This window comes from Elephas maximus, chromosome 1 (assembly GCF_024166365.1).
Source record: "Elephas maximus indicus isolate mEleMax1 chromosome 1, mEleMax1 primary haplotype, whole genome shotgun sequence".
In the NCBI taxonomy this organism is placed as follows: Eukaryota; Metazoa; Chordata; class Mammalia; order Proboscidea; family Elephantidae; genus Elephas; species Elephas maximus.
Window position 1 is genome coordinate 187,234,324 of NC_064819.1, and position 576,716 is coordinate 187,811,039.

The following is a 576,716-nucleotide window of genomic DNA, read 5'->3' on the forward strand; positions in this document are numbered from 1 at the left end:
CAATTGTCTAACTATTTTAATAGCTTTCCTTTTTTTTTCTCTCCATCTCAATTTATGTTTCTCTATATGCTTTTAAAGCCTTGGAATGTGGGCAGTATGGTTGACTCTATTAGGCATAAGAAGGTTTTATAATACATTGGTGATTAAGGGTGGTAAATTATATACGCATTTTTATTGTTAATCTAAACTGACAAAGTAGGCCTTAGATAAGAACATAACTGCTTAATCTCAGATTTTTTTTTTTTTTGAATTTCCACTGAAAATATCTAAAGGTATAAAACTGAATGCAGTCGGAAGGTCATTTTCTACCACGTGGAAGTAGTAGGTAGGCATTTAACTTGGAGTTATTCTCTTCATTAGTTAGATACTCTCAATGTTTAAGTAGTCTTCTGGGGTCTCTTTAAGATGCTGTATTATTCTTAGCCTACTAGATTATTGCTGGATTACTTAAATATCATTGCTTCTATGCATTAAATGATTTATAGAAAGTGTTAAAACAGGTTCCAAAACTGAGAGACATATTCCAAGAGGGTAGCTATGTATTGTCAGTTTCTGGTACCATTAATTGAAGCATTTGCTAATTCACAGTCTAACTTTCATGGTTTTGATTTTGATCTAACAGGGTGAGTTTTAAGTATGTTTGCATGGTGGATGTTAGACTCAGTTGAGATACAATACTCTAACCACATTCAGGTAACGAAGTAGCTGGGGGAAGGTTTAAGTTTGAAATCAAAAGCAAAGCATCTTGAAATAAATTTATGTATACAATACACCTCAAGCAAGAAAGTTATTGGCTAAATGCTCCTCAAGGGATGGGGAATGCTTATCTGAAAACAACTCTGTTTTTATGCAAGATCTGCATTATCCCAATACCAAGGCATAAAAAAAGAAATGCAAAATGTGTCTAATTGCCCTTTGTTAAAGCTGAGATTGACAGGCTTTTTTCATTTAGAATCTGAAAATGTGCTAAATAAAATACCTTCAGGAGACGCCTAGTCATGGAGCGTGGAAAAGCCCTGCTGCAGAAGTTTTGAGTTTTAAAGGGCAAATAGATAACGTAGAGGTGAATGAAAGGGCTTTTTATCCAGTTGGAGCTGAATTTAAGAGGCTGTCTTTTTCATGCAAGAGCCAAATTGCACTGAAAATACCTCAGTAAAGCATCTTTGTTGGCAAGGTAAAAACCCTTACAGTACATCCTCTGGAATGGTTTTGAAGGTGATGGTCACCTTTTTAAGGATAAAAAGTGTTTGAGTGCAAGGTAAAGAGTGATGGTAAGGGGAAAGGCTTTCAGGATGAAAAACCAAGAGTTTTACTCCTTTTCAAATGTAAGAAAAATGAGACCCCAGCCTCCGGGCACTATTACCAACCCCCCAGCTTGTAGGTAAAGTAGCTTGAGCCACCTCCCCATCTAACTGGTTTACCTAGGTGTTTTCAGGTAATCAGCCAACTTCCTGCCCAAGATAAGAAAAAACAAGAGGCTGGGTCTGCAGACCACAGAACTATTTAAGACCAAATCTGGCCCCCCTGACATGCACAGAACCATCAACCCTGTCCTCTGGGTGACCCCGGAACTTTTCTTCCACTGGACAGAACAAAACTTTAGTGGTCCAAGATTGGGGGAAGACTTTCAGAAGCAAAGGGCCTGGGCCTAAGACCTGGTTTGAGAAACCCCCCCACCCCACACTTTTGGATTGAGCAGGCGCAGACAATGGAACCACCCAGGGAACCTCTTTTTTGGGCCAGACCAATCAATGACCTTGCTCCGTTCTGCCAGAACCCTGGCCCTAATAAATACTGTTTCTGCCATTGCTTAGGAAGCCATCTTGACAATGCAAGTTCCAGTGTGCTCCTTTGCTGGACCAACCAAATAAAGCTGCTTTCCCTTTCACCGATTTTGTGTCTCTATGATGACACAATTACATAAGCATTTGCCATCATTACGCAAATAGGTACAGGAGTTACATCAGGCCGTTTTTTACCACTAGAGGAATTTAAAGCACCCCATTCAGCTTCTTGCTCTATGTATTATATAACTTTTATGTCTGTAAACATTAAACTCTTTCCTGGAATCAAAGTGTACTTATTTTATTTAGTCTGTTAGTATTTATCGATTTCCCAAAAATGGTAGAAATTATAATGGACAATTTATTAATGATACGTTTGAATATAACTTTTTATTTGAGATATTAGACTCTGAATCTAATTTTTACTAGCTTTGTTGACAAAAGAGCTCACAGAATGTCTCTCTTAATATTGACTAACATGCTGAAGAAAGTACTAAATAAAATCTACAAGTCAAATTAATTTAGACATTTAGTAATAGCTTGAGGGACTGTACTTATGGACTATCACAAGGACAATATTTCTCTAGAAATACTAATTTTGAAATGCATTGTGTTTCATTGCTTAATCTTTAATTTGTATACTGTGATTTTTCTGTTGGCGTGAGGTGAAGATACCTCAAATTTTTAATTTTTCAACATGACAAACAATAACAGATATCATGGTATGTTCTGCAAATGAGTCTATAAACATTTAAAGTTATTTAAAAATGAGCTTCTCATAAGTAAAAATGCTGAAAAACTGCAAAAGTAGTATACATAATGCCTTTGTTTACTTACTATTAAAGGAAGTGGACAGAGCTGTTACCTGGAGCAGTCAAGCCAATGAAACATACTCCAAGTCAGAAGGAGTGAGAAAGTTTATTAAGGAGATGTATATATCACCGGGGACCCAGCAGCAACACAGGCTGTCTATGGAATCCCAAACAGCAATTTAACATTAGAGCTTATATAGAATCTTACAAGGGTTACAAGTGTCTTTGTAGTTCCCTGCCAGACATTTCTTTATTAGGCTAAAGATATACATATCAGATACCTGGGCTCTGATTTTCCTGTGGGAGTTGTAGGCTACAGGTAGTTGGACATAACAAAAGGTTATTTGCATCAGTTTAAAACTAAGAACAAAGTCATTAACATTTGATCAAAACAAAAGTCATTAACAGAGGTATGTGAAGAAAGAGGCAGGGAGAGCAAGAAGAACTTAACGGTTCATCATGGCATTAGTTATGTCGAGCTCTTAGTCACCCATGTTGAAAAAGGAGAAAACATGCTGGGGAGTATTGGGACCTCAGAGCTATTAAAAACAACAACAACAACTACTGCTATCCAGTCTATTCCGACTCAGGTAGAACTGCCCCATAAGGTTTTCAAGGCTATAAATCGTTATGGAAGCTGGCTGCCATGTTTTTCTCCAGTGGCTGATGGGTTCAAATTGCTGACTTTTTGGTTAACAGTTGAGCCTTTAACTACTGCATCAGTAGGGCTCCTTATAACCTATAGGAAATAAGGAGTGTCATACGGGAAAAAGACCCCAGACTCAAATTTTTATTAAGCTAAGACAAAGACAGTCATTTAAATGAGGGAGATCATTAGCATGTACCCAGTACAGAAGCCAAAGCAATCAGCTGAATCATAGCCATGGTGTCTAGTGTATGCTGTAGAGGACAAAGAAAATTATCAGGAGGTCATGATTGGTAGCAAGTCAATTCATCACTGTCATAGGTGGGATTACAGAAGTGGGGAAGGAACCGTAACTAGAATAGATACATAATTACAGATTAAAAATGTTACAGTATTGGTTCCGGGGTTTTAATTACCTGGCTATGTGGTGGCTGGGGTTGACTCACAGTCATGGGGCCATGAGTCATAGTAACAAGGTGGTTATAAGACAGTGCTAGACCCTAAGCTTTAACTTAATGAGGTAACATACTAACTGGCATCATGGAGAATTTCCTTCTTTGTTTACTTATTAACCAGCAGAGAAACTTGTACCAGCTTTTCTACCATGTAATTAAGGAAAAGGGAAACTGGACATTACCCTAGCTTTCCTTACTATAGTCAAGGTCTATTAAGATTTAGGGGGTCTCCACTCTTCCGACAAAAGATGGTAATTATTAACAAATTAAAAAATAATAATAATGTGTAGTCAATTCCAAAGCCAAACTTTTCATTAGTAGTCCAGTGCTTAATCTTTCCACCATCCAGAGACTCGTGACAATTTAGAGAGTGCAAAAAAAGGGTTTAGATCCAAAGAGGCTTGATAGCGTTTAACTGCCTTTAGTTTATCAAGGCAGACTAAAGTGCATAAAAAATTGTGAAAGAAGAGTTTTGGAAAGTTACATTAGAATGTCTTAATATATTGTTCTTAAAATTATATCATAAAATGGGATGCTGTAAAGCTTATGGAGCCCTGGTGGTGAAGTGGTTAAGAGCTCAGGCTGCTAACCAAAAGGTCAGCAGTTCAAATCCACCAGTCTCTCCTTGGAAATCCTACAGGGCTGTTCTACTCTGTCCTGTAGAGTCGCTATGAGTCAGAATTGACTCAATGTTGACTCAATGGCAACAGATTTGGTTTTTTGTTTTGAGGGTTTTTTTGGGTTATATAGTTTATATACATTATGCATTTATTTAAAAGACCTGCTGTGTTTCTGATTTTTATATATTCTCATAACATGAAAATGGTTTGTACATGGTAACATTTAAGTAAATAAACTGAGTATTTGAAACTCCACTTTTCATAGAAGGTCCATAATTCTGCGAATAAATGAATGCTACATTTTAAAAGAAATACAAGTTTCCTTTGAAGAAATGACTGATTTTAGGACAAGGAATATGCAAGATGAGCCTCAGAGTATCTTATATTGGCAGAAAGTAAGGAAATGGTGAAAAGAAAACCCCAAAACAAAAATCGAACAATTATAATGGTAGATCAAAAGAATACATGAGCCAACTAAAACTCCTCCCAATGGCTAAAGCTGGGACGATTTGAACAACAAAATAGAGTTGAATCGTTGTTGTTGTTGTTAGTTGCCATCTAGTTGGCTCTAACTCACAGCAACCTTACGTATAACAGAAAGATGCCTGGTCCTGTAACGTCCTCACAACAGTTGGTATGTTCGAGCCCATTGTTGTAGCCACTGTGTCAATCCATCTCATTGACACTTTTTCTATCCCCCTTTATTTGCTGACCCCATACTTTATCAAACATGATGACCTTCTCCAGTGATTAATCCCTTCTGAAGTAAAAAAGTAAGTAAAAGTAAGCGAGATAAATTCCTAACTATTCTCACTTGTAAGGAGCATTCTGGCTGTACTTTCTCCAAAACTGATTAATTTCTTCTTCTGGCAGTCCATAGTATATTGAATATATTCAGCATTCTTCAATTCTTCTTCCATCTTTGTTTTTCATTCTATAGCTTTCACATGCAGATGAGGCAATTGAAAAGACCACGGTTTGTGTCAGGTGCACCCTTAGTCAATGAAGTGATGGACTTCTTTGTTTTTTAAGATTTTAAGGAGGCCTTTTGCAGCAGATTTGGGATCTAACAGCTGGAGTTCCTGCCTTTGCATTATTAGAAGATTTTTTTATCATGATAATTCCTCAGTGAGTTTCTGTGATTCCATATATCAATGTAGTGACACTTATTTTCTTTATCTAAAAACAATAGAATTCTTTTTAAGAATATTGGGGCATATCATCAGTTTCAAGAGAAAGTATTTTTACTTTCCTCTCCAAACCAAGGTCTGCTATTGTGTAAAAAAATTCAACTTTCAGGTCAGAACTAGGTAAGTCTTTTCCAGAAAGAATTAAAAGTGTGGAGGAGTCGGGATGGGGGGATGAAACTGGTGTGTCATCATTCCCAAAGTTACCTTGACCTTTAAGGGAAATAAATGGCACTGAGAGAACTTGTAATGAACACTGGCTCCAGTGTTGTGACATTTCTATCACCTCATTTTTGATAATTCCTCCATACCCTGCTCAAATGATGTCTGTAGTTTGCCTTTTCCATTTTTCACCTTGTGATTTATCCAGTGTTATTGAAGACTAAGTCTGTTTACTGTAACTGTGTTTTTATTACCCTTGTCTAAGGATGACTTTATGATTATGAGTTCCCTTTGAATCTGCTCTGAATTCTTTGTTGCCAGCATTCTACAGCATGGCTTTAAGTCATAATGTCTTACAGAACACTGCTGAATATATTGCTGTACAAACAGTGCACAAATTTATTTCTTTACCTCCCCAGATTTTAATTCAGTAATCAACTGTCTTAGGTAGTGGTTTACTCAGTACAGTGAATGAAGGAGATATAGATCCAATAACCAAATATGGTCTGGTAAGAAAATTTCACAGAAACAGAAATATTATACAGTCATAGCTCTCCTGCACTGGTAAACTTCCAGAATTTTCATGTACTTTGTAAATGTGAAGATGAACCTGAAGTCTATCTTAAAATACATTGTACCACAGACACCTTAATGGGATGTGACTCTGAAGTTGTGAAGTTGTGTTTACCCAAAACCATACCCATTGCCTTTGAGTTATGACTCATAGAGACGAGTAGGATTGTCCCACAGGGTTTCCAAGGCTATGAATCTTTATGTCCTGTGAAGCGGCTGGTGGGTTCAAACCTTTAATTTAGCAGCTGAGTGCTTAACCACTGCACCAGCAGGGCACCTTAGTTATATTTACAAATAATGTTATTTCCTAGACAATTTAATTTGGGGGATTTGTACACATTTTCTTTTTCTAGAACAAATACGTGGATTAAGCCAAGATATGTCAGTAAAAGTGCTGGGGAATGTGTTATGGATATGAACACATTACTGATAAAAAGCCATATGTAGTTGTTTGCTCATGGCTGAAGATATACAGATAGAGCTAAAGACCATTGAAGAGGAAACAGCTCTTAGGCATTTGGATTTCTTTACCATACTGAACATACACCTAATACATCAAAACAGCACAGTATAGGTTTTTGATCAGTGAGAAGAGTAGCCTCACGGAAATAATTTTGATCTTAAAAGACCCATGATGTAGACCTGCTTGTCATTAAGCTGGTGCCTGGAAAAATGTCCATTCACCTCTACTTGCCTGAAGTATATCTATAAAATTGGAATGTGTAGAGAACTATTCCAAACCATAGCATCCTGGTTTAGGTTATTTCTGACCACCTTCCTCATCCCTAGGGAACACTTTGCTGGGAGAGTGCCTAGTTCATTGTTTAAGAGCATATGTTCCTAGGTCAAACAGTGTTAAGGGTTTAACATTGGCACTTCCAACTCCCTGTCTATATGACCTTGAGTAAATCTTTCAGAACGGAATGAAGATAATAATGGAACCTGCCTCATGAGGTGTCGTAGAGGTTCAAGAGAGAAAATGTGTGAAGCGTTTAACACAATGCTTTCATACTGTAAGAGCTAAATAGGCATTCACTTTTATTATCATTAAATCTAGGATCTCACCCTCAATATAATTCTCATATTCACGGCCCTTAGTGATGCCTCAATTTAGAGGAAAGTTAGTAAGCTTTGCCCCTACACCCCAGTGTTTCTCACAACCCTGCTTGGGCTATTAAAGGAGGGGAGATGGTGTTTCTAAATGACTATTTTTGACAGTGATACTTCTTCTCTAGTAGATCAATGCATTTGTGCTTCACTTACACCATATCGCTCATCTTGTTAGTTGGCGTTGAGTCGACTCCAACTCCTGGTACCTTATGTACAACGGAATGAAGCGTTACCTGGTCTGAGTCATCCTCACAATCACCAGCATGTTTGAGTCCGTTGTTGTGGCTATTGTAGCAATCCATCTCACTGGTTCATCTCACATTCCACACACTCACTGGTCCTCTGTTTCATCAAACATGGCGTCCTCCTCTCGCGATTGATCCCTCCTGTTGACAACTCAGGTAATGTTCTGTTGAGATCCATAAGGTTTTCATTGACTACTTTTTGGAAGTAGATTTCCAGGCCTTTCTTCCTAGCCTGACTTAGTCTAGAAGCTCTACCAAAATCTGTCCAACATGGGTAATCCTCCTGGTATTTGAAATTTCAGTGGCATAGCTTCCAGTATCACAGAAACATGCAAGCCACCATGGTATAACAAACTAACAGACAAGTGGTAGATATTCACATCTAGGCCTATTTAAATAGTACTGGTAGAATAATATAGTTTTTTTTTTTTTTTTAATTGGGGAATACTTGCTGTGCACATATCCAGAATGGGCTCCCTCTATTGGTTTGCTAAAAGACTAGTTGCTCAATATTTACAAAGCTCAAGGTCTATTTAGCTTTCAGAATTCATAGAATTAGGCTTTAAAGACACATTGACAAAAAATGTATATATATATTTCCTGAACTTTAGAAAATGATAAAGCCACTTAGTGCATACTATGTATTAGGGGATTAAAACAAAAATGTTGCCATTGAGTCAATTCCAACACATAGTGATCCTATAGAGCAGAGTAGAACTACCCCATAAGGTTTCCAAGGAGCAGCCGGTGGATTTGAACTGCCGACTTTTTGATTAGCAGACATAGCTCTTAGCTGCTGTGCCACCAGGGCTCCATATCAAGGGATAGAGAAGGCATAATTAGAAATAATGAATAATGCCTTTTTCTACAAGGAATATGAAAAACAAATTTTTCAAATTATAATTGTAAATGAAAGTATTGTTCAGATTCTTGAAATAAGTTATTAGAAAATACTGGAAAGTAAAAAGAACAAGTAATATGAAACACAAAAATAATGTTTATATTTTTATAATGGTGCAAGTTTCCAAAACAAGCAGAAAAATCAGAGTCAGCAAAGAGGATATTAACCTAATAACAAAAAACTTTTCATTTTTCAAATCAGTATCAAAGTTTATAAATTAATCTAAGGAAAGCTCAACTGTGATTTTATAACTATCAGAAGAAATACATAAAGTTTTTTTAAGAAAGTACCTAAAGGAATTGATAGTTGGGGTGTTGGAGACAAGCAGATTAAAAATGTATGCTCAATGCTTGGTAATTAAACATTACTGAATAAACTTTTTTTTTTTCAAGTTACTCTTTAAAAAAAAATTATTGTGCTTTAGGTGAAAGTTTATAGCTCAAGTTGATTTCTCATTTGAAAACTTATACACTTACTGTTTTGTGATATTTGTTGTAATCACCTCAATGTGACAGCATGCTCCCTCTTTCCAGCGAGGGTTCCCTGTGCCCATTCGTCCATTTCCTGTCCCTTCCTGCCTACTTTTCTTGCTTTTGGACAGGAGTTGCCCATTTGGCCTTGTATATTTGATTGAACTAAGAAGCACGTCCCTCCCATGCATTATTTTTGTTTTAAAGGCGTATCTAACCTTTGTCTGAAAAGTGGGCTTCAGGAGTGTTTTCAGTTCTGACTTAGCAGAGTGACTGGGGGCCATAGTCTCGGGGGTCCCTCCAGTTTCTGTCAGACCAGTAAGTCTGTTTTTTTTTTTGTGTGTGAATTTGAATTCTGTTCTATATTTTTCTCTCATTCTGTCCGGAGCTCTTTCTTGTGATCCGTATCAGAGAAGTTGGTGTGGTAGATGGGCTCAGGCTGTTGGAGTCTCTGGTTCATGTGGTCTTTTAGTCCTTTGGGCTAACATTTTCCTTGTTTCTTTGGTTTTCTTCATTGTCCTTTGCTCTGAACAGGATGAGACCAATAGTTGTATCTTAGATGGCTACTCGAAATCTCTTAAGACCCCAGATGCTACTCACCAAAGTGGGATGTAGAACATTTTCTTTATGAACTATGTTATGCCGAATGACCTAGATGTCTCCTGAGGCTGGTCTCCAGCCCCCATTCCCAGCCTTAACTACTCGGTCCCGCAAAGTGTTTGGATATGTCTAGGAAACATTTATGCTTTTGCTTTGATCCAGTTGTGCTGACTTCCCCTATATTGTGTGTTGTCTTTCCCTGCACCAAAGTTGGCACTTGTCTGCTATCTAGTTAGTGATTTCTCCTCTCCCTCCCTCCCCACCCTCGTAACCATCAAAAAATACTTTTTTCTGTGTGAAAACTTTTTCTTGATTTCTTACAATAGTGGTCTCATATACTATTTATTCTTTTATGACTGACTTATTTCACTCAGTGTAATGCCTACCAGATTCATCTGTGTTGTGAGTTGCTTCACGGTTTCATCATTTTCTTTAGAGCTGCATAGTATTGCATTGTGTGTATGCGCCGTAATTTGTTTATACATTCACATGTTGCTGGGCATTTAGGGTGTTTCCATCTTTTTGCTATTGTGAATAGTGCTGTAATGAACATGGGTGTGCGTATGTCTATTTGTGCGATGGCTCTTACTTCTCTAGGGTATATTCCTAGGAGCGGGGTTGCTGGATCGTATGGTATTTCTATTTCTAGCTTTTTAAGGAAGTGCCATATCATTTCCCAAAGAGGTCGTACCATTTTATATTTCTACCAGTAGTGCGTAAGAGTTCCAGTCCCCCCAAATTTTCTCCAACATTTGTTATTTTCTGTTTTTTGGATTAGTGACAGTATTGTCAGAGTGAGGTGGTATCTCATTGTAGTTTTGGTTTGCATTGCTCTAATGGCTAATGATCACAAGTATTTTTTCATGTCTCTGTTGACCACCTGAATGTCTTCTTTAGTGAAGTGCCTGTTCATATCCTTTTCCAATTTTTTAATTGGGTTATTTGTCTTTTTGTTATTCAGCTCTTAAAATATTTTATAGCTTTTGGAGATTAAACCCCTGTTGGATATGCTGTAGCCAATTCTTTTCCCCCCAGTTCGTAGGTTCTGTTTTTACTCTTTAGGTGAAGTCTTTTGATGAGCGTAAGCCTTTAATTTTTAGGAGTTCCCAGTTATCTAGTTTCTCTTCTGGTGTTCATGCATTGTTAGTTATGGTTTGTATACTGTTTACGTGACAAAAAAGGGCCCCTAGAGTCGTCCTTATTTTTTCTTCCATAATCTTTCTTGTTTTAGATTTTATATTTAGGTTTTTGATCCATTTTGAGTTAGCTTTTGTGTATGATGTGAGGTATGGATATTGTTTCTTCTTTTTTTTTTTTTTACAGATGGACATCTGGTTATGCCAGCACCATTTATTAAAGAGTCTGTCATTTCTCCATTTAATGGACTTTGGCCCTTTGTCAAACTTTGGCCCTTTGTCAAGCTGCTCATAGATAGATGGGCTTACCTCTCAGTTCTCAGTTCTGTTCCTTTGGTCTATGTGTCTGTTGTACCAGTACCGGCCTGTTTTGACCACGTGACTGTATAACAGACTCTAAAATCAGTTAGAGTGAGGTCTCCTACTTTGTTCTTCTTCAGTAATGCTTTACTTATCCCGGGCCTCTTTGGTTTCCATATAAAGTTGGTGATTTGTTTGTCCATCTCATTAAAGAATGCTGTTGGAATTTGTATTGGGATTGGATTGTATATATAGTCACTTTGATGGAATTGACATTTTCATAATATTGAGTCTACCTATCCACGAGCATAGTATTTTTTTCCCGCTTATGTGGGTCCCTCTTGGTTTCATGTAGTATTGTTTTGTAGTTTTCCTTGCATAGAACTTTATGTCCCTGGTTAGATTTATTCTAAGTATTTTATCTTCTTGGGAGCTATTATAAACGGTACTGATTTGGTGATTTCCTTTTTGAAATTCTCTGTGTTGGTATAGAGGCATCCAACTGATTATTGTATGCTAATCTTGTATCTTGCTTCTTTGCCGAAATCTTTTATTGGTTCCAGTAGCTTTCATGAGGATTCTGTGGAGTTTTCTGTGTATAAGATCATATCATCTGCAAATAGGGATAGCTTTACCTCTTCCTTACCAATTTGGATGCCCTTTATTTCTTTTTCTTGCCTTATTGCTCTAGCTGGGACTTCTATCACAATGTTGAATAAGAGCGGTGATAAAGGACATGCTTGTCTGGTTTCTGTTCTCAGGGGGGATGCTTTCAGGCTCTCTCGGTTTGGAATGATGTTGACTGTTGATTTTGTATAAATGCTCTTTATTATGTCCAGGAATTTCCCTTCTATTCCTATTTTGCTGAGAGTTTTTATCAGGAATGGGTGTCGGACTTTGTCAAATGCCTTTTCTTCATTGATTGATATAACCGTGTGATTCTTTTCTTGTTTATTTATGTGGTGGATTACGTTGACTGATTTTCTAATGTTGAACCATCCCTGTATAGCCAGTACGAATCCCATTTGGTCATGATGTATTATCTATTTATTTATTTTTGATATGCTGTTGAATTCCATTGGCTAGAATTTTGCTGAAAGTTTTTGCGTCTATGTTCATGAAGACTATTGGTCTGTAGTTTTCTTTTTTTTGTGGTATCTTTGCTTGGCTTCTGTATCAGGGTTATGCTGGCTTCATAAAATGAGTTTGGAAGTATTCCTTCCTTTCCTGTGCTCTGAAATAGCTTGAGTAATATTGGTGTTAGCTCTTCTCTGAATGTTCAGTAGAATTCTCCGGTGAAGACACCTGGGCCAGGGCTCTTTTTTGTTGGGAATTTTTTTTTATTATCTCTTCAATTACTTCTTTTCTCATGAGTCACTTTAGGTTTTTTTTTTTTTTTTTTTTAGCTCAGTTCGTGTTAGTGGGTACAGTGGGTAAGTGTTCAGCTGCTAACCAAAAGGGTGGCAATTTGAATCCACCAGCCACTGCTTGGAAACCCTGTGGAGCAGTTCTGCTCTGTCCTATAGGGTCACTATGAGTCCGAATCGACTCAAAAGTATAGGGTTTTTGTGTTAGTTTAGTTAGGTATTGTGCTTCTAGAAATTTGTCCATTTCTTTAGGTTTTCAATTTTGTTGGAGTACAAGTTTTCATAGTATTTTCTTATGATCCTTTTTATTTCAGTTGGGTCTGTTGTGTTATCATCCATCTTGTTTCTTACTTGGGTTACTTGCTTCCTCTCCTGCTGTTCTTTTGTCAGTTTGGCCAACAGTTTGTCAATTTTGTTGATTTTTTTCAAAGAACCAACTTTCGGTCTTGTTTATTCTTTCAATTGTTTTTCTGTTCTCTATTTTATTTATTTCTGCTCTAATCTTTATTATTTCCTTTCTTCTGGTGCCTGAGGGCTCTTTTTGCTGTTCTCTTTCTATTTGTTCAAGGTGTAGGGTTACTGCTTTGATATTGACCCTTTTTTGATGTATGTATTTATTGCTATAAATTGACCTCTAAGCAGTGCTTTTGCTGTGTCCCAAAGGTTTTGGTAAGAAGTATTTTCATTCTTACTTGATTCTATGAATATTTTTTTATTCCATCCTTGATTTCTTTTATTACTTAGTAATTTGTAAGCAAGGTGTTAATTTCCATGTGTTTGATTTTTTTTTTCCTTGCTGTTTATTGATTTCTTCTTTTATGGCATTATGATCAGAGAAGATGCTTTATATTATTTTGATGTTTTGGGTTTTGTTAAGGCTTGCTTTGTGGCCTAAAATGTAGTGTATTCTGGAGAACGTCCCATGTGCATTGGAAAAGAATGTATAGTTTGCTGCTGTTGGGTCAAGTGTTCTGTATATGCCTATGAGATCGAGTTGGTTGATTGTGGCATTTAGATTGTCGAAATGTCCTGTCTTCACCTCTTCACCAAAAGTGGTATGTTGAAGTCTCCTACTATTATTGCGGACCTGTCTGTTTCTGTTTTCAGTGCTGTTAGAGTTTGTTTTGCATATTTTGCCACCTTGTCATTGTGTGTGTGTGTTTATTATGGTTATATCCTCCTGGTGTATTGACCCATTTAATCATTATATAGTGTTCTTCCTTATCCTTTGTGGTGGATTTTGCTTTAAAGCCTATTTTATCAGAGATTAATATTGCCACTCCTGCTCTTTTTTTGGTTATTTTTTGCTTGATATATTTTTTTCCATCCTTTGAATTTCAGTTTGTTTATGTGTTTTTGTCTTAGGTGTATCTCTTGTAAACCGCATATAGACAAATTGTGTTTTTTTAATCCACTCTGCTATTCACTGTCTATTGGTGCATTTAGGCCATTTACATTGTGTAATTATTGATAGGTATGAGTTTACTGCTGTCATTTTGTTGTTGTTGTTATTGTGTGTTTGGTTTTGGCAGTTTCTTTGTTCCTGTTAATCTTCTGTGCTGAGTCTTCCTGTTTATGTATTTTCTTTTCATCTCTTTCATTGTTGATTTTGTGTTTGCTGAGTTTTTGTTTTTCTTCTCTTTTATTCTGGTGGGTAGGCTTCTTAGCTTCCTTTGTAGTTACCTTGAAATTTACCTTTTTTTTTTTTTAAGTTTAAACTAGTCTTTTATGTGTTGATATTGCCTTGATTTCCTCTCTATATGGAAGCTATATAAGTACACTGTTATTCCCTCTTTTTTTTTTTTTTTAACGTTGTCATTGTTTAAATATTGACATCTCTGGTTTCCTATTTTCAGTCTTTTAGTTTTGTTTTGTTTTTGTGAGTTTCTATCTGGGTTGGCGTCTGGTCAGTCTGGGCTGGTTGGTGTCCTATGTCCTAGTCTTGGATTGTTGTCTGATGTTGTTGGTTCTCTAACCAGAGGACTCCCTAAATATTTCTTGTAACTTTAATCCAGTTTTTACATATTCCTTTAATTTCTGTTTATCTGGAAATGATCTAATTTTGTCATCATGTTTGCCAGATATATAATTCTCAGCTGGGAATTTTTTTTTTTTCCTTCAAGGCTTTATATATGTGATCCCATTGCCTTCTTGGCTGTATGGTTTCTACAGAGTAATCAGAGTTTACTCTTATTGGGTCTCCTTTGTAGGTGACTTTTTGTTTATCCCTAGCCACTCTCAGGATTTTTTCTTTGTCTTTGATTTTGGCAAGTTTGATTATGTTATGTTTTGGTGACTTTCTTTTGAAGTGTCTCCTGGATGAGGTTTGTTGAGCTTCTTGGATAGATATCTTCTTGTCTGTCACGATATTAGGGAAGTTTTCTGCCAGCAAATCTTCGTCAATTCTCTCTGTGTTTTTTTTTTGTTATTCCCCCGTGTTTTGGTACTCTGATCACATGTAGGTTTTTCCTCTTGATAGTATCTCACATAATTCTTAGGCTTTTTTCATTCTTTTTTTCTGATCATTCCTCAAACAAACTGGTGTCCATGGATTTATCTTCAGCCTCACTAATTCTGACTTATATTGCCAAATTCTATTCCTATGACCTTTTATTGAATTGTCTATTTCTGAATTTTTATTGTTAATCTTTTGGATTTGTAGTTGCTGCTTCTGTATGGTTTCTAGCAGTGCATTTATTCTGTTGTTTTGTTCTTGTATTGCTTTCCTGAATTCTTCTATTGCTTTGTCTGTGTATTCCTTGATTTGGTCTGTGCTTTGCCTGATCTCTTTCTTGATCTCTTGGAGAGCTTTGTATACTAGCCTTGTGAATTCTTTACAGGTAATTCCATTGCCTTTATTTCTCTGGGATGTTTTCTCGTTCTTTATTTTGGTCACTTGCTGGAACCATCTTGTCCTGCTTCTTTATGTGATTTGATATTGACTGTTGTCTCTGAGGCATCAATAAGTTATTAAATTTATATATTTATTTATTGTATTTTTGTTTACTGCATCCTGAATTTTGTTTTGTTTTGATATGTCTAAATAGTCTGGTCATGTGTGCTACTCTGGTTGTTAATTTTGCGTCCTTTAAGCTTTTACTTCCTGTCTCCAAATGGTCAGAACAGCTTCTAGGTGTGTGATCCCAGGGGTTTGTTCACTGTTCTTGCAGGGGTGCTGATGACATAGGTGGCATTATTTGGTGAGGTGATAAATCTGTCCTACTGGTCACCTGGCCATGGGTGCAGGGGCTGTCCTCCCTTGTTGTTGGTTTGAGTGTTGTGTGTATGCTCTGACGCTAACCAGTTGGTCAGAGTACAGGTGCCTGTGTGGTCAGTCACTGAGTGTGTGGTGTGGAGATTCTTAACTACAGTCCTGGGCAGGCAGGGCTGTGTGGGGGTGTTTGGAGCAGGCACAGGTCTCTGGTTGCCATGGGAGATATAGTAGGGGGCAAGGCAGAGGACTGTTGGCTGCCCCTGGGTGCCTGGATGAAGGGCTTGCCCCTGTCCATTACAGCATGTGGCGGGGGGAGGTAGTGCAGCTGGTCCTTGGGCATCCGGTGCCATTGTCTTTAGGAATTTGGGGTCACCAGTAATTCTCAGGCACCTTTTGTGGGTGGCTAGGTGGTACCATGCCAGCCCTTAGGTCCCCAATGTGGGTGGGGGCTGGATGGTATCAAATGTCATAAATCTGAAGCTCCCACTTGGCTGCTGCATGTGACAATGGGCTTCAGGTAGATGCCTTGCCCATTTTGTCCTAATGAGGCTATGCCATGCCAGATTGTCCAGCAAGGCTCTGGTGCAGGTCAGTGGTGAAAGTGAAGGGTGCTCCAAGTCCTTGGACCCACTGTGCTGGGTAGGTGAAGGAGCAGATGCCTCTGGATAGGGCCATAAGTTCCTGGCTTAGGAGGTGTGGTGGTGTTGAATGCAGCCTGGGCTGGTGTCAGAGTGGGGAAGGTGATGGATAAGAAGGGAGCGTTCTTGGCCATGGAGCTCTGGTGGAGGGAAGGGTCATGGTGTAAGTGTGGTGGTTTGGGGGCTTGCACTTAACTTTTGCAGATATAGTTTCACTCCTGTTTAGTTCTGGAAGTACATGCAGATTTCCTGCTGCTTGGCTGCACCAGATGGCCTGAGTTTCAGCTTGGGTGTTGTTGCTTGCCTCAACCTGTGTGTGCCATGCAGATTCAGCTAGCAGGATGCTGGTGACCCTGCAATCCGTAATTCCCCCTTTCCACTGTTTTTGAATTATCTCTTCTTCCAACTATCTCTCAGTCTGATTCTTCAGCTTCGTCTTTGATTCTTAGGGTTCCTAAATTGTCATATATGTTCGATTCATTTGTTTTTTGAGATCTTTGTTGTAAGAGTGTTGAGAGGGAGCATCTGACTATTCTGTCATCTTGGCCCTACCTTCTCAAGTTACCATTATCTCACGAGAAAAATACTTTATGTAAAATGAGGCAGTAGCTGAGCTTTTTATTGTTAAAGATATAAAAACCTTTATCTTTTTTTTTTTTTTAATGTCTAAGTAACCCCTGCATGAAGGAACCCTCGTGGTGCAATGGTTAAGTGTTCTGCTGCTAACCAAAAGGTTGGCAATTCAAATCCACCAGCCATTCCTTGGAAACCCTATGGGGAAATTCTACTCTGTCTTACAGGGTCACTATGAGTCAGAGTCTACTAGACAGCAATGGGCTTAGTTTTTTTGAATAGAAATGACACCAGAGATTCCATGACAGAATTTCGCAAGACCAATAAACTATTCATTGGTAATACCTTTTTTCCAACAACATAAATGGTAACTATACTTGTGGACCTTGCCAGATTGAATACACAGGAATCGAATTGGCTACATTTCTGGAAAGAGATGATAGAGAAGCTCAGTATTGTCAGTTGGAACAAGTTCAGGGGCCAAACTCCTGAAAAAAATTGAAATGAGTCCCCAAGAGTTGAAATACAGCCTTGAGTGTATCCCACCTTAATTTAGAGGCCATCTCAAGAATAGATTTGATGCATTAAACGCTAATGACAGAAGACCAGATGAGTTGTAGGATGGCATCGAGGACATCATACTTGAAGAAAGCAAAAGGTCATTAAAAAGACAGAAAAGAAAGCCCAAAATGGATATCAGAAGAGACTCTGAAACTTGCTCTTGAACATAAAGTAGCTAAAGTGAATGGAAGAAATGATGAGGTTAAAAGACCTGAACAGAAAATTTCAATAAGCAACTGAAGAAAACAAAGTATTATAATGAAATGTGCAAAACCTGGAGTTAGAAAACCGAAAGGGAAGAACACGCTTGACATTCCTTAAGCTGAAAGACTGAAAAAAAAATTCAAGCCTCCAGCTGCAATATTGAAGGATTCTATGGGCAAAAAAATTGAGCGATGCAGGAAACATCAAAAGAAGAAAGAATACAAAAATCACTGTACCGAAAAGCATTGGATTCTAAATTAGACTAGAGAAAAACAATGTAATCACATATTCTGTGTATGTCACAACTGTTTTTTTTTTTTTTTTTTTCATCTTCCAACTCACCTCTCTTTAATTTTATTTGCCATTTATTAGTTGCCTTTGGCATCTTGGAATATGCAAAGTAAACCATATGACTTTGTAAACTGATATGAGTTTGCTTCAGTTTTCTGGGTGGAGGTAATCTTCCTTTCAAGAAAAGTATCTGTTCCAACTCTGAGTTTCCTCTGTGGTATATTTTAATAGTGATTAGGAAAGTCTCTGGGGTTTTCCCACTGAACAAATAACAAATAACAAATATAATTCCTGGCAGTGCTAGAGGGCAAGTAGTAGGTATAAATTTATGACATTAATTTGAAATAAGACAAAACACAAATAAACATGAATTCCCAAAGCCTAGTTACAGGTATTAGTTACTAAAATATTTTCTAAAAAAAATTAATGAGATAGAAACAAATCCTTATTTACTCTAAGGGCTATAAATTGTTATAATTAGATCTTGCAATAGATCGGTGAAGCAAGGAGTTGTTATCATTTTCTTTGTGTTTTTGTTAGCATTGTGAATATTTTAAGCAGGCAAATGTCCATTACTCTTCTAAGAGAAAGAAATGACTCCCAAAAGAGTAGAAGATGTTTGCCTATAGTATCCATATTGATTAAAAAAAAGTCAACTGATATTTAAAAATACCATTAAAAAAATCAAAGCACTCTTGATAAGATTTAAATAGAGATGAAATTCAGGATAAAAAGTAATGATTGTTAAATTTCTTAGGAAATATGTTTCATATATCTAAAAATGTTTTATTTTCATTTCTTTTAAATAATTTTAGCATTAGAACTCAGTTGAATTCTGTTGGGAATACTGACTTGCCTTATGTATTTGAAATGTATCCATACTCCATAAGGAACTGTGGTGATGGATTTTCTTTATCTTAATGTATAACTACATTAGAGGTCTACAGTCAGCTTTAATGTTACATGCCATTTGTAATACTTTATCAGTGCCAAAATAATACCTTATTTGTTCCAATGACTGTGTCAACTTTAGTTGAGTTCTATGTAGTCTTTTTTTAAATAATTTTTATTGTGCTTTAAGTGAAAGGTTACAAATCAAGTCAGTCTCTCACAAAAAAACCCATACACAACTTGCTACATACTCCCAATTACTTTCCCCCCCATAAGACAGCCCGATCCCTCCTTCCACTCTCTTTTCATGACCATTTTGCCAGCTTCTAAGCCCCTTTACCCTCGCATGTCCCCTCCAGGCAGGAGATGCCAACATTGTCTCAAGTGTCCACCTGAACCAAGTAGCTCACGCCTCACCAACATCCCTCTCCAACCCATTGTCCAGTCGAATCCATGTCTGATGAGCTGGCTTTGGAGATGGTTCCTGTAGTGGGCCAACAGAAGGTCTGGGGGCCATGATCACCGGGGTCCTTCCAGTCTCAGTCAGACCATTAAGTCTGGTCTTTTTATGAGAATTTGGGGTCTGCATCCCACTGTTTTCCTGTTCCCTCAGGGGTTTTCTGTTGTGTTCCCTGTCAGGGCAGTCATCGGTTGTGGCTGGGCACCATCTCGTTCTTCTGGAGTTCTGTGTATTCTTGAAGTTCCCATTCAATTAATGAGTTTGGTTTGGTTAGAACAAGATCAATTGTGACTCTAGAGATAGAGTTGAAGTTTTATTATCCCTGTGTATTCTAGGTAAGAATATGTTGCTATGGGTACTGTCAATAGGAGTCTCAGGGTAGAGGACAGGAGATGCAATGAAAGATTGGGCATTGTAGTAGCTGATGAGAGAGAACATGCCAAACATCTTGGGTATCAAAAGCATCAATTTCAGAAAGAGGACTCCAGTTGCACACCCATGCTTTAGGTTCTATAAGAGTTAACTCTCCCTTCTTTCTGGAAAATGTTCATCAATCCTTTTACCTGGGTTATTTTTCTTCTTTTTTATTTAGCACCTTGTGCTTATTACTATCTTAGCATTTAATGTGCTGTATTGTGACTTTCAATTTACTTGTTAATCTGTCTTACTAGAATGTGAGCTTTCTGAGGGACAGAACTGTGTGGTATTCATCCTTGAAGCTTTAATATCTAGAATGGTGCCTAGGCCTTATCAGACATTTTAAAATATTTTTAAGTGGATAAATAGTGTATGAACAGAAACTCTGAAATCTTCTGTGTTACCTAGACTTGTAAGTGTAACTAAATTTCTAATAAGGAAAAAATACACATCAACTAGAAGTTATTTTCAAAACCAGTCATGATTATTTTCTCAGAAGGGTCTCTGATGAGTCAACTTGGAAATCATACCTTTTTTTTTTTAGATAATAGTCACTACATTTAATTTTGAAGGAAGTGGATACATAGGGAAGAAGAAGTGAAAATAGATGTCTTCTTGATATACTGATAGACATTTTAGATCCATACTATCATTTAACGTTATGTTTAAAATACTCACTTCATTAGTGGTGGAGGATTTTCCCTACGTATCTCACCAGTATCAAATTTCAAGAGACGTTTGGGAGTAGACTTGAGTCAAGACTTTTTTTCTCCCCAGTGTTCTGTGGAAAATGCCCAACATCTGACTGTGAAATGAGACATGCTTAGGGCAACTAAAATTCAAGGAAAATAAAGGGCCATTTGCTAGATTTTATGCCACATTAGTTGTCACTCAGCTGTTGTTACCATTCATTTATTACTCAAATTCGTTTTAATTACATCTCCATTTCACCACATGGGCACAATGAGTAAAAGCCTTTTCAGTGCCTACGGTATCGTGATTGGCCTCAAAAGACTTCCTTGGTGCTTTCTCAGTGTGTGAGAGCACATCCAGCCTTCTAATTATGTATTTCGAAGCTTTTTGCCTGCATCTGCTGAGGTGAAGTAAAAGATCATGGAAAACAAAATAACAAGGATCTTTTCTTTGGTCTTAGAATAAATGAACAAAATGGACCTTTGCAGAATTATAACAGAAAAAGTAAATATAAAAAATTTACTATTTCATGGGGTTAAAGGATACAAATGTTGGCAGAAACAGATGGATTTATTTATTTATGCAAACAAATTTAAGGAGCGCAAGGTGGTGGACAGAATTTGGACAGGATTTTGAACTTATTTTTAGAAGTAAGTTTGTTTTGATTTTAACCAGTAATTGAGTTCTAGGAACTGGGATTGTAGGATTTAAAATGAGACTAAACTACTCTAAACACTAAGAGCAATGTCAAAGACATTTCATTTTAATAATAATAATAATGAATATCTGGAGAATATAACATCAAAGTACATATTCCTTAACAATGACCAAAGCAATGCTATCTTCACTATTATGTATCTATTCTGCATACTGTTTTGGAAAGTGCTTCTAATTCTCATTTTCCTCTTAATAACCACTGAATTGCTATACTAAAATCAAAATGATGTTTCTCTGAGAAAGAAATCACATTCTTGCTATTTTTTTCTAAATTTTCCTTTTATCCAAGCTCAGAAGCAACATATCTTATCCTAATCTGCCAGCTCCCTCTCCATTATCTGGCTGTCACCATAATAACCCTCAAGGAATGATTTAACTTCATAATTATAAGGACTCAAAGAAAGAGTAGAACAATGTTTTCCTTCTCTCTCATTTCTTCTTGTTAATTCTCTAGCTTGCAATTTGCTTTTCCTTTAATGTTCACTGTTGAGGCCCAATAATGCCCCCTGGTAGAAGCGAGTTGAGGAGTTTATTCATGCTACAGCATGATGAATGTTTCTACACAGCAGTGGGATGAACAAGCTTATTGAACGGATTGCTGGCTTGCTTTCCCTGTTTTGTTTTAAAACTTGTTATATAGAAACCTATTTTTTTTTTTTTATAGTGACAAATACTAATTTTGACTTTTTAGAAAATATCAATAGCCATTTTTAGATTCTTAATAGTCTATAAAGCTATAGAGACTGAATGTATTATACATTATTTCATATACACTGAAATCATAAAATTTGGCAATTATACATTTAGTTTAATGGTCACATCAATTCACTGGCATTTTGTCCCACAGCCTGAAATGAAAATAATGGATCGTATATTTTTGTCTGTCTTTTCTTTGCTACTGTTTTTTTTTTTTTTTTTTAATACCCCATTGGCGTCAATTCAATTTCAACTCATAGCCACCCTGTAGGACAAAATAGAACTGTGCCGTAGGGTTTCCAAGGAGCAGCTGGTGGATTCAAAATGTCGACCTTTTGGTTAGCAGCCAAATGCTTAACCACTGTGCCACCAGGGCACCTCTTCACTACTAGTTTTGCATAATTGTGAAGAAACTTTTGATTGTGGTAGATAGAAATTAAATTAAGGCACAAAAAAGGCTGCAATTAAAAGGAAAATATAAATACATTAGTAAGACGAGCTCAAGACAGAGTAAAGTAAATGGAGATTTTAAAGGAGTTGAGAAGAGAAAGCATAAAGCTATTTAATAAACACTTCTGGAAAAGTTAGCCATCAATTTAGAAAAAAATAATCTTAAACTCCTGGATAATTGGAATGCAGTGAATTACTTCTAGCCATAGCCTTTGTGACTCACACACAATGATTGAGTGGGAATATGCAAATAAGTTGTATGAAACCTGTGATGGTTGGGGTTGTGTGTCAGCTTGGCTGGACCATGATTCCCAGTATTGTGTGGCTGTCCTCCATTTTGTAATCTGATATAATTATCCTAATTATCCTCTATTATCCATGTTATAAATCTTAACCTCTGTATGTTAACGAGGCAGGATTGGTGTGGGGTGTTTCTTGAGTCATAACCTTGCAGGAAGGCATGACTTGGGTCCCACCCTTACTCTAGTCATGTCCTTCCCTGGGGTATGGCCTGCATCCAGTGTATACGTGTGGGTGCTCTGGTGGGACTCTTTCTCTTTCTCTCCCAGCATCTGGACACTGTGTCCGGCTTGTCGATGTCTGACCTCCAATTCTTGGGGCTTGAGCTAGTGGACTGCCCATATGATCTGCCGGTTCTGGGATTTGCCAACTTCTGGAGCCCCATGGTCCAGCAGCTTGTCCTCTGACCTTAATTGCCAGCTTTCACAGCCTTGTGAGCCAGCAGCTTTGTCATCTGGGCTGCCAATTTGAGTTCATGGGCCCCTGTGGCCACGTGAATCAGAAGAAACCTACACCTGACCCACAGATTTGGGACTTGCCAGCCCCACAACTGTGTGAGACATTTCCTTGATACGGTTTGTGAGTTCTGTGAGATGTTGCAGTGAATTACAGAACCCAAAGACAAGATGGAGAGTACTGATGGGAAGAGCAGTAGTTGACGTTAGAGATGATGAAGTGGTACGACAGTTTGGAAACATTGGACGTTTGTGACATCTTTAACCTCTACTTCATAGGAACCAGCTTTGTGCTGATACTTATAAAAGCAATTATTTGTTCAATAATACTATACCAAAAATTCTAAGTGCTCTAATAGTTTAATATACAAAACCATGAAAGTGCTAGATTGAAATATAAGAAAATAGTTTTATAATTTGGGGCTTAAGTCTTGGAATTAGAAAGGAAAAGATTGATGGATTTGACAACATAAAATTTTAAATCAGCACAACGAAATATAAGAGTTTCAACATAAGAAACAGATTGGGAATAAATACATGCAAAACATTTACTACATAAAGCATCATTCATTATATCTAAATTGCTTTAATTAACCTATATGAAATCCCCAGATAACTCAAGAGTACATGAATGGATGATTTGTAGTAGGTTACACAAATGGTCAGTAAGTATCTAGTAAAAATGTTCAGACTTACTGGAAAGCGAGTTGTTTTACATCAATGAATACTACTTTTATATGTCATGTTGGAAAAAAATTAGAAGATTGATGATACCTTGTATTGGACATATGTGGAAATTTATATTTAAAACATTTCTGTTAGGAGTATAAACTGGTAAAGTCTTTTTTGAGGTCTATTTGTGAATAACTACTGAAAATTTAAATGCATATAACTTTTAGACAGGAAGTATCTTTTCAATGTATTCGAATTATAGAAATACAGAACATGCGCCAAACTATTTCTGTATAAGAATATTTAGGGTAATATATTTTAAAAGGAGTTGCCAAAATCAGCCTATACATCTATCCATAGAAAAATGCCCGATTATGGAATGCCTGCACCTTTTAATAAGAATGAGGTAGACCTATTGTAATATGAAAATATATTCAAGATTATCTTGTTCCATGAGGGGATTTAAAAAAAAAAAATTGCAAAAACAAAAGCAGTGTGAGCTCATTTTTATTAAACAGACAAACAAAAACAAACAAAAGAACAATCCATGTAATTATGTGTGTAAAGTGTGTGAACTGTATAGTGAAAAGGCCTAGATGGGTATTCTAACATTACTGTTGATGGAGAAGAATGTATTAGGTAGTAGTGAAATAGAACATTTAAACTTTACTTTATATATCCATGTACTGTTTGACAGTCTAAATGAGTGCAGTATTTTTTATAATTTTAAGTATACTAAAAATTACAAAATAAGAGTGGAGAAAAAAATAGGTATGTTGGAGCTTACCTTTTATATGATTTTTAAATGGAGATTTTCATAAATTAGATGTTCTACAAAAAACTACACCAATGCATTTAGTTGGCCTAATATCTAAAGCAATCAAAATGAAATCACTTTTCAAATTGATCTTTTGTTGACATTTACAGGTTGAAATAAGGCAAGTTTATTCTAATCGGGCTTCAGGCATCTTTTCTGCATATGTGTTTCTCTGAAGGAGCTCAAAGTGACAAGGTGTTAAATCAGAATGTCCATGGGGGAAAATGGACCCGAACATCCTTGGAAGTGTTGAGGAAATTATAGAAACCCATCAGAAATTATCCACCTTGAGAAAAGTAATCTTCAAGTGTTATAGATTTCCTTAGATCTTGAAAATAACGTTATTGCCTTTCCCCTTGCCTCAACTTGTAACTCACTGTGCAGTCTTTTTTTTTTTTTTCCTGACCACATAAAAATCACTCACTCTGGTGTGAAAGTAATAAATCTTTGACATTTGTACATGGTTTTTATGTATGTGTTTATGCTAATAAGTACAGCACTTTGAGAAGCTTTTCTGTTTCGCCACCCACGCTGTTATAAATTAGCAGATATTCAAGATAATTTTTATGAAAGTAATTTAATTTTACATTTAGTTATAGAAAATACTTTCCTAATATTATGTGAAGAGGGACTTTAGATCTTTTTATCTTTTACAATTACACTTTTCATGTGTTTTAAAAAAGTACGGTTGTTTTAATGTATGCCTTTTTTTCTTTATAATTGGTTAGTTGATCACTATCTAAATTACTTTGAATTTCACGATAAAATTATAACAGTAATAGAAACTTATTGACTATACTGAGTTTCTCACCAGAATATAGATACATACCAACTCCTCACTTACCGACATGGCTAGGTTCCAAAGACCAGGTTGTTGTGCAAAAATTGGCATTATTCAAAAATGGCGGATGACCACATCAGATCACAGAATGAAGGATGACTACATTATTATATAACTGCCAAATTACATCATTACATAACAGCAAAGTCTCATCATCACACAACTGCCAAATTGTATCTTTATAAAAAAAAACTGCCAAATTACATTGTTTTGTTACATAAAAACTGCTAAATTTTATCATTATGTAACTACCAAATTATATCATTACATAACTGCCAAATCACTGAGAATCATGACCCAGCCAAGCTGACACATAACTTTAACCATCACAGCCAGCATTACTCTTAACTCATGCCTTGGCATTTGTTACTGCCAGGTGCACGTCATTAATGTGCAAAATAGTCAGGAGATTTTTTGATATTGCTGTAATGTGAAATGTTGGCTAATGAGATAGTCAATAAGTGAGCAGTAGGTGTATTTGGACATTCTCTATTAAAAGGGCTACTTAAATATTTTTGCTTGCTGTTTTTCTCCATATGTTCATCTCAATGAAATTAGAACAATTAAGGACTAAAAAATTATTTGATTACAGAGAATTGTCTCCAAGAAAATGTTCCTTTTTTACTATTATAAAAGATATTTCTTTATCACCTACTTGAAGATGTTGTCAAGCTGCTATGATATGTAGCTGTGGTAGTCGGTTAATGCATGGAAATTGCAGAGACATCTTCCTTACCCTTCTCACTTTTCATTCTTTTTGTTTTCCTTAGTCTTTAGAGCTTTCCGCTCTTCCATTAAAAATTTTTAGACAGTTTGTTGTACTGCGGCACTACGGTGGTTTCTATTGTTACTATGTCAAATACTAGCAGGATCACCCATAGTGGGCAGGATTCAGCAGAGCTTTTAGGAAGAAAGACCTGGCAATCTACTTCTGAAAATTAACCGATATAAACTCTACGGATCACAAAATATTATCTGATAAGATGGCACAGGACTGGGCAATGTTTCTTCTGTTGTACATGGTGTTGCCATGAGTTGGAACTAACTGGATGGCAACTAACAAGTTTAGTTTGTATAGACAATTTCCCTTGGTTTAAAGGAAATGGACACCCTGGTGGCGTAGTGGTTAAGTGCTACGGCTGCTAACCTAAAGGTTGGCAGTTCAAATCCGCCAGGTGCTCCTTGGAAACCCTATGGGGCAGTTCTACCCTGTCCTATACGGTCACTATGAGTCAGAATCGACTCGACGGCAGGGGGGTTGGTTTTGTTTTTTTAAAGGAAATGTTCATTTCTGCCCCAACAGTCTCTGTTCTGCAGAATCATAGGTATTCACATCCTGCTAGTCTTTGCGAAGCCTTCTGGAATAGTATGAATACAATCACAGTACTAATGATGTTCCATATCACTCAGCTATAGAAGTTGTTCTTTAGCAGATTGCATTTAGTTTATTCACAGCATTTGTAGTCTTTCTCCGATAGCTTATTCTTAGGTTCCACAGCGCTATTGTGATTTTGTCTGTGTACTATTTCAGCTGTCTTCTTGAATTTCTGAAATATTAATAACTGACATTTGGCGTAAGGTAATTTGCATGGGAAAACATGTTGCCATTATAATTTAGTATTCAGTGATTTCCCCTGTTGCCTTTTGTATAACACTTAAATGATACAGTTGTGGTCTCTTTTGGTAAATTAAAGAGCAAGTAAGTGTAAAGTGCATACAGAGCCATTTTGCAAATAAGACACATGAGATTGGTAATGTGCATATCCTGACTTATATTCAGGGTTTTGCAATAAACACGTAGCCACAGTGCAGGGATATAAATGGGAAACTCGTCAACTTTTTCTTTTTACCAAACATCACCTTTTCAACATCGAGACTGGTGATTACTTTTTTTTTTTTTTTGATAACTTTCTCTTGCTAATCCCTGAGAAAAACCTGTTAAAGGAAAAAAATATTCTATCTTGTGGCATTTTTAAGGTAAAACTTAATAGAGGGTCAAAGTAAGGTTTATTCCTTATGTGGCATTTTGTATGATTAGAAAACAATCCCACTGGAACTTTCAAAACTTTAAGGAAAAAATGTCATGGTTTTTCAAAGTAATCTGTTTTTATGTCATTTTGCACAATAAGTCTAACAAACATTTTTATATTTGATATATCATGGTCTTTAAGGGATTACCAAAATGATTGCTACTTTGGGAAAAAAAATTCCACTTAAAAAACTATTCCAGATGGTATAAATTCTTTGCTTAGGATTCTACCGAATTGTTTTAGTAGTAATTGTTTTCTCAGTATGGATGACAATTGCTAAGATATGTAGGGAGTGTGTATAAATCGTATCAGTCTACACTGATAGAGGAATTACTATTGTAATTATGTAAACTAAACTTTGGGAATATTAACTGTGGGAAAATGTCAAAGTTACATATATGATAATCTCCTATGTGGAATAGAATAGGACTTAACTTGGTCAATGAATACACTGGAAAATTTTGAGAGCAAACGTTTTCATTGTGTAGTAAGTTGTTTTAGGACCAAGGAACTTCAATCCAAGAGAAGAATTCTGACTACTTTTTTTGTGAGAAAGGAGAGAATTATTTTCAAGTACTAGAAACCTAAATTTAAAACAAAACCTCCATTTCTAAAAGAGCTTGTTAGGGTGATATTTGAAAATATCAAGAAGTATTTGCAACACAGTACTATAAAAAAAAATCAAGCGGCTATTCAAATCGAAGTGCTGACAAATTTATCCTTTTCTACATTTAGCATGGTCACAGATATTGTCTAGAGGAAGGGAGACATCAGGAAAAAGGAATGAATTGTATTGATTTGAGTAATTTCCGTAAGTAACAAGTTGCTGTTAAGTCGATATTGGTTCCTGGTGACCTCGTGTGTGTCAGAGTAGAACTGTGCTCCGCAGAGTTTCCAATGACTGATGTTTCAAAAGTAGATCGCCAGGTCTTTCTCTGAGACACCTCTGGGAGGACTTGAACCCCTAACCTTTCAGGTAGTAGCTGAGTGCTTTAACCATTTGCACTACCCACAGCTCCGTGGATTTGAGTAGACTGTATGACTTTAAACTCACAGACTTATCTTCAAGTTATTAATTGATTGTATTTAAAAGTGGATGGATAAATGGATACATAGGATACAAAAATAATTATACTTTTGTGCACTACAAAAGAAGATACATGATTTGTTTTTACATTTTTACTTTTCCCCACCAACATCTTTTCTTAACTCTTGTCCACTAGATTCCCTCACCTAACCAAAACGTAATTTCTACTTTCATAATTTTCATTTATGTTTTCCTGTTCTGCGTATATTCAGTACAATAACAATTTATTCTAACTCAGTAGTGAAATGGTTACAATCCACATGTTGAAGAGAAAGGCTGAGATACTTGACCTGAAGTTCAATCTGATGGTAGGATGCATTTATCAGACAAAGGGAAATATGGCTTAATTATGTTTGGCTAAATTTCACATTGCTGGGGCCTCGGGCTTCAAAGTGACTGAATCTACAAGGAAATTCTTGTCTGGAAATCACAAAACCTGCTTGTTATCTTGATCTGTTCACTTTCTCTGAACACCTAAATAAAAATATTTGCATCTTTTTTTCGCTCGTATCTTTTCTGTCTTTAGTGTTTAGTACATTTCCTGCAAATATTTGATCAAATGCTTGTCGAATTGTTGGAGGTAAATATGTCCTTCAACCAATTAGTGTCCCCACCACCTGCATTTTGTAAAATAAATGCCTCTTTTCTTTGGAACTTGGAGATAGTTGAAAAAGAAAAAAAGAAAAAGTATATTGTTGAAGAAATTCTGACTTCTGAATAAATATTAAAATATTAAGTAGCTTTTAAAATTCGGTTTCATGGTCTTTGAAAAGTACTGACATTTTACAAAATTATACATTATATGAATGCAAAATTTATATATTATACTGGGGAGCTTAATGATTTCTTTTATCTATTGAAGTGATTTAGATAAACTCTTGGCTACTTGATTCCTTTTGTTTATTTTAGAATAATCAAAATTTAGAATCCTTTTAGCACACCTCAATATAAGTCTCAAAAAATATTAATTATTGGCCTACAAATATTTCAATAGGCAATCTGTGATAAAGCATGTTGTCTCCCTGTCTCGTTGATCCTTTTTATTATTATTTTTTCATATTTCTACAGTCCTTATACATTCTCCAGGCATATTGCACACCTGCATATCTCTTTTTACCTGACGTGCTACCCCGGCATCCTTCATTTTTGCACTTAATGTTGCATAATAAAGAAATATACAAGACATAATTGTATAAATTCTTTAAACATTCAACCTACCTCATTTTTCTCAATATTTATTTTCTACTGTATCCAGAAACCTATAGCAAAGCACTACATACCACGAAAAAACAAAGGAGAGGAGGGAGAAAAAGAGGAAAGGAGGAAGTGAGAAAAGAAGGAAGGGAAGGAAGAGAAAAGGAAAACAATAAAGAGGATTTGGTATTTCTTGGGACTTGAAAGAATTTTAAGGAGATCCATTCCAGAGTCTTCACCATTATGAATTACTGTGTAAGCCTCTATGTTTATGTGGCCTCTACAAAAAACAAAAAACTGTTTAGATATAGATTCTACCTTCCAGGGTCTTGAGATTTACAGACAGCAAGGATCTGAAGAAATAAAGTAAACATAGACAACAGAAAACAGAGTTGTTTATAGAAATTTTAGAGCCGTTAAAAGATTACTGAGGAATACCTATGTTCTTCTCTCCATGGAAGAGGGCAAATGAAGATTATAAATATTTTACACATGAGATAAACAAAAAATATGCTATTAACAAGCAGTGGCAAGGAAAGCCAACTGTTTTGAAAAGTGTTCTGACCAAATATCTCTTAAAATTCAGAATACATACTCTTCAGGCCAGATCCCACATTTAGGAGCTCATCTGTAGAAATAAAAGCATAAATATTTAACAGTAGAGAAGGATGTTCACTGAAGTGTTCTTTGTCATAGGAGATAGGGGAAACCATTTTCCACCAGTAAGAGAGCTGTTATATGCCTTGTGGTTTATTTATTCTATGTAATAGTAAGCAGCTATTAAAAAGAATTTGATAGATTTATATCTAATGACCTGAGGGGAAATAATGAGTATATATGTGAACTCATTTTTACAAAAGCCTGTAACAATTCTTTGGATGTGTATGTATTAATATATTAGGTAAAGCATAATGTTGTTTGTCTCAGGGAGATGGGGCTGGAGATGAGATGGAAAGAGGTTATAAGCATTTACTGAAAATGAGCAGCTATTAATTTTGTATCATTGTTTACAGTGACAGCAGAGGGAAACAAAATTTAATAAAAAAAATTTGAATTCATTATACAATCTTAAAATTGAAGTTCCATTGTTTTCGTAGTAAAACAAATCAGTCTTTGGTTAGATATGACATACAGCTATGACATATCTTGTCATTGCATAGCGTATCTTGACAGTTTTATTGCTCAATCTCCCACTCTGGCCATTTATCAGATATGTTAATGGTTTCATATTATCTTCCTGACCTTGCATAATTTTTCAGCCTTTCGTTACCATTTGAAAGCATACCATGCCTTCTAGATGAGCGTTTGTTTAAATCTGTACTTTAGGCATTCCATTCAAATGCGGACTATTTTTTTTTTTTTTTTTGTCATTTGCTTCTATAGACTATTGTGGAATTTTTTGTTTCTTGTTAAAGCTTATCAAATGATTACTGAACTTTCCCAGTGCCCTTTTACCAATGGGGACAATCATTTATTTCTGCTAATGACTGAGGCCTTAAAACAATTGAATCCATACTAATAAGTTAGGTGTCTTATTTGTGTAACTGAGGAAGAAAAAAACATGTTTAGAGGGTAAATCTACCTCTGTTATCATGATTTCTCAATTAAATTCCAACTCATTTCTGCATGATTATTGTTATTCAATGCAGTTTTTATTATTGAGCTTTAAATGTGGTTATCATTTTCTAATCTTAAGCAAATGTTCCACGATTTGATAGTATATATATATATAGCCAAAACATAGAATTATCACTATATTAATATATATTAATTAATATATAATATTGCTATATTATATATATGCATTTTTAATACACATATTAATAAAAGATTTTTTTTTAACATGTAAAATTAGATGTGGTTATCTGGTGGGCTGTGTGTTTTGTAAGTGTGTGTAAAAGATATATGCCTTGAACACATTTATTTTCTTTCTCCTTTTTTGTTTGAGTTATGTAATATCATTCTAAACCCAGTGCCATCGAGTCGATTCTGACTCATAGCGACCCTATAGGACAGAGTAGAACTGCCCCATAGAGTTTCCAAGGAGCGCCTGGCAGAGTCGAACTGCTGACCCTTTGGTTAGCAGCCATTATTCTACAAAGGGCGTTATGGCAAAAGTGATCAGGATTTTTTTTTTTTTTTTTTTAGTAATTGTGCTTTAAGTGAAAGTTTACAAATCAAGACAGTCTCTCACACAAAAACCCACATACACCTTGCTACATACTCCCAGTTACTGTCCCCCTAATGAGAATGCCCACTCTCTCCCTCCACTCTCTCTTTTCGTGTTCTTCTAACCCCCTCCACCCTCTCATCTCCCCTCCAGGCAGGAGAGGTCAACATAGTCTCAAGTGTCCACCTGATCCGAGAAGCTCACTCCTCACCAGCACCCCTCTCCAGCCCATTGTCCAGTCCAGTCCCTGTCTGAAGAGTTGGCTTTAGGAATGGTTCCTGTCCTGGGCCAACAGAAGGTCTGGGGGCCATGACCACCGGGGTCCTTCTAGTCTCAGTCAGACCATTAAGTCTGGTCTTTTTATGAGAATTTGGGGTCTGCTTATCCCACTGCTCTCCTGCTCCCTCAGGGGTTCTCTGTTGTGTTCCCTGTCAGGGCAGTCATTGGTTATAGCCAGGCACCATCTAGTTCTTCTGGTCTCAGGATGATGTAGTCTCTGGTTCATGTGGCCCTTTCTGTCTCTTGGGCTCATAATTACCTTGTGTCCTTGGTGTTCTTCATTCTCCTTTGATCCAGGTGGGTTGAGACCAATTGATGCATCTTAGATGGCTGCTTGCTAGCGTTTAAGACCCCAGACGCCACTCTTCAAAGTGGGATGCAGAATGTTTTCTTAATAGATTTTATTATGCCAGTTGACTTAGATGTCTCCTGAAACCATGGTCCCCAGACCCCTGCCCCTGCTACACTGGCCTTCGAAGCATTCAGTTTATTCAGGAAACTGCTTTGCTTTTGGTTTAGTCCAATTGTGCTGACCTCCCCTGTATTGTGTGCTGTCTTTCCCTTCACCCAAAGTAATTCTTATCTACCATCTAATCAGTGAATGCCCCTTTTCCACCCTCCCTCCCTCTCCCCTCTGGTAACCACAAAAGAATGTTTTCTTCTCAGTTTAAACTATTTCTCAAGTTCTTATAATAGTGGTCTTATACAATATTTGTCCTTTTGCAACTGACTAATTTCACTCAGGATAATGCCTTCCAGGTTCTTCCATGTTAACAAAATGTTTCACAGATTCCTCACTGTTCTTTATTGATGCGTAGTATTCCATTGTGTGATATACCATAATTTATTTAAGTGATCAGGACTTTAACTTTTCTCTCTATATATATCTAACAATTACAGCAAAATTAATATCTCATGAGCCTTCAAGAAAAGTTCAAACTTATTGGTGTAGCATAAAAGACCCTTCTTGAAGGTCTCCCTGTCATACCACTTGCTGTAGCTTAGAGCCCCTGTACTTTCTCATGTCCTCTATGCTTTGCCTATTATGCTTTCTCTGCCTGGCTCCCTCTTTTCATATTGTTAACTCTTAAAAAAACACTTGTTGTCTAGTTGATTCTGACACATGACAACCCAATGTGTGCCAGAGTAGAACTATGTTCCATAGGGTTTTAAACGACTAATTTTTTGAAAGTGGGTCACCCGGCCATTCTTCTAAAGCATCTCTGAGTGGACTCAAAATTTCAGCCTTTTGGTTAGCAGTCTTGCATTGACTGTTTGTACCACCCAGGTTCTCTACAGTTAACTCTTACATTTCAGTAGTCTGCTTTTGATACTACATTGATTCCCCGGACTAAGATGGATCTTCTCTGTGAGATCATAGTAGGCTTTTTTTTGGTCTACTGATTTACATTTTCCTATGATTTGTTTAAGAGAAGGACCATCCCTTTTTATCTTTGGTTGATGGATGCATAGGTAGTACCCAGGTACAAATTTTTTAATTGATTTTAATTAAATTGCACATATACTTTTTAGGCCCATGATTTAAATATTTCTTACCAAATATTTAAATGCACATTATTTGCCCTGTCACCTCTCAACTGCTGCAAATGAGGGTGCATGGGGTTTTTGCCGTGCATGGGATTCATCAGCTTATGGTAGTTGAAAGAATTTTAAATACAAGCCACTCTCCTGTTATAACCTTTCCATAAGTGCAAGATTTATTGTAATTTTTATATTTAAATAGTATTTTATTGAGTTATTGGTGAAAGTTCAAACAGCAAATTAGGTTCTCATTCGACAATTTTCACACAAATTGTTCAGTGACAGTAGTTCCATTTATCATGATGTGTCAGCGTTCTCTTTAATTGCGTTCTGTTTGTTTCCGTTCCGGTACTGTAGTTTCCCTGTCCCCTTATCTTCTCCTTTTTCTTTTTGAGTAATTGTTGCTACCCTTTGTTCTCAGACTGATGGTCTTTTAAGTAGAGCACTGATCTTACAGGCAATATCCTTTATTTTGTGTGCCATTCTGCTACTTTGCTGAAAGGTAATCTCAGGGAATAAACTCAGTTCTTGGTTTAAAGATTGTCTCAGGGCAATAACCTCAGGGAGTCCTTTGTTCTCTGCTGTTCCAGTTCGTCTGGCCTTTTTTTTTTTTTAATAAGAATTTGAATTTTGCTCCACATTTTTCTCCCATTCTATCCAGGACCTTCTATTATGAACCTGGTTGGAATGGTCAGTGGTGGTAGCCAGGCACCATCTAGTTCTTCTGTTCTCAGGGTAGATGAGGTTGTGGCTTGTGTAGACTTGTTTCTTCTCTGAGCTTTTGGTTACCCTCTTACTGCCTTGCTCCTGGTGAGTAGAGACCTGTAGTTTTGCTCCTGGTGAGTAGAGACCTATAGTTGTGCCTTAGATGGCCACTCACAAGCTTTTAAGACCCCAGATGCTACTTACTTCACTAGGATGCAGATAGTGATTTTTGTGAACTATGACAATTGACTGAGTTATTCATGAGACTGTGATCCCAAGCCTTCAAACCCAGAAAACTAATCTTAGAAGATGTTTAGTTATATCTGAGGAGTGTCTGTATTTGTGTCTTCAATGATTATATGTGCCTGCACCCACATATTTGTATTTACATGTACGTATAGGGTCGCTATGAGTCAGAATTGACTCGACAGCAATAGGTTTGGTTTTTTTGCTTATAGATACTTCTGTCTGTTATCACGTATGTACACACCCGTAGCTACCTGTATACCAATATGCCTATAACCATCCTTTTCTGCTCAAACACTCATTTTTACTTTGGTTGTGCTGTGCTCACTATATCCACATTCAGTGCCACTTTTCCTGTCACCAAAATTACAAGTCTCTATGTAAGGTCTAAAGTGTACTTTTGCCCCCACCCCCAATAACCACCAATTAATATTGGCCTCTCTATATTTATCTATTCTTATCTTCTTACAAGAGAGGGATCATACAATATTTGTCCGTACATTCCCGACTTATTTTACTTAGAATTATGCCTGCCAGTTCCATCCATGTTATGTTTTGTAGACTCATCGTTGTTCTTTATGGTTGTGTAGTATTCCATTGTACGTACTTACCACAATTTGCTTATCCATTCATCTGTCGATGGGCAGATTGGTTGCTTCCATTTATTTGCTATTGTGAATAAAGCAGCAACTAATGTAGGTGTGCATATGTCTGTTACTGTCATTATTTTTAGGCCTCTTGTGTATATATCTGGAAACCCTGGTGGCATAGTGGTTGAGAGCTACAGCTGCTAACCAAAAAGGTCAGCAGTTCAAATCTACCAGGCGCTCCTTGAAAACTCTATGGGGTAGTTCTACTCTGTCGTATAGGGTCACTATGAGTTGGAATCAACTCGACAGCAGTGGGTTTGGTTTTGGTTGCGTATATACCTAGGAGTTGGATTGCTGATATCATGTTTGTGTGTGTGTATGTGACTGCAGAATGATAAGCTGCTATTTAATGATTCATATTATTGAAATCCATTAGTATAGAATTTAGGGAGAAATTTATCAACTGCATACATGTTAATTCACTGGCAGCAAAGAATGAGTGCTAACTTGAATTATTTCCTAACCCTTTCTTAAAAGTCAGCACAGTCAGTCACCTGGTACATTAACTTATCCACAAAACTAGCTTCAAATTAAAAAAAAAAAAAACCTTATATAAAAATTCTTTATTTTTGATGTATTTATTTGGAATAATTTTGTTTATTGTATTTTATTGCATCTGGTATTCAAAAAAAAATTTTTTTTGAGCATCTACTAAATGTTAGGTACTGTTCTAGGCACTTGGAATATGATAGTGAACAAACTTTCCCTCCCCCAGGGACCTTACATTCTAGTGTAAGGGGGTAAGAACAAACAAAACAAAACAAAAAGATATATAATGTAATTGGTGGTGAAATGGGTTACAGGAAATTATGCAGGATGAGCGGATGGAGAATGAATGTGGGATGCTATTTTAAACAAGACAGTTTGCAAAGGCCTCTTCGATAGGGTGATATTTAAAGAAAGCTCTAAAGAGAATGAAGGGGATAGCATCCATGAATATCCGAGGTTAAATCACTCCCTGCTGAGGGAACAACAGCAGCATGCTTAATGAGTTCAAAGGACAGCAATTAATCTAATGTAGTTGGAGTAGAGTGAGCAAAAGGGAGAGGAGTAGGAGATGAGATCAGAAGGATATCAGGGAACAGATTCATATAGAGCCTAGTAGACCTCTAAAAAGACTTTGAATATTCTTCACTTGCTATTAGAGTACTTCTAGTGGAAGTGTTTTAACACTTGACCCTGGCTGCTGTTTTGAGAGTGGAGAAGAGCAAGAAAAAGATGGACACCTGGTATCTGCATAGGACTATTGCAATGATCCTGGTGAGAGAGTAGTGGCTTGGACCCCGTGGTAGTGGTTAAGGTGGTACAAAATTGTCACATTTCTCATATATTTGAAAAGTGGAATTGTCAGGATTTGTTTATAAATTCTGTGTGGAACATAAAAGAAAGCTGTGAGTCAAGGCAATTTTTAAGATTTTGTTCTGAGCTGATTGAAGAATGGTGTTCCCATTTATTTAGATGGAGGTTACTGGGTGAGAAGCTGTTTTGGACAAAATGAATAAATAAATAATTTGGTTTAGAACACCTTAAATATGAAGTTATGGTAAGAGGTGTGAGCTGAAATTGTAAGTTTGGAACTCATCAGCATATACGTAGTGTTTAAAGCCTTTTAAGAGTTGTTGTTAGGTGCCATCAAGTCGATGCCAACTCATACCGACCCTATGTACAGCAGAACAAAACACTGCCCAGTGTTGCACCATCCTCATAATCATTGTTAAGCTTGAGGCCATTGTTGCGGCCGCTGTGTCAATTCATCTCGTTGAGGGTTTTCTTTTTTGCTTACTGACTACTTTACCAAGCATGATGTCCTTTTCCAGGGATTAGTCCTACCTGATTACATTTCCAAAGCATGTGAGATGAAGTCTCACCATCCATACTTCTAAGGATCGTTCTGGCTATACTTTTTCCAGGCCAGATTTTTTCATTCTTCTGCCAGTCCATGGTATATTCACCAACATTGTAATTCAAAGGTATCAATTCTTTGGCCTATCTTATCCATTGTCCAGCTTTCGCATGGATGTGAGGTGATTGAAAACATTATGGCGTGGGGTCAGGCACATCTTAGTCCTTAATGTGATATTTTTTCTTTTTAACACTTTAAAGAGGTCTTTTGGATCAGATTTGCCCAATGCAGTAAGGCCATTGATTTCTTGACTGCTGCTTCCATGGACATTGATTGTAAATCCAACTAAAATAAAATCCCTGACAAATTCAATCTTTTCTCCATTTATCATGATGTTGCTTATTGGTCCAGTAGTGAGGATTTTGTTTTCTTTATGCTGAAGCGTAACCCATACTGAAGGCTTGTGGTCTTTGATATTCATCAGTAAGTATGTTAATTCCTTCTCTACTTCAAGCAAGCAAGGTTGTGTCATCTGTATAACATTAGTTGTTAATGAGTCTTCCTTTAATCCTGATGCCTTATTCTTCATATACACAGTTTCTCAGATTATTTTTTCTGCGTACAGATGGAATAAGTACAGTGAAAGGATACAACATTGTCACGCACCTTTCCTGATTTTTAAACCACGCAGTATATCCTTGTTCTGTTTGAATGACTGCCTCTCTATGTACGGGTTCCTCAGGAGCACAATTAAGTGTTCTGATATTCCTATTCTTCCCAGTGTTTTTCCATAATTTGTTATGATCCATACAGTCAAATCCCTTTGCATAGTCTGTAAAACACAGGTAAGCCAAGGTACATCTGACATCAACAATGATGTCTCTTGTTCCATGTCCTGTTCTGAATCTGGCTTGAATTTCTGGCAATTTCCCATCAATGCACTGCTGCAACTGCTTTTAGATGATCTTCAGGAAAATTTTACTTGTGTGTGATATTCATAACATTGTTGGATAATTTCTACATTTTGTTGGAACAGTTTTCTTTGGAATGGGCAGAAATACGCATTTCCTCCAGTCACTTGGCCGGGTAGCTGTCTTCCAAATTTCTTGGCATTAACAAGTGAACACTTTCAGCACTTCATCCTTTTGCTGAAACATATCAATTGGTATTCCATCAATTTTGGATCCTTGTTTTTCACCAATGCTTTCAGTGCAGCTTGGACTTCTTCCTTCTGTACCACCAGTTCTTGATCATTTGCTACCTCCTGAAATGATAGAATGTCAACCAATTCTTTTTGGTACAGTGGCTCTGTATGCTTTCCTTTTTTTTTTTTTTTGATGCTTCCTGCATTGTTTAAGATTTTTCCTGTAGAATCCTTCAATATTGCAACTCAAGGTATATTTGTCACTTTGTCGTACTGTGGTGGCTTGTGTGTTGCAGTGATGCTTGAAGCTATGCCACTGGTATTTCAAATACCAGCAGGGACACCCATAGTAGACAGGTTTCAGCCAAGCTTCCAGGGTAAAACGGACTAGGACAAAGAACCTGGTGGTCTACTTCTAAAAAAAACTGGCCTTTGAAAAGCTTATGAATAGCAGCAGAACATTGATATAGTGCCAGAAAATGAGATCCTTAGGTTGTAAGGTACTCAAAATATACCTGGGGAAGAACTGTCTTCTCAAGATAGAGTCAACCTTGATGATGTGGATGGGGTCAAGCTTTCAGGACCTTCATCTGCTGATGTGGCATGACTCAAAATGAGAGGCAACAACTGCAAACATCCATTAATAATAGGAACACGGAATGTATGAAGTACAAGTTTAGGAAAATTGGAAATTGTCAAAAATTAAATGGAACACATAAACATCAATATCTTAGTCATTAGTGAGCTGAAATGGACTGGTATTGGTCATTTGGAATCAGACAAACATTTGGTCTACTACACCAGGAATGACAAAATGAAGAGAAATGGTGTTGCAGTCATTGTCAAAAGAACATTTTAAAATCTATCCTGAAGTATAATGCTTCAGTGTTAGGATAATATCTGTACACTTACAAGGAAAACCAGTTGATATGACTATTATTCAAATTTATGTGCCAACCCCTGAGGCCAAAGGTGAAAAAATTGGAGATTTTTATTAACTTCTGCAATCTGAATTGATCAAACATGCAATCAAGGTATATTGATAATTACTACTGATTGGAATATGGAAGTTAGAATCAAAGAAGAAGGAATGGTGGTTGGAAAATATGGCCTTGTTTATACAAACGATGCCAGAGATTGCATGATAGACTTTTGCAAGAAGAATAATTTCTTCACTGCAAATAACTTTTTCATCAACATAAACAGCAACTGTACACATGGACCTTGTCAGATGAAATACACAGGAATCAAATGGACTACATTTGTGGAAAGAGATGATGGAAAAGCTCCATATCATTAGTCAGAACAAGGCCAGGGGCCAACTGTAGAACAGACCATCAATTACTTATATGCAAGTTCGAGTTGAAGCTGAACAAAATTAAAACAATTCCATTAGAGCCAAAGTATGACCTTGAGTATATCCCACCTGAATTTAGAGACCATCTGAAGAATAGATTTGACACATTGAACACTAATGACTAAAGGCCAGACAAGTTATGGAATGACATCAAGGACAACATACATGAAGAAAGGAAGAGGTCATTAAAAAGACAGGAAAGAAAGAAAGACCAAAATGGATGCCAGAAGAGTCTCTGAACTTTCTCTTGAATGTGGAATAGCTACAGTGAAAGGAAGAAATGATGAAGTAAAAGAGCTGAACAGGAAATTTCAAAGGGTTGCTAGAGAAGACAAAGTATTATTACGAAATGTGTGAAGACCTGGATTAGAAAACCAAAAGGGAAGAACATCCTCAGCATTTCTCAAGCTGAAAGAACTGAAGAAATTATTCAAGCCTCGAATAGAATATAGGGAGTAAGTATCACTATCGATGAAATGTCCTAGTACTAAACCATTGAACACTGCAACCAAGGAGCCTAAGTCATAAAGGAGAACTGTGAGAAGATGATGCCCTGGTAGTCAAGCAAGTACAGTGTCACAGAGTATGTGGGTCAAACAGTATGGATAGGTCAGCCCAGGTAAAATCCTCCTTTTTAAAAAAAAGATTTTTTTTTTTTTTTTCATCGTAGCCAGCTCATTATATGAGAGATGCCATGACCGTATTCTGGTCTAGCACGATCATGTGTCTGGGTTCTTTAAACTTTAATTCTGCTACAGGCAGTGGACGTAGACAGCTTTTAGGTTATTCATAATGCATTGCTTTTTATCTCTCTCTTGCCCCCGACCCTGCTGCCGTAGGGACAGACTGCTTCTTGTCAGTATGGATTTCTGTGTGATTTCATATTTAGCCCTGCTTATTCTGCTTCTCCGAGCCAATGGATCCAGGGAAGTTATTGTCACTGGCATAGGTATCTCTTCCATTTGTTTGCGAACAAGCAGTTTCAGTTTTGCATATAGAAAAATGAACCTCTCTATATCATTTCTACATCTGCAGCCACAGAGGTTTCTCTACTACATTCAGAGCACCTGCTTGGTCTCCGTTATGTTTGTCATCTACTGCTTATTTTGGGTTTCAGAATTACAGCTCTTAATTTGATTAAAGAATGACATTTGAATCCATATTATACTTTTTCTGATACTCTAAGAAAGCTTTATGGTTGGTGAAAAAAGTATAAAGGCATTTTATAGCAATTAATAGCAATCACATTTTCTGTTGATAAAAACCAGTTGTCGTTGAGTTGATTCCAACTCATGGTGACTCCGCGTGTGGCAGAATAGAACAGTCATCCACAGCATCTTCAGTGGTTTATTTCTCAGAAGTAGATCTCCAGGTCTTTCTTAAGAGGCCCCTCTGGATGGACTGGAACCTCTAACCTTTTGGTTAGCAGCTGAGCACGTTAAATGTTTGCACCACCCAGGGACTCCTTTATATTGATAGAAGGGAAGAAAAAATAGCTGTAAACTAACGAAAATCTAAATTTTTGCAATAAACTAATTTATCAGAATTAATTCTATTTGAGATAATAAGAATTTTGAATTTTAAATCGGGCAGTTTTATGGGTAAATTAATTCTTTTATTACTAATGTCTAGTTCCCTCATAATTCAGCATAGTGATTGTTACATAATATAGCTTCTTACATTTATGGGAAAACCCCATTGCCGTTGAGTCAATTCTGACTCATAGTACACCTGTAGGACTGCCTTATAGGGTTTCCAAGGAGTGGCTGGTGGATTTGAACTGCTGACCTTTTGGTTAGCAGCTGAGCTCTTAACCACTGCAAAATGCCTTCTATGATTCAGGGAATATTTGAGATCCCCTTTGGTAGTTCAAATTGTGTTTCAGCGGCACATCAAAATTATTTTGAAGTGTCTTTGTGAGCTATTGCAAAATGCATGTCTAATGGTTACAGGAGGGGAAAGATATACGTGAAGTATTTCAAATCTCCATGTTCAAACTGAGTGCTAAGATTATGAACCATAGCAGTATTTCAAACTTGAAGGTGGGAATGAAATGTTTATTGAAGAATATGGAAAATCCACTCACTTTAACACAGCAGAGGTCTTTGTGTCATCTCCCCAACCCTTCATCTTTCTTCTTTCCTCCATGATTCCTGTTGTCTTATTTTGGCTTGGTTAATAGAGGAGCATATTGAATAGAGGAGAATATTGAAGAAACTGTGATTTACTTCATCTTTTCCAGTGTCATCATGCAAAATCATAGCCAGAAGAGGACTCCTTCTTGCTTTATTTAAAAAAAAAACAAAAACAAAAACAAATTATGACATAGGCATTAATAATAAAAAATACCTAAATGCTTATTATATTATATAATCAGATGAGGTACTCATTTAATCCTCAAAATAATCCCATGAGTTATTCCATTTTACAGATGGAAAAGTTGAGTTTAGGGAGGATTTGTAACTTTTCCAAGATTAAAAGCTATAATTGTAACTATGAATTTATTAGTTGCAGGTTTTTACACATCTGGTTTCACAAAGAGGATTATACCAAGTAAATATAGCTACTTGGTCCCTACTACATAAGCTCAGAAGTCTAAGGGTTTTATGTTCCTACAAAGTATCAGGTACTATGTGTTGTGACAATATCAAGGAGAATAATATTCCAAATAAGCCACAGTTTCAGAGCAGAATTTCAGGGCAAGTTGGAGAAAACTGCATTAAAAAAATGGGTTTTATCTTTGTGTATAAGAAAAGCACTTAAGGAGGCCTCAAGACTCAGCCAAAGCTTCCTTAAGATGGTGACACCAGAGCTAATTTTTGAAGATGAGAAGGTAACAACAAGAAGAGTATGGAGCAGGGAAGTGAAAGCCAGCATCCAGTTGGGCTACAATTCTGCAGTCCTCCCTAATCTCAGTACAATGTGGGGAAAATCAAGGCAAGCGTATGAGAACAGAGATTGTACTACCATAATTTGACTCTGTGAGGGAATATTGTATAATATTTAGAGGACAGTCTCAGAAATAAGGATGCCTAGTTTTTTCCTACAATCATAGTATTTTTTTCCTACAATCATAGTAGGAAACCTGAGTGAAACCAGGTACAAGGTGATTGCTCTGCATGCTGGAACATAGGAGCTAGAAGGGAAATTTTCAGTGTAATGAGCACTAGCATTTTTGCTGTGCCATGAGGTCCAAGAGGACCCGGAAGCTAACAGAGTGAATGAAGAATAAGTATCTGGGATTGGGTATGTTACTCCAGGAAGACCAGTTCCTTGGGGACAGATACCTCTAAGTCTCAATTATCTCAACTATCTCAAGCTTAATAAAATGTTCTTCACAAAGTTGTTGTAAGAATGGATAAAAAATAATGTATTACAAATGATGAAACATTTTGTTATGGTTATTATACTATTTTGTTATGGTTATTATACTATTTTTATATTCATCTATCTATCGAGGTTTTTTTTCTTCTTCTATAGACTCTTCAGAGGAGAGCCTTGTGAAGATTTTCTGTGTTCTAGAATTTTTTTCTTAATATAATCAGAAATCCTCTTGCTTTTGCCGTTGCTCTAAACACATTCTACTGACACCGGCAAAATCTTTCTTTTCAAAGATTCTGTCTTATCTGGGACTGAAAAGTGCAGCCATTTGATAAATCTGATTTTTATAAACTCCTGAGTTAAAGGAGCGAGTGGTGGTTCAGTGGTAGAATTTTTACCTTCTGTGTAGGAGACGTGGGTTTGGTTCCCAGCCAAGGCACCTCATGCATAGCCGCCACACATCTGTCTATGGAGGCTTGCATGTTGCTATGGTGCAGAATAGGTTTCAGCAGAGCTTCTGGACTAAGACGGACTAGGAAAAAAAGCCTGATGATCTACTTCCGATGATCGGCCAGTGAACAATCCTATGGATCACAATGATCCAATACACAACTGGCCACAGGGATGGTGCAGAGCCCGGCAGTGTTTCTTTCAGTTGTGCATGGGGTCCCCAAGAAATCAGAGGCCCACTGGCAGCAGCTAACAAGAGGACAACGAACTGAGTTAGAAACAATATGAGGGCAGTGCTTCAGAATTGGGGAAAAAGTACAAACTGGTATCAGAATCACTATGGTAAGGGTTTGTTTTGGTTTGACCGAACTTGTGTATTTACATTTAATAAATTGATTGATTTCACCCAGATTAACTAAAAATACCTTCACTCCTTTGGGGTTTAGCAGAAGGTGTTAATCTATTTTGGATTTTGCTTCTGTCAAAGAAAGATATCTAAGGGTTCAACTTTGAGTCATATGAAATTGACAATCATGGGAGACCTTATTCTTAAAAGGTGAACATTTCATGACCTCCAAATTGAAAGAGTTCATTTAAACTAGAAGCAGCAATGGCATGTTTTCATTTAGCTATTTTCATCTACATAAAAACCTTACAAATCATATTCTCGGGTGGCTCTCTTTATTAGCGTGAATAAGTAGTTCAAACATTTGATTAAATCCTACTAGCCTAAGGATAAAAAGAACCCTTTGCTTTTCCTCAAAAAATGTTGGCTTTCTTATTTAGCTTCATAAAACTTTTTCAGCCGTTGATGGAGTATTTATTGGTAACCTAAACATCATATTTGTAAGGCTTATATTTCTTAATCTAGATGTAACATATACTTCTGATTAGTTTCTGAATTCTTATCTGGAATAATTGAATATTTGAGCTATCCGTATAAAATCATGGCCAATGAATATGAAGGAGAAAATATACATGACTGACATGTTAATAAAAAATAAAACCCAGGAGGCAGTGCCAACATGGCACTATAAATAGAAACACCACATCATCCTTCCACAGCAAAGATCTGAAAAACTGAGTAAAACAGGGACAAATGTCAATCCTGGAACCCTAAGCATCAAATGAAGAGATAAAGAGCTCGACCGAGCACGGAATAGAATAAGAAACTGACAGAGGACGGAGAGTGAGGAGGTATTACAAGCGGAGGTCCCCTATCGGCTAACACAGCATAGGTGTGCCATGTTAGACTCCTGTTGGACATTCGGAAACAGGGAGTATGTGAAAGCAGCTTCGCCAAGCTTCCAGCAGGAGACAGAGCACCCAGTAACCAGCAATATATGTTTTCCTACCCCCTACCCTTCTTCTCCCTGCTTGACCTCCACCGGTTCCCAGCAGGCTGAGGTGGTTCGGCTGGCTGGAAGGCTTTGGCTCTGTGTTCCTAGATTTTCCCCACCCACACTGGCTGGCTTCTTCAGTGCCATTTCCTTGTTGCTGATGTTGCTTTTTTTTTTTTTGGCCCTCTTTTGGTTTCTTCCCTGCCTCTCTCCTCCTCCCCCTCCTTTCTCTTGAACACTTGGCTCTGTGTGCCATCTTTGCTTCTTCTTGACAGCCTGTGAAGTATCGCTCAGCTGGTGAGTTGCTTCCCCGGTCTGTGCCAACACGTTGGTGGGATACTTGGGGACTTTTTTTGTTTTGTTTGTTTGTTTTCTTTTCCTTTTCTCAGCTTGGGAGCCCCTTCTTGCTGGGCTGTACTGTACTGCTTGGGAGCCACTTTCCTGGTCTCACAGATGCATTGGTGGGATCTCGGGGGGTATTCCTTCCTTCCTTCCTTCCTTCCTTCCTTCCTTCCTTCCTTCCTTCCTTCCTTCCTTCCTTCCTTCCTTCCTTCCTTCCTTCCTTCCTTCCTTCCTTCCTTCCTTCCTTCCTTCCTTCCTTCCTTCCTTCCTTCCTTCCTTCCTTCCTTCCTTCCTTCCTTCCTCCCTTCCTTCCTCCCTTCCTCCCTTCCTCCCTTCCTCCCTTCCTCCCTCCCTCCCTCCCTCCCTCCCTCCCTCCCTCCCTCCCTCCCTCCCTCCCTCCCTCCCTCCCTCTTTTTTCCTTTTTGTCTTTCTTCATTTCTCAGTTTCTCCTCTCTCTCTCCTTACCTTCTTTTCCTGCCTTCTGAATATCTGGTGCTGTGTGCCATCTCTTCCCCTTCTACTTTGGCTGTACTGCACACCTTGGGAGCAGCTTCCCCGGTCTGCGAAGCCGCACCAGTGGGACCCCTGGGGACTTTTGTTTCTTTCTTTTTTATTATTATTTTTTCTTTTCCTTTTTGTCTTTCTTCATTTTTCAGTTTCTTGTCTCTCTCTACTAACCTTTTCCCGTCTCCTTAATACCTGCTGCTGTGTGCCATCTCTGCCCTTTCTAACCAGGTCATACTGCATGACTTGGGAGCTGCTTCCCTGGTCTATGCAGCTGCACCAGTGGGATCACGGGGAGGTGGGGGGAGACCTTTCTTTTTTTTCTTTTTCTTCATTTCTTAGTTTCTCATCTCTGCTTTCCTTCTTTTCATGTTTCCTGAATACCTGGTGCTGTGTGCCATCTCCACCACATCTAGACAGGCTGTGATCTAAGGCCTGGGAGTCACTTCCCCGGTCACTGGTGGGATCCTTGGGGTCATATCTTTTTTTTTAATTGATTTTTTTTCTCTTTTTCTTTTTCTTCATTTTTCTGTGTCTCGTCTCTCCACTCCAATGGCAAGCTCCCTCAGCACTTTTTTTGTTTGTTCTTTTTCTTGCCCCTTTTTCTCTCTCTTCTCCTTTTCTTTTCCATACCCATCTTAGCTCCACACATCATAACCTCCCCCTTCCCTCCTGCCTAACTGCACTGTGTGCTGAACATCACACCCTGAAGCAGCACAGGCATGGTCTGCCAGAACCTGCCCTGCACTGACCCCTGGCCTGCTCTGTTGGCCCCAGTACATGCCACAAACAACCCATTCCAAACCCTCCCCTTCAGCTGGACCTGCCCAGCTGCACCATTGCTGAACGACTGGCACTGCCCATTGAACAAGGAGGTGAAATAAAGAAAATAACTACTGAAAGTCCTGAAGACAGCAGACAATATCAATATCAATATCAATATCAATATCAATATCAATATCAATATCAATATCAATATATATATATATATATATATATATATATATATATATATATATATATATATATATATATATATATATATAGGACAGGTTAGTTCTAGTAAGCACCCAAAATAAAACACCAGATGACTTTACAGTAGATGAAAAGGTACTAGAACTACCTGATAGGGAATTCAAATCTCTAATATTCAGAGCTATCCAAGAGTTGAAGCAAAAAGCAGACAAAAGTGAGGAAAAAATAGACAAATTTATGGAAAAAGCAGACCAAAAAAATGGAAACATTCAGGAAAATAATACAGGAACAAAACGTCAAAAGAAATTCACAACTAAAAATCATGCAAAAACATCAGTTAGAAATCCAAAAGATGAATAAAAAGATTTCAGAAAGGGACAGTGTCATAGAAGGGCCAAGGAGGAGGTTTGAAATAATGGAAGACGGGATCAGCAAAACTGAAGACAAATCCTTGGGTACAACTTTGAGGAGAAAATCAGAAAAAAGAACAAGGAAAAATAAAGAAACCCAGAGAATTATGTGGGATATAATCAAAAGCAAAAATCTGTGAGTGATCAGAGTTCCAGAACAGCGAGAGAAAATGAAAACACAGAGAGGATCACCAAAGAACTGCTGACAGAAAACCTCCCAAATATCATGAAAGATGAAAAGCTGACAATCCAAGAAGCTCAACGAACCCCATATAGGGTAGACCCCAAAAGAAAGTAACCAAGGCATCTCATAATCACTCTCGCTAAAATCAAAGACAAAGAAATAATCTTGACAGCTGCTCAAGAAAAACAAAAAGTCACGTACAGACAGGAAACGATAAGACTAAGCTCTGATTACTCAGCAGAAACCATGCAGGCAAGAAGGCAATGAAATGACATATATAAAACCTTGAAAGAAAAAAACTTGCCAACCAAGAATAATATGTATTGCAAAACACTCATTCAAATATGATGGTGAAATTGGGACATATCCAGATGTCATGGATTGAATTGTGTGCCCCCAAAAATATATGTCAGCTTAGTTAGGCCATGATTCCCACTATTGTGTGATTCTCTACCATTTTGTCATTTGATGAGATTTTCCTATGTGTTATAAATCCTATCACTATGATGTTAATAAGATGGATTAGCAGTAGTTATGTTGATGAGATCTGCAAGATTAGATTGTATCTTAAGCCAATCTCTTTTGGGATATAAAAGAGAAGTGAGCAGAGAGATAGGGGCCTCATACAACAAAGAGAGCAGTGCCCAGAGCAGAGCTCATCCTTTGGACCCAGGGTTCCTGTGCAGAGAAGCTCCTGGTCCAGGGGAATATTGACGAATAAGACAGAATTTGGTAGCAGAAGTGGGTAAAATGGGGAAGCAGTTTTGAAACTGAGTGGATAGAGAAATGGCAGCCACAGAGGACCAGCAGCAGCTGACAACTGGAAGCAGCAAAGAACCTGCAGTGGAAGAGAAGCAGCAGTGGCAAAAAACCGGCAGCAGCAAACCAGGAGACCAGTGGAGTGAGGGAGCTGAGTGCCTGTGCACAGGCAGCTTCCTGGTGGCATGGGGTACCTCCACTTATTGGTGGAGCTACAGAGCTTTGAAACACCTGCCCCAGTAGAGCAGAAGTGGGCAGAGGGGCCTGAGGACAGAGAGGTCAAGGAACCAGGAAGAAGAATCTGAAGAGAGAAGAAACACAGGAAGCTGAGCTGCCTCAGTTTCAAAAGATATGGTCAGGACCTCTGGGGTTTCAAAGAATGGAACCACAGCCTCTGGTATTTCTAAGAGGGAGTCACCACTGAGATGGACTAGGAAAATGGTATGCCTAAAGTGAAGGGAGCAGAGTTGCCATCTCAGAGGGCCTGGAAGGTGAAGCTGAAGCCCAGGGCCGAGGGGCCTCCACTCAGAATCCAGAAAGTGTGGCCAATATCTAGAATCTAGAGGGAAGGGCTATTGTGTAAGTGGTCTTAGAGAACAGAGGATTATTTTCAGAGCCTTGAGGGCTAATGTAATGTGTTCTGCTGACTTGCTTGGTACCTATTGTACTTTCTTTCCCTCCATTTTCTCCTATTTGTAATGGAAATGTCTAGCTTGTGCCTGTTCTGCCACTGTACTTTGGAAGCAGATAACTTGTATTCTAGATTTCACAGATGAAGAGGAATTTTTGGATTTTGGACTTGGAGCTAAGACTTTTGCTATGACATGATGGGGTGTATATGTTTTCATTTGGCAAGTGCATGAATTTTTGGGTGCCAAAGGGTGGAATGTCATGGATTGAAATGTGTCCTTCAAAACTATGTGTCAGCTTGGTTAGGCCATGATTTCCAGTATTGTGTGATTATCCACCATTTTGTCATTTGATGAGATTTTCCTGTGTGTTTTAAATCATATCATTATGTTGTTAATAAAGTGGATTAGTGGCAGTTATGTTGATGAGGTCTACAAAATTAGACTATGTCTTGAAACATTCTCTTTTGTGATATAATAGAGAAGCTAACAGAGAGACAGGGACCTCATACCACCAAGAAAGCAGTGCTGGGAGCAGAACGTGTCCTTTGGACCTGGGTTTCCTGCCTGGAGGAACTCCTAGTCCAGGGGAAGATTGATGACAAGGACCTTCCTCCACAGCTGACAGAGAAAGCCTTCCCCTGGAGCTGATGCCCTGAATTTGGTCTTCTAGCCTACTAGACTGTGAAAAAATAAATTCCTCTTTGTTGAAGCCACCCACTTGTGGTATTTCTGTTATAGCAACACTAGATGACTAAGACACCAGATAAACAGAAATTAAAGGAATATATAAAAACCAAACCAAACGTACAAGAATTATTAAAGGAAGTCTGGTTTGAGAGCAAAAACATCAGACAACGGTCTGAGTCTAGGATGCAAGATCATACCAGCCAGATACCAACCTAGGAAATGAACTCTCAAGGACTATTCAAAACCAAAAGATTTACAATAGGTAACCAGCGAAGTTAATCTGTAAATGATAACAGAGACAGAACAATAAAAGACAGAATAAGCTGTGTAGGTATAGAACTTTCTAATGGAGAGGAAGGCAAGGCAATACCAAGTAATAATAGACTGGTTCAAACCCAGGAAGATAAGGGTAGATTTCAAGATAAACACAAAGAAAGTTAAAAAACACTCAACCAAATAAAGAAGAAAAATAGGAAGTTTCAGTAAAAACAAAAGAAATGGGAAAAAAAATCCACAAAGAAAAGAAATTCAGAACAGGAGAGTAAGAGGAACAAAGAAAAATCTGTACCACAAAGAAAAGCACTACAAAATGATGGTGGTAAATACACACCTACGAAAAATTACACTGAATGTAAATGGCCTAATGTACCCATAATGAGACAGAGAGTGACAGAATGGATAAAAATCAGGATCCATGAATATGCTGTCCACAAGAGACTCACCTTAGAAATATAGATGTAAATTTATTAAAAATCAAATGATGAAAAAAATATATATCAAACAAACAGCTATCAAAAAAGAGGAGTGACAATACTAATTTCAGATAAAATAGACTTTAAACCAAAATCTACCATAAAAGACAAAAAAGGGCGCTATATAATGATCAAAGGAAAGATCTATCATGAATACATAAGCATAATAAGTATCTATGTACCCAATGACAGGGCTCCAAAATACAAAAAACAAACTTTAACACCACTGAAAACAGAAATTGAAAGTTCCACAATAATAGTAGGAGACTTCAACACACCAACCTAGGTAAAGGACAGACATCAAGAAAGAAACTCAGCAAAGATACAGATGATCTAAAGGACACAATTAGCCATCTTGACCTCATATACATATATAGAATGCTCCACCCAACAGCTGCAAACTGCACATTTTTTCCAACACGCATGGAAGGTTTTCCAGAATAGAACACATCTTACGCCACAGAGCAACTCTCTAACAAAATCTAAAACATTGAGATAATACAAAGTATCTTCTCTGACCACAGTACCACCAAAGTAGAAACTAACAACAGGAAGAGCAAGGAAAAAACAAAAATCTATGACATGGAAAAAGAAAACACCCTGCTTAAAAACCACTGGGTAACAGAAGAAATCAGATATAGAGTAAATAAATTACTAGAATCAAAGGAGAATGAAAACACATCATACCGAAACCTTTAGAAAACAGTAAACTCATTCCTCAGAGGTCAATTTGTAGTAATGGATGCACACATCAAAAAAGAAGAAAGGGACAAAATCAAAACATTAGTGACACAACTTGAACAAATAGAAAGACAACAGCAAAAGAAGCCGTGGCCACCAGAAGATGGCCACCAGAAGAAAGGAAATAATAAAGATCAGAGCAGAAATAAAATAGAGAATAGAAAAAAAAAAATACAAAGAATCAGTAAAACCAAAAGTTGTTCATTGAAAGAATCAACAAAATCAACAAACCACTAGCCAAATTGACAAGAGAAAAACAGGAGAGGATGCAAATAACCCAAATAAGAAATGAAATTGGGGACATAACAGACCCAACTGAAATAAAAAGGATCATAACAGAATATGATAAAAAAGTATACTGCAAAAAAAAATTGAAAACCTAGAGGAAACGGGCAAATTTCTAGAAACGTACTACCTACACAAACTAACACAAAATGGTGTTGAAAATCTGAACACACCCATAACAAGAGAAGAGTTTGAAAAGGTAATAAAATAAGCTCCCAACAACAAAAATTCCTGGCCCAAGTGGCTTCACTGGAGAATTCTACCAAACATTCAGAGAAGAGCTTACATCAGTACTACTCAAACTATTTCAGAATATAGAAAATGAAATGGTACTTCTGGACTCATTCTGTGAAGCCAGCATAACCCTGATACCAAAATCAAGCAAAGACAACACAAAAAAAGAAAAAGACCAATATCTCTTATGAGTATAGATGCAGGAATTCTCAACAATGTTCTAGCTAATAGAATTCAATATCATATCAAAAAAATAATACACCACGACCAAGTAGGATTCATACCAGGTATGCAAGGATGGTTCAACATTAGAAAATCAATCCACATAATTCACCACATAAATAAGAAAAACAAGAATCACATGAACATCTCGATCAATGCAGAAAAAGCATTCAACAAAGTCCAATACCCATTCCTATAAAAACTCTCAGTAAAATAGGCATAGAAGGGAAATTCCTCAACATAATAAAATGCATCTATACAAAACCAACAGCCAACATCATTCTTAACAGAGAGAGGCTGAAAACATCCCTCTTGGTTACAGGAACAAAATAAGGATGCTCTTTATCACTACTATTATTTAGCATTGTGTTGGAAGTCCTAGCTAGCTAGAACAATAAGGTAAGAAAAAGAAATAAAAGGCATCCAAATTGGCAATGAAGAAGTAAAACTGTCCCTATTTGCAGATGAATAGAAAGATTCAGCAGAGAAGCAGGATACAAGATAAACATGCAAAAATCAGTTGGATTTCTATACACAAATAAAGAGAATGATGAAAAGGGAATCAGGAAAACAATATCATTTATAATAGCCCCTAAAAAAATAAAATACTTAGAAATAAACCTTATCAGGTATGTAAAAGACATATGGAAAGAAAACTACAAAACACTACTGCAAGAAACCAAAAGAGATTCACATAAATGGAAAAACATACCATGCTCATGGGTAGGTAGACTCAACATTGTGAAAATGACAATTCTACCCAAAGCAATTTACAAATACAATGCAATGCTAATACAAATACCAACAACATTCATTAAAGAGATGGGAAAACTAATCATTAACTTTATATGGAAAGGGAAGAAGTCCTGGATAAGTAATGCACTTTTTTTTTTTTTTAATTTTTATTGTGCTTTAAGTGAAAGTTTACAAATCAAATCAGTCTCTCATACAAAAACACATATACACTTTGCCCCACACTCCCAATTGCTCTCCCCCTGGTGAGACAGGCTGCTCCCTCCCTGCACTCTCTCTTTTCGTGTCTATTTCACCAGCTTCTAACACCTTCCACCCTCTCATCTCCCCTCCAGGCAGGAGATGCCAAAATAGTCTTAAGTGTCCACCTGATCCAGGAAGCTCACTCCTCACCAGTATCCCTCTCCAACCCAATGTCCAGTCCAATCCCTGTCTGAAGAGTTGGCTTTAGGAATGGTTTCTGTCCTGGGCCAACAGAAGGTCTAGGGGCTATGACCACCGGGGTCCTTCTAGTCTCAGTCAGACCATTAAGTCTGGTCTTTTTATGAGAATTTGGGGTCTGCTTATCCCACTGCTCTCCTGCTCCCTCAGGGGTTCTCTGTTGTGTTCCCTGTCAGGGCAGTCATCGGTTGTAGCGAGGCACCATCTAGCTCTTCTGGTCTCAGGCTGATATAGATTCTGGTTCATGTGGCCCTTTCTGTCTCTTGGGTTCATAATTACCTTGTATCCTTGGTGTTCTTCATTCTCCTTTGATCCAGGTGGGTTGAGACCAATTGATGCATCATAGATGGCCACTTGCTAGAGTTTAAGGCCCCAGGAGCCTCTCTCCAATGTGGGATGCAGAATGTTTTCTTAACAGATTTTATTACGCCAATTGATTTAGATGTCCCCTGAAACCATGGTCCCCAAACCCCCGCCCCTGCTATGCTGGCCTTGGAAGCATTCAGTTTACTCAGGAAACTTCTTTGCTTTTGGTTTAGTCCAGTTGTGCTGAGCTCTCCTGTATTGTGTGTTATCTTTCCCATCACCTAAAGTAGTTCTTATCTACTATCTAATTAGCGAATACCTCTCTCTCACCCTCCCTCCCTCTCCCCTTTCGTAACCATTAAAGAATATTTTCTTCTCTGTTTAAACTATTTCTTGAGTTCTTATAATAGTGGCCTTATACAATATTTGTCCTTTTGCAACTGACTAATTTCACCCAGCATAATGCCTTCCAGGTTCCTCCATGTTATGGAATGTTTCACAGATTCCTCACTGTTCTTTATCAATGCATAGTATTCCATTGTATGAATATACCATAATTTATTTATCCATTCATCAGTTGGTGGGCACCTTGGTTGCGTCCATCTTTTTGCTATTGTGAACAGTGCTGCAATGAACATGGGTGTGAATGTGTCTGTTCGTGTAAAGGCTCTTATTTCTTTAGGATATATTCCAAGGAGTGGGATTTCTAGGCTGTATGGTAGTTTTATTTCTAGCTTTTTAAGGAAGTGCCAAATCAATTTCCAAAGTTGTTGTACCATTTGACATCCCCACCAGCGGTATATAAGTCTTCCAGTCTCTCCACAGCCTCCCCAACACTTTTTATTTTGTGTTTTTTGGATTAATGACACCCTTGTTGGAGTGAGATGAAATCTCATTGTAGTTTTGATTTGCATTTCTCTAATGGCTAATGATTGTGAGCATTTCCTCATGTATCTGTTAGCAATCTGAGTGCCTTCTTTAGTGAACTGTCTGTTCATGCCTGTTGCCCATTTTTTAATTAAGTAAAGCACTTTTGAAGAAGAAGAATAAAGTAGGAGGACTTGCAGTACCTGACCTCAGAACCTACTATACAGCTATGGTAGTCAAAACAGCATGGCACTGGTAAAATGATAGATACATTGACCAAGGGAACAGAATTGAGAACCCAGGTATAAATCTATCCACCTACTTTGGTCACCTCGGAAACAGTCTTTTTAACAAATGGTGCTTGCAAAACTGGATGTCCATCTGCTAAATAATGAAACAGGACCCATACCTCACACCTTACACAAAAACTAATTCAAAATGGATCAAAGACTTAAACATAAAGATCACAGAAGAAAAAGTAGGATCAATGCTGGAGACCCTAATACATGGCGTTAACAGGATACAAACCATAACTAAGAACACACAAACTCCAGGATATAAGCTAGATAACTGGGATCTTCTAAAAATTAAACACTTATATTGATCAAAGGAGTAAAAAACTGGAAAATAAATTTTGGCTATTACAAATCTGACAAAAGGTCTAGTCTCTGAAATCTATAGGAAAATCTACAGCAAAAACACAAATAATCCAGTTAAAAAATGGGCACAGGAAATGAACAGACACTTCACCAAAGAAGACATTCGAGCAGCTAACAGACACATGAGGAAAGGCTTTCAATTACTAGCCATTAGAGAAATACAAATCAGAACCACAATGAAATACCATCTCACCCCAACATTACTGGCAAGATCAAAAAAAAAAAAAAAAAACAGTAAATAACAAATGCTGGAGAGACTGAAGGGAGATCAGAACTCTTATGCACTGTTGGTGGCAATGCAAAATGATACAACAATTTTGGAAAGCTATATGGTGCTTCCTTAGAAAGCTAGAGGTAGATATACCATATGACCCAGCAATCCCACTCCCAGGAATATATCCTAGACAAATAAGAGTCATCAAACGAATAGACGTATGCACACCAGTGTTCATTGCAGCATTATTCACAATAACAAAAAGATGAAAACAACCTAGTTGTCCATCAACAGATGAATGGATAAACAAGCTATGGTAAAAACCCCAATTTCCGTCGAGTCGATTCTGACTCATAGTGACCCTAAAGGACAGAGTAGAACTGTCCCATAGGGTTTCCAAGGAGCACCTGGTGGATTTGAACTGCTAGCCTTTTGGTTAGCAGCTGTAGCACTTAACCAATACACCACCAGGGTTTCCGCAAGCTATGGTACATACACATAATGGAGTACAAAGCAATGATAAAGAGCAGTGATGAATCTGGGAAGCATCTCACAACATGGATTTATCTGGAGGGCACCATGCTGAGTGAAATAAGTCATTGAAAAGAAGTTGTCTTCTTACAAAAGGATAAATATTGTATGGGACCACTACTACAAACATTCATGAAAAGGTTTATACACAAAAAGAAACAATCTTTGATGGTTACACAGAAGGGGAGGGGTGGGGATAGAAAAACACTAAATAGACAATAGATAAGTAGTAAATTTTGTGAAAGGTAAGAGTATGCAATATGGGGAAGCCAGCACAGCCTATACAAGGTAAGGTCATGGAAGCTCCATAGACACATCTAAACTCCATGAGGGACTGAATTGTTAGACTCAGGGCTGTGGGGACCGTGATCTTGGGGAACATCTAGCTCAATTGGCATAACACAGTTTATAAAGAAAATGTTCTACATTCTACTTTTGTGAGTAGTGTCTGGTGCTTAAAAATCTGTGAGCAACCATCTAAGATACTCCACCAGTCTCACCCATTCAGGAATGAGGGAGAATGAAGGAAACTAAAGACACAAGGGAAAGATTAGTCTAAAGGACTAATGGATGACAAGTACCACGGCCTGTACCAGACTGAGTCCAGTACAACTAGATGGTGCTCAGCTACCTCTACTGACTGGTCTGACAGGAATCACAGTAGAAGTTCCCAACAGAGCTGGCTAAAAATGTAGAACAAAATTCTAACTCACAAAAAAAGACCAGACTTATTGGCCTGGCAAAGACCAGAAAAACCCTGTGAGTATGGCCTCTGGACACCTTTTAGCTCAGTAATGAAATCATTCCTGAAGTTCACCCTTCATTCAAAGATTAGACAGTCCGTAGAACAAAATGAGGCTCAAGGGGCACACCAACCCAGGGACAAGGACTAGATGTCAGGAGGGAACAGGAAAGCTGGTAATATGGAACCCAAGGTCAAGAAGGGAGAGTGTTGACGTGTTGTGGGTTTTGTTAATCAATGTCATAAAACAATACGTGTACTAACTGTATAATGAGAAACTAGTTTGTTTTGTAAACCTTCATCTAAAGTACAATAAAAATAAATAAATAAAAACCAAACCAGTGGCCACTGAGTTGATTCTGACTCATGGTGACCCCACGTTTGTTAGGGTAGAACTGTGCTCCACAGTGTTTTCAATGGCTGTGATCTTCCTGAAGTAGATTTCCGGGCCCTTCTTTCTAGGCGCTTCTGAGTGTATTCAAACCACCAACCTTTCGGTTAGTACACAAGCTCTTAACTGTTTACACATCCCGGGGACTTCTATAGGACATGTTACCTCAAACCCGCTGTGTGAAAAAGTCTATTGAACCAGAAAGCTTTCACAGATTTTTTTTCAATGATAAACATATTTTATTTTTGGATACATATTTCAAGTCACTTTCCTGAAATGTGTTTTTAGTTTGTTTAGACTCTCATTAACCGTGTATTACTGTGCTGACTTCCATAGATCCTCTTCAACAGTAGGTGCTGTCAATCTTTTAAACATTTTCAAATCTGAGACGCAATTGAATCTCATTATTGCTTTTATTTTTAAAACAGTTATTATTAAAAAATCTGTATATTTCCCACCATGTTTATTTGCTAATCACCTTTACTCCATTGTGATTTGCTTACTTATGCCTTTACCTATTTTTCCTTCAGAAGGCTGAGCTTTTTCCTTTCTTTTAACAGGTGGTTTCTATGTACTAATAGATAATCATATTGGAAGGACATGCAGGCTTCAACTTTTAAAGCTAAGATTCTTCTGTCTGAATATGTGCATGTTGGATTCTTTGTTGTAAGCTTTTTGTAAAAACAGAGTGTAAAAATCATTTGCCAAGATTATGGGTTGGGACTTTTTTTTTTTTTTCCTATGTGACATAGTAATGTCTGGTTATAGAGTTTCTCATTGATCAGGAGTTTTAATTATTTGTGAAAAGATTTTGGTTTTATTCTACTTCTTTATTAATATTTATTAATTTTTAGTTCAGGTATACACAATTGATCATTTTTAGTTCTTGGTTCATGACACACTCTCATGATTGGCCCCTGTATAATCTGGTATAGTTAGGCATGTATTTGTTTATTTACTTACTTATTGTTAGCAATGCCTTAACCACTCATGAACTCACCCCCAAAGTGAAAGTTAGACCTTGACAATTACCTCCATCTAATCATAAAAAGAAAAAAAAAATTTTTTTTTTTAATCATATGTTTCCTCCTTCATGTATAACATAAAGTATTTCTTGTGAGAATGTTTATTCATGCTCACCAAAGATGGGAAATAACTAGAATATCCTCCGTCTAGTGAATGGGTAAAAACTGTGGCCCGTCCATGCACTCAGCAATAAAAAAGAATGAAGTAAGATCTACACAGTCACATGGATGAATCTCAAATGCATTATGTTAAGTGAAAGAAATCAGACTTACAATACTATATATTGTGTGATTCTATTTATTTGACGTTCTGGAAAAGGCAAACTTACAAAGAAAGAGAGCAGATCAGTAGTTACCAGGGTTGAATGGGGCCTAGAAAGGGGCAGCGCAAGAGAACTATTCTATATGTTGGTTATGGTGGTGTTTATACAACTGTACGTGTTTGACAAAACTAAAGAACTGTATACAAGTATTTAATTTTTGTGTATGTATATAAAAATAATAAGTGAAAAAATAAGGTTCAGAAAAATAGGTGCCTTAGAATACCATTTGTACACAATAAGGAAGAAATAAGAATTTATGTTTACTCCCTTTTTGTGCTTGTATAGCCAAACTCTGAAAAGTTATAAGAATATGTTAACACTGGTTATTTGTATGTGTGTCTGGAGGAGAACATCATGCTTGGTAAGTCAGCAAAAAAGAGGAAGACCCTCAATGAAATGGATTGACACAGTGGCTGCAAAGAAGGGCTCAAGCATAACAACAATTGTGAGGATGGCGCAGGACTGGGCAGTGTTTCATTCTGTTGTACATATGATCTCTATGATTCGGAACACACTCAATGGCACCTAACAATAACAACATGTATGTGTGTGTAAATATTAAATTAGACATAAAATACATCTATGGGTTTGAATGTAATTATCCAAGAGTTAGTTCAAAAACAGAAAAAATCTTTCATTACGTTGTCAAATAAATCTTTAACTCCCCCAATTTACAAACTACTGGTCTATGACAGTAGGCACAAATTGACATTCTTTGCCAAGTTCACTCTGCAGATACATTTTGCTTGGTTCTACAGTATTCATTTACATGTTTTTTTTCTGGGTATGCACTCTAGAATATAACACAGTCCCTGGCCTTTTCTAGGCTTTGATCTCTAGCGTGCTTTAGCATTACAGTTCCCTGTCTCACTCCATTATGTGGTTGCTATGAGTCAGGATAGACTCGATGGCAGTGGGTTTTTATCCCACTCCAAAGATGTTTGATTTGCAGCTTCTGGGTAATCAGATGCTATGAGGATGAGGAGACAAAGAAATGTCCATAAAAATAGGGGAACCACGCTAATGGAGGTAAAAACATTCAAGTCAGAAAGCATGTTTCAGTTGGTGAAATGAGACAATTAAAAAATCATAAATGGAATCATTACAGACCCTGAGCTAGTTTAGCCACTCTTTATCAGTGCTAACCTCTACTAATCTTTTGGGTGTTAGCTGATGCTGTATATCAAATCCAAATGAGCTCATTAAATGTAATTATACAACAGATCCTTTACTGCAGTAATCCAAACCACAGAGACAGACATACACCTATGTTCTACAAATGGAGATTTATTTTATCCATAATGGTTATGATGGATTATGTATTTAATTAAGAAATGTTGCTTTGTAATACTTTATTCTCAGTTTTTCAACTCAAATCCTTCCCTAGCTATATCAAATTTTTAATGTGATTCTGTCAGTGTGAATATATTTCAATATTTTGCAACTTGGATGAGTGAAAGTGGGTAAAAATTATTATTTGAAATTGGCTGCAGGTGTTTTCTGATTTATCTTTGGGGAATGGTCATTTTTGTTTAGGGAAAAAAAAATTAATGGACTTTTGATTATGCAGAAATAAAGCCAAAATCCTTTTCTGAAATGGAAGTTTCAGTCAATGAAAAGATAAACCACTTTGGATATTAATGTAAAATATTGTCCTCATCTTTGCCAGAGTTTCATTTCAAGGGTTATCTCTACTTTGAGTAAAAGCTGGTTCTGAGCCTGGGATCAGTGAGCATGTAACTCAGCTATATGTGTGAAGAACTTGGTCAAGGCATGCTTATTGGGAAAAGGAAGTCAATAGAAATGGAGGACAGTGACACCTTGTGGAGGGCCATGGCTATGGATATGCAGTATCCAGTTTTTCTCTCTGCTTTGCATGAGTGTGACTCATTTTGGCTATGACTGTGCCTTAAGTCAGGCTTAAGAAAAGAAAAAAAAAAAAAAAAAACACAAGCTGATCTTAAATTTATTTAAGGTAACCAAGGGAGAGACTTATACCCATTCTTGGTAAAAACCATAAAGGTAGACTGATAGAAGTGGCAAACTAGTTAATTTAGACCGACTTGTAAAATCAAGTTTTGTTCTGAGTAATACATGAGTTGACTTTTTCCTGTAAAGCACTGCAGCATAGGGGAGAGTAAGGGGTTAAAATGCTTCCTGCTCTGCTGAGGTAGATGGGTTTATATAGGGTTTTGGGTACTTGGGCTTATGAAAAGTCAGAGCTTTCATATAGTTTCACATATTTTTGTGGGGGAAAACAACTTTGAGATTTGTCTTAGTTATCTAGTTCTAACAGAAATACCATAAATTGGTGGCTTTACAAACATAAATTTATTTTCTCACAGTTTAGGTGGCTAGAAGTCCAAATTCAGGGCACCAACTCTAGAGGAAGGCTTTCTCTCTGTTGGGTCTGGAGGAAGGTCCTTGTCTCTTCTGGGCTTCTGCTCCTGGACAATCTTCATGTGCTTGGTATCTCTCTTCCCTGTCTCTGTCTCTCTCTGCTTCCGTCTTTAATGTCTTTTTCTATCTCAAAAGGGATTGACTCAAGACACATCCTACACTAATCCTGTTTCATTAACATAACAAAGACAACCCATTCCCAAATAGGATTATAACCACAGGCATAGAGGTTAAGATTTGCAACACATATTTTTGGGAGACACAATTTAATTCATAACATTCCACCCTTTGTTCCCCCCAAATCCACATCCTTGCCACATGCAAAACACACTCATCCCATTGCATCATCCCAAAAGTCTTAAATCAACTCCAAGTCCAAAATCTCATCTTCTGAATCACCTAAATCAAATATGGGTGAGATTTTAGGTGTATTCCTTCCTGGGGGAAAAATCCCTCTTCATCTGTGTACCTGTGAAATCTAGAATACAGGTTAACTGTGTCCGAAGTACAATGGTGGAACAGGCACAAAGTATACACGTCCATTACAAATATGAGAAATTGGAGGGAAAGAAGAGATAATGGGCACCAAGCAAGTCTAAAACCCAACGGAACAAATTACATTAGCTCTCAAGACTTGAAAATAATCCTCTGTTCTGTAAGACCATCTGGGCAACGGCCCCACCCTCTAGACTCTAGGTGTTGGCCACACCCTCTGGATTCTTGGTGGAGGCCCCTTGGCCTTGGGCTTCAGCTTCAACTTCCAGGCCCACTGGGACAGTAACTCTGATCCCTTGGCTTTGGGTTGCCCCGTCCTTTTAACACACTTGAGTGGTAGCCTCATTCCCTTGGCCCTGGAATGCCCTGTTCTTCTACCCCTCAGATTTGGGTGGCTGTCCATGCCTTTCACACACATTAATGACAGCCCCACACTTTGGAACTGAATTGGTGAAGATCTAGATCCTACTCTTTGAAACCTAGGAGGCTGTGGCCACACTCTTTGAAACCAAGAAAGCCTTGCTTCCTGCTCTCTTTCAGTGGTTCTGCTGATTTCTGAGCTGTTCCAGAGATGGTCCTTTTTTTTCTTAGAGAACAACTGTTATAGCCCCACTGGCCTCTTTCCTGACTGTAGAATTTCAAGGGTCAGACAACGTTCTTTCCTTTGGTTCTTTCTCTGTCCCCTTTGGTCTAAGCTGATGGATTTTCTGCTGTGGTATTGGTTAGATCCATCAGTCACAGGCTTATTCTCTTTAACAAAAGATTGTGTAGCTTTATTGTTGGTGAAAATTCTAGGACATATGTTCTTAATTTGTACAACAGAATTTTCCAAATCTTTAAGCTTTATTTTCATTTTGCACAGCTCATTTTTAAGTCTATCTCTTTCCTCTCACATTTTACTATAAGTGGCAAGAAGAAACAATGTAACCCCTTTAAGATCTTGCTTAGAAATCTCATCAGCCAGATATCCAAGTTCATCACTTACAAGTTCTACCTTCCATCAAACATTTGAACATATTCAGACAAGTTTTTTGCTGCTGCATAAGAGTATCACCCTTCCTCCATTTTCTAGCCACATATTCATCATTTTCTTTTAAAGTCTCACCAGAAGAATATTAATGTTTACATTCCTAAAAACATTCTGTTGCTGGCGCCATATGTATTCTCTGAGATGATAGTTTCTTTATACTCCCCTCATTTTCTTCTGATCCCTCAATCAAATTGCCTTTGACATCCGTAATTCTACCAACAGTCTCTTTAAGGCAATCTAGGCTTTTACTATTAGGCACTTTAAAACTCTTCCAGCCTCTACCCATTACCCAATTCTAAAACTACTTCCACATTTTAGGTACCTGTTAGAGCAACACCCCGCTCTCCTGGACCCAAATTCTCTCCCACTTATCTAGTGCTGCTATAACAGAAATACCATAAATGGGTGGCTTTAACAAGCAGAAGTTTATTTTCTCACAGTTTAGGAGGCTAGAAGTTTGAATTCAAGGCATCCACTCTAGAGGAAGGCTTTTTCTCTCTGTCAGCTGTGGAGAAAGGTCCTTGTCTCTTCTAAGATTCTGCTCCTGGGCAATCTTCATGTGCTTGGCATCTCTCTTCCCTGTCTCTCTCTCTACTCCCTTGTTTAATCTTTTTATATCTCAAAAGGTTGACTCAAGGTGCACTCTACACTAATCCTGTTTCATTAACATATTTAAGACTACCCATTCCCAAATGGGATTATAAACGCAAGCATAGAGGTTAGAATTTACAACACGTGTTTTTGGAGGACACGGTTCAACTCATAAGAAGGTTGGATACCACCAAGATGTGGTCTGTCTGGCTAATGGTCAGTCAAACTTGGGTTCTGGTTGAATAAGAGAATTTCACTGGCCATGTGGAACTTTTTAGGGGGCTTAACAAACCAGTTTTTGAAGGCAACTAAAAACACTGTACCAAAAAATAAAAACATCTGTTTGACTTCATAGGAGAGCTAACAAGACATGAAAGAATTACAGGGCTAGTAAATGGAGGAGAAGAGTAGGCTTGTGATAAAGGCTGCTTTTCTCTTGGGAACAGTTGTTAATTTAAAATGGGTGGTCAAGAGCCTGAGTGGCATCTTCACCTACATCTGGGGGTCCAAGGATTAGGACTGGAACCCAAGGCTGATGTCATGGATTGAATTGTGTCCCCATAAAATATGTGTCAACTTGGTTAGGCCACGGTTCCCAGTATTTTGTGGTTGTCCGCCATTTTGTGATTGTATTTTTATGTTAAAGAGGATTAGGGTGGGATTGTAACACCCTAACCCAGGTCATATCCCTGATACAGTGTAAAGGGAGTTTTCCTGGGGTGTGGTATGCATCACCTATCTCACAAGAGATAAAAAGAAAGTGAAACAAGCAGAGAGTGGGGACCTCATACCAGCAAGAAAGCAGCGCTGGGAGCAGAGCAAGTCCTTTCGACCCAAGTCCCTGCACGGAGAAGCCCCTAGTCTGCGGGGAACATTGATGAGAAGGCTGACAGAGAGAGAATGCCTTCTCCTGGAGCTGATGCCCTGAATTTGGACTTTTAGCCTACTTTACTGTGAGGAAATAAATTTCTGTTTGTTAAAGCCATTCACTTGTGGTGTTTCTGTTATAGCTGCATTAGATGACTAAGACAGCCACCTAGAGTGGGAGGCCGTGTAAACCCCTTGTTAAGAGTTGAGATCAGAGGACTGTACCCCACGTATAAGAGAGAACTGGAAATAGGCCTGCTCTGGTTTCAATCATCTTAATTCCTACAACTGAAATAGGTGATCTCACAGTACTAGGTCCCTGGACACCTGACAAAAACAAATGCAAAAAAGCTCTGTTTTTGTCTTTTTAAAGTAATAATCTCTAGAAGAAAATAGCATTATCATAATCCTCAAATGGTGTTTACAGCTTTTTTTTTTAATTTCCAGCAAAAAATGAAACATAACCAGACACTGAAGAATACTTTAAGTCGTAGATTCAAAAGTTACTATGAACTTCAAGTAGGGTAAATACAAGAAAAGCTACACCTAGATACATTATAGTAAAATAGCCAAAATCAAAAGATAATGAGAAAACCTTAAAGAGCAATAAAAAAATAATACTTTCAAAGTAACTACAAAACTGACAGATCATTTGTCAACAAAAACAAAGAAAATTTGAAGAAAATGAAATATTTTCAAAATCTGAAATACACAGCCAACCTAGGATTGTATATTTAATATAAATATTCTTCAAAAATAAAAAATGAAATCAAGCCATTTCAGACAAGCAAGCTGATAAAATTCATAGCTGGTAAATCCACACTCAAGGAAATATTAGAGGATGTTATCTCATAAAAGGAAGATGATGCTTGATGGAAGGTCATAAATGTAGACAGAAATGAAGAACAACTAAAATGGAACATATATGGAAAAGGTCTAAATGAATACAGACTTTATAAAACAATAAGAGTATCTTATGAAGTCTAAGTTATACAGAAAAATAAAACCACCCGGAGTGAGGATCTATAATTTTGGACAAGGGTAAATGAAGTTAAAATATTCTTAAGTCCTTGAATTGTCCTCAAAGAGATAAGAAAGAACACTAATTAATGTTTGACTCTGATAAATTAAGTATGCATATTGTAATGTCTAGGAGCACCAGTAAAAGACTCCTAAAGAGGTGTAAAACTATGAAATTAATAGTGGAAAAATAATAAAAGTAATAAATATAAAAAAAGGCAAGACAGGAAAGAGAAAGAGACATAGAATAGGAATTTTAAATGTTGTTGTTGGGTGCTCTCAAGGTCCATTCTGACTCATAGCGACCCTGTGTACAACAGAACAAAACATTGCCTGGTCCTGTGTCATTCTCACAATCATTGCTGAAAAATAATAATACATATAAAAGAAAGCAAGACAAGAAAATATAAATAGAATAGGAATTACAATAGACATCGTTTAATATGATAGTCAATTAAAGTCCAAATAAATGAGCTTTTTCATTAAATATGTATTAAATACAAACAATCTTACATTATGTGTAAATGACTAAGTACTCGAAATATTGACTGTTTTCCTGCAGCATCCTAGATGTAACTAGGCTTCTGCCTTCTCATGGTAAACAGTTTTTTTTTTTAATCCTTCTCCTGGTTTCCTGTCACATCCCACCCCAGGAAAAGGCTGCATTTTCTTTCTATGAGTGAAGGATCTTGCCTGATCCCAGTAGCAATGGATCACCATCTGCATGATTGCACCACCGATGAGGGGAGGGCCCTTCAGGTCTACTGTCCTTTTTGGTGCCATCTCTTTCTTCCCTGCTCTGCATCTCATCTCTCCTCCTAGGGGCTTGTCACTTCTTGGAATTCATCCACTTGCTTTGTAGTTCTCAGAGGGCTCATCAGTAGTTATGGTTGTGTGGATTGTTCTTCTTTTTGCCTTCTCAAGGTGAAAGTGGCATTCTCTATGGCTTGCTACATCCTAATCAGAAGCGTAAATTAGACTATACGCAATGTTTGCAGAACATTGCTGAACTAAAGATCTTTTTGGCTATGGGCTTACTTCAATTTATACTTCATTAATAACAGAGTTTACTTGACATACTGGAGCCATCAAGTCTCTCATAAACACATAAATTTCTGACTTATTTACAATAAGTAATCTAGAAAGACTAAGTAAATCTTGATAAAAGTGTTCCTGTCAGTAAATACCATTAGTATACTTGCTCCCATAACCCGTTGCCGCCAGGAAGTTTATTTTGCAGGTTAATAAGAGTTAAATAGGTCACTGCCTTTTCTGGTTGTAGAGAGAAGAAATAAGTTACAAAAAATTTGCAACCGTTTTAGTGTACTGATAAGATTTCAAATGAAAAGGTCCTGGCTCTCATGGATACTATTTAGATTTCAGATGCCACAGTTTTCTAATGTGGTCATTTGACAGGTATTTACACAATAACTGTGCTTATTTCCTAATATAAACAACAGTATGTAATAATTATGTATATATATACACACATATATGTATGCCTCCCAGAGAGAAAGGGAATAGAGTTTCCCTAACAATAAAATTAAAGTTGTAATATTTATTGTTTTAAAATAAATATCCAGTGATTCTCATATTTTTCAGAGCAGATAGTCCTAGTATAGTTTTTTTTTTTTTCCCCTAAATATGAGAAATATAAAAATGATTTCTTGGTATAGTGTATTTAATAGAGATTCAAACAAATATGCTTTTTCTCTTTAGTTGTTCTTTATCATCTGTTTTCATGATTTTTACAAAAAAAAAAAAAAACACTCAAATCTCTTCCTTTATTTTTCCCACAATTTCTTACTTTTTCCATGTTCAGTCAGGAAACAATGTGTCACATATTCATTGCCTTTGGAAAAATGTTTTTTTTTTTTTTTTCAAGAATACACTGGTTAGGTTGTGATCTATATAAGCATTATGCTGCTCAGGGCAACTCCATTCTGGCAACAGGTTGACCCTAGGAGTTCTTTAGACAGAACAGTGGAAATGTGACAGTAACATTAGCACTGAATAATGAATATATATAGAAGACACCAAAGCAGTATGAACTGGAATTCAGTAGCTTATCAAAGAAAGTCTGTATCTTAAAAACTCGTATATGTGACCCATAATTGGAGTGACTCAAAGTGATAGCGTAAATAGAGCTGAAGACACCAAGTAAAGCAGGAAAAGAAATTCTCAAAGATTGTGTTTACTAGATACCCAGGAAAAAGTTTAAACAATTAACAATACCCTTGCAAAGCTCTTGAAGACCTCAGTTTCTGATCTGAAATTGTTATAGATTGAATTTTGTCCCCTAAAAATATGCTTTGCAAATTCTAACATCTGTATCTGTGATTATAATCTCATTTGGGAATGGGTTTCTTTGTTATGTCAATAAGACAGTATTCGTGTAGGGTGTGTTTTGAGTCAGTCTCTTTTGAGATATAAAAGAAACAGATTAAGCAATAAAACACAGTTTGGGGAAGATAGATGCCACGCCACATGAAGATCACCAAAGGATCAATTTCCCCAGAGCCGACACAGGGAGAAAGCCTTCTCCTAGAGCCAGCATCCTGAATTTGAACTTCTAGTCTCCTAAACCGGGGGGGGGGGGGGATTCCGTTTGTTAAAACCACTCACTTGTGGCATTTCCATTATAGCAGCACTAGATGACTAAGACTTCTTCATAGATTATTCAACTCACCTCTTCACCGGCTTGTCCTATTACACTAACTGCACTAATAAAGGGTCACAGTGGGAAAATCCATCTTTATTGCTAACTGCATGGTAAGATTCAACATGAATTCAATTCCCACCTCAAAGTGGATCCAGTTCTCACTTCACCACATCTCTGTCCTTGTTGCCAGCCACCCACAAGACATTTTCTCATCCCTGGTCACTAGGGGCCAGGCGTGTAACCCCCACTCATTTGCACACATTTTAGTGTTGCTTAGATATTTTATGTAATAAAGGCATCACCATTGTTTGAGATTCTCTGGTTTCACCTGCTTACTTTAACTGGTTCTCAAAAATTGGTTTGACCAAAGGCTAATTTAATCAGGCACCATATAAACATTTAAAAAATTCTTCTCATATGAATAAGCATGCATCCAGATTTCAAAACAACTGCTCTGACTGAAGACTGGGTCTTTCCTCTGCACAGCACTTTTAAGAATCCCCTTCCTTTCGAAGCTCTTTCTAAAGCACCAGGAGCTGTTAATATATTTTATAACTGAGTGTTGCTGCTTCTAAAACATTTATCGTTCATCTATTTGGAAAATATCTCCTTCATTGAAGCTCAGCAGTGACTTTATTTTTCTCTTTTACTATCTTCTGTGAATTTCTAGGTCACTTCCTTAATTCATTTCAATCCTGGAACATGGTTTACAGTTTTCTCTTTAACTCCTACCATAATTCTAGGAGATTTCAATATCCTCTCCAGAGGTATACAACATCCTTCTCTCATTAATCAAGCCTGGTATGTAACAATTCTCACCCTGGGGTTGGGGAACACTTTGAGAATCACCATTGTAGACATCGCTTCACAGCCATCTGGTAGCCGAAGTGGTGAAGGAGAATGGTGATCATTGGACCTACATGTTTGATCACCATTTCCTTTCTATCCACTCTCCAATTTTTTTTTCTGTGATTTTGTTCTTTTCACCTTCATTCTGAAAAGTATGTGTTCATGTGTTCTCCTCATTATTAGAATCTCTTTTTCCATAGACCAGGTTGGTGTTACATGAGGGTTCAGTCTGTTCTCAACTCAAGGAGTAGGATTATTTCTTCTTTCATCTCTGATTTGCTTTCTGGCATAGTCAGAGGAATGCTCAACCCCTCTTAAGGGATTGTCCTTTAAATTTAGAAACATGCTTGCCCATGTTCAGGCGAGACTCCTCAATGCCAGTAGGAAGTAGGATCAGGAAAGAGGTGTATAGCCCACAAGTTTTCTGACTATTGTTACTGCATATGTTGGTCCAACACCATGAAACCCTCAAAGGCTCATTCTTGGTCTTCTAAGGTGATAGTTACTGCAAATAGAAATCTCCCATATCACCACTAGTCAACTTGAATCTTAGCCTTTTCCCCTTTACACTAAGAAAAATTTTCTTCAGTCAGGAAAGTGACAGATTTTATTTGATGTGAGCCTGCCACATGTTGGGAATCCAAATAAAAGAAAATGCCATGGTTTGCAAGCTTTCTTTAGGTGTGACTCTACAATTGTTACCTCCTACTTGGCCAGGTTTACCATCTATTCTCTACCTTTACTCAGGACTTTTCAGATTTCTTTAGAATTTGTCACAATATGGAACTGTTCTTCAGAAGAGTTTATGTCCCTTGCTGACATCTTTCAATTTGATCGCCTTTGCTCTAATTGAAAAAACATATATATGTTGGGTTGTGGCAGGTGGATAACACTGTTCTCTAGTTTCCATTTTCATGCAAGAGTTACCTTATTGTTAAAATTTTGTCAATTTTTATTTCTATTATTTTTATTTTATTGAATCAGGGTTTGGACACCTAATACTGGGCCATTGTTCTCAGAATTCTAGGGGAGATTCATTTAGAAGAGAAAGTAACATAATGAAAATGATACTTAAAATAAAAATTGTATAGAGACTGGAAAATTAGTCATAGACTATTCAAACATCTAGGCCTATATTGGTAAGAGACTAATATAGAAATAAAGGGCAGTCTTACGAATTAGTAAAACATTGTAGTAACCTTGGAGGTTGATTGGAAATGGGTATAAGAAGATGAATAAGTCTCAGTGACAAAGGTTTTTGAGCCCAGCCACTTAATAACTAACATCAGTTAAAATAGTTGTTACTATAGAGCGTATGAAACAATGTATGAGACATATGGAGTGAACTGTTTATCAGTGAAATTTGCTGAAAGCTCGTTGGCATGGAAAAAAGCTGATTCTAGAGATGTAAAGCTGTTTCACAGATGTTGTATTAAAATTCTACCATCCCAATTTGAACAGCTGCTAATTTGCCTTTGACATAATAAATGTAGTCCTTCAAAACTTACATTCAAGTTATAGGTGCTGCTGACAAGTACAATTACATACAAGTTGTTAGGCTTCTTATTTCCCATAAATGGGCATTGCCAGTGTTGCAAGTTTTGCAGTAGTTCAGACCCAGAGATTTCCTGTTTGGTGTGCAAAATTTATATTGACTGCTTTGCCAATGAAATTGCTAAGCATTAGTTCCACTTTGTGGAACTCATCAGGTTTCTGTGCAACATAGAAGTATAAGGAAATTATTAAAGAATGCATTGGCCAATAATAAGAAATATTAACAAAAAGCCAATGAGTTCACTGAGAAAAGCTGGTAATAGGAAATGTTAACACAACCACAATTTACAGGTCTTTTCAGAGAAAAAAAAAATCATACTTTCTCCCTGTAGTCGGGCTTTTTTTACATATAGACTCTTGACATTTAGGACACAGTCGGTGAGAAACATCTTCCTGCTCAGGTTGGGCTTAAATTGTTGTGCCTGTTCCTGTCCCCATTTAGCATTTCATCCTTTCCTAATCATATCTGTCTTTTCCTACAACTGCTTTTCTTCATGAAATAAGAAATAGAAACTTCTATCTGTACCAGTTATACAAATTTCATACAAATAAATGCTAGTGAAAACTAAATAGCACCAACAATAAAATCCCAAAATGGAATGATAATTATCTAGTGGATATCTGATGTTCATCAAGCCTACTCCATCCAAAGGGGCAAATAGTAATTTTTTTTTTTTTTTTACACAAAAGATTCAGAGACAATAGAGGAAAATATCTTTGCCAAGTCCAGGTTTTCTCATATTCCAAATGCACTACTCTTTTCTTAGACACCCAGTTTAAAAAACTTATAACCGTTTCTCAGGAGTTATAATTGATAGCCAAGAATGAAGCAAAGATCAACAACTGACGTGCAAACTACGCCAACTGAACTGCTGGCCTTACCACCACGCGTTGAGTGAAAGCTTGCTTTCCTATTTCCCGTCCGCAGTTCTCCAAATGATGCCTCTGACTTTAGCACCTCTGAGGATAATACTATTACCTCACTATACTTTGGGAGATAGTGCCTAAGATGTGATAATGGGAAAAGTGTAATAAGAAACGTCAATGTGTGTGTGTGTGTGTGTGTGTGTGTGTTTGGTGGTGGGAAATGAAAGCACTTGTTTCAAGAAAAATCAGAGCTCACTTAGGGCTCGTGAATTTATACTTTTAGTATATAATGTTGAAGCTTCTTTAATAATGTTCATGTTTAACTGGTGTCTGTGTGTATTGGCCTGGTCGCACAGTGGCTGAGCTTTTGGCTGCTAACCAAAAGGTGGGGAGTTCGAATTCACCAGCCGCTCCTCAGAAACCTTAGGGGGCAGTTCTACTCTATCCTTTAGGGTTGCTATGAGTCAGAATCGACTAGACAGCAACAGGTTTTTGTTTTTTTTTTTTTTTGGTATTTGTATTCAATCATCTAAGCTGATTTAAACATTTTTAGGTCCAATTTTGGACAAAAATAGGGAGTTTATGATGTAAATATCACTGAAACTAATATGCCAAACCAAACCTGTTGTCCTTCAGTCGATTCTGATTACATGGCTGTAATCTTTACAGAGGCAGACTGCCACATCTTTCTCCCGTGGAGCGGCTGGTAGTTTCAAACCACTGACTTTTTGGTTAGCAGTCAAGCGCTTTAACCACTGCACCACCAGGGCTCCTTGAAATTAATACGGTCCTTGTAAAATGCTGTCATGAGGTGATATTATGGATAATTACATCTCCCTTTTATGCTCTTTGGATGTGCACAATTTTAAGTATATACATGACTTATCCTAAGCTCAACGTGAGCCCTTATGGCCAGCGGGTAAGAGCTCTGGTGCTAACCAAGATGTCGGTAGTTCGAATCCACCCTATGGGGCAGCTCTGCTTTGTCCTATAGGGTTGGTATGAATCCTAATCCACTAGATGGAAATTTTTTTGTTTTAAGCTCTATGAGTGGAGGTACTTAGTTCTTTGTGAATCCAATGATTAGAACTTCTTAGAATTTGCCAAATATAAGCTCTTTGATATGGAGCTGGTGTTCACTATCTAAGAAATGTGTTCACCATCTTAAACTTCTTTGCGATGCCTTTTAGAATTTCTGTCCAGCATCAACATGAATTAACTGTTAACTGAAATAATTTTCTACTTATTTGTCTCAACCGGACTCTGCTCAAGGAAGGCATTTCCTTGAAGAAGCCCCGTTAAGTGAGTGGTATTCGTGTTCTTATTTCATGTACCACCAGCTCACTCTGAGAATGTATATCCCCAGCTCCTATTGCCACTGTAGCCTATTACATATTTACTCTCATAAAACCTGGGGTGGTACAAATGGTTAAGGCACTTGGCTGCTAACCAAAAGGTTGGCAGTTCCAGTCCATCCGGAGGTACCTTAGAAGCAAGACCTGGCAATCTACTTCCAAAAAAATCAGCCGTTAAAAACTCTGTGGATCATAGTTCTACTCACATACACACAATCCCCATGAGTCAGAACTGAATGTAATTTTTTTTTCAATTCTTTGTAGCCATATACCATCTGATTATAATGACTGTCCCTTCCAAGCAACATTATCTAATCATCATTATCCAATATTCATTAGAAGTTTGGCTCATTCCAACAACTACAACAATTATGGCATTTCAATGTCTACAGAAATGATTCTTCTACATTTATGCTACAAATTCCGGACTTATTCCACTTTTTTGACCTTCTATATCCATGTTCAGAAAACCTGGTGGCGTAGTAGTCAATAGCTATGTCTGCTAACCAAAAGGTTGGCAGTTTGAATCCACCAGGTGCTCCTTGGAAACTCTATGGGGCAGTTCTACTTTGTCCTGTGGGGTCGCTATGAGTCTGAATTGACTCAATTGCAATGGGTTTCATACCCATATTCACCTGATGACCTTTGACATCATCCATAATTTCATCATGCTTGAAATAATAAACCCCATTCTGGTCAATTACCCAAATAAATAATTATAAAAACTTAGAAATGATGAAAACTTGAAATAGTATTAAACCACAAGACTGGTGGAGACAATACATAAATGGGAGGAGGCAGGATTTACCATAAGGTTAGACTTGGATTGAGAGTACCCTACCATACTTCTTGGCAAGCCTAGTTTTACGCTCATAAAGAAGATACCAAACCATCCGAAACAAAGGCAGAAAGGTACCTTCTTTAAATTTTTCTCAGACTCGGAAGCTGTAACAACTAGATAATTGAGTAGATGTTGCTCCCCAGTGCAATGTCTATGAAGCTGTGGGTGAATATATGCTCTCTGTAACCAGTTTCCTTTACCTCAACTTTTCTATACCCTGAGATAACAACTTCTAGAAAATAGTTGGATAGAAGTATGAAGTACATTGTATTTTGACAGAGATAAGTTCAGTGAAAATAACTTATGAAAAATTTATGCTGAGAATAATAAATTTTCATGTATTCCACTGACTGAAAATACCAGTAAACCAGACCATAGATTATAAAACTAAAACTAAAGTACTGGGAACTTTGTACGTCAAATATCTTGTATTAAAAGGGGGGGAACTAAATCTAAACATTTTACAAAGAAAAAGGTCAAAGGACTGTCTAAACAATAATGAAAAAGTATCTTGAGAGATCTGATATTGCTTGATGGTTAGAGAATGAGAAGTCTAACTGCGGCTGTGATAAGGTTAGTTATAAAAATGGCCCTGCTTATTCTCCTTTCTTGCAACGTGACTTTGCAGTTCTTCTTATCAAGAATTGGGCACTTTTACCCACTCCTTGAAACTGGGCTGGCTTTGAGTTTTGCTTCGACAACAGAAAACATTAGGAGAAAACTGGTAACTAACTCAAGAGGCCTTGCGCATTTCTTCTTTTCTCTTTAAACCTGTACCAGCCACTGTGAGAATAACCCTAAGCTGGTCCACTTTGATGATGAGAGACACATAGATTAATCACTCCTTTTCCCCCAAGTAACATCAAGCCAACCACCAAGTATGTTCATGAGGACATTGTACACCAGCCAGCCCCAGTGAAATCACCACTTAACCAAAAACCTGTCAGGGAGCCAAGCCAAGAATAGCTGACCCAGGCTTTGAATAGCTGTATCACCCAACAGCCCACAGAATTATGAACAATAATACACGTTTATTGTTTCAAGCAACTGAATTTGGAGATTTTGAAAGAGCATGCAATACAAAGGTGAATAAATGATATGATGAATGGTTATAAGAAAAATTAAAATTCAAATGTTAAAGGTAACTCTGTGTTGAAGGTGAAAAAGAGAAAAATAAATAATACAGAAAATAAGCTCAACAATGTAGGGAAAACATGAAATGCTAACGCAGAACACAATAGTAAGAGATAAAGAGGTGAATGAAGTAGAAGGAGGAAGAGAATAATAACAATGGAGAGAGGATAGGAAATTTTTCTATATAAAATAACTTTCATTTCATTTTGAGCAAAATCAGTTTAATAGACTTATTACTCGACACAACCTCCTAAACATTTTGAATAAAAATATAAGAAGATTTCTGCAAGTTTCATAGGGGAAGAGTAGTTACTTAAGATACTGAAATATCTCTAAATCCCAGAAGGAGAAATTCTACAAAATTAGGAAGAAAAATTTTTTATTATCTAAAGATTGTATATCCCTCATATTTGTCTCTGATATACATAGAGATTATACTAGAATTTAATATTTTATCTAATATAATCTATTAATATAATAGAATTATATATGTATATTCGGCAGCACTGGGTTTTTTTTTTTTATATGTATATACTGGCAATGTGAAATTTAAGAGAGGTGTCTAAATTACATGTAAATAACTGCTATAAGTGTAGTTATAAATCTGAATACAAATAACGCATTATGGTATATCTATATATTTTTATCCATATCATCTGTATGTAGTTTTAAATAATTTTATAACAACATTCTAGATATAACATCTCACTGTGTACCAGAAAAACTGAGATTCAATTCAGGGTTGAAGAGTAAGTTCACTTAATGTTTTATCCTGAATAGGGGTTGTCTTAGTCACCTAGTGCTGCTTTAACAGAAATAGTGGACAGCTTTAACAAAGAGAAATTTATTTTCTCAGAGTGTGGGAGCCTAGGAGTCCAAAATCAGGTTGCCATCTTCAGGGGGAGGCTTTCCCCCTCTTTCACCTCTGAGGGAAGGTCCTTGTCGTCAATCTTCCCCCATGAAGGAGCTTCTCAGCACAGGCACCCTGGGTCCAAAGGACGTGCTATTCTCTTGGCTCTTGTTTCCTGGTGGTATGAGGTCCCCCTGTCTCTGCTTGCTTCTCTCTTTTATATCTCAAAAGCAATTGACTAATACACAACCTAATCTTGTAGATTCAGTCTTGCCTCGTTAACATAACTGCCTCTAATTCTGCCTCATTAACATCATTTAAAACCAAACCACTTGCCATCAAATCTATTCTGGCTCATAGCAACTCTATAGGACAGGGTAGAACTGCCCCATAGGGTTTCTAAGGAGCGGCTGGTGGATTTGAGCTAACACTCATTTGGTTAGCAGCTGAGTTCTTTAACCACTAGCCATGGGCCCCCATTAACATCATAGAGGTAGGATTGACAATGCATAGGATAATCACAGAGGATTTACAGCACATAGGAAAATCACATCAGATGACAAAATGGAGGACAGTCACAGAATAGTGGGAGTCATGGCCTAGCCAAGTTGACACATATTTTTGGGGGACCCAATTCAATCCATTACAGGAATTTTGAAAATCTATAGGAAAATTAAAAGCAGATAAAAACTCATAGCCCTTTAATCACAGCAGAATAATTTGTAGAACAAAGAATCATAAGAAACCATATAATGAAAAAAATAAAAGTAAAAAATTAGTAATATTTATTAATATACAACATGTAATAATCATATTCAGAGAAAAAGGCTCACACTGAGTTATACCACGAAATCCAACTAAAATTCCTTTTTAAGAGACAGACTTTTGACAATATACTCCAGAAAGGTTACTGGTAAAATAGTTAATAAATGCTTGTCATGCAAATAGATATAAATGGAAATAGATGAGCATAATATTTCAGGGAATAGATTTTTTTCTGAATTTAATTAAGTACAAAAGTATTTTTTTGTTTGTTTACTGCTGTATTTTGTTCCAAAAGCATGTCCTTCTACAACCTCTTGAATCCTATGTTCTTTGATTCTGATGATGCAGAATGTTTTCATTTGCCCCACCTTTATTCTGCTCATCATCCTTCACCATATAGAAATCTAGCTAAGTCTGGATTTTTTTTCGTTTTTTGTTTTCCCCCATAAAGGGAAGATACATTTTCTCATTCTTTTTACCATTTACACTGGACTGGAATTTCCTTTCTATTCTTAACTACCTGGAGTACTAATTGATATGTACAGTCTCTAGCCCCATTTTTGGAATATAAGCTGTTTTTATACTAGGTTTAAGCCTCTTTTTATAGTGTAGCATCATATCGACTGCTTTTAGATAAAAAATGATTTTTTTTTACTTTTTCCTGGAACAGTTTGTAAAGGACTGAATTTGTTACTACTTTTTTTTTTTTTTCTTTTTTAGTGGTTTGTTTCACCCTTTTTTATTCTCTACATTCTCCCCTTCCTCAGCCCTATAACCACCAATCTTCTTCTGTCTTGATAGATTTGCCTGTTCTAGATAATTCATATGAGTGGGATTATAAAATATTTGTTGTGCCTGATGTATTTCAATAAGCATAATATTTTCAAAGTTTATCCATGTTGTGGTGTATATTAGGATTCTATTTCTCTATGGCTAAATAATACTCCATTGCAAACATTTTGTTTATCCATTTATCTGTTGGTGGGTACTTGCATTGTGTCCACATTTTGGCTGTTGTGAATAATGCTACAATGAACATTGGTGAGTGTGTGTCTGGTTGAATTACATCTGGTTTTGGGAATATACATAGGAGTACTATTGCTGAGTCATATGGTAACTCTATGGTTAACTTTTTGAGGAACCAGTAGACTGTTTCCTACAGTAGCTGCACCATTTTACATTCCCAGCAACAAAGTACGGTTGTTCCATTTTCTTCACGTCCTCACCAGCACTTATTATTTTGTTATTTTTTGATATACATCCATCCTAGTGGATAGGACTGATGTGAAATGCTATCTCATTGTGATTTTGATATGCATTTGATTACTGTTTCAATCTCCTACTTTTTTCATAGGTCTGTTGAGATTTTCTATTTCTTCTTGAATGTGTTGTTTATATGGTTCTAAGAGTTTGTACATTTCATCTAGATAATTTAGTTTATTAGGTGCAGGACCGGATAGTATTTTGTTTTGTTGTACATAGGGTCTCTATGAGTCAGAACAGACTTGATGGCACCTAACAACAACAACAAGCATACAATTGTTTATAGTATTTTCTTATAATCCTCTTAATTTCTGTAAGGTCAGTAGTAATGTCACTACTTTTATTTTTATTTTAGTTACTTGTATCTTCTCTCCTTTTTCCTTTGCCAGTCTAGCTAGGGATTTGTCAGTTTTGTTGATCTTTTCAAAGGACCAGCTTCTGGTTTTGTTGATTATCTGTTGCATTGTATTCCCTATTTCATTTGTTCCTGCTCTAATCTTTGTTATATCCTACCTCTGGTTGCTTTGGACTTTGTTCTTCCCTTTCTAGTTTCTTAAGGTGTAAAGTTAAGTTATCGATTTGGACTTTTTTTCCTTCTGTTTTTAATGTAGACATTTACAGCTATTAATTTCCCTCTGAATACTACCTTTGCTGCATCTCTTAGACTTTTGTATGTTATTTTCTCATTTTCACTTTCTCTAAGTATTTTCTGATTTTCCTTGTGATTTCTTCTTTCACCCTTTGGTTGTTTAATTTCCATATTTATGTGTGCTATGAATTGAATTGTATACCCCCAAATATGTGTTGTAAATTCTAACCTCTGTGGTTATACATAATTTCATTTGGGAATGGGTTGTCTTTGTTATGTCAATTAGGCAAGATTTGTATAGTGTGTTTCTTGAGTCAATTTCTTCTGAGATATGAAAGAGATTAAACAAGCAAACCAGAGAAGCAGAGATAGGGGAAGGCACACATCAAGCCACATGAAGATTGCCCAGGAGGAGAAGCTCAAAAGAGAAAAAGACCTTCCTCCAGAGCTGACAGAGAGAGAAAGCCTTCCCCTAGAGCCATAACCCTGAATCCAGACTTCTAGCCTCCTAAACTGTGAGAAAATAAATTTCTGTTTGTTAAAGCCACCACTTGTGTTATTTCTGTTATAGCAGCACTAGATAACTAAGACAATGTGAAATTTCTAGTATTCTCTCTATTATTGGATTTGAGTTTCATTCCGTTATGGTCAGAGAAGGTAAATTGTGTGGGAAAAAAAGGATATTATAACAGAGTAGATGTTTGAACTTGCTCTAGCAATGCTATAAATTAGTTTTTATATAGTCTTTGGACTCCCCTCGGGTAGGCAATCCACCAAGTATGTAAAATAGTGACAGTATAACATGATAGTTAAGACTACAAACTCCTGAGTCTGGTGATCAGACTGGTTGTATTGAAATCGTAGTAGGACCAATCATTCAATTACTCAATTTATGTACTTACATAAGCTCCTGAATCTCTGTATCACAGTTGTTGCATGTATAAATGTATATAAAAATATAGTTCATTGTAACGATGAAGTGAGACAATGTATGCATTGCATTTGGGTTATTAGAATAGAGTAGTCACTTTATGCATTATGGGATTATAAAAATTTTCCAGGATATTAGACTTGGATTATTATCTGTATGCTGAGCAAATAACCCGAGAAGGTGGACTGGACTCTATGAAGAAGAACAGGGCATCAAGATTGGATGAAGACTCATTAACAATCTGCTTTATGCAGATGACACAACCTCACTTACTGAAAGTTAAGAGAACTCGAAGCACTTACTGATGAAGATCAAAGACCACAACCTTCAGTATGGATTACACCTTAACATAAGGAAAACAAAAATCCTCACAACTAGACCAACTAAGCAACATCATGATAAACAGAGAAAAGACTGAAGTTCTCAAGGATTTCATTTTACTTGGATCCATTATCAACACCCATGGAAGCAGCAGTCAAGAAATCAAAACACACATTGCATTGGGCAAATTGGCTGCAAGAGATCTCTTTAAAGTGTTAAAAAGCAAAGATGTTACCTTGAGGACTAAGGTGCGCCTGACCCAAGCCATTGTGTTTTCAATTGCCTCATATGCATGCGAAAGGTGAACAATGAATAAGGAAGACCGAAGAAGAATTGAGACCTTTGAACTGTGGTGTTGATAAAGAATATTGAATATACCCTGGACTACCAAAAGAATGAGCAAATCTGTCTTGGAAGAAGTACAACCAGAATGCTCCTTGGAAGCAAGAATGGCAAGACTTCATCTCACAAACTTTGGACATGTTGTCAGGAGGGATCAGTCCCTGGAGAAGGACATCATTCTTGGTAAAGTAGAGGGTCAGCGAAAAAGAGGAAAACCCTCAATGAGATGGATTGACACAGGGGCTGCAACAATGGGCTCAAACATAGCAACAGTTGTGAGGATGGCGCAGGACTGGGCAGTGTTTCATTCTGTTGTGCATAGGGTTTCTACGAGTTGGAGCCAACTCGACAGCACCTCACAATAACAACATTAGACTTGGATATCAGTGATGTGCCTATTTTTCATTGCTCGAGACAAGAGCTATAACATGGAAACTGGGGAAATACTGTATGAACATATTCAGTCTCTCATAGTGAAGAAGAAGAAAACAAATAGAATAATCAGATGTGCACAGAGAATAAAAAGGTAAGAGATTGAAAAGCATCTTGATGGTTTTCTAACTCCTGATTCCAGTTTCCCTCCGATTTCTGGCAGATTCCCACCATTGGCTCTGTGAGATAACTCTGGTTTCTTATGACAAATTTTTTCTACTCCCATCCCCATTTTATTTTGTAAGCTAGCTTCAGTTTGTTTTTACCCCTTGAGAACAATTAGTGTTAATTAATGCACCTATCTTTTTTTTTTTATGTATCTGGGTTTCAGCCACAAAAGACTTTTCGTACTAGTATATTTACTTTTACACCTCTAAACATTTGTTATAATACAGACAAAAAACCCAACACAAAATCCCAAATTTACAGACATGTAATTCCCTTTACTTCTTTATATACTCACTGAAGTTCTATTTCCATCTTAGTCTAGATTACGTGGTTCACCCATAAAGCTGTCCCTGGTTTCCCAGTTGAATTAGTTGTCACTTCCACTATGTATCCATGGATATACATGCTTCCTCTGTGAAGATAATTTCATTTTGTCTCACATTATAGTTGTTTAAAAACCTGCCCCAATTCTATTTTCTAACTCCGTTAAAGGCAGTGCCACTCTTCTAATTCACTTTTGTATTTCCCATGGACCTAATATATGTCTGTGCACATAAAACACAAACCCACTGTTGATTCCAACTCATAGCGACCCCATAGGGTTTCCAAGGCTGTAATGGTTATGGAAGCAGACTGACACATCTCTTTCTGCAGAGCCGCTGGTGGTTTTGAATCATCAACTTTCAAGTAGCAGTCTATCACTTTAACCACTGTGCCACCAGGGCTTCTTAACACGTATTTAATAGACGTTTCTATGTATGAAGACTATATAAGGAAATCCATTCACACAGTTCTTAATCATTCCTTTCATCAGGTATATTTAATGTTTGTTGAATTCCTGTGTGCATGTGTGTATGCACGCGCACTTTCACAATCATATATATCACAGAGGAGAGATGACACCAATAAATAGTTACACACCTGAGGGAGGGTGATAAGAAAAGACCATGTAAAAAGTCAAAGCAACAAGTTTTGTTCAGGCCACAGTAAGTAGTGTTCCAGGAATATTAAGTTTGATGTTTGATGAGGCCAATCATGATGGATGAGGAGAGAAAGGTACTTAGGAGTCTGGTAAAAAGGAACCTTTTATAAGGTAGTAAAGAGATAACAAATCACCAAATTCATGGAATGTAAATTAAGTCATTTGGAAGTGTATTTACTTTTTCAGGTCACTGGGAGAACATTGAATGAAGGTGGCTGTAATTTTAATGATAATGCCCTAATGGTCAGAAAGACTAATTTGGTCTCCTGTGGCATCAAGGTAAGGTAATCTACTTTAGTAAAACTAAACTAAAATGTATTAGTAGCACAGACTAATTCAAAATTAAAGAGACTGTTAAACACTCTAAATTAATTGCTTTTAACTTTCATGTTTGAATATAGATGTGGAATTTTCACTATTGAAATTCTGTTCCTATTTACCATCCCCTGTGCAGGAAATCTAAGTTCAAAGGTGCTAAACTGTACAGAGATGGCTACTGTCCATCTAATGCATAATTAATGATAATTATGAAAATGTATGTTCTAAAAGCTTAGAAATTTCCAAAATGAGACAGGAATGAACATTAGTAAGGGTGTTTACTCACCTTATTACTTTTTTTCCATCTAAAAGAAAAAAAAAAAGAGCAAATTGCAGCTGCTTTTTTCCTCTTAAAGTTACATTGAAAGCATACTTTTCATCATCAGCAATTCTGAAGTGATTTTGTTTTCTCTTTTGGGATCATGAATACAGAGCTTAAAAGTTTACTGCATAGAATAAAATAAGAAGCACTTAACATTATGGATTGAATCGTGCACCTCAAAAAGATATGCTGAAGACCTAATTCCTAAAATGTAATTCCTGGTGCCTGAGAACCTGACCTTGTTTGGAAATAGGGTCTTTGAAGATGTTCTCAGTTAAATCAACGTGGGGTCATACGGGAGAAGGGTAGATCCTAATCCAACTGAATTGGTATGTTTAGAAAAAGAGGAGAAGAAGCGCAGAGAGACAGACAGAAGAAGCATGGCCATGTCAAGATCTACCTATAAGCCAAAGAATGCCTGGGGCTTGAAGGGAGGGGTTAGAAAGAATCTTCACCTAGAGACCTCAGAAGGCCAACATGTTGATTTGTGCTCCTAGCCTCTAAAACTGTGAGATGATATATTTCTCTTCACATAAACCACCCAGTTTTTGCTATTTTGTTACGGCAGCCTTAGAAAACTCATGCAATTAGCACAAAGGAAATCTTTTTAATTTTTACAACTTCTAGGCCTATATTTGATAACAAGATGTTACCGCTGAAACATTGACACCGTGTGTATTAGAGCTAAGATAACTAGTTCCTGTATGAAGTGCTCAGAGTAGTCTGTTATAGATGACTTCTTTTCCTGTTTATTTCCCAAGAAACTTTGTAATATCAAATGGTTTGCAAGTTTTTCAAATATCAGTATTTTATGATCAGTGCATTAAGAACACTTATAATGATAGATCAATGGATTAAGTTATATAGCTGATCCTGGAAGTATAAGCGTATCTCAGGGATCGACCGATAGGAATACATACATATATGTGTGTGTGTGTGCATACACATATATAATAGGATTCATAGAGATATATGTATACTAATATATACTAGGATTTATAGATACATGTTTATTATGTTTTAGAATTTATATACCACACACACACACACACACACACGATAGAAAAGCACAAAAATCATGAAATCTATACTCGAGAATCATCAGTTCATTTTATGAAAACTTTCTAACTTCTATATCATGATTATTGTAATAGTGTTATTTCTCATTTTTTTTGGTCAGATTTTATGTGGTGAGAGATAAGAATAAGCTGTTTTTTAAAACCAGATACAAATTGATTTAATTTCAACCTTATTTCTATACATATCGAAATATATAGGTTGCATGTATCTCAGAAAATTTTCTTGTGTGTGTACATATGTATATGTTTGTGTGTATTGGAACTCTTATTCAGAAGTGATGAAAATCTGACTCCAAATCACTTAGGGAAAAACAAGAATACATATGGCAAGGGCAGGGGTGCAGCTGCAACCCAGGGATATCTGGAATTAGAGACATTAGTGCATTCAGGAAGCTCTGTGGATATTTTATTTTATCCGAATGTTGAAATCATTTTCAGTAACTACTGAGGATTTCTTTCACAGAGGCAGGGAGCTTTGCTGCCAAAACACCAGATACTCAAACATCAGACTGCTCATTGTCTAATAGGAATGCTGTGTCTGGGATCTAAGCTGAAAATGTTTCCTGCAAGGGAAAATCATCAGAAGGGATGAGGAAAGCAGAAGCTACTCTGGGAAATCAGCATAGGGAGAAGTGTAATTTAGGAAATTAGAGGTTTATACAACCTTTGCAAGCCAGAACGAAGGTTAGAAAGGTGAATTCCAGGAATCCCAGAAGGGCCAGAATCACATAAAAGCTATTATTGTTTCTGCTTCACCTAAGTGGGTTATTCTCTGGAAGATGGCCAGAAGTTGCTGGATAAAAACTATTTTGGCCCAACATCAAGGTACCTACATGTGGCTGCATTCAAGTAATAATGACTTAATTTTTTCTTCTGCTCTTCAAATCTTGTAAAAACATCTCTCAGTGTAGGAATATAACTGGGATCCTACTGGCAAGGAAATTTAGGAAATGTAGTTTCCAGGTTTTATGCCCCTGTGATATAGGGAAGGCCTTGGAATGGTGGGAACATTACTGAGTATCAACAAATATTCTCAGGTGTAGTCTATATCTTTGAAAGCTCAGCTTCTGAACACGTATTTTTTTCCCCAATATTTAGAGTTAAAACACAATATGCTCCCACCTACTAAAATGCACTTCTCCCTTGTGTAAACATAGATAAGTTCACCAATTGAGAGACATAACGTAAGACTCTTTTTCTCTTCCTTACTATTTTCTCATTCCTTTTCTAGTTAACTCACAATCATTTTTTGATATCATGTGGATTAATAGATAAATTTAAATGTTAACCACAACCAACGTGTGTTATATAAAATAACAGGGAAGGTGAGAGTGAAAATAAAATTGATTAATATATTTAGAAATATTCTATGTGACAAGTTAGGAAGAAAATATACATAGTTGTTTAATCCCTGTTTCTGTAACTAGCATTAAGGCTGTAGCTGGTATTCATCATGTCCTTACTTCACTCCCCATTTCATGTTCCCTTTGTCCTAAGCTAGAAGCTAGACTGATTGTGATGGTTTACCCTAATGAGGTAATTCAAACCTTCATTCCTAAATATATTTGATTCATTAGAAGTCTTTCTTATACATCATATGAAAGAAATTCTCCTATCTCAGCTTACTTTAATGTAGGGCTCACATTTCAAAAACCAACTAAGAAACCTCTGAGAGCTATTCTCAGCATCTCATGATTATTATATATTGAATTTAGAATCTCTGGAGTGTACTCATTTTAATGAATTTGGACATATTCAATATTATATTCTTCCTCCTTGATCCAACATAATATGGGATTTGTCTAAATTTATTAACAAATGAGCTTTCCTTACAAGGCAAATTGTAAGGAAAGATCATTATAGGGTCTTAAAAAGAGGGGCCAGTGGAGTAAAGTATGCTTCTCTTGGCAAGATAGGCTCAGTTGGATCTTGGAGTGCAAAGTACTCAAATTCATTGGAATCCAACCAAATATCTCTATATCAATTCTCACAAAATTATTCTTTCCCAATCATTGTCTGAACTTTCAAGAAATGTTCTTGGTAAGGCTGCGAATTCTACTCGTATCGTAATTCAGCAGCCCACAGATCAAAATTTGTGTCTGTTTTTTAGAAACGTTGGTCTGTAATTACATGAGGAAAGAGATGATTTCAGGGCAGTCACATAGGAGCTCTCTGGTTGCTGGACCATACCTTGACCTGAGAATTTAAGACTCTAGTTTTACAATTTCTATCTGTAAGCTCTTCGTTATAGTGTGAATTAGCTATTCTATGTCCACTGTCCTCATATTCATCATTTCCACCATAATATCCTATTGCAACAGTCACTTGGTCTTTCAAAGCCTGTTTGAATCACCAACCTAATTTTAAATAACAATCAGTGAAAATGTAAGCTTTTTTTTTTTTTTTTTTGCCACTGCAAACTAGAGTCTCACTTCTACTGGTAATGAGGCCTTGTTTTTGCTGTTGTGTGCCATTGAGTCAATTTGGACTCATAGTGACCCTATATGACTTAGTAGAACTGCCCCTTACAGTTTCCTAGGCTATAATCTTTATGGAAGCAGATTGCCAAGTCTTTTCTCCCACGGAGTTTCTGGGTGGGTTTGAACTGCCGACCTTTAAATTAGCAGCACTCTGTGCCTTCAAATCTAGCTAGGTCAGTTAACCAATCCCAGGGTGTCATATTTAAGGTTCTTTCTTTAGAATCACTCTTAGTGACAAATATTGTCTTATTTTTAGTAGGTTCAAGCTGGAAACTAAAGTCATTCTAAGTAATTAGAATGGAATGATATTTAGTTAAGGGAACTGGAAGCTTGCACAAACCCTTGCAGCTTAGGGGAGCAAAAGCCAGCAAGGCCATTTATAGGAAATCTAGATGTGGTTAGAAGGCAGGGAGGTGGCCACCAGTGGTCCTACTTTTCATCAACAATGAAGTGGTTCGTTCTCAGCAGAACACCCAAAACCTGTTGACAAAAATCCATTCTTCTCTGTAGCCTCTGATCTTTATTTTCTGTCATCATTTGCAATCTGTCCCATTGCTTCTCATGGTGAAACCTCTTTGGTGCCCTGCTCACAGGATAGCCTGGAGAATGTAGTTTCAAGGCTTTGTGAGTTATTACGGTCTCAGAAGGATAAGGATAGTACTCAGTATTAATGAACAAAATCTGGAATATCAGGTATCCCCCCAAAAATACATAGCAGACATTATTATTGATGATGAAATGTTGAAAGACTTCACTTTAAGTTGAACAACAGAAGGATGCAAGCTATAACCACTCTCATTTTACTGAAGTTCTAGCCAGAAAATAAAGCAAGATAAAAATGGGTCTAAAGAAAGTAAGGAACAAAAGCATGTTGTTAATAGATTATAAAATTGTCTCCATAGAATACCAAGGAGCCCTGGTGGCCCAGTGGTTAAGCACTCTGCTGCTAACTGAAAGGTCAGCTGTTTGAACCCACCAACCACTCTGTGGGAGAAAGATGTGGCAATCTTTTCCTGTAAAGATTTCAGCCTAGGAAACCCTATAGGGTAGCTCTACTCTATCCTAAAGGGTTGCTATGAGTTGAAATCGACTCAATGGCACTGAACAACAGCATGTGGATAACCCAAAAGAAACTACAGATAAATTTTTAGAATTAAATTGAGTAGATAAAAAATAAATATATAAGAATCAATTACATTTACTTAAGGCCACAAAAAATTAGTTTGTAAATGCATTTAAAGATATCATCTATAACATCAGCATGTAAAGTACACAGGAAAAATCTAGCAAAAATATTCAAGATATTTATGAGAACTTTAGAACTTTATTGAAATATTAAATAAATTTAAGAATTTTCTAAAGATGTCAAATTCTTGAATTCATGGATTATAAAAGTTATCAATTCTTCCCATATCCTAAGAGCATTTTAAAAAAATCTTTACCAGTAAAAATTCTAAGATTTAAGTATAAAAGCAAAGTGCCAAAAATAGCTAAGACACTTCTGAAGAAGTATAAGGTGAGGAGAATTGCTGACCTGATATCAATAATTCTTATAAAGCTGTAGTAATCAAAACAGTAAAGAGTAATTGCATGATAAAACAGGTGACGATCCAGAAAAACACCCACACAATATAGAAACTTGATTTATGAGAGATCTGTTATTGCAGAGTAGCTAAACATAAAACTAACAAAATGAGGCTGGGCCAATCGGTTCTCCATAAAGGTAAAGTGAAATTAAATCCTGTGGTACGTAGAATTCTAGATGGTCCCACCACTCTCACCCTTCGGTGTACACATGCTGTATTCTTTCTGCTGAGGGTGGGATGAACTTACAAATATGGTGGGGTATCACTTCCATAATTTTATTACATTATGTGGCCAAGGGATTTTGTACATATAATTCATGTCCCTAATCAGCTGATTTTGAGTTAATCAAAACACAGATCAGTCTGAGAGGGAACAAACTAATCAGATGATCTCTTAAAGAGATAGCGGTAGCAGATGCTCTGCCACCTTGAAGAAGTAAGCTGCCACATTGAGAGGAGGGGACCATGTAGTAAGACTTGAGGGAAGTCTCTAGAAGCTGAGAGCAATCTCCACCTAACACCTAGCATGAAAACAGGACCTCAGTTAAACAACCACAAGGAAATGAATTCTGTCAACAAACAGCTTGGCTAAAGATGCTAAGTTCCAGGTAAAAACCCAGCCCGGTTGATACCTCAATCTCTCACCTTGTGAGACCCTGAAAGGAAACCCAGCTATGTCATGCCTGGGCTTCTGACCTATGAAAAACGTGAGATAATAAATGGGTGTTGTTTTAAGCCACGAAATTTGTGGTAATTTGTTACGCAGCAATAGAGAATTAATACTGACCCTTTCTTTCTTCTATCACACACAAAAATCAATTCTAGCTGGATTAAAGGTTTACACTTATATGCAAAAGGAAAAGGTACAACACTTATAAAAATACTACAAAAAGTTTTTATTAAACCAGAGTAGGGGATTATTAAAAATATCCAAAAAGCGCAAACAAAAATAATTTATAAATGATAAAATTAAAACCATTTTTTAAAATTTAAAGACATCTTAATGAGGATGAAATTCCAGCCAAAAACTGGAAAACATTTTATGTAAGCCATAAAACTGGTATTATTATCCAGAAATTATAAAAACAGTTACTAATCAATGGGAAAAGTAGAAACAGCACAGTAGGAAAACTTGGAAAAGGGATGAACAGGCACTTCACAAAAGATGATTCCCCAAATGGCTAAAAAAATAATAATAAATACTGCACAAATTCATTAATAGCTAGAGAAATTCAAACAAAATGAGTCATCATTACACAAACCTCAGACTTTTGGGGGGAAATATCTAGCACTGTTAAAGTTGGTAAATACGTGAAGAAGGAAAATACAAATATACTGCTTGTATGTAGAGCATAAATTTGGTAGAACTTCTTTAAGGAAAAAAAGAATGGGATTTTACTTTGTACAGCTGAAGTAGCACATACCCTATGGTCCGACAATTATATTCTAATTCAGACTGAGAAAATCTCACACCTGTGCGCCACGAGACACAAGTAATATGGTGAGAACTGTGTTGTTATGCCTTATTTCTTACATCCATTTTTAAATATTATTTTGTTATCTATTCAATATTTCATAAAAAATATTCTTTTAAAAATAAGTGGATATGTTTTTTCATTGCGTTTTCTTCAGAACAATTCCAGTGATGAGATAGAAGATGAGCTTTTATTCAAAACAAGACTAGAAGGAGCATTGCCAGAACTAGTGGGTGTTGTCCTAGAACCTAGCATTTAGGCACAAAAAAAAAAGTAGAAACCCCTCTACCACACAATGGAATGTTAAAAGTGAAAGTGAAGAAGAAGGAAAAAAAAAAAAAAAAGTGGGAGCATAAATTCCTCTGGGAATGAGGAAGATAAATACACATGACAATGACCTGTACTACCTATGGCAAATTGGTCAAATTAATCAGTATGTCCGAATGGCATTCTGGTCTGAGAAGGATGCTGGGGCTGTATAGTTTTTCATCAGGGAAGATGCTCTAAACAATTCTTAATATAAACTATGAATATTTTAGGGTAGAATGGTGGCAAAAGTCACTATCACATATTTGTCGGTATCTTATTTACGTAATTGCTTAAGATAAAATAAAAAATTTTGAAAGAGCATTCTACCAGCTAACAGAAAAATATCCTACATAATTATATAATTCACATGGTTCATAACAATAATCCAGTTACATGGGGAAAATTCAACTCTTCTTAGACAACCATTCTCCTGAAATCTTCATAGGTGAGTACATTTTGATATATTGCAGTTTTGTTTTTTAAATAATAGATGCAACAAGGAGTTGCTCAGAACTCTACCTTGTACTGATACTCAGTATAGGCTGAAGGCATCAGACCGCACAGCAAATCAATAAAAGTGATTTTTCCTGCGAGCAATACCAGAGTTCAATTACCCATCTCTCTGCTGATTCATAGTTTGAATCAATGATAAAATTAGATTATATTATAGAAAAACAGAAGTCCTTCAGACAATATTCTCTAAATATTCCTCTCTCATCAATAGCTTTATGAATTTGAAGTTGGAGAGCAAGGTACCTAGAGTCCAGATATTTTATGAATACAGAAAATTTATCTCAGAGACATTTGAAAGGGGATGGGGATCAGGTTTCTATTTTCTTGTGAGAGTTGAGAAGTCTCTTAAAGACAGATTCTTTTATCTCATCAGGGAAGTAAGCTGATGGACTAGGCACAAGTTGGGATAAAACTATTCTTTTTTTATATAATTTTTATTGTACTTTAAGTGAAAGTTTACAAATCAATCCAATCTCTCACACAAAAACTTGTATACACCTTGCTACCTACTCCCAATTACTCTCCCCCTAATGAGACAGCCTGCTGCCTCCCTCCATTCTCTCTCTTCATGTCCATTGTGCCAGCTTCTAACCCCCTCTACCTTCTCATCTCCTCTCCAGGCAGGAGATGCCAACAAAGTCTCAAGTGTCAACCTGATTCAAGAAGCTCACTCCTCACCAGCATCCCTCTTAAACCCATTGTCCAGTCCAATCCATGTCTGAAGAGTTGGCTTTGGAAATGGTTCCTGTCCTGAGCCAACAGAAGGTCTGGGACCATGACCTCCAGAGTCCTTCTAGTCTCAGTCAGGCCATTAAGTCTGGTCTTTTTGAGAATTTGGGGTCTGCATCCCACTGCTCTCCTGCTCCCTCAGGAGTTCTCTTTTGTGCTCCCTGTCAGGGCAGTCATCGGTTGTAGCTGGGCACCATCTAGTTCTTCTGGTCTCAGGATGATATAGTCTCTGGTTCATGTGGCCCTTTCTGTCTCTTGGGCTTGTAATTACCTTGTGTTCTTGGTGTTCTTCATTCTCCTTTGATCCTGGTAGGTAGAGACTCATTGATGCATCTTAGATGGGTGTTTCCTAGCGTTTAAGACCCCAGACGCCACTCTTCAAAGTGGGATGCAGAATGTTTTGTTAATAGATTTTATTATGGCAATTGACTTAGATGTTCCCTGAAACTGTGGTCCCCAGACCCTGCACCTCCTACGCTGGCCTTTGAAGCATTCTGTTTATTTAGGAAACTTCTTTGCTTTTGGTTTAGTCCAGTCGTGATGACCTCCCATGTATTGTGTGTTGTCTTTCCCTTCACCTAAAGTAGTTCTTATCTACTATCTAATTAGTGAGTACCCCTCTCGTACCCTCCCTCCCTCCCCCCTCTCATAACCACAAAAGAATGTTTCTTCTCAGTTTAAACTATTTCTCAAGTTTTTATAATATTGGTCTTATACAATATTTGTCCTTTTGCAACTGACTAATTTCACTCAGCATAATGCCTTCCAGATTCCTCCATGTTATGAAATGTTTCCCAGTTTCTTCACTTCTTTATCAATGCGTAGTATTCCATTGTGTGAATATACCGTAAATTATTTATCAGTTCATCCATTGATGGGCACCTTGGTTGCTTCCATATTTTTGCTATTGTAAACAGTGCTGCAATAAACATGGGTGTGCATATATCTTTTTGTGTAAAGGCTCTTATTTCTCTAGGATATAGTCCAAGGAGTGGGATTGCTGGATCCTATGGTAAGTCTATTTCTAGCTTTTTAAGGAAGTGCCAAATCGATTTCCAAAGTGATTATACCATTTTACATTCCCACGAGGAATGTATAAGGGTTCCAATCTTTCCACAGCCTCTCCAACATTTATTATTTTGTGTTTTTTGGATTAATGACAGCCTTTGGGTTTTTTTTTCTTGGAATGAGATGAACTTTCATTGTAGTTTTGATTTGAATTTCTCTAATGGCTAATGATTCTGAGCATTTCCTCATATATCTGTTAGCTACCTGAATGTCTTCTTTAGTGAAGTGTCTGTTCATAACTTTTGCCCATTTTTTAATCGGGTTATTTGTCTTTTTGCAGTTGAGTTTTTGCAGTATCATGTAGATTTTAGAGATCAGGTACTTATCAGAAATGTCATAGCTAAAACCTTTTTCCCAGTCTGTAGGTAATCTTTTTACTCTTTTGGTGAAGTCTTTGGATGAGCATAGGTGTTTGATTTTCAGGAGCTCCCAGTTATCTAGTTTTTCTTCTGCACTCTTAATAATGTTTTGTATACTGTTTGTGGCATGTATTAGGGCTCCTAACATTGTCCCTATTTTTTCTTCCATGATCTTTATCGTTTTAGATTTTATATTTAGTTCTTTGATCCATTTTGAGCTCGTTTTTGTGCATGGAGTGAGGTATGGGCCTTGATTCACATTTTTGCAGATGGATATCCAGTTATGCCAGCACCCTTTGTTAAAAAGACTGTCTTCCCCATTTAACTGTTTTGGGGGCCTTTGTGAAATATCAACTGCTTATATGTGGATGGATTTATGTCTGGATTCTCAACTCTGTTCCATTGGTCTATGTATCTGTTATTGTACCAGTACCAGGCTGTTTTGACTACTGTGGTGGTGTAAGAGGTTCTAAAATCAGGTAGAGTGAGGCCTCCCACTTTGTTCTTCTTTTTCAGTAATGTTTTACTTATTCGGGGCCTCCTTCCCTTCCGTATAAAGTTGGTGATTTGTTTCTCTGTCTCATTAAAGAATGTCATTGGAATTTGGATCGGAATTGCATTAAATGTATAGATTGCTTTTGCTAGAACAGACATTTTTATAATTTTTTTTTTAAGTCTTCCTATCCACGAGCAAGGTATGTTTTTCTGCTTACGTAGGTCTCTTTTGGTTTCTTGCAGTAGTGTCTTGTAGTTTTCTTTATAGGTCTTTTGTGTCTCTGGTAAGATTTATTCCTAAGTATTTCATCGTCTTGGGGGCTACTGTAAATGGTATTGATTTGGTGATTTCCTCTTCGATGTTCTTCTTGCTGGTGTAGGGGAATCCAACTGATTTTTGTGTGTTAATCTTGTATCCCAATACTCTGCTGAACTCTTCTATTGGTTTCAGTAGTTTTTGAGGATTCCTTAGGGTTTTCTGTGTATAAAATCGTGTCGTCTGCAAATAGAGATAATTTTACATCTTCCTTGCCAATCTTGATGCCCTTTATTTCTTCATCTAGCCTAACTGCTTTGGCTAGGACTTCCAGAACAATATTGAATAAGAATGGTGATAAAGGGCATCCTGTCTGGTTCCTGATCTCAATGGGAATGCTTTCAGGCTTTGTCCATTTAGGGTGATGTTGGCTGTTGGCTTTGTATAAATGCCCTTTATTATGTTGAGGAATTTTCCTTCTATTCCTATTTTGCTGAGAGTTTTTATCATGAATGAATGTTGAACTTTGTCATATGCCTTTTCTGCATCAATTGATAAAATCATGTGATTCTTGTCTTTTTTTATGTGGTGGATTACATTAATTGTTTTTCTAATGCTGAACCATCCCCGCATACCTGGTATGAATCCCACTTGGTTATGGTGGATTATTTTTTTGATATGTTGTTGAATTCTGTTAGCTCGAATTTTGATGAGGATTTTTGCATCTAAGTGCATGAGGGATATAGGTCTATAATTTTCTTTTTTTGTGGTGTCTTTACCTGGATTTGATATCAGGGATAAGCTGGCTTCATTGAATGAGTTTGGCAGTATTCCATCCTTTTCTATGCTCTGAAATACCTTCAGTAGTAGTGGTGTTAACTCTTCTCTGAAAGTTGGGTAGAACTCTGCAGTGAAGCTCTCCGGACCAGGGCTTTTTTTTGTTGGGAGTTTTTTGATTACCCTTCAATCTCTTCTTTTGTTATGGGTCTATTTAGTTGTTCTACCTCTGTTTGTGTTAGTTTAGGTAGCTAGTGTGTTTCTAGGAATATATCCATTTCTTCTAGGTTTTGAAATTTGTTAGAGTACAATTTTTGTAATATCGCCCATCTCATTTCTTATTCTGGTTATTTGCTTCCTCTCCTGTTTTTCTTTTGTCATTGTGGCTGATGGTTTATCAATTTTGTTGATTTTTTTCAAATAACCGGCTTTTAGTCTTAATTCTTTCAATTGTTTTTCTGTTTTCTGTTTCATTTAGTTCTGCTCTAATTTTATTATGTGTTTTCTTCTGGTGCCTGTGGGTTTCTTTTGTTGCTCTCTTTCTATTTGTTCGAGTTGTAGGGATAATTCTTTGATTTTGGCCCATTTTAGCAAGTTTGATTATAATATATTTTGGTGACTTTCTTTTAACAACTGCCTTATGTGGAGTTCGATGAGCATCTTGGATAGATATCTTCTCATCTTTCATGATATCAGGAAAGTTTTCTGCCAACAAATTTTCAACAATTCTCTCTGTATTTTCAGTTATCCCTCCATGTTCTGGTACTCCAATCACTTGTAGGTTATCTCTCTTGGTAGAGTCCCACATGATTCTTAAGGTTTTTTCATTTTTTAAAATTCTTTTATCTGATTTTTCTTCAAATATGTTAGTGCCAGGTGATTTATCTTTGATTTCAGAAATTATGGCTTCTACTTGCTCAGTTCTGCTTCTCTGACTTACTATTAATTTGTCTATTTCTGTAATTATATTGTTAATCTTCTGAATTTCTGATTGCTGTCTATGGATTTTCCAGCTTATAAAATTTTTCATTGTGTCCCTAAATAATCTTTCTAATTTCTTCAGTTGCTTTATCTGTGTGTTCCTTGGCTCGTTTGGAGTATTGCCTCATTTCCTTCCTGATGCCTTGAAGTGTTCGGTATATTAATAGTTTTTCATAGTAATCTCATAGGATTCTTTTAATTTCAATTGGGTCTTTTGTAATATTGCCCATCTCATTTCTTACTCAGGCTATTTGCTTCCTCTCCTGTTTTTCTTTTGTCAGTTTGGCCAGTGGTTTATCAATTTTGTTGATTTTTTCAAAAAACCAGCTTTTGGTCTTGTTAATTCTTTCAATTGTTTTTCCGTTTTCTATTTCATTTAGTTCAGGTCTAATTTTTTGTTTTCTTCTGGTGCCTGTGGGTTTCTTTTGTTGCTCTCTTTCTATTTGTTCAAGTTATAGGGATACTTCTTTGATTTTGGACCTTTCTTCTTTTTTTCTTTTTGTATGTGTGCATTTATTGATATAAATTCGCCTCAGCACTGGTTTTGCTGTGTCCCAAAGGTTCTGATAGGAGGTGTTTTCATTCTCATTGGATTCTATGAATTCCTTTATTCCATCCTTAATGTCTTCTATAATCCAGTCTTTTTTGAGCAGGATAGTGTTCAGTTTCCAAGTGTTTGATTTCTTTTCCCTGCTTTTTCTGTTATTGATTTCTAGTTTTATGGCCTTGTGATAATAGAAGATGCTTTGTAATATTTCAATGTTTTAGATTCTGCTGAGGCTTGCTTTATGATCTAACATGTGGTCTCTTCTAGAGAATGTTTCATGTGCACTAGAAAAGAAATTATACTTGGCTGCTGTTGGGTGGAGTGTCCTGTATATGTCTTTGACACCAAGTTGGTTGATTGTGGCATTTAGATCTTCCATGTCTTTATTGAGCTTCTTTCCGGATGTTCTGTCCTTCACCGAAAGTGGTATGTTGAAGTCTCCTACTATAATTGGAGAGATATCTCACTTTTCAGTGCTGTTAGAGTTTGTTTTATGTATCTTGCAGCCCTGTCATTGGGTGCATAAATATTCAATACGGTTATAACCTCCTGGTATGTTGTCCATTTAATCATTATATAGTGTCCTTCGTTATCCTTTGTAGTGGATTTAACTTTACAGTCTATTTTGTCAGAAATTAATATTGCTCTTTTTTGCTGCTCTTTTTTGGTTGTTGTTTGCTTGATATATTTTTCTCCATCGTTTAAGTTTTTGTTTGTGTGTCTATGTCTAAGGTGTTGTCTCTTGTAGGCAGCATATAGACGGATCTTGTTTTTTAATCCATTCCGCCACTCTCTGTCTCTTTTGGTGCATCAGGCCATTTACATTCAGCATAATTATGGATAGGTATGAATTTAGTGCTATCACTTTGATGTCTTTTTTTGTGTTGATAGCTTCTTTTTCCCACTTGATTTTATGTGCTGAGTAGATTTTGTTTGTATATTGTCCTCTCCTCATATTTGTTGTTGTTGATTTTGTTTCTGCTGAGTCTGTATTTTTCCCTTGTATTTTATTTTGATGAGTAGGATAGTTTGTCTCCTTTGTGGTTACCTTATTATTTACCCTTATTTTTCTAAATTTATAACTAACTTTTATTTCTTTGTATCGCTGTATCTTCCTCTCCATATGGAAGGTATATGATTACATCCCTCTTTATTATTTTAATGTTGTCTTCCTTTATATAATAACATCGCCATTACCCTGTGTTGGGTTTTTCTTTTTTTTTAATCTTACTTTGTATTTTTTTTTTTTTTTTTGGATTTTTCTGTCTGGGTTGACTTCTGGTTGCTCTGCCCAGTGTTCTAGTCTTAGGTTGATACCTGATATTATTGATTTTCTAACCAAAGAACTCCCTTTAGTATTTCTTGTAGTTTTGGTTTGGTTATTACAAATTCCCTCAACTTGTGTTTATCTGTAATGTCTTAATTTCACTTTCATATTTAAGAGACAGTTTTGATGGGTATATAATTCTTGACAGGCAGTTTTTTCCTTTAATTTTTTAAATATGTCATCCCATTGCCTTCTTGCCTGCATGGTTTCTTTGGAGGAGTCTGAGATTATTCTTGCTCTCCCTCGTAGGTGACTTTTCTTTTATTCCTTGCTGCTCTTATAATTGTCTCTTAATCTTTGGTTTTGACAAGCTTGATTATAATATGTCTTGGTGACTTTCCTTTATGATCTACCTTACGTGGAGTTCGGTGAGCATCTTGGATAGATATCTTCTCATTTTTCACAATATCAGGGAAGTTTTCTGCCAACAAATCCTCAACAATTTTCTCTGTATTTTCTTTTATCCCTCCCTGTTATGGTACTCCAATCACTCGTAGGTTATTTCTCTTGATGGAGTCCCACATGATTCTGAATATTTCTTCATTTTGTTAAATTCTATTATCTGATTTTTCTTCAGATATATTAGTGTCAAGTGATTTATCTTCGAGTTCAGAAATTCTAGCTTCTACTTGCTCAGTTCTGCTCCTCTTTCTGTTGAGTTATCTAATTCTGTAATTTTATCCTTAATCTTCTGAATTTCTGATTGCTGTCTGTCTATGGATTTTTCCAGCTTATTAAACTTTTCATTATGTTCCTGAATAATCTTTCTAATTTCTTCAGTTGCTTTATCTGTGTGTTCCTTGGCTTGTTCTGAGTATTGCCTCATTTCCTTCCTGATGTCTTGAAGGGTTCTGTATTAAACTTTTTTATCCTGGTTTTGGTATTTCCAGGAATGCACTTTCATCTAGAAGATCCCTGGATTCTTTGTTTTGAGAGCTTGTTGAGGTGCCCATGATCTGTTTCTTTATGTGACTTGATATTGACTATTGTCTCTGAGCCATCTATAAGTTATTGTATTAGTTTATGCTTGCTTACTGTGTCATAGCTGCTTGTTTTGTTTTAGTGTACCCCAATGGGTTGCTTGAGTGAGCTAGCTTGATTATTTTCCCCTTTGGAGCTCTGACATCCTGTCCCCAGATGGTTAGAGCTGTTATCTGGTATTTCAGTCTAGGAGTCCATTCAATTTTCTTGTATGAATTCAGCTCAGGTTTCCAGTTAGCTGATATCAAGTGTGTGGTACAGGCTCTGTCCTATAGTCTTAGAGGGGCACAGGTGATTCGCATATATACTGGGGTGTGATTGCAGCAGGGGGTCACACTCTAAACAAGGCAGGGGTCTGATAACCAACCCCCAAGTGTCTCTGAGGAAAACACGTCTCTGTTCCCTAGAGCATGCTGGTGGGTGGGTTCTGCAGAGAGACCATGGGCACCCAAAGTTTTTGTTGTAAGGATTGGGAGGTACCAGTTATCCCTGAACTCCTGACTCGGGTGGCTGGGCAACCCAAGTGGAGCCACCAGTCCTTAGGTCCCTGTTGTGGGTAGGTGGGGGCCTTGTTTAATAGGCAAAGCAGTGTCAAATGTCAAACACCCACCTCTCCACCACACCGCTGAAATGGTTGGAGTTTGCCAACAAGGGCCTATTCTCCCGAAATAGGCCCACACAGGTCCATGCAGAAGGGAAAGGTGGTCAAGGTCCACGGACGGTTTATGCCTGGACAGGAGCCTCTTCTGTCCTGAGCTCCCCCAGTTAATGGAGCTAGCAAATTATCTTTTCCCCCCAGTTGCAAATTTTTTCCTTCCCCAATGCCAGGAGGACAGCTCCAGGTGCTCACCAGAGTCTATCTCAGGCCTAGGGATTCAGCTGCTGAAGCTGGCTTGGGGGTGCGGGTGGGCGTGGTAAAATATATGCCAGCTCTTAGATTTTGCCGAAAGCGTGCAGTTCTCCTCAGGTTCCAGAGAAGAAGCTGCAGCCGAACGCTAGTACCAGCCCGCCACCGCCACTGTTCCAGGAATGGTGCCTGAGGGCTCCCCGCGATTCAGGTCTGGTAACTCCTCTCTGCTTCTGAAGAGTCTCTTCCTTCCCCCGCCCCTCAGTTCATTGTCTAAGCTTGCCTTTGATGCTCAGGGCTCCTAGCTTATCACAAATATACTTGTTTCACTTGTTTTTTAGGGTCTTTGTTGTAAAGAGGGCTCGACGGAAGCATCTGTCTATTCCACCATCTTGGCTCCGCATCCGTGTCATAGCTTCTTGCTTTGTTTTGTTTTGATATACCCAAATGAGTTGCCTTTGGAGCTCTGACACCCTGTCCCCAGATGGCTAGAGTTATTATCTGGTATATCAGTCTAGGAGTCCATTCACTTTTCTTGAATGAATTCAGCTCAGGTGTCCAGGTAGTTGATCATCAAGTGTGTGGTCCAGGCTCTGTCCTACAGTCTTAGAGGGGCAGGGGTGATTGGCATATATACTGGTGTCTGATTGCATCAGGGGGTCATGCTCTGAACAAGGCAGGGGGCTGAGAACCAACCCCCAAGTGTCTATGAGGAAAACACGTCTCTGTTCCCTAGAGCGTGCTGGTGGGTGGGCTCTGCAGAGGGACCATGGGCATCCAAAGTTTTTGTTGTAAGGACTGGGAGGTACCAGTTATCCCTGGATCCCTGTTGCAGGTGGCTGGGCAACCCAAGTGGAGCCACCAGTCCTTAGGTCCTTGATGTGGGTAGGTGAGGACCTTGTTTAATAGGCAAAGCAATGTCAAACATCAAACACCTCACCACACAGCTGAAATGGTTAGAATCTGCCAACAAGGGCCTATTCTCCTGAAATAGGCCCACACAGGTCAATGCAGAAGGGAAAGGTACTCAAAGTCCATGGACCATTTATGCCTGGACAGGAGCCACTACAGTCCTGAGCTCCCCTGGTTAGTGGAGTTGGCAAATTATCTTTTCTCCTAATTGCAAATTTATTCCTTCACCAAGGTTGGGAGGATGGCTCTAGGTGCTCAACAGGACCTATCTCAGGCCCAGGGAATTCAGCTGCTGAAGCCGGCTTGGGGGCGGGGCATGGTAAAATATACGCAAGTACTTAGCTTTTGCAGATAGCACCGTTCTCATGTTTCGGAGGTGTGAGTAGGCTGTGGTTGGCTGCTTCTCCCTGAGGAAACTGCAGCCCAATGCTAGTCTCAGCCACCACCACTGCCACTCCAGGAATGGTTCCTGAGGGCTCCCTGCAATTCAGGTCCAGTAACTCCTCTTCGCTTTTGAACGGTCTCTTCCTCCCCCTGCCCCTCAGTTCATTTTCTAAACTTCCCTTTGAAGCTCAGGGCTCCCAGCTAGTCACAAATATACTCATTTCACTTGTGTTTTTGGGTCTTTGTTGTAAAGAGGGCTCACTGGAAGCATCTGTTTATTTCACCATCTTGGCTCCCCTGCAGATAAAATTATTCTTAAACATTGTTTTGGATGTGCTCCAATGCACTAATGTATGAGCAATGGAGCTCTCAGGATTCTACTTTATATGATGTTAATCACTATCATTTTTTTTTCTTGAGAATTAATGCCTTGTTAATTCATCATATAACCATAGCTACTGCAAAACGACTCGATGGCACTAGAAAAAAAAAAAAAAAAACTGCTCAAGGAAGTCATTGAGAATCCAGAATCCTTCTTACATCTTGCTCTGCCCATCTAGTTTTCTTCCTTAGTGTTCCAAGATGGTTGCTTTCTTTAAGAACCGTTCCTGCTCTGCTGGAAGAAAGAGGGGAAAGGGTGCAGGGCAAAGGCAGATGATTTCAGCAAAGTCTTTCCTTTTCCAGGTAAGGAAAGCAATAGCTTTCTTAGAAATCTCACTCATAGATTTCTGTTCAGTTAAAAATTTTTAATTAGAAGATGTTATTTTTTAGAAGAGTTTTAGGTTTACAGAAAAATATACATGCAGAGTTTCCATTATTAACATCTTAAATTAGTATGGTATAGTTGTTACAATTAATGAACAATGTTGATGCGAGTTTATAGTTTATTCATATTTTATTTGTTTTTATGTAATGCACCTTTTCTATTCCAGGATTTCATTCATGATACCTTATTACATGCAGTTGTCATGTCTCCTTATCTATACATTTGGCTATTCTAGATATTTCCTGTCAGTGGGATAATATATTTGTCCTTTGTAACTGATTTATTTCTCTCAACACAGAGTATTCAAGGTTTATCTGTGTTGTAGAATGTATCAGTACTTCTTTTATTTTTTTATTGTTGTTGTTGTTAGGTGCCTTGAGTCGCTTCTGACTCATAGAAATCCTATGTACTACAGAACAAAATACTGCCTGATCCTGCTCCATGCTTGGGCCAGTTGTTGTAGCCACTGTGTCAATCTATCTCATTGAGGGTCTTCCTCTTTTCTGCTGACCATGTACTTTACCAAGCATGATGTCCTTCTCAAGGGACTGATTCCTCCTGACAACATGTCCAAAGTATGTAAGACACAGTCTCACCATCCTTGCTTCTAAGGAGCATTCTGGCCATACTTCTTCCAAGACGGATTTGTTCATTCTTCTGGCAGTCCATGGTATATTCAATATTTTCGCCTACATCACAGTTAAAAGGCTTCAATTCTTCGGTCTTTCTCATTCATTGTTCTGCTTTCATATGCCTATAATGTGATTGAAAATACCATGGCCTTGAGTCAGGTGTGCCTTAGTCTTCAAGGTGACATCTTTTCTTTTCAACACTTTAAAGACGTCCTTTGTAGCAGATTTGCCCAGTGCAATGTGTCTTTTGATTTCTTGACTGCTGCTTCCATGGGTGTTGATTGTGGGTCCAAGTAAAATGAAATTCTTGACAGTGTCAATCTTATCTGTGTTTATCATGAGGTTGCTTATTGGTCCAGTTATAAGGATTTTTGTTTCCTTTATGTTGAGGTGTAATCCATTTTGAAGGCTGTGGTCTTTGATCTTCATTAGTAAGTGCTTCAAGTCCTTTTCATTTTCAGCAAGCAAGGTTGTGTCATCTGCATAATGAGTCTTGCTCCAATCCTGATACCCCATTCTTCTTCATATAGTCCAGCTATTTTTTTTTAATAGTTTAGTAATATTCCAGTGTATTTACCACATTTTTATCCATTTATATTTTGACACACATTTTGGCTTTTTACACCTTTTTATTATTGTGAGTTGGGCTGCAATGAACATTGGTGCACAAGTATCTGTTTGTGTTTCTGCTTTCATATGTTTTGGATATGTACCTAGGAGTGGGATTGCTAGGTCATATGTTAATTCTATGTTTAACTTTTTGAGAAATTACCAAACTGTTTTTTCTCCAGCAACAGTACTATGTTATTCTCCCACTAGCAATGAATGAGGATTTCAATTTTTTCACATCCTTGCCAACATGTGTTGTTTTCTGTCTTTCTGAGCATAGCCAGATGGGTGTGATCTGACTATGGCTGTGAAGTGATATTGCGTTGTGGTCTTGATTTGCATTTCTTTAGTGACTAATGACATTGAGGATCTTTTCATGTACTTGTTGGCCATTTGTGTTTCTTCTTTGGTAAAATGTCTATTCATTTCATTTGCCCATTTCTTGACTAGGTTGTCTTTTTTTTTTTAATTAAGTTATGGGAGTTCTTTAGTATTCTGGATACCAAAGCATTTTTATGTATATAGTTGCCAAAATTTTTCTCCCAATCAGTAGGTTGTCTCTTTACACATGATTTATAAAGCCGTATATTTAACCTTCTCTTCTTTTTTTTTTTCTTACATAGAAAGTAGAGAGTTATACCTAGAATTGTTGCTTTGCTTCAATCTGAGTAGATTTCAGCTTTGAATGGAAGAAATTCAACAGATTTGAAAACTCATTCTCTGTTGGATTCTAAGTGTCTTATGTGTATTGACACACTTAATACAAAAACCACCTGAAATATTTATTGTTGTTTAAAAATGAAGAAAGAAAAGTGATGAGTAACTTCACCAAGTTACACAACTAAAAAGTGACAGAATTCAAAATCAAACATTTTGCTTTCAGAGTTCTTATTCTTAAACCCTGTACTGCCATAATTTTTATCTGCAAGTAGGTTGAAATGGAATAAATGTTGAGTTTTATTAGTTAAAATTTTTGCTTGTATCAAAGGTGCTCACATAGTTTTTACTTTTGATCTGTTCTTCTATTCAAAAGTATTTATTAAGCTCCAACAATATACAAACATATATTTAAAAAAAATAGGCAATGGTAATACAGCTGTATATGAAAAAGAATAAAGATCTTGTTCTCACGAGTGAAGTTCACTCAGGTAGATATTGATGTTAATCTAAGATGCACACAACATATATATATGTATATATACAAAGTAAAATAAAATTTCTATAAATCCCCTGAAGGAAAATACAAGGAAGAAAATCATGGTTAATTAGATTTGTGAAAATCTTGGAAGACTTCTTTGAGGAACTAACATTAGAACTGACATCTAAAGGTACAACAGGTTTGAAAGGTGTAGAAGACAATTCTAGCCAGAGGGAAGAATTATGTGAAGGCTCTGATCTGGTCCAATAACCAACCTAACTAGGAAACAGACAGAATATTAAATAATACACACAAGGTCACAGTGATGCTAGAATACAGTGAGGAGGCAAGTGGAGGCTTGTGAGTCCTTTCCAATACCCAACTTATAAAATCTTTGAAATTACTATTCAACAGTGTACATCAGGTTTTAGCCAATGTACTTAAATGAAATATAAAATTACAGGTGTAAGGATTAAAAAAAAAAAAAAGGATTAGGAAGGAGGAAATAAAGCTATATTTTCAGATAACATGCTAGTATCCATAAAAACCTTAAGAGTTTCAATAATAAAATTAACTCACACAATTAAGAGAATTTAGTAAGGGTAGAGACTATGAAATTAATATGAAGAAGTTAATAGCTTTTATTTATGCAAACAATAACCAGTTAGTAGAAGATATAATGTTAGTGTGACTTCATTTATAATAGCCAAAAAAAAAAAAAAGATAAAACACAAAGAAATAAATTTAACAAGAATTGTTTAAAACTGTTATGAGGAATATTTTAAAATTCCCCTGAAAGACATATTCAGAGTTAATATCACTATTAACATAATTATTATACAGTGAGATAACTCTAGCTTGGCTCCTAGAATGCCGGCAACTAGAGTTACAAACCTCAGCGAGTAGAATTGGGCTATTCTGGGTTGAGATTCCAACCACCTCAAAGAAAAGATCATAATGTGGATATACTGGAATCACAGTAGCTAAGCCCCTCTTTGACCAGCCATGGTAAAGCTCTGTATTGGGCAAGCACTGATCCTGCAACCAGAACATCTAAGCAAAATTGTAGTGACTTCTTCTTAAATATAAACAGCCAAGTATCACTGGAATTTGAGGAATATTTTTAACATAAAAGACAGACATAAAAACATACAAAAAACCTAAAGGAACTCAGAGATACCAGAGGCTACAGAAGAATCAATAGAAAAAACAAACAATAAAAATTAATGTCTTCAGAGAAATAAAAAAAAATACACATGTGAAACAAGAACGAGATATTATAAAAGAATGCATACTCTTGTAATTAAAAATATGCTAATATATATAAACATTCCAGTAGAATATTGGGAGTCTAAAATTTGAAGAAATATTTCTGCCACAACAATGACAACAAACCCAAAGAGCTAGAAAATAGGGAAGAACTTAGAAAATTATAAGTACAGTTTAACTGATGAAGCTTTGAGAAACATGAGTTACAGAATATTACAAGAATAAAAATAATACAAGAAAACTCCCCCAAACTGCAGATATGTATTTTCAGATTCAAAGTGCCCATTAAGTATTCTACATAGCGATTCCATAAAAAATATTCCAAGGCAAAATATGGAGGTTTTTTTTTTTTTAGCTTTTATGGGGACAATGATAAAATACTAAATATTCCGGGGTGGGGGGGGGAAGAAGGAGGGAGAGAAGGAGGAAAATAAGAAAGAGGAAGAGGGAGAAGAAAATAAATTACATACAAAGAATTGGACATCAGAATGATGACAATAACATTGGATTTTACAAGACAGTGGAGAAGTACCTGTAATATTCTGAGGGTGCAATATCAGTTTAGAATTCGATGTACAGTAAATTATTAATCAAATTTTACAAGTGTTAGGGTAGAAAGAAATACCTTTTCAAACATGTAAAGTCTCATATTTTTTAACTCTTCATCAGTTTTTCTCAGGAAGTTACTAGAAGGTGATCCTTGTTCATGGATGGAGATTTATTATTGTTAAAAATATCAATTACCTCCTACTAAAATGCAATTAATATTTTCTCCCAAATTCCCATCAGATACTTCATGGAACTTTATGATCTGATCTGTAAATAGATGTGGAGGCGTAAATGGTTAAAAATAGAGAAGAAAACTATAGGGTAAAAAGGTAAGAGAGAGTATGCTTTATCAAATATAAACATTTATCATATCAGAATTTAAACGTTGTAACTTTACTACAGAAACCCTGGTGGCGTAGTGGTTTAGTGCTATGGCTGCTAACCACAGGGTCAGCAGTTTGAATCCACCAGGGGCTCCTTGGAAACTCTGTGGGGCAGTTCTACTCTGTCCTGTAGGGTCGCTATGAGTTGGAATCGACTTGACGGCACGGGTTTTTTTTTTTTTTTTTTTTTACTTTACTTTACTACAGAGATGTATAAGTAAACCATTAGAATAACCTAGAGATCCCAGGAACAGAGTCTTGTATTTACAGAATTTAGTACATGCAGTCTTACATTAAACATCAATAGGAAAAATCATCCATATTATAGAGTGGACATCAAAGTTTCTGCTTACTTATCCCCTTAAATATATATTTTAAATATTATCTCCTTTGCACATTTAATTTTTTAATTTCAATTTATAAAAATTTTAAGTTGTACATATTCAGATATTGAGTTTTAAGGAAAGTCTTTAAGATTAAGGATCCCTGGTGGCGCAAGGGTTAAGCACTTACCTGCTAACGAAAATGTTGGCAGTTTGGACCCACCAGTTGCTCTGCAGGAGAAAAGACCTGTCAATGCGCTTCCGTAAAAATTACAGCCTAGGAAACCCTATGAGGCAGTTCTACTGTGCCCTATAGGGTTGATATGAGAGGGAATCAACTCAATAGTGTACAACATTATATGATTATTACGTATTTCAATACATTGTAAGATATATCCAATGGGATAAAAATACCATAATGAATGATACTTGCAATGTCCAGCTAAAAAATTCATGAACATGTTTTTTTCTAACCTGAAACTTTATATCTTTCTTTTTGGACTCATATTTCTGTACCTCTTGCCTTGCAGAATTTTCTCCTGATTTAATAAATTTTATGCTCAAAAGTTATTTATTGATTGTTCCATATTTCTTCACTAAATATATATAAAATTGACATTTTAACTTAGGTTTTATTTCCTGTGACATTAAAGATCTGAGTGTTAAAATATCCTATAGATTTTAACTTCTCTTTATTAGGTAACATTTTATTGAAATATAAAATACATGGAAAAATATTCACACACACACAAAAAGAATACTGAAAGCACTTTCACGATGTAAAATAAACACTCATACGTGAAGAAATAGAACATGACCAGTACCACAAGGTCTCTCTCTCCTTCTTGATCACTGCTTCCTTTCAAAGTAGCTTTTATCCTGAATTCTAATACTTAAAGTTTAGTTTTGCTTATTTTGAACTTTACATAAATGAGATCATATGGTAGATACTTATTTCTGCCTATTTTTGTTCATCACTGTGCTTGTGAGAAACACTCACATTATTGCATGTAGAAATGGGCCATTTATTCTCACTGCTTTTTAGTATTCGATGACGTGATTTTTAAGAGAGTGATTATTCATTGGGGAAAAGGAAATGATCAGATTTTTTTGAGATTACTAGACACTGGCTCTGAAATGACACTAATTCCAGGAGACCTAAAACATCACCGTGGCCCACCAGTCAGAGTAGGAGCATATGGAAGTCAGGTTGTTAGTGGAGTCTTAGCTCAGGTCCATCTCACAGTGGGTTCAGTGGGCCCCTGACCTATCCTGTAGTGATTTTCCCAGTTCCAGAACGCATAATTGGAATAGACATTCTCAGCAACTGACAAGGCCCTCACACGGATTCCTGACACGTGGAGTAAGGGCTATTATCATAGGAAGAACCAAGTGGAAGCTGTTAGAACTGCCCTTGCCTAGGAAAATGGTAAACCTAATGCAATACTGCATTCCTGGAAGAACTGCAGAGAGTACTGGGCTTGAAGGATGCAGGAGTGGTGATTCCCATCACATCTCCATTCACCTCACCTATTTGATGTGTGCAAAAAAACAGATGGCTCTTAGAGAATGACAGTGGATGACTGAAAACTTAACCAGATGGTGACTGCAATTGCAGCTGCTGTTCCAGATGTGGTTTCATTGCTTCATCAAATTAATGTGTGCCTTTTTATCAGTCCTGGTTTCAAAGGAACACCTGAAGCAGTTTGCCTTCAGCTGGCAAGCCAGCAATACAACTTTACTGTCCTATCTCAGAGGTATATCAACTCTCCAGCTCTATGTCATAATTTAGTCATCAGGGATCATGATCACCTTTCCATTCCACAAAATGTCACACTGGTCTATTATAGTGATGACATCGTAATGACTGGTCCTAATAAGAAAGATATATCAATGACACTAGACTTACTGGTAAGACGTTTGTATGCCAGCCAAAAACCAAACCAGTTGCCTTCAAGTCGATTCCGACTCCAGCAACACTATACGACAGAGTAGAACTGCCCCATAGACTTTCCAAGGAGAGCCTCATGGATTTGAACTACCAACATTTTGGTTAGCAGCCGTAGCTCTTAACCACTATGCCACCAGAGTTTCCATTTGTATGCTAGAGGGAGGGAAATTAATCAAACGAAAATTCAAGTGAAATTCCTTCCACTTCAGTGAAATTTCTAGGGGTCCAGTAGAGTTGGGCGTGTTGAGATATTCCTTCTAAACTGAAGGATAAATTGTTGCATCTGGTCCCTCCAACACTTAAAAAGGACGCACAACTCCTAGGGGGCTTCTTTCGATCTTGGGTGCAACGCATACCTCACTTGAGTGTGTTACTCTGGCCTATTTAACAAATAACTCAAAAAGCTGCTAGTTTTGAATGTGGCCCAGAACAAGAGGCTCTGAAACACGTTCAGGCTGCCATGCAAGCTGCTCTGCCACTTGAGCCACATCATCTGGTTGATCCAATGGTGCTTGAAATGTCAGTGGTAGACAGAGATTCTGCTTGTAGTCTTTGGCAGGCTCCTATTGGTGCATCTATCACATTGCAGACCCATAGGATTTTGGAGCAAAGCCCTGGCATCCTCTGCAGATAACTACTCTCCCTTCTAGAAACAACTTTTTTTTTTAAATAATTTTTATTGTCCTTTAAGTGAAAGTTTACAAATCAAGTCAGTCTCTCACATATAAACTTATATACACCCTACTACATACTCCCACTTACTCGCCCCCTAATGAGTCAGCCCGTTCCCTCCTTCCAGTCTCTCCTTTCGTGACCATTTTGCCAGTTTCTTACCCCCTCTACCCTCCCATCTCCCCTCCAGACCAGAGATGTCCACCTGATGCAAGTAGCTCACTCCTCATCAGCATCTCTCTCCAACCCATTGTCCAGTCCAATCCATGTCTGGTGAGTTGGCTTCAGGAATGGTTCCTGTCCTGGCCCAACAGAAGGTTTGGGGACCAGGACCACCGGGATTCTTCTAATCTTAGCCAGACCATTAAGTCTGGTCTTTTTATGAGAATTTGGGGTCTGCATCCCACCGTTCTGCTCCCTCAGGGGTTCTCTGTTGTGCTCCCTGTCAGGGCAGTCATCGGTTGTGGCCAGGCACCATCTAGTTCTTCTGGTCTCAGGATGATGTAGTCTCTAGTTTGTGTAGCCCTTTCTGTCTCTTGGGGTCATAATTACCTTGTGACCTTGGTGTTCTTCATTCTCCTTTGATCCAGGTGGGTTGAGACTCATTGATGCATCTTAGATGGCCACTTGCTAGCATTTAAGACCCCAGACGCCACACTTCAAAGTGGGATGCAGAATGTTTTCTTAATAGAGTTTATTTTGCCAATTGACTTAGATGTACCCTGAAGCCATAGTCGCCAAACCCCTGCCCCTGCTCCACTGACCTTCGAAGCATTCAGTTTATTCAGGAAACTTCTTTGCTTTTGGTCCAGTCCAGTTTTGCTGACCTCCCCTGTATTGACTGTTGTCCTTCCCTTCACCTAAAGTAGTTCTTATCTACTATCTACTCAGTAAATAACCCTCTCCCACCCTCTCTCCCTCCCCCATCTCATAACCCTAAAAGAATGTGTTCTTCTCAGTTTAAACTATTTCTCAAGATCTTATAATAGTGGTCTTATACAATATTTGTCCTTTTTGCATCTGACTAATTTCACTCAGCATAATGCCTTCCAGGTTCCTCCATGTTATGAAATGTAGAAACAACTTATGACTTGTTACTGGGCCTTAGTAGAGACGGAACACCTAACCAGGGGCCATGAAGTCACTATGCAGACTGAGCAGCCCACCATGAATTAGGTGTTGTTGACCTACATGGTCATAAATTTGGGTGTGCACAGCAGGTTGCCATCATTAAATGGAAGTAGTATATATGAGATCAGACTCAAGCAGGACCTGAAGGCACTAGTAAGTTACATGAGGAAGTGGTCCAAATGCCTATGTTACCCACTCCTGTCACATTACCTTCCCTTTCCCAGTTTGAACTTATGGCATCTTGCAGAGCTCCTTATGATCAGTTGACTGAGAAAGAGAAACCTCGTATCTGATTTACAGAAGGTTCAGTGCAATATGTAGGCACCACTCAAAAGTGGACAGCAGTAGTACTACAGCCCCTTTCTGGGACCTCCATGAAGGACAGTGGCAAGGGAAAATCCTTTCAATGAGCAGAACTTCAAGCAGTGCACTTGACTGTTCATTTTGCTTGAAAGGAGAAATGGCCAGATTTGTGATTATTTACTGATTCATGGGCTCTGGCCAGTGGTTTGGGTGGATGGTCAGGGACTTGGAAGAAACAGGATTGAAAAATTGGTTACAAGGCAGTATGGAGAAGAGGTACATAGGCCTCTCTGAATGAGCCAAAGAAGTGAAGTTGTTTCTGTCTCTTGTGAATGCTTACCAAAGAGTGACCTTGGCAGAGGAGGATTTTAACAATTAAATAGAAACCAGTCATCCTCTTTCTCCAGCCACTCCTGTCATTTATGAATAAGCTCATGAGCAAAGTGGCCATGGTGGCAGGGATGGAGGTTATGCATGGTCTCAGCAACATTGACTTCCCCTCACCAATGCCAGCTTGGCTACAGCCACTGGTAAGTGCTTAATCTACCAGCAGCAGAGGCCAACACTTTGTCCCTGATATGGCACCATTCCCCAGGCTGATCAGTCAGCAACCTGGTGGCAGGTTGATTACATCAGACCACTGCCATCATGGAAAGGGCAGTGTTTTTTTCTCACTGGGACAGACACTTACTCTGGATATGGTTTTGCCTTCCCTGCACACAATGCCTCTGCCAAAACTACCATCCTTGGACTTACATAATGCCTTATCCACCATCACAGTGTCCTGCAAAGCATTGCCTCGGATCAGGAAGTTCACTTCACAACAAATGAAGTGGGGCAATGGACCCATGCACATGGAATTCACTGGTCTTATCATGTTCTTCATCATTCTGAAGCAGCTGGCTTGATAGTACAATGGAATGACCTTCTAAAGACACAATTTTGGCAGCAGGTAGGTGGCAATACTTTGCAGGGTTGGGACAGTGTTCTTTAGGAGTCTGTATATGCCCTAAACAAACATCCAATATGTGGTGCTCTTTCTTCCATATCCAGAATTCATGGGTCCAGGAATCAAGGAGATGAAATGAAAGTGGCACCATGCACTGTTACCCCTAGTGACCACTTGCAAAGTGTTTGCTTCACGTCCTTACGACCCTATGCTCTGTGAGTCTAGAGAACCTAGTTCCAAAGGGAGTAATGCACCCACCAGGAGACACAAAACTGACTCCCTTGAACTGGAAGTTAAGAATGCCACCCAGCCACTTTGGGCTCCTCATGCCTCTGGATGAACGGGCAAAGGGAGTTACAATATTGGCTAGTATCTTGATTAAAAAAAAAACAAAACCCATTGGCATTGAACTGATTTCAACTTATAGGTAAAGAAGACTATGTCTGGAATGCAGGAGGTATCTTAGGGTGTCTCTTAGTACTACCATGCCCTGTGATTAAAGTCAGTGGAAAACTACAGCAACAAATTTCCAACATGGCCACTAATCTCCCAGGCCCATCAGGAATAAAGTTGTGTCTCCCCACTAGGCAAAGAACCATGACCAGCTGAGGTGCTTGCTGAGGGAAAAAGTAACATGGAATGGGTAATAGAAGACTGTAGTTCTAAATATCAGTTATGACCATGTGACTAGTTGTAGTAATGAGGACTCTAATCGTATTTCTTCCTTATTTTATTATATATGTGTATGTATAAACCCACTGTCATTGAGTCAATTCTGAATCATACTGACCCTATAGGACAAAGTAGAGCTGCCCCATAGAGTTTTCAAGCAGTGGCTGGTGGATTCAAACTGCCGACCTTTTGGTTAGCAGCCAATCTCTTAAACACTGTCCCACCAGGGCTCCATGTGATATGCATGTATATATATATATATATATAATATTTTTGTTTTCTTCCTTTCTTTATCCCATTACTTATAAAATATACGATGTAAATGGGGCAAGTGCATTTTCAGTTTTACATGTGTTATATGTATCATGTTAGACACAAGCATGACTTTATAGTGTCTTTATTTGGAGATTGTGTATGGATTAAGGAGATGTCAAGTTATCAAGGGGTGGACTGCAATGGTTAAGGTTATGTGTCAACTTGGCTGTGCCCAGTGATTCGACAGTTCTGTAATGATGTAGTCATCCTTCACTTTGTGATCTGATGTAGCCATCCCCCATTTTGTGATCTGATGTGGTTATGTTGTATTTTTATTTGAAGTAGTCATCCTCCATTTTGTGATTTGATGTGTCTATAGGGTCGCTATGAGTCAGAATCGACTCTATGGCACTGGGTTATCCAATCAGCTGAAAAGGGAGTTTCATTGGGGCAGGGCCTGCATCCAGTGTAAATGGGTGGTCCAGCAAGGCACACCCTTGCTCTAGATCCTGCATCTGACTTATCATTATCTGACCTCTGGTTCTTGGGACATGAACCAACAGTCTGCCAACTGACCTCCACGTTTGGGATTTGCCAGCTCCCACAGACCTATGAGCCAGTAGCCTACTGTTGGACCTCTGATTTTAGAGAACCCAGACTAAGACATCTGGTACTAACAGTGGTTCTAGAGGAACAAAATCATAAAGTGAGTTTTTTGAATTGGTTCTCAAGTCTGGCTAGCCTTAAAGGTAATGACTCTGCCTCCAGTAGTAAAGAGGGCACTGCTAATCATCAATATTTTATAATTTGAAGCATAAAAATATAGCAAATATTTTATTGGATTTATTGTTAAGTAGGAAACCCTGGTGGTATAGTGGTTAAGTGCTGTGGCTGCTAACCAAGAGATTGGCAGTTTGAATCCACCAGGTGCTCCTTGGAAACTCTATGGGGCAGTTTTACTCTGTCCTATAGGGTCGCTATGAGTCGGAATTGACTCGACGGCAGGTGAGTTTGGTTTTTTTGGTTATTGTTAAGTACTTTTGATTCTGTAGTACTTGGTACTTTTTATTTTAATTTTCTATTATTTCTTGCTGTATGTAGAATTGAAATTGATGCTTGTGTATTAGTCTTGAATCTTCTGACCTTGCTAAATGTACTTATATTTCTGGTAGTCTTATGTGCTTTTACTTGGGAATTTTTCTACATAGACAATCATTTCATCTGTAAATAAAACATTTTTATATTTTCTTTTTCAATCTGCATTATCTTTCCTTCCTTCCTCCCTTTCTTTTTTTCTTTGGCTTTTTTTCACTGACTAGAACTAACAGTATAATGTTGAAAAGAAGTGATGAACAAGTACATATTAGACTTGTTACCAATCTTAGAAGGAAAACGTTTTGTGTTTCACCTTAATATGTGATGTTATGGAAATTTTTTTTTTAGTATCTCTTCATCTGTTTAAAGAATATCCCTGCCATTTCTATTTTCTGAGAGTTTGTTTAAAGTGAATGCATACTGAATTTTGTCAAATGCTTTCTCTGGCTTTATTGGGATGATCATGTGGGGGTTTTTTAGTATGTTGATATCCTGACTTATATTGATTGATTTTTTAATGTTTAACCGGCTTTGCATTTGTGGAATAAATCCCACTTGGTCATGTATTTTTTTAAATCTATTGCTATATTTTTATTTATTTCTATTTATGTATTTATGTTTCTTAGTTTTCTAGTGCTACTGTAACACAAATAACAAAAGTGGGTGGCTTTCAAGAACAGAAATGTATTTTCTCACAGTTGTAGGGGCTAAAAGTCCAAATCAGGGTCTTGGCCATGTTGATACCATTCTTGTAGGTAGCCCTGGATGTTCTTTGATTCCTTGGCTTGTATAGGATCCTCAGATGGCAACTATCTTCTCCAATTTGTGTGCCTCTTTTTTTTGTAACTGAAAAGTGATTAGCTTTAGGACACACCCTATACTGTTATGTTCTTATTAACATAACAAAGAAAAACCCATTTCTAAACAAGATTACACCCACAGGAATAGGGGTTAGGATTCCGACACCTGTTTGGGGGACACAATTCAATCCATAATATGTTGTATTATATATGTATATATAATACATTATAATATATATACATTAAAGCCAGTGAAAGCTGGAAACTGTAAGATTGAAACCTGTCAGAGAAGGGAAACTCAAACATTTTATACTTAGCGATAGAAAAGTGGCAAGACCGCACCCTGTCAAAGGTGGAAAATTTGCAAGACCCAGAAAAAAAGAGATAGTCCCGTTGAGTTCTGTCTGTTACAAATTTCACTGTATATAGACAAATTTATTAGTTTATATATTGCTTTTCTCTGTAGTTTGTTAGGAAATAGTACTTTTTCATCATAAGGGCATAAGGGCATCTCCTCTTTCTTGGTTCAGCCACAGTCTTTGTCAGAATACTTACCTCACCTACTGTGGAAGCAATACTTTGTCTTGTATGTTTGGTGGCTTTTGGGAAGGAAAGGATTTTTTTACCCCTTCTCTGTTGTCCAACCCAGTAGTGGTAGAGCTCTATTTTTATTAGTGCTATACTATGGGACACAAGCAGATTTGTATTCATCTTCTATGTGCAAAGGGTTTTTGTTTCAATTTGTCCTTCAGTAGCAACAGGCCTTTGCTTGTGTCCCAAATGTAGGAGGTTTTCCTCTCCCTCCTCCAGAGGAAGAAAAATTTTGTTTTTTTTCTTCTTATAAGGAATGCATTTGACTGAGTCCTGCACTGGGCTAGCAAGGTTTTCTGCCTCTTCTACATAGCGTAATTTAAATGTTTGCCTCATATAAGAGGTCATATTCTAGGAACAGGAATTAAGATGTTAACAAGACAAAGTACCTGCCTTCCTGGATCTTGCATTCTAGTTGGAGAACCAATGACTTAATCTATAGCATATCATGTCATTTTATTATGCTGTCAATCAGGAAGAAAGATTAGACAGATAAGGGGATAAGGAATGAAAAGAAAAGAAAGCTATGCTATTTTAGATGATGTGGTTGAGGAAAAATTTGTCAGATGGGGTGACTTTTGAGCAAAGGCTTGAATGAAGACCAATGCAAAGTTTAACTTAAATCAAGATTATGAGAAAAGCTTTGTTTCTCTAGAAAAAATGACACATTTATGTTTTGTTTTGTTTTAGGATATTGATGTTGTTGTTGTTAGGTGCCGTCGAGTCTTTTCTGACTCATAGTGACCCTATGTACAACAGAACGAGACATTGATATGTCCCGTGCCATCCTCACAATTGTTACGCTTAAACCCAATATTGTAGCCACTGTGTCAATTCATCTCATTGAGGATCCTCCTCTTTTACACTAACCCTCTACTTTACCAGGCATGATGTTCTTCTTCAGGGACTCATCCCTCCTGATAGCATGTCAAAAGTACATGAGATAAAGTCTTGCCATCCTTTATTCTAAGAAGCATTCTGGCTGTACTTCTTCCAAAACAGGTTTTTTGTTTTTCTGGCAGTCCATGGTATATTCAATATTCTTCACCAACCCTATAATTCAAAGGCATTGATTCTTCTTCAGTCTTCCTTACTCATTGTCCAGTTTCACATATGTATGTGGTGAGTGAAAATATCATGGCTTGGGTCAGGTGCACCTTGGTTCTCAAAGTCACATCTTTGGTTTTTAACATTTTAATAATATTGATGGAAATATGAAAAAACTCAAGGGGGGAAAAACAACTTTTGGTCCTTTTAAGAGATCTGCAGCCTTATACTTGAATCTCTGAGCATTCCCTTGACTCTAGCAAGAGAAATAGCTCTCTAAATCATCCAAAAGCAATTTCATATCATCAAGATATAAAGATTACAAATGTATATCTTACTTCAAATTTGCTCAGTTATTACATGATTTTTTAGTAGAATACTACAAATCAACCTTGACTTTTCACAGTGGAATAAGAGTGCAAATTCTGTTCTTAAATATTGACAAAAGGCCATATAGAGATCATGCAGTGTAAGCTTTAACATGGAGCTTGTTCAGAGTAGAAGCCGAGAAAAGTCAACACAACTGCAGTCCTGGTATATACATGATATGACCAATTATACACACTTAAAAGGCAAGATTTGCAATAATGGTCATTTGCAATATATTCCACGGATAAGAAAATTAATATGAGGAAAGATTTATTGAAAATTGAATAATAACACATGCTTATAACTTAAAAATTTGTAAATGTTATGCATAAGCACATTTGGGTAGAAAAATGAGATCCCATCCCAAGTCGTATGAGTGAGCTTTCTTATTTATTACAACTATTTATGTTTTATGTTTATAATTCTCTAAATTCTGTTTTTATTAATTTATGTATAATTTTTGTAAGCAATCTCCAGTATTTTATAGAATGTATTTGGGTTATCAATTAAATAAGTCCATAAATATTTTCCAAATGTTTCATAGTCTGACCCTCTACTAATATTAGTATACAAAAAATATTTTGTATATCCAACAAAAATATTTTGTGTATAGACAAATATAAATAATCATATGTAGTCAGTTTGTCGTACTGTGGGGGCTTGTGTGTTGCTCTGATGCTGTAAGGTATGCCACCAGTATTCAAATACCAGCAGGGTAGACAGGTTTTAACTGAGCTTCCAGACTAGAACAGACTAGGAAGAAGGACCCAGCAGTCTACTTCTGAAAGGAATTAGTCAGTGAAAACCTTATGAATAGCAGCAAAACATTGTCTGATATAGTGCAGGAAGATGAGCTCCCCAGGTTGGAAGGTACTCAAAAGACAACTAGGGAAGAGCTCTCTCCTCAAAGTAGAGTTGACCTTAATGACATGGTGGAGTCAAGGTTTTGGGACCTTCATTTGTTGATGTGGCATGACTCAAAATGAGAAGAAACAGCTGCAAACATCCATAATAATTGGAAACTGGAGTGTATGAAGTATGAATCTATGAAAATTTGAAATTGTCAAAAATTAAATGGAACACATAAATATCGATATCCTACATATTAATGATCTGAAATGGACTGATATTGGCCATTTTGAATCTAGCAATCATATGAGTTACTATGCTGGGAATGATAATTTGTAGAGGATTGGTGCTGCATTTATCGTCGAAAAGAACATCTCAAGATCTATTCTGAAGTACAATGCTGTCAGTGATAGGATAATATTCATAGACCTACAAGGAAGACCAGTTAAGACAATTATCATAATTTACACACCAACCACTAAGACCAAAGATGAAGAAATTGAAGATTTTTACCAACTTCTGCAGTCTGAAATTGATTGAACATGCAATCAAGATGCACTGATAATTACTGTTAATTGGAATGTGAAAGTTGTAAACAAAGAAGAATCTATAGTCAGAAAATATGGCCTTGGTGATAGAAATGATGCCAGAGATTACGTGACAGAATTTTGCAAGACCAACAACTTCTTCATTGCAGATAATTTTTTTTTACCAACATAAATGGCAACTATACACATGGACTTCACCAGGTGGGATACACAGGAATCAAATCGACTACATCTGTGGAAAGAGACCATGGAAATCTATACCACCAGTTAGAACAAGTCCAGGTGCCAACTGTATAGCAGATCATCAATTGCTCATATGCAAGCTCAACTTGAAACTGAAGAAAATTAGAACAAGTCCACCAGAGCCAAAGTATGACCTTGAGTGTGTCCTACCTGAATTTAGAGACCATCTCAAGAATAGATCTGATGTGTTGAACACTAACGACTGAAGACCAGGCGAGTTGTGGAATGACATCAAGGACATCATACATGAAGAAAACAAGAGGTCATTAAAAAGACAAAAAGAAAGAAAAGACCTGAATGGATGTCAGAAGAGTCAAGTAGCTAAAGCAAAAGGAAGAAATGATGAAGTAAAACAGCTGAACAGAAGATTTCAAAGGGCAGCTTGAGAGGACAAAGTATGATAACATGTGAAAAGACCTGGAGATAGATAATCAAAAGGAAAGAACACACTCAGCATTTCTCAAGCTGAAAGAGCTGAAGAAAAAATTCAAGCCTTGAGTTGCAATATTGAAGGATTTGACCGGGAAAATATTAAACAATGCAGGAAGGATCAAAAGAAGATGGAAGGAATACACAGAGTCACTGTACCAAAAAGTATTAGTCAACCATATCAGGAGGTAGCATATGATTAGGAACTGATGGTGCTGAAGGAAAAAGTCCAAACTATACTGAATGCATTGGTGAAAAACAAGGATCCAGGAAATGATGGAATACCAATTGAGATGTTTCCACAAAGGGATACAGCACTGAACGTGCTCATTCATCTATGCTAAGAAATTTGGAAGACAGCCACCTGGCCAACCGAATGGAAGAGATCCATATTTAGGCCTATTCTCAGGACAGATGATCCAACCGAATAAGGAAATTATACAGCAGTATTATTAATATCACATGCAAGTAAAATTCTGCTAAAGATCATTCAAAAGTGGCTAAGGCAGTATAATGACAGGGACTGCCCGTAATTCAAGACAGATTCAGAAGAGGTCATGGAATCAGGGATATCATTGCTGAGGTCAGATGGATCCTGGCTTAAAGTCAAGAATACCGGAAAGATATTTGCCTGTATTTTACTGATGGTGCAAAAGCATTCAACTGAGTGGATCATAACAATTTATAGATAACATTGAGAAGAATGGGAATTCTATATGGATTACACTTTAACAAAAAGGAAACGAAAATCCTCACAACTGGACCAATAAGCGACATCATGATAAATGGAGAAAAGACTGAAGGTGTCAAGGATTTTATTTTACTTGGATCCACAGTCAGCACACATGGAAGCAGCAGTCAAGAAACTAAAGGACAGATTGCACTGGGCAAATCTGCTGCAAAAGATCTCTTTGAAGTGTTGTAAAGCAAAGATGTCACCTTGAAGATTAATGAGCCCCTGACCGTAGCCATGATGTTTTCAGTTGCCTCATGCACATATGAAACGTGGATGTGGTGGTACCTAACAACAAAAACAACAATCATGTGTAACAATAATTCAAAAATCAACTGAAACAACATTTCCCAAACTTTTTCTATGCATCATATGCGATGTTCAAATTTAGTCTGCAAAAAGAAACTCTAATCAAGTAGGTTAGTGAAATTTGAAATGAGAAAGCATTAATTTTCTTTTTGGGCTCATTTTTAAACTGAAAAAAGGAACCAGAGAATTTAATATTTCCCAAAGCTAATTTAGCATGGAATTCTTTGACACAACTTCAGGAAATCTCAGAAATGTTTAACAAAATTTAATTTGGAGAACCTGGGTAATTGTTGTTGTTAGGTACGGTCAGCTGGGTTCCAACTCATAGCAAACCTATATTCCATAGAACAAAAAACTGTCCAGTCCTGTGCCATGCTCACAATCATTGTTATGCTTAAGCCCAGTGTTGCAGCCATTGTGTCAGTCCATCTCGTTGAGTGTCTCCCTCTCTTCCGCGGATCCTGTACTTTACCAAGCATGATGTCCTTCTCCAGGGACTGATCCTTCCTGACAATATGTCCAAGGTATGTAAGACACTGTCTAGCCATCCTTGCTTCTAAGGAGCATTCTGGTTGTACTTCCAAGACAGATTTGTTCCTTCTTTTGGCAGTCCTTGGTATATTCAATATTCTTCCCCAACATCACAATTCAAATGCGTCAATTTTTCTTCAGTCTTCCTTACCCATTGTCTAGCTTTTGCATGCATATGATGCCATTGAAAATACCATGGCTTGGCTCAGGCACACCTTAGTCTTCAAGATGACATCTTTGCTTTTCAACACTTTAAAGAGGTCCTTTGCAGCAGATTTGTCCAATGCGATGCATTGTTTGATTTCTTTACTGCTGCTTCCATGGGTGTTGACTGTAGATCCAAGTAAAATGAAATCCTTGACAATTTCAACCTTTTCTCGGTTTATCATGATGTTACTTACTGGTCCAGTTGTGAGGATTTTTGTTTCCTTTATGCTGAGGTGTAATCCACACTGAAGGCTGTGGTCTTTGATCTTCATCAGTAAGTGCTTCAAGTCCTCTTCACGTTCAGCAAGCAAGGTTGTAACATCTGTATAATGCAGGTTGTTAATGAGACTTCCTCCAATCCTGATGCCCTGTTCTCCTTCATATAGTCCAGTTTCTTGGATTATTTGCTCAGCATACAGGTTGAATAAGTATGATGAAAGGATACAAACCTAACACGCAACTTTCCTGACTTTAAATCACACAGTATCCCCTTTTTCTGTCCAAACAACTGCCTCGATCTATGTACAGGTTCTTCATGAGCACAATTAAGTGTTCTGGAAATCACATTCTTCACAATGTTACCTATAATTTGTTAAATGCCTTTGCATAGTCAATAAAACACAGGTAAACATCTTTCTTGTATTCTTGGCTTTCAGCCAGGATCAGTCTGACTTCAGCAGTGATAGCCCTTGTTCCATGCCCTCTTCTGAATCCAGCCTGAATTTCTGGCAAATCCCTGACAATATACTGCTGCAGCCGCTTTTGAATGATATTCAGCAAAATTTTGCTTGAGTATGGTATTAAAGATATTATTGATAACTTCTGCATTTGGTGGGATCACCTTTCACGGGAATAGGCATAAATATGGATCTTTTCTAGTCAGTTGGCCAGGTAGCTATCTTCCAAATTTCTTGGCATAGACAAGTGTGCTCTTCCAGTGCTGCATCCTATCGTTGAAACATCTCAAATGATATTCTTTCAATTCCTGGAGCCTTGTTTTTCGCCAGTGCCTTCAGTGCAGTTTGGACTTCTTCCTTCAGTACTGTTGGTTTCTGATCATATGTTACCTCTTGAAATGGCTGAATGTCAACAGATTCTTTTCGGTATAATGACTCTGTGTATTCCTTCCATCTTCTTTTGATGCTTCTGTGTAGTTTAATGTTTTCCCACAGAATCCTTCCTATTGCAACTCGAGGCTTGAATTTTTTCTTCAGTTCTTTCAGCTTGAGAAATGCCCTTTTGGTTTTCTCTCTCCAGCTCTATGCACACGTCATTATAATACTTTACTTTGTCTTCTCGAGCCACCCTTTAAAATCATCTGTTTGGTTCTTTTACTTCATCATTTCTTCCTTTGCTTTAGCTGCTTCACAATCAAGAGCAAGTTTCAGAGTCCCTTCTGACATCCATTTGGGTCTTTTCTTTTTTCCTGTCTTTTTAATGACTTCTTGCTTTCTTCATGTATGCTGCCCTTGATGTCATTCTATAACTCATCTGGTCTTCAGTCATTAGTGTTCAGTTCATCAAATCTATTCTTGAAATGGTCTCTAAATTCAGCTGTGGTATGCTCAAGGTCATACTTTGGCTCTAGTGGATTTGTTCTAATTTTCTTCAGCTTCAACTTGGCCTTGCATATGAGCAATTGATTGTTCCACAGTTATTCCCTAGCCTTGTTCTAACACTGATGATATTGAGCTTTTCCATGGTCTCTTTCCATAGATATAGGTGATTTAATTCCTGTGTGTCCAATCTGGTGAGGTCCGTGTGTATAGTCGCTGTTTACGTAGGCGAAAAAAGGCATTTGCAGTGAAGAAGTTGTTGGTCTTGCAAAAGTCTGTCATGCAATCTCCAGCATCATTTCTGTCACCAAGACCATATTTTCCAACTACCAATCCTTCTTGTTTCCAACTTTCATGTTCCAGTCATCAGTAATTATCAATGCACCCTGATTGCATGTTCAGTCAATTTAAGACTTCAGAGGCTGGTAAAAATCTTCAATTTCTTCATCTTTGGCCCTAGAGGTTGGCCCTAAAATTTGAATAATAGTCATATTAACTGTTCTTCCTTGTAGACGTGTGGATATTATCCTGTCACTGGCAGCATTGTACTTCAGGATAGATCTTGAAATGTTCTTTTTGATGATGAATGCAACTCCATTCCTCTTCAAGTTTTCATTCCGGAATAGTAGACCATATGATTGTCCCCTTCAAAATGACCAACACCAGCCCATTTCAGCTCACTAATGCCTAGGATATCAATGTTTATGCATCCCATTTCATTTTTGATGATTTCCAATTTTTCTAGATTCATACTTCTTACAGTCCATCTTCCAATTATTAATGGATGCTTGTAACTGTTTCTTCCCACTTTAAGTCATGCCACATCAGCAAATGAAGGTTCTGGAAGCTTGACTCCATGCATGTCATTAAGGTCAACTCTACTTTGAGGAGAGAGCTCTCTGCAGTCATCTTTTGAGTGTCTTCCAACCTGGGGGATTCATCTTCCTGCACTATATCAGACAATGTTCCCCTGCTATTCATAAGGTTTTCCACATGTAATTCTTTTCAGAAGTAGGCTGTTGGGTCCTTCTTCCTAGTCTGTCTTAGTCTGGAAGCTCAGCTGAAACCTGTCCACCATATGTGACTCTACTGGTATCTGAATACCAGTGGCACAGCTTCCAGCATCACAGCAACAGGCAAGCCCCCATGGTACGACAAACCGACAGACACATGGGGGAACATGGATAATTACTGGTGGGAAATAATTGGCAAATAATGTAAAGAACTATACAGTAAATTGTATTTTTAAATGTTATAGTATTTAATACAGCTATTGCGTCAATATATTTCTACTATTTTGTAATGCTACTCCATCTACCTCATTATCAGCAATGACATAAGATATCAGCATTATCAATATTACTCTAAACCTTTGCTGAGTGTTGCTGAGTGTTGTTCAGTATAAGTCCTTTCCCCCATCACTTTATAAATCATCAGTGAAATACAAACGACACAAGAAGATTTCTTAGAATTGAATGTAATTCTGTGACAACCAATTGCCAAGTACAGGTGAATGTGGGTATAAGCTGTAGAGTGTGTGGCTGAAGTGGAGTAGACTTGATGATCACTAAGGTACTGCTGAATTGAGAGATTAAGATGACTGGTGAATTAGTCTCACTTGTATTTTCTCTGACTGAATTACCATTTTTTACTGACCTACCTCTGAAGAATTTAATCTTAGGCCATTTATTTCACTTCAAAACTTTATGAAAAAATAGGGTAAACTCATTACCTTTATTGCTGCATCACACACTTCATCTGACAGGACACTGACGATGTGTTGCCTTCAATTTCTGTCTTCTTCCTTGATGTCTCTACAAAGTTTGAAGGCACTGATTTCACCATGTTGGATATTATCTTCTCAAATTTACTCTACAGCAATGTGCGCTCTCAATTCTCCATCTGTGATAACTATTTCTATGTTGCCTCATTGGTGGTTTTTCTTAGGACACAGAGGAATTACTGATCTACAGTTTTGCCTGTTCATTAGCTTACAAGGCTTCAAAAAGCATCAATTTCATGAACATTACTAGCAAATCTATTTTTTTGAATGTTAAGAATGATTATATATAGTTTTGAGAAGTGTAGTTTTATAGAGAACCCTGTTTATGATGAAATGGAAGCAAATAGCTGCGGTTCTTTTTTCAGATTCAAATTGGAATTGCTTATTAACTGAAGACAGTTTGAACTGTATAATCTACTGGTAGCTCAAATATTACATATCTAAAAATAAACTTTTAATTCTAAAGCAAATCCATCTTTCATATTTAGAAAACAGTTTCACAATCCTTCTAGCCATCTCAACTCTAAAACCTGTGCTTTGGTCTTAACCCTAGGCTCCAGAGTGCTTTTTCTTTTATTTTTTTTTGCAGTTGAAATTGGGAGTCTTTTAATCTAAAGTGTTTTCTGTAATCCCTTGTCTTTATTGCTTCCAAATCCTTAGACTCTTTCTGTTCTATCAGCCCAGAATAATTTATTCATTTTTATCTACTTGTTGAAATATTATTCATTCCTTTAGAGGCCATTGTAAATACGATTTCCATGATTTTCCCTAATCTTCATAGGAAATAACCATAAAAGCATTCTGTTCTCTGCATTTTTTTTAAATCCATATTTAGAAAACCATTCTGCAGACCTCAAAAGGACTATATTTGACAGTTGTTTAATGATTATTTCATACTTTTATAATCATTTAATAAATCCTTTCCTCTTATTTACGTTTTATTTCTAGAGATCCTTGAATGTGTTGTGATTTTAATATCTCCTCTTTAAACTTATGTTTTTATGCTTTATTAATCGAGGGCTTATGAACTTTTAAATGCTCTCTTCAAAAATGAAAGCAGCACCTTATTATTGAGAGTCCTGCTTAAGTCCTAATGAAATCAACACCTTTTTACTTTGAGGAAGCTTGCACTGTTGTTTTGTAGTTAAAAGACTTTCAAAATGAAGAGTGACATTCAAGCTTTAATATATTTGCAAATAGTCTTAAAAAATGTGATTTGCTTACTTGTCAAGATCTGTTGAAATGCATTAATTCCTCACTTCTCATCTCAGTTAACTTTGGTAAGTAACTAAGAATTAAAAGAATATAAAAAGGGAGATGTGGAAAAGTTCATTCCTACTCAGGGGGTATTAGAAAATTCAAGGTATGAGAAAAGGAATGATGAGGCAAAGCCCGTTACCTAATTTCCAGGTTATTTCTTAGTTAGTGTTTTACCAGTTCTGGAAAAAAGAAATATTTGTTTTTTTCTTTTACTTTTTTTTTTTTTTTTTTTTACTATCTGTTTGTGTATGTCTCCTTCAAGAAAAGTGTAGAATTTGGTGGAAGATAAAATAGTGAGTTAATAGTTTAACTTTATAGTAACTGAACTAATTACAATAAGTAAGCTATGGCATTAGTGAAGAAATGGGATTTCTTCTGGATATCTTTTCTCCAGCTCTAGGATCTTTTCTATGTTTAGTTCTGCTTAAGCTTTAACATAGATTTATATTATATTTTATGATATTTTCCATTAAGAAATATATTGAAGAGTTTCATCATTTATACACTTTTTTATTCACAAGTTTACTTTTTTGTTTTTTTCACTGTAGTGGCAATAATATTTTTTTCTTCTGACTAGACAGACTGCAGAGGCCTAGAATAAAAGCCTATATTTAGTTAGTTTGTTTGCATTTCATTTCCTGTATGTCTAAGGAAATGAACGCTTAAATAAATGACTTTATAACACGGTTACTTAAGTGTTCCTTTTTCCTGCTGGGGTGATATTATTAAATTTTGTTTTAAAGTAGATATTTTAAGTGGATTTTCTTCCTATAAACTGAAAAAGTGGCAATTTTAAGGAACATTTCAAGGTAGACACATATAAAATAAAACATTTATTTGCTTTGCTCTTGAAGCTAAGTATAAAAAGTGATCTTAAATAGGGCAAAATCATTTTTAGGCTTTTTCAAAATGTATTTTGAGTTAGCTACAGGGAATTTTAACTAGACCACTGAAAATTTAACTATTTAATTCCAATATTGTAGAACTAAATACAATAATAAATCTGTTTAATTTCTGGCTATTAGATCATTTAGAAATTTTTGTTGGCAATAATATATTTCCTCTTTCATTTTAAAGAGCACTCTAATAATACTAATTAAAATGTAGTATGGATTTTTATACAGAAAATATGCTTAGTTATAGTGATTAAAGGGAATTTAAGATAACAATTTTGAGGGGAAATAGCAGGCTGTTTAAATTTGAAATCATTGTTTATAGAAGCTGACTAAATGGTAATATTATAAAATCAAGCCATAGACATAATATAGAAAGATACCTCTTTATCAGTATTACAAGACACTAGAATAGCTTGTCAAAGACCCAAGTACGGATCCAAAAAAAAAAAAAGAAAAACCTGTGGCTGAGTCAATTCTGACTCATAGTGACCCTATAGGACAGAGTAGAAATGCCCCATAGGGTTTCCAAAGAGCAGGTGATGGATTCAAACTGCTGACTTTGTGGTTGACAGCCTAGCTGTTAACCACTGTGCCACCAGGACTCCATGTATGAATAGGGCCCAAGAAGTGAGAAAGAAACAAAACAGTTTAGTTAGACGTTTGTCATTGATTTTAAATGAGAGATCCAAGTCAAACTTTGAAATGCTGAGGTATCTAATAAAGGTCCACTGAATCATCAAAAATAATTACAAGTTGCTTGATAATAATAAAAACATGAGGGGGAAATAATACTCTTCTCCCTTGAAAACTTCTAAAACCAATAAAACAATGGAGGGGGGGATAAGGAAAAAAAGCTGTCTTAAATAAAGCAGCCTCCATGTGTCTGTCAGTTTGTCGTACCTTGGGGTCTTGTGTGTTGCTGTGTTGCTGGAAGCTATGCCACCGGTATTCAGATACCAGCAGAGTCACCCATGGAGGACAGGTTTCAGCTGAGCTTCCAGACTAAGACAAACTAGGAAGAAGGGCCCAGCAGTCTACTTCTGAAAAACATTAGCCAGTGAAAACCTTATGAATAGCAGCGGAATATTGACTGATATAGTGCTGGAAGATGAGCCCCTCAGGTTGGAAGGCACTTAAAAGATGACTAGGGAAGAGCTGGCTCCTCAAAGCAGAGTCAACCTTAATGACATGGATGGAGTAATGCTCTTGGGACCTTCATTTGCTGAATGTGGCACGACTCAAAATGAGAAGAAACAGTTGCAAACATCCATTAATAATCGGAACCTGGAATGTACGAAGTAGGAATCTAGGAAAATTAGAAATCATTAAAAATGAAATGGAACGCATAAACATTGATATCCTAGGCATTAGTGAGCTGAAATGGACTAGTACTGGCCATTTTGAATTGGACAATCATATAGTCTACTATGCTGGGAATGACAACTCAAAGAGGAATGGTATTACATTCATCGTCAAAAAGAACATTTCAAGATCTATCATGAAGTACAATGCTGTCAGTGATGGGATAGTATCCATACGCCTACAAGGAAGACCAGTTAATATGACTATTATTCAAATTTATGCACCAACCACTAGGGCCAAAGATGAAGAAATAGAAGATTTTTATCAGCCGCTGCAGCCTGAAATTGACCGAACATGCAATCAAGATGCATTGATAATTACTGACGATTGGAATGTGAAAGTTGGAAACAAAGAAGAAGGATCAGTAGTTGGAAAATGTGGCCTTGGTGATAGAAACAATGCTGGAGATCGAATGATAGAATTTTGCAAGACCAATGACTTCTTCATTGCAAATACCTTCTCTCACCAACATAAACAGTGAATATACACATGGACCTGGCCAGATGCAGCACACAGATATCAAATTGACTACACCTATGGAAAGAGACAATGGAAAAGCTCAATATCGTCAGTCAGAACAAGGCCAGGGGCCAACTGTGGAACAGACCATCAATTGCTCATATGCAAGTTCAAGCTGAAACTGAAGAAAATCAGAGCAAGTCCACGAGAGCCAAAATATGACCTTGAGTATATCCCACCTGAATTTAGAGACAATCTGAAGAATAGATTTGACTCATCGAACACTAGTGACTGCAGACCAGACGAGTTGTGGAATGACATCAAGGACATCATCCATGAAGAAAGCAAAGGTCACTGAAAAGACAGGAAAGAAAGAAAAGACCAAGATGGATGTCAGAGGAGATTCTGAAACTTGCTCTTGAGTGTCGAGCAGCTAAAGCAAAAGCAAGAATTGAGGAAGTAAAAGAACTGAACAGAAGATTTCAAAGGGCCTCTCAAGAAGACAAAGTAAAGTATTATAATGACATGTGAAAAGAGTTGGAGATGGAAAACCAAAAGGGAAGAACACTTTCAGTGTTTCTCAAGCTGAAAGAACTGAAGAAAAAATTCAAGCCTCGAGTTGCAATAGTGAAGGTTTCCATGGGGAAAATATTAAATGACGCAGGAAGCATCAAAAGAAGAAGGAAGGAATACACAGAGTCATTATACCAAAAAGAATTAGTCAACGTTCAACCATTTCAAGAGGTGGCATATGATCAGGAACCTATGGTACGGAAGGATGAAGTCCAAGCTGCTCTGAAGGCATTGGCAAAAAACAAGGCTCCAGAAATTGATGGGATATCAATTGAGATGTTTCAACAAACAGATGCAGCGCTGGAGGTGCTCACTTGTCTATGCCAAGAAATAGGGAAGACAGCTTCTTGGCCAACTGACTGGAAGAGATCCATATTTTTGCCTATTCCCAAGAAAGGTGAGCCAACGAAATGTGGAAATTATGGAACAATATCATTAATATCACATGCAAGCAAAATTTTGCTGAAGATCATTCAAAAATGGCTGCAGCAGTATATTGACAGGAAACAGCCGGAAATTCAGGCCGGTTTCAGAAGAGGACGTGGAACCAGGGATATCATCGCTGATGCCAGATGGATCCTGGCTGAAAGCAGAGAATACCAGAAAGATGTTTACCTGTGTTTTATTGACTATGCAAAGGCATTGACTGTGTGGATCATAACAAATTATGTATAACACTGAGAAAAATGGGAATTCCGGAACACTTAATTGTGCTCATGAGAAACCTTTACATAGATCAAGAGGTAGTTTTTCAGACAGAACAAGGGGATACTGATTGATTTAAAGTCAGGAAAGTTGTGCGTCAGGGTTGTATTCTTTCACCATACCTATTTAATCTGTATGCCAAACAAATAATACGAGAAGCTGGACTATATGAAGAAGAACGGGGCATCAGGGTTGGAGGAAGACTCATTAACAACCTACATTATGCAGATGACACAACCTTGCTTGCTGAAGGTGAAAAGGACTTGAAGCACTTACTAATGAAGATCAAGGACCACAGCCTTCAGTATGGATTATACCTCAACATAAAGAAAACAAAAATCCTCACGACTGGACCAGTGAGCAACAGCACGATAAACAGAGAAAAGATCAAAGTTGTCAAGGATTTCATTTTACTTGGATCCACAATCAACAGCCATAGAAGCAGCAGTCAAGAAATCAAAAGACGCACTGCATTGGGCAAATCGGCTGCAAAGGACCTCTTCAAAGTGTTGAAGAGCAAAGATGTCACCCTGAAGACTAAGGTGCACCTTACCCAAGCCATGGTATTTTCAGTCACATCATATGCATGTGAAAGCTGGACAATGAATAAGGAAGACTGAAGAAGAGTTGACACCTTTGAACTGTGGTGTTGGTGAAGAATATCGAATATATGATGGACTGCCAAAAGAATGAACAATCTGTCTTGGAAGAAGTGTGGCCAGAATGCTCCTTAGAGGCAAGGATGGCAAGACTTTGTCTTACATACTTTGGACATGTTGTCAGGAGGGTTCAGTCCCTGGAGAAGGCCATCATGCTTGGCAGAGTACAGGGTCAGCGGAAAAGAGGAAGTCCCTCAATGAGGTGGATTGACACAGTGGCTGCAACAATGAGCTCAAGCATAACAATGGTTGTAAGGATGGCGCAGGACCGGGCAATGTTTTGTTCTGTTGTGCATAGGGTCGCTATGAGTCGGAACCGACTTGATGGCAGCTAACAATAAATACAGCAGAGAAACAGTCAGAATTCCAAACCGCAGTGTAAATATTTCAAAGGCATATACTCAAGAAAAATAAACTGATACAAAACTATCACCACTCAGAAATAACCTTAAAAAATTATTAGAATTTCTCTAGGCCCTGTTATGGATTGAATTGTGCCCACCTCCCCCGCCAAAATATGTCAAAATCATAACCACTCTTCCAGTGGATGTTATTCTGTTTGGAAATAGGACTTCTTTATTATGTTAAGGAGGGCATACTAATGTAGGTTGTGAATTAAACCTACTAACTTCTGAGTTAAAAATGGGCAGATTAGAAACAGACTTGAATGTATATTGAGGAAGACAGATTCCATGTAAGGACTGCCAAGAACCAAAGGAGACCTATGGGCCACCAACAAGGAAGGAGTCAAATTAGCTTAGAGCTTAATTTGGATTTTTATCCTCTAGAACTGTGAGAAAATGAATTTCTTTTCTTTAAAGCCACCCACTTGTGGTATCTGTGCTACAGCGGCACTAGCTAAGACAGGGCCTTTCAGTATGGGGAAAGTGCCAGTCTATCTTAATTTACACCGTGTTGTTTTTCTTGGTAGGTGCTATCAAGTCAGTTCTGACTCATAGCAACCCTGTGTACAACAGAACAAAACAGTGCCTGGTCCTTTGCCTCACAATCTTTGCTGTGCTTGAGCCCATCATTGCAGCCACTGTGTCAATCCGTCTCACTGAGGGTCTTCCTCTTATTTATTGACCCTCTTTTCTTTACCAAGCATGATGTCCCTCTCCAGAGATTAGTCCCTCCTGATAACAAGTCCAAAGTACGTGAGATAAAGTCTCACCATCCTTGTTTCTAATGAGCATTCTGGGTATACTTCTTCCAAGACACACTTGTTTGTTCTTCTGGCAGTCCATGGTATAGTCAATATTCTTCACCAACACCTTAATTCAAAGGCACCAATTCTTCTTCAGTCTTCCTTATTCGTTGTTCAGCTTTCACATGCATATGAGGCTATTGAAAATATCATGGCTTCGGTTAGGTGCACCTAAGTCCTCTAAATGATCTTTGCTTTTAAACACTTTAAAGAGGTCTTTTGTAGCCGATTTGCCTAATGCAGTATGTCACATGGCAGTATTTAAATCTACATGTCAATTTAAATCTACAAAAATGCAAAAAAAAACCAGTGGCTTTCGAGACAGTTCTGATTCATGGAGACCCTTTGTGTGTTAGAGTGGAACTGTGCTCCACAGGGTTCTCAAATGCTGATTTTTCAGAAATGGATTGCCAGGTCTTTCTTCTGAAGTACCCCAGGATAGACTCAAAGCACAAGCCTTTCAGTTACCAGCTGAGCACTTCCTTGTTTGTTCCACCTTAAATCTAGAAAGTGATAGAGAATAGGTAAGGTAAGTCATTAGTATATTTACAAATGACCCAATGCTTTATTATATTATCTTTTGTCAATTTCGATATTTTTATCTGTGCAAAATCTTATAACACCCATTAGCTCAGTCAGAGAAGAAAATACCGAAAATAAATTCTAAAAATCCATGAAAATAATCAAAATTAGGTGTTCAGTAAAGGAAATATGTTGTGAAATGATAAATGGAAAATAGAAAATCATTTTTACATAGAAATAATGCTGAACAAATGTGGGAATTATAATTAAAGAAAAATTGTGAACTTGACAATTTACAAACAAAAAAAAAAACTAAACCAAACAAAAACCCTGATAAGTGAGGAGGTGGGAAATAAAAGTATACGTTTTCTGTTCTTCACCTTTTCTGCTGAGTCAACAGTTACCTCCCTACGTTAAACAATACACTTTAAAAAATAAGATAACTGAATAAACTATACAGAATAGCCCAATCCTGAATCTCTTCTACATCTTTTCAAACAAAGCCACAAAAGCAAAAATAACAAAGAAAGCCATATAACACACTCACTACCTCACTTCTAGGAGATCAAGAACACCATATATTTAAATTATTTATAATTAGAGAAATAAAACAAATTCCAATAGCGCTCCTACTACAAACAACAAAGAAGTGAAGGTTTAGGAGACTGTGAAAAAAGAGTAGAGGTTAAGAGAGGACCTTAGAGAAAGCACATACAAAATCATTCCCAGAAAATAGAAAGTACTAATAAGTTTCAATATTACTAAACATGGGTCAGAAGTTGGTCGTTCATAGCTCTGGCAAGACAGAAAACACTTGAAAGTATGTGGAACAAGATACAGCAGCCTCCAAAAACATTGTTTCTGAGGGAGAATCAGATATGTAGAGAGGGTTTAGTAGTCTTTTTAAACAAGGTAGATAAAGAAACGAGGAAAATAGGATAAATTAAAAATGCTAAAAAGTAGATGAAAAATTAGATTTGTCAACCTTTCTTTTTCAACTAGAAAAAATAGGTTATATTATGTTTAAATATGTTAACGATTACTGTAAAATGAAAAACAAGCCATTTTTCAAGTTCCCATGGAAATTTTTACTAGAATTTATCTTATGAGAATGAAGCAAAATCATAAAATATATCCAAACAATACAAATATTTAGCTAACTTCATCTAATTGCCATTTAGTAATACTAGAAGTTAATAACAAAATAAAACAATGTGCTCTCCTACCTGAAAATTTAAAAAAGAAATACTGTCCCTTGTATAATACTTGGCCCGAATATGAAATCAGTTATAGGTTAAATTGTATCCCTCAAAAGTGTGATATGTTGGAGGTGGGGCCAAGATGGTGGAGTAGTCAGATGCTTCCTGTGGTCCCTCTCATAAGGAAGAACCAAAAGAATAAGTGAATCTATCATATATGACAATCTAGGAACCCAGAACATCAAAGGCAAAGTTGAGGAATCAGACTGAGCAGCAGGGAAGGCAGAGGTGGTTCAAAAGCAGTGAGGAGTTGCTAGAACTGACCCGACAGGAACTGTGACCCTGCAGGCCAGATCGGCTGCACCAAGTGGTGAGGCAAGCAGTGGTGCTTAGGACATGTTTCCCACAGCAGGAGAGGCCCAGAGGAGAAGAGTAGGGTCAAACCTCCAGGACCAGTGAAAAATGGTGCAAAATTGGCAAAAGATAAGTACACATGTCTAATCTGCTGCACGGAGCAAAAAAACACCCATTTGGGAAAAAACTCTCCCATTTGCCAGGTGCTCCTTGGAAACTCTATGGGGCAGTTCTACTCTGTCCTATAGGGTTGCTATGAGTCAGAATCGACTCAATGGCACTGGATTTTCCGTTTACCTGCCCCCTCCCTGCTCTGTACTGGGTCCTGGGCTGGCTTCAGAGTCTCCTGCATTCCTGGGACTGGAAGTTTCACAGATTCGTCATTGTTCTTAATCACTGTGTAGTATTCCATTATGTGACTATACCATAATTTATTTATCCATTCATCTGTTGATGGTCACCTTGGCTGCTTCCAACTTTTCGCTATTGTAAACACTGCTGCAATGAACATGGGCGTGCATATACCTTGAACTGATTTTTTTAAACATTGTAAAGCAAAGCTCCATGGATTTCTCAGTGTGCCTGCACAATTCTAGCCTTCTGAGCTATAGAAATCAATATGATAAATAAAGTACTGTGTTCCCCAAAGTCATTCTAAAGATAATAGACTCAGAGATATTTGTTTCCTCTTCCAGGAGCCATCTATTCCCAATCAAAGAGTAATACAACCATTCATTCATTTATTTATTATCTCTCTGGAACCAAATTCTTAAATTCCATATTCCATCCAGAGTAGAAAACTTCTCACTCAAGATTATTTGTTTACATATTAGAGTAAAAGATAATGTCTCTATCATCTCTGTATCTCTGGAGATGAGGATAGGCGATGAGCCAGCAGTTCCTATATAAACTTTGAATTTCATAATTTTAAAATTCTTCTCCTGAGGTATAGTCCCAGGTGTACACGCAGATGTTACCATCTAGCTCTCATCATGTTGCCCTGTGCAGAATTACATACAGGGAACTGGTACAATTTTATTCTCATTTATGTTATTGCAGAACTGTGATGGTGCGGTGGCTAAGAGCTTGGCTGCTAACCAAAAAGTCGACTGTTTGAATCTACCAGCCGCCCTTGGAAACCCTATGCAGCTGTTCTACTCTGTCCTATGGGGTCGCTGGAGTTGGAATTGACTCAATGGCAAGGGATTTGATTTGGTTTTTGGTTTATGTTATTGCTGTGAGTAAATAAAATCTGATCTCAGATCTAGCCAGCTTGTGTGTCAAGTTAAATTATAAGCTTGAAAGTAAGATAAAATCTCAGATCTTCACAGGTTTTGACTTCAAACAAAAGCAAAATAATAAATAGGTCCTGGGCCATAACAAATTGAATGGAAAGAAAACAAACAAATAAACAAAATAGTACAAATAGCAAAAGAAATCATGAAGTTATCTGGATAAAAAGTAGTAAATAATCCATTACTTTTATATGTACAAACAGCGATCATTTACAATATAAGAGACTCATTTGCAATAGCAACAACAAATAAAAATTTTTAGGATACTTATATAGAAAATAATGTTAAAATATTTGCAAGTGACATAAAAATGTCTTAATCAAATACAATTATATACCTTCCTTTGGAAGACTTAATGTATAAAAATGTTATTTTTCCTTACAATAATCTACAAATTTACAGTAATTTTTAAAAAAAATGCCTATAGGTCATTTTTTAATTGCTCAAGTTGATACTAAAGTAGATAATAAACTAGCAAAAACAGCCAGGAGATTTTGAGAAAGAAAGCAACAAGGAGAGACTTCTCCTATTAGCTATTAGAACAATTTACAATTAAAATTTTGGTAGTAGTAAATGAAAAAAATGATCAGTCAATGAATGGAGATAAAGTACAAATAAAGTTCCAAATACAGAATAAAATTTAATATATTATAAAAGTGGCATAGTATATAGTGGGAAAAATATGAATTATGCAGGTAATTGTACTGGTACCTGGCAGTCATATTTAAAAAAAAAAAGTAAAGTCGAATCCATCTATCACATCCTAAAACACAATATATTTGAAATCAAATCAATATTTAAATACAAAATGCTAAAACAAAAAAATCTTAGAAATTGCTTTAGACCTTATAAATATTTCCAACTCATCTAAAAGTCAAAGGGCTAATTTTCTAACATATAAAGCTTATTTACAAACCAGTGAGAAAAAAGACAAAAACGCAAAAGAGAAATGGGGAGAAGATATAAATAGAAATGATAAAAGGATATAAACAGTGTTCTTAAACGTATGGAAAGATGTCCAATCTTTCTTATGAGAAAGATAGACAAGATGAAACTTCACTGACACACAGTTTTCACCTATCAAATGGTCAAAGACAAAAGTTTAACAATAATTTTCATTGGAAAATATCTGAATAAATAAGAGCGATCATCCTATACTGGGGGTATGTAAATTGGTATAATGAGTTTGGAGGGTAGTTGGGAATATCCATCAATATTATAAACTATAGATACCCTTTGGCCAGCAATTCTATTTCCAGGAATTTATCCTACAGGTTTACTCACACATGTCAGAAATGATGTAAGCATGCAGCTAATCACTAGAACATTGGTAGTAATTGCAAAACATTGGAAAGAATGTAAATATTCCTTTGAAAATGATTGATTGCATTGTGTTACACTGATACTTTTTGAATGCAGCCACGCACAAAAGCAAACGGGAAATCCTTTATCAATATGCAATATTCCTCAAAATACATTTTAAGAAAGGTAAATCATATGCAGAATAGTGCTACTATTTGTATATATAACAGAGGAGACAACTCTATACACATGTACACATATGTGCATATTTACTGGCATGTGTACAAAGTATTTCTTGAAGATATGCAAGACCTTGATCATGTTAATTGATTGAGGGAGAGTAAATGAATTAGAGGCAGAAAAGAAACATTTCACTTTACCACATTTTTTAGCTTTTGAATTTTGAGCTATGAAAAGTATTATTTATTCAAAGCTAAATGAAAATGAAACATTTAAATTAAAAAAATTAAAAGTTAGTAATTGCAACAGACGACTTTCCTTAATAATAATGCCTTATAAATGAAAATTAATTATAAAAGTTTATAAAACAAAAACAAAAAGCCTGGCTGAATAGAAATGACTTTCCTAAATAACTAGTGAATCATGAAAAGATCAAATGTACAATTCGAGGCTTAAAAGACAATGGAAACAAAAACTCTACACGTGAAAATGAATGAGGTGCTGTTAAAACTGTTCATAAAATTAATACCATAAATATTTTTAATGAAAAAGAAAGAAATTGGCTGAACTTTGTTTATGATTCAAGAAGTTAGAATATAACCAAACTGGAGAAATTAAAAATCAGGAATATTAGACAGTAATTAATGGATTGGATAATTTTAAATAATGGTTTGTAATAAACTCAACATTGGCTCCTAATGCTTTTAGGTAACCTCTCCTAAATGTAATCAACAGTATTAGGAAACAAATTTAACACTGGAAATAAGGAAGTAAGTGAAAGAGTTATGGAGATAATTAAGATATTTTAAAATGTATGTTTATGCACTATAAACTATAAATGCCACGAAAGTAGAAGCTTATCTGACTTCTTTATTGCTTTTCCCCAGCATCTAAAATATAGTGTGAAATAAACAGGTGTACAAAAAGTAAAAAGGAATGACTGACAAATATCTCTGGAATGAAAACTCAAAGGAGAAATCTAAGTTTTTAATGCTGATTTATTAAATTAAAAAAAATTTTTATTTATTACAACCAAATAATTACCCATGCGAGAAGATAATGAATAATATCAATGCAAAATAGAAACAATATTGGAAATTGCTAAAATGTTTGAAGTTTTAATCTGCACCAGGTACTGTTCTAAGTGTTTTAATAAGTAACTTATTTCAAAAATGACGGAGCAAGACAGTAAATAACATGCCCAAGGTTACACAGCCAGGACATCATAAAGCCAACATTCAAAACTAGTCTGTGTGGTTCTAGATCTTAGACTCCTAACAACTGCACTAATCTCTCTACCTAGCAAGCCTCAGAGCATTGGCCAGAATCACTCTCACTCTACCAATGTGAGTTCGGGAACATAGAAAGGAAGTACTATATCAAGTAATAGCAGTAGTCATTTACCAAAAATCATTTAGAAAGTATACAGGTAAATAAACAGACTGCCTTATATGACCCAGCAATTCTACTGTTGGGAATATACCCAAGGGACTTGAAAGCAGGAACATGAACAGACAGTTGTGCACCAATGTCCATTGCAGCCATATTCACAATAGCCAAGAGGTGAAAACAACCTAAATACCCATCAACGGATGAATGCATAAATGGAATGTGATACATGCATACAATGGAATATTAATCAGTCAGAAACAGAAATGAAGTCTTGATACAGTTTAACCAGTCAGAAACAGAAATGAAGTCTTGATACTGTTACATCATGGATGGAGCTCGAAGACATTGTGCTGAGTAAAATAAGTCAATAACTGAAGAACAAATATCACATGACCTCACTTATATAAAAAGACAAGAACAGGCAAATGTATAGAGATCAGTTTATCAGTGGTTACCAGAGGCTGGAAAGAACAGAAAAGGAGGATTTATTGCTTAAGGAGCACTGAGTTTCTGTTTATGGTGATGGAAAATTCACATTGCTTAAAGGTAATGGTTGCACAGCCAATTAATGTAATTGATTTCAATCAGTTGTACACTTGTAAAAAGGTGAATTGGGAAAAGTTGTGTGATATGTATATTTACAACAACAACAACAACAATACAAAAGACCAGCTACTGAGGCTGCTTATGTACAACCAAATACCTCATGAGATTTGGTTTTCTGATTTGGAGGTTTAGGGTCATGGTTTCATGGGACATCCCAGTTAACTGGCCTAATACTGTTTAGGGCTTCTTTTCTACCTCCTAGTTCATTGGGTAGTGCTTGGGGTCTTAAAAGCTTGCAAGCAGCCATCTAAAGCACAGCAATTGGCCTGTATTTGCTTGGAGCAGCAGAGGAAGAAGTGGAGTCTGGAAGAGAAGGTTGCCTCCAAGAACAATTACCTCCTTGCCATGAGACCAGAGAAGTGGATGGTGCCTAGCTATCATTACTAAATATTTTGATCAAATATTCTATAGAAGAATCTTGATCGAAATGGGAGAAATGCAGACCAGAACTTCAATTATCCATGGAGTCCAGAATTTCTGGAGCCATTGAGGCTGGATGAATCCTCAAAACTATTGCCCAGAGGTAATCTTTAAGCCTTAAACCAAAAATATCCCTCTGGAGTCTTCTTTAAGCCAAACAATAGTTTAGCTTAATTAGTAAAGAATGTCTGCTTTGAGCATTGTGGTCTTTTAAAGGACTATATGTATGGGATCAAATTCCCAACAGCAGCTCAAAAGGTTCAATTAGAGCCGTAGGTGGCTGTGAGTTTATGTTAATGGAGCAGGAACAGTTTAGAAAAGGAGGGTGAGAACAGTTGCACATGGTGAAGAATGTAATCAATGTCTCTGAATCGTACATGTAGAAATGGTTGATTTGGTATACATTCTGCTTTGTATATTTTCAACCACAGCAACAAAATAAAAAGAAAAATACCTCCCTTCATTTACAAAGCACAAATAGATAATCACACATACACAAACATAAATGTACATTAGCATGAGTACAGTAGTGAATGTGAGAGGAAAAATGTTAAGAACTGGGGAGGGGGGCATACCCTGCAAAATATAAACTAAGACTTAAAAAATATAGAAACATGCTTCTTTTCCTTTATGGAAGTTTTTTGACTATTTATTTTTGATCAAAGATACAGATTGAATGTAATACCAATGGAAGTTTTAGTAAATGTAGTTTTAAATTGTCTGTAAAAAATGGTGGAATATAAGATGATTTGGGAAAAATGATTAATTCTGAATGTCTTTCTAGACATTAAAACATAGAATAATGTGAATGATATATATGAAGACAATTTAGTCAGAAGAAAAGTACACCCAGAGGTCGAATCAGACTATGTTGGAATCATGGTAACAGCTTTCCAGAGCCTATTCAGGACATCTCTTCCCAACTCTGCTTTCAGAAACCTCATGTTGTTAGCCTGAAGCTGGCCATGATGGCAGTAATTTACACCACTGAGATCAGTTTTGCTTTTGTTTGTTTATTCTTGCCCAATATCTGATTTTTAAAAAATTTATCACCCTATCTTATAATAAAACACTGAAGAGAACTAAATACCTGTCTGTCAGTTTGTTGTATTGTGGTAGCTTTCATGTGGCTGTGATGCTGGAAGCTATACCACCAGTATTCAAATACCAGCAGGGGTACTTACAGTGGATGGGTTTCAGTTGAGCTCCCAGGCTAAGACAGACTAGAAAGAAGCACCTGGCAGTCTACTTCTGAAAAAAATTAGCTGGAATAGCAGCGGAACGTAAAGGGTTGCAAAACAGAGGAATGTCCTCAACGAGATGGATTGACACAGTTCCTGCAACAATGGGCTCAAGCATAATAACAACTGTGAGGATGGTGCAGGACTGGGCAGTGTTTTGTTCTGTTGTACATAGGGTCGCTATGAGTCAAAACCAACTTGATGGCACCTAACAACAACAAGAGAGCTAAATATATCATGTTACATGAATAGGTTGGTTTCTTGGAGTCTCTAGAGAAACAGAACCAGTGAGATATAGATATGGAGGGAGAGAGTGACATTTATTTTAAGGAATTGGTTTACATAATTTTGGGGTCTGCCAAGTTCAAAGTCTTTAGGTCAGGCAGTGGACTGGGGGTTTCTGCAGTCTTGTGTCCCCAAATCCACAGGTAAGGGGATGGCAAGGCAAGAGTGGAGGATTTCTGGCAAGATGTCTATTTTTATAGACATATAATATGTCTATAAATAATATATTTTTTATAATATGAAAACAGAATAATTTCTAGGGAACTCCTTTTTATTCATAAGTCCTTTGACTGATTGAATGAGACCTATCCAACTTATGGTAAACTGATATTTAAGATTTTGAAAACTGGAAATATGTATATGTAAGTATGCATATATTTATACATACACTTTTATATGATGTGTTAATAAAACTAGAATAACAACTTTGTATATAATGTATCTAACAGCTATGTTAAGAAATATTTTTATAGCAAAACACTGAAGGGAAATAGATCTGGTGGTAGATTTTTAGATAGTTATTAATTTTGTTTTCATAATTTCTTGCATGCCCTTCTATTTTCTTTAACTATAACTCTGCCATTTTTCATCCTCCTGCTTGGCTGATTCTCATTTTTAACTTTATTTTCATGCCAATACCCCAGCTTTTGGGACAGCCCATCCTCAAGCCACAAAGTTGAACCTGACCGAATTTTTGCCTCTAACTCTTATTTTTTGGACTGAAACCGATGCTTAGCAGTTGTGTCCCTGACACTGCTGTGTATCTCTGTTGGTTCTTGAAATTTAGAGGGTTGAACGTAACATACAAAATGCTTCATTCTCTTCTATAGCATCCTTACCAAATGCCTATCTAGATTAATCTGAAGTACAAGAGAACTCAGGTACTGACAACAAGTTTCATCTTTGGAAGACTATGACCTTTAGAAAGTCTTCATGTTTATTATGTTGAAATCTGTCTTTCTGTAAACTTGTTGACTTAATGCCAGTACTTGGAGCTACAAAAAACAAATTATTCCTTTGTTTTCATAGTCTGTGGTATATCTTTCAACCTCTCCTGTAGCCAGACCTTTGCAATGTAACTGTGCAGATTCTTCTATTAAGATATTTTATTAATCAGTGTTTGATTAGAAGTGGAAACAGAAGAACTGATAGAGTATAAGAGATTTTGGAAAAAAAAGTAGACCAAAGACAATTCTGGGAGATGGTTAAACAATACATTCATACCTGTTGTTTCTGTATCTGGTGTCAGGTGATTGGACAGATGGACTTGTATTGGAAGAGTGGTAGGTCAAAATTGGAACCACTGAGAACTAGCTTTAACCTACAAGGACAAAGTAGAAGTGACTGTGGCCTCTCATTGCCCCCAAATGTCAAACTTAAATGAGATTGGTAACCTATATTAGGAATCTATGTTGGATTAACTGCCTTGTTGCTGATTTATGAGGAAACACCACATAAGACCAAAAAAAAAAAAAAAAAAAGAAAAGAAAAGAAAAGAAAAATTGCATAGCTAAGTCCAAAAAATCATTACAGACCCAAATAAACATTACCTAAAAAGAAAAAGGTCATTAACCTCCTACATTAGGAATCTTGGTACTCCCTTACCAAGAGTAAGAGAAGTTTGTTAGAAAGGAGGAGATTGTTGGATTTCTCACATTTCTGCACATCCTGTGAGAAGAGGTACTGACAACTTTAGACCTAGGTTATCTTTCCAAGAATGTCTGTATATGAAATAGCCTTGGAAAACTCAGCCAACACCAAGAAGTAGAGCTCCACTGCTGACTTGTTGCTGACCATAAATGTATGAGGGAACGCCTGCTGAGACCAGAAGAGTTGCACAGCTGAGCCCAGCCTAAATTGCAAACTCAAAGAATCATTACCTAAAAAATGGTCACTTTTAAAGCAGTAAGTTTTGTGCTGGCAAGTATGTAGCAGTAGGCAACTGATATATAGTCTAGTATGTATTTAAAGAAAATTTTAAAAGTTATTCTAAGTTCCTTGCATCTTCAATATTACAGATTTTGATTCAAGTTCAGGAAGGACATTGTGGAAAAAGCATGGGATTTAGAGTCAGAAGAATTGAATTCTTAGATCAGGCATTGGTACTTACTGACTGTGTTGATGTTGTTAGTTGCCGTTGTCAAGTTGGCTCCAACTCAAGACAACCCTGTGTACAACAAAGCAAAAGGTTGCCCCGTCTTGCGCCATCTTCATGAACTTTGATATGTCTGAGCCATTCTTGAAGCTATTATGTCAACCCATCTCACTGAGGATTTTCTTCATTTTCCCTGAAAATTTAGATGTTTGTTAAATGTCTAATCTTTTAAATTTCTAATCTTTTATAATTTATAATCAAATTATTATTTGATTATTTTATAAAATAAACAACAATATGCTCTATATTATTGATTAGATATAGAGGTCTGTTGCTTACTTTTTCCTATTGCAGGCACTCAGCAGAGTTTTTTTTTTAATATTAATTTACTCTCAGGTTCACCAGCCCGTGGATTATAGAATGAATTTTCATTGTTTCAAAAAGGGGAAGGTCATTTTCCAATACCCAGTCTTTGTTATCTCCATGATTTGCCAGAGAGTGGTAACATACTATAGTTTTTGAATTTATGGGTTTTTTTATTGGGCAGTTCTACTCTATTCTACAGGGTTTCTATGAGTCAGAATCAATTTGACGCCAGGGGGTTTGGTTACTTATTTATTTACTTAGAATTTGACTAAATAATTTTTTCCTAAGACATATAGATTCTTTTATTACATTCTTTTCTTTAGTTTTGGGCTTCAGTTTTCTACAAAATAATTTTGTTCTAACATTTTCTGTCTCACGATAATTTCTGACAAAGAATACAGAAGCAGATTACCAAAAAGCCTAACAACTATTTCACTCCAGAACCACTATCAGGTTCCCTAAACCTACAGAGCCTAAAGACCCTCCATTTTCTACCTTCCCCCAACTCTTGAATCTACCCTCTCTCTAGAGGTGAAAATTTTGGAATTTCCTGTACTCTGTACTTTGATATATTTCTCTGTCTTCACCTCTTTAACCAACTACTGTTTCCCTCTGCCTTTTTGGAGGCTTTTCCTCTATTGTTTATTGCTTCATTTATCTTCCACAGATGACTTCTTTATGGGCCAAGCCATATCTTGTTGTGTATCTCCATAGTCCAGATTATTTTTCTTTTTCTTATGTTACTCTATATTAAAGTCTTACTATTCTAAATCTGTCTGTTTTTTAGCCTCTTACACCATATTGACACTTCATATATTCATATTTACTCATTTTTCCTTATCTAGTCTTTCATCTTCTGTGATGATTTGAAAGAAAAAAAATAGTGTACAATTGAATATTGCCGAGATTTTTAAAAGCTTATTAGGATTCGTGTTTAACTGATAAGGCAATAGAGACTCAGAGAGGTAAAGTATTTTATTGAAGTTTATATGGCTGGTAGATTCAAAATAGCAATCTAACTCACTTTTTGTAACAGCTTGAGGTTATCCTGAAAGGATGCTTGTTACCACTTAACTATACAGTCTCTAACCCATTACCTGCCCAGTTATTCTGATAAACTGGAGTATAAGTAAGTATACATGAAGACTTCAAAATAGCTACCTGAATGTAAGGATTAATCTGCCTTCATTATATTTGCGGGTAAAGATTATCTCTTATAAAAAAAAATTTTATTTTGCTATCTCTTATAAATAATATACAACTTTCATATCCCTTAGGAATGACTGCATTGGCAAGTTGCCAGTTTCTTCTCAGTTTTTTTTTTTTTAATAAACCTACCAATTTGTGAAAACTGCAATTAATGCTACTCACTCCTCATGTGATCTTAGTTCCACAATAATTCAGCTTTTACCAGATAAATACAATTACCACTAATTAATGCCAGCTTGCAATAACCTCCAGAATATGAGGGATGCAGAAAACAGAAAGAAATTCTTTAGGAGAATTGGTAAAACAACATTTTCCCTCCTTTCAAACTTTATTTAACTGCCGACTTTTTTTTTTTTTTTTTAATTCACCAAAGCGTCGGCAGTTGGAATACACCTGCTGCTCCTTGGAAACCCTATGGGGCCGTTCTACTCTCTCCTGTAGGGTCATGTGAGTACGAATTGACTAGGGCAACAGGTTTGGTTTGTTTTTTTTTTTAAAAAAAACTCTAAAAACATGATTAGCTTTATTGGCCAGGGTCTTGATGTTTACCTATTTAAATAAACAATTATGATTAAAATGGACATGTTATAATCAAGGTTAAGTACAGCAAGCTAAATAAAGGGAAATGGGAAATTTATACAATGTACATAGAAACTTTTGAATAATGATTCACAAATTTAAATACGTAACTTGAGGATAAGATATGTAAATTGCAGATTCTTTTTTACCCATTCCTGGTCCTTTCGCTCTCCCCCACCCCAATAAAAGTAAATAAACCACTTAAAAACCCTTTGTGGTCGAGTGGATTCCAACTCATAGGTACTCTACAGGACAGAGTAGAACTGCTCCACAGAGTTTCCAAGGAGCACCTGGTGGATTCAAACTCCCAAATCTTTTGTTTAGCAGCCTAGCACTTAACCACTATGTCACCAAGGTTTCCAAATAAGCCACTTGGGGGCCCTAAATTGTAAAATGAAATCTGTGAATCCTTAGGTCAGATGGCAATGCTCAATATAAAATGCATTGAAAATCATACTTTACTACCTCAATACTTAGAAACATTATTTAATGAGGATTAATATTTTTTGCAGAATTTTCACAAACTCATAAAATTTTAAATTTGGAAGATGTCCTAGAGATCATCTGGTCGAAACCTCACATATTATGAATAAAGAAAATGAGTCCAATATTTATTAAATAATTTCCCAAAGATCACACAGCTAGGACATGCAGAACCCAAACTCCTCCACCTAAAGCCTGTGTAATTTTAAATTTAATTCTTTAATTAAAATGGAATCCACAAGGCATTGAATATCCTTCCTTTTCTTTACCATCAAAGCTACCATTTTTCCTTACACACATTTTGATATATTTAAATATATAGTACAGGTGTATTTGAATTTTTGTGATTAAATATTGTTTCTAACAAATCAATAGTATCATTTCCCTTGTTAACATATTGAAGTCCTTACTGAATAAAAACTCTGTAAAATCAATGACAGGTGCACATCACATGAGTCATTGATTTCATCACACTCTTAAATACTTATGTTTAAAGAATTAAAGGGTGCATTCGTGATAGAAAGAATGTCAGTCTGTTAAAATGGCCTGTTCAGATGGTCACAGGACTATATTTAGTTTGTTCTTCCATGCAAGGCAAATCCTGGGATGTAGGAAGGAAAGTGACAGGTTTTCAGATTTTCGTCCTTTTTCCTGAAGGAGGTTGAATATAAAATGTTACATATGGTCATTTATGTAACTGAATGGTGGTTATGCATGTTTTACGTGTGGCTATTTTATTATGAAATCCAAAAATATCTGTCTAGAACATTCCTTCCCAAGCAACTTGATAAACCTAAAAGAAGGTATAAACTCTGTGTTAATTAGACTCGTATAAGAAATATTTCCTTGGACTTGGTGTCTAGGATCTGATGTCTCAGGAGAGAAAAGAAAGTAGGTTTTATCAAGGCAAATTCAAAGGAAACAAATCACGAGATAGACTAAAAAAGAAAAGACAATGAGATAAGTACCGATGATACATTGTGGCTGGAGAGGTGATGACTTGTGTTTGGGAAAACAATAAACAATAGTGTATGCTTGGAAAACGGAGAACACTCAGCTGCATTTCTTTAATCAAGTGCGCCTTCAGTAATTAGTATAGAAAATTAGAGGCAATTGCTTTTTGCTGAACTGTTCATTTGGTTCCCTTAAGTTTGTTCCAGTACAAAATTGTCTTATTAAAATGGAAAATTTTTAATACGATATATTGAATTATAATTAGTGAAACTGAAATATAAAGTGTTTCAGATCTGTTTATTTGATAGGGCTGTAGCCATAGCAACAAGCAGAAAAGATTTGGTGCATACTTTGCAGTACATGAATAATATGTATGGCCATTTATTTTAATATTTTTTGTACATTTCATTAATATGTCAGAAAAAAATCAATAGAGAAAACTAAGGACAGGCTATTTCCTTTATTTCTTTCCTGTGGATTTGACATTGTACTTTTTTAAATGATAAAATAAAATTTTACCATGCCATCAAGAATCACAGATGTCTTTCAGTATTGATTTTCAGCAATTATAATTTTTAAACAGTGAACAGACACATATCAAATATTTGTATGGAGGCCAGAAGGATTGAAAGTGGAATAAAGATGCAAGGTTTTTTTCTCCAGGCAGACTCAAACTCAGAAAAATTTTCATCTTATGCTAAAAGATTTGTGTTTTCTATATCTTCAGATTTACTTTGAAATTTTAAAGAAGGGAAATAATTTATATAATATCATTGCACCTCATATCTAGTCAATGCTGACTATAGCTAAATGATTTTTTAACCTCATTTCTTAACATCAAATTAAAGAAGCTGCCCATGTTCTGAAGCAGAAACAAACCAGTAAATGGAAGAGAAAAAATAGCTTGCCACTTTACCTGTACAAGGACAAGCTAAGTGGAAGAGAACGAATTGTTAATATATGCATACACATATTTTGACTACTAGACTTCATTTTAAGTGTTAGGCATAAGGTCATTGCTGACATGTTTACAGTGGATGATCTCTCATCCTCCTGAACACTCTGATATTTTTGTTGTTAACCATTTAAAATAAGAAGACATCTACATATCTGTTTATTTTATCAATCTTAAGTCAAATAACGAGAATGCTATTCTCTGTGTGTATAACACATATTAAATATTTCAAAGGAAAACACTGACCAAATCACTAATAAGAATCCTGCTTATACATCTCTTGTTCAGAAAAAGAAAAAGAAAAAAAAAGTCTTTTTTTCCTGTTTCTTTTTTGTCATTCCTTCTAGTCTTCCTTCCCACAAATAAATGCATTAAGATCTTGATATATGTTAAACCATACTAGACCCTTTAACCTTCATTTACAGACCTCTTTAAAGTGTTTAAAAGCAAAGATGTCACTTTGAGGACTAAGGCACACCTGACCCAATTGTCTAACACGTATGCAAAAGCTGGATAATAAATAAAGAAGATGGAAAAATAATTGATGCATTTTATTTATGGTGTTGGCGAAGAATATTGAATATACCATAGACTGCCAGAAGAATGAACAAATTTGTCCTGGAAGAAGTACAGCCAGAATGCTCCCTAGAAGCATGGATGATGAGACTTCATCTTAGTACTTTGGACTTGTTACCAAGAGGGAAGAGTCCCGACAGAAGGACATCATGCTTGGTAAAGTAAAGGGTCATGGAAAAAGAAGAAGGCCCTCACTAGATGGATTGACACAGTGACTGAAACAGTGGGCTCAAACGTAGCAACGATTGTGAGGATGGCACAGGACCAGGCAGGCAGTGTTTCATTCTGTGGTACATAGGGTCACTATGAGTCAGAACCAACTGGATGGCACCTAACAACAAACTTGGTTACTGTTAATAATATTCAGAAATAAAAATAATCTGTTAAAATTTCACAAATATATCTGAATTCTTGGGAATTCGCTCTAGGAAAAACAAACTGCTCTTTTACTCTTCCTGGGCTTTAGATGATCCTAGTCACTGAACGATTTCTGGGAAATAACTTTTCAACCTGCTTGGATGAACCCCTGGGAAACGTCTTTTATCTTTTAGGTGTTAGTAATTAGTAGTAATTCGTACCAGATAGGTGAGGATCCCTCTCTTTGGCAGGCAGTGTACATATACAGACATTATGACAACAATATTTCAAAATGTTCTATTCTCATCTCCCTACTTCTTTCATTCCTTGGCCTATTTCCTCTGATTTCCTGGGTATAATGGGGACTTTTAACTATAAACCAAGTTTATTGACTCTCATAAATGTGGAATATGAAAAACTTTTTGTACTTTTGTGTAAAGGAATGGAGTGTGTTTTTAGGCAAATTAATTCTTGTGACTATCTCCGGGGAGCTTAGTAATGCATTTAATGAGTTCGATGCTTAGAGAAATGAAATTCAAAAACAACCCATTATGTTAGCCTTGCTGTGTCTTGAGAGTTCAATACAAATCTGTTCCCTCTGGCAGCTCTTACAACAGTATCAAGAACAGTTGCTTTTTTTTTTTTTTCTTCTTACTATATTATAGCAGTTCCTTTTGTTTACATAACAAGTATTTTATCTTAACAATCCTCTACATAGTATTTCAGGGAAATATTTGATATTTATGGAGAGTCAATACTGTGTGTAAGCAAGCAATTTCTGAATACTTCTCCACCTCTCCAATGGTGAGATGCTCAGGGGAAATAGGTAATAGAATTAGAAGATGCTCAAAGCAATAAAGATACCTTCAGAAATAACATTGCGGAAAGAAAATATAGACAGGGAAAGTGTCTATATTTAAAGTCTAAAGTCTCTTGCTTTTCTTTTTTCCCTGCCTATCCAAAGGTCACAACCAAGATCATGGTGATTGTCCTGTGTGTTGAAAGTTTTAGGGGGACAATTAATATTATACCCCTTAAAAATTTCAGAACAAATCGAGAGGTAGATACATAATTCCAGCCATAATTTTATTACTAAGAAAGTGATTGAGGAATATGACTTTAGATATCTGACAAAAACAGCTTGCTGAGAATTCATTCCACAGAGAAACAGAGTTACCTATGTGGTTATAGATAACATTCGTCAGCACAAGTCCTCCTTCCTCCTTCATCAGAGAGCAGAAACTGCTTCCCTGAACTTTCCACATACTTGAGAGCTGAGTAGAGTACACTCTCTCTGAAAGAAGGCAGATTAAAATAATGATGATGGTAAAAATTATGATACTGATGATGGTAATGATGAGACAGTGAAAGAGGAAGAGAGAGAGAACAGAGAAATGTTAAAAGAGAGGAAGGAGCTAATCTTATCCCAAATCACATATTCACTCAGATAACACTTCTCCTTCCTCGGGTAAGTCAGAAGGGAGTGGAAAATGACCAGAAAATTATTGAAGTGGATGTCCTTCATCTGCAAATGTGAGGTCATAAAAATAAAAAATCTCCACCCCACCTTCTGGATTAATCTATTTATAGTCGTATCATATGACATTTGAAAACAGGCTGTTAAAGAGCTCACAGAAAATTTCCATAGATATCCTTCAGGGATTTCATATTAAAATAGAACACATACATCAAAACAAATTACAAGATATGAATTTAAGATGTCATAATCACTCCATAAAAAGGGCAAAAAGAAAAATATTAAAAAATTTATAAATTGACAAAATGCAGCTATCATCTGGGGCCAAATAAGACATCATAAGGAGAGAGCGCCTTGTTACGCTCTTCGCACTTTGCAAAGTTTAATCTTCAGCTTTGCAACTGCATGAACTAATTTAAGATTTGATCTCCTAGAATTAATTCCTTTCCTAGTGATTGAATCATTGTAGCCAAAGTTGCAGGAGACTGATATATAAAGAATCTCAGACATAAGTGAGAAATTGTATATCTACGAAGGCTTTGAAATACTACCAGACACTGGTAATTAGTGAGATGGTCTTCGTACTCAGTTTTCTCATGGAAAGAAATGATACTTTGTATTGATGCCTTTGAATTATGGTGTTGGCAAAGAATATTGAATATACCATGGACTGCCAGAAGAACAAACAGATCTGTCTTAGAAGAAATACAGCCAGAGTGTTCCTCAGAAGCAAGGATGGCAAGACTTCATCTCATGTACTTTGAACATATAATCAGGAGGGATCAGCCCCTGGAGAAGGACATCGTGCTTGGTAAAGTAGAGGGTCAGTGAAAAAGAGGAAGACCCTCGGTGAGATAGATTGACACAGTAACTGCAACAATGGGCCCAAACATAGTAACCATTATGAGGATGGCGTAGGACTGGGCAAGGGTTGGAACTGACTGTATGGGACCTAGCAACAACAAAGAAATTGTCCTACTTCATAAATTAGTTGTAAGATTAAGAAGATCATGTATAAAAAAGCCTACTTCACTATCTGATCATAGTAAAAGCTCAACACATGTTAGTTATTATTTAGTGCTGCATAACATTTATTGAGAATCTTTGGGTTGTACAAACAGTTAAGCACTCAGCTGCTAACTTAAGCGTTGTCATTTCGAGGCTACCCAGAGGAGCCTCAGACAAAGGCCTGGAGACCTACTTCTGAAAAATCTGCCACTGAAAACACTATTGAGTGTAATTCTACTTTGACACACATTAAAAAAATTAGGTTGCCATAATTTGGAATCGGCTCTACAGCAAACTAGTTTTGGTTAATATTTGTCAACCACTTTCCATTGGTCAGACAATCTTCGAAGAGCTTTATGTGAATTAGCTTATTCAGTACCCCAGAAATCTTGAGACACTGATAATATTACTAGTTCCATTTATTTATTAGGGAATTCAGACACAAGTTAAATACATTTTTCAGAATCACACGTTTGGTAAATGGTGGATCTAGATTCAGTCAAACTCAGACATCTGATTCTACCACTCCATGTTGATAGCAAAATTAGAATTAGGTGGTGAGAATATAGGAAGCCTTGGTGATGCAGTGGTTAAGGGCTCAGCCTCTAACCAAAAGGTCATCAGTTCAAAACTACCCAGTGGCTCCACAGAAGAAAGATGTGGCAGTCTGTTTCTATAAAGATTACAGCCTTGGAAACCCTATGGGGCAGTTCTACTCTGTTTTATAAAATTGCTATGAGTTAGAATCAACTCATTGTTGATGGGTTTGGTTTTTTGGTTGGTAAGAATATAATTATAAAACAGGAGTAAGATGAACTTAGAATGTAAGATTCAAGTTTATTGCATTCCACTTTACTATAAGCCCATCATACTTGGTAAGGTAGAAGGTCAGCAGAAAAGAGGAAGACCCTCAACGAGATGGATTGACACAGTGACTGCAAAAATGGGCCTCAACATAAAAAAACAAAAATCCTCACAACTGAACCAATAAGCAACATCATGATACATGAAGAAAAGATTGAAGTTGTCAAGGATTTCATTTTACTTAGATCCACAATCAACACCTGTGGACGCAGCAGTCAAGAAATCAAAGGATGAATTGCATTGGGCAAATCTGCTGCAAAAGACTTCTTTAAAGAGTTAAAAAGCAAAGATGATGCCTTGAAGACTAAGCTACTCCTGATCCAAGCCATATTTCAATCACCTCATATGCACTCAAAAGCTGGACAATGAATAAGGAAGACCAAAGAAGAATCGATGCCTTTGAATTATGGTGTTGGTGAAGAACAGTGACTATAGCATGGACTGTCAAAAGAATGAACAAATCTGTCTTGGAGGAAGTGCAGCCAGAATGCTCCTTAGAAGCAAGGATGGTGAAACTTTGTCTCCTGTACTTTGGACAAGTTATCAGGAAGCATCAGTTCCTGGAGAAGTACATCATGCTTGGTAAAGTAGAGGATCTGCAAAAAAAGAAGACGACCCTCAAAGAGTTAGATTGACACAGTGGCTGCAACAATGGGCTCAAGCATAAGAATGATTTTGAGGGTGGCACAGGACTGGGCAATGTTTCATTCTGTTGTACATAGGGTTGCTATGAGTTGGAACCTACTGGAGGGCACCTAACAACAACAACAATGGAAGCTCATCAAGAGTGGGTACTTATATTTATTGAATTTTGGCATTCTCTCCAAGGCCAGAGTTAAGATACAATGACTAAATCTTTACTAATTTCTTGGTTTTCTTGCAAGTTATTCTTTCTTTTATTAAACTAGTATTTCTTTTTTCAGGTAGTATAGAGCATAATTGATTAGACTTTGGCTTTTTTTAATTGAAAACACATTGTAAATTTTCTAGAAATATAATGATCCTCAGTCACACATATGTAGATGTATAATCAATTGAGTATGAATTTCATCCAGTACGTGACTGCAGTTTTAGTTCTGCCTCTTGACTAATTAGTTCACTAGGTCTGCTTTCCCTCCTGGCAAAATAACAGTAACATACCATATTTTTATGCAAATAGCTCACGCCTTCTGCATTTGTTTGCCAACCACTCCCTTCCCCATCAAGGTATTTTTGTAAGTACACAGTCGTGTCTACAGCAACATAAAAAATAAATTAGCAGCACTTATAAAAATGCCTTTTGGGTGGAGGGAGCAGTTGGCAAATGAAAGCAGAAGGTGCTCGTTATTTGCATAAAAACACTATATAGTGTCATTAAGAGAGTTATGAGATATTATATGAGAATATGTTTTATAAGTATATGTGTGTATATGTATATATGGCATTATAAGCAATAATTATTAAATACTGTAAAATTTTGCTTTCCTTTTAATTTTTACTGTTATGATTTAAACATAATTTTTGAGCAAGCTAAGCAGATAACACCCATTCACTTAGAAAACTTTCAAAACATTTATTAAATCTCAGGCTATGCAAAATAAGCAATGTTTAAGGTAGTTAAAAATGTTACATTTATTTTAAAGGAATATTTTCATTAAAGTAACCACAGTTTTATTCAATATCAGTTCCATTGAAAAAGGCCAAGTTGCTAACTACGTGAAACTCTTCCTTTTGAAAGTCAGTTTTAATCCATATCTTCTAAATTTTAGGTAAGGTGAAAGGTGAAAAATGGATTTCCAATGATTATCATGAAGAGGGAAACCCTGGTGGCATAGTGATTAAGTGCTACGGCTGCTAACCAAAAGGAGGGCAGTTCAAATCCACCGGGCACTCCTTGGAATCTCTATAGGGCAGTTCTACTCTGTCCTATAGGGTCGCTATGAGTCGGAATCGGCTTGATGGCAATGAGTATGATGAAGAGACAAGAAATATGCTTTGTTCTTTCCTAAGTGAAAAAAAAAAAAATTAAATGATGATTAAAACAACAAACAAAAACTGAACAAACAAACCTCTTTTGGGAAAATGGAATTTCATGCCTAATTTTTCTCAACAATTTTTAAAGCAAATAAATGCACGTGTAATCCTATACGCATTTTAAACAACACATAATTGTTTCTAGTGTTTTAATATGTTTTTCTATCATGATTTTATTATTATTTAATTTGTAGGATTTTAAAACCTTTTTATAAATATTTGGTCGTGTGTCACTCCTACTCTATCAGTCCTAGTTTAGTGCAAGAAACAGCAATCACATTTGATATTTTAAGCTTCAATGAATAAATGCAGAGAATGAGACATGTAGGAAATTGTTGGGAGGGGTCTGGAGTGAGTAAGGGAACTACAAAGAGCCATGGGAACTGCTGAGGCTGGAACATAATTTTTCCGCTCATGGCTCTGCTGTTGTGCCTGTATCTACTCATGAACCTGTGGCTAGACTTTGGAAGGCTGAAACATCCTCTCCATATTTGGATCTCAAGGAGTTCACTTGCATGACTGCTGTAGTATGCTGAATAATGGGCTCCAAAGATATCAGGTCCTAATCCCTGATAACCTGTAAATGTTACTTTATATGGCGAGGGCTTTGCAGATGACATTAAAGGAAGGATTTTGAGATGAGGGTATTATTCTGGATTATCCGTTAGGGCCTAAATGTAAGCACAAGTATCCTTATAAGGTGGGGCAGGGGGATATTTGGCACACAGATACACAGAGAACAAGGCAGTGTGAAGATAGAGGCAGAGATTAGAATGATGCAGCTACAAGTCAAGGAATGCTGGCAGCCACCAGAACTGGAAAGCAAAGAACACATTCACTCTTAGTGCCTCTGGAGAAAGCATGGCTTGGCTGACACCTCAATTTAGGCTCAGTGAATTTCAGACTTAGAACCTCTACAACTCAGAGAATGCTTTTTTGTTGTTGTTTTAAGCCACACAATTTGTGGCAATTTGTTATACCAGCCACAGGAACCTAATAAAATACATACATACATATATTAAATATATAAGTATTTATGAGACACAGTCCATAGATTGGCTTTAAAAACATCAAAAGTTAGAAGTTCTTTCTTTGCTTTTATAGTCAAATGGAAAGCAGTTTATTTGGTTTTCATTTTGTATATATGTATAGATATCTAAGAGGTACTTATAAGTAACACACTAAATTTTTGTGAGTTATTATAATTTCTCAATATACGGAGATAGTCTGTTCCTTGTTAGTCTCCTAGATGCTTGCCTTGAATTGAACAAATTACAAGGAACATCTGAAAGAGCTACAGGGAAATGGATATAAGTAAGTACATTGTACTCCATTAACTAAAAAAAATCTCCAAGCATGCGCACTCACCTGTCCTGGATCAGACCAATTCTTTCTTATGAATAACAAGTTAGAGTTATATAAATAGAGTAATTTTATCTCAAAGTGTGTTTTATGATATTCAATGTGAAGGAATGACTATAAAAAACTTATTTCCAATAAAATTTTCTGTGACTAAAGAGTGTGGTGTATTCTGATTTGAAGAGTTTAAATAAATTTCACTACAGCAGACTACACAGAGTTTTTAATATGCTGAAAGGAATTATAAATCTCCAGAGGCCTTTATTTTATCGATTATGTATGTAGTATTTTTCAGATTTATTTCATCTTGTAACCTTTTTAAAATTTTCTAACAGTATATCATGAGACCAGTACCTGATAGGAAAACATCTTTGAAAATATTGATCAAGAACTTTGACCCATGTGCAACCTTTTTCCCTCTTTTCCATCTTCACCTTTCTTCTTGTTGTTAGATGCCCTGGAGTCCATTATAACTCATAGCAACCTTATGCACAACAGAAGGAAACACTGCCAGGTCCTGTACCATCCTCACAATCATTGCCGTGCTTGGGCCCCTTGTTGCAGCCACTGTGTCGATCCATCTCGTTGAAGCTCTTCCTCTTTTTTGCTGACCCTCCACTTTACCAAACATGACGTCCTTCTCCAGGGACTGGTCCCTCCTGATAACATGTCCAAAGTACACGCAACAAAGTCTGGCCATCCTTGCATCTAAGGAGCGTTCTGGATGTACTTCTTCCAAGACAGATTTGTTCATTCTTCTGGCAGCTCATGGTACATTCAATATTCTTTGCTAGCACCTTAATTCAAAGGCATCACTTCTTCTCTGGTCTTCGTATTCACTGTCCTGCTTTTGCATGTATATGAGGTGACTGAAAATACCATTGCTTGGGTTAGGCGCACCTTAGTGCTCACAGTGACATCTTTGCTTTTAAACACTTTAAAGGGGTCTTTTTTTTTTTTTGTGGTAGATTTGCCCGATGTAACATGTCCTTTGATTTCTTGACTGCTGCTTCCATGGGTATTCGTTACGGATCCAAGGAAAGTGAAATCCTTGAAAACTTCAATCTTTTCCCTGTTTATCATGATGTTGCTTATTGGTCCAGTTGTGAGGATTTTTGTTTTCTTTACAACGAAGTGCAATCCATACTGAAGGCTGTAGTCTTTGATCTTCATCAGTGTGTCAAGTCCTCTTCACTTTCAGAAAGTAAGGTTGTATTTCACAGGCTATATTTATGAATTTTCCTTGACAAAGTAAGAATTTTGGAGTAGTTTAGTTTTTGTTTTGTTTTTAATATCCTTGCCTTTTGGAGACATTTGGAATAGTTTTATATTTGACAAACATACAAACTTTGTAAATCAATTTAAGTATTAGTTTAGACTTGAAACCAAAATTATGAATTAATTCACAGAAAAATCTTAGTAAGTATTTAGTAATGTGCTGTTATTGTTAAAACAAATTTATGCAGTTTTGTGGTTGCTATGACGAATGCAGGAGAAGAAAAACAGTGTAAATAAAGACCATATATACACATATGAAAGAAAATTTATAGGAGCAAATTAAGTTTTGTTGTTGTTGTTATGTATCTAGAGCTACCTTTTCTTCAGTAACCATTACTACCCCTGTTTTGCTGGTTCAAATTCTAGAAGTTTTGTTTTTTTTTTTTATAATTACTTAGAATCATGAATCTATGTATCAATTTTTCTTTCTATATATCTTGGTATACATTTAAATCAACCATATTTTTTGACTTAACTTTTGAAGTAATAAACCTTGATAAAGTGACAATTTCTAGATTAAATAATTTTTATTTCCTTCAATAGCTATAGTGGGTATGCTAGTTGCATTTCCAGTTTCTACATGTTTTCCTGTCTTATGGAGTGACAGTCTTGAAATAAATAGATCAGTCGAGCTCTGTGCAAGTTACAAGTAATAATATATATCTATTCCTCTTAAACTTTTCTATAGTGATCTGACAAACTTGGTACTTAAAGCCATTAGTTAAAAAAAAGTCTGTCTTGGCTTTGATCCTGTAATTCAATTCTGGATTTAGTATTGGTTGCTCTTATGGATTGAATTGTATCCCCCAAATATGTGTGTCTACTTGGCTAGGCCATAATTCCCAGTATTGCGTGGTTGTCTACCATTTTGTGATCTGATGTGATTTTCCTAAGTGCTGTAAATTCTACCTTTATGATGTTAATGAGGCGGGATTAAAGGCAATTGTGTTAATGAGGCAGGACTTAATCTATAAGATTAGATTGTATCTTGAGTCGATCTTTTTTGAGATAAAAGAGAAAGCAGCAGAGAGATAGGGAGATCTCATGCTACCAAGAAAGAATAGTTAGGAGCAAAACATGTCCTTTTGGCCCAGGGTCCCTGAACTGAGAAGATCCTAGACCAGGGGAAGACTGATGACAAGGACATTTCGCCAGAGTCAACAGAGAGAGAAAGCCTTCTCCTGGAGTTGGCAACCTAAATTTGGATTTCTAGTCTCCTAATTTTTATACTGTGAGAGAATAAATTTCTGTTTGTTAAAGCCACCTACTTGTCATATATCTGTCACAGCAGCACTAGGTAACTAAGACAGTTGCTAAAGTAGTTATAATTGTGAGGTAACATTTATATTTTGTGAATCCAGGTTCTATTCTGCTTATGAGGCACTTTAACTGAGGAGCCCTGGATATAATCATTGATATTAAAAATGGTCTCAGCAAAGAATAAAATCATGTCACATAAAAGTATAAATTACCAATAAACCTTAAAAGTGTTTCAAATCTCATGATCTTGCCTGAAAGCCTCACACATGACCATACATGTCATATTCCTCAGTAGGAATTTGTTTTAAACAGAAGTTCTCAAATCTTAATTTAATTCTAATTTGAAAATTTCTATACATTCACCCTGAATACTATAGGAATTTGAGGAGCATACTCTTCCTTTTCTCACAATGAAAATAAATATCTTTCTAGGAGAAGTTAACTTACCAAACATATTTAAACATATGTTTCTGTGAATGATTTGTAATTATTCGATCTTTTTGTAATTTATTATATTATTAAAGAGATTTTATAAGATAATTTAGACTATTACTTATTTTCAGGATGGCTTTGCCTTAAGAATGGTTCATTAGATGGGTATGAGTTAATATGCCAAGTGGTGGGCTGACCTCTCTGACATAACGTTATTAAAAAAAAAAAAAAGCACATGCATGCATACCACATCCAAGCGTGAGTGCACCATTCTCTTTCATGCAAACACTATGAAGTGAGAGCTTTTGAAATGAGAGCTTTTTATTTTCTCTCTTACTTATCATCTTTCTCAGCAACAACTATGCGTGTACATAGCTGTCTGTGAAATTCATATGCACAATTGAGAATAGAAGAACAGGGAACAAGAAGAAAAGTGTGTAGAATGTTCTTTTAAAACAAAACAACACTATTGGGGTGTCTTAGTCACTATAACAGAAATACCACAAGTGGATGGCTTTAACAAAGAGAAATTTATTCTCTCACAGTCTAGTAGTTTACAAGTCCAAATTCAGGGCGTCATCTCCAGGGGAAATTTTTCTCTCTCTATTGGCTTTGGAGGAAGGTCCTTGTTCTCAATCTTCTGCTGGTCGAGGAGCTTCTCCGGTGCGGAGACCCCGGCTCCAGAGCACGGGCCCTACTCCTGGTGCTGCTTTCTTGGTGGTATGAGGTCCCCCTATCTCTCTGCTTATTTCTTTTATATCTGAAGAGATTGCCTCAAGATACAATCCAAACTTGTAGATTGAGTCCTGCTTCACTAACACAACTGCCACCTATCCTCCCTCATTAACATCATAGAGGCAGGATTTACAACATGTAGGTACATCACACAATACTCAGAATCATGGCCCAGCCAAACTGATACACACATTTTTGGGGGACATAATTCAATCCATGACATGAGGTATAATTGGCATTAAATAAACTATATATAGTTAAAATGTGCACTATGATTAGTTTTGATCTATATGTACAACCACGACACCAACACTACAATCAAGATAGAAAGCATATCTTTTCTTATGTCATTTTAATCCTTTCCTCCCTGCCCTGTCCCTATGCCACTTCTTAGGCAACCACCGATCTGATTTCTTTCGCAACAGATTACTTCGTATTTTCTAGAGTTATATAAATGGAAACGTACATTATGAATATCTTTTTGTCACTCAGCGTAATTATTTTGAGATTCTTCCATGTCGCCTTATATATCAATATTTTATTCTTTTTTTGTTCCTCCGTATGTAATTTTTTTCCCTCTGACTACTTTCATATCTTTCTCATTATCATTGATTTCGAGCAATTTTGTCATGATATGCCTTGGCACAGTTTTCTTTGCTCGAACTTCTCAAAGCAGCACATTTGGAAAAATTTTGGCTGTTGTTTGTTCAAATATATTTTTATTCTATCCTCTACTACAGGGACTATAATTGCATGTGTAGGTAGAAAGCTTAAATTTTTCACATAAGTTCAACGATGCTGTTTTTATTTTTGGATTCTCTCTGTATTTTATTCTGGATGTTTTCTATTGCTGTATCTCCAAATTTACTAATCTTTTCTTCTGCAATGTCCAATCTACTGTTAGCTCCATCCAATATGTTTTTTACTTCAGACATTTCTAAAAGTTCATTTTAGGCCTTTTTCATCTATTGTATTTATCTATTTAACTTTTAAAACATATTGAATACAGTTAAAAATAGTTTTAATATCCTTGTACGTGAATTCTAATATCTGTGTCAATTCCGAGTTGGTTTCAACTGGTTGTTTGTTTTCTCCTCATTATATGTTTATTTTCCTACTTATTTGCATGCCTGATAATATTAGACTAGATGGCCAAAATCAAACCTATTGCCATCAAGTTGAATTCTGAATCACAGCGACCCTACAGGGCAGTGTAGAACTACCCCATAGGGTTTCCAAGGATGTAAACTTTACGAAAGCAGACCGCCACATCTTTCTCCCATGGAGCAGCTGGTGTGTTTGAACCACCAACCTTTCAGTTAGCAGTCAAATGCTTAATCACTGCACCACTGGTTGGATGGCAGACATTGTTAATTAAGTCTTTTTGGTTGTTGTTGGATATTTTTATATTCCTATAAATATTCTCGAGCTTTGCTTTGAGATACAGTTAATTTATTTGGAAATTGTTTTTTTGGGGGGTCATGTTTTTACAATTTGTTAGATATGATCAAAACAGGTTAAAGTAAATTAAAATTATGGGTTTTTCCCAGTTTGTCTTGTAGAAACAGGAACTGTTTCTTTTTTGGTGTGTACCAGGAATTTGCTCTAATCCTTTCAGCTAGGTCTTCCCTCTGAAGTCAGATAATTTCCTCTCATGCATATGCTGAATAGTACTCTGCTTAACATTCACGGGGTACTCTGCAGATTTCCAGAGTTTCTTTCAGTTCTGCTCTCTCCTCTCCAGTACTCTATTCTGGGATGTGTAGTACCTTCTCCTCCCAAGACACTCAACTCAGTCTCCTCAGGAAATCTTCCATACTCATTTCGGTTCCCTCTGTCTACACTGTGGCCTGGAAACTCTCTCAAGGCAGTTAGCCAGACAATTACAGGGCTCACATTGATTGTTTCCCAATTCACGTGATCATCTTCTTTCTTTTTTTAATTTTTATTGTGCTTTAAGTGAAAGTTTACAAATCAAGTCAGTCTCTCATACAAAAAGTTATAAACACCTTGCTATATACTCCTGGGAAACCCTGGTGGCCTCGTGGTTAAGTGCTACAGCTGCTAACCAAAGGGTTGACAGTTCGAATCCACCAGGCACTCCTTGGAAACTCTATGGGGCAGTTCTACTCTGTCTTATAGGGTCTCTATGAGTTGGAATTGACTCAATGGCACTGGGTTTCGTTTTTTTGGTTTTTATATACTCCTAATTGCTTTCCCCCAAAGGAGACAGCACACTCTTTCCCTCCACTCTCTCTTTTTGTGTCCATTCAGCCAGCTTCTGACCCCCCTGTACCCTCTCATCTTCCCTTCAGACAGGAGATGCCAACATAGTCTCATGCGTCTACTTGATCCAAGAAACTTATTCTTCACCAGTATCATTTTTTGTCCCATAGTCCAGTCCAATTCCTGTCTGAAGAGTTAGCTTTAGGAATGGTTCCTGTCTTGGGCTAACAGAAGGTCTGGAGACCATGACCTCTGGGGTCATTCTAGTCTCAGTCAGACCATTAAGTCTGGTCTTTTTACAAGAATTTGGGGTCTGCATCCCACTGCTCTCCTGCTGCCTCAGGGGTTCTTTGTTGTGTCCACTGTCAGGACACTCATCGGTTCTAGCAGGGCACCATCTAGTTCTTCTGGTCTCAGGATGATGTGGTCTCTGGTTCATGTGGCCCTTTCTGTCTCGGGCTCATAATCACCTTCTGTCCTTGGTGTTCTTCATTCTCCTTTGATCCAGGTGGGTTGAGAACAATTGATGCATCTTAGATGGCTGCTTGCTAGCGTTTAAGACCCCAGATGCCACTCTTCAAAGTGGGATGCAGAATGTTTTCTTAATAGATTTTATTATGGCAATTGACTTAGATGTCCCCTGAAACCATGGTCCCCAGACCCCTGTCCCTCCTACGCTGGCCTTCGAAGCATTCCGTTTATTTAGGAAACTTCTTTGCTTTTGGTTTAGTCCAGTCGTGATGACCTCCCGTGTATTGTGTGTTGTCCTTCCCTTCACCTAAAGTAGTTCTTATCTACTATTTAATTGGTGAATACCCCTCTCCTACCCTCCCTCCCTCCCCCCTCTCATAACCACAAAAGAATGTTTTCTTCTCAGTTTAAAGTATTTCTCAAGTTTTTATAATAGTGGTCTTATACAATATTTGTCCTTTTGCAACTAATTTCACTCAGCATAATGCCTTCCAGGTTCCTCCATGTGTTATGAAATGTTTTGCAGATTCCTGACTGTTCTTTATCGATGCATAGTATTCCATTGTGTGAATATACCATAATTTATCCATTCATCTGTTGATGGGTACCTTGGTTGCTTCCATCTTTTTGCTATTGTAAACAGTACTGCAATAAACATGGGTGTGCATCTATCTGTTCGTGTAAAGGCTCTTATTTCTCTAGGATATATTCCAAGGAGTGGGACTGCTAGATCGTATGGTAGTTCTATTTCTAGCTTTTTAAGGAAGTGCCAAATCGATTTCCAAAGTAGTTGTACCATTTTACATTCCTACCATCAGTGTACAAGTGTTCCAATCTCTCCACAGCCTCTCCAACATTTATTATTTTGTGTTTTTTGGATTAATGCCAGCCTTGTTGTAGTGAAATGAAATCTCATTGTAGTTTTGATCTGCATTTCTCTAATGGCTAATGATCGTGAAGATTTCCTCATATATCTGTTAGCTACCTGAATGTCTTCTTTAGTGAAGTGTCTGTTCTTATCTTTTGACCATTTTTTAATTGGGTTATTTGTCTTTTTGCAGTTGAGTTTTTGCAGTATCATGTAGATTTTAGAGATCAGGCGCTGATCAGAAATGTCATAGCTAAAAACTTTTCCCAGTGTGTAGGTAGTCTTTTTATTCTTTTGGTCAAGTCTTTGGATGAGCATAGGTGTTTGATTTTTAGGAGCTCCCAGTTATCTAGTTTTTCTTCTACATTCTTTATAATGTTTTGTATATTGTTTATGCCATGTATTAGGGCTCCTAACATTGTCCCTATTTTTTTCTTCCATGATCTTTATTTTTTTTTTTATTTTATGTTTAGGTAATTGATCCATTTTGAGTTAGTTTTTGTGCATGGAGTGAGGTATGGGTCTTGTTTCATTTTTTTGTAGATGGCTATCCAGTTATGCCAGCACCCTTTGTTAAAAATAAAAAGACTGTCTTTTCCCCATTTAACTGTTTTGGGGCCTTCGTCAAATATCAAGTGCTCATATGTGGATGGATTTATGTCTGGATTCTCAATTCTGTTCCATTGGTCCATGTATCTGTTGTTCTACCAGTACCAGGCTGTTTTGACTACTGTGGCGGTGTAATAGGTTCTAAAATCAGGTAAAGTAAGGCCTCCCACTTTGTTCTTCTTTTTCAGTAATGCCTTATTTATCCGGGACCTCTTTCCCTTCCATATGAAGTTGGTGATTTGTTTCACCATCTCATTAAAGAATGTCTTTGGGATTTGGATCGGAATTGCATTAAATGTATAGATCACTTTTGGTAGAATAGACATTTTTATGTTAAGTCTTCCTATCCACGAGCAAGGTATGTTCTTCCACTTATGTAAGTCTCTTTTGGTTTCTTGTAAAAGTGTACTGTAGTTTTCTTTGTGTAAGTCTTTTACATCTCTGGTAAGATTTATTCCTAAGTATTCCATCTTCTTGGGGGCTACTGTAAATGGTATTGATTTGGTAATTTCCTCTTCGATGTTCTTTTTCTTGGTGTAGAGGAATCCAACTGATTTTTGTATGTTTATCTTGTATCCCAATATTCTGCTGAACTCTTCTATTAGCTTCAGTAGTTTTCTGGAGAATTCCTTAGGATTTTCTGTGTATAGGATCATGTCATCTGCAAATAGAGATACTTTTACTTCTTCCTTGCCAAACTGGGTACCCTTTATTTCTTTATGTAGCCTAATGGCTCTGGCCAGGACTTCCAGCACAGTGTTGAATAAGAGTGGTGATAAAGGGCATCCTTGTCTGGTTCCTGATCTCAACGGGAATGTTTTCAGGCTTTCTCCATTTATGGTGATGTTGGCTGTTGTCTGTTGGCTTTGTATAAATGCCCTTTATTGTGTTGAGGAGTTTCCTTCTATTCTTATTTTGCTGAGAGTTTTTGTCATGAATGGGTGTTGAACTTTGTCAAATGTCTTTTCTGCATCAGTTGATAAAATCATGTGATTCTTGTCTTTTGTTTTATTTATGTGGTAGATTACAGTAATTGTTTTCTAATGTTGAACCATCCCTGCGTACCTGGTATGAATCCCACTTGGTCATGGTGAATTATTTTTTTGATATGTTGTTGAAGTCTATTGGCTCGAATTTTGTTGAGGATTTTTTCATCTACATTCATGAGGGATATAGGTGTTTAATTTTCTTTTCTTTGATGTCTTTACCTGGTTTTGGTATCAGGGATATGGTGGCTTCATAGAATGAGTTTGGTAGTATTCCGTCCTTTTCCATTCTCTGAAATACCTTTAGTAGTAGTGGTGTTAACTCTTCTCTGAAAGTTTGGTAGAACTCTGCAGTGAAGCCGTCTGGACCAGGGCTTTTTTTGTTGGGAGTTTTTTGATTACCTTTTCAATCTCTTCATTTCTTATGGGTCTATTTAGTTGTTCTACCTCTGTTTGTGTTAGTTTATGTAGGTAGTATGTTTCTAGGAATTCATCCATTTCCTCTAGGTTTTCAAATTTGGGTATAGTTTTTCATAGTAATCTGATATGATTCACTTAATTTTAGTTGGGTCTGTTGTAATATCGCCCCTCTCATCTCTTATTCAGGTTATTTGCTTCCTCTCTTGTTTTTCTTTTGTCACTTTGGCCAGTGGCTTATCAATTTTGTTGAGTTTTTCAAAAAAACAGTTTTTGGTCTTGTTAATTCTTTCAAGTGTTTTTCTGTTTTCTATTTCATTTGGTTCTGCTCTAATTTTTATTATTTGTTTTCTTCTGGTGCCTATGGGTTTCTTTTATTGCTCTCTTTCTATTTGTTCAAGTTGTAGGGATAATTCTTTGATTTTGGCCCTTTCTTCTTTTTGGATGTGTGCATTTATTGATATAAATTGGCCTCTGAGCACCGCTTTTGCTGTGCCCCAAAGGTTCTGACAGGAAGTGTTTTCATTCTCGTTGGAGTCTATGAATTTCTTTATTGCATCCTTAATGTCTTATATAATCCAGTCTTTTTTGAGCAAGGTATTATTCAGTTTCCAAGTGTGTGTGTTTTTTTTTTCCCCCTTCTTTTTCTGTTTTTGATTTCCACCTTTATGACCTTATGGTCAGAGAAGATGCTTTGTAATATTTCAGTGTTTTGGATTCTGCTAAGGCTTGCTTTTTGAACTAATATGTGGTCTATTCTAGAGAATGTCTCTTGTGAACTAGAAAAGAAAGTATACTTGGTTGCTGTTGGGTGGAGTGTTCTGTATATGTCTACTAGGTGAAGTTGGTCGACTGTGGCATTTAGATCTTCTGTGTCTTTATTGAGCTTCTTTCTGGATGTGCTGTCCTTCACCAAAAGTGGTGTGTTGAAGTCTCCTACTATTATTGTAGAGCTGTCTATCTCACTTTTCAGTGCTTATAGAGTTTGTTTTACGTATCTTGCAGTCCTGTCATTGGGTGCATAAATATTTAATATGGTTATATCTCCTCGGTGTATTGTCCCTTTAATCATTATATAGTGTCCTTCCTTATCCTTTCTGATAGATTTAACTTTAAAGTCTATTTTGTCAGAAATTAATATCGCTACTCCTGCTCTTTTTTGATTGTTTTTTGCGTGTTGTATTTTTTTGAATCCTTTGAGTTTAATGTGTTTATGTTTCTAAGTCTAAGGTGTGTCTCTTGTAGGCAGCATATAGACGGATCTTGTTTTTTAATCCATTCTGCCTCTCTCTGTCTTTTTATTGGTGCATTTAGTCCATTTACATTCAGGGTCATTATGTACAGGTATGAATTTAGTGCTATCATTTTGATGTCTTTTTTTGTGTGTTGACAGCTTCTTTTTCGCACTTGATTTTATGTGCTGAGTAGATATTCTTTATATGTTGTCCTTTCCTCATATTTGTTGTTGTTGATTTTGTTTCTGCCAAGTCTCTTTTTTTTTCTTGAATTTTATTTTGATGAGTCGGATAGTTTGTCTCCTTTGTGGTTACCTTATTATTTACTCCTATTTTTCTAAATTTAATACTAACTTTTATTTCTTTGTATTGCTATATCTTCCTCTCCATATGAAAGGTGCATGATTACATTTATTAGTCCCTCTTTATTATTTTAATATTGTCTTTGTTTATAGAATAACATCACTGTTACCCTGTTTTGGGCTTTCTTTTTTTTTTTTTTTAATCTTGCTTTGTTTTTTTGTATTTCCCTGTCTGGGTTGACTTCTGGTTGCTCTGTCCAGTATCCTAGTCTTGAGTTGATACCTGGTATTATTGATTTCCTAACCATTGAGCTCCCTTTAATATTTCTTGTAGTTTTGGTTTGGTTTATTTTGAATTCCCTCAACTTGTGTTTACCTGTAAATGTCTTAATTTCACCTTCATATTTAAGAGACAGTTTCATTGGATATATGATTCTTTGCAGGCAATTTTTTTCCTTCAGTTTTTTAAAATATGCCATCCCATTGCCTTCTTGCCTGCATGGTTTCTGCTGAGCGGTGCGAGCTTATTCTTATTGGCTCTCCTTTGTAGGTGACTTTTTGTTTATCCCTTGCTGCTCTTATAATTGTCTCTTTATCTTTGGTTTTGGCAAGTTTGATTATAATATGTCTTGGTGACTTTCTTTTAACAACTACCTTATGTGGAGTTCGATGAACATCTTGGATAGATATCTTCTTATCTTCCACAATATCAGGGAAGTTTTCTGCCAACAAATCTTCAACAATTCTCTCGTATTTTCTGTTATCCCTCCCTTTTATGGTACTCCAATCACTCGTAGGTTATTTCTCTTGATAGAGTTCCACATGATTCTTAAGTTTTCTTCATTTTTTAAAATTCTTTTATCTGATTTTTCTTCAAATATATTAGTGTCAAGTGATTTATCTTCGAGTTCAGAAATGCTAGCTTCTACTTGCTCAATTCTGCTCCTCTGACTGTCTATTGAGTTGTAATTTTATTGTTAATCTTCTGAATTTCTGATTGCTGTCTGTCTATGGATTTTTCCAGCTTATTAAACTTTTCATTATGTTCCTGAATAATCTTTCTAATTTCTTCAGTTGCTCTGTCTGTGTGTTCCTTGGCTTGTTCTGCATATTGCCCCATTTCCTTCCTGATGTCTTGAAGGGTTCTGTATATTAAACTTTTGTATTCTGCATCTGGTAATTCCAGGAATGCACTTTCATCTAGAAGATCCCTGGATTCTTTGTTTTGAGAGCCTGTTAGGGTGATCATGGTTTGTTTCTTTATGTGACTTGATATTGACTTTTGTCTTCGAGCCACCTATTAGTTATTTTATTACTTTATGCTTGCTTACTGTGTCATAGCTGCTTGCTTTGTTTTGTTTTGGTGTACCCCTATGGGTTGCTTGATTGAGCTAGCTTGATGATTTTTGGCTTTGGAGCTCTGGTGTCCTGTCGCCAGCTGGCTAGAGCTGTTATCAGGTATATCAGTCTAGGAGTCCATTCAGTTTTCTTGTATGAATTCAGCTCAGGTTTCTAGGTAGCTGATAGCAAGTGTGTTGTACAGGCTCTGTCCTACAGACTTAGAGGGGCAGGGGTGATTGGTGTATATACTGGTGTCTGATTGCAGCAGGGGGTCACACTCTGAACCAGGCAGGGGGCTGAGAACTGACCCCCAGGTGTCTGTGAGGAAAACAAGTCTCTGTTCCTGGAGAGTGCTGGTGGGTGGGTTCTGCAGAGGGACCATGGGCTCCCAAAGTTTTTGGTTGTAAGGACTGGGAGGTACCAGTTATCTTTGGACTCCTGTTGTGGGTGTCTGGGTGACCTGAGTGGAGCTACCAGTCCGTGGGTCCCTGATGTGGGTAGGTGAGGACCTTGTTTAATGGGCAAAGCAATGTCAAACGTCCAACACCCACCTCTCCACTGCACCGCTGCAATGGTTGGAGTTTGCCATCATGGGCCTATTCTTCTGAAATAGTCCCACACAGGTCCATGCAGAAGGGAAAGGTGCTCAAGGTCCACGGATGGTTTCTGCCTGGACAGGAGCCGCTTCTGTCCCGAGCTCCCCTAGTAAATGGAGCTAGCAAATTATCTTTTCCTCCCAGTTGCAAACATTTTCCTTTCCCTAGGCTGGGAGGATGGCTCTAGTTGCTCGCCAGGGTCTATCTCAGGCCCAGGGATTCAGCCACTGAAGCCGGCTGGGGGGTAGGGGTGGGAGGCGCAGTAAAGTATATGCATGTGCTTAGCTTTTGCCTAGACCGCTGTTCTCCTCAGGTTCCGGAGGTATGAGTAGTCTGTGTGGCTGGCTGCTTCTCCCTGAGGAAACTGCAGCAGAACGCTAGAACCAGCCTGCCTCCGCCGCCACCGTCACTCCGGGAATGGTGCCTGAGGGCTCCCCACGGTTCAGATCCAGTCTCTTCCTTCCCCTGCCCCTCAGTTCGTTGACTAAGCTTGCCTTTGATGCTCAGGGCTCCCAGCTTGTCACAAATACGCTCGTTTCACTTGGTTTTTTTGGTCTTTGTTGCAAAGAGGGCTGGCCGGAAAAGTCTGCCAATTCCACCATCTTGGCTCTGCCTCCGTGAAAAATTAATTTATATATTTATTTCAACTTAAGGTACTTTTATTTTTGAGATATATTTAGTTCCAAACTCCTGCCTTCAATATTTTCCTTATTATTATTAAACATCCAACTTGTCAAACTTACTTTAAATTTAGTACAAGCTGGCAGTGAATTAACTAATAAGGTAACAGAGAAAAAGATATATATATATATTTTCCTGTAATTTGAAATAATTCATATTGTTTGTTATGTAATAAGAATTCTTTATCAGTTGGTATATTGAATCATAAACAGTTTTTCACAACAGAGTGAAACTACATCAATGTCATCATGAATGAAAAGTTAACTCATATTTATATGGGTTTTACACTGGGGCTATGGACAGAAGTTTTAGCTCCAGTAGAACTTCAAAAATGATCATGGCTTCTTGGTAGTTTATTTATTTTTTTCCTTCTCTGAGAAGCTTCTATTGGGTGATCTATGTAAAAGGAATCCTGAAGCATTGTTACAAAAATAAACACATGAGATTCTGTGTCGTATGAACATATGTTCACAAAGGGAACACGCACAAAATCATATGGTAAAATCAATTGATATTATTCTATAAATTATATATCAATCTGTTGCTGGAATAGATGTAAAGAGTCAGAGCATTATTGTTAAGTATCTCTTGTTTTCAACATGAGGAAAGAGTCAAATAATGCTTAAATATTTAACCATATATATATATATTTTTTTATGTATATATATATGTTACTTTTGTGGAAAGCACAGATCTTCCCTTACACATTAGTTAAACTTAAATATTTTGTTCACAGAGTACTTAGAGATAAGTATCCAGAAAGGGTTTATATTATTATGTAACTTTTGTTCTGCTTATTGCATGAATATTAAAAAAATCCTGAAGGTATATAACATAAAATAGTGTTGTAGAGAAACAACTTTCACGAAAGCCTTCTGCAACCAAGAGATTTTTATTGCAACATATCAGAACACAAAGATGGGAAATTGCCTGCAAGCACTCAGGATATAAACAGGAAAAATTCAAAGAAGTACAATCTATAAGTGTGTTTCATACAATTTTGATAGGTGTTGATTCATTATGAGTAAATTATTTACAGACTGTGGTTGGTTAAAGTAAAGACAAAGAACGAAGATTATGGTTGGGTGACCTTTTCTTATTTTTCTTTTCTTACAGTTTGGTCTCTTGGCTCAGGGTTCCTGGGTTTGTCGAATGATGGTTATTTTTTATTTGTTATGTGGGCTACATATGATATTGGGTAGATCTTTAACTTGCTTCCTGGGGGAAATTATTAATTAGTTTTTGGACACATGTCCACTGTCCATTGAACCAGTTAGAACACTCTGTCCCACTTCTTTGATGTAGTTTTTTTCCTATTGTTCTAAGTTTTCCAGATTTTGATAAACAGGCTGGCCTTTTGTGGTTATGGCCTGCTGTGGTTAGGTTAACTCTTTATCAGTAGTTAGGTCGAGTTGAAAAAATCAGCTACACTTCAAATGAACTTTGAAATGAAGTATAAAGCAGTGAAATATTTAGTGCCTGATGCTTCTTTATATATGGTAGTGCTTTAATTTGCTTATTAAAAATAGAGTTTAATAAGAAAAAAGGGCAATTAAATATCCTAAAAAACTATCTCAGCCTTAAAGCACCTAAAAATTCTGGATAAAAAATAAAAGTATATTATTTTAACTAAACAGGTAAGCTTTTAGGAAAGTAAATATTTGGTTTAAAAAAAAATGGAGAAGTATGAATTAAGAAAGGTAAGCAACCCCAGCAAATACCCCAGCTATACAAAAAAAAAAAAAAAAATACAAAAGACACCTACTAATCCCTGGTGACTTAGAACTTCATCTTTATTTGTCATTCTGGTAACAGGAGACAGTTTAGAATCTGTGCAATTGGGAACTGGGAATCAGAAAGCCCTCCATAAATACAAGTTCACCGAAGGGCCACAGTCTCAGTGAAAAGGTGACTAGAAAAAGAACTTTCAAAAAATAGAGATAGCAAGGAATTTTGGTATAAACTTTTCTCTGGGCAGATTGAAAACAAAATTCTCTTCTGAGAATTTATAACCACAAGTCATTCTGATACAGTTAAAAGTCCCAATTTCATGTTACTCATGAGGTCCAAAATTGCCAAGTAGAAAACTAAGCTTAAAATGTTCTACAATTTATCTCTATGGAAATATACTCTCAGTATAGGCTTCCTGGTATTTCCAATATTTCCAGTTAATATGAGCGAACAATAAAATGCATGAAAACAAACAAGGAAATAACAAATAGCAAACACAGTCTTTTCCTATGAAATTGCAAAAGAAGTTTCTAAGTTTTTGTCTTTTTTTCACCAGAAGCTGTAATTTTGGAAGCTTGTTTCATACGTCACACTTGTCTTTTTCACACTTGCTCGTTTAATTTGTGTCTGTCCCTTTAAAATTATATACCGGGACTTCTATATTGTATCTGGCCATTTAAATCACATTGACTTTGAAATATCTTCCCTATAGTTTGTAGTCCATTCTCTAATCTGCCCTGGTTACCTTTTTTAGTATTTTCAGATTTTGGGTATTTAATAAATATTTAATTTTTTTGATGGTATCTCAAACCAAACCTAAAAAAAAAAAAAAAACAGACCTGTTGCCATTGAGTACATTCTGATTCATAGCAACCCTATAGGACAGAGTAGAACTGCCCCACAGGGTTTCCAAGGCTGTAATCATTACAAAAGCAGACCGCTACATCTATCTCCCCAGAGTGGCTTGTGGGTTCAAACCACAGACTTTTCTTTTAGCAGCTAAATGCTTAACCACTGCACCAATAACCCAAAAAGCCAAACCCAGTGCTGTGGAGTCGATTCCGACTCATAATGACCCTATAGGACAGAGTAGAACTGCCCCATAGAATTTCCAAGGAGAGCCTGATGAATTCGAACTGCTGACCCTTTGGTTAACAGCGGTAGCACTTAATCACTAGCCACCAGGGTTTCCACTGCACCAAGAAGGCCCCTTAATTAGACCAAACTTAGGCTCTCCTTTGTACAGATTCTCTAGGTCTGCCTTTACATGCCACAAAACCAACAAAAAATCAAACATGAATTTGTTGTTTTTCCTCTTTTCATTGCAATTTATTTAATAACTAAAGTCCACACTTCATTCGTTTCCTCAGTTTTTTCCTAATATACTTATTATATTCCAGCATCCTATCTAGGATTCACATAACATTTTGTAGTGCCTTTCCTTAGATTCCTTTTGGTTGTGAAAGTTTCTCAGACTTTCCTTGTTTTAGGTCAAGTATTTGTCGAATGTTCCTCCAGTGGCAATTAACTGATATTTTTTTTCTCATGATTAGACTGGGGTAACATGTTTACCACAGATGTAAAGTTCTATTATCATCATGTTATATTGAGGGTACATATTATCACCAGGAAGGAGCCCTGGTGGTGCAGTGGGCAAGCTCTGCACTGCTAACAGAAAGGTCAGCAGCTCAAACCCACCAGCCCCTCCACAGGAGAAAGATGCGGCAGTCTGCTTCTGTAAAGATAAAAGCATTGGAAACCCTATGGGGCAGCTCTACTCTGTCCTGTAGGGTCGCTATGAGTTGGAATTGACTCTATGGCAATGGCTTCGTTATTTATCACTGTGGCTTTATCACTGTGACATCTCTGCTGATTTTATCTTTGATCCCCCCTCCCCGCCCCATGCCGCTGAGGGTAGTGTTTTTCAGATTTGCCACTATAAAGTCTTTCCTGCACTCTCTTACCATAATGTACTTGCTGGAAGAAGTCAGTGTGTGTAACCCATACTTGAAGAGATGGGAATTATACTCACTCTTTGTGCTGTAAAGTTCTATAGATTTCAACAAATATTTAATGTCTTGTGTTTTAGTTATCTTGTGATGCTATAACAGAAATACCACAAGCGGATGGCTTTAACAAAGAGAAGTTTATTTCCTCACAGTAAGTGGGCTAAAAGTCCAAATTCAGGGCATGAGCTCCAGGGGAAGGCTTTCTCTCTCTGTCGGCTCTGTAGGAAGGTCTTTCTCCTCAATCTTCCCCTGGACTAGGAGCTTCTCTGCACAGGAACCCTGGGTCTAAAGGACACGCTCTGCTCCTGGTGCTTCTTTCTTGGTGGTATGAGGTCCCCACCTCTCTGCTTGCTTCCCTTTCCTTATATTTCTGGAGAGATAAAAGGTGGTGCAGGCCACACCCCAGAGAAACTCTCTTTACCTTGGATGAGGGAGGTGACCTGAGTAAGGGTGATGTTAAAATCCCACCCTAATCCTCTTAACATAAAATTACAATCACAAATGGAGGACAACACCACAATACTGGGAATCATGGCCTAACAAACTTGATATACACATTTTTGGTGGGACATAATTCAATCCATGACACCCTGTATTCACCATTACAATAGCATACAGACTAGTTTCATCACCTTAAAAAAAAATCCCTTGTGCATCCTCTATTCATTTTTACCTCTTCCCTCAAATATTTAGCAGACAATAATCTATCTACTGTCTCTATAATTTTGTCCTTTTCATAATGTCATATAATTAATACAGTATGTAGCATTTTATCCTGTTCCACTTTATCTTCTCCCTTAATGTTACAATTATACTTCTTTATAATTTTTGTGGGGGGGGGAGTTTACCCTAGAGTTTGCAATATACTTTTACAACTAGTTTAAGTCCATCTTCAAATAAGCCTATCCCACACCACTTGTAGTGCAGGCATTTTACACCAGAGTATTCCTGGTTACTGCTTCTCATCCTGTGTGACATTGCTGTTATTCATTTCACTTACTCATCCTTTACATTGTTACTGCTAAAACAGTTATCTTTTAGATGAATTAGGAATAAAAAAAAAAAAGATTTGATTTTTCTTTCATGTATTCCCTCGCAGGAGCTTTTCCTTACCTTCTGTAGACCCAAATTTCTGACCCGTATCATTTTCCTTTTCTTTGATGAACTTGTTTTAAACGTTTATTACAGGACAGGCCTGCTGGCGATGAATTCTCTAGGTTTTTAGATGTCTGAGGAATCCTTTATTTTTCTTTCATTTTTGAAGGGTTATCTCATTGGAATAGAATTCTAGGTTAGCTTTTTCTTTTTTTTTAAGACATTAAATATTTTACTCTGCTCCCTTCTTACATGCATGGTTTCTGACAAGAAGTCTGGTATAAATTATATCCCTGTTCCTCTATAAGTTAGGTGTATTTTTCCCTCTGCTTTCCTTTAAGATTTTTACAGTTTTTAGTTTTCTGAAGTTTGAATATGATATGCCTAAGTGAAGTTTTGTTTGATTGTATGTTTGTTTTGCATTCATCCTTTGTGCTCTCCGATTTTCCTAGATCTGTGGTTTGATGTGTTATTAATTTTGAAAAGTTCTCAGCCATTGCTTCTTCAAATATTTCGTTTTTTTTTTTTTTTTTTTTTTTTTTTGCTTGTTCTTCTCCTATACTAGTATTTCCAATATTCATATGTTTCATCTTTTGAAATGGTTGTAGGACTTGGATGTTTTGCTCTACTTTTTAAAAAATTATTATTTTTTCCCTTCACATTTTACTTCAAGAAGTTTCTATTGACCTGTCTTCAAGCAACCCGATTCTTTTCTCAGCTATGTTGACTTTACTGATGAGCTCATCAATGGCGTTCTTAATTACTGTTACGGTGTTTATTTCTAGCATTTCTTTTTGATTCTTTCTTAGAATTTTCATCTCTCAGATTGTATTATCCATTTATTCTTAATTAATATCTCCATTTGCATTATATCAGTTATCATATTAGTCATAGTAATTAAAAAATTTCTGTTTGATAATTCCAACATCTGTGTCATATATGAACATAGTTCTGATGCTTGACTTGTCTCCTTAGACTGAGTTTTTTTGCCTTTTGATGTACCTTTTAATTTTTTTGTTGAAAGCTGGGTATGATATTATGCATAATAGCAGCTGTGGTAAATAGGCCTCTACTGTGAAAATTTATGTCAAAGAACATTGTCTGAGGTAATGCCAGAAGATGAGTCCCTCAGGTTGGAAGGCACTCAAAAGACAAATGGGGAAGAGCTGCCTCCTCAAAGTAGAGCTGACCTTAATGACATGGATAGAGTCAAGCTTTTGGGACCTTCATTTGCTGATGTGCCACAACTCAAAATAAGAAACAACAGCAGCAAACATCCATTAGTAATAGGAGCCTGGAGTGTATGAAGTATGAATCTAGGAAAATTGGAAGTTATCAAAAATGAAATGGAACCTATAAAGATTAATATTCCAGGCATTAGCTAGCTGAAATGGACTGACCTTGGCCATTTTAAATTGGATAATCGTATGGTTTTTTACGCTAGAAATGACAAATTGAAGAGAAAAGGCATCACAGTCATCACCAAAAAGAACATTTCAAAATCTATCTTGAAGTACAACGCTGTCAGGGATAGGATAACATATAGATGCAGACAAAGAAGGCCAGTTAATATGACTATTATTCAAATTTATGAGCCAACCACTAAAGCCAAAGATGAAGAAATTGAAGACTTTTACCAACTTCTGCAGTCTGAAATTGAACAGACATGCAATCAAGATGCATTGATAATCACTGGTAATTGGAAAGCAGAAGCTGGAATCAAAGCAGAAGGATGGGTAGTTAGAAAATATGGCCTTGGTGATAGAAACGATGCCAGAGATTACATGAAAGAATTTTACAAGACCAACAAACTATTCGTTGCAAATACTTTTACACAACATAAACAATAACTATTCCTCTGGACCTCATTGGGTGGAATACGCAGGAATCAAATCGACTACATCTGTGGAAAGAGACAATTGAGAAGTTCAATATCAGTCAGAACAAGGCCAGGGGCCGATTGCAGAATGACCATCAATTGTGCTCATATACAAGTTCAAGTTGAAGCTGAAGAAAATTACAACAAGTCTACAAGGGCCAAAATATGATCTTGAGTATATTCCACTTGAATTTAGAGACAATCTCTAGAATAGGTTGGATGAATTGAACATTAATGATTGAAGACCAGATTTGTTATGGGATGTCAACAAAGACATCACACATGAAGAAAGCAAAAGGTCATTAAAAAAACAGGAAAGAAAAAAAAAAGACCAAAATGGATGTCAGAAGAGACTCTGAAACTTTCTCTTGAACATAGAGCAGCTAAAGTGAATGAAAGAATGATGAAGTAAAAGAGCTGAGTAGAGGATTTCCAAGGGCAGCACGAGAAGACAAAGCAAAATAAAGTATTATAATGAAATGTGCAAAGACCTGGAGTTAGAAAACCAAAAGGAAAGACAACACTTGGCATTTCTCAAGCTGACAAAACTGAAGAAAAAATTCAAGCTTCAAGTTGCAATAGTGAAGGATTTTATGGGCAAAATACTGAGCAACACAGGAAGCATCAAAAGAAGATGGAAGAAATACTCAGTTACTGTACCAAAAAGAATTGGTCAACGTTTGTCCATTTCTGGAGGTTAACATATGATCAAGAATCAGTAGTATTGGAGGAAGAAGTCCAAGCTACACTGAAGGCATTGGCCAAAAAACAAGGCTTCAGGAACTGATGGAATACCAATTGAGATGTTTCAACAAACAGATACAGTGTTACAGGTGCTCACTTGCCTTTGCCAAGAAATTTGGAAGACAGCTACCTGGCCAACTGACTGAAAGAGATCTGTACTTGTACCCATTCCAAACAAAGGTGATCCAACAGAGCGGAAATTATTGAATGATATAATTAATATCACACATAAATAAAATTTTGCTGAAGGTCATTCAAAAGTGGTAGCAGCAGTGTATCCACAGGAAACTACCAGAAATTCAAGCCAAATCAGAAGACATGGAACAAGGGTTATCATTGCTGATGTCAGATGGATCCTGAGTGAAAGCAGAGAACACCATAAAGATGTTTACCTGTTTTATATTGACTATGCAAAGGGGTTCAAATGTGTGGATCATAAAAAATTTTGGATAACGTTGCAAAGAATGAGAATTCCAGAACACTTAATTGTGTTCATAGGGACCCTGTACTTAGACCAAGAGGCAGCCATTTGAACAGTACAAGGGGATACTAAAAATACTGTGTGGTTTAAAATCAGGAAAAATGTGTTTCAGGGTTGCATTTTTTCACGATGCTTATTCAATCTGTATGCTGAGGAAATGATATGATAAACTGGATTATATAAAGAAGAATGAGGCATCAGGATTGGAGGAAGGCTCGTTATTAACAACCTTGGAAATGCAGATGATACAACCTTGCTTGCTGAAAGTGAAGAGGACTTGAAGCACTTACTGAAGAAGATCAAATGATTATATTTCTACATAAAGAAAACAAATATCCTCACAACTGGACAAATAAGAAACATCATGATAAACAGAGAAAATATGGAAGTTGTCAAGAATTTCATTTTACTAGGACACACAATCAACACCTGTGGAAACAGCAGTCAAGAAACCTAAGGACGTATTGCATTGATCAAATCTGCTGCAAAAGACCTCTTTAAAGTGTTAAATAGCAAAAATGTTACTTTGAGGACTAAGGTGTGCCTAACCCAAGCCATGGTATTTTCAGTTGCCTCATATGCATGAGAAAGCTGCACAATGAGTAAGAAAGACCAAAGAAGAATTGACACCTTTGAATTACAGTATTGTTGAAGAATATTGAATATACCATGGACAGCTATAAGAATGAACAAATCTGTCTTGGGAAAACTACAGCCAGAATGCTCCTTAGAGAAAGGATGGTGAGACTTTGTCTTACATACTTTGGACATATTATCAGGGCGAATAGTCCCTGGAGAAGGATTTCATGCTTGATCTCCGGAAAAGAGAGCGTGACCCTCAATGAGATGGATTGACACAGTGTCTAAAAGATGGACTCAATCATAATGATGATTGTGAGTGTGGTGCAGGACTGGGCGGTGTTTAGTTCTGTTTTACATAAGGTCTCTATGAGTGGGAAGCAACTGGACAGCACCCAACAACAATTTGATGTACACTTTAATTTTTTTGTTGAAAGCTAGATATGATATTTTGCATAATAGGAACTGTGGTAAGTAGGCCTCTATTGTGAAAATTTATGTTAAACCTGCTAGAAGTTGGGTTTTATTTAATGTTTGCTGTAACAATATGTTTCTTAGAATTTAAATTCCTCTAGTGTACTTGATTTTGTCCCTATCTTGACTTTGAAGGAGCCCCTGTAGGGCAGTGGTTAAGTGCTCGACTGCTAACCAAAAAGTCCACGTTGGAAACCCCCAGCCACTCTGCAGGAGAAATATGTGGCAGTCTGCTTCCATAAAGATTACAGGCTTGAAAACTCTATGGGGCAGTTGTACTCTGTCCTTATAGGGTCACTATGAGTCACAATCAACTTGAGAGAAATGGGTTTTCTTAACTTTGGGCTTCCCTAAGTACTCCTCAGAGAGAGTCTGTTTCTTTCAGTTCTTCTAATCACAGTCCACGGTTATTATAATGCAGCCCTCTTGCTGCAGTGGTATTATACATTGAAGGGGAGTATTCTATAGTCTCCCAAGTAAACCTGTGTCTTTTGTTGTTTTTGTTAGTTGCTGTGGAGTTGATTCTGCCTAGTGGGCCTATATCTCTGGCCTGTGGCATTCACATGTTTCTTCTTGTATGAGTTTTTATTCCCTACTGACATAGGAAGGCTAGAAGGGGCTAGAGTGAGAATAATGTCCTTCTCTGCATTTATGAGACTTGGTCTGGTAAAGTCGTTCCCCTTGGTGAAAATTTCTGCGGTGAAACCTATGTGACCATATTTTTACAAAACTCAGCAGGCAATTTTTTTCAAAGTTAAAAGAAAATTCCAGAGTTTATTAAGGGTAGTTTTCTCATTTTATGCATATTTTTAGACCATTCGGTTCCTAGAATTGTAGTGTATATAATAGAAAATATTTGTTGATTAATTCGTCATTAATTTGTTCGTTACTTTTTTTTATTTAATAGAGAGATAACTGAAGGAGTATTAAAAGTTTATTTCACTCTTCTAATTAACAAGGGAAAAGATCTCAGGCCTCTTTACAGATTTGTTATTGTTATATGCTCAAGCTGATTCCAACCTAGAGACCCTATTTTTTTTTTTTTTTCTAGTGCCAGAGACCCTATAGGACAGAGAAAAGCACCCCATAGGGTTTCCTAGGTGGTAATATTTACAGGAGCAGATTGACACCGGATGGGTGAGAACCACTGACTTTTTGGTTTAACAGCCATGCACTTAGCCATTGCACCACCAAGGTATGAAACCGCATATTAAACATATTAAAGGGAGTTAGTTAGATATGGCATGGATTATTTTTTAATGGTATTGATTGGGTGATTTTTCTTTTCTTTCCACTAGATGAGTAAAATATTTTCTATGAGAAAGTCAGCATTACAAATCTAGCATCTATTTTAGCAAAAGCTGTTTTTAATAATCAATAGATGAAAATTAGCAAACATTATAAAGAGTTGTATGCTGATGCAGTCAGTTCTTTGCAAACATTAAAAGTGTGTTTTATGATTCATAATCCCAATGGTCTGGGATTAAGTTAAGCATATAAATTCAATATTGAATCAACTTTTAATTTATTAGTTAATAAGTTACGTAGCATTTAAAATAATAAATAGGTATTGAAAAACACTCAGGAATTTTAATATGAATCTTCTTAAAACTTGCAGAATATTTCTCTTCTCAACTTGGACATAAAAAAAAATTCTATTTTAGTGTCAGTTTGTTTACTAACAAAAGGTCAGAAAAATTATTTTCTGGAAGTGCTATTTATTATAATATTAATAGGAAAATTTATTTTTATACTTCTTTATTAGTTTCATAACTCGTAGCTTCAACAGTGTCACCATCCAAAAGCATTCCAAATACCAGTGAGGAAGAGTCTGTAAGAAATAAAATGGTAATACAAAATCACATTCATATATAACCATAAATTGGCCAAGAAGCCCAATTTAGGTAAAACGTAAAGAAAATTTAGGTAAAATGTGAAGAAAACTATAGAAAATTTATTCAGACTTTTCCTATTTATTAGGGTGAAAAATAATGGCCACTTAAAAAATAGTTCTGGTCAGGACTTTCCTTGACTATCAGTACAGACCTATCGTTGTTGTTAGGTGCCCCTGAGTCCATTCCAATTCATAGCAACCCTATGTACAACAGAACAAAAGACTGCCAGGTCCTGCACCACTTTCAAAATCGTTATGCTTGAGCCCGTTGTTGCAGCCACTGTGTTAATCCATCTCTAGAGGGTCGCTGATCCTCTACTTTATCAAGCATGACGTCCTTCTCCAGGGACTGATCCCTCCTGATAACGTGTCGAAATTACGCAAGATAAAGTCTTACCTTCCTTGCTTCTAAGGAGCATTCTGGCTGTACTTCTTCCAAGACAGATTTGTTCTTTCTTCTGGCAGTCCACGGTATATTCAATCAATATTCTTCACCAACGCCATAATTCAAAGGCGTCAATACTATTTTGATCTTCCTTATGCATTGTCCGCCTTTTGCATGCATATGAGGCAACTGAAAACACCAGGGTTTGGGACAGTCACACCTTAGTCCTTAAAATGACCTTTGTGCTTTTTAACACATTAAAGAGGTCTTTTGTAGCAGATTTTCCCAAATGCAATGGATTGTTTCATTTCTTGACTGATGCTTCCATGGGTGTTGTTTGTGGATCTAAGTAAAATGAAATCCTTGACAACTTCAATCTTTTCTCCATTTATCATGATGTTGCTTATTGGTCTAGTTGTAAGGATTTTAGCTTTTTTTTATGTTGAAGCATAATCCATACTGAAAGCCGTAGTCTTTGATCTTCATCAGTAAGGGCTTCAAGTCCTCTTCACTTTCAGCAAGTAAGGTTGTATCATCTGCATAGGTAATAATGAGTCTTCCTCCAAACCTGATGACTTGTTCTTCTTCCTATAGTTCTACTTCTTGGATTATGTGCTCAGCGTACAGATTTACTAAGTATGGAGAAAAGGTACAACTCTGATGTACACATTTTCTGACACTAAACCATACAGTATTCCTTTGCTCTGTTCGAATGACTGCCTGTTGATCTATGTACAGGTTCCCCATGAGCACATTTAAGTGTTCTGGAATTCCCATTCTTTTTTTCTTTTTCCCTTTTTTTTAAATTGTACCTTAGATGAAAGTTTGCAGAACAAGCTAGCTTTTCATTAAACAGTTAGTACACATATTGTTTTATGACATTATTTAACAACCCCACGACACGTCAACACTCTCCCTTCTCTACCTTGGGTTCCCTGTTACCAGCTTTCCTATTCCCTTCTGCCTTCTAGTCCTTGCCCCTGGGCTGGTATACCCCTTGAGTTTCATTTTGTTTTATGGGCCTGCTTAATCTTTGGCTGAAATGTGAATCTTGGGAGTGACTTCATTACTGACCTTAAAGGGTGTCCAGGGGCCATACTCTTGGGGTTTCTCCAGTCTCTGTCAGGCTGGTAAGTCTGGTCTTTTTTGTGAGTTAGGATTTTGTTCTACATTTTTGTCCAGCTCTGTCCAGGACCCTCTATTGTGATCCCTGTCAGAGCAGTCAGTGGTGGTAGCTGGGCACCGTTTAGTGGTACCGGACTCAGTCTGGTGGAGGCCATGATAGATGTGGTCCATTAGTCCTTTAGACTAATCTTTCCCATGTATCTTTAGTTTTCTTCATTCTTCCTTGCTCCTAGATGGCCACTCAGAGGCTTTTAAAAACCTAGATACTGCTCACTAAAGTAGAATGTAGAACCTGTTCTTTATAAACTATGTTATGCCAATTCAGCTAGATATTCCCTGAGACCATGGTCCCCACAGCCCTCAGCCCAGCAACTGGATCCTTCAGGGAGTTTGGGTGTGTCTATGGAGCTTCCACGACCTTGCCTTATACAAGTTGCACTGGCTTCCCCAGTATTGAGTACTGTCCTACTCTTCACCAAAAAAAAACCCCACTTATCTATTGTCTATTTAGTGTTTTTTTTAACCCCACCTCTCCCCTCCCTTGTAACCATCAAAGATTGTTTCTTTTTGTGTGTAAACTGTTCATGAGTTTTTACAGTACTAGTCTTATACAGTATTTGTCCTTTTGTGATTGACTTATTTCACTCAGAGTGATGCCCTCCAGATTCATCCATGTTATGAGATGCTTCACATATTCATCATTGTTCTTTATCATTGCGTAATACTCCATTGTGTGTATGTACCACAGTTTGTTTATCCAGTCATCTGTTGATGGGCATCTAGGTTGTTTCCATCCTTTTGCTATTGTGAACAATGCTGCAGTGAACATGGAAGTGCATAAGTCTATTTGTGTGGCGATTCATTTCTCTAGGATATATTTCTAGGAGTAGGATTGCTGGATCATATGGTATATCTATTTCTAGCTTTCTAAGGAAGCACCATATCATTTTCCAAATGGTTGTATCATTTTGCACTCCCACCAGCAGTGCATAAGATTTTTGATCTCCCCGTAGCTTCTCCAACATTTGTTATTTACTGTTTTTTTGATCAATGCCAGTAATGCAGGGACAAGATGGTATTTTGTCATGGTTTTGGTTTGCATTTCTCTAATGGCTAGTAAATGTGAGTGTGCCCTCATGTGTCTGGAAGTCACCTGAATGTCTTCTTTGGTGAATTGTCTGTTCATTTCCTTTGCCTATTTTTTAAATGGATTGTTTGTCTCTTTGTTGTAGAGGTGTAGGATCTTGTAGATTTTAGAGATTACACCTTTGTCTGATTTGTAATAGCCAAAAACTTCTCCTAGTCTGTGGGTTCTTCTTTAACTCTTTTGGTGAAGTCTTTTGATGAGCATAAATGTTTAATTTTTAGAAGATCGTAGTTATCTAACTTATTCTCTGGGGCTTGTGTGTTGCTGGTTGTGGTTTGTATCCTGTTAATGCTATGTATTTGGCCTTCAGCATTGATCCTGTTTTTTCTTCTATGAACTTCATAATTTTTTTGCTTTATATTTAGGTGTTTGATCGCTTTTCAAATAGTTTTTGTATATGGTGTGAGGTATGGGACCTGCTTCATTTTTTTGCAGATGGACATCGAGTTTTGCCAGCATCATTTGTTAAAAAGACTATCTTTTCCCCTTTTGATGGACTGTGGGCCCTTGTCAGAGATCAGGTGACAATAGATAGATGGATTTACGTCTGGGTTCTCAATTCTGTTCCATTGGTCAATGTATCTGTCATGGTACCAATACCAGGCTGTTTTGACTACTATAGTTGTATAGTAGGTTCTGAGATCAGTTAGTGTGAGTCCTCCTACTTTATTCTTCTTCACTAATGCTTTATTTATCCGGAGCTTCTTCCTATTCCATATAATTTTAATTTTTTCTGTCACTTTAAAGAATGTTGTTGGTATTTGGATCTGGTTTGCATTGTACTTGTAAATTGCTTTGGGTAGAATTGTCATTTTCACAACATTGAGTCTACCTATCTATGAGTGTGGTATGTTCTTCCATTTATGTAGATCTCTTTTGGTTTTTTGCTGTAGTGTTTTGTAGTTTTCTTTGTATAGGTCCTTTACATCCCTGATTAGATTTATTCCTAAGTTTTTTTTTTTAGGGGCTATTATAAATGGTATTGTTTTCCTGATTTCCTTTTCATTGTTCTCTTTATTGGTGTATGGGAATCCAACTGATTTTTGTATGTTGATCTTGTATCCTGCTACTCTGCTGAATCTTCCTATTAGTTCCAGTAGCTGTCCCATGGAATCTTTTGGGTTTTCTATGTATAGTATCATATCATCTGCAAATAGGGACAGCTTAACTTCTTCATTACCAATTTGAATGCCCTTTATTTCTTTTTCTTTCTTATTGCTCTAGCTCGGACTTCCAGTACAATGTTAAATAGGAGTGGTGATAAAGGGCATCCTCTTCTTGTTCCTGCTCTCAAGGGGCATGGTTTCAGCCTTTCTCCATTAAGAACGATGTTGGCTGTTGGTTTTGCACAGATGCCTTTTTTATGTTGAGAAACTTCCCTTCTATACCTATTTTTTTGAGAGTTTTTATCACGAATGGGTGTTGGACTTTGTCAAATGTCTTTTCTGCATCTATTGAGATGATGATGTGATTCTTTTCTTTCCTTTTATTTATGTGGTAGATTATGTTGATTTTCTAATGTTGAACCATCCTTGCATACCTGATATGAATCCTACTTGGTCCTGGTGTATTATTTTTTGATACGATGCTGAATTCCATTGTCTAGAATTTTGTTGAGAATTTTTGCATCTATATTCATGAGAGATATTGGTCTGCAATTTTCTTTTTCTGTGGTATCTTTTCCTGGTTTTCGTATCAGGGTTATGCTGGCTTCATAGAATGAATTCGGTAGTATCACTTCCTTTTCTATGTTCTGAAATAGTTTGAGTAATACTGGCATAACCTCTTCTCTGAATGTTTGGTAGAATTCTCCAGTGAAGCCATCTGGGGCAGGGCTTTTTTTGTTGTTGAGAGTTTTTTTTTTCTTTTTTAATCTTTTCAATCTCTTCTCTAGGTTATGGGTCTGTTCAGATTTTCAACATCATTTTGTGTTAGTTTGGGTAGGTAGTGTGTTTCAAGAAATTTGTCCATTTCCTCTAGGTTTTCAAATTTGTTGGAGTATAGTTTCTCATAAAACACTATTATGATCTTTTTTATTTCAGTTAGGTCTTTTTTGATGTGTGCATCTATTGCTATAAATTGACCTCTGAGGACTGCGTTTGCTTGTGTCCCAAAAGTTTCGGCATTATCTGTTGTCATTCTCGTTTGATTCTAGGAATTTTTTGATTCCATCTTTGATTTCTTCTATTACCAATGCTTTTTAAACAGGGTGTTATTCAGGTTCTATGTAACTGAGTTTTTTTTCCCTTGCTCTTCCTGTTGTTAATTTCTACTTTGATCATGTTATGGTCAGACAAGATACTTTGTATTATATCAGTGTTTTGGATTTTGTTGAGGGTTGCTCCGTGGCCTAAGATGTGGTCTTTTCTGGAGAATGTTCCATGTGTGTTGGAAAAGAATGTGTACTTTGCAGCTTTTGGGTGTTTTCTATATATGTCTATAAGGTCAAGTTGGCTGATTGTGCCTTTTAGTCTTCTATATCTTTGTTGAGTTTCTTTACTGAGAATGATGTGTTGAAGTCTGCTACTATTATTGCGGGATTGTCAGTTTTTCTTTTCAGTGCTGTTAGAGTTTATTTTATGTATTTTGGAACCCTGTAATTGGGTGCGTAGATTTTTTTTGTGGTTATGTCTTCATGATGGATTGCCCCTTTAGTCATTACATAGTGCCCTTCTTTGTCTTTCATGGTGGATTTTGTTTTAAAGTGTATTTTATCTGAAATTAGTATTGCCACTCCTACTTTTATATGTTTTTTTCCATCCTTTGATTTTTAATAAAATTACATCTTTGTTTCTAAGGTGTGTCTCTTGTAGACAGTGTATTGATTGATCCTGTTTTTTTTTTTTTTAATCTATTCTGCCACTCTCTGTCTCTTTATTGGTGCATGTAGGCCATTACATTCAGTGTAATTATTGACAGGTGTTACTTTATTGATGTCATTTTCTAGTTTTTTTTTTTTTTTTTTTGTGGTGCTGATATTTTCTTTGTTCTTACTCTCCTATGCTGAATTCCTTTTGCTGGTGGATTTTTTTTTTTTTTCATTTCTTTTGTTTTTGTAGATTTTGTTTTACTGAGACTTTATGTTTTTCTTCTTTATTTTGATTAGTAGGTTAACTTTCTTTGTGGTTACCTTGAAATTTACCCTTATCTTCATAGGTTTGAACCAGTCTATTATTACTTGTTATTGCCTTGCTTTCCTCTCCACTGGAAAGTTCTATACCTACACCTTTTTTTCCTTCTTTTACGTTTCTGACGTTCTCATTTATAGGTTAACCTCTCTGGTTCTCTGTTGTACTTCTTTTGGTTTTGGAATGTCCTCCAGAGTTCATTTCCTAGGTTGGTATCTGACAGATGCTATCTTGTATCCTAGATTCAGGCTGTGGTCTGATATTGTTTGTCCTCAGAGCAAAGGACTTCCTTCAATAATTCTTTAAGTAGTTTGGTTTTTACATATTCCTTTAATTTCTGTTTACCTGGAAATGTCCTAATTTCTCCATCATATTTGAATAAGAGTTTTACCGGATATGTTATTCTTGGGTGGCAATTTCTTTCTTTCAAGATTTTATATATATCATCCCATTGCCTTCTTGCCTGCATGGTTTCTGCAGCATAATCAGAGTTTAGTCTTATTGTTTCCCCTCTGTATGTGACTTTTTGTTTTTCTCAATCTGCTCTCAGGGTTCTTTGGATTTAGTGAGTGTGATTATGATATGCTTTGCTGACTTTCTTTTGGGGTTTATCCTCTCTGGGGTTTGTTGATCTTGGATGGTCAGCTTTTCATCTTTCATTATATTAGGGAAGTTTTCTGTCAGCAGTTCTTCAATGATCCTCTCTGTGTTTTCCATTTTCTCCCCCTGTTCTGGAACTCTAATCACTCACAAATTTTTGCTTTTGATTGTATCCCACATAATTCTCAGGGTTTCTTCATTTTTCTTTGTTCTTTTTCTTATTTTTCCTCAAAGTTGTATCCAAGTGTTTGTCTTCAATTTTGCTGATTATGTCTTCTATCATTTCAAATTTGTTCCTTAGCCCTTCTATGACACTGTCCATTTCTGAAATCTTGTTTGTATTTTTTATTTCTAATTAATGTTTTTGTTTGATTTCCTTTTGTGAATTTCTTTTGGCATTTTGTTCCTATATTATTTTCCTGAATTTTTCCATTTTTTAATCCATATTTTCCATGAATTTATCTGCCTTTTCCATGAATTTGTCTATTTTTTTTCTCATTTTTGTCTGCTTTTTGCTTCAACTCTTGGATTGCTCTGAATATTAGAGATCTGAATTCCCTGTCAGGTAGCTCTAGTGCCTTTTCGTCTACTGGAAAGTTATGTGGTGATTTATTTTGGATGCCTATTGGAACCACCCTGTCCTTTATATATATATATATATATATATATATATAGTCTGCTATCTTCGGGACATTCAGTAGTTGTTTTCTTCATTTATCGATTGTAGATTTGTTGTTTCATCCTGATTTTTTGTTTTATTTGGTTATGTCTGAGCAGGCAATCTACATTCTTTGTTGTTTGCTCATCTGTGGGCATGGCATTTTTCACCTCCTTGTCCAATGGATAGGGCCTGTTGCTTGGCTATGATGCAGCAGGGCAGGTCCAACTGAAGGGAAGGGGCTGAGATGGATTGTTTGTAGCATGTACTAAGGCCAACAGGGTGAGCCAGGAGTCAGTGCAGGGCAGGTTCCAGTAGGCTGTGCCTGTGCTGCTTGGGAGTGTGATGTTCAGTGCACAGTGCAGGTAGGCAGGAAGGAGGGTGGAGGTTGTGATGTGTGGATCTAAGATAGGTATGGAAAAGAAGAGAGACAGCAGAGAGAAACAGGAGCCAAAAAACACAACAACAAAAAAGGGTGCTAAGGGAGCTTGCTGTTGGAGTTGAGAGATGAGAAACTGAGAAATGAAGAAAAACAAAAAGGTAAAAAAAAACAGGAAATGAAGGAAAAGCCTCCAAAGATCCCACTGGTGTGGCTGTGCAGTCCAGGGAAGTAGCTCCCAGGCCACGCGGTACAGCCTGGGTAGAAGGGGCAGTGATGTCACACAGTGCCAGGTATTCAGGAGACAGGAAAAGAAGGAAAGTATAGACAGACAAGAAACTAAGAAATGAAGAAAAACAAAAAGGAAAAGAAGTGCCCCCAGGGATCCTACTGGTGCAGCTGCGTGGACTGGGAAAATGGCTCCCAAGTTATGAAGTGCAGCCCTGATAGAAGGGGCTACCAAGCTACGAAAAGAAAAAGAAAACAAACAAAACCAAACCAGATATAACAGAACAAAACCAAAACAAACAAAAAAAAGGCCCCAGGGGTCCCACCAATGTGGCAGTGTGAACTGGGGAAGCTGTTCCCCAATCGAGTGATGCTTCACAGCCTGTCGAGAAGAAGCAGAGATGGCAAATGGAGCCAGTGCTGACAGAAAGTGGGGGGAGGTGGTGAGAGGCAGGGAAGAAACCAAAAGAAGTGGAAAAAAGCAACTGTAACAACAAAGAAATGGCACTGGGGGAGCCAGCCAGTATGGGTGGGGCAAATCCAAGTGGCACAAAGCAGGAGCTGGTACCTCCCAGCCAAGAGACTGGTCAGTGGCTGAGGAGGGGGAAGAAGGGTGGGGGGTGGGAAAATGTATATAGGTGCTTACCAGGTGCTCTGTCTCCTGCTAGGAGCTCTGTGAAGTTGCTACAGGAGTTCAAGATGGCGAATCCGTGCTGATAGAGGACCTTTGCTCATCTCTCTCCTTTCTCTCTGTTCTCTGCCAGCTTCTTTATTCCATGCAGTGTTTTGAGACCTTTATAACTTTATTTGACACTTAGAGTTCTAGGGTTGATGTTTTTCTCTGTTTTACTTTTTCAGGTCTTTGCTGTGGAGGGATGGTGTGGTGCTTCTACCTATAGTGCCATATTGGATCCGCCTCTGGAATTCCCATAAATTTGGAGAATTTTTCTCTCACTTTCTCTAGAAACATTTATCTTCTCACATGACATGGGAACTAGAGACATAGGCATTTATCTAGTTAATTGCCCTGATCCAAAAGAATAATAAAACTTGTCTTATCTATCCCAGATAGTCAAAATGGTGACAGTCTGAAATAAGACCTTAAGTTAAGCTCCCAAGATGCCTGGAAGATTTATGTACTATCTGACTAATGTTTACACGTCAAAAGAAATGAAGCTCAGTCCTGAGAGACATCTTCATGTCCTAAGAACTGAAGACACTAGGACTTATCTCTCACTTAAAAACCAAACCAAACACATTGTCAAAGAGTAGGTTCCGACTCATAACTACCCTATAAGACAGAGAAGAATTGTCCCTTAGGGTTTTCAAGGAGCAGCTGGTGGATTCGAACTGCCAGTCTTTTGGTTAGCAGCTGCACACTTAACCACTGCACCACCAGGGCTCCCATCTGTCTTTTAGGGGTATACATTTACATTCCTGATGGTTAGGGTAAGAACTCAGGATTCCTTATATAACATATCTAAGTAGCAGGGATTTTTCTCCATCCTTTTAGGAGGGAATAATGAAACACATCTGTATAAAAACATAGAAAATCCATTGTTCTCCATCCCATCTCTTGTCTATAAAGTGTAATCCATGATTGATATAGAGTTTCCATTGGCTTTCATTGCTCTGGGGGAAGACAGGGACTGATTCTATAATGTTACCATGGCAAATAGGGTAACATATCAGACTGTTCATTTTTTTGACAAAACAACAACATATATATGTTATATTTTTATATCATTATACATATTTTTGTATTTTTTAATGACTCAAAGACTTTTCTCTGAATAACGCTGAATTTATTTGCATCCAATGCCAGCTCCACCTGCCTCATTTGTTGATATTATTAGATGCATAATAATAATAATTTTTAAGCTACACCTTAACTTTATATTCAAGCTTCAATTGCATTTTTCATGCTTTATGACTTTGGGGTCTGGGAGATAATCAGAATTTTAAGGAATTTCATAGAAGGATGTTCTCAGCCACTACAAGTTGATTTTAATGATTTAGTTATCAATCTTCAGAATATATTTCCTATTTGGCTTATTTATTGAAAGGAATAGAAATTTCAGACATATTTTTTAAAACTTTGCTATTCAACCCCATACCCTTAATTGTTCTGACTCTTAAAGATAACTCCTACTTTTCTTGAAAGTACTTATGTAAGAACCTTGTATTCACAAGTAAGTATTGGCCAACTCTTCTATGATCTATTGGAGGTGGGATAGAAAATAAATAGAGCATTTATATATATATATATATATACTTGGGAAGAAAGACAAGAGTGTAAGTAGTCCAATAAATGGTAGACTGATAAATACTCTAATAGTGATTTTTTATGAGTACAAAAAACAAAAAGCTTAATTCAAAGAACCCAGGAAAGCTTTTTGGAAGAGAACAATTTGAACCACATCTTTTTTTTTTTTTTTAATTTTATTGTGTTTTAGGTGAAAGTTTACAGTGCAAATTAGCTTTTCATTAAAAAATTTATGCAAAAAAAAAAGTTTCGTGACATTGGTTGCAATTCCTACAATGTTCCTCATGTCCATTTATCTAGTTTTCCTGCCCCTTTCTGCCTTCTCATTTTGCCCATTTGGTCTCCTATACTTGATTGAGCAAAGAAGCACATTTCTCAGGTGTGTTAGCATTTGTTTTATAGGGCTGTCTAATCTTTGGCTGAAAAGTGGGTTTTGGGAGTGGCTTCTGTTCAGAACTAGCAGGGTGTCCAGGGGCCACAGTCTCGGGGTTTCCTCCAGTCTCTGCCCAACAAGTAAGCCTGGTCTTTTTTTGTGAATTTGAATTTTGTTATACATTTTTCTCGCACTCTGTCTAGGACCCTCTATTGTGTTGAACCCCAACTTGAAGGATATATAGGATTTTGGCTGGCAGGCATTTTGAGATGAGAAGTTTGAACAAAAATAAATAAAGGAAAGTAATAATCTAATATAAATAGTACATATCCATGACTCTAGATGTAAATCATATATATAATTTGCAGGGATGGGCAGAGGATGAGATTGGATATTAAATGAAGTTGTTTTGGGATGGGAAAATTAAGTGTAAATGTTGTGAAGGACTTATATTGGGAGCAGAGAAATCTGAGTTTTATTCTGTATGTAATATGAAATCGCCAAACATTTTTGAACAGGGTAAATGCATATGAAGACAGGTACATAGGCTGGATTTAAGGTGACAGAACCTGAAGGTAAAGGGGATCTGTTCAGAGGCTGTTAGCATAGTCCTAATGAGAAATAATGAAGCCCTCAATTAGGCTGATAGCAGCAGTTAGGGATCATAATGTGAATTAGAAATGGAACTACTTTATAAAATCACTTAAAAGAAGTGATTTCCTGTGCAATGTTAGAATTCAGGTCTAATTTTAACAGGGAAAAACCTATTATATATCTATGTATCTGGTTATTTCTTTTGAGTTTTATATTATTAACTAATTTACTATTGTAAATTGTAATTACGATGGCTTGGTCTTTCTTCATGTTGTTCTAAATACTCAGACACATAAGACATATATAATGAATGAGTCAAGAAAGGAAAGAATTAATCAAGCAGTTCTTATGTACTCACAGTTCCTTACTTAAGCTAAATATTAGGTGAAATCTTTCAAATCATTACTGTTGTGAAGTAGATCTGTTCAAACTAGAAACATCTTAGTTTTATTTAGAAACTTTTCATATAAGACATTATTAGCATTAGATGACTTTAAATATAAATTGTGTTAAAAATTTTAGTGAGTTTTGATGAGTTCTTGCCTGGTCCATATAAGAATGGACATTCCCTGAAAGCAGTAATCATGTTTCTTGCTCATCAGTGTATCTTTAGCTGCTGCAGCAATTCCTGTTTTAGTTCACTTTCAATGAATAATTCCTGAATAAATGAATAGGGGCCAGCTCTCTAAAAAATGTCAATAAGCTCTGACTATAGAATAATTCAAGCCTGATTTAGAAGAGGTTATGGAACCAGGGATATCATTGCTGATGTCAGGTGGAGCCTGGCTAAAAGCAGAGAATACCAGAAAGATGTTTACCTGAGTTTTATTGACTATGCTAAGGCATTCAACTGTGTGGCTCATAACAAATTATGAATAACATTGTGAAGAATGGGAATTCTGGAACGCTTAATTGTGCTCATGAGGAATCTGTATATGGATCAAAAGGCAGTCGTTCAAACAGAACAAGGGGATACTGCATGGTTTAAAGTCAGGAAAGGTGTGTTTCAGGGTTGTATTCTTTCACCATACCTACTCAAAATGTATGCGGAGCAAATATCCAAGAAGCTGGGGCATCAGGATTGAAGGAAGACTCATGAACAACTTGTGTTATGCAGATGACACAACCTTGCCTGCTGAAAGTGAAATTCAGGACTTGAAGGACTTACTGATGAAGATCAAAGACCACAGCCTTCTATGGATTACACTTCCACATAAAGAAAACAAAAATCCTCACAACTGGACCAATAAACAACATCATGATAGATGGAGAAAAGTTTGAGGTTGTCAAGGATTTCATTTTTTTTGGATCCACAATCAACACTCATGGAAGCAGTAGTAAAGAAATCAAAAGACACATTGCATTGGGTAAATCTGCTACAAATGACCTATTTAAAGTGCTGAAACCCCCAAGAGTCTGTCAGTTTGTAATACTTTGGGGGCTTCTGTGTTGCCGTGATACTCTGATCTGTTGCAACTAGAAATGTTTTCAACACAATCAACACCCATGGAAGCAGCAGTCAAAAAATCAAAAGACCCATTGCATTGGGCAAATTGGCTGCAAAAGACCTCTTCAAAGTATAGAAAAGCAAGGATGTTACCTTGAGGACTAAGGCGCACCTGCCTCAAGCCCTGGTGTTTTCAGTTGCCTCATATACATGCGAAAGCTGGACAATGAACATGGAAGACTGAAGAAGAATTGATGTCTTTGAATTGTGGTATTGGAGAGGAATATTAAATATACCATGGACTGCCAAAAGAATCAACAAATCTGTCTTGGAAGAAGTACAACCAGAATGCTCCTTAGAAACATTGACAGCGAGACTATGTGTCACACACTTTGGACATGTTATCAGGAGGGATCAGTCACTGGCGAAGGACATCATGCTTGGTCAAGTAGAAGGTTGGCAAAAAAGAGGAAAATCCTCAACAAGGTAGATTGGCACAGTGGCTGGAACAATGGGCTCAAACATAGCAACAATTGTGAGGACAGTGCAGGACTGGGCAATGTTTCGTTCTATTGTGCATAGGGTCTCTATGAGTTGGAACTGACTCGAGGAAACCTAACAACAGTTACAACAATAGAATATCAATAAACATATAAAAGCAAGTCACTGACCACAGTTTTAGAAACAGGAGTAAAAGAAACAATTTTAGAAGGTTCATAAAGAGTATGAATGAGTTCCAATGGTGGGGATAGAATTTTCCCTTTTCGTTTTCTTTTAATAGTGTCTAGTACAAAGGCATAGACATAGATATTATGAGAATTGTATAAATGGGTTTGGAGTCCCTGGGTGGTGCAAATGGTTAACACACTTTGTTGCTAACAAAAAGATTGGTGGTTTGAGTCCACTTAGTGGTACCTTGAAGGAAAAGCCTGGTGATCTACTTTTGAAAAATCAGCCATTGAAAATCCTGTGATGCACAGTTCTACTCTGATACACAAAGGGTCACCATGAGCTGGAATCAAGTGCACAGCAACTGATTAATGGTTTGGTTATAAATACATCAAAACAGTAATATAGATACTTGAAAAATCGTGAACGATTCAAGTTAGTTTTTTTTTTTTTCTTGTGATACCAAAAGTAGTTCATGATGTATCTCCATAGGTGAAATTATATACAGCATTATTAAAAATCTGCAACTAAATTACTGGTGGAAGTGAAGCTACACTTTTTCTGAGCACAGCATTGTTGAAACTCTCTAAATTTTACTTCATTTAATTCAGCCCTCTTTTTAGTTTATTTTTCTTAAAATCCCTTTTTATTTATTTGAAATCCTCTAAGGTGTTGATTTTCTCTATTTGTGGAACTCTAGGACAGTTTTAGGAGCCCTGGTGATCCAGTAGTTAAGAGCTTGGCTGCTAACCAAAAGGTCAGCAGTTCAAGTCCACCAGCCACTCCTTGGAAACGCTATGGGGGCAGTTTCTCCTGTCTTATAGGGTCACTACAAGTCAGAATCAATTTGACAGCAAGGGTTTTTTTTTTTGGTTTTTGAAGACAGTTTTATATATGAAAGCTCGTTGGTGTGTTTTCCAACAATTACTAGCATAAAAAAATTAAAATCACGGTTTGAATGGAGGAAAAACATTGAAGGCAATCACTTACATTTCAAACACAATGTTTGAAACTACAATCTTTAAACTGGGACTTTATTCCTAAGGTAAGAAACGTAATGAGATTTTTATAGTAATTCTCAGCAAGGGAATTGTTTCCTTCGTGATCAGGCCATGGATTTTTTACTCTGCCACAGGTTTAAGTCAGCATAAACCAATGATAGAAGCGTAGCATTGACTGCTGGAGATCATCGACACCCTCTTCCCCCCACCCCCCCACCCCCTTTGCAGGGCAGCATTGAGCTGTGAAAGCGATTGTTCCCTTAGCTCTTACTGTTAAGGTTACTGGATTCTGGGAATGACGAAAACGAAGCTGTCCTTCAGTATGGCATCTTTTCCTTCTTGTAAAAGTCTCCAAAATTTATTTATAGCATCGCCTTGCTTAGAGTTCTAGCACTTTGTATTCTCTAAGACATTTTCTCAGACTAAATTAAAGAATATTCAGCTAGCACATTTGCTGCCTCATCCTGCAGATGTCCATCAGTGCAATACCAAATGCATTTGCTTGGTACAAAAAGGGCAATTGATTGTGAAAGAGTTTTACTTTTTCTACTAAAGTCTTCTTTGAATATGGTTACATGTATCTAGGTACAAAAAAATTTGAAAGAAATTGATATTCAGCCTCTCTCCTGATGAAACAGAGATACAGTAAGAAGTCTGCCACAAAAGGATTCATAAATACAGAGTAAGGCGGCCTGTGAGGTGAGGATTGCTCATAGCTATAAATGGTTTATAGAGACCAGATTTGAAATTCATTGGATCTCCGTCAAAAATAATATTGTTAGTGTGTTGGATAGATCAAAGGTTTGAGCTAACATAAAGCAGTTTTTCACCTCCAGGTCAGTTACTTGATTCTTTTTCAAATTGTTAAGGGAAGACTGAGGAGTGAGTTTCTCTCTGTGTATATTACTCAGAGATAAAACATTAATATTACTGAAGGAAGAATAGGAAATCAATCATAAAAATCTATGCCTTAAACCACAGACACACACTCTCTCACACACTCATGTAAACTGTCTCTTCAACTAGATTGTTTGTTACCCTTTAAGAAAAAAAAATTAAAAAAAGTGTATTTAAATAATGAACTTAACTTCCAATGATATAATCTCACCAGTAAAAGAACTGAGTGATTTTACCAGGAAATTGTACTTTCCTTTGTGAGGTTTGCAAGCATTTATCTATCCCAAATATCTGCATAGAAATTTTCATGTGCTGTCTACATATCTGAAAAATGAAGAGTAAAGAAAAAAAAATTGTCCTTTTAATAATGCTCTAATATCTGTTCCAATTGTTCTTACTTTCTCAGGGTGCCCTATCCCTTTTATTATGTACTCCTTGTAATTCTCCTGGCTCTTGGTAAATAGCACTACAGATTTCTCAAGAACTTATTTTTTTTTATTTAGTCTAACCCCTTGTCCTGTACTGATACCAGATCATATAGATTGATGTCAATCTTGTTAATTTAAAGTTCTAAGACATAAAACTTCTTTTTTTAATTTACTCATTAATTGCTCCTAGTGTTTAGTGTGGGTTTTTTAGTGTTTAATGGCCTATACAGAGGAGAGGGAGGAAATTTTAGGTTAATTTTAGTGTGAATTCTTACTTTGTGATCTAAGCTTAGTTGGTTATTCTGTTGTTGTTGTTGTGGTTTTTTTTAAATATATATAAAGCCTTTTTATATATAAAAATTATTATGATCTTTTTGCTGCCTAAATCGATATAGCCCCAATTGAGCAAAGTGCTTTTCTTTTTGTTGATACGAATATTGGCGTTACCTGTGGTTTATAAATTCCTAAATTGCAGCTCCAGCTACACACATGCAACTCTATTCACTAGTTCTAGCTATGTTAACTTTGATCTCCTTAAATGATCAACCAGTTATATTACCTTCATTATGTATCAAAGCAGTAAAGTCTTCTCATTTTGGCTTAGTAATGCTTGCTTTAATATTATTTCCAAATGACTCAAAATATTCTGAAATAGCTAAAGGAAATAATGTTTTTTTTTTTTTGAAAAGCAGTCACTTCTAAAGGCTTGCTAGTTTTTGACCAAAACAAAAAGATATTATCTTTTGTAGAATTTCCATGTCGAGCTGTGAGTATAAAAGAAGAACATCTCATTTAGAAAATGTAGACATTGAGGAAACAAACCAAACTTTTAGAGGCATTTTGATTCATCTTTGAAGTTTGAGGAAACACAGAAAAATAATGAGTAATGAAACCAAAAGATGGGGTTCTTTCAATAGCAAAGTGGTAAACATGATGAAATTCTGCAAAGAGCCTGAAGAGAATGGAGGCAGAGAAAAGACCATTGGCTCGTCACAAGAAAATCATTGGTAACATTAGAACAATTCCAGGAAAGTGATCTGAGGTATAATAAAACGTGCATTAGAAAAACAAAGAAGCATGAACAAAAAGAAGTTGAATGTGAAATCACCTTGAGCCCCAGAAACTTCCAATATGTAATCAACAAGATACAAATATATTTCTGAAATAAGTGAGACTCTTGATGGGGTTAAGCAGCATAACTTCGTATTAAATCCAATTGGCAAACATTTTAAGATATATCCAACAATATTGAAGAGACTGAATTTGGAGGGAGAGAAAGTGAACAAGGGTTATAAATTAGCAAAATAAGAACAGTAGAATGTCAAGGAGACAGTGGGGGATTTAGAAAGATGGCAGAGACAAACTTTTTTTTTTTAAATCTTATGATAGATTGGCAGTTGTCGGTGATACATTTGCATATATATTTGAAGACCTCAAGATGCCTCTCTAAGTAATAAATAGAACTGCTATACAGAAAATCAAGGTTTATAGAAGACCCTAATAACACCTTCAACCAAGTAAATCTAGTTGAAATTTATAGTACACTCCAAGTACACATGGAACATTCTCAAAGATAGACCATCCCCTGAGCAATAAAACATACCTTAACCAATTCAAAAGGATTGTAATCATACAAAATATATTTTATGATTACAATGAAATTAAGCCAGCAATCAACAACAGTGATAACAGGTAAATCTACAAACACTTGTAAATTAAACAAAACACTCTCAAATAACCCATGAGTCAATAAGGAAATCTTAAAAATATTTTTGAACTGATAGTATTGAAAATACAACTTACCAAAATTTGCAGGAGGCAGCTAAAGAAGAGCTCAAGGGGAAGTTTACTACAATAAATGCTTATAGTAGAACAAGGTAAGAGAGATCTCTGACAATAATCTAAGATTTGACCTTATGAAGCTTGAAAAATAAGAGCAAAAGATACTGAAAACAAGAGAAAGACGGAAATAATAAAGATAAAAGCAGAAACATATATAATTGAAAGCAGAAAAGTAGAAAAAAATAAATGAAACCAAAATCTGGTTCTTTGGTTCTTCAAATAATTCAATAAAATGTTTAAGCTTCTAGCAAAACTGACAAATGAAACAAGACACAAATTACCAATATTAGCAACAAAATAGGTCACATCATTATAGACAATCGCCACCCACCTCTCCCAACAGTAAACATAGGAGAATTTTACAAATAACTCCATGCGCATAAATTCTGCAACATAATGAAACTGAATAATTCCTTAAAAACCACAAACTACAAAATTTATCCAAGATGAAATACATTACCTGAAGAAATCTTTAACTACCAAGAAATTTGAATTTGTACTGAAAACTAAAAAAGATATTTCCTAGTTCAGATGTTTTCAATGGCTGACACTACAAAATATTTACGTAAGAAATAACACCAGTTCTGCACATTTTCTTCCAGAAAAAGAATAGTTCCAGACTCATTTTATGAGACCAGCATACTCTGTTATAAGTAAAACTCTAAGATGATTCCCAGATTCCTGCCCCCTGGTATACAAAAAAAAAAAAAAATGCCCTATATAATCCCCTGCACTTGAGTTTTAGCATGGTCTGTAAATATGATGGAATATTACTTACATGATTAGGTTACTAATCTCTCAACTTTGAATTAATCAAAGCAGATATCTTGGATGGGCCTGACCTAATTGGATGGGCCTGACCTAATCAGATGAGCCTTTAAAAGAAGGGAAAGTATCAGAGACCTGGCCTTGATGACATAGTTATCATGAGTTCTACAGCTAAAATGTAATTAATTCTGCCAACATTCATTTGAGCTTGGAAGTGGAATTTTGCCCTTGAGCTTGGAAGAGTAGTTCAAGTTCCAGGTTAAATTGCAGAGCATCCAACACCTTGTAAGATCCCAGGCAGAAAAACCATTGTGCTATGTCCAAAATTGGACCAAAGAACCACTGATATAATAAATGGTTGTTGTTTTAGTTCACTAAGTTTGTTGTAATGTAAACTGGTACAAGCACTATGGAAAACAACTTAGTAGTTTATTATAAAGTTAATATACATTTACCATAAAACAAAAAAACCATTGCTGTCATATGACCCAAAAATATCACACCCAGGAGTTTAGAGAAATAGAAAACTATATTCACAAAAATATTGATTTGCTAATGGTTTAGAATCTTTTTGTTTTTCTCTCTCCATAATCACCAATTGGAAAAAAAAATTACCTTCAGTATGAGATTAATCAGCAATCTATAGTAATCCATATGATGGAATAACACTCAGCTATAAAAAACTTGTTTCCATCAAGTCGATTCTGACTCATTGTGACCCTATAAGACAGAGTACAACTGCCCCATAAGGTTTCCAAGTAACAGCTGGTGAATTTGAACTGCCAACTTTTGTTTAACAGTCAAGCTCTTAACCGTTGTGCCACCAGGGTTCCCAGCTATAAAAGGAACAAACTATTGATAAATGTAACAACTTGGATGAGTCAAAAAGACATGTTGGGTAAAAGAAGTGATGCACAAAAGGTTACTGTATGATTCCATTTAAATGGCATTCTCCAAACAACAAAATTTTATATCCTTTATAAATGTTTTCCAGGGTTTAGGGGTGGGTGGAGAGTGTGAATACAAATAAGTAGCATAAGGAGGCTTTGTGGGTGATGGTAAATGCCTTAGTTACCTAGTGGTGCCATGACGGAAATACCACAAGTGGGTGGCTTTAAAGAAGAGAAACTTATTTTTTCACATTTTAGAAGGCTAGAAATCCAAATTCAGGGCAAGGCTCTAGGGCAAGGTCCTTCCTTGTTTGTAGCCCTGGGAGTACCTCAGTGTTCCTTGAAATTCCTTGGTGTCTGTCTACCCCTCTGTGTGCCTCTGTATTTATTCCGCTCTTTTTATAACTCATAAGTGATAAATTTAAGACCCACTCTGCTCTGGTATGACCTCATTAACTGTATTTCCAAACAGCCTCATATTTACAGATGCAGGGGTTAGGATTTGAACACACATTGAGGTGGTGGGGGGGCACAATTCAATCCATAAAAGTAATGTTCTTTATCCTGTTTGTGGTGATGGCTATATGAATTTATAAATGTATTAAATTCATAGGACTGTACAATAAAAAAATCAGTTTGTATGTTAGATAGAAAGATACAGACTTTTTTGCATATTCAAGTTAAATAGAGAATATGGCCAGATTATGATATTAATCTATCTTCTTTCTTAATTGATTGAAGAACATTTTTACTCATTTTAATTTCCAAAGTTCCTTTCACAGGAAGGTATGTGTGTGTGTGTAGGAAAACTGATTTAAATAGACGTATAAATCGGGAAGAGATTCATGTTGTTGTTGTTGTTAAGTGCCGTCAAGTTGGTTCCAACTCACAGTGACACTATGTATCACAGAACGAAAAACTGCCTGGTCCTGTGCCATCCTTACAATGATTGCTATGCCTGAGCCCATTGTCACAGCCACTGTGTCAATCCTTCTTGTTGAGGATCTTCCTCCTTTCTGTTGACCCTGTACTTTACTAGGCATGATGTCCTTCTCCAGGGACTGTTCCCTTCTAACATTTCCAAAGTACGTAAGACACGGCCTTGCCACCCTTGCTTCTAAGGAGCATTCTGGTTGTAGTTCTTCCAAGACAGATTTGTTTGTTCTTTTGGGAGTCTGTGGTATATCCAATATTCTTTGACAACACCACAATTCAAATGGGTCAATTCTTCAGTCTTCCTTATTCACTGTCCATCTTTCACATGCATATGATACAATTGAAAACACCATGGCTTGAGTCAGGCACACCTTAGTCCTCAAGGTGACACCTTTGCTTTTCAACACTTTGAAGAGATCCTCTGTAGCAGATTTGCCTAATGCAATGCATCTTGTGACTTCTTGACTGCTGCTTCCGTGGGTGTTGACTGTGGATCCAAATAAAACGAAATCCTTGACAACTTCAATCTTTTCTCCGTTTATCGTGATGTGGCTTATTGGTCCAGCTCTGAGGATTTTTGTTTTCTATATGTTGAGGTGTAATCCATACTGAAGGCTGTGGTCTTTGATCTTCATCAATAAGTGCTTCAAGTCATCTTTACTTTCAGTAAGCAAGGTTGTGTCATCCGTATAACACAGGTTGTTAATGAGTCTCCCTCCAATGCTGATGTCCCGTTCTTTTTCATATAGTCCAGCTTCTCAGATAATTTGCTCAGCATAAGAGATTCATAAGCGTCCTGTTTCACAACAAATTCCAAAATGCGTAATATTCTTCATGCCTGTGTTTTTTCAGACCCATTCCAAATGTTTCAAATGTCTTTACAGTCAGTCTCCACTAAATATATTCATCAGAAAATTTACCCAAAATTCTAATATATTTGTTAAAAATTCCAAAGAACTTTTCTCCTCTTTTACCAAAAAAGGCTGAATGATAGCAAACGTTGACATTATTTGCATAGTATATAGCTCATGAGGAAAATGATCAAAACACTGGAACATTACCCATTTTATTTCTTCTGGCAATGTAAGACCAGTGTCATTCGTCATTTTTCCTGGCATCTACAAGTGACAGACTTGAAATAACTCAGTTTCTGTTTCTTCTTATAATCACGATGCTATCATTGTTTATCTCAAATATACTATAAATGTAAGAATTAAAGTACCACATGGTTTGGAGACACAAACTGCACTGTAAGAAAGCTCAAACCATTCTGAAGTATTACAAATTCTTGAGAAAAGCATATGTACCTGAGAGTGTGTGATTCAGGGCAATTAGATAGTTTAGGACTATTTATATTAACAACAAAAAAAAATTTTTTTTTATATGTAAAGTATAACATTTGTTAAAGAATGTTGTTGTTAGGTGCCGTAGAGCCAGTTCCAATTCATAGCCATTCTATGTACAGTGGAATGAAATATTGCTTGGTTCTCCATCATGCTTAAGCCCATTGTTGCAGCCATCATGCTTGAGCCCGTTGTTGCAGCCACTGTGTCAATCCATCTCTAGAGGGTCTTCCTCTTTTTTGCTGACCCTCTACTTTACCAAGAATGCTATCCTTCTCTAGGGACTCTTCCCTCCTGACAACATATCCAAATTATGTGAGGCTAAGTCTCACCATCTTTTAAGCAGCATTCTGGCTTTACTTCTTCCAAGACAGATTTGTTCATTCTTTTGGGAGTCCGTGGTATAGTCAATATCCTTTGCCAACACCATAATTCAAAAGCCTCAATTCTTCAGTCTTTCCTATTCGTTGTCCAGGTTTCACCTGCATATGCGGCAATTGAAAATACCATGGCTTGGGTCAACCACAGATTAGTCCTTAAAGTGACTTCTTTGCTTTTTAATATTTTAAAGGGGACTTGCAGCAGATTTGCCCAATGCAATGCCTTCTTTGATTTCTTGACTGCTGTGTCCATGGGAGTTGATTGTGGATCCAAGTAAAATGAAATCCTTGACACTTTTAATCTTTTCTCCATTATCGTGATGCTGCTCATTGATCTGGCTGTGAGGATTTTGAGCATATAGATTGAATAAATATGGTGAAAGGATGCAACCATGATGCACACATTTCCTAATTTAAACCATGCAGTATCCCCTTGTTATCCTCAAACAACTGCCTCTTGGTCTGTGTACATGTTCCTCAGAAGCACAATTAACTATTAAAGAATATGGTTAATAAAAACATGCACATGTGCGGCATGCACATATATTATGTAACTGCAGCAACAGTTTAGAATTTAGAAACAAAAACTTCAGAAAGGAATATATTATCCCTGACATTTTTGAGAATGGAAGATGCTTGTGATAATAAAAATTGGAATAATTTCCAGTGTGTAATTTTTAAAAATTCTCTGTATGCAAATAAAGAGCCCTGGCAGAGCAGTGGTTAAGAGCTCTGCCGCTATCCAAAAGGTCTGCAGTTTGAACCCACCAGCCGATCCTTGGGAACCTTATGGGGCAGTTCTACTCTGTCCTATAAGTTGCTATGAGTTGGAATTGACTTGAGGACAACAAATTTTGGTTTATAAGCAAATGCAAAACCGAATTATTGCCTGCATCTCTGACAGACAAGACCCACTGCCTCACTCTTGATGCACCACTGCCACTTCATGAAATGTTCTTGGCACCTGTCCCCTTCTCCTCTTTTTAATATACCTAATTTTTTTTTTTTTTAATTCTTATTAGTACTGAACAGTTTATCTAATCTTTACCTTTTCCGTCGGAAACTCTGGTGACATAGTGGTTAAGTGCTATGATTGCTAACCAAAAAGTCAGCAGTTCGAATCCACCAGGCATTCCTTGGAAACTCTATGGGGTAGTTCTACTCTGTCCTATAGGGTCCCTATGAGTCGGAATCGACTAGACAGTAGTGGGTTTGGTTTAGTGTTTTTGGTTTTACCTTTTCCAGGAGACATTTCCTGATTTCCTCCTGCCTTTCCTTCCAAAGCATGCTGTTTACACATTTATTTCAGTATTTATCAGGTTATGGTAACCTATCTATCTTTATAATAAGCTTGGGATCCTCTGGGAGCACTCACTGAGGGAAGAATTTTACTACAAGTAGTTTAGTAGGCATTATCCCAGACAAGTCCTCTCCCTTTCAGCAAGCAAGGTTGTGTCATCTGCATAATGCAGGTAGGTTGTTAATGAGTCTTCCTCCAACCCTGATGCCCTTTCTTCTTCATATAGTCCAGCTTCTTGTGTTATTTGCTCAGCATACAGATTGAATAGGTATGGTGAAAGAATACAACCCTGACACACACCGTTCCTAACTTTAAACCAATCAGTATCCCCTTGTTCTTTCTGAGCAACTGCCTCTTGATCTATGTAAAGCTTCCTCATGAGCACAATTAAGTGTTCTGGAATTCCCATCCTTCACAATGTTATATATAATTTGTCATGATCCACACAGTCAAATGCCTTTGCATAGTCAATAAAACACAGGTAAACATCCTTCTGCTATTCTCTGCTTTCAGCCAGGATCCATCTGACATCAGCAGTGATATCCCCAGTTCCACGTCCTCTACTGAAACTGGCCTGAATTTCTGGCAGTTCCCTGTCAATATACTGCTGCAGCTGTTTTTGAATGATCTTCAGCAAAATTTTGCTTGCATGTGATATTAATGATATTGTTCTATAATTTCTACATTTGGTTGGATCACCTTTCTTGGGAATAGGCATAAATATGGATCTCTTCCAGTCAGTTGGCCAGGAAGCTGTCTTCCATGTTTCTTGGGATAGACGAGTGAGCACCTCCAGTACTGCATCTGTTTGTGGAAACATCTCAATTGATATTCCATCAATTCCTGAAGGCTTGTTTTTCACCAATGCCTTCAGAGCAGCTTGGACTTCTTCCTTCCTTACTAATGTAGGTCAAAGACCACAGCCTTCAGTATGGATTGCACCTCAACATAAAGAAAACAAAAATCTTCACAACTAGATCATTGAGCAACATCATGATAAATGGAGAAAAGATTGAAGTTGTCAAGGATTTCATTTTACTTGGATCCACAATCAACAGCCATGGAAGCAGCAGTCAGGAAATCAAAAGATGCATTGCATTGGGCAAATCTGCTGCAAAGGACCTCTTCAAAGTGTTGAAAAGCAAAGATGTCACCCTGAAGACTAAGGTGCACCTGACCCAAGCCATGGTATTTTCAATCACATCATACGCACGTGAACGCTGGACAATGAATAAGGAAGACTGACGAATTGATGCCTTTGAATTGTGGTGTTGGTGAAGAATATTGAATATACCATAGACTACCAAAAGAACGAACAAATCTGTCTTAGAAGAAGTACAACCAGAATGCTCTTTAGAAGTAAGGATGGCAAGACTGTGTCTTACATACTTTGGATATGTTGTCCAGGAGGGATCAGTCCCTGGAGAAGGACATCATGCTTGGCAAAGTACAGGGTCAGCAGAGAAGAGGAAGACCCACAACAGGGAGGATTGGCACAGTGGCTGCAACAATGAGCTCAAGCATAACAGCAATTGTAAGGAAGTCTCATGACTGTGCAGTGTTTCATTCTGTTATGCATAGGGTCGCTATGAGTCGGAACTGACTCGACAGCACCTAACAACAACAACAATCTCAGGAACGCTGGTAGGCAAGAGGGAAGGATTACAGACACTGACAGTATCCTTCCCGGTATTCTCAGACCTACCATTTCAACGTGTTCATTATGACTTCTACGTGTCAGTATCCATAGCTCCTTTCATAGGGTATTTCCCAGTCTGTAGACCAAATCCAAAAAAACCCATTGCCATCCAGTCAATTCCGACTCACAGCTACCTTATAGGACAGAACAGAACTGCCCCATAGGGCTTCAAGGAGCAGCTGGTGGATTCGAACTGCTTACCTTTTGGTTAGCAGCTGAGCTCTTAACCACTGCAATACCAGGGCTCCAGTCTGTAGAACAGTTTGTGCAACTGGCAAGGCAGAAGTCTCAGAGAACTAAACCCACCCCAGCAGCCCACAATCAATGACCTATAAAAGTTGACACAACTTAATTTGTTGACACAACTCTGGGGAATGTATTTTCCTTTTCCCCCAGTGCATTAAGATCCAGCCTAATACTTTGCTGACTTAATAATGCACACTTGACTGGCTTGGTTCCTTCCCTGTATCACTTTCCTATTGTATACTACCAATGTTCCCTGTACCTCCCAAATAAATGACTTGTGTTTGAGACCTTGTCTCAGCTTCTGCTTCTGGGAGATCCTAAACTAGGACAGGGAGTCAGAATAAATAAAACAGTAAAAAGAGAACAAAAAGAGAATGTTAAAAAACAAGTTACTACTATAAGCAAATAGATCTTAATCCCATTGGGGAATTATGGGAGACAATGTATAACATGAGTCTTAGAATTATACCACCCAAGGAACAGGGGGCCAGCATAACTCCCACCAGTCATTAGTTAAAGACTGCTCTTCAAGTGCTTGCATTCTCTGTCCTGTTTGAACTGCTATGGGCAAAGCAGATAAATGTGGGTGCCAACTTCTAGAAACCAGGCCAGTCTATGCTGGAACGGGAAAAACAGCTGAGGTATAGAAGGGGATCTGTGTTTCTTCCATATTGGGATAGGCTTGAGAACAGGTACTTGTTTTACTTGCCTTTCCTACAGATATCTTGCCACAATGCCAGACACATAGTAGATGCTAAAGTTTTTTCCAAATAAACTAATTGAGAGGGTCAGACAACTGTAAGGGTAAGAAATCATTGATCTTCAACAAATCCTTTAGTGTAATGTTTGAGAATAGGGAGTATGAGCTAAGTGTTCAACTTTTCAAGTCGAGCATTTCCTGGAGATTCAAGATAAATGGAATGAGAAAGTGGTAATCCAGTGATACAGGTAGTTCACACCTCTGGAAATCACTTACTCCCCCAACTAATGAAGTCCAAAGAAGTGATGGAGGACAAACCTCATTTTCTGAAAATTATGCAAGGCGAATGGAATAAAAAAAAAAAAAAGATGGAAAATGAATGATAGTTTGAAGAAAATAGAACATGAGTTTCCAAAAGATATAATGGGATATAGAATGCAAATAGATCAGAAAACAATAGATATTCTAACTTTAGGAATGAAATTGTCTATATGATAAATAGTTCCCAATATATGTCAGGAAAAAAATTCTGCAAAGTAACTGGTAAATATTTCACCTATTTCAAGACTGGGGTGTGGTTAGGCTACAACATTTAGTTATTTATTCTTCTAATGAGAAATTCAGGTCACTTTACTGATGAAACTTTCTTTTGGAAAAGAAAAAATCTACCTTCTTGGTCAGTGTCAGGCTGGGTTCTCTAAAGAAACCAAACCAGTAAAACATGTGAATATCTATATAGAGAAATTTATGTCAAGGAAATGGCTCACTTGGTTGTAGACGCTGGAACATCCCAAATCCGTCGGTCAGGCTAGAATCTTCTCCTGATTCATGTAGCCACCCACCCACAGGGGCTGGCAAACCCAAGATTGGCCCGTCAGATGACAGGGTTCTTGTTCACAAGCTGCAAAGATCAATGAATCCCAAGATCGGCAGGCAGAACAGCAGGTAAGCTGCTAGCTCAAGTCCCAAGAATGGAAGGTCAGATGAGCAGGAGCCAGCTGCAGGATCCAGAGCCAGCAAAAGCCCGTGAGTCTTGCAGGAAAGTCCACTTATATATTCGATGCAACCCACATGCCCAAGGAAACTCCCTTTCAACTGATTTGCTACTCACAGCAGATCCCATCATGGAGGTGATGATGATACATCAAATCTTATCATGGAAGTGATCACATCATCATACGACTGTTAAACTACATCATAACTGCCAAATTACTGAGAATCATGGCCCACTCAAGTTGACATACAACCTTAACGATCACAGTCATTAATTATCTATTCTACTAAGTCTAGAAAGAAGAGAGAAAATTCAAATCAACATTGGTGTGAAGAGCCTGCACCTTCCCTGAGAAGGGAGAAATGAGGTGATAGAATCAGTGTCAAGCTTCCTATAGATGCTAATGATGTCAGAAGAAGTTGCTGATATGAACACCATGTTAGATTTTCAATATGCCGTTGAGTCATCTTGCCAACTTTATCTTGTTTAGAGTTCTTTGACACCAAAACTCAAGGACAAAGTGCATCTCCCTGTGAACCAGACTGAAACAATTTTGTCTACCATTGATTTTTTTCCTTATTCTTCATCTTGTTTTTGCCATCTGTCTGTTAGTTGAAACGCATTGGCAGCTATAAGGTCATCGTCTTCTCACAGACCCATTTGGACTGACATATTGTGCACAAGTTGAAGCATTGTCTTCTTCAGGGATCCAGGTAAAGTGTCAGATTTATTACCTATTCCCTGAAGAAGTCAGTTTCAAAGTGCAAGTGAATTTGGGAGATCAAGATCTCCAGCACACTAACAATGCTTGGCTTACACTGACAACAGCAATAAAATAGTTTTTCCTTTAAACAAAAACATCAGGAAAATGTAGCATTTGCATGAGAATAACATATTTCCTGAAATACCTCTTCCATCAGACAGGCTTGTTTTCTATCTCATTTGCCCATCTATGTAATTGCTGTGTATGAATTTTTTTTTTTCTTTCTCTACTGTCTGTTAAGTTAGAAGATATATCTGACGAAAAAGTAGTTAAGGTGACATTTACTCCCACGTTACTTTTTCAAAGACTAATGACTAACAGCACGGAAGGAATATGTGCTTTGCCATGAATGTTTCAAGGATGAATTCCGATATAATTTTTCCTTAGTTTTAGTAGTGCAATTATTTTGATTATAGTTACAGCTCTGATCAAGGGTGGCTTCTGGCACTCTTTCTTCTGACAGGGTTTTCCTCAAGTGCACTCTGGAGAGCTCTCTGTGTTTGTAGGAAAGGATGAAGCCTGAACAGTGACCTTTTTACTCTGTCAGATAGTCTCCTAGTTTGCACCAAATTTTCATGTTTTTTAGCTTTGAGTCTACAAAACCAAAATATCACTGAGAAGGGTTTTTTGTTTTTAAGTAAAAGTCCAGTAACCTTCAGAGGTAAAAATATTGTAAAAGAAAAAAAAAAAAAAATCAGTGTCTTTCTTTACTGTTCTGCTTTTATTGAACCAGCAAAACTAAGCATTTTGATTTCACTAGGAATTGTTCTGTCTTCTTTCTTGAAAGCAAATTAAAAATTAAAGTAACGTAAAATTTCTGTAGAGATAGACACAATAAAATGATTGCTTGGGTGGTGTTCATTGATTTATGAGACAAAATGTGTGTGTGTTGTGTGTATGTGCACGCACATGTAAACATGCTTGTGATTCTTTTAGAAATTAGAGTCATGACCTTAAAGCTAAATGGATCCAATGGGCCTCCCAATAGACTGTACAGATGAAATGAATTTATGAATCAGCTGACTTCTGAGGCCCTGCAGCAACTGAAACAAATGTCACACTGATTTGACAAATATGGGGCTACCTTTACTAGGGAGAATTGAACACACTATCTGACCAACTCCTTGTGATGGCCCAAACATAGCAGAGGTCTTGCCAGCAGTGATTAAAAAAGAGCATAGGCAAAAACGGAGATTATTTTTTTTGTTTGTTTGTCTCAGGGCACTCTTTCCTATGATTTCACTGAAACTCCTTCAAGGCAAAAACCCCACATCAGGAGCTTCATTTGTAAGGAGAGAATAGACCTTTAACCCGGTTATCCTCAATTACTTTGATTCCACTTACTAAGCCTTTGTTGACTAAGAGTAATCCCAAACGAGATTTTTTTAACACCCTAGGATTTAGATAACAGAAGATCATGTAATACCATGAAGAAAATGGCATGATAAATGAAACTTATACACTTTAAAAACTGAAATTTACAAATGTATGTCCAGAAAGACTTTGAGTTGTGCATAATCATCAATCATCAAGAGCTATTGTCCTGAATTCCAGGGTGTATTAGTATCCTACAGCGCTGTAACTAATTACCACATACTCATGGCTTAAAATAAAGGAAACATTGTTTCAGAGCCAGAAGTTCAAAATCAAGGCATCAGAACGGTCATGCCTGTCTTTAGGCTCTAAGGGAGGATCTTTCCTTGCCTCTTCCTAGCTTCTGGTAGTTGCTGGCAATCCTTGGTGTTCCTTGGATTATAGACACATCACTCCAATCTCTGCCTCTGTTTTTACATGGCATTCATATTATCTTTCATTCCATGTCTCTGTGTCCAAATTCCATTTTCTTATAAGGACACTAGTTATTGGATTAAGATTTACTCTAATCCAGCATGACCTCCTTTTAACTTTGTAACACCTGCGAAGACCCTATTTCCAAATAAGGTCATATTCTGGTGTCTGGATGGACATAGATTTTGGTAAGGCACTATTTCACCCAGTGCATAGGGTAAGTAGGAGGAAACAACACAGGTATAGGAATTTACTTTGGTTCAAGTAACTCACTGGGAAATTCTGGCCTCTTTATAGAACAAAGATAGGTCATTGTGAGGCACAAGTAAGATGTGAAGGGTTATTTTGCTCTAGTATAAGAGATTTTATTTTCTTGGAGGCAATATAAAGCCATAAAATTGTTTCTAAGGAGAGGAGGCAATGGTCAGTGCTTGGTTTAGTAAAGTTATTCTCTGGCAGCAGTGAGTAGAAGGAAAGAAAATGCAGGCAGAAATTTTAGAAGCTTTACCGGAGGTCTTGCTGGTAAAGGAAAAGAGAGAGAATAGCACAGGTTACAAATGAGCTTCATTCCTTACAGTGTCTTTAAGTCAAATTTGTGAGTGGCAAGAGGTGCGTATGATTCATATTTAGCCTTACTTTAGTGCAAGAAAGGAAACCCTGGTGGTGTAGTGGTTAAGTGCTTTGCTGCTAACCAAAGGGTCAACAGTTCGAATCTGCCAGGCGCTCCTTAGAAACTCTGTGGGGTAGTTCTACTCTGTCCTAGAGGGTCGCTATGAGTCAGAATCGACTCGCTGGCACTGGGTTTGGTTTTTTTGGTTTTTTAGTGCAAGAAAAGACTCAAAGCCATTTCAGTAATTTAAAAGCTGCACTTGCAGCAAGTGAAGGTGATTGTGATGAAGAGTAGGAGTTGGTTCAATCATTTCAAAGTGAGGACAAATTTATATAACATTAAAGGGTAAGTTGTCCGTAAGTCTGATGTTTTTTAACCCAGGGACTGTGTGTACTTCAAGAAAATTGGAGGCTCAAAGGCTGACATTTTTCAGAAGCAGAAGAATTTGAATATTTTATACTCTCAAGGATGTTCTTGTTGTTAGGTGCCACTGAGTCAGTTCCAACTCATAGCTTCCCCATGTACAACAGAATGAAGCATTGCCTGGACCTGCTCCATTCTCACAGTAATGGCTATATTTGAGCTGTGTGTTACAACTACTGTGTCAATCCACCTCACTGACGGTCTTCTACTTTTTCACTGACCCTTTACTTTACCAAGCATGGTGCCCTTCTCCAGGGACTGTTCCCTTCTGATAGCATGCCCAAAGTATGTGAGACAGTCTTACCTTTCTCCCTTCTAAGGAGCATTCTTGCTCTACTTCTTCCAAGATAGATTTGTTTGTTCTTCTGGCAGTCACGGTATATTCAATATTTGTCACCAACACCATAATTCAAAGGCATCAATTCTTCTATGGTCTTACTTTCCATTATTCAGCTTTTGCATACATGAGGTAATTGAAAATACCATGGCTTGGGTTAGGTGCACCTTAGTCCTCAAAGTGACGTCTTTGCTTTTTAACACTTTAAAGTGGTCTTTTGCAGCAGATCTGCCCAATGCAATATGTCATTTGATTTCTTGACTGCTGCTTTCACAGACATTGATTGTGGATCCAAGGAAAAAGAAATTCTTGACAACTTTAATATTTTCTTCGTTTATCATGATGTTGCTCATTGGTCCAGTTGTGAGGATTTTTGTTTTCTTTTTGTCGAGGCATAATCCGTACTGAAGGCTGTAGTCTTTGATCTTCTTCTGTAAGTGTTTCAAGTCCTCTTCACTCTCAGCAAGCAAAGTTGTGTCACCTGTATATCACAGGTTGTTAATGAGTCTTCCTCCAATCCTGATGCCATGTTCTTCTTTATATAGTCCAGCTTCTCTAATTACTTGCTTAGCATATAGGTTTAATAAGTATGGTGCAAGGATATAATCCTGATGCACACTTTTCCTGATTTTAAGCCACTCAGTATCCCCTTGTTCTATTTGAATGGCTGCCTCTTGGTCTATGTATAGGATCCTCAGGAGCACAACTAAGTGTTCTGGAGTTTCCATCCTTTGCAATGTTATCCATAATTTGTTATGCTCCACAGAATTGATCATAACTATGTTTGAATAGTCAATAAACACAGGTAAACATCTTTCTGATATTCTCTGCTTTCAGCCAGGATCCATCTGACATCAGCAGTGATATCCCTGCTTTCACGTCCTCTTCTGAATCTGGCTTGAATTTCTGGCATTTCCCTGTCAATGTACTGCTGTAATTGTTTTTGAATTATCTTCTGCAAAATTTTACATGTGTATGATATTAATGATATTGTTAAATAATTTCCACATTCTGTTGGATCACTTTTCTTTGGAATGGGCACAAATATGGATCTCTTCCAGTTGATTAGCCAGGTAACTTTCTTCCAAATTTCTTGGCATAGACCAGTGAGTGCTTCCAGCATTGCATCTGTTCATTGAAACATCTTGGTTGGTGTTTCATCAATTCCTGGAGCCTTGTTTTTCACCAATGTCTTCAGTACAGTTTGTACTTGTTCCTTCAGTACTATCGGTTCTTGATTATATGCTACCTCCTGAAATGTTCAAAAGTTGACCAGTTCTTTTCGGTACAGTTATTCTCTGTATTCCTTCAATCTTCTTTTGATGTTTCTTGTGTCATTCAATATTTTGCTCGTAGAATCTTTTGTTTTTGCAACTTGAGCCTTGATTTTTGTCTTTAATTCTTTCAGCTTGAGAAATGCTGAACATATTCTTCCCTTTTGGTTTTCTAACCCCAGGTGTTTGCACATTTCATTATAATATTCTAGTATAAAAAGTATATATAAAAAAAGTATAAAAAAAAATTTTTTTTTTGTAGATGCTAAATAGGAAAATGTTGAAAATACTTGAAATAAAGTAAGAAGTTAATGTCTAGACAAAACAATATAAGAATAAGAATACACACGGTTGACTTAGACTGTAAAGCAAAAGGGACAGTCTGTTTTTTGAGAATGGAGAAAAATGACAAGAGTGGATACACATATGTTTTTTATGGGTAAGGGCTGGAGAAATTGAGAGAATTAAATTTCTGTGAAGGTGGAAGCAAAGTTGAGTGTTTAATAAATGCCATTTTGCTGTGGCCATAGGCACACAAGAATAAACAATATAGACCCAGCTCTTGGCACTTAAGTTTACAGACTAGTAGGAGATATGTGGGGCATGCTGTAGATAAACACAGAAAGGACAAATTCAATTTTACAGAGTCAAGGAAGTAGTATTTAAACTGAAACCTGTAGAATGAATAGAAATTACTTTGTCAGACAGTGTGTAAAGAAGAGTATTCTAGGCATAGGGAATAGCATGTCCAAACCCAGGAATAAAATGATAAGGCATTTTCAAGTGATTAAAAGAAATTCACTTAGCTGAATTGCTAACTATAAGGGGTATGTTGAGAGATAATGCTAAAGTGAAAAAGCAGGAATCAGACAGTTTGAGTAGCTATTTTAAGTTTAGATTTTATTCTAAGGAGAGATGATGAACCACTGACAAGTTTTAAGCAGGAGTGTAACATGATGTTTTTGTGAGCCATCGAGCTGATTCCGAATCATAGCAGCCCTATAGGCCAGAATAGAACTGCCCTTTTAGGATTTCCTAGGTTGTAATTTTTACAGGAGGGAGCCCTGGTGGCATAATGGTTAACAGCTTGACTCCTAACCAAAAAGTCAGCAGTTTAAATCTACCAGCTGCTCCTTGAAAACCCTATGGGGCAGTTCTACTCTCATATAGGGTCGCTATGAGTCGGAATCAGCTCGATGGCACCTAGCAACAACAACAACAATCTTTACAGGAGCAAATCATCAGCTCTTTCATCCTGTGGAGCAGCTGGTGGGTTCAAGCCATCAAACTTTCAGATAGCCGGAAAGTGCTTAGTCATTGTGTACCAGGGCTCCTTTGTAATGTGATAAGATTAATGTATTAAACAATGGTTGTTATTGCTTGTGGAAAAGGACATCAAAAATGAGGAGGAAAAAAGAAAAGTTGGGAACTCTTAGCAATAATCCCTGTGGAAGATAGCAGAAGATACAACTTGTTGAATTTAACAAGCTGAAGTTAAGATAAAAGTTGATAAATTCCAGGTACATTTAGGAAAATATTTTCATAGAATTTTGTGCTAGATTAGATGAGTGAGGAAAAACAAAAGGATGAATCAAATATCACACCCAGGATCCTGACTTGCACAAGTGGATTGATGCTGAAGCCCCATGCTGATATATGGAATTGGGGAAATTATAAATCCTGTGTATAAAATGTGGCATTTGGGATGTATGAGGAATACCCAAGCATAAAAAAAAAAAGCATAGTTGTCATAAATTTTAGTAGAGTGGTATAGGCTGGTGAGAGTAATGTGGCATTCATCTATATGAAGGTGGAAGGGCATGAGATGAGTTTGTATAGTATGAAGAAATAGGGGCTAAGAAATGAACCCTAATAAACTCAACTTAAAATACAGTAGATGAAGAAGATAAAGCAAAGACACGAAGAAAGATCAGACAGAGAAGTAGGAAGAAATTTTAGAAAATATGATATAATAGCAATAAAAAGGACCCACAGTATGATCTCATTAACACAACAAAAAACCTATTTTCAAACAGGAATTTTGAGGAGTTTCAAAAATCAAATAGTTGAATGTACTACTTTTACTCTTTACACTGGGCCTAAGTTATTTCTGAAATAAGCAAGAATTGGATACTAGGATTTTCAATTGATATATACATTTTTTGAATAGTAATTATTATTTGATTAAAAGATTCCATCTTCTAGTTTTCATTAAATGGAATTGGAAAATAAAACGTCATATGCCTGTACATCATAAAAGTATAGTGTGTGTCTTGTTGTTGTTAGGTGCCATCCAGGGAGTTCCACTCATAGTGATGATGAAACACTGGTCCTGCACCATCCTCACAATCATTGTTATCCTTGAGCTCATAGTTGCAGCCACTGAATCAATCTCTTTGAGCGTCTTCCTCTTTTCCCTCACCCTCTACTTTACCAAGAATGACTGATCCCTCCTGATAACATGTCCAAAGTCTCATCACCCTCGCTTCTAAGGAGCATTCTGGCTCTACTTCTTTCAAGATAGATTTGTTTATTCTTTTGGCAGTTCATGGTATACTCATTGTTCTTCACTACACCATAATTCAAGGGCATCAGTTCTTCTTCAGTCTTCCTTTCACATGCATATGAAGTGACTGAAGTTTGAATTAGGCACCTTAGTCCTTAAAGTGACATCTTTGCTTTTTAACCCTTTAAAGAGGTCTTTTGCAGCAGAATTGCCCAGTGTAATGTGTCATTTGATTTCTTGACAGCTGCTTTTTTGGGTGTTGATTGTGGATCCAAGTACAATGAAATCCTTGACAACTTCAGTCTTTTCTCCACTTATCATGATGTTGCTTACTGGTCGAGTTGTGAGGATTTTTGTTTTCTTTATGTTGAGGTGTAATCCATACTGAAGGCTATAGTCTTTGATCTTCATTAATAAGTGCTTCAAATCCTCTTCACTTTCAGCAAGCAAAGTTGTGTCATCTGCATAACACAGATTGTTAATAAGTCTTCCTCCAATCCAGATGTCCATTTTTCTTCACATAGTCTAGCTTCTCAGATTATTTACTCAGCATACAGATTGAATAATTATGGTGAAAAGATACAACCCTGATGCACACCTTTCCTGACTTTAAATCATGAAGTATCGCCTTGTTCTGTTGGAATGACTGCCTGTTAATATATGTACAAATTCCTCAGAAGCACAATTAAGTGTTCTGGAATTCCCATTCTTCAAAATGTTATCCATAATTTCTTATGATCCACACAGTCAAATGCCTTTGCATAGTCAATAAAACACAAGTAAACATCTTTCTTGTATTCTCTGCTTTCAGTCAGGATGCGTATGATATCCCTCTTCTGAATCCAGCTTGAATTTCTGTTAGTTTTCTGTTGATGTACTACTGCAACTGCTTTTGAATAATCTTCAGCAAAATTTTACTTGCATTTGATACTAATGACATCTGTTCGATAATTTTCACATTCAGTTGGATCACCTTTCTTTAGAATGGGCACAATGTGGATCTCTTCCAGTCGGTTGACTAGGTAGCTGGCTCCTAAATTTCTTAGCATAGATGAGTGAGCACTTCCAGTGCTGCATTCATTTGTTGAAATGTCTTAATTGGTATTCCTTCAATTCCTGGAGACTTATTTTTCTCCAGTGCCTTCAGTGAAGTTTGGACTTCTTCCTTCAGTACCATCAGTTTTTGATCATATGCTACCTCCTGAAATGATTGAAAGTTGACCAATTCTTTTTGGTACAGTGACTGTCTGTATTCCTTCCATCTTCTTTTGATGTTTCCTGGGTCATTCAGTATTTTGCCCATAGAATCTTTAACTTTTGCAACTCGAGACTTGAATTTTTTCTTCTGTTCTTTCAGCTTCAGAAATGCTGAGTGTACTCTTCTCTTTTGTTTTCTAACTCCCAGTCTCTGCACATTTCATTTTAATGTTTTACTTTGTCTTCTGCAAACACACCTTTGCAATTTTCTGTTGAGTTCTTTTACTTCATCATTTCTTCCTTTTGCTTTAGCTACTCTAAGTTCAAGAGAAACATTCAGAGTCTCTTCTGGCATCCAGTTTCACCTTTCTTCCCTATCTTTTTAATGATCTCTTGCTTTCTTCATGTATGATGTCCTTGATGTCATTCAACAACTGCTCTGGTCTTCGGTCATTAGTGTTCAACGCTTCAAATATATTCTTGAGATGTTCTCTAAATTCAGTTGGGATATACTCAAGGTCATACTTTGGCTGTCATAGACTTATTCTAACTTTTTTCAGCTTCAACTTGAACTTGCATAGGAGCAGTTGATGGTCTGTTCCACAGTCAGCCCCTGGCCTTGTTCAGACTGATGATATTGAGCTTTTCTATCATCTTTTTGCACAGATGTAGTCTGTTTGATTCCTGTGTATTCCATCTGGTGAGTTCCAGGTGTATAGTCCCTGTTTATGCTGCTGAAAAAAGGTATTTGCAATGAAGAAATCATTGGTCTCCGAAAATTTCATCATGCAATCTCAGACACCATTTCTATCCCCAAGCCCATACTATCCAGCTACAGCTCCTTCTTCATTTTTTTTTCCAACTTTTGCATTCTAATCACCAATAATTATCAAGGCATCTTGATTACACATTAGATCAATTTCGGATTGCAGAAGTTGGTAAAAATCTTCCATTTCTTCATCTTTGACCTTTGTGGTTGGTATGTATTTTTTTTTTTTTACAGTGAAATTCCTTAAAAAAAATATTTTAAGCCTGGAATATTTAATTTTTCACACAAACTTAATATTAAAAAATAGCCACTTGTCATTTTACATAAAAAAGACTGAAGACAAAATTCTCCATGTATAGCAACTCAGCCCAATGTAAACAGTGGTGAAGGGGGCAGATAAAAGCTGTAAACAAATGACCCCGAGTCCCTCAGCCCATAGCCTCCAAGCGTAGTGAGCTCACTTGATTTTTTTTTTTAATACAATTTCTCTTATAGTTCATTTTTAAAGGTTGAAAACAACATTAGGGTGAACTGTTCTTTTAACAAAGAGTAACATGGGAAGGTTCCTATCTGCTCAGAACTTGAGGAGTGGGGACTCCATGTGCTCCTTGTTGGTGGCAGGACTCAGCTAGATGAGAGGAGAAGCCAGGTCTATCAGCTGGCCCACTACTTGTACAAGCTTCAGAGCAACATCTTTATTCATGTCTGGAGAGTCATGAATAACTGGTCTTCCTTGTAGATGTATGGATATTATCTTATCACTGAGAGCATTGTACTTCACGATATATCTTGAAATGTTCTTTTTGAAGATGAATGCAACACCATTCCTCTTCAAAGTGTCATTCCTGGCATAATAGACCACATGAGCATCTGATTCAAAATGTTCAATACCAGTCCATTTCAGCTCATTAATACCAAGGATATCTATGTTTATGTGTTCCATTTTGTTTTTGATGATTTCCAATTTTCCTAGATTCATACTTTCTATGTTCTATATCCTTATTATTAATGTATTTTCGAAACTGTTTCTTCTCATTTTGACACATGCCATATCAGCAAATGAAGGTCCTGAAAGCTTGACTCCATCCACGTCATTAAGGTTGACTTTACTTTGAGGAGGCAGCTCTTCCCCAGTTGTCTTTTGAGTGCCTTCCAACCCGAGGGGTTCATCTTCAGGCGTTCTATCAAACAATGTTCCACTGCTACTCATAAATTTTTCACTGGCTAATTTTTTTTCAGGAGTAGACCATCGGGTCCTTCTTCCTAGTCTTTCTTATTCTGAAAGCTCAGCTGAAATCTGTCCACCATGGGTGACCCTGTTGGTATTTGAATACTGGTGGCATAGCTTCCTGCATCACAGCAACACACAAGCCCCAACAGTATGAGAAATTGACAGAAACTTTGGGGAGTGTGTCTAAGCTATTTGAAGTAAGTTATAATAGTGTTTTTTAATGCACTTGATGTGTATTGTATAGCTTAGTGGTGCTGCATTTGCTCTTGTTTCCTTTGCTAATTAAATTAGTATAGATATTGCAGGAAACTCATGAGTAAAGAGGATCAGAAGCCCATATTTCTAGGATTTCTGATCAAATTTACCAAATTATTTTATCATGTAGAACATTATTGTAATGCTCCTCTATTCTAAAAGTCCCTCTTTTCCAACCTGCCCCCAATACTCGAGTTTTCCAGCTTTCCCTTGTCTTTGGTAGTTTTCTTCTGGAAGGTTGAGCAACGTAAAGATAAGGAGCCAAAGCACGTCAGAGTAGGGAAGAACAGTTGCTTTGAGATAAAATGTTGCACAGGATTGGTGTTGTTAGGTGCCTTTGAGTCAGTTTGGACTCATAGTGACCCTATATACAACAGAACAAAACACTACCTGGTCCTGCACCAAGCTCACAATCATTGCTGTGCTTGAGCCCATTGTTGCAGCCACTGTGTCAATCCATCTTGTAGAGGGTCTTCCTCTTTTTTGCTGACCCTCTACCTTAGCAAGCATGATGTCCATCTCCAGGGACTGGTTGCTCCTGATAACACGTCCAAAGTGTGTGAGACAAAGTCTCACCATTCTCGCTTCCAAGGAGCATTATGTTGACGTATAATCCATAATGAAGGCTGCAGGCTTTGATCTTCATCAGTAAGTGCTTCAAGTCCTCTTTACTTTCAGCAAACAAGGTTGTGTCATCAGTATATCGCAGGGTTAATGAGTCTTCCATCAATCCTAATGTCCTGTTCTTCTTCCTGTAGTCCAACTTCTTGGATTATTTTCTCAGTATAGAGATTGAAAAAAAAAAAAAAAAAAAACCATGGCCATCGAGTCTATTCCAACTCAGAGCAACCCTATAGGTCAAGGTAAAACTTCCCCACAGAGTTTCCAAGGAGCATCTGGTGGATTCAAACTGCCAACCTCTTGGTTAGCAGCCGTAGCACTCAACCACTATGCCATCAGTGTTTCCAGAGATTGAATAAATATGGTGAAAGGCTACAGCCCTGATGCACATCTTTCTGATTTTAAATCACACAGTATTCCCTTTTTCTGCTTGAACGACTACCTATTGGTCTTGTACATTGTTATATATTGTTTCTAGGGGAGGAAGAATATAACTTTTGGACTAATGAAAAGTATCTGATAAAAACTGACAATGAAACTAAGAGTTAAATAACCAGGGAATCAGTTAGTGCCTGCCTGCACTTGTCCTATTCAGCTGCCACTAGAAGCAGTTATGGTACTTCAGCCACAAGGATAGGAACTCTGACTCAATTGTCTTAAATAGTAAGGATGTTTATTATCTCACATTTTAGCAAATCCAGAGGTTGGTGAGTTTCTGGGTTATTTGATTCAATGATTGAGTGATGTGAACGAGGATCCAGGTTCTTTTCATCTCTCTGTTTTACTTACCTCATCATTGATTTCATAATCATGCTGATAGTAAGACTGTAGCCCTTCCAAACATCAGGTCCAGACACAAATATCTACAGATAGAAGATATAGTATCTCTTAATGTGGATATCTTTTTTAAAAAGGAAACATTTTCTTGGAATCACTTTAGCACTCTTCTTCTCACATGTCTCATTAGTCAGAACGGGGTCATATATATACTTGTGAACCAAGAGCAGGCAAGGAGAAAGAAATTATATTAGACCAATCAGGCTCATGTGATTGGTCTAATGCTTGTTGGATGCTGTTCACCATGCTCCCTTGGACTTAGTTAAGTGGATAGCTGGCTATTTCTAATGATTGTCAGCTTTTTTATCCAAGTTTGTTTTCTTAAACCTGGTAAATATCCTCCTTCATGGTGTGTCAGGGAAAGCCTCTAATGCCGGCCTCACACCTTCAAAGAGGTTTTCGGGGTCTTTTTATGAAAATGAAGGTGGATGAGTTTAAGGGAGTACTGTCATAAAAGAAAAAAACATTGAAAATGTAATGTAATGTTTTGCTGCTTTTTCAGAGTATTGTGTACCTATTTGGGGCATTTATAAGAATTATGGTAAATTTTCAATCTCTCTCTTTTTTTATGGTACTTTGTGTGAGACAAGCAAAGGCATGTATATCTGTTATGAATTGAATTGTGTTCCCCCAAAATAGATGTCATCTTGGCTAGGTTGTGATTCCTGGTATTGCATGCTTGTCCACCATTTTGAGATCTGATGTAATTATCCTATGTGTTGTAAATACTAATCTCTATGAGGTTAATGAGGCAGCATTAGAGGCAGTTATATTAAGAAGGTAGGACTCAGTTTATAAGAATAGGTTGTATCTTCAGTCAATCTCTTTTAAGATAAAAATAAGAGAAGTGAGTAGAGAAGAGAGGGACCTCACACCACCAAAAAAGAAGTGTTGGGAGCAGAGTGTGTCCTTTGAAACCGAGGTCCCTGTGCTGAGAAGCTCCTAGAACAAGGGAAGATTGATGACCAGGACCTTCTCCAGAACCAACAGAAAGATAAAGCCTTCCCCTGGGGTGGCATGCTGAATTCAGACTTCTAAACTCCTACATTGTGAAAGAATAAATTTCTGTTTGTTAAAGTCATCCACTTGTGGTATTTCTGTTATAGCATCACTAGATAATGAAGACAATATCACTGACTTAGATTTCTTATTATAAAATAACATTGTAGTGGATGGATAGGATCTCATAACCAGACATCCAATTATATAGTAATATTTCACGTTAATGGTGACTTATTTAAGAACTTTTCTTTGGAATAAATTATGATTCCATGTCAATTATACCCAGCTCATATTTGGAAAATATGTTTCATGTCATTGCAAAACATTATGTTGAGTCATAGATACACCAGATTCTTTCCATTAGTCCCATCTTAACCACAGGTGAGTTTCTTTAAATTTTGTGCATTTATTAATGCCACACTGGTTAAGAGCCTGGCTGCTAACCAAAAGTTCAGCAGTTTGAATCTACAAGCCACTCCTTAGAAACTCTATGGGACAGTTCTATTCTGTCCTGTAGGGTCTCTATGAGTCAAAATCAACTCAATGCAATTTTTTTTTTAATGGGTGAGTTTCATAAAATCCTATCAAAACTTTTTGTTTACTGTATTTAATAAAATGTTTTTATAATTATCTAGAAGAATATGTATTATTTTGTCTGCATAAAGGATGATACCAAATTACCTAATATTTTAGCGATTCCACTAGTCAGTTTATAATTTTGTCATTACCCTAGGAACATCCCAAGTTGTAAGCTATTATGAAGAATGCTGCAGAGGTGGAAATTTTAATATCAGTATGAATTTTTACTTCAAAAGCTTAAAGAAAGATTGATATTAAAATATGTATGTATATTGTGTAGAGACAGTATATACATGTAGTTCATAATTTTGTAAACATTAAGAAATATAGGTGGAAATAGTATGTTTGGAAGATGTGGTGTGATTGATTACATTTGTGTGGCCTTTCTAGCCATGGTCTTGTAACTCCCACCCAGGTGATTGGGTGGCACTGTGTGAAAGGGTAATTGTGGCTTACCAAGGGGATTGGTCAGTTGTGCCTTAAAAGAGAGTCAATTCCAGAGCAGAGAGGAAGATCCTACCACCATCAAGGAAGAACAGCCAGGAACAGAAACCATGTCCTTTGGACCTTTTGGAAGCAGGAGACTGAGTATAAAAACAGCATGGAGTTGGAATCTGACCTCTAACTTCACAAGGGGGAAAGGGGAACCAAGATCAAAAGCACAAGGTTGACTCCCATGAGGTAGAAGCCAGACAAGCCTCCTCTCTTCCTCACCTTTACTAAATCTGGCACCAGCTGTCCCTTGCACAGCACTCTCTACTTCTCTGCTGGGTTCAATAATTCGTTGCAGTGACCACACAGAACTCACAGACCATACTCACGATTATGAGGTTTATTAGGGAAGTAATAGTTACAATTCAGGCTCAGGAACACTCAGGATACAGTTCTTCCATCAGGACAGCTTCTTCCCAACCGTGCTCACAGGAAAGCCTCTCCCTGGCTCTAGGCCTCACCCCAAAGGCACTCAACTTTCTTTCTTCACGGGTTGGGAAGTCCACCGTGCTGTCTCCTGCTGCCAGGTCTCTCCTGCCACTACCTCTCACTGTCTTCAGGGTTACAGCTTGCTATCTCTTTCTCTCTCGGTCTCCTTCTTCCAGGAGCTAGCTTCCCAGCACTGGGATCCCGGGTCCAAAGGATGCATTCTTCACTCCTGGTTGTTCTTTCTTGGTGATGCTAGGATCCTCCTCTCTGCTCTGGAATTAGCTCTTTTTTAAGGCAAAACTGACCAATCCCCTTGATGGGCCACAATTACTGTATCACACAGTCCCACCCAATCACCTAGGTGGGAGTTACAAGACCATGGCTAGAAAGGCCACATGAAAAGTAATCAATAGCACTGCAACAAGATAGAGAGAGAGTAAGCTGTCACACTGGAGATGGTGAGAAGTGGTGGCCGGACAGAGCTGGCAGCACTCAGCAGCAGGACATGGCATGGTGGGCTTCCTGGGCCATGGAGAAAGAGAAAGCTGAGTGCCTTTGGGGAGAGTCCTAGGGCCAGGGAGAGGTGTGCCTGCGAGCACGGTTGGAAAGAGGCTGTCCTGATGGAAGAACTATATCCTTGAGTGTTCCTGAGTCTGAGCTGTAACTGTTAGTTCCCTAATAAACACCATAATTTTGACTACAGTCTATGAGTTCTGTGTAGCCACTGCAATGAATTATCAAACCCAGCAGAGAGGTAGAGAGTGCTGTGGGAGGGATAACTGGTGCTGGAACGGGTAAAGAGGAAATCATAGGAATCAGCCTTGGCCTGTTGATCTTGAGTATCTTTCTCCATTATGGGGTTGAAGAAGGTCAGACTCTACTCCCATACCATTTTGACAGAAGAATATAACTAATTCTGATGTAGTAGAAGAATTATGAAGTGATTTTTCTTGATTTTTCCCCCATAACTTGCATGTTAGACTAAGAGATACATTGGACCTAATTATTAAGGACAAAACAAAAGTTAGAAGAAGCATTTAGTTTCCTGGGGGAAACTAATTCTACTTCTTGTAAAGGAAGATTGGCAGCTCATGTATTATTTAAAAGGACATGACGCTAATAAAAGTAATAATAGAATTTAGCAAGGTCTCAAATATAAGGTCAATATACAAAAATAAAAAGTATTTGATATGTTAGCAACAAACAACTGGAAACTGAATTTTAACCTATTATTTTTAAATAGCAGTACAACATGGAATGATTAGTTCTGAATTGAAAAATATATGTGAAAGACATGTAAAAAGAAAATTACGGAATGCTGCTAAGAAACTTTAAAAAAGACATAAATAAATGGAGATATATACCATGTTCACAGATTAGATGATGCAGTATTATTAATAGGTAAATTATCTCCAAAATTGACCTAAAGATTAGATGCAATCTGAGTCAAAACTCTGGAAGACTTTCTGTAGAAACGGAATACTGATTCTGGATTTTACCTAGAAATGCAAAATAGTCCTAGGATAGCCAAAATAATTAAAATAAATAAAAAGAACAGAATCAGAGTACATATGCTACCTAATTGCAAGACGTTATACAAAGCTACTGTATTCAAGAGAGTGTGATATTTCCATAAGGATGGGCACATATATCAATGAAACAGAATATAGAGGTCAGAAATCTCCATGCATAGACCACTGATTTTTGATAAACCATGAAAGTCATTTAATGAAGAAAGTATAATTTTGTCTGTAAATGGTATAGTTACAACTGCATATTCACACTGAAAAATATGAAATTGATGCTTACTTCCCAGCACACTTGAAAATTAATCTTAAATGGAGCATAAACCTAATCTATACCCTTAATGAAGCATAGGCCTAAACTGTAAAACTCCTTAAATAAAATATAGGAAAAATCCTTTGTTAGCTTGGAATAGGAAAGATTTCTTAGACAGGATGAAAACACACAAGACAAAAGAAAATGATAAATTGGCCTTAATCAAAATCTTTTGTTCTGTGAGAAATGTTCTAAGAGAATGAAAACAAACAACACATTTGGAGAAAATACAGTTGATTCTTGTCATTTGCAGTAGTTATGTCCTAGAAGAGGAAGCCCGGTGGCACAAAGATTAAGCAACTGGGTTTTAATCAAAAGTTGGAGGTTTAAACCCACCAGCAGCTCCACAGGAGAAGAGACCTGGCAGTCTGCTCCCATAAAGATTATTGCCTAGGAAAGAGTTCTATTCTGTCACATTGGGTCAACATGAGTCAGAATTGACTGGACAGCACACAACAACAGAAAGGCCCTATAATCTCACTATACCACCAAATTAGCAAATAACAAATTATTGCTCCTAAGGAAAATACAAGTTAAGTTTCCTGTGATCCTCTGGTCAAATTTTTGTCAGCCAGTCAATACATAACCTTGTTTCATGTTTGTTTCTGTTTAAAAATGCCTCATTAAATATATGTTGTTGATTTGTTAACATTAAACTCACAGCCAACAGCACTATAAGTCATGCCTGAAAGAAGTTTATCTAACATATCACAGCCTTCTTGTGCTTAGGAACACTAGGCAGTACTTTAGCAGTACACTTAATGGTCATGAAACAGCAAAATCACCAAGAGAAAGCACAAAAATGTGAAAAACTTGGCCCTAAATAGACATGAGAAGAATGCTTGTTTATAGTATGAGACCTAATAAGGAAGAGCATTGTCCTGTTCAACCTCAGCAGGAATGTGTACGTTAAACCTGTTGCCATCTTGCTGGGGAGTCGATTATGACCCATAGCAACTCTAAAGGACAGGGTAGAACTGCCTTATAGGGTTTTCAAGGCTGTAATCTTTATGACGCCCACTTGTCTGTCAGTTTGTTGTACTGTGGGGGCTTGCGTGCTGCTGTGATGCTGGAAGCTATGCCACTGATATTCACATACCAGCAAGGTCACCCATGGGGGACAGGTTTCAGCTGAGCTTCCAGACTAAGACAGACTAGTAAGAAGGACCCAGCAGTCTACTTCTGAAAAGCATTAGCCAGTGAACACCTTATAAATAGCAGCAGAACATTATCTGACATAGTGCTGGAAGATGAGCCCCCAGGTTGGAAGGCACTCAAAAGATGACTGGGGAAGACCTGCCTCCTCAAAGTAGAGTCGACCTTAATGATGTGGATGGAGTAAAGCTTTCGGGACCTTCATTTGCTGAATGTGGCACGACTCAAAATGAGAAGAAACAGCTGCAAACATCCATTAATAATGGAACCTGGGATATACGAAGTATGAATCTAGGAAAATTGGAAATCATCAAAAATGAAATGGAACATGTAAACATCAATATCCTAGGCATTAGTGAGCTGAAATGGACTGGTATTGGCCATTTTGAATTGGACAATCATATAGCCTACTATGCTGGGAATGACAACTTTAAGAGGACTGGTGTTGCATTCATCGTCAAAAAGAATGTTTCAAGATCTACGCTGAAGTACAACGCTGTCAGTGATGGGATAATATACATACGCCTACAAGGAAGACCAGTTAATATGACTATTATTCAAATTTACGCACCAACCACTAGGGCCAAAGTTGAATAGAAGATTTTTATCAGCTTCTGCAGTCTGAAATTGATCAAACATGCAATCAAGATGCATTGATAATTGCTGGTGATTGGAATGTGAAAGTTGGAAACAAAGAAGAAGGATCATTAGGCAGAAGATATGGCCTTGGTGATAGAAACAATGTCGGAGATCACATGATAGAATTTTGCAAGACCAACGACTTCTTCATTGCAAATATCTTCTTTCACCAACATGAACGGTGACTATACACATGGAACTTACCAGATGGAACACACAGAAATCAAATTGACTACACCTATGGGAAAAGACGATGGAAAAGCTCAGTATCATCAGTCAGAACAAGGCCAGGGGCTGACTGGAACAGACCATCAGTTGCTCATATGCAAGTTAAAGCGGAAACTGAAGAAAATCAGAGGAAGTCCATGAGAGCCAAATATGACCTTGAGCATATCCCACCTAAATTTAGAGACCACCTCAAGAAGGGATTTAGCCCATTGAACACCAGTGACTGAAGGCCAGACAAGTTGTGGGAGGACATCATCCATGAAGAAAGTAAGAGGTCATCGAAAAGACAGGAAAGAGAGAAAAGACCAAATGTATGTCAGAGGAGACTCTGAAACTTGCTCTTGTACATCAAGCAGCTAAAGCAAAAGGAAGAATTGATGAAGTAAAGGAACTGAACAGAAGATTTCAAAGGGCGTCTCGAGAAGACAAAGTAAAGTATTATAATGACATGTTCAAATAGCTGGAGATGGAAAACCAAAAGGGAAGGACACGCTCAGCGTTTCTCAAGCTGAAAGAACTGAAGGAAAAATTCAAGCCTCAAGTTGCAATAGTGAAGGAATCTATGGGCAAAAAATTAAATGATGCAGGAAGCATCAAAAGAAGATGGGAGGAATGCACAGAGTCATTATACCAAAAAGAATTAGTTGATGTTCAACCATTTCAAGAGGTGGCATATGATAAGGAACTGATGGTACTGAAGGAAGAAGTCCAAGCTGCTCTGAAGGCATTGGTGAAAAACAAGGCTCCAGGAATTGATGGAATATCAATTGAGATGTTTCAACAAACAGATGCAGCACTGGAGGTGCTCAGTCGTCTATGCCAAGAAATATGGAAGACAGCTTCCTGGCCAACTGACTGGAAGAGATTCATATTTATGCCTATTCCCAAGAATGGTGATTCAACCGAATGTGGAAATTACAGAACAATATCATTAATATTACGCACAAGAAAAATTTTGCTGAAGATCATTCAAAAATGGCTGCAGCAGTATATCAACAGGGAACTGCCAGAAATTCAGGCTGGTTTCAGAAGAGGACGTGGAACCAAGGATATCATTGCTGATGTCAGGTGGATCCTGACTGAAAGCAGAGAATACCAGAAGGATGTTTACCTGTGTTTTATTGACTATGCAAAGGCATTTGACTGTGTGGATCATAACAAATTATGGATAACATTGTGAAGAATGGGAATTCCAGAACACTTAATTGTGCTCATGAGGAACCTTTACATAAATCAAGAGACAGTTGTTCAGAAAGAACAAAGGGATACCGATTGGTTTAAAGTCAGGAAAGGTGTGTTTCAGGGTTGTATTCTTTCACCATACCTATATAATCTGTATACTGAGCAAATAACACAAGAAGCTGGACTATATGAAGAAGAAGGGGGCATCAGCATTGGAGGAGGACTCGTTAACAACCCGCATTATGTAGATGACACAACCTTGCTTGCTGAAAGTGAAGAGGACTTGAAGCACTTAACTAATGCAGAGAAAAGACCACAGCCTTCAGTATGGATTGCATATCAACATAAAACAAACATCCTCACAACTGGACCAATGAGCAACATCATGATAAATGGAGAAAAGACTGAAGTTGTCAAGGATTTCATTTTACTTGGATCCACAATCAACAGCCATGGAAGCAGGAATCAAGACATCTAAAGACCCATTGCATTGGGTAAACCTGCTGCAAAGGACCTCTTTAAAGTGTTGAAGAGCAAAGACGTCACCTTGAAGACTAAGGTGCACCTGACCCCAGGCATGGTATTTTCAGTTGTATCATATGCATGTAAAAGCTGGACAATGAATAAGGAAGACTGAAGAAGAATTAATACCTTTGAATTGTGGCGTTGGCAAAGAATATTGAATGTACCGCGGACGGCAAAAAGAACGAACAAATCTGTCTTAGAAGAAGTACAACCTGAATGCTGCTTAGAAGCAAGGATGGCGAGACTGTGTCTTACATACTTTGGATATTTTGTCAAAAGGGGCCAGTCTCTGGAGAAGGACATCATGCTTGGCAGAGTACAGGGTCAGCGGAATAGAGGAAGACCCTCATTGAGGTGGATTGACATGGTGGCTGCATCAATGATCTCAAGCATAACAATGATTTTAAGGATGGTGCAGGACCGGGCAGAGTTTCGTTCTGTTGTACATAGGGTCGCTATGGGTCGGAACCAACTTGAGGGCACCTAAGAACAACGACAACAATCTTCATGAATCAGGCTGCTACATCTTTCTCCTGTGGAGTGGCTGGTCGGTTCGAACCTCCTACCTTACGACCACCAGGTCTCCAGTGTGCACACTGGGCGACTCGAATTTTTCCCTGCTCTGCACATGTCTGTGGATGACTTTGAGAGCCCTGCAAGTACTGCTGTGGAAGTTACAAATAAATTTTATTGAGTAGGCAAATTCACAAATGTAGAATTTGTTAGTACTGGAGATTGACTGCATTTTAAATCATATACATGATGAAAGATGTATGCAGAATATATAAACAACACTTAAAACTTAACAACAAAAAGATAAACAACCCCCCAAAATAGGCAACAGATCTGAACAAAAACTTCACTAGAGAAGATATACAAATGACAAATACACACATGAAAAGATGTTCAACAATGTTGGTCATTGGAAAAATGCAAATTCAACCACAAGAAAATACCAGACATACTCATAAAATCATTAAAATTAAAAAGACTGAAAATATCAATTTTGAATGTAAAATGGTTCAACTGATTTGGAAAACAATTAGCTTCTTATAATGTTAGAAATATTCTTATGAAATGACCCAGCAACTCCACTTTTAAGAATTTATTAAAAAAATAATAGGTACACAAAAAGTCTTGGGCACAAATATTTAGTCACTTTTTTCATAATATAAAAAAATGGAAAATGATCAAAATTTCCACCACTTGGTGAGTGAAATTTGTGCATATAATCATACATACGTAAGAGTGATACTCAGCAACATAAAGGGTACTTTATGATAAAGGAAACATTATGCTAAGTGAAGTAAGCTAGACACAAAAAGTGTATTTTTATAAATTCTAAAAAAAAGAATTTGATCTGTTCTGAGAAGAAGCAGATCGGTGGTTTCCTAGAGGATAAGGAGTGTGAAGGGGTGAGGTGGAACAGGAAACAGCAAAAGAGTCTGCTTTCCTTGATATGATTCAGGCTTCATGTCGGGTCCACGCTGCCTGCCCGACTCCTTCATCTCCTAGAATGAAAAGTCACATTCTTAGGAGTCTCCTCAGACTTCATTAATTGGCAAAGCAAACTTTCCAGATATATTCAAGATAAGTTTTAATTGTAGCAGTGAATGCAAGTTAAGTTCAAATTGGAATACCTTTGACAAGCTTATATAATATTATATTTAGGAGAAGTATCCCAGGACAACTTGAGCATTAGTGAGCATTAAGGTGCAAACAAGTGTACCACAGAGTGTTGTTCTGTGGCATTGAGATGATTCTGACTCAAAGTGACCCTATATGACAGAGTGGAACTGTCCCATAGGGTTTCCTAGGCTGTAATCTTTATGAGACCAGATCACCGGGTCTTTTCTACCACAGAGCCGCTGGTCTGTTCGAAACCTCTGACCTTCTGCTTAGCAGTTGAACACTTAACCATTGCACTACCAGGGCTCCTTACCAGATAGTAGGGAGATAAATTCCAGTGAAAAGAGTGTGACCAGAGAAGTATATAAAAAGGAAGGTGTTAGCATATAGCACAAAGTGATTTACTCTTTCGAAGGAAGGATAGAGAGCATTGTTATTGCAACAACCTTTACATTCTAATACCCTAACCTGATATTAAAATTCTAAAGAAAGTTTCTACTATAAAAATTCAAATTCTTGAAGTGTTGCAGATTATATATGAAGAGCAAATTCTGTCTTAATTTCTATGGCCTGATTTCTCTTGACCTATAAAAGATATTTAATAGATTCTATCAGGTAGAAATTTAGAGAATGTTATCAAATGCATAAAATCATTAAAATAATTCTACCTAGAATAATCCAAAATAATATGTTTGCAATAAAATACCAAAATAACTAAAGCTGATTTCTAAATTAACAAGATGATCTCTGCTAGCAATAGTTGTAAGTCACAGGATTTCTGGGCTAATAACTTCCAAGTAAATCTCCTCCTTTTCTGTTGTAATGTGCTTTCTAAACCTTTCTTCTAGTCCCCAAAATTTAATGGAAGAAGCATATACCTCTTGATCTTACTTCCCAAAACTTCTTCATTGACTAATTTTATCCTTATCTAAAATATTGTCATTAGCTCGCGATTTCACTAATTTCAAAATTAAACCACTGGTTATTTTTTAACATCCTTTTTTTTTTTTTTAACTCCACATGTCTTAACTGCCTCTTTCCTTTTCTTATGATCAGTAAAGCACTCAACAGAGGATCATTACCTTCACATAATTAGCTCTCAAAATTCCCCCTGTCTGGCCATGTCTGTCTGCTGTTTGTCCTTAACTCTCTTCACAATTATTTTATATGCTTACTTCTTTGGCCCAATTATTTTTCTTCCTGAAATTTCATCGATGGTATCATTTAGATTAAATGTAATCTGTCAGTAAATGTCAAGGACCTTCTACAATCTTATCCTTTATACCCTGTGCCATATTTGACTTTTAAAAATTCTACTTTGTGTGCAACTCAGCATGAAGCTCCCTTTCAAGACAAGCACACAGGAGCTGTATCATCACCCATCTGGGTCCCCTCCTCCTTGAAGTCATTTCTCATTAACACTAATTCCTTATAAAGTAGCCACAGTGAACTGTCAGTGCTGATTTGGCCTGTTCAGACTTTGACGTTCCTTGGCAGTTCTGACATAAATTCCAACGTTAGCATCCTGAGAAAGGCCTAAGCAGCAATTTGCAGTTCAATCTGGAAATAGATTGGAAGTTGTTGGAAAAAAAATTCCTTCATTAAGACTTTCCTATATAAGTTTTCCCTATATCAGCTTAGAAACTCTGGCGGCACAGTGGTTAAAAACTACCTCTACTAACCAAAAGGTTGGGTTTGGATCCACCAGGCGCTCCTTGGAAACTCAATGGGGCGGTTCTATTCTGTCCTATAGAGTTGCTATGAGTAGGAGTCGACTCTACAGCAGTGGGTTTGTTTGTTTGTTTGTTTTCCTTATCTAAGATTAGATCAGTTATAAGTTTTCAGCTCTGAATTTATTTTGTTTTTGGTGTACGTTTTGTCTGAAAGGCAATGTTCTAATTACTTGAGTGTTTTTTTTTTTTCTTTTCCTTTTGTCCTATTTCTCTCCCATTAGCCGTTTCTCTGTCCAACAGTAGGTAAACTGACAGTGTGTACTATTCTACTACTTCTAGAGCGATTTCCACCTCACCTCTTAAGGAATGGTACGATTTTATATCTTTTTCTCTCTTCTCCTGTGACAAGGAAATAGTGCCCCAGTTCCTGTTGGTTATTTTTGAAAAGATAGTATTTGGTTAAGACCTTGGATCCCTTATCCTGTTTGCTTGTTTCACAGTCTTTTCTTACCAAAGGCTCCTAAGAAAAATATAAACATAGAGAACAAGACAGGAAAACAAAGGAAAGGACTTTTATGTTTCAAAAGCCACTGAAATCTCTTGATAACCTGGGCTCAACCACAGAGAGGACACTTTAAGCCTTGTCCACAGGAAGACCTACTGATCTATAACATTAGAGCATGCTAAGAGGACCCAAGCCCACACAGAAGTCTTAGCCTTCCTATCATACCACACACATGGCAAGGTAAGGAAAAGAAAGTTAAAGAAAAAGGAAAATGAACAAAAATGAGAGAAAGTATTTTTGCTGCTGTTTGGTGAGGGTACCATTTGATAATGGTCATTTTGACAAGAGTTATTCCCTTGGACCACTCAACATCTTTATGTAGACTACGTCTGTGAAAATTCTCCCATCAGATAGGGCTGGGCATTTATAAACCTGTCATTCATAAGGAGGAGGAGAACTAGTGTTGCAGTGGTTAAGCGGTTGGCTGCTAGTAGAAGGTAGGTTCCAACCCACCCCCGGGAAAATATGTGGCAGTCTGCTTCTATAAAGATTACAGCCTTGGAAACCCTTTAGGGCAGCTCTGCTCTGTCCTATAGGGTTGCTATGACTCGAAATCAAGTTGATGGCAATGGGTTTTTAACAGGTCGTACATAATTTCATGTAGTTCCCTAAAGTTTCTGCAAACTCTTTATAGACAAGTGAGAATTAGCAAACAGAAAAGGCACTAACCAATGTCTCTATACATCCTTGTAGAAACCCTGGTGGCATAGTGGTTAAGTGCTACAGCTGCTAACCAAAGGGTCAACAGTCCAAATCCTCCAGGTGCTCCTTGGAAACTCTATGGGGCTGTTCTACTGTGTCCTACAGGGTCACTGTGGGTTGGACTGACTCAACAGCAATGGGTTTGGTTTTTTGGTATACATCCTTGTAAGGATCTCTTGTGGCCAATGATAAAGTGCTAGGCTGCTGACTGAAAGGCTGGCAGTTGGAACCCACCCAGGTGCTCCATGGGAGAAAGACTAGGCTATCTGATCCAGCAAAGATTTCAGCCTAGAAAACCATATGGGGCAGTTCTATTGTGTCATCATGTAGGATCGATTATGGACATGACATCATACATCCTTGCTTTATTGATAATTAGCATAGTTTGCTGCTCAGTTTGTTTTCTCAATGAGTGTTTCTTGATTAAAATTTTATATTATTTACATTCAAAGAAGTATTAGGAAATTGTTTCATTGTGATGAAGTTAAGAGATACTTAATTCACTACATACTGGCTTGCTGACAATTTTTGGTAGAGTACAATAGAGTAAAACTACCTTTGAACATTATATTGTACCAGTAAAATTTTAAATATATTTGAGTACTTTTCCTTTGTTTATGGATTTCCTGAATGTTTTCTATTTATAAACCTCTGGTCTTTTTTCACTTATCTCAACCTATTCTCTTCAAAGTACTTGCAGATTTAAGATTAATGAATTATCTCCTTTTATAAAGCAGTAGTGTCTGTTTTACTATGTGACACAGTCTAGAAGAGGAAAACTATAAAGATAACCTCCTGGGAATAAAATGTTTTGAAAACATACGATTTTAATGGAATAATTTAAGAGCTGTTGTATATCTTTTAAAAGATACTAAGCGTAATATACTATAAAAGTAACTTAGATTGCTTTACTGAATACATGTTTTACGCATTTCCTCTTGTAACACAACCAAGTTTTAATTGGCAGGTTATGTGGTTTAAATTGCAGTAAGTCATAAAAGTTGTTTTTTCCTCAAGATATTGTATCACTTGTTTTGTTTAACAGTATACAAATAACAGTACAATATGTACCTTGACAATAAAGAATTTCAGGAGACTGAAAAAGAAATACACTACTAAAGATTAAAAAATTCTTGGCTGTAGGAATGTTCAAAATAATTCATCAATTTTGCTAGTATATACGAATAATGTATTTCCTAGTATATGCAAATAATGAAGTGACTCAATTTTAGTGCTATCATTTGAGGCTTCTTGTCTTTGCTGGTAAACAGTTAGTTGAAAATAAATTTTATCTAGGAATACAAAGAAAATTAGAATATACTTGGCTCAGTTTTCCAGAATCCACCAGGCACTCCTTGGAAACTCTCCAGGGCAGTTCTATTCTGTCCTATAGGGTTGCTATGAGTCAGAATTGACATGACGGCAGTGGGTTTGGGTTTTTAGTTTTCCAGAGGGTTGAAAGAAAGCAAGATAACAGTCTTAATTCAAATTTAATGAAGGGTTATAACTGATGTAAGTTTCAGAGGTGTCTCTAGCAAGCATCACTTTGAGGGGGTAATAGAAGAGAACATGGTAAAGAATATTAAATATCTGATCATATTTCCCTGGGTTAAGTGCTTATTTATTCAAGGAAAAGTGAGATCCTTCATTTACGCTGCATTCTTTTTTCTTTCATGCTCCTGGAAGGATAAATAAACTTAACTTGGGAGTAAGATTATCAGTGAAGCCACATCTGAATGTTAACTATCTGCTTAATATGGTCACACAAAAATTAGGAACGATTTTTATGTTTCATTTCTTTAGTAGATGAGATGGAAAATTAATTTGAAACAAAATTGCATAAACAATTGGGTTAACCACTTTAATTCTGTAAGTTAATATTTTAAAATTAATTTAATTTCTCTTTTGAATTAACTTTCACAATATAGTACATACATATTGTTATACCAAGCATTTTTATCTAAATTGCCTTAGGCATTACTGGAAGACATTTCATCTATAATTTTTCTGTTCTGATTCTGTTCTGTTCTGATTCCTTGTCAATCTGTACTTATATAATCATTAAATTTGTTAAATGATTTCTGTCATAAGTTTAGCAAAGAATGCAAAAATAAATTTTGTCTTTGTAATAGTCTTATGCAGTATTTGGATGAATTTCCTTTTTTTGATAGTAGTTTACAAGGAAAATTAGTTTGAAAGAAGACAAAGTGATAAATATGACATACAAGAATAAACAGTCTTAATTGAACTTGTCACTTGAAACAGCTAGCCAAATAAATTTACTTATTATTTTTGTAACGCATCATAACTTATGTATGATCATATTGACAAAAGATATGTTCTGTAAGTAGACAAGAGCTGAAGACCCGTAGTCTACAGTGAGATGGAGGAGATAAACACTAATTTGTTATGACAGGAAATATGATATTGTATTTGAGGTGCTCTACTGTAAAGTGCTCTACATACAGTATATTGCTGGTTATGTAGAGATTGTCTCTCATGACAGATTAGACAGTGATAAATGTAACAATAATAACCAAGTGAAATCAAGGAGAAATTATCATATCTATGTGACCAGGCTTGCAATCTTTTAGTTATGTGACATCCTATAGGCTACAACTCATTTGCAGCAAATGGTAAGATATTGAAGAACTAAATAGCTATAAGACTGATCTCTCTCTAAGTCTTTCTGATGCAAAATGTCTCTATGCTACATCCTTGATATTTTTCTTTTGCTTGTTTTTGAGCTGATAATTCATATTCCACTGTCAATAATGGACACACAGAACTTTATTAGGATGGGATGTAGACACAAGTATTTAAGATTTACCAATATCCCCTACAACCCCATACCTCTCACCAAAACATACATGCAATTCCCAGATCATTAGGGAAATGGCCAAGGTGACATATTTTTTCAAATTTAAGATGCCACTGAAAATTATGAAAAAGAGCTTTTCATAAATCAAAAAGTTAAAAAAAATTTTTTTTCCTTCCTATGATTGCGATCTGAATGAAAAAGCACTGAGACCTAACTAAATCTTCTTAATTTTAAGACAACCAGGATCTTGAGAAATGAGTAGAAAAAATTACGGCAAAATCAAATTAATCGCCATTTGGAAGTTGTAGGGCTAGAAAGAGGACCATGAGGCTGATGGTGAGTCCAAAATCTCTAATCCCTTTCCAATTGAGGATTAGAGAATATGACCACAGCTTCACTGGGAAACCTTAGGATTTCTGTGGCAACTACAGTAACAGAAAAATTGGAAGTTCAGTGGGACTTCTCCACTGCAGCATCCTTATAAAATACAAACATAGAAACACATAGGGAATTTTTTCTTTTTGTTTTTCTTCATTTCTCAGTTTCTCGTCTCTCTCTGTCTTCCTTCTTTTTCTGTCTCCTGAATATCTGGTGCTGTGTGCCATCTCCACTCCTTCTACGCAGGCTGGGCAGTACTGCTCAGCTTGGGAGCCACACCCCCAGTCCTCGTCGCCAACCAGGGGGCTCCCTTGGGGAATTTTTTTTCCTTTTCTCTTCTTTTCTCAGTTTCTTGTCTCTCTCTACCTTCCTTCCTTACCGTTCTTCTGAACACCTGACACTGTGTGCCATCTCTGCTCCTTTTTGACAGGCTGTGCAGTGCTGCTTAGCTGAGAACTTGTTTCTGGTGGGCTCCTTTGGGGCATTTTTTTAAATTTATTTCTTCTTTTTTTTTTTCTTAGTTTCTTGTCTCCTCTAGCTTCCTTCCTTACACTTCTCCTGAACACCTGGTGCTGTGTGACATCTCAGTTCCTTCTTGACAGGCTGTGCAGTGTTGCTCAGCTGGGGACCTGCTTCTAGTAGGCTTCCTTGGGAAATTGTTTTTTCTTTCTTCTTTTTTTTTCTTGGTTTCTTGTCTCACTCTACCTACATTCCTTTTCTTCCTCTCAACCACCTGGCATCTTTTTTTCTAAGTTTCTTGTCTCTCTCTACATTATTTCCATTCCTTTCTCTCAACCAGCTGGCCATGTGAGCCTTTCTCTCTCTTTTTTTAAATCTAGTTTCTAATCTTTGCTCCCTTCCTTCCTTTCCTTTCTCCCACCTACCTAGCTGCATGTGCCATATCTGCCCCTTTTTGATGGGCTATGCCTCATCACCCAGCTAGAAAGCCATTGGCACATGGCATCCCTGGGTCTGTGCCACTCCAATGGCAGGCTCCCTTAGCACTTTTTTTCTCTTGCTCCTGTTTGTCTCTCTTTCTTCTTTTTTACACACTTTTAGCTCCACACGTCACAACCTCCTCACTCCCTTCTGCCTATCAGAACCATATGCTGAGCATCACACCCTTCAGCAGCACAGGCATGGTCTACTGGAACCTGCCCTGCACTGACCTCCTGTCCCTGCCCTATAAGCCCCAGTATGTGCCACAAACAACTTATCCCAGCCTCTCCCCCTCTGCTACACCTGTTCTGCTGCACCATAGCTAAGCAACTGGCTCTGACCATTGGAGTAGGGCGTAAGAAGTATCATACCCACAGACAACCAAACAACAAAGAATGCGCAGCCCGCCTGGTCAGATGTAACCAAATAAAACAAAAAAGCAGGACAAAACAAACAAATCTACAACCAATAAATAAAACAACAACAACAAAAACAAAAAAGACTACTTAATATCCTGAAGACAATAGAAGATATCAAAACATAAAAGGACATTTCCAGTAGGCATCCAAAATAAAACACAGATAACTTTCCAGCAGAAGAAAAGGCACAAAAACTATCAGACAGTGAATTCAAATCTCTAATGTTTAGAGTTATCCAATAGTTGAAGGAAAAAGCAGAAAAAATGAGAAAAAAATAGAACTGTGGAAAAGATAGACAAAGCAATGGAAGAATTCAGGAAATTAATATGGAAACAAAACGTCAAAATAAATTCAAAACTAGAAACCATACAAAAGCAGCAATTAGAAATCCAAAAGGTAAACAACCAGATTTCAGAAATGGACCGTGTCTTAGAAGGATTGAGGACCAGATTTGAAACACAGGATCAGTGAAACTGAAGACAAGCACTTCAATACCATTTTTGTTTGAGGAAAAATCAGAGAAAAGAATGAAGAAAAATGAAGAAACCCTGAGAATGATGTGGAATACAATCAAAAGCAAAAATTTGCATGTTATTTGCGTTCCAGAACAGAGGAAGAAAATGGAAAATACAGAGAGGATAAGTGAAGAATTGCTGACAGAAAACTTCCCTGCTATCATGAAAAATGAAAAGCTGACAATGAACTCTATATTGGGTAGATCCCAAAAGAAAATCACCAAGGCTATCATAGTCACACTCACTAAAACCAAAGACAAAGACAGAATCCTGAGTGTAGCTCGAGAAACACGAAGTCATACAGAAGGAAACAATAAGACTAAGCTTTGATTACTCAGCAGAAGCCATGCAGGCAAGAAGGCAATGGGATAACATATATAAAGCCTTGAAAGAAAAAATTTCCAACCAAGAATAATATATCCTGCAAAACTCTTGTTCAAATATGATGGTGAAATTAGGACATTTCCAGATAAACAGAAATGAAGGAAATATGTAAAAACCAAACCAAACTTACAAGAATTATTAAAGGAAGTCCTTCGGTTTGAGAACGAACATCAGGTGACAGCCTGAATCTGGGACACAAAACTGCATGAGCCAGATACCAACTTAGGCAATGAACTCTCAAGGATAAATCAAAACTAAAAGATTTACAACAGGGAACCAGAGATGTTAATCCATAAATGACAACAATGTTAGAACAACAAAAGAGGGAATAAACAGTGTAGGTATAGAACTTTCAGATGGAGAGGAAGTCAAGGCAATACCAAATCATAAAATGTTGTTTCAAACTTAGGAAGATAAGGGTAAATTTCAAGATTATCACAAATAAAGTTAATGAACATACCCATCAAAATAAAGACAAAAAACATAAAGTTTCGTTAAAACAAAATGTACAAAAACAAAAGATATGAAAAAAATCCTACAAACGAATTCAACACAGGAGAGTAAGAGAAAAAATGATATTTTTGATTTATTTTTTCCATCCTTTGATTTTTAATAAATTTACCTCTTTGTTTCTAATGTGTGTCACTTATAGACAGCATATTAATGGGCCCTGTTTTTTTTTTTTTTTTTATCCATTCTGTCACTCTCTGTCTCATTATGGGTTCATTTAGGCCATTTACATTCAGTGTAATTATTGATAGGCATGAGTTTATTGCTGTCATTTTGTGGTGAAAACACATCATACCAAAACCTTTGGGACACAGCAAAGGCAGTCCGCAGATGTCAATTTATAGCAATATATGCACACAACAAAAAAGGAGAAAGGGAAAAATGAAAACAGTAGCTACACAACTCAAACAAATAGAAAGAGAATAGTAAAAGAAATCCACAGCCACCAGAATAAAGGAAATAATAAAGATCAGAGTAGAAATAAATGAAATAGAGAATCAAAAAACAATAGAAAGACTCAACAAACTGAAAAGATGGTTTTGTGAAAGGATCAACAAAACTGACAAACCATCGGCCAAACTGACAAAAGAAAAAGAGAAGAGGACAAGGACGTAAATAACTCAAATAAAAAATGAAATGGGGGGCATTACAACAGAAGATTGACACGTAAGCAAATTGTTATCAAACTCTCAAAAGCCAGAGATAGAGAATCTTAAAACTTGTAAGAGAAGAAGCAAATTGTCAATTCCATAAGATTAAGCACCAATTCTCCTCAGAAAACTTGGGGGCTAGAAGGCAGTGGGATGTCATAGTTAAAGTCCTAAAAAAACCATCAACCAGGAATTATATAGCTGAAAAATTTGCCCTTCAAAACTGGTAGCATGATTATGAAATTTCCATATATACAAAAGCTGAGAGAGTTTGTTACCATGAGATCTGTCCTACAAGAAGTTCTAAAGTAAGTCCTTCAGGTTGAAATGAAAGGACACTAGACAGTAACTTTAATTCATTACAGTAAATGTAAATTTCATGGGTAAATACAAAGGCCAGTTTTATAGTATTTTGTGTTTGTAGCTCTAACTGTTATGTCCTACATTATTTAAAAGACAAATGAATCAAAAATAATTATAAATTTGTGTTCTCGATTTGAGTATAAAGATTTGAGTGACAATATTAGCATAAGATAGGAGGTGAGTAGCAGCACAAAACAATTTTGTAAATTATTGAAGTTAAACTGGTATCAATTTAAAGGGTTTTTATATATTTAGGATGTTCAATGTAGTTTCCATAATAATCACAAAGAAAATCTCTAAAAAAAATGTTTAAAAAAAACTAGAAGGGAATCAAAATGATTCACTACAAAAAATCAGCTAAGCACAAAAGAAGGCAGTGTTGGAGGAAATGAGGGACAGAAAAAAAGCTATAGGACACATATAAAAAAAAATAATAAAAAATGAGAGAAGAAAATCTTTCCTTATGGTAACAGCGTTGGATGTAAATGGATTAGATTCCCCAGTCAATAAAGAGAGATTTGTAGAATGGATAAGAAAAGTCTATCCAAATACATGCTGTCTGCAAGATACTCTCTTTTGTTACAAAGACACAGATAGTGAAAGAATGGAAAGAAAAAAAAATCTTTTGTGTAAATAGTAACCAAACGAGAGCTGGAGTGGCTAATATGAACCAAAACAGACTTTAATTCAAAATCTCTTACAAGAGACAAAGAAGGACATTTTATAATAATAAAATAGTTCAAGAAGATAAAATAATTATAAATATATATACAGCTAACAACCAAGCCCCCAAATAAATGAAGTAAACACTGACAGAACTGAAATGAAAAAATAGTTCTACAATAATGATTAGAGTTTGCTGTATTCATTATTTTCAATGTAAATTATTATTTTAAATATTCAATATTTAAATGTTATTTTCAATAATTGACAGAACATCTAAGAGATGTTGCAAAAATTATGCAACTTAGATTAGATGAAGAAGTTCCTAGAAATATAAAACTATGTAAAGTGACTGAAGAAAAATTTAAAAAATCTTAACAGACCTATAACATGTGAAGAGATTAAATCGGTAACCAGAAAAAAAAACAGAAACTATCCAATAAATAAAAGCCCTGTACCAGATGACTTCACTCGTGAATTCTACCAAACATTTAAAAAGAATTTACATTAACCCTTCTCAAATTCTTCCAAAAAAATAAAAGAGGTAGGAACATTTCCTAATTTATTCAATGAGACAGCATTATTACCCTGATACCAAAGTCAGAAAAAGATAAAACAAGAAAATAAACTACAGAACAATATCCCTTATGAGAAAAAATATAAAAATTCTCCACAAAATACAAACTGAATTCCACAGCATTTTGAAGGCATTGTACAGCACAACCAAGGGAGATTTATTCCAGAACACAAGAGTGATTCAACATAAGATAATCAGTCAGTGTAGTTCATCGCATTAATAGAAGAAAAGAGCCAAATGATCATCTCAATTGCTATCTAAAGGCATTTGAAAACACCCAACAAACTAGGAATAGAAGGGAAATTCCTCAACATGAAAAACTCACACCATACTCAATGGTAAAATATTGAAATATCTCCTTCTATGGTCAGGAACAAAATAAGGATGCCCACCTTCATCACCACTATTCAACATTGTAACTGCAAGTTCTGCTCAGAACAATTAGGGAAGGGTAGGAAATAAAAAGCATACAAATGAGAAAAGAAGGAATAAAACTATATTTACAAGATGACATGTTCCTATATACACAAAATAACCCACAAGAAAGCTACTAGAGCTAATAAATGAATTCAGCAAAGTTTCAGGGTACAAGATGAACATACAAACATCAGCTGTGTTTCTATACCACGGTTATGGACAAACTGAAAAGGATATTAAGAAAACTATTCTACCTACAATAACATCAAAAAGAATAAAATCTCTAGGGATAAATTGATCTATGTAGGCGAAAGACTTCTATACTAAAAAAAGTATAAAATATTGCTGGAAAAAATGAAAGAATACTTAAATTAATGGAAAAACATCCCACATTCATGGATTGGAATGCTTATTATTGCTAAAATATCAATGCTATACCTGAAGCAATTTACAGATTTAATGCAATCCCTATTAAAATCACAGCAGTAATTTTGCAGAAATGGAAAAGCTGACCCTTAAATTTATATCGATTTGTAAGGGGCCCCAAATAGCCAAAACAATATTGGAAAATAAGAACAAAGTATGACTTATGCTTCTCAATTTCAAAACACTATATAGCTACAGTAATCAAAACAGTGTGATACTGGTATAAAAAATAGAAATATAAACCAATGGAATAGAATTGAGAGACCAGAAATAGTTGTATACATCTATGGTCAACTGATTTTCAACACAAGTGCCAAGTCCATTCAATGTTGAGTTTCTTCAACAAATGGGTCAGGGACAACTGGATAAAATTTTTTTTTTTTATATCCACACGTAAAATAATGAAATTGGACCCATATCTCACACCATATATGAAAAGTAACTCAAAATGGATAAATAACCTAACTATAAAAAGTAGAATTGTAAAACTCTTAGAGAAATCCTATGGATAAAGATTTAAGATAATGGATACTTAGATATGACACTAAGAGCACGAACAGGAACAACAGTGAAAGTAGTCCATGTGGACTTCATCAAAATTAAACACTTTTTGATGTGTCAAAGAACCTTATTAACAAAGTGAAGAGGTAAGTTGTAGAATGGGAGAAAAACATCTGGTTACCATATATCTGATAAAGATTTAATATCTAGAACATGTGAAGAATTCCTACAACTTGACAGCAAAAAGACAATCAGCCCAATTTAAAAATGGGAAAAGGATTTTAATAGCCACTTCTCCCATGAAGATATACAAATGGCCAGTAAGCACAAAGAAAGAAACTCAACGTCATTTGTCATTAGAGAAAAGCAAATCAAAACCACAAGGAAATTCTACTTCACAAAATTAAACATAGAATTACCATACAAGTCAGCAGTTTCACTCCTCCATATATACCCAAAAGATTGAAAGCAGGGACTCAAACAAATACTTTATACCAATGTTCATTGTAGCATTATTTGAAATAGTCAAAACATAGAAATAACAGAACTTTATATCAAAAAATGAATAAACAAAATGTGGTATGTCCATACAATGAAATATTATTCAGTTGTAAAGAAAAATGAAGTTCTGAAACATGCTATGACTTGGATGAACATTATGCTAGGTGAAATTTGAGACACAAAATGATAAATATCATGTGATCTCACTTAAAGGAAAAGTTTAGAATAGGCAGTGCTTATAAACAGAAGTTAATTAGTGGTTACCAGAAGGTGGGAGAGAGAAAATGGGAAATTATTGCTTAAGGTGTACTGAGTTTATGTTTGGCGTGACAAAAAAAATTTGGAAATAGATACTGGTGATCTAGTGAATGTAATTGATCATGTGAATGTAATTAATGCCAATGAGTTGTACAATTAAAAATATTTCAAATGGCAATTTTTTGTTATACACACACACATGCACACCCCCCACACACATACACACACATATTTTTTTATGTGTATATATATCCACGATAAGAGTTTTTAAAATTTGTAGAAAGCAGAAAGATGGGTGGTGAAAGAAAGTGATAGAAAAACATGAAGCCTTAAGATTCTCCTTCATTTAAATATTGGCAATATTGTGCAGTAGAGTATAATTCTGCAAATAAAATATGTTCAAATTCTGGATTTTCCTCTTACTGTCTATGTAACTATGAGGAATGTATTTCTCTCTTTTTTTTTTTGCCTCTATTTCCTCATGTGTTAATATTATTGTCTTCTTTGTCTCTTTGTCCGAAAAAAAAGATGCCCTAAAAACCCACATTATCTTTCGTGTGCTACCAAATTATATATATCCTTAAGTCTTATACAATGCTTTTTTTTTTTCATTTCCTATCTAGTTCCAACTCCTAAAATTATTGCATTCATTATGTTCTATGGAATGCATGGTCCATCTAAAACAACATCCCTGTTGCTTCAATTTCTTCTCTGAGAGCACTCATCATCTTATTGCTTCAACAGAAGACACCGCTTGAAATATATGCAGAGAAAAAGGACTTAATTTGTCTGGTCAGCTATACGCCATTTTCTTTGTTCACCTGTGCAGTGAAATACCTTGGAAAAGTTATCAGTTATGTCTACTTCCTGTCATTCCATTCTTTATTGAACCTACTTTAATCAGGTTGCACCATTTAATTATTCTAAAGTTGCTCTTGGTAAAATCAGTAATGAACTAACATTGCCAAATACATTGTTTAATTACCAATCTGCATCTTGTTTGATAATAAGAAACATTTTACACAACATTCCCGTTACCTTAATATTTATTTTCACTTGAGCTCTGACACATCACACTCTATTTCCTAACACATATCCTTCCCTTCATCCTTTGTCTTGTATTTTCTATAAGCAAGTACTCTCTTGCTGATTTAATTTATTCCCATGGCTTTCAATACAATCTATCTGCCTAAACTTGCAGTCAAGCTATCACCCCTGAAATCCAAACCATGTACAACTTTTTCATTCAGCAGTACCCCTTAGATGTCTGAAATATCTCAAGCTCAAAATGACCAAATTCTACCTTCTCATCTCTTCCGATTCCTCTTGGCTTACAAACTTCCTCAGCAATTGATGGCAAATTCATCATTCCATTTCCTTAGGATAAAACACTTTTAGTTTCCATCGATTCTATTTTTCTCACAATCTGAAAATAATGAACAAATGCTTTTGACTTTACCATCAAAATATTTTCATAATCTTAACTCTTCAGACTACCTCCAGTGCTACCAACTTGATCCAAGCCATCATATGGATTATTGCATTTGCTGACTAGTGTCCCTTCTTCAAATGTGACACAAAGTGATGTCAACACCTCTTCTCAATACAGCAACCAATGTGCTACTGTTAGAATATAAGTTGGATCATGTCATCCTCTGTAAAAATCCAACTTGTCCTCAATTTTTCAGAGTAAATGTCACTATCATAATAAAGGCATAAATGTCCTTAGATTTTTTTTTGTTATGTTATCTCTTGACCCTTATCTTCTTGTACTCACCTCTACTATTCTTCTTAGTAGGAAATGTATATGCTTTAGCTGAATACAATCTCTGTGAGAAGAATTTGGCAGTGGATAACAACAAAAAATGCATAATGTGAATATTCCATGACCAAGAAATTCCACTTCCAGATATCCTTCTGCCAAAGCTGCCTAAGGAAATGTTAGCTTGATTCTCAGAGGCATCAGATAACCTATTTAAATCCAATTAAAGTGCATTAAGTTCATAAATGTTCTTAGATGAGACTGAAAGTGTTTGTCTGGGAATTGAGAACAAATGGATGAAATTGTATTTATACCTAAGTATATTCAGAGCTGTACCTTGGCATGCACATTATGTATTGCATAAATTAGATTTATGTGTGTTACACCTGGCCCCATTAAGTTAGTCTCTGGCATACATTCAAACAGGTTATGTATAGAGAACTCATGTATCTTTAGGTCTAAAAATAAGACTTGGCATGAGGAATAGAGTTATACTTCTAAAAGTTCAAGTGCAGCTCTTATTTTCACAGCTGTTGTTCCCTCAACTGTATACCTGCTGGCTAGGTACAAGTTCTTGAACACTTGAACCTCTCTTTAAGAACATTGCTGATCTCCCTGAAGTTAATCCTCATTGTACACACCATTTTTAACTTAAATAAAATTAAATATATAGGAGTTACATTTAGACTGACAGTTAATTTTTCTAAAACAGCAAAGGAAGCTAGGGGAAAGTATTGTAATAATGTTAAATTTTGAAGAGAAAATAACTAAGTAAAGAGCTGTGTACTAGCTAAGCTATCAATAGGCTAGGGTCAAAGCATATTTTACATAAACAAAAACTGAACAAATTTGCATTAACAAAGGAATTTTAAAGGATTTACTTCAGAGAGAATGAGAGTGACCTAAGAAAAAATACCTGAGATGCAAGAATAAATGGTAAGCAGTTAAACTGGCAAATTACTGTTAAGCCTAAACAAACACTCTCTTTATAAAACAACAATAACATCTATATTAGATATATACATAGATTTTGATTATGCAAAGGCATTCGACTATGTGCATCCTAACAAATTATGATAACATTATGAATAGGAATCCCAGAACACTTAATTGTGCTCATGAGGAACCTACACATAGATAAAGAGGCAATCATTCCAGTAGAACGAGGAGATACTGCCTGGTTTAAAGTAAGGAAAGATGTGTGTCGGGGTCATATCCTTTCACCATACTCAAACTGTATGCTGAGTAAAGAATCTGAGAAGCTGGATTATATGAAGAATGGGGCATGAGGGTTGGAGGAAGACTCATTAACAACTTGCCATGTGCAGATGACAAAACCTTGCTTGCTGAGAGTGAAGAGGACTTGAAGCAATTGCTGATGAAGATCAAAGACTGATGAAAATCAAAAGACACATTGCATTGGGCAAATCTGCTGCAAAAGACCTCTCTAAAAAAGTGTTAAAAAGCAAAGATATCACTTTAAGGACTAAGATGTGCCTGGCCCATGCCATGGGGTTTTCGGTCGTCTCATAGGCATGGCGAAGCTGGACAATGAACAGGAATGACTGAAGAAGAATTGATGCCTTGAATTATGATGCTGGCAAAGAGCATTGAATATACTATTGATTGCCAGAAGAACAAACAAATCCTTCTTACTAGAAGTACAGCCAGAATGCTGCTTAGAAGCACGGATGGCGAGACTTCTCACATATTTTGCACATGCTATCAGGATTTTTTATCAGGAGGGACTGACCAATACCTGTTGGTATTGATAGAAGAATTTCAAGCTGCACTGAAGGCACTGGGAAAAAAACAAGGTTTCAGGAATTGATGGAATAACAATTGAGATATTTTAACAAACAGCTGCAATCCTGGAAGCACTCACTCATCTTTGCAAAGAAATTTGGAAGACAGCTACCTAGCCAGTTGACTGGAAGAAATCCATATTTGTACCCATTCCAAAGAAAGGTGATCCGACAGAAAGTGGAAATTGTCAAACAATACACTTAATATCACATGCAAGTAAAATTTTGCTGAAGATCATTCAAAAGTGACTGGAGCAGTACATTGACAGAACTGCCAGAAATTCAAGCAGATTAAGAAGATGACATGGAACAAGAGATATCATTGCTGATGTCAGATGGATTCTGGCTGAAAACAGAGAATACCAGAAAGATGTTTACCTGTGTTTTATTGACTATGCAAATGCATTCGACTATGTGGACCATAAACAAATTATGGATAACACTGGAAAGAATGGGGATTCTATAACACTTAATTGTGCTCCTGCAGAACCTGTACATAAATCAAGAGGCAATTATTCAATGAAAACAAGGAGATACTGCATGGTTTAAAATCAGGGAAGGTGTGCATCAGGGTTATATCCTTTCACCATACTTATTCAATCTGTATGCTGAGTAAATAATACAAGAAACCGAACTAATGAAGAATGGGGCATCAGGATTGGAGGAAGACTCATTAATAACCTGTGTTATGCAGATGACACAACCTTGCTTCCTGAAAGTGCAGAGAACTTGAAGCACTTACTGATGAAGATCAAAGACCACATCCTTCAGTATGGAAAGCCCCTCAACATTAAAAAAAAGAAAAATTCTCACAACCGGACCAATAAGCAACATCTTGGTAAATGAAGAAAAGACTGCAGTTGTCAAGGATTTCATTTTACTTGTATCTACAATCAACACCCATGAAAGCAGCAGTCGAAAAATCAAATGACACCTTGCGATGGGAAAATCTGCTGTAAAAGACCTCTTTAAACTATTAAAAAGCAAAGATGTCACCTTGAAGACTAAGAGGCACTTGACACAAACCATGGTGCTTTCAAATGCCTCATATGCATTTGAAAGCTGGACAATGAGTAAGGCAGTCTGAAGAAGAATTGACACTTTTGAATTACAGTGTTGGTGGAGAATACTGTATATATATCATGGACTGCCAAAAGAACAAACAAATCTGTCTTGGAAGAGGTACAGCCAGAATGCTCCTTAGAGATGGAGAGACTGCATCTCACATACTTTGGGCATGTTATCAGAAGGGATCAGTTCCTGGAGAAGGACATCATGCTTGGTAAAATAGAGGGTCAGTGAAAAAGAGGAAGACCTTCAATGAGATGGATTGACACAGTGGCTGCAACAATGGCTTCAAGCATAACAACCATTGTGTGGATGGCACAGGACCAGGCAGTGTTTCGTTCTGTTGTATATAGGGTGACTATGAGTCCGAACCGACTTGGAGGAACCTAACAACAACAACAACAACAAATATGATGAGACGTGCAAACAATTGCTAACCTGGGCAGATGCTAGGCCGTATATTAATTGGTAAGGAAAAAAATCAGTTAAAAATTTTAACAAATTGGTAAATGAATAGTTTGGGCTAATGTGAGACCTAGAAACCCTGGGAAACAGAGACACAAGGGGATTTGCATTTATACACAAGCTCTTCCCCAAGGATCTCACTGCATACTCTTGAAAAAGCCTGGAGGTAGAACAAGAGACAGAGAAATCCTTCCTCATGATACAGGCCTGGGTAGGGAATAGCTGTCATGTAGCAAAGGAGTAAAGCCTTGCTCCAATTTATGCCTGATAATAAATGAGCCTCTTCTTTTGCTTGGCCTTTAAAATGAGACCTTGAGTCAATCTGGTCAAGAATTGAACTTGGTTTGGTTTATGTTGTTACTGTGTATGTTTACCCTCAGTGCATAGCTACTTCAAATTTCTCTAGCATTACCCAGTGCTCTTAGTGGGGACTGGTCTGGCCAAGGACTTTTCTCAATTTTTGTTTCATCTTCAGCTTTAAGTCTTACTTTGTCTCGTTCCTCAGAAAGGGTCTCTGTCCACGCTCTTGCTGTTCACTGAGCAGTTGTTGTTGTTAAGTGCAGTCGAGTTGGTTCTGACTCATAGACACCCTTTGTACCACAGAATAAAACACTACCCGGTCCTGCACCATCCTTACAACTGTTGTTATGCTTGAGCCCATTGTTGCAGCCACTGTGTCAATTTATCTTGTTGAAGGTCTTCCTCTTTTTCACTGACCTTCTACTTTACCAAGCATGATATCTTTCTCCAGGGACTGATCCCTCCTGACAACATGCCCAAAGTATATAAGACGCAGTCTCGCCATGCTTGCTTCTAAGGAGCATCCTGATTGTATTTCTTCCAAGACAGATTTGTTTGTTCTTTTGGCAGTTCAAGGTATACTGAATATTCTTCGCCAACACCACAATTCAAAGGCGTCAATTCTTCTTCAGTCTTCCTTATTCATTGTAGAGCTTTCACATGCATATGGTGCAATTGAAAATATCATGCCCCTTAGTCTTCAAGGTGATATCTTGATTTTCAACACTTTGAAGAGGTCCTTTGTAGTAGATTTGCCCAATGCAATGTGTCTTTTGATTTCTTGACTGCTGCTTCCGTGGGTGTTGATTACGGATCGAAGTAAAATGAAATCCTTGACAACTACAGTCTTTTCTCTTTTTATTCTGATGTGGTTTATTGGTCCAGTTTTGAGATTTTTGTTTACTTTACATTGAGGTGTAATCCATACTGAAAGCTGTGGTCTTTGATCTTCATCAGTAAGTGCTTCAATTCCTCTTCACTTTCAGCAAGCACGGTCTTGTTATCTGCATACTGCAGGTTGTTAATGAGTCTTCCTCCAATCCTGATGCCCCACTCTTCTTCAAACGGTCCAGCTTCTCAGATTGTTTGCTGAGCATACAGATGGAATAGGTATGGTGAAAGGATACAATCCTGATCACATCTTTCCTGACTTTAAACCAGGAAGTATCCCCTTGTTGTCTCCGAACAACTGCCTCTTGAAGTATGTACAAGTTCCTCATGAGCACAATTAAGTGTTCTGGAATTCCTGTTCTTCACAAACTTATTCATAATTTATCATGATCCACATGGTCAAATGCCTTTGCATATTCAATAAAACACAGGTAAACATCCTTCTGGTATTGTCTGCTTTCAGCCAGGATCCATCTGACATCAGCAATGATATCCCTGGTACCATGTCCTCTTCTGAATCCAGCCTGAATTTCTGGCAGTTCCCTGTTGATATACTGCTGCAGCTCCTTTTGAATATCTTCATCAAAAAATTTGCTTGTGTGTGATAGTAATGATATTGTTCAATAATTTCTGCATTTGATTGGATCACCTTTCTTTGGAATAGGCATAAATATGGAGTTGTAATCGACTCGATGGGAGTGGGTTTTTTATAGATCTCTTCCAGTCTGTTGGCCAGGTGGCTGTCTTCTAAATTTCTTGACATAAGCAAGTGAGCACTTCCAGAGCTGCATCCAGTTGTTGAAACATCTCAGCTGATATTTTGTCAATTCCTGGAGCCTTGTGCTTCCTCAATGCCTTCAGTGCAGCTTGGACTTCTTCCTTCAGCACCATAGGTTCCTGATCAAAAGCTACCTCTTGAAATGATTGAACATTGACTAATTCTTTTTGATATAATGACTCTGGGTATGTCTTCCATCTTATTTTGATGCTTTCTGTGTATTTCCCCATAGAACCCTTCACTATTGCAACTAGAGGCTTGAATTTTTTCTTCAGTTCCTTCAGCTTGATAAACACTGAGCTTGTTCTTCCCTTTTGGTTGTCATTATAATACTTTACTTTGTCTTCTTGAGCTGCCCTTTGAAATCTTCTGTTCAGTTCTTTTACTTCATTATTTCTTCCTTTTGCTTTAGCCGCTCGACTTTCAAAAGCAGGTTTCAAAGTCTCCTCTGACATCCATCTTGGTCTTTTCTTTCTCCCCTGTCTTTTCAATGACCTCTTGCTTTCTTTATGTATGATGTCCTTGATGTCATTCTACAACTCGTCTGGTCTTCAGTCATTAGTGTTCAATGGGTCAAATCCCTTCTTGAGATGGTCTTTAAATTCAGGTAGGATATACTCAAGGTTGTACTTCAGCTCCCGTGGACTTACTCTGTTTTTCTTCAGTTTCAGCTTGAATGTGCATATGAGTAATTGATGGTCTGTTCCACAATCGGTCCCTGGCCTTGTTCTGACTGATGATATTGAGTTTTTCTATCGTCTCTTTCCACATATGTAGATGATTTGATTCCTGTGTATTCCATCTGGTGAGGTCCATGTGTATAGTTGCAGTTTATGTTGGTGAAAAAAGTATTTGCAGTGAAGAAGTCGTTGGTCTTGCAAACTTCTATTATTTGATCTCCAGCATTATTTATCTCACCAAGGCCATATTTTCCAACTACTGACCCTTCTTCTTTGTTTCTAACTTTCACATTCTGATCACCAGTAATTATTAATACATCCTGATTGCATGTTTGATCAATTTCAGACTGCAGAAGCTGATAAAAATCTTCAATTTCTTCATTTTTGGCCTTAGTGGTCAGTGTGTAAACTTGAATAATAGTCATATTAACTAGTCTTCCTTGTAGGTGTATGGATATTATCCTATCACTGACAGTGTTGTACTTCAGGATAGATCTTGAAATGTTCTTTTTGATGATGAATGCAACATAATTCTTTTCAAGTTATCATTCCCGGCACTGAGCAGTAGACTATTCTTATTTATTATGTTATATTTTCTAGACTGTGGGAGGTGGAAAGGGTGACTTCTCTTTTGTCTTGGTTCAGCCTTATTTTTAGACAAATCCTCTATCCCTTATCTTGTAGCTTGGACTTTCTCATAGATCTTGCCCCACTTGCACTTATGGGGGATTTTTAATGCTTTAGTCTCAGGCTATTTCCCTTTTCCTCCTGCCAGAAATCAATTAAGGGACAAAAGGCTTAAGATGCTGGGAATGGTAGTAAACTTTTCCTCAGGTTCAGTTGAAGAGCCATTGCGTTAGGATAAGGGAAAAGAAAATAAAAACTTGGCCCTTAATTGATTTCCTGGTCACTGCCTCCATAGGCATTAATTGTGGATACAAGTAAAATGAAATCCTTGACAACGTGAATATTTTCTCCATTTATCATGATATCACTTATTGGTCCATCTCTGAGCATTTTTGGTTTTTTTATGTTGAGGTGCAAGACATGTTGAAGGCTGGGATCTTTGATCTTCATCAGTAAGTGCTTCAAGTCCTCTTCACTTTCATCAAGCAAGGTTGTGTCATCTTCATATCACAGGTTTGTTAATAAGCCTCCCTCTAATCCTTATGCCCCACTTCTCTTCATATAGTCCAGTTTCTTGGATTATTTGCTCAGCATACAGATTGAATAAATATGGTGAAATGGTAAAACGCCGATGTGCACCTTTCTTGATTTAGACCTCACAAGGTCCACTTGTTCTGTTTGATAGACTGCTTCCTGGTCTATGACCAGATTTGGCATGAGCACAATTAAGTGTTCTAGTATTCCCATTCTTTGTAATATTATTTACACTGTCAAAAGCCTTTTTTATGATCCACATAGTCGAATGCCTGTGCGTAGTCAATAAAGCACAGGTATACTTATTTCTGGTATTCTTTGCTTTCAGCCAAGGTCCATCTGACATCAATAATGATATCCCTTGTTTCATGTCATCTTCTAAATCCAGCTTGAATTTCAGGCAGTTCCTTGTCAAGGTACTGTTGCAGCTGCTTTTGAATGATCTTCAGCAAAGTTTTACTTGCATATAATATTAATGATATTGTTTGAAAATTTCCTCATTCTAATGGGCTGCCTTTCTTGGGAATAGGCATAAATATGGATCTCTTCCTGTCTGTTGGCCAGGTAGCTGTCTTCCAAATTTCTTGGCATAGGCAAGTGAGTACTTCCAGAGCTGCCTCTGTTTGTTGAAACATATCAATTGGTATTACATCAATTCCTGGAGGGTTGTGTTTCATCAATGCCTTCAGTGCAGCTTGGACTTCTTCCTTCAGGACCACTGATTCTTTATCATATGCCACCTCCTGAATTGATTGAACATCGACCAATTCTATTTGGTTAAGTGACTCTTTGTATTCCTTCTGTCTTCATTTGATGCTTCCTGCATTGGTCAATATTTTATCAGCAGAATGCTTCAATATTGCAACTAGAGGCTTGAATTTTTTCTTCAGATTTCTCAGCTTGAGGAATGCTGAGCATGTTCTTCTCTTTTGGTTTTCTAACTCCAGATCTTTGCATATTTCATTACAATTCTTTCCTTGGTCTTCTCGAGCTGACCTTTGAGACCCTCTATTAAGCTATTTTGCTTTATCATTTCTTGTTGCTATATGTTCAAGAGCAAGTTTCAAAGCCTCTTCATCCATGTTAGTCTTTCTTTCCTGTCTTTTTGATGATGTTTTGCTTTCTTCATGTATGATGGATGTCCTTGAAGTCATCCCACAACTCATCTGGTTTTCAGTTATTAATGTTCAATGAGTCAAATCTATTTCCCTCCACTCATGTGTCAGTTTATCATACTTTGGTGACTTGTGCATTGCCCTGATGCTGGCAGCTCTGCCACCAATATTTCAAATACTGTCAGAGTCACCCTCACTGGACAGCTTTCAGTGGAACTTCCAGCCTAAGACAGATTGGGAAGAAATACCTGGGAATCTTCTTCTAGAAAAAAATTGGCCAGTGAAAACCTTATGAATAGTAGCAGAACATTGTCTGATATGGTGCCAGAAGATGAGCTCCTCAGGTTGGAAGGTGCTCAAAATATGACTGAGCAAGATCTGTCTCCTCAAAGTAGAGTCAGCCTTAATGACGTGGATGGAGTCAAGCTTTATAAATCTTCATATGCTGATGTGGCATGACTCAAAATGAGAATAAACTGCTGCTGCAAATATTAATAATCAGAATGTGGAATGTGCAAAGTATAAATCTGGGGAAATTAGTAGTCATTAAAAATGAAGTGGAATTCATAAAGATCTATAACCTAGGCATTAGTGAGCTGAAATGGACTGTTATTGGCCATTTTGAATCAGACAACCATATGCCCTACTATGCCAGGAATGACAACTGGAAGAACATGGTATTGCACTTATCATCAAAAAGAATACCTCAAGACCCATTCTGAAGTACAACGCTGCCAGTGATGGGATAACATCCATATGCCTACAAGGAAGACTAGTTAATATGACTATTAATCAAGTTTACCATCAACCACTAAAGCCAATGGTGAAGATATTGAAGATTTTTAACAACTTTTGTAGTCTGAAATTGATCAAGCATGCAATCAAGGTACATTAGTAATCACTTGTGACTGGAATGTGAAAGTTGGGAACAAAGATAAAGGTACTTGGAAAATATGGTTTCTGTGATAGAAACAATGTTGGAAATCATATGATGGAATTTTGCAAGACCAAAGGCTTCTTCATTACATATATCTTTTCTTAACAACATTAATAGCAAGTATACACTTGGACCTTGCTGGATACACAGAAATCAAATCAACTACATCTGTGGAGTAGTTCAACATAATCAGTCAGAACAAGGCCAGAAGCTGACTGCAGAAAAGACCATCAATTGTTCATGTGCAAGTTCAACTTGAAGCTGAAGAAAATTAAAACAAGTCCATGTGAGCTTAAATATGACCTTGGGTATATGCCACCTGAATTTAGAGACCATCTCAAGAATAGATTTGAGGAAATAAATATTACCCAAACTGAAATAGAGGGAAAAATGAGAGAAGGGTAAAGAGGGGATAGAGCATCCAACAGCTGGGGAACTAATGGTCTAAAACACATATAATTTTAAATTGACTAGAAGAGAGAAAATGGGAAAAGAGAACTATTTGAAGAGATAATGACCAGGAATTTTCAAAAACTAATAAGAGACACCAAATTACAGATGCAAATAGCCCTGAGAACAACAATAAGAGTAAAGGCCAACAATTATGATTATGATCATTTTAATAGTATAGTAGTAGGAGAAGTGGCAGTATGTTGCTGTTGTTGAAATAAAACTAACACATCAAAAATATCATATTCAAACTGCTGGAATTTAATGATAAAGGGAAATATTGAAGACATCTAGAGAAAAAAGACATATTGCACAAGAAAATCAAAGATAAGAATTATAGCGTGTTTTTTACCAGAAAATATGTAAGGCAGATGGAAATAGAATGAAATATTTAAAAGGCTGAAGGAAAAATATGTCAGTGCAGAATCCTATACCAAATGAAAATATTCAGTAGTTAAAGCAGAAAAATATATTTTCCAAAAAACAAAGCCACAAAAAACTAGACTTCTTGCCTTCAAGGTAATTCTGTCTCACAGTGACACTATAGGACAGAGTAAGTACAGTTGCCCCACAGGGTTTCCAAAGCTGTAATCTTTAGGGATGCAGTTTAGCACTTCTTTATCTCCCAGAGCAGTAGCTGTTTGGTTTAAACCACCAACCTTTTGGTTACCAGCCAAGTGCTCACCCACTTTGCCACCAGGGCAACTTCCAACAAAAATTCATTTCTGGCACATCTAGACTACAAGAATTGTTAAATAAAGACCCTCATGCAGAAGGACTATAACACCATACAGAAATATCATTGTACTCAAAGAAATAGTGTCAAAAATAGCATTAATGAAAGTTAATAAAAATTATACTCTTAATTGCTATAAAAGATAATTGCCAGTGTAAAGCAAAAACTATAGTAATATTTGTTTTTCTTTTGGCACTTGGAGAAGAGAGAAGAACAAAAATATAAGACAAAGCATGGGAGGGGGGGATTTTGTATACAATTTTACAAGTTTATATTGCATGTCAGGCATAACGAGAACAGATTAAGAGAAAATAAATAACAAACAATAGGAAGAGACCCATAGGTGATAGACATGTTGAAGTTATCAGAGGTTAACCTTAAAATAACTGTGATTCATATTTAAGGAAATAACAAGTGGAATATTTTTTTCATCATAAAATTGGAGTCCATTGGAAAGAGTCAAATGGAAATTTAAGAATAAAAAAAACACGATAACTGAAATTATCACTAAAGAGATTGTTAAGGGTGAGATTGGACTCAGCAAAGAAGAGACAAATGAACTGGAAGATATGTCATTAGAAAATATTCTGGCTGAGCAAATAAGCAAAAAAAAAAAAAAAAACCCAGGAAAAAGCCAAGAGAAAAATAGGACTCTTAAATATGTCTGAAATACATGTAATTGAAGCTTTAGAAGGATATGAGGAAGCAGAAGCAGTATTTGAAGAGATTGTGACTGAGAATTTCTTAAAACCGGCGAAAAACAGTAAACTATAGATTCAAAAAATACTGTGGACTCCATTAGAATAAATATAAAGAAATGCCAACTAGGTACATCTTAGTATAACTTCTAAGAAAAAAAAAAAAAAAAAGACAAAATGACAATCTGCAAAATGACCAGGAGAAAATGACAAATTATTCAAAGGAGCAACAGTAAGAAACAATATGACTGACAGCTGACTTTTCAACTGGAGAGATAAAAGCAGAAGATAATGGGATAGAAATTTTAAAGTGCTGAAAGAAAGTAACTGCTGACCTAGGATTATAAATCAAGTAATAATATTCCTCAAAAGTGAAGACGAAATAAAGACATTTCTAATCAAATAAAATCTGAAAAGTTTCATTGCTAGCATACTAGCATTAGAACAAATAATAAAGGTTGTTTTCCTCAAGTAGAAGAGAGGTGATCCCAACAGGAAACAGAAGTGTATGAAGAAATAAAAAGTTGAATAGCAATGGAAATGATAATTATGTGGCTACATCTTAAGAACAACTAAATGCTATAAACCAAAACAAAATCAATAACAAATAATGGTTCACACATATATGTTTGCGTATGTGTATGTGTGTAAAATACAGATGAAAAATAATAATATCATAAAGGACAGGAGGATCTATGAGGCATAAAAAGTTCTGTGATCCTAACATTCCCTCTAATGAATCAAAGATGACTGAAGTAATCTCGAGTCACAAATAGAGGGGTAATAAAAGAACATTTTCTTTATAACAAGCTTATAACAAGAAAAGGAAATGCTAGAATTATTTGAACACTGCAAGTGAAAAAAGGAAGAGAGCATCAACGAGGGGGCAAACACAAAAGAAAAAATGTACATGACAGATATAAATATATGTGTAGAATAATCTAGTTGATGTCTATCTTGTCATGAAATCTATCAGCTCTGAATATATAGTGAATGACTTGAAAATAACAATGATGACATGGAAGTCATAGCTATCATATGTCCATGAACTTTACTCACTGTAAGTGGTTGGAAGACATCTGTAAATATTAGCCTTCTGAATTGTGAGCCCTAGTAAAAGAAAATGCAGAGTAGGGGTCTTGTGGAGAGACAAAGCCTTGAAATACTAAATTGGAGGAGCTGACCTTTGAAGCTCAACAACCCCAGAGGGAATTAATATATTGCAAAACAAACATCTTAGAAAATTAGTTTTGGATGAAACTTTAGGATTAGCAATTTATTTTTTCCTCACTTGATGCTACAAAGGTCAAATATATTGTCCAAGATCACAAACCTAAGTAATAAAACAGAATTTTTAGGAACTGGTATTCTTCATATTTACTGCAAGTCCTCAAAAATATATTGTTGTGTAATAGCATTCTAGGAAGATTTCTATTAAAATGTAATAGGATTTTAATTTCCATTAAATTATTCAGGCGTATTCAATTGGTATTTGAATGAGGTGTTTGCAGTTGCCTAGAAATCTTACATATAGTAACGTAATTCCAACCACACATGGAGTTTGCAACATTTTTATGATGACCTGGAGAAAGAAATACATCAATCATACATATACCCTTACATGTGTTTCTAAATAAAAGTTTCAAATAACAATTCTTATTCTTATAATACACAGTGAAACCTGTGAGAGCTGAAACTCAAAGGATCTGCCTTGTGTTTTTGGTCTTCCAAGTTTTCTGCCTTTTACAGAGTGCATTCTTACCCCTATTTGGTTGCTCATTTTAGTGGAAAATAATTTGAACTTTCCTTCTCTGAATGGTTTCCACCTTACACAGTTTCTGGCTTTCTCAGGTTTACTGTTTACGACATTTTGCTGTTTTCCATTATATTTGATTGTATTATTTTAAAGACATAAAAATGCACGTCATGTCTCACTCAGTTCATTTGATAGTGTACTGACGGATTAAGACCTACAGTTTTAAAAACATTTCTTTACACCTCACCATTTCTCAAATTGATTTATGTACCCAAACGGTTCTGCATGACATATTTTCATTCAGTTTCACAACTTAGACTTGGGTACTAATATGAATTGCCAATCACAAAATAAAATCTGGGAACAGAAGAAAATTTCATAACAACATTGAAAATTATAACCCAGAGTACCAAGCTATAAGCACATATTACCTTGTAGGGCACAGTATTCTGGGAAAGTGAGGTTGGAAGAATCTGAACACATACACACACACACACACAAATATATACATGTACAGGTAGTCCCCAACTTACGACAGGGTTCTGATGACTCCTTGTAAAGTGGGTTCTGATGTAAATCAAATACTGCATTTTTTTTGAATTTTCATTATTATTGCCTTTTATATATTAACAGTACCTTTATAAATTTGATCTTTATTTGTCTTTGGGGGTTGGAAACATTACATATAAACTTACAGAAGTATCTTAGTACAGACATACATTAAAAAATAAATTATAAAAGTTTACTCCTACCATGAAGAAGCGTTGGATAACACAGGAATTATGGCAGTTGCAGTAGTAACTTCACTTGTGGAATGTTCTGGATCCTCCAGATTATCCCTAGATAAGAGTGGTCTGTTTGGTCTTTTTTTTTTTTTCCTTCATCTCTTTTGCAATAACATCTCACTGCTTCCCCAGTTTGCTTATTGACTTTAGCAAAGTGATTTGCAGTTCAGTCCATGTTTTCAAGTAACTGACCACCCCCCCATTTAGTTCAGAAAAACTTCAGTTAAGCTTTTCACTGTAAAGTTTTTTGACAACTTCTTTTCTTCCTCTTCTTCATTATTTCATTCTTCTTCAGCATTACTTTCCTCTTCAAAATCTATTAAGCCCTGATCTATCAATTCTCCTTCTTTGCGAGCTATGAGCTGTTTAATATCAAGTTCTAAATTCAGCATTCTTGCTATACAGATTTTCCCATAGATCTCTTCCATCACATTATCCTGATCTAATGCTTGAAGCGTGTTCACGTAACTCAACAATTTTTTCCATATCCCCTGAGTGCATTTTCCCATAACTTCTTCCCAGCAAGATGTATTGTTCCAGATACACTGACGGTCATAAATGTGGTTCATCGTAACTCAAATATGTCATAAGGCGGAGACTACCTGTACATTTGTAACTATAGTTTTGGCTATAGCTATCTAGTGATAGTAATTTTGTTTATGTGTATTTGAAGATTCTTTTAAGAATTTTTATTAGCTTCAGGGAGAAAACTAATTAACACCTAACAATCTTTAGGACTAAATACACTAGTAAGTGCAAGTCCTTACTAATTTGTTTAATCTTATTTTAAAAAAGTTATTTTATGGATTTCAATTTACCCTGAAATAGAAGAAACACTAATAAAGGCTATTTGGAAAACATTAATTGGAAATGAAGTAGAAAGAGAAACTAATATTAATAGATTGCCTATAATGTGCCAAACACTACTTGACAAGTATTAGGAGTATGACAACTATAATGTTTGAATAAGGGATATAAAGGAACCAGCAAGATGATCACAAAACCAAATATATTCCCTTTTCTTTCTGAGCGCAAAGCCATCGAGTTCTTTGCAACTCATAGTGACCCCATGTGTGCAGAGTAGAACTGCTCTGTAGAATTTTCAAAGCTGTGACCTTTCACATCTCACATCTGGGTGGCTGCAAATAATTCATTCTCCTCAATTAAATTTAAATAAAATGATCTGAGTCATTTCTATTATAGAGCTGTGGAGAACAGATGCACCTTCTCTAATCTTGCTGTATTTTCCATTTTCACCCTAGATAATACTAAGAAAACCTTGAGGCCACATATTTAAGCTCAGTAGAACTTAGGCCTTTGAATGCCTACAGAGACAGAAGCCCCTTCCACAATGAGTCCTCTCCCTGCCACACACACACAGAGCCAACCTGCATTCGATACTTAAGAAAGAGACAAATATTTATATTGTAATAAAATAAAAACTTTATTTTTAAAGTCACTAAAACGTTGTTTGCTCTCACTAATATAAGGAAACTAGAGTTCTGAGAAGGTAGGTCACTAGAAATTTGGATAATCTTAACTATTTGGTTAATTAATTTGTAGTCAAATAATAATTTTTGGTTAAATAATTTTTAGTCAATTAAATAATGATTTTCTATAGAAAATGTGACTTCTTCTTTAGAAATGTTTGCATAGGACATTCTTTTACAGTCTTCTTATAAAAGAAAGTTCCCTAATCAGTGCTTCATTTTCATGTGTAATTTCTACTAATAACAAGATAAATGGAGTTTATTACACTATAAGAAATTGTTTAACTTCTATTCATAATGTATTTCAAAAATGTCACATAGGTAAATCTTGCAAAATATGAATCAAAGCAGAAAATATTTCTCAATCTAAATGTGGTTGACCTTTACAGTGGCAGCAAAAATCCAGAGATAAGTAACATAAGAGTAATTTTAAGTAGCTATAAGATAGTATATAAAAACTTTTTTATGTAAGATAGTAAAACATTAACATGAAATGATATTTCTGATTCATATATATGACATTTTTAGATTTGCATTTCAAGTCATTGATGCACTTGTTTCATCCATTTTTTTAAAAAATTATTACTCGTCTAATGAACTATAAGGTGGTGAATCCCAAACATAACAAAATGATGGAATTAATTTAATTTTCTTCTGCTAGATCATGCTATTAAAACTGTCCAGTGTGGCCCAAAGATGCATTTTAAGCAAGAAGAAAATTCAGAGACTTGCTATCTGTTAAAAATTATATACAAAATGTTAATTTCAAAATTAAAATCCCTTATAGCATTCTACAGAATAATGAAACTTCTTTGAAATTTTGACAAATTGGGGGTATTTTTGCTTTGTATTCCTTTACGATATTGATTAGAAAAAATTTTTTCTGGATACAATTGTCCACGCATTAACCAAGCTGATGGGACAGTTCAGAGACCTTGTCATTTAATTCCCAATGAAAACTTTGTATTATGGTTTGTGTGTTTAACATGGTTGAGACCTCAAAGAACAGACGCAGCCTTCAAGGAAATCTAAATATGGCTCTTCTTTTTTTTTTTTAACCTAAGGGTAAATAAATGAGCATAATGCTTTTGAGGGAAGAAAAGTGACATACATTTTTCAGACCTAATCATTGTCTGGATATTTGCAATCCTGAAGCGTAAGATCCTTGAAATTGAAGCCCAATGACATGTAAATAACTAAATAAGAGATGTCTATAATCAGATCAATTGTTTTCACCTGCGTTTGAGAGACGATCCAAGAGGGAATAGCTTAATCATTTGGGGAAAAAAAAAAAAAAGAATTAGGTCTTATAAATAGAAGCTTGGTTACTTGCAGGGTTGTCTATTTCAGTGGTTTAACAAAGTCACTGGTGTCCAGGTATTTTCTATCTTTCCACAGGGCCATCCTCAACCTACTGAATATTGCCCTCAAACATATTCCCTGTTGGCCACAAGTTGGCTCCATGAAAGAAAAGAAGCCAAAGAGGAACAGAGACAGACAATTCCTTGTCTTCATTTTTAAGAATTATTAAATCCTTTAAAGAATACTCATGGCATAGAATTATTAAATCCATCAAAGAATACTCACAACATATTTTCCATAACAACTACTTGGCCAGAATTTTGTCAACTGTCCAATCTTTATCACCAGAAAGTAGAGTGGGATTACCATTACCTTTACTGGCTTAGAATAATCAAGGTTCATCCTATGAGGTTTGGAAGCAGCCAGTCTCTCTTGAAGTTTATGGCTTCCCAAAAGGGAAGAACAAACTCAGCATTTCTCAAGCTGCAAGAAATAAAGAAAAAATTCAAGCCTCAAGTTGCAATAGTGAAGGATTCAATGGGGAAAATATTAAACGACACAGGAAGCATCAAAAGAATGTGGAAGGAATACACAGAGTCATTATACCAAAAAGAATTAGTCGATGTTCAAACATTTCAAGAGGTGGCATATGATCCGGAACCGATGGTACTGAAGGAAGGAGTCCAAGCTGCTCTGAAGGCATTGGTGAAAAACAAGGCTCCAGGAATTGATGGAATATCAATTGAGATGTTTCAACAAACAGAGGCAGCGCTGGAGGTGCTCAGTCGTCTATGCCAAGAAATATGGAAGACAGCTTCCTGGTCAACTGACTGGAAGAGATCCATATTTATGCCTATTCCCAAGAAAGGTGATCCAACCAAATGTGGAAATTGTAGAACAATATCATTAATATCACACACAAGCAACATTTTGCTGAAGATCATTAAAAAATGGCTGCAGCAGTATATCGACAGGGAACGGCCAGAAATTCAGGCCGGTTTCAGAAGAGGACTTGGAACCAGGGATATCATTGCTAATGTCAGATGGATTCTGGCTGAAAGCAGAGAATACCAGAAGGGTGTTTACCTGTGTTTTATTGACTATGCAAAGGCATTTGACTGTGTGGATCATAACAAATTATGGATAACATTGTGAAGAATGGGAATTCCAGAACACTTAATTGTGCTCATGAGGAAATTACATAGATCAAGAGGCAGTTGTTCGGAGACAACAAGGGGATATTGATTGGTTTAAAGTCAGAAAAGTTGTGCATCAGGGTTGTATTCTTTCACCACACCTATTCAATCCGTATGCTGAGCATTCAGCATACAGTTCTTCTTCATATAGTCCAAACAGATGCAGGGCATCAGGATTGGAGGAAGACTCATTAACATCCTGCGTTATGCAGATGACATAACCTTGCTTGCTGAAAGTGAAATGGACTTGAAGCACTTACTAATGAAGATCAAAGACCACGGCCTTCAGTATGGATTGCACCTCAGTATAAAGAAAACAAAAATCCTCACAACTGGACCAGTGAGCAACATCATGATAAATGGAGAAAAGATTAAAGTTGTCAAGGATTTCATTTTACCTGGATCCACAATCAACAGCCATGGAAGCAGGAGTCAAGAAATCAAAAGACGCATTGCATTGGGTAAATCTGCTGCAAAGGACCTCTTTAAAGTGTTGAAGAGCAAAGATGTCACCTTGAACCTAGGTGTGCCTGACCCAAGCCATGGTATTTTCAATCACGTCATATGCATGTGAAAGCTGGACAATGCATAAGGGAGACCAAAGAAGAATTGACGCCTTTGAATTGTGTTGGTGAAGAATATTGAATATACCAAGGACTGCTAAAAGAACAAACAAATCTGTCTTGGAAGGAAGTACATCTGGAATGCTTCTTAGAAGCAAGGATGGCAAGACTGCATCTTACATACTTTGGACATGTTGTCAGGAGGGATGAGTCCCTGGAGAAGGACATCATGCTTGGCAGAGTACAGGGTCAGCGGAAAAGAGGAAGACCCTCAACGAGGTGGATTGACACAGTGGCTGCAACAATGAGCTCAAGCATAACAACGATTGTTAGGATGGCTCAGGACTGGGCAGTGTTTCGTTCTGTTGTGCATAGGGTCTCTATGAGTCGCAACCAACTCGACGGCACCTAACAACATAAGAACAACAAAGCCAAATTTAATGGCAATTGCTTTAGGGAGGACGAAGAGGGATGTTTGTAACGTAAGCAGCCAACATTGACCTGCTGCAGTGCATAAGCAATAGATGCTCTGGAATTTTGGAGAATGCCAGTGTCTTGCATATTATTCTTTTTTAATTAGTTCAGTCTTTTTTTAAGGACAAGTAAATTTTCAAAAGAACCATGTGAATTACGATCTGAAAAAAACATCTGATTAGTCATTGAATTTTTTAGAGGAGTCTAATTTAGAATCATTAGAGATTTTTTTCTCCATTACTCACCCCCTCTCCCCATGACCAAATAGAACAATTATTTTAAATTTCTAGTAGTAAGGTTAGGAAGAATATATGTGATAAACGTCTTCTCCAAATGTATTTTCAATGTCCCCTAAATACAGTTTAAAATCCAGAAAAAATGGTACACTCAATGTTAGAGAGTACCCTGGAACTGTTGCAGTTAAAAACTACTGGAAATCAGTAGAATTGGTTAGTTGCAGTGTCAATATTCATTCTCTCTCTTTTTTTTTTTCCTTAATAGCCAAGAGAAAAAAGAGCCTAGTTAAAGTCTATATTTCTCCATCTCTTTTGCAGTTAACTGTGCCCATGTGAAAAAGCTCTGGCTAATGATGCAAACAAAAATTATTTAATCGAACTTGACAGAAAACTTCTCAAAATGGAATAGAAAGCTGGGAGTCTTTGTCATTCCCCAAATATATACATGGTGGCTGGAACTCTAGTAATTGTCTTAGACAAAATGGGTCTTTAGAGAGAAAAGCCAAAGATGACAGTGTAGAAAGATAAATGTGACCTCAATAATGGTAGAGCCCAGAACAAGCACTGGCCTGCCTACAGGAGGACTTCTTTTATGCAGATGAAAAGAATGAACAAACAACTTCTATCTTTCTTGTTATTTTTTGTTTCTGTTCATAACAGATGAATGCAATTCCTAGCTGCATTTCCTGTGACTCTAGGAATGAACCATGAAACAGACCACTATTATATTATCAATAATAGTTGTGATCATGACAAATTAGGATTTCCATGAATCATTTTAACTAAAATTATGATTAACAATCTTTCATTTCACAAGTAATGAAAGGTAAATAAAGTCTATATGCTAATTATATTTTGCATCTGCAGAGGTCTTCAAGCTTGGACATTGGAAATATTAGTCATTATTTGCTTCATACTAACCAATGTGATTTAGAATAAACAAAGCAAAACAAGATAATAAAAAAAAAAATCTCGTATATGAATTAATTCTTTTTATTGAAATTATTCCATATTTGAGATTCCATTGCTGTAAAAGTCTCCATAAATGTTTCAATGTTATTTTCACAATCTCATATTATCTTCATGGTATTTTATTATTTTCTGGTTACATTTACCTATATTACCTTTCTAATTAGAAATCAAAGAAAAGGGCTTATATTTTATGTTTTAGCAATCCCAGTCATGCTCAGGATAGTATCACATGTATATTCTGAACACCCAATAAACATTTAACTGAGTATAATAGTGCTGCTTATTCTTAAAAATTTGCCTTGATGATAATTAGATACCTAGCCTAAGCTCTTTATTACTGAATTTTGTATGGGTGAAATTTTGTTCTCATGTGCAATGCTAGGAAAGATAATTTGTTTATACATATTTGGTTATTGCCTTGATTATTTCCTTAGGATAGTTTCCTAGAAGAAGGATAATTGTATCAAAATACATGATTTTAATATTCTTGATATTGCTTTCTAGAAATCTGCAGCATTTTGCAAAGAGATACAAAATGTGGTATCTCATTTTAAATGTATTTTCTGATGACATTCAAGTAAGTCCTAAATTTTATCAATGTAGAAATTATTTTATAAGTCATATATTCCCAGACCCTAATACATTGCCTGACATATATTAGACAATTTATTAATAATAAGTAAATTAATAAATACATTAAATTTTTTTCCATTTCTTCTTTGTATTTTTAATCTTTTTTTTCTAACAGGATCTTATTTTTTATATATCCATTTGCTATTAAATATTTCTATCATGTATGTGTCAAATGTATCTCAATTTATTTGTTTATTGCTTGCATTTTAATTTTTTATTGAAATTTTAAATTGCCCGAAGTAATACATATTTTTGTAACAAATTGAGTAACGCAGAGATCTATTTTTAAAATTTAATTATTCTCCTTTTGGTCCCTACCACTCATATTCCACACAGTTTGAATTCACCAGCCACTCTTTGGAAACCCTTTTGGGCAGTTCTACTCTGTCCTATAGGGTTGCTATGAGTCAGAATCAACTCGATGGCTCTGGGTTTGGTTTTGGTTCGGAGGTAACCAGTGTTAATATGTAGTGTGAAGTCTTCCATACATTTCTCTATACTCACAGAAACATCAGCTATGTAAAAGTTTTCTGATTTTCAGAAGTTTTTTCTACAACTTAGTATATCATTAGCATTCCATCCAGTCAACATCTAGATCAAACATTTTATTGGATCCAAAAAAAAAAAAAACGGAAAAAATAAATCCATTGTTACCCAGTCGATTCCAACTTATAGTGACCCTATAAGTCAAAGTAGAACTACCTCATATGGTTTCCAAGGCTGTGAATCTTTACAGATGCAGACTGCCACATCTTTCTACCTCACAGCAGCTAGTGGGTTTGAACCACCAAACTTTTGGTTAGCAGCCAAGCTATTTAACCACCGTTTATATTGTATAGCTGTATTATATTTCGAAACCATACATTTAACACTGTTATAAAAATGAATATCCTGACAGTTATTCTCTGTTATCCCCTTGTTTATTTCCTTCGTTGAATCTATTGAAATCTTTTTTGTTTAGTTAATTATTGGCTGCCTCCCTAACTAGAAATTGTATAGCATGTGGACAGTTTGTCAGTCTTGTGTATTGGTGAATCAACAGCACCTAACCCAGTGCCTAGCAAATAGTAGATGTATATGTTAAATTAAATATGACTAGGTTTTTATATCAGATGATAGAACAATTTCCCAAAATAGAGATGTCTGAATCAAAATGTATTTATGTTTTTTCATTTTAGTATGTTCGATAAGATTTATTCCCAGAATGTTTAAGAGTTCACATGTACAACCCAGCAATGTAGAGCTTTGCTTTCCACAACTTTCCACAATTTTACTAACATGCTTGTTGTATCTAGCCTAGATGTAATAGGAGGTATATGGAAATGAAAAAGGCTTCGAATAGTCAATACAGTTTAGAAAAACAACAATTTACACTACCTGATGTCCAAACTTACCATTACCTTGCAGGACTCAACACTGTGTGATACTCATGTCAGGATAAGTACGTAGCTCAGTGGAACAAAATAAAAAGTCATAAATTGACCTACACTGTCTTGTTTTTGGGTCTTAGTTTCTAGTGTTGCTATAACAGAAATACCACTAGTCAATGGCTTTAACAAACAGAAGTTTATTCTTCCACAGTCTAGGAGGATAGAAGTACACATTCAGGGTGCCAACTCCAGGGGAAGGCTTTCTCTCTCTGTTTGCTATGAGGGAAGGTCTTTGACATCAGTCTTCCCCAGTCTAGCAGCTTCTCAGCCCAGGGACCCTGAGTCCAAAGTATGCGCTATTCTCTTGGCTGTTTCTTGGTGGTATGAGGTCCCACTCATTCTCTGCTTGCTTCTCTCTTCTATATCTCAAAAGAGATTGACTTAAAATATACATAATCTTGTAGATTAAGCCTCCCCCCACTTATTAACTTAACTGCCTCTAATCCTGCCCTGTTAACATCATAAACCGAACCCAGTGCCGTCGTTCATAGAGGTAGGATTTACAACACATAGGAAAATCACATCCGATGACAAAATTGTGGGCAATCACACAACACTGAGAATCATGGTCTAGCCAAGTTGACAGATATTTTGGGAAGACAGAGTTCAGTTCATGGCACACACACATATTGTCAATTTGTTTTCAACAAAGTCACAAAGACAATGCATTGGAAAAAGGTTGTCCTTCCAATAAGTGGAGGCCTGGTGGTAGAGTGGTTAATCATTTGGCTGCTAATCAAAAGGTCAGCAGTTTGCATCCAACAGGCACTCCTTGAAAACCCTAGGGGGAAGTTCTACTCTGTCCTATAGGGTTGCTATGAGTCAGAATTGACTCAACAGCAATGGGTTTTTTTTTTTTTTCTTTCAACAAATTGAGCAGGAATAATTAGATAATCATATGTAAAACAATGAACTTGAATTCATACCTTGCATCACATATAAAAATTAACACAGAGTAGATCGTAGGCCTAAATGCGAAACTTAAAAGCATAAAAGGTATGGATGCAAATATAGGAAAAAATGTTTAATATTTGTAATCTTGGTTTAGGAAAAAGTTCTTAGATACACTAAAGACACAACCCATAAAGAACATACTGATAAATTGTACTCAATCAAAACTAAAACTACTGCTCTTCAAAGGACACTGGTAAGCAAATGAAAAGAAAAGCCACAGTGTGAGAGAAGAAGTTTAAGAAGCATTTGTCTGATGAGGAACTTCTATTCAGAGTGAAGGAAGCCCTGGTGGCACAGTGATTAAGCACTTGGTTGCTAATTGAAAGGCTGGCTTGGCGGTTTGAACCCAGCAGCCACTCTAGGGGAGAAAGATGCAGCAGTCAGCTTCCATAAAGATTTACAGCTTTGGAAACCATATGGAACAGTTCTATGCCACCCTATAGGGTTGCTAGGAGTCAGAATTGACTGGACAATAATGGGTTTGGTTTTGGTTTTGAACCAGAGTGAATAAAAAACTCTCAAAATTCCACAATAAGAAAACAACTGAATTTGAAAATAGACAAAATATTTGAGTAGACACTTCACCAAATAAGAAATATGATGTTAAAAAAATGAACTATTTATTCAGGTAGCATAATGAGTGAATTTGAAATTAATTATGATGACTAAAAGAAATAAGACAAAAAGAAAAGTGTGCATATGGTGTGATTCCATTTATATAAGAATTCTAGAAAATATAAACTAACCCAGAAGGACAGAAAGTATACCAGTGACTGCTTGGTGATAGACAGTGGTAAGGGGCATAGGTGAGGGGTTGCAAATGAATACAAGGAAACTTTTGAAGGTGATAGATATGGTCACTATCTTAGTTGTATGATATATGATATTTGTTTGACGGACATATACATATGTGAAACCTTATCAAATATATGTAGTTTGTTGTATGTCAATTATGCTTTGATAAAAGTGTTTAATAAATCTTGTATTTGAATCAGGTTCTGGTTCTGAGTAAGAAGTATTAAACACAGTCTGTCTTGTCTTTCCCATTGAAAGTAGCTGTTAAATCTGGACAGAATGCATGCAACAGTTAGTTGAGGAAACCAAAAACATACAGTAGTTGTGGGACTGGGGAAGGAGATCAGATCTGAAATAACATCAAAATAGTGAGAAGTTTACCATTTTTTTTTTCTTCTGTACCCCCTAGCCTGAAGTCAATGCAGCTTGAAACCCAAATGTGTGCACTGAGTAAGGAATGAAAAAGTTTCAAGAGATACCCTTTATTTTTGGCTTACCAAGTGGGAAAAGAAACTCCTAATAGTTCGGAAATAGTGGTAAAAATTCTGTTTCACTTTTCTTTTACTTTTCCCCATTGTTGTCTGGTCCAGCCACCAAGCAGTCTATGGTAAAGCTGCAGCAGCAACAATGGATTGCCTTGGAATAAAAACCCTGAAGCAGGGGAAACTTAGTCTCTGATTGGTACCAAAAGGTTGGGGCAAACCCTGTTTAATTTTTTCTGTTTTATCAGCGCTTTGCTCTGTATGATGGCACAATTATGGAAGTGCACATCCGAGTGGGATAATTAATGTCCCTGGGTTCTAGCCATAGAACTGAAAAGGCAAATCCCAGGGGAATGGTAAGTACAAGAGGATTTCAGAGAGAGAGAAGTTAGGGAAAACTACACCTAAGAGAATTTTATAAACTTCAAGGCTCACCCCAAACTGTGCATTTGTTGATCTGACCATTAACAACATATATAGACTTCAAAAAATAAACTAAAAGACCAATGCCTAAGCCCCAGGCTGTACATGGAGTGGTACATACATAGGACCCATATGAATAGCACAGCAGTAGTTTTGAAAAGTGAATTAATCATGAAACCACACTGACAGAAACCTAATCAGAATATATTGCCCAACCTGACTGATTACTTGCTAAAACAAAAATATCGACATTCTCCATAATATTAAAAAAAGACCTAGAGCATCACTTATTACATAATGCTCAAAATACTCAGAATAAAATAAAAAATTATTCTGCCTCTGTAGAAATAGAAAAATCTACACTTGAATGGGAAAAGACAATAGAAACATATACCAATGTAGATGTTGCCTTTATCTTGCAAAGGTATTAAGTCATCCTTTGTAAAAATGAATCAACAAACGATCACAAAGTCTTGGCATGAATGGACAAATAGAAGGTTGACCAAAGAAATGGAATATACAAAGACTAATAAACTGGTAATTTTAGAAATGACAAATACAATGATAAAAGACAAAAAAATGCTTTATGGGTTGACTAATTAGCTGAAATGAGATGAAAAAGACAAGAGTCAGTGAATTTGAAGACAGATCATTAGAAATTATCCAAATGGAAAAACAGAAAAAAAAAATTGAAAATAAAATATACAAAGATTAGTGACTTGTGGGATAAAAAGCAAACAGTGTGGTACTCATGTCACTGGACTCCCAAAAGGAGAGGAGAAATATTGCAATGGCAAAAAAATAATTTGAAGAAATGTTTGTAAACCTCCCAAATTTGAAGAAAGACATACACCCATAGATTCAAGCACTTAAGTGAACCACAAATAAGACAAATGCAAAGAAATTCGTGCCTCGATATATCATAATTTAAACTGGTGAAAACTAAAGATAAAATTTTGAAAACAGCCAGAGAAAAATGCATCCTCTATAGAAAAAAATGAGTTGAGTGACAGCAGATTTCTCATCAGAAATCATGGAGAACAGAAAGAAGAGACATAACATTTTTAAAGTGCTTAAAGAAGCTGTCAACCAAAAATAAAAGATACACATTGCCAGAACAAGAAAACAAAACAATCATGACTGTCTACAAGAAGCTCACTTCAAATAGATTAATACGGATATCTTAAAAGAAAAATGTCGAAAATAACCACATGAATGGACTCAAACATATCAATGATCATGAAGATGGTTCAGGATGGGCAACATTTTCTGATTGTATACCTAAGGCCTCCATGATTTGGAGCCAACTCCATGACAACAAAAACAATCAGTTTCCCTGTCTCTGTGTCTGGCACTTAGCAACCATCTCACGCTTTCCTCCAGCTCTGTTCTGTTGACCTGCACTACTACCTTCTTGTGCATATGACCTTTATCCAACTAAATGAAAGATTCTTAGAAGGCATGCAGGCTGCTTTGTACTGTCTTACATGCTTTATATTTACATAGAAAATGTACTAAAAAAGGTTTGTCACATGAGTTGCCACTTGTAAAAGGGGAATTCACATATTGATTTCTATTTTTCCTTGCCAGAACTCAAGTACCAGGCATAGTGGGAAGAGAGAGTACTATTTTGTGGTTATCTAGGCATATTGTTCCCAAGAATATGTCCACCATATTGGAAATGAAAGCAATCACAATGGCAGGGTTTCTCAAGTGGAAATAGTTTTCAAAGTCACTGAAAGCATTGCATACCTATCTGGTTTCTGCTGTTTTTTTTTTTTTTGAGGCCCATCCATGGTGGGTTCATATCCCAGTTTAGTCTCACTTATTGGCTGTGTAGTATTGGGGAAATTACTTAACCTGTCTGTGCTTCTGTTTCCTCTTCAGTTAAAGGGGCTAAAGTTGTTACTTATTTCATAGAGCTATTGTGAGATTAAATGATTTAAAAATATGAAGCACAGAAAAATTACTTGACACGTAGTAAGTGCTTAATAAATGTAGCTATTATGAAAACAAAAAAAAAGAAAGGTGTCAAATCACTAATCTAAGCTTTTCTTTCCAATTCTATATCATATGTATTACAAGAATAGAACACTACAGAAAATTATCCCTTGTGAACATGGATTCAAGATCCTTAACAAAATATTAACAAATCTCATACAGAAAAGTATAAAAAGGATAGTACATCAGAACAGTTGGGGCTTACCCAGGAATGCAACGTTGATTAAATAATTGAAAATTGGTGCATGTAATTCACCAAATTAAACAACTAAAAATGAAAACAAACATATGATTGTCTCAATGTTGTTGTTGTTATTAGTTGTCTTTGAATCAATTCTAATTCATGGCAACCCCATGTGTGCAGAATAGAACTGCTTCATAGGGTTTTCAAGGCTGTGATCTTTCAGAAGGAGATCACCAGACCTGTCTTCCAAGGCACCTCTGGGTGGGTTTGAACTGTCAATCTTTTGACTAGTAGTTGAATGCTTAATCATTCAAACCACCCAGGGATTCCTGGTGATTATCTCAATAGATGCACAAAAAAAAAGAGCACTTGAGAATATTCAACATCATTGAATGTTAAGTGTTAGTAGTTCAGTGTTTAACTATGCCACCCAGGGACTCTGTACATACAAAATATTAATTTTTATTTCAATACTAAAGTTGAAAAGTAGAGTTGGCCTTAATGACGTGGATGGAGTTAAGTTTTTGGGACCTTTGCTGATGTGGCACGACTCAAAATGAGAAAAAACAGCTGCAAACATCTAGTAACAATTGGAACATGAAATGTACAAAGTATGAATCTAGGAAAATTGGAAATGGCAAAAAATGAAATGGAATGCTTAAACTTCAGTAACCTAGGCATTAGTGACCTAAAATGGACTGATATTGGTCACTTTGAATTGGACAATCATATGGTCTACTATGCCAGGAATGTCAAATTGAAGAGGAGTGGCAGCTGCATTAATCATCAAAAAGAACATTTCAAGATTTATCCTGAAGTACAATGCTGTCAGTGATAGGATAATGTCCATACACCTATAAGGAAGATCAATTAATATGACTATTATTCAAATTTACCCACCAACTACTAAGGCCAAAGATGAAGAAATTGAAGATTTTTACCAACTTTTGCAGTCTGAAACTGATCAAACGTACTATCAGGATGCCTTGATAATTATTGGTGATTGGAATTCGAAAGTTGGATATGTCTTCATTGCAAATACCTTTTTTCACCAACATAAATGGCAACTGTGAACATGAACCTGGCCAGATGGAATACACAGGAGTCAAACTGACTACATCTGTGGAGAGATACAATGGAAGAGCTCAAAATCATCAGTCAGGACAAGGCCAGTGGCTGACTGTGGAACAGGCAATCAATTACTCATATGCAAGTTCAAGCTGAAGCTGAAGAAAATTTTAAAAAAGTCCACAAAAGCCAAAGTATGACCTTGAGTATATCCCAACTGAATTTAGAAACCATCTCAGGAATACATTTGGACACTAATGACCAAAGACCAGATGAGTTGTGGAATGACATCAAGGGCATCATAGATGAAGAAACAAGAGGTCATTAAAAAGACAGCAAAGAAAAAGACCAAAATGGATGTCAGAAGAGACTCTGAAACTTACCCTTGAAGGTTGAGTAGCTAAGGCAAAAGGCAGAAATGATGAAGTAAAAGAGCTGAAAAGATTTCAAAGGGCAGCTCGAGAAGACAAAGTATTATAATGACATGTGCAAACACCTGGATATAGAAAACCAAAAGGGAATAACACACTTGCCATTTCTCAAGCTGAAAGTACTGAGGAAAAAAAAATCAAGCCTTGAGTTGCAGTACTAAGGATTCTAAGGGGAAAATATTAAACAATGCAGAAGCATCAAAAGAAGATGGAAGGAATACAGTCACTATACCGAAAGGAATTGGTTGACATTCAAACATTTCAGGAGGCAACATATGGTCAGGAACTGATGGTACTGAAGGAACAAGTTCAAGCTGCACTGAAGGCATTGGCAAAAAACAAGGCTCCAGGAACTGACAGAATGCCAACTGAGATGTTTCACCAAACAGATGCAGGCTGGAAGTGCTCACTTCCCTATGCCAAGAAATTTGGAAAACAGCCACCTGGCCAACAAACTAGAAGAGGTTTGTATTTATGCCTATTTCCAAGAAAGGTGATCCAACCAAATGCAGAAATTATCCAACAATATTAACATCACGAGCAAGTAAAATTTTGCTGAAGATCATTCAAAAGTGGCTGCAGCAGTATTTCAACAGGGAACTGCCAGAAATTCAGCCAGAATTCAGAAGAGGACGTGGAACCAAGGATACCATTGCTGATGCCAGATGGATCCTGAAAGCAGAGAATATCAGAAAGATGTTTACCTGTGCTTTATTGACTATGTAAAGGCATTTGAGTGTGTGGATCATAACAAATTATGAATAACATTGCAAAGAATGGGAATCTCAAAACATTTAATCGTGCTCGTGAAGAACCTGCACATAGATCAAGAAGCAGTCATTCCAACAGAACAAGGAAACACGGTATGGTTTAAAGTCAGGAAAGTTGTGTGTCAAGGTTGTATTCTTTCACCATACTTATTCAATCTGTATGCTGAGCAAGTAGTCTGAGCAGCTGGGCTATATGAAGAAGAACATGGCATCAGGATTGGAGGAAGACTCATTAACAACCTGCAATATGAAGTTGACACAACTTTTCTTGTTGATAGTGAAGAGGACTTGAAGCACTTACTGATCAAAGACTACAGCCTTCAGTATGGTTAAAAAACAAAGATGTCACCTTGAAGACTAAGGTGCGCCTGACCCAAGCCATGGTGTTTTCAATTGTCTCATACGCAAGGGAAAACTGGACGATGAATAAGGAAGATTGAAAAAGAATTGATGCCTCTGAATTGTGGGGTTGGAGAAGAATATTGAATATACCAAGGACTGCTGAAAGAATGAACAAATCTGTCTTGGAAGATGTACAACCAGAATGCTCCTTAGAAGCAAGGATAGCAAGACTTGGTCTCACATACTTCGGACATATTATCGGGAAGAATCAGTCCCTGGAGAAGCACATCACACTTGGTAAAATAGAGGGTCAATGAAAAAGAGGAAGACCTTCAATGAGATAATTTGACACAGTGGCTACAACAATGGGCTCAAGCATAACAACGATTGTGAGAATGGCACAGGACTGGGCAGTATTTCATTCTGTTGTACTCAGTAGGAGTCAGAACTGACTCAATGGAACCTAACAACAACAACAAAGTTGAAAAAAAGAAAATCTTAAACTCGAGATTGAACATTTCAAATGTCCTGTTTGAACCTAAAATAATTTGAAAGTCAATATTCATCCAGCTGAGAAAGTTGTTTTCATTACTGTGTTATTGACCTAGCGATGTCAGATCATTGTAATGTCCAAAGTGACCCCAATTTATTTTTTCATTGCTTTGCTAGCATACTTGATCACAATTTTTCTATTATTTTAAAACTGTCGGCTGCCAGGGGCATGGATCAGGGAAACTATTAAAAGATGTGCTTTCAGACAGGTGGTGTAATTATCATAAGGCACAATGTAGTATGGAGAGTAAGGCAGTGGGTATAATTTTGGTGTGACAACTTTTTCAAAATATAGTATACCATTTTTTTTATCAGATATTCCATCTTTAATGATCACTCCAAGAACAAAGCTACTCCAAAATACTGAGATTCCAAAGTTTAGAACTGAGCTCATTAAAAGTAAATGCATTTATTGATCTGACCTCTACCAATTTGCCAGTTAAAGAGAACAAATTAACTCCAGGGAGATAGACTTCCATACAAGAGTAGATCACTCTTATGCAGAGAAAGCATTCTTCATCTGACAATCAGAACAATCTAAAATTCTGTTATTTGATGCCAGGTGTAATATTTTGTATTTAATTGTTGTGGTTTATGTATAAAACAAGGTTTTAAAAATACTTTGACTTTTCAAAATGCTTCTTGGTTTATTAGTTCTTATCTTAATTGTTTAATTCTTGGCCTCCTCTCTCTGCATTCTTGCCCTCCTTTTTTTATTGTAACCACCTCAGTTATCTAAAATGCACCATTTTTTTCTTGGGCCATTTAATATGATAATGTATGAGCCAGTGACGTGATTGGAAAAAAACAGCACACTCAAATGTTTATTTAAAGAGAGTTTACCAAAGAGAATTTACAGAGCCATGGACAACATTAAGGGAAATATGAAAAGATGGTGATGTCTCTGGCACCTAGCAACAGTGTGGAATGATCACCAACCCTAGGCCTGAAAGAGTAAAAGAGACCCTTACTGGAACTCCGTGAGACCTGCTGCCTGGAGATTGGGGCCCATGATAGTAGTTATGGCTATTATAGAGAGAAGAGCCCAGCAATTTCTGAACTGCAGACTGAAAGGCAGGAAGTAAATATATACCCGAACTTTCTCTCCCCTGCCAGAACTTCCCATTAACTGAACTCAAATGGGAACCGTAGAGGTCAGTTCATCTTGTGTACCGAGAAGAGCAGAGAAGGGTGGAGAAAAGTGTTGAGGTGCAAACAGAGAATATAGAGCACAATACACAACTTTCTCTCCTTAGCAACCATTCTTGGCCTTTATTTGGTTGAAGAAAACTGTCTTCAATATTGGGAAACACAGGTCCTTAGTAGTCATGTCTTATATTGAGTTTCCATAGTTTTCCACTGTTATTATCAAGCATGGGAATACTAAGAGACGCTGCAGTCAATACTTGATTTTCCACATTGTTCCTTCTTGCCCCCATTTTGTATTAATCAGTGGTAATTAGGATCACTCACTCATATCTCCTTGGTTCAGTGCTATGAGAATCTAAAAAATTTCCAAGGGACTGTCTTAGCCTTCAATCCATAAGAATCAGCACTACTTGCTCTGGTAGAAATCTTTATCTTTTAGGCATTCAGACTTCAAGCATATAAACCCTAGGGTGTGAGGAAAAAAAAAAATTCCTAGCTATACTATTATCTGTTATTGTCACAGGTGCACTCCTACTTAGGTTGCTGGACCTTTGTAGTCTGGTTCTGCGGATAATAGCATCCCACACTGACCACTGGTTTAAAGCACATATCCACGGCCCAACACTCTTCACCTTGTAGGATGTCATCTCCCAAAATACTCTTTACTTGACTTTTACCGGTCTATCTTCTCATTCTATCAAGCTAGGCTCTTTAGAGTAAAGGATACGTGCAAGACAACTGAATACTTGGTGCATGAACCATAGTTGTACTTTCTTTTCTGTAAAATATGTTTTTGTACACACAATATCGTTTGATGAAAACCAAAGCATTCTGTAAGTCCCAAATGGTGACGATAGCATAAGCAGCAAGGCTTCAATGGGAAATTCACATCCAAATCATATGCCTATTTCTATGACGGCAGTCTCTGCCTCCTGTAAGACGGAAGCCACTCTATAAGTCAGCCAGTCACCTGGTGGGTGTTGCCTCCGCCACCACCTTCCACAGTAAATAGTTCCATATAGGGCTCAGTGTTAGCTCCTCACATTAACACAAGTTACCTGTATATCCCGTGCCCATTCTGAGATGTTCATCCTCATACTTCTCTCCTAGACTGCCTTGTCAACAATCTTCTACTTTTGTGTTATCTGTAACATGACTAGTACAGAGCATTTCCTCAACTATTTATTTTACTTAAAGTATACAAAACCAAAAAACCCATTGCTGTTGAGTTGATTCTGACTCATAGCAACCCTATAGGACATAGTAGAACTGCTCCATAGGGTTTGCAAGGAGCATCTAGAGGATTTGAACTGCTGACCTTTGGGTTAGCAGCTGTAGCTCTTAACCACTATGCCACCAGGGTTTCCTAAAGCATACAACTAGATATATTTTCTTAAAGTCACAGGACAAGGTGAAGCATACTTTAGTTTTCCTTCTTTTCCCCCACTCTTATGGCCTAAATATGCAACTCCTCTCAGGTTCCCAAAGCAATCTGACTTTGTGGAAACTTGCCAAAATATGTATTTATTATATCTGAAACTCTTCTGATGTGAATAGCAAAACTATCTTCTCATTCTATTATGCAGTGTGAGGACATGATTGAATCATTGGGAGAAAATGTGAGTCACATTTTCATAAGCTATTGCAACGAGAATCAGCCTGACATTAATTGCAATGATTCTTTTTATGCAGTTACATCTGCTGTATTCTGATCTCATCATAGCAGTGTATAGATTGTTACGAAATTTGTATGTGTTTAGCTGATTAAAGCTCCCTATAAAGATTCAGGCAATATGAGCTGTACGCATTGATTTATGAATTTATCTGCACATAGAAAATGTGACATTTGCTGTGTAAACCCTGAAGGGTTGGGAACCAGAATTTCTCTGGGATGAACACTAATGCAAAGATCTAACTGCTGGCTGTGAAAAGATGCAAAGTAAAAAGTTTATCAAATTACGTTCATGAAGATGAATAAAGTTTTATTCTTCTTTGCAGCCAGTTATCAACTTGCAGAAAAAATTAGAAAGCTATTTGAAATGATCTTTCCCTATTACATAAAAATCAGTAAAACTGGATGAGGATTATAAAGAAAATATTAACAGCTAGTTCTTTACATTTACTTACCTTCGATGCAAATTTATGGCCTTACTAATTACATAAGAATTATATTATTATGAAGTTAAATGGTCTTGTTAGTTTTTTTTTTTTTTTTTTCCATTGCTACTACTAAAACTATAGTCAGATTGATGGGAAATCAAAACTTCCATTAAAGATTTGAAATCTGGCATTTATTTTGTTATCAGCGAAAAGCGGAGATGTGCTTTCTTTTCAGTTACAGGTGTAGATTAGACATCTTGAAATTTTGACAGCTGAAAATGTGAAGTTTTGGCATGATCATCTAATTTTTTTTCTTCTTTTATGAGACATTGCCTCTGGTTAATAGCAGTAAATGTTAATTTAGACTTTGATAGAGCGTATTAGCTTCATCACTCAGAACAATTTTGGTATGCTAATTCTAAAGTAAAAATATCTCCGATTAATGCATGAATCAGTATGAAATCTACTGGATGTCTGAAATGACCAAGCTGATCAAAGCAGCCAAAATTGTATGGTGAAGCATCTGTAGTGTTATATGAATGCATTCCCAGTGTTATATATTACATGATTTCAGGAATTATAAATGAAAACTCTAATAACATCTGAAAGCATGTGCATTATACTGTTTTCTAAGCTATTACCTGATTATACATATTTTTAAACTTATTTTGCAGCCAATAAAAAACATCAACTGTTTTCCTCAGTGTTTGCCAATTACATTCATAGTCCTTAAAATAGATTGTTGTAATAAGAAAACATGACAATAACAACAAAATATTTTCTTCTGCTTCTAGTTAGTTGGTAGACTAAGGATGATTTATTTAGTCTATTGTTATTGCTACCAAATTGTTTCATAAAATACACAGCTGTAGGAAGAATTCTACAGCCATCATTTTTTTTTTTTTTTAACCATACCCACTTCTTCTTGGCTCATGCTTACATTTAGTATATATTTTTTCCCTGTTCTATGCTATGCTTTTGGGATGGTCTCATCACACATTTTCACAGTTGTTTCTGTGTCACTCAGAGTATTCTCCACCGTAGTTTATTTCCTGAGACATTGCAATCACTGATGGTTGCTAGTCTTATTTATTTCAAATCCTACTGATGTCTTGTCTGTACATTTTTAAAACTTTGTACTTGGGATACTTTTGCATGAGGCAAATATGTTTACATAAAATTTAGTGTTCCTGGTACACTCTTCATCAGGACATTTTCTTGTGTTTATAGGTTGGTGTTTAAGGGTTATCTACTAATCAGTCATTATGTTCAATTCTACAGTTCTATATTTAATCTTCACAGCACTCTTGTAAGGGCATTTCAATCATTTAAAGTATTCAATCTGTTTGTCAATTGGATTCACTGTTAGGATCTCATTTCTCTTGCCATCATCCTCAGAGAGAGGAGATTATCTGAGGGAAATGATAACCCTATGTGCTCATATGATCAGGGGGCATGAAGAATGAAGGGGATATGTAATTTGTGAAGTTAAATAATTTAATAAGTGTCTTAGGGTTATGTAGAGAAACCGGAGAGACAGAGAGAGAGATTGGTTGATTTTGAGGAATTGGCTCAAGTGATTGTGGAAGCTGTCAAGTTCAATCTGTAGAAAATTCTGGCAGCCTTGTACCCCAAATCAATCAGGTCAAGCAGTGAGGGAGAGCAAGGAAGTCTGACAGAATGTCTATTTACAGACTGGAGGCTGAATCCTCCCTCAGGAAAACCCTGGTTTTGCTCTTAAGGCCTTCAACTAATTGGATGATGCCAGCCCACATTACGGGGTAGGGAAAGATAATCTGCTTTACTTAAGGCCAACTGATTTAAATGCTAATCACATGTAAATACTTCGTGGCAACATCTAGACTAGTGTTTTACCAAACAACTGGCACCATGGCTTAGCAAGTTACACATGAAATTAACCATTACAATGAGTTATGAACACTAAGAGTCTGTATGTGCATTCAACTTTTCTGATATTGGTGCTTATAACATTAATAATTTTTTTTTTAGTTTATTACCTTTTTTCTGAGTCACTTAAAGTAATTTTAAATTTATTGTCTTATTTCCTGTCTAGATTTTTATTAATTTCCACCCTTCCTGTACGTGATTTGGATGATATGCTATCCAATAGCAACATAGTTTATACAACATTTTCTCTATTTAAATATGCACACCTACATGTATTATAAATGATTATGTGATGTTTTTATTTTAAATACGTTCTTGAAGACTGAGATAATAAATAACTATGCAATATGTATCTTTGGGTTATTATTTTCAATTTCTTTACTCAATATTGCCCGAACTTGGTAAAGATTATCTTTTTCCCATCCACAAGTATCTGTGATTTCCAATTCTTTCTAAAAATCTTATCTCCAAACTATTAGCTCTTATAACTATGCCAAAATGCCACATTTTTTCACATTCTTACCTGTCATGAACATTTATTAAGCAGTATCAGTAACTGGAGGAGCCCAAGTGCCACAGTGATTAAGCACTAGAATGCTACCCAAAAAGTCAGCAGTTCAAACCCACCAGCCACTCTGTAGAGGAAAGATGTGGCAGTCTGCTTCTGTAAAGACTTACAGCCTTGGAAACTCTCTGGGGCAGTTATACACTGTTCTGTAGGGTCACTGAGTAGAAATTGGCTGGACATCCATGGGTTTGGTTTGGGTTTATCAGTAACTAGCAGCTATTAGGATACCTGGATAACACACAGAGAAGATATATATGGTCTTCAGTAGGAAATCTGGCAGTAAAGCAGATGTTTGTCCAACACAGAAATTACAAATGCATCAAAAGAGCTTGGACAGCTTCTGATATTGAAGGTAATATACATAGAAACTCTGCCAGGCCACTGACTGCTCTCTTGTTTTTCCAGGCTTAGGCCAAAATAACAAAACTTATGGAAAATAAAAAGCCATCAAAACCACCTGCCATCTTCCATTGATTCTGGAAACATCCTTACTAAATTCTTCTTTGACCCATGTGCTATTTAGAAGTATATTGTCTAATCTCTAGTATTTTTGGATTTTCTAGCTATATTTCTGTCATTCATTTCTAATTTAATTCCATTGCTGTCTAAGAACACACTTTGCATGATTTGTATTCTTTTAAATTTTTAAGGTGTGCTTTGTGGCCCAGGATATGGTCTATCTTGGTGGATGTTTCATATGAGCTTGAGAAGAATGCCTATTTTACTGTCATTGTACGAAGCATTCTGTATATACATATATATATATATATATATATATATATATATATATATATATATATATATATATACTTCTCAATTAGATCAAGTTGATTGATGGTGCTGTTCAGTTAAACTATATCTTTATTGATTTTCTGCCTACTGGATCTGTCATTTACGGATACAGGGGTGTTGGAATCTCCAACTGCAGTCATTTGTCACTTAACGTCCATTATATATTCTGTGAAATATGTCCTTATATGATTTAAGCCTTGTGTAAACAAGCTTTGTGCCTTAGCAGTGATTGTCAACGTGTTGAGAGGGATTCACTTTTGTGTTTGGTCCTTAATCTACGTTGTTAGCAATTTTTCCATATCTCATATAGCCCCCTACAACTTTTCTTTAGTCTTATAGCTTTCAGTGGAGCTGATCCTTTAACAGCTTGGAGATTTTTTTCTAATGATTTTAGGATTGTTATGATTGTTGTGTGTGACATGCCTAAATCAGGAGACATAGCATTCACTGATTTTCTACTTTTGTGTTCTTTAATAACCTTTTATTTCACTTTCAAATTGATGCTTCTCCTTTGCTTCTGGTTGCTGCTAATACAAGCATTGGTTTTGCTGCATTTGGGAGCCATGATGCACTTCATGGTAATATTTTCTAAAGAAAATTAAACAGAGAGATAATGCTACAAAGCTCAAGAGATGCAGGGACCACAGATGTATATGCAGTAAGATGCTGCCCGAATGGACATGACTATATATTGATGTATTTGCCTATTTCTCCTTACACTTCTATCTGCTTTTGCCTCACATATTTTGTTGTTAGGTGCATACACATTCAGGATCGTTATGTCTTCTTGGAGAACTGATCCTTTTATCATAATGTAATGCCCCTCTTTATCCCTTCCTCTGAAATGTGCTTCTTCTGAAATTGATTTAGCTACTCTAGTTTTCTTTTGATTGATGTTAACATGGTATACATTTCTTCCCCCCTTTACCTTTAATCTATATGTTTGTTTATATTTAGACTGGGTTTCTTGTGGATAATATATAATTAGGATTTGTTATTTATTTATTTATTTATTTTGTCCACTCTAATAGTTTCTGTCTTCTAACTGGTATATTTATACCAATCGCATTTCAAGTATTATTGATACAGTTGACTGTATATGTTCCATATTTGTAACTGTTTTCTATTCATTGATGTGGATAAAGAAGTTGAGGTTCTTTCAGTTGTAATGCCCTGTAAAGCCTTGTTGATCCTAATATTGTGGTAAGGTCTAAGAGGAAGGGAAGCATGTTATAATCCTATGATTAGGTTTCAGGTCTCAATTTTTTAGTGAGTTTGTGCACTAGGGTTACGACCTTCACAAATGCTTCTCACATTTTTGTTCCTCCCCTTAGGTAAAATAAGAGGTTTATGGGGGATTAAGTTTGATATTCCTTTCCCTCACATTCAAAGCTAGAGGACTATAGTTGAGTATTTTCTTTCCCTTATATGGATCCCTGGTGACTCAATTGTTAAGAGTTCATTTGCTAACTGAAACTCGGCAATTCAAATCCACCAGGCACTCCTTGGAAATCCTATAGGACAGCTCTACTTTGTCCTATAGGGTAGCTATGATTCACAATTGACTCAGTGGCAATGGGTTTGGTTTGGTTTTATATTGAAGACTACTAGAAGGGGGCTAGAATTCTCTTCGCCTATATGGAATGCTAGGTGGGGCTGGAGTTGGATGTTTCTCTTCCTCCACTTCAGTTAAGCTGTCTTAGCTTTCAATTTGTATAAAATCCACAATTAATAATATAGACATTGGTTTGACTCTGGGAGTTTCTCTTGAGGGGAGATCATTGTTAAGGAGAACAGAGCACTATTTCACAATGGTTATTTTCCCCCACTCCCTACAAGAATCATGGGGAGATTTTTCTTTACACTTAACAGTGAAAACCTGGTAGGGCTCCTGGAGGTAAAGCTCACAAAAGTAGGGATCCCCACAAGGCTGGGTCTCTAGAAGTTTTTATCTCTCAAGCTAGTCCACCTCCAGCAATTGGCCAATTATCCTTTAAGTATTCCTACTTGATTCTGAGTCCAGTAGAGGTAGTTTCTGCTTTCAGTAAACAGCAATTCTCCCAATCAGCCTGTCTGAATCTAAGAAGAGTTGTGAATTTTCAGTTTTTCAAATCCTTTACATGCTAAACCAGAAATTGAATGTCCACCCCTACTAAATTTTTAGATGAGCACTTTGAGACAGAAAAGAGATATTGAAGATGAAGCAGTATGTCTCACACCGTACATATGTTGATGCCATCTGGAAATGTCTTACAGATATGTCCTGCCAACTTTAGAACAACCATAACTAATTGAGCACCTACTACTTAATCTACATAACATGTAGTTGACTGAAGTTATGAAAGGTTACTTAACAGCAGCATGATGGGTGGTGCTAGCTGCCAATCTCATGAGCATATTTAGTGTAGATGATAATCTTGAGTTAAATAGCTGTACATTTTTGTACCACTTCGTTTTTCTTCCATACAGACAGGAAGCATAGGGACTGAAGAGTGGTTAGGAGTTGTATCATGTATACTACATAACTGTCAAAACTCTGTGAGAAGCAATTTCAGAATAAATCTCGTTCCTTGCAGCTCAAGAGTAGGAAAAAAAATATCAAGTACCCTCTGAATGTATCTAGACATTTTATGACCGCTTATATGTTGCTTAGTTTAAAGCTCAAGTAAACCCCAAGAATTTTAATATACTACACATACATCTATTAAGATTTAAAAGCTATACTGGAATAAAAATTAAAAATCAGACAAAAAATTGGTTTTAAATGGGAAGCCTGAAATTAGGAAGTCATTGCCTTGTCTCACATAATTCATATTATGTGCTATATAGATGAGCTGAGAAAGCCCGCTCATCTCTGATTATGTACTTTCCATTGTCACTCTTTGGAATTCATGTGTGCTAAAATGTATTTTGGATTTTAAGCAAGACTACCTGTCATTGAGTGTGAATGAATTCAGTTTTTGTCCTATCTTTTGACACATCTAAGACTCAAGTACCTAGAGGAAACCAGAGAAGATGAGATGGTTCCAGGACCTAGGAAAAACTTATCTCATCAGGTGGTGAAAGCACCAGGAGGGAAGACCCAGCCATGGCACAGGAGTGCTGTCCAGGATGCTGGCAGAACATAGTGTCTACAGGTTATCAGAGTATAAATTGTCTACCAGTAATGGTATGTCACTGGTATTTTAAATAACATTAAGTTTACCCATGGTGGACAGGTTTCAGTGGAGCTTCCAGACTAAAACAAGCTGAGAAGGGCCTGACAATCTACTTCTGAAAATTAGCCAGTGAAAACCTTATGGATCACAACAAAACATTGTCTCACTCGCTTGCTTTGGACACGTCATCAGGAAACATCAATCACTGGAGGGAATATTTGATGTAGTAGAAGGCCAGAGAGGGTGAGACAGACCCTCTGTAGTACGAATTGGTATAATAACTGCAACATGAACTTGAACATGCTGGCAATTATGAGACTGATGCAGTGCTGGACAGCGTTTTGCTCTATTGTACATGAAGTTTCCATGAGTCAGAGTTGACGCTACAGCGACTAACAACATTGGTAAGCCTGTTAAAAGTGGAAGGTGAGATATAGGTAAGCAGCAAGAAGGCAGAGCCCTGAACTGGGAAACCCAAGGAGAGACAACACTAGACTTTAAAACCCGTTGCTATTGAGTCAATTCTGATACATAGCAATCCAATAGGGCAGAGCAGAATTTTCCCACAGGGTTTCTAAGGTTGTAATCTTTACCGAAGCAGACTGCCACATCTTTCTCCCACAGAGCAACTTGTGGGTTCAAGCCTCTAACCTTTTGGTTAGCAGCTGAATGCTTAACTGCTGCAATACCAGGGCTCCTTACACTAGGCTATAGAAGCAGGCAAACAGGCTTTTTTTATTTTATTTTTGTTGTTGTTGAAAATATACACAGTAAAACATGCACCAACTCAACAATTTGTACCTGTACAATTCATTTATTATATTCTTCAAGTTATATAATCATTCTTGCCCTCCTTTTTCAAATTGTTCCTCTCCCTAAGCTTCCTGTCTAACTTTTCAGCTTGCTAGTATCAATTTGACCCCATATAGATAGTTCTTTAAAAGACCACAATGTTCAAGGCAGACGTATTTTATTAGTTAAGCTAAACCACTGTTTGGGTTGAAGAAGACTTCAGGGACTATTTTTGGTTTAAGCTTTAAAGATTATCTCAGGGTAATAGTTGCAGGGGTTTATCCAACTTCAATGGCTCCAGAAAGACTGGATTCCATGAAAATTCAAAATTCTGTTCTACATTTTCCCTCTTTTGATCAGGATTCTTCCATAGAATCTTTGGTCAAAACATCAGCAACGGTAGCTGGGCACCATCCAGTTCTGATTTCACAGCAAAGGAGGCAGTTGTTCATGGAGTCAATTAGCCACACATTCCCTTTCCTCCCCCTATTCCTGACTCTCCTTCGTGTGTTGCTCCAGGCAAAGAGAAATCAATGGTAGTACCTTCGATGGCCACTTGAAAGTTTCCCAGACCTCAGACATATGAGATGAAATAGAATGCAGAATAGAAGCACTAAACACGGTATTAGACTAATTAACAGACATGTCTCTGTTAGTAGATAGCAATGCCCCTTTCTGGGTCAGGATTCAGAGGAAACATTCCATATATAGTAGGGATGCTGCAAAATAAAAGTAGAGGCCTAGACCTTTGTGCCTTTTATTCAAGACAGAATGTCAAGACAGAATTTTATACATAGGGAAATAAAGCAAACTGGAACATAAAGCCATAGCTGGATGAACTACCTGCCAAGGTGAGTTAATGCTAATGGAGTGATGAATCCTTTACATTAATCAGGTTCATTTTTTTTTTCCCTAGAGTCTGAGGTAGTGCTATGTGAGGGGAAAGTGGCAAAACTGGAAGAATTTTATAAAAGCCTTAAAATTTCCTCAGCTGCAAGATTGATTTGATAAAGCTACTCAAACTTACCTTACAGAGCTGTGAGAATTTCTAAATTTCAACATACTCTGCACATGTGGTTCTTTCTTTCTTTTTTTGAGTAGATTTTATTCTTTTTATAAAGCATATTCAAATTTACAGAAAAAATTCTGCAGCAAGTAAAGAGAGTTCTCACATACCTCCTTTTCCCCTGTTCATTGTTTCTCCCATTAGTAACATCTTGAATTCTTGTGGTATATTTGTTAAAATGATGATCCGATATGATGTATTGTTATTAACTAAATCCAAGCCTTGAGTTGGGGCAGTGGAAGATTCCATGGGCAAAATAATGAACGATTCAGGAAGCAACAAAAGAGATGAAAGGAATACGCAGAGTCACCGTACCAAAAAGAATTGGCCAATGTTAAATCATTTCAGGAAGTAGCATATGACCAAGAACTTGTGGTATTGAAGGAAAGAGTCTAAGATGCACTGAAGACATTGGTGAAAAACAAGGCTCCAGGAATTGACAGAATACAAACTGAGATGTTTCAACAAATGGATGCAACACTGGAAGCATTCAATTGTCTGTGCCAAGAAATTTGAAAGACAGCTACCTGGCCAACCAGCTGGAAGAGATTATATATTTATGCATATTCCAAACAAAAGTGACCCAAGAGAATGCAGAAATTATCAAACAGTATCATTAATATCACACACAAGTAAAATTTTGCTGAAGATCATTCAAAAACCACTGTAGCAGTACATCAACAGGGAACTGCCAGAAACTCAAGCCAGATTCAGAAGAGGACATGGAACCAGGGATATCATTGCTGATGTCAGATGGATTCTGGCTGAGAGCAGAAAATACCAGAAAGATGTTTACCTGTGTTTTATTGACTATGCAAAGGCATTTGACTGTGTGGATCAAAACAAATTATGGATAACATTGTAAAGAATGGGAATTCCAGAACACTTGATTGTGCTCATGAAGAACCTGTACATAGATTAAGAGGCAGTCGTTTCAAGAGAACAAGGGAATACTGCGTGTTTTAAATTTAGAAAAGGTGTGTGCCAGGGTTGTATTCTTTCACTGCACTTATTCAGTCTGTATGCTAACCAAAGAATCTGAGAAGCTTGACTATACGAAGAAGAATGTGGCATCAGGTTTGGAGGAAGATTTATTAACAACTTGTGATATGCAGATGGCATAGCCGTGCTTGCTGAAAGTGAAGAGGACTTGAAGCCCTACCAATGAAGATCAAAGTATGGATTACATCTCAACATAAAGAAAACAAAAATTCTCACTCCTGGACAAATAAGCAACATGATAAATGGAGAAAAGACTGAAGTTGTCAAGGATTTCAGTTTACTTGGATCTACAATCAACACTAATGGAAGTAGCAGTCAAGAAATCAAAAGATGCATTGCACTGGGCAAATCTGCTGCAAAAGACCTCTTTAAAGTGTTAAAGAACAAAGATGTCACTTTAAGGACTAAGGTGTGCCTTACCCAAGCCATGGTATTTTCAGTCACCTCATATGCATTGGAAAGCTGGTCAATGGATAAGGAAGATGGAAGAAGAATTGACACCTTTGAATTACGGTCTTGGCAAAGAATATTGAATATACCATGGACTGCCAAAAGAACAAATAAATCTGTGTTGGAAGAAGTACAACCAGAATACTCTTTGGAGACAAGGATGGCAAGACTTTGTCTCACATATTTTGAACACATTATTAGGAAGGATCAGTCCCTGGAGGACATCATGCTTGGTAAAGTAGAGGGTCAGCAAAAATGAGGATGGATTGACACAGTGGCTGCAACAATGGGCTTAAGCATAACAGAGATCATGAGGATGGTACAGGACTGGGCAGTGTTTCATTCTGTTGTACATAGGGTCACTGTGAGTCAGAACTGACTGGATGGCACTGAACAACAACAATATCAACAAAGTCTATACCTTATATTAGGGCTCACTCTTTGTGTTTCAGACTGGCTTCTTTCACTTGGTAATATGTCTTTAAGTTTTCTTGATTTCTTTCATGACTTGATAACTGATTTCTTTTTGTTGCTGAATAATATTCCATTGTTTGGATGTTCCAAAGCTTATCTTTATTTATTCATCTACTAAAAAGTATATTTTGTTGCTTCCAAATTTGGTAAATTATGAATAAAGTTGCTATGAATATTAGTGTGCAGGTTTTTATGTAGAATGCGGTTTCGTAGGTTGAGATCTTTATGGATGTTTTTGGTATTGTATCTAAAAAGTCATCTTTAAACCCAAGGTTACCTAGATTTTCTCCTTGAAGTTATTTTCTAGAAGTTGTACAGTTTCACATTTTACATTTAGGTCTATGATCCATTTTCAGTGAACTTTTTGTGAAAGATGTAATCTCTGTGTCCAGGCTAATTTCTTTTGCATGTGGACATCCAGTTATTCCAGCACCATTTGTTAAAAAGATTATCCTTTCTCTATAGAATTGGCTTTGCTCCTCTATCAAAGATCAGTTAACTATATTTGTGTGAGTATACCCCCGGGCTTTCTTTTCTGTTCTGCTTATCTATTTGTCTATTCCTTTGCCAATACCACAGTGTTTTGATCACAGTGGCTTTGTAGTAAGTTTTCAAGTCAGGTTGTGTCATTTCTCCAACTGTGTTCTTCTTAAGTCTTGTGTTGGCCATTCTGGGGCTCTTGACATTTCATATAAACTTTAGAATCAGCTTGTTTATATACAAAAAATAATTTGGAGGGATTTTGATTGGTATTACACTGATTCTATAAATCAATTTGAGAAGAACTGACATCTTAATAATATTGTCTTGCTATCCATGAACATGGAATATCTTTCCATTCATTTAGATTTTTGTATTTGTTTCATCAGAGTTTTACAGTTTTCATCACATAAATATTATGTGTATTTTACTAGATTTATAGCTAAGTATTTCTTTTAATTATTGTTATTATTTATTTATTTTGGTGCCATGATTCTTTCTTCATATTGTCTTGTGAATAGTGCTAGAAGTTCATCAAAGTCTGTTTTTTCTCTTCTTTCTGAATTTACAACTATATTGAGTTTTCTGTCTCCCCTCTGCAGTTATGTATATTGCTAATGTGTCTGGTGAAGAAGTGATATATGCCACTCATGAACCAAGAATTTAAGAAACAGGTCTTCTCCTTCCAAGAACTGTTCCTTCCTGTAAGTGGATGACAACCAAACTCTAAAGAATGGTGGATGAAACGCACATATATGAATCACTGCATGTAAGGGAGCCACCCATCAAAACTGCAGGTCCACCCTAGACCATGAATGTTAGAGATAAATTTCTACCTTGGAGCACTGAACATGTGGAATTGTTTGAGAGATTTCCGTGCAATGATATAAATCAGGACACTGGATATCTTCCACTCAACTTTTAGTAAAATTTTCTATAATTGTTTTTATGTTCTATTTTTATAAAGTGCAACATCTTCTCTCATTACACACCGCTACATCAGCTTTTTCTTTACTAAATCACAGTCCTTTACTGCTGAATCTCATACTAAAGGTTTTGATGGTATGCTACTGATTATTGCTATATTTTATTTATGTAAATGAAAAACATAAATTGCATAACTTCTCATATCACATATTGACATACTGTCAATTTTTAATTCATGGAAAGGGGATCTCATAAGGAAGAAAAATGTTTATGAAAATTTGGTGATAAATTTCCAACTGTAAGTGGAATTTACTATATTTTTTATGCAACTAACACAAAACACATGTGTTATTTGCATAAAAACATGGTACTTGGTGTGGCTAGGTCCCCACGTCTCCTGTTAATAATTTAACGCTCTTTTAAATAGCACATTTCTCCTACTGCTCTTATAAGTAGAAAAACAAATACCCAAATGGAAAAAGTCATTTTAAATGAGCTATTTTTTTTTTCAGGATACTGATGGACAGTATTAATGATATTTATTCAAAATATTAGTTTATATAGTTTTCTTGTGGTGTCATTCGATATTCACCTTTGCCAAGTGTCAAGTTAAAGAACTTCTCAAAAATCAGTGTTATATAGGAACATACCAAAACCATTTGCAACTGAGTTGATTCCAACTCATGGTGACCCTGTGAGTGTCAGTGTAAAACTGTGTTCCATACGATTTTCAATGGCTGATTTTCCAGAAGTAGATTGCAGGCCTTCCTTCTAAGGTGGCTCTGGGTGTACTGAAACCTCCATCCTTGCAGTTAGCAGTTGAGCACATTAACCAGTTTGCACCATGCCGAGATTCCACAAGAAACATGGGAAGGTTCTATGCGGGTTTAGGAAACTAATAATTATTGCCTACAAGTATTTTACATCATAGACATCTCTTTCAGTTTCCCTACATTTAGAAAACCATTCAGTTTTGACACTACATGTCTTATAACTTGAAGATATGATCTTGAAAGCACACATTTTCAATACTCAACACAATAAACAGATTATAGTATTGGGTCAAGACATAAATTGCAAATGCTTGTTCCAGTTCTAATCAGTCATTTAAAGAAAGGTGGATGAAAGGCTTCTAATGGGCACTATGATGATTTATTCCCCTAGGTTTCTGTAATCTCTATATTATATATTCTGAAGCCTTTACTATATTTCTTTAACTCCAAGGAGATATGCTTCCAGGGAAATATAATTTAACAGTATATCCAAAAATATTATTGACAATTGATAAAAGAGATGACCACATAAAATCAATTTTTATTCTTTATTTAATTGCTGTTGAGGATATTGCAAAACATCTTGTATGCAGAGATCAATACTATGAATTCACAGAACTTAGGAAGAAATATCGCCTCTCTAAAAATAATGAGAATTGTCTAACTCTTATTTCTGTTTTTCCTTGATTACTATCGTCTCAGGATACATTATTTCTAAATTTGAAAAAATAACGTGTCTACAATTATTATTTTACGTTTGCCTTTGTATTATTGTTGTTTAAATTCTTATCGAGTTTTTGTCACTTCTAATTATTTTATTTATTTTACATATATTCAAATAATTATATGACATAGACTTTAAAATAAATAAGATAATATTTGTGATTTGGGATATTTTTGAAAATATTGATCAGAAAAAATAAGGGTTTGAAAATTGCTCATTATTATTTAATTCTATGTTAATCATGCTTGCATTTTACATATAAATATTTATATTTATATAATTGTTTTCAACGTGATTGAAATCAACACTGCTATTAAATTACTTAAAAGTTTGGTATCTACCTTTAACTTCACCCCCTAGACAACAAAACAAACAAAACTAAAAATAACAATAAAACAAAAACAAAAATCTTAATCAAACTGCTCTTCGGAGTATGACCTGGATGAATTTATGCTTTCATGTCTGCAAGTTTGTTCTAAATGCAAAGTTTCCTCTTCCTTGAAGCTCTTCCAGAATACGGAAGTTTGCAAAGTTCTTTCAATATTTGATTGAGTTTGTTATAATTATTATACCTCAATTAGTAGTTAATTACATACTACTTTTTAACATTTTATATTTTTATATTTATTTGCCTTTCTTATGTTATTTAATATGCTTATAACTTGACTTTACAACTAAATATGTAATTTTATTAGAATAGAGATTACTCATCACCATTTTGTTTTATTTCATTTTACCCTCTCACAGTGACTAGCACATGACCTTGCACATGAAAATACGTAGTATAAATTTATTTTAGTATTTCCTTAATTTTTGCATGTAATAAATGAAAAATAGATGTTTTCAGAACAAAGGTTTCTTGAAAAAAAAATCCTCACTATCTTAATGTAATTAGTTTATGACATTATCCATTCAACATCTCTCTTTCTTTTTATACAAATACATCTGTATTTGCACTTCATTTATAAACAGCTGAGGATAATATGCTTTAAGATGCTTAAAGCATTATCCTGATACATATATTACATTTGCCGAGGAACAATCAATTGAGCAATGAAAGAATAGTGGATTTTGCTAAAAATAATATGATCTTAAACTTCATCCCAAGTAAGATGAAGTAAATACTAATACTGAACTTGGAGCTTCGATTTTAAATCCTGTAGGACATTTTGTGATTCTATGTGATTAATTCTGTTTAGGAAAATTTGTTGTTTTATACTGAAAACAAAATTTGAAACTTTCAAGGTTCAGTAGCTAAACCTTGAGGGTAGTAACATATGCACTATGCTTACTGTGCAATAGTATAATTTATTTTTTAAAGATCTCTTCCCACTAGGGAATTTTTTGATTGAGACATTTCTCTCCTTGAGGGGGAAAAAAAAAAAATTTCTGCTAAAGAATATCTAGCTCTTCAAAACTGGCTCTTTTTTGAAACAAAATAAAGAAATTTAGCTTTTTAAAAAGTAAGTAGTATATCTGAAAGAAAAATTAAAAGATTGTCACTGGAAATAGATTGCTTTTCACAGAGCCCCTCTAGTCCTTAACAACATTATAAGACCCTAATAGTTTTGACCAGGGTTCTTGATTAAATTTGAAATGAAGCAGCTTAACTCTTAATGTTTCTTGACCCTGTCGTTGTTCCTTCCATTTTTCTAAAAAAAGAAAAAAATATGTATAAGAGAATAGGGTAGAAATGTAAGGTTGTTTTTAAAAGCAGAAAAAATAAAGTAACTGGTAAAGGTTTTTTTTTTTTTTTTTGAAGTGAACAGATATCCGTAAGATACAGTTTGTTATTAGATATACCCAAGTATTCAGTTGCCAAAATAAATCATTCTGCTTCTATGAAATTAAGAATACAGTCTTCCAAAGTTCTTTTTTCTTCTTCTAAGGCTTGGATGGGAGGCATATGGGGCCTAACAATACTCTTTCAAGGTTCCTTCTGGTGTCTTAGAGAGGCACCAAGTGAAAAGAAAACTGAATTAATAGCCTGGAAAATAGATGACATGATTCATCAATCTGGAATAGAGTAGTCACAGTTGGTTTCATACCCATCATCTATCCCCACCTTCCTTCCTAAAAGCACACAGAAGCCTATGCTTCAACTATGCAATGTGTGGTTCATAGGAACCTAATAACATAATCAGTTCTTGAATGGGTCTCAGTTAGTCAAAGCTAACCACAGCTAAGCCTTGTATTCTTGAGCAGTGATTATTTTAAGACATTAGACAAAAGCAAAAGAGTAACCAAGTGCCTGGAATGGGCACTTGGTCTGAGCTGGCTTTATGAGACTGCAGAAAATTTCTTTTATTCCATGATTTGGAGAAAGGTTTTTGCTCTCTCCTGTTAGCCTTGAAAGATTACCCTGTGGTTCTAGTTGTTGCTGGCAAGCATCTTGTATTCTGACTGGAACTAGACTAAGCACAAAGACAACATGCAGTAGTGAGTAGAATCAAGAAAACCACAGAGAAATAAAGCCAGAGCTGGATATATCTGTCCTTCCTCTGGGCTTTTCTGTTATATGAGATGACTATATTTTATATTTAAGCCAGTTTCAGTTAGGATTTCTGATATTTCCAAAGGCATCCTAGCTAATTACAGGGCAAGAAGGAGAGAAACTGAAGAAACAAGAGGAAAATGGATAAACAAATAGCCAGCAAAAATAAAGGAATTGAACCAATCACCTCATGAGATTAGTTTTTTTAGTTTAACATAGTTCATGTTTGTCATGGATTGAATCCTGTTGCTCTAAAATGTGTCAACTTGGTTAGACCATGACTCCCATTATTGTGTGGTTGTCCACCATTTTGTGATTGTAATTTTATGTTAAAGAGGATTAGGGTGAAATTATAACACCCTTACTAGGGTCACGTCCCTGATCCAATGTAAAGAGAGTTTTCCTGGGGTGTGGCCTGTACCACCTTTTATCTTGCAAGAGATGAAAGGGAAGCAAGCAAAGAGTTGGGGACCTCATACCACTAAGAAAGCAGTGTTGGGAGCAGAGTGCATCCTTTAGACCTGGGCTTCCTGCACAGAGAAGCTCCTAATACAGAGGAAGATTGATAAGAGAGAGCTTTCTCCAGAACTGACAGAAAGAGAGAGCCTTCCTTTGAAGCTCATGCCCTGAATTTGACTTCTGGTCTACTAGTCTGTGAGAAAATAAATGTCTCTTTGTTAAAGCCATCCACTTGTGGTATTTCTGTTACAGCAGCACTAGGTACTAAGACAATGTTCTATATCCCAGTTTGGTGATAGAAACAAAAAGATGGACTATATGAAAAAGAACATGGCATTAGGATTGGAAGAAGACTCATTAAAAATCTGCAATATGCAGATGACACAACCTTGCTTGCTGAAAGAGGAGAGGACTTGAAAGATTACTGCGGAAGGTCAAAGGCCACATCCTTCAGTATGGATTACACCCCAACACAAAGAAAACAAAAATCCTCACAACTGGACTGATAAGCAACATCAAGATAAAAGGAGGAAAAAATTGAGGTTGTCAAGTACTTCATTTTACTTGGGTCCACAATCAACATCCATGGAAGCAGCAGTCAATAAATCAAACAACGTATTGCATTGGGCAAATTGGCTGCAAAAGACCTCTTTAAAATGTTGAAAAGCAAAGATGTCACTTTGAAGACTAAGGTGCACCTGGCCTAAGCCATGCAAAAGGTGGACAATGAATAAAAAGAATTGATGCCTTAGGATTATGGTGCTGGCAAAGAATATTGAATATACTATGGACTGCAGGAAGAACAAACAAGCCTGTCTTGTAAGAAGGACAGCCAGTATGCTCCTTGAAAGCAATAATAGAGAGCCTTTATCTCATGTATCTTGCACATGTTATCAGGAAGGACCAGTCCCCGGAGAAAGATGTCCTGCTTGGTAAGGTAGAGGGTCAGTGAGTGAAAAATAGGAAGACCCTTTATGAGATGGATTGACACAGTGGCTGCAACAGTGGAGCCAAACGTAGCAATGTTTGTGAGGATGACGCAGGAATGGGCAGCGTTTTGCTCTGTTGTACATAGGGTTGCTATGAGTCAGAATCAACTCGAGGGCACTAATAATAATAACAACACTAACCCTTACTCAGTTTCTGGCAAAATACCAATAGCAAAACTTGGTACTACAAAATGATGGAAACCTAGTGAATAAGTGAGTAAAATAGCTAGAACTAAGTCTTCTAAACCTATAGTCTCAGAATAAGAGCATAAGAATGATAAGATTTTGTCTCTTGGGTATGAGTGCATTATGCTGGACTAAGGAATCTCTTCAATATTATCAACAATGTCTTCCCTATGCATAAAGTGATACCTTCCTATAAAAATCTGAGTTTTGTATATAATCAATGTTAAGTCAAGAAATAGTTTCTGTATATATTAATTTATATTTATTTCTGATATTTTAATTTCTAAATAAATTTCTATTCCTACTTCTAATGCCTCCCTTTTCCACCAAAAAGCTATGAAACAAATTTAGGGTCACTTTTTAAATAGCATGACATTTCTCTTTCAAAATTATTAATCAAAAGAAAACATAACTTTTAAGGACCAAAACATAGAATGGCATTATAAAGAATACATTAGGGTCCACTATTAAATATCTGGAGGAACCCTGATGGTGCAGTGGTTAAGCACTTGGCTGATAGCCAAAACATGTGTGGTTCAAATCCACCAGCCATTCTTTGGGAGAAAGATGTGGCAGTTGGTTTCCAGAAAGATTTACAGCCTTGGAAACCCTATGGGGCAGTTGTACTTGTCCTGCAGGGTCAAGTTTGAACCTACGTGATGGCAGCGGTTTATTAAATATTTAAAATTATTTGTCCTTGATTGAAAGAATAACTATTCTGGACAAAAAAAAAAAAAAAAAAAAGATTTTTCTAAAAATCTTAGTAGTAGGATCTAGAGTTTCCCATCAAGTATTACCTACACTGCCCATGGAAACTGCTTACTTATATTTTCAAAACTTTAATTCTTATAGAATATGATTAGAACCTCATACTCCCTACTTATGCTCCTCATCATAAATTAGGTTGCCCAGTTGAATGGGTACTCACAGGTTTTTTTCATCAACCATGGCCTTCTGCTGACTAGAGGCACCAAGACTTCCTATGATAGGCTGCACACTTAAAAGATTTTATTCAGATTTAACATAAGAGATCAAAATCAAAATATAACAAGTTTCATTTGTGGGTGGATTTTATGTTAAAGTAACTATTCTTTCTGGAAATGTCTTTTTATTATTGTAAATATATAGGTAAGCAACTTTAAGAAATATGAATAATCTTATTAACTCGTTTTTGAAAGTATTATGAATTGAATTGTGCCCCACAAAAATGTTTGTCAACTTGGCTAGGCCATGATTTCCAGTATTGTATGACTGTCTTCCATTTTCTTATCTGATGTGATTTTCCTATGTATTGCAAATCCTACTTCTATGATGTTAATGAGGCAGGATTAGAAGCAGTTATGTTAATGATGCAGGACTCAATCTGTAAGATGAGGTTGTGTTTTGTCAACATTTTCTGAGATATAAAAGAGAGGAGTGAGCAGACAGACAGGGGGACCTCACTCCACCAAGAAATAAGAGCCAGGAGAAGAGCGTGTCCATTGGACCTGGTGTCTTTGTGTTGAGAAGCATCTTGACAGGGGAAGATTGATGACAAGGACCTTCTTTCAGAGCCCACAGAAAGAGAAAGCCTTACCCTGGACCTGGCACCCTGAATTTGGACTTCTAGACTCCTAGACTATGAGAGAATGAATTTCTCTTTGTTAAAACCATCAACTTGTGGTATTTCTGTTATAACAGCACTAGATCAGCACTAGATAACTAAGACACATAGCTAAGAAAATAACAGGCCAATATCATCATTTAGCATTTCTTGAGCTGGATAGTTTATAGGCAAGGGAGGTTCTGATTTGTAAGGGAGGGATGTCCTTGCCTTATATGTAAATTTTGTGCTATAAATCCCTACAAGTGCTGTCCATTTATTCTTTTAATATATAGCTATTTACCTTATATCACAATTATCTTTTGTTATATAGCATAACTATTCACAGTTGAAGTAATTTGAAATTATGTGGCTTATCCTGAATGAAATGTGAATTTGGTGAAGGTCTAGAATTAGATTTTTGTACCTAAGGTAATCATTTTAGGAGAAATTTTTAATTTCAAGGACTCTTCTTATATTTATCTAAGTAGTAAGAATATTATAAAATATTAGACTTCCAATACCATCTGAGCAACAGTTTCTTTACCCATGGCTGATGGGATTTAGTAATAGATCAAATAGTTCATTATACAGATGTCTCTGATTAAAAACTCATTTTTTTTCAATTTTTATTTTTAGGAGGTCTGAATGCTTCATTATATAAGGATACAAACATCTGTGGTCTGTGTAATATTTAATTAGTGAGGCCAATTTTATAATAGGCAGAATGAGGAGTACCTTGCTGTATGATATGGGAGAAAGCAAGTGTCAAAATTTCCAAACTTTCTTCTGGGTAAAGCATTACTTTATAACTTCCATTAAAAAGCATCTCTGTCAGTCCTAGGAGAATGATAATTCTCCCAGATCAGTTCTCTCAGCATGGAATTTGGAGATGTCAATTATTCAACACTTCTCCCCTCTCTACTGGCATATATATGTATGCATTCAAATGGAGATTAAACATCAGTATTGGTGTTTGGGTTGTCTCCAAACAATGGAGACTTCTTGTTGGTTGGACATGAGTATTGAGGTTAAAGTAAGATACTACCCCCAAGGTAGATTTGGACTCAAACTGTGGAAAGAGTTGAGTCTGTAAAGTAAACTTTGAGTTCACATGTACAGCCTGTGTGCCTCAGGAACATAGTGTCTAGCAGCATAGAAGGTAAAAAAATGAAAGAACCAGGCACAGGCTCTTTGATATTGCGAAGTGATCATGTGGGAAAAGTATTTCAGAAAGCTTCAGGCTCTCCCCAGTCAAATCAGCATTCCTACTCAGTGGGAGGGAATGAGCAAGCAGAGAGAAAATCCAAAAGATTTTACCCTAATATCCACTGCTCCCTCAACAGCAATCTCTACCCTGTCCTGTAGAAACATCTCAAAAACCATAAAGTAATAAACATGTTGTTTTTGTTGTTGTTATTTATATTGTACTTTTTAGAGGTCCAGTGAAAAAGAGGAAGATCCTCCAAAAGATGGGTTGACTCAGTGGCTGCAACAATGGGCTCAAACATAGCAACTATTGTGAGGAAGGACCTGGCATTCTATTGTATATCAGGTCACTATGATCCTGAACTGACTTAATGGCACCTAACAACATATTTAGACCCTGAGAGAAATCAAAATAAACTACAATTTTAAGAGTAACGTTCTGAGATATACAACTGGCTGTCCATACATGTGAAAACAGAGCAAAGGCCAGCCTAAAATATAGTAAAGTGAGCTTCTCTTCATCTCTACTCTTCGCCACTTAAAATTCAGTAAGAGAATTAATATTATGAATGGAAAGTAAAATAACCAGAACTGACAGTTCAAAATGTTAAACCAGTGATATGGAGAACAAATTTAAAATATACCCAGGATTCAGAAGAATAAGGCTAGGGATTGTAAAGTGTGAGACAGAAAATTAAAAAAAAAAAAAAAAAAGGGAGAAAAATCATATGTGCTTAAAAACAGAACTGAAAATATGGAGCATAATTATCCTCAAATTCATTAAAGGATAGCCATGGCTATACACGTTGGCATGATTTTGAAATTAAAAGTCTATAGGTATTTACTACAATCATTCATATTGAAAAAAAATAAACAGGGACGCGGGGCCAAGATGATGGAATAGCCAGATGCTTCCTGCAATCCCTCTTACAAAGACCTGAAAAAACAAGTGAAACGATTATATTTATGACAAGCTAGGAGCCCTGAACATAAAAGGCAAAGTTAGAAAATGGACTGACTGGGTGGCAGTGAAAGACAGTTCAGAAGCAGAAAGGAGTTACCAGGCATAAATCACTGGGACTCCTCAGGCACCATTCCCAGGAGCTGCCGGGGTGGGCTGGTAGTCACGTTCGGCCACAGTTTCCTTAGGGAGAAGCAGCCACCCATACAGCCTACTCCGGAACCAGAGAAGAACGGTGATCTTGGCAAAAGCTAAGTACTAAAAAGAAAAAAAAAGTACTAGCATATGTTTTACCACACCCTCCGACCCCAAGCTGGCTTTGGTGGCTGTTGATTTCCCTGGGCCTGAGATAGGCTGTGTTGAGCACCCGGAGCCATCCTCCCAGCCTTGGAGTAGGAATAAATTCACAATTGGGGGAAAAGATAATTTGCCAGCTCCACTAACCAGGGGAACTCAGGACAGAAATGACTCCTGTCCAGGCATAAATGGTCCATGAACTTTGAATAACTGTCCCCCCGCATAGACCTATGTGGGCCTATTTTAGGAGAATAGATAGGCCCTTGTTGGCAGACTGCAACCATTTCAGCTGTGTGGTGAAGAGGTGGGTGTTTGATATTTGACACCACTTTGCCTATTAAATAGGGTCTTCACCTAACCACATCAAGGGCCTAAGGATTGGTGGCTATACTCAGGTCACCCAGCCACCTGTGACGGGGATCCAAGGATAACTGGTACCTCCCAGTCCTTACAAACAAAAGCATTCTGTGCCCATAGTCTGTCTGCAGAACCCACCCACCTGTGGGAGTGCTAGGGACCAGGGATGTGCTTTCCTCACAGACATTTGGGGGATAGTTCTCAGCCCCCTGCCTTGTTCAGAGTGTGACCCGCTGCTGCAACCAGATACCGATACCTACACCAATCATCCCTGGCCCTCTAAGACTGTAGGATAGAGCCTGTACCAGACACTTGATGATCAGCTACCTGGACACCTTAGCAGAATTCATACAAGAAAAGTGAATGGACTCCTAGACTGATACACCTGATAGCAGCTCTAGCCATCTGGTAACAGGACGTCAGAGCTTCAAAGGTGAAAATAATCAAGCTAGCTCACTCAAGCAACCCATTTGGGTATATCAAAATAAAACAAAGCAAGAAGTTAGGATACAGTAAGCAAACATAAAATAATACAATAACTTATAGATGGCTTGGAGAAAACAACCAATATCAAGTCACATAAAGAAATGTGTGCCTCAAAAAACTCTCGAAAAAAAAAAGAATCAAAACTCTTATACACTGCTGGTGGGAATGTAAAATGGTACAACCACTTTGGAAATCTATCTGGCGTTATCTTAAACAGTTAGAAATAGAACTACCATACAGCCGAGAAATCCCACTCCTCAGAATATACCCTAGAGAAATAAGAGCCTTCACACGAACAGATATATGCACACCCATGTTTATTGCAGCTCTGTTTACAATAGCAAAAAGCTGGAAGCAACCAAGGTGTCCATCAACGGATGAATGGGTAAATAAATTGTGGTATATTCACACAATGGAATACTACACATCGATAAAGAACAGTGACGAATCTGTGAAACATTTCATAACATGGAGGAACCTGGAAGGCATTATGCTGAGTGAAATTAGTCAGAGGCAAAAGGACAAATACTGTATAAGACCACTAATATAAGATCTTGAGAAATAGTATAAACTGAGAAGAACACATACTTTTGTGGTTACGAGGGGGGGAGGGAGGGAGGGTGGGAGAGGGTTTTTTACTGATTAATTAGTAGCTAAGAACTGCTTTAGGTGAAGGGAAGGACAACACTCAATACATGGAAGGTCAGCTCAACTGGACTGGACCAAAAGCAAAGAAGTTTCCAGGATAAACTGAATGCTTCAAAGGTCAGCGGAACAAGGGCGGGGGTTTGGGGACCATGGTTTAAGGGGACTTCTAAGTCAATTGGCAAAATAATTCTATTATGAAAACATTCTGCATCCCACTTTGAAATGTGGCATCTGGGGTCTTAAATGCTAACAAGCGGCCATCTAAGATGCATCAGTTGGTCTCAACCCACCTGGATCAAAGGAGAATGAAGAACACCAAGGTCACACAACAACTAAGAGCCCAAGAGACAGAAAGGGCCACGTGAACCAGAGACGTACATCATCCTGAAACCAGAAGAACTAGTTGGTGCCCGGCCACAATCGATGACTGCCCTGACAGGGAGCACAATAGAGAACCCCTGAGGGAGCAGGAGATCAGTGGGATGCAGACCCCAAATTCTCACAAAAAGACCATACTTAATGGGATCCTGAGACTAGAAGGATCCTGGCAGTCATGGTCCCCAAAACTTCTGTTGGCACAGGACAGGAACCATTCCTGAAGACAACTCATCAGACATGAAAGGGACTGGACAGTGGGTAGGAGAGAGATGCTGATGAAGAGTGAGCTATTTATATCAGGTGGACACTTGAGACTGTGTTGGCATCTCCTGTCTGGAGGGGGGATGGGAGGATAGAGAGAGTTGGAAGCTGGCAAAATTGTCACAAAAGGAGAGACTGGAAGGGCTGACTCATTAGGGGGAGAGCAAGTGGGAGTACGGAGTAAGGCGTATATAAACTTATATGTGACAGTCTGACTTGATTTGTAAACGTTCACTTGAAGCTCAATAAAAGTTAATAAAAAAAAAAAAAAAGAATCAACAGATCTTTTGGATGAAGGTGTTTTCCTGGAATTACCGGATGCAGAATTCAAAAGACTAGTATACAGAACTCTTCAAGACATAAGGAATGAGATTATGAAGGAGGTCAGGTAATACGCAGAACAAGCCAAGGAACACACAGATAAAGTAGCTGAAGGAATTAAAAAGGTTATTCAAGAACATAATGAAAAATGTAATAAGCTGCAAGAACCCATAGAAAGACAGGAATCAGAAATTCAAAAGATTAACAATAAAATTACAGAATTAGACAACTCAATAGAAAGTCAGAGGAACAGAATTGAGGAAGTGGAAGACAGAATTGATGAGCTTAAAGATAAAGCACTTGGCACCAATATATTTGAAGAAAAATCAGATAAAAGGATTTTAAACAATGAAGAAACCTTAAGAATCATGTGGGATTCTATAAAGAGAAATAACTATGAATGACTGGAGTACCAGAGCAGGGAAGGATGACAGAAAATGCAGAGAGAACTGTTGAATATTTGTTGGCAGAAAACTTCTCTGATATTGTGAAAGATGAGAAGGTATCTACCCAAGACGCTCATCGAACTCCACATAAGGTAGATTCTAAAAGAAAGTCACCAAGACATATTATAATCATGCTTGCCAAAACCAAATATAAAGAGAGAATTTTAAGAGCAGCAAGGGATAAACGAGAAGTCATCTGCAAAGGACAGTCAATAAGAATAAGCTCAGACTACTCAGCAGAAATCATGCAGGCAAGAAGGCAATGGGATGACTTATATAAATCATGGAAGTAAAAAAAAAAAATTGCCAGTCCAAGAATTATATATCCAGCAAAGCTGCCTCTCAAATATGAAGGCAAAATTAGGATATTTCCAGATAAACAAAAGTGTAGGGAATTCATAAAAACCAAACCAAAACTAAAAGAAATACTAAAGGGAGTTCTTTGGTTACAAGATCGATAGTATCAGGTATCAATCCAAGACTAGAACTCTGAACAGAGCAGTCAGATGTCAACCCAGATAGGGAAATCACAAAAATAAATCAAGATAAAAAAACACAACAGGAAAACAGCAATGTTTTTATATAAAAGAAGACAGCATTAAAACAATAAAGAGGGATTAAGAAATGTAGTCATAGATCTTTCATATGGAGAGGGAGACAAGGCAATATAAAGAAATAAAAGTTAGGTTTAAACTTACAAAAATAAGGGTAAATATTAAGTTAACCACAAAGGAGACAAACTATCCTACTCATCAAAATAAGAAACAAGATAAAAGTAGAAAATCAGCAGAAACAAAATCAACAACAACAAATAAGAGGAAAAGACAATACATAAACTACTCAGCACAAAAAATTAAGTGGGAAAAAGAAAATGTCAACAACACACAGAAAGTTATCAAGATGGCAGCATACCTATCTATAATTATACCGAATGTAAATAGACTAAATGGACCAATAAAGAGACAGAGAGTGGCAGAATGGATTAAAAAAAATATATATATATATATACCTCTATATGTTGCCTACAAGAAACACACCTTAGACTTAGAGAAACAAACAGGCTAAAAAAGGATTGGAAAAAATATATCAAGCAAACAGCAATCAAAAAAGAGCAGGACTGGCAATATTAATTTTTGACAAAATAGACTTTAAAGTTAAATCTACCACAAAGGACAAGGAAGGATACTACATAATGATTAAAGGGACAATACACCAGGAGGATATAACCATATTAAATATTTTTATACCTAATGACAGGGCTGCAAGATACAGAAAACAAACTAACAGCATTGAAAAGTGAGATAGATAGCTCCACAATTATAGTAGGAGACTTCAACTCACCACTTTCAGTGAAGGACAGGACATCCAGAAAGAAAATAAAGACACAGAAGATCTAAATGCCACAATCAACCAAATTGACTTCATAGACATATATAGAACACTCCACTCAACAGAAGCCAAGTTTACTTGCTTTTCTAGTGCACATGGAACAATCTCTGGAGTAGACTACATACTAGGTCATAAAGCAAGCCTTAGCAGAATATAAAACTTTGAAGTATTAAAAAGCATCTTCTCCGAGTATAAGACCATAAAAGTGGGAATCAATAATAGGAAAAGCAGGGAAAAGAAATCAAACACTTGGAAACCGAACAATACCCTGCTCAAAAATGACTGCTCATAGAAGATGTTAAGGATGGATGTAATCCATAATATAAATAAAACGAAAGACAAGAACCACATGATTTTATCAATTGTTGCAGAAAAGGCATTTGACAAAGTTCAACACCCATTCATGATAAAAACTCTCAGCAAAATAGGAATAGAAGGAAAATTCCTCAACATAATAAAGGGCATTTATACAAAGCCAACAGCCAACATCACCCTAAATGGAGAGAGCCTGAAAGCATTCCCCTTGAGACTGGGAACCAGACAAGGATGCCCTTTATCACCACTCTTATGCAACATTGTGCTGGAGGTCCTACCCAGAACAATTGGTCTAGATAAAGAAATAAAAAGCATTCAGATTGGTAAGGAAGAAGTCAAAGCATCTCTATTTGCAGATGTCATGATCTTATACACAGAAAACCCTAAAGAATCCCCAGGAAAGCTACTAAAACTATTAGAAGAGTTCAGCAGACTATCAAGATACAAGGTAAACATACAAAAATCAGTTGGTTTCCTCTAATTAAATAGTAGATAAGAATTATTTTAGGTGAAGGGAAAGACAACACAATGTTGACGAGGTAAGCACAACTGGACTAAACTAAAAGTAAAGACTTTTCCTGAATAAAATGAATGCTTTGAAGGCCAGTGTAGCAGGGGAGGGGGCTTGAGGACCATGGTTTCAGGTGACATCTAAGTCAATCGGCATAATAAAATCTATTAAGAAAACATTCTGCATCCCACAAGTGGCTTCTGGGGTCTTAAACGCCCACAAGGGGCCATCTAAGATGCATCAATGGGTCTCAACCCACCTAGAGCAAAGGAGAATGAAGAACACCAAGGACACAAGGTAATTATGAGTCCAAGAGACAGAAAGGACCACATAAACCGTAGACTACATCAGCCTGAGACCAGAAGAACTAGATGGCACCAGGCTACAACCGATGACTGCCCTGACAGGGAGCACGAGAGAGAATCCCTGAGGGAGCAGTAGAACAGTATAGACCCCAAATTCACTTAAAAAGACCAGACTTAATTGTCTGACTGATACTAGAATGACCCCGGAGGCCTTGGTCCCCAGACCTTCTGTTAGCCCAAGACAGGAACCATTCCCAAAGCCAACTCTTCAGACTGGGATTGGGCTGGACAATGGGATAGAAAATGATACTGGTGAAGAGTGAGCTCCTTGGATCAAGTAGACACATGGAGGGGAGATGAGAAGGCAGAGGGAGTCAGGAGCTGGTCGAATAGATACGAAAATAGAGAGTGGAGGGAAGGAGTGTGCTGTCTCATTAGGGGGAGAGCATTTAGGAGTATATAGCAAGGTATATATAAATCTTTGTATGAGAGACTGACTTGATTTGTAAACTTTCTCTTAAAGCACAATAAAAAATAAAAGAAAAAATAGAAATAAACCTCTTAAAAGTTTTTCAAACAACAAAATCATAAGAAAATGATCCAACTTCTATAGAGGAAAAATTTTGATACAAGAAATGTATATCCAAATAAAGTTCCATTTATAAAAACAAGGGAAAGATTTTCTCACATACTCTAGTAGTCAGAAACTAGAGCAATATCCTTCACAGAAATATTAATCAAATGTGTTCTCTAGTAAATGTTAAGGTTAAACAAACTAAGGAGAAAATGTTGTTTTCCAGGGACCGCCAAGGAGAACTACAACGGTTAAAAAGAAAATTATGTAAATAATCACAATATAAGGTAAAAGAGGGGTCTTATTGAAAAATCTGCCAGGTGCTCCTTGGAACTCTACGGTACAGTTCTACTCCGTGCTGGAGGGTCGCTATGGGTCAGAATCGACTCGACGGCAGTGGGTGAAAAATAATTATTCTTAAATAAAAATTTGATAAAAATAGTTTTAAAATTTCATATTTAACTAAAATTTACATACAGGTAAATGGACTTATTATTTAATAAGTTCTGATAAGTATATAAACCTGTTGGGCCCTACTCCAAACCTGATATAAAACATTCCATCATGGCAGAAAGGACTCTTGAACCCTTCCAGGAAATCCTAGGCAACCAAAACTTAGATTCCTACCGTCAATAGTTTGCTTTTGCTTGAACTGCCTATAAATGGGCTCATGTGTTAGATTTTTTTTTTTTAAATGTGTGAGATTCATGCATATTACTACATGTATCAGTTTTCCTTTTACTTGTGGGGTTGTTGTTGCTGCCAGGTGCCACGGAGTCGGTTCCTACTCATAGTGACCCTGTGTACAACAGAAGGCAACCCTGCCCTGTCCTGTGCTATCCTCACAATCTGTGTTATTCTTGAGCCCGTTGTTGCAGCCACTGTGTCAATCCATCTTACTGAGGGCCTTCCTCTTTTTCACTGACCCTCTACTTTACCAAGCATGATGTCGTTCTTCAGGGACTGGTCCCTCCTGACACCTATTATATGAATATAACAAAATAATTCGGCCATATCTCCTGCTGATGGACATTTTCCCCCCATTTTTGGTTCTTATGCATAGGGTCGCTATGAGTCGGAATCAACTCAATAGCACTGTTTTTTTTTTTTTTTTTTTGTATGCATAAAGATGCTAGAACCTCACCTACAATTCGTTTTGTGGACATATGGTTCATTTCTCTTGCATAGAATCCTAGAAATGTAATTATTGGGCCATTAGGTCAATTTATGTTTGATTTTATACAAAATTGCCAAAGAGATTTTTTCCAAGTGGTTGTATCTTTTATAGTCCAACTAACAATATTTAAACTCCAATTGTTCCACATCATTGCGATTTTTAAAAAAATTTGCCATTTTAGGGAGTTAATTTAGATTTCATTGGAATTTTAACTAACATTTTCCTAATGACTACTAATGATGCATATCTTTTAATGTGCTTATGAGGCGTTCATATATCTTCTTTTGGAAGTGTCTATATATCTTGAACACTTTTATCAGAAGCTAACATTTTTGCTATTGATTTGCAAGCTATAGGCCCATTTACAGATCTTGAATTTCAACTATTTTCTTGCACTCAGTGGCTTATTTCATTTTCTTGCTAGTGTCTTTAGGAAGCAGAAGTTTTTAATTTTAACAAAGTACAATCCACCTTTTTTTTTTTTTTTTTTCTTTTATGGCTACTACTTTTTTTTTTTTCCCTAACCAGGAATCGGAAACCCTGGTGGCATAGTGGTTAAGAGCTATGGCTTCTAACCAAAAGGGCAGCAGTTTGAATCCACCAGGCACTCCTTGGAAATTTTATAAGGCAGTTCTACTCCGTCCTTTAGGGTTGCTCTGAGTCAGAATCGACTCAACAGCAATGGGTTTGTTTTTTTGTTTCTTTAACTGGGAATTATTACTTATCCATAGTCATGAAAATATTGTATATTTTCTTATAGAAGCTTCATAGTTTTAAATTTTACATTCAGGTCTTCAGTTAGCTGTCGAGGTTCATTTTTTCCCGTATATTTATCCATTAGTTAACAGCGATATTATTGCAAGAACCATACTTTGCACTTTTGCATTGCCCTTGTGCATTTGTTAAAAATCAATTGACCAAGTATGTGTGGGTCTATTTCTAGACTAGTCAGTTTGGTTCCATTCACCTGTTTGTCAATGCTTACTTCAACAGAACACTGTCTTGATTACTGAAGCTTTATAAAAAGTCTTAAAATCAAGTAAGGTCATATGAGTCCTACAATTTCATTTGTTACTTTCTTTTCAAGATTGTTTTGTCTATTCTTTGTTCTTTGCTTTTTCTTACAAATTTTAGAATCAGTTTATTGATTTCTACAAAAAAGCTCCTTTCAGAATTTCATTGGAATTACACTGCATTTACAGACCAATTTGTGTAGAACTGACATTTTAACAGTATTGTTTCTTCTTATTTGTAAATATGTTTTACTTGTCTATTTATTTTGGTTTTCTTTACTTACCTTTAGCAGCGGGTTGTACTTTTCTGTGTAAAGGTAGATGCATAGAAGAGTAAATATATTTCATGCATCTTATTAAGAGTTTTGAAGCTATTGTAAATAAGATTTTAACATTTTTTAATTGTTTCTAATATGTGAAAATACAGTTGGCTCTTAAATTTGCTTTTTAGTTATATGAATTGTTTTATAATTTCATCAGGATTTTCTGAGAAAATAGCCACATCATTTACAGAAACAGTTTTCATTTTCTTTCATAATGGTTATGCTTTTTACTTGTTTTTCTTGCTCTATTAAGCTGGCTACAACTTCCATTACAATGTTGAATAGAAGTAGTGAGAGTGAATATCCTTTCCTTAGTCCCAATCTTAGGGAGAATGCATTCAATATGTCATCATTATTTATGATGCTTCCTGCAGTTTTGTCAAATCCCTTTTTCATATGGAGAAAATTCCTTTAATTGTTTTTATTATTTATTTTATTATTGCTGAAATGTCTGTCTTGTAAATGTTTGCTGGACGTTTTTAGACCTCAGTATCTGTTGCTATAAGATCATATGATTTTTTTCTTGGTTTTTCTGCCCATGTTGTATATTTCATTGATTTTTTGAAAATGTTTAACTTCTGTCTCTTCAATAAATTCAACTTGGCCATGGTGTATTATACTTTTATATATTGCTGAATTTGATTTCCCAATATTTAAACATATATTTTCTTCTCTATTCATAAGGGATATTTGTCTATAATTTTCTTTTTAGTAAAGACCTTTACAATTTTTGATATTAGTGTTTTGACCCTTGTATAATGAGTAGTAAAGGGTTTGCTTATCATCTTTTTTTCTAAAATAATTTTTGTAAGATTAGTATTATTTCATCTTTAAAAGAATTCACAGATGACACTGACTAGGTCAAGAATTTCCACTGACAGAAAGTTTTAAATTATTATTTTAATTTTTTAAAAAAATATTTTTGAGTCTTCTCGGGTTGTCTGTCACTTTTGGTAAATTGTGAGTTTCAAGAAATTTGTCCATTTTATCTAAAATACAAAATGTAGTGGCAATAAACTGATAATTTTATCTTATTATTCATTCAATTCTATGTAGGATCTGTGACGATATCCTTTCATTTTTTATGGTAATTTGTATTCTCTTTCTCTCACTCTTTAATTTTTCAGGTCAGTCTTGCCAGTGGCTTCTGAATTTAATTAACCTTTGCAATGAACCAAATTTTGGAACTGTTTATTGTCTCTTTTTTGTTATTATCAACTTCTAGGATAATTGCTGATTTTTAAAAATTGTTTATTTTCCCCCTGAGTATATATCACACTTTCTTATTTATGTTTATACCTTGTAATTTTCTAATACATACCAGAAATTGTGAATTGAATAAGAATGGAAGTTGAATGACTTGAATTGTAAACTTTCACTTAAAGCACAATTTAATAATAAAAAAAAAAGAATGGAAATTGAAGAATGCTGTTTTCCCACCCCCTCCATATAGTAAGAACTCCTTCCCCCTTGCCAAGGCTGGTAGCTAAAATAAAAAAAAATAAGGAGCTAATAATTTAGATAACACCAACTTGATCTGAAACGAAACCTCAGCTTTGCAAAATTAAACTCACATCTGTTTAGGCCAACCCCTTAATCTTGAGATGCTGTACCTTCTGAAGCCCCTGAGATGTTTATTTAAGGACAAATCTTGGCTAAAACTTAGGCTTGATATGGGAGAGAGAACCATGGTATTGCCTCTGTGTTTAATAAGGTCTTTCAGCTTTTATCTCCTATGTTCGCTTCTCTTTTTTCATCAAAATTGGGTGTTAATCGTGTGAAGAGGACTGTTAAGCAAAGCGAATTGTTGTTATGTCTGGAGATCTTACAGATTAAAATTAATTTTGCCTGTCCTATCTGTTGTCAAGGGCTCAACTGTTCTGCTCTGGACCAGATAAAATTTCTATTTCTTTGGGAGACATTGTTTTCATCCTCTTCAAACCCAAATTTATATTTAACCCAAGAAGTGTCTATAGCTCTCTGCTCGCTTAATAGAGCTCAAGTAGATGTAAACTCTCTCTGAAAATTCTGAAAGCAGCAAGAGAAAAATGCAATATAACATATCAAGAATCTGTCACAAGAATCAGTGTAGATCTCTCTCCAGAAACCCTAGAAGCCAGGAGACAACGGAGCAACATATATAAAATACTGAACAAAAACAATTGTGAAACAAGATTTCTTTACCCTTCAAAGTTGTCATTCAAAAATGAAGGAGAAATCAAGACATTCTCAAACAAACAGAAGCTCTGGAAATGTGCCACTACCAGACCAGCTTTGCAAGTATTACTCAAGGGAATGTTCCTGCTGGAAAGGCAAACACATTAAATACTCATATCTACCCATTAAAAACAAAACTCATTGCCGTCAAGTCAAATTCTAACCTATAGTGACCCTGTAGGGCATAATAGAACAGCCCCATTTGTAAATCTTTACAAAAGCAGACTGCTGTATCTTTCTCCCATGGAGAAGCTGGTGGGTTGAAACTACTGACCTTTTGGTTAGCAGTAAAAGGCTTAACCACCGCACTGCCATGAATGTTCCCATACATGGGAAAAACAAGCAAATAGATAAATAAATAAGAAATAGAGATTTCAAAAAAACACAGCACAGGCAATCGTAAGAAGCAGGTATATGATATTTTCAGGGAATAAACTGAATAATTAAATCCCTTAATCAAAACAATGTCCAGTTTGTAGGAAATAAGCACAAAGTAAATTTATTGAATATAGGTTGTAAATTGATGTTAATGGGGACACACCAGCAGAAATAGGGGAGGGAAGAGTGTATCAAGAATAGATTTATTATGTTAATGTTGTATGTTAATTGTTGTTCATATGTTAAACATTGTTGCAATTTTAAGTTGTATAATGTAATATATGTGGTAACCATTAAGAAATCACCAAGAAAAAACATTCAGAAGAAGAAAGAAAGCAAAAAGCCTCATCATAAGAAAGCAGCCAAATACAAATAAAACAGAAAAATTTTTAAAAAAGAAGAAGATAGGAAACACTCAAAAAGCAAATAGAAAAATAAGTGAGGTAAACACTTTGTTTTCATGTAAATGGTCTAGATGCAGAGAATGGCAGAATGGATAAAAATACATTATCCACCCTTTTGCTCGCTATAAGAAACACACCAGTGAAATAATGACACAAACAGAATAAAAATGAACAAATGGAGAAAAACATCCCATGCAACCAGTAAACAAAAAAGAGCAGGGGTGACCATACTGATATCAGATAAAATAGACTTTAAATCAAAATCTATTACAAGAGATAAAGAAGAACATCACATAGTAATAAAAGGGTAGATCCAGCAAAAAGACATGGTAATTATAAATGTATATGCATCTAACAGCAATGCACCAAAATATATGAAAAAAAATACTGACTAATATGAAAGGAGAAATAGACAACTCCACAATGATAGTAGTGGACTTGAACACACCACTTTCAAATATAGACCAAAAAAAAATCCCAAACATGTTTCCGCCAAGTTATTTCTGACTCATAGCTACCCTACAGGACAGAGTGGAGCTGTCCCATAGAATTTCCAAGAAGTGGCTGGTATATTCAAACCTTTTGGTTAGCAGCTGAGCTCTTAACCACTGTGCCAACTGGGCTTCTCAATTATAGACAGGACATCTAAAAAGAAAGTCACAAAGGATATTAAGTTCTTTCTTCTTTCTCTGGCTAGGACTTCCAGCACAATGTCGAATAAGAGTGGTGATAATGGGCATCTTTGTCCTGTTCCTGTTTTTAGAGGGGAAGCTTTCAGCCTTTCTCCATTGTTCTGCTTGGACAAATATTACAAAGCTCTTAAGCTTTGATAAGTGCCCAGAGGCATCCTGCTCCACCAGGAAGCTTCCTGCCTGAAGGCGCTCAGCTCTCACAGTCTGTGGGTTGGCTCCCATGCCAACTTGTACTGGTTTCCTGGTTCTGCTGCCACGGTTTCTCTGCCATTATTTCTTTGTCATCTTACACCATCTGTGGTATTACAGCTCTCTGTGTCTTCTGGTTCTAGGAGAATCTTAGCACAGGGACCTCAGGTTCAAAGGACACACTCTGCTCTCATTTCTTCTTCTTGGTGGTATCGAGGTCCAGGAGCAAAACAGTAAGAAAGTAACCAAAAGCTCACAGAAGACACAAATCTGTATGAGCCACAACCTTACCTCAGGGAAGTGGGCATCCAAGTTGGTAAGGAAACTAGTGTACTGGAAATTGAATAAACAGAACACAATTAATGAGAATGTTGACACATTTTGATAAACGTAACTAATGTCATTGAACAGTTTGTGCAGAAATTGTCAAAGGGTAGCCTAACTTGCTGTGTAAACTTTCACCTGAAACTCAATAGTTTTTTTTTTAAAGAAGAATTGACCTCTCTCTTCAGTGCTTCAGTAATTCAATAGCATTGTTAAAAAAATTTGCTTGATAATTTAATAATTCATTATATGACTAGAACAGTTATATTTTTATAATGACTAATTTCTTTCTTAGTAGTGAACAACCAGCTCAGCATAACTATAGCTTTCTGCATTTATAACCATTTTTAATCTATGTTTTCTACCTTTTGCCATGGTTGAGTTCTTTGGGAAGCTGACTGAGATGGAGTTATGGATATAAAATGTTTAAAGGAGAGTAACATCTATGAAAGGAAAGGCATTCACTGCTTTTTAATAATCAATAATATGTGTGATTTTTGCATCATGTGGATGTTTTTTCTTGATTCTATTATGGGGCTTAAAGCCTTCCATAGCCCCTTACTTACTGAACCAGAAGCAGAATTCTACTCAAATTATATATTGATGAAAAAAACAAAAAGAAAAAAAAGTAGAACATAATACTTTAATGAGAACAAAGTACTTTATCATGCTTAGGAGGAAATCAATTATCTTTAAAAGATAAGTATAAATTAAAGGCTGATTTTAAAAATATATTTTTGAGTTTTTATTGATGCTTCTTGGCTATTACCAACTGGTTCTTCCTCTGCAAAGTAAGTTCCTTAATAACACATCTGACCGTTTCATTGATGTGATCTCAAGTACCTAGCCAAAAAGTAACTCAACAGCATTCTTAAAAAAGGCGCTTGGTAATTTAATAATTCACTACATGAATAGAACAGTTACATTTTTATAGTGACTAGTTTCTTTTTCCTTTAGTGAACATCCATTCAGCATAACTATATCTTTCTGCATTTATAACCATTTTAAATCTATATTTTCTACCTTTTGCCATGGCTGATTTCTTTGGGAAGCTGACTGAGATGGAGTTAGGTATAAAAATGTTTAAAGAAGAGTAACATCTATGAAAGAAAAGGCAGGAGGCAGGATTGGGCAGAAAGAGCCATCAGAACACAATGCAGATATGACAAATTCTCCATGCAATGAAAAAAAGGATTCCCATTACAGGAGTCCCATGTTGGCAAAAATGGCTAGGCACTTGCATCACTTACTTAGTCAATGGCTGGAGGCCACCCCCCAAAAAAAGTATTATAACTACTCTTGCGAATATGATCTGAATAGCATATTACTGTATGTGTGATAGTCCACATACTATGCTATGTAGATTTCTGTCTTCACACAGATTCAGAGGACATCACCCAGGGCTCTGGTGAGCCCCTTTTCCTATGGGGGATAAAAAAGTTATGGTTGCAGCTGGTACTCATCAGCTTTCTCTCCACTATCTACTTGTCTTTTAAATTCCATAGACACACAAGTTTTAATTTTGATCATCTCCAATTTATCTATTTTTTTCTTTTGTCGGTTGTGGTTTTGGTACTGTATCTAAGAAACCATGGCTTAACTCAAGGTCAGCAAGATTTACTCCTATGATTATTCTAAGAATTATAGTTTTAGCTTTTACATTTAGGCCTATGATTCATGTTGAGCTATTTTTTGTTTGTTTATTTATGGTTCGTGTAAGGATTTCATGCACATTCTTTTCCATGTGAATATCCAACTGTTCCTGCGCACTTTATTGAAAAGACAGTTGTTACTCTATGAATTGTCTTGGCACCCTTGTTGAAAAACAATTGACAAAAAATGTAAGGGTGTCCTTCTGGACTCTCAGTTCTACTCAATTGATCTATATGTCTATCCTTACGCCAGTAGCACACTATTATCTTTATTACTGTAGCCTTTTAATAAGCTATGCAATTGGTAACTGTAACTTCTTTAACTTTGTTCTACTTTTTCAAAATAATTTTGTCTGTTATGGGTCCTAGACATTTTCATATGAATTTTAGGAGCAGTTTGTCAATTTATCTAAGAAATCAAGATGGAATTTTGAAAGGACTTAAATTGAATTTACAAATCGGTTTGAGGGAATATTGATTTAACCATATTAAATCTTTCAATTCATGTATGTGGAATATCTTTCCATACATTTAGATAATTTTGTTTCCACAGTGCTTTGAGTTTTCAGTGTGCAAGCCTTGTACTTCTTTTGTTGGATGGATGAAGTACTTTATTTATTTATTTTTTTTGATATTTTAAATGCAATGATTGTCTTAATTTCATTTTTTGCTGTTCACTGCTAGTGTATATAAATGCAATTTATTTTTATATATTGATCTTACATGTTGCAATATTGTTAAATTGTTTATTGGTTCTATTTTTCTTTTTGTGTGGGTATATCTAGGATTTTCTATATACAAGATCATGTCATTTACAAATAGAGATAATGTCATTTCTTCCTTTTCATTGTGGATGCCTTTTATTTCATTTTCTTACATAACTCTCCTGGCTAGAATTTCTTGTAGATTGTTGAATAGAAGTGGTGGAATCAAATGTCTTTGCCTTGTTCCTGATCTTACAGGGTAAACATTCAGTCTTTCACCATTAAGACTAAGGTCAGTCTCCCCACTGCCTCTACCAAGTCTCTGTCAGTTTGTCATACTGTGGGGGTTTGCATGTTGCTGCTATGCTGGAAGCTATGCCAATGGTAATCAAATACCAGCAGGGTCACCTGTGGAAAACAGGTTTTGGCTGAGCTTCCAGAATAAGACGGACTAGGAAGAAGGATCTGGCATTCTGCTTCTGAAAATAATTAGCCAGTGAAAATCCTGTGAATAACAGAACACTTTCTGATTTAGTGCTGGAAGATGAGCCCTTCAGGTTGGAAGGTACTCAAAAAATGATGAGGGAAGGGCTACTTCCTCAAAGTAGAGTCAACATTAATGACATGGATGGAGTCAAGTTTTCGGAACCTTCATTTGCTGATGTGGCACAACTCAAAATAAGAAGAAACAGCCACAAACATCCTTTAATAATCAGAAACTGGAATGTATGAAGTATGAATCTAGGATAATTGGAAATCATCAAAAATGAAATGAAAACACATAAACGTTGATAGCCTAGGAATTGGTGAACTGAAATGGACTGATATTGGCCATTTTGAATCAGACAATTATGCGGTTTCCTTTGCCGGGAATGACAACTTGAAGAGGAGTGGCATTGTGTTCATCGTCAAAAGAACATTTCAGGATCTATCCTGAAGAACAACGCTGTCAGTGGTAGGATAATACCCATATGCCTACAAGGAAGACCGGTTACTACAACTATTATTCAAATTTTCATACCAACCACTAAGGCCAAATATGAAGAAATTGAAGATTTTTACCAACTGCTGCAGTCTGAAATTGATCTAACATGCAGTCAGGATGCACTGAAAATTACTGGTCACTGGGAAGCAAAAACTGGAAAAGAAGAAGGATCAATAGTTGGAAAATATGACCTTGGTGATAGAAATGATGCTGGAGATAGATAGAATGATAGAATTTTGGAAGACCAAGGACTTCTTCATTGCAAGTACCTTTTTTCAACAACACAAATGGCAACTAAACACATGGACCTCACCAGATGGACTATACAGGAATCAAATTGATTACATCTGTGGAAAAAGATGGTGGAAAGGCTCAATATCATTAGTCAGAACAAGGTCAGAGGTTGACTGAAGAACAGACCATTAATATGCAGGTTCAAGTTGAAGCTGAAGAAAATTAGAACAAGCCCACGAGAGACAAAGAATGACCTTGAGTATATCACACCTGAGTTTAGAGACCATCTCAAGAATAGATTTGAGACATTGGACACTAATGACCTCAGACCAGATGTTTTGTGAAATGATATCAAGGATATCATGCTTGAAGAAAGCAAGAGGTCATTAAAAAGACAGGAATGAAAGACCAAAATGGATGTCAGAAGAGCCTGAAACTTGCTCTTGAAAACTGAGTAACTAAAGCAAACGGGAGAAATGATGAAGTAAAAGAGCTGAACAGGAGGCGGGGCCAAGATGGCAGACTAGGTGGACGCTACCGCGGATCCCTCTTGCAACAAAGACTCAGAAAAACAAGTGAATCGATCACATACATAACAATCTACAAACTCTGAACAACAAGCACAGACTTAGAGACGGAAAACGAACAAATACAGGCAGACAGTGACCGTTTTCAGAACTAGGAGCCAGAGTACCAGGCAGGTGACCTTCAGAGCCCGATCTGGGGCAGGGCCCAGGGGGGCAGACGGCACAGACAAGGGGCTCAGCCCTACCCCCCCGAACCCATCCCGGGAGAGAGTCTAGCTGGTTGGAGTGGGCGGCGTAGAGGCTCAGCCGGAGGGAGAAGTCCCCGGGAGGAAGTGACAGGTCTTAGAGCGGGGAGAGCAGTGTCCCAGGCGGGGAGCCGTCCCGCCGGGAGTTTGGCGGGAAGCGGGTGGGGCGCGAGCGGTGGGGGGTCAGCTATATTTCCCTAAAGCGACCCCGGGGCAGGGCCCACACGTTCGTGCGAGGGGACGCCCACCCAGTTCGCGCGTGTGGCGCGGAGCACTGGAGGGAGAAGTACCCGGGAGGAAGTGACTGGTCTTGGAGCGGGGAGAGCAGCGTCCTAACCGGGGAGCCGTCCTGCTGGGATTTTGGCGAAAGCGAGAGGGGCATGAGCGCGGGGTCCAATTATATTCCCCTGAATTGACCCAGGGGGCGGACCCACCTGGTCGTGCGGGTGACGCCCACCCAGTTCGCGCGAGCGATGCCGCGCACCGGAGGGAGAAGTCCCCGGGAGGAAGTGACGGGTCTCGGAGTGGGGAGAGTAGCGTCCCAACCGGGGAGCTGTCCCACCCAGATTTTGGCAGATGGGGGTGGAGCGTGAACGCGGTGATCAGCTCTATATTCTGTGGTGCTACACTCCTAGCTCTCTGATCCCTCCCCCACCCTCCCCAGGTGGCTCCATTAACATCCGAATACCTGCAGCCAGAGGGAGAATTCAGATAGGGATCTGACTGCATTTTTTTTAGCTGATTACCTGGAAAATCTAGTTTCCCAGTGATGGCTCGGAGACAGCAGTCCATATCAAACCACATAAAGAAACAGACCATGACAGCTTCTCCAACCCCCCAAACGAAAGAATCAAAATCTTTCCCAAATGAAGATACAATCCTGGAATTATCAGATACAGAATATAAAAAACTAATTTACAGAATGCTTAAAGATATCACAAATGAAATTAGGATAAATGCAGAAAAAGCCAAGGAACACACTGATAAAACTGTTGAAGAACTCAAAAAGATTATTCAAGAACATAGTGGAAAAATTAATAAGTTGCAAGAATCCATAGAGAGACAGCATGTAGAAATTCAAAAGATTAACAATAAAATTACAGAATTTGACAACGCAATAGAAAGTCAGAGGAGCAGACTCGAGCAATTAGAATGTACACTGGGACTTCTGGAGGACCAGGGAATCAACACCAACATAGCTGAAAAAAAATCAGATAAAAGAATTAAAAAAAACGGAGAAACCCTAAGAATCATGTGGGACTCTATCAAGAAGAATAACTTGCGAGTGATTGGAGTCCCAGAACAGGGAGGGTGGACAGAAAACACAGAGAAAATAGTTAAAGAACTCCTGACACAAAACTTCCCTGACATCATGAAAGATGAAAGGATATCTATCCAAGATGCTCATCGAACCTCATTTAAGATTAATCCAAAAAGAAAAACACCAAGACATATTATCATCAAACTTGCCAAAACCAAAGACAAACAGAAAATTTTAAAAGCAGCCAGGGAGAAAAGAAAGGTTTCCTTCAAGGGAGAATCAATAAGAATAAGTTCAGACTACTCAACAGAAACCATGCAGGCAAGAAGGGAATGGGACAACGTATACAGAACACTGAAGGAGAAAAACTGCCAACCAAGGATCATATATCCAGCAAAACTCTCTCTGAAATATGAAGGAGAAATTAAGATATTTACAGATAAACACAAGTTTAGAGAATTTGCAAAAACTAAACCAAGACTGCAAGAAATGCTAAAGGAGATTGTTTGGCCTGATGACCAATAATATCAGGTACCAGCACAATACAAGGTCACAAAACAGAACGCCCTGATATCAACGCAACTCAAATAGGGAAAGCACAAAAACAAACAAATTAAGACTAATTCTAAAAAATAAATAAATAAACAAAATAATACACATAACAGGAAATCATGGAAATCAATAGATAAACGATCACAATAATCAAAAAGAGGGACTAAATACAGGAGGCATTGAACTGCCAGATGGAGAGTGATACAAGGCGATATAGAAGGATACAAGTTAGGTTTTTACTTAGAAAAATAGGGGTAAATAATAAGGTAACCACAAAAAGGAATATCAATTCCATAACTCAAGAAAAAAGCCAAGAAAAACGTAACGACTCAACAAACACAAAGTTAAACATTATGAAAATGAGGATCTCACAAGCTACTAAGAAAAACGTCTCAGCACAAAAAAGCATGTGGAAAAATGAAATGGCCAACAACACACATGAAAAGGCATCAAAATGACAGCACTAAAAACTTATTTATCTATAATTACGCTGAATGTAAATGGACTAAATGCACCAATAAAGAGACAGAGAGTCACGGACTGGATAAAGAAACACGATCCATCTATATGCTGCCTACAAGAGACACACCTTAGACTTAGAGACACAAACAAACTAAAACTCAAAGGATGGAAAAAAATATATCAAGCAAACACCAAGCAAAAAAGAAGAGGAGTAGCAATATTAATTTCTGACAAAATAGACTTTAGACTTAAATCCGCCACAAAGGATAAAGAAGGACACTATATAATGATAAAAGGGACAATTGATCAGGAAGACATAACCATATTAAATATTTACGCACCCAATGACAGGGCTGCAAGATACATAAATCAAATTTTAACAGAATTGAAAAGTGAGATAGACACCTCCACATTTATAGCAGGAGACTTCAACACACCACTTTCGGAGAAGGACAGGACATCCAGTTAGAAGCTCAATAGAGACACGGAAGACCTACTTACAACAATCAACCAACTTGACCTCATTGACTTATACAGAACTCTCCACCCAACTGCTGCAAAATATACTTTTTTTTCTAGCACACATGGAACATTCTCTAGAATAGACCACATATTAGGTCATAAAAAAAACCTTTGCAGAGTCCAAAACATCGAAATATTACAAAGCATCTTCTCAGACCACAAGGCAATGAAGCTAGAAATCAATAACAGAAAAACTAGGGAAAAGAAATCAAATACTTGGAAAATGAACAATACCCTCCTGAAAAAAGACTGGGTTATAGAAGACATCAAGGAGGGAATAAGGAAATTCTTAGAAAGCAACGAGAATGAAAATACTTCCTATCAAAACCTCTGGGACACAGCAAAAGCAGTGCTCAGAGGCCAATTTATATCAATAAATGCACACATACAAAAAGAAGAAAGAGCCAAAATCAGAGAACTGTCCCGACAACTTGAACAAATAGAAAGCGAGCAACAAAAGAACCCATCAGGCACCAGAAGAAAACAAATAATAAAAATTAGAGCTGAACTAAATGAATTAGAGAACAGAAAAACAATTGAAAGAATTAACAAAGCCAAAAGCTGGTTCTTCGAAAAAATTAACAAAATTGATAAACCATTGGCTAGACTGACTAAAGAAAAACAGGAAAGGAAACAAATAACCCAAATAAGAAACGAGAAGGACCACATCACAACAGAGCCAAATGAAATTAAAAGAATCATTTCAGATTACTACGAAAAATTGTACTCTAACAAATTTGAAAACCTAGAAGAAATGGATAAATTCTTGGAACAATACTACCTACCTAAACTAACACATTCAGAAGTAGAACAACTGAATAGACCCATAATAAAAAAAGAGATTGAAACGGTCATCAAAAAACTTCCAACAAAAAAAAGTCCTGGCCCAGACGGCTTCACTGCAGAGTTCTACCAAACCTTCAGAGAAGACTTAACACCATTACTATTGAAGGTATTTCAAAGCATAGAAAAAGACGGAATACTACCCAATTCATTCTATGAAGCTACCATCTCCCTGATACCAAAACCAGGTAAAGACATTACAAAAAAAAGAAAATTTTAGACCTATATCCCTCATGAACATAGATGCAAAAATCCTCAACAAAATTCTAGCCAATAGAATCCAACAACACATCAAAAAAATAATTCACCCTGATCAAGTGGGATTTATACCAGGTATGCAAGGCTGGTTTAATATCAGAAAAACCATTAATGTAATCCATCACATAAATAAAACAAAAGACAAAAACCACATGATCTTATCAATAGATGCAGAAAAGGCATTTGACAAAGCCCAACACCCATTTATGATAAAAACTCTTACCAAAATAGGAATTGAAGGAAAATTCCTCAACATAATAAAGGGCATCTATGCAAAGCCAACAGCCAATATCACTCTAAATGGAGAGAACCTGAAAGCATTTCCCTTGAGAACGGGAACCAGACAAGGATGCCCTTTATCACTGCTCTTATTCAACATCGTACTTGAAGTCCTAGCCAGGGCAATTAGGCTAGACAAAGAAAGCGTATCCAGATTGGTAAGGAGGAAGTAAAGCTATCACTATTTGCAGATGACATGATCGTATACATGGAAAACCCTAAGGAATCCTCCAGAAAACTACTGAAACTAATAGAAGAGTTTGGCAGAGTCTCAGGTTATAAAATAAACATACAAAAATCACTTGGATTCCTCTACATCAACAAAAAGAACACCGAAGAGGAAATAACCAAATCAATACCATTCACAGTAGCCCCCAAGAAGATAAAATACTTAGGAATAAATCTTACCAAGGATGTAAAAGACCTATACAAAGAAAACTACAAAGCTCTACTACAAGAAATTCAAAAGGACATACTTAAGTGGAAAAACATACCCTGCTCTTGGATAGGAAGACTTAACATACTAAAAATGTCTATTCTACCAAAAGCCATCTATACATATAATGCACTTCCAATCCAAATACCAATGTCATATTTTAAGGGGATAGAGAAACAAATCACTAATTTCATATGGAAGGGAAAGAACCCCCGGATAAGCAAAGCATTACTGAAAAAGTGGGAGGCCTCACTCTACCTGATTTCAGAACCTATTATACAGCTACAGTAGTCAAAACAGCCTGGTACTGGTACAACAACAGGCACATAGACCAATGGAACAGAATTGAGAACCCAGATATAAATCCATCCACGTATAAGCAGCTGATATTTGACAAAGGACCAGTGTCAGTCAATTGGGGAAATGATAGTCTTTTTAACAAATGGTGCTGGCATAACTGGATATCCCTTTGCAAAAGAATGAAACAGGACCCATACCTCACACCATGCACAAAAACTAACTCCAAGTGGATCAAAGACCTAAACATAAAGACTAAAATGATAAAGATCATGGAAGAAAAAATAGGATCAACCCTAGGAGCCCTAATACAGGGCATAAACAGAATACAAAACATTACCACAAATGATGAAGAGAAACCAGATAACTGGGAGCTCCTAAAAATCAAACACCTATGCTCATCTAAAGACTTCACCAAAAGAGTAAAAAGACCACCTACAGACTGGGAAAGAATATTCAGCTATGACATCTCAGACCAGTGCCTGATCTCTAAAATCTACATGATTCTGTCAAAACTCAACCACAAAAAGACAAACAACCCAATCAAGAAGTGGGCAAAGGATATGAACACACATTTCACTAAAGAAGATATTCAGGCAGCCAACAGATACATGAGAAAATGCTCCCGATCATTAGCCATTAGAGAAATGCAAATTAAAACTACGATGAGATTCCATCTCACACCAACTAGGCTGGCATTAATCCAAAAAACACCAAATAATAAATATTGGAGAGGCTGCAGAGAGATTGGAACTCTCATACACTGCTGATGGGATTGTAAAATGGTACAACCACTTTGGAAATCCATCTGGCGTTATCTTAAACAGTTAGAAATAGAACTACCATACAACCCAGAAATCCCACTCCTCGGAATATACCCTAGAGATACAAGAGCCTTCACACAAACAGATATATGCACACCCATGTTCATTGCAGCTCTGTTTACAATAGCAAAAAGCTGGAAGCAACCAAGATGTCCGTCAACGGATGAATGGGTAAATAAATTGTGGTATATTCACACAATGGAATACTGCGCATCGATAAAGAACAGTGACGAATCTGTGAAACATTTCATAACATGGAGGAATCTGGAAGGCGTTATGCTGAGAGAAATGAGTCAGAGGCAAAAGGACAAATATTGTATAAGACCACTATTATAAGATCTTGAGAAATTGAAAAAACGGAGAAGAACACATACTTTTGTGGTTACAAAGGGGGGAGGGAGGGAGGGAGAGGGCTTTTTGTTGATCAATCTGTAGATAAGAACTGCTTTGGGTGAAGGGAAAGACAACACTCAATACAAGGAAGGTCAGCCTAATTGGACTAGACTAAAAGCAAAGAGGTTTCCGGGATAAAATGAAAGCTTCAAAGGTCAGCGGAGCAGGGGCTGGGGTCTGGGGAACTTAGTTTGAGGGGACTTCTAAGTCAATTGGCAAAATAATTCTATTATGAAAACATTCTGCATTCCCACTTTGAATCGTGGCGCCTGGGGTCCTAAATCCCAACAAGCGGCCATCTAAGATACATCAATTGGTCTCAACCCACCTGGAGCAAAGGCAAAGGAAGAACACCAAGGTCACTCGACAACTAAGAACCCAAGAGACGGAAAGGGCCACGTGAACCAGAGACCTACATTATCCTGAGACCAGAAGAACTAGTTGGTGCCCGGCCACAATTGATGTCTGCCCTGTCAGGGAGCACAACAGACAACTCCTGAGGGAGCAGGAGACCAATGGGATACAGACCCCAAATTCTCATGAAAAGACCATACCTAATGGTATGACTGCAACTAGAGGAATCCCAGAAACAATGCTCCCCAGAACTTCTGATGGCACAGGACAGGAACCATCCCCGAAGACAAATCATCAGGCATGAAAAGGACTGGTCAGTGGGGGGGAGAGAGATGCTGTTGAAGAGTGAGCTAATTAAATCAGGTGGACACTGGAGAGTGTGTTGGCAACTCTTGACTGGAGGGGGGATGGGAAGATAGAGAGAGAGGGAAGATGGCAAAATTGGCACGAAACGAGAGACTGAAAGGGCTGACTCAATAGGGGGAGAGCAAGTGGGAGAAGGGAGTAAGAGGTATGTAAACCTACATGTGACAGACTGATTGGAATGGTAAATGTTCACTTGAAGCTTAATAAAAATTAATTAAAAAAAATATTAAAAAAAAAAAAGAGCTGAACAGAAGATTTCAAAGGACAGATCAAGAAGACAAAATAAAGTATTATAATGACATGTGCAAAGACCTGGAGTTAGAAAATCTACAGGGAAGAACACACTTGGCATTTTTCAAGATGAAAGGCCTGAAGAAAAAATTCAAACGTTGAGTTGCAATACTTAAGGGTTCTATGGGGAAAATATTAAATGATACAGGAAGCATCAAAAAAAAGATGGAAGGAATACACAGTTACTATATCAAAAAGAATTGGTTGATGTTCCACCATTTCAGAAGGTAGCATATGATCAGGAACCTTTGGTACTGAAGGAAGCTATCCAAGCTGTACTGAAGACATGGGTGAAAAACAAGGCTCCAGAAATTGACAGAATACCAATTGAGATGTTTCCACAAATGGGTGCAGTGCTGGAAGTGTTCACTAGTCTAGGTCAAGAAATTTGGAAGACAACTACCTGACCCATGGACTGGAAAAGACCCACATTTATGCCTATTCCAAAAAAAGGTGATTCCACTGAACGCAGAAATTATGGAACAATATCACACGCAAGTAAAATTTCGTTGAAGATCATCCAAAAGCAGCTGCAGCAGTACATGGGCAGGGAACTGCCAGAAATTTAAGCCGAATTCAGAAGAGGATGTGGAATGAGTGATACCATTGCTGTTGTCAGATGGATCCTGGCCGAAAGAAGAGGATACCAGAAAGATGTTTACGTGTATTTTATTGACTATGCAAAGGCATTCCATTGTATGGATCATAACAAATTATGGGTAACATTGCGAAGAATGGGAATTCCAGAACACTTAATTTTGCTCATGCAGAACCTGTGCATAGATCAAGAGGCAATCGTTCAAACAGAACAAGGGGATATTGTTTGGTTTAAAGTTATGAAAGGAGGGTTGTATCTTTTCACCATAATTATGCAAGCTGTATGCTAAGCAAATAATCTACCAAGCTGGACTATATGAAGAAGAATGGGGCGTAAAGATTGGAGGAAGACTTAATTAGAAACCTGGATTATGCAGATGACACAATCTCACTTGCTGAAAGTGAAGAGGGCTTGAAGTACTTACTAATGAAGATCAAAGACCACAGCCTTCAGTATATGTTACACCTCAAAATAAAGAAAACAAAAATCCTCACAACTGGAGCAATAAGCAATATCATGATAAACAGAGAAAAGATTGAAGTTGTCAAGGATTTCATCTTGCTTGGATCCACAATCAACACCGATACAAGCAGCAGTCAAGAAATCAGACGACACATTGCATTGGGCCAATCTACTACAAAAGACCTCTTCAAAGTGTTAAAAAGCAGAGATATCACCTTGAAGACTAAGGTGTGTCTGGTTCAAGCCATGGTGTTTGGAATTGCCTTATATGTTTGTGAAAGCTGGACAATGAATAAGGAAGACCGAAGAAGAATTGACACCTTTAAACAATGGTGTTGCGGAAGCATTTGTAGAACAAAGGGATACTGTGTGGTTTAAAGTTAGGAAAGGTGTGCAACAGGGTTGTATTTTTTCACCATACTTATGCAGTCTGTATGCTGCATAAATAATCTACGAAGCTGGACTATATAAAGAAGAATGGGGCATAAGGATTGGAGGAAGACTCATTGACAACCTGTATTATGCAAATGACACAAACTTACTTGCTGAAAGTGAAGAGGACTTGAAGCACTTAACCTATGGAGATCAAAGACCACAGCCTTCAAAGACCACAATATATCATGGACTGCCAAAAGAAGAACAAATCTGTCTTGGAAGAAGTACAGCCAGAATGCTCCTTAGAAGCAAGGATGGTGAGACTAAGTCTCACATACTTTGGACGTGTTAGTAGGTAAGATCAGTCCCTGGAAAAGTACATCCCGCTTGGTAAAGTAGAGGGTTAACAAAAAAGAGGAAGACGCAGAATGAGACGGACTGATGCCGTGGCTGCAACAATGGGCTCAAACATAACCATAATCCTGAGAGTGGTACAGGACTGGGCAGTGTTTCGTTCTGTTGTACACAGGGTCACTATGAGTCTGAACTGGCTTGAGGGCACCTAAAAACAACATGTTAGCTGTGAGTTTTTATACTTGCCCTTTGTCAGCTTGAAGAAGTTCATTCTATTCATATTTTGATTTTTTTATATTAAGAGGGTGTTGGATGTTCTCAAATGGTTTTTCTACGTCTATTGAGATAATCGTGCAGTTTTCTTCCTTTCATTCTATTAATATGGTGTATTACATTAATTGTATTATTTTTTTTTTTAATTTTTATTGTGCTTTAAGTGAAAGTTTACAAACCAAGTCAGTCTCTTATACAAAAACTTATATTAAAAAAAACCATATACACCTTGCTATATACTCCTAGTTGCTCTCCTTCTAGTGAGTCAACACACTCCTTCCCTCCACTCTCTATTTTAGTGTCCATCTGGCCAGTTACTGACCCCCTCTGCCCTTTCATCTCTTCTCCAGACAAGAGCTGCCCACATAGCCTCTTGTGTGTACTTGATCCAAGAAGCTCACTGTTCACTAGTATCATTTTCTATCCCATAGTCCAGTTTTAGTCCAGTCCAATCCCTGTCAGAAGTGTTGGCTTTGGAAATGGTTCCTGTCTTGGGCTAACAGGTCTGGGGACCATGACCTCTGGGGTCCTTCTAGTCTCAATCAGACCATTAAGTCTGGTCTTTTTAAGTGAATTTGAGATCTGCATCCCACTGCTATCCTGTTCCCTCAGGGGTTCTCTGTTGTGTTCCCTGTCAGGGCAGTTACCGGTTGTAGCCAGGCACCATTTAGTTCTTCTGGTCTCAGGCTGATGCAGTCTCTGGTTTATGTAGCCCTGTTTTTTTTGTCTCTCCTGGGCTATTAGTACCTTGTATCTTTGGTGTTCATTCTCCTTTGCTCTAGGTGGGTTGAGACCAATTGATGCATCTTAGATGGAACTTGCTGGTGTTTAAGACCCCAGACACCACTCTCTAAAGTGGGATGCAGAATGTTTTCTTAATAGATTTTATTGTGCCAGTTGACTTAGATGTCCCCTGAAACCATGGTCCACAAACCTCCTGCCCTGCTACGCTGGCCTTCGAAACATCCAGTTTATTCAGGAAACTTCTTTGCTTTTGATTGAGTCCAGTGTGTTGACCTCTCCTGTATTGTGTGTTGTCTTTCCCTTCACCTAAAGTAGTTCTTATCTACTAATTAGTGAAAACCCCTCTCCATTCCTCCATCCCCGCTCTCGTAACCATCAAAGAATATTTTCTTCTCTGTTTAAACTATTTTTCCAGTTCTTATAATAGTGGTCTCAAACAATATTTGTCGTTTTGCAGCTGACCAATGTCACTCAGCATAATGCCTTCCAGATTCCCCGATGTTATGAAATGTTTCACGGATTCATCATTGTTCTTCCATAAACTCTTCAACATTTACTCTTTTGTGTTTTTTGGATTAATGCCAGCCTTGTTGGAGTGAGATGGAATCTCATTGTAGTTTTGATTTGTATTTCTCTAATGGCTAATGATCATGAGCATTTCCTCAGGTACCTGTTAGCTACCTGAATGTCTTCCTTAGTGAAGTGCCTGTTCATATCCTTTGCCCATTTTTTAATGGGTTGTCTTTTTGTAGTTGAGTTTTTGCAGATTATGTAGATTTTAGATATCAGATGCTGATCAGAAATGTCATAGCTCAAAACTTTTTCCCAGTCTGTAGGTAATTTTTTTACTCTGTTGGTGAAGTCTTTGGATGAGCATAGGTGTTTGATTTTTAGGAGCTCCCCATTATCTAGTTTTTCTTCTGCATTGTTAGTAATGTTTTATATATTGTTTATGCCATGTGTGAGGGCTCCTAGCATTGTCCCTACTTTTTCTTCCGTGATCTTTATCATTTTACATTTTATACTTAGGTGTTCAATTCATTTTGAGTTAGTTTTTGTGCATGGTGTGAGGTATGGGTCTTGTTTCATTTTTTTGCAGTTGGATATCCAGTTATGCCAGCATCATTTGTTAAAGAGATTGTCTTTTCCCCTGTTTAACTGACTTGGGGCTTTTGTCAAATATCAGCTGTTCATATGTGAATGGATTTATGTCTGGATTCTCAATTCTATTCCATTGGTCTGTGTATCTGTTGTTACACCAGTACCAGGCTGTTTCGACTACTGTGGTGGTATAATAGGTTCTAAAATCAGGTCGAGTGATGCCTCCCACTTTGTTCTTCTTTTTCGGTAATGCTTTACTTATCTGGGGCCTCTTTCCCTTCCATATGAAGTTGGCGATTTGTTTCTCCATCACATTAAAAAATATTGTTGGAATTTGGATTGGAATTGCATTGTATCTATAGATGGCTTTTGGTAGAATAGACATTTTTACAATCTTAAGCCTTCCTATGCGTGAACGAGGTATGTTTTTCCACTTACGTAGGTCTCTACTGTAGCCTCCAAGAAGATAAAATACTTAGGAATAAATCTTACCAAAGATGTAAAAGATCTATACAAAGAACACTAGTTAAGACACTACTGCAAGAAAAAAAAAAAATGGTATTGATTTTGTGATTTTCTCTTCAATGTTCTTTTTGTTGGTGTAGAGGATTCTGATTTTTATGTTTATCTTGTATCCTGATAGTCTGCTGAACTCTTGCATTAGTTTCAGTGGTTTTCTTGAGGATTCATTAGGGTTTTCTGTGTATAAGATCATGTCATCTGTAATTAGAGATACATCTTCCTTTCCAATCTAGATGCCCTTTATTTTGTTATCTAGCCTAATCGCTCTGGCTAGGACCTCCAGCACAATGTTGAATAAGAGTGGTGATAAAAGGCATCCTTGTCTGGTTCCCAATTTCAAGGGGAATGCTTTCAGGCTCTCTCCATTTAGGATGATGTTGGTGGTTGGCTTTGTATTAATGTCCTTTATTATGCTGAGGAATTTTCCTTCTATCCCTATTTTGCTGAGAGTTTTTATCATGAATCGGTGTTGAACTTTGTCAAATGCCTTTTCTGCAACAATTGATAAAATCATGTGATTCTTGTCTTTTGTTTTATTTATATGATGGATTACTTTAATTGTTCTTCTAATGTTGAACCATCCCTGCATATCTGGTATGAGTCCCACTTGGTCATGATGAATTATTTTTTTGATATGTTTTTGAATTCTATTGGCTAGAATTTTGTCGAGGATTTTTGCATGTAAGTTCATGAGGGATATAGGTCTGTAATTTTCTTTTTTTGTGGTGTCTTTACCTGGTTTTAGTATCAGGGATATGGTGGATTCATAGAATGAGTTTGGGAGTATTCCATCCTTTTCTATGCTCTGAAATACCTTTAGTAGTAGTGGTATTAACTCTTCTCTGAAAGGTTGGTAGAACTCTGCAGTGAAGCCATCTGGGCCAGGGCTCTTTTTTTGTTGGGAGTTTTTTGATTTCCTGTTCAATCTCTTCTTTTGTTATGGGTTTATTTAGTTGTTTTACCTCTGTTTGTGTTAGTTTAGGTAGGTAGTGTGTTTCTAGGAATTCATCCATTTCTTCTAGGTTTTCAAATTTGTTAGAGTACAATTTTTCGTAGTAATTTGATATGATTCTTTTAATTTCAGTTAGGTCTGTTGTAATATCGCCTATGTCATTTCTTATTAGGGTTATTTGCTTCCTAACCTTTTTTTTCTTTTATCAGTCTGGCCAATGGTTTATCAATTTTGTTAATTTTTTCAGAGAACAGCTTTTGGTCTTTTTAACTCTTTGAATTGTTTTTGTGTTTTCTATTTCATTTAATTCTGCTCTAATTTGTATTATTTATTTTCTTCTGGTGCCAGAGTGTTTCTTTTGTTTCTCTCTTTCTATTTGTCCAAGTTGTAAGGATAATTCTTTGATTTTGGCCCTTTCTTCTTTTGGGATTTGTGCATTTATTGATATAAATTGACCTCTGACCACTGCTTTCACTGTGTCCCAAAGGTTCTGATAGGAAGGGTTTTCATTCTCATTGGATTCTATGAATTTCTTTATTCTATCCTTGATATCTTCTACTATCCAGTCTTTTTTGAGCAGGGTATTGTTCAGTTTCCAAGAGTTTGATTTCTTTTTCCTGCTTTTTCTGTTATTGATTTCTACTTTTATGACCTTATGAACAGAGAAGATTCTTTGTAATATTTCACTGTTTTTGGATTCTGCTAAGCCTTGCTTTATGACCTATTATGTGGTCTATTCTAGAGAATGTTCCATGTGCACTAGACAAGAAAGTATACTTGGCTTCTATTGGGTGGAGTGTTCTGTATACGTCTCTGAGGTCAAGTTTGTTGATCGTGGCAATTAGATCTTCCGTGTCTTTATTGAGCTTCTTTCTGGTTGTTCTATCCTTCACCAAAAAGAGTGTGTTGAAGTCTTCTACTATAATTGTGGTGCTTTTTATCCCACTTTTCAATGGTGTTAGAGTTTGTTTCATGTATCTTGCAGCCCTGTCATTGGGTGCATAAATATTTAATATGGTTTAATCCTTCTGGTATATTGTCCCTTAATCATTCTATAGTGTCCTTCATTATCCTTTGTGGTGAATTTAACTTTAAAATCTATTTTGTCAGAAATTAGTATTTCCACTCCTGCTCTTTTTTGATTGTTGTTTGCTTGATATATATTTTTTTATCCTTTGAGTTTTAGTTTGTTTGTGTTTCTAAGTCTAAGGTGTATCTCTTGTAGGCAGCATATAGACGGATCTTGTTTCTTTATCTATTTTGCCATTCTCTGTCTCTTTACTGGTGCTTCTCATCCATTTACATTCAGGGTAATCGTGGATAGGTATTTTTGATGTCTTTTTTTGTGTGTTGTTTACAGTTTCTTTTTCCCACCTAATTTTTTGTGCTGAGTAGTTTATCTTCATATATTTTCTGTTCCTTTTATTCTTTGTAGTTGATTTTGTTTCTGCTGAGCCAGTATTTTTTTTTCTTGTATTTTATTTTGATGAGTAGGATTGTTATTCTTCTTTGTGATTACCTTAATATTTACCCCTATTTTTCTAACTTTAAACCTTTCATTTCTTTATATCACCTTGTCTTCCTCTCCATATGAAAGTTCTGTGACTGCATTCTTAGTCCCCCTTTATTGTTTTAATGTCTTCTTTTACATGATGACATTGCTGTTTCCCGGTTTTGATCTTTTTTATCTTGATTTGTTTTTGTGATCTCCATATCTGGGTTGACATCTGATTGCTCTGTCCAGGGTTCTAGTCTTGGGTTGATATCTGATATTATTGATTTGCTACCCAGAGAACTCCCTTAAGTATTTCTTATAATTTTGGTTTGGTTTTTACAAACTCCCTAAACTTCTGTTAATCTGGAAATGTCTTAATTTTGCCTTCGTATTTGAGATACAGTTTTGCTGAATATATGATTCTTGGCTGGCAATTTTTTTCCTTCAATACTTTATATAAGTCATCCACTGCCTTCTTCCCTTCGTGGTTTCTGCTGAGTTGTCTGAGCTTATTCTTTCTGACTTTCCTTTGTAGGCGACTCTTTGTTTATCCCTAGCTGCCCTTAAAGTTCTCTCTTTATCTTTGGTTTTGGCAAGTTTGATTATAATATGTCTTGGTGACTTTCTTTTAAGATCTACCTTATGTGGAGTTCGATAATTATCTTGGGTAAATATCTCCTCTTCTTTCGCAATATCAGGGAAATTTATGCCAACAAGTCTTCAACAATTCTCTCTGTATTTTCTTTTATCCCTCCCTGTTCTGGTACTCCAATCATTCGTAGTTTATTTCTCTTGATAGCGTCCCATATGATTCTTAGGGTTTCTTCATTGTTTAAAATTCTTTTATTTGATTTTTCTTCAAATATATTGGTGCCAAGTGCTTTATCTTCTATTTCCCCAATTCTTCCTTTCAGTTCCTCAGTTCTGCTCCTCTGACTTTCTAGTGAGTTGTCTAATTCTGTAATTTTATTGTTGATCTTTTGATTGCTGTCTCTCTATGGATTCTTGCAGCTTATTAAATTTTTCATTATGTTCTTGAATAACCTTTTTAATTTCTTCAACTGCTTTATCTGTGTGTTCCTTGGCTTGTTCTTTATGTTGCCTGATCTCATTCCTGATATCTTGAACAGTTCTGTATATTAATCTTTTGTAATCTGCATCCAGTAATTCCAGGAAGGCACCTTCATCCAGAAGATCTGTTGAGTCTGTTTCGAGACCTTGTTGAAGCAATCATGGCCTACTTCTTTATGTGATTTGATATTGACATTTGTCTCCGAGCCATCTGTAAGTTATTGTATTAGTTTGTTTTATAATTGCTTACTGTATCCTTCCTCCTTGCTTGGTTTTGTTTTGATATGTACGAATAGGTTGCTCGAGTGAGCTAGCTTGATTATTTTTGCCTTTGAAGCTCTAACATTCTGTCACCAGATGGCCAGAGCTGTTATCATGTATATGAACCTAGTAATCCATTCACTTTTCTTGTATGGATTCAGGTCATGTGTCCAGGTAGCTGATCATCAAGTGTGTGGTACAGGCTCTGTCCTACAGTCTTAGGGGGGCAGGGGTCATTGGTGTAGACACTGGTATCTGGCTGCAGCAGGCAGTCATGCTCTGAACAAGGCAGTGAGCTGAGGACCATCCCCTGAGTGTCTGTGAGGAAAGCACATCCCTGTTCCCTAGAGCACACAGGTGGGTGGGTTCTGCACATGGACCTTGGGCACCCAATGCTTTTGTTTATAAGGACTGGGAGGTACCAGTTATCCTTGGACCCCTTTCATGGGTGCTGAGTGACCTGAGTGAAGCCAACAGTCCTTAGGCCCCTGATGTGGGTAGGTGAGGATCCTGTGTAACAGGCAAAGTGGTGTCAAACAGCAAACACCCACCTCTCCACCGTACAGCTGAAATGGTTGGAGTCTGCCAACAAGGGCCTATTCTCCTGAAATACGCCCACACAGGCCCATGCAGGGGGAAAAAATATTCAAAGTCCATGGACTGTTTATGCCTGGACAGGAGCTGCTTTTGTCCTGAGCTCCCCAGGTTAGTGGAGCTAGCAGATTATCTTTTCTGCAGTTGTGAATTCATTCCTTCTCCAAGGCCGGGAGAATGGCTCAGAGCATGCAACAAGACCTATCTCAGGCCCAGGGAAATCGACAGCCACTGAAGCCAGCTTAGGGGGTGGGGCCACAGTAAAGTATACCCAAATACTTAGTTTTGCTGACAGCGCCATTCTTTTCTGGTTCCAGAGGGTTGAGTAGGCTGTGTGGCTGGCTGTTTCTCCCTGAGGAAACTGTTGCCAAATGTTACCACCAGCCCACCACAGCCTCAGGGTTCCCGGTGATTCAGATCCGGCAATTCCTCTCCACTTCTGAACCATCTCTCCCTCCCCCTGCTGCTCAGTTTATTTTCTAAGTTTGCCTTTGATGTTCAGGGCTTCTAGCTTGTCATAAATGTAATCATTTCACTTGTTGTTTTGGGTCTTTGTTGCAAAAGGTTCACCGGAAGCATCTGACTACTCTGACATCTTAACCCTACATCCTAATTGTATTAATTTTTAATGTTTCTTTTTTTTTTTCTTTTTGCCTTAGAGGCCTGGTTACACAATGGTTAAGAACTCAGCTGCTAATCAAAAGCTTGGCAACTGGAATTTAACTTCAGCTTCTTGGAAACCCTCTGGAGCAGTTCTACTCTCCTATGGTGTTGCTATGAGTTGATTTGACTTGAGGTTTGTCTTCTTCTTCTTTTTTTTTTTTTTTAATTGGCTTTTTAGCTCTATTTCTTTGTATTATTTTTAATGGTTGCTCTAGGGATTACATACCCTTAACTTACCATGGTTGTTGTTAGCTGCAGCTGAGTCATCCCTAAAGGCAACTCTATGAACAACAGAACAAATCTCTGCCCAGTCTTGTGCCATCCCCATGGTTGTTTGGGGAGCAAATTATTGTGATCCACAGGGTTTTTATTGTCTGATTTTCAGAAGTGAATCGCCAGGCCTTTCCTCCTGGTCTGTCTTTGGTCAGTTAATTATTGTGCTGTTATTTCTTAGATGCTTTGAACAAATAGGTCTTTTACCTTTAGCAAGTGACTCTGTGTGTGTGTTTAGGCATACTTTAAACCCTCCAGCAGGTCACAATTCTCTTTTAGACTTTTACTTCTTGCTTCTGTAGAGACTCTGGTTCAGCCAAAGAAGAGAGATTCAGCCCTCTCCGGGTCTTCCCTGGGCATATACACAGTCCTGCACATAGGAATGGCGATCCATAACATTCAAAGTCCTTTATGAACATCTTATTCCCTAGATCATCATTTTGCATTTTTTGGCCATCTTCTTATTTTCTTAAACTGGTATAGCCTCAGGCAGTTGGGATGTTAAACAATTGCCACTTTTTGTTTTCAACAAACATTTTGGGGATAGGGCATTTACCACTGAACAAGCTCTGAGTCAGGAATAACAACAAGCCCTGATGATGGAGTTTCCAGGGAGCTGCCAAACTCGGTCATTACCAGTTCTCTTGGAATAGTTTTTTTTTTTTTTTGTTCCAAAACTAGTCTGTCATTTTCAGTGGTTGCTAGCCCACTAGTTTTCAAACTACCTTTATTGCAAGGTTGCCAATTTTCAAGGTTATCACAGAGCTAGATATTGAAGGATGGGAAGAGAACAAATTAAATGTTGTACAAGTTACTGTTCTTACAGAGTTTAAGTAGTTTTACCCATTTTTTGTAGCTTTTATGGAGAAGTAGATTTTCAGAGGTACTGCATTACTATGCAAGTGCCCTATATCAAAGCTTTGAAATTTTAATTTCAATGGACAAACCAGTAATGAGTAAATAAATAACACAACCATCCTCAGGTAAATTAGTAAACCTCTATCATCCTATATTCACTTAAGGAATTGGATCAGTAGTCGGAAATCTGCCCATGATTGAAACTCAGGTTCAAATGGTTTCCTTGGCGAATATTTTGAAGCATTCAGTTTAAAAAATAATTCCAACCTTAAAATTTTTCTTAAATAGAAAAGTAGTATTATTACTCACATACAAAATTTTATGAAATTAATATTATAACAAATCCTGGGAAAGACAACACTGAAAGTGAAATTTAATGTCCAATTTTACTCATGAAAATAGATGTGAAAATCCCAAACTATTCCAGGAATGCAAAACTTGTGTAAAATGAGAAATCCAATAAAGGAAATTTGCCACTGTCAAAAACTTAAATCCACAAACAACAGAAATTAGTATAAAGGAATATATTTGTTGTGAGTAGATAGAATTCAAGTCAAGCAGCATTAATCTGAAACTATTGCAAAGGCATTCCAAAGAGGGGGACAGTGAAAGCAGCTTATATACCTCATCGGGTGCCCTTTGTATATATAGCACCACAGTACTTGTTTGTCAAGGGCCACATGCCTTGATCCTCAAGGTGACCAGCCCTGAAGATTCCAAAGTATTCCTCTGGCAGGGCAGTCCCCTGAAGGCTGTTGTCGTGTTAATTTCTCTCTTTTTTTAGCATCAAAACATGTTCAGGGTTTCGGGGTCAGTAAGTTGCAGAAGTAGATATATGGATTAAGGACAGGCCATATGTCAAAGGACATCTGAATATTTAATCATCAAGGAATTTTGTTTTAAGGGAGGTTTCCTACTCCTTACCTTGAGACAACCATTTTCAGTTTAGCCCAGCAAAACCTGTTTGAGGATTTTGAGGTGCCCATAATTGGAGCCCAGGTGGCACAGTGGTTATTACCTTGGCTGCTAGCCAAAACGTCAGCAGTTCAAATCCACCAGCCACTCCTTGGAAACACTATAGGTCAGTTCTACTCTGCCCTATAGGGTCACTATGAGTCAGAATTCACTCGATGGCAATGTTTTTTGTTTTTTCTAATGAAACATTTAATAAATTATCAGTGTTAATAAGAGCACACAAATCAGTATATAAAAGTGATTTGTAATTCTGTATGTCTCAGCAACAACAAAAGAAATCAAAATTTTACTTTCAGAAAAAAACTATCATGTACCTAAAGTTACATCTCATACCAGGTTTACAAGCTCTCTACAGCAAAAAAAAAAAAAAAAAACCTTTTTTGAGAGTTATTTAAAAATGTACATGTAAATGAGAGTTATGTCATATTGACGGGTTAGATGACTATACATCATAAATGTATTATCTTTACCAAAAGTCATATAGATAGATTCAGTGCAATCTCAATCAATATTCTAATAATTCTTTTTGTAAAAATTATCAAGTTGATTCTATGGTTTGTCAGGAAATGCAATTGTCAATAATAATCAAGACACTCCTAGAAAAAAGAAAAAGAAAAAAAAAAAAAGAGGAGTTTCTCTACTAGATAACTAAAAAATTATATTGTATAAAAAACAGTACATAAATGCCTTGGCTCAGGGATTATATGATGCTGGGACAATTAGGCAACCAAATGAATAAAAAGGAAACATATTCATACATGCCAATGGGAAAAAGATAAACAAATTTACAAAATTAACAAACATAAACAGTTACGAGAGATAGGCCCAATAAACCATGTGAAAATATGTTTAATCCTAATAGTCATCAGCGAAACGCATTTTAAAAACACATTGATGTAAACTTGTATACAATCAGATAGGTAAAACTTACAATTCTGAGAATACCAATTGTTGGAAGGTATGTGGAACAACAGAAATGTTTATACACTGCTACTGGGAATCTACAATCACATTGTAAAACAATTTGGCATAATTTAGTAAGGTAGGTAGCCATCCTGTTGTTTTGGGGTACCATTGAGTTAATTTTGACTCATAATGACCCCATGTGACAAGAGTAGAACTGCCCCATAGGGTTTTCAGGGCTATAATCTTTAAGGGAGCAGATTGCCTAGTCTTCTTCCCACAGTGCCATTGGATGGGTTTGAACCACCAACCTTTCTGTTAGCAGCCAAGTGCTTAACCATTGCACCAATAGGGCTCCTTAGGTAGCCTACCCTTTGACCCAGTGACTGACTCCTAAGTGTGCATACAATCATTCTCTAGGATACCTGAACAAAAATAGGCTTAACTGCATTACTTGCTATAGCTCCAAATTAGAAATAAACCAGACTTCTATCAACATTGGATACATTGTGAAATAATCACACAAAAGAATGTCATGCACTAAGAAAATGAATGAACTACAATGATAAGCATTAACATTGAGGTGTTTTAGAAAAATAATGTTGAGCTAAAGGAGCATGTCACAAAATAATATATACCTTATAATTCCATTTAAACATTGTTTTTTAAAAAACTGGCAAGGCTTATCTATATTATTTAGGAATGTATTTATCATGGTACACCTATTTTTAAAAGTTAGTGTTATCATAAAACACAGGAGAGTAGTTACTTCCAGGAAGGAAATAGAGGCCATTGTGACAGAAAGGGATTTGGAGGGTAGCTTCTAATGTTTTATTTTTGACCAGCTTTTTGTTTACATGAAGGATCACTTTATAACTGTTAATCTGTACACATATGTTTTATGCATGTGCGTTTTCTCTGGGTTTTCTGCTTCATTTAAAAAGTTTAAAAATGAAGAGAAAGAAATAAAACACTTGTAAAATTGACAGTTACAATCAAATGATAATAATACATGTTGTAGTTATAAAAGTGTATAATATTATTTCATGAAGGGACACCAGAATGCATAGTTATAATAGCTAATTCAGTCCCTGTGAGTCGGACTCAACTCGATGGGAAAGGGTTTTTTTGTTTGTTTTTAATTGGTTTTTAAAGGCTAACAAGAGATATCTTGAATGGCATCAGTATCACTTCCAATATTGTCTAATAGTGGAAGCGTTGCCTATCTAATTGTTAGTTGCTCCCTAATTCTATATCATCTCCTGCTCTCTTTTCTCTGTGGGCACTTTTTTTTTTTAATAATTTTTATTGTGCTTTAAGTGAAAGTTTACAAATCAAGTCAGTCTGTCACATATAAGCTTATATACACCTTACTACATATTCCCATTTACTCTCCCCGTAATGAGTCAGTCTGTTCCCTCCTTCCAGTCTCTACTTTCCTGACCGCTTTGCCAGTTTCTAACCCTCTCTACCCTCCCATCTCCCCTCCAGACAGGAGATGCCAACACACTCTCAAGTGTCCACCTGATACAAGTAGCTCACTCTTCATCAGCATCTCTCTCCAATCCATTGTGAGTCCCTTCCATGTCTGATGAGTAGTCTTCAGGAATGGTTCCTGTCCTGGGCCAACAGAAGGTTTGGGGACCATGACCGCCGGGATTCTTCTAGTCTCAGTCAGACCATTAAGTATGGTCTTTTTATGAGAATTTGGGGTCTGCATCCCACTGTTCTCCTGCTCCCTCAGGGGTTCTCTGTTGTGGTCCCTGTCAGGGCAGACATCAGTTGTGGCCAGGCACCATCTAGTTCTTCTGATCTCAGGATGAAGTAAGTCTCTAGTTCATGTGGCCCTTTCTGTCTTGGGCTCATAGTTATCGTGTGACCTTGGTGTTCTTCATTCTCCTTTGACCAAGGTGGGTTGAGATTAAGTAATGCATCTTAGATGGCCACTTGTTAGCATTTAAGACCCCAGATGCCGCATTTCAAAGTGGGAAGCAGAATGTTTTCATAATAGAATTTATTATGCCAATTTACTTAGAAGTCCCCTTGAGCCATAGTCCCCACACCCCCGCCCTTGCTCCGCTGACCTTCGAAGCCTTCAGTTTATCCCGGAAACTTCTTTGCTTTTGGTCCAGTCCAGTTGAACTGACCTACTGTGTATTGAGTATTGTCCTTCCCTTTACCTAAAGTAGTTCTTATCTACTAACTAATCAGTAAATAACCCTCTCCCACCATCCCTCCCTCCCCCCCTCATAACCACAAAAGTATGTGTTCTTCTCAGTTTATACTATTTCTCAAGAACTTATAATAGTGGTCTTATACAGTATTTGTCCTTTTGCATCTGACTAATTTCACTCAGCATAATGCCTTCCAGGTTCCTCCATGTTATGAAATGTTTCGCAGATTCGTCACTGTTCTTTATTGATGCACAGTATTCCATTGTGTGAATATACCATAATTTATTTAACCATTCATCTGTTGATGGACACCTTGGTTGCTTACAGCTTTTTACTATTGTAAACAGTGCTGCAATAAACATGGGTGTGTATATATCTGTTCGTGTAAAGTCTCTCATTTCTCTACGGTATATTCTGAGGAGTGGGATTCCTGGGTTGTATGGTAGTTCTATTTCTAACTGTTTAAGATAACGCCAGATAGACTTCCAAAGTGGTTGTACCATTTTACATTCCCACCAGCAGTGTATAAGAGTTCCAATCTCTCCGCAACTCCTCCAACATTTATTATTTTGTGTTTTTTGGATTAATGCCAGCCTTGTTGGACTGAGATGGAATCTCATCGTAGTTTCAATTTGCATTTCTTTAATGGCTAATGATCGAGAGCATTTGCTCATGTGTCTGTTAGCTGCCTGAATATCTTCTTCAGTGAAGTGCGTGTTCATATTCTTTGCCCACTTTTTGATTGGGTTGTCTGTCATTTTGCGGTTGAGTTTTAACAGAATCGTATAGATTTTAGAGATCAGGCACTGGTCAGAGATGTCATAGCTGAAAATTTTTTCCCAATCTGTAGGTGGTCTTTTTACTCTTTTGGTGAAGTCTTTAGATGAGCATAGGTGTTGGATTTTTAGGAGCTCCCAGTTATCTGGTTTCTTCTCATCATTTTTACTAATGTTTTGTATTCTGTTTATGCCCTGTATTAGGGCTCCTAGGATTGATCCTATTTTTTCTTCCATGATCTTTATCGTTTTAGTCTTTATGTTTAGGTCTTTGATCCACTTGGAGTTAGTTTTTGTGCATGGTGTGAGGTATGGGTCCTGTTTCATTCTTTTGCAAATGGATATCCAGTTATGCCAGCACCATTTGTTAAAAAGACTATCTTTTCCCCAGTTAACTGACAATGGGCCTTTGTCAAATATCAGCTGCTCATATGTGGATGGATTTATATCTGGGTTCTCAATTCTGTTCCATTGGTCTATGTGCCTGTTGTTGTACCAATACCAGGCTGTTTTGACTACTGTGGCTGTATAATAAGTTCTAAAACCAGGCAGAGTGAGGCCTCCCACTTTCTTCTTCTTTTTCAGTAATGCTTTACTTATCAAAAAAAAAAAAAAAATTTTTTTTTTTTTTACTTTTCCGGGGCTTCTTTCCTTTCCATATGAAGTTGGTGATTTGTTTCTCCATCACATTAAAAAATGTCATTGGAATTTGGATCAGAAGTGCATTGTATGTATAGATGGCTTTTGGTAGAATAGACATTTTTACTATGTTAAGTCTTCCTATCCATGAGCAAGGTATGTTTTTCCACTTATGTAGGTCCCTTTTAGTTTCTTGCACTAGTACTTTGTAGTTTTCTTTGTATAGGTCTTTTACATCTTTGGTAAGATTTATTCCTAAGTATTTTGTCTTCTTGGGGGCTACTGTGAATGGTATTGATTTGGTGATTTCCTCTTCAATGTTCTTTTTGTTGATGTAGAAAAATCCAAGTGATTTTTGTATGTTTATCTTGTAACCTGAGACTCTGCCGAACTCTTCTATTAGTTTCAGTAGTCTTCTAGAGGATGCCTTAGGGTTTTCTGTGTATAAGATCATGTCATCTGCAAATAGAGATAATTTGACTTCCTTCTTGACAATCCGGATGCCCTTTATTTCTTTGTCTAGCCTAATTGCTCTGGCTAGGACCTCTAGTACAATGTTGAATAAGAGCGGTGATAAAGGGCATCCTTGTCTGGTTCCCGTTCTCAAGGGAAATGCTTTCAGGCTCTCTCCATTTAGAGCGATGTTGGCTGTTGGCTTTGTAAAGATGCCCTTTATTATGTTGAGGAATTTTCCTTCAGTTCCTATTTTCCTGAGAGTTTTTATCATGAATTGGTGTTGGACTTTGTCAAATGCCTTTTCTGCATCAACTGATAAGATCATGTGGTTTTTGTCTTTTGTTTTATTTATATGGTGGACTACATTAATGGTTTTTCTAATGTGGAACCAACCTTGCATACCTGGTATAAATCCCACTTGGTCATGGTGGATTATTTTTTTGATGTGTTGTTGAATTCTATTGGCTAGAATTTTGTTGAGGATTTTTGCATCTATGTTCATGAGGGATATAGGTCTGTAATTTTCTTTTTTTGTGGTGTCTTTACCTGGTTTTGGTATCAGGGATATGGTGGCTTCATAGAATGAGTTAGGTAGTATTCCATCATTTTCTATGCTTTGAAATACCTTTAGTAGTAGTGGTGTTAACTCTTCTCTGAAAGTTTGGTAGAACTCTGCAGTGAAGCCATCTGGGCCAGGGCTCTTTTTTTGTTGGGAGTTTTTTGATTACCTTTTCAATCTCTTTTTTTGTTATGGGTCTATTTAGTTGTTCTACTTTTTATTGTGTTAGTTTAGGTAGGTAGTGTTTTTCTAGGAATTCATCCATTTCTTCTAGGTTTGCAAATTTGTTAGAGTACAATTTTTCATAATAATCTGATATGATTCTTTCAATTTCAGTTGGGTCTGTTGTGATATGGCCCATCTCGTTTCTTATTCGGGTTATTTGCTTCCTTTCGTGTATTTCTTTAGTCAGTCTGGCCAATGGTTTATCAATTTTGTTAATTTTTTCAAAGAACCAGCTTTTGGCTTTGTTAATTCTTTCAATTGTTTTTCTGTTCTCTAATTCATTTAGTTCAGCTGTAATTTTTATTATTTGTTTACTTCTGGTGCCTGATGAATTTCTTGTTGCTCACTTTCTATTTGTTCAAGTTGTAGGGACAGTTCTCTGATTTTGGCTCTTTTTTCTTTATGTATGTGTGCATTTATTGATATAAATTGACCTCTGAACATTGCTTGTGCTGTGTCCCAGAGGTTTTGATAGGAAGTGTTTTCATTCTCGTTGCATTCTATGAATTTCTTTATTCCTTCCTTAATGTCTTCTCTAACCCAGTCTTTTTTCAGCAGGGTATTGTTCAGTTTCCAAGTATTTGATTTCTTTTCCCTAATTTTTCTCTTATTGATTTCTACTTTTATGGCCTTGTGGTCTGAGAAGATGTTCTGTAATATTTTGATGTTTTGGATTCTGCAATGGTTTGTTTTATGACCTAATATGTGATCTAGTCTAGAGAATGTTCCATGTGCGCTAGAAAAAAAAGTATACTTTGTGGCTTTTGGGTGGAGTGGTCTGTTTAGGTCTATGAGGTCAAGTTGGTTGATTGTAGCAATTAGGTCTTCCGTGTCTGTATTGAGCTTCTTACTGGAAGTCCTATCCTTCTTCGAAAGTGGTGTGTTGAAGTCTCCTACTATAATTGTGGAGGTGTCTATCTCACTTTTCAGTTCTGTTAAAGTTTGTTTTATGTATCTTGTAGCCCTTTCATTGGGTGCATAAATATTTAATATGGTTATGTCTTCCTGCTCAATTGTCCCTTTTATCATTATGTAGTGTCCTTCTTTATCCTTTGTGGTGGATTTAACTTTGAAGTCTATTTTGTCAGAAATTAATATTGGTACTCCTGCTCTTTTTTGCTTATTGTTTGCTTGATATATTTTTTTCTATCCTTTGAGTTTTAGTTTGTTTGTGTCTCTAAGTCTAAGGCATGTCTCTTGTAGGCAGCATATAGACGGATCGTGTTTCTTTATCCAGTCTGAGACTTTCTGTCTCTTTATTGGTGCATTTAGTCCATTTAAATTCAGCGTGATTATAGATAAGTATTTTTTTTTTTATGTGTTTAGTGCTGTCATTTTGATGCCTTTTTGTGTGTGTTGTTACAATTTCATTTTTCCACTTACTTTTTTGTGCTGAGACTTTTTCTTTGTAAATTGTTCCTCATTTTCATAGTAGTCGAATTTGTTTGCTGAGTCACTATGTTTTTCTTGGTTTTTATTTTGAGTTATGGAATTGTTAGACCTCTTTGTGGTTACCTTAATATTTACCCCTATTTTTCTAGGTAAAAACCTAACTTGTATCATCCTATATCCCCTTGATTTCATCTCCATATGGCAGTTCTATGCCTCCCGTATTTAGTCCCTCTTTTTGCCTATTGTGATCTTTTACATAATGATGTCAATGATTCCCTGTTTGGAGCATTTTTTTCTTTTTAAAATTAATGTTAATTTGTTTTTGTGATTTCCTTATTTGAGTTGATATCAGGATGTGTTCTGTGACCTTGTGTTATGTTGTTCATTTTCTGACCAAACAATTTCCTTTAGTATTTCTTGTAGCTTTGGTTTGGTTTTTGCAAATTCTCTGAGCTTGTGTTTATCTGTAAATGTTTTAATTTCACCTTCATATTTGTGAGAGAGTTTTGCTGGATAAATGATCCTTGGCTGGCAGTTTTCCTCCTTCAGTGCTCTATATAAGTCATCCCATTGCCTTCTTGACTGCATGGTTTCTCCTGAGTAGTCTGAACTTATTGATTTTCCTTTGTAGGAGACCTTTCTTTTATCCCTGGCTGCTTTTAAAATTTTCTCTTTACCTTTGGTTTTAGTAAGTTTGATGATAATATGTCTTGGTGATTTTCTTTTTGGATCAATCTTATACGGGGTTCAAAGAGCATCTTAGATAGATATTTTTTCGTCTTTCATGATGTCAGGGAAGTTTTCTGCCAACCGATCTTCAAGTATTCTTTCTGTATTTTCTGTTAACCCTCCCTGTTCTGGGACTCCAATCACATGCAAGTTATTCTTCTTGATAGAGTCCCACATGTTTCTTAGGGTTTCTTCTTTTTTAAAAATTCTTTTATCTGAGTTTTTCTTCAACTATATTGGTGTCAATTGCCTTATCCTCCGTCTCCCCCACTCTGCATGCCAATTGCTCGATTCTGCTCCTCTGACTTTGTACTGAATTGTCTAATTCTGTAATTTTACTGTTAATCTTTTGGATTTCTGAATGCTGTCTCTCTATGCATTCTTGCAGCTTATTAATTTTTCCACTATATTCTCGAATAATCTTTTTGATTTCTTCAACTGCTTTATCAGTGTGCTCCTTGGCTTTTTCTGTAGATTGCCTTTTTTTGCCTTATTTCATTTCTGAGGTCATCCCTGATGTCTTGAAGCATTCTGTAAATTAGTTTTTTATATTCTGCATCTGACAATTCCAGGATTGTATCTTCATTTGGGAAAGATTTTGATTCTTTAGTTTGGGGAGTTGTAGAAGCAATCATGGTCTGCTTCTTTATTTGGTTTGATATCGACTGCTGTCTCTGAGCCATCTATAAGATATTGTAATGATTTATTTTATATTTGCTCACTGAGTCTTATCTTGCTTTGTTTTCTTTCAATATACGTAGATGGGCTACTAGATTATGCTGTCTTGATTGTTGTAGCCCTTGAATTACTTATGTCCTCTTACCAGGTGGTTTGAGCTGTTACCAGAAATATAAGCCTAAGAGTCCATTCACTATTCTTGAGTAGAATCTGATTTTCGGTCACCAAGCATGTGTTGCAGACTGTCACCTATCCACCTAGAGGAGTAGTAGTGATAGTTGTGTGCCCCAGATTCTAGTAGCAGCAGGGGGTCACACTCCAGGGGAGGCAGAATGCTGACAGGCTTCCCCCAAGTGCCAGTGAGGTAGGTGTGTCTCTATTCCTAAAGCACTTTGGTGGGTGGGCTCTGCAGCTGTACCTTAGGCACCCAATGCATGTACCTCTACAGATTGGTAGATGTCACTATCGTCAGACCCGTATGGCAGGAGGTTAGGTGGTTTGGGTGGAGATTCAGCCCTCAGTTCCCCATTGTGGGTCAGTGAGGGCTCTGTTTAATAGGTAGAGATATCAGACCTGGGAAACTTGTCTTTCCAGTAATCCACTAAAACAATTACAGTCAGATCACTATCAGAATTGCCTTTGCATTAAATAGCCATCTTGCTCCCTGTAGGGATAAAAGCCCAAGACTGTGGATCTCATATGCTTGGCTGCAGCTGGTTCTGTATTTTTAGTCCAATTTCGGGAAGTCAGGGAAGGATTCTTGGTCCCTGGGTTTTTTTGTAGCTGCTTATCTCAGGCCAGGAGAATGGGTTAGGAAAAGACAAAACAAACAAACAAAAAAAACCTGCAGACCACTTCACTCTCTGGCTCAGGAAATTTCAATGTTAATGAAGCCGCCTGGGAAGGGGAGGGGAGGGTTCAGATAGATAGGAGAGAGTAACACCCAGGTATATAGACAAAGTTACTTATCTTGCTTGGTGAGGACTGTTTTATATGAGATTCCCAAGGGGCGTGTAGCCTGTGTGCGTTGGCTGAGCCGAGATTGCCCCCGAGGGTCAGGCTGTGGGCACTTTTTAATCCATGAATCTTAACCTGTCCCACATCACTCATCTTTTGGCCCTATCTTTTTTCACCTGTGGAACGGCCATTTCAAACTTCCTCACATTCTCTTTTTAAAACAACCTCTGTCATTTTGTTTCTTTCTGCCTTCAAATACTTCCAGTGATCTTTGAAATGCTTTCACTTGACTTATTTACCCTTTCCACTTATTGTTTTCAATTATAAATTGTTGAAGTGTATATCCTTTTCCTGCTATTTCCATTTAGTTTTTCCCCGGTCTTCCTCTGGTTTGGTTTTGTCTAAGGCCACACATGTAACAGTGTCTAATGATCTCTTCGAGAACATCTCCAGTGAACCATCTTCTCTCCATAACTGCCTTAATGTTTGTCTTGCAATCAGAATGGTCAACGACTCTTCCCAATTTTTAGTCCTTCTCCCCAGGTTCAGTATTTACTCATCTAACTTGCTGACCTGTTTTTCTATTTACTTCAAGAACTCCTCCTTTGTTTTTTCAAATTAAAAGTAGAAACTCACCAGGGCTCTACTTTAAAATCTCAGCTCTTTTCATTATGTATCTTCTCTTTTATTTGGTTAATCTATGTTTAGGTTTTATCACTTATGTACAATTGATCTACTTATTTGCTTTTCTCCATTAAATATGTAGAAAACATTCTTTCCCATACCTGCACAAAAATTGAAAGACATTTTGTGTTTTGCACTGGATTTGCTTTTTTATACTCTATACACAAGCAGTAACTGAATTTTCTATGCTGTATCTTACCACAGTAACCCCTTTTTATAGCTTGATTGCACCACGAAAATGCTGACCGGAGTTGTATGAATCAGGGTTCAGACTAAGCCTCTCAAATTAATTAGGAAAGGGTACAATATGCTGAAGAAACAGCCAATTTCTAAATCTCATTGGCTTGCAATAACAAAGGTTTATTCTTTTCTCCTTGAGCCTTTCAAAAGAGAGATTTTGAGGTATTGTTTAACTGCATTCATTGTTCTACCTACATTTAAAAATCTGGGAATTGTGGGGGTTTTTTGTTTCTAAAATGCCACATAATTTCACAGTAGAAACTGCTATTTTTTTTCAGCTGAATTTTACTATTAAAATAAAAACATGTAACAATTAGCAAAATTAAACCACTTATTCTACCAACAGATGATTTTTCTTATTCATGACAGATGTCCAACAAAGTCAATATTTTATTCACCCATTAGTGTTTTCACAGCCTATTGACTCACAGTTTCCAGAGAATTCAATGTCACGCATGTAATAAAATTGTAAACTAGAGAACAAATCAACATAAACACATTAAGACTTTATCATAAAAGTGTTTAGTAACGCATTAATTCCAATAGCCACTCCTCTGGCTATCATTCTGTAATAAATGAAAATGACAGGAAACATTATTTAAAGCTTATTATCCCTGCCATTCTCATTTACACTAAGAACAAATTGCAAAGTGATGACATTAAGACAACTTTTCTATATTTAACATGAAGTAAAAGGTCCGTTGAAAGTAATAAACTTCTGTGATTTTCTAATCTAATTGCCATCAGTGTGGGGAATTGTTCTGAAAAGGAAACTGATTTAACAAAGGTTTGCATGTAGCTGAGAAGAAACAATGAAAGTTGTCAAGAAATGTTGGAAACATGGTGGATATTTTTGACAGTACTATCATTATATAAGGCAATATGGATACCCTGGTTGCTCTGTGAAAACAACTAAATTCTTGAGAGTTCAGAATCATAGTTGCTACTTTCCCTTGCAAAATGCAGTCAATTTCAGGAGTAGCTGACCAGAGTTCACTTCCTTTGGACCTCTACAGAATGCATTTGTAGAGAAAAGGATAGAATGGAGACGATAAAGAGAAATGGAAGATATACTGTGTTTTGATAGCCTCCTTTTTTTTGTTTTTAATTTGGTCAAATATGTGAGAAAGCCTGAATTCAAATAAATATATTAATGTCAAAGGATATAAGGAGGATATAAATGGTGTTACTTTTTTTTCCCCACAATCCTCTTCAGGTGGATTTTTCTTGAGATAAGAATCTTAACTGGATTTTACTAATTCTGAAAATGAACTAGTAACATAGTCTGCTTGAAGGCTTTCATCACGTAAATTGGAAATATCAAGTCATAATTTAAATAAGTGGTGACAATTTACAAATAAATTATTCCCTACCAAAAGCTGAGTTTAAACGTTGGTGTCAGAGATACGAAGAATAAAACATTGATAACACTGACATTTTCATTTGAAGGTAGTAAAACTTTGTCACATTCTTTTGCTTTAAGCACCATCTATAAGCAGTGCAGCTGATCTTGGGACTTTCAGTAGGAAAACCACAAATGAACAGCAATTTTATGTGCATTTCCATTCAGCAATTCTGCCTCTAGTAAACATGTACAGCACTTACTTGCCAGTAAGTGCACAGACTAAATTTTTTTTTCTTTCAGATTTATTTAATAGAAAAGTGGATTTTCCACTCGATTACCATAATGGCATCTCAATGATGTGTACATCATACAAGTTATTCATGCTCTCCTACTTGCTCGAATTAATCAGTGGCCTCTGTTTCTTGACCCAATAAATCTGGCCTGAGTCAAGCCCTACAATTTCATCAAAAGTTTTTAAAAAATATATTTTGAATATATGTATGTAAATAGATATAATATATATGAATATGTTTTGAACATAATATTACCCAAAAAATATTTTGCAATTATTCTTATTGTTTTCTATAACGGATGACCTCCTAACTCCTCAGTCCTTCATATTTGATTAGAACTTGTTTATAGGTGATATTTTCCATCATCAGATAGAACCCAGATTGTACTGAATATTGACTCCTAACGTAACAGTGGTTATGAAGAGCATACAATGTCCAGATTCTGAAAATGTCCCCATACAGAACCATACAGTTTAGTAAGTACCAAAACCAAAAAACCAAGCCCGTTGCGGTGGAGTCGATTCTGACTCATAGCGACCCTATAGGACAGAGCAGAACTGACCTATAGGGTTTCCACGGAGCACCTGGTGGCTTCGAACTGCCGACCTTTTGGTTAGCAGCCGTAGCTCTTAACCACTACACCACCAGGGTTTCCTTAGCAAGTACCAGAAAAGTTTAAATAGTTGTATTTCTATTTCCTAATGTTTGTGACACAGTGGCTGCAACAATGGGCTCAAATATTGCAACGATTATCAGGATAGTGTGGGACTGGGCAGTGTTTCCTTCTGTTGTACATCGGGTCGCTATGAGTTGGAACCGACTCAAGGGCACCTAACAATAACAATGGTTTACACAGTGCGTTATAACTCAAGAAATAATCCGCTTAAAAAAAAAAAAAAATCTACCAATGGGCATGTTGCTAAACAAATCCAGGAAGAATTATCCTTGGTAATCTAAATATACTGAAAATAGTCAAATCATTTAAAAAAATAATTTTGTAGTGATCACGTGAGCAATTGACTTTGTACAACCAACTTAATATGCATAATTTCTGCGATGTGTTATTGGTCACAGCTATATTCAGTATGAAAGGGAACTATACAAGGACAAGCATATTTACTGTAAACATCAGGAGTAAGCGTTCCTTGGGGTCATCCTGAAGGCTAGATATTAGTCTTCTCTCCATCCCCCAGTGTTAAATGTTTCCTCTCTGTCAGAAGACTCTTTAGTAAAAAAAAGTAAATTTTACTCCCCTTTCCCTCTGCCAAACTCAACGGTCAATGTTAGGCTGGACATAGAATAACTACTATAGACACTCCTGTTGGAAAAGATGAGAAGACAAAGAACACAGGAAGCACCTGTAAATACAAATTCTGAAACCCAGTAGGATACATGTTGCCAGCTTCTTCATTAGTACTAAAGCTTGGAAATGATTCTCCATGGCTTTTTTCACTGCCTTCTGAGTACTTTTTTCTGCCCTTTGAATTTTTTTTTCCATTTTTTTTTGAATTTTTTTTTCCATTAAAGGTAGCTCATATTTGCAGCCGGATATGGGCTGCAAACTGCCTGGACATGGAAGTTTGAAGATGCAATTTTCTTTTTTCTCGTTTTATAAAGTCTCTTTATCTTTCAATCCAAGCTTGTGGTCTTCCTGCAAGTACCAAACCAAAAAATCAAACCTGCTGCCACTGAGTCAATTCCAACTCATAGCAACCCTATAGGACAGAGTAGAACTGCCCCATAGGGTTTCCAAGGAGGCCTAGTGGATTCAAACTGCTGACCTTTCGGTCAGCATCTATAACTTTTAACCACGTTTTGTGTGTCTCTTATAAACTTAATGAGGATTTACTCCATGACACAAAAGCATGCAATAACCATACTAGATTCCTTAGTTAGTATCTCAATTATCAAGTGCTGCCATAACAGAAGTCCCACAAGTGAGTGACTTTAAAGAGCAGAAATTTATTTTCTCACAGCTCAGGAGGTCAGACATCCAAATTCAGAGCATGGTTCTCTGACAAGGACCTTCTTTGTCTCTTTTAAGTTCTAGAAACTGCCAGAAATACTTGAGTTTCCTGGCCTGGTAGATGTATCTACCCTGCGTGTCTGTCTTCATATGGCAAGTTTTCCCCCATGTGTGTTTCTGTGTCTATTCCTCTCCGTTCACAACTCAGAAGTGATAACTTTAGGACCCATCCTACTCTGGTATGACCTTATTAACACAACAAAATAAAACCCCTGTTTTCAAATAGGATAATATTAAAAGACATAGGGGGTAGGATTTTAACACATATTTTAAGGGGACAAAACTCAATCCATAACAGTTAGGTAGTATGAAACAGATCTTGGGGCAGAGGTGGATGGTCAAAGAATCAAATCCTCCATTAAAACAACTATAAACTGTCAAAGACAGACAGAATCAACTTTTTTAGAACTCTAGAATATAATCCAAAACTTCAGGAACCATACAACTGCTTAATGAAGGAAAGGATGTTTTGTTTTTGCTGAAAGAGTGTTAAAGCATTTCCACTCACCTGTCTACCATCTCCTATTCTCCACTGGGGTAGCTGTACGCCTTCCTGGTGCAGCTTGCCAGTGCCAGGGGGATAGTGAAGAATGAGTTCTTAAAATACTGTGGTTGTGTCATTTGACATGTGTGGTGGTTCCTAGAAAGGACTGCCACAAAGGCTGACCTTTGTTTTAGCCTACCCTTGGGCTGGAACAGCTTTCTAGTTGACAGCAGCGAGGAAATGCCACATCTTTTATACACACACAGATTGCCAAAAAAAAAAAAAAAATTAATAAACACATGATGGTCTTTTGAGCAGGATAAAAATTTGTACTGGCTATAAGTGCATTTCTTTTTATCTTGCAGATATTCATTGAGTATTTCACATGTGTTATGCTATTAGCTAAGCCCTGGTTATAAAAATGATTAAGAGAAATTATGTAGAAATCACATAGCTGCTTAGATTTTTATCATTAGAGAACCTAGCTGTGATAGAGAATATCCTCCTGTCTTAGGAGTAAGAGCATTTATTTTGAGGAAAAGTTTTGCTTTTGCTGAGTTGGAGGTTTTGTGTATCATTTAGGTGAGGTAGTATAATTTTAGCAGTTAGGAGCTATGATGGTCAGTTGTATGTGTCAATTTAGCTCAACTACATTCCCCAGTTATTTGATCAAACACCAATCTAGGTGTTGCTGTGAAGGTATTTTGTAGATGTGATTAAAGTCCATAATCTGTTGACTTTAACTAAGGAAGGTTATCCTACATAATCTGGGTAGATTTAATTCAATCAGTTGAAAGAATTTAAAGAGCAGAGCTGAGGTTTTTCTGAAGAAGATGAAATTTCATGTGTGGACAGCAGCTTCGGCTCACATGCAAGGAGTTCCAGCCTGCTTTCCTGAAAGCCTGCCCTACAGATTTCAAATTTCTCTAACTATCCTCCAAAATGACATAAGCCAATTTGTTACAATAAATCTCATATATCCTGCTCTTTTTATTTCTCTGGTTGAACTTTGATACAGAGATTTAGAGTTACAATGGTAGATTCAAAGTCACACTTTACCACATATTAGCTAAATTTGAACCAGCTTCCAACCTTTTACTTGTTCAGTGGTAATAGTAACCATATCTATTTCTAGGCTTGTGGTGAGGATTAATTGAGATAATCGAAATCAAAGCTAATTGCAGAGTAATGTTCTTAGCACAAAGCATATGCTTGAATAATTTTGACTGTGATTCTATTCAAACATTACTGCTTACAATGAGACCTACCAAAGATAGACAAATGATTAAAGCTCAGGAAAAACAACCAGGATTTGATTGAATTCAGTAATCACAATTGTATGGGTGGAAGTTGACCCCATGATTTGTGTGAGGTGATCCAAGGATCAAATACAAAATGTATTGGCGGTGATGTTGCTGTTAGGTATTGCTGAGTCGGTTCCAATTCATAGCAACCCTATGTACAACCAAACGAGACACTGCCTGCTCCTCTGCCATCCTCCCAATCATTGCTATGTTTGAGCCCATTGTTGTAGCCACTGTGTGAATCCATTGAGGGTCTTCCTCTTTTTCACTGACCCTCTACTTTATCAACCAACCATAAACAGAGGGTTAATAAGTATATCTATTCATTGTATGAGATGTGAGCTCTACCTTACAACCTCTATTGATCAACATTTTTCAGTATTTAATTGAAACTGTAGAAAACATTGTTATTCAATTGTAAATAATGGAAAATTTGAGAATGTAGTGTAGTTATCAGAAATGTTACAATGCTATGGTGATGTAGCAGACACTGTCAGTGGTCATTTATATTCACTGGACTTCCCCTTGTGTTCCAACCAACTTCCAAGTGACAGTGTCTGTATCTTTGAGCCTCTGTACTTTCTTTCTGCAACTACAGAAGATCATCTCTCTGTTTGCTCTGAAAGTCTGTAAATGCTGCAAAATTAATGCGTGCTTACCCCAGCAGCATCACCCAGTTGCACTCTGTCTGGAGATGCTATATTAATCTCCAATGCCCTTGCCCTTTGTGAGGGATATTTCTGAATTGTGTGTTTTGCATTGTTTCCCAGGGTTTCACCATGGGGTTAATCTCCACTTAACCACTGTGGTAGCTGCCTCTTTATTGGCTGACTTTCCTTCTCTGTTTTACTTCTATCTCCCCTGTTGTGTCCCTTACATCTTTCACATGATCTATTTGCATTTGAATACTTGTCCCTTGGTCAGTTTCTGCAAAAACAAATACTAAAACAAGGCACTCAAAATTTAGCTGAACTGAGAGGCCAAAAGCCTTTGTTGGTCTACCTCTTGAGAAATTCAGAAACAAACAAACAAACTATGAATGTGTACACAGGTTCTCTGCAATTTTATAGATAAAAAATAATCTCAAAAATTAGGCTCATATTATTGTATATTTTCAATATATGCATATGGGTCACTTTGTGTAACCAAAGCACAAATCAAAATATCTGAATTATGATGTTCTTATGTATACTTTAGGGGAATGGTTGACGTTCTCCATTTACATCCACTTGGGCTCTCTTACCCTGTGATTTCTCTTCTGTTTCATGAAGTTCTTATTCATTGAGGAGGGTATCCTCATCCCCATCTGGAACAGAAAAGAAAGTACTACAAAGCACTAGAGGCAATCTGAGGTTGGAGAAGGATGGAAAAATCAGAGTCAAAGATGTTATGAAAAAACCCAAGCACTTATTACTGCAATTGATAAACTGTCACCTTGGAAATTGAGTTGAAGGTAATTGCCTCCATTATTTTTCAAGATAGGAACCATGTTTAAATAAGCCACATTTAACAAATTTTGAGTTACCAGCAAAATAAATAAATAAAACTAAAAGATCTATATGAAACATTTTCCCAGGAAAATGCATTAGACTTAATGACTGCACATGAGCGATGGGAAGAATGTAATTTACCTAAGAAAAACGTTTTTTAATGACTTCATCTATTCTCTCTTTTTTTTTTTTTTTAATATAACCCTGTGAAATTGTCATGTAAAAACCTCGGAGAGACTCCCAGGTGTGATATTCAGAGGCAATTTCAACACCTATTATAGAACTTCACAATATAATATAACCTGTTGAGCCTGACTGCTTAATTACATAGTGACACTTAGAAATTGTTCATACTGTCTGGCAAAAATGTCTTGCCATGACACTATTAGAGCAACATTTTTTTTAATGTGATTTTATGACATAAGGAAACACATCAAAGCACTCTGGAAACATCTTAAGTGAGTAGCCATAGCAGAATCACCAAGCAGAGCAAGAACTTTATGAACAGAGTATGCCTAATACAAATTACTTTTTCATAAGGCATGGCCGTTATGAAACAAGCTTATTTTCAAGCTCTTCTAAAACTGTGTTGTAGAAACTTATCATTGAAGCAAGGCCAGTGAGATCACTTAGGTTCATATTATTGTATATTTTCAGAGGAATAAATTATTTTCATGTATCCAAAATATAAACATCAATTATTTATAATATGCTCTTATGGAAGCTATAAAATATGATAGACTATTTATAGTAAATTATGTACCTTAATATGTTATGTATACCTCATATCCTTGATTAACCATAAAATAAACACATTCCTAAAATATTTAAATGACAAAATGAAAGCCTGTTATAGGGTATAAAATGTTTTGTGACTTCATTTATAGGAGTATCATGAATCAGGAGAAGTTTATATATCTGAATTATGTTGATTATTAACTGCCAAACATTTGTGTTATGTTTTAAAGAACATATAGAAGGCAGTAATAATTTTAAGAAAAATACTTGGGAAAAAGTATTTTTAACAAAAAGGGTCAAAACTGTGTATGAGGATGCTGCTCTTCTTAAAGATCAATTGCATTTGGGGGACTACTTTTGGGACAACTGAGTAAAGTGAAGCAGGTGGCACTTGCCTTTGGCTCTTTTCTGTTTCTGGTACTAGAAATTTTCAGCTTTGTAACGCAGTTGCTCCCCGTTAAGCATGGAAGACACATTCCCAAATAAATTTATTTAGTCTAGTTTCCAAAAAAATTCCACTGAGTTAGAAAATCCCCTTTCATAAATCTAATCTTAAGTAGTTATCCTTCACTGAGATATAAGCACTTTCAAAGAGGTGGGAGTGGTTTTATTCAAATGTCTTCGAAGTGCCAAGGATTACTCCAGAAGATCTAGCCAGGAGAATGAGGTAGAAGTTATGGGAATGCATATTTTCCTTCAGTATAAAATAAAAAAAAAAAAATTAAAAAACTAGAACCATCTAACAGAATTCAGGCTTAGTCAGAATCATTAGAGCCAGAAAAATAAAAGGGGCTAAGTCCTTAGAACCAGGTTCTAATAGTAACTGCATCTACTTAGTTAAAACCTTAACTTTTCAATGTTTTTTGTTTCTTCATCTGAAATACGAGTTAACATTTACAGTTTTAATATTCTAACTGCAGTTTCTACTGTTTAGAGTTTGTTATTCATACCATTAAGTCAACATATTTGTTTATACATATTAAATACTACAAACGAGCATATAATCAAAACAGCAACTCTTACCCTGTGCTTTCCGAAGCCTGATCTCAGTTTCAGATGAAAGCCTTTTTAAGAACTTGTTTAAATTCTTCTAGTAATTACCATCCAAAACCAAAAAAAAAAAAAACAAACCCGTTGCCGCCGAGTCGACTCCGACTCATAGTGGCCCTATAGGACAGAGTAGAACTGCCCCATAGAGTTTCCAAGGAGTACCTGGTAGATTTGAACTGCCAATCTTTTGGTTAGTAGCTGTAGCACTTAACCACTATGCCCCAGGGTTTCCATAATTACCATCATAACTTAAAAAAAAAAATGCTTGTGCTGCTATTTCTTGATTTTCCAAATTGTAACTATTGGTATTATATTATGATAAATAAGATTTTTTTTTTTTTTACTTTTTCTACCATTCCTCTACTTATAAAAAAAAAAAAATTTTTTTTTTTCTACTTCTACTCTGTAAGTATTAGTTGCATCCATATTTTGGCTTATCTATCACTTATGTTGTGATCCATAGTGTTTTCACAACATAAATAATAGATGGAATACAGGGGATAAAAGGAGAAGAAAATGAAGTGTCAATGATGTCATTCTATTTGGATCAACAGTCAATGCCCATGGAAGCTGCAGTCAAGAAATCAAATGACATATTGCACTGGGCAAGTCTGCTGCAAAAGAACTTTTTAAAATTTTGTAAAGCAAAACTATGACTCTGATGACTAAAATGCATCTAACCCAAGGTCTTTTTAATTGCCTCACATACATGCAAAAAATGATAATGAAAAAGGAAGACAGAAGAATTGATGCATTTGAATTGTGGTGCTGTCAAAGAGTATTGAATATACCGTGGACTGCCAGAAAAATGAACAAATCAGTCTTAGAAGAAATGCAAACAGAAGGCTCTTTAGAAGGGATGATGACAAGACTTCAGCTTGTTTACTTTGGACTGGCCAACAGGATAGATAAATTGCTAGAAAAAGACATCATTTCTGGTAAAGTAAAGGCAACGAAAATGAGGGAAGCCCTCAATGAGATGATGGATTGACTCAATAGCCGAAACAATGGACTCATACCAACAATCATAAAGACTGTGCAGCACTGTGTGATGTTTTAATCTGTTATACGTAATGGCAATATAAGTTGTATCCAGTTCAATAGCAATTAACAATAACAACAAAATAAATGGCAAAATATACCTTGTTAATGTTTGGAAGAGTCCATGGGCAATGCAATTGGTTAACATATTCAGCAGTTAACTGAAAGTTTTGAGGTTTGAGTCTTCTCGGAGGTCCCTTGGAAAAAAGGCCTGGTGATCTACCTCCAAAAAATCATCTTTCAAAAACCCTATGGAGCACCGTTCTACACAGACACTCATGGGGTTGTCATGAGTAAGGACTGACTTCATGGCAACTATTTTTGCTTTTTAATCAATTCGAAGACACTATATTTTAAGACACCAATTCTTCCCAAATTGATCTGTAGATTTGATGAAATTCAAATAAAAAACCCTGCAGACTTTTTAAAATAGAAATCGATGATCTGATTCTAAAATTCACACGGAAATGCAAAGGGCTTAGAATAACCAATATAACTTGAAATGTAAGAATAATTTTGCAAGAAGAACATTATCCAATTTTAAGATTTATTATAAAATTATAATGATCAATATAGTTGGTATTCCCATAAAAAATTATTAGAAAATTAAATGCAAAATTATATCTGAATTGATATCTAAAATTTTTTCAGAAGCTATAAAAAATATATTAGGGAAGAAGTATTCAAAATGACCAGGGGAGACTATCCCTGTGTGACTTAAGAGTTTAATGCGTAGAACTGTAAAACTAGCATGAGATTGTGTGGACAGAGACAGGAAGTTTTCATTTTACTAAAAGTCAATATAGAAACAGATGAATGTATAAGTATTATAGCCATGTGCCAGCTTGATTCTGAATTAAATAAAAATATTTTTAAAAAGAAATTCTACATGTATTTTGTCATTAAACTTTACGAATGCTGATCAAGTTGGCCAATTATGCTATAGAACATTCTTCCTTTTGGTTAGCCCATCATTAATATCACCTTGGTTTCTAAAAATCAAATTTTGTTGGCCATGTTTTTCATATATCTTTATGATTTACTTAAGATTGGCTCAAGGCATAATAGCATAAAGGAATCTTTCTCAAGCATTTTACTGTCTGTAGACCTTAGAACATGTGGATCGGTTAAAACCATAGCGTAGGTTGGTCAAAGTTTTACAAATTCTTCCAGGGTCAGTGTCCGCTTGGCAAATTAAATTTCCTTCAAAAACTGTAGATGAATCACTATCTAATAAGTACTTAAGGGACTACTGCAGTACAGTGACTTCATTAAATTGCTATTTGTGACTGACACTATCGAGATCTGTGATCATAGAATGTCTGTTAATTTAGAAACATTAAAGGCTTTTAAGTCAGCAAAATAACGAAATAAGTTTTGCTGAGTAGGAGTATAACTTATTGAAAGGAGCATTAAATGATCTTCATAATACCTAGTATAATTGTAGTGGAAAAATTTTTTTCATATATGAAAGGTATATTGCTAGAAACTACTAGCAAACATTAATGGCACCTTCGATGAACATGGTACAAGTGTTTCCATATGCTTATTTAATTCTTTTAACAAGTCTAAACAATCATTACCGTCTTCACAAATGGGGAAGGTGAGGAATACAAAGATTAAGCAACTTGCCCAAATTTATATAACAGATATATACTAAGATTATATAAAAGCATAAAAGCAGCCTTACTTTCCAGTAGATTATGTTGCTAGTAACTGCCTTCTTCAACAGTGATTAAAAATGGCATAAAAAATGATCACCCCAAACCCATATATCTGTAACAAGTATAGCCTGTTTTCTTTAGCTCAAGGTACAAACAGCTGATTTTCCATGGATCTTGGAAGGAGCCACAACTCAGCCTTTGCCTGCCAAATTAACACGAAATTCATGTCTAAGTTCCTTCTCATCAACTTCCTAGTGTTCCAAAATTTTACAGGAATATTTATGGCTTAGATTTAAATGTGCTTGTTCTTGCTATATGCTACTACATCAAGAGCTCAGAGAACTCTGCAACAACAGGCCTACAACCAGTTGTTCCAGGCTGCCATTCCCTGCCCACAAGATGTAGCTGCCGATTTGCAAGCCTGCAGCTCGGGCCTCTAGCATTACTATTCCTCTGTGACACAGGACTAAAGGGAAAATGAGCTCACCCACACCATCTGCCAAGATGACTGGATCAAGAATCTCATTGCCCACAACAGAGAACCCCTGAGGGAGCAGGAGATCAGTGGGATGCAGACCCCAAATTCTCACAAAAAGACCATACTTAATGATCTGACTGAGACTAGAGGAATCCCGGTGGTCATGGTCCCCAAACCTTCTGTTGGCACAGGACAGGAACCATTCCCGAAGACAACTCATCAGACATGAAAGGGACTGGACAGTGGGTAGGAGAGAGATGCTGATGAAGAGTGAGCTATTTATATCAGGTGGACACTTGAGACTGTGTTGGCATCTCCTGTCTGGAGGGGGGATGGGAGGATAGAGAGAGTTGGAAGCTGGCAAAATTGTCACGAAAGGAGAGACTGGAAGGGCTGACTCATTAGGGGGAGAGCAAGTGGGAGTATGGAGTAAGGTGTATATAAACTTATATGTGACAGTCTGACTTGATTTGTAAACGTTCACTTGAAGTTCAATAAAAGTTAAAAAAAAAAAAAAAAGAATCTCATTGCCCAGCCCAGCTCTGATCTCTGGCTCATCAGTCCTGGAGCACAAAGAAGATGCTGGGTTCCCAGTTCCTTCCTAACAAATAGCATATCCCTGTCTTTCACAAATCAGGGATAGGAATCCATGAATAGTAGGAAGATGAGCTTTGTGTAACCCAGTCACATATCACCTGCCCACCAACTCCCCTGGATATGTTAGGGGACCTTGCTCTAACTCCACTTGAGTTTGAGCTCAGTCAGAATGCCTGCTTCTATATCATAATCCATTAAGACCACATCATGGATTCAACACACACACACAAAGTTTTAGATTCTAAGAAAGAAAAAAAAAAATTGCATAAAATCTCTATCCTGAAGAAATTTGGAATATAGCAGGAGAAGTATGATGGGAATTTTATTGGGATAAATGCCACAGCCCTCAATCTAGGCCTCCATAAAAGGACATATCATGTTGTTTATATCTAGTGTTTCTCAGCCTGTTCCTCTTACTTCACTATGAACTCTTCAGAGGCAAGATTGCTATACTCATTTTTGTGCTGTCTTCCTTCCTAGCTCTTTATATGGTATCCTGTGATAAGAATTCTAGTGTTCAAAAAAAAAAAAAAAAACCAAAGAACTAATGGATTCTAGAACAACAACAAAAACATGTACAGTAGCTGAGGAAAATGGTAAATACTTTATAGTTAAAAGAGCATCACTTAGTTTAAAATATGGAAGATGATTATAAAATACAAAGGTGACCATGCTAGTGAATGACTTAGAAAACTCTCTCACCCATGTGTCTCTGCAGTGACTAATTAATTAGGTAAGTAATTTGAACAGTAAGCAAAGACATTTTTCTGACTGGTATCTCCTATCTCTTTGACTGAATATGAATGCTCTGAAGACTAGGGAAGCAGACATTTCTAAGGTTGATCTCTATCTCTCCAGGTTCCCATCCTCTTAAAGATGCTCCAAGACTAGTGAGGGGGAAGATATGTTTAGCTTATTGCTTTTTCAATTCCTATTTCTGTTCATAATTACTGAACCAGATAGTAAGTCCTAAGTGTATGTGTTTGGGTATGTAGCTCATTTTGGCGCTTTAAGCTATTTAAATAGCTTATATGCAAGTACAGGAAGCCCTGGTGATGTAGTGGTTAAGAGTTACGGCTGTTAACCAAAAGTTTGGCAGTTTCGGTCTACCAGCCACTCCTTGAAAACCCTATGGGCCAGTTGTACTCTATCCTATAGGGTCACTATGAGTCAGAAACGGGTTTGTTTGTTTGTTTGGCATGCAAATAAAGCAGCAATTACTGGCCACATATTAACTTCTCCTGGATAGAGAGGCTTCCAGAGGCCCTGAGCCCATGACTCTGTGTACCCAGCTTCCCCTTATGATTTGGATCATGGATCAGCACCGCACAAGCCTGGCTTGGCCACCAAGGTCTCCTTGCTAAAAGGGAACTTGCTCATACATGGTTATCTGTAGGCCCCTTGGCATATGTAGAAGGGAATGGTCTTCTTTGTCCTCAATCTCTTGCCAGACACTGTGGTGCTGGAGGTGGTCACCCCTTATCTAGAATCCTAGACTACCCGGGGAGCCCCTTGAAATAACTGAATGAACAACAATGGGAGTTAACATACTTTATGGATAGCAAGATCACCATTATATGTGATGGACCTCTCTGAAGAGTTTAACCAGGATGTCTGGGATAAAAGACAGAACCCAAAGATCAGCACAATTGGCCAAGTTTCAAGCAGTTGTTTTAGCACTGGATACCCTGGCCTATCACTGGCCCATTCGGACATTTTAACACGCTTTTAAGTCATTGACAATGGTCTGGCAATCTCTTCTGACCAAGAGTAGCAACATTTCCTTATTCAAGTTCACCCCCTTTGGTGTAAAGTAGCCTGGGAAACTCTTACCTCACAAATGCCAAATATGTAAATCAAGTCATGCAGGTCTCTGCACATACAAAAGCCACAAAACAAGAACTCACCAAGACATTTCTTACCCTCTTTGGAGGTCCAAACATTCTTTATACTGAACAAGGCACTCATTTCACTTCTCAAAATTTATAACTCTGTGCTCTTGAACAAGGTATTTCAGGAAAATTCCATATCGCTTACCAGCCTCAGGCTACAGGTCCCATAGTATACCATAATGGCTTAGTTAAGCAAGTTCAAATTCAACTAAATAAAACATGGCACACTTCAGTCATTCATAAAACTTAAGGAATGAATTTCAGTAAAGAATATCACTCTATTTTGGATGATTGACTGTTGACAATTTTTAAGCCCCATCATTCTACCTTCCTCTTCTTTCCCACATCTGTACAGGCTGATTAGAAAGCCTGAGTGCCCTCTTTTAGTGCCAGTGAGAAGTTCAAACTACATCAGCCCCAATTCATGCATGTAGAAACCCTCAGCCCAGAGCCACCTCCTCACAGCCATAAAGCCCAATGCCAGATGCCCTTACTTAGTCTACCATGCTATTTTTAGATCAGCTTGGAAGCCTGCTCTCTCTAGGAATCTGCATTATATGAGTAATAATTTTTTATACCTTTTGGGTGCATGCATGGCATCATCTGTCTTGACATGCAAAACAATCTTTGAGAGAGATCCATATCACCTCTGTGGGTTGACTCAAGAAGAGGTTAAATATCTCATCCATGTAGGACTTTTTTGTAGTTATTTTAAAAGCTTTGCTTTACTCCTCTTATCTTCTCCTTTCCATTTTTTTTTTTTTTCTCAGAAAGAAGCCTTGGGCTGATCTTTTCTGAGAAGTATTGTCCTCTCTACTTCTACCCACCCCATCATCAACCCCACTATTGGAAGGCCAACCACAGTGGTTTTAAAAGTATGGTCCATACCTACTGAACTGAAGACTCTGGGGGCAGGGTGCAGCAATCTGTCTTAACAAGCTCTAATGTTTCTTCTGCATGTAAAGCTTGAGAACTACTGGACCCCCAGTACAAGATGGGACCTGGGGAAAAATGGAGTGAGTGGTTTAGGTAGTTAGTGCTCCAAGGTCCTTTTTGGACAAGTATTTCAATGTCTGCTCTTGAAGTATCAAATATGAAGTCTAGAGGGAGCCTTGATTATGTTGAGATCTTAAGCCAGAAAAGAACAGCAGTCAGTCCTGATGAAAATGATATATGAGTTCCATAAAATTTGAGATGAATGTCAAAACTGATGATTCAAGATAAGAGAATGACTGAGAAAATAGAGCCCAAACTTTCACTTACACTGAAGAGTTCATGGTCTAAGATTGTCCTGTGTGTGTTTGTGCATGGGTACACACATGCACAAAACACACATACAGATGCATAAACACATATAATACATACCTTGGGATATTTAATTGGCAGGAAGCAGCTGGTGGGTAATTTGTAGCCCTGCCAAATCTCTTTCATCAGAGATACAATTAACAAACAAGATTAATTGAATTCTCTCTGATATTTTCTTCAGGTTCAGCATTTGAGGGCCTATTAATAATGACAGAAAGCCTTCCCTTGGAACTGATACCCTGAATTTGGACTTTTTACCTACTTTACTGTGAAAAAATAAACTTCTCTTTGTTAAAGTCATCTACTTGTGGTATTTCTGTTATAGCAGCATTAGATAACTAAGAAAATGTATCTATATTTTTCCATTTGCAAAATCCTCACAGTAGTGATACGAATGGATTTTTTCTTTAATTTTGTTATTCTTCAGAGAAAAACTAATCCCCCGGGTAGTGCAAATGATTAACACATTCAACTACTAATCAAAAGGTTAGAGGTTGGAGTCCACCCAGAGGGACCTCAGAAGAAAAGCATGGCAGTCTGCTTCCAAAAAATCAGTCACGGAGAACTCTATAAAGTACAATTCTATTCTGACACGCACGGAGTTGCCGCGGGTCAGAATCGACTCCACAGCAACTATTTGTTGTTTGTTTGTTTTTGCTTTTCTAGTGACAAGAATAGCATTATAATGGAAAGATAAAGACAATCCTTAATGTGAACCTAATGTTAATATTTTTCTTGTCTATAAGCCTTTATGGAAACCCTGGTGGCGTAGTGGTTAAGTGCCACGACTGCTAACCAAAGGGTTGGCAGTTCGAATCTGCCAGGCGCTCCTTGGAAACTCTATGGGGCAGTTCTACTCTGTCCTATAGGGTCGCTATGAGTCAGAATCGATTCAATGGCACTGGGTTTGTTTGTTTTTTTTTTTTTGGTTTTATAAGCCTTTATTTTTGTGATGGTTTTATTTTACCTCTGTTAAAATTATTTGAAAAGCAGGATGTATACATTAGGATGATATTCAATTATTTTATTATTCTCACTTACTCTTCCAGTGCCTCTGATGATACATACTCAGAAAAATCCCATACCTTGGATGCTATTTGAGAAATGAACGAAGGTCATCTTCAAATATAAGTCCTTTTAGAGCTTAAATTTAACAAAAACAGTAAAAGACTTTCCTAGTACATGTTCTCTTTCTTGAAATTTTTGTTTTTGTGTGTGGCTATAGCATTAAGGTAGCCTCGATATGAGAAAATGAACTTTTAAGAGACAAAATATCCTAAGCCTTTGACAAATTTTGTGTGCATAGATGCTTTCAACTATAAAATTATTATTTTTCAGATAAAATAAGAGGAGTTTACTGTCGTAAGAAATGACATATCTGATGTGTCTTTGATTTTAATGGATTTTTTTTGAGGGGGTAGGGGATTAATTGACATAGTTTTATCTCTGTTTTTTGGGGGGTGGGGAGCTTATGTACATTTTCTTCTTTATTTATTGCTTCCCTAATGACAACTATTGTTAGGTAATGACAACTGGAGCCCTGGTGGCATGGTGGTTAAGAGCTACAGTGAGCTACGGCTGCTAACCAAAAGGTCAACTGTTCGAATCCACCAGCCACTCCTTGGAAACTCTATAGGGCGGTTCTATTCTGTCCTATATGCTTGCTATGAGTCAGAATTGACTCCATGGCAGTGGTTTTTTTTTTTTGGTTTTAATGACAACTGTGAAAAATTTCATTCTTCCTCATATCTCTCCTCTATATCTCATTTACCTCCCATTTCTAGAAAATGAAGCACTGCAAGCATTGTACAGAGTTACCCACTCACGTATGAATTCTTTTAGACGATCATACCAATATGGTGAAGTAGGGGACTATATCCTTAGGCTGTAAAATATTAAGTCCCCATTCATTCTGGAAATCATCTTCATTTACTAGATTCTCTAATTTTTCAATAATTGTCTCTTAAATCCCTGGGCTGGGAGTCAGAATTCCTTCATTTGTATCTTAAGTCGGTGTGAAAATTGATACCACATGTTCTCACTAAGTAGGACTCACATATTACATGTTCAAAGAGTAATGAAGAATTTACACTAAATTCCTGCTGAATTGCACTAGAACATTCCTAAATCTGTGGGAGTAGGACCAAGCTAACTAGTCATCATTGGGATTGAGTCCTATCAAAGCAAACCTCATCCTCCAGGCTAACAAGTAGCATGCCTAGAGGCTGACTCAGATTGGGTCAGCCAGGCATTAATTTTAAGCTTTCCTAGACCAAGTGATCTCTAAAACCAAAACCTGTTGCCACTGAGTCAATTCCGACTCATAGCGACCCTATAGGACAGAGTAGAACTGCCCCGTACAGTTTCCAAGGAGTGTCTGGTGGATTCAAATTGCTGACCTTTTGGTTAGCAGCCATAGCTCTTAACCATATGCTACCAGGTTTTCCGGTGATCTCTGTACTCATGGTCAATTCTAAGTTACTTTATTTAATTAGCTATCTTTAACTTTTTACTACCATTCTATAGGTACACTAATATTTTTCATATTGTTTTATAAATAATCTCTAATTCAGGTTATTTCTATAGATGGCTAACCATTTGGATTTTGTGTTGATTCTTAGCTTCACTTGCAGTAAATGACGAGAAAAAGGAGTGCATTGGGCTAGTTATCTTGGGTGCTAGGAAGTGAATTAAGTTTAGTCAATTTGTTGTTAGGTGCCATTGATTCCGACTCACAGCAACCCTGTGTACAACAGGACAAAACATCACCCGGTCCTGCACCATCCTCACAATTGTTATTATGCTTGAGCCTGTTGTTGCAGCCATGGTGTCAATTCACCTGGTTGGAGGTCTTCCTCTTTTTCAACAACCTTCTACTTTATCAAGTGTGATGTCCTTCTCCAGGGACTGATCCTTCCTAATAACACAAACAAAGTTCAGCCTTGTTTCATTTTTTTGCAGATGGATATCCAGTTATGCCAGCACCACTTGTTAAAGAGACTTTCTTTTCCCCATTTAAAACTGACTTTGGGCCTTTGTCAAATATTAAAAAAGAATTGTCAAATATTACCTATTTATTATAGGTGGATAAATTTGCATCTGAATTTTCAATTCTGTTCCACTGGTCTATGCTTCTGTTTTTGGACCAGTACCAGGCTGTTTTGACTACCATGGCAGTATAATAAGTTCTAAAATCAGGTAGTGTGAGGCCTCCTACTTTTTTCTTCTTCACTAATGCTTTTATCCAGGACCTCTCCCCTTTCTATATGAAGCTGGTTATTTGTTTCTCCAACTAGTTAAAAAATGTCATTGGAATTTGAATTGAGATTGCATTGCATCTGTACATTGCTTTGGGTAAAATTGACATTTTCACAATGTTGAGTCTTCTGATTCATAAGCAGAGTATGTTTTTCCACTTATTTAGGTGTGTTTTGGTTTCTTGCAGTAGTGTCCTGTAGTGTTCTTTGTATAGGTCTTGTACATCTCTGGTTAGATTTATTCCTAAGTATTTTATCTTCTTGGGAGCTATTGTAAACGTTATTGATTTGGTGCTTTCCTCTTTGAAGTTCTCTTTGTTGGTGTAGAGGAATCCAGCTGATTTTTGTATGTTTACCTTGTATCTTGATACTTTGCTGAAATCTTCTATTAGTTCCAGTAGTTTTTCTGTGGATTCTTTGGGGTTTTCTGTGTATAAGATCATATCACCTGCAAATAAGGATACTTTTACTTCTTACTTACCAATTTGGATGCCCTTGATTTCTTTTCCTAGCCTAATTGCTCTGGCTAGGACCTCCAGCACAGTGTTGGATAAGAGCGGTGATAAAGGGAATCATTGTCTGGTTCCCATTGTCAAGGGAAATGCTTTTAGACTCTCTCCACTTAGATAATGTTGCCTGTTGGCTTTGTATAAATGCCCTTTATTATGTTGAGAAATTTCCCTTCGTTTCCTGTTTTGCTGAGAATTTTTATCCTGAATGGGTGTTGGACTTTGTCAAATGCTTTTCTGGATCAATTGATAAGATCTAGTGGTGCTTGTCTTTTGTTTTATTTATGTGATGGATTTCACTGATTGTTTTCCTAGTATTGAACCATCCCTGTATACCTGGTATGAATCCCACATGTTCATGGTGAATTTTTTTTTATGTGTGATATTATGTTCCCGAGTTCTATTGGCTAGAATTTTTTTGAAGATTTTTACTTCTATTTTCATGAGGTATATTGATCTGTCATTTTCCTTTCTTGTGGTATCAGGGTTATTCTGGCTTCATAGAATGAGTTTCAGAGTATTCCATCCTTTTCTAGTGGTAGTGGTGTTAACTCATTTCTGAAAGTTTGACAAAATTCTCCAGGGAAGCTGTCAGGACCAGGACTTTTTTTTTTTTTTTTGGAGAGTTTTTTAATTACTTGTCAATCTATTGTTTTGTTATAGGTTTATTTAATTGTTCTACCTCAGTTTGTGTTATTTTAGTAGAAAAGTGTTTCTAGAAATTTGTCCATTTCCTCTCAGTTTTCAAATTTATTGGATTACAATTTTTCATAGTATTCTTTATGATTCTTTTAATTTCAGTTGGGTCTGTTGTGATATCTCCCATCTCATTTTTGATTTGGGTTATTTGCTTCCTCCCCTGTTTTTCTTTTGTCAGTTTGGCCAATGGTTTGTCGATTTTCTTGATCTTTTCGGAGAACCAGCTTTTGGTCTTTTTAACTTTTTCAATTTTTTTTATTCTTTATTTCATTTAATTCTGGTCTAATTTTTATTATTTTGTTTCTTCTGGTGCCTAAGGGCTTCTTTTGCTGCTCTCTTTCTACTTGCTCAAGTTATAGGGTTAATGTTTTGATTTTGGCCATTTCTTCTTTTTGGTTGTGTGCATTTATTCCTATAAATTAGTCTCTGAGCACTGGCTTCATTGTGTCCCAAAGGTTCTGGTAAAATGTGTTTTCATTCTCATTTGATTCTTTGAATTTCTTTTTTTTTTTATCCTTAATTTCTTCGATAATCCAGTAGTTTTTGGGCAAGGTGTTGTTTGGTTTCCATGTATTTAATTTTTTTTCTTACTTTTTCCATTATGATTTCTACTTTATGGCTTTATTGTCAGAAAAGATGCTTTGTAATACTTTAATGCTTTGAATTCTGTTAAGTCTTGCTTTGTGGCCTAATATGTGGTCTATTCTGAAGAATGTTTCATGTGCATTGGAGAAGGAAGTACACTTGGCTGCTGTTGGGTGAAGTGTTCTGTATATGTCTATGACATCAAGTTGGTTGATTGTGTCATTTAGATCTTCCATGTCTTATTGAGCTCCTTTCTGGATGTTCTGTCCTTCATGGGAAGTGGCGTGTTGAAGTCTCCTACTATTATTGTGGAGCTATCTCTCTTTTCACTACTGTTAGAGTTTGTTTTATATATTTTTGAACTCTGTTATTGGGTGTGTAAATATCTATTATGGTTGTGTCCTCCTGGTGCATTGACCCTTTAATCTTTATGTAGTGTCGTTCCTTATCCTTTGTGGTGGATTTTGCTTTAAAGTCTATTTTATCTGAGATTAATATTGCCACGCCTGCTCTTTTTGAATATTTGTTTGCTTGGTATATTTTTTCCATCCTTTGAGTTTTAGTTTGTGTCTTTAAGTCTAAGGTGTGTCTCTTGCAGGTAGCATATAGACAGTTTGTGTTTTTTATCCATACTGCCACTCTGTCTCTTTATTGGTAGATTTAGTACATTTACATTCAGCATAATTATTGATAGGTATAAGGTTTTTTTTAAAAAAAAAAAAAATTTGTAAGGTTAGTGCTGCCATTTTGATGTCTTTTTTTGTGTGTTGTTGACAGTTGCCTTGTTCCACTTAATTTTCTGTGCCGAGTCATTTTTCTTTACATATTTTCTTTTCATCTTTTTCCTTGTTGTTGATTTTGTATTTGCTGAGTCTTTTTGTTTTTCTTGCTTTTTATTTTGATGTGTAAGATTGTTAGTTTCCTTTGTGGTTACCTTCATATTTACCCCTAGTTTTCTAAGTTTAAACCAATCTTTTATTTCTTTATATAGCCTTGACTTCCTCTCCATATGAAAGACCTATGGCTACATTTTTTAGTCCCTGTTTTTTGGTTTTAATATCATCATCTTTTATGTATTGCTGTTTCTGTTTCCCTATTTTCAGTGTTTTAGAATTGATTTACTTTTGTGGCTTCCATATCTGGTTGTTCAGTCCCATGTTCTAGTCTTAGATTGTTATCTGATATTATTGATTTTCTAATTAGAGGACTCCCTTTAGTTTTTCCTACAATTTTGGTATGGTTTTTACAAATTCCTTAAATTTCTGTTTATCTGAGAATGCCCTAATTTCACCATCATATTTGAGAGAGAGTTTTGCTCTATATATAATTCTTGGCTGACAATTTTTTTTTTCTTCTTCAAGGCTTTATATATGTCATCCCATTGCCTTCTTGCTTGCATGGTTTCTGCTAAGTAGTCTGAGCTTAGTCTTATTGACTCTCCTTTGTAGGTGACTTTTCATTTATCCCTAGCCACTCTTAAAATTCTCTTTATCTTTGGTTTTGGCAAGTTTGTTTAAGTCTTGGTGACTTTCTTTTGGGATCTATCTTGAGTGAGGTTTGATGAGCTTCTTGGATAGATAGCTTCTCATCTGTCATGATATCAGGGAAGGTTTCTGCCAAGAATTCTTCAACAATTTTCCTTGTATTCTGTGTTATCCTCCCCGCCCCCTGCCCCGTTCTGGTAATCCAGTCACTCATAGGTTATTCCTCTTGATAGAGTCCCACATAATTCTTAGGGTTTCTTCATTTTTTTTTAATTCTTTTATCTGGTTTTTCCTCAAATAATTTGTGTCAAGTGCTTTATCTTCAGTTTCACTAATTCTGACTTCCATTGCCTCAATTCTGCTTGTCTGACTTTCTATTGAGTTGTCTGATTCTGAAATTTCATCATTAATCTTTTGGATTTCTGTTTGCTGTCCGTCTATGGATTCTTGCAGCCTGTTAAATTTGTCATTATGCTGTTGTATAACCTTCTTCAGTTCCTCTATTGCTTTGTCTGTGTGTTCCTTGATTTGTTCTGCATTTTGCCTGACCTCCTTACTGATCTCTTGAAGACTTCTGAACATTAATCTGTTGAATTCTACCTCCGGTATTTCCAAGGATTTATCTTCCTCTGTAAGGTTTCTTGATTCTTTGTTTTGGTGGCTTGCTGAAGCCATCATGGTCTACCTCTTTATGTGATTTGATATTGAATGTTGTCTCTGAGCCGTAGATAAGTCGTTATGCTTATTTATTTTATGTTTTCTTACTGTGTTCTAGGTTCTTGTTTTGCTTTGTTTTGTTTTGATACACCCAAATAGGCTGGTCATGTGTGCTAGTTTGATTACTGACATCTTTGAATGTCTCATGTCCTGTCTCCAGTTGCTAGAGCTGTTGCTAGGTATGTAAGCCCAGGAGTCCATTTAGTTTTCTTGTGTGGATTCAGCTCAGGTGTCCAGGTCATCGGTCACTAAGTGTGTGGTGCAGGCTCTCACCTACAGCCCTAGATGGGCAGAGGTGATTGGAGTAGGCACAGGTATTTGGTTGCAATAGGGGGTCATGTGCTGATCAAGGCAGGGGGCTGACTGATGCTCCTTGGAGTCTGGGTAGAAGGTGTGTCCCTCTTCCCTAGAGTGCATAGGTGGTGGGTTTTGCAGCTGGACTATGGGCACCCAATGCTGCTGACTGTAAGGACTGAGAGTTACCACTTATTCTTGGACCCCTGTCACAGGTGGCTTGGCGGAGTAGGTGGAGCCACCAGTCCTCAAGGTCCCTGATACGGGTAGATGAGGACCCTGCTTAATGGGTGGGTCAATGTCAAATGTCATGAATCTGCCTCTCCCTCTTATAGTACGGTCAGATGAAAATAGGCTTCAGGTACATACACTGTTATACTGGGCTAATGGGGACCTGTGCTGTTGAAATGGGCCCATGCATGTCTATGCAGGGGTGAAAGACATTCAAAGACTGTGAACCCCATATGCCTGTGCTTAGGCAAAGGGGTTGTGCCTGCCCTCAGTTCCCAGCACAGGGAAGCTGGCAGATTATTTTTTCCTGTTTGCTAATTTGTTCCCTCTCTAAAGCTGGGAGAATGGCTCAGGGTCCTGCTTCTGGTGAAGAGAGCATAGCTATCATTGATGCCAGAAGAGGACTGAGACAGAGTGGGGATGGGGCAGGTAAATGTGAGACAGGTACTTCCCAAACGTTTTTTTTTTTTTGAGCCCTGTGGTACTTTAGATGCTTGTACTTATCTTTTGTTGATCGAGCACCATTTCTCATTGGTTCTGGAGGCCTGAGTAGACTCTCTGCCTCTCAGTCTCTCTTGATGTGTAAAACACATCCTAGGCATCATCACTTTCCTCACCGTACATGCCAGCCAGTGCCACCCATGTCAGTTCTGGCAACTCCTTGTTTCTTCTGAATTGTCTCCCCTGCCACTCAGTCTGATTCCTCAACTTTGTCTTTGGTGTCCAAGGCTCCTAGATTGTTATGTATAATCAATTCACTCATTTTTTTTCGGGTCTTTGTTCTAAGAGGCACCACCATATTGGCCCCTCCTCCAGATTTTTGTTTTCTTCATGGTGAGGTGTAATTCATACTGAAGTCTGTGGCATTTGATCTTCATCAGTAAGTGCTTCAAGTCCTTTTCTCTTTCAACAAGCAAGGTTGTGTCATCTGCATATTGCAGGATCTTAGTTACTTTTCCTCCAATCCTGATGTTCATGTTCTTCTTCATATAGTCCAGCTTCTCAGATTATTTGCTCAGCATACAGTTGAACAAACATGGTGAAAGGATACAACACTGACACACACCTTTCCTAACTTTAAACCACTCACTATCCCCTTGTTCTATTTGAAGGATGCCTCTTGATCTATGTACAGGTTCCTCATGTGCACAAGTAAGTGTTCTGGAATTCCCATTCTTCACAATATTATCCATGATTTCTTATGATCCACACAGCCAAATACCTTTGTGTAATCAATAAAACACAGTTGAACATCTTTCTGGTATTTTCTGCTTTCAACCAAGATCCACCTGATATCAGCAATGATGTACTTCATTTTACATTATCTTCTGAATCTGGCTTGAACTTCTGTCAATGTACAGCTGGAACTACTTTTGAAGGATCTTGAGTAACATTTTACTTTTGTTTGATATTAACATTTTTTGATAATATCTGCATTCTGTTGGATCACCTTTCTTTGGAATGGGCACAAATATGGATCTCTTCCAGTTGTTTGGCTAGGTAGCTGTCTTCCAAATTTCTTGGTATAGACGAGTGAGCACTTTCAGAACTGCATCCATTTGTTGAAACAGCTCAATTGGTATTCTGTCAGTTCCTGGAGCTTTGCTTTTTGCCAATACCTTCAGTTCAGCTTGGACTTCTTCCTTCAGTACCATCGATTCCTGACCATATGCTACCTCCTGAAGTGGTTGAATGTTGACCAATGCATTTTGGTACAGTGACTCTGTGTATTCCCTCCATCTTCTTTTGAGGCGTCCTTTATCATTTAATATTTTCCCAGTAGAACCTTTCAATATTGCAACTTGAGGCTTGAATTTTTTCTTCAGTTCTTTCAGCTTGAGAAACACTGAGTGCATTCTTCATTTTTGGTTTTCTAACTCCAGGTCTTTGCACATTTCATTATAATACTCTATCTTCCTGAGCCACCTTTTGAAATCTTCTGTTCAGTTTCTTTTATGTCATCATTTCTTCCATTCGCTTTATCAACTCTATGTTCAAGGGCAAGTTTCAGAGTCTCTTCTGTCATCTATTTTAGTCCCTTCTTTCTTTCCTGTTTTTTAATGACCTCTTGTCATTCCACAACTCATCTGGTCTTCGGCCCTTAGTGTTCAGTGTGTCAAATCTATTCTTGAGATGGTCTCTAAATTCAGCTCTCGTGGACTTGTTCTAACTTCTTCAGCTTCAACTTGAACTTGTGTGTGAACAATTGATGGTGTATTTTGCTGTCAGAACCTGGCCTTGTTCTGATTGATGATGTTGAACTTTTCCATCCTATCTTTCCACAGCTGTTGTGGATTCAATTCCTGAGTATTCCATTTGATGAAGTCCATGTGTATAGTCCCCATTTACATTGTTGAAAAAAGGTATTTGCAATGAAGAAGCCATTGGTCTTGCAAATTTCTATCATGAGATCTCTGGTGTCATTTCTATCACCAAAGCCATATTTTCCAACTACTGATCCTTCTTCTTTGATTCCAGTTTTCACATTTCAATCAGCAGTAATTGTCAATGCATCTTGATTGCATGTTAGATCAATTTCAGATTGCAGAAGTTGATAAAAATCTTCAATTTCTTCATCTTTGTTCTTAGTGGTTGGTGTGTAAATTTGAATAATAGTCATATTAACCTGACTTCTTTGTAGGCATATGGATATTATCCTATCACTGACCTCATTGTACTTTAGGGTGGATCTTTAAATGTTCTTTTTGACAATGAATACAACATCGTTCCTTTTCAATTTGTCATTCCCAGTACTATATCAGACAGTGTTCCACTGCAATTCACAAGCTTTTCAGACTAATTTTTTTCAGAAGTATACTACAAGGTCCTTCTTCCCAATTTGTCTTAGTCTGGAAGCTCTGCTGAAACCTGTCCACCATGGGTGACCATGCTGGTATTTGAAATACCAGTGGCATAGCTTCTAGCATCATAGCAACATGCAAGCTACCATGATACAACAAACTGACATATGGATTGGGACACTTTAGCAGTTATATTTAACATAGTATATTGTATGTTGTGAAATCCACTGTATTGTTTTGAGTAAACTAAAGGAGACTAAAAGAATGCTTTGACTCATTTGGCTATAATGGAAATGTTCAAGAACTCAAACTTGGGTGTGCTTCCCTGCCATGTGGTAGGCCACATTTTTGAAATGTAAACACAAGGTTAGGAATAAGATGGAGAGAATCAGAAGTTGACCTCTTTATTTAGAAAATAGAATCCATGGCTTTCTAAAATTGTGATTCATTCACTTTGAGATGTTTCTCCTCCCCATGTTTTAAATGGCCTCAACAAAACTATTATGTTATGAACCACGCAATATATAAATAGAACAAAAAAGTGTAATATATGGTATAAATATTTAGAGATATTTGGAAAAATTTCAAGTTTTCTTGAGCATCACAATCATTATTACCATCATCTTTTTAATGTCTTAGCTTTGGGAACCTATCAATTATAATATTCAAATAACCCTTCTACTAATATTCTTGGTTATTTTATATTTATTGGATAGAAATAGACCTTCTGGTATGGATTTTCACTTATGGTTTATACATACAGTATACAAATTTTCCTCTTGCAGAGAGTCAAAGAAGTAGGAGCAGGTAGTTTTGGAAGGAAACTAGCTGAGCCTGAAGTTAAAATGATCCTGATATTTTTAAATATAGCCTCTTCTAGATTCCTCTTGAGGCATCCTAGAACAATTGGGCTATCAACTGTAGCAAAGAGAATCATTAATTGCAGTTTTAGAAAAAAAAGGTGAACATTACTTCCGTTGTTGTCATACAGAATTTTGATACATGGGCACTTTCAGTTAAAGTTGTTATTTAGCAACATGTGGCATATTACACCTGTTAATCCCACACAAGATGCAATATTGTTATAATTACAATGGCTTCATAGACAATGTCAGTTATTACTTTACTTAATGCATATACCCTGAAGATGCTTAAGGCTAAAGTGGATACGGCCATTAAGGCAGCATCTATGCACAGATAATAAGAATGGCTTAAGAAGCCTAGTTGTATTTGTACATGATATTTAAAAAGTAGAAACTACAAGAAAATAAGGCATTTATCTAAGTTATTTTGTTTCTTGAATTACAGTTAAGCCCACTTTTAATTGTGGCTGTGTATCAACTTATATTTGTCCATATATGTGATTGTATTTTTGCCAGATTCTAGGAGCCATTATTTAACCTTTATCAAAGTCTTTAGATCTTGGTTCTGAGAAACTTGAGTCTGAAGGATAATAGTTTCTTTTTTTTAATAAAATAAATGCTTTAACTACAGTCTTCCCATCTTCCATTTTAAAATTCTGTAGGTAATTATTCCCCTCTTGAAATTAAATCCATTAGCTTATAAGCCATATGCTTTGGCTAATTCATTTTGGTGGGTGGTGAAAATTGTTCTGCAAATGTTAACTACAGTAGAAAAAAAAAAAAAAAAAACCCACCGTGTGCTAGCAAATGTCCTCAAACATCAGCCATAGAAAGGATTCCAACTAAAAATTCCTACTAGCCATGACTTGATCATAAACCTCTCATGCAGAAAATTGGCAATCACTGTAGAAACAATTCCTCAGGAAGGTATTCAACTTTCAAATAACCCTGAAACAAAGCAACCCGATGACATTTGCTTTCCAGAGAGAAAACCTTACTGATCCCTCACTATCAGGGTCCTCTGAAAAGCAAGCCTCCAGCAAAACATGGAGAATAGGGCCACTGTAAGTCTTCAGGGATGCATAAGGAGGTGAAAATACATGCTTTTTCTTCTCTAAACTCTAAAGAGGAATCAATTAGTTGCAAAACCTTTGGGAAATTGTATAGGTTTTATAGATTTTAATGGCATAGATTATATCAAGACCATAAAAATGGACACTCAGGCTCATTTAACTTCTCGGTGAGTTGAAACATGTCCCAAGCCTTTAAAATAATTCAATTCAATCAGTTCTCTCCTGGAATCGCTCAGAACTTAATGAAGAAACAGTGGTGAATGTTTGTTATGTTTATTTCAGTTATCCTTTAAGTATTAATCTTAAAATTTAACACATTTCTTATTGTTATGTACCTAAAGCTCTTTGTCTTGATGATTGTGGTATATATATATACATATATATAGTCTCAGATACTAATCATTTACAGAATGAATTTGGATTTTAAGAAAGCCATTAGAAATTACAAAAAATCTATTCAAACATTTGACTTAAGACAGATATCATTACAAAACTTCATTTCCCCAAAAGTCATTAAAATGATTATCTTAGAATTAAAATAGAAAACATAATCCAAACATTTAAATCCAGTAGTGTGTATATACCACGAAGTAAATGGGCAAAAACATAGTTTATTGTAAGAGAAATTCTTAGTAGCTCATTCACTTCCTGTTTTCTTGCATTTATATCATACTCAATCATAAAATGCTTATCTAGTTTGTTATTCCTAGAAAATTATTAGCAGCAAAATGAGGCTTCCAGGCATTAGTGAATTAAATGCAACCAAAGGTAAGGTATGATATCAAGGTAGAAGATGATTATAAAGATTAAAATATACTCAGTGTCTCAAAAACCGTAGCATGTAACATATGAGCAAATGGTTTCATTTACTTCCACAACACCTGCAGGCTTTATCAAATTAGAGCCCAGAAAGACATGGGGCAGATAAGGTAGACAGAAGGAGCCCTTGTTCCCAGGTTGTGTTCCAAGTCTTCCAGGAGTTTTGTGAAGGTGATTTACTCACTTTCACCTCATTATTTTACAAAAAGAGGGGTTGAACTAGGTTGAATCTCTTTCATCTCTGATGGTATATAATGTAAATAATTATGGGCTTGAATCTTCAGAAAACATTTTAAAAAATATGGTTACTACCTTATTTAAGAAAACAGTATTGTAGAATGAATTCTAAAAACACTTCATTACAAATGGATACAATAGAATAAGCATTTGTGATTAAAGTAGGTTAGCTCCAATTATTTGAAAATATTTATGTCTGTATAATAATGCATTTCTAAAAATAAAGAGCAAATTAAGAGTCACTGCATTTCAGCAAAGTTTAAAAGAGATTTTACTAATTTAAAAGTAGAAATATATATTATCGATGCCAATTCACATATTTAATATAAAACAATATTTTATATTCACCCAAATTAAGTTATCAAATCTAACTAGTTATGTACTCTAGCAATCCCAATTCACTTATAAATTTAAACAAAATTGTATTAGACTGAAAATGCTAACCTAGAATACATTTGCATCAATAGAAAGTGTAAGGTGACAACAAATTTTCTAGAAAGCTGAGTGGGTAATAAAAGAGCCATTTCACTGACTGATTAATCCAAATTTAGGTATGTTAGATATGCAATTTTCGTGATACAATGGTAGCGTGAAATTCAGAAACAGAAGTGGTTGCCAATTTGAAATGTTTCTTATCGAAAAATCCATTGAACAGAAGTTCAATCACCAATAAATCTCACCATTTTTATCATGTTTTTATTTAATTTGTTTTTGCTTATCTGAGACAGGACTAAAAGTAGATCAACATGTTGTTAAAATGTGGATTCTACTCCTGGACCTACCTTTAATCGACTTGTTAGCTCAGGGCAACTCAGTGTGTTCACGTAGAGGTTTTCACCGATGATCTATTAAATCCTTCCAATCTCTAAAATAATATGATCCTCTTTTGGAAGGTTCGTTGATGACATGGTTAGCAGAATCATTTGGAATAGTTTCTTTCTGCTAATGAGTATTTTTAGTTTCCCTCCTATTTAAATTTTTACTGTTCCAAACTATCCATGTCTCAAAGAACTTAAGATTTTAAATTACTACTACAACTTCAGGCGTAGGCCGTCATTATTCCCCTCAATTGTCCATCTACTTAAATTGCAGTCATTGTTCTCTGGGACACCTGTGTTTTTCTAACTCAAATCTCCAATTCCTTTCTTTATCTCCTGTGTCATTATATATATCCTTTGCTTTTTTGTTTTCTTTTATTTGAGGTGAACAAATACAGGAGTGGGAATAAGGCAAACATAAATGGGCAGCATATACATAGAAAACTTGTTTGGAAACATATTAATGTATAAATATTTGCGTGCACAATGATATTTATACTGTGAACATCATAGACTGGATGATCTAATTAATGTCGTGAATCTACTGAGAATACTGTTTAGGTTACTGGTGTGACAAAGCTGATAATTTGAAGACTGTTTATGTATGTAGTACACATGTGTACTATTTGACCTAACCTGGTATTTTAGAACTGTGCCTATTTACTGATCTTCTAGAAATGATTGCAGTTTTGTAATTGATTTTATAGTTAAAAAAGGAGGTGCCCTTTTGCAAATTTAAGATTTTTCTTTCCATAACCTTGATGACAATCTAATACTTGAAATTTTGGGGGGTTTAGATATTGTATTAAGGTAACAATATTATTATTATTAATAATAATATACCCTACAGTAACAAATAAATGTCCTTGTGGTAAAGAAATTCAGCCAGTTTTATTTATATTTAGTTTTTTAGAAAAGTAGTCACTATTTCTAAGAGATAGATGAGCTTTGACCTATGTGGTGTGATTTGAAGTGTACCTACTGAGAGCACCACCTCTCAAAAATGCCTTTTATGCCATTTGCATTCCAGTGAGTTATTAAGAAATTCTTCTATATTCAAGAGGACATAACAACCATGGAAGGGAGGTCCACCGCCTTTTCAGCTATTAATTTATACTGACAATTAGGTCATTTGAGTTTCCAAGGACAGGAAAGAGTTCAGGCCTATAAATTACAAGATAAGGCAAGAAAGTAAGAAACATTGGAAAAGGAGCTAGGTATTAAGGGACTTCCAAGAGAGGCCATCCAATGTATATAGACACTGCAAGGTGGATGCTGCAAAGCCAGAGCACCACCGTGAGAAGAGAGGAAAATAAAAAGAAAACTGAAAAAGCGCATACATGGAAGGTGTAAGAACAATATTCCAGTATTTAGAGTATTGAAAACTAAAGACTTCATAGCAATTTTCCTACATATTTTGTAGATCCAAATTTTTCTCTTTCAAATTGTGTAGTAAACATTTTAGAACACGTTTTAATATGTAGGAATCAATGGATAATTAACAGTAAATTTTTTAGGGGGTAAAGGTGACTCCAGGCTTCTTTATAAGAAAAATTCTAGCTTTTCTTTCAAGAGTTTCTGTGCACAGGTAGAGAAGTCGTACCATCTTATAATAAAACTTGAACATTTTAGTTTTCATAATGGAGTTTGAATGCTGAGAGACTCATGCTGGGTTTCAGAACATTTGAATCTCCATTTATTTTATAGTAAACCTTTACTTCTGACCCCTATTTAAGAGAGCAAATTGAAACTCCTGCTATCCAGCTTCTACCAAAGGTGAAGTGATATTTGGGGAAATTCCAAGCTCATGTAATTTGCGCTATTCAAATATATGTTTGGATCAAAAGATACCGTATAAACTATAGCTTTGACCTAAACATTTAGTACAATATAAGCTAAATAAATTCAACTTTTACATCCTATGTATTAGAGTATATTAGAGTAGGTTATGCTGAGGTAAACAACTCTTCAATCTCAGAGGCTTTTAAGCTACATAAGTTTTCTTTTTCTTCTTTCGTTACAAGTCTCTGGTGATTATGCTCTGCATTATTCTCACTCTGGAACACAAGCTAATAAATGGCTACTGTCAAGTAGGTAGAGCCCTGGTCGCACAGTGGTTAAGAGATACAGTGAGCTACAGCTGCTGACCAAAAAGTTTGGCAGTTCAAATTCACTAGCCACTCCTCGGAAACCCTATAGGGCAGTTCCACTCTGTCCTATAGGGTTGCTATGAGTCAGAATTGACTCGATGGCAACAGGTGTGTGTGTGTGTGTGTGTATGTGTATGTAGGTGTCAAGTTGCCAAGAAAAACAGGATTCACACAGGCATTGGCTAGAACAGGGAAGAGAAACAGAGTGAGATTAGATTCAATAGTGGGTATCATACCCCCTGCAGTCCATGCCAAATGCTGGGGTATACACACCCCTCTCGAGCTGCAGATGAAAGACTTCATTCCCTCCCTACAGAAACAGATACAGCAGTGGGGTTGTCCAGGTGCTATGTGATGCTACGCATAAGCAGAACAAAGAACTACTCTTTAGGCCCATAACAGGAAGGTATCCCCAAATAAGGCAGAACATCCAGCAGAAAGTGTGCGATCTCCCTGAAAGATGTTCCGAGCACAAGGCCCTCAGTGGGCAGCTCTCTGAAAAGTCTATCATCTTGAACATCATCATTGTATCGTGGCAGAGGGAAGAGTCATGCGGAGGCCCCAGTCAGTCAGTTAAGTAGCTTACACTTCACAACCATTCACTACGCTGTTTACATGACTTGAAAACCACAGATACAGAGAAGTAATCACCTGTATCTAGAAGAATGAGAATTGGAAATGTCAAGAAGTAGAATATATGACTACCATATATATAAACATATTAAAGCAAATATAAAAAAAAGAAATACATGATCTTTTCTGCTACATTTGGCATACATACATTGTTAAGGCAATTTAATAAAAATTAGAGTCTATTATATAAATTCCACATCAAGATATTATTTTAGGTTATATGCTAAGATTTTTTTTTTTAATTTTTACCCTGAGCTATTTTCTATCACTGTATTTCAATATATAACTGATTATATTTTCCTTTTTGACAGGCCTGCAAGGAAACAGGGTAAATTTGAAACTCTGTCATAGCAATTTCGTTATGCTTCAGGATTTTAAGATTTTTTTCCCATGGTATAGATTTTCTATTTGTATTTCTAATTTACTCTTCACTTTCTGTATCATTTGTGGTCAATAGTCTGAAATTTTTGTAGAATAAAAAAAGAAGGAAAAAAAATCAATCAAAATGGAAATTTAAAAGCTTCCAAAAAACTCTTAGGGTAATGAAGAAATCAAAACTAAATCCAACAATTATTAAGGAAAGAGTGAGAAACAGAATACTACATATCAAAACTTGTAGAAATAAAAATCATGTGCAGAAGAAAATGTTATAGTATTGAATGCTCCTGTTTTTCATAGGGGTCATTATGAGTCAGAACTTACTTGATGTCACCTAACAACAACATTAAATGTATATGTTAAAAATTTTCAATGAGAAAATGAAAAAAAAAAATGGATAGTTAATGATCAAATCAGAAACTATGTAAATAAATGAAATGCAAAAGGCAAAAATAAAGCTGTTTTTTTAAAGAAAAATAAAATAAGTAACTGGCAAGTCTAATAAAAAAACAAATGATAAAGAAGCAAGTGGAATCATTAACAACGAGAAAAAGCACTAGCCACTTGAGTAAACAATATAGTTAAGAGAGGATATTAAAGGTATATTTTAGGCTAAAACATTTGAAACTCTGGATACAATGGATTTGTGCTAGTAAAATATATTATCATGATTTGGCCCTACAGTGAACAATAATTTCTTAATCTTAACAATGTTTTTACTCTATATTTTTTCTCAACTTTTAGAGTCAATAATGGACAAAGCATAAAAAAAACATAGAAAACTTAATTATAATTATGAATCAGAATGTAAATATTATCAACTTTTACATTATAAAATCAGAGACAATAAAAGATGGGAGAAGAAAGGGCAACGGTAAAGAGAAAGAGGGAAGCACTAATATCCTCATCTTAAAAATGATGTATCATGATTTTTGAGCACTTATTCTGTGCTGACTTTGTTCTACATGTTTCATATGCAGTAACTTAATTAAATCTCTAGACAACTTCATGAACCAAATACTGTTATTATCCTATTTCAGATGAAGAATGTGAGGCAGAGATTTCAAGGGACTTGAACATGATTGTATAACGAGTACAATAGTATTAGGTGAAACTGCCTATAAGTGAAGAAATGATATGAAGCGGTCTAAAAAAAAAAAAAAAATTTTTTTTTTTATGTATTATTTAAAGTTACAAAGAAGGGCACCAAAAGTTATAAAATTATATTTAGAGGAAGATGGAAGGGTGAAGAGAGCGCACAAGTATATTAAATGTGTTAATTCTTACCAAGCACATTTACATATTAATATCTGAAGTTGATGAATCAGGAATACCTAGAGGCAATCCCTCAAACAGAACAAGGGGATACTGTGTGGTTTAAAATCAGGCAAGCTGTGTGTCAGGGTTGTATTCTTTTACCATACTTATTCAGTCAGTATGCTGAGCAAATAATTCGAGAATGTGGACTATAAGAACGTGGCATCAGGATCGGAGGAAGACTCATTAATGACTTGCGATATGCAGGTGATACAACCTTGCTTGCTGAAAGTGAGGACGACTTGAAGCACTTACTGATAAAGATCAAAGACCACAGCCTTCAGTGTGGATTACGTCTCAACATAAAGACAACAAAAATCCTCACAGCTAGACCAATAAGCAACCCTATGGTAAACATTGAAAATATTGAAGTTTTCAAGGATTTCATTTTACTTGGCTCCATAATCAAAGCCCATGGAAGTAGCAGTCGAGAAATCAAACAATGTATTGCATTGGGTAGATATGCTGCAAAAGACCTCTTTAAAGTGTTAAAAAGTAAAGGCGTCGTTGTGCGTACTAAGCTGCACTTGACCCATGCCATGGTATTTTCAATTACCTCAAGCTGGACAACAAATTAGGAGGCCAAAGAAGAGTCGATACCTTGGAATTATAGTGTTAGTGAAAAATATTGACTTTATCATGGACTGCCAGAGAATGAAACATCTGTATTGGACAAAGTACAACCAGAATTCTCCTTAAAAGAGAGAATGGCAAGGCTTTGTCTTATGTACTTTGGACACGTTACCAGGAGAGACCAGTCCTTGGAGAAGGACATCTTTTTTTTGTAACATAAATGATCAGCAAAAAAGAGGAAGGCTCTCAATGATAAGGATTGACACAGTGACTGCTGCAATGGGCTCAACATAGCAACCATTTTGAGGATGGCACAGGACAGGGAAGTCTTTCGTTCTGTGTACATAGGGTCACTACGCGTTGGAACTGACTTGGTGCCACCTAACAGCCACAACAACAACAAAAGATTTTGCCCAAAGAAGGCACAAATATTAAGCAGGGTAGAGAATATCCCTGTGTGTTGTCACTATAAATACTTTATTTTTTAATGATAAATATACATATCATCAAATCAAAAATGTTGTCAATTGTAAGCATTGCATTATTTATTTTATCATTTAGAAAAAGATATTTTGCCAATTATGACAACATTCAATCTTTTCACTTATAAGTGCTATAGAAAGATATATAGAAAGAACGTATTTGCACTTATTTATACATACATTTTTATCACATACCACTTTTAAGCACTAAGAAAAAAGCAATATGAATTTTTTGAGATATATGTAAAGATACTTCATTTTAATAATCTAACTTTTATGGATCCTCTTTTACTCTAGACAAATCTGTTTCTGCTTTTCTAAAGACCTTTTGTACTGAGTATATTTGCAATATATTATATCTTAAAATAGTTCTCAATATGTCTATAGCCACCATCTGTGTGTTAGTTTGTTTTCCTGTGGTGGCTAGCATGTTACTGTAATGCTGGAAGCTATGCCACTGATATTTCAAATACAAGCCAGGTCACACAGGCTGGACAATTTTCACTGGAGCTTCCAGATTTAGAGAGACTAGGAAGAAAGGCCTTGCAATCAATTTCCAAAAATTAGTCAACAAAAACCTTATGGATCACAATAGAACATTATCCAACCCACAGGATTTGGACACGTCAACCTATAAAATCTTTTTGCTGTTTGGTCAATTCTGACTTATTGTAACCCTATAGGATATGGTAGAACTGCCCCATAGGGTTTCCAAGGCTCTAGATCTTTACAGAAGCAGACAACCACACTTTCCCCTAAGGAGGAGCTGGTGGATTTGAACAATTAGCTTTTTGGTTAGCAGCCAAGTGCTTAACCACCATGACACAGGGCTCGTTGAACACATCAACAGGAGGAATCAATCAGGGTGAGAGAAACTCAGTGGGATGGTTTGACACAACAGTCACAATGATGTATTGAACATGGTGTGATTGTGAGGATGATACAGGACTGGGCAACATTTCATTCTGTTGTACATAAGGTTGCCATGAACAGCAACTATCAATGACCGACAATACCAACAATAATTGGATATTATTCCAAGACTCTCATACGTATTGGACAAATTTTGGTATTTATGCACAGGCAATTACAACTATGTCAAGATCATGACTTGCCCACTGCCTTAGAGTAGATAATACATGGCAAAAAAAAAATTATACTCAAGTGGCAGATAGAAAAAATGGTAATATTGAAAACAGAACAGAGATTGTCAGAACCACAAAAATCTTCTATAAATTAGTATAAATAGAAAAACAATTCAATTAAAAAGTGAGGAAAGGATATTAATAATTTATAGAATAAATATATTCAATAACATATGAAATGATACCTAAACTTACTTGTAATCATGAATAAAACCAAAACCAAACCCATTGCTATCAAGTCAACTGTAACTCATAGTAACCCCATACGACAGACTAGAACTGCCCCATAGGGTTTCCAAGGAGTGGCTGGTGGATTCAAACTGCCAACCTTTTGGTTAGCAGCCAAGCTCTTAACCACTATGCTACCAGGCGTCCTAATCATGAATAGTGTATAGAAATTAAATAACAGCACAGTATCCCTTATTGCTCAACATAATATAAAAGATTACATACATTGATGGATGGGTTATTCATAAAGTTCTTAATGAAAATTTGCAAAAATAGAAATTTAAATGTGCACGAATTTTGCTTACTTCAATTTTGAGAAATCTATCCTACCAGGGTGCCCACATGTGTTCAAACATGATCACTGAAACAATTTTTGTAATATTGAAAGATCGGGAATAACCTAAATGCATCATCAACAAGGAATTGATTAGATTCACCATGGTGCATCTACCCTTTCTGTTACTAGGATCATTTGAAAAGAACAAACAGGTAGACGTACATGAATTGACACAAATAACTCCAAGATATTATTAAGAAAAAAATGGCAGCTACAGAAAAACACATATAACATAATGCTATATATTTTAAAATATATAGATATATATGAGCATGTATGCTTTTACACAGAGAGAGATATATGTGAGAGGAGCATTGTGATTAGGAAGTTTTCATGTTTTACATATTACCTCTAGGTTTTATATCAACATTTTGCTGGGGATTATTAATTATTTTTTTTTAAACCAGGAATCCAAATCTAACAGTTTCCGTAACCTCTAGTCGATCTATGAAAACAGTCACTCCATCCATACACTTTGAATGGGATGTTTTAGTGCATATCTTTCAAGGAAAGAGACAAAATACATCTGCCATATGTCTGAGTCACCTCATGGACACCATCACATCATTAAAATAAATAAATAAATAATACCCATTGCCTTTGGGTCTATTCCAACTCATGGTGACCCCATGTGTTACAGAGTAGAGCTGCTCGATAGGATTTTCTTGGTGGAAATCTTTACAGAAGCAGATCTCCAGGCCTTTCTTTTACAGCGCCACTAGGTGGGTTGAATTACCAACCTTTAAGTTAGTAGTCCAGCATTAATCATTTGTACTACTCAGGGACTTATCCATATCATTCAAAACAGCACATCATAAGCATAGTCAACTTGCATGTACTTTATGACCATTTTCTAACAGAAAGCAATAAAACTTATTCTTCTAACGACATTGGTATATTATGATAAATTTATGACAGATGGAAATAAGGCATCCTGAAGATCTTTTCTTTCCATAGGGGCTAGCAGCAGCCCTGCTAGCAAACATTTCTCATTGTATTCTGTTTCTTCTAGCCAAGTGAAATGTTGATTCAATATGTTTGATGGAATCCCTTTAAACTAGTTCAAATTTGGCAATGATATTAATAGTATTGGATTAATTTTCTTAACCTGATGCACTATGATGCTCAAAGTACATAAACTGAAATATATACAAATTAACAAAATTATTTTTAAGTTAGTAATATATTAGGGGATGCTTCGCAGTTATTTTTCTCCTAGTAAACTCAGCTTGTAGCTAGTTGTCTTCTGCATATGATTATATAATCATGTCAGCTAATTTTTTACTTCAAAATCATGCACCATACTTTATAGCACAATTTTATGATTTTCTGCAACAGTTACTCGAGAGTTGGGATTTAATTTATGAAAAAATAATTTTCACATTAAATGGTCAGAATGTATGCATATATTGCAATTTTTTGGAATCAATTCTTCCTCTGTAGAGCTCATAATGAATCTTAATAAGCTAGATTTAATTAAGAGGATGCCAAAGAAGTGTATGTTAGACCTGAGTGATTTGAGGGTAGGATTGTTTCCTATGTGCATTTCAAGTTTGTAATTAAGCAAAATAGCTTTGGATGGAAAAATGATTTAGAGTCCTTAACCAAACACCCACGTTTCCAAACAAACTTATAATTTGCATATTCTAGGTGATTTACATTTCCAGAGCTGTGCTTTGAGTTTATACCAAGCTATTTCAATTCAGGTAGGTGGGTAGGCAAATAGCACAATATATCAATGCTTGTAACTAAAACAAGAAAGCAGTCAAAACACTGTCTATAAAGTGCCCATGAACTTTTGTAATGGTCTACCAATGGTCATCATTAAAATAAAAAAGACAATTTTCACTGATGTGATTAAAATGAAAAACAAAGCTCCTGATGATCTCAGAAAACAAAAATTGTTGGATGATGTAAAAGTAGTTAGCTTCATGATGTATCCTATGAAGATCATGATCTTTAAAAAGAATAGGTACAATAAAATTAAATTTATTTGATACACTGAATTTTTGGTTAGTCTAATATAAGCAAATATCTTGCATTTAGGTTGTGATTGGGTTAATTTAGAATTCTCTAGAATTGTGCTGCCCACTAGAAATATAATGCAATTCATAAATGCAAATCACATACGTAATTTAAAACTTCATAGTAACCACATTAAAACAGTAAAAAAGAAACAAAATAATTTTAATAATATGTTTTATTTAATCCAGTATAGCTAAAATATTATCCATTCTGACATGTAATTAACATAAAATTATTAGTGAGATATTTTTATTTTCCTTTTTTTCCCTAAATCTAGTGTATATTTTGGAATCCACTCAGCATACAACAATTTCACACTTAAATTATAACTCATTTTGGACTAACCACTTTTCAAATGCACAATATTCACTGTGGCTAGTGGCTACCTGTTTTAGCAGTACTGCTCTATAAAATTCTATTCCTATTAACCTTGACCTTGAGTGGGAAAGGAAGAATGAGCTAGGCTAGCCCTTTATCATACTAATTCTGAAAATTTTTCATAGATGTTTAGTTACAGGCTTTCTATGACATTGGGACACTGGGATTTTTTTTTCTGTGGGACTCAAATATAACTATTCTTCCATTGTTAACAAAGTTTCAGGAACATGGCCAGAAGCATATCGAATTTTCCAGAATCCTTGGGATTAAGAAAAATAAATTTCGCTTCTTAGCATTAATCTACGAAAGAGCTAATATTTTGAATGCACCTTGAGAGTGACCAGTCCTTGACTCTGGTAATTCTCTAATATCTGAGAGGGTTTTAATCATGGGAATGAAGATTCACTACTACGTATACTTATTTAATGCCTAATTTAACCTACATTCTTAATTTTTTTCTATATACAATAATACTTATAAAAAATACAGAATTTATAAATTTCAAATATGAATCTAAAAAAATAACACTTCTGAAAACTCAGAATATTGATTGAAATCAATGAATTATACTCTTTACAATGCTTACGAATTAGGGTTATTTTTTCCAAAGCTTTGAAAATCAAAAACAAAACAGAACCCAGCCACGTAAGTCAATGATTATAAAGTTTAAGATATAATTGCATTAAGTCACAAAATGCTAGTCTCATGAAGACAAATTGTTCTAACATTATCTCTATTTAGTTCTTATACTTTCTTAATATTTTTTTCTTTAATCTTGTTTTTATGTTCTTATTTCTTCCCTATGATTTTATACAGCTGACCTACTGAGCCAGGGCTAACATCATAAAGCAGCAAAGGCTTGCATATGGCCAAAGTTTCCTAATTTAGGAGCAGGCACTGGTAGGCATTCCAAAGTGATTTTATCTGTGTTCGTTTGACAGGTGGACTGTTGCTGTCCCTAGTTGCTGTGAAGTTCTTTCTGACTCATGGCAGCCCATGTGTGCAGAGTAAAACTGCTCCATAGGTATTCAAGGCTGTAACTTTTCAGAAGCAGAATCACCAGGCCTTTACCAGGCCTATTTTCCATGCACCTCTGGGTGGATTCAAACCACCAATCTTTCAGCTAGTTGTTATTGTTAGGTGCGGTGGAGTTGGTTCCAAATCACAGCAACCCTGTGTACAACAGAACGAAACACTGCCCAGTCCTGTGCCATCTTCACAATTGTTATGCTTGAGCCCATTGTTGCAGCCGCTGTGTCAGTTCATCTGGTTGAGGATCATCCTCTTTTTTGCTGACCCTCTACCAAGCATGATGTCCTTCTCCAGGGACTGATCCCTCCTGATAACGTGTCCAAACTATGTGAGACATGGGCTCGCTCTCCTTGCTTCTAAGGAACATTCTGAACGTATTTCTTTCAAGACAGATTTGTTCGTTCTTTTGGCAGTCCATGGTATATTCAATATTCTTTGCTAACACCATAGTTCAAAGGCATCAGTTCTTCTTCGGTTTTCCTTATTCATTGTCCAGCTTTAGCATGCATATGAGACAATTTAAAACATCATGGCTTCGGTCAGGCACACCACAGGCGTCAAGTTGACATCTTTACTTTTTTTTTTAAAGATTTGCCCAATGCAATATGTCTTTTGATTTTCTTGACTGCTGCTTCTATGGGTGTCGATTGTGGATCCAGGTAAAATGAAATCTTTGGCTACTTCAATCTTCTCTCCTTTTATCATGATGTTGCTTATTGGTTCAGTTGCGAGGATTATTGTTTCTTTATGTTGAGGTGTAATTCATAGTGAAGGCTGTGGTCTTTGCTCTTCATCAGTAAGTACTTCAAGTCCTCTTCATTTTCAGTAAGCAAGGTTGTGTCATCTGCATAACACAGGTTGTGAATGAGTCTTCCTCCAATCCTGATGCCCCGTTCTTCTTCATATAGTCCAGCTTCTTGGATTATTTGCTCATATACAGACTGAATAAGTACAGTGAAAGGATACAACCCTGATGCACACCTTTCCTGACTTTAGACCACACAGTAACCACTTGTTATGTTAGAAAGACTGCCTCCAGATCTATGTATGGGTTCCTCATGAGCACAATGAAGTGTTCTGGTATTTCCATTCTTCACTGTGTTTCCATAATTTGTTATGATCCACACAGTTGAAAGCCTTTGCATAGTCAATGAAACACAGGTAAATATCTTTCTGTTATTCTCTGCATCTGGCAACAGCAATGATATTCATGGTTTCAGGTCCTCTTCCAAACCCAGCTTGAATTTCTGGCAGTTCCTTGTCAATGTACTGCCACAGCCACTTTTAAATGATCTTTGGAAAAATTTTACTTTCGTGTGCTATTAATGATATTGTTTGATAATTTCCGCATTTGGTTGGATCATCTTTCTTTGGAATGGGTACAAATACGGATCTCTTCCAATCGGTTAGCCAGGTAGCTATCTTCAAGATTTCTTGGCAAAGATAAGTGAGCACTTTGAGGCCTGTATCCAATTGTTGAAACATCTGAATTGGTACTTTGTCAATTCTGGGAGCCCTGATTTTCACTAATGCCTTCAGTGCAGTTTGGATGCCTTCCTTCAGTACCATTGGTCCCTGATTACATCTACTTTCTGAAATGGTTGAACATCAACCAATTCTTTTTGGTACAGTGACTATGTATTTCTTCCATATTCTTTTGATGCTTCCTGCATCATTTAATATTTTTCCTGTAGAATCCTTCAATATTGAAACTGGAGGCTTGCATTTTTTTCTTCAGTTCTTTCAGCCTGAGAAAGGCGAAGCATGTTTTTTGCTTTTGGTTTTCTAACTCCAGGTCTTTGCACATTTCATTTTAATATCTTTTTTTGTCTTCCCAAGCAACCTTTTAAAATCTTCTGTACAGCTCTTTTACTTCATCATTTCTTCTGTTTGCTTTTGCTACTCAACATTCAAAAACAACATTCAGAGCCCCTTCTGACATTCATTTCGTCTCTTCTTTCTTTCCTGTCTTTTTAAAGACCTCCTGCTTTCTTTATGTATGAAGTCCTTGATGTCATTCCACAACTCATCTGCTCTTCAAGCATTAGTGTTCAAGTTATCAAATCTATTCTTGAGATGGTCTCTAAATTCAGGTGGGATATAATGTTGTACTTTGGCTCTTATTGGCTTGGTCTAATTTTCTTAAGCTTCAACATGAACATACATATGAGCAATTGATGATCTGTTCCACATTGGGCATCTGGCCTTCTTTTGACTGATGATATTGAGCTTTTCCATTGTCTCTCTCCACAGATGTTGTCAGTTTGATTCCTGTGTATTTCATCTGGCAAGATTCACATGTATAGTGTCATTTGTGTTGTTGAAAAAGGTATTCGTAATGAAGAAGTCTTTGGTCTTGCAAAATTCTATCATGTGGTCTCCTGCATCATTTCTATTATGAAGGCCATATGTTCCAACTACAGATCCTTCTTCTGTTTCTAACTTTCACATTCCAATCACCAGTAATTACCAATGCATCCTGATTGCATGTTAGATCAATATCAGACTGCAGAAGCTGGTACTAAATAAATAAATAAATAACTTCAATTTCTTCATCTTTGGCCTTAGTGGTTGGTGCATAAATTTCAATAATAGTGGTATTAACTGGTTTTCCTTGTAGGTATATGGATATTTTCCTATCACTGACAGCATTGTACTTTAGGATGGGTCTTGAAATGTTCTTTTTGATGATTAATGCAATGCCATTCATTACTTTTTAGGTTGTCATTCCTGGCATAGTAGGCCATATGATTGTCCTATTCAAAATTGCCTATAACCATCCATTTCAGCTCACTAATGACTAGGATATCAATGTTTATACATTCCATTCCATTTTTGACAATTTCCAATTTTCTTAGATTCAGACTTCATACATTCCATTTTCTGATTATTACTGGATGTTTGCAGCTGATTCATCTCATTTTGAGTCAAGCCAAATCAGCAGATGAAGGTCCTGAAAGTTTGACTCCATTCACATCACTAAGGTCGACTCTACTTTGAGGAGGCAGCTCTTTTCCAGTGGTCTTTTGAGTGCCTTCCAACCTGAGAGGTTCATCTTCTGGTACCATATGATTCAATGTTCTGCTGATGCTTATAAAGTTTTCACTGGCTAGTTCTTTTTAGAAGTAGATCACCAAGTTATTTTTCCCAGTCTGTCTTAGTCTAGAAGCTCAGCTGAAACCTGTCCACCATAGGTGACCCTGCTGGTATTTGAATACCGGTAGTATAGTTTCGTGCAACACACAAGCTCCCAAAGTACAACAGATAGATGCGTGGGGTAATCAACTAGTAGTTGAGCATTTAACTGTTTGTGTCAGCCAGGGATTTCCAGGGTTGCACTAGCTCTTCTTATAGTTATCCTCTGTTCATTATCTCAGAAATCAGAAAACATCTTACTCTCTGGCCAGTTAGATATGCTTTTCTTTTTATGATTCTAATTTTTTTCCTCAAAATGGTGCTGTTCTCTTACTGTCATAGGACAGCCCAATAAAGTTTACTAAAAAATTGTTTATTTACTGTCTTTTAAAAATTATTTTGAGTATTTTTTGTACAGCAAACTTTAAACCTATTTATTAACTTGAATGGGGTTTGATCTGGCACAATTAAACTTAAAACCTTTGGTTAAATTTGCTCACTCAATTACAAAAGTCTTTTTCTTGACCATAACATGTGTAAGGTAGACAATCTGACTTAGAAAGTTTAGAATAAATGACCATCTTTGTGTGCATAATGCATTAGACTTATGCAGTCTGTTTCACTCGCTTTGGCGCCCATTGTTACTTCTCACAAAATTACTTAAGTATTTAGTAACATCTTTAAGTAGAAAGATACCTGAGCATGATCTTCAAATTTTTTTTTTTTAATAAGGATAAAGAAACTGGAATTCCAGTTCATAAAGGCTCATATTAAAACCAAACCCATTGTGGTTGAGTTGATGCCAACTTATGACAGCCCTAGAGGACAGAGTAGAACTGCCCCACAGTTGACAGCAAGGAGTGGCTGATGGATTCAAACTGTAGACCTTTTGGTTAGCAGCCATACCTCTTAACTACCACACCACCAGGGCTTCTAAAGGCTATAGTACATTTGATTTTGCTTCTGACTCATAATGACCCTATAGGACAGAGTAGAACTGCCCTATAGAGTTTCCAAGGCTATAAATCTTTATGGAAGCTGCCTGCCATATCTTTCTCCCAAGGAGCAGCTGGTGGGTTGGATCTGCTGATCTTTTGGTTACAAGTTGAGTGCTTTAACCACTGTGTCACCAGGGCATATACATATATTAACAGTGGATGCCTGAATCAAATAATTGTAAGGTCATTGAATCTCTTAAAAAAAAAAAAGAACTCCACCTATTATTTAAGGCAAATATTGAAAATCTGTAATGGATCAAATATAAAGGCTCATGGTACATTTGATTTGATACAGATTTTCATCTAAGCCATGTTCAAGTTTACACTTAAGCAAACTCTAAGGCTTTAATGTTGTCCACACATTGGATATCTTATTTGGAACACTAGACAATAAGTCTGGGTGTCAAATACCACATGTATAGAAGTAATATTGCTTCAGAAAGAATGTTCAGAAAAATCTTTCTTATTGATTTAGACATAAAGCATAGGTATTTTGGAATGTTTTAAGGGAGGCCACCCTGTCAGAAATATGTAGGTAATAAGTGAAGAGAAATGGAATCAAAGGAAATAATTACTTTTGTGGACTTTCATATTAGTAATTGATTGGAATTAAATTAAGTCTTCTTGAAGGTACAGGATTTTGTTACTATATCTGATCAACTTTGATTATATATGTTTATTGAGAAGTAATGTAATGTTCGAACTAGATTTTTTTCTTTAGGCTTTAATTAAACATTACCCTAATATAGAATTGACAACCAAGAAATGGAGTCACATGTTAGAACATGATAAAGCAAAGTATGTGCATAATTAATCAGGCATTAAATATCGAATGCAATTAGTACAGGCCAACATAAAGCCACAAGAAAATAATTTTAATATAATTTTAAGTAATAACCTTCTAGTCATAAAAACACTTTTTAAGATAATGTTATATTTTTAAAAGTTAATATTTAAGAATTTTTTTGTTGGTGACTGTTTTTCTCCCTTTGAAAGATTGAATATTCCTCTATTATTAAAATATATTTAATAATAATTCAATCAACATGATGCTGTCTTTGCTGAATTATTTTTATTGCAGGGAGGACTTGAGACATTAGAGTGGGAGATTTTCCTTGGTTCTCTCCTTTGTCCAATGAGCCCCAGTAGCAAAGTTGTTAAAGCACTTGACTGCTAACCAAAAGCTTGGTGGTTCAAACCCAGCAGCTATTCCGAAGGAGAGAGATGTGGCAGTCTGCTTCTGTAAAGTTTACAGCCTTGGATACCCTATAGGGCCTTTCTACTCGGTCCTATAGGGTTGTTATAAGTCGAAATTACCTCAATGGCAGTAGTTTTTTTTTTGTTGTTGTTTTTCTCTTCTTCCCATAAATCCCACCCCAGCATCATGAGCCCTTCTCTTTCTTCTGGTAGGCTTAATCTTCATTTCTGCTTAAGTCCTGTCTACACTAAAGCTAATTTCATGTATATCACTTATAACCTAAAAATGTGTTTTAAAGTACCAGTGAAGCTTTCTTCCAGCCTTTTCCAAAATAAAAAGTGCATCTTGGAAAGAGATGAGTAAAGATAATTTGAATATAATTAATCATATTGTACTTTTGCTTTTGATTTAAAATTAGAAGTATAGTCCTCCAAAAAAAAAAAAAGAGAGAGAAATCAAGTTAAGAATCACTCTCAGTGACAAAAGTTGTTTTGAGAGAAAACTGGTAAAATGTCTTGATAAGAATATGTAACGGCATTCACACTGTAAATTCTATGGTGGAGTTCCCGTATTCAACTTTCTCTCTCCCTTGAGAATATATTCTTGTGAGAGAAAGACTGTTCTTTAATGCATTCACCATTCATTTACTAGCTTATTATTTAGCGGAAGAGACAGAAATTAATTACCACCCCATTAAATACAAAATTACAAAGGGAACTTATTGTGATAGAATGAAAATTTCCTCTTGAACAGGTAAATTCTTTCAGTGATTTCATCTTCATCCTAAAGTGAATAAACATTTCTTTTAAAATTCCTGACATTTTAGATAATTTTTATAAACAGAATTTATCTTCTGTGTAATATGTTGCTCATTTTAACATTCTTAGCAGATTTTTTTTTCACAAGAATATTCCATACATTCTTTAAGATTAGAATAGGTTTAGCTTTTTCATTTTAGGTTTTCCTAGGAGGCCTTTTTTTCTATTTCCCTGGCCAAAGTTTCATCAAATTTCCTTAGGGGTTAGAATTCTTATTCAGAAAATGAGCTACATGAACTGATGTGGAAAGATCTCCAGGATGTATTATTTAAAAAAAAAAAAAAATCGCAACAATGTATCCAGTAAGTAATATTTTTGTGTAAAAAAAGAGGAAAATAAGACTATATATTGGTATATCATTTGCATAAAAATACTAAGAAGGGTATTCAAAAAGTAAAAGTGAATTTCTCTGTTGAAGAGGTTATCAGAACTTAGGGGAGCAGAGATGAAGTGAGGCATATCAGTAAATGCATTTTGTATTACTTAACTTTTTTAATGACTTGAATATATTACTTAAAAAGTAAATAAACTTTTCAAAAATCTCTTCACACAATCTGGTATATTTTCTCTTGATTCTGTATCCAGCGGTCTATTCTGAAAAACTTCTGAAAAATGGAAAACTAGACAAACCTTTAATTTACTGTATTTTTAATACTTGCGTTCACAGCATCCTGCTCAGAGCCGTTGCAGTGGCAGGAAACCCAATACAAGGAAGTGATCTAGAGCACTCTGGCTAAGTGCTATGGCTGCTAACCAAGAGGTTGGCAGTTTGAGTCCACCAGGCACTCCTTGGAAACTCTATGAGGCAGTTCTGCTCTGTCCTATAGGGTCACTGTGAGTCAGGATTGACTCGACGGCAACCAGTTTTTCTGTTTTTTTGGCTTATGTTATAGAAATTAGATGAAAAATTTCAGTAACTGGATTATGCCTTTATTAATTAGTTAAAACCCTATATAGTTCAAAATGATAGTTTTTATAGTATCAGTATTTAAAAAGGAAGGCAACATACAAAGGGAGCTACAATTCATATTTGTATTTATTTATTTAGGTAGGGGATATTGACAAGACAGAACTTTGCTGTGAATCATAAAAAATAAAAAAAAATTATGAAGTGATTGACTTCCTCACACATTTGTTTATAATCAACAGGGTGATTCACATGACCTATATTAATTGAAATGAGTGCTGTTTCTCATTTTTTGCTATGACAGTGAGCCATATTTAATTCTGGGTTTGAACATTTGTGAAACTATATTTTGAAACAAACAAAAATACCATCCATAAACAGGGTTAATCCATAGAATATAGTTTAGCAGAGGTACTAGTAATGCAATTTTTAATGTAAGAGCATTTGACTACCATGATCACCAGACTTAGAATAGTGAGTAGTGGGAAAGTCCTGTGCAGATTAGTCCTGCGAATAATGTTTCTTGATCTCAAATTATGATGATAAAAGCTAACACTTATTCAATCCTTACAGTGTGGCAGACATTATTCTAAGGTTTCTTTTTTTCTGCATGTTATTAATTTACTTAATGTTTGTAATAATATTATAATGTAAACCCTATTTTTATCTCCATTTTGCAGATAAAAGAGGTTGGTGTCTCTATATAAGAGCAGCACAAGTGTGCAGTAAACCACTAAATCAATAGGCCCAGGTTGTCTGAACCTGCACCTTTCAAAGGTTCTCAGGACTGGCCCTTGATGGATACCAGGGAGCCAACATCTGGCCCTTGGAACATCTTGCCTAGTAAGAGTGTCTTTGTATATGTGAGGCTTTGGGCTATATGAGGGAATTTATACTAATATTGTAATTTATAGTAAATGTCTATATTTGTTCACCTGGGGCCCTGGGCCACACGGTACCATTTTGATCTCTGTGGGTACTGGAGACTCAATAACTAAGGTCAGGCATGTAAATGCTCCATGTATACATGACTGATGCCCAATATTAGCCCTGGGCAGTAAGTCTCAAGTGAACATCCCTGATTGGCAACACATGTTTCCTCGTTGCACATATTGCCACACATCATTGCTGGGAGAATTAAGCACTGCCCATGTGACTTCACTGGAAGAAGACGAATGGAAGCTTGTGCCTGGTTTTTCCTGGACTTTACCCCATGTGTCTTTTTCCTTTTCTTATTTTACTCTTTGTTGTTTTACATTATATATACTATGAATATAACAGCTGTGCCTAAGTTCTGTCAGTACTTCTAGCAAATCATTGAATGTGAACATGGTATTATGGACTCCCGACAATTGACATCAGGAGTGAGGTTCTTAGAACAATCATGAGTCACTGAAACATGGTGGAAAAAATACTTTGATAAAAGGAAGGGTGGAGGGGTAAAAGTTGATGAAACATTGATATTTGGATGATGAGTGAGTCACACATGGTACAAAACAGCAGCTGAACTGCAATCTATTACTACAAGTAAAAGTTACCAATGGAAGTTAGAAATGATAGCTCCAACTCCCAAGGAATTGGATCGCTGGATTGATTCATCTGGCCTGAAGTACAGCTGCTATCCTCAGGTCTGCTACCAGAGGGAAAAATTATTCTAGAATAACAGATAGTACCTCTAGGATCTCGGATAGGGGCAGGGGTGGGGGACTGAGAGGGGAAACAAAACCAAGAAACTACAGAAATCAGGAAGCATAGTATGAAAGAGTTGTCTCATTTTGGACATTGATATTATCAGTGCCCCCTTGTTGGTTTTCAGATGCTAAAAAATTACAATGATTCCCAAATGAATAGGGAGAGACAAAGGGGATAGTGAAGACACCTGCTGCAGCAGCAGGGGCAATCTTAAGTGGTTATTAATAAATGGGATAAATAAAGAAAACATTGATAAGGTTGAAACTAAGGTCTTAATGCAGCACTATTGGATGTTGGGTGGACCAGTGGATGCCCCTGCTTGTCTCCCAAGACTTAAGGACCCTAAACGCATTTTCCCTATTTATCCTAGTTTGAAGGAATTAAAAAAAGCAGAAGAGAAAGGTAACCAAAAAGAAACATGACCTCAGACTGTCAGGGGAAGTGGCCTAGAACTAAATTAAGATAAGACTGACAGAGGAGTGAGGGTCTTCTGATTTGAGTCCCAGCTGGGAACCTAAGACCATATGCACATATGTGGATAACACGGCCAGGGTGTGGAGAAGAAGTTTTTTTTATGGAACTCCTTGACACAGGAACCCAATGCAAAGTGATTCCAAAATCTCAACGAAGTCTACCATTAGATTAGGAAGGTATGGGGATACAATGGTTGATGAGATTAAGGTGAAAGTTTGAATGGTAATTGGAAAGTTTCAACTGACTTTATGAAAGTGGTTGCATCTACTCTATCTGAATGTATTGTTGTGATGAATATTATGTCTGACTAGGGAACACTTTCCCTAACTAGCTTTGTAAAACAAAGGGCCAGTATTAATTGTACATGCTAAATGGGTACATATACAATCACAAACCCACATAGTTGTTAATTTGAGATAGTCTAGAATATCTGATGGACAAAAATATATTACTACTTTAATTAATGACAAGCTGAATGCTGGTACCATAAAAATTCTCTCTATAATATTCCTGTGTTACTGGTGAAAAAAGCAGATAGCTCATGGCGACTAACAGTACACTATCTAGACTTGAAAAAAAATGGTACCACATATCGGTTCAGCAGTCCTTGATACGGTTTCAACATTGCAAAAAATATAGCAATCAAAAAGGGACTGGTAGGCTCTGATTATACTGAAAATACTTTTTCAGTCTTGGAAAACAGTCAATTGCAGTTTGTCTTCAAATGAGAAGAATTCCAATTTATATTTACTGTATTGCCACAGGGTTATTTGAATTAATCATAATTTGATTTAAAGGGATTTGGAATAGATATAGGGCCCAAGTGTAATAATTCACTGTTTTGATGACATCATGATAATATAAAAAATGAAGGGCAAAGACTGACTTAAATGTATTGATGACAAACATGACTAATAGAGGCTGATTGGTAGGTCAAAGAATGGTCCAAAGACCTGCTCAAATAGTGAAATTCTTGGGAATAATATTGACAGGAGTTAACCATGACATTCCACAAGTAACTAAAAATAAACTACTATTGTTTCTTACCTTTGAACTAAGCAAGAAAAATAGCACCTAGTCAGTTTATTTGAACTTTGGCTGGTGCATCTTACACATCTGGAGATTTGCTAACTCCTATCCACAAAATATTTGAATGCAAGTTTCAGAGTCTTCTCTGACATCCATCTTGGTCTTTTCTTTCTTTCCTGTCTTTTCAATGACCTCTTGTTTTCTTCATGTATGATACCTTTGAAGTCATTCCACAACTTGTCTGGTCTTCGTTCACCAGTGTTCAATGCATCAAATCTATTCTTGAGATGGTCTCTAAATTCAGGTGGGATATACTGAAGGTCATATTTTGGCTGTCATGGACTTGCTCTGATTTTCTTCAGTTTCAGCTTGAACATGCGTATGAGCAATTGATGGCCTGTTCCACAGTCGGCCCCTGGCCTTGTTCTGACTGATGATATTGAGCTTTTCCATTGCCTCTTTCCACAGATATAGTCAATTTGATTTCTGTGTGTTCCATCTGGTGAGGTCCAAGTGTATAGTTGCTGTTTATGTTGGCGAAAGAAGGTATTTGCAATGCAGAAGTCCGTGGTCTTGCAAAATTCTATCATTTGATCTCTGGCATTGTTTCTATCACCAAGGCCATATTTTCCAGCTACTCTTTCACATTCCAATCGCCAGTAATTATCAATGCATCTTGATTGCATGTTTGATCAATTTCAGACTGCAGCAGTTTGAAAAAATCTTCTATTTCTTCATCTTTGGCCCTAGTGGTTACTGCGTAAATTTGAATAATAGTCATATTAACTCGTCTTCCTAGTAGGCATATGGATATTATCCTATCACTGATAGCATTGTACTTCAGGATAGATCTTGAAATGTTCTTTTCGACGATGAATGCAACACCATTCCTCTTCAAGTTGTCATTCCCAGCATAGTAGACTATATGATTGTCTGATTCAAAACGGCCAATACCAGTCCATTTCAGCTCACTAATGCCTAGGATATCGATGTTTATGTGTTCCATTTCATTTTTGATGATTTCAAATTTTCCTAGATTGATAGTTCGTACATTCCAGGTTCTGATTATTAATGGATATCTGCAGCTGTTTCTTCTCATTTTGAGTCGTGCCACATCAGCAAATGAAGGTCCTGAAAGCTTTACTCCATCCACTTCATTAAGGTTGACTCTACTTTGAGGAGGTAGCCCTTCCCCAGTCATCTTTTGAGTGCCTTCCAAGCTGGGGGTTTCATCTTCCAGCTCTATATCAGACAATATTCCACTGCTATTCATAAGGTTTTCACTGACTAATGCTTCTCAGAAGTAGACTTCCAGGTCCTTTTTCCTAGTCTGTAAGCTCAGCTGAAACCTGTCCTCCATAGGTGACCCTGCTGGTATCTGAATACCGGTGGCATAGCATCCAACATCACAGCAACACACAAGCCCCCACAGTATGACAAATTGATAGACATGTGGGGGGCTTTTAGCTAAAGCAAAAGGAAGAGTTGATGATGTAAAAGAACTGAACAGATTTCAAAGGGCCTCTTGAGAAGACAAAGTAAAGTATTATAATGACATGTACAAAGAGCTGAAGATGGAAAAGCAAAAGGGAAGAACACTTGGCATTTTTCAAGCTGAAAGAACTGAAGAAAAAATTCAAGCCTCAAGTTGCAATAGTGAAGGATTCCATGGGGAAAATATTAAATGATGCAGGAAGCATCAAAAGAAGACGGAAGGAATACACAGAGTCATTATACCAAAAAGAATTAGTCAACGTTCAACCATTTCAAGAAGTGGCATGTGATCAGGAACTGAGGGTACTGAAGGAAGAAGCCCAAGCTGCTCTGAAGGCATTGGCAAAAAACAAGGCTCCAGGAATTGATGGAATATCAATTGAGATATTTCAACAAATGGATGCAGCACTGGAGTTGCTCTCTTGTCTATGCCAAGAAATATGGAAGACAGCTTCCTAGCCAACTGACTGGAAGAGATCCATATTTATGCCTATTCCCAAGAAAGGTGATCCAACTGAATGTGGAAATTATAGAACAATATCATTAATATCACACGCAAGCAAAATTTTGCTGAAGATCATTCAAAAATGGCTGCGGCAGTATATCGACAGGGAACTGCCAGAAATTCAGGCTGTTTCAGAAGAGGATGTGGAACCAGGGATGTCATTGCTGATGTCAGATGGATCCTGACTGGAAGCAGAGAATACCAGAAGGATGTTTACCTTTGTTTTATTGACTATGCAAAGGCATTCGACTGGGTGGATCATAACAAATTATGGATAACATCGTGAAGAATGGGAATTCCAGAACACTTAATTATGGTCATGAGGAAACTTTACATAGATCAAGAGGCAGTTGTTCGGACAGAACAAGGGGATACTGATTGATTTAAAGTCAGGAAATGTGTGCGTCGGGGTTGTATTCTTTCACCATACCTATTCAATCTGTATAGTAAATATATATGCTGAGTAAATAATCCGAGAAGCCGGACTAAATGAAGAAGAACGGGGCACCAGGATTGGAGGAATACTCATTAAAAACCTGCCTTATGCGATGACACAACCTTGCTTGCTGAAAGTGAAGAGAACTTGAAGCACTTACTAATGAAGATCAAAGACCACAGCCTTCAGTATGGATTGCGCCTCAACATAAAGAAAACAAAAATCCTCACAAGTGGACCAATGAGCAACATCATGATAAACAGAGTAAAGACTGAAGTTGTCAAGGATTTCATTTTACTTGGACCCACAGTCAACAGCCATAGAAGCAACAGTCAAGAAATCAAAAGGCACATTGCATTTGGCAAATCTGCTGCAAAGGATCTCTTTAAAACGTTGAAGAGCAAAGATGTTACTTTGAAGACTAAGTTGTGCCTGATCCAAGCCATGGTATTTTCGATCGCATCATATACATGTGAAAGCTGGACAATGAATAAATAATACCAAAGAAGAATTGACGCCTTTGAATTGTCGTGTTGGTGAAGAATATTGAATATACCATGGACTGTCAAAAGAACGAACAAATCTGTCTTAGAAGAAGTGCAGCCAGAATGCTTCTTAGGGGCAAGGATGGCGAGACTGCATCTTACATACTTTGGACATGTTATCAGGAGGGATTAGCCCCTGGAGAAGGACATCATGCTTGGCAGAGTACAGGGTCAACGGAAAAGAGGAAGACCCTCAACGGGGTGGATTGACACAGTGACTACAACAATGAGCTCGAGCACAGCAATGATTGTAAGGATGGCTCAGAACCGGGCAGTGTTTTGTTCTGTTGTGCATTGTGTCGCTATGAGTCGGAACTGACTCGACAGCATCTAACAACAATAACAACATCCATAAAATGACCCAAAATAAGGTCATATTTGAATGGGGTCTTGAATAAAAATAGGCTATGTGTCTAAATAGGAATAATTAATAACTTTCTCAATGCCTTTTGTCCTTAGGACCCACATTCATATATGCTTTTTGGAGGTGTCTGCAACACATATAGACTGGACCTTGTGGAAAGATTCTGTTAGTGCCATGCAGAAGAAACTGCTGGGATTTTGGACCAGAAAATTTCTAGGTGTGACAGTATGGTTTCTTCCATTTGAAAGAGAATTGCTAGCTTGCTATTGGGCATATCTGAAATAGTCCCTATAACTGAAGAACATAAAATAATCTTGAAACCTGAAATACTCATAATGTGTTAAGTGATATTGGAGAAACACTCTAATAAGTAATGAAGTACCCAGAAGAGTTCCATAATAAAATAAAACGCTACTGGGAGGATGCAAAGAGCTACTTATTCTAGGCATGGGCAGGCAGCCTCTTTTCTCCTAGGCGTGATTTGGAACCACGTGAACAACTGCTGAATCCTATTACCACAGGGGCAGTGCTGGATCAACAGTTGTCTATCGACATGCTATGGCCGCTAACCAAAAGGCCGGCAGTTCAAATCCACCAGGCACTCCTTGGAAACTCTATGGGGCAGTTCTACTCTGTTCTATAGGGTCACTAAGAGTCAGAATGGACTCAATGGCAACAGGTTTGGTTTTTTGGTTTTATCGATTGACAAAAAGCTGTTTGGTTTATGGACAGCAGTTTCAATGTAGACGGACAGCATCCAGTTTGGAGGGCTGCCACAATATGACCACCTGATGGAAAAATTTTGATTGAAGAAGGGAAGAATAAATCAGTTCATCTGGATGAACTGTATGCTACTTACTTTGCAGTGATGAAATAAATGAGCAATGATCCGAACCCCTGTTTGGGTTTTTACTGACTCGTGTTTCATGGAAAAATTTAAACTTGAGTTGTTTCTTCCTTCCATTTAGATAACCTGGGCTGTAGTACCAGCTCTGAACTTTACTGTGTGATTCAGACAAGTCACTTTTATCTCTGTGTTTCAGATTATATATGTATATGCTCTTATACATTTTAAGAGCATATGATCTTAAAAATCCCACATAGTCATTACTTTCTTGATTTCAGATGTAAGCTGCTCACAGCCAATGTTGCTCTGTCATAACCAGCACATAGCATTTCTAACTGATTACATCAGCAATTGAACAGTTTTTATTTTCTGGTAATAATTACCAGCAATCATGGGAATTACAGGCAAAAGTTAGGGAACCTCTTGCTTCCCTGAAGAAAAAAAAATGCTTTAGTGCAATAAATTACTGAATGGAAAGGAGGCAAGAAGCAGCAAGAAACATACAGGGCATCCTTGGGTAAAAAACAATGACAATGTACAATTCAGTAAGATTAGAGTCAGGTGGCATACATGAATAATCTTTCAATTAAAGCTGAATGATTCAGATGTGCAAGTTGTAGTTATTTCTTAACATGGTATGCTTCTGTTCTTATGATGAGTGTTTACTGTATATTTTTGGACTCAATTATTCTTTGCAGAAATATAATTCCAAGTATGATGTATGCATTTAATAATTTTATGTTTTTGCTGTTATTTATACTGAGATTTAATGTACTAAATTCCAGGCACTGTCCTAATTACTGAGAATATAATCCAAATAATACAAGTTTTTGGTAATATTTGGTAATAAAGAAAAAGAAACAAAAAAAAATGAAAGAAAGAAATAGGAGCAATACTTTAGGAGTAAAAATCTAAAACTATACCAAATATTTTGGAAGAAATCTAAATACAATTAAAATAATACAATTTTGAATCTTAATTTGCACATACTCTCAAATAAAAACAAATCTGTACTTAGATAGGGAGAGACTTTATTCAAAGGATTATTACAAGTGGAGTGGGTGCTATTACAATACGAAAAAAAAAAAAAACACCAAACCCACTGCCGTTGAGTCAATTCCGACTCATAGTGACCCTATAGGACAGAGTAGAACTGCACCATAGAGTTTCCAAGAAGTGCCTGGTGGATTTGAACTTTCGACCTCTTGGTTAGCAACCATAGCACTTAACCACTACTCCACCAGGGTTTCCAACTGCAATAGAGGGAGGGGTAATTACAATTAGGGGAATGCTCTGACCATAAAATTGTCAAGCATCTCAAGAATTAGGTAAAAAGGATTTTTTTGTTTTTGTAGAGATGAGACTAGATAAGGCTAGAAAGAATCAGATATGGAAAAGTAAGGTAAAAGACAGGGTGGTGTGATCAAGTAGTAAATCTGTGGGGGTAAGCAGTTCAGCTAATCATTTATGAAGCAAAGAATGGGAATTTGGTGGGTCTGTGTCTGGCCTAAGGAGCTGTGGTGGTGCAGTGGTTAAAGTGCTCAACTGCTAACCGGTAGGTTGGTGGTTCCAACCCATTAGCTGCACCATGGGAGAAAGATATGGCGGCCTGCTTCCGTAAAGATTATAGCCTTGGAAACCCTATGAGGCAGTTCTTCTCTGTTATAGGGTTAGGTGCTATGAGTTGAAATCTACTTGAGGGCAATGGATTTGTTGGTTTGGTATCTGTCCTGTCTTAGATAAACAGAGGTGTTCTTGAGTCTTATCTAAGTCATTTGGGGAAGTGTGGTTCTTTGTAGGGAGCCATTTTCTGGAATATAAAAGTGTGAGGAAATTCTTAACTTTTGCTGTTTTCCAGGGTCATAGGGTTCGAGGATTCAAGACTGTCAGTTTAAAGGGATTACCCTTCCATATACAGGACAGAGATGACAAAAGATCAATGAAATAAGACTCCAATGACTACATAAAACAAGACAGCAGCAACAACAATATAATATAATCAGGAGGGAAATATTGCCATGAAGGAACTTTAAAAAGCAGCAGTAAGCAAAATGATTGATATAGAATATGAAATAATAAATACAAGGTAAAATTTTGGAACAATGAATTAGAAATTCACAGAAAAGGAAAAACTGATATGACTCAATGAGAGGATTTTTTTGCTTTGAATTTTTTAAATTATTATTTTGATTAAACAAATAACCAGCCAGTTTATCTCAAACACCCACAATTGTATCTTAATCAAGTGTCTACGCAGGACTGAGCTCCAAATTTAGAAACAATAAAATAAAATATTCACAGTATTTATACACCTAAAGTTACCTTCAAGATTCTTCAGGGGATGACTGGACAATGCGTAAAGACTTGTTCTTTCACATATAAAAAGAGAAATGCTTGAAATAAGTAGATTTGTTTGCTATGTTACAACTGTAAGATTTGCATGTAAAAAAAATTTTTTTTTAAGAGTTGTTAAATCAGTACAGATCCTCAACCTCCCTAGATTAAGTTTGTATGCATAAAATGCTATTCATATGAATATTTCAGAAATCATACCCTGTATGGGAAGTCCCTGGAGATTTGTCAACATCCTCACTGTTCATATTATGTTGTCGTACTCACAGGAAAAGCCACATCAAAACTCTGATAAAATAGTTATGGAACATAGCCCAATAGATAATTTTATTTCCCTCCATTATGATATTACTGGCAGCAGTAATAAATTAACCACTTCTTGGTTTTGACGTGTAACTCTTTTATATACTGCTGAATTTACTCTTCTGTAGAGTTTTAAATTTACATTTGTGAGTGAGATTGGCCTGTGATTTTCCTGTTCTTAATACCCTTGAGACACATAGGGTTAACTGTGCTGGCAGAACAAAAGAGCTGTTAAAAGACTACCATCTAGAAGTTGGGTAAACAGGAACCACACCCTGTCTACATGAGATAAGACTGAAACAACCCTTGAATTACTATTTCCTTCTTAGTGTTTTTTCTAGTCCCTTCCCCCTTTACAAGCTCCTGTATGCCCAGAACAAAGTGTGACCACTGTTTAACCTTCCTTTGCCCTCCAAAAGTGGCAATGTAGTGCCAAAGATCAGTGTACTTGTGCTATATCCCATAATAAGTGATGCCAAGGGCTGCTGAGAGGAATCCATCTTGAATATCAGCAGGTTCCATCTTGGATTCCAGACGCACGCACAAATTAATTAACATGTGCTGCCATTCAGAGAAGCACCCACCCCTTGAAAGTAACCCACTAAATATTCACTACTCTGTTGTCTCCACCGAACCCATACTACTCTGTTGTCTCCACCGAACCCATATAAGCCCCAGGCTTGCTTCCCTTTTCGAGTCAGTCTTTTGGAGACGCTTAGTCCCCCATTGACTCCTTTTGCTTGACTCAGGCAAAATAAAGCTTGCTGGAGATAAAGTTTGTCTTTTACGTGTATTCTTACTTGGGAAAAGACAAGGACCCATTGTGCCAGATTGGTGATTAGTAACACCCTTGTCACACTTTTTAGTGAAGTTTGCTTGTGTCAAAAAAAAACTAGTTAGGGAGGGTTTTCCCCATTTTTCTGTGTTTTGAAAAAGTTGATGTAGGATTTTTATTATTTCTGGATTTAACTTCACTTGTATCACTCTCTTGTTCTGAAGTTTTTTTTTTATTTTTGTTTATTTAAAAAAAATATGGATACATATGTATCAGATATTACTATATTATATAATGGAGTGTTCAGATTTTCAATTTCTTTTTGTGTAATTTATAGAATGTTTTGATTTTCAAGGAGCTTGTCCACTTTTGCTAAATTATAGTTTTATTAGTAAAAGGTGTTCATAATGTTGTTGTTGTTAGGTGCCGTCGAGTTGGCTCCAACTCATAGCGACCCTATGCATAACAGAAGGAAACACTGCCCGGTCCTGCGCCATCCTTACAATCGTTGTTATGCTTGAGCTCATTGTTGCAGCGACTGTGTCAATCCACCTTGTTGAGGGTCTTCCTCTTTTCTGCTGATCCTATACTCTGCCAAGCATGATGTCCTTCTCCAGGGACTGATCCCTCCTGACAACATGTCCAAAGTATGTAAGACACAGTCTCGTCATCCTTGCCTCTAAGGAGCATTCTGACCTCACTTCTTCCAAGACCGATTTGTTTGTTCTTTCGGCAGTCCGTGGTATAGTCAATATTCTTCGCCAACACCACAATTCAAAGGCGTCAACTCTTCTTCGGTCTTCCTTATTCGTTGTCCAGCTTTCACATGCATATGATGCAATTGAAAATACCATGGCTTAGGTCAGGCGCACCTTAGTCTTCAGGGTGACATCTTTGCTCTTCAACACTTTGAAGAGGTCCTTTGCAGCAGATTTGCCCAATGCAATGCATCTTTTGATTTCTTGACTGCTGCTTCCAGCTTCCATGGCTGTTGATTGTGGATCCAAGTAAAATGAAATCCTTGACAACTTCAACCTTTTCTCCATTTATCATGATGTTGCTTATTGGTCCAGTTCTGAGGATTTTTGTTTTCTTTGTGTTGAGGTGCAATCCATACTGAAGGCTGTGGTCTTTGATCTTCATTTGTAAGTGCTTCAAGTTCTCTTCACTTTCAGCAAGGTTGTGTAATCTGTACAATGCAGGTTGTTAATGAGTCTTCCTCCAATCCTCATGCCCTGTTCTTCTTCATTTAGTCCAGCTTCTCAGATTATTTGCTCAGCATACAGAATTGAATAGGTATGGTGAAAGAATACAACCCTGATGCACACATTTCCTAACTTTAAATCAATCAGTATCCCCTTGTTCTGTCTGAATAACTGCCTCTTGATCTATGCAAAGGTTCCTCATGAGCACAATTAAGTGTTCTGGAATCCCATTTTTCGCAGTGTTATCCATAGTTCGTTATGATCCACCCAGTCGAATGCCTTTGCATAGTCAATAAAACAAAGGTAAACAACCTTCTGGTATTCTCTGCTTTCAGCCATTATCCATCTGACATCAGCAATGATATCCCTGCTTCCACTTCCTCTCCTGAAACCAACCTGAATTTCATAATATGTTTTTATATTTTCAATATCTATGGGATATTTCAATATCTATGAGATCTATAATTACATTCCCTTTTGTTCTTGATTTTTTTTAAATCGTACTTTAGATGAAGGTATACAGAGCAAACTAATTTCTCATTAAACAATTAATACATGTATTGTTTTCTGACATTGGTTGCCAACCCCATGACATGTCAACGCTCTCCCCATCTTGACCTTGTTGTTGTTGTTTGATGGCATTGAGTCAGTCCTGACTCATACTGACCCCACACACAACAGAACAAAACACTGCCCGGTCCTACGCCATGCTCACAATTGTTGATATATTTGAGCCCATTTTTGCAGCCCCTGTGTCAATCCACCTCGTTGAGGATCTTCCTCCTTTTCACTGACCCGCTACTTTACCAAGCATGATGTTCTTCTCCAGGGACTGGTTCCACCTGATAACATGTCCAAATTATGTGAAACATAGTCTTGCCATCCTTGCTTCTAAGGAGCATTCTGGTTAGTTCTTTTGGCAGTCCATGGTATATTTAATATAGTGACTCTGTATTCCTTCCATCTTCTTTTGATGCTTCCTGCATTGCTTAATATTTTCCCCGTAGAATCTGTCGCTACTGCAACTCAAGTTTTGAATTTTTTCTTCAATTCTTTCAGCTTGTGAAATGCTAAGTGTGTTCTTCCCTTTTGGTTTTTTATCTCCAGCTCTTTTTGCATGTCATCATAATACTTTATCTTCTCAACCCAGCCTTAGAAATCTGTTCGGCTCTTTTACTTTATCAGTTCTTCTTTTTGCTCTAGCTATTCAATGTTCAAGAGCAAGTTTCAGAGTTTCTTATGACATCCACTTAGGTCTTTTCTTTCTCTTCTGTCTTTTTAATGACCTCTTGCTTTTCTTCATGTATGATGTCCTTGATATCATTCCACAACTCGTCTGATCTTCGGTCATTAGTGTTCAACATGTCAAATGTATGCTTGAGATGGTCTCTATCTGAGTTTAGCTGACCTTGCCTTACTCAAGCAGGTTTAAGTAGAATGAAATCAAAAAGTGTAGAGATCAGAATGTACAGTACTGTCCTGGGGAGAGGTAGGGTGGATGAGAAAATGAGACATAAAATTCTTAAGTATCTGATTTATTTTCATGTATAGCATGCTTTTTAAAAATCTTTATTGAGGAGTAATTTGCATAAAATAAAATTCATCAATTTTAAGTGGACCCAATGATGATTTTTTTTTTCCCCCAAACTTCCTGCTCCCCATTCCCTGGTAACCACCAATCTTATTTCATTTCAATGAATTTACCTATTACAAATAATTAAAGTAACTGGAACCATGCAATATTGGTCCTTTTGTGACTGGTTTATCTCACTTGGGATTATATTTTCAAGGCTCATCCATGTGGTAGCATATATTAGAACTTCATTTTTCTTTATACCTGAATAATACTCCATTGTATGTATTTATCACAATTTGTTTATCCATTTCTCTGTTGATGGACTCTTCAGAGTTACCTCTGGGTGGGTTCAAACTGTCAACTTTTTTTATTTCTATTGTGCTTTAAGTGAAAGTTTACAAATCAAGTCAGTGTCTCATACAAAAACTTACATACACCTTGCTATGTACTCCTAGCTGCCCTCCCCTTAATGAGACAGCACCTCATCCTCTCCACTCTGTATTCCCCTTGTTCTTTCAACCACCTCCTATCCCCCTCTGTCTTCTCATCTTGCCTCCCGACTAGAGCTGCCCACATAGTCTCATGTGTCTTACTTGATCCAAGAAACTCACTCTTCACTGGTATCATTTTCTATCTTATAGTCCAGTCCAATCCCTGTCTGAAGAGTTGGCATTGGGAATGGTTCCAGTCTTGGGCTAACAGAAAGTCTGGGGCCCTTGACCTCCAGAGTCCTTCTAGTCTCAATCAGACCATTGAGTCTTGTCTTTTTACGAGAATTTGAGGCCTGCATCCCACTGCTCTCCTGCTCCATCAGGGATTCTCTGTTGTATTCCCTGTCAGGGCAGTCATCGGTTATAGCTGGGCACCATCTAGTTCTTCTGGTCTCAGGCCAATGTAGTCTCTGATTTATGTGGCCCTTTCTGTCTCTTGGGCTCATAGTTACCTTGTGTCTTTGGCGTCCTTCATTCTGCTTTGCTCCAGGTGGGTTGAGACCAATTGATGCATCTTACATGGCTGCTTGTTAGCATTTAAGACCCCACACACCACTCATCAAAGTCAAACTGCCAACCTTTTAGATTAGCAGTCCAGAGCAAACTGTTTGCGCCACTTAGGGACCTTAATAGCCATCCTAGTTGGTGTGAGATAGTATCTCATTGTGGTTTTAATCTGCCATTTCCTGATGACCGTCTTTCTCTGTTGAGCATATTTTCATACACATGTTGGCCATTTGTACATCTGCTTTGGAAAGACGTCTATTCATATCTTTTGTCCATTTTTTAATTGAGTTGTCAGTGCAATGGAATTCAGTGAACAATTAAAAAATAAAAGAATGTTTTAGATCTGCATGTACTGCTATGAAAAATTTTCTAATATGCAAGATAATGCTAGTCGTAAAATAGTTTGTAAAGTGTATATTTTTACCTTTTATAAAATTCAGATCATATCATGTAAATTCATCTTCAATTTAAGTAGAAGAATATGCATCGGACTTTTAACAATAATTATATTCCAGGTCTGAGATAAAAGTAGACTTTCACTTTCTCTGTTATAAACATATCACTAAGTTTTTGCAGTAAACTTGTATTAAATTAAAAGAAAATAACACTCTTGTTATTTACAAAAGGTACAGATAAGACTTGCAAGACAAAAAACTAAATTTAGAAAAATGGTTATTTTTAAAAATAAATTTGGCATATTAAGAATTTTAGGATTAATAATAGAGTAAGTTTATCCATCTATTATCCTGAACTAAGAGCAATACTATTTTGAATAGGCCTATTTTATGGAGATGTAAATAAAACTATGGAATTCAACAAAGTGGATGGAATTTGTAGTAGAAAATACCATATGAGAAAATGTTTAATATTTTCCACAAATATAGTGATATTATTCAAAATATTACTAGTGTATGTAAATAAGCTTTACTCAATTTGCATTAACTGTGTTAATTTTATTCGTGAGCTTAACAACTTGCTTTATTATTTATAGCATAGAATAATCTCTAGAGATCAGAGAATAATTACTTATCCATGAATGAATGTTTTGTTGTTTGATTTAATGCAGTGAAGGATTGATTCAGAGGTTTTATTTTGTTTCGTGGTTTGTTTTTTCTTTCTTATGAAATATTTCTAAAGGAACATAAGTTATTCTATAGTTTATAATTGTTATTTTGAAGAAAATATGGGAATAAGTTATTGGTGTTAATTATTGTATTCACAGAAGTCCCTACAAGATGCATAGTTATCATAAGCAAAAATAAATCACACCAGATTATAATAAATAGGAGATGTTACATTTGCAAAGCTCTGATTGAGAAAAGTTAGTCCAAAATTTCTTTTTTTAACATATTTTTAAATTGAACTTTAGATGAAAGTTTACAGATCAAATTCATCTCTCATTAGACAATTAATACACATATTGTTTTGTGACATGTCAACACTTTCTCCATCTCAGCTTTGGGTTCCCCATTACCAGCTTTCCCGTCTGCTCCTGCCGTCTTGTCCTTGCTTCTGAGCTAGTGTGCGCATTTAGTCTTGTTTTGTTTTATGGGCCTGTCTAATCTTTGGCTGAAGGGTGAACTTCAGGAGTGGCTTCAGTTCTGAGTTAAAAGGATGTCCAGGAGCCACGCTCTCAGAGTTTATCCAGTCTCTGTCATACCAGTAAGTCTGGTCTTTTTTTGTGTGTGTGTGAGTTAGAATTTTGTTCTACATATTTCCCCAGCTCTGTCCAGGACCCTCTATTGTGATCCCTGTCAGAACAATCGATGGCGGTAGCTGGGCACCATCTACTTTTGCTGTACTCAGTCTGGTGGAGGCTGTGGCATTCTATTAGTCCTTTGGACTAGTCTTTCCCTTATGTGTTTGGTTTTCTTTGTTCTCCCCTGCTCCAGAATGGGTTGAGACCAGTGGCATATCTTAACGGCCACTCACAAGCTTTTAAGACCCCAGAAGCTACTCATCAATGTAGGGTGTAGAAAATTTTCTTTATAAGCTATGTTATGCAGATTGAGTGAGATGTTCCCAGAGGCCATGGTCCCGGCAGCCCTCAGCCCAGTATTTTGGTCCCTCAGGGAGTTTGGATGTATCTATGAAGCGTGCATGACCTTGTCTTGGTCAAGTTGTGCTGACTTTCCCAGTATTTTGTACTGTCTTACCCTTCATCAAAGTTACCAATTATCTATTGTCTATTTCATATTTTCCCCTCTCTACCCTTCCGCTCCCTAGTAACCATCAGTGATTGTATCTTTTTGTGTGTAAACCTTTTCATGAGTTTTTATAATAGTGGTCTCATACAGTAATTGTCCTTTCGTGATTGACTTATTTCACTCAGCATAATGCCCTCCATATCTATCAGTGTTGTGAGATGTTTCCTAGATTCATTATTGTTCTTTATTGTTGAATAGTATTTCGTTGTGTGCATGTACCATAGTTTGTTTATCCAGTTATCTGTTGATTGGCACTTAGGTTGTTTCCATCTTTTTGATATTGTGAATAGTGCTGCAATGAATTGGGGTGTGCATATGTCTATTCGTGTGATGGCTCTTATTTTTCTAGGATATATTCCTAGGAGCAGGATTCCTGGATCGTATAGTATTTCTATTGCTAGTTTTTTAAGGAATTGTAATATTGTTTTCCAAAAGGGTTGTATCATTTTACATTCCCACCAGCAATGCATAGCATAAGAGTTCCAATTTCTGTGCAGCCTCTCCAACTGCTATTTTCTGTTTTGTGATTCGTGCCAGTAATGTTGGGGTGAGGTGGTATCTCACTATAGTTTCGATTTGCGTTTCTCTAATGGCTAGTGATCATGAGCATTTCCTCATGTATCTGGTTGCTGCCTGAATATATTCTTTGTTTGATGTGTTTGTTCATATCCTTTGCCCATTTTTTTTAATGATTTTATTGTGCTTTAAGTGAAAGTTTACAAATCAAGTCAGTCTGTCACATATAAGCTTATGTACACCTTACTCCATACTCCCACTTACTCTCCCCCTAATGAGTCAGCCCTCTCCCTCCTTCCAGTCTCTCCTTTCGTGACAATTTTGTCAGTTTCTAACCTTCTCTACCCCGTCTCCCCTCCAGACAGGAGAAGCCAACACAGTCTCAAGTGTCCACCTGATTCAAGAAGCTCACTCTTCATCAGCATCTCTCTCCAACCCATTGTCCAGTCCGTTCCATGTCTGATTAGCTGTCTTTGGGAATGGTTCCTGTCCTGGGCCTACAGAAGGTTTGGGGACCATGACTGCCAGGATTCTTCTAGTCTCAGTCAGACCATTAAGTCTCGTCTTTTTATGAGAATTTGGGGTCTGCATCCCACTGATCTCCTGCTCCCTCAGGGGTTCTCTGTTGTGCTCCCTGTCAGGGTAGTCATCGGTTGTGGCCGGGCACCATCTATTTCTTCTGGTCTCAGGACGATGTAAGTCTCTGGTTCATGTGGCCCTTTCTGTCTCTTGGGCTCATAGTTACCATGTGACCTTGGTGTTCTTCATTCTCCTTTGCTCCAGGCGGGTTGAGACCAATTGATGCATCTTAGAGGGCCGCTTGTTAGCATTTAAGACCCCAGATGCCACATTTCAAAGTGGGGTGCAGAATGTTTTCATAATAGAATTATTTTGCCAATTGACTTAGAAGTCTCCTTAAGCCATAGTCCCCAAACCCCCTCCCTTGCTCCACTGACCTTCGAGGCATTCAGTTTATCCCGGAAACATCTTTGCTTTTGGTCCAGTCCAGTTGAGCTGACCTTCCGTGTATTGAGTATTGTCCTTCCCTTCACCTAAAGTAGTTCTTACCTACTAACTAATCGGTAAATAACCCCCTTCTACCCTCCCTCCCTCCCCCCCTCGTAACCACAAAAGTATGTGTTCTTCTCAGTTTATGCTATTTCTCAAGATCTTATAATAGTGGTCATATATAATATTTGTCCTTTTGCCTCTGACTAATTTCACTCAGCATAATGCCTCCCAGGTTCCTCCATGTTATGAAAAATGTTTCACAGATTCGTCACTGTTCTTTATCGATGCGTAGTATTCCATTGTGTGAATATACCACAATTTATTTCAACATTCATCCATTGATGGACACCTTGGTTGCTTCCAGCTTTTTGCTATTGTAAACAGAGCTGCAATAAACATGGCTGTGCATATATCTGTTCGTGTGAAGGCTCTTATTTCTCTAGGGTATATTCTGAGGAGTGCCTTTGCCCATTTTTTAAAAATTTATTTGTCTTTTTATTGTAGAAGTGTTAGATTTTCTTGTTGATTTTAGAGATTAGAACTTTGTCAGATTTGTCATAGCTGAAAATTTTTTTTTTCCCAGACTGCAGTCTCTTTTTTACTCTTTTGGTGAAGTCTTTTGATGTACATAAGTGTTTAATTTTCAGAAAGTCCCATTTTTTTCAGCTTATCTTCTTGAATTTGTATATTGTTAGTTATGGTTTATATGCTATTTATGCTCTTGTTAGAGCCTCTAACACTGACCCCATTTTTTCCCCTGTGATCTTTATAGTTTTTGGTTTTATATTTAGGTCTTTGGTACATTTTGACTTAGTTTTTGTGTATGGTGTGAGCTACAGGTTCTCTTTCATTATTTTGCAGATGAATATTCAGTTTTGCTAGCACCATTTGTTAAAAAGACTGTCTTTTCCCTATTTAGTGAATTTTGGGCCTTTGTCAAAGATCAGATGACCATAGGTGGATAGATTTACATCTGGGTTCTTAAGTCTATCCCATTGGTCAATGTATCTGTTGTTGTACCTGAACCAGGATGTTTTGACTACGGTATCTGTATAGTAGCTTCTGAAGTCTGGTAGTATGGGTCCTCCTACTTTATTCTTCTTGTTCAATGGTCTTTACTAATCCTGGGCCTCTTTCCTTTCCATGTAAAGGTAATGATTAGTTTTTCCATTTTGTTAAAGAGTGCTGTTGGTATTACAATCAGGATTGCATTGTATTTATAGATTGCTTTGTGTTGAACTGACATTTTCACAATGTTGAGTCTACCTATCTATGATCTTGGTATGCTTTTCCATTTATGTAGATCTCTTTTGGTTTCTTGCTGTAGTGTTTTGTAGTTTTCTTTGTGTATGTCTTTTATGTCTCTAGTTAGATTTATTCCTAAATATTTTATTTTTTTAAGGGCTATTATAAATGGTGGAAACCCTGGTGGCCTAGTGGTTAGGAGCTACAGCTGCTAAACAAATGGTTGGCAGTTCAAATCCACCAGGTGCTCCATGGAAACCACAGGGGGCATTTCTGCTCTGTCCTATAGGGCCACTATGAGTCAGAATCCACTCGACGCCAATGAGTTTGGTTTTTGCTTTTGGTTATAAATGGTTTGTTTTCCTGATTTCCCTTTAATAGTTCTCTTTATTGGTATATAGGAATCCAACTAGTGTTTATGTTTATCTTGTATCTGCCACTTTACTGAATCTTTATATTAGTTTCAGTAGTTTTCTTGTGGAGTTCTTTGGATTCTCTATGTTTAGTATCATATCATCCACAAATAGGACAGCTTTACTTCTTCTTTACCAAGTTAGATGACCTTTATTTCTTTTTCTTGCCTTATTGCTCTAGCTAGGGGTTCTAGCACAATGTTAAATAGGAGTGGTGATAAAGAGCATCTTTGTCTTGTTCCTGTTCTCAGGGGAAATGTTTTTAGCCTCTGTCCATTAAGAATGATGTTGGTTTTACATCCATTCCTGATAAAAATTCTTAGTAAAATATGTATAGAAGGCAAATTCCTCAACATAATAAAGGATATTTGTAAAAACCAACAGCCAATATCTGCAGGATCAACAACAAGCAAAAGCCCTCGAGCCTTGTCACAATGTCCCCTTATACTTGATGCAGACCTTATGCTCAAGGAAACCTCCTTTCAACTGACTGGCTACTCACAGCAGATCCCATGATGGAGGGGCTCACATTACATCAAATCTCATCATTGAAGTGATCACAACATCATACACCTGCCAACCCACTGAGAATCATGGCCCAGTTAAGTTAATACACATCTTTAACCATCACACAGTCTTTTATTAATTGATATCACCTTGACTTCCTCTCCATTTGAAACTTCTATACCTACACCACTTATTCCCTCTTGTATTGTTGTCATTTACACATTGACTTCTCTGGTTCCCCATTGTAAATCTTTCATTTCTATTTTTTCCTTGAGAGTTCATTACCTAGGTTGGTATCTGGCTGATGCTGTCCTATGTCCTAGATTCAAGTTGTTGTCTGATGTTGTTGGTTTTCTAACTGAAAGGCTCCTTTTAATATTTCTTGTAAATCTGGTTTGGTTTTTAAATATTCCTTTAATTTCTGTTTTTCTGGAAATGTCCTAATTTTACCACTGTATTTGAGCAAGAGTTTTGTGGAATTTATTATTCTTGATTCACAGTTTTTTTCTCTCAAGGTTTTATATATGTCATCCCATTGTCTTCTTGCCTGCATGGTTTCTACCGAGTAATCAGAGTTTAGTCTTATTGTTTCCCCTTTGTATGTGACTTTTCATTTTTCTTGAACTGCTCTCAGGATTCTATCTTTGTTTTTGTTTTTAGCAAGTGTGATTATGCTATGTCTTGGTGATTTTCTTTTAGGGTCTATCCTATAGGGGGTTTGTTGAGCTTCTTGGATGGTTGGCTTTTCATCTTTTGTATTAGGGAAGTTTTCTGTCAGCAATTCTTCAATGATCCTTTCTGTGTTTTCCATTTTCTCACCTTATTCTGGAACTCCAATCACAAGCAAATTTTCTTTTGATAGTATCCCACTTTGTTCTCAGGGTTTCATTTTTCTTCATTCTTTTCTCTGATTTTTCCTAAAAGTGGTATCCAAGGATTTGTCTTCAATTTCACTGATCTTGTTTCAAATTTTCTCCTGAAACCTTCTATGACACTTCTATTTCTGAAATCTTATTATCTTTTGGATTTCTAGTTGCTGTTTTTGTATGATTTCTACTTGCTTGTTTATTTTGATATTTTGTTCCTGTATTAATTTCTCGAATTCTTCCATTTCTTTTTCTGTGTTTTCCCTGATTTTGTCTATTTTTTCCTTATTTTTGTTTGCATTTTCCTTAATCTCTGAATAGTAGAGTTTTGAATTCCCTGTCAGGTAGTGCCAGTGTCTTTTCTTTTACCAGAAAGAGTCATCTGATGTTTTATTTTGGTCACTTTCTGGAGCCATCCTGTCCCTTTTTTTATGTTTTGATATTGTTTGCTGCCTGTGGGACATTTAGGACTTATTTTCTTCATTTATTGGTTGTAGTTGTGTTTCTTCTTCCTTTTCAGTTTTATTTGGTTATGTCTGGGAAGGCAGGCTAGTGTGTTTTGTTGCTTACTAGCCTGAGGGCGCAATACTTCTCATCGCTTTGTCCAGGTGGACAGGACCAGTCACTCAGCTATGGTGCACCAGGGCAAGTCCAACAGTGGGGGGCGGGGGGTAGGGTGGGGTTGGGGTGGGGATGAGTACTTTGCAGCAAGAATTGGGACTGATGCGGCAGGGCCAGAGGGACAGTGCAGTGCGCCGTCTGGGTGTTGAAAATTTTTGTCGGTGGGCTTGTTAATATTTTTAAAGATGAATGAAGAAAAATATACATGCTGAACTCACCTTGAATGAGGAAAAGAGGGTTTTTACTGGTTATTATCAATGTTAATCATATCTCTCCCAAAAGAGTTTATAAATGGATTCTAAACTCCTCTCCTCTTTGAGACAAATGTTTTGTATTTGACTCCATAAAATGTAGGAAGTACAGTTCTGAACAGAAAAATGAAAAAAAAAAAATAAAGGTAAAAAAAAAAACTGATAATATTGGTCTCAAATGTTTTGTTTTTGTTTTAAATTTTACTATTTTAGTGAATAATTAAGCAGAAGAATAATAAATTTCTGCCTAGCCCCATAGGTTCTTGTTTTCCCAGATTTTTCAGCTCTTTGTTTTATTTAAAAAAATTAAATATCACTCCAGACTAGAGAGAGGAGTCATCCTTGCTATTGGCAAATTCCTATTTTAAGTTATATTTATAATTAAAGAGGAAATTTGACATATTTATGCCTGAGGAATTATAATATTTAAGAAGCAGATGGCTTTTTTTCCCCTTTCCATCCACCATGACATTAATTCAATTAGAAGATTTAATCTCAGTATCTGATTGATGTCAATGTATATTGAAATATTGGGATAAATTTTGAAAAGCTTGATGTTCCTTTGGGGTTTATTGGAAGAATGAACTGTGTACATGTCATATGCGTAATAGCATAGAGATTTAACTTTGGTCTATGGTGATATACTTTATTAGAAAAAAAAGGTGATTATAAATTCAGTAAGCATGAGAAACCTCCCTTCTTTGTATTGGTTTTCAACTTACCCATCATTTTCTTTTGAAGAGTCCCAAAGTGTCTTCAATAATAATCCAACATAATAAATTTTGAGACCTGTAGGAGTTCACTCATGTTGGTACATTTAGTCTAATCAATCTTATATTTGTTCCTCTTTTGCCTCTCGCCCTTAGAATCCATTCTCATGGATGCTCCTCTGATTTTTTCCAGTAAAAGCTGCAAATTCTACAACTCCTTGGTGTGTAAACTATCTTCTCTCAGATCAGCCCTCACACAGGAGTGTGTGAAGATTTAGCTCTCTTTACAGGAGTCTGGAGTTAATGAGGGTTAATGGACCATTCTGAGGAGTGTAAGCATACCCTTGTCAGGAAATGAACCAGGTGAAGTGCTTAAGGCTCTTTATGCCTGAGACGATGGTTCTTGTTTTAGTTTCTTAGTGCTGCTATCACAGAAAGGCCAAAAATTTGGGGCTTTAGTGAACAGAAATTTATTTTCTCACAATTAGGAAACTAGAAGTCTAAATTTGGGGCACCGGCTCTAGGGAAAGTCTTTCTCTCATTATCGGCTATGGGAGAAGATCCCTGCCTCTTTTCAGCTTCTGTTCCCTGGTTCCTTGGCAATCTCCATGTGGCATCAATCTTCTCCAGTTTGTCCTTGCTTGCTTTCAATGCCTAAACTGCTCCTTTTAATATCTCAAAACCAATTCGTTAAGACACAGCCTACACTAATACATTTTCATTAACACAAGAAAGAAAATCTTATTCTCAGATGAAATTGTATCCACATGTATATAGGGGTTAGGACGTACAATACATATTTGGGGGAACACAATCCAAAGCATAAGAGTTTCCTCAGGTGTTTATGGGGTAAGAATGGGGAGATGATTCTATTCTCAGAAAGTTTCTGAGGTATGTGTGGTTTCAAAGCTATCAAATTAATCCATCTATTAAAAAGTTTCATCTTATAGAAATAGATCCTGATCTTTCCCTTTCATTGCCTCTCCTTTAGCATATCTAGTAGAGCTGTGTGTTTATTTGATGCTTTAACTGTCCAAAGATTGAATTCATGCATGTTCAAGACTTAATCCTCAGCTACATCTGTCCTTCAGCTACATAAAATAAGGAATTAATTTAAAATTGTCAAAAAGACTTCTACTTTTTAGTTTGTTTGATTTGTTAATTTAAGGCTTTAAATTTGTACCTTACTTGTGTATGCTCTTTAGAGAAGCAAGGGCTGCCAGACCACCCAACCATCTTTTTAGTCAATCATTTATGTCATATTTCTAAGTACTACAATACCTTGATTTCCCAGTGCCTTACTCCCCATCTGTGCTGTGCTCCATGCCACTATTGTTCACAAATAATCATGATAACATGCCTGCCTTGAATTGCTGTTTCATTTTTCTCCAAAGAGGAGGCTATCCATGAATTAATCAAACAAAGGACCATCCAAACTCTGGAATTCCATTTTAGAAGACTTTTTCACCTTGGACCAGAAATGACTCAGTGACAACTAGTGTCATTTTTTTTTTTTTTCTGAATCCACTTATATTACTAAATACTTTATTAGTCCAGGTGTCCAGATCCCAGAAGAAAACAGATGACTTATTCAAAGTGAAAATTAAAGAGTGTGTAAGAAAGGGGTTTTATACAAAGGTGTGGGTAGGGTTAAGAGAACCAACAAAGGAAGATTAGCACCAAGTAGCTAGCAACAGTGAGAATCATTTATTATTCCTAGAGTTAAAGGGAGAAAGAGACATGATAAATAGAATCTGGGAAGAGTTTTAACTTTGGAAGACAGTTGTCTAAGAGGAATTGTGGCCACAGGTAAAGAATTGCAGCCACTAATCAACCACAGCCTGTTAAAGAGAAAACCAAGAAAAGAATTTCCCCAATCCCTTTTTCCTCTAATTTACCAATCTCTTGCATTGTCTGAACCCAATTGTAATCTAGGAAGATAGCGATCCCAAATAATTCAGCATAACAGGTCAGCTTCATGAAGCACAAAGCAAGGCAGAGAAGGGTAGAGAGTTTTTCAGAAGCGATAAAAGGAGAAAAAAATCACCTAGTCTCCTTTCACACTCCATTAGCCTCAGAAAAATAGTTGTTTTTCCACTGTTTCCCTTTCAGTTTACATGACTGAGAACTAGTATCTGAAAGGGCATAAATCCATGCCCAAAATAGTAGTATCTCCACATCTTTATCACTCTTTTCTATAGCTTTTTCCTGGTTAGGTCCATAAGACTGGATGTCTTTGATTTCTACTTAACTGCGTTTTTCGTTATAGAAACATGAGCCTCACAAGCATTCCTACCATCTCCCTGTCTATAGAATACAATTTACTATGCTACCCTTTCTTAGTGACTCTCAAGGTAGAAATTTTTGTTTAAATCCAGATAACTTATCCAAGGTTAATTGGGAATATTTACTTGTCTATAATCCAATTTCCTGAAAACAAAATAAAACAAACAAAAGAAAAAACTAAATTTAAATTCATATTTAAAGCACCGATTTTCTCCTATTTGCCAGTATCAGATATCTATGACTTAGCATTGACTTCTCTCTGACGTGCTCTTTAGCCTATTTCCAGTTAGTTTTAATAACCTGTTAGTTTGACTATCTATGCATCCCTCTCTTTGACCTTTATTCCTGATTCACCATTGCTAGTTTAGTTTTTCTCTTCCTCAATTCACAACTGGATTAGTGCAACAGCTTCCAAACTCATCATCCTGCCTATAGACCAGTCTCGTTCAATCCTTCCTTCCAGAATGCTAGGTAAGTGGTCTGCACAACATGCAAATCTTGTCCTAGCAGTTTTCTTATTTTAAAAAAATTCAATGGTTCTCCATGACTTTACTCAAATTGATACACAATGACCTATATAATCTGCCCCATGCCTATGTATGAAACTTCTTCACATGACTATCGATCAAAGGTAACTAATGTTCCAGCAATGTTTCTAGTTCATCAAACACCTCTGTTTCTCCAATATGGACTGCTATTCTAATTTTTTCTTCTGAATTAAACTACCTATATCCAAATTCACTTAAAGTGCCCATTTCTTTAGAAAAATTTTTAAATCTTTTTTTTCTGACTTGTTATTCTGTGTCCCCATAATAACTTTGCTTGCTTCTATCATATTATAATTACCTGTCTTTTTCACCAGTTTATGAGTTGTTTGAGCATATGATTGGCTCTTATTTATGTTTCAAGATTTACATCTCCAGTATCCAGAAAACTGTTTGAAACTTTGTAGGTGTCCAAACAATATTTAATGAATCAATAAGAGACTTGAGGAATCATTGTCACTAAAATATGAATATGTATTCCTTAATAAAGATTACTCACTTGATTCTTCAGACCTGAAGATGTCCAAATGTTGTGACCTCCTAGTGGGATTAAACCCTGTGGAGCCAAACAGTAACATAACTTTGTTGCCCCATGATGTTACTTGACTAAAGTGGCAATATTCTTTAGCCAATCTTTTGTAATAAGGCTAACAACTCTGTACCTTACTCTTAATCCTAATGCACGTGTCTCCAGGCCAAGCCCTTTATACCGTCTTTCTCTGACTTCTATGTATTGCCTGATTTATCAATATTGGCTTATCTACGAATCATGGGTTTTTCATCATTTTTCTAACATCTTGTTATTACCTATGTATACTTAGAAATTCTCATTAGTACTTATTTTAAAAGATGAAACAAAAACTGCTTTACATATCCCCAATGATTATAAATATTTTTCCCTAAGAAACAAATTTGGGATTTCTTTCAAAATTACTAAAAACTATTCAGAATCAAATCTATTAAATGTAGTAAATTATAAAATTGGATAAAACAATCTTGATCAAGTGCACAATGTTTATGTAAAAGAACATCAGTAATTTATTCATGATGCTACAACATAGATATCTCAAAATCATAAAGTAAAAATGAATTAACACACAAGAGGTTGACATTAACACACACACACACACACACACTGACAACCATGAAACAACATTCACTTTTCCATAAAAGTATTTTTTCGATAGAGTTTTAAAGTTTGTTTAAAAAATGAGAATTTGGTGGAAAAAATATTGAAACAGACAAAGCATCTGCATCTCCTAATCTTGGGCTTACTTGATCTCAGTTATTTGGTCATTATACATTTCTCTGAGCAAATATTGTAGCCTAAAACCAGATCTGATATGTGCAGTATCAGAAAACTAGGTTGGTGTGCTTGTATTGGGGAGCATATTACTCAAACTTTTTAGGGAAAAAGCACAGATTTGAAGGCTCAGATGCCCTAGTGGGCTATAAGAGGGCATTAGCTTTCATCTTAAAAACCTTATTCTATAACCTGAAGTTAAAACTACAATGTCGCAGAAAACAGATGTATTCTAAAAGAATAAAGCAAAGTATCTTAAAGATCTTTCACAAATAATAATGCAGAAATAAACCCATCAAATTTATTTTATCTGGTACCATATTATAAAAGGAAAATTTAGTTATATATTTTTAGTCATAAACCTGTCATAATTGGCCTGTGACTAACACGCTTTGCAAATTTATAATTGGTTCGGTTTATGTAAACATAACCTAAAGCAAGTGACATTCAAAGAAGGTGACGAGAGAAAGATCAATCTTCATCATGTTGGAAATTCTTTAGTATAAGCAAAAAGACCTGGAACACTTGAATATGCATGAGGATTTTGAATATGCATAACAGTTATGAGAGAACTTTGTTGACCCCTAGGCCTGGAGTAACAAGAAAGTCAAGACCAAGAATATTCTACTAAGAAAAAACTTTTTGGATAAAGTAATGTTCTGAAGAAGAGTAAGAAAAAGCCAGCTTTATGGAAAATAGCCATGTGAGTTGCATTGCCTAGGAATGAAATTATTCTCCAGTTTCGAATAGATGTTAAATCTTTCATTTTCTTATAGTGTTATTTATTACATATGTAAATTAATAATATTACATATTGGTCTGTTTGTAGCTCACGAAATTTGCTAGACGAATTTGCAGAACCTATTTGGTATCATATGATTTGAACCACTCTGCTGGTTTTCTCCTTTATTTTATTCTTTGCCTGATTTCCTTTCTACACTAGACCTCTAAAGTGTTGGTGCCCTACAGCTTGAGTTGTGTGAAAATCTTCTCTCTGTATATTCTCTCCTTGACATTTTCATTTAAGTATAGTTATGGATTGAATAGTGCCTTCCAAATTATCTGTCAACTTAGCTAGTCCATGATTTCCAGTATTGTGCGATTGTCCACCATTTTGTCACGATGTGGTTTTCCTATGTGTTGTAAATCCTACCTCTATGATGTCAATAAAGTGGGATTAGTGACAGTTATGTTAATAAGACAGAGCACAATCTACAAGATTAGGTTGTGTTTTAAGTCAATCTCTTTTGACATATAAAGGAGAGAAGTGAGCAGAGAGACATGGAGAATCTCACACTATCAGGAAACAAGAGTCAGGAGAATAGTGTGTCCTTTGGACCTGGGGTTTCTGCACTGAGAAGCTCCTTGACAGAGGAAAATTGATGACAAGGGCCTTTTCCCAGAGCCAACAGAGAAAGCCTTCCCCTGGAGCTGGCACCCTGAATTCAGACTTCTAGCCTCCTATACTCTTTGTTAAAGCCATCCACTTGTGCTTTTTCTGTTAAAGCAGCACTAGATAACCAGGACAGGTATAATACAATAAATATCATCGGTGGGCTTCTTGCAGTCCTTGAGTGGCTCAAATGGTTAAGTACTCAACTATTAACTGAAAGGTTGCTGTTTTGAACTCACCCAGAGATGCCTTAGAAGAAGGGTGTGGTGATCTGCTTCCAAAAGGTAACAGCTTTAAAAGCTCTAAGGAGTGTAGTTCTACTCTGCAACACAGGGTCACCATGAGTCAGAATTAACTCAATGGCAACTGGTTTGTTTTGTTTTGTTTTTGGTCGTGTGCTTTCTACTGCTAAATTTTTATCCCCGGTGCCGAACTTGGCCTTGAATTCCAAACATGTGAATTCAGTTGCTTACTTGATATTGTCTCTCAGATGGCAAATAACATTTCAAACTTAACCTAGACAAACGTAACTCCTGAGTTTCCACACAGACCTTCTCTTTACCTCACCATATTTTATAATGTGGTCCTCTTGTTACTCTCCATCATACAACCTTGTTTTATTTTCTAGATAACCTGTTTGTGACACTTTCATGTTTATTTATTATCTCTCTCACTCTGAATATAAGCTCTTTGGGAACATGTGTTGTGCCTATTTTGTTTAAAAGATAATGTCTAGTCTGGGAGAAACCTGGTGCTCAAGAAGTGTGAGTTTAATGAAATAATAAAAGAAGATATGGACACTCTATATATATGTAACTTATTCAGAATCAGGCAGTCATCATTTAGAAGTACTAAAAATTAAGTACCATTAAAATTCCTTGTAACTAGGAAAGCTATGTCATATAAATGAAGATTCTTCAGACATAACTAATGTATAAGTATTATGCTGAACAATTATGTAGCTTTTATGAGGAATTATATTGATCTTATACGTTGTAAAATAGTTTAGGAAAATAAATGTAATGTGTGCTGTGGTGTAGGACTTAGAAGTTAGAAAAGTGAAAATGAGATACTGCTTTGAGAACCTTGACTTTAGAATACATGTAGGTCTCTTGTCAATAGTTCTACAATTTATTCAAGATTAGTTCAAGGCCTTCTGTTTCAATAAGTAATAAACTCAGTGCCATTTGTCTATGCTTTAGAATGTGGAACAAATATCTAGTTCTGTAATGGAGAAAATAAAATAAAATTGTGCATTTAACTGACCTTTTTATGTAAGACAATTAAGCTCACCCTACTGGTGATATGAAGACTAAACTGATCTTCATCCACAACTCAGGTATACAACAAAGAGTCTGTTTAGTCACCAGGAATTAAATATCTAAAGATAAACAATTTTTATGAATTACTAAATTTTTTTTTTAAGTGGAATTTAGGGAAAGAATGTCTGTGCCTTGTTTTCTGCCTTGGCGGTAAGGCATTCAGTGCTTCACCATTGAATTGGTATTAGCTGTAGGTTTTTCATAGACACTCTATCACATTGCAGGTTTTCCCTTCTAGTCATAGTTCGGTACGATATGAGAGTTTTGGCAAATCCTCTTCTCTACAACTGTTTAGATAATCATGTGATTTTCTTTCTTACTCAGTTAGCATGTTGAATTATATTGACTGATTCTTGAGTGCTGAATTTACTTTAAATTCGACTTAGTTGTAAAATGTTAACCTTTTTATGTATTGAAAAACTCAGTTTGTTAATATTTTATAGTATTTTTGCACCTATATTTATGAGGAATATTAAATGACTTCCTTCTCATAATGGCTTTATTAAGTTTAGTATCAGTGCTTTGACGGTCTCATAAAACAACTCATGTAAGGATGGTGCTATTTCTTCCCTAATTTTTTTTTTTTAATTGTATTAATTGGCGAGGTCATATGGGCTGGCATTTATTTTGTGAGCAGTATAATTTATAACAGTATTTAAATTATCCAATCCACTATTTACATATTCTACTTCTTTATTTCTTTTAGGTCAGTTTTGATTAACTGTGTTTTTCCATAAATTTGTCCATTTCATCAAGATAATCAAATTTATTGTCTTAAAATTTTTCATAATATTCTTTTATTACATATTTAAAGCCTCATTATTTGTAATAATGCCCTCTCTTTCTTGATATGTGTCATTTTTCTTTTCTGTAATTTTCATTTTTGACTCCTTTTGCTAGGATATAATCAATTTTATTAATTGTGAAACCAACTTATCACCTTGTTTTAGGAAACTAACTTACCTTGGTTTTCTATATTTAATTAATTTCCACTCTTACAGTATTCCTTCATATATTGTACCTAAAACTAAAAACTAAACCCAGTGCCGTCGAGTCGATTCCGACTCATAGTGACCCTCTAGGACAGAGTAGAACTGCGCCATGGAGTTTCTAAGGAGCGCCTGGTGGATTTGAACTGCCGACCCTTTGGTTAGCAGCCGTAGCACTTATCCACTATGCCACCAGGGTTTCCATATTGTACCTACCTAGGTTTAATTTACTCTTTTTTTACCTAGCTTTCATGGTGGAAGTTAAGATCATTGATTTTACACTTTTCTTCTTTTCTAGTTGTTGTTGTTAGGTGTCACTGAGTCAATTCCAACTCATAGTGATATTATGTATAACAGAAAGAAACATTGCTTAGTCCTGCACTATCCTCACAATAGTTGCTATATTTGAGCCATTGTTGAGCCACTGCATCAATACATCTCTTTCAGGGTTTCCCTGTTTTGTGCTGACCCTCTTCTTTACAAAGAATGATGTCCTTCTCCAGGGTCTGATCCCTTCTGAGAACATGTCCAAAGTAAGGGAGACAAAATCTCTCCATCCTCACTCACTTCTAAGGAGCATTCTGGCTGTACTTCTTCCAAGATAGATTTGTTTGTTCTTCTGGCAAGCCATGTTATATTCAATACTCTTCACCAACACCATAATTCAAAGGCATCAATTCTTCTTCAGTCTTCCTTATTCATTGTCCCACTTTCACGGGCATACGAAGTAACTGAAAATACCATGGCTTGGGTTAGGTATACCTAACCTTGAAGTGACATCTTTGCTTTCTAACACTTTAAAGAGGTCTTTTGCAGAAGATTTGCCCAGTGAAATATGTTGTTTGATTGCTTGACTGCTGCTTCCTTGGGCATTGATTACGGATCCAAGTAAAATAAAATCCTTGACAGCGTCAATATTTTTTTCCATTTATCATAATGTTGCTTATTGGTCCAGTTGTGAGATTTTTGTTCTCTTTATGTTCAGGTATAATCCATACTGAGGGCTTTAGCCTTTGATCTTCATCAGTAAGTGCTTCAAGTCCTCTTCACTGTCAGCAAGCAAGGTTGTGTCATCTGAATATCACAGATCGTCAATGAGTCTTCCTCCAATCCTGATGTCATATTCTTCATATAGTCCAGTTTCTCAGATTATACACTCAGCATAGAGATTGATTAAGTATGGTGAAAGGATACAAACATGACTCTCGCCTTTGCTGATATTAAACCACACGGTATGCCCTTATCTGTTTGAACTACTTCCTCTTGGTCTATGTTCAGGTTCCTTATGCACACAGTTAAGTGTTCCAGAATTCCCAATCTTCACAATGTCATCCAAAGTTTGCTATGAATCACACATTCTTTTCACAGTCAATAAAACAGAGGTAAACATCTTTCTGGCATCCTCTGCTTTCAGCAAGATCCATCTGATTTCAGCAATGATATCCTTCAGTCTAAGTACTTTTCTGAATCAAGCTTGAATTTCCGGCAGTTTCCTGTCAATGTACTGTTGCAATCATTTTTGAATTATCTTCAGTAAAGTTTTCCTTCAGGTGATATTAATAAATATTGTTCGATAATTTCCACATTCTGTTGGATCACCTTTCTTTGGAATGGGCACATATATGGATCTCTTCCAACTGATTGGCCAGGTAACTCTCTTATGAGTTTCTTGATATAGATGAGTGAGTGCTTCTTGAGTTGCATCTCAAGTGGTATTCTGTCAATTCCTGGAGTCTTTTTCACTAATGACTTCATTATAGCTTGAACTTCCTTCAGTACCATTGGTTCTTGATAATATGCTATCTCCTGAAATGGTTGGATGCCAACAAATTCTTTTTGGTATAGTGTCTCTGTGCATTCCTTCCATCTTCTTTTTATGCTTCCTGAGTCGTGCAATTTTTTTCCCAAATAATTCTTCAATATTGCAACTTCAGGCTTAATTTTTTTCTTCAGTTCTTTTACTTTGAGAAATGCTGAGCATGTTCTCCTCATTTGATTTCCTAACTCTAGGTCTTTGCACATTTCGTTATGATACTTTGTCTTCTGGAGCCACCCTTTGAAATCTTCTGTTCAGCTCTTTTACTTCATCATTTCCTCTACTTACTTTAGCTACTTTGTGTTCAAGAGTAAATTTCAGTTCCTTCTGATATTCATTCCGGTCTTTTCTTTCTTTCCTGTCTTTTTGATGACCTTTTGCTTTTTTTTATGTATGAAGTTCTTGATGTCATCCCACAACTCCTCTGGTCTTTGGTTATTAGTGTTCAGTGCATCAAGTCTATTCTTGAGATAGTCTCTAAATTCCACTGAGATATACTCAAGGTAGTACATTGACTCTCTTGGACTTGTTTTAATTTTCTTCAGCTTCCACATGAGCTTGCATATGAGCAATTTATGGTCTAGCGGAACCATTTAAATCTATATAATTCCCTGTAAGAATTGCTTCATTTTTTAAAGCTTTTTTTTTGCTCTAAAGGCAACTCTAGGATGACAGTTCTATTTTTTTCTTTAGTACTTTAAAGAGAATGTTTCATTGTCTTCTGTCCATTGTTTTTGACACGAAGGCATCTGTAATTTATTATCAATTATCCACTGTATAATTTTATTCTTTGTCTGTGTTTAAGATGGTTTATTTTCATTTTCAGCCATTTGACTATGATGTGCTTAAGTGTATTTTCTTTCTTTCTTTCTTTTTTTAACTGTAGCTTTGATACTCTGAAATACCTGTATCTTTGGGTTGATTTCTGTTTTCAGTTTTGTAAAATTCTATTCAAATATTTCTTCTGCTCCACTTCCTAGATTCTTAATTCTTTGCTTTACTCTTGCCCTTATTTGCTTCCCTTTGGATAATTTCTATCAATCTGTCTTCATGTTACTGATTCTTTTCTCTTTTATGTGCAGTCATCTTTTAAGCTCTTAAATTGAATTTTTCACATCTGAGATTACATTTTTCATTTCTACCATTCTCTCTTGGCTCAGGTTTTATAAATTTCATCTCTGTGCTGATATTCCTTATTGTTTATACATTTTCCATTATTTACACTAATCTTTTAACATTTTTATAGCAGTCATTTTAAAGTTCTTTTCTACAATCTCTACATCTTGTCTATCTCTTAGCCACTTTTATTGAACTTTCCATCTCTTGATCATAAGTCCCTTTATCTTGCTTATTCACTAGTCAGACATGGAGTGTTAAAAACAGTAGAAATAGAGGTAAATTATATACCCAGAGCATGAAACACCCCTACTTTATCACCCCACAAATCTTAATTGTGTTGAATTTAGGGCCTGTTGAATTTAAAGCTAGATTCAATTCTCCACCAAGTTCGAAGTTTTAATGTGGAATCTCTACTTTCTCTTTAGCATGGCTTGACATCTGAGCATTAGAGAGGCTTAGTATTAATAAGATATTTTGTTCATCTCCAGCCTAGCATCTAGTTTTCTGAATCATGGACTATCTTGTTCTGATTTACAGCATGGCTACCAATTGTTTTGGGTTACTATGAAGTTCTCATGGACTTCAATTCAATCCTGACATTTTAAACATCAGAGATCTCTCAACCCTGATACTCTATCTCCGGGCTTTGAAGAACTTGTGCAGTGCAGTCAGTGAAGATTCAGAGATCTTCAAAGTGATTTCTTTCAGCTACCCTGTTATTCACTCAGTCTTCAGCATGAAGCAGCCTACAGCCATTGACTTTCACCCAGTGAAGGATTAGCATTTGTGGGAGAAATTTCTGCTGTCTGGCCCTGATCCCAACCTCCATTGGGGGTTGTACACTTCAGTAGATCCTCCCTCTGTTCTCCTGTCTCTCTTCAGCCACCTGAAATTATCTTCAGGAAAGAGCAGATGATGAGTACAAGCTGTCTCTGTGACTGGGGCTCCTTGGTATTCTCATCTGTTACACCAGTTCACATGTGGTTGTTTAAAGTTTATTAAACATTTGGTTGGATTGTTCTAACTCATATTTATAGCAGATACCACTTCTTATTTCTCAAGGAGGAAAGTAGTTTTATTTACTTTCTTTCCTAAGAATTTCTTGACATTATCTATATTTTAATTAATTTAGGTTTATTTGGATATTCAGTTCTCTTATGAAGGAAAGAATATGGTATTTTAGTTTGGGTGGGAATAAGAGTCGTGAGACTTTCTACATACTAGTAAGAAGAAAAATCAACTTTTTTTTTTTTTTACTAAAGATGTAATTACAAGTTAGACATTAGCTGAAAAGCATAAATAGACTTATTTTGATTATTATGTAAGTGATAGAATGTTAAGGTACTCATTGAACTCTCCATTTTTAACAACTTTCTTTTAGTTAAATAACTATTTTCTGGTCCCATAAAATTGTTGACATGTACTTTAAAGTGAATTATATCAATTATCATGCATTAGTTTAAAAATTTAAATCTAGAGAAGAAAACTTGAGAGATTGCCCTCAACCATTGAAATAAAACAAAATGAAAATTACAACATGACAAGACATTTCCAGTAGAAGTAAGACCTAGGTCTAGTTTTAGGAATGTACAATGATAAAGCTTCAATTATTTATTTTTCAATTATAGTAGCCAAATTTAATAGTACTATTGTAGGATACGCTGGTGGTGTAGTTGTTAAGAGCCACGGCTGCTATTTAAGATGCATCAACTGGTCTCAACCCACCTGGATCAAAGGAGAATGAAAAACACCAAGGACACAACGTAATTATGAGCCCAAGAGACAGAAGGGGCCACATGAACCAGAGACTACATCATCCTGAGACCAGAAGAACTAAATGGTGCCCGGTTATAACCGATGACTGTCCTGACAGGGAACGCAACAGAGAACCCCTGAGGGAGCAGGAGATCAGTGGGATGCAGACCCCAAATTCTCATAAGAAGACCAGACTTAATGGTCTGACTGAGACTAGAAGGACCCCAGTGGCCATGGCCCCCAGACCTTCTGTTGGCCCAGGACAGGAACCATTCCTGAAGCCAACTCTTCAGACGTGGATTAGACTGGACAATGGGTTGGAGAGGGATGCTGGTGAGGAGTGAGCTTCTTGAATCAGGTGGACACTTAGGACTATGTTGACATCTCCTGCCTGGAGGGGAGATGAGAGGGTAGAGTGGGTTAGAAGCTGACAAAATGGACACGAAAAGAAAGAGTGGAGGGAGAAAGCAGGCTGTCTCATTAGGGGGAGAGTAATTGGGAGTATGTAGCAAGATGTATATAAGGTTTTGTGTGAGAGACTGACTTGATTTGTAAACTTTCACTTAAAGCACTATAAAAATTATTAAAAAAAAAAAAAAAAAAAGAGCTACGGCTGCTAACCAAAAGGAATCTATCACACACTCCTTGGAAACTCTATGGGGCAGTTCTACTCTGTGCTGTAGGGTTGATATGGGTCAGAATCAACTCGATGGCAACAGGTTATAGTGTTGTAATACTTTGATTCATATCTCCATTTTGTATACATATTTCTTAAAAATACCATAGTTACACACAAACCACATGAATCACTTCTCTCTTTTTTTTTCCAACCATATATCCTGTGAGTTCTGATCCAGTTACTACTGTGGCAATTTAAATTTTTCCATTAATTATTTTGTTTATAATTAAAACAGGTTTTCTTCCAAAATTACTACTTCAGAGAAGAGAGAAATAATGAAAGAACCTGCAGAGTACAGATTAGATAAGGAGAAATAAAATTACTTTTTTTAAATCACGTTTATTGGTTTAAAACACACAAAGAAACAATCTCACATTAGAGGGAAAAAAGAGAAAGAAATGAAGAGAGAGAGAGAGAAAGAGAACACAATATATATTCAAATTATTTTCTAGTATTAGGTAAAAATATAGTGCAATTGCTACAGAGAAAAAGTGAATATTATTCAGTTATATAGAGATGTATCCCTGTATGTTAAAGATCTGACTACAAATGAATTTTGCTACCGGTGTTTGATATTCATAGATTAGGACTTTACCTTTGGATTCATTTTTCCTGTTTTGATATGTGATGAAAATGTCTTTGTAAAAATCTGTAAAAAACACCAATCTGAATCTTTGATGTTCAGGAATAACGTTTGTTCATCCACACATGATTTAAAAAAGAAAAATCATCCTTATATTTAATATGTGCTCAAAATATTTGCTAATTTCAATCATATGAGAGTATATGAAATTAAATGGATTTGGTAAACTTAAAGAGTGAAAACAAGAGTAACTAATTAAGATATGTCATTAAAATTGGAAAAAAAATTTTTAGTGTTTTCCACCTATAATTTATGAAATTTTGTATTTCCCTAGAAAAATAAGAATCGATATCTATGTATTAAAAGGGCAAAACATTTATAGTGCTAAAACAAGTCAATAGAATATATACGTTTTCCTTAGATTCTTCCTCTGTGCAAACCATATTTCCTCCTTTTATTTGAAATAATTTAAAATATGTTGGATGTTTCTTGTGAAAATGTGGTTCTAATACTTCCTAATTTTACCTGATTCTGAATACAAACAACATAAACAAAAACAAACAAACAAAAAAACTATTAGGCAGGGAGCCTTGTCATAGTTTGCTTGGTTAGAAATAAGAATTAATTAAAACCTTAATAGATTCTGCCTTTGTTGTTTATACTTTTGAGACAAGGAAAGGTGAATGCCAAAGCAGACATTTAGATTCTCCTCACTCTCTAATCATTTCACAAGTGTCTCTTGGCAATCTGTTGCTTAAAACTCAGGGGACTTAATGCTTAATGAAAATGTTTATCTGATTAAAAAACAAATGTGTGTAATCTGCAACTTTTGGAATAAAGTCTGAAACAACGTGTAAATGTAGCTTGGAGACAATGGAATAAATTCACTAACAATACTTAGAAGAAATAGCATCTTAAAATATTTTTTCTTGTTTTTATTCTGTTGGCTAGCTTAAAACAACTCATTCCAAAATATAATTATTATAAAATACTAATGATAAATTTTATTTTATAAATATTAGAAATTATGAGTACCATAGCTCAAATGCTCAATAGCCATATGTGGGTAGTGGCTACCATGTTGACAGCTCATCTCTAGACTCTTATTTCAAGAAATATTTCATGAGAACACTCCAGCCATACCCTAAACCAAAAAATAATAATAAAAAAATAATTGCCATCAAGTAGATTCTGACTCCTGGTTGACCCTACAGGACAGAGTAGAACTACCCCTATAGGGTTTCCAAGGCTGTTAATCTTTACAGAATCAGACTACCACATCTTTCTCCGTCTGAACAGCTGGTGGGTTCCAACTGCCTACCTTGAGGTTAGTGGCCAATCAATTAACCACTGAGCCACCAAGGCTCCTATACCCTAAACTCATTCCTAATTAAATAATAATAATAAACAGTTGCCATGGAATCAACTCCCAATCATGGATACCCCATGTACATCAGAGTATGCCTGATAGGGTTTCCAGTGGCTGATTTTTCGGAAGTAGATTGTGAGGCTTTTCCTCTGATGCACCTCTGAGTGAACTTGAACCTCCAAACTTTTGGTTAGAAGGTGAGCTTGTTAACCCTTTGTGTGCCTCAGGGACTTCAAAATAATTTCCTAAGTATTTGCAAATAGCACTGAAGCACTAACTACTGAAGTATTAACCTATTAGAACTGTATATCTAAGTATAACCTGTCAGAAATGTTACCCCACATTCTACCATTTCACAAAAAAAGTGAGCTGTTGCCTGAGGAAAATCATCTGTTTTCTCTAAGAGTAGCAGAATAAATTATAGTGTACATTAGTGCTTAGAGAACAGACTATGTCTTTTAGGAGTAAATACATGAATGAACACACATTCCTTTTGCAGCAGTTATTTGGCACATGAGTGGTCCTAGGCTAAATCTGTAGCAGTTACATTTGGTATATGATTGTTTCCAGGACAATTTTTGCAAAATGAATATGCATCAAATTAGGAATCTAGGATAGGGCCTTAGAATACACGATAAAACAGGTGAATGGACCTTTCTGAGTTTTATGAGAGTCGATTGTGGCACAGTTGAGGGAAATTTGTAGGGGATTTGTTTACATTCCTTGATACAGCAAATACATGTTAAATTACCATTTAGCTTCGTAATGGCCTATCAAAGAGTTTTTATTTCAAAGGGAAAACTGGATAATGAGGAATATGGGTGACCCCCTAAGCCAGAGCCATACAAAGAGAAAAGATGTTGTTGCAATGAATATTGTCCTTTACGACATGTTTAATAGGTGTCCTGAAATGCAGGAAAATTGAAGCAATCCTTTAGACAATGAACATGAATATTAACAGCTTTGCGTTAAAATCCTTTAGTATTTTGAAACGCATCATATGCATGTGAAGGCTGGACAATGAATAAGGAAGACTGAAGAAGAATTCATGCATTTGAATTGTGGTGTTGGCAAAGAATATTGAATATACCATAGACTGCCAAAAGAACGAACAAACCTGTCTTGGAAGAAGTACAACCAGAATGCTCCTTAGAAGCAAGGACAGTGAGATTGCATCTTACATACTTTGGACGTGTTGTCAGGAGGGATCAGTGTCTGGAGAAGGACATCATCTTGGCAAAGTACAGGGTCAGCAGGAAAGAGGAAGACCCTCAACAAGGTGGACTGACACAGTGGCTGCAACAATGAGCTCAAGCATAACAACAATTGTAAGGATGGCACAGGACCAGGCAGTGTTTCACTCTGTTGTGCATAGGGTTGCTCTGGATTGCAACCGACTCAACAGCACCTAACAACAATGAGGGTATGAAATCTTAAGAAAAAATCAATGTATTACTAACTTATCATTAGCTGGGTAAGAATATGTTGTATAATGTTTTATTTTTGTCTGTCTCTTCTAGAAACACAATGTTTTAAATACTTTTTTTTTTAAGAATTTATGAAAATGTAGAGACTTCTGGTTAAGGAAGATGAAGTAGGTGTACTTTTCCATATTCCTGTTACTATATACAATGAAAGCCCTGGAAATTATATGTAAAACATAGACAAAATCCTGGGCATTGTGTGCATAATAACACATAAGAATCTGAAAAGTTGAGAGAAGGTAGCCTGGCTAGGGCTCAGGGCCCAAGGAAAGACACAGTGGTGATTTCCATGGGTTCTTTTTTTGTTTTATATATCCCAGAAAAAAGCAACCCAGAAACAATAATAGTGTTACACCACACACACACACACACACACAGAGCAACAACAAAAACAAAAGCCAGCTTTCTCTAGCCAAAGATGTGGAAAGGGGCAAGCCAGCAGGTCAGAAAACTTTTAGACTTTAACCACTCTACTCCACAGACACAAAGACACACACACACACACACACACACACACACACACAGAACAAAAGCTGAGTAGAGAGCCTAGACCTCCACACCCACCAGTGTGTAACTAAGTGCTCAGATAACTCCATTCCCCTATCACCTCTGCCAGGGTAGGGTCAAACAAGACCAAGTACAGAGGCAGAACTTTCCTCCCTGAGAAATAATGAGCACACACCCATCAGCATCAGTGGAATCCCTATGGAGAGCCTGAACTTCCACACCTCTTCTGCCCCCAGCAGGGATGGTGTCAAGCGAGGTCTAGCGGGAAGTCAATCAGGGCTTTTATCACCACCTAGTGCTAAGGCTAGAAAAGTGCTAAGGAGGCAACCGTTCACCCTGGTGTGGTGTAATGTAGGCCACATAGAGAGAAGTAATGAGACACTTCTACCCTTCTCAGCCAGTAAGGTATCAGTGACAGCCTATGGGAATATGGGATCCTGATCCCCACCCATCAGTAATGGGTTTCAACAGATGTCTAGTGAAAAAGAGGTGCAATGGTTAAAAGCTTGGCTGCTAACCAAAATGTTGGCAGTTCAAATCCATTAACCACTCCTTGGAAATCCTATGGAGCAGTTCTACTCTATCCTATAGGGTCACTATGATTTGAAATCGACTCAAAGGCAATGGGTTTTTTTGATAGCAAAAATGCAGTAGCTCTCCTCTCTTGTACTGTTGAACAGTGTCAAGGCAAGTCAGAGAAAGTCAGCTAAAACAGAAGGTCAAAATCATATTGAGTCTCATAATGTAATACCAGCATTATCCGGATTTTAGTAAAAAAAAAAAAAAACTGTTATATCAAGAACTAAGAAAATCTTAAACTGAATGTTGTTAGATAATGTTCTGTTGGTTCTCATTCATAGCAGTGCTATGTATAACAGAATGAAAAATTGCCTGGTCCTGCGCCATCCTCAAAATTGTTGCTATATTTGAAGTCCTTCCTGCAGCCACTTTGTCAGTCTATCTTGCTGAGAATCTTCTTCTTTTTCACTGATCTTCTGCTCTACAAAGCACGATGTCCTTCTCCAGGGACTGGTCCCTCCTGTTAACATGTCCAAAGTATGTGAGACAAAGTCTCCCTATCCTCGCATCTAAGGAGTGTTCTGGCTGTACTACCTGTTCTTTTGGCAGTCCAAGGTATATTAAATATTAAATATTCTTCACCAACACCATAATTCAAATGCATCAATTCTTCAGTTTTCCTTATTCTTACCTACCTTTTTCATGCATGCTGAGGCAATTGAAAATATTATGGCATGGGTCAGGTTTTTCTTAATCCTCAAAGTGATATCTTTACTTTTTAACACTTGAATGAGATTTTTTGTAGCATATTTATCCAATGCAATATGTCATTTGATTTCTTGACTGCTGCTTCCCTGGGCATTGATCATGGAGCCAAAGAAAATGAAATCCTTGATTTCAACTTCAATCATTTCTCCATTTATGATGATGTTGCTTATCGGCTTAGATGTGAGAGTTTTTGTTTTCTTTATGTTCAGGTGCAAGCCACACTGAAAGCTATAGTCTTTGATATTTATCAGTAAGTGCTTCAAATCCTCTTCACTTTCAGCAAAAAAGGTTGAATCATTTGCATATTGCAGGTTGCTAATTAGTCTTCATTAGTGTTCCTTCAATCCTGGTGCTGTGTCTTCTTCATAGACCAGGTCTTGGGACTATTTGCTCAGCATACACATTGAATAAACCCATTGCCATCGAGTTGATTCTGACTCACAATGATGCTATAGAACAGAGTAGAACTGCCCCACAGAGTTTCCAAGAAGCACCTGATGGATTCAAACTGCCAGCCTTTTGTTTAGCAGGCTTTGCTCTTAACCAATACGCCACCAGGGTTTCCACAGATTAAATAAGTTTGGTGAAAGAATGAAAACTTGATGCACACCCTTCTTGATTCTAAACCATGCGGTATCCCCTTGTTCTATTGGAATGATTGCCTCTTGGTCTATTTACAGGTTCCACATGAGCACAATTAAGTATTCTGGAATTCCCACTGTTTCCAACATTATCCATAATTTGTTAAAGTCCAATGTCTTTGCACAGTCAATAAAACCCAGGTAAACATCTTTCTGGTGTTCTCTGCTTTCAGCCAAGATTCATCTGACATCAGCAATCATACCCTGCATTCCACGTCCTTTTCTGAATCCAGCTTGTATTTCTGGCAGTTCTCTGTCAATGTATTGCAGCATCCATTCTTGAATTATTTTCAGAAAAATTTTACTTACATGTGATATTAATGATATCATTCAATAATTTCTGCATTCTGTTGAATCACCTTTCTTTGGAATGGACACAAATGTGGATCTCTTCCAGTCCATTGGCAAAGTAGATGTCTTCCAAATTACTTGCCATAAAAGAGTGAGTGCTTCCAGCATTGCATCTGTTTTTTGAAACACCGCAATTGTTATTCCATCAATTCCTGGAGACTTGTTTTTCGCCAATGCCTTCAGTGCTGCTTGGACTTCTCCCGCAGGACCTTCAGTTCTTGATCATATGCCACCCCCTGAAATAAGTAAATGTCAACTAATTCTTTCTGGTGCAATGGCTCTCTGTATTCCTTCCATCTTCTTTCAATGCTTACTGCATTGTTCTTTTTTGCCCATAGAATCCTTCGATACTTTAAAGCTTGATTTTTTTCTCCCATTATTTCAGTTTGAGAAATGCCAAGGATATTCTTCCCTTTTGGTTTTCTAACTCTAGGCATTTGTGCATTCCATTATAATAATTTATTTTGTCTTCTTGAGTGGCCCTTACTCTACATTCAAGAGTAAACTTCAAGCCTCTTCTAACATCCATTTTGGTCTTTTCTTTATTTCTTGTCTTTTCAATGAATATCTTTAACTGAATGAAAAAAGACCATCAATAAATGTCAACATTGAGATGACAGAAATATTTGAATCTTCTGACAAAAATTTTAAAACAGCCACCATAAAAATGCTCCAGTAAACAATTACAAACATGTATTATCGACGGCAGTGGGGCTAGTGGGGTTGGGTATTATACAAATAAAAATATAGGAAGTTCCAGCAAAAGAATAAAAAATATAAAGAACAATCAAATGGAAAATTTAAATGGAAAAATGCAATAACCAGAAAAAAAAAAAATTGAATGTGCTCAATGGTACAATGAAAGTGGTAGAGGAAAGGATCATTGAACTGTAAAGTAAAACAATAGAAATTACCCAAAATGAACAACAAAAGGACACAGACTGAAAAAAAAGTGAACAAAGCCTCAGGGACCTGCAGAACCATAAAAAAAGATCTAAATTCAAATCATGTGTATCAGAAGGAAAGGAGAAAGACAACAGTGCTGAAAAGTACTTAAAGAAGTAACTGCTAATGCCTTCACAAATATGTCAAAAGATATAAGTTTACAGATTGAGGAATTTAAGCAAACAACAAAGAGGAAAACTTCACCAAGAAATATCATAATCAAATTTCTGCAAAGTAAAGATAAAGAAAAAAACTTTGGAAGTATTAAGAGAGAAATGGGTAAAAGAGCAAAAAAGAAAGAAAAAAAAAACAAATTTGAATGATAGCAGATTTCTCATCAGAAACCATTGAGACCAGAAGGCAATGTCACGGCACCTGTCAAATGCTGAAAGAAAATAACTACCCACCCATAACCTAATATTCAGCAAAAATATCTTTGAGAATGATGAGGAAATAGGACATCCTCAGACCAAGAAAACTAAAAGAATTTGTTAGCAGCAGACCTATACTTAAAGAATGGCTAAAGAAAGTTCTCTAAACAGAAAGTAAATAACTAAAGAAGGAATCTTTGAACATCAGGAAGAAAGATAAAAGCAATGATCAGCAAAAACATGGGTGAATACAATAGACTCTTCTCCTCAGAGTTTTATAAATTATGCTTGACAGTTAAAGCAAAAAAATATAACACTGTGAAATATTGTTCTACACATATGAGGAGGAAATATTTAAGATGATTATACATAAGGAAGAATAAAAGGACATAAAGGGAAGTAAGGTTATAGTTCACTAGAATTGGTAATATAATGACAGCAGTAGACTTTGATAACTTATGTATATTTAAAGGAATACTTAAAGTAATCATCGCAAAAGTTATACAAAGAGATACTATAAAAAACACTAGATAAAATGGAATTGTAGTGAAATGTCTATATAACCCACAGAAGAAAAAAAAAAAAAAAAACAGAGATAACAAACAAAACAAAAAGGTTAAATAAGAAACTTATGTCCTAACATATCAATGTTACAGTAAATGTAAAAGGCCTAGATATAGTAACTAAATGACAGATATTAACATTGTGAATTAAAAAAATGACAATGCTGCCTTAAAAAAAAAAAAACTCACTTAAAGTATAATGATTTAGGTAAGTTAAAATAAAAAGGATAGACAGAGACATTCTGTGAAAATATTAATGAAAGTAAAACAAGAGTGACTATGTTAATATCGCATAAAGTATACTTTAGAGGGGAAAAAAAAATTACCAGAGACAGAGTGGGACATTAAGTAACAATATAGGGTCAATTTGCCAAGAAGACATAACAGTTGTAAATATATATGCCCAATCAACAAAGCTATAAAGTATGAAAAGCAAAACCAATAGAACTGAAATAGACAAATCCACAATTGTAGTTGGAGACTTCAACATCTCTCTGTCAACAATTGACAGAAAAACTAGGCACAAGATCATCAAAGATATAGAAGACATGAAAAAAGCAAAAACAAAAAAAATCAACAGAATCTAATCAATGTTCATAGAATATTCTAATCAACGATGGCAGAATTCACCTTCTATTCAAGTGCCATGGTATATGTAACAAGATAGACTATATCGTAGGCCATAAAACAAACCTTAACAACTTTAGAAAGATGAAATTCATACAGAGTGTTTTCTTTGACCAGAATAGAATCAAAGTAGAAGTAAATAACAAAAAGTTAATGGAGTAATCTCTATACACTTGGGAACTAGACAATGCACTTCTAAATAATCCACGGGTAAAGAGGATGTGGGCAGTTCGAACCAACCAGCTACTCTACGGAGAAAGATGTGGCAGTCTGCTTCCATAAAGATTTACAGCCTTGGAAAACCCAGGGGGAAGTTCTGCTCTGTCCTATAAGGTCACTATGAGTTGGAATTGGCTCAACAGCAATGGGTTTAAAGAGAATGTAACAAAGAAAAAAAAAAATTTAAATTTGTAGAAGCATCATCATTTGAGAAATTCCTAGTATAAAGGAAAATGTGCATGTTAAAATGAAGGAAATAAAACTTAGAAGTTCACTTAAGATTTTTTCCATTTAACTCTCATACAAATTATTCTTTCTTCAGTGCTCTTGGAACAGGAGATGATGCTATTCATTTGCATGTAGAAGCACGTTACAGAGCCTAGAAATTAAAACAATTAACAGCTTTGAATATTGTGCAATATTGACTTCAACCCTTAGTATTTTGATAATTGCATTACATGTATGCATGAAAAACCATCATATCATATGATTCTATCTTTCTTACTCTCTGTTTTACGAATAATGTACTTCCACAGTTTATAGAAACAAAAAAAAACCAAACCCAGTGCTGTCAAGTTGATTCCTACTAGAGCTTTTCTTAATTAGTGATATTTTACTCTCATGAGGCAAGGTGAAACCCAGAGAGTTTGTGAAGTTAGAATATCTGAATTCTAATTCTAACTCTGATACTCAAACATATTTTAGGATAAATGTTTGCAACTTTTTCAACTTTTATTTATTGAAGCATAATACCCTGCCTCTTTCATTGAAATGTTGTGAATCTTTGTAATTTAGACATATAAATTAGCATATAAAAGCTTTGTTTTTGTTGGAAGACAACTTCAAGTATTCACAAAGTTTATATTTTTCTCTTGTACTTAATGACAGAGTAAGCAAAGGCAGCCTATATTTATTGTTAGTTTTTGCCATTCAGTCAGCTCCAACTCATGGCGACCTTATGTGGATACTTATAATGAAGGGAATCACTTCACATTAAATGATCCCCCCAATTTTTTTAAAGCACGTATGAAATTAGCCCCAATTACTTGATAAAGAGAAGCCTCTTAACCTGCTTACAAGCACGTGCGGGTGTGTGTGTGTGCCTGCTGTGCGTGGGAGCACCCACCTGGAAAAAATGAAAAGACAGGAGAGTTGGAGTAAATACTTGGGTCATGCAAAATATTAAGCAAAGGCAATACTTGCTTTTCCTTTCACCTCAGATAACCAAAACACAGAAGAGATGACATCTGGTACTAGATGTCAAGCAGGAAGACACATAAACCTGCCCCTGCCTTCCTCCTTGTCATACTACCACCTAAAATACAGGCACTTTACAATGTTTTGGATCATCCATAGAGACACAGAAAAAATGAAGAAAACATCCTGCAAAAATATGCCAGAAAGACAATAACTCTGGATATGAAGTAAACATTGCTGAAGATGAGAAATCAGCCTCTAGTACTGTCGATGATGTTCAGGTGATTTCCTTTATGCGTTGCTGCCACCCGAAACAACAGTATTTTATGGACAAGGCAAGGAGAGCTCTAAATAGCTGTGTTGTGCAAAATAATGAATAATCATGCAAAAGTGATAACAAAGATCAGAAGCTCAAGCCTTTTCTCCGTTTTTTTTTCTCAGCAAAGTAAGCTCTGAAGTGTGTGTTATAATTCAGAGGGAAGAGGCTGTGAAAGTTAATAATTATAAAATAACTGCAGTGAAGAAATATATATATATTAAATGTATAATGAGAGAGTTCTTAAACTTTGACATTGTGGAAAATTTTACACTTGTTATGAATAACTTCTTTTTCCTTTTCAATGTTCTAAAGCCGATGGATCAAAAAACCAACAGAGAGTAAGCAGGTCCTTTGGGAAATGAGTTAAAATATCATTATCATCTTTGCCAATTAGCATTTATTGTGAAATTGGGCACTTTGTATTTCAAGAGTCTCCCCAGAGATTCCATTTTGGGATAGGTTTCTGTATTCTATTAATTTATGGTTATCTGTTACAGTAAAAGACTAATCTGATAATGCATTACACTGTTTAAAATAATTTTTTTAATAAGGGAAAATATATTTTAAACAAGGTTATCTGTATATCTTATCCAAATATTTATATTTGGAATCTCGTTTGTTTTAATAAATATGACTTTACAGAGGTAGAGGAAAACATACTTTGTTTCTATAAGCATCAAAGAGGGTGATGTTTACAAAGCTATGAGCCAATTTATAGTGGCATACATTTTCAAGTTAAATTTCTTTTTTTCAATCTGATATTGGTGAAAGTAAGCTGGCTTACTCTGTGGGTAGAGAAATTTTACATGATATTTTAACATGGAATTTTAACACAAAATTCTCCATGATGGTATAAGAATCTTTCTGGTTTGACAGCAACTCCAATTTGGTGTCATAGTTTGATAATTAAGGTAATAGAATTAACCAACAGATATGTGTTGAATATTGTCTGTGCTCATTTCTATGCTAAAACTAATGTTTGTTATTCTTTTTGAGTCTTATTCTCACACCAAAAATAGCTATCATATGTGCATACAAAAGCAAGGAGCATTTTGAAGTTTTCAAGAAGCAAGCAATAAGTGTATTGGGAGTCACAAATTTACTCTCTCAGTAACTCAGAAATACATAATAAATATTTTTTTTCGTGTAATTTACTTATCTGCAGCAAGAGTCTCTACCTGCTGAAAAGGAAAACAAAATTTTAATGATAACTTATTTATCTAGTGCTGTTATAACAGAAATACCACAAGTGGGTGGCTTTAACAAACAGAAATTTATTTTCTCACAGTCTGGTAGGCTAGAAGTCCAAATTCAGGGTGTCAGCTACAGGGGAAGGCGTTTTCTATCTGTAGACTCTGGAGAAAGGTCCTTCTTGTCAATCTTCCCCTGGACTAGGGGGTTTTCCATGCAGAAACCCCAGGTCCAAAGGATGTGCTCTGCTCCTGGTGCTTCTTTCTTGGTGGTATGAGGTCCCCAGCTCTCTGTTTGCTTCCCTTTCCTTTTATCTCTTATGAGATAAAAGGTGGAGCATGCACTCCCCACCCCCCAGGGAAACTCCCTTTATATTGAATCAGACATGTGACCAGAACAAGGGTGTTACATCTCACCCTAACCCTCTTTAACCACAGGCAGAGATTATGACTTATAACGCATAGGAAAATCACAAAATGGAAGACAACCACACAATACTGGAAATCATGGCCTAACCAAGTTGACACATATTTTGGGGGGACACAATTCAATCCATGACAATAACAATTTTAAAACTTAGTCCCAACTGTAAATTCATAGTGTTCTTGAATGATGCTTATTTCTTTGAGATGATTACTCAGTTTGGCAGTTATTGTTGCCCCACCATTTGTTCCTCTCTGAGGTTGAGTTTGGATGTTTATGGGTAGATAGACTCACTTTATACCGTGACAATGTAGTTAAGAGTGCAGAGAAGTGTGGTCAGGCAGAGAGGATGAGGTTGCAGTCCAGGCACTCCTCCTGTACAGCACGGATGCTGAATTGGGAACCTGTAGGCTTGCCATGGATCTGTCTAGGCAGGGGTCAAAACACCTCTTCAAAGGCACTGCACATACATCTGAGTGAAGTACCAGGCGAAGGCTAAGACAGGGAATCAGCCAAGGAAACGAAGTCAACAACACTGACCACGAATGCCAGCAGCAAGCAACATCAGGATGCACAGGGTTGGGAGCACATCAGCCACAACCAAAAAGCATCAAACCAACACTCTGAAGCCTGTACTAGAGCTTTTACGGAACACCTTAAGAAAATGAGGATTCATTTATTGAGCCATTATGAGGTCAGATGGTTCCACCTATCCCTGATAGGAGCTTGGGAGAGAATAAAATATGAAAGACTGAGCAATAGAACTGAACATTATCTAAAATGACTATTTATGCTTTCAAATTGGACTAAGTTTTCAAATGAAAAGTATTAAACATTGTATTCCCTCCACTACACAAAGGTTCCTCTACTCATCAGTCTTTGTGTCCATGGAACATACATTATGAATACAACGTCAAATAAATAACAAATGACTTTCTACATAAGGTTCCTGGGAGAGGTGTGTGCGCAAGACCACAAGATGATGGAAATCAAAGAAATATTTCTTTTTCAGCTGAGTCTTTAGTATCATATCTCAATGTAGAATTCTAATGAGCTGGGCTAAATCCGGCAAAGAAGTCTTTTACCTAAGCTAGATCTGCTGAGGAGCCCTGGTGGCACAGTGGTTAAGAGCTTTGCTGCTAATCAAGCGGTCAGAAGTTCGAATCCATCAGCCATTCTTTGGAAATGCTATGGGCAATTCTAATCTGTCCTATAGGGTTGCTATCAGTCTGAATCAACTCAACAGCAATGGTTGGTTTTTGGGTTTAGATCTGGTAAAATGATCTGTAACAACAAGGCCAAATCCAACTATTTCACCTGCATGAAAACCTAATCTCTTAATTTGAGTCTCACCCCAACAGTATAATGGAAGGGCAATCAACTTACATATGGGGAAGAAAAAAAAAAAAAGAGTACAAATGGAAAAAATTATAGAGCTAAAATAGAAAATAAAGAGAAAGAAATTCATAAGAGAGAAAGCATTTGACCTAGGGCTTAGTGTGACATTCACCTCAGTAAATCAGTTCATGACTTCCTTGAAGCCCTGATGATTTTAGCTATTACATAGGAAAGAGTAGAAAGAGAAAAAAAAAAAAAAGGCCGAATTGTCTGTTCCATATTATCCATCCAGTCACATGGTCAGGAGACATGTTATTTGTTGTAACTACAAGTTTTTACTTCTCTGAAAAAACAGTTAAGCAGTTACTGTCAAATTCATTCCAACTCATGGCAACCCCATGTGTGTCAGAGTAGAACTCTGCCCCATAGGATTTTCAACGGCTGACTTTTGGAAGTAGATTCCCAGGCTTTTCTTTTGAGGTACCTTTGGGTGAACTCAAGACTCCAATCTTTTGGTTAGTAACCTAACGTGTTAACTGTTTACACTACCCGGGAACCATACTTTCATTAAGACAAACAAAAACAACAACTCTAGTTTTCAGAAATCCAAAAGAACAAGTGAAATTGTCATTTTACTAGGGATGTTGTAAGACGGTACAATGCAATGAGAACGAATTGTCAGTTCTTGATGGCCAAAAGTCATGAAGTAGATGATTTATGTTAGAGTGGCCTGAAAAGTATATCAGAAAGGGAAAAGGTAGCCTCGGTACAACCACATCCTGACTCTCACTGGTTCACCATCATGTGAAAGCTGGCACAACAGAATTACTCATTTCTTCTTAGTTTTACACTCTGTTATCACATTTATTTGACATTTAATGAATTCATAGGAGAAAAATACATGTGATCATACCTGAACCTGCATGAAAACATGTGTAATGGGTCATTCTTTGAAATGAACCATGAAGTAAAGGTCTTGAGGAATGGTAATGATGCCTGGCATATTTCAAATTTAGGAACCTGCGTTCCCTACACTAAACCCCTGGCAGTTCTGCTTAGATATCATTACCTATTTTCTGGTGCAACAAGGTCGGTAATTTAGTTCATTCCCTTGCCTTCAGGTACACACCATCTCTACCCTGAAGTAAGGCCTTATGTAATGAGTTTCGAAGAAAGAAATTCTATAATAAGTTTTGCTAATTCACTCTCATTTAACCTCAACATGTCAGGAGAGGTTTTCTTGAGTGTATTTTATAATTCACATACTGTAATATAAGCACTTTTCCCACAAGTTGGAATAATAGACTGTTGGTCAGATTATGGAAAACTTTTCTATAGTCTCCTTGTTAGAGATTAAAAATATACTTATTTTCTCCAACCCCCCATGTTTTCAACATCCTTGTATTCTTACCTGACCTATCTAACTTCAAAGTGTTTAATTATTTTGTGGATATCTGAACTCTTACTCCCACTAAAGTTTTTCCATCACTTCTTAATGCCAATGAAGATAAGGAACTCAGGGCCACCGCTGTGTAGCACATCATCATTTTATTCCACCAGCTGTGCTTGGTTAAATCACCTAAACCCATGGGGTCATGCATAATTACCTGATTATAAGAATCAAGTAATTTTTATAGATATTGCAAAACAACCAATAGGTGAAAATGCAGGAAGGGGCAACTTCCCCTCCCCAGTATCCTCCCTAGTAGGTTATAATAAAACGCTAAAAGTTTTAGATAAAATAATGAAGAAATTTACAGATATGCATGTCCTATAAGTTGATGAGGTACAAGCTAGTATCTCAGAGGCAGAAAGCCTGTAGCTAACTATGAAAGTTACTTTTCTAATGTGAGAGAGGGTTGTAGATCTCAAATGATCAGCAGTCTTGCTGTTAGAGGTGTGAGTTCTGGGCTACAGAAATGGCTATACAAACAGAGGTTTACAAAAGCTGGCATGAGGATGCACACAAGTCCTTGACTGGGAGTGAAACAAAAATACTTATAGATAGGCAAAAGCTAGGAGAATTTGCCAACTGATCTTCACCACAAGAAATGCTAAAGGAAGTTCTCAAGGCTAAAGAGAAACGAGGACCAATGGAAAATCAAATCTACATTAAGGCAAGAATACTGGAGATGGTAAATTTCTGGGTAAATATAAAAGGCTACCATTCTATTTCTTCTCTTAATTTCTCTAAACATGGGACTTACTAAAGCAAAAATAACAATACTAATAATGATAATGACATCGTATTGTGGGCCTATTACATATGTCTACTTACCTCTGCAAGCCCTCATACCCTTCTAAGAATATCCTTGTCATGAATACTCTGTCAAGAACTGTAGTGAATGCTGAACTGCATCTCTTCAGCTACTCCTCTGGCAATTTCCTGTCCCCCTTGTTCTCCAAGAAGAGCCCTCGTGGTGCAGTGGTTAAAGTATTCACTGCTAAACAAAAGGTTGGTGGTTTGAACCCATCAGCTGTGCTCCATGGGACTAAAAGATTTTCAAAATGCCTAAACATTAGCAGGAACCTATATCGAGGTTGAATATGGAAGACATGCTCATGCTCTCATTAGGGTATTACCATTTCAGGCTTTATTTTGAGTTTTTGTTTTGTTTTCTGTACACACTGTAGCCCTTTCTTTTGAAGGTAATTGTTGAAAAGGAAACAGTCTTTTTTGTTTTCTTCTACCTCTCACTCTAGTCTGATCGTATGGGGGAAAATGTGTTTAAGGAGTTGAGGCACCATTTGAGAAATGCAAAACTAATTTCAATTTTCTAAAAATAATAGCAGGCATTGAATGAGCATTTCCGTGTTTTGTTTACATATTTTTTTTCCCTCATTCACACAAAATGGAAATATCTTAGTGTCACTGGCAATTATTCTAAGTTTTCTTCTTCTCTATAAAATTTCTGAGTGAGTACTTAAAACTTAGTGGTGTTTCTCCCTCTGTTCTTTCCTCCTTCTCTCTACTTTCTTTCTCTCTCTTTCTTGCTTTCTTGCCAGTAATCAGAACTTTATCCATGTGCAGAAAGAAGCAATTAACAGTATCCCTTTGGTTTGACATCACTGAGTATAGGATTTTAATTATCTTTTGTGAAGTCAAATAACATGTAACTATTTGACTATGTATACTTTTCATCTGCTCAGTAAGACTTAATTGTAAATTCATTCCACTATAACTTGGCAATAGCGTGTAAAAAGGTCCCAATTTAAATGGTACGTTGAAACCATATAAGCAAAAAAAAGAAAAAACAGCTGATGAAATGAGATGGAAATGAGTCACATGAAGTGTTCTAGAATTAAGTAAATGATCCTATGTATAACTCAGGACTTTTTTTATGGTTTGCTTTTCTTCTAGATATGAGAGGAACAAAAATATGTCTTTATGTAATTCAGGTTATAACTGACAACTGTGTACTCCATGTGTTTCTTTTTCTGCTTCTCCATTGACAATATTTTACTTCAAAAAAATTACCTGTTGTGTCTGTTTTATACCTAATATTTTTTGAGGTGTAATTTCCTTCCAGTCTTCTAGATATTTTTTTTTTTCTTTCTTCCTCTTCTCTCTTTTTTTTTTCTATCTCTCTTGGTCTAACAATGTTTATCTTTTAGAGTTTCATAAGATGGTCACTGACAACATCTGCTGCAAGTCAAGGACTGCTTACTTGTGCATCAAGCTCTGGGAAGCTTTAAGAAAATCTAGCCAGGCCTGTCTTTACACAGGCTCAATTTATTCTAAATCAATCTATACTGTTTTAGGAAATATTTATGAGTTAGAATTACTATTACTATATTTAAGAGGATACTCCCCAAATTCTATAGAACAAGATGAGTTATTATTGTTTAAAAACAATTAGAGAGTATACTACTGTGTATCATAAGAAAAACTGTTGCCACCTAGGGGAACAATTACCTGAATCAGAATCAACTCAACACCAATGGGTTTTTTTAAATATAAAGTTTGGTATGCTCACAACCTACCAAATGATTAATGTTCAAAACGTGCTTTGATAGTACTTTTCCAATTCTAAGTTGAAGATTTGTGATTCATTCTAATTTTATAACCTTATGACAAAGAAATAATTATTTCCATTGCAGAAATCTAATGTTAACAGGTTGAAAACAGAGAATAAGCCTCTATTGATTCTTTTCCAATGAAATGCATTTACACTGGTAGTGCAGGCAGTATGATTGTAAGAATGAATACTGATCCTTCTGAAACAGCTATGTAATTTGAAATAAAATAAACTTTTGATAACATCAGTATTATGATGATACCAGTATATGATGATAATCAGGCATATCTCTGCTCAGACTTACAAAAATATTGCAACAGCAAAAACAACATCAAAAATATTTACCTTAGGATGAAAATACATTTAGCAGAGGAATGATTTTAACACTCTTAGAAGTTATTTATACCCTGCCTCTCCTGGAAAATTTAATTGCAGAGTTCTTATTCCTTTATTACAAGACAACCACATTTTCAAGAAAAGTATTTCTAAAAAGATGGGAATATGTTTAACCAATTTAGATTTATTTTTAAATTTTCTTCATGCTCTGTAATCAATACTATTATTGTCTGATTTTTTTTTTTTTAACTCTGCTTCACCTAAAACTTTGAATTCTTTTTTCCTCTACAGTTTTACGTCTAGAATTGAATCCTGATTTTCCTTAGAAGTAATGTATGACTAGATCTCAAAGACATTGTTGTTAGGTGCCATTGAGTTGGTTCCAACTCATACCGACCCTAAGTATAACAGAATTAAACATTGCCCAGTCCTGGGCCATCTTCATAATCGTTGGTATGCTTGAGCCCATTGTTGCAGCCACTGTGTCAAACCATCTCATTTAGGGTCTCCCTCTTTTTGCTGACCCTCTACTTTACCAAGGATGATGTCCTTCTCCAGGGACTAATCCCTCCTGAGAGCATGTCTAAAGTATGTGAGATGCATTGATAACTACTGGTGTTGGAACACAAAAATTTGAAACAAACAAGAAAGATTGGTAGCTGGAAAATATGGCCTTGGTGATAGAAATGACAAGGAAGATCACATAATAGAATTTTGCAAGATCAATTAATGAGCCCAATGATCAAATCTTTAGAGTTGCTCTGTCTTAAATGCAAAGTACATACAAAACTATGAGCCTATTGTAGAGAGCAGTGCAGAATAAGCAGTTGAGCTTGGAAATTGACTGTGTTTACATCCTGTTTCTAAAAATTGATAACCGTATGATTTTGTTAACCTTTCTGAATTATAGCTTCCTCATCTATAAAACACAAATAATAAAAGTACCTGTTTTCATATGCTATCATGAGGCCCAAATAAATTAATGCATATGGAATACTTGGAACAGAGCCTAGCTTTTTAGAAAAGTGTCTTCCTCTGATTCTGACAGGAATTTTTTCAAAAGATGGAATGTAGTATAAGTGCAGAGGTAAAATTTCTGAGAACAATATTCCAATATTTTTCTGTGCTCACAGATGCAATATCTATTTCTTATGTTTTGCTTTTCTTCTTTGGTCCTTTATTATAGAATATTTCTATATAATTAATCCTAAAACTTTGTGCTGATAAACTAATTGCAATTATTCTTCTTTGTCTTCACTAGTCTTCATTCCTCACATTTTCATAGAATTTTATTTCAATTTTGTAGTCTACGTAATCCATCAGTTAATTTTTTCTCAGCATTCCTATTCATAGCCAGTTTATAGTACCTAATATTAAAATATGTAAAGTTATGATTAGGTTAATAAATGTTTAAAATATCACAAAAGCTTACAAGAAGTTTTAAAAATTGGAAATACAAATTATTTTTAAAACTATTCTAAGTTCTGTGATGAATCAAAAAATATATATGCAGCTGAGCAGGCTCCTGGGAAGTTTCCCCAGCAATGACCCCTTGAACATTTTCTCACAGGAGTTTTAGGGATAGTCACTCACTTATGAAAATTCTTTCCCCTTAAGGCTGCCCTGGGTATCCACATTAACATGATTTTGATTTTATAAAATAAAGGAAACCAAAAAAAAAAAAAAAACCCATTGCCATGGAGTCAATTCCAACACATAGCAACCCTATAGGACACGGTGTAACTGCCACATAGGATTTCCAAGGAGCACCTAGCACATCTGACCTGCCAAGCTTTTTGTTTAGCAGCCATATCTGTTAACCACTATGCCACCAGTGTTTCCAAAATAGAAGAGAGAGATTTATCTGTCATATGACAGCATGAGGAGGTCTGTTGATCCACACCCCAGTGAAAATTAAAATGAGGACAACATTAATACTGACAACAACAAAACAGCATTTACATCCTTTGGAAATGATCCTAGGGCAAAAAACAAATGAAAAAGCGTCCATTCAAGAAAATCTATAAAAATTTAGTAAAAAAATTGAGTGTGGTGTATAGAATTGTAATGGACCCAGAGAAGCAAAATAATTTTGAAAAAGAACGAAGTAGGAGGATCCACAGTTCCTGAATTCAAAACTTACTACAAAGCAACAAGAATCATGACACTGCACTATTGACACAAGCATAGACCTATAGAGTAATGGAGTAGAGTTGAGAGTCCAGAAATAAGCCCATGTATTTATGTTTAACTGATTTTCAACAAGGGTTCCAAAGCCATTCAATGGAAAAAGAAAATAGCCTTTTCAAAAATCGTTGTCAGGACAATAGGATAGACACATGCAAACAAGTGAGTTGGATATTTACCTCACACCCCATATACCAAAACCCATATAAGACCCCAGAATATAATGCCACTCTGAACACCAAGGTTCTCTGCTTTGTGTGGTTTACTTTAGTACAAATTATATTTTTATGGAACCTGCTTTCAAAAGTCAGAATCTATGTTTATAAAAATGAATGCATTTTTAAGGAATATTTCGGTTAACAGTTCAAATAAAAAACCTTTCACCTCATTTATTTATCTAGCCCAAAGGCAAAGCGTTCGTGATAGAGACTGGTTGGAAGTCTTTTTCTGATTTTCTACTGACCCAGAATGTGTCAAGTATTAAAGAGAAAAAAAAAAAATTGTTAAATGACCATATTGCAAGAAGAGAAAATGAGAAGAGGAATCCTCCTTGAGAATTTCCCTCTAAAGAGTCCTATTAAAGGGTTGTTGAAGGAAATGCTAAACTTGATTGGAAAACTCGATTGTTCATAGTTCCATTAAAATCCCATCCAAGTCCATTTAATTTATTCACTGATAAACACAATGCCCTTTATTGCTTTACATGCAGTTTTGACAGATGGCTCTTAGCATTCTGTCCAAATGTAAAAAGACAAAGATAAATGAATCTGTTCTTTTTAATTCACACACTTTCATCTCCACCTGAAAGCATCCTTTGGCTCTCTATCTATTTTGTATTCCCAATAAGCAACAGTTATTTTTCTAGCTGGAGCTTGCTTCATCATACTTCTAAAGAGAAACTACCCCTGCTTGAAGTAGTAATTTGAGAATGCACCAAAAGACAAATTATGCCAAAATTTTAACCTTCTTGTTTCTGTTCATATTTTTCTTCTTCTCCTCATTATTATTTTAGTTTAATTTATTAGAATTTTCTTAAATGCACAGAAAACCATTACACTTACATATACATAGATTTTCCATAACTGGAGTTTGGAGTGGTTAAGGCTTTAAGAAATATAGACAACACAGCAGTTGCCAATTCAACATTTGTAACTTGTAGAATTCAATAAAACCAATTACATCAATCATATTGCGTCACCATCACCAATATTCATTGCCATTTTTTCCATCCCCCTACAAACAAAACAAAAACTTACTGGTAGCTAAACAAAAATTTCTCTTGTTCCCTTTTCCTCCCACCCCTGGTAACCTTTGTCAAACTCTGATTTCTAGACATTTGTCTATTTTAAGTGTTTCATATTAGTGAAATCATACTATATTTGTCCTTTGGTGTTTGGTTGATTTCACTCAGCTTAATATTTTAATATTTTCAAGTTTCATCTATGTGTCCTGTGTATCAGGACTTCGTTTCTCTTTATGGCAGAGTAGTATTCCGTTGTATATATGTACCATATCTTGTTCATTCATTCTTGTGTATAACATTAAGCTCTGAAATAGTAAGCTAAGTTCAAATAACATCCAGTGCGTTATTGCTTGAAATACTCAGGCACGTTTTATACCTCTACTCTAACAAAGGATTCAGTATGTAGTATTTTAAGTTGTAAATTATTACTCCTCATTGCTGTATTTATAAAAGAAAAACTCCCATTAATTTTCAATAAGTTGAGAAGAACCATGTCAACATACCCAAGTCGTATGTATACATGAGCAAATGAATCTTAGGATGTGAGCCTGCATATACACGGGACCTGAAAAAAAAAAAAAAAAAGATTCATGTTACAGTGAAAAAATATTAACTTGTCCTTATAATTTAGTTTGCTGTTATTTTTGTTAGTTGCCGTTGAGTGGATTTGGACTCATGGCTACCCCATGTGTGCAGAGTAGAACTGCTCCATAGGGTTTTTAAGGCTGTGACCTTTTGGAAGCAGATTGCCAGGTTTGTCTTTGAAGGCACCTCTGGGTCGGTTTGAGCCACCAGTATTTTGGCTAGGAGTCAAGTGCTTAATCACTTGTACCATCCAGGGACTCTTTTAAGGACAAGAAATTTATTATAGTCTACCTCTTATTGCTAATAAAACAAAACAAAACAAAACAAAAAACCCAAACTCATTGCCATGGAGTTGAATCTGACAGATAGCAACCCTATCGGACAGAGTAGAACTGCCCCATACGGTTTCCAAGGAGCAGCTGGTGAATTCAAACTGCTGATCTTTTTCTAAGCAGCCAAATGTTTAACCACTGCGCCACGAGGGCTCCATGTTGTAAAAGCCAACTGTTATTTGCTCTTTATACAACTTTTTTAATAGAATCTCATATCTTTAAGGGAGTTGTTCTAAAATTGTGGTTTCTTATTTCCCTGGGAGTCTTCTAGTCCCAATCATGTGGTTTTTGTAGTCAAAACTCTTTTCATAATAGTTCTAAAGCATTATTTCAAATTTTTCTATTTACTGTGTTGACATTTGCATTGATGGTGTAAAAGCACTAATGCTGCATAAAACTACCGGTGCCTTTGCATGAATCAAAACAGTGGCATTAAACTGTACTAGGAGTGATTGCATTCTCAACCGCCACTCCTTCGTGAAAGCCGTACGTATACTAATCTTCATTTTACCCTATCTGTCATCAGCAATTGGTACAATTACTACCCCTCCTCCTGGGAAAAAATTAACAAATTAACTTTCTACAGTTTACGTGAAGGACAACAAACATAATGTTTTTTTTAATGCACCAATGTTTCCTTCTCAACCTATTTGATTAGTTTCTACAGTCCTTTCTTACTTGTTAATGATGCACTGCATCAGAGGTTAGCTTCTGAACATCTGCTAAGGACTTCTCTTGGTGATTTCACCCAGGCTCGTGGCTTTAAATAACATTGAAATTATGAAAACCTCCATGTCAAGTTTGGACATCATATATCAACTTGCCTACTTAATATTTCTGCATGTATATCTAATAGATAAGAAAACACCATTTTATTTCATAAAACAGACAAGGGTATCATATCAGAAGGAAAAAAAAAAAAGTCTTTAGTCTAACCAACCAAAGAGCAGACAAAGGAGGACCTGAGTGAGAAGAAAGTCGGCAAGAATCACCAATACAACCTCAACAGTTCCTCTACAGAGACTGCTAAAAACGCGAACCAGTTGTGTAGGTGTGAACTGAAGTGTATCAATATGTAAGCCATTTCAGTTGCTTGTACATTGAGCAGCTGGCTTCATGATTCACTCTGCAATGTTTATTCTCTTCAGTCAGCTCACTCAGTAAAGTAGAAGATTGTTATGGCATATGCTTAAATGTGGAAAAGCCAGTTAAAATGGGGGCATAATGTGTGCTATATTTGGGACACTACAAATTTGGAAGAAGCTTAGCCAGAAATTAAATGGCAGTAATTCTTCTCAATTCTTTTTTTAAAACAATGTTATTGAGATATAATTAACGTAACATAAAATTCACATACTTAAAGTGTATAATTCAGTTTTTTCAGTACATTCAATAAGTCTAACTTTAAGATATTTTTATCACTCCCAAAGAAACCCCAAACCATTAGCACTCTCCATTTTTCCCCTCCTCTCCCCAGCCCTAGTCAAACATTAATCCTCTGTCTCTTTCGTGACTTACATCTTTGGCTTACCATACTGTGTTCAAGGTTGATCAAAGTTGTTTCAGTATTTAATTCCTTTTTTAAAAATGAAATTTCTAGTGAAATAATTGTAGGTTGGCATACACTTATAAGAAATAATACAGACAGATTCCTCGTATAATTTACTCCATTTTTCCTAATGATAACATTTTTTAATATCGCATCTGGAATACTGATGTTGATACAAACCACTGATCTTATTTCAAGTTTTTTTTTTAATAAGTAAATATTTACTTATATTCCTTTGTGTGTGTGTATTTGGTTCTATACAATTTTACCACAAGTTTAGGTTCATGAATCCACTAAAACAGTCAAGAATCTGAACAGTACCGTCACCACAAGAATCCCTCCTGCTACGGAAAGACCTGGTGATCTGTTTCAGTAGAGATTACAGCCTAGAAAACCCCATGAGGCAGTTCTACTCTGTTACGTGGGGTTGCTTTGAGCAAAAAATCAACTTGACAGCACCTAACAACAACTTCCTTTTATAACCTGTCCACATCCCTCACGCCTTCCACTATCCCCCATCCCTAACTCCTGGTAACCAGTAACCTGTTCTCTATTTCTAAAAATGTGTCTTTTAAAAATGTTATATGCATAAAACCATACATTATGGAACAGTTTTGAGTTGTCTTTTTTCACTCAGCACAATCCCCTGGAGGATCATCCAAGTTTTTGTGTGTATCAAGTTTATTACTTTTTATTGCAGAGAAGTATTCCACCACCTGGATGTACCAAAACTGTTTTACTGTCACCTGTTGTAGGACATCTGGGCTGTTTCTAGTTTTTGCTATTATAAATAAAGCTTCTATGGACATTCACGTACAGGTTTTTTGTGTAAACATAAGATTTCATTACTCTGGGATAAATGTCCAAGGGTGCAATTATTGGGTGGCAAATAATTTTTTTCTTAAACAATTCTGTGTTCAGTTTTATAAGAAACTGCCAAACGGTTTTCCAGAGTGGCTGTATTTTACATTCCCACCTACTTTCTCCATATTCTTGCCAGCAATTAGTATTGTCTTATTTTAGCCATTCTGATTAAAAAAAAAAAAATTTGCCATAGAGTCAAATCTGACTCATAGTAACTCTATGGCAACCCTGTAGGACAGGGTAGAACTGCCATATAGGGTTTCCAAGGAGCAGCTGGTAGATTCGAACTGTAGTCCTTTTGGTTAGCAGCCAAACGCTTAACTACTGCGCTGTGAGGGCTCTGTCATTCTCATAGACGTGTACTAATAACTCGCTGTGATTTTTTTTTTCTTTTTTTAGCATTTCCGTTATGGGTAATGATGTTGAACATTGTTTTATGTGCTTATTTGCCATCCGTGTATCTTCTCAGGTAAAATGTCTGCTAATGTTGTTTGCCCATTTGCTACTTGGGTTGTTTGTTTTTTGTACTGTTAAGTTTTATGAATTTTAAAATGTATTTCATATAATCATTCTTGTAGGAACTGTGACTTGCAAATACTTTTTTCTAGATTGTAGTTTGTCTTTTCATCTTCTTATTAAGGATTTCCCAGAGTCATAATTTTTAATGTGTAAGGTCTAAATTATATTTTTTCCCTTTTATATATGGAACATTTGGTATTAAATCTAAAAATTCTTTGCCTTGTCCTAAATCTAGAGAGTTTCTTCTCCTACGCTTTCCTGAAGATTTATAATTTAGCTCTTACATGTAGGTGTGTAATCCATTTTAAGTTAATTTATGTATAAAGTGTGAGGTTTAGGTCAAAATTTCTTTCTTTTCTTTTTTGCTTAATGATGTTCAAATGTTCCAACAGCATCTATTGAAATGAGTGTTTTCTCCCATTGAATTGCTTTTGCACCTTTATCAAAAATCAGTTGGATGTATTAGCGTTCATCTAGTTCTGTGTTCTCTGTTTTGTTCTATTGGTCTATGTTCTAATACTCTGCCAGCACCAATTGCCTTGATTACTATAGCAATATAATAAGTCTTGAAACTGGGAACACGGATGCCTTTCATTTTAAGTTTTTTGTTTCAAAATTGTTTTAGCCATTTTATTTTTATGTTTTCAATTTTGGTTTCCACATGTTCACCGTTATTACACAGAAATGTGATGAATATTTTTTGTTGTTGATCTTCTATCCTGGGATCTTGTTAAACTCGCTTATTAGTTCTAGGAATGTTTTTGTAGATTTCTTGAGATTTTCAATGTAGACAATCATTTTAACTACCAGTAGAGAGACAGTTTTATTTCTTCTTTACTCATCTGTGTGCCTTATATTTCTTTACCTTACCGCGATGACTAGAAGCTAGGTAATATGCTGGATAAGAATGATGAGAGCACGGTGGACATCCTTGCCTTGTTCTTCAATTTAACGAGAAATGATTTAGTTTTTCACCATTAAGTAAGATGTTAGCTGCATTTTTTTTGTAGATGGTCTTTATCAAGTTGGGCTAATTCTGTTCTAACTGTTGTATTTTATCAAATGCATCTTTTGCATCAATTGATATAGTCATATGATTTTTAATTTTTACTTTAGCTCGTTGATATGGTGGTTTTCTTTGACCTGTTTTCAAATGCTAAAACAGCCTTGCATATCCAGAATAAATTCCTCTTGGCCGTGATGCATAATTACTTTTACACATTGTTGCATTCAAATTGCTAATATTTTATTGAAGATTTTTGTCTCTAAACTTATGAGAGCTACTGCATTTGTTTTCTAAGGATGCTGCCACAAAATACCACAAAGTGGAGATTTTAAAAAACAGAAATTTATTGTCTCACAGTTCTGGTGACTAGGAGTCTGAATTCAGGTCATTGGCAGGGCCAAGCTTTCTCTGTCTGTTTTAGGGCAAGGTCCTTCCTTGTCTCCTTCAGCTTCTGGTAGCCCCAGGCAATTTTGGGGGCTGCCAAGGCTGTCTCTCCTCTGTCTACATCTGTGTCTGTTCTGCTCTCGTGTTAACTAATAACATATTAAAAGATTTCATTCCTGTACAAGATCATATTCACAGGTACTAGGGATTAAGACTTCAACATGTCCTTCCAGGGGACACAAATCAATACAAAATAGACATAGGTCTTAAGTTTTATTTATTTTTTGTACTGTCTTTGTATTAGGATAACATTAGGCTCTTAAAATAAGTTGGGGAGCATTTCTACCTCTTTTGTTTCCGGAGATTGTATGAAATTATTCTTAGTTCTTTAAATGTTTGGTACAATTCTCCAGGAAAACCATCTAGGCCTGGAGATTTCTTTTTCTAGAGCTTTTAAATTAAAATTCCAATTTCTTTAATTGTTATAGGGCTATCCTGTTTAATTATTTCATCTTGGTTGCATTTGATACTTTGTTTTTCAGGTATTGGTCCATTTCTTCTAAGATAAATTTATGTGTACTTTTTTTTTATACTATTCCCTAATCATCTTACCCCCACCTGTCTGTCAGTTTGTTGTATTGTGGGGGCTTGCATGTTGTTGTTATGCTGGAAGCTGTGCCATGAGTATTCAGATACCAGCAGGGTCACCCATGGAGGACAGGTTTCAACTGAGCTTCCAGACTAAGACTAGGAAGAAGGACCCAGCAGTCTACTTCTGAAAAGTATTAGCGAGTGAAAACCTTATGAATAGCAGCAGAATATTGTCTGATATAGTGATGGAAGTTGAGCCCCCCAGGTTGGAAGGCACTCAAAAGATGACTGGGGAAGAGCTGCCTCCTCAAAGCAGAGTTGACCTTAATGACGTAGATGGAGTAAAGCTTTCGGGACCTTCATTTGCTGATGTGGCATGACTGAAAATGAAAAGAAACAGCTGTAAACATCCATTAAAAATCAGAACCTGGAATGTACGAAGTGTGAATCTAGGAAAATTAGAAATCATCAAAAATGAAATGGAACACATAAACATCGATATCTTAGGCATTAGTGAACAGAAATGGACTGGTATTGGCCATTTTGAATTGGATAATCATGTAGTATACTATGCTGGGAATGACAACTTGAAGAGGAATGGTGTTGCATTCATCATCAAAAAGAACATTTCAAGATCTATCCTGAAGTACAATGCTGTCAGTGATAGGATAATATCCATACGCCTACAAGGAAAACCAGTTAATATGACTATTATTCAAATATATGCACCAACCACTAATGGCAAGGATGAAGAAATAGAAGATTTTTATCAGCTGCTGCAGTCTGAAATTGATTGAACATGCAATCAAGTTATTACTGATAATTACTGGTGATTTTAATGTGAAATTTGGAAACAAAGAAGGATCAGTAGTTGGAAAATATGACCTTAGTGATAGAAATGATGCTGGAGATTGAATGATAGAATTTTGCAAGACCATCAACTTCTACATTGCAAATACCTTCTTTCACTAACATAAACAGTGACTATACACATGGACCTCACCAGATGGAACACACAGAAATCAAATTGACTACATCTGTGGAAAGAGACCATGGAAAAGCTCAATATCATCAGTCAGAACAAGGCTGGGGCTGACTGAGGAACAGACCATCAATTACTCATATGCACATTCAAGCTGAAACTGAAGAAAATCAGAGCAAGTCCACGAGAGACAAAATATGACCTCGAATATATCCCACCTGAATTTAGAGACCATCTGAAGAATAGATTTGATGTATCGAATACTGGTGACTGAAGACCAGACGAGTTGTGGAATGACATCAAGATTATCCTACATGAAGAAAGCAAGAGGTCAGTGAAAAGACAGGAAAGAAAGAAAAGACCAAGATGGAAGTCAGAGGAGACTCTGAAACTTGCTCTTGAATGTCGAGCAGCTAAAGTAAAAGGGAGAATTGATGAAATAAAAGAACTAAACAGAAGTTTTCAAAGGGCGGCTCGAGAAGACAAAGTAAAGTATTATAACGACATGTGCAAAGATCTGGAAGAACACGCTCGGTGTTTCTCAAGCTGAAAGAACTGACGAAAATTTCAAGCCTCGAGTTGCAATAGTGAAGGATTCTATGGGGAAAATACTAAATGACACAGGAAGCATCAAAAGAAGACGGAAGCAATACACAGAGTCATTATACCAAAAAGAATTAGTCAACGTTCAACCGTTTCAAGAGGAAGCATATGATCAGGGACCAATGGTACTGAAGGAAGAAGTCCAAGCTTCTCTGAAGGCATTGGCAAAAAACAAGGCTCCAGGAATTGATGGACTATCAATTGAGATGTTTCAACAAACGGATGCAACACTGGAGCTGCTCACTCATCTATGCCAAGAAATATGGAAGACAGCTTCCTGGCCAACTGACTGGAAGAGATCCATATTTATGCCTATTCCCAAGAAAGGTGATCCAACCAAATGTGGAAATTATAGAACAATATCACTGATATCACACGTGAGCAAAATTTTGCTGAAGATCATTCAAAAATGGCTGCGGCAGTATATCGGCGGGGAACTGCCAGAAATTCAGCCCAGTTTCAGAAGAGGACGTGTAACCAGGGATATCATTGCTGATGTCAGCTGGATTCTGGCTGAAAGCAGAGAATACCAGAAGAATGTTTACCTGTGTTTTATTGACTGTGCGAAGGCATTCAACTGGGTGGATCATAACAAATTATGGACATTTCAAAGAATGGGAACTTCAGAACACTGAATTGTGCTCATGAGGAACGTTTACATAGGTCAAGAGGCAGTTGTTCAGACAGAACAAGGGGATACTGATTGGTTTAAAGTCAGGAAAGGTGTGCGCCAGGGCTGTAGTCTTTCACCATACCTATTCAACCTGTATGGTGAGCAAATAATCCAAGAAGCTGGACTACATGAAGAAGAACGGGGCATCGGGATTGGAGGAAGACTCATTAACAACCTGCATTATGCAGATGACACAACCTTGCTTGCTGAAAGTGAAGTGGACTTGAAGTACTTACTATTGAAGATCTAAGACCACAGCCTTCAGTATGGACTGCACCTCAACATAAAGAAAACAAAAATCCTCACAAGTGGACCAATGAGCAACATCATGATAAATGGAGAAAAGATTGAAGTTGTCAAGGATTTCATTTTACTTGGCTCCACAATTAACAGCCATAGAAGCAGCAGTCAAGAAATCAAAAGATGCATGGCGTTGGGCAAATCTGCTGCAAAGGACCTCTTCAAAGTGTTGAAGAGCAAAGATGTCACCTTGAAGACTAAGGTACACCTGACCCAAGCCATGGTATTTTCAATCACATCATAAGCATGTGAAAGCTGGACAATGAATAAGGAAGACTGAAGAAGAATTGATGCCTTTGAATTGCGGTGTTGGCAAAGAATATTGAATATACCATGGACTGCCAAAAAAACAAATAAATCTGTCTTGGAAGAAGTACAACCAGAATGCTCCTTAGAGGTAAGGATGGCAAGACTGTGTCTTACATACTTTGAATATGTTGTCAGGAGGGATCAGTCTCTGAAGAGGGACATCTTGCTTGGCAAAGTACAGGGTCAGAGGAACAGAGGAAGACCCTCAACAAGGTGGATTGACAAGGTGGTTGCAATAATGGGCTCAAGCATAACGATTGTAAGGATGGCGCAGGACCGGGCAGTGTTTCGTTCTGTTGTGCATAGAGTCGCTATGAGGCAGAGCCGACTTGATTGCACCTAACAACAACAACAATCATCTTAATGGCTGCAGGATCTATACTGATAGCAGCTATTTTCTTCCAGATAGTGCTGGGGGGGTGGTTTTCAGTGCTGTTTTGTTTCTTTTCTCTCTTTTATTTTTATTAGCCTTGATAAAGTTTTATCAATTTTATTGATTTTTACAAAGGACCATCTTAACTGTCTTGTTTTCCTGTTTTTAATTTCATCAGTTTTCGTTTACTTCCTTCTGCTTGTTTTGAGTTTATATTCTTCTTTTTCTAGTTTCTTTAGTAGCTGTATAGATTATGGATTTGACATATTTCCCTGTTTTTTTTTTTTTTAATTTTAGTTTAGACGAAGGCTTACTGAACAAACTAGCTTCTCATTAAACAGTTAGCCCACATATTGTTTTGTGACATTGTTTGCTAACCACACGACCTGTCAGCACTCTTCCCTTCTTGACCTTGGGTTCCCTATTACCAGCTTTCCTGTCCCCTCCTGTCTTCTTGTCCTTGCCCCTGGGCTGGTGCCCATTTAGTGTCCTTTTGTTTTATGGGCCTGTCTAATCTTTGGCTGAAGGGTAAACCAAAGGAGTGACTTCAGTACTGAGCTAAAATGGTGTCCAGGGGCCAGGCTCTCGGGGTTTCTCCAGTTTGTCGGGCCAGTAAGTCTGGTCTTCTGTGTGTGTGTGTGTTTGTGTGTGTGTGCATGTGCGTGAGTTAGAATTTTGTTCTACATTTTTCTCCAGCTCTGTCCAGGACCCTATATTGTGATCTCTGTCAGAGCAGTCGGTGGTGGTAGCCAGGCACCATCTAGTTGTGCTAGACTCAGTCTGGTGGAGGCTATAGTACTTGTGGTCTATTAGTCATTCTGACTAATCTTTCCCTTGTATCTTTGGTTTTCTCCATTATTTCTTACTCCAGATGGGGTGAGACTGCTCAAGTACCTTAGAGGTGTGCTCACAAGCTTTTAAGAAGCTGTACTCTACTCACAAAAGTAGAATGTAGAACATTTTCTTTATGAACTGTGTTATGCCAAATGAGCTAGATGTTCCCCAAGACCATGGTCCCCACAACTCTCAGCCCAGTAATTTGGTCCATACGGGATTTTGGATGCGTCTTTGGGGTTTCCATGACCTTGCCTTGGACAAGTTGTGCTGGCTTCCCCAGTATTGTGTACTGTCTTACCCTTCACCAACATATTTCTTTGTTTTGTTGAGGAATTTATGCCAGTTAATACTATAAATTTCCCTATCAGTGATGTTTTATCTGCATCCCATAAATTTGACATATTGTATTTTTATTTTCACTTTTTCTATTATTTTTTAATAATTTGAGCATACTCATTGTCCGATGGGCTGTTTAGAAGTGTCTTCTTTGATTGCCACACACCTGAAGATTTTCCTGTTGTGTTTCTCTTATTAATTTCTAGTTTCATTCTTTTATGGTCTTTGATTTTAATTCATTTAAATTTTTAGTTTTGTTTTATTTTCTGTGATATAATCAATGTTGGGAAAAGTTCCATGGGTCCTTGAAAAAATAGATACCTCCTGTTGTCCATTAAGTCCTTTTGGTTGATTGTGTTATTCAGATCTTCTGTATCATTGCTGAATTTCTATCTAGTGATTCTATCAGTTGCTGAAAGATTCTATGAGTTAGAAGTCCACAAGTACAGTTATGGATTTGTTTATTTCTCCTTTCAGTTCTATCAGTTTTTGCTTCATGTATTTTGAGATGCATGTATATACACATAGGATCTTTACATCTCCTTGGTGATTGCTATTTGTAGCATTACGTAATGTCCCTCATTGTCTGTAGTAATTTTCTTTGCTCTGCAGTCTATTTTATCAGATACTAATATAGCTATTCTTCTCCCCCACCCACCCAAGCACACTCCCCCTTTTTTTTTTGGTGAATGATTATGATAGCAATTGCAGCCAGCAGCTGCTCAGCCACTACCAAACAAGGCCTGTTTCTCCTGTCCATTATCAATATCTTGAGCACTTCCTGTAACTCAGCCTCTGCCTTAAATCTGCCAAAACCATTCAAAATCAGTTTACTAGCCTCAAAAGTGCCCTAAAGTAACCTAAACCTCATTAAGACCTAATTGAATATTAAAATCTCCACCCAGTGATGCCTGTATGTACTTCCTTGTGAAGAACAGTATAAAAGGTTCTGCTTCCTTTTGTTGGGAGAGCTTGATTTGTGGTATACACCTCCTTGCTCCTTGCCTGCTTACTTGTAATAAATACTTTTCTTCCCTTCTCATCTCCATGTGTCTTTACTGATGAGGAGCCGCACTGGACAGGGCCCTCCTTTGGGTAACAATCACATGATATATCTTTCTTCATTCTTTCATTTTTAACCTACTTGTGTCATTGAATTTGAAATAACTGTCTTGTATGCAGCATACAAACAGTTTCTAGTTGGGTCATGTTTTTTCTTTTCAGTTTCTTGCTTGTTTCTTTCCTTGTTTTTCTATTCTGTTAAGGTAGAAATCTCTGCTTTTCAATGTGTGTAGTTAGACCACTTATATTTACATTACCATTTACATTACAATGATTTAATTATTGATATGGAAACCCTGGTGGCTTAGTGGTTAAGAGCTACAGCTGCTAACCAAAAAGGTCAACAGTTCAAATCTACCACGCCCTTCTTGGAATCCCTATGGGGTAGTTCTACTTTGTCCTATAGGGTTACTATGAGCTGTAATTCACTCGAAAGCAATGAGTTTGGTTTAGGGCTTTTTAAGTATGCCATTTTCTTATTTGTTTTCTGTTCATTTCTTCTGGTTATCATTTCTGTTTCCTTTTTCCTTCCTTCCTGTTGATTTTATCTTGATTTAAATTGTGTTTTTGAGTATATATTATTGCATAATTCTCATACTAATTGCTCTGGAAATTACAATATACATATGTGGCTTAACACAGTCTACTGTTATCAACATTTTTTTGCTTCAAGTATAGTATGAAAATGTCACTTCCATTTAGTCCCTTTACCTTTCCTACTTTTAAATATCACCTTGAGAGCTATATTGTACTTGGTCTTTAGTGACTGGCTACATTTACTTAGGTAATGTTTTCAAAGTACAACTATGTTGCGTCATGTATCAGTACTTCATTTCTTTTTATTGTCAAATAGTATTCCATTATACAATTATACATAGTGTTCATTCATCAGTTGATGGCTATTTGGATTGTTTCTACTTTTTGGCCATTATAAATAATACTGCTATGAATATTTATAGACATGTTTTCATGTGAACATGTATTTTAATTTTGGGGGGGTAGATATCTAAAAGAGGAATTTCTGACTGATATGGGGTTTTATGTTAATTTTATGTTTAAAATTTTGAGGAACTGCCAAAATATTTTCTGAAGTGGTTTTGCTATTTTACCTTCTCACTAGCAATGTATAAAAGTTCTAATTTTTCCACATCCTCAACAATGTTAGTCATTGCCTGCTTTTTTTTTTTATATCCATTGTAAAGAGTGTGAATTGGCATCTTATTGTGGTTTTGATTTGCATTTCCCAAATGGCTCATGATATTGAACATCCTTTCATGTGCTTGTTGGCTATTCATAAGCCTTCTTTGGAGAAATGAGTATTCAAATTGCTTGCCCACTTGTTAATTCAGTTATTTTTCTTATTAAGTTTTACGATTTCAATATATATTCTAGATACAAGTTCCTTATTAGATATATGGTTTGCAAATATATTCTCCCATTCTGTGGGTAGTTTTTTTACTTTCTTTTTTTTTGACAAATTTCTTTATGGTATAAAAGCTTTTACTTTTGATGAAGTCAAACTTCCAATCTCCTTTTTCATTTGTTTTTGTCTAAAAAAACCCATCTACCATTGCCAAATCCAAAGTCACTACAATTTAATCCTACTCTTTTTCTAAGAAAGTAGCACTTTTTTAAATTAAGCATTGCCATATCTTATACGACCACCACCACCCTCACGCACACTATAGGCAGAGGAGCAAAGGGGCATAGAGCTATACTTAATGGTGCATGATATAAAAGCCAGGAATTGAAAACAGGTCTTTTAATGCAATCCACTTTTTTATTCTCTTAAATAGAAATAGAGGAGGAAAATAGACATTCAAGAACTGATTTTGTGCTCCTGAATTCTCAAAGTCACCTAAAAGTTCTGGGCAAGGGGTTGATCATAGAGGGATCACTTGAAATAATTACAGTACAATCTGGCACCAAGAGATATTAAAGAAAAGGTGGATATCAAATGGGCTCAGGCCATCATCCTCAATGTATGCATAGAAATCTGTGTTGCAAGGCTTAGGAAGTCTTTTTCAGAAACTTGATTGTCAAAGAATAGTGGGTAAGAGCATTACTGTGCACTTAGGGAATTCTGGATCTACTACTTGCACTTTATATGATTTTGGGCAAGTTACTTAACTTTTCTCTTTCATTTTCCTCTTGCTTGTCACCTAAAAAGTGGGACTCACACTAGCAAATATCTTCCTATCTCAGAAGAAGTACTATATAATAATTTATCCTAAGATAACCTAAGTATCTTTGGTTACTATAAAGCAGAACTGCCTTTGATTTTTGATCTTATCTAAAGGTAGTGATGACTGACAAATAAATATCGATTTATTTTTATTAGGTGCTTCAGTGGTATGGACTTCAAGAACACTATTGTGGTACTTCTATGTCACATTATATTTCAAATCAGGATGTGTATTTTCATATGGTGCCATTTTAAATTGCGGAAGATATTTTACGTACTAAATGTGAAATGTAATTGAAGCAACATTGGAAGTCCACTGTGATTTACACACCCGAAATCACTTAAGTCTTTAACTTTACTTTCCCTAACTGTGAAATAAGGGAATTTGACTAGATAACCCCTGGGGTTCTTTAAATCTCTTTGCTAATGGCTATGAATTCCGTTACCACATTTAAAGTGTCATATATAAATTGCTGCTTCCTCCTGTTTAAGGGCATAGTCCTGTAAAGCATATCAGTTCCACTGTTGTTCTAAATGCTGTCAGAATGCGTGTCAAGAATCTAGGAAAGAGACAAGAACTGTCATTTGCAAATGAATTACTTTATTGATGAAGAATCCTACATTCATGCAACACCTGAAATCTCTTTATCTTACTTCATCGATATATTTATAGCTGAATTGGTTTAACATTCTTGATCAGGCAAAAAATTCCCTCAGGTTGGTTAACAGTCTCCATAAAATTGCCATCAGTGTTCCTTATCTCAAATTCGTACACATACATCAGAATTTTAGGAAAAACCTTGTTATCCTTCCCAATTCAACTCCTGATAAATACTAGATTAAAAATAATAATAAAGCTTAATTCACCTGTGAAAGCTTAGAATAACAATTAAATACAAGCCACAAAAAGGAAAGTAATCAACTTATATCTTTAGTTCATTAATCAAGTTTATGTATCATTTTCTAATCATTGAAGTTATGATGGCATCTAGAAATTAAGACTAAGCCAATGAAAAACTAAGCTTGTTCTTATTTTGAATTTAATTTCTTCCAGCTGCAAGACTCCAAATGGCCATTTTAAAATTTTCCATTATATATTGACTTAGATTATCTGTGTGGAAAAACAAAACAAAAAATACCTTGGAGCAAATTGTTTATTAAATTATTATTTATGCAAATATTTCATAAAAGATCTCTTAGAAAGCAACTAACTGCTAATCCTGGCTTTTACGACTTCAAAATTATGTATATATGTTAATCCATTCCAAGTCATGAAATACCATGATCTTCTTGTATCTATATTTTATACAGGTTGTTTCTTCTTCCACTGTGAATTTTTTTTTGTTCAGACTTACCATTCTTCAAAAGCCAATTCAAAAGTCATGTTTTTGTAAAGATTTTTTAAAATCCCTCCCTTACTTCCTATTGACATACATCTGTTTTGCCCCCAGAGTTCTCTCTTTTCAGTCTAATTTTACCTAAATTATTTTTTTCAAATGATAATCCTCTAAATAGGTGATAAATTCTTTTAGGGCAGAGATTGGGTCTTTCATCATTGTATCTTCGGTAACTGGCACACAAAGGGGTAGCAACTCGGTAAATGTTAACATGAATGGATACACCCTCCTATAACTGGGTAACTCTACTCACTAAATGCTTATTGGTAATTATGAGATTGAGATTTCTGGGGATTTACAAGCAAGTTTAAACTGATAAAAAATTATGTGGGAGTTGTAAATGGAATTATGCATTACTACTTAGCCACTGGACATGTCCTAATAGGGTATTAAATAAATGGGGTTATAGCAGCTATACCATGGACTGCCAGAAGAACAAACAAATGTGTCTTGCAAGAAGTTCAGCCAGACTGCTCCTTAGAAAGCAAGGATGGCAAGTCTTCATCTCACATACCTTGGACATGTTATCAGGAGGGACCTGTCCCTTAGAAGGGCATCATGCTTGGTAGAGGGTTGGCAAAAAAAGAGGACAACCCTCAATGAGATGGTTTGACACAGTGAGTGTGTCTTAGGCTGGGTTCTCTAGAGAAAAAAACCAGTGAAGCGTATAAATATATGTATAGAAAGATTTATTTCAAGGAAATGGCTCTTGAGGTTGTAAAGGCTAGAACACCCCAAGCAAATCCGCAGATCAGGATAGGGGCTTCTCCTGATTCAGGTAACCACAGAGGCTGGCAAACCCAAGATCAGTAAGTCAGAGAGCAGGGCTCTTGCTCACAGGCTGTGAAGACTGATGAATCCCAAAATCGGCAGGCAAAACAAGTAAGCTGCTAGCTCAAGTCCCAAGAGCCAGGGGTCAGACGAACAAGAGCTAGATGCAGAACCCAGAGCAGGCAAAAACCAGAATGTCTGCTTATATTCGGATACAGGCCACATGCCCAAGGAAAATCCCTTTCAACTGATTGGCTACTCACAGCAGGTCCCATCATGGGGTTGGTCACATATCAGATCTCAGCAGGGAAGTGATCACAACATTATATAACTGCCCAAACACTGAGAATCAAGGCCCAGCCAAGTTGACACACAATCTTAACCATCACAGGGTACAACAATGGGCTCAAGCATAACAATTGTGAGAATGGCACAGGACCAGGCAGTGTTTCCTTCTGTTGTATGTAGGTTGTTATGAGTCAGAACCAATGTGATGGTACCTAACAGCAACAGCAGCTATGGTTAATTTGCTTAACTACGACTTTACTTCCGAGCATCTGATCCCAGTTTGTCATTTTCCTAGTTTACCTCTCTTTCATTGTGAGTATTCATCATTAGTTTTAAGGAATGTGTAGATACAAGGCAGTCTAAACTGGGGAAACATTAAATCACTCAGGATTAAACCCACGGCATTAGAACCAAGGTTACTTTAACATTTGTCTTCCCTTTTCCCACCCATTATTGCCTTTGCACTCCAGACTCCTACCAATTATGGAGAGACATACATCATTTTAAAACAGATTATTCTTATTGTAAATATTGATATATCTTGATTATAGACAACTTTAGAAATCATGGAATAGCAAAATTTAAAATAATTCCTGGAGTAAAATTTTTAGATGGTAACCATTGCTAATAATTTTGTATATATATAACCTTTTCCCATATATGAATTATGGAAAATGTTTATATTAAATATTGTATATCACACATTATGTGTTATGCACAGAGAGAGGGGAGACTTATATAAAACTTGCATATTATTTATCTTAATATTTTAACTTGATATTCCTATTGGGGATTATTTTCTATGTCCTTATATATGTGAACACATCTCTATATTTTAGCATTTATTATGTTGTTCCATAATTGTCTGACCATTTATTTACTTGTTCAAATATATATTGTGCTCACCGGGGGCAAAATGTAGTATATCAAAATAATAATGACAAAAACAACAATAATTATAAGAGCAATTTAACACCGAGCATTCTCATAACTATTCTACAAATAAGGTACCAATGCCATTCATGTTTTACAGAGAAGGGAACAGGGAAATTTAAATAATTTGCCAAGGTTACATAGCTTCCAATGGAAGAACAAATGCAAGTAATGGGTCCATGTCCATGCTTTTACTATTTTACCTTTTGTAAACTGTAATGCATTTAAGTAGTGCATTATTAATGTTTATTTAGGTTATTCTAACTTTTTTGCTGTTATAAAGAACACGGTGAAAAATTTTGTATATATCTTTGCATATTTATTCCATTTAAGAGGCTAAGAAGACTGTTACACAGTATTACAGTATTGTATTATAGCATCTATTCATCAGACTATCAATACCAACTACCACGTGTCTGTCATTTTGTCTTACTGTGGTGGCTTTCGTGTTGCTGTGATACTGGAAGCTTTGCCACCGTATTTCAAATACCAGCAGGGTCACCCTTGATGGACAGGCGTTAGCTTCCAGACTAAGACAGACTAGGGAGAAGGATCTGGAAGCCTACTTCTGAAAATATTGGCCAGTGAAAACCTTATGAATAGCAGCAGAACATTGTCTGATATAGTGCAGGAAGATGAGCCCCCCAGGCTGGAAGGCAATCAGAATATGACTGGGGAAAATCTGCCTCCTCAAAGTAGAGTCGACCTTACCTATGTGGATGGAGTCAAAGTTTCGAGACCTTTATTTGCTGATATGGCATGACTCAAAAAGAGAAGAAACATCTGCAAACATCCATTAATAACAGGAATATGGAATGTGCAAACCATGAATCTAGGAACACTGGAAATCGCCAAAAATGAAATGGAATGCATAAAGATCAATATCCTAAGCATTAATGAGCTGAAATGAACTGGTATTGGACATTTTGAATCAGACAATCACATGGTCTACTATGCTGAGAATGACAACTTAAAGAGGAATGGTGTCTCTTTCATCATCAAAAAAGAACATTTCAAGATCTATGCTGAGGTACAATGCTGCCAGTGCCAGTGAAAAGATAGTATCCATACGCCTACAAGGAATACCGGTTAATGCCAATGTTATTCAAATTTACGCACCACCCACTAAGGTAAGAGAATAAATGGAAGATTTCTACCAACTTCTGCAGTCTGAAATTGATAAAACAAGCCATCAAAATGCATTGATAGTTACTAGTGATTGAAATGTGAATGTTGGAAATAGAAATATGGCCTTGGTGGTAGAAATAGCAATGAATGAGACGATTGACACAGCGGCTGCAAGAGTGGGCTCAAGTATAATGATTGTGCAGATGGCACAGGACCGGGCAGTGTTTTGTTCTGTTGTACACAGTGTTGCTATGAGTGTACATAGTGTTATTGATGTCACCTGACAACAACAACATAAATACCAAATATTATTTATTTTTTATTTTGATAATCTGCCAGCCATAAAAAGTGTATATGATTGTTTTATAAAATTGTATTTCTCTGATTATATGTGAAATTAGAAAACTTTATATTTTATTTTCCTATTTATAAAACTATATTATGTATAAACTATTCATGCCTTTGCAAATATTTTTTTTTACACCGTACCATGCACATTTAAAACATATAATTGGATGAGTTTTTATAGACATATGTATCTGTGAAACCACCATCACAATCATAAACATTTTTAACCACCCCCTCCTCCACATAATTCTCTTGCTTTTTTTTTTTGTAATCCATCCTTTCCTCAAGTAAACACCAAGTCTTCTTTTTGACATTATTGATTAGTTAGCATTTTCTAGAGATTTAAGTAAATGGAATTATATAATCTTTTTTTTTTTTTTTGCCAAGTTCCTTGAATATCTCACCTCACGTATTTATGTATTATCTGTCAGCCAGGGTGTACACAGAAATTATGCTCAGAATTTGAATCTCACTTCCTTGGCAATTCTCTAACTGCCAACGTTTCCCCATTAAATTTCCAGCAGTCTTTTGATGTCCTGAATTCTAATCTTAGTCACCTTTGAGGGTGCACTTTTTCTGCCACCATTTTCTGCAAACACAGCTATAGTGGTTTGGCAGCACCGTCGGACTAGAAAGCCATAAATGCACACTTCTCACTCAATCTAATTTCAGTTTTTAGACATCAATCTCTCCTCTGCTTCTGCTTTTGGACAGTTTTCAGTGTCTTTAAATATTTTATAAATTAGGCTTTTATAATTGTGACCTCTTGGATTGTTAACTTGACCATTTCATTTCTTTACTGGAAATACTAATTTATTCCATTTTGAAATATTTTTGTTTATTCATTTATATAGTAAATACACCTTGTCTGTATATATTGCAGATCATTGTACCCACTTTTTAATTTATCTTTCAGCATTAATTTTGTATTTTTGCCATATAGAATTTTATGCTGTTAAATATATCAATGTTTTTATTTATTTTCCTAGTTCTGGTGTTAGCCTTAGTATAAAGTTTACCTATATTTACAGTTTTTATTTTGCTTTAGCTATAAAACTACCTTTAAACCAACTCAATGGCACCTAACAACATAAAACTACCTTTAATAAAAAATACATAATTTTTCTGTATCTAAAAAAATCTCTGGTCTTCCATCCCCATTATAACAATTATATGATTTAAATCTAAAACATTAAACTATAAATAAAAGCACAATTATATAATAATTATAGATTATTCATTCTCTGTTTTAATATTTTTATACAGATTTTGCTGTATTTCTTCTAAATTATTTTTCTTTAACAAACTACAATTTTAAATATGCAATTGAAGCTTCCATTCAGCTCACTGGTAGCAAGATAATTTTGTTCTCCTGCTTTCAGAGTAACCACTATGTTCAAATTTCAGTAACTTTTCTGCCTATATTTTACAGTTTTGTTTAAAAAAATGACATGAATAAAAACTCACTTATATCACTCAATATTGTAGTTTTGCGATTTATTCCCTGAATTTATTTTACTCTTCTTTTTCTAACTTCCTCATATGGATGTTTAACTCATTAACGTTCACTCTTTTTGCCTTATCATCAGATCCTAGCACTAGGCCCAGAATATATGCTCAAAAATATGTATAATATAAGTGAAATAAATAAGTAAATATAAAATTGAAATGTACAAATATTTACTTTAGGAGTGCACTTGAAAATTCTGCCCAGTATTAATCTTTACGTAACTTATTTTTTCTATACATTTTAACTCCTGCTTTTTTTTTTTGTCCTGCTATTTGAATGAGGAGATTCTATCCAGATCCTATTTGCCCTGCTGTTTGGTCCTTAGAATTAATCATTTTTTTTCTGAATGTTAAGGTTTTCAGTGATCATTTCTGTGATTAATGATTTTTAGAGGGAGGAGACGTGTGTAAACATTGCATTTAAAATAATTTATTTCAATTTAGTTTCTCTATATACTTATAGCCCCTGGGTTTTCTACCAGCCGTAGCTTACTTTGCCCCAAAAACCCATGCCCCATTTGGGGTTTTCTTTGTGTCCCAGTTTAGAATGAATTAGTTATTTTAGTGACAAATTAGATTAGGGTGAAATATCTCAAGTCACCTGTCTTTATTTTGTCGATTACAGTATTGTTTTCTGCACTTACCTGTTTATGCCATGATAATAAAATTGGTGATAAGCCATTCTGTTAGTCTCCTTTCATCTTCCCTCATCTCCACACTTCAATTTTCCAAAAAGATGTTGCTGGTGTTCGGTGCCATCAAGTAGGTTTCCACTCATAGCTACCCTATGCACAACAGAACAAAACACTGCCCAGCCCTGCGCCATCCTTAACAATTGTTGCTATGTCTGAGCCCATTGTTGCAACCATTGTGTCAATCCATCTAGTTAAAGGTCTTCCTCTTTTTCACTGACTCTCTACGAATCATGATGTCCTTCTCCAAGGACTGATCTCTCCTGATAACATGTCCAAAGTATGTGAGACAAAGTCTCACTATCCTTATTTCTAAGCAGGATTCTGGCTGTACTTCTTCCTAAAGATAAAAAAATAAAATAGATAGAGGCAGAAAAAAATGAATGTCAATGTTGATTTACTCTATGGGAATGGGGCATATAGGATGTGATTCTCATATTCCCTTGTTCTGATAAATTCCCAGGTTTAATCTCTCACTACAAAAGAATATTAACCAGTCCCTTAGAAATGCATGTACTTACTGTGTATAACACTGTATCCTTCTTTAAGTAGGACAATAGCTTGTCAACTCAGAGTTTATTTTTTAAATTTTTATCTTAATATTACCAGATAGGAAAATCATTCCTCTTAGTTTGGAAGATGGTGCTATATCTATTCTCTAGTTTTAATGTTGCTGAAGTTTGTATATCTCTATTTTTGTTCCCTTTCACTTATTTCACTGAATGTCTTGGAGAGAATTTATAACTCTACATCTACACTAGAATCCACCTTTGAAACTCCTATAACAATAATAAAAAAGATAGCTCAATATTAATAACCTATTACATCTGCAACTCAGATCTTAGAATAAGTGATTTGCAAAGCAGAAATTCATATATGGAAAGGAACTTTGTGAAGACCTTACTCTAACACATTGTGTTAGATTTTGACATTTAAGTAACTGTGGGAAGCACATAGATACTCACTGCTAGATGCTAGCTTTTTAAATAGCAAATCATACAAGAAGATATCCAAGGAAAACACCTAACTTTTAACAACTGAGGGACATAGATTGTTATAGAAATATATATTGTGTGATGGTGAAAGCTAAATAGTTACAAGAATGAATGTATTTTTTCAGATACTTCTCACATAATAAATTTATTTCTATAAACAGTTTTTATTATCCTCTATATTGCCTGGTGATTATAGAGAGCTTGATTTGTGCAGTACTTTTTTAGAATAAACTTTAAAAATGCGTTTAACATTATGTGTAATTGGCACTTAGTTCTAATTATTCCAAACTCATTGTTTGCTAATCCATCCTTTCTCCAAATGAATTGACAGTTTTGCAGTAACATAAAGTCCATGTAAGCAGCGTGAGTTATTTTCACATGACAGGCACTATAAATTAATTCAGTAAGGTACCCTTTAGAGGCTTTTTTTGTTTTTTCCTTTTCACTTAGCACTAATACATTTTCTGTAGGCATTTATCTTGCTGTTTGCAAAGGCAAGCTCCCAGGTGCCTGCCTACTCAAAATAAAAACCAAGGCCTCCATATTGAACTTTATGGCTGTTGTTATCTTTAGGAAAGTGCTGTCTCTAAAAGAGCTCCATGTCTACCATAATCGCATCTCTTTACTCTGAACCAATATCTAAGTCATTAGAGAAAACGTTTCGTAGAAGAACATCATCTTGGTCATGAGCAAAAAAAAAAAAAAAAAAGACAAATGGACAAAAAATTTAGGATAAAGACAAATAAAGTTATGTATTTTTCCAAAGTGAACACATCAAGAATGGTCAAAAAATATTCAAGAATCTCTATTGGATTTTCCCTGAAACAAAGCAGTGAGTTTCTTAACTCCGAATTATCTCAAGAGTGATAAGGAAGACAGTCACAGAGTTTGCACTTTCTCTGACAGCCTACCAATCTTACCTGTGATTAATCTCACAAAAAATAGCAGATAGTCAAATATGAGAGGAAAATTAATGGGATGCAGCCTAGCAAATTTACCTACACACAATGGACAAAAAAAATAAAATAATTATGGTAAATATTGAATTATTATAAATTGAGTGGTGCTTGTCAAGAGAGAACTATGGCCTACTGCAAATCATGATTACAAATGTCATTGTGAAACTTTGGGTGTAATAGCACCAAGTCAGCAGAAAACACTCATTTTGACAGTTGACCAGTTTCCCTATAACATGTATTTAATTGAACATGCATTGTTTAAAAATATCTATGAAATTCTAGGGGTGATAAGTGTTGAACTAGATTATTTATTCCTTTAAATCAATTTGCCTCCAACATGAGTGACACAATTGTCAAGATCTGCTTTACAGTTTGCAGTATAACATGTGGCACAGCCAAAAAAGAAAACAACTTTGTCCTTCTCATATGCAATTTTGAAAAAGACATCATAAGACCACATGACCATAAGAAATTGATACTTATTGCCCCTTTTGCTATATTTCTACATTCTAATATCTTTGTGTGTGTTTGTGTGTAAAACATTATTTACATATGAAAAGTTAAATATATAAAATTCCCTAGTTTTTTTTTGTTTGTTTGTTAAAATAATAGAAATTAACTTGCCTTGTCATTCTCTCTGTTTTAGGTGGGAGCAAATTTCTATGTGTCCCCTGGCACCAATGGGGTGGTGTTGCTCATAACCATATATAAAAAATATTGGACTGACATTATTTCATGTAGCATCATGTATATCTACTTCCCAGGAGTGTCTCAGGATTGCATTGTATGAATTCCTTATTAGAAAATACCTACCTGATGATAAATAGATCCTTTTTTAACCCAGATAACATATTAGATAAAGCATTGAAGGGTGACTAAGCAGCCATTTCCAGTTTTTCAGTTTAGTTGTAAATTGAGAATGAGATCTCCCATAGCAAAAAGATAAATGCTTAGTAAAGATGTCTTATTTCATGACATCTTAAAATATTTCCTAAGTTTACCTTATGCACATGTTTCAGATTATAATATGCCCTTTGGGATTTGCACCATTCTTAGTAAAAGGGTATGTTGTTATTGTTAAGTGCCGTCAAGTCAATTTCAACTCATAGTGGCCCCATGTGACACAGTAGAACTTCTCCATAGGGTTTTTAAAGCTGTAATCTTTACAGGAGCAGATAGCCAGGTCTTCTCCCAAGAAGCTGCTGAGTAGGTTTGAACCACCTGCGTTTCGGTTGGCAGGTGAGTGCTTAACTGCTGTGCCACGGGTACTCCTTTGCTTTGAGATTTAGCATGCTGACTGCAACTTTACACATAAATCTTCTTTGATGGAGATAATACCTATCAGTGACGTTGCTGTTGACCTTCACTTTAAGACATTCTGGGATCACAAGCGACTCTTAACATTAACCAGTATAATACAATATTCTCTTGTTAGGTTGGAAATCACTAAACTTCAAGGGATCTAAGAGGAAATAAGATGTTACCCTGTGTACAAGGAAACCCTGAATGTTAATATGATGGCTTGAAGTTTGCAATGACCAGAAAATAAGAGGTTTAGAAAAGATGTTTAAAAAAAGTGAGAGCAGAATCATAAAAATTGAATACATTTGAGGTCTTACAGGAAAACAAATCACTAAAAAAGGAGTTTAAATTCCATTCAGTTGTCTTAAATCATTGGGGATAGGCTGCAAATGAGGGCAGAAAAATATAAAAGTAAACAGAGGAATACAAAATAATTTCACTCATCCAAACTTTAAAATTGGATTAAATTGCCCTGACATAAATCCACCACAGTTATTCTCATTGGATTTTGTTCATTATTTTTTGCTTGTGTATAGGAAAGTGGCTGGTTTTACAATGTTGATTTTGTTTTTTGACAATATTTATGAACTAACTCATATGTCTATGAGTTTAATTGGCTTTTTTAGGTATTCAAATGATCCAATTTCATTCGCAGAAATAGGAATTATTTTGACCCATTCTTTTCAAAGTTCATACCTATTATTATTATTTTTTCTCTTCCTATTTTTTTTTTTATTAGTTGGTGAAGATTTCTGCTACAATGTAGAAGAGTAACAGTAATAGTAGGTAAGCCAATTTTTTTCCCTGAACTTATTTGAAATGCTTCTAATTCTTTTTCATAAAGTATGGTTTTTACTATTAATTTTGGATAGGCTAATCCTAGTCTACTCAGATGTCTCCAAATTTATATTGAATCATTAACTATAGGTTTAAGCATAATAATAATTGTGAGGATGGCACAGGACGGGGCAGTGTTTCGTTGTGTTGTACACAGGGTTGCTATGAGTCAGAATGAACTCAATGGCACCAAATGACATCAACAATCTTTACAGACACAGACTGCCACATCTTTCCGCTGAGATGCTGCTGGTGGGTTCAAACTGCTCATCTTTTGGTTAGCAGTCAAGTGCTTAAGTGCTGTACCAGCAGGGATATTCAGCCAAGAAGAGCCCTTGAAAGCTTCATTAGCATGGCCACATACATATCAGGATAATTTTTTTAAGCCTAATTTACACAATCTCGGAATCTTTTGCCTGTTTATCATTCTTATATGAATAAGAATGGGCTAGTTAGCCTAGATATTAAATAAATAAAAAAATGATTAAACATTAATAACAAGAGAATTTTTTTTTTTTTTTTTAGTGACCTGATCAGGCATCATATTAAACTAAAAGACAGCATCAAATAAATTCAATATGGAAAGACATGTTGTAGAAATTTTTCTAATTTTTATGCTTTGGAAATGTTCTACAACTTGAAACACACTAATTGTTAAAATGTAACACCCAAAGATGTCCACATCTACTCTATTTAGGGGAAATATGTAAAGAATCATCATTAGTTATTCAAATTTAACATTCTGTAATTGCTCCAAAATATAAATTGTAAACATTTTAAAGTTTTTTTCTGCTTCATTGACTTACAAAATGCTAAATTTGTCTGTATGCATAAACTTTTAAAAATAATCTTTGCTATATTTAAAAATAGCATTTAATTTTATGAATCAAAATATATTGTGTAGCTAGTCTATTTATCGTGATAACTTAGGCTAGATTTCCTTCACACTAATAATGACATGCATGTAATTAAGATTCATAAGAACAAACAAAAATGTATACTGAATCTATTTTAATGATCCAAACATTTGATAAAAATATGTTGGATGGAATCACAGTAGTGCAATTCTAAATGGAATCATATACAAAATAATTTCTGAAGATATTTAGTACATTTAGAAGTTTAAAATTGCAACTATTTTATTATAATGACCATTTCTTCCTACTGATTTACTAGATTGGAGTTACATGTTTTCTTGATTCACTGCAGATTATTTCTAAACCAAAATAAAAGTAGTATCTTATTTATTCTGAGGTAGCTTTCCAATATATTGTGATATATAATCTTCAGTTACAGGAAACATTTGATTAAAACTGAATTTGCATATACTGCTCTGTTTTTTGATCATCACTAAAACATTTTGAAGTTCATTTTGATGCCAGAGATCAATAAGCTGGAATCCCTTATACATTAAAGTAACTTCAAATTTTCTTGCCAAGTGTTGCCTGAATGAAGAGTGCTTTTTATTAATTTCTAAGACAATATTAAAACATATGGTAGCAATAAAAAACTAAAGTTTTACAAATTACTATGTGTGTTATTTGTTATAATTGCATTGTTTTCAAAGTTAAATTTACTTCATAATTGCACTTTTGTTACATATTTTGATCATTAGTGGTTATGTACTTTGTGTGACAAAAATATCAGCGATCGAAGTCCCAACTCATCCTAATTTAAGGCAAAGTCAAAACAAAGACACATTTTTCAATAACATCATGCCTATTAGTTGTGTTGTTAGGTGCCCATGAGTCAATTCAGACTCACAGCAACCCTCTGTACAACAGGATGAAACACTGACCAGTCCTGTGCCATCCACACAATCATGATAACATGTCCAAAGGACTTGAGACAAAGTCTTGCTATCCTTGCTTCTAATGGGCATTCTGGCTGTACTTCTTCCAGGAGAGATTTGTTCATTCTTTTGGCAGTCCATGGTATATTCAATATTCTTCACTGACACCGTAACTCAAAGACATCAATTCTTCCTTGATCTTTCTTATTTATTGTCCAGCTTTCACATGTATATGATGTGATTGAAAATACCATGGCTTGGGTCAAGCTTACCTTAGTCCTCAGTCCTCAAAGAGATAACTTTGTTTCATTTTTGTTTTTGTTTTAGCACTAAAAGAGGTCTTTTGCAGCAGATTTGCCCAGTGCAATGGGTCATTTGATTTCTTGACTGCTGCTTCCCTGGGCGTTGATTGTGAATCCAAGTAAAATGAAATCCTTGACAACTTCAATCTTTTCTCTGTTTATCATGTTGTTGCTTATTGGTTCACTAGTGAGAATTTTTGTTCTCTTTATGTTGAGAAGCAATCCATACTAAAGGCTGTAGTTCTTGATCTTCATCAGTAAGTGCTTCAAGTCCTCTTTGTTTTCAGCAGGCAAGTTGTGTCATGTGTATATTGCGGTTGTTAATGATTCTGTCTCCAATCCTGATATCGCATTCTTCACATAGCTCAGTTTCTCATATTATTTGTTCAGCATACGGATTGAAGAAGTATGGTGAAATGATACATCCCTGACTCACATCTTTCCTGACATTAAACCACGTAGTATTGCTTTCTTCTGTTTGAAGGACTGCTTTTTTGTCTATTTACAGGCTCCTCATGAGCACAATTGTTTTGGAATTCCCATTCTGTGCAATGTTATCCACAATTTGCTATGATCCGAACAATTGAATGCCTTTGCATAGTCAACAAAATACAGATAAACATCTTTCTAGTATTCTCTGCTTTCAGGCAAGATCCATTTGACATTAGCAACGATTTCCTCATTCTTCATCCTGTTCTGAATCCAGTTTGCCTATTAGTAGGGTTTAGGAAATTTGGTATTATATAGACTTAGGTTTCAAATGTATAATACAAAATAAGAAAAACAAATTAGAAAAAATCCTAAGCTGTGTTTATATTTTTTAGTTATCAAGATGAATTCAGTCATTCATTAGACATATGTTTTTTTCTCCCATTACCTAATGCTGTGATGAGTTCTGGTGATAGGCGGGGGACAGGGTACAAAGCAGCATCATAAAACATTTCAGGAATGGCACACTTGCACTGAAATACATATATAAATTGTTTAATATAAACTTTAGTTATATAAGTTAAGAACTCAGCAAATAATCATTTAAGAAATCCTGTGCTAGAGATATGTGTGATTCAGTGGTATTTTACAGCCAGATGTGTTGAACAATCAGAACGAAATTAATCCAAGGGAAAATTCATATATCCACTTAGCATTTATTTGATATTATTTGTTATTCAGTAAATCTTGTCACCGGGCAGAAGATAAGTTGCATTTTGTTTTTCTTCTCTGTTTTATCCATTGCTACCCTATACTTCTCCACATGCTTATCTCTTAGGCTTTCTCCTTTGTCTTCCTTCTCCTGCTCCACTATACCCAGATACGTCTACAATGGAAATAAGCACAAAATGTGTAAGGGAACTAAAAAGGTTATTCTTGGCAACAGACTCCCAATGGTATGAGCTGGCTTGAGGGTTCCCAAAGCTGCTCTGATGAACTTAATATTGTTGTAGTCAGAGTTCTTTAGGGAAATAGAACGAGTTGTGTGTGTGTGTGTATATATATATATATATATACACGCACATACAGAAATAGAAAGAGAGGGACTGATTTATTTTAAGGAATTGGCTCACGCGCTCATGCAGTGCTGACTGGCAAGTCCAAAATCTGCAGGCCAGGAAACTGAAAGAGTAAAGACTGCAGATTTCTGGCAAAAATATCTATTTATAGTATAGAGGAAGAACTCTCTAGAGAAAATTCATTTTTACTCTTAAAGTGTTCAACTGATTGGATAAGCCCACACATATTATGAAGGATAATCTGCTTTAATTAAAGCCAACTTATTTAATCACTCGTAACTACTTCATAACAGCATCTAGATTAATGTTTGACCAAACGATGGGGCACCATAACCTAGCCAAGTAGACGCACAAAATTAACCATCACTGTGATCATGGGCATGAACATTCAAAGAAAGAATAGATATCAGAGAAATAAATAGTAAACCCTCCAAATACATGATAAACCAATCCTCAGCTGCCCATTTACAACCTTATATACAATGAGTCATTGGCTTGCATTTGCAGGCACTGAGTAAACAAGAGAGAAAAAATATGAGTGATCAAAAAAAAAAGAGAGAATCATATTATTCTCACTAATATTTACTAATCATTGGCTTGTAATAAGGGTTGTAGCTTTTCACCATACTTATTCAATCTGTATGCTGAGGTATATTCAATCTGTATGCTGAGAAATAATGCAAGAAGATGGACTATATGAAGAAGAACACAACATCAGGATTGGAGGAAGGCTCATTAACACCCTGCGATATCCACATAGCACACCATGCTTATCGAAAACTAAGAGGACTTAAAGCACTTACTGATGAAGATCAAAGGCTACAGCCTTCAGTATGGATTATACCTTAGCATACAGAAAACAAAAATCCTCACAGCTGGATCAATAAGTGACACAATGATAAATGAAGAAAATATTGAAGGTGTCAAGGATTTCATTTTACTTGGATTTACAATCAACTCCCATGGAAGCAGCAGTCAAGAAATCAAAAGATGTATTGTATTGGGCAAATCCACCGCAAAAGACCTCTTGAAAGTATAAAAAGCAAAGATGTCACTTTTCGTTGTTGCTCCTGACCTAACCCATGGTGTTTTTCGAAGGCATCATACGCATTTAAAAACTCAACAGTGAATAAAGAAGAGCAAAGAAGAATGAATACCTTTGATTTATGGGGTTGGTGAAGAATATCGAATATACCATGGACTGCCAGGGGAGGGGCCAGAAGAACAAACAAATCTGTCTTGGAAGAAGTGTACAACCACAATGCTCTTTAGAAGCAAGGACGGTGAGACTTTGTCTCAAGTACTTTGAAGATGTTATCAGTTCAATGTCCAATCCCTAGAAAAGGACATCATGCTTGGTAAAGCAGAGGGTTAGTGAAAAACAGGAAGACCTTCAACAAGATGGATTGACACAGTGGCTGCAACAATGGGCTCAAACATAGCAACCATCATGAGGATGACACAGGACATAGCATTGTTTCATTCTGTTGTACATAGGGTTGCTATGAGTTGGAACTGACTTGATGCCACATAACAACAAGCAATGGCTGTAATCACTGACTAGAGAAATATAATCAATATTGGGATCTCCAAAAAAAAAAACTAAAATTGTTGAAGGCATATAAATAAAGGAAATGATAATCACTGGTGTGAAACAAGAGAGTAAAATAATCCTATAGAAGAAGTGGATTAAAAGAACGGCAGCAATGAGGAAAAAAAAAAAAAAGAATTAAATATGGAGTCTTTATTTAAAACCTAGCATATAGAAAATCATTACATTTGTCCTCTTTTCTTCTGTGTGATGAATATTGCTTTTTATTTGAAGCCACCTCTGCCAGAACCAGAAAATTAGTTCCCTATACTACTTATACTTTTTTTTTTTATACTACTTAGAGATGACTTAATAACGTCAAAGTGATTTTTCTCTTTTATCAGATTATAATTTTGGTTTCCTACTATTGAATATTTCTCCAAATACCATCTAAATGTCCTATAATTGCCAAATCAATATCAAAGCAAAAGATACTCAACTTTTTTCCTGGATAGACAAGTAAAAATGAAAATTCTCCCAATCGAAACATTATAAGCATTACATTTAATTAATCATCATGGAAATTGACTCGGTAAACGTATCTAAACAGAGCAGCTTATCTTAAATTGTTAAGAAAAGATTAAAGAAGATCTAAAAGGAAATGATGTGTTAAATATTTATATAAAAAGTAAAAAAAAAAAATTTATATAAAAAGTAGCTTTTAAAAATACTTTTAATAATCAAATATAGTCCCAAGGCAGGAATCTCTTTAAGTTTTACAAGTTTTAAGGTACAAACCCATATTTAATATCCAAATTTAATAATGTTCTTTTTATTTTAATTTTTGGAAAATCCAAATTGAATAACCTATAATTTAGTACAGAATATATTATCAACTTCTTCAATTTATTTTAAATGCATCGACTGTACCTAGCATGATTGTCTCTCTATACTATTGTATTTCCAAATATCTGTAAAAGGTACTTTAAAAGAATTAGTTGGTAAGTCTACATCTCAGTTAATCTTTGCCCAGTCTACTGAAAATTTGCCTCTCAAATAGAGTCTTTTTTTTTTTTTTTTTTAGCTTAATAGGTGAAAACAGTAAGCAACTTGGATGGTGGGATTTTTTTCTATCTTCCATCTCTCTCTCTCTCTCTCTCCATCCATACATCCATGCATTCATCCAATCTTTTTATCATTTATCTTCATAAAAAAATTTGGAATATGTCCTAAGTAGCCTTAATAAGAATTCCTCGTGTGGTACAAATGGCTGTAGGGGCTGGACTGCTAACTAAAATGTTGTAGGTTCAAGTCTACCCAGAGGTACCTGAGAGGAAAGTCCTTGTGATTTACTTCCAAATTATCAACATTGAAAACTATGGAGCACAGCTCTACTCTGACACACACGGGGTCATCAGAAATCAGAATTGACTCAACAACAACTGGTTTTTAGCCTTAGTAATGTCCCAGGAAAGTACATCTAACCCCTGCCTAACTTCTGTTTAACAGAGGGATGTGATGAACAGATTATTTTTGGTATTTTTTGCTAGATTTCTTTGAAAAACTATCTTTGCACACACAGTAAGAAGTACCTTATGTCCTTAAGTTTAATGGTATTCAATAACAAGACAATGTGAAATGATGCAGAGCTTTTGTTTCCTATTTGTTGCCGTATGAGGCCGAAGAATTCTACTTCACACAGTGAGCAAATAAACAGCTCTCTTCACATGGTGAGAATGAACCAAATACAAGCAAGTTCATAGTGCAATTTCTGGAAACTTCTTCATGTTGGCCTTCTATAAAATGCTATTATTCAAATATATTTCTCTGCACCTCAATGGTTAGGAATCATTGGCCTAAAAAGTACTTAACCAGAAGGAAAGAGAATATGAAAAGATCTCTCCTACCTCCTTCGAACTGCCAAAGAGTAGTCATTTATTTTTACTTTACCAGTTTTTTTTTTAGTGCTGTATCTCAGAGCAAGTACTGAAGAATGAAGCAAGATGGGCTAATTCATTTCACTTACAAAGTTGCCAGGTGCTTATTGTCTCCCTTCTAAAAGTACATTTTGACTTCATTCTGAAAGATTAAAATGAGAGAATACTATTTTTTGTAAGTCACAGAACCAGTGAGGCATCAAAACACCTACATTCTCCTAAACTCACTGGAAAAATCTTTTAAAAAAATGATGTGCCATTCAAATTTTGCCTTTCAAGTAATGACATCTAAGGAGGTCCATGCAAATTCAAAAAGCTGAGCACACGCACAATTTCCCATCCAGTACAATTATGCATATTCATGAAATACATTCATTTTAAGTCTGACTTTAGGATAAGAATTTCTGAATTAGCATGCCTGATAGAGTACAGTACATTACTGGAAGTTGAAATGAGTGCCAGACTTCTTTAACCTTTATAAAGTCTGGTTTTTAGTCCTTGCCTATTGCTTTTACCTCTCATCACAGAAGCCAAAGCCATAAACTCAATGAAAAGACTGAGAAAATTAAGTCAGCAAATACAAAGAATCACTAGAAGGATTGCCAGGAAGCATCATGAGATTTTCCAAAACTATCAAATTGTATTCCCAGGATACATTTCATACGATGCAAAAATAGAGAGGAGCAACCATGACAGAGAATTGCCTGCATATAAAATGACTACAAATTTATAAAATTTTCTTCAACTGGTATAAAAAAAATACTTAAAGTAAAAATTATACAACTTTTCAAAAAATACAGTTTAAACAGTGAGTCAAATAAAAAGTAGACAATAACAAATGGGAAAAGAAAGAAAAACAGTGTTTTACTTTGAAAAAGGTGCAGTTTGATAAAGTTTAATTCAACCAAGAGTTATTGAATACAAGTCAGGACAACATACTATAACTAATGAGTGCAAATAAATAACAACAAATAGGTATTGTTGTCATTTCTGGAAATATATCAGCTTTAGGAAATGAAAGGTTAACCATTGTTAACCATTAAGACCTCACTGTATTTAGAGTTTGCCAAAGTGGCCTTAAAACTATTTATAGAAACTATTTGGTACTTTTACTTTATTTTATAAGGTATACGTTTTAGCTTATAGCCAAAAACAAAAGGAATACAAACATGGAGCAAAATTTGTTTTTTAAACTTAAGTCTTTATCATTACTTTCAAGATTTGTTATTGAATTTATATCTATCTAAATAGATTTTTTTTCTATCATCTATCTATTCATCTATCTATCTATCTGTCATCATCATCTATCATCTATCTCTCTCTCTAATCTATCATCTATCTATCTATCTATCTATCTATCTATCTATCTATCTATCTATCTATCTATCTATCTATCTATCTATCTGTCATCTATCTATCTAATCTATCCTCTATCTATCACCTATCATCTATCTATCTATCTATCTATCTATCTATCTATCTATCTATCTATCTATCTATCTATCTATCTATCTATCTATCTATCTATCTATCTATCTATCATCTATCTATCTATCATCACCTATCTATCTATCTAATCTATCTATCTATCATCTGTCTATCGAAACTTGGTGGCAGGAATGGCTAGGTGCTTGGCTGCTAACTGAAAGACCAGTAGTTCAAACCTACCTGGTGGCTTTGTGGGAGAAAGACCTATCAATCTGCTTCCAGAAAGATTACAGTCAAAAAACCCCTATGGGCAGTTCTCCTCTGTCACACGGGGCCACTATATGTCAGAATTGACTTGACAGCACCCAACAACAGCAACATCTATTATGTATTTATTTCCTTTGCTTGGAAACATCAAAGGCTGTGTGTACATAATCTTTTTGGATGTGTGAAGGAATAAATGGTAGAGAAGGATAGGTGTTTGGACAACTTTACTCACAGGAAAGAAAGGATATCTCAAGATGTGAACAAGCAGATACAATAGACAGGGAGATTTTCTCAGATACTTGGAAAATAGCAATAAAGAATCCTGAAAGAAACATGGAAAATATGTTATATTTAAGATAAATTACAATACTAAAGAATTTTATTCTAAAAAAAAGACAAACCTATGTGAGAAAAGGCCTTTAAGTCCAACAGTCTTGTTAATTAGGCCCTCCATTTGTAGAACAGAAATATCAAAGAAGTTAGTTTGTTGTGTTAATAGAATAAAAGAAGTTAGTACAATTTTAAGAGTATGTTTTGAAGCAAACTTGCTACTAGAACAGTTCCTCCAAGTCAGTTGATTGCCCATGGTGAAGAAAGTTGAAATGCGGTAATTGTTGTGGCAGATGTTGGAAATTGGAATTAAAACAGCTCAGAGAAGGGAGCAGTCAAAGGGTGTAGGCTATGTAAGCCCAGAAAATTCTCCAGATGACTGTGCCCCATGGCAGAGCCCAAAATATACACCTTTTACCAAAGAAGTAGGAATGTGTAGTGAGGGGGACCCAGCATCACTAAAAAGTTCAGTGATGGCTTTCCTCTGTAGGTCATGGCTGATAGGAGAGGCTGTTATAGGAATTAGCTCACTGATAACAGAAGAGACAATTTTATATATGTATATACAGCCATTGAGTAGATTCTGATTCATAGCAGCCTCATAGGACAGGGTATAACTGCCTTGTAGGGTTTCCAAGGAGTGGCTGGTGGGTTTGAACTGCTGACCTTTTGATTAGCAGCTGAGCTCTTAACCACTGGACCACCAGGTCTTGATAGGGATGATATGACCCCAGGAGAGAGCAGGTGGCAGAACTTGACCTGCAGAAGTCAGGAGTGATGATTTTTGTAATTGGGCAGGTCATAATTTCAGCTAATGGCATTAAAGATGCAGAATTATGAAGGAAGATTCTTAAACATGCCATTCCAAGGAGGAAAAAAAAAAAAAGATAGCCAAAAAGGATATCATTCAGCTTGTGCATGCAGAATAACTCAAAGACGGATAGCAAGGAATCTGAAGATGAGTGTCTAAATACAATTACTTGATCCCTTTCCCACTTACGGATATGAACTAATTTTCAGACCTGGAACATGTTTAACGTAATTACAACACCATAGCAATTAGATATGGTGATGATTATACCAATTGTTTCCTGAAGGGGACTGTGGTCCTTTACCTGGGTTACAATGCACTGGGGAAAGGTGAATATCCGAACACTTTGTGGACTGTTGAACAAAGATTCTGAGTTGGCATTGATTTCTGAAGATCATGGCACCCCTGTTAGGATGACAACACTTGGGACATATGATGAATGGCGTCTTAGCTGAGGTTGATCCACTGGATCCACAGACCTATTTGATGTTCATATTCCTGGTTTCCAAATTCATAACTTGGATTGATATACTTAAAACTTGACACGGTGTCTATGTTGGATCCTTGGTCTTTGAGGTGAGAGCTTTAATACCGATGAAGGCTGTGTGAAGGTCTCTGAAATTATCTCCCACTACCCCACCATATTTGAATCAGAAACAATACTGCATCCTGTGTGTGTATATGCTGAAGAACAGTGGCAAAGATTGGTCCATTATTAAGAACATAAAGGAAGCCAGGTTGATGGCTCCATTACATTTTTGTTTATCAGTCTGGCCCCTGAAGAATCCAGATATATCCTGGAGGATGACTGCAGACCACTGAAACTGAAACCTCAGACAAGTAGTGGCTCCAATCACAGTTGCTGTACCAGATGTGTTGGCTTTGCTAGAGCAGATTTATACGGCCTGGGGTACCTGGTATGTAGCCATTATTTGGCAAATTTGTATCTCAAGCAAAAAGCAGGATCAAATACAGTTTACATTCACACAGAACAGACAACAATATATATTTACAATTTTGCCTCAAGGCAATGTTAGCTTTCCTGCCTTCCGTCATACTATTGCCTGCGTAAATCTGGACCATTTCTACTGATGGAACACATCATGTTGATCCATTAAATTGATGATATTGTGTCAAAAATTGGGCCAGAAAATTAGGAAGTGCCTAGATATTTGATGCCTTGCTAAAACATAGGCACTCAAATTGATGGAAGATAAAACTTGCAAAGATTCTTACGTTGTCATTTCTGTAAAAGTTTTAGGAGTTCAGCAGTCAGGAGTATGCTAGGATATTCCTTTAAAGAAAAATGTATAATATTTTATTTTGCACCACTTGGTTCCCAAAGGGGCCATTTTTGACAGGGGTCACAGCACTGAGTTTTAAGCTAAAGCTGTTGCCTGGGCTTTTTGGCTCCTTTGTCCAGGGAACAGCAGGTAAGAAGAGTCAGTGTCTTAGCAGAGGGTATAGACCCTTATTATCAGAGGGTGATAGGGCTGCTCTTACACAATGCAGGGTGAGAGGAATGCATGGAGATCTAGGTAATCTGTCATCAGCTTCTTCAACAACTACATCGGCTTCAGAGAACTGCCCTCTCTGAGGTCAAAACTTTTAGCGGCTGCTGTATCCTGTTGTTGATCAGAGTGAGGTAAAAAGGCCAGGCCACACCATCCTGAAGCTGGATAGATCTAATGGGCAATACCTGCTCTAGCTCTCACCTCCAAGTAAGCTGAGGTTCTTCAGACTCCCTTCTTCTCCGTCTGTCCAATAGTACCCATTGCTGCTGAGACGATTCTGACTCATGGTGATCCCATGTGTTGCAGAGTAGAGCTGTGCTCCACAGAGTTTTCATGTCTGTGATCTTTCCAAAGCAATCACCAGGGTTTTCTTCTAACATGCCACTGGGTGATTTCAACCTGTCAACCTTTGGTTAGCAGCTGAATGCTTAACCGTTAACCAAGGACCCCTTGCCTGATGGTATCTTCTCCCTATTTCTTCTAGAGCCATTGACTTAAAAAACAAAAAATTCTGTCTTGAACTCCAAGCTCCACTTTAGTATTGGCTTCAACCTGAGACATATTTATTTGGCTTTTTTTTTTTTTTTTAACAAATTAAACTATTACGAAATTTCATTCCCAGTTTTTGTCATTTTTTTTTTTTTTAATTTGCAGGAATAATCAGAATTATGTTCTCTGAACCTTTCATACATTTTTTAGTCTTACTTGGATAGTGGAATATACACTAGGACCACAGCCAGTAGCTCTAATCCTTTTTTTTTGTAATCCCTGCAAGAAGTTCACAGGGTAGCAACATTGCCTGAGTTGTTGCTTGCTAAGTATTGTTTGTATCTTTCATGATTCATGAGCAGGTTGGCTGAATATAAAATCCTTCGGTAATGCCATCTCTGAAGATGTTATGAGCGTTATTCCTCTTTGATAGAAGAATGGTACTATTGAAAAGGATCTAAAATCAGTCTGATTTCATTCCACTCCCTAGCACAATCCTTTTGCTTTGCTACACATTTTTTTTTTTTCCTGTTCTTCTTCATTGAAATGCTATACCTACACTAGGCAATGTCTCATTGTTGACTGTTGTGTTTATATTTTTCATGACATATGAGGAACACGGTGTGGCCTTTGACTATTGAAATTTTCATGTTCCTTTTGTTTGAGAAGATTTGTTGCATTATATTTCAAAATATTTTTGTTCTATTAAATTGTTTTTCATATTTCATCATTTCGATTATGTATAGGTTGTTTTTCTTGGACTAACTTCTATATAGATAATTATTCCTTTCACTTCTAAAAGCTCTTTTTCTGTTCCTTTTGCTTATCTCACTTCTTGCTAATAACTATGTAACTCTCTGTGGATGTAATGAATATTCTAAATTTTACCTCTTATAATATTTTCTTCATTTCTATGATGTTTTTGTGCAACTTCTTATCTAGCTTTTTCCATCTTATTTCTCTTTTTCCATCTTATCTCTCCTTTTTACCTCACTGTCTTATCCTTGAATTCTTACACTTCATAAAAGCAATTATTTAAATAAATGACAAAACATGCACTGATAAATTTATGACTTTTTAATGATCCCTGGTCGCATAGTGGTTACAGTCAGTAGTTCAAACCCACCAGCTTCTCTGCAGAAGAAAGATGTGGCAGCCTGCATCAGTAAAGATTACAGCCTTGGAAACCCTCCTGGGCAGTTCTCCTTTGTCCTATAGGGTCACTATGAGTAGGAATCAATGTGCTCATAAATGACAACAACAATGCACACTGTATACACTCAGGCATATGTAAATCTATGGAAAGCGATAGCTCACAGCTCTTTTACAAAATGGTCACTCACAAAATCTGCAGCCAGATCAGGAAACAGCATCAGTAACAGTCCCCTAATATGCTACCTTACTATCATTGCACTTCTCATGTTTAACCGCTATTCTGACTTGCAACAATGAGCTCAAACACACCTACTATTGTGAGGATGGCGCTGGACCTAGCAACGTTTCCTTCTGTTATATACAGGGTTGCTATGAGTCGGAAAACAACAACCTCATACTTAATAGTGAAAGACTAAAATATTTTGTCTTAAAATGAGAAACAAGACAATAATGTCCACTTCTGGCACTTCTATTCAACATTATCCTAGCAGTTCTAGCTAGGACAATTAGGCAAGAAAATGACTAAAAGGCATCCCAGTTTAAAAAGTAAGTAGCATACCTATCTCTATTTGCAGATTACTTGATCTTGTATATGGAAAAAACTAAAAAATCAACTGAAAAACTATTATAAAAATAAGCAAGTTCAAACAATGTTGTAGGATATAAGGTTAATACATGAGGATCAATTGCATTTCCATATACAAGCAATGGATAATCCACAAATGAATTAAGAAAATAATTCTATTTATAATAGCATCAAAAAATAATTTAAAAGGAATAATTTTAACTAGACAAATACTAAATTTGTATACTGAAAACTATAAAACAATGAAAAAAGTTAACACCTAAATAAATGAAAAGACATTATGCATATACGGTTTGGGTGATTTAGTTTTACTAAGACTACAAAACTCATTGCTGTCAAGCCAATTCCAACCCATAACGGCCCTGTAGGATAGAGTAGAACTGCCCCATAGGGTTTCCAAAGAGCAGCTGTTGGATTCGAAGTGCTGACCTTTTGGTTAGCAGCCGTAGCTCTTTACCACTGTGCCACCAGGGCTCTACTAAGACTATAATACTTGCCAAATTGATCAGCAGATTGGAGACAATCACTATCTAAGTGCTAGCTGACCTTTTTCTTTCTTTCTTTCTTTTTAAAAATTTATACGGAAATGTAGAATAGCCAAAACAATCTTGAAAAATTAGGAGAATTCAGGCTTCCTGATTAAATCACTTTCTAGAGAGCTACAGTAATCATGACAGTGTGGTACTGGCATAATGATAGATTTATAGACAAATTAAATAGAATTGAGGGTCCAGTAATAACCCTTACATTGTGGACAGTTGATTTTTGACAGTGGTACTGGGACTATTCAATAGGGACAGAATAGTCTTTTCAATAAATGGTGCTAGGACAAATGGATCTCTACATACAAATGAAGTTGGACTCTTACCTCATATCATACGCAAATATCTCTTAAATTGTATCATAGACATAAATATAAGAACAAAAACTATAAAATTCTTAAAAGAAAACGTAGGAGTAAATCTTTGTGAGCTTGGTTTCAGCAATGGTTTCTTAACGTGAGACCAAAAACACAAGTAAGAAAGGGAAAAATCTGTTATTAGATTTCATCAAAATTAAAAAAAATGTTTGTGCTATAAATGACACCCTGAAGCCATTGCCCTGAGATAATCTTTGAACCTTAAACCGAAACTATCCCCTGAAGTCTTTTTAAAACCTAACAATAGTTCAGCTTAACTAGTAAAAATGTCTGCCTTGAGCATTATGCTTTTTTAAGATCTATCTATATGGGATCAAACTGACAACTCAAAAGATAGATAGGAAACTTAGGGGGCAGTGAGTTTATGGTAATGGGGGAGGAACAACTCAGAAAAGGAAGGTGAGAATGGTTGCACAACTCAAAGAATATAAACAATTTCACTTAATTGTAAATGTAGAAATGGTTGAATTGGTCTGTGTTTTGCTGTGTATATTAACAACAACAACAAAATAAGATTTTAAAAAAGTGAAAAACAACAGGCTGGGAGGTGATATTTGCAAATCATATATCTAATAAGTGATTCATATATGGAATATGAGAAGAATTACTGGAAATCAATAATAAAAAGACAACACAACTAAGCCATAGACAAAGACTAAGAGTAGACAATTCTTCAGTGAAGACATTTAAATTTCCAATAAGCATAGGAAAGGATGTTCAACATCTTCAGTCACTAGGAAAATGAAAATCAAAACCATTTCACACTCGCTATAATGACTATAATGAAAATGATAGAAAGTAACTAGAATGACTATAATGAAAACGACCAAAATTACAAGCGGTTTTGAGGATGTGGGGAAATTGGAACCCTCATACAATGCCAGCTGAAATTTAAAATGATGCAGCTAATTTTAAAAACAGTTTGGCATTTCCTCAAAATGTTAACATAGAATTATCATATGAATCAGAATTTCCACTCCTAGATTCCTACCCAAGGGAAATGAAAACTTAAGTCCACACAAAAAGTTGTACAAGAATGTTTAGGGCAACATTATTCATAATAACCTAAACATGGAAACAACTCAAATGTCCGTGAACTGATGAATGGATAAAGAAAATGTGTATATCCATACAATGAAATATTCGGCAATAAAATAGAATGGAGTACAATACATGCTACAACAGGAATGAGTCTCAAAAGCATTATGCTAAGTGAAAGAGGCCAGTAAGTGTATGATTCCATTTACATAAAATGTGCAGAATAGGCAAATCTATGTAGATAGAGGAGCCCTGGTGTAGCAGTGGTTAAGAGCTATGACTGCCAACCAGAAGGTTGGCAGTTTGAATCCACCAGCCCCATTCTTGGAAACCCTATGGGGCAATTCTACTCTGCCCTGTAGGGTTACTATGAGTCAGAATTGACTTGACAGCAAGGGTTTTTTTCTCTTTCTTTTTCTCTTTTTTTTTTATTGCATACATAGAAAGAAGGTTAGTGTTTGTCTAGGGTTGGGTGGGAATGAAGAACAACTGGTAATAGGTACCAAGTTTCTTTCTGGAGTGATGGAACTGTTTTAAATTAGATTATGGCACAACTAAACATACTGAAACTCATTTAACTGCACAGCTTTAAAAGGGGTAAACTTTATTATATGTGTGTGTGTGTATATATATATATACAATCACTAAATCTGTTAATTATTACTACATGCCAGATACTGCTATAGTCATTAAACAAGAACCTCAGGAACACTATCTTTAATCATTATAAGCATCTTACAAGGAGGGTATTATTGTCCCCAAGTAGCAGATGATTAAAATACACACACAAACACACACACATAAGTTTAGTGAGTCCCTTAACTAACATAGTCAAAGGAAGAGATTTAGGCAAGGCTTCCTGGCTCCAGACAGTCTTTAGGGTAATGCTGCTTCTTTGAGCTAATGAGTGTGGAAAGGGTTTTGTATACCACAAACTCCCAAGGATATATAAATTATTGTTTTTAATTAGCTTCATTAAGGAAACCATTTTTTTCCCCTTAAATCTTATAGAAGTTCCCCTTTGTGTGGTACTGTACTAAGTACTATGGGGTACACAATGATCGCCCTCAAGAACCACATTTCCTTCAGTCAGTAACAGCAACATGGTCACATGAAGTACTTACACACACGCTAAGACACATCATAGGCTATATGACGAACACATAAAGGCTAAGTACAGGACAAGCAAGAAATAAGGACTCCCCACCACCCAGAATCTTATACATTAACAAGCACACACTATATCATTTTCAAAATAAATTCTCAGCATTTGCCTGCTCTATTTAAACATATCAAAAAGCCAAAATGTATAGTGTCTATCAGAATAATAATAATAAAAAAAAATGTTTCAAAGTGGCAAACCGTCCTTTTTGGGAATGGGAGAGAAGCCCATTTTTTAAGACTGATGAAAGATTGAAGGAACCTTCGTGGCACAGTGGTTAAGAGTTTGGCTGCTAACCAAGAAGGTCGGTGGTTTGCTTCCACCAGCCACTCCTTGGAAACCCTATGGGGCAGTTCTACTCTGTCCTATAGGATTGCTTTGAGTCAGAACCGACTTGACGGCAATGGGTACACATAGTGTATATATGAGAGATTAAATGATTTAATTGAGAAGAGAATTAATTTGAGTGTGAGCAAAAAAAGGCAGGCATAATCTGCATTTCTCCAAGTTGTAAATTAGAGCCGTCAGACCAAAGTAGCCTCTTGTAAGGAAGGATTTCTTTAAGTGGTGCTTAGATGCTAATTATCTTCACCCAGACTGAAATATCTTTCAAACACATTTTCATAAGTGCTTCTGGCTAACTGGTTTCACAGGGAAAAGAGCCCCATTTTAAGAATCTATATTGGTACTTTTATTAACTTAATCTTAGGATGTATTACTCAGTTGTTTTAATAACAATGAACTTGTTAAGTGAACTTCATAATGAAGTAATCATTAAATGTACCTACTTTGGGCAAAGTGAAGGGTTATTTGAACAGTTGATCATCTCAGATACATAAGCCAAGAAGTGTGTTTCACTTTGTTTAAGTAGCCAGTTACTTCAAGTGCCACATGGGTGGAGATTTTACATATTTTTGCTTTGCACATATTTTAAAAAGAGATCTGTTGTAGACTTGGTTATGTCAACAGAATCCTCAGTTTATTTGATAAAGATCCAACTTCTTTCTATTATGTAGGGATTTTCTTTATATTTTAGAGATGGTTTTTAGAAGAATCTAGTTTTGCCCATCATAAAATTTCCCAGTGAGATCATCCTAAAAAATATGATTTAATGGATGAGGACCTGTAGGACCTCCAGGATTTGGCAGGAACAGACTCACGTGTGCAACTACAGAAATACCACCCCAGCTTCCTCCTGGCCAGAGATGGAGTTTTTCATCTCATATGATTGCAGTGTTTGTAGTAATAGCCCTTATTTCACTGATATTAGTGTTTTATGTTTTCACTCTATTTTTACCAATCTTGCTAGAGACTTTTTCCCCCTGAAATTTTAAAAGTACCACAAGTTTATTTAATTGATTTCCTCTATTGTTTTCCTATTTTCAGTTAATTGATTTCTGCTCTTTATTAGTTTCTTTCATCTCTTCGCTTTGTGTTTCTTTTGTTCTTATTCTTCTAGTTTTTGGAGAGACAAACTTAAAGATTTGAAATCTTTGCTCTTTTCTAATGAAACCGTTTAGTGCTAGAAACCTCTCCAAACTGCTTTAACAGAATCCTTTGTGTTTTGATATATTGTATTTTTTTTTTTACTCAGTTCTATGTAATTTAAAGTTTTTTTGAAACTTCCTTTTTGTCCCATTGGTAATTTAGAAGTGTGCTGTTTATTTTTCAGTGCTTAGAGACTTTTCTGTTTTATTTGTTATTGATTTTTAGCATGATTCTTTTATAGTCAGAGAGCATACTCTATGATTTCAATTCTTTTAATTTGTTAAGATTTGTTTTATTTTCAGGATATGGTCGATCTTGGTGAATGTTCTCTGGACACTTGAAAAAAAAAGATGTATTATATTGTTGTTGGGTTGAGTGTTTTATATATATCAGTTGGTTCTTTTTGTTGATTGTGTAATTTAGATCTTCTCTATCACTGTTGGAAACCCTGGTGGCGTAGTGGTTAAGTGCTACAGCTGCTAACCAAGAGGTCAGCAGTTCGAATCCTCCAGGCACTCCTTAGAAACTCTATGGGGCAGTTCCACTCTGTCCTATAGGGTCACTCTGAGTTGGAATCGACTCAACGGCAGCAGGTTTGGTTTTGGTATATCCTTGCTGATTTCCTGTCCAGCGCTTCCATCTGTTGCTGACAGTTGAATGATCAACTTCACAACTACAATTGTGGTTTTATCCATTTCTCTCTTCAGCTCTGTGAGTTTTTGCTTCATGTATTTTGATTTTTTTTTTTTAAATGTTTACACATTTGGGAAACTTTTGTCTTCCTGGTGATTTTATCGTAATATTTTTGTTGTTGTGGTGTGCCATTAAGTAGATTCAGACTCCTAGAGGCCCAAAGGCAGGGTAGGATTTCCTAGGCTGTAATCTTTATGGGAGCAGATCACCAGGTCTTTTCTCCTGAAGAGCAGGTGGTAGATTTAAGTTGCTCACCTTTCAGTTAGCAGCTGAATGCTTAACCATTACACTACCATGTAATGTTCATCTTTTTGCCATTTTCTTTGCTCTGAATTCTGTTTTATCAGATGTTAATATAGATAATTCTACTTCCTTTTTTAATGAATGTTTGTATAGTGTGTCATTTCCATCCTTTTACTTTCAACCTACCTGCCATAAAATTTGAAGCGAGTGTGTTGTTAACAGCATAGAGTTATCTTTTCTCATCCACTCAGCCTTTTGATTGATGCAGTTGGACCATTTATATTTGTTAGTTATTGATAAATTGCCACCTAAGTCTTCCCCTTTATTATTTTCAGTTTATTTCCTCTGCCATTTATTCCTTTTTAATTTTTTTCCTTGTCCTCCTTTGGAGCCCTGGTGGCTCAGTGGTTAAGCAATTAGCTGCTAACCAAAAGATCGGCAGTTCAAATCCACCAGCATCTGCTCCTTGGAAACCCTGTGGGCCGGTTCTACTCTGTCCTATAGGGTTGCTCTGAGTTGGAATCAACTAGATGGCAATGGGTTTTGTTTGGTTCCTTTGGGTTACTTGGACATTTTGTAGCATCACATCTTAAATTGTTGATAGTATCTTTGAGGATATCTCTTTGACTAGGATTCACAGTGTTTGTTCTTGGTATTACAATATAAATATGTGACTTATCACAGCCTATTGACATCAACATTTAGTGATTTCGAGTAAAGTGTAGAAAACTCACTTTCATAGAGGTCTCTTTACATTCCACACTTTTAAATATCATTTTCTTGATTATCAGGTGGCGATACAATTTTTGTTTCAAACATTAAATATGATCAAAAAAACTCAAGAGAGACAGGATAGTTTATTGAATTTACCCATAATTTTACTTTCCTTTGTTTTTTTTTTTTTTTTGTTAATTCTTCTTCTGTGATGCTCAAAGTTTGTTATTATTTTCTTTTTCTTACAGAACTCCCTTTAGCCAATCATTAAGTGAATGTGTGCTAGTGAGAAATCTTTTAGTTTTTCTTTTCTGAAATTGTGTTTATTTCCCCTTTATTCCTGAACTCTAGTTTTGCCAGTCACAGAGTTTCCAATTGACGATTCCTTATTTCAGTACTGGAATAATGTTTGCTACTTCCTTCTGGCCTCTGTGGTTTCAGACGAGAAATCTCTTGCTTTTCAAATTTGTGGTAGGTAGTGCATCATTTATCTCTGGCTGCTTTCGGGGCTATTTCTTTGTCATTAATTTCCAAATGTTTAATTATGATCTATATTGACATGAAGTTCTTTAGTTTTATCCTGTGTTCAGCTTACTTGGCTTCTTCAACAGAGGCTTATATCTTCACCAAATTTGGGATGTTTTTAGCCATTCACTCTCAGATCCATTCTCCTTCTCCTTTCCTTCCATAATAGGAATGTTGGGTCTTTTGTTATTGTCCTACAAGTTCCTGAGGATCTGTTCATTTTTTTTTTCTAGTTTATTTTCTCTTTGTTGTTCAGATTGAGTATATTACATTGATTTGTTGTCAAGTTCACTGTTTCTATCCTCTGTCATCTCTACTCAACTATTAATTCCATCCAGCGAGTTTTTATTTGTTATGTTTTTCAGTTCTAAAATTTTCATTTGATAATTTCTACAACTTGTAGGTTTTTCTGAGATTTAATTTTTTTCATTTGTTTCAAGAGAATTTATAATTGCTTATTGAAAGATTTTTATCATGGTTACCTTCAAATACTTGTCAGATAATTCCAACTTCTAATTCATACTGATGATGGTATCACTTGAATGTCTCTTCTTATTCAAATTATCTTGGTTTTTGGTGGGATGGCTAATTTTTTATTGTATCCTGGACATTTTGTCTTTTTTAATGTAATCATCTCTGGGTTCTATTTATATCTCATTTTAGCAGGCAGTTATTCTGGTTAGGCTTAGCATGTGGTCCTGGCTTAATTTTGTGGGTTGTAGTTCCAATAGCAATTTGATTTTCAGACACTTGTGGTATTATTTTGCTTTTCTGGTTTTTCTGAGACTGCAGAGACCCCCACTGGTCCCTGCTGTTGCTTCCTGTGGTGGGGAGGAGGCAAAGTGTTTTCTCCAAATAGGCCACCAGGTGTCTCTCTGTTGAGGAATATCTCATACTGGCAGGGACAAAGAGGCTTCCCTGGCTGGTGCTTATTTGTTTTAATACTTATATTTGATATTAGTTTTGGGTGTGTGCTGCTTTCTAGTTACACTGGGGGTGTAGCTTTTTTTTATTGTTTTAATTGTATAGGCTGTTTTATATAATTTTGGAAGATATTCAGAAGACTTATTAGACAGCCACCATTATCCTCAGCTACAATTCACAATTATCCTTGGCTACATGGAAGTATTGCATTGGGCAAATCTGCTGCAAAAGGACTCCTTAAAGTGTTAAAAAAAAAAAAAAAAGCAAAAAAAAAAGCAAAGATGTCATCTTAAGGACTAAGGTGCACCTGACCCAAGCCATGGTGTTTTCAATCACCTCATATGCATGCAAAAGCTGGACAACAAATAAGGAAGACTGAAGAAGAAATAATGCATTTGAACTATGGTGTTAGAGAAGACTATTGAATATGTCATGTACTGCCAGAAGAACGACCAAATCTGTCTTGGAAGGAGTACAGCCAGAACGCTCCTTAAAGCAAGGATGGCAAGACTTTGTCCGATGTACTTTCTACATGTTATCAAGAGGGATCAGTCCCTGTAGAAGGACATCATCCTTGGTAAAGTAAAGAATCAGAGAAAAAGAGGAAGCCCTTCAATGCGATGAGTTGACACAGTGGCTGCAACAATGGGTTCAAACATAGTAATGATTGTGAGCATGGCACAGGATAGGCAGTGTTTCATTCTGCTGTACACAGGGTCGCTATGTGTCAGGAGTGACTGGATGGCACCTAACAACAACCTGGAAGGACCCCTTCTCCTCTCACCTCCTCCCCCAAGAATAAATTTCCCTGGTCTGCTTTCTCTGAACAGAATGGAAGTTTTATAACTTGACACATTTCCCTACTTACTAATTTCTCAAAAAGTGTAGCATCAAATTCAGTAACATCTGTAACAGCAAGTCATCTTGGGTCACAGCAGTTTTTCCTTTCACTCTCTGAGAGGAACTTTTCTTTCAGTTTTAACCCAGATTGGTTTATGTTGCATGGTTTCATATTATCGAATTTCCTGGAACTTAATAGAGAATATATCTTAAGTAAATTTATATATATCAAAAGAGATTTAATGTAGTCGTCAATAATGACAATATCGAAAACAGTTTTATAAAGTCAGTATTTGGGTAAGACTTATAACCACATGCTTTATGCGATTCAGGATAAAAATATTTAGTGAAAAACTACAGTTGATATTTTATTTTTGATCATAAATGTTAGCATGGAATGGCTTTCTATTAACAAAGTAAAATTACTAAAATAATAAATTCTTAAGCTAAAGAGTACTTTATAACTGTCATTCTTTTCAACTCCCATTCATTCCTCTTTAGGAGCTCTTACTATAGCATCCAGAGTTGTAACTATGCAGGTATTGCTCAAATATTGACAGCAAGCAGACATTAGAACAGCAGCTGTTATAGTCGTAATTTTAGAAAAAGATCTCAAAATGCTATATCACCATATATACATATAGGCTAATATTTGGCAATGAAATTTTAAAAGTATTTGAGGTGAAATTTTGTTTATTTTGAATGGTCCTTGTTTTAGTTTTCAATCACTATCAAAATAAGTACAAACTCGATGGCCCTGGGTTTTCTGAAACCCTGGTGGGGTAGTGATTAAGTGCTAAGGCTGCTAACCAAAGGGTTGGCAGTTCGAATCCGCCGGGCGCTCCTTGGAAATTCTAAGGGGCAGTTCTACCCTGCCCTATAGGGTCGCTATGAGTCGGAATCGACTCGACAGCACTGGGCTTATTTATGTCTAACTATTTCCATCTGAAGATCACTGATTAGATTGAGAAATATTTTTTAGTTGCACAGATCTGATATTTGGGTAATGTGCTAACTTGAGTATTGAAAGTTTCCAGCATTTTCAGGAAAAGGAGATATTCGGTATAACAGGCATGTATAGTGTGAATAGATGGAAGATAAAGCTGGATCATAATTTTGATATTATTAAACCTTTGCATTCTGCTCTAGAGCTATAGATATAAAAGGAGATTAAATGGCATATATTTCTATATAAATGTAAAGTGCAATCATTGTTATCATTCATTGCTCTTTCCGTCTTTGCAAAAGTATATTTTGACCTCTCAGCAATTCTCAGTTTATGTGCCAGTTCAAATTAAAGATAGATCTTCCAGGCTCTTGAAATGGTACTACAAGATACCTAAAGTTCATTGTATGCTCATTCATCTATAAAGTGTTATTATTTTTTTAATAATCTGGTGACGTGCAGTTTATGTTACATGTTCTTTTAAAGTGTCTGTAAACTTTCTATGAATTAATTATTCCTTCTTAAAAACTAACCTTGTAACCCGTTCCGTCGTAATTAACTTTATTACTGAGCTCTTAATTCCCCCTTAAAATGACACAGACGTGTTTAGTTTTACCTTTTTCTTAAGATATCATATTAGCCTGAAAAAACTTTTATTACGTTTGAAAAATGGAGTAAAAAGCAGGCATATTTTCCTCATTCACTTTATCAAATAATAGCAGGAGCATACCAAACAGATTCCCTGGGTGGCACAAATGGCTAAGCACTTGACTACTAACCCAAAGGTTGGCAGTTTGAACCCACTCAGAGACATCTCAGAAGAAAGGCCAGGTCACAATCATGAAAACCCTACGGAACACAGTTCTACTCTGTAACACATGGGGTTGCCAGAGTCAGAAATGACTCAATGGCAACTGGTTTTAGCACACAAAATCAATGACAATTTTATCCCCATCAAAGATATTTTTCATTTTTAAGGCTGAAGACATTATGAAAACTTGGTGGGTTGAACAACATAAATTCTCACCTTTGACACTGTGCAAAAAGTCCTCCGAAATGCAGCCTACTAACTTAGATCTATCCTGAAGTATAACGCTCTCAGGGATAAGATAATATCCATATGCCTACAAGGACGACCAGTTAATATGACTATTATCCAAATTTACACACATGCCACTAATGCCAAAGATGAAGAAATTGAAGATTTTTACCAACTTCTGCAGTCTGAAATTGGTCAAACATGCAATCAGGATGCATTGATAATTACTGGTGATTGGAATGTGAAAGTTGGAAACAAAGAGAAAGAATCTGTAGTTGGAAAATATGGCCTTGGTGATAGAACTGATGCTGCATCCCATGATAGAATTTTGCAAGATCAATGGCCTCTTCATTGCAAATACCTTTTTTCAACAAAATAAACAGCAGCTATACATGTAGCCTTCACCAGATCGAATACACAGAAATCAAATTGACTATATCTGTGGAAAGAGATGATGGAAAAGCTCAATATCATCAGTCAGAACAAGGCCGGAGGCCGACTGCTGAACAGATCATCAATTGCTTATATGCATGTTCAAGCTGAAACTGAAGAAAATTAGAATAAGTCCATGAGAGCCAAAGTATGACCTTGAGTATATCGCACCTGAGTTTAAAGACCATTTCAAGAATAGGTTTGACGTGTTGAACAGTAATGACCAAAGGCCGGACGAGTTGTGGAACAACATCAAGGACATCATCATACGTGAAGAAAGCAAGAGGTCATTAAAAAGAAAGAAAAGATCTAAATGGATGTCAGAAGAAACTCTGAAACTTGCTCTTGAATGTTGAGTAGCTCAAGCAAAAGAAAGAAATGATGAAGTAAAAGAGGTAAACAGAAGATTTCAAAGGTCGGCTCAAGAAAACAAAGTATTATAATGACATGTGCAAAGAGCTGGAGATAGAAAACGAAAAGGGAAGAACACACTCAGCATTTCTTGAGCTGAAAGAACTGAAGAAAAAATTCAAGTCTCAAATTGCAATATTGAAGGATTCTGTGGGAAAAATATTCAATGACACAGGAAGCATCAAAAGGAGATGGAAGGAATGCACAGTCACTATACCAAAAAGAATTGGTCAACGTTAAACATTTTAGGAGATAGCATACGATCAGGAACTGATGGTATTGAAGATAGAAGTCTAAGCTGCACTGAAAGCATTCGCAAAAAGCAAGGCTCCAGGAATTGAAGGAATACCAACTGAGATGTTTCAACAAATGCATGCAGTGCTGGAAGTGCTCAATTGTCTATGCCAAGAAATTTGGAAGACACCTACCTGGCCAACCGCCTGGAAGAGATTCATATTTATGCTCATTCCCAAGAAAGGTGATCCAACCGAATGCAGAAATTATCAAACAATATCATTAATATCACACGCAAGTAAAATTTTGCTGAAGATCATTCAAAAGCAGCTGCAGCAGCGTTATCAGTAAGGAACTGCCAGAAATTCAAGCCGGTCTCAGAAGAGAACGCAGAACCAGTGATACCATAACTGTCAGATGGATCCTGGGTGAAAGCAGAGAACACCAGAAGGATGTTTACCTGTGCTTTATTGACTCTGCAAAGGCATTTGACTGTGTGGGTCATGACAAATTATGAATCACATTGGGAAAAATGGGAATTCCAGAATACTTAATTGCACTTCAAGAGGCAGTCATTTGAGCAGAACAAGGGGATACTGCGTAGTTTAAAGTCAGAAAAGTGTGCATCAGGGTTGTATTCTTTCACCATACCTATTCAATCTGTATGCTGAGCAAATAACCAGAGAACATGGACTATACGAAGAAGAAAAGGGCATCGGGATTGGAGGAAGACTCATTAACAATCTCCGTTATGCAGATGACATAACCTTGCTTGTTGTAAGTGAAGAAGACTTGAAGCACTTACTGGGGAAGATCAAAGACCACAGCCTTCAGTATGGATTACACCTCAACGTAAAGAAAACAAAAATCTTCACAACTGGACCAATAAGCAAGATCATGATAAACAGAGAAAAGATTGAAGTTGTCAAGGATTTCATTTTACTTGTATCCACAATTAACACTCATGGTAGCTGCAATCAAGAAATCAAAAGACACATTACATTAGGCAAATATGCTGCAGAAGATTTCTTCAGCGTTGAAAAGCAAAGATGTCACCTTGGAGACTAAGGTGGGCCTGACCCAAGCCATGGTGTTATTGATTGCCTCATATGCACGTGAAAGCTGGACGATGAATAAGGAAGACCGAAGAATTGCTGCTTTTGAATTGTGGTGTTGGCGAAGAATATTGACTGTATCATGGACTGCCAAAAGAAAGAACAAATCTGGTTTTGGAAGAAGTACAACCAGAATGCTCCTTAGAAGCAAGGATGGCGAGACTATGTCTCACATATTTTGGACATATTATCAGGAGCGATCATTCCCTGGAGAAGTACATCATGCTTGGTAGAGTAGAGGGTCAGTGAAAAAGAGGAGGACCCTCAATAAGCTGGATTGACACAGTGTCTGCAACAATGGGCTCGAGCATAATGACTGTGAGGATGGCACAGAACTGGGCGGTATCTCGTTCTGTTGTACATAGGGTTGCTATGGGTCAGAACCGACTCGACGGGACCTAACAGCACAACAATTTAGAAGGTAACAGCTTTCTGAAGTGAGAACTTTTTCAATAATAATTATTAAAAAATCAGTTGTTATTCTTCATGACTATTTTGCTCTTTAAAGTCTCTGCACACAAATGTTAACATCATGAATTAGGCCAATATACGCCAAGAATAAGGAAGATGATCAACCGGACAGATTAATATATATTGAGAAACTATAATACAAAAAAAAATAATAATAATACAGTATTTTTAAATACTTCCTGTGGATGAGAAAAAAATACCATGCTTTCACAACATTTTTCTTTGTAAATCTTAGTTTCAGGGTGGAAAATAGAGCCCGGCTATCTTCTTGTGTACTTACATTAATTTAAATTATGTAAGTAAAAACAAGCAAATAACTAAAAAAGAAAAACTCATTAGTCAAAAAAATTATTATGAGATTAAATGTCATAACTTTTCTGGGTATAGATATAGATGTAGATATGAAGAGTATATTTGTGAGTATGTGTGAGTATGTATGTATTAGGATATGTATATATGGAAAGGAATATTTATATATAATCTACACACACCTGTGTCTATGTCTATATCCATATCCATATGTATATCTATTCAACTACTAGAAGGGCAGAAAAGGAAACTTTCTGCAGGTTTTTTTTCCCCTAGATATGAACTAGCTAAGGAAAAATTTTCTGGAACTTTCTTTAGGAGCACTATGGGTGATGTTCTCATATTATCCTTTGGTGGAATAAGAAAGCATTAACTGGCCTAAGGGCCTTGACAGAGCTGTCTGAGTGCTGTTAGAAAAAGGACATCAATAACCAAGATGTATCATTTACAATGTGGCCTTTTTACAGCTCTGGTCAAGTTACAGCATAATCTGAGGAAAACCAACATCATTTTACATTGCAATGACCTTCCTAGGGCTTGTTTTTAAGTGAAGAGGTTAGATGGCACAACAGTGTGAGTCACTGAATATGATTGTACCGAGGTAAGTTTTATAGAATGTCATTTTCTTTAAACTCTGCTCGTAAGTTCAGTGTTCATCACATAATTATTTAATTTTTTGGAGAAAAAGAAATGTCTGTTAGGATATCTGGATTTTTTTTTTCTTTTATGATTTAATTTTCTACATAAACTTAACAAAGACATATGGACATAATACCTGCTAAAATGTCAGCCTCAACATGATAGGGACATACTGAGTAATGATATAATCAGCTTATCCTATATTGCTATGTTTCTCTTAAATAGAATTAAAAGGACATTGGTCATCAATCTATAAATGGCAATACTTTGGATGATATTTGATGACAAATTAGCAGACAGGGCAATAATTCATATGACCTTGACAAACCAGGTAAATTTCGCAGGATTTAAAATGACCAAACAGGAGGAGTAGCACTTTAGATCAAAGTTGCAATTTTATTTTAAACATCAGTAGAGAGGTTCCAGAGAACCTGGGTGGCGCAAATGGTAATGCTCAGCTGCTAACCTGAAGTTTGAAAGTTCAAATCCACCCAGAGGCTCCTTGGAAGAAAGAATTGGCAATTGATTCCTGAAAAATTAGCCATTAAAAGCCTATGGTGCACAGTTCTACTTAAACACACATGGGGTTGCCATAAGTCAGAATCGACTTGATGGCAGCTGGTTTTTTAGAGAGGTTCCAGTCAAGACAGAAGGCATCGGTGGTTCAGTGATAGAATTTTCACCTTCCATGCAGGAGACCCAGGTTTGATTCCCAGCTAATGCACCTATGTGCAGCCATCACCCATTTGTCAGTGGTTCTGAACAAATTTCAGTGGAGCTCTCAGACTGAGATGGACTAGGAAGAAAGGCTCAGTAATCTGCTTCCTAAAATCAGCCAGTGAAAACCCTATGGATAGCAATGATCTGATCCCCAAGTGAGTATGGGGTTGGTACAGGACTTGGCAGCATTCTGTTCAGTTATATAAGGGGATGACTCAAAGGCAGCTAACAATAAGAAGCCAAGACAGCAGACACAAAGTGCACACAATTATTTTTTCTCAGAAATCTTGAAAATAAAAACAAAAAGTCTGAAAAAAAGTCAATATATGAAATAAATAGTAGACTAGTAGATATTTCTGAAGAGAAAATCAACTTCTAGAATTTAGGACTGAAGAAGTACTACAGAGCATAGCAGAGAGATAAAGAAATGACAAGTAAGTACTAGAAGTTAAGAGATATGAGGAACAAATTGAGGAGCTTCAATTTTGTCTAAGAGGTATTTCAGGAAGAGAAACTATCAATCATTGGAGAAAAGAAATAATTCAGAAGTAATGCTTGAAAATTCAAGAATTTCAGAAAACTATAAGCATTGATACAGGAAAAAAATGCATCCAGACTGAGCAGAATTAAAAACAAAACAAAATTCACATCTAGACAAACGAACACCCTGTAATGTCTACATATAGAAATCTAACAAGAGAGGTAGTCTCTCCTACCTCTCACCTATGTCTTTGTCATTTTTTCTGTACAAAGTTTGCATCATCCCTTTCTACATGTTTATTCTTATGCCCTACTCCCAAAGCCATATACTTGGGACGTTTACTTTCACTTTTTGAAATCCTTCCTAACCTTCTAGTCTATTTCAAATACTCACCTGGTCAATCCATAAGGAATTGCTTTTTTTTCCTGTAATCACCTCTAGCTTCTTTTCTGCATATATATTTTAATTTCTTAAATGGTTAGCTTATTATATACAAGATCTATGTCTTCATCTTCCATATATTTTTCTACAGTATTCTATACGTAGTAGAACCTCAGAAACATTTTTTGAAAAAAGGAGTGAATTTTTGTATTCGGGAGAAGCTCTCCAACTGTTCCCAGTCATCAAACAGACCCTTATTTTTACTTCTTCTTGAAGGCTTAACATTGTCATCCTCCATAATAAAAAACAGTTGGACCTCATGAGTTGTAGTAAATTTGCTCTTCCTCCCCCAAAGATGATTTTATTCAGTGGTTTTGAGATAAAATGATTAGTAAATAAAATGTTAACTCGAGGCAAGTTAAGCATAGTAATATTACTTAAACTACTGTTATCATATGAGTAATGTGATCAGAGAGATGACAATAAGGAGTGAAAATCATAAATTTAAGTGAGTTAGGTTAATAACAATGAACATATTTCCATATAATACAGAATAATAAAACATTTTAAATCTTCTATTGATAAAAGAACTGAAAAAGATTGAAAACTATGTGTCCTATATCGTGCGAGTGAAATACTTTGAGGTCTTCAGGGGGCTTTTTCGGAGCAACAAGCACTCTATGATTTATTTCTAAACTGTGATTTCTTCTGTTTTGTTCATTCTGTTCAAGCAGGACCATTTCTCATTACCGTTTTGGATTAAGCTTGACCATTCCACTATGAATCAGCTTTAATGTAGTCCTTTGATTTTCTTTCCTGCCTTCATATCAGGAAATGTTTCTTTTATAATTTGAAAAAAGTAGTAGACTAACAATTATTTTGAAAAGCAGAACTATGTATGTATGTATGTATTTTGCCCAGAAGGGCTGGCTAAAATGAAGAATATTGGGAAACAAGTATTTTAGGTAGCAAAATCTTCCATAAACACTACAAGACAGAAAAATACTTGTTTTGAAATTAATGGTATATTAATAACCGCATTAAGTTAATGGCATATTATGCTGTAAAATGAAGTTTAGAAAAATACAACATTTGGATGATGAAAAATTATAACGATCAACTAAAATTAATTAAAAATAAAAATTTCAAATATGTATCCTTTATAAAGTCACATATAAACTCAAAATATTTCTCCAGAAAATTTTTTCATAAAAAACAAATGCTTTTTAGGATTGTAGGATAAAACCCCAAACCAAACCCTTTGCTGTTCAGTCGATTCCTACTCATAGCAACCCTATAAGACAGAGTAGAACTGTCCCATAAGGTTTCCAAGTCTCTAATCTTTATGGAAGCAGGCTGCCACATCTTTCTCCTGCAAAGTGGCTGGTGGGTTCCAACTGCTGCCCTTTCAATTAGCAGCCTAGCGTTTAATCGCTGCGCCACCAGAGCTACTGATTGTAGGAAAATGTTTATAAAAAATGGAGCATTTTGAGCACTTAACTAGTGAGCACAGAGAATACCATTATAATGTCAGATTCTCTGAGAGATCATATGTAAAATATATCATGTCTCTATTATATTAATAGCTTTGAGTCCTTGAGGTAAATAGCTCCTGAAGAAAAGATGATGAATAATATGACTAACAGAAACTTTGGTTTACTTATAACTCAGGATTTTCTGGTAATCCAGAAAATGTTCTGGCAACCTTGCAGATATCTTAAATAATCATATAAGCTGCATGTGCTCTCTAGGTTGTGCTCTCTATTCTCATTTCTTCTGGAAAACAATCGTTGTTACAGTTGGCATTTTTTAGTTCAAATGCTGCTTCTATAATACCAACTCTCCTGAAAAGTTTGGCAATAAGTGAGATTGATGACTGAGGACCATGAAAATATGTTGGCGGCCCTGTCCTTTCTGAAACACTGAGAGTACCCATCCATCTCTGTCTTCTTATTATGAGTATTGCATAATGGGAAGAACACAGAATTGGAAATCAGGTGATCTATATTACAGTTTAGGCTTTGCCTCCACCAGACTCTGTGACCTTGGGCATTTATCTTAACATTTCTGTTCACTGCAAAATGAATGTATTAAACCAGATTACTGCTAAAGTAGCCCGTTCTAAAATTTGTGAATCTAAAAGCATTTATTAATATAAAAATGCATACTGTTTATACTTTGAATTGAGGGAAATTACTGCTACCATTTTCCAAATAGTTAAATATGTGAATTTAATCCATGAATTTTGGATTTGCTATATTTTCAGCCACCGTTGGCTATTTTCTAATGTTAACATTTCTGATTTAAATTCTCATATCTGATAACTTGAAAGCCACTTATTTGGCACACTCAAGTTTTATAGAAAGATCCAGAGATAAATACTTCACAAATAATCTGAATAACCAAAATCACTATATTCTCCATTTTTTCTAATGTGTTAAAACAGTTTTAGCACTCATATGCAGTTTCACTGATACAAGAAAATCTAGTGCAAATAAACACCCAATTAAACGTGGCTTTAAAAAGATAAGTGACAAATGGTTTTGATGCCACAGAAATACTATGTAGGACACTGTAAAGAATCTATAAGTAGAGCATAATACAAGTGGAATAAACATGACAGCGCCTATTTTAAAATAATTCACTTTTTATTAGAAGTAAACTCTAAATATAAAAGCCAAGGAAAAGAAAAGGATCAAATAGTTGAAAATATAGGATTTCTAGTGACCATATGTTTGATGCAGCAGGCACCACTGCCTAAGTTACAACATATCTCTGGGACAGGAAAACTGAAAGTAGACAACTAATTGTTCTTTGAAGAACAATGTAAACTGTTATGTAAATTCTGTTGATCTAATATACATATATCTGTGCCCACACACACACACATCATGCAAGCTTATCGGGAATGAAATCAAGTCCAGTAGGAAATAAAAGCGTTGTTGTTAGTTGACATCAGGTCAATTCCAACTCACAGCAACCCCGTGTGTTACAGAGTAGAACTGCTCCAAAGGGTTTTCTTGTTTGTGATAGTGGAAGCAGATCATCAGGTGTTTTCTTCCATGGTACCACTGGGTGGGTTCAAAGAGCCAACCTTGAGGTTAGCCATGGAGCACAAACTGTTCGTACCACCTAAAACCAGCTGCCCTTGAATAGAATCTGACTCATAGTGACCCTATAAGACAGAGGAGAATTGTCCCATAGGGTTTCCAAGGAACAGCTGTTGAATTCAATCTGCTGACCTTTTGGTTAGCAGTTGTAGCAATTAACCACTGCACCACCAAGGCTCCCCAGGGCTCCACAAAACCCAAAAAAAACCAAACCCATTGCCATCGACTCCAACTCATAGTGAGCCTATAGGGCAGAGTAGAACTGCCCCATAGAGTTTCCAAGGAGCGCCTGGTGGATTCAAACTGCCGACCCTTTGGTTAGCAGCTGTACCACTTAACCACTATGCACCAGGGTTTCCCAGGGCTCCATAGGGACCTAAATGAAAGAGAGACATCATATACTAATAATTGGCATATTTACTATAGGCTCAATATTTTTATAATTATTATCATATATGATTTTTCAAAAATCCAGTAAAATACTATCATCTCTATTTTATGGATAAGGTGACTAAAATTTAGGGAGGATAAGAAACTTGTCCAACTTTACACATCAAGGAAGTTGTATTGCTGGCTCTTGACTCCAGGTCTGGGTGACTCTAAAGCCCATTTTTTATATCAATATGATATACTGGTTGAATGTTACCTTGGAATTGTGGCAATATGACCTATCTATGATCGCATGATGTGCTATTGGCTGCATGTTTTTTAGTGAGCAACCCCTTTTAATCCTTGGTTAGGTGACCTATTGAATGTTTTTTCTCCTCAAAGCTACACAAGCGGGGAGGCGGGGCCAAGATGGCGGACTAGGTAGAGGCTACCTCGGATCCCTCTTGCCACAAAGACTTGGAAAAACAAGTGAATCAATCACATACATAACAATCTACGAACCCTGAACAACAAACACAGATTTAGAGATGGAGACCGAACAAATACAGGGAGGCAGCCACTGTTTTCAGAGCCTGGAGCCAGCATCCCAGTCAGGTAACCTTGGCCTGGGCTTAGGTCTGGGCCCAGGGGAGCTGAACTCAGAATATTGTGACGGCGCAAACAAGGGGCGCAGCCCTACCCCCCTGAACTGACCCCGGGAAGGGGCCCAGCCAGTCTGCGCGGGCGGTGTGGCAACGCGGCTGGTGGGAGAAGTCCCCGGGAGGCAGTGACTGGTTTTGGAGCCGGGAGAGCAGCGTCCTAGCCCGGGAACCTTGGGGCCAGGCTTTTGATTGGGCACTGTCATGGCAAAGCACGGGGCACAGCTCTACTCCCCTGAACTAACCCCAGGAGGGGGCCCAGCAGGTCCACGGGGGCGACGTGGCGACATGGCTGGCAGGACGAGAAGTCCCCAGGAGGCAGCGACTGATTTAGGAGCCGGGAGCGCAGCGTCCCAGCCAGGGAACCTTGGCGCTGGGCTTTGGACTGGCAGCAGAGGATCTGACCACGGCTTCAGCGGGCTAGACCCTCGGGGGCAATCTCCACACAGCCAGCAAACATAGGCGACACGTCCCTCGGGAATCTCAGATAAAATAGTCATTCCAAGCAAGATAAGCAACTTTGACTGTATTTCTCTGAACCCTCCCCCACCCTTCCCAGGCCGCTTCATTAACATTGGAATTTCCTGAGCCAGAGGGAGAACGGCTCCGGCTCCGCTGCGGCTTTGCTTCCCCCCCCACCTTTTTTTTTTTTTTTGTCTTTTCCTAACCCATTCTTCCGGCCTGAGAGAAGGAACCACAAAAAACCCAGAGACCAAAAATCCATCCCTAATTGGACTAAAAACACAGAACCAGCTACAGCCAAGCATATATGATCCAAATCTAGGACTTTCATCCTTACAGGGAACAAGGTGGCAGTTATAATCCAAAGGCAGTTCTGATAGGGTTCTGACTGCATTTTTTTTTTTAGCGGATTTCCTGGAAAAACAAGTTTCCCAGGTCTGATATCTCTGCTTATTCAACAGAGCCCTAACTGACCCACAACAGGGAACTGAGGGCTGAAGCTCCCCCCAGACCACCTAGCCGCTTGCCTTAGGGGTCTAAGGAGGGTGACGCCTACCAATCAGTAGAGGTACTTGCATTGGGGCCCTAAGGTACAGCTGCAGTGCCCTCCCACCAAGGTGCTATAGGAATAGAGACACACCTACCTCACTGACACTTGGGGGAAGCCTGTCAGCATCCAGCCCCCCCGGAGGGTGAACCCCAGCTGCTAATAGAATCTGGTGCACACAACTATCACCACTACTTCTCGAGGTGGATAAGTGTTAAGGTGCAGCACACACCTGATGAACCAAAATCAGATTCTATCCAAGAATAGTGAATAGACTCAGGCATATATATCTGGCAACAGCCCAAACCAGATGGTAATAGGTCATAAGTAAGTCAAGGGCTACAACAAACAAGACAGCACAAACTAGTAGCCCATCCACGTATACTGAAAGAAAACAAAACAAGATAAGACTCAGTGAGCAATTATAGAATAAACCACTACTATATCTTTTTTTTTTTTTTTTTTAATATCTTAGAGATGGCTCGGAGACAGCAGTCGATATCAAACCACATAAAGAAGCAGACCATGACAGCTTCTCCAACCCCCCAAACAAAAGAATCAAAATCTTTCCCAAATGAAGACACAATCCTGGAATTATCAGATACAGAATATAAAAAACTAATTTACAGAATGCTTCAAGACATCAGAAATGAAATAAGGCAAACTGCAGAAAAAGCCAAGGAACACACTGATAAAAGAGTTGAAGAACTCAAAAAGATTATTCAAGAACATAGTGGAAAAATTAATAAGTTGCAAGAATCCATAGAGAGACAGCATGTAGAAATCCAAAAGATTAACAATAAAATTACAGAATTAGACAACGCAATAGGAAGCCAGAGGAGCAGACTCGAGCAATTAGAATGCAGACTGGGACATCTGGAGGACCAAGGAATTAACACCAACATAGCTGAAAAAAAAATCAGATAAAAGAATTATAAAAAAATGAAGACACCCTAAGAATCATGTGAGACTCTATCAAGAAGGATAACTTGCGTGTGATTGGAGTCCCAGAGCAGGGAGGGAGGACAGAAAACACAGAGAAAATAGTTGAAGATCTGCTGACAGAAAACGTCCCTGACATCATGAAAGACAAAAGGATATCTATCCAAGATGCTCATTGAACCCCATTTAAGATTGATCCAAAAAGAAAAACACCAAGACATATTATCATCAAACTTGCCAAAACCAAAGATAAACAGAAAATTTTAAAAGCAGCCAGGGAGAAAAGAAAGTTCTTCTTCAAGGGAGAATCAATAAGAAAAAGTTCAGACTACTCAGCAGAAACCATGCAGGCAAGAAGGCAATGGGATGACATATACAGAGCACTGAAGGAGAAAAACTGCCAGCCAAGGATCATATATCCAGCAAAACTCTCTCTGAAATATGAAGGTGAAATTAAGATATTTACAGATAAACACAAGCTTAGAGAAATCGTAAAAACCAAACCAAAGCTACAAGAAATACTAAAGGATATTGTTTGGATGGAAAACCAATAATATCAGATACCAGCACAACACAAGGTCACAAAACAGAACATCCTGATATCAACTCAAATAGGGAAATCACAAAAACAAATTAAGATTAATTAAAAAAAAATGCTCATAACAGGGAATCATTGAAGTGAGTACGTAAAAGATCACAATAATCAAAAAGAGGGACTAAATACAGGAGGCATTGAACTGCCATATGGAGAGTGATACAAGGTGATATAGAACAATACAAGTTAGGTTTTTACTTAGAAAAATAGGGGTAAATATTAAGGTAACCACAAAGAGGTATAACAACTCCATAACTCAAGATAAAAGCCAAGAAAAACGTAACGACTCAACAAACATAAAGTCAAACACTACGAAAATGAGGATCTCACAATTTACTGAGAAAAACGTCTCAGCACAAAAAAGTAAGTGGAAAAATGAAATTGTCAACAACACACATAAAAAGGCATCAAAATGACAACACTAAACACTTATTTATCTATACTTACACTGAATGTAAATGGACTAAATGCACCAATAAAGAGACAGAGAGTCTCGGACTGGATAAAGAAACACGATCTTTCTATATGCTGCCTAAGAGAGATACACCTTAGACTTAGAGACACAAACAAACTAAAACTCAAAGGATGGAAAAAAATATATCAAGCAAACAATAAGCAAAAAAGAAGAGGAGTAGCAATATTAATTTCTGACAAAATAGACTTTAGACTTAAATCCACCACAAAGGATAAAGAAGGACACTACATAATGATAAAAGGGACAATTGATCAGGAAGACATAACCATATTAAATATTTATGCACCCAATGACAGGGCTGCAAAATACATAAATCAAATTTTAACAGAACTGAAAAGTGAGATAGACACCTCCACAATTATAGTAGGAGACTTCAACACACCACTTTCGGAGAAGGACAGGACATCCAGTAAGAAGCTCAACAGAGACACGGAAGACCTACTTACAACAATCAACCAACTTGATCTCATTGACTTATACAGAACTCTCCACCCAACTGCTACAAAATATACTTTTATTTCTAGTGCACATGGAACATTCTCTAGAATAGACCACATATTAGGCCATAAAACAAACCATTGCAGAATCCAAAACATCGAAATATTACAAAGCATCTTCTCAGACCACAAGGCAATAAAACTAGAGATCAATAACAGAAAAACTAGGGAAAAGAAATCAAATACTTGGAAACTGAACAATACTCTCCTGAAAAAAGACTGGGTTATAGAAGACATCAAGGAGGGAATAAGGAAATTCATAGAATGCAACGAGAATGAAAATACTTCCTATCAAAACCTCTGGGACACAGCAAAAGCAGTGCTCAGAGACCAATTTATATTGATAAATGCACACATACAAAAAGAAGAAAGAGCCAAAATCAGAGAACTGTCCCTACAACTTGAACAAATAGAAAGTGAGCAACAAAAGAATCCATCAGACACCAGAAGAAAACAAATAATAAAAGTTAGAGCTGAACTAAATGAATTAGAGAACAGAAAAACAATTGAAAGAATTAACAAAGCCAAAAGCTGGTTCTTTGAAAAAATTAACAAAATTGATACACCATTGGCCAGACTGACTAAAGAAATACAGGAAAGGAAACAAATAACCCGAATAAGAAACGAGAAGGGCCACATCACAACAGACCTAACTCAAATTAAAAGAATCATATCAGACTATTACGAAAAATTGTACTCTAACAACTTTGCAAACCTAGAAGAAATGGATGAATTCCTGGAAAAACACTACCTACCTAAACTAACACATTCAGAAGTAGAGCAACTAAATAGACCCATAACAAACAAAGAGAATGAAACGGTAATCAACAAACTCCCATCAAAAAAAAGCCCTGGCCCGGACGGCTTCACTGCAGAGTTCTACCAAACTTTCAGAGAAGAGTTAACACCACTACTACTGAAGGTATTTCAAACCATAGAAAATGATGGAATACTACCCAACTCATTCTATGAAGCCACCATCTCCCTGATAACCAAAACCAGGTAAAGACATTACAAAAAAAGAAAATTATACACCTATATCCTTCATGAACATAGATGCAAAAATCCTCAACAAAATTCTAGCCAATAGAATTCAACAATATATCAAAAAAATAATTCACCACGACCAAGTGGGAATTATACCAGGTATGCAAGGCTGTTTTACTATTAGAAAAACCATTAATGTAATCCACCACATAAATAAAACAAAAGACAAAAACCACATAGATGCAGAAAAGGCATTTGGCAAAGTCCAACACCCATTTATGATAAAAACTCTCAGCAAAATAGGAATTGAAGGAAAACTCCTCAACATAATACAGTGCATCTATGCAAAGCCAACAGCCAGCATCACTCTAAATGAAGAGAACCTGAAAGCATTTCCCTTGAGAACGGGAACCAGACAAGGATGTCCTTTATCACCACTCTTATTCAACATTGTGCTAGAAGTCCTAGCCAGAGCAATTAGGCTAGACAAAGAAATAAAGGGCATCCGGATTGGCAAGGAGAAAGTAAAATTATCTCTATTTGCAGATGACATGATCTTATACACAAAAAACCCTAAGGAGTCTTCTGGAAAACTACTGAAACTAATAGAAGAGTTTGGCAGAGTCTCAGGTTATAAGATAAACATACAAAAATCACTTGCATTCCTCTACTTAAACAAAAAGAACATCGAAGAGGAAATCACCAAATCAATACCATTCACAGTAGCCCCCAAGAAGATAAAATACTTAGGAATAAATCTTACCAAGGAAGTAAAAGACCTATACAAAGAAAACTACAAAGTTCTACTACAAGAAATTAAAAAGGACATAGTTAAGTGGAAAAACATACCTTGCTCATGGATAGGAAGACTTAACATAGTAAAAATGTGTATTCTACCAAAAGCCATCTATAGATACAATGCACTTCCGATCCAAATTCCAATGTCATATTTTAAGGTAATAGAGAAACAAATCACCAAATTCATATGGAAGGGAAAGAAGCCCCGGATAAGCAAAGCATTACTGAAAAAGAAGAAGAAAGTGGGAGGCCTCACTCTACCTGATTTCAGAACCTATTATACAGCCAGAGTAGTCAAAACAGCCTGGTATTGGTAAAACAACAGACCCATAGACCAGTGGAACAGAATTGAGAACCCAGATATAAATCCATCCACGTATGAGCAGCTGATGTTTGACAAAGGCCCAGTGTCAGTTAACTGGGGAAAAGATAGTCTTTTTAACAAATGGTGCTGGCATTACTGGATAACCATTTGCAAAAAAATGAAACAGGACCCATACCTCACACCATGCACAAAAACTAACTCCAAGTGGATCAAAGACCTAAACATAAAGACTAAAACGATAAAGATCATGGAATAAAAATAGGGACAACCTTAGGATCCCTAATACAAGGCATAAACAGAATACAAAACATTACCAAAAATGACGAAGAGAAACCAGATAACTGGGAGCTCCTAAAAATCAAACACCTATGCTCATCTAAAGACTTCACCAAAAGAGTAAAAAGACCACCTACAGACTGGGAAAGAATTTTCAGCTATGACATCTCCGACCAGCGCCTGATCTCTAAAATCTATATGATTCTGTCAAAACTCAACCACAAAAAGACAAACAACCCAATCAAGAAGTGGGCAAAGGATATGAACACACATTTCACTAAAGAAGATATTCTGGCAGCTAACAGATACTTGAGAAAATGCTCTCAATCATTAGCCATTAGAGAAATACAAATTAAAACCACGATGAGATTCCATCTCACTCCAGCAAGGCTGGCATTAATCCAAAAAACACAAAATAATAAATGTTGGAGAGGCTGCGGAGAGATTGGAACTCTTAGACACTGCTGGTGGGAATGTAAAATGGTACAACCACTTTGGAAATCTATCTGGCGTTTTCTTAAACAGTTAGAAATAGAACTACCATACAACCCAGAAATCCCACTCCTCGGAATATACCCTAGAGAAGCAAGAGCCTTCACACAAACAGATATATGCACACCCATGTTTATTGCAGCTCTGTTTACAATAGCAAAAAGCTGGAAGCAACCAAGGTGTCCATCAGCGGATGAATGGGTAAATAAATTGTGGTATATTCACACAATGGAATACTACGCATCGATAAAGAACAGTGACGAATCTCTGAAACATTTCATAACATGGAGGAACCTGGGAGGCATTATGCTGAGCGAAATTAGTCAGAGGCAAAAGGACAAATATTGTATAAGACCACTATTATAAGATCTTGAGAAATAGAATAAACTGAGAAGAACACATACTTTTGTGGTTACGAGGGAGGGAGGGAGGGAGGGTGGGAGAGGGTTTTTTACTGATTAATTAGTAGATAAGAACTGCTTTAGGGGAAGGGAAGGACAACACTCAATACATGGAAGGTCAGCTCAATTGGACTGGACCAAAAGCAAAGAAGTCTCCGGGATAAAATGAATGCTTCAAAGGTCAGCGGAGCAAGGGTGGGGGTTTGGGGACCATGGTTTAAGGGGACTTCTAAGTCAATTGACAAAATAATTCTATTATGAAAACACTCTGCATCCCACTTTGAAATGTGGCATCTGGGGTCTTAAATGCTAACAAGCGGCCATCTAAGATGCATCAATTGGTCTCAACCCACCTGGAGCAAAGGAAAATGAAGAACACCAAGGTCACACAACAACTAAGAGCCCAAGAGACAGAAAGGACCACATGAACCAGAGACCTACATCATCCTGAGACCAGAAGAACTAGTTGGTGCCCGGCCACAATCGATGACTGCCCTGACAGGGAGCACAAAAGAGAACTCCTGAGGGAGCAGGAGATCAGTGGGATGCAGACCCCAAATTCTCATAAAAAGACCATACTTAATGGTCTGACTGAGACTAGAGGAATCCCGGTGGTCATGGTCCCCAAAACTTCTGTTGGCACAGAACAGGAACCATCCCCGAAGACAACTCATCAGACATGAAAGGGACTGGACAGTGGGTGGGAGAGAGATGCTGATGAAGAGTGAGCTAATTATATCAGGTGGACACTTGAGACTGTGTTGGCATCTCCTGTCTGGAGGGGGGATGGGAGGACAGATAGAGTTGGAGGCTGCCAAAGTTTTCACGAAAGGAGAGACTGGAAGGGCTGACTCATTAGGGGGAGAGCAAGTGGGAGTACGGAGTAAGATGTATATAAACTTACATGTGACAGTCTGACTTGATTTGCAAATGTTCACTTGAAGCTCAATAAAAGTTAATTAAAAAAAAACTACACAAGCTCCTCTAGGGCAGAAGGTGTGAGTCCTTTCTTTCACTCCCATAGGGATAGCCCAGCTGAGAGGCAGGCATGTTCTGGTTGGTTCATTGATGGATTTTCTATTTTATAATACTTGATATATAAGTGCCTTCATTTTATATTTTTTTAATTTAGTTATGTGCAAATTCAAATGAAGGAGATAAGCCTATGCATTATACAAATGGTAATTTTCAAAATAACATTTCTTCAGGATTGCAGAGGACAGGCGTTGGAATTATTTTCCAAGTTTTGTCTCTAAATAGTATCTATTTACAATCTAAGTATCAATTTTTTGCCTCTCTTCCCTTTCCTTTACACCACTTACAGACAAAAAAGAAATAGGAAGAAGATAAGAGACAACAAGGTAAGTGATGTTTTTCATGTGTCATTAACAAAGGGAATAAAATTAAAGCCTTCCAAAAGCAAAGGTTTGGGCAGCTATTTCATCTCTCTCAAATCTTATTTTAAAATCTTGTTTATAAAATTTTGCTTTCAGTGGTGTAATTAAATAATAAATAAATACAGTTATGTGACTATAATTTCCACTAACAAGGGATGGTCAATATTCATATTTCTATAACTTAGCTCAAGTCAATCGTCTCTCCTTTTGAATTCTGTTTATACCAGAGATGTTTCCTTAGCAACTGGAACATGTAACCAGATTCCTCAACTTTCTTCTTTTTACTATATGCTCCTCTCTTAAAACAGTCAAAAGTAAAACGTATTTCATTGTCTGTAAGAATAATTGTTGTTAAAGAATGTAAGGAAATGGATGTGGTAGTAACACATAAAACCGTTGTTGCCCAATGACAACCGAGCTGTGGGATAATTAGAAAAGTGTTCTAGTTTTCACAATAAACACAGTAATTGTTTTCCTTGCAAAACTGGAGAACTTGGTGAATATAGTGTTTACTTACCAGAAATTTTCTCTTGGAAAACTAAACTTGTTACTTGATTTGGATGAATACCTTGTTCTGAATTTTAGCAGTGACATGACTTGAGTGATCTCTACCTATATAAACTGTTAGTTGACAAACACCCTTACCCACAATGAGTAAACACCCTTAGAAGGTGAGAAATATGACTTTTACTAAGTGTGCATTATGAAGAAATTTACGTTTTTAAGGATATATTTATAAAATTCCATGTAAATAGTTCCCCTGAAATGAATATTTGAGAGCTAACGGAAAGTTGGCATACTTCTAGTAATTGGTCCAGAGAATATGATAAAATATGTAGACATTTGTGAATCACATTCCTAGGGGAAAAAAAAAAAAATCCATCCTTGACTTCATTATAAAAATATAACATGTTCTGCAATGTGTATACTGTTGTTGTTGTTGTTAGGGGCCTTAGAGAGGGTTCTGACTCACAGCGACCCTATGCACAACAGAACCAAGCACTGCCTGGTCCTGCACCATCCTCAGGATTCTTGTTATGCTTGAGCCCGTTGTTGCAGCCATTGTGTTAATCCATCTTGTTGAGGGTCTTCCCCTTTTTTGCTGACCCTCTACTTTACAAGCATGATGTCCTTCTCCAGGGAATGATCCCTCCTGATAATATGTCCAAAGTATGTAAGATGTAGTCTCATCATCCTTGCTTCTAAGGAGCATTCTGATTGTACTTCTTCCAAGACAGATTGGTTCATTTTTTTTTTGGCAGTCCATGGTACATTCAACATTCTTCATCAGCACCATAATTCAAAGGCATCGATTCTTCTTTGGTTTTCCTTATTCACTGCCCAGGTTTCACATCATTGCAAACACTATGGCTTGGGTCAGGTGCATTTCAGTTTTCAAGGGGATATCTTTGCTTTTTAACACTTTAAAGAGGTCTTTTGCAGCAGATTTGCCCAATGCAATGCATCTTTTGATTTCTTGGCAATGCATATTTCATTTTTTTTAATTAACTTTTATTAAGCTTCAGGTGAACATTTACAAATCCAATCAGTCTGTCACATGTAAGTTTACATACATCTTACTCCCTTCTCCCACTTGCTCTCCCCCTATTGAGTCAGCCCTTTCAGTCTCTCGTTTCGTGACAATTTTGCCAGCTTCCCTCTCTCTCTATCCTCCCATCCCCCCTCCAGACAAGAGTTGCCAACACACTCTCAAGTGTCTACCTGATTTAATTAGCTCACTCTTCATCAGCATCTCTCTCCCCCCCGCTGACCAGTCCCTTTCATGTCTGATGAGTTGTCTTCGGGGATGGTTCCTGTCCTGTGCCAACAGAAGGTTTGGGGAGAATTGCTACCGGGATTCCTCTAGTCGCAGTCAGACCATTAAGTATGGTCTTTTTATGAGAATTTGGGGTCTGCATCCCACTGACCTCCTGTTCCCTCAGGAGTTCTCTGCTGTGCTCCCTGTCAGGGCAGTCATCGATTGTGGCCGGGCACCAACTAGTTCTTCTGGTCTCAGGATGATGTAGGTGTCTGGTTCATGTGGCCCTTTCTGTCTCTTGGGCTTTAGTTGTTGTGTGACCTTGGTGTTCTTCATTTTCCTTTGCTCCAGGTGGGTTGAGACCAATTGATGCATCTTAGGTGGCCGCTTGTTAGCATTTAAGACCCCAGATGCCACATTTCAAAGTGGGATGCAGAATGTTTTCATAGTAGAATTATTTTGCCAATTGACTTAGAAGTCCCCTCAAACCATGGTCCCCAGACCCCCGCCCTTGCTCCGCTGACCTTTGAAGCATTTATTTTATCCCGGAGACTTCTTTGCTTTTGGTCCAGTCCAACTGAGCTGACCTTCCATGTATTGATTGATGTCTTTCCCTTCACCCAAAGCAGTTCTCATCTACTGATTAATCAATAAAAAACCCTCTCCCTCCCTCCCTCCCTCCCTCCCCCCTTTGTAACCACAAAAGTATGTGTTCTTCTCAGTTATTACTATTTCTCAAGATCTTATAATAGTGGTCTTATACAATATTTGTCCTTTTGCCTCTGACTAATTTCGCTCAGCATAATGCCTCCCAGGTTCCTCCATGTTATGAAATGTTTCACAGATTCGTCACTGTTCTTTATCGATGCGTAGTATTCCATTGTGTGAATATACCACAATTTATTTACCCATTCATCTGTTGACGGACACCTTGGTTGCTTCCAGCTTTTTGCTATTGTAAACAGAGCTGCAATAAACATGGGTGTGCATATGTCTGTTTGTCTGAAGGCTCTTGTATCTCTAGGGGTATATTCCGAGGAGTGGGATTTCTGGGTTGTATGGTAGTTCTATTTCTAACTGTTTAAGAAAACGCCAGATAGATTTCCAAAGTGGTAGTACCATTTTACATTCCCACCAGCAGTGTATAAGAGTTCCAATCTCTCCACAGCCTCTCCAACATTTATTATTTTTTGTTTTTTGGATTAATGCCAGCCTAGTTGGTGTGAGATGGAATCTCATCGTAGTTTTAATTTGCATTTCTCTAATGGCTAATGATCGAGAGCATTTTCTCATGTATCTGTTGGCTGCCTGAATATCTTCTTTAGTGAAATGTGTGTTCATATCCTTTGCCTACTTCTTGATTGGGTTATTTGTCTTTTTGTGGTTGAGTTTTGACAGAATCATGTAGATTTTAGAGATCAGGCGCTGGTCGGAGATGTCATAGCTGAAAATTCTTTCCCAGTCTGTAGGTGGTCTTTTTACTCTTTTGGTGAAGTCTTTAGATGAGCATAGGTGTTTGATTTTTAGGAGCTCCCAGTTATCTGGTTTCTCTTCATCATTTTTGGTAATGTTTTGTATTCTGTTTATGCCTTGTATTAGGGCTCCTAGGGTTGTCCCTATTTTTTCTTCCATGATCTTTATCGTTTTAGTCTTTATGTTTAGGTCTTGATCCACTTGGAGTTAGTTTTTGTGCATGGTGTGAGGTATGGTCCTGTTTCATTTTTTTGCAAATGGATATCCAGTTATGCCAGCACCATTTGTTAAAAAGACTATCTTTTCCCCAGTTAACTGACACTGGGCCTTTGTCAAACATCAGCTGCTCATACGTGGATGGATTTATATCTGGGTTCTCAATTCTGTTCCATTGGTCTATGTGCCTGTTGTTGTACCAGTACCAGGCTGTTTTGACTACTGTGGCTGTATAATAGGTTCTGAAATCAGGTAGAGTGAGGCCTCCCACTTTCTTCTTCTTTTTCAGTAATGCTTTGCTTATCCGGGGCTTCTTTCCCTTCCATGTGAAATTGGTGGTTTGTTTCTCTATCCCCTTAAAATATGACATTGGAATTTGGATCGGAAGTGCATTATATGTATAGATGGCTTTTGGTAGAATAGACATTTTTACTATGTTAAGTCTTCCTATCCATGAGCAAGGTATGTTTTTCCACTTAAGTATGTCCTTTTGAATTTCTTGTAGTAGAGCTTTGTAGTTTTCTTTGTATAGGTCTTTTACATCCTTGGTAAGATTTATTCCTAAGTATTTTATCTTCTTGGGGGCTACTGTGAATGGTGTTGATTTGGTTATTTCCTCTTCGGTGTTCTTTTTGTTGATGTAGAGGAATCCAAGTGATTTTTGTATGTTTATTTTATAACCTGAGACTCTGCCAAACTCTTCTATTATTTTCAGTAGTTTTCTGGAGGATTCCTTAGGGTTTTCTGTGTATAAGATCATGTCATCTGCAAATAGTGATAACTTTACTTCCTCCTTGCCAATCCGGATACCTTTTATTTCTTTGTCTAGCCTAATTGCCCTGGCTAAGACTTCCAACACGATGTTGAATAAGAGCGGTGATAAAGGGCATCCTTGTCTGGTTCCCGTTCTCAAGGGAAATGCTTTCAGGTTCTCTCCATTTAGAGTGATATTGGCTGTTGGCTTTGCATAGATGCCCTTCATTATGTTGAGGAATTTTCCTTCAATTCCTATTTTGGTAAGAGTTTTTATCATAAATGGGTGTTGAACTTTGTCAAATGCCTTTTCTGCATCAATTGATAAGATCATGTGGTTTTTATCTTTTGTTTTATTTATGTGATGGATTACATTAATGGTTTTTCTGATATTAAACCAGCCTTGCATACCTGGTATAAATCCCACTTGATCAGGGTGAATTATTTTTTTGATGTGTTGTTGGATTCTATTAGCTAGAATTTTGTTGAGGATTTTTGCATCTATGTTCATGAGGGATATAGGTGTATAATTTTCTTTTTTTGTAATGTCTTTACCTGGTTTTGGTATCAGGGAGATGGTGGCTTCATAGAATGAGTTGGGTAGTATTCCGTCTTTTTCTATGGTTTGAAATACCTTCAGTAGTAGTGGTGTTAACTCTTCTCTGAAAGTTTGGTAGAACTCTGCAGTGAAGCCGTCCAGGCCAGGGCTTTTTTTTGTTGGAAGTGTTTTGCTTACCGTTTCAATCTCTTTTTTTGTTATGGATCTATTTAGTTGTTGTACTTCTGAATGTGTTAGTTTAGGTAGGTAGTGTTTTTCCAGGAATTCATCCATTTCTTCTAGGTTTTCAAATTTGTTAGAGTACAATTTTTCATAATAATCTGAAATGATTCTTTTAATTTCATTTGGTTCTGTTGTGATGTGGTCCTTCTCGTTTCTTATTTGGGTTATTTGTTTCCTTTCCTGTATTTCTTTAGTCAGTCTAGCCAATGGTTTATCAATTTTGTTAATTTTTTCAAAGAACCAGCTTTTGGCTTTGTTAATTCTTTCAATTGTTTTTCTGTTCTCTAATTCATTTAGTTCAGCTCTAACTTTTATTATTTGTTTTCTTCTGGTGCCTGATCGGTTCTTTTGTTGCTCACTTTCTATTTGTTCAAGTTGTAGGGACAGTTCTCTGATTTTGGCTCTTTCTTCTTTTTGTATGTGTGCATTTATCGATATAAATTGGCCTCTGAGCACTGCTTTTGCTGTGTCCCAGAGGTTTTGATAGGAAGTATTTTCATTCTCGTTGCATTCTATGAATTTCCTTATTCCCTCCTTGATATCTTCTATAACCCAGTCTTTTTTCAGGAGGGTATTGTTCAGTTTCCAAGTATTTGATTTCTTTTCCCTAGTTTTTCCGTTATTGATTTCTAGTTTCATTGCCTTGTGGCCTTAAAAGATGCTTTGTAATATTTCAATGTTTTGGACTCTGCAAAGGTTTGTTTTATGACCTAATATGTGGTCTATTCTAGAGAATGTTCCACGTGCACTAGAAATAAAAGTATATTTTGCAGCAGTTGGGTGGAGAGTTCTGTATAAGTCAATGAGGTCAAGTTGGTTGATTGTTGTAAGTAGGTCTTCCGTGTCTCTATTGAGCTTCTTACTGGATGTCCTGTCCTTCTCCGAAAGTGGTGTGTTGAAGTCTCCTGTTATAATTGTGGAGATGTCTATCTCACTTTTCAGTTCTGTTAAAATTTGATTTATGTATTTTGCAGCCCTGTCATTGGGTGCATAAATATTTAATATGGTTATGTCTTCCTGATCAATTGTCCCTTTTATCATTATATAGTGTCCTTCTTTATCCTTTGTGGTGGATTTAAGTCTAAAGTCTATTGTGTCAGAAATTAATATTGCTACTCCTCTTCTTTTTTGCTTATTGTTTGATATATTTTTTTCCATCCTTTGAGTTTTAGTTTGTTTGTGTCTCTAAGTCTAAGGTGTGTCTCTTGTAGGCAGCATATAGATGGAGCATGTTTCTTTATCCAGTCCGTGACTCTCTGTCTCTTTATTGCTGCACTTAGTCCATTTGCATTCAGCGTAATTATAGATAAATAAGTTTTTAGTGCTGTCATTTTGATGCCTTTTCATGTGTGTTGTTGGCCATTTCATTTTTCCACATACTTTTTTGTGCTGAGACGTTTTTCTTAGTAAATTGTGAGATCCTCATTTTCATAGCATTTGACTTTATGTTAGTTGAGTCGTTACGTTTTTCTTGGCTTTTATCTTGAGTTATGGAGTTGATATTCCTTTTTGTGGTTACCTTATTATTTACCCCTATTTTTCTAAGTAAAAACCTAACTTGTATTGTTCTATATCGCCTTGTATCACTCTCCATCTGGCAGTTCAATGCCTCCTGTATTTAGTCCCTCTTTTTGATTATTGTGATCTTTTACCTATTGACTTCCATGATTCCCTGTTATGTGTATTATTTTATTTATTTATTTTTTTAAATTAATCTTAATTTGTTTGTTTTTGTGATTTCCCTATTTGAGTTGATATCAGGACGTTCTGTTTTGTGACCTTGTATTGTGCTGGTACCTGATATTATTGGTTTTCTGACCAAACAATCTCCTTTAGCATTTCTTGTAGCTTTGGTTTGGTTTTTGCAAATTCTCTACACTTGTGTTTATCTGTAAATATGTTAATTTCACCTTCATATTTCAGAGAGAGTTTTGCTGGATATATGATCCTTGGCTGGCAGTTTTTCTCCTTCAGTGCTCTGTATATGTCATCCCATTCCCTTCTTGCCTGCATGGTTTCTGCTGAGTAGTCTGAACTTATTCTTATTGATTCTCCCTTGAAGGAAACCTTTCTTTTCTCCCTGGCTTCTTTTAAAATTTTCTGTTTATCTTTGGTTTTGGCGAGTTTGATGATAATATGTCTTGGTGTTTTTCTTTTTGGATCAATCTTAAATGGGGTTCGATGAGCATCTTGGATAGATATCCTTTTGTCTTTCATGATGTCAGGGAAGTTTTGTGTCAGGAGTTCTTCAACTATTTTCTCTGTGTTTTCTGTCCCCCCTCCCTTTTCTGGGACTCCAATCACTCGCAAGTTATCCTTCTTGATAGAGTCCCACATGATTCTTAGGGTGTCTTCATTTTTTTTAATTCTTTTCTCTGATTTTTTTTCAGCTATGTTGGTGTTGATTCCCTGGTCCTCCAGATGTCCCAGTCTACATTCTAATTGCTCGAGTCTGCTCCTCTGGCTTCCTATTGCGTTGTCTAATTCTGTAATTTTATTGTTAATCTTTTGGATTTCTACATGTTGTCTCTCTATGGATTCTTGCAACTTATTAATTTTTCCACTATGTTCTTGAATAATCTTTTTGAGTTCTTCAACAGTTTTATCAGTGTGTTCCTTGGCTTTTTCTGCAGTTTGCCTTATTTTGTTTCTGATGTCTTGAAGCATTCTGTAAATTAGTTTTTTATATTCTGTATCTGATAATTCCAGGATTGTATCTTCATTTGGGAAAGATTTTGATTCTTTTGTTTGGGGGGTTGGAGAAGCTGTCATGGTCTGCTTCTTTACGTGGTTTGATATGGACTGCTGTCTCCGAGCCATCACTGGGAAACTAGTTTTTCCAGAAAATCCGCTAAAAAAAAAATGCAGTTAGATCCCTATCAGGGTTCTCCCTCTGGCTCAGGCTATTCGGATGTTAATGGAGCCCCCTGGGGAGGGTGGGAGAGGGATCAGAGAGCTAGGAGAGTAGTACCTCAGAATATAGCCAGAGTTGCTTGTCTTGCTTGGAATGACTATTATATCTGAGATTTCCGTGCGGCGCGTCGCCTATGTGTGCTGGCTGTGTGGAGATTGCCCCCGGGGGGTCTGGCCCACTGGAGTCACAGTCAGATCTTCCGCTATCAGCCCCACCGCCAAGGTTAAGGTTCCCCTACTAGGACGGTGCACTACCGACTCCAAAATAAGAAGCTGCCTCCCGGGGACTCCCCGTCCCGCCAGCCGCGTCTCTGCGCCACCTCCACGAACAGGCTGGGCCCCCTCCCCGGGGTCAGCTCAGGAGAGCGGAGCAGCGTCCCACGCCGCTCTTCCCGCTCCAAGACCAGCCACTGCCTCCCTGGGACTTCTCCCACCAGCTGCGCCGCCACGCCGCCCGCGAGAACCGGCTGGGCCCCCCCCCGGGTCAATTCAGGGAGATGGAGCTGCTCCCTGCGCTCACGCCACGCCCGTGTCCAGCCAAAATCCCGGCGGGACGGCTCCCCGGCTGGGACGCTGCTCTCCCCGCTCCAAGACCTGTCACTGCCTCCCGGGGACTTCTCCCACCAGCTGCGCTGCTACGCCGCCTGCGCAAACCGGCTGGGCCCCCTCCCGGAATGAGTTCGGGGGCTAGGGCTGGGCCCCCTGTCTGTGCCGTCTGCCCCCCTGGGCTCTGCCCCAAATCGGGCTCCGAAGGTCACCTGACTGGTCCGCTGGCTCCAGGCTCTGAAAACAATCGCTGCCTCCCCGTATTTGTTCGTTCTCCGTCTCTAAATCTGTTTTTGTTGTTCAGAGTTCGTAGATTGTTATGTATGTGATCGATTCACTTGTTTTTCCGAGTCTTTGTTGCAAGAGGGATCCGCGGTAGCGTCCACCTAGTCTGCCATCTTGGCCCTGCCTCTCCATATTTCATTTTTAAGTTACTTAAAACAGTACATAATAGAAGATTTCAAAATATAAGAACATAATTGCATTAATAATCTTTTTTAGCTCCAGAAATTGTTAAATAGTTATTCCAGTTTTATATCTAATATTTATATACAAAATGTAATTTGTAAAATGAAAATAGGAAATCATTTATTGTCTAGTGAAGTACTGAGACAAACGAAATATATATTAAATGATACTGGATAAAATATATTGTATTTTAATTCTGATAAAATTTCTAGAACGATTATCATTTATTGCTGAGCATATACTGCTTATAGTTTTTGATGTACACATATCAGAAATATGTAATTTGTTTAGATCATAATATTGTAACAGTGAATCCTCAAATTTCTGTGACTTGTTGCTGTTAGGTGCCGTGGAGTCAATTTCGACTCATAGTGACCCTGTGTACCACAGAATGAAACACTACCAGTCCTGTGCCATCCTCACAATCGTTGTTATGATTGAGTCCATTGTTGCAGCCACAATGTCAATCCATCTTGTCAAGAGTCTTCCTCTTTTCTGCTGAACCTGTACTTCACCAAGCATGATGTCCTTCTCCAGGGACTGACCCCTCCTGACAACATGTCCAATGTATGTAAGGCACAGTCTCACCATCCTTGCTTCCAAGGAGTATTCTGGTTGTACTTCCTCCAAGACAGATTTGTTCATTCTTTTGGCAGTCCATGATATATTTAATATTCTTTATTGTGTCATTCTGTGACTTAAAGCAATACAATTCTGATTTTTTTCAAATATGATTTCTTTGCACATTGAAAGGAGTCTCTGCTCACTGTAATCACTCAACCCAGACAAATGGAATACCCACTGTCTTAAATACTGTACTTTCTGTGTCAGGGGGTCTCACACAGAAAATTAAATATTTAGCCTGAAAACAACACACAACTCATTTACCAAAACTACACGCACGGCCCAACACACTTACAGCCAGTTGCTGTCCAGGTGATCCTAAATCAAGGCAACCGCATATGTGTCAGAGTAGAGCTGTGCTCCATAGGGTTTTCCATGCCTGATGTTTTGGAAGTAGACTACAAGGCCTTTTCTCCAAGGAACATCTGGGTTAGTAGCTAGGTGTCTTAACTGTTTGCACCACCCAGGGGCACACGTTTACAAAAGGAACCTGTAAATGTGATTCTACCGTAAGTAGGATTCTACCATAATTCCATGTTTCCTAGAAGCTGGAATCATGTTTTCGGGAGCAACATGACTACCACATTGTTTATTGTATTTTATGATGTAATATCAAGTAATACATATTGTAAGTGAGTATAGTATAGTGACTAAAAGTAAAAATTCTGGACCTGGAATGCTAGATTTTAAATCTTGGCTCAACTTCTTACTAGCTGTAATTTGAACAAGTTATTTAGCACCTCTGTATTTCAGTTTTCTCATCTTAGTGTATTAGTATCTCCCATAAGGTGCAATTGAGAATATTAATTATGTAAAATACTTAGAACAGTGCTTGGAAGAGGAATTGCTGTAATTTTTAGTGTATGAGCTCAGTATAATGCCTTAAAGTCACTTGTCAATGTCATTGTGAATAAGATCTATGTTTTTCACATCAATGCATGTGAGTGTTTTAGGATTTATAACTGGATTAGATCTAAGATTCATGTACATCTAGTACGTGAAGTTAGGTGCTTTCTCCTGGATTTATGTGCTTTTACATATTCACATGAGGATCTGAGGGTAAGGATCTCAACTATGTCCATGGTAGACTCTGTTTTATATAGACAAACATATCCTGTAAAACCTTTTAAGACTGGCCGGCATAAGGACAAGAGAGAAAGCGGACAGGTAAGTCCAGACCCTGACCTACTAGCAAGGCTACTTCCATAGTTGTAGGCCAGAAACTGCCATGAGTGAGAAGTAGGAACTTCATTTGTTTGCTGCAGAGACGGTGGGTAGGCTCCTGGTGCTGCCTTTCATGACACCAATTGCCAAAGCAGTAACAGGACAAGCTCTGATTGGCAATGATAACAGAAGTATCCCTTATTGTATTCATAGGTTTCATAAAGAGAATATTCACAAAATTCATGCAAAAGAATTGGTGTTGACCTACTTTGGTAAATGGTGTATCCTTAATGATGACACATTCTTCATCTTTAGGAAATTTGATATTTTATCAAAATTAATAACTGGATCACAGTTTCGACGTAATACCATTATAAAACTAAGTGCAACTATGAGATAATTGTTCTGTAGTTGTCTGGCTCATAAAATAATGCTGCAGTCATTTGTTTAAAAAAGTAAAGGAAAAATATATTTCATATATTAGCAGAATTACTCTCAATCTTGATTTCTCTAAATGCTATATTTTTGAAAATATAGATCTGATTATATGATGGTATTTTCATTAAAAGCAAATACAACTACATACATAGGCATATATACTTACATAGATCTATTTATCAAATGAACATTTATCCACTAAATTATGATTTAGGAAAGAATACTAAAGGGACTAAATTTCTGAGTGTGGCACAATAAGCCCACACAAATCTCACAAGTCACAGTATTTGTGTAAAAGAACAGGTTACACTGGGAAAAATCACACAGCAAAAAGAGATACCAAAAAATTAAACCCATTGTCATCGAGTTGGTTCTGACTCATAGTGACCCTATAGGACAGAGTAGAATTGTCCCATAAGGTTTCCAAGGATGTAATTTTTACAGGAGCAGACTGCCACATCTTTCTCCCATGGAGCTGCTGTTGGGTTTGAACTGCCAACCTTTCAGTTAGCAGTTGCGTGCTTAACCACCACGCTAGCAGGGCTCCTTAAAAAGAGATAGCACATGGTTATTTGATATTTAGTGTCTTTGATTAGGCACCTGAACAAGAAGTTCTTGCTGTGCATTTTGTGACTAAATTCCTATGCCAGCTATGCGCACATGTTGACACTGACATTTATGATTCATAATGACCCTATAGGACAGAGTAGAACTGCCTCATAGGGTTTCCCAGGAGCACCTGATGGATTCGAACTGCTGACCTTTTGGCTAGCAGCAGTAGCTCCTAATCACTAGGCCACCAGGGTTTCCCTTTTATCCTTGGTTCCCTCTAAATATCTAAAAAACGACAATATTAATAAGGGGGAAAAAAAAAACCAGGAAAGTAATAATAATACATTCAAATGGTCTATCATGAAACCCTATGGGGCAGTTCTACTCTGCTAAGGTCACTATAAGTAGGAACCCACTCAACAGCAACAGGTGTTATTCTGATGCTCAGCCAGGGCTCCTGTGAGCATTCCAGATAAAGTAAATGAATCCAGAGTTTCTTACTCCATGTTCCTTGAAATAAAATGGGCCAGCTGTACATGCTGAACGGGCGGTAACTTAGAGCCCCTCCTTTCATTCTGCCTTCTAAAATATAAGTGTTAGAAATGCCTTGTGCATATGAGTTGAACAGAGCAGGATCTAAACACCAGCATATCTGAGTATAAAGGACAATTCTGCATGAAAATGTTATGGACTTGGGCCAATTTAAGCTTGGATTGAATTTGGGCTTAGATATGATAACTCTTGGTTAAAGCTGGAATTAGACTTGTAAGGAAACGGAGGTCCCCACCCTCTATACACAAGCCAGTCTCCTAGGAATTTGATCTCTGGTAGAGTCTCTCCCCTTGGCCCTTTGAAGAAAAAAAAATGACCAACCTCCAGAAAATCTATTATTAGGTACCCTAAGCTACCAAGATTACTTCAGAACCAACCTGCTTGTCTCTATCCACCTATTCATATATTTCAAAGCCATGTCTATAAAAAAAAAAAAAAAGGATATTATTAGAGGAAAAAAAGTCAATTAAATGATTCTAGGGAGGACTTCCGTGTTCATCAAAATGAGTTTTCTCTTGGAAATCAACGGACAAAATAAGAACTGTTGCATGGTCTGCAGGTTTATTATCACTTAGCCAAAACACTCCAGATGAGATGTATTTTAGAATTTAGAAGATTTTTTTTTTTTGCCTATACCATCTATTACATCACACACCCCATAAGTTCTGGGCTGTGCCCCAAAATCAAATACAAATATGTGTACAGCAAAATACATGAATATTCAACTATTAAAACTAATAGCCATATTAGTTGATATCAAGTTTGCCGTGAATTTAACAAAATTTTAGTTTTAGAGATCTGTGAAGTTTAAAATTACATTTAATTATTGTGGATCTGAATTGTAGTTTTATTTTAGGCACTAGAAATAAAGAGCCCCTGATCCATTTACCTTAACTAGAGTAATCACAAAAATCCCAATTAAGCCTCATAAAGTATCAAATAAAAAAAAGTTTTACTTGTTAAGCTTTTTTTCCCTTATTAATATAAGCCCATTTTTATATTTTTGGACAGTATCAAGTATAAAAGACCAATGTCAATGTAAATCTATGCTCATAGCTGGCCTAAGAAACTAGCCACAAAATGTACAGCAAGAGCTTGTTCGGCTGATTGAGTTAAAGATACTAAATACAGAAATTTGGGCCGAGAGTTAAGTCCCAAATTTGAATACTCTTTTTGAGCAATCCAAGCAGATGACAAACACATGGTCATTTATGAACACTCAGAATGTATTTTTCATTTTTATCTGGATATTTGGCGCAATCAGAAAAATTAGCCAAATACTTACTTGGGGAAATTATAAGCATGTGTGATCATTAAGACTGTGCGTCAGCTTGGCTGTGCCATGATTCTCAGTCGTTTGGCAGTCATCATATAGTTTGGCGGTCTTATAATGATGTGATCACTTCCTTGATGAGATTTGATACAATGAGATCACCTTCATGATGGGATCTGCTGTGAGCAGCCAATTAGTTGAAAGGGAGGTTGAGGGTGTGGCCTGCATTGAATGTAAGTGGACTCTCTGGCAAGGCCTCTGGGCTTTTGCTCACTCTGGTTCCTGCAGCCAGCTCCTGTTCCTCTGACATCTGGTTCTTAGGACTTCAGCTAGCAGCTTACCTGTGGTCTTGCCTGCCAATCACGGGATTCATTGATATTCACAGCCTGTGAGCAAATGCCCTGCTCTCTGACCTGCCCATCTTGGGTTCACCAACCCCTGTGGCTACATGAATCAGAAGCCTCTAACCAGATCCATAGAATTGGGACATTCTAGCCTCTACAACCACGTGAGCCATTTCTTTGATATAAATCTCTGTCTATATATTTTTTTATGCTTTATTAGTTTTGCTTCTTTAGAGAACCCAGTCTACGACAGCATGTTTACTCAAAACATGTACGCATGTACGCGTGTGCGTATGTAAAGTGGTTTCAGGGTCACTTGAAATTAATGCGATACAATTAGAGAAAGATAAATTTCAAAATTCTATTAAAGACTTCCAAATATAAATCAGTCGAAAACAAAATGGTACGCCTTAAAACATGATCTTCATCTTTAATTCATTCATTTATTCATTTAGTAAAACTGATATTTAATGAGCTCTGGGGTTCCTGGCGGCATAATGGTTGAGAGCTATGGCTGCTAACAAAAAGGTCAGCAGTTCAAATTCACCAGGTGCTTCTTGGAAACCCTATGGGGCAGTTCTGCTCTGTCCTATAGGGTCAATATGAGTCGATATCGAGTAGGCAATGGGGTTACAAAGAGGGTTACAAACGGGGTTACAAAGAGCCCTGGTGGTGCCGTGGTTAAAGTGCTTGGCTGTTAACCAAAAGGTCAGTGGTTTGAACCCACCAGCCATTCAGTGGGAGAAAGATGTGGCAATCTGCTTCTAAAAAGATTCGCAGCCTTGGAAACCCTGTAGGGGCGGGGGGCAGTTCTACTCTGTCCTATAAGGTAGCTGTAAGTTGGAATCAACTGGATGGCAACAGGATTTTTTTTTTTTTTTTTTTTGCTGGGGTGGCAGCGAGGGTGGAGGATAGTTACAAAAATCAACATGATATTAAGCTGGAGTTTGAGAGTTGCTCACAATCTTCATCAAGCCATGGCTTATCCTTACCTTCTCTCTCGTAGCAAGTGTACATTGAATTAGTGAAATCATGCGGGTCTTTACATTTTTTAAAGTGAATCCTCTTTTGAGAAGTAAAGCTCCTAAAAATGAAATGAAATTGATTCTTTTATTTCTGATTTTGATAACATGTCTTCTCTCATAACAGTCTAGGTAAAGGTATATAAATTTTGTTGATCATTCAGAGAACCAAGTTGGGTTTCATTGATTTTTCTTTTCTTTTTTTTTTACTTTCTATTTCCATTTTCATCTTTAATGTTTCATTAGTTAACCTATCTGATACAAATATAATTTAGCAATGTCTGTAATGTCATAAATAAAAATTGCCACTAGACATGGAATTAGTAATCAGTGTGGCTGAGAAGCACCCCACCCTGCCCATATGCACTTTTTCTAGTGATCACCAGGAAAAGCCTCTTTCATCCTGATCCACTCACAGGGAAATGCATGGTTCTCACCCTGACTACATCCAAGCAGCAGAGAGAGGGCTTCACAAATACTCTAAAATTTTTCCCTTCTCAGTCTCTTTCTCCATTATATTTTGTTCAGTCTCTACAACTCTCAAGATCCAATCTTTTTTTGGCAGAAAGCTGCATGAGTGATAAACCAACTGAGCAGTGTCATCCACCTGAAGGATGACACTGGAAATCGTATGATTTGTAAGAAAAGAAATTGTCACAACCTGAATGATGTCTTATTATGAGTCTGAGCCAGAGTATATCTTCACGCACACAATACTCCTCTCACATCAACCCCAAATTATCTTGTCTTAGGAAATTCAAGTTATGAATGCTCATGCAGCTATAGCTCAAAAGGGCAACTTATATTTTAATTAACGTTCTAAAAGAGTCTTAAAGGTGAAAAATTCTAGAAGTTGTTGGAGGTAATTTGATGAGTTCTAAGTTAATGTCATTTATTCATTTACTAAAGCCATTGCTGAAAGGTTGCAGCCAGCGCTTAGAATTTGCTTAGTTCTAAATACAGATAGATTGTTTCAGTCTAATTTATAAAATATGAACTTTATAAAACATGAACATGAATGTTTTATTATTTTCAAAATGAAAGATTTTTTCAGGTTTAAAGCGCCTTCCTTAATGGTGAATGTATTTACATATAATTAGCATTTGGCAAAGAGCCAGAGGCAAAGAGCATTTTATTGCTGAAATATTAGCTTCTGTAAAACTATTAAAATGTTTTTTAAAGGTATTAGATATACAAAAATTTTAAAGGGACTGTGTTTGTGAATCAAGAGGTACATATTTTTCTGGAAAAAGTAGTGGAATGAGACAAATTCATTCTAGGCAAATTATTGAAGCCCTGATAGCCTCTGACAGTTCTTATCTGGAAATGAAGAACTTATTGCTAAGGTATTTTCCAGTTATAAAAATTATAATTTTATTTTGTAAGTAAAAATTTCAAGATGCTTAACATCTACCTACCTACCTATCTGTCTGTGTGTACATGCAAAAAATCTGTCTATATATAACACAAAAAATTAATAAATATGTATCTATACACACACACAATGGGTAGATATAAACATAGCTTATTTGAATGTTACATGAACTTTGCGAAAACTGCCAATTAAATAATTTGTTTTTATGTTTTCCATAGAGATCACAGTTTAATTTTCAACTTAAATTGCCTTTATTCATAAAGTAATGTGTTTATATTAACACGTTCATAACTCTAAAGTCTTATATAGGAAATTGTGTTCGGTCATGTATCTCAGAAAGTAGGCATGTGGCTTTTTTTTTTTTTTTTTTTTACCTTATACAGCTGTTGTTTGATAATTCAGCATTTTGCTCTCACCTCTGCCCAGTCTCAGCTGTGGTTTTGAATCTCTGATCATCTGACAAACAGGAATATGGGCAGCTATCACCACTTCTCCAAGCAAAATTTCAAAGTAAATAAAGAAAAAAGAAAAAAAAAACTAGATATTTATGAGCAAGGTACACACTCTGATCATTAAACAATTTTTTGAGTTTCTACTATATGCCAAGTACTGGCTCATCATAAGGAAGAACAAAGCATTCCATGTCTCCCCTTTCTTAGGATTTTTAGATTAGTTGTGTGGGTAAGTTCTGGGGATGGTGAAGGGTGTACAGACATTCAGTGTATGTCATAATAATTATATATGCAATTATAATGGTATAGCCCACTGCTATTAATTTTTTGTACCCCATGATGTCCTGTTGATGCAATGATACTCAGGTACATGATCCTTTTCCTTCCTTGACTAAGGGCCTAAGATTCACTTAGAGCTCGCAAGTATCCTGAGTTATTGGCTAGAAAACTGTTCTTACGTGCTGGCCTGAAAGTTGAGGTTAACAGAGAGGCATCACTGCTTCCACACTGCTGCCAGCCGTTTCTGCTCTTGGGCTCATGGATCATATACAGGCTTTTAAAATATAAATCCTGCACCCACTGTCTTTTGTCTTCACCTCTAAAGCATTCTAAATATAACAAAATTTTCTTATTCTTTTTATTTTCACTCTTAATAGTGCTCAATGGCCTAGACTGAAAGTAAGACATTTAGCTACCTCCAAAGAGAGGAGGATATTGACCTGAGACACACAAAAAAAACCCAGATGCCGACCTAAATAGGTATTGAGGGTCATATTAAATAGCCTAATTTTTTTTCAAAAGCATAATTCAGAGCCCTCGAAAGGCTTTAAACATGAGACGTTCTTGTTACATCCCCATGTTTTTGAAAGGTCACTTAGAAACTTCTGGTGCCAGCCAAGATGGACTAAGTCCACTATAGTCTATCTCTCACACTGATTACAACAAAACCACTGGACAAGATGTCAAACAAAATGAAAACTTTGAAAAATAAACAGCACAGGGATTGGGGAGGCAAGTCAAGATTTGGAGATCTATTGGACCCACCAATATTTTTCATCCTTTATTTTCTCAGCTTTGAAAAAAGGAGTCTGAGTCCTGGAACTGTACACTCTGAGAGCAACTCCCTCCTTCTAGCCAGATGATCAGAGAAAGGTTTTCCTACACACTGAAGACTGTTGGAGGGGGTAGCATTATTATTATTTTTTTAACCTCTTTTTTCTCCCTTCTGGCCCTGACCCAAGGCCAGGATCAGTAACAAAGCTGCACTGTTCCAGTTATTTCAATTGCAGTGGTAGCAACAAAGGTGATGGCAGTGACAAGGACACCTAAGACACTGGGAAGAGTTATTTCTGGACAGAAGAGCCAAAAATAGATATTTCTATGGTTGGAAACCCTGGTGGTGTAGTGGTTAAGAGCTACGTCTGCTAACCAAAAAACGTCAGCAGTTCGAATCCACCAGGCGCTCTTCGGAAACTCTATGGGCAGTTCTGCTCTGTCCTATATGAGTTGGAATTGACTTGACAGCAATGGTTTTTGTTTTTTTTTTGGTTATTTTTATGGTCCAAAGAGTGTTGAAGAAATTCCCTTTACATTTTTCTTGTCTTTTCTTTTGCCATTTTGCCCAGGGTTGCCCTCAGTCATATGGAAATACAAAACATCTTGAAAATGGCTAGAAACTCTAACCAGAAGACCACAGAAAGGAAGGGGTGCCTTGGGAGCCAGAGAGTGTAAGGAAAGGAGAAAGTAGGGTGAAAGAAACCGGTGGCAAGTTTACTGCAAAGCTGCACATGTGTGAAATAGAACCAATGTTGTAAAGCAAAGCCTTTGACAAATGAACTATGGTATGCAACACTGCCCATGTCTCAGAATAAATTCTGAGGGGGGCATGTCTGAGCAAATCTAAACAACATAAAAATGGCTTTGAAAACTAAGCTGACATTGAAACCACTATCCAAAGAGACGAGAAAGACTGGGAAGCAGTACACCCTGTCATACCCGTTGCCATCAAGTCGATTCCGACTCATAGTGACCCTGTAATATGGTAGTATAGGTTGCATTAAAACCAAAGTTTGACATCAAATCCAAGCCTTCAACTATCACAATACATTGTACATGGTACATCCTCAATAAATATTTACTGAGTGAGTGATGTCAAGTGAATTGAGGCTGAAGTTACCATATTATTTAATACTATTACACATATGGAAAGTCCTGTATTCTCACTGTAATTCTGTGAATTAAATAAGATGAAAGTTATTATTATTCCCATTAGGCAGAAGAGGAAAATCAAGAGTAGAAGAGTGTAGGGACATACAGCCATTTATTTTCACTTGGCGTTTTAAATACATTTGCTGACTCAGTCCTTGCTTTCTATACCAAAAACTACGTGTCTGTCCTTAGAACTGTGGTTTTTAAATACTAATTAAAATGCACTCTCAGAGACAGAAAAACTCCTTGCAATTTCAGAAGAGAGTAAGGCTCAAAGGATTACCTGTAAATTAGAATCGCTTTTAGAATGCACGTCACTTGGTAAGAAAGCTTCTCTCGACTCTGTTCTTCAGGGATGAATATTAACCCAGCACAGGGTAATCAGCTCACATATCACATCAAGGCAGAACCATTGACGTGTGGCAAGCTTGCATTCCATGGTTCTCACAGAAATGTATTCAGTCAGTCAACGTTCTTCTTCATTATTTCATTGTAATACTAAATGCTGACATTTGTGCCCAAAAATATAAAGAAAAGAAAGGAGGTTAATTCAACTATTAGTGTGATTTGGCAAGAGTTGAAGGTGAAAAAATACACTGTTCAAACTAATTTCCTTTACAATCCTTGAAATAATTACAAATGTTTCTCCTTGAAAGGTAAGAACTGGAAATTCAAATATTATCATGCAGATACCGTAAGCCTTTCCTTTAGTCAGCTAAAAAAGTCTGTCTATGGACATAAAACCAAGAGTGTGCTTTTAGGGAAACGTTAGGTTTCAGAAAATATTAGTAAAGATTTCATTTATGATATATTTCTCCCTCCTCTGATAATAATTGGTAGTGTATATTTTATTATTTATTGTCCATTTCTTAAACTAATAAGGAAACTTTAAATCAACAAAATAAACATTTATTGAGTGCTTATTCTCAAAAAATTAAATAGCTTTCTAGGTGTCGTAAGATGTAGGTAGAATTGAGAACTATTATTCAGAGGATGCCCATTCTGTTGTTTATGGAACATTCTCCAGGTGACTGTCCTTCTTCAGGAACTACAAAGAGCCAGAATACATAAGAGGTAAGTTTACAAAGTGCATTATAAATCAAACCAAAGAATATGGGTACAAAAGTTAATTTATATCAACAAATTAAAAGACACCACCTTTTAAGACTCTTTGATGACAAAATAAATAATTTACAAAGTTTCCTTATTTTTTCTGCCAGCTCTCAGACAAGTTACCATTTAAGTTGAAAAAAACTATGTTTGCCAATGAGGATATTTTTCATTACTAGGTGTACATGCTATACGTAGTCCCAGCCCAAACCTGTAGTATACACATTAAATGTACTATGATGCATTTCTAGGTCAATGATCACCAAATGTACATTTTCTGTGGTAAGATAGCAGTCCACATAAAAACATTATATCATAATATTGAATAATCCAAGGTGTATTTTCATATAGATGTGAAATAATAACAATAATTTAAATTCCAACATGATCTTTTACACAGAGAATCTAGAAGACTAAAGGTTTCAGTTTCCTATATACATAAATCCAAATAAAACCAAACCCATTGCTGTTGAGTCGATTCCGACTCATAGCAACCCTATAGGACAGAGTAAACTTCCTCACAGAGCTTCCGAGGGGTGCCTGGTGGATTCGAACTGCTGACGTTTTGGTTAGCAGTTGTAGCACTTAACCACTGGGCCACCAGTGGTTCCTCCTATATACCCAGTAATGAAAAATGTCCTCATTGGCAAATATAATTTTTTTTCTCAACTTGGTAACTTGTCTGGGGGTTTTTAGGAAAAATATGGAAGTTTCTTAAATAAGTTATTTATTTTGTTATCAAAAGTTCTTAAAAGGCAGTGTCTTTGTCTTTGCAAGTGCTAATACATCAATTAAAATTCTTGTACCCATATTCTTTGGTTTGACCTACAACGTACTTTATAAACTAACCCTTTATGCATTCTGATTCTCTGTAGTTCCTGAAGAAGCATGTCCTTTTTAATGACTCCTTGACTTTGAACTATTTTATCTGCCTGGAAATCTCCTTCCTCTACCCCCATTCATTCAATTTAAGTTGAGATCACGACATTCCAAAACTTTTACTCCACCCTTTCTAATCATGACCAAAGATCATGCCTCTAATGGGAGAATGGGTTCTATTTCAGTGTATCGAACTTTATCTGATTATAAACAGTTGCCATGGAGTCAGTTCCAACTCATGTTGACCCTGTGTGTATCACAGCAGAACTGTGTTCCACAGGGTTTTCATAGGCTGATATTCTGGAAGTAGATTACCAGGCCTTTCTTCCAAGATGCTCTGGGTAGACTTGAACCTCCAGTCTTGGTTAGCAGCCAAGCATGTTAATAGTTTGTACTACCCAGAGAATCCTATCTGATTATAAAAAACAAACCCATTGCCGTCAAGTCGATTCTGACTCATAGCGACCCTGTAGGACAGAGTAGAACTGCCCCATAGAGCTTCCAAGGAAAGCCTGGTGGATTTGAACCATCAACCTTCTGGCCTGCAGTCATAGCTTTTAACCACTATGTCACCAGGGTTTCCTATCTAATTTACTAGTCTGCCCTGGTGGTATACATGATAATTGTAGCCCACCAAGGGGATTGGTCAGTTTTGCCTTAAAAGAGAGCCAATTCCAGAGCAGAGAGGAGAGCCTACCACCACCAAGGAAGGAGAGACAGGTAGGAGAAACCCACAGGAGAGACTCACAGAAGACTGCATAGTGGGCACCTGGGCCCACAGAGCAAGAAAGCTGAGTGCTTTTGGGCAGAGACTGAGGGCCAGAGAGAAACCTATACTGGCCCATGAATTTGGCACTTGCCAGCCTTGACAACCCATGAGCCATTTCCTTCATACGTTCATGAGTTCTGTGAGATGTTGCATCGAATTAGGGAACCCAAGGACAGAAGGGAGAATACTGAGGGGAAAGGAAGTAGCTGATGTTAGAGATGAGGTAGTGGAATAGCAGCTTGAAAAAGTTGGACATTTGGGACATCTTCAACCTCTGCCTCATAGGAACCTGCTTTGTGCTGATCCTTCTAAAATAAATTATTTGTTTACATACTGTGATTATTGGAAACACTGCCTCACTGAGGTTCCACAAACTTAACAGCATGTCAGAATCACATCTTAGATGTAGGATCCTATTTCTAGAGAGTCTGAGTCAGTAAACTAACCAGGGAGCAAATATGGAGTTCTGTATCTTAACACATACCTGCTAAGTTCTGATGCCGATGAACATAAGGTTAATAGCACTTCAGGGAACAATGGTTTGTACTAATGCTAGTGTGAAAGCTACCAGTTAATTCACATTGTCTTCTCTCTTATTTGTTGACTCAGTCTATATTTATCCAGCCTAGCACTTGCAAGGTGCTAGGAACATAATAGTGAATAAAATAGCCCTGGTGCTTACTCTCGGGGAGGTGAGAGTCTATTGGCAGTGACAGGTTCTGAATGATCACATAAATAACAGCATAATTATAAGTGCTGTGAAAGAAAACACGAGGAACCTAACCTAAGTTTCCAAGGGACAAGAAAAGCCTTTCTGTGAAATGACATTTAAGATAGGACCAGACAAAAATAAACGAAAGTTAACTAGGTGAAAAAAGGTATAAGAAGCAGTTAGTTGAGGAAAAGACATTTCAGGTAGAAAAGAATTCATCTAGAAGACTCTGAGGCAGCAGGACTTCGCTGCTTTGAGGAATGCAGAAAGCCTTGTGACTGCGTCAATTGAGATTTCTGGAAGGCAAGTTTAGAGTGTTTGTGTGTGTGTGTGTATAGGAGGGCAGTCATTCAGGTTTTGAAAGTTGTATAAGGATTTCGATCATTATTCCAAAAACAATTGGAAGGATTTTAACTGTTTTATGTAAGATATTCACATGATTAGATTTGTATTTTAGAAAGAACACTGGCTGCTGTGTGGAATTCAATGAGATTGGGGTGAAAGGTGGATGTGGTGGGGCAAAAGTAGAAGCTGGGAGACCAAATAAAAGCTTAGAATAGGAAATGAGCTGAGAAGCAAGGATATCTTAGACTAGACAGGCAGCCAGAGACAGAGACAAGTGTACATACTGAAGATGTATTAGGAATTGATTGATTTTTAGTCTCTCAAAAACAAATGTTTCCTAATTTTTTTCTGAATGGGATAACAGGTTTTCCTCATTTGGTAGAAGGCTTAGGACACTTGATTGCTGTGTATTAATAAAATGTGTATAGGACTGTAGGGTCGCTATGACTCAGAATCAACTCAACAGCAATGGGTATAGGACATTATGCTCTTAGGAGAGGAAATAACATGTAATGAGAAACAAGAGCACTCTGTATTCGAAGGACTCATGTCCCACCCATGAAACCTCCACTGACTTGTTCTTTGAGTAAATATCCCAATCTCACTGCTGTCTCTCATAAGGTAAATGGGGGTTAAAACAGTACCAGAACCACATGAACTGCTTGAAGGACTGAGGACTTTTTAAGTACAAGGTTGCCCGTCTTGATCAGTCATGTGGTAAATGGAAGTTCTGATGTGGTTTAAGAGTATGAGAACAGTCCTTATTTTTGCTGACAGGAGTTTGGTGGGTCCTCAGTACTATCTGACTGTGATTTAGAAACCTAACTCTTCAGTATTTACTATCCCAAATCTCCAGGAATCCCATTTTATGTGGTATCACAAAACATCAGTAATTATTTTTAGCTTTCAGGTAACATCTCCATGTTTTCTGATTTATTCCGCTGCAGTAGTTTAGTCTGACCTTTGTAACCCCCTCTACGCACACCTAAAATTAGGCTTAAAGCTGAGTGATCGCAATAGAATTACTTGTTGATTTAGATAAAATGTGGAAGACAGTAAGCAAATACTAAAATGATAGGTTAATGTGATGAAATTGTACATTTTATTTTGTGTGCTACACAAACTTTAACTTTTTGGAAATAATTGATATGTATACAGGTTAACTATAGGTTTCTTTTTGTTGTTATTTCTGCTACTGTTGTATTGTTTTTAACATAAGGATTTACAGCTCCTTCAATTAACTAGCTTTTCCATTTTTAATAATTAATTTAGTCATTCATTTTTATTGAGTGTCTACTATGTACCACATATAAGCATGGTGCCCCACAGGACTATGTAGGGCCATTATTTGGGGGAATGTTGTCCAAGAAGGCTTATTATAGAAAGTAGCACTTACATTAAACCTAGAAAACGGAGTAAAAGTCAAGCAAGATTAAGAAAATTCCAGACTAAAATGAGCTAAGTGTATCATTTCTGTCTCCATATTCAACCAGAATACAAGGAAGTAAAATGTGACTCATGAATAGGAGCATTGTATACTCTCTAGAATGGACTCCCCAGCTGCTGTGCTTTGCCTGATAGGGTGGAAGGGAAGGTTTTTACCTAGTCAGACATGAGGATTTCTAGCTCCCACAGTTGGGGATTCTCCTTTTTTTTCTTCTTCTTTTTCTCTCCTGCCCTATTAGCTGTCTCTCTGAGTCACTCTTCCGTAACTTGTCCATAGGGGTGGATGAAATTTTCAGTCTGAGAGCCCATCCACTGGGCAGGGAATCTCAATGGTTGCACAGAGATACTCAGGACAGAAGATGACCATGTGTGACTGATGGGCATTCTTCACTAGCTATAGCTACAGCCTTTTCTCTTTAATTCGGAAATGTTTCAGAGTCCATGGGAGTAAAAGTGACTTTATTTGACATATGTCCTTAAAATAAAATGTAAAATACCATATTTATTTTAAAATTAATTCACTGAAACAGCAATTCTTAGACAATCATTTGTTGTTCATCTTTTGACAGATGTCACAATTTTCGAAACATCACTCTCGGTCACCAAATTTGAGAACACCTGATAATTCATTGCAATTCACTCATTCATTTTTTTTCCTCGAGCCTTCCATTTAACTCACATTTAATTCATGCCTGATACATGCCCAGCACTGTGCTAGGTCAGCAGTTCCAGTCCACCAGCTGCTCCCTGGAAACCCTAAAGGGCAGTTCTACTCTGTCCTGCAGCATCACTATGAGTTGGATTTGACTCGACGGCAATGGGTTTGGTTTGCTTTGGTGGTAGGTAATGAAGATATACACACAAAGAAGCCACAGACATTGCCCACAAGAAGTTTTCAAACTATGAACGAGTTCACAGGAGAGCATGAAAACCATCATTCTGTCTTGATCATGATCTCACCCCATCAGAAGCCCAAGCAGAAATATGTGAGATATGAAAAGTGATGTTGAAAATGGTTAAAGAAATATAAGAAAGATTTCCCTTGTACCTTATCTGTAGACAAGATGTATTTCTAGGCATTTTCTTTTTCAGCATTCCCCACCAACAAATACATTTGCATTAAAAAAAATTGAGATTTAAAAAAATTATCTGGACTTTCAACTTTCTCAGCGCTGTGGACTATAAGGAGCCGATAAGGAGCTGATATCTAATTGATAGGAATATGGGGCTACATGGCAGTAATAGGCTTCATGCTTTATATTTCTTTGATTTGAAAGAATTCCTTAAATTGTTATATATGAAAACTGAGCATAAGCAAGGATTTATTAAAAGAAATGGATCTTGGAGGTTTCCAGGTATTAGAAGTAGAAAGTTGTGAAGAGCCATTGCAGGGGGAGGTTTAGGACCTAAAGGTGGAGAAATGTTTCTGAGGCATCAAAGAATGTGCTGTTAATGAATCACAGGATTAGCTGGGATATTTCAGGACTGAGGGAATATATAGGATCCAAATGCCCACAGCCAAACACACCCTGCCCCCAGACCCTCAGTGATACAGCTGACTTCCTATTCCATTTTAACCGTATGAAGCGGCAGGACTAATATATTCCCAGCTCAGTGCTTGTGGGCTGCCCAGCAATAATGTTATTAGTCCTTCATCTAGAAAAATAACATGCCTCCAAAACAATAACGTTTCATGAGAATTGAGGCCAAAAATTTTTATAACCATTGTTTTAGGAAAACTTATAAATAAAATAAAGTAGCAATAAATGTGTAAGAGTTATAAGCGTTGTATAACATATTCCTTATCACTGGCTCTTTGAAGTCTTCTGCAGCTCTTCTCTGAGGGTGAGGGAGCAAGGCAGGAGAATCAGACTTACTCTATGTCTAGGTGGATTGACAACCATGAATACATCTCACGAACCTGACACCCATTGAAAATGTATCAGGTACCCATCATTGGCTGGGGCAGGGAAACACTAAGTCACTTTCTCTACTGAGAAAACTCAAAAGAATTTTGTTAAGAAGATTCAAATAGCAACAAATAACTTAATGATTCTATTGATAAAAACACCATCTGCAAAGTGCGAGGGTTGAGTTGACGTGGGTGAAAAAAGAGGATGTAACTTCTGAAAAATAAATTCTGCTTTGAACTTGGCTTTGTCAACTCATTCCTTTGTATAAAATGTTAGACCTTTTCAATCAAACTTTGAAATGTGCCCATGGTAGTGTTTTCTAAACTAGTAGACAGTGTTTCTTGCTCTTATCTGCTCCTTTCCTCAGGCTATCTACTCTCCTCCTCTTTGGTCTTCCCAGCTGTCCACTTCTCCTAGCTGCTAGAAAGTACCAAGATTCTTTTCATGTCTTGGAACTTTTTATGGTCCTCCGGCTCTACCCACTCCCACTGCTCAGTAGAGGAGAAAGAAAAATTTGAGCCCTAAAATCAGACGGATGAAAAGAAACACAGTAGTGAACTTTAGCTACTGGTCATCCTTTATTAATTAATTTATTTGTTATCATTATTGTTGCTGTTTTAATTGCACAAAAGTAGGGGAAACAAAACAAAACAAAAAAATATATCACACTGAAAGGCTAATTGCTTGCCACTTGCTCTCATAGGCTGTACCTAACAGATTTGTATACTTCTTACTAGCATAACCTTGACTTCAGTATGCAAAGGAGAAAGTGACCCATTTATAATCTGGGCTACGTCACAAAGCCATTTTTTATTAATTTAACCCTAGAAGGCACATGTCTAGTTGTCCCTTCCCAATTCCTACATTTCAGTAGAGGGCAAAGGTTGTCATGATACATAGTAAAAGTGATTTAATTCCAAATAATAATAGATAATAAACATATGAATATCATTTACTTTTCAGTTGAGTCAATTTTTACTTTTTTTTTTTTTCTAGTGGGCTAGAAAAGGGAATTAACTGTTAGGAAATTGACACTAAATTTGTTTTTATAAATCTTTGTAGAAGTATGGATGACATTCATAAAGGGTTACATATCTCCCTATAAATGCCATTTGTACTAAATAAACTGAGAGAGGAAGTTGCCATGTTGGCATTTCATTCATTTCCTTGAATGAATAAAGAGAAACCTGCCCTGCAGCTCTTTCATTCACCTCCTATACTAGGATATTAATGGATTTCCCTAAACCCAGAAGGCCAGAGAACAAGACTTAAAATATACTGTTATTAGACCTATCTGAGTATGAACTATTGTAAGCACAGGGCTCAATGTTGCTGCTGAAATTCCTTATATACTACATACCCCTCCTCAGTGGTGAAAGTGTCTCCACCTGGGTGGGATAAGTTCTAAATTCTAGAAAACATCATTTTTATTTCCCCTCCTCCAAAAAATGTTTTGTTGTGGATTATAACAAATTGCTAACCTGACATAGCATCATTTTTATTTCTCGTTACTGCATCTAAAATACCTATAGTAATAAAGGCTCATTAAAGTATTTCTATGTGGAAGAATTGAGTATTTGATGGTTTAGCAGTTTTCAATCACTTGGTCTTTTTGTAGACAGTGATATATAAGATTTTAATGAATTTAGCTATTTACTCTATGGTTTGCTCCCCATAAAGCAATGAATTAAGCTATCACACAGGCAAGCAAGATAAATCTCTCATTGATGATGGCTGATTTATAACAAGGCTTTGTAAATTGAATATTCATGTTTGAAAAGTTCTTTTAAACATGAGTGATATATAACAACATCCATAACTCATTTTTCTTCTTTTATTTCTGTTCACTGCAACACTGATGTATTTCTTTCTTCCCCTTTCACTTTTATATACTAGATTTACAATTCCTTGAAACCAAAAAAAATTTTAATATGCAGTGAGGTGTGTGCATGTTACGTGTATATGTGTGTGATTATACCAGGGTAATCAGAGCAGCTGATTAGATTTTGGCTGGTGCACAGCAAGATTAACATTTGAGCTCAGGAATAAAACACTTCAATTACCCCAAAACCCAAATGAATAAACCATTGATATAAAAGCTCACTTGCCTGCAGTGTAAATCTTGGATAGTAAAGAGGGAGGTTTTTCTCTTTTGTATTTCAGGATCTAAAATACCTTTTTGGTAACCTCCATTGTATTTATGTTTTAGACCATTCATGAGACAATACAACTGGTTTAGGTGCACCTGTAATATTTGTTGGAGAATATTCTGATTTATTGGTCATGCTTGTGACCAACATTTGACACATAAATGTTTGAAAACTGAAATTTTGCATAATAATCTGAATTTTGAGTTTTCTTAAAAAATCAGATGTGGCAACATTGAGCCTCATTCCTTCAAAGTAAACACTTGAATGGTACTGAGTACCTGCATCTTTCAATATGAAAGCAAGACTCCTTCCCCAATGCATTCTATCCACTAGAAATCTCCCAATCTATAAAAATATTACAGTTCAACTTAACTCAAACTGCCACAGAACCACAGCTATACACCCATTGTAGTTGAATAGATTCCACCCATAGCAACCCTATAGGACTGAGTAGAACTTTCCCATAAGGTTTCTGTGATAGTCAAGATTCTGTCTCAGTTTGGCTGGGCCATGATTTTCAGTGTTTTGGCAGTTGTATAATGTTGTGATCACTTCTCTGTTGAAATTTGATATGTGATCACCCTCATGATAGAATCTGCTGGGTGGTACCAGGGAGGGCAGGGCCTGTGGTGGCTCACCATCCCCTCAGCCTTCATTTCTCCACCCTCTCCCACCTAATTCCTTCCTGCTTGCCTTGCTAAGGCTTTTGACTTCTTCTAGATTCAGCAGCTGCCTCTTGTCATCTGACCTCCGGTTCTTGGGACTTGAGCTAACAGTTTACCTGTTGATCTTGGAATTCAATCATCTTCACGGCCTGCAAGCAAGAGTCCTGCTCCCTGAACTTCCAATATTGGGTCCACCAGCCCCTGCAACTACGTGAATCAGGAGAAACCTTGTGTTCTTGCTGGCTGATCTTGGAATTTGTTGACCTTCACAGCTGGGGCCCTGCTCTCCAAACTGCTGATCTTGGGTTCGCCAGCTTCTGCGGCTACATGAATTGGGAGAGGCCTCTATCCTGATCTTCAGACTTGGGAAGTTCCAGCCTCCGCAATCGTATGAGCTGTCTCCTCGATATAAATCGCTCTCTCTAAATATTTATACATTTTACTGGTTTTCTTTCTCTAGAGAACCTAGCCTAAGACATTTTCCAAGGCTGTGATCTTTATGGAAGCAGACTACCACATCTTTCTCCTGCAGAGCAGATGCTGAATTCAAACAGCTGACCTTTTGGTTAGCAGGCAAGCACTGTGCCACCAGGGCTCCTATACAAGAACCAGGGAGGTAAAAGAAATAAGTCATATAGATGCTCACTGAGAGCAGAGATTACATGGCCTGTCCACAGCACCTACCATGCAGCAACATCCATGTGTTTTTGAAGGATTATAGGCTCAATGTTGCCACATCTGATTTTCAAGAAAATCTGGAAACTGAGATTGTTGTTAGGTGCCATTCAATTGGTTCCATCTCATAGCTACCCTATGTACAACAGAACAAAACACTGCCCTGTCCTGTGCCATCCTCACGATTGTTGCTACGCTTGAGCCCCTTGTTGCAGCCACTGTGTCAGTCCATCTCATTGAGGGTCTTCCTCTTTTTTACTGACCCTCTACTTTACCAAGCATGATGTTCTACTCCAGGGACTGATCCCTCCTGGCAACATGTCCATAGTATGCGAGACACAGTCTCTCCATCCTTGCTTCTAAGGAGCATTCTGACTGTATTTCTTCCAAGACAGGTTTGTTTGTTCTTTTGGCAGTTTGTAGTATATTCAATATTCTTCTCCAACACCACGATTCAGAAGCATCGGTTCTTCTTTAGTCTTCCTTATTCATTGTTCAGCTTTCACACGCCTATGAAGCAATTGAAAACACATGGTGCACCTTAGTCTTCAAGGTGATATCTTTGCTTTTTAACACTTTAAAGAGGTCTTTGCAGCAGATTTGCCCAAAGCAATGTGTCCTTTGATTTCTTGACTGCCGCTTCTATGGGTGTTGATTGTAGATCCAGGTAAAATGAAATCCTTGACAACTTCAATCTTTTCTTTGTTTATCATGTTTTTGCTTATTGATCCATTTGTGAGGATTTTTGTTTTCTTTATGTTGAGGTGTAATCCATACTGAAGGCTATAGTCTCTGATCTTCATTGGTAAGTGCTTCAAGTCCTTATCACTTTCAGCAAGCAAGGTTGTGTCATCTGCATAACACAGGTTGTTAATGAGTCTTCCTTCAATCCTGATGCCTGTTCTTCTTCATATAGTCCAGCTGCTCGGATTATTTGCTTAGTATACAGATTGATTAAATATACCGAAAGGAAACAACCCTGATGCACACCTTCACTGACTTTAAACCACACAATATCCCCTTGTTCTGTTGGAATGACTGCTGGAAGCAGTTGAAATTTACCAGTTTTCAAAACTTCATGTTGGTTCACTGAATCTGTCTTTCAGATCTTTCAGATTTTTTTCAGCTTTTTTTTTTTAATTAGGGAGAATTTCAAACATTTGTAAAAGTGGGCAAAATAGTATAACAAACTTCCTTGTGGTCCAGTAATGCCAATCTATGGCTTCCCCTGACCCATCTACATACCATTGCATTTCCCTTGTCCTTGTATTAATTTGAAACTAGTCTCAGACACTATTCATATCATGTATAAATATTTCACAATGTATTAGAGTTATTTTTAGGAAAATAAAATGGTAATATGTCCCAGCACAAACAAGAATGTTTCTGTCAGTTCACGTGCACGAAATCGATCCACCAGTTTTGTATCTGATAAATCACCTTTGTTAACAACTTAAAGGGCATCTGAAAATACTCAAAACTCAGCACAGTTTCTAAAAAGCAAGACACAGTTATATGGCTGGTCTTTTGGATTTCTGTCTCATTCTACTATCTCATACCAGAAAGAATGAGATAGGCTACGTGTTCACTTTGTCCCCATCTTTGGTGGAACTTGTGAAATTAACTTTATCATTGCGATTCCAAATTCTGTCTCATTTGTAATGATTGTCAGGGACTCATTATGAAAACTATAATAATTGATCTCTAGATGGTCAGGAACAGAAGGCATGATAGAAGCAAAGCATCTGCTTGTGCCTTACTGACAGAATCATCATGTTTAGCGCTCCCGGTCAGCTGATATCTACAGCCTGTGAAATGGTTTATCCCTTGTATGATTTCTGTGCTCCTGAGATTAGTGCTGTGTGAATCCAATATAATGGCTTTGAATATGATGAAGAGTTTTAATGAATACTATTCTGAATCCTATTGTTTATACAGTTGCCCAGGAAGAGCTGGCGAAGCTTGAGCATAGGACAGTCTTAAATACTCGTGCTGTGAAACACTAGGTATATGTATATGAATTTTCTAATTCTTTTTAAAAATTATAGTTACACTAAATGCAAATATATTCTTTACCATAAATGTAGGAAAAGTAGATCTCCCCAGAGACTCTATTATAAATTGATTTGAATGAAATAGCAGAGGACAATTATTGTAATTCTGAATATAATTTTTTTAGAACATGATATTATTTTGCAAGGCATTTTATATTTGAGACTGACTCGATGGCATTGGGGGTTGGGGGTGTCCCTGGATAATAATCACTGAATAAGAGTATTAAAAACTCATTGCCATCGAGTTGATTCTGACTCATAATGACCCTATAGGACAGAGTAGAACAGCCACATTGAGTTTCCAAGGAGTGCCTGATGGATTCGAACTGCCAACCTTTTGGTTAGCAGCCTTAGCACTTAACCACTATGCCACCAGAGTCTCCATAACTTGAGTATTAGAATGATTTTACCAGCCTCTACACAGTGGTTTCAAAATGAAACTACACAAGTCATTCTTATTCCCTTCATTTTCAGATTCAACTGAAGTGGTGAACTTCGTTAACCTTGTTGGAAGCTTAGAAATATTATAAAACTTCTTTTGAGTGTTCACTTTAACCTACGATTTAGATGAAACTGAAATTCAAAGTAAAATGGAATTGAAACTAAGAAACATACATTTGTGGAATTAACATAGTACAATTTCACGCAGTGGTGACTTTATCAGACTTGCAATAGCGTAGGGGCAATGCTCTGGGGGAGAAGAGCAAGCATAATCCAATGCCTTCATTTAATTACACTTATAAAACTAATCATACTTTACACAATTTTTTCAAAGTCTGGACCAGGGTGTTCAGTGTTGTCACTCAATGGTGTTCAGTGTTGCCACTCAACGCTCACTGCTTCTCCTGGGTGGTAAGGTGACAGAGGGTAATATAGGAGACCTTTCATGCTCCTGCCAATCACCCTAATGAGATGCACCTAGACAATTAATTGTGCAACAATAGAACATTCACAGACATAAACTGCACTCCCAGTAGTATTGAGGGTTTCAGGCAGGAAAGTGTCAACTAGATATTGACAACAGGATGCTAAATAAATAGCAGATGAGTCACTAATAACAAGAGCTGCTTTGCAGAAGTACAAAGAAACAACCTTTTCTAGACTCTTTCCCTGCTCATTTGTTTTAGCTTTGGTGAGAATGAGAGTTGCTCATTTAAATAGAAATGAGGAAAAAGGCCTGCTGAGTGGAGAACCCTGTTTCTCTCCGGAATCAGTCTTTGTTTGAATAAAAGAAGAAAATATGGATAAAGACCATTATGAACTCAATTCTATACCAGTAAAATCCTACAAAAACTTGAGCCTTTGAGAACTATGCCAGTGATGTTTGAAGGGTGAGAAGCTAAGATTAAACATTCCAATATAAAAAAAAGTCATAAAATAGATTAATATGTTAATTCTTAAGTAAATGATTCATATTTGGAGTTGTTCTTCATATAACTTATTTTGGGTACATCAAATATACATATGAGTTATAAAATATTTATGATGCTGTTATATTAGCTGATTATTATTTCCTCAAGATGTAGTAAATACATAACATTTTCAATTATATCATTCCAGAGTGCAGAAGATGAAATCAAATATCCATATTAATGATGCAAATTTATGATAGAAATTTTCATATGAAAGCATTTTACTATGTAGCATAGGAAATGTAATACTTTGCCCACCACTGAAATACAATTATCTCTGGGGAGAATGCCAGCTAGAGTTTCAGAGCCCAGAAGAGCAGTACATAATAGAAAGTAAATGACTTCTCCAACTGAAACCAGAGAGGGACTTTAGGTAGGCAGAACTTAATTATCCTCATTAGAATCAGGCCAAGAGGCAAACCTTTACTCTCAGGAGAAGGCTGGTACTGTTTGTAATGATCACAACAAAGCGTATCTGAGTTTCCCACACCGTCTGTATGACAACTTCTTTCCAGAACAGCATCCTGTCTCCCAGAAGATTGTAAACACAAGGATTTTGTGTAATAAGTCCAGTTGTTTTTCTTGAGTATATTTTATCCCTAAACTGCCCAGTCCTGGTCTTGGTCACAGGACCACAATGTCTACACACACACACCCATTGCCATCAAGTTGATTCCAACTCATAGCAACCCTATAGGACAAAGTAGAACTGCCCCATAGGGTTTCCAGGAAGTGGCTGATGGATTTGAACTGTGAGCCTTTTGGCTAGCAGCCAAACTCTTAACCACTGCATCACCAGGACTCCTTAATGAGTATAGCGGCATAAAATTTCCATTAAGGCTTTAGTGTATTTCTGAAGCAGCACTTCCGTTAAGATTAACATTTAAGAGACAGCCTGTACCAATCAAATATACAGCATAGATTCTAACCCTCACTGTTTTATAAAATATACAACTTTGATTTATAGAATAAAAGGAAGTTTTTGTTAATTCGAGAAAACCATATTTCTTCTCTTTGTGTGTCCCTAGGCTCTGGCCTACTTATGAGGAAAAAAGAGTTAAAATTGTGTTTGTGATCAAAAGGGGTGAAGCCAGGAGGTATAACAGATGAAGAATGCTAAAGAGTGAACATTTTAGAGACCATCAGAGACTTGCATTCTTTTTCCTCTTACTAAGATATTTTCTGTGGAATGCTGCTTATTACTGATCTTTCATTCTGTTCAAGAAAAGGCTGAAAGTTCATTTGTTTTGCTTCATTGTGTTTGGAGATTACAGATGTCTTCAAAATAATTTTTTTTTTTTCCTTTTTACCACCTCTAATGCATACTTTCATTAAAAGTTTACAAGGTGTTTTGTTTGTGTATGTTTAAAAACTTTTAGAAGAATCTACACAGGCAGGTAACAAAATCTCCACACCCTTGAGATACTTTAAAAACTGCTTTTTGTTGTTATTTTATTGGAGCATGTTATTGTTGTTGTTAGTTGGCTCTCACTCATGACAATCATACGTATAACAGAACAAAATGTTGCTCAATCCCGTGCTATCTCCAGCATTATGTGGGGCAATATTCTGTTGTCATCCATAAACAGGGAAGGATAACCCAATAAGCAAGGTATGCATGGGCTTAATTTTGCTTACTTACTAATCTGTAGTGCACAATTTCATGTGAAATTGTGCACTACAGATTAATAAGTAAACACAATTAAGTAAGCACACGCGTACCTTGCTTACTGGTTAATCTGCTCCTGTCTACAAGGTATTTTTTGGCTGATTTTTGGAAGTAGCTAATTAGGCCTTTCTTCCTAGTGTGTCTTAGTCTGGAAACTCCTTTGAAACCTGTCTGCCATGGGTGACCTTGTTGGTATTTGAAATACCAGTGTCATAGCTTCCAGCATCATAGCAACTTGCAAGCCCCTACTGTACAAAAAAACTGACAGATGGGTGGTAGTATTTAAGCATAGGCTATTTCAAATGATTCTTGGTGAAATTTTATTGAGGTCACTACTGCAGATTAAAAAAAGGTAGCAATATCAATTAAAATTTTTGATCACATATAAATAATCCTTATGATATATATATTTTCAAACTATAATAATTGATAAAAGTTGCTCTTCTTCATACAGCGTTAGCAATGCAGCATTTCTTAAAAATTTTTAAGTTAAATGAGTCTTTGAAAGATGTATATGCTTCTTTATTTTACATCCCAGCCCTATATTATTGTTTCTTCCATCACTCACTTTTCAAATTTTTAAACTCAGAGTCTAGCAAATACATCATAATATCATTTTCAGTAATGTTAAATAAGAGTTTGAAATAGCAGAGTAATAGCCATGCAACATTTTAAACTTCGGTTTTTCATTTCAAACTTTGAGATGATATATATTAGCATGCATTCTGATACCTCATAAATTCCGGAGCCAGATTGATCATATCTGCTTGGGTGATGGGAGGATGAGATGGGAATATTTTAGCAATAATCCTATGGCCTGAAAGGCCTTAAGAAGAATTGGTTAGTCTCCTCCATAATGTGGAAAAGTCAAAGCTAAAGAACTCGGAATAAAAAGTGATCTTGTCTTTTTTATAATGGCTTCCATAAAGATTTCAAAGCCTTTCACAGTAAGTACTTCAGCTGCCTGACATATCTTAACTGTCTTCCTTATGTCATATATGAATTTAGCCAGCAATTAAAGCCCATTTTCTCGTTTCGGAAAATATAGTGAACAGCTGTTCTCCTTTCTTCTTATAATCACCTTGCTTTTCCTAGCATTTCATTATTGTCACCCACCCTGTTTTAATCTCTTTCTAGCACTCACTTTTCACTTTGTTGTAACAAAATGAGGCACAAGTACTCCTCTCTTGCTCTCAATTATCTGTAAAACATCACTCTCAACTTATCATTCTTCCTCAGCCCATTTATCCCTTTTCTTTTACCTTTATAACCTCTAGCCTACCAGGCATAGGCCAATGAGCTCTCTTTCTTTCTTGCATTTCACAAATATTTGGAAATTCTCCTCAGCGCCAGTCACTCTATTAAGCATAATAGATAAGGCAATGAGCAAAAGAGGCGAAGTCCCAGCCCTCATGGAGTTCACAGTCCAGTAGGAGAGATAGGCTTGAAACTACTACACATGTATTAATTAGGTCAAATGCTAGCAAGGTGTGCAGGAAAGGGTTAACATAGCAGACCTGATGTTGTTCACCTTGTTTCTCTCTTCAGCAGGGCTTGTTTGTGAATGATCTTTGGCTGGCTCCTGGGAACTTAGATTTTAGAATATTTAATTTGTTACTAATTGATAAGGTTGTTTTATATACCGCTGGCACTGAAGCATACTATGCCATTTTGTCCAGATAGTTTGGGCAAACATTCTAGACTCTTCTGGATCTGTAGTTTCAGAAATTATGTGCCTTTATGGCCCTCTTTATAATGGCTGCACTCTGAGACTCAAGCTGGCTTCCCTAGTCAGAAACATTTCATGTGTGTGGTTGCCATACAGACTTTGGAAGCCTGCATCTGGTCTTCTCTAGATTCCACCCGATGTAACTTTTTCCCTAGTGGAGCCTACTCTATGTCCTTTTTCTGTAGTAAAGTGCAACCGCAGAATAACTACTCCCAAGTGGTCATGGGACCCCCCAGAACATAATGTCACCAGAAAAAAAAAAAAAAAAGCAAAGTAAACAAGTTAAGGAATTACAGTGATGTGCTACTTTAGACAGGATTGTTAGGGAAGATTGCTTAATAAAGGAAAGTTTAAGCAGAGACCGGAATGAAATAAGGGGTCAAATTAAGCAATAATGTGGAGAAAGAATGTTCTAGCTAGAAGCAAGTGAAAAGGCATGCTGAGTGGCTCCAGTGTGACTAAAACTAAATGAGTACAGTAAGAGTGATGTGATATATGCTGGAGAGATAGTCTGGGCACAGGTAATATTTTTAATGTAAAATAAATCAAAGAAACACACCATCTTACTTTTTAATACTTATTAGCTAAGAAATAAAACTACCACGTGTCTGTCAGTTTCTTGTACAGTGGTGACTTGCTGCTGTGATACTGGAATATTTTTCACTGGTATTTAAAATACCAGCAGGATCACCCTTGGTGGACAGGTTTCAGCAGAGCTTCCAGACTAAGACAGACTAAGAAGAAGGATCTGACAGTCTACTTCTGAAAATATTGGCAAGTGAAAATTTATGAATAGCAGCAGAATATTGTCTGATATTTTGCCGGAAGATGAACTCCTCAGATTGGAAGGTACTCAAAATATGACCGGGGAAGAGCTGTTTCATCCAAGTGGAGTCCACCTAAATGATGCAGATAGAGTCAAGCTTTCAGGACCTTCATTTGCTGATGTGGCATGACTTAAAATGAGAAGAAACAGCTGTAAACATTAATTAATAATTGGAATGTGGAACATAAGAAGTATGAATCTAGGAAAATTGGAGGTCATCAAAAATGAATTGGAACACATAAAGATTGATATCCTAGGCATTAAAAAAAAAAAAAAAGTGAGCTGAAATGGACTAATATCGGTCGTTTTGAATCAAACAATCATATGGTCCACTATGCTGGGAATGACAACTTGAAAAGGAATGGAATCACATTCATCACCAAAAAAGAAGATTTCAAGATCTATCCTGAAGTACACTGCTGTCAGTGATAGGAAAATGTCCATATATCTACAAGAAAGACCAGTTAATACGACCATTTTTCAAATTTACGAACCAACCACTAAGGCTAAAAATGAAGAAATTGAAGATTTTTACTGACTTCCGCAGTCTGAAATTGATCACACATGCAATCAAGATGCATTGACGATTACTGGCAATTGGAATTTGAATGTCGGAAACCAAGAACGAGGATTGGTAATTGAAAAATATGGCATTGGTGATAGAAACCACACCAGAGATTGTGTGACAGAATTTTACAGGACCTATAACTTCTTCATTGCAAATACCTTTTTAACCAACATAAAAGAAAAAGTGTAAATACATGGACCTTGTCAGATGGAATAATAGGAAGCAAATTCACTACATCTGCAAAAGAGATGATGAAAAGACTCAATATCATCAGTCAGAACAAGGTCAGGGGCCAATTGCGGAACAAATCATTAGTTGCTTATATGCAAGTTCAAGTTGAAATTGAAGAAAATTAGAACAAGTTCATGACAGCCAAAATATGACCTTAAATTTAGCGACCATCTCAAGAATAGATCTGACAAGTTGAACACTAATGACTCAAGACCAGGCTTGTTGTGGAATGACACCAAGGACATCATATACGAAGAAAGCAAGAAGTCATTAAAAAGCTGGAAAGAAAGAAAAGACGAAAATGGAGGTCAGAAGAGACTCTGAAACTTGCCTTTGAACTTCAAGTAGCTAACGTGAAAGGAAGAAAAGATGAAGTAAAAGAGCTGAACAGAAGATTTCAAAGGACAGCTGGAGAAGACAAAGTAAGGTATTATAGGAAATGTGCAAAAACCTGAAGATAGATAACCAAAAGAGAAGAACACGCTCAGCATTTCTCAAGCTGAAAGAACTGAAGAAAAAAAGTCAAGCCTCCAGTTGCAATACTGAAGGATTCTATGGGGAAAATATTAAAAGAAGAAGGAAGCATCAAAAGAAGAGGAACAGAATATACAGAGTCACTGTACCAAAAGGAATTGGTCAATGTTCAACCATTTCAGGAGGAAGCATATAATCAAGAACTATGGTGCCAAAGGAAGAGGTCTAAGTTGCACTAAGGCATTAGAGAAAGACAAGGCTCCAGGAATTGACAGAATACCAATTGAGATGTTTCAACAAAGACATGCAGTGCTGGAAAAGCTCACTCATCTATGTCAAGAAATTTGGAAGGTGGCTACCTGGCCAACTGACTGAAAGAGATCCATATTTGCACCCATTCCAAAGAAAGGTGATCCAACAGAATGTGGAAATTATCAAACAATATCATTAATATCACACACAAGTAGATTTTGCTAAAGATCATTCTTAAGTGGCAGCAGTAGTGCATAGGGAACTACCAGAAATTCAAGCCAGATTCAGAAAAGGAAATGGAACAGGGGATATTATTGCTAAAGTTAGGTGGATCCTGGCAGAAAGAAGAGACTAGCACAAAGATGTTTACCTATGTTTTATTGACTATGTAAAGACATTCAAAACTGTGTGGATTGTAACAAGTTATGGATAACGTTGCGAAGAATGAGAATTCCAGCACACTTAATTGTGCTCATGAGGAACCTGTATATAGACCAAGAGGCAGTCATTCAAACAGAACAAGGGGATACTGTGATGTTTAAAGTCAAGAAAGGTGTGTGTCACGGTTGTATCCTTTGACCATAGTTATTCAAATCTGTATGCTAGGCAAATAATCCAAGAAGCTGGACTATATGAAGAAAAAACATGGCATCTGGATTGGTGGAAGACACGTTAACAATCTGCAATATGCAGATGACACAACTTTGCTTACCGAAAGTGAAGAGGACTTGAAGCCCTTACTGATGAAGATCAAAGCCTACGGCCTTCTGTACAGATTATGCCTCAACATAAAGAAAACAAAAATCCTCACAACTGGACTAATAAGCAACATCATGGCTGAGAAAATATTGATGTTACCAAGGATTTCATTTTACTTGGACCCACAATCAATACCCATGGAAACAGCAGTGAAGAAATCAAAGGATGTACTGCATTTGGAAAATCTGCTGCAAAAGACCTCTCTGAAGTGTTAAAAAGCAAAGTTATCACTTCAAGGACTAAAGTGTGCCTAATCCAAGCCATGGTGTTATCAGTCACCTCATATGCGTGTGAAAGCTGGACAATGACTAAGGAAGACCAAAGATGAATTGATGCCTCTGAATTATGATGTGGGTGAAGAATATTAAATACATCACGGACTGCCTGAAGAAAGAACAAATGTGTTTTGGAAGAAGTACAGCCAGAATGCTCCTTAGAAGTCAGAATGTGGAGACTTCCTCTCTCATACCTTGGACATGTTATCAGGGGAGACCAGTCCCTGGAGAAGGACACCATGCTTGGCAGAGTGGAGGGTGAGCGAAAGAGAAGAAGACCTTTAACTTGATGTGTTGACACAGTGGCTGCAACAATGGGCTCATGCATAACAAAGATTGTGAGGATGATGCGGTACTGTGCAGTGTTTCATTCTGTTGTACACAGTGTTGCTATGAGTCAGAACTGACTTGAAGAACCTAACAACAAGAAAATAAAAATAACATATTGAAGTGATTTTTGTTGAGCAAGATAAGCCATATATATTGTCACATGAAATATTCCTCCTAAATGAGTCTAAAAATGTCCCTCGATGAGGTACATTGTAATGTTATTAGAAATCTTATAAATAAGAAAAATAAAGTTTTTTTTTTTTTCTCTCTTGGACTTAAATGAATAAGATCCATATATTTGTGACTGTAGACTTCGAAAAGACACAAAGCTAAAGTGAAATTTACCTGAGAATAATTTCAGGGATGCTGAATTGGCACCATTTTTGAATACTTGCAAAATATTTGAGTCACTAAAATGGAGAACCACATAACAGCATCTCAGGCTTTACCACAAATGAGATGCACAGTCCACTGGTCCTGTTAAATACCACACCACAGAAGCTGTGAGTCTATTACAGTAGTGGAACAGTTTCCTGTGAGATGTCAGCTTGGAGATGACACTCTGCAAGGATAGGAAGTGATCCTTCACCATGTGGTAAACATCCTGTATAAGGCAGCTGGACTGTGGTAGCTCTATGTTTATCTGCGGGGGGGGGGGAGGGGGAGTCTGGAGCCATGAAACTGACCCTTGGTCAACATATTTTTTGTTCTAGTTAGCTCACCTCTCAAATGATGCTGTATAAGAGATTCTAACTCACAATGTCTTAGGCAGTACATCTTTCAGTTGACTAGGAGATGGGAAACAGCATTGGTTTTTCTTACTTTTGGCTCGTAGTAGTGAAAACTTCATGATGCTTAGTTTTGAACATGCTGGCTACCATTGATCTTGTTACTCACTTGGATAATGAATAATCCTCATCTTCCCAACTCCACTTGGTCAGTGCAGAGACTACAGCCTGGTCAGTAGTGATTTTTCATGGAATCTCAATACAAAATTGTCTGGGTTCAGATCAGGCTATCTGTCTGTCCATATCTAGCTATAATCTACTAACCCCGGGAGACAGTCTCTAAAATGACAACTCTATGTTGGAAAATAATAAAATACGGCTACTATATTAACAATCACCAGCTATATGACATTGGACCAGACTTCAAACTTTGTAGTGAGAATTAATCTGTTAGGAATCTAACACAGCTTACTCGCAATGAGGCTTCAATAAGTACTATTTTTTCATTTGTTAATTCAATAAATATTTACTGAGGATATCTTACTAACAGTCACTATCACACAATATCATACAATAAGGACATATGGTGAATAAGGCATACTCATCTACATTTATAAAACAGAATGTAGTGAAGGAGGTAGGTATTGAACAGCTTTCATAAATTATTTCGGAACTATTATAAAAAGGGTGGCAAAGACATCTTTATTATTTACTATACTCATTTGTATTACCAATAATCACTGAAAATGAATTTTTAATCTTTTCTAGGTCACATACATGATGTGCATATGACATGTATTCACCTTATTTAATATATTCTGTTATGAAATTTGAAATGAATGCTATTAAGACTGTGAAATTATTTCTGTAAATAATAACTGTAAGGAATGGTTTTGAGAAGTTAACAAGGAAAGTGCTACACTGATTTTTTAGTTTATTGACCTTTTAAAAGCTATCTTCGGACGGAGAAAACACCATAGGCAATGACAGAAAAATGTAAATTCAATCAAGAAATAAAATATCTGTATATTAAGCAAGGCATTGAATATGCTCAAACAAGCAGTCTGAACATAGCTTTCTCCTTTGTAAAGGAAGTTTATGGCTATGATACAAATCAACTTTATTTTTATCTGAGCAATTTGAAGAGAGAATGAAGGAGACTATACTGACCTTTGGAACAATATGGTTTCTAATCTTTACTTAGGCTTCCCTGGTTTTATTTCTTGCTAAGTGACCTGATTATACAAAGACAACAGAGCGATTTATTATTTTTATTATACAACATTTCATATTGCACAGAGATAGTGTCATTGAAAAAATTGGCTTGCGTCTGTAGATGCAATAACAAAACGACAGGTTTATGGTGAACTTTTTACTTCCCAAGCGCTGAGTCTGTTCTTCTAGTCCTTGGGTTACAGGTTCCCTGAAAACTGTACAATTACATTTATTAGCAATAAAAAAAAAGCTTATTAGATATTTCTGTTTCTGGCTTTATTCTAATCTGCTTGTCAGTCATAATTGCCCACAATTTATTGAGACTAATGATAGCCTGTCATATTACTTAGAGCCATATAAGATAGCTTTAGGATCATTGGAAAGACCTGATTCAAATAGTTCGATTGCTTGACTGTGAATTATAGTGGAAGTTCAAACTGATTATGGCCACTAGAAGTTTTTCTTATTTAATATCCAACCTATTTTTTTGTTATTTTAACTTAAAAATACAATAGTTCCATTGCATGTCATTTTCTGGAAATGTGCATAAAGCAATTTAGAAATCATGTGATTGGTTCAAGTAATTTTAAAATAAAATCTCTAGCTTAACCGAAACAATAAATCTACCCCTCATTACTCCATCATAGATATGGACACATTGTTTTATGACCGCACTATAAAAATGAGGTGACTTCAGTATGTTTTAAATGTGCAACAATTGAGAGAACAGAGGTAATTAGGAGACTTACTAAGGATTTAAAATGTGACTATTTTAATGGCCTTTGGCCATCCTCAGTGTAATTAATGACAGAGAAAAAAATCTTTGTAGATGACTTACTTTCAATAAGTCCCTAATTTGAAATATTATAGATACTTTTATGTTTCCAGAATGCAAAAAAATTATTGAAAAATAAATTACCTCAAGAAGATGCTTCAACAAAACACTTCTTCCATGAGGCTGCCCCAATATCCACCTAATTTTAGTTATTCAAATACTTAACAACTGTTTAAAGATTGAATTCTATTACCACTTGCATACATAGTTTGCTAGATTACTTCTAAATAATTTGTACTTATTCATTTGTTTTAATAGGCTTGTCTTTGCCATTTTTATTTTCTACGTGAACTTTTTAAAAGTGCAATGATAATTGTTGAGTGACTGATATGTGCCACATTTTCTACTACTACCTATTGTGTTAAAAATAATTACCTTCCTTCCTACAAAGTTATTCTCTGAAATACACAACGCTTAAACATTACCATTTATCGCATTAAAGGTAAGGTAATACCTGGGTGGTGAAAACAGTTTACACGCTAGGCTGCTAACAGAAAGATTGGAAGGTTGCGTCCACCCAAAAGCACCTTGAAAGAAAGGCTGGCGATCTACTGAAAAAATCAGCCACTGAAAACCCAGTGGATCACAGTTCCACTCTGACATACATGGGGTTGCCATGAGTCAGGTCAACCTGATGGCAACTGGCAAGTATGTAATGGCTATTTGGGCTAGAAGTGTAAACTGAACTGAATATAAAGACATTAAAGATTTAATATAAACATATTATTTGGGAGGGGGAGGATAAAAATAATTCTTCATTGGCGTGACTGATAAGACTAGAAGAGGAAATATATCAAAATTTCTGGAATTAGTTTGATAAGTTTAAACTAGCCATTGTGGGAAATTGAACACTTGAACGTGCATTCTTCTAAAGTCAGATCCCCATAAACCACTTTGGAAATCAAATACACTATTAAACTCAACTGAATATTTTATATTGTGTATACGTAACGATATACCATGAACTGCCAAAAGAAAGACCAAATCTGTCTTGGAAGAAGTACAATCACATTGCTCCTTACAAGCAAGGATGGCGAGACTACATCTCACGTACTTTGGACACGTTATCAGGAGGAATCAGTCCCTAGAGAAGGACATCATGCTTGGTAAAGTAGAGGGTCAGTGAAAAAGAGGTAGACCCTCAATGAGATGGATTGACATAGTGGCTGCCACAATGGGATGAAGCATAACAAAGATTATGAGAATAGTGCTGTAGTGGGCCATGTTTTGTTCTGTTGTACATAGGGTCACTGTAATTCGGAACCGTCTGGACGGCACCTAACAACAACAACAAAAAAACCAAACCCACTGCCCTCAAGTCAATTCCAACTCATAGCGACCTTAACAACAACATTATAATAAATTTACATTTTTCCTAAGATGTAGACATTTGATAAATTTTTACTTAATATTGTTCGCCTGAAAGATTATGATTAAAATCTAACCAATATAATTTGTCAGGCTACTCAATGAAGAACTCCACTCATTATTTTTCATTCCACACTACAAATGCGTACACAGCATGTCTTAAAATTTTTTTGTCATTTTTCCACTGATACAAAGTGGCAAACAAGGAATTCTCAGCTACTATGTTAGTCTCATATTAGGACAACGTGACTTATTTCCTATTTAAACATTTTTAATTACTAAAAGAAATTTGTAAATAAGATTAAATTTGCACATTTAAATTCATCTTTGTAAGCTAAATTTTATTCCATTAAGAATTAACAATACATAAAAAAGATATTTCACTCTCATGAAGGAAATTACTTATGCATATTCTTAAAATTGATCACTGTATCTTTGATCTTTTAGAAAAAGTATAAATCATGACAGGCTTAAAGCTGGAGTTTCAAAATGTTATTTATTTAAAGTAAATTCTCAATTTTTCTATTGAAATATTCATTTCTAATTAGATGGATTGAAATTATCAGGTTAGTGATTGATGCAACTGCTGCCTGTTTGGCAATTTTCCTGCAAAGCTTGGAATTTGGTGGACCTCGTAAATAAAATTTTGAGTAATCACTCCTACACATGGGAATAATAATAAGCTAAAATAGTTCAAGAAGCATATAATGCACTCATAGGTCAGCATAAATTGCTTCATATTTCAAAAGTATGCATTCTCCACTATATAATATAGAAGAGGGAAACGTTTTGGGAAGGGTAGGGTATGGGTACTGAATATCTATCCAAATTTGTCTGAGTCAGAACTCTGTGGAGTTTTTTCATTTTTTATGGAAATATTAAAATAGTTCCCTATTTAAAAAAACTGTTGCCGTCAAGTCAATTCTAACTCATAGTGACCCTACAGGATAGATTAGAACTGCCCATAGGGCTTCTAAAGAGCAGGTGGTGGGTTCAAGCTGCTGACCTTTCGGTTAGCAGCTGAGCTGTTAACTACTGTGCCACCAGGGCTCCAAAATATTCCACTCTAAGTACAGAAAATGAAATCGAAATCCCTCAAGAAAGCAAGTGCCATTTTAAATTTGCCTTTGCCTTTCACCTCTCCACGGGTCTAGAGAGTAAAATACTGAGTGTGGTAAGCTAAGATAGTTAAATTTAATATGCTTGAAACCAAAATTTTATCAAGTAATAAACTTGCCTTGGAGTAGAATCTCGTTAAGTTTGTGCTTTTTTTAGGTAAAATCATTAATTTTTCAAATTCTTTGGTTTACGCTGTCTGCAGAAAAGAGTTAACTGCAGTTCTGAGACTGTTCTCCTTAGAATTGTCTGCTTGCAATTTTTGCTCTTGGCTGGTGTCTGGGAACTTGATTTCAGGATGTGGGAGGGTTCTCATAATTCCTAGAGTTGATGAGGGAGGCACACACTGTGTCTAAACTATTTGTACAAACAGTGTGGTTTATGTAGAACACCTGCCTTCCTTCTGGGAGTCTCGAATTTGGTGTGTGCTTGGCAGAGAGAGCCTATGTGACCAGCCCCCAATAAAAGTCCTGGCAATGAATCTCTAATAAGCTTCCCTGGTCGACGAGATTTCACATGTGTTGTCGCAAGTTGTTCCTGAAAGTATTAAGCCTTTTCTGTGTGATCCTCTTGGGAGAGGACTGTTGGAAGCTTGTGGCTGGTTTCCAACTCCAGACTTTACCCCACTCACGTTTTCCCTATGCTGATTTTGTTTTGTAACTCTTTTCTGTAGTAAATCGTTGCCATGACTCCAATCATGTGAGTCTTCCTAGCAAATCGTTGATCCTGGGCATGGTCCTGGGGACTCCCAAAACAGAATGACACATATCTCTCTCTCTCCCCACAAGCGTGTATCACCTATTTAAAATTTTCAAGGAAAAACTATCTGTATTTATGTGCTGATCATTTAAAACATACTTGGTCCTTTCCCTTACTTGGAGAATTATTAATAGACACAGTGAGGCTAACTAAAGAGATAGACACTAGGAGTGATCTTTAGCACCTTCCTTCAAATATGATCTGTTTCTTTGCTTGCTAAACTGGAAGGCTTCCTAGGAGCTACACTATTGGTTGTCTGACCGGTGTACATGGAGGAGGCTTCTGGTTAACTCAGCTAGTTAAAACATTGTTAATAAAGTTAAAAGTCATGTAACCAATGTTCACACAAGGCAGGTAGCCCCACAAAGTGAAAAATTTCTGTTTCTGTGGTTCTAAACAAAAACGTTTTAAATGTATCCTCATATAAAGAAGAAAAAAGGTGGAGTAAGTCTTTATAGGAAACTCTGGTGACATAGTGGTTAAGTCCTATGGCTGCTAATCAAAAGGGTGGGCAGTTCGAATCCACCAGACACTCCTTGGAAACTCTATGAGTCAGTTCTACCCTGTTCTAAAGGGTTGCTACGAGTAGGAATTGACTTGACAGCAATGGGTTTATGGGTTTTTTAAGTCTTTATAGATGGTAGAATACAGATTTTTACTCTATTGTCCTCCCTCAAAATCTTCAAAAACAATAAAGATATAGGCAGGAATGGTAAACACAAAGCCACAGCCTATGGAGTGTACTTGACAAAAACAGAAACCACAAGAGAAGGCTAAAGATGGAGATCCTTGTATAGTGCCCGGGCTCTTAAAATCCTGCAAGCAGCCATCCCAAGGTACCACAGTTGGTTTCTGTTTGCCTGGAGCAAATAAAGGAAGAAGGAGAGTCATGAATAGGAAGAGAAAATGGAATGCGTGGCTAACTGCCTCTAAGAAAAACTTTCTCCTTTGCCACGAGACCAGAAGAACTGGATGGTGCCCAGCTATCACTACTGAATATTTTGACTAAAGATTTCATAGGTGAATCCTGATCAAAAAGGGGAAAATGATGAACAGAATCACAAATTCTCATGGAATCCAGAATTTCTGATGCCATGAAGGCTGGATGAACCCCTGGAACTATTACCCTAAGATAATCCTTAAACCTTAAACCAACATATCCCCTGAAGTCTTCTTAAAAACAAATAATTGTTTAGCTTAATTAGTAAAGAAAGTCTGCCTTGAGCATTATGCTCTTTTAAGATCTATCTATAAGCGTTCAAATTGACAACAGCGACTTGAAAGGTTAGATAGGGACCTTCAAGGGCAGTGAGTTTATTTTAATGCGAAGGAACAGCTGAGAAAACGAGGGTGTGAATGGCTGCAACTCAGAGAATGTAATCAGTGTCACTAGATTGTACATGTAAAATCTTGAATTGGTATGTCTTTGTGTTGTGTAGATTCTCAACAACAACAAAATGTAAATAAAATATTTTAAAAAAGGCATACTTCTACTCAGCTTCTGGTCTCTATGCTATTTTTGTCATACACTTACATATGTTACAAACCCCAGCATTTGTATGTTTGAAATATTTTCTGTATAATTTCTAAAAGATTTGTACTGGGTAAAAATTTTTTTTAATATAATTTCAGATAGATAGTTTTTGTCTTTCAGTAATCTAAAGATGCTACTGTATTTTTTTTTTGCTTCCATCTCTTGTTTTTGACAAGTTTGTTGTCTTTATTTTTGTTCCTCTGTACATAGTGTCTTTTTTTCTCTGTACGCTTTTAATACTGTCCCTTTGTTACTATTTTTGAACAATTTGAATATGACGTACCTTATTACAGTATATATATATATTTTATGTTGAGCTGATGATGTAAAAACACCTTGGGGACACTGTCTGACCTCCTCTAACTTCACAAGGGGGAAGAAGAACCAAGATCAACAGCTTAAGGCTAACTCCCATGAGGTGGAGGCCAGACAAGCCCCCTCTCTCTGCCATCTTTTCTAATGCTGATACCAACTGTCCCTCACACAGCACTCTCTATTTCTCTGCTGGGTTCATATTATTCATTGCAGTGGCCACACAGAACTCAGAGACCAAACTCACGATTATGGGGTTTATTAGAGAATTAACAGTTATAATTCAGGCTCAGGAACACTCAGGGTACAGTTCTTCCATCAGGACAGCCTCTCCCCAGCTGTGCTAGCAAGCATGCCTTTCTGTGACCCTTGGCTTCTGCCCAAAGGCATTCCCTCTTGGTGAGCCAGGAAGCCCACCATGTTGCCTCCTGCTGCCGGGTCTCCCCTGCTGGTCTGTCCTTCCTAGGTGGTGATAGGCGTCTCTGATTTGGAATTGGCTCTCTTTTAAGGCAAAACTGACCAATTTGCTTGGTAGGCCACAATTACCCTATCAGACAATCACCTGGGTGGGAGTTATGAAACCATGGCTAAAAAAGCCACACATAAAAGTAATTAATCGCAGTGCAGATGGTTTTATTTGTAGCCTTGCTATAGGGTACAGATTCCGCAAACCATTCTGTGGCTTAGGAATAGATTTTATTTAGGGGAAAGTAAAAGGACTAAGGTCAGCACTAGAGAAGGCATGGGGCCCATATCTTCCTATTGTCCCATTGAGAGGACAGCATGCTCTGCTGGACATGCAGCATGGGGTTGTATTCCAGTGAATGGACGTTCTACCCCATTTTTCTCCTTCTTTATGGGGAAAATGTGAGAATGACCTTATCTATGAAGAGAAACATAAATAACTTGTACACATACAAGTCTGAATTCGAATGTCAACATTTGACAGAAAATATCTGGAACACTAGTTGCTCATCAGCTGCAGGTCTTAAGGGTAATGGGAAACTGTTAGACCCTTGAATGGAGTAAAGAAGCCACTGGCCCCATTGGGAACTTATTTTTGGTACAGCCTCTCCCACTGAGAAAAGAAAAAGGAAGAATCCCACTATGTTTTTTTCCTATGGCTGCCAAACTGGGTGACTTTTAAGAATAGAAATTTAGTGTTTCATTGTTCTGGAGACTTAAAGTTCAAATCAGTGGGGTGGCTGGGCCATGCTCCTCCCAACATCTTTAGGGAAAATCCTTTCTTGTAACCTAAGTATTCCTTGACTTACAGATAACATCTTCTCATGGCTGTCTTTCCTCTGTCTGTCTGTATCTCTTTTCTTCTTTATAAGAGTGCCACTGAGATTGCATTAGGACCCACCGTACTCCAATATGACCTCATGTTAACTTAATATTCAAAGAAAGGTCACATTCACAGGCACTAGCAGTTGGGACTTCAACATATATTTTAAGGGGCACAATTTAATCCAAAACAGCGACTTAGCTCATGATCCAAGCAACCATATTTATATAGGGAAACCTGCAAAAGTCGGAACCCATTTAAAGTGGAAACCTGTAAGAGAAGGAAAATTCAAATATTTTCCACTAAAACGAGCAATAGAAGAGTGGTAAGACTGCACCCTGTCACGGGGGGAAAACTTGCACGACCCAGAAAAATAAGGCGGTCCCGTTGACTCACGGCTCTTACCAGTTTCACTGAATTTCTAGGATCAGTTTCGGTCAAGCCTGCTCCTTCCTTCATCAGCTCATATTTGCACAGCATTTCCTACACAGAGTGTTATCCTATGAAACTATATTTTATGCTTGGACACTTTTTGTGGATCACCCTGTTATACTTCAACCAAGTTATACTTATAAATTGATATTGATTTCTCAATTCCTATAAAGCCTTTTTTTTTATAAAGCCTTAAAGTTTTTGTATTGAATTACTGTATAATTATTAATAGAATACAACTGATTAACAGTGAAAAATAAAATTTTACTGGAACTATATTTTTTAATGAGATGGATAGGTCTTTTTAAAAATTAATTTATATATATTCATGGATGAATATGACTTCTTGCTAGAATAAAGCAAAGTTCAATAGGCATGAACAGCAGTGGAAAGAGTGTGTATGGGCCATCAATAAACACAGAGCTTACAAAAGATGAAGCAACGATTGTTGGTAAGTGCCTTATTTACAGTAGAATCCTGTATTCCAATTAGGTGACTATAAAACAGGGACATGAAATACACAAATAATTGAGCAATTAATTGACTAGTGATTGATAGTAAGCAGACTTGCACCCAAATAAAAACCGAGTAAGAATTTTCCAGTATCCATTTATCTGTTGGTAAATTGTAATGAAACTGTTCCTTTTATAGACCTGAATAAATATTTGAGCTAATTTATCTCTGATATGTATTATTTTTCTCAAATATAAAACTTTGATACATCAGAAGAAAAAAAATGGAATTTTTTTTTTTTTTTAACCACCTCTTATTTGAAATCAGGCAAAATAAGTGGCTGAGGCAGTTCTTTGATTACAGAGACTATACAGGCGTTATTATTTTGGGGTTGTCCTTTTTAAATAATTGTTTTGTTTTGGACCTTTTTATATATATTTTTATATACTTCAGAGCTTTGTTTATACCTTGTGTAGATGTAATGAAATAAAATTCAGGTGTGTTAAAATTTTGGATTTTTTTGTTGTTGCTAAAGTGGAAGAATTATATTGGAAAAAAACATGAGGTTAAACAAGAGATGGCAACACTGCTAGAAATTTTTACCGCAGCCGTATTCTAACTCAGGCAGATGAAGTTTAGAAACAGAAAAAAAAAAAAAACCACAAATGAAATTTAATTAGAAATTGATTTGTTTAACTTAACTCTCTATGCCTATACCCACTGGAAAATCTTTGTATAACTAGAAGCTAACAATGCATTTTGAAACTTTTCTTTTAAGCCTCCAGAAATGCACAAAGACTCCCAAAGGCTGCAGCAAGCTTCTAACTTTACTTACCACTTTGCTTTCAAAATTCTTATAATTTTTTGGTATCTAAGGTTTTTTTTTTTTAAGGATTTTATTACTCATAAAGGAAGCTAATAAAAAATATGAATACATAATTCAATTGTTTTTAAAGATAGAATTTTTTTAACCTGGAAAAGCGCCCCACCTCACCCCACCACACCCCACCCCACCCCACCCCACCCCTGTTTGAAGTGGGGAAGAGGGATAACCAAAATGTTAAAATACCTGAAACAGAATTCACTTTGATGTTATTTAAATAAGAAGTTAAACTGTTAAGTTAGTTTTTAGTTAGTTTTTTTAAGGTTATTATTTGTTTCGGTTTTCTCAAAATATTTGCATAGTTTGCCCATTCAGATTATATTTCAAATTCATAAGGAAAAGAATGTGATTAATTAATGAGTTAATAAATTATTAAATAGGTTACTGCTAGGTTTTGGGTATAGGTCCAACACGTGGATAGCTGATAAAATTAACATTTTAAATGGAGGCCTGAAAAGTGTCAAATTTCTAATATATACTAAAGATCTTCAAGCAAATGGCTTTTAGGATAACAGAAAGCTTTAAGGTTTATTTTTGATGGTCACCTGGGCACTGAATCGGCTTCCTTTTTTCTTTCTGACGATAAAGTGAGCCTAATATTAGTAAGCATTCCTTCAAATGGAACATAGTATAAGATATTTTCACAGCTGGAAATGCAGCAGAAAAGTATAAAACTGCAGTGACATATAGGAATTGGGTTCCAGCTTTGTGATCTTGTCAGAAATCCTGGAGACCAAGGACGCATTTTTACAATACTGTGCATATATTCTTGTCCTATAAGTCTACCACATTTTTGATAAAATTTTCTATCCCAGGCTAATGAAATAAGGTGCTTAAAATTAATGTCAGGGTATGCAAATGAGTATTGCCTCTACTCATTAATCCACAACTATCTAACATACTGAGTTTTGGCATGAAAACCTTGATCTCCATTGTTGTTAGATGTCCTCATGCCCTTGAGTCAGTTCCGACTCATAGCAACCGTAAGTACAACAAAGCAAAACACTGCCTGGTCCTGCCCCATTCTCAACAATCGTTGTTATGCTCATTATCCCTTTTAATGATCTCTGTAGTTAGGTTTAAAGGGAGCCAAGAAGCTATAGGAGAGAATAGTGAGCTAAGACTATCTCTTACAGACCAGCTGACAGAGGCCTTTAAGACACTAAGTTTTCAAAGGTTTTGTGGGAGAATTGCATTAGTGGAATTAGTCAACATTCACTTCCTTCTGACTAATGGCATTAGTGGATAATTAACCCAATTGCTTGGACCTCCCTAAGCAGTAAGGACTATCAAAGCTCTCCAAAGAGAGTTGAAAATCAGAGGGGATGGACTATTCTTGACATACGAGGCAGGAATTGGATATAGCTGGAGATTTTAAATGTGCGAAGACATCAGTGGAGTTGGGAAAATGTTTCCATCTCATTGAGCCAATTGTTCTTATATGACTCTGCATCAAGGCAGAGCCTGGTTCCAAAGCAAAGTGTGTTTGTTACTTTGCTGTTGTTGTGTTTAGTTTGTTTTAACTTATAGTATCCCTATTTTGAAATACCCATGCTAAATTTTCTCACTCTCACACAATTCCGTACTGGAGAATATGTAGTATACAAAAATTGCATACTTGTTTAGGACCATAACATGGAAAAGAAAGAAAGTAAGCTCTCTTTTTTTCTCAAATTACAATTGATGCCCATGAGCCTAAGACCACTAGGACCACACCTGTAGTTGAACAAAGTTGGGATTTTGACTTCTTATAATGAGGATGGCCACACACTAGGTGGGACCTGGGACATACAAATAAAAAAGCTTTTTACTGTGTTTGGTGTTTTGGGGGAGGGTTCAGTGAAATGTAATGGTTTTGCTATGATTGGGTAGTGTTAGGAAATGGGAGAAATTCTATGGTTTGATAATTATGTATGTGTATATGTATATTACATGTATACATATATATGTGTGTGTATATATATATATTTAATCTAAGCAGTGGAAGGAAGAGAATGGGCTAAAGAAATATCTCATGAGAAAAGTCTCTAATGTGAACTGGGAAAGGACCATGATTGGTTAGTTTTGTGGCTGGACAGTGTTTTTCTTTTTGTCTGTGCTCAGACATGTTTACAGGTAGCTTTAATTTTGAACTTCTTCATCACAGTCACAAAGTATTTTTGTGTGATGTTGGTAATAAGAAATCCTTTATGTCCAACAGGAGAACGTCCATATGATGATGAAAAGGGTCACATAATACAAAAAATGTTAGAGAAGATAGTTACTACTGACCTAAATTAATGATGTTCAATTGAAAATAATACAATTATTGTGATTGTGTTATCTAATGCATACCATTATCATGCCCATTTTGTTTATGTAGAAATTGAGGTTGAATATGGTGAGATGTGCCTAAAGTATCACAGCTGTTAAGCGGTAGCAACAACCTCATGTAAGAATCTATGTTCTCAACAGCAGGCCATGCTGCCCCATTGTGCCTAGTATCTATGATCAATAGATACATGACCCACCACGGTTGAGGGAGACCACTCAGATTCAAGAGTGTTATAGCAGAGTTGAGGACTGAACTTCAGGAAAATATAATTTCCATAAAGCAGGAAACCTGAAGGCAGATATATTATTCAGCAAATCTGGAAAAATCCCATGGATTTGGGTGCTGGTAATAACTTTGATTTCAGAACCAAAAAGCTTCGTGCTGTCACTGCATAATTGAAATTTCCAGTTCTAATAAGAACCTCAGAGGGGTGAATAATGTCATCAAAAGCTCTGTTGATTTCTGTTAGAGTCTTGGGGTAGAAGGCAATGAAATACATTTATGCTGAGTCTGTCCCTGGTCAATGGTACCTCTCCGCTTCTGATAACATCATGTATCCTTATGTTATTGAATCAAGAAAGTACACTAATGCTTTAAAGATACGTGTGTTTGGAGGGGGAGGTGCACTGTGGCATGATCTCTCCTCTCAATGAGAACCTATCTAATAAGATTTAGGAGCCAGTGGAGTTTCCTGAACAATACAGTGGGTTGACTAATATAGCATTCTAGGAATATGGGTATAGAAATGGATTTCATTGTGGACTTAATAACCAAAGAAAGAGATTAAAGTTAGGAAAAGAAATAAGGCATTTTATACAATGGGAGCAAGTATTTTGACTAACAATAGGCCAAGGGAATGGAAAATAAACTGTAAGTAAAATGCTTTATAATTAATTATGAGTTGGCAGCAAACAAAAACTAGCAAAAAAAAAAAAAAATCCTGAGAGAAAAACAAACAAACAATTAAGTCTTACAGGATATTTATAGAAAAGGAGCTGGGGAAGAAGAAGGAGCTAGCTGGAGCAAGAGATGGGGGAATTCGCAATTCAACCACTTAGGCACACATTAATAAATTCAAGAAAGAGTTAATGAATGCCTATTTCATACCAGGCATTCCTCTAGATGCTGAAGGTGTAACAATGATTGAAAACAAAAATATAAATCCTTTGTGATTCTCACATGATGGTTGAAGGAACAAATAATAGGCAAATAATCATGATTAAGTGCAATGAAGTAGGAGGGATAGTGAAGAACAAAGACAGAAGGCAGTACCAAGAAACCAAGAGGGTTTCCTTAAGCTCTCTGATTCATCTTAAAATAATTTGATTCAAAACTCTGAAAGAAATTGGAATTGGTTTAAAATTAAGAAAGATCAAGGCAATTAAGAACTATGATTTTTAAATGAATTAACATGGAAAATAGGGCTCCTAACAAAAGTGCTGCTTTGGGCTATGGATGTTCCCCTCCATTATGTCTACTGCTCTGGCCCACTAATTCCAATATTTATCACTTAGAAATGTGTGTTTTCTCAGCAGTGTTTTCCAGTGTCCTTAATCATCTCCTTTGAGCTTCATTTCTCAAAAAGTTTTGATTTGCATTGCACAGAGTTCTGTGATTCTGACAATCCCTATTTCCGTTTTTATTTCAGTGGCTGCATACTTGCAAAATCCAGATAAAACTCAAGAGACCAAAGACTCCTGCCCAATTTCTGCCACTTACATACATGTGATTTGGAAAAAATTATTTAAAGACTGAATCTATTTCATCCCCCATAATGGGATTAATAATATCCAACAACTGCTATTGAAAGCATCAAATGAGAACCTATATAGAAAAATGTTTTGCAATGTGAGAGATTATAATTTCTTACTGTCACCTAGGCAGTGGCTTGCAAGCTCCTCTTTACACTAATGCAGTTGAGTGAGACTTATTTGGATTTTTTTCACCCTACCCTCAGACTACTGCTTCCTTTTAAATTTTTCAGCATTGCAGATTAAAGGAGTTACCATGACATATATAAAAATACCATCAGTTATATTAACAAGTCACTTTCATAACTTCTTTTTAAAAGTTCCGTGACTTGTAACAGACAGGCATTCCTACCCTCTCCTGTAAAACTAAATCTACCTCATGGAAATCCAGGGCTCTGTTTACATCTATAGCCGCTCTGCTTGCATACATGATTTTAAATGCTGTTCATCTGTAAGTGGCTGACTTTGCAGTCTTATTATTTGTGCCAGTTTTCAGTATCTCTTCCACATTCTCTCCACTAACAGCATATGGCTTTGCGTGGTCTATTCTAAATACTCATAATTATTGCACTGAGCTTTGGTGACGATGAATGTGTTTGTTATTGGAGATAAATTGTGCAATCTGCAAGGAAAACAAGGATGAGTTTTTGTTTGGATATTTCTTACTCATTTTGTGGTGGAGGCAGATGCTCTACTCCATACAGAAGCAGGACGTTGCTTTGGGGAAAGGGCTGCTGAGTGCATCGCATGCTTTGCTTCTTCCTTATCTGTGTTTTATGCTGATAAGCATGCCTTCCACAAACCCTTCTGATATATGAATGCAACTACTTCCCATATAAGGTAATAAAAATGAGGTGATGCGTGCAAAGGCATATTGTTACCATAAGCAAATACTGAGCCGAGTCTCAATATAAATGTTGCATGATGCAAAATTTAAATATTTTAATATCTCTTGATTAAATATTAGAGTTTTCTTTTTCTGGTTCTCTGACACAAAGACCATTTAACCAGGCAAAGGCAGTAACTGAATTTGTGGCAACAACCAATAAAGAGTTATTATTTTTATTTATTTTTATTTTTCCTTTGCTGATCCTTATCCTCAAAACTAATAGACAAAAGCATGAAACTCTTTCCTTTCTAAGTTTACAGTGCAATGAAATAGTAGTAAATAGTTTCCAGGAAGCAAGAATCACTCCTGTCAAAGAAAACCGTATACCCACTTACCAATATTTCATATTTCTAAACACAAGTAAATATGAAGTGTGACCCAAATTCATTTGGGAGCTGGAATACACTGGGATTTTCTTTTCTGTGAGAAAATGGTTCTTCATGAGAGAGAAAAAAGATCGAACAGCTTTAATGTGGATTTAAGACTGCTATTGCCATCCTGGGTAAGTCTTCACATTTTGTTTTTGAGCCAGAAGAAAACCTCAAGTCACAGAAGGAAAGAGTGAGCCCTTTTATACAAGCTTGCAGTCTGATTCAGTAGAAACATATACCGCAAATGCTGTGAACAGGAACAAAAAGGTCTATGTACTTCAGATCTGCAGGCTCAAAAGAAGCTAGTAAAGCATAAGGAAAAGAAAGGACGCTTCCTCTTTTGAAAAATATTCTTTGAATTCTAGTAAGCCTTTACACAAACACCAAGGGTACATTCAGGCACAATGTGATAATGCTTAATCTTTGCAACTTGCTTTAAATGTGACTGACTGCACCCCATTTTTTCCTAAAAGTTCCAGAAACCAGTCAAACTTCTGCCTTATTTTAATACTTACAAGCTACCCACCTAAATGATATCAGTTAGTCCCAGTTATAGTAGATAGAATGTTAACATTTTAAAGGGAGAGAGAAAGAAATATCTGAACTAAATGATTTTTTTACGTTAAAACTCTGGTATAATAATCTTTTTATGAAGACCTCTAAATAAGATGACAAATAGTTTTCCTTAGCAAGCCCATCTAGTTAGCTCTCTCTCTCTTCATTGGGAATCTCTTTGCTGGGTAAAATGAAAGGAAATAGGGTATCTCTGGGGTTGTATAGGAGCCCTGGTGGTGCAGTGGTTAAGAGTTTGACTGCTACCCAAATGGTTTCCATTTTGAATTCACCAGCTGCTCCTTGGAAACTCCATGGAGCAGTTTTACTCTGTCCTATAGGGTTGCTATAAGGCAGAATCTACTCAATGACAACAGGTTTTATTTTATTTTTTTTTCTGGCAAGGGGTAAGGGATTGTATAAAGGCAATGCAGAAGAAGTAAACGATAAGGAAGCAGAAAGGGTGGCACGCCCTGGAGTTCTTGGCCCTGGCAAGCCTGCAGGCTTTCCTCAGATTTCTGCTGGAGGTTGTTCAGATTGTTTCTAGGCACCCTAATGACTTCTAATGACTCTTCAGTTCCTGCTGAAATAAAGTGATAACAGTTGTGGGCCACATGGTTGTGATAATGGTTGTCTTACCATTTCCTCTTTCTGTATTTTGCCTTTTGATTTTGACCTCAGAATTAACAGTCCTCAGAGAGCTAATATCTGCATCATCGACAAATGCAGCTTGATGAGCCCTGAACTACCTAAAGGATGCACTATTGGTTCAGAAATTAAGCAATTTTGGCCTCTGTTTTAAATTAGAGGATTTTGTTGCTTCCTAACAGAACTCATAGATGACTTAAGTTTTTGTTGGTTTGCACACATACAAGAAAAAGAAGCCTCCTTCTGCTTTAAAGTACAGTATCCCCAAAGGTACAGTAAACTAGCAGATTATTTCCTTGAATCTAAAGGGCACTATTTCAGTGACATTTTATGTAGTACAAACAGAACCAAAGCAAGGATGCTCTCTTAAAAACCACAAAGGATGTTTTTTGTGTGCATATAGGGGGACATATTTGTTCTCCCTTACTTTTCACTTGTTTGCATTGCCCAATGGCTTCCAAAATTCAGTTGGGTCAGTTTATAAAAAGACCTAAGTGGAGTGTAACGTATCTTAAGTTGGGGTCCTCAGAAACAGGTCTTGAGATGAATATTTATGTGAAAGTCATATATTGAAAACATTCTTAAGAAAAAGAATAGGAAAAAAAGAGGAATTGAGACTGGTAAGGGAATAAGGGCAAACAACAATGTGATATCAAGGAAAGCATATAAGTGTGTACAGTTGTCCATTCCACACAAATTCAAACTACTAATTCTCCTTCCTAATGGATATTAAAAAGAACACATATTTGCTAGATCAATTTGTATACCAAACACCAGAGGTTGTGTTAATCTATTCTAGTAAAGACACACTACATTTGAAAGAGCAGTGTGGTAAGTAGCCATAGAATCCTTGAGGAAAGATTGGAGGAATTACTATTGTATATACATTTACCCTGGTGGTGTAGTGGTTAAGCGATTGGCTGCTAACCAAAAGGTTGACAGTTTGAATCCACCAGCTGCTCCTTGGAAACCCTAACGGGCAGTCATATTCTGTTCTGTAGGGTGGCTATGAGTCAGAATCACCTAGACAGCAATGGGTTTGGTTTTTTGTTTTATACACTTAGCATTATGTTATAGGGTCCTTCCTCACGCACATTCATACTCTCCTTTAATGTATAGGCTCTGTTTCTTAGAAATACCTAAGGGTCAGTGCTTCATGTTTGTATTACAGCAGTTCTATGTCCCTTGTATTTAAAGGTTGAATTCTGCCACTTAGCCTCTGCTATTCTAGAGTCTTGTCATACTCATTATCATGAAGTAGCCCAGTGTCATAAATACAACCGCTAATAATAACTCTAATCTGTAAAGGACAGCTTTCACTTAGCTTCTTGACAATGCCAGTGCCTCCATGATCAAAGTATTCCTTTGAAGGTGGACCAGGGCTCGGTAATGTTTAGTTCTGTTATATATAAGGTTGTCATGAGTTGGAGCCCATATGACAGCAACTAACAACTGATATATCTTTCTTTGTTTACACTACTTCCTATTTCATTCATAGTTTTTCTCTCTTTCTGCTTCTATGCAGTTTAAGTTGACTTTGTGTCTATGATAAATAGATCTATAATGTGAAAAAAGTCATATCTATTGAAAGAATGCTGATAGAGTATGCATTTCTAATAAATATGTTTTTTTTTCAATATTTAACATGGAAAATTTTGTGTTCTAAACACTCATTTCTTCCAATTTATTTACATTTTTTTTTCTCCTGAAGAAACCTACCACTGCCTTTGCCTAATCTCATCCCTTACCTAGTTTTCTCAGAAAGTCAGTTACTAAATGAGTTAATGCATAGCATTAATGGGGCCATGTTTGTATTTAGGAGCCCTGGCGGTACAGTGGTTAAGAGCTTGGCTGCTAAGCAAATCCACCAGCTGCCCCTTGGGAATCCTGTGGGGCAGTTCTGCTCTGTCCTATGACATCGATCCACAGACCCATAAGTTATAAAAATAAATGTTTGTTGTTGAAAACCACTAATATTTGGGACGATTTATTATCTGAATAACAGACTACTGCAGTAAGCCGCTACTTTATTTATGAATAGTTTACCTTTGTTACGTTCTGCTTTGTTTTTCTTTTTAATTTTATTGTTCTTTAGGTAAAAGTTTACAGCACAAATTTAATTTCTCATTCAAAAATTTGTATTCAAATTATTTTGTGACACTGGTTGCAGCCCCTGCAATGTGTCAACACTTTCCTCCTTTCCCTTTATACCCTGGATTCCCTGTGTTCATTTGTCCAGTTTTCCTGCACCTTCCTGCCTTCTTATCTTGTTTGGGGGCAGGAATTGCCCATTAGGTTTGTGTACTTGATTGAACTAAGAAGAATATTCCTTGTGTGCGCTATTGTTTGTTTTATAGGTCTGTCTATTTGTTTGCTGAAAACTGGGCTTCAGGTGTGGCTTTAGTTTTGAGTTAGCCGGATGTATGGGTCCATAGTCTTGGGCATTCCTGCAGTCCCTTATCAGTTCAATAAGTTTGGTCTTTCTTTGTGAATTTGAATTTTATTCTACATTTTACTTCTGCTCTGCCCAGGACCCACTATTATGATTCCTGTCAGAGTGGTCAGTGGTGGTAGCTGGGCACCATCTAGCTCTTCTGGGCTCGGGCTGGTGGAGGCTGTGGTTCATGTGGTCCACTAGTCCTTTAGGTTAATATTTTCCTTGTGTCTTTGGTTTTCTTCATTATCCTTTGTTCATACAGGATGGTATGAACATACAATAGATGTATCTTAGATGGCCACACGCAAGCTTTAAAGACCCCAGACACTACTCACCAAAGTAGGATGTAGAAAATTCTCTTTATGTACTATGTTATACCGATTGACCTAGATGTCTCCTGCGACCATGGTCCCTGGCCCTTGGCTCCAGCAACACAGTCCTTCAAAATGTTTGGATGCATCTAGAAAGCTTCTATGACTTTGCCTTGGTCAAGTTGTGCTGACTTCCACTATATTATGTGTTGTCTTTCCCTTTGCCAAAGTTAACACTTTCCTACTATCTAGTTAGTGACTTACCCTCCCCACTCCTTCCCTCCCTCATAACCACCAAAGATTTTTCTTTTTGCATGTAAACCTTTTCTTGAGTTTTTATGGTAGTGGTGTCATACAATATTTGTCCTTTTGTGATTGACTTATTTCACTCAGCATAAAGCCCTCCAGATTCATCCATGTTGTGAGATGTTTTGCAGATTCATCATTTTTTTTTATCGTTGCATAGTATTCCATTGTGTGTATATACCATAATTTGTTTATCATTCATCTGTTGATGGTCACTTAGGTTGTTTCCATCTTTTTGCTATTGTGAATAATGCTGCAATGAACATGGGTGAACATATGACATTCTACTTTATATTCTGACACTACAAAAAAATATATTGTCTTTTCTGAGAGGCTCTGGAATATCAAGGACAGATATGTTAGAATCAGAAAGAAGTGTAGTTTTTTTGTGCTCCCTGTAAGAACTCAAAACATCATCAACCTTGAACATCATTCCATATCTCTGATCCTCTAATGATACGCTAGAAAAAATGATCCCTTCAATTCCAATATTCTGTGATAACTTGCATTATTATCTTTGTCAAGACGTCTACCTGCCTAATGTTACAAAAAAAAAAAAATGTTACAAGGCAGTACTAATACAAAGTTCACATCCCACAGTAGAATTCTAATGAGATACCAAATTTCCTCACCACCTACTGCATTCTCTTAATTTCACTTTAATGAATTACAGGTGTATGCATATAAACTACTCAGAGGTGTTTTGCAGTTTGCAGAATTCATGAATGTAATTCAGCAGAATTACACAAGCCAAGTAGGTAAGAATGAGTAAGGTATCGTGCATAAACATGAAGAGATATGCAAGTACATTATAAAAATATGTTCTGCTGACATCTGCGGATCCAATCACTTTAAAGATAGTTGTACTAAATATCATACTGTGCTTACAGAATTTTTTCTATGCCCTCTAGTCCTCTGGAAAGTAGACCATGATCAATAAAATAAGTTTGAAATGACACATTTAGGGAAGTAAGTGCAAAGTTGAAGTGTAGGTGTTTATGTGGGGTTGTTCTACACCCTGAGGTGAATACCCTTCTCCTGTCTCTGTCGCCATCAAAATTGAATTATTTTGTCATTTTCTTCTATTGGGATATACTGAAGGATGTCAGAAAGCCTCTTTCACAAAATGTTTCTTTCACTAGCTCATAGAAATAGCTCTAATATTACCATTAGTCCGTTTCCCAACAATTTCTGTAAATCACTTCTAAAAGGATGTCATTTTACATCATTTTATAACTAATGGGATATTAATGGAGATAAGTATTTATATTCTTAATGTACCATTTTAATAAAGGATTACTCCTCCTGTCTTTGTCCCCCAAAATATAATGCTGTCCTACTGGCTACTGAATAAATCTCTTTAGCTTCCCTTAATCGTAGCTTAACCCCTGCAAGCCCCTTTTCCAGTTTGTATTTAACAATCTTCCATGTCCAATTGATTCTGGACTCAAGTCAGACATAGTACTACAATTATAATTTTTATTTAAAAATACGTATTTTATTATATCATACAAAATAGATATTTTAGAATATAAAAGTTTGCTCAAATAATTTCCTTTTACTATAGTATGTTAGATGATGTTAATTATCATTAAGGAAAAGAATGGAGGGGGAAAAGAGGCTGAGATGTGGGTTACAATTTTAATAACACTAATAAAGGAAAATGACATTTGAATAATAATTTGAGATTTGTGAAGGAATTACCCATATGTTTATCTGGGAGAACATGCCAGGCAGAGTTAGTGCAAATTTGGAAAGGCTCTGAGGCAAGCACCAGCCTTCTGTGTCTAAAGTTTGGGATGGAATGAACACAGGAGAATGTTAGTAGATGAGATCAGAGAGATGCAAAGAATTCATTTTTGCAACAAGTGACATAATCCGACTTAAGTTCTAACAAGGTAAATTCTAGCTGGTGTCTTGATAACTGACCTGCAAGAGCAGAGGGGACAGAAATTAGGAAGCTATTGCAATAATCCACATGATAGATAATGATACCAGATAGCAGAACTGTGAACTGGTCAAATTCTGCATAGATTTTTAAGATAGGGACAACAGATTTTCTGTATTTTGGATATGGCTTGTGAGATAAAGAGAGGAGTTGAAAATGAAGATTTTCATGTTAACAATGGAAGAATAGTGTTTCCTTTAACTGAAGTCAGGAAACAGTAAGTGGAAAAATTATGAGAGGAGATATCTGGAGCCCATTTTTTATTATATTACATTTCAGATGCTTAATTGACCTCCATATGAAGGCATAGAATAGACAGCTAAAATGCATATATGTAATTCACGGAAGAGGCCTAGAGATATGAATTTGTGAGATAAGACTGTATAGATGATCTTCAAAGCCATGGAACTGTAGAGCTTACCAGGAAAATGAGTGTGTAGATGAAAAGGGAAAAAGCATTGATCTAAGGCAAAAGTTGCTTGTAGATCAAATAAGATGAGGACTGTTTAATAACTGATGGGTTTAATATGATGGATGTCACTTGTTGCCTTATTAAACAGTTATAATGAAGCTGTTGTTGTTGGGTGCTGTCAATTTGTTTCCAACTTATAGTAACCCTATGTATGACAGAACGTAACACCACCCACTCCAGCATTATTCTCACAAGCTTTGTTATGCTTGAGCCCATGGTTGCAGCCAATGTGTCAATCCATATCATCAAGGGTCTTCGTCTTTTTTGCTGACCAGGATGTCCTTCTCCAGGGACTGATCCCTCCTGATAACATGTCCAAAGTATGTGGGACATAGACTTGCCATCCTTGCTTTTAAGGAGCACTCTGGTTGTACTTCTTCCAAGACGGATTTGTTTGTTCTTTTGGCAGTCCATGGTATATTCAATATTCCTTGCCAACACCACAATTCAAAGGCATCAATTCTTCTTAGGTCTTCTTTATTCATCATCCTGCTTTTGCATGCATATGAAGTGATTGACAACACCATGGCATGAGTCAGGTGCACCTTAGCCTTTAAGGTAATATCTTTGCTTTTTAACACTTTAAGGAGATCTTTTGCAGCAGATTTACTCAATGCAATGGGTCCTTTCATTTCTTGACTGCAGCTTCCATGGTGTCGATTGTGGACCTTAGGAAAATGAAATTCTTGACAATTTCAATATTTTCTTCGTTTATCATGATGATGCTTATTGTTCCATTTGTGAGGATTTTTGTTTTCTTTACGTTGAGGCATAATCCATACTGAAGGCTATGGTCTTTGATCTTCAGCAGTAAGTGCTTCAAGTCCTCTTCATTTTCAGCAAGCAAGGTTGTATCATCTGCATATCGCAGGTTGTTAATAAGTCTTCTTCCAATCCTGATGCCCCATTTTTCTTCATATAGTCCAGCTTCTTGGGTTATTTGCTCAGTATACAGATTGAATAAGCGTGGTGAGAGGATGCAACCCTAATACACAACTTTCCTGACTTTAAACAACACAGTATCCCCTTATTCTGTTAGAACTGCCTCTTGCATAAGGGTTCCTCAGGAGCACAAGTAAGTGTTTTGGAATTCCCATTTGCAGTGTTATGAATAATAGTCAAATGCTTTAGCATAACCAATAAAACACAGGTAAACATCTTTCTGGTATTCTCTGCTTACAACCAGGATCCATCTGACATCAGCAGTGATATCTCCAGCTCCATGCCTTCTTCCGAACCCTGCTTGAATTTCTGGCAGTTCCCTGTCAATATACTGCTGGAGCCAATTTTGAATGATCTTAAGTGAAATTTTACTTGTGTGTGTGATATTAATGATATTGTTCCATAATTTTCACATTTGGTTAGGTTGCCTTTCTTGGTAATAGGTATAAGTATGGATCTCTTTCAGTCAGTTGGCCAGGTAGTTGTCTTCCAAATTTCTCAGCATAGACAAGTGAGCACTTTCAGCACTGCATCCGTTTGTCGAAACATCTCATTTGGTATCTCTTCAATTCCCAGAGCCTTGTTTTTCACCAATGCCTTCAGTGTAGCTTGGTCTTCTTCCTTCAGTACCACCAGTTCCTGATCACATGCTAACTCCTGAAATGGTTGAATGTCGAACAATTCTTTTTGGTACAGTGACTCGTTGTATTCCTTCCCTCTTCTTTTGATGCTTCCTGTATTGTTTAGTATTTGCCCCACATTATGGCAGTTAAGGAGTGGCTGTGGAATATGTGGCTGAGGGAGGATGAAGGACATACTCATTGAAAGATGGGAACTCAAGTGAATGAAAGCCTAGAGTACTAAACTATATAACCCCCAAAATAATATTCACTTAGAATTATGAATAAAGAGAGGGGCAGTGACCAGGTGCCTAAATCTTTAAGGAATGAAGAAGAGTGGCATGGAACTCAAGAACTCAAAGCAAAGTCAGAGTAGTACCTGATATAGTCAGATGACAGATTGAAAGCTGAGGATTTTATAGAAAGCGAAGAGAAGCAATAATGAAAATCAGGAAGGATATTCACCTGTCTCTACAACGCAAGTTTCAACGTACACTGATAAGAAAACTACCTCTTTTCAAGAGGGCTCTGGGGAAAGCAGTGTCACTGGGTAGAGTCAGGTTTCCTGTAAGAACAATAAGCTGAAAGGATTTTTCAGAGATGAGAAGGTGCACACAAGGAATGGGGGTAGGGATGGATTACTCAGTAGACAAGGTATGCACAGGTTTACTTATGCTTACTTACTAATCTGTAGTGTACAATTTCATTAAAGATGTGATGAACCCTATGTGAAACTGTACACTGTAGATTAGTAAGTAAACAAAATTAAGCCCTTGTGTACCTCGCTCACAGTAAGCCCATGGGTACCTTTCTCACGGGTTAATTCTTCCCTGAATGGAGGGGTGTTTAGTGATGACTGACAGTACATTCCAGAGGCTTTGGGAATTGTACAGAGGTAGGAGAAACGGTCATACAGGTGATAGCAAAACAAAAATCAAACCCATTGACACTGAGTGGATTCCGGCTCATAGAAACCCCATAGGACAGGGTAGAACTGCCCCATAGAGTTTCCAAGGAACACCTGGTGGATTTCTGGTTACCAGACATAGCTCTTAACTACCGCACCACCAGGGTTTCCATAAAGGTGATACACAGAGCCAAATGGGCACTAAAGTTCTCATAGATGATGAAGTAGCTGGGGAGACTTTAGTTTATTCACATTGATGTTCACCTCAGAATGAGTGTTGGTATTTGAATTAATTTATACTAATGGCATTATTGGATATCTAAAGTGGTATTTCCTTAGTATAATACCTTTATTTTGTTTTTTAAA